This window comes from Hypanus sabinus, chromosome 2, assembly GCF_030144855.1.
Source record: "Hypanus sabinus isolate sHypSab1 chromosome 2, sHypSab1.hap1, whole genome shotgun sequence".
Lineage (NCBI taxonomy): Eukaryota > Metazoa > Chordata > Chondrichthyes > Myliobatiformes > Dasyatidae > Hypanus > Hypanus sabinus.
The window spans coordinates 111,149,412-111,726,127 of record NC_082707.1 but is presented as its reverse complement, the minus strand read 5'-3'; the positions used below and the strand labels follow the sequence as shown (position 1 = coordinate 111,726,127).

Sequence of the window (576,716 nt, the reverse complement as noted above, 5' to 3'; positions counted from 1 at the left end):
TCATCACTACACCCTCCCTGTACACCCTTCCACTCTACACCCTCCCCGTACACCCTTCTGAACTACACCCTCCCCGTACACCCTTCTACACTACACCCTCCCCGTACACCCTTCATCACTACACCCTCCCCGTACACCCTTCATCACTACACCCTCCCTGTACACCCTTCCACAATACAACCTCCCTGTACACCCTTCATCACTACACCCTCCCCGTATACCCTTCCACTCTACACCCTCCCTGTACACCCTTCTACACTACACCCTCCCTGTACACCCTTCATCACTACACCCTCCCTGTACACCATTCATCACTACACCCTCCCCGTACACCCTTCTACATTACACCCTCCCTGTACCAACTTCATCACTACACCCTCCCTGTACACCCTTCCACACAACACCCTCCCTGTACACCCTTCCACTCTACACCATCCCTGTACTCCCTTCCACTCTACACCCTCCCCGTACACCCTTCCACTCTACACCCACCCCATACACCCTTCCACTCTACACCCTCCCTGTACACCCTTCATCACTACACCCTCCCTGTACACCCTTCCACTCTACACCCTCCCCGTACACCCTTCTGAACTACACCCTCCCTGTAAACCCTTCATCACTACACCCTCCCCGTACACCCTTCTACACTACACCCTCCCCGTACACCCTTCATCACTACACCCTCCCTGTACACCCTTCCAAAATACACCCTCCCTGTACACCCTTCTACACTACACCCTTCCCGTACACCCTTCATCACCACACCCTCCCCGTAAACCCTTCATCACTACACCCTCCCCGTATACCCTTCCACTCTACACCCACCCCGTACACCCTTCCACTCTACACCTTCCCTGTACACCCTTCATCACTACACCCTCCCTGTACACCCTTCCACTCTACACCCTCCCCGTACACCCTTCTGAACTACACCCTCCCCGTACACCCTTCTACACTACACCCTCCCCGTACACCCTTCATCACTACACCCTCCCCGTACACCCTTCATCACTACACCCTCCCTGTACACCCTTCCACAATACACCCTCCCTGTACACCCTTCATCACTACACCCTCCCCGTATACCCTTCCACTCTACACCCTCCCTGTACACCCTTCTACACTACACCCTCCCTGTACACCCTTCATCACTACACCCTCCCTGTACACCATTCATCACTACACCCTCCCCGTACACCCTTCTACACTACACCCTCCCTGTACCAACTTCATCACTACACCCTCCCTGTACACCCTTCCACACAACACCCTCCCTGTACACCCTTCCACTCTACACCATCCCTGTACTCCCTTCCACTCTACACCCTTCCCGTACACCCTTCCACTCTACACCCACCCCGTACACCCTTCCACTCTACACCCTCCCTGTACACCCTTCATCACTACACCCTCCCTGTACACCCTTCCACTCTACACCCTCCCCGTACACCCTTCTGAACTACACCCTCCCTGTAAACCCTTCATCACTACACCCTCCCCGTACACCCTTCTACACTACACCCTCCCCGTACACCCTTCATCACTACACCCTCCCTGTACACCCTTCCAAAATACACCCTCCCTGTACACCCTTCTACACTACACCCTTCCCGTACACCCTTCATCACCACACCCTCCCCGTACACCCTTCATCACTACACCCTCCCTGTACACCCTTCCACTCTACACCCCCCCTGTACACCCTTCATCACTACACCCTCCCTGTACACCATTCATCACTACACCCTCCCCATACACCCTTCTACACTACACCCTCCCTGTACCAACTTCATCACTACACCCTCCCTGTACACCCTTCCACACAACACCCTCCCTGTACACCCTTCCACTCTACACCCTCCCCGTACACCCTTCATCACTACACCCTCCCCGTACACCCTTCATCACTACACCCTCCCTGTACACCCTTCCACACTACACCCTCCCTGTACACCCTTCTACACTACACCCTCCCTGTACACCCTTCCACTCTACACCCTCCCTGTACACCCTTCCACTCTACACCCTCCCCGTACACCCTTCTGAACTACACCCTCCCTGTAAACCCTTCATCACTACACCCTCCCCGTACACCCTTCTACACTACACCCTCCCCGTACACCCTTCATCACTACACCCTCCCTGTACACCCTTCCAAAATACACCCTCCCTGTACACCCTTCTACACTACACCCCCCCCTGTACACCCTTCCACTCTACACCCTCCCCATACACCCTACATCACTACACCCTCCCTGTACACCCTTCCACAATACACCCTCCCTGTACACCCTTCTACACTACACCCTCCCTGTACACCCTTCCACTCTACATCCTCCCTGTATACCCTTCTACACTACACCCTCCCTGTACACCCTTCATCACTACACCCTCCCTGTACACCCTTCTACACTACACCCTCCCTGTACCAACTTCATCACTAGACCCTCCCCGTACATCCTTCAACTCTACACCCTCCCTGTACACCCTTCTACACTACACCCTCCCCATACACCCTACATCACTACACCCTCCCTGTACACCCTTCCACTCTACACCCTCCCCGTACACCCTTCCACTCTACACCCTCCCTGTACACCCTTCATCACTACACCCTCCCTGTACACCCTTCCACTCTACACCCTCCCCGTACACCCTTCTACACTACACCCTCCCCGTACACCCTTCTACACTACACCCTCCCCGTACACCCTTCATCACTACACCCTCCCCGTACACCCTTCATCACTACACCCTCCCTGTACACCCTTCCACAATACACCCTCCCTGTACACCCTTCATCACTACAGCCTCCCCGTACACCCTTCCACTCTACACCCTCCCTGTACACCCTTCTACACTACACCCTCCCTGTACACCCTTCATCACTACACCCTCCCTGTACACCATTCATCACTACACCCTCCCCATACACCCTTCTACACTACACCCTCCCTGTACCAACTTCATCACTACACCCTCCCTGTACACCCTTCCACACAACACCCTCCCTGTACACCCTTCCACTCTACACCATCCCTGTACTCCCTTCCACTCTACACCCTCCCCGTACACCCTTCCACTCTACACCCACCCCGTACACCCTTCCACTCTACACCCTCCCTGTACACCCTTCATCACTACACCCTCCCTGTACACCCTTCCACTCTACACCCTCCCCGTACACCCTTCTGAACTACACCCTCCCTGTAAACCCTTCATCACTACACCCTCCCCGTACACCCTTCTACACTACACCCTCCCCGTACACCCTTCATCACTACACCCTCCCTGTACACCCTTCCACAATACACCCTCCCTGTACACCCTTCTACACTACACCCTTCCCGTACACCCTTCATCACCACACCCTCCCCGTACACCCTTCATCAATACACCCTCCCTGTACACCCTTCCACTCTACACCCCCCCCTGTACACCCTTCCACAATACACCCGCCCTGTACACCCTTCATCACTACACCCTCCCTGTACACCCTTCCACTCTACACCCCCCCTGTACACCCTTCCACAATACACCCTCCCTGTTCACCCTTCTACACTACACCCTCCCCATACACCCTACATCACTACACCCTCCCTGTACACCCTTCCACAATACCCCCTCCCTGTACACCCTTCTACACTACACCCCCCCCTGTACACCCTTCCACTCTACACCCTCCCCATACACCCTACATCACTACACCCTCCCTGTACACCCTTCCACAATACACCCTCCCTGTACACCCTTCTACACTACACCCTCCCTGTACACCCTTCCACTCTACATCCTCCCTGTATACCCTTCTACACTACACCCTCCCTGTACACCCTTCATCACTACACCCTCCCTGTACACCCTTCTACACTACACCCTCCCTGTACCAACTTCATCACTAGACCCTCCCCGTACATCCTTCAACTCTACACCCTCCCTGTACACCCTTCATCACTACACTCTACCTGTAAACCCTTCATCACTACACCCTCCCCGTACACCCTTCCACTCTACACCCACCCCGTACACCCTTCCACTCTACACCCTCCCTGTACACCCTTCATCACTACTCCCTCCCTGTACACCCTTCCACTCTACACCCTCCCCGTACACCCTTCTGAACTACACCCTCCCCGTACACCCTTCTACACTACACCCTCCCCGTACACCCTTCATCACTACACCCTCCCCGTACACCCTTCATCACTACACCCTCCCTGTACACCCTTCCACAATACACCCTCCCTGTACACCCTTCATCACTACACCCTCCCCGTACACCCTTCCACTCTACACCCTCCCTGTACACCCTTCTACACTACACCCTCCCTGTACACCCTTCCACAATACACCCTCCCTGTACACCCTTCCACTCTACACCCTCCCTGTACACCCTTCATCACTACACCCTCCCTGTACACCATTCATCACTACACCCTCCCCGTACACCCTTGTACACTACACCCTCCCTGTACCAACTTCATCACTACACCCTCCCAGTACACCCTTCCACACAACACCCTCCCTGTACACCCTTCCACTCTACACCATCCCTGTACTCCCTTCCACTCTACACCCTCCCCATACACCCTTCCACTCTACACTCTCCCTGTACACCCTTCCACTCTACACCCTCCCCGTACACCCACAATACACCCTCCCTGTACACCCTTTCACAATACACCCTCCCTGTACACCCTTCATCACTACACCCTCCCCGTACACCCTTCCACTCTACACCCTCCCTGTACACCCTTCTACACTACACCCTCCCTGTACACCCTTCATCACTACACCCTCCCTGTACACCATTCATCACTACACCCTCCCCGTACACCCTTCTACACTACACCCTCCCTGTACCAACTTCATCACTACACCCTCCCTATACGCCCTTCCACACAACACCCTCCCTGTACACCCTTCCACTCTACACCCTCCCTGTACTCCCTTCCACTCTACACCCTCCCCGTACACCCTTCCACTCTACACCCTCCCTGTACACCCTTCCACTCTACACCCTCCCCGTACACCCACAATACACCCTCCCTGTACACCCTTTCACAATACACCCTCCCTGTACTCCCTTCCACTCTACACCCTCCCCGTACACCCTTCCACTCTACACCCTCCCCGTACACCCTTCCACTCTACCCCCTCCCCGTACACCCACAATACACCCTCCCTGTACACCCTTTCACAATACACCCTCCCTGTACACCCTTCATCACTACACCCTCCCCGTACACCCTTCCACTCTACACCCTCCCTGTACACCCTTCTACACTACACCCTCCCTGTACACCCTTCATCACTACACCCTCCCTGTACACCATTCATCACTACACCCTCCCCGTACACCCTTCTACACTACACCCCCCCCTGTACACCCTTCCACTCTACACCCTCCCCATAAACCCTTCCACTCTACACCCTCCCTGTACACCCTTCCACTCTACACCCTCCCCGTGCACCCTTCCACTCTACACCCTCCCTGTACACCCTTCCACTCTACACCCTCCCCGTACACCCACAATACTCCCTCCCTGTACACCCTTTCACAATACACCCTCCCTGTACACCCTTCATCACTACACCCTCCCCGTACGCCCTTCCACTCTACCCCCTCCCCGTACACCCACAATACACCCTCCCTGTACACCCTTTCACAATACACCCTCCCTGTACACCCTTCATCACTACACCCTCCCCGTACACCCTTCCACTCTACACCCTCCCTGTACACCCTTCTACACTACACCCTCCCTGTACACCCTTCATCACAACACCCTCCCTGTACACCATTCATCACTACACCCTCCCCGTACACCCTTCTACACTACACCCCCCCCTGTACACCCTTCCACTCTACACCCTCCCTGTACACCCTTCCACTCTACACCCTCCCCGTACACCCACAATACACCCTCCCTGTACACCCTTTCACAATACACCCTCCCTGTACTCCCTTCCACTCTACACCCTCCCCGTACACCCTTCCACTCTACACCCTCCCCGTACACCCTTCCACTCTACCCCCTCCCCGTACACCCACAATACACCCTCCCTGTACACCCTTTCACAATACACCCTCCCTGTACACCCTTCATCACTACACCCTCCCCGTACACCCTTCCACTCTACACCCTCCCTGTACACCCTTCTACACTACACCCTCCCTGTACACCCTTCATCACTACACCCTCCCTGTACACCATTCATCACTACACCCTCCCTGTACACCCTTCCACTCTACACCCTCCCTGTACTCCCTTCCACTCTACACCCTCCCTGTACACCCTTCCACTCTACACCCTCCCTGTACACCCTTGCACTCTACACCCTCCCTGTACTCCCTTCCACTCTACACCCTCCCCGTACACCCTTCCACTCTACACCCTCCCTGTACACCCTTCCACTCTACACCCTCCCCGTACACCCACAATACACCCTGCCTGTACACCCTTTCACAATACACCCTCCCTGTACACCCTTCATCACTACACCCTCCCCGTACACCCTTCCACTCTACACCCTCCCTGTACACCCTTCTACACTACACCCTCCCTGTACACCCTTCATCACTACACCCTCCCTGTACACCATTCATCACTACACCCTCCCCGTACACCCTTCTACACTACACCCCCCCCTGTACACCCTTCCACTCTACACCCTCCCCATACACCCTTCCACTCTACACCCTCCCTGTACACCCTTCCACTCTACACCCTCCCCGTACACCCTTCCACACTACACCCTCCCTGTACACCCTTCATCACTACACCCTCCCTGTACTCCCTTCCACTCTACACCCTCCCTGTACACCCTTCTACACTACACCCCCCCCTGTACACCCTTCCACTCTACACCCTCCCCATACACCCTTCCACTCTACACCCTCCCTGTACACCCTTCCACTCTACACCCTCCCCGTACACCCTTCCACTCTACACCCTCCCTGTACACCCTTCCACTCTACACCCTCCCCGTACACCCACAATACTCCCTCCCTGTACACCCTTTCACAATACACCCTCCCTGTACTCCCTTCCACTCTACACCCTCCCCGTACACCCTTCCACTCTACACCCTCCCCGTACACCCTTCCACTCTACACCCTCCCCGTACACCCACAATACACCCTCCCTGTACACCCTTTCACAATACACCCTCCCTGTACACCCTTCATCACTACACCCTCCCTGTACACGCTTCCACTCTACACCCCCCCTGTACACCCTTCCACAATACACCCTCCCTGTACAGCCTTCATCACTACACCCTCCCAGTACACCCTTCATCACTACACCGTCTCTGTACACCCTTCATCACTACACCCTCCCTGTACACCCTTCCACAATACACCCTCCCTGTACACGCTTCTACTCTACACCCACACTGTACACCCTTCCAAAATACACCCTCCCTGTACACCCTTCCTCTCTACACCCTCCCTGTACACCCTTCCACTCTGCACCCTCCCTGTACACCCTTCCACAATAGACCCTCCTTGTACACCCGTCCACTCTACACCCTCCCTGTACACCCTTCATCACCACACCCTCCCTGTACACCCTTCCACTCTACACCCTCCCTGTACACCCTTCTACAATACACCCTCCCTGTACACCCTTCTATACAACACCCTCCCTGTACACCCTTCTACAATACACCCTCCCTGTACACCCTTCTATACAACACCCTCCCTGTACACCCTTCTACAATACACCCTCCCTGTACACCCTTCTATACAACACCCTCCCTGTACACCCTTCATCACTACACCCTCCCTGTACACCCTTCATCACTACACCCTCCCTGTACACCCTTCTACACTACACCCTCCCTGTACACCCTTCTATACTACACCCTCCCTGTACACCCTTCTATACAACACCCTCCCTGTACACCCTTCTACAATACACCCTCCCTGTACACCCTTCTATACAACACCCTCCCTATACACCCTTCTACACTACACCCTCCCTGTACACCCTTCTACACTACACCCTCCCTGTACACCCTTCCACTCTACACCCTCCCTGTACACCCTTCTACAATACACCCTCCCTGTACACCCTTCTATACAACACCCTCCCTGTACACCCTTCCACAATACACCCTCCCGGTACACCTTTCCACTCTACACCCTCCCTGTACACCCTTCTACACTACACCCTCCCCGTACACCTTTCTACACCACCTGGTCCCTGTGCATGCTTCATATGAACCCTCTTCCTGTGTATCATCTGTGTACACTCTTCCTCTTGCAGCAATCTGCACTCTGTTCTTGTACAGCTTTACTGCACATCCACTTGCTCTCAACCTACCTGGTACTTCCTCGCCTTGAAAACCCTTCGTGCACCCCCTCCCTGTACACCCACTTCTCATCCGCATCCACTTTTTCCAATCACTCGCCCACCTTTCCTCTGCAAGCACTTTCTCCTCCTGTAGCTTTTTCATGTCCTCCTCGATGCGCTGCAGGATAGCCCGGATGGCCCCGCTGGACTCGGACAGCTGCTCGTTCTGGCTGGCCAGCTGCTGTGTTTGGTGCTCACTGTCCTGCAGCTTCTCCAGAGTCCGCTGCTTCTCCTGAGATAGGCTCTGATGCAGCAGAGACAAGAGGTTACTGCAAGCTCCCAGCCACCCTTCCCAAGGGAAGTCAGTGAACCACAGGATGGACTGTGACAGGATTCCTCAGTACAGAGTCTGGCAGAGTTCACTGGATAAAGATGTGACAAGGTATTGCTTGAGTGGGGACCTGATGGGTCTAGACAGCAGATTGGCTGCAGTCCAAGTGGATGACAGAACATTACCAAAGTGTGTGGAGACCTTTACTCACAGCCCACCGTGAACTGTCCATCTCCCAAAGAGGCCATTACAGCAACAGCACCAGTCGCCTGGACTTGTACCTGAAACTCCTACAGCTTATTTCTAAGCATCGTGAAATGTCATGGGTGAAGTGGCTTCGAGGGAACCAAGTAATGTTGGAACTGTGGTCCGCACCAATCTTACCTGGCTTTCACCATAGCTCAGAGAATATTTTATCATTTTCACAATGTAGACAAACTGTGCAATTTGCATTTATTGCCCATTCTAATCAATCTCAGAACTACTGTGTTATTGGGGAGGCAGTTCTAGGGTTAAACCCTGTGATGTTGAAGGGGCAGAATTAGTCAGACTTGGAAGGGAATCTGCAGGTGGAGGTGCAGCCATGCATGGGATGCCCTTGTGGCTAGAAAATGGTGTTTGGGAGGTGCTGTCAGACAGCCTGATGGTTCACTCAGTAGCCACTGTGCACGAGTGATGGAGGAATGAATGTTGGAGGAGAAGGGCTAGGTGCCAGTCAAACGGTTCCTTTGCCCTGGATTGTCCTGGTAGAGCTGCTCAAGAGTTCCTGGAGTCATAGGACATGGACCAGAACATAAAATCATACTGCACAGGAACAGGCCCTACGGCCCACAATGTTTCTAGTTAGGATACTAATGTCAACTAACAACACACTCAGGGAAGTGGAGATAGGTTCATCACACTCCTGGTTGGTGCCTTGCAGATGGTGGAAAAGCATTCATAGCCATGGTCCCTCACATAACCAATTCTCTCTCTCCACAGATGCTGCTTGACCTGCTGGGCATTTCCAACATTCACAGTTTTTATTTCAGATTCCCAGCATCACCAAGTTGTTAGTTTTCCAGAAACAAATTGAGCTTAGAGTTTGTTCTTTCCTCTTACTCAGGCACTAAACTAGATGCTGTGCTTAACCCTCTGGAGTGGGTTTGACTGATCTGGTGGCACTGAGCCTACTGGGGTACTCTACAGACACAGAGTCAAGAGGCCAGGCTCCTTGTGTAACCAGAACCTCATTATCACTTAGCTTTCATCCGTGTCCATTCCAACACTCACCTCTAAATTATTTTGCAGTGATTCTGAAAGTTGGTGTAATTGCTTCTTTTCTTCTTCGATTGTTGTTAATGAGCTCACGGTGACCTCCAGCTCCCTGTGGACAACACCCAACTCATTACAACTCTTGCACAGCAGCCAAACAGCGCACGTTTGCACTGCCAACACTTCTCTCCGCCTCAGAAAAGCAGCCAACATAATGAAAAGGCCCACCCACCCCGTCATTCTCTTTCCCCCAGGCCACCAGCACGTACTACCTGGGTCAAAGAGCTCTACCTGATGGTTATAAGATGCTTAAATGGTTCCCTAGTATGATAAGATGGAAAGGTGGAGCTTAGGAGGACGGTGGCGCCGAACGGCAACTCCTTTGCTTACATCTTCAGAAACAGTTCTATTTCAACCTTTAATATCTCTATTTTTCCCTTTCAGGGTCCTTTTGAAGACCCTGACCTGGAGTTACATGCAGGCCTCGGTTCTTTGCGCAAACAGGACCCGTTCTTGGGGTTCCATGATTGGCCGTTATTCGACATGCCAAGGGTTCGGCCTGAGAGTCTCGATCGCGTTCGGAAGCCTAAGATCTCGGGGCTCTGGAAACAGGCGGATCAAGGATCAGTGTCACTGCAGGAGACTCGTGTGTCATCGGGGGAGGATAAAAAATCTTTCGCTGTGGGCCTTTGCAATCTTTGGATGCAGAGCTCAAAAAAAGCAACAAAATGGATTTTTAACATCGTAAACCAGCAGGTTGTTGTTAAGTCTCCCACTCGCTGCAAAAATGGGGGACGCCTCCCTCTCCCTTGCCAGGGAGAGAGAGACCCTGTGGTTTGTCGAATGTCAGATGAAATACGAAGCTTTTGGGGTAACTTTAGTCTGTGTTATTGCTTAGCCCACACTTGGGCTTGGTGACGGTACCGATGTGCCTTTTTTTGCTGGTGGGGGGAGGGGGGAATCGTAGCTTGCTACCGCTTGCTTGCATGAGGGGGAACTGGGGAAGGACTTTGGGGTTCTCATGTTTAACTGTTGTTCATTCTTTAGGGCACTTCTCTGTTTTCCTGCGTGTTTGCCAAGAAAAAGCATTTCAGGATGTGTATTGTATACATTTCTCTGACATTAAATTTGACCTTTGAACCTTTGAACAATCTACTTCTTCAAGGCCCTGCACCTCATTGTCTGCCTGCACTGCACTTTCTCTGTAACTGCAACACTTTATTCTGCATTCTGTTTTTGTTTTCCCTTGTCCTGCCTTCATGTACTGAGGTGATGAAATAATCAGTATGGGTGGCATGTTAACCAAAGCAAAATAATAAACCAACTTACCAACCAAACTTAGAACCTTACAGTAAGAACACACCACCACGATTTAGCAAATTAATAGATTGCCCAGAAAAAGTTCATCAGAACCAGTATGATGTGGGTTTTGTTTAACAATTTGGAATATACAGTATTTTTGGAGAGATTTACTAGAGAAGGATGTGTTTTAAACATGAGCTTTGAGAAATGAAATCCATTGTGTGATACTATTAAAGTTTATGGAATTGGGGACAAAACTCTTTACAATCTATATTAATGATTTGGAGAAAGGGACTAAGTGCAATGTATCGAAGTTTGCTGATGACACAAAGATGGGAGGGAGTGTAATGAATGCGGAGGATATTGAAACCCTGCAGGGGGACATAGATAGGCTGAGTGATTGGGCAGACATTTGGCAGATGAAACATAATACTGACAAGTGTGAGGTCTTGCACTTTGGCAGGAAAAATAATAGAGCAAATTATTATCTAAATGGAGAGAAACTGGAAAGTGCTTCTGTGCAAAGGGATCTGGGGGTCCCGGTGCAGGAAACACAAAAAGTTAGTATGCAAGTGCAGCAGGTGGTCAAGAAGGGCAATGGATTGCTGGCTTTTATTGCTAGGGGGATGGAATATAAGAACAGGGAGGTCTTACTGCAGTTGTACCGGATATTGGTGAGACCACACCTGGAGTATTGCGTGCAGTTCTGGACATACTGTCTCTCGAGGCAGTGCAGAGAAGGTTCACTAGGTTAATTCCGGGGATGGGTGGGTTGATGTATGATGAGAGGTTGAGTAGATTGGGGCTCTACTCATTGGAGTTCCAAAGAATAAGAGGCGATCTTATTGAAACATTTGAAACATATAAGATCGTGAAGGGGCTTGATTGGGTGGATGCGGGGAGAATGTTCCCAATGATGGGTGAAACTAGGACTAGGGGGCATAATCTTAAAATAAGGGGATGCCGTTCCAGGACTGAGATGAGGAGAAATTTCTTCACTCAGAGGGCAGTGGGGCTGTGGAATTTACTGCCCCAGAGAGTTGTGGAAGCTACTACACTCAATAAATTCAAAATGGAGATAGACATTTTCCTGGATAAAAATGGCATTAGGGGATACGGTGAGCGAGCAGGTAAGTGGACATGAGGCTAGGTTTAGATCAGCCATGTGATCTCCTGGACCAGTTTTCGATAGCCTGGATGGGTCGGAGAGGAATTTTCCAGATTTTTTCTCCTCAATTGGCAAATCGTTTTTTTTTCCCCGGGTGATCACATGGGTTTGGGCGGGATGAATAATAAAATAAAATGGGCGGCACGGTGCCCTGTTGGTTGGCACTGTTGCCTTGTGGGATTCGGTGATAACTAGAGTTAAGATTGGATCAGCCATGATCTTGTTGAATGGCGGAGCAGGCTTGAGGGGCCGATTGGGCTACTCCTGCTTCTATCTCTTATGTTCTTATATGTAAAATGTTTAAATATTTCAGCAGTGGAAAGAACAACCTGTGCACTCACTTTGGAAGGGTGTTGAGTGGTGACCTTCACAAAACTGGTCCCTCACCTCCACTATTCACACTCACTGTTACTAATATAGACAACATAATAGAGTAGCTTGTATCTCAGTTTAATGAAGAGTCTTAGTGGGTAATGTGAACAGGACCTCCAAGTCACTTTGAGAAAAGTAGGTGGAAGGAAGTGTGAGAAACAATCTTCTGAGTCCAAGGTCACCACTTCCTTGACCGTCGGCCCTGACATTTTTCAAACACACGGGAACAGATCAGCAATGGGGGATTCAACAGTGATGCTGTTCAGGTGGAGACAGGTGGTGTTAGAGATGCAGATAAACAGACAATTAATTCCAGTGCCATCTTGGAGAAAGTTCCCCAATCAGCCAACAGTTTGACTATCTGCCTGGGATGATCCGGACACTTTCTTCACCTTTCTCCATTGTCTATACCCCACCCTATGGGTCAGTGTGAGTTGGGCAGCCACTGGGTTTCCAGCTCTCTGCTTTCAAGCTAGGTGGGGAGCATTGTCCCATTTGCTACAGCTCAACCAGGATAACAGTGGTTGTTCTGGAATTCTGACCCAGAGCCTTCCAAATAACAAACCCTGAGGAAAAGGCAGTGTCATGGAGGCAAGGGATCTGCAGAAGCATGCAGGCAGTTTAGGAGAGTGGGCAAAGAAGTGGCAGATGGAATACAGTGTGAGGAGGTGTGGGCTTGTTGAGAGCTGGAGAGCTTCATCTCCAAAAAACATTACTAATAGCCTGTCCTGACTTTGACACCACAGTCAAGAATGCTCATTAACACCTCTGTTTCTTCAAGAGGCTAAAGAAATTTGGCCTGTTCCCCTCAACCCTTACCAATTTTTATTGATGGAGCAGAACATCAGCTCCATCCTGAAGAAGGCCCAGCAGCAGATGTACTTCCTGCGGCTCTTGAGGAAATATGGTCTGCCTCAGGAATTGCTGCTGCAGTTCTACACTGCAGTCATTGAGTCTGTCCTGTGCACCTCCATCACTGTGTGGTTTGGAGCGGCCACCAAGCAGGATAGAACCAGACCACAGCGCACAGTGAGGACTGCCGAGTGCATCATTGGAGCCTCCCTGCCCTCTATTGTGGACCTGTACTCTTCCAGGTTGAAGAAGAGGGCGGTGAACATCATAAAGGACTCCTCCCATCCTGCGCATGGACTGTTTGAACTGCTTCCGTCTGGTAGGCGCTTCAGATCCCTCCAGGCTAAGACTAATAGGCACTGGAGAAGTTTTTTCCCTACTGCGGTCACTTTGCTGAACAGTTAACTGCCGGTTAACTGTCGGCTAACTATTACTTGGATTGCACTACCTGTATGTATAATCTATATTTTCATTTATATTTATCATTATTATTGTTATGAGCAGAGAGACAACATCTGCCGGAAGTAAATTCCTTGTATGTGCACAGGTGCTTGGCGATTAAAGTCTGATTCTGATTCTGATATCTGAATCAATCACAGCTGCTTCCAATGGCTATAAAATGGCAGTGAAGATCAGTCACAGCAGCTTCTACTGGGCCAATCTAAAGTGTTATTGTCTTTTTAAACATACTTTTTATGATCAGAAGATGCTACTGAACATTAAGAACTTAATGTACTCTGGGTCTACCCCATCAGCAAGTTGCTTGTTGGCGGAGACTCTGAAGAGGCCGGACGGTGCAGATCGCGCTGCTGCCTCATCAGAGTGAACGTGCACTGCCTCACAGTAGCGACCATCTTAGTCGTTATCTTTGTGATTGCAATCCCCTGTTGGACATTGTTAATGTGGAATGCTGCAAGTCTGATTCACTGATTTATTGGTGAATGGGGAGAGTGGGGAGAGCTGGGTGGCCTTGGTCATGACTGGGTCTCAAACCACAGAGTCACCTGTTTGCAGCCGCCCAGGAAGGAGGCAGAGTCGGGGAGCTCCACTGAAGTGCCAGAGGCAGTGTGGCACAACGTCCATGCTGCCCCCCAGTGTCCACTCGGCAGAAGACAATCTGTATTGTGTTCAACTGCAGACTGCTGCATGATTCATTGACTCAGGGATTTGGACTTCTTTTTGTGTGTCTGCATTTTACTGAACTCCTATATGTGCCTTGTGCTGTTGGCACTGTGTTTTGTACCTTGGCCCCGAGGAAAGCCGTTTTGTTTGGCTATTTCCATGTATGGTTGAATGACAATTAAACTTGAAGTTGAACTTGCTCTGCACATGACTGCAAGAAACTGCAGAGTTGTGGACACAGCTCAGCACTTCATGTAAAGCAGCCCCCCCTCCATAGATTCCATCTATACTTCCTGCTGGCTCAATAAAGCAATAAATCAGGCAGACGGTGCAGAAGCCTGAAAGCACATACCATCAGACTCGAGCACAGCCTCGACCCACTGGTAGAAAACTATATCAGAGGGATTATCGACCTCACAATCTACCTCACTATGTTGCTGTACCGTACAGTATTGTCTACCCATACTGCATGCTCTATATGGCTGTTTTCACTTTACTCTGCATTGTTTTACTACCTGAATGCACGGTGTAGTGATTTGATCTGTCTGATGCAAGACAAGCTTTTCACTGTATTTTTGGTAAAAGAACATGAAATAGGAGCAGGAACAGGCCACCTGGCTCATCAGGTGTCCTACACCATTCAATAAGGCCATGGCTTATCTGGCCATGGACTCAATTCCCCCTTTTTCCCACAATCCTCAATTCCCCCACTATGCAAAAATCTACCTAACTGGGTCAAGGATATTTAAGGAGGTAGCTTCTACTGCCTCCCTGGGAGAGAATTCCACAGATTCACTCTTCTCTGGGGCAATCAGTTCCTTGTGATTCCTGTCCCTTATCTACTCCCTGTGTCCCCTCATTCTATTCTCATTTACCACGGAAACAACTTTCCTGCCTCCATCTTATCTACCCCTTTCGTTATTTTATGTTTCTATAAGATCTCCTCCCATTCTTCTGAACTCCAGAGACTCATTCTCTCCTCATCTCCAGAACAGCAACCTGGTGAACCTCCCCTGCACCACCTCCAAAGCCAGTGTATCTTTATTCAACTGAGGAGACCAGAACTGCACACAATACTCTAGGTGCGGCCTCACCAGTACCCTGTACAGTTGCAGCATAACCTTGCTCTTAAATTCAGTCCCTCTAGCAATGAAGGACAACAATAATAAAGCAATTTTAATTCCAATTCCAATTTGGAATACTGCGTGGAAATGTTGGCCCTGTAACTAAGGACGTGTGGCCAGGGGCATGTTCACAGAGATGATTGGGGAAAGAAAGGCCTGATGTACACCATGAGGAGAGTTTGCTGCCTGCGCCCTGGACCTGTGCTCAGTGTAGTTCTGACAGATAAGGGGTGGGACCTCATTGAAACTCACTGAATACTAAAAGTCCTAGATCAAATAAGCGTGACAGAAATTGTCCATTTGTTGGAGAGTCAAGGGTCTGAGGGTTCGGCCCCAGAATAAGGTGATGTTCATTGAAAACTGAGATTAGGAGGAATTTCTTCAATCAGAAGGTGGCAAATCTGTGGAATTTTCAGGCACGGAGGGATGAGGAAGCCAAATCATTGGGTATATTTAAGGTAGAGATCAATAGGTATTTGCAGGTAAGTATATCAGAAAAGGAAGAAGAATGGGATTGGAAAAGATCATGATTGAATGGCAGAGTCTCAATTGGCTGGATGCCTAATTCTTCTCCATTTTCTTATAGGGTAAGTGAAGATGGATATGTAAGGCTGAAGAACGAATTATGCCAGGATTCTCCAAAGCAGTTTCTGGGGTTTGGGACATACTTTCCGAACATACCCTGAGCATGTCAGGGTTTTGTCTGCAGATGGTCAGCCATACAGAGGAGGCAACTCTCTAGAATCGCTCCAGGTTGGCAAGGCCTACTTTTCAAACAGCAACACTGAATCAACATCAGAGGAATTATCTGTTCCGGAAAAATGTTCTTTGAAAACAAATCAGTTGGTAACATAAGGACGAACCAAAATGTCTCAGATGAGTTTAACGTTGGATTAGTGTAAATGGGGTGTTGGTGGGATGTGACTCTCCTGTTTAATGTTGGATTGGTGTAAATGGGGTGTTGGTGGGACGTGACTCTCCTGTTTAACGTTGGATTGGTGTAAATGGGGACGTGACTCTCCTGTTTAACGTTGGATTGGTGTAAATGGGGACCTGACTCTTCTGTTTAATGTTGGATTGGTGTAAATGGGGTGTTGGTGGGACGTGACTCTCCTGTTTAACGTTGGATTGGTGTAAATGGGGACCTGACTCTTCTGTTTAATGTTGGATTGGTGTAAATGAGGGTGTTGGTGGGATGTCACTCTCCTGTTTAAAGTTGGATTGGTGTAAATGAGGGTGTTGGTGGGACGTGACTCTCCTGTTTAAAGTTGGATTGGTGTAAATGAGGGTGTTGGTGGGACGTGACTCTCCTGTTTAACATTGGATCAGTGTAAATGGGGACGTGACTCTCCTGTTTAACGTTGGATCGGTGTAAATGAGGGTGTTGGTGGGACGTGACTCCCCTGTTTAACATTGGATTGGTGTAAATGGGGACGTGACTCTCCTGTTTAACGTTGGATTGGTGTAAATGGGGTGTTGGTGGGATGTGACTCTCCTGTTTAACATTGGATTGGTGTAAATGGGGTGTTGGTGGGACGTGACTCTCCTGTTTAACATTGGATCAGTGTAAATGGGGACGTGACTCTCCTGTTTAACGTTGGATTGGTGTAAGTGGGGTGTTGGTGGGATGTGACTCTCCTGTTTAACGTTGGATTGGTGTAAATGGGGACGTGACTCTCCTGTTTAATGTTGGATTGGTGTAAATGGGGACGTGACTCTCCTGTTTAATGTTGGATTGGTGTAAATGGGGTGTTGGTGGGACGTGACTCTCCTGTTTAACATTGGATCAGTGTAAATGGGGACGTGACTCCCCTGTTTAATGTTGGATTGGTGTAAATGGGGTGTTGGTGGGACGTGACTCTCCTGTTTAACGTTGGATTGGTGTAAATGGGGTTTTAGCGGGACGTGACCCTCCTGTTTAATGTTGGATTGGTGTAAATGAGGGTGTTGGTGGGACGTGACTCTCCTGTTTAACGTTGGATCGGTGTAAATGAGGGTGTTGGAGGGACGTGACTCTCCTGTTTAATGTTGGATCGGTGTAAATGAGGGTGTTGGTGGGACGTGACTCTCCTGTTTAAAGTTGGATTGGTGTAAATAAGGGTGTTGGTAGGACGTGACCCTCCTGTTTAATGTTGGATTGGTGTAAATGAGGGTGTTGGTGGGACGTGACTCTCCTGTTTAAAGTTGGATTGGTGTAAATAAGGGTGTTGGTGGGACGTGACTCTCCTGTTTAATGTTGGATCGGTGTAAATGAGGGTGTTGGTGGGACGTGACTCTCCTGTTTAAAGTTGGATTGGTGTAAATGAGGGTGTTGGTGGGACGTGACTCTCCTGTTTAATGTTGGATCGGTGTAAATGAGGGTGTTGGTGGGACGTCACTCTCCTGTTTAATGTTGGATTGGTGTAAATGAGGGTGTTGGTGGGACATGACTCTCCTGTTTAACGTTGGATTGGTTTAAATGGGGTGTTGGTGGGATGTGACTCTCCAGTTTAACGTTGGATTGGTGTAAATGGGGACGTGACTCTCCTGTTTAACGTTGGATCGGTGTAAATGGGGTGTTGGTGGGACGTGCCTCTCCTGCTTAACATTAGATTGGTGTAAATGGGGTGTTGGCGGGACATGACTCTCCTGTTTAACATTGGATCGGTGTAAATGGGGTGTTGGTGGGACGTGCCTCTCCTGCTTAACATTAGATTGGTGTAAATGGGGTGTTGGCGGGACATGACTCTCCTGTTTAACATTGGAACGGTGTAAATGGGGTGTTGGTGGGACGTGACTCTCCTGTTTAATGTTGGATTGGTGTAAATGGGGTGTTGGTGGGACGTGACTCTCCTGTTTAATGTTGGATTGGTGTAAATGAGGGTGTTGGTGGGACGTGACTCTCCTGTTTAACGTTGGATCGGTGTAAATGAGGGTGTTGGTGGGACGTGACTCTCCTGTTTAACTTTGGATTGGTGTAAATAAGGGTGTTGGTGGGACGTGACTCTTCTGTTTAACGTTGGATTGGTGTAAATAAGGGTGTTGGTGGGACGTGACTCTCCTGTTTAAAGTTGGATTGGTGTAAATGAGGGTGTTGGTGGGACGTGACTCTCCTGTTTAACATTGGATCAGTGTAAATGGGGACGTGACTCTCCTGTTTAACGTTGGATCGGTGTAAATGAGGGTGTTGGTGGGACGTGACTCTCCTGTTTAACATTGGATTGGTGTAAATGGGGACGTGACTCTCCTGTTTAACGTTGGATTGGTGTAAATGGGGTGTTGGTGGGATGTGACTCTCCTGTTTAACATTGGATTGGTGTAAATGGGGTGTTGGTGGGACGTGACTCTCCTGTTTAACATTGGATCAGTGTAAATGGGGACATGACTCTCCTGTTTAACGTTGGATTGGTGTAAGTGGGGTGTTGGTGGGATGTGACTCTCCTGTTTAACGTTGGATTGGTGTAAATGGGGACGTGACTCTCCTGTTTAATGTTGGATTGGTGTAAATGGGGACGTGACTCTCCTGTTTAATGTTGGATTGGTGTAAATGGGGTGTTGGTGGGACGTGACTCTCCTGTTTAACATTGGATCAGTGTAAATGGGGACGTGACTCCCCTGTTTAATGTTGGATTGGTGTAAATGGGGTGTTGGTGGGACGTGACTCTCCTGTTTAACGTTGGATTGGTGTAAATGGGGTTTTAGCGGGACGTGACCCTCCTGTTTAATGTTGGATTGGTGTAAATGAGGGTGTTGGTGGGACGTGACTCTCCTGTTTAACGTTGGATCGGTGTAAATGAGGGTGTTGGAGGGACGTGACTCTCCTGTTTAATGTTGGATCGGTGTAAATGAGGGTGTTGGTGGGACGTGACTCTCCTGTTTAAAGTTGGATTGGTGTAAATAAGGGTGTTGGTAGGACGTGACTCTCCTGTTTAACGTTGGATTGGTGTAAATGGGGTTTTAGCGGGACGTGACCCTCCTGTTTAATGTTGGATTGGTGTAAATGGGGTGTTGGTGGGACGTGACTCTCCTGTTTAACATTGGATCAGTGTAAATGGGGACGTGACTCCCCTGTTTAATGTTGGATTGGTGTAAATGGGGTGTTGGTGGGACGTGACTCTCCTGTTTAACGTTGGATTGGTGTAAATGGGGTTTTAGCGGGACGTGACCCTCCTGTTTAATGTTGGATTGGTGTAAATGAGGGTGTTGGTGGGACGTGACTCTCCTGTTTAACGTTGGATCAGTGTAAAGGAGGGTGTTGGAGGGACGTGACTCTCCTGTTTAATGTTGGATCGGTGTAAATGAGGGTGTTGGTGGGACGTGACTCTCCTGTTTAAAGTTGGATTGGTGTAAATAAGGGTGTTGGTGGGACGTGACCCTCCTGTTTAATGTTGGATTGGTGTAAATGAGGGTGTTGGTGGGACGTGACTCTCCTGTTTAACGTTGGATCGGTGTAAATGAGGGTGTTGGTGAGACGTGACTCTCCTGCTTAATGTTGGATCTGTGTAAAGGAGGGTGTTGGAGGGACGTGACTCTCCTGTTTAATGTTGGATCGGTGTAAATGAGGGTGTTGGTGGGACGTGACTCTCCTGTTTAAAGTTGGATTGGTGTAAATGAGGGTGTTGGTGGGACGTGACTCTCCTGTTTAATGTTGGATTGGTGTAAATGAGGGTGTTGGTGGGACGTCACTCTCCTGTTTAATGTTGGATTGGTGTAAATGAGGGTGTTGGTGGGACATGACTCTCCTGTTTAACGTTGGATTGGTTTAAATGGGGTGTTGGTGGGATGTGACTCTCCAGTTTAACGTTGGATTGGTGTAAATGGGGACGTGACTCTCCTGTTTAACGTTGGATCGGTGTAAATGGGGTGTTGGTGGGACGTGCATCTCCTGCTTAACATTATATTGGTGTAAATGGGGTGTTGGCGGGACATGACTCTCCTGTTTAACATTGGATCGGTGTAAATGGGGTGTTGGTGGGACGTGCCTCTCCTGCTTAACATTAGATTGGTGTAAATGGGGTGTTGGTGGGACGTGACTCTCCTGTTTAATGTTGGATTGGTGTAAATGGGGTGTTGGTGGGACGTGACTCTCCTGTTTAATGTTGGATTGGTGTAAATGAGGGTGTTGGTGGGACGTGACTCTCCTGTTTAACGTTGGATCGGTGTAAATGAGGGTGTTGGTGGGACGTGACTCTCCTGTTTAACGTTGGATCGGTGTAAATGAGGGTGTTGGTGGGACGTGACTCTCCTGCTTAATGTTGGATCGGTGTAAAGGAGGGTGTTGGAGGGACGTGACTCTCCTGTTTAATGTTGGATCGGTGTAAATGAGGGTGTTGGTGGGACGTGACTCTTCTGTTTAACGTTGGATTGGTGTAAATAAGGGTGTTGGTGGGACGTGACTCTCCTGTTTAAAGTTGGATTGGTGTAAATGAGGGTGTCGGTGGGACGTGACTCTCCTGTTTAATGTTGGATTGGTGTAAATGAGGGTGTTGGTGGGACGTCACTCTCCTGTTTAATGTTGGATTGGTGTAAATGAGGGTGTTGGTGGGACGTGACTCTCCTGTTTAATGTTGGATTGGTGTAAATGAGGGTGTTGGTGGGACGTCAATCTCCTGTTTAATGTTGGATTGGTGTAAATGAGGGTGTTGGTGGGACGTCACTCTCCTGTTTAAAGTTGGATTGGTGTAAATGAGGGTGTTGGAGGGACGTGACTCTCCTGTTTAACATTGGATTGGTGTAAATGGGGACGTGACTCTCCTGTTTAACGTTGGATTGGTGTAAATGGGGTGTTGGTGGGATGTGACTCTCCTGTTTAACATTGGATTGGTGTAAATGGGGTGTTGGTGGGACGTGACTCTCCTGTTTAACGTTGGATTGGTGTAAATGGGGACGTGACTCTCCTGTTTAACGCTGGATCGGTGTAAATGGGGACCTGACTCTTCTGTTTAACGTTGGATTGGTGTAAGTGGGGTGTTGGTGGGATGTGACTCTCCTGTTTAACGTTGGATTGGTGTAAATGGGGACGTGACTCTCCTGTTTAATGTTGGATTGGTGTAAATGGGGACGTGACTCTCCTGTTTAATGTTGGATTGGTGTAAATGGGGTGTTGGTGGGACGTGACTCTCCTGTTTAACATTGGATCAGTGTAAATGGGGACGTGACTCCCCTGTTTAATGTTGGATTGGTGTAAATGGGGTGTTGGTGGGACGTGACTCTCCTGTTTAACGTTGGATTGGTGTAAATGGGGTTTTAGCGGGACGTGACCCTCCTGTTTAATGTTGGATTGGTGTAAATGAGGGTGTTGGTGGGACGTGACTCTCCTGTTTAACGTTGGATCGGTTTAAATGGGGTGTTGGTGGGATGTGACTCTCCTGTTTAACTTTGGATTGGTTTAAATGGGGTGTTGGTGGGATGTGACTCTCCTGTTTAACTTTGGATTGGTTTAAATGGGGTGTTGGTGGGATGTGACACTCCTGTTTAACTTTGGATTGGTTTAAATGGGGTGTTGGTGGGATGTGACTCTCCTGTTTAACTTTGGATTGGTTTAAATCGCGTGTTGGTGGGATGTGACTCTCCTGTTTAACTTTGGATCGGTTTAAATGGGGTGTTGGTGGGATGTGACTCTCCTGTTTAACTTTGGATTGGTTTAAATGGCGTGTTGGTGGGATGTGACTCTCCTGTTTAACGTTGGATTGATGTAAATGGGGTGTTGGTGGGACGTGACTCTCCTGTTTAATGTTGGATCGGTATAAATGAGGGTGTTGGTGGGACGTGACTCTCCTGTTTAACATTGGATCGGTGTAAATGGGGTGTTGGTGGGACGTGCCTCTCCTGCTTAACATTAGATTGGTGTAAATGGGGTGTTGGCGGGACATGACTCTCCTGTTTAACATTGGAACGGTGTAAATGGGGTGTTGGTGGGACGTGACTCTCCTGTTTAATGTTGGATTGGTGTAAATGGGGTGTTGGTGGGACGTGACTCTCCTGTTTAATGTTGGATTGGTGTAAATGAGGGTGTTGGTGGGACGTGACTCTCCTGTTTAACGTTGGATCGGTGTAAATGAGGGTGTTGGTGGGACGTGACTCTCCTGTTTAACGTTGGATCGGTGTAAATGAGGGTGTTGGTGGGACGTGACTCTCCTGCTTAATGTTGGATCGGTGTAAAGGAGGGTGTTGGAGGGACGTGACTCTCCTGTTTAATGTTGGATCGGTGTAAATGAGGGTGTTGGTGGGACGTGACTCTTCTGTTTAACGTTGGATTGGTGTAAATAAGGGTGTTGGTGGGACGTGACTCTCCTGTTTAAAGTTGGATTGGTGTAAATGAGGGTGTCGGTGGGACGTGACTCTCCTGTTTAATGTTGGATTGGTGTAAATGAGGGTGTTGGTGGGACGTCACTCTCCTGTTTAATGTTGGATCGGTGTAAATGAGGGTGTTGGTGGGACGTGACTCTCCTGTTTAATGTTGGATTGGTGTAAATGAGGGTGTTGGTGGGACGTCAATCTCCTGTTTAATGTTGGATTGGTGTAAATGAGGGTGTTGGTGGGACGTCACTCTCCTGTTTAAAGTTGGATTGGTGTAAATGAGGGTGTTGGTGGGACGTGACTCTCCTGTTTAACATTGGATTGGTGTAAATGGGGACGTGACTCTCCTGTTTAACGTTGGATTGGTGTAAATGGGGTGTTGGTGGGATGTGACTCTCCTGTTTAACATTGGATTGGTGTAAATGGGGTGTTGGTGGGACGTGACTCTCCTGTTTAACGTTGGATTGGTGTAAATGGGGACGTGACTCTCCTGTTTAACGCTGGATCGGTGTAAATGGGGACCTGACTCTTCTGTTTAACGTTGGATTGGTGTAAGTGGGGTGTTGGTGGGATGTGACTCTCCTGTTTAACGTTGGATTGGTGTAAATGGGGACGTGACTCTCCTGTTTAATGTTGGATTGGTGTAAATGGGGACGTGACTCTCCTGTTTAATGTTGGATTGGTGTAAATGGGGTGTTGGTGGGACGTGACTCTCCTGTTTAACATTGGATCAGTGTAAATGGGGACATGACTCCCCTGTTTAATGTTGGATTGGTGTAAATGGGGTGTTGGTGGGACGTGACTCTCCTGTTTAACGTTGGATTGGTGTAAATGGGGTTTTAGCGGGACGTGACCCTCCTGTTTAATGTTGGATTGGTGTAAATGAGGGTGTTGGTGGGACGTGACTCTCCTGTTTAACGTTGGATCGGTTTAAATGGGGTGTTGGTGGGATGTGACTCTCCTGTTTAACTTTGGATTGGTTTAAATGGGGTGTTGGTGGGATGTGACTCTCCTGTTTAACTTTGGATTGGTTTAAATGGGGTGTTGGTGGGATGTGACACTCCTGTTTAACTTTGGATTGGTTTAAATGGGGTGTTGGTGGGATGTGACTCTCCTGTTTAACTTTGGATTGGTTTAAATCGCGTGTTGGTGGGATGTGACTCTCCTGTTTAACTTTGGATCGGTTTAAATGGGGTGTTGGTGGGATGTGACTCTCCTGTTTAACTTTGGATTGGTTTAAATGGCGTGTTGGTGGGATGTGACTCTCCTGTTTAACGTTGGATTGATGTAAATGGGGTGTTGGTGGGACGTGACTCTCCTGTTTAATGTTGGATCGGTATAAATGAGGGTGTTGGTGGGACGTGACTCTCCTGTTTAACATTGGATCGGTGTAAATGAGGGTGTTGGTGGGACGTGACTCTCCTGTTTAATGTTGGATCGGTGTTGGTGGGGTGTTGGTGGGACGTGACTCTCCTGTTTAACGTTGGATTGGTGTAAATAAGGGTGTTGGTGGGACGTGACCCTCCTGTTTAATGTTGGATTGGTGTAAATGAGGGTGTTGGTGGGACGTGACTCTCCTGTTTAACGTTGGATCGGTGTAAATGAGGGTGTTGGTGAGACGTGACTCTCCTGCTTAATGTTGGATCGGTGTAAAGGAGGGTGTTGGAGGGACGTGACTCTCCTGTTTAATGTTGGATTGGTGTAAATGAGGGTGTTGGTGGGACGTCACTCTCCTGTTTAATGTTGGATCTGTGTTGGTGGGATGAGACTCTCCTGTTTAATGTTGGATTGGTGTAAAGGAGGGTGTTGGTGGGACGTGACTCTCCTGTTTAATGTTGGATCGGTGTTGGTGGGGTGTTGGTGGGACGTGACTCTCCTGTTTAACGTTGGATTGGTGTAAATAAGGGTGTTGGTGGGACGTGACCCTCCTGTTTAATGTTGGATTGGTGTAAATGAGGGTGTTGGTGGGACGTGACTCTCCTGTTTAACGTTGGATCGGTGTAAATGAGGGTGTTGGTGAGACGTGACTCTCCTGCTTAATGTTGGATCGGTGTAAAGGAGGGTGTTGGAGGGACGTGACTCTCCTGTTTAATGTTGGATTGGTGTAAATGAGGGTGTTGGTGGGACGTCACTCTCCTGTTTAATGTTGGATCGGTGTTGGTGGGATGAGACTCTCCTGTTTAATGTTGGATTGGTGTAAATGAGGGTGTTGGTGGGACGTGACTCTCCTGTTTAACGTTGGATCGGTGTAAATGAGGGTGTTGGTGGGACGTGACTCTCCTGTTTAACGTTGGATCGGTGTAAATGAGGGTGTTGGTGGGACGTGACTCTCCTGTTTAATGTTGGATTGGTGTAAAGGATGGTGTTGGTGGGACGTGACTCTCCTGTTTAATGTTGGATCAGTGTAAATGAGGGTGTTGGTGGGATGTGACTCTCCTGTTTAACGTTGGATCGGTGTAAATGAGGGTGTTGGTGGGACGTGACTCTCCTGTTTAACATTGGATCGGTTTAAATGGGGTGTTGGTGTGATGTGACTCTCCTGTTTAACGTTGGATCGCTGTAAATGAGGGTGTTGGTGGGACGTGACTCTCCTGTTTAACGTTGGATCGGTGTAAATGAGGGTGTTGTTGGGACGTGACTCTCCTGTTTAACGTTGGATTGGTGTAAATGAGGGCGTTGGTGGGACGTGACTGTCCTGTTTAACGTTGGATTGGTGTAAATGAGGGTGTTGGTGGGACGTGACTCTCCTGTTTAACGTTGGATTGGTGTAAATGAGGGTGTTGGAGGGACGTGACTCTCCTGTTTAATGTTGGATTGGTGTAAATGGGGTGTTGGTGGGACGTGACTCTCCTGTTTAACGTTGGATTGGTGTAAATGAGGGTGTTGGTGGAACGTGACTCTCCTGTTTAATGTTGGATTGGTGTAAATGAGGGTGTTGGTGTGACGTGACTCTCCTGTTTAACATTGGATCGGTGTAAAGGAGGGTGATGGCGGGACGTGACTCTCCTGTTTAACGTTGGATCAGTGTAAATGGGGTGATGGTGGGACGTGACTCTCCTGTTTAACGTTGGATCGGTGTAAAGGAGGGTGATGGCGGGACGTGACTCTCCTGTTTAACGTTGGATCGGTGTAAATAAGGGTGTTGGTGGGACGTGACTCTTCTGTTTAACGTTGGATCGGTGTAAATGAGGGTGTTGGTGGGACGTGACTCTCCTGTTTAATGTTGGATCGGTGTAAATGAGGGTGTTGGTGGGACGTGACTCTCCTGTTTAAAGTTGGATTGGTGTAAATGGGGTGTTGGAGGGACGTGACTCTCCTGTTTAACGTTGGATCGGTTTAAATGGGGTGTTGGAGGGACGTGACTCTCCTGTTTAACGTTGGATCGGTGTAAATGAGGGTGTTGGTGGGACATGACTCTCCTGTTTAACGTTGGATCGGTTTAAATGGGGTGTTGGTGGGATGTGACTCTCCTGTTTAACTTTGGATTGGTTTAAATGGGGTGTTGGTGGGATGTGACTCTCCTGTTTAACTTTGGATTGGTTTAAATGGGGTGTTGGTGGGATGTGACACTCCTGTTTAACTTTGGATTGGTTTAAATGGGGTGTTGGTGGGATGTGACTCTCCTGTTTAACGTTGGATTGATGTAAATGGGGTGTTGGTGGGACGTGACTCTCCTGTTTAATGTTGGATCGGTATAAATGAGGGTGTTGGTGGGACGTGACTCTCCTGTTTAATGTTGGATCGGTGTAAATGAGGGTGTTGGTGGGATGAGACTCTCCTGTTTAACGATGGATTGGTGTAAATGGGGTGTTGGTGGGACGTGACTCTCCTGTTTAACGTTGGATTGGTGTAAATGGGGACGTGACTCTCCTGCTTAACATTAGATTGGTGTAAATGAGGGTGTTGGTGGGACGTGACTCTCCTGTTTAATGTTGGATCGGTGTTGGTGGGGTGTTGGTGGGACGTGACTCTCCTGTTTAACGTTGGATTGGTGTAAATAAGGGTGTTGGTGGGACGTGACCCTCCTGTTTAATGTTGGATCGGTGTAAATGGTGTGTTGGTAGGACGTGACTCTCCTGTTTAATGTTGGATTCGTGTAAATGAGGGTGTTGGTGGGACGTGACTCTCCTGTTTATCGTTGGATTGGTGTAAATGGGGACGTGACTCTCCTGTTTTGCTGGGCGACACAGTTGTAATGAGTGGCCCTGGGAAGATGCAGGTTGTAATGGTTTGAAGGGGTTGGCTTAAGATGTTCCCAGCCAAACACTGACTCTTCTTGCTTTACCTCTTTATCTGCTCCTGCTCCAACCTCAGATCCTGCACCATCTCCTCAATCTTGTTTTTTTCTGCCTCAAGGATGTGGTTTAGTCTCTGCAGTTCCTGCAAATGGATTAAGGATCCCATAAACACCTATTGCACACTGGAGGAAGTCATCAGCACAGTACCTGCTCTTACTCTTACAGTCAATCTGCACAAACAGAGCTCTAACAAAGAACGTGTTTCTTAAACTTTCAATAAATTTAATAGAAAAAACACAAAAAATTGACTGGCAAGGAGTATGTGTGTGTGTGTGTGTGAGAGAGAGAGTGAGAGAGAGAGAGAGTGTGAGAGAGTGTGAGTGTGTGTGAGAGAGAGAGTGAGAGTGTGAGAGTGTGTGAGATGGTATGAGAGAGTGTCAGATGGTGTGAGAGTGTGTGAGTGAGAGAGAGAGAGAGAGAGAGAGAGAGAGATAACAAATTAATTATATCAAGTTCCTCACCTCTTTCTGTTCCCGCTGCAGGCACAGTTCTTCAGTCTCTTCCATTAGTTTGTCTGTGAATCACATTCACACAGCCCCAGTTAACTAAATGCCGCTAATGGTTAGTCCAAGGCCTGTCCCTCTTCCTTGCATTACCCACTGTCAGTATCAGCAGTGTGGACTTAGGCAAAGGTAACAAGCGGGGATACAGTTGTATATTACTGGACCAGGAATACCCTTTAAATCTCACCAGGGTGCATATAGAATAGTGCCACAGAAAGCCCCGTGCTCGGTCACTGCCCCTTTAGTGACAGAAAGCTCCAGATGGTGATCTAGCACAGACTGACTTACTCTGACATCCTCTCTGGAGTGGCCCGATAAACCTCAACTAGCTGAAAGTCAAGAACCATCCAATCAGGGAGAGTTGGCAGCTTCAAATTCCTGGGTGACCCTTCCTGGAGCCAGCACATAGATGCAATCACAAGGAAGGTATGCCAGCACCTCTACTTTCTGAGTATCTTAAGGAGATTTGATATGTCAGTAAATACCCTAACTAACTTCTCCAGATGCACTGTTGAAAGTTTCGTGACTGAATGCATCAGGGCCTGCTATGACATACTGACACATAGCAACGCAAGAAGCTGCAGAGAGTAGTGGACACAGCATGGTCCATCACAGACACAGCTCTCCCCATCTACAGAGGGTGCTGACTCAAGAAAGTGGAACTCAAAATTCAAACTACATTTATTATCAAAGTATGTTTACAGTACATGAGAAATTCTGCAGATACTGGAAATCCAAAGCAACAGCAAACAGCAAGGCAGCGTCTCCAGAAATGAACAAATAGTCAAAGGTTTTGGGCTGAGACCCTTCTTCTGGATTGAGAAGGAAGGGGGACAATGCCAGAATAACAAGGAGGGGGAAGGGATTCACCTGTGAATCTGCTGGGATCATCTATCATCTCCCGATGCAGCCTCTCTACGTTGGTGAGACCCATCATAAATTGGGGGACCGCTTCATCAAGCACCTCTGGACCATCGGTCACAAGCAGAACTTCCTGGTGGCCATTCTGACATGTCAGTTCATTGCCTCCTCTTGTGCCAAGATGAGACCACCTTCAGGTTGGAGGAGCAACACCTTATACACCAACTTGATGGCATGAATATCGATTTCTCTTTCTAATAAACAAATTCCCCCCCTCATTTTTCTGTCTTGCACTCTGACCTTTTACATCTTTGCACCTGCCTATTGCTTCCCCTTGGGTCCCCTCTTCCTTCCCTTTTCTCCTATTGTCCACTCTCGCCTCCTATCAGATTCCTTCTTCTCTAATCCTTGATCCTTCCCACCCATCTGGCTTCACCTATCACCTTTCAAATCACCTCACTTTCCAGTGTCCCAGTGATACAGAGCAGGGCTCTGTGATTCTGCTCCACCAGCCATGCAGGTCTGCAGATGACAGGAGGAGCACTGTCTGAGGCTAAAGCAGAATATGGATCAACAAGAAGGTTGGGCAGAGAATTAGTAGTTGGAATTTAATCCTGACAAGTGCCAGGTGCTACATTTTGGAATGTTAGATAAGGAATATTGGGCAACTTCATATTCCCTGTAAGTGGCAGCGCAGTTGGACAGGGTGGTGGAGAATATGAATGGGAAACTGTCTTGGCAGAGAATGTAAGAGCAGGGACATCACTTAGAATTTTATAAAACAGTGGTGAGACAAAATTTGGGGTATTGTGTTCAGTTCTGGTCACACACAATGGGAAGAATGTGGTTATGCTGGAGAGAGTGCAGAGGAAATGCCCCACAGTGTTGCCTCAAACAAAGGACTTTAGTTATGGGCAGAGATTTAATAGACTGGGCTTGATTTTCCTATGTCTGAACAACATCATAAGGTGGGTGAATCCGGCAGTCAGAATCTTTGTTTTCATGATTCGCTGTCTAAAACAAGAGGGTGCGGTGTAAAGTGAGGGGTATTCTCAGAGGGGTTCTGAAGGGCAGAATGGCATCCAGTGGGTGGTTAGCGCCTGATTCTCACAGCAATTCAGACAAGCACTTGAAATGCCCAGGCACAACCAAGTGTAAGTGTAGAATGGTCAGCGGAGACATGCTGAGGCAAAGAGATGGTTTCTACGTTCTGCAACTCTCACCCAGGTACTCCTGCTTCTCCTTGGCCAGTTGCAACCCTTGGGCCTCTAGGCTTCCGATCATCGCCTCTCCAAGCTGAGCATTCTGCCATGTCCTACAGAGGGAAGAGCAAAGCACTGGTCACTGTGATGCATTGGTCCCATAACATACAAATCCCAAGTCTTCCCAGTCTCGTGTCAACCTGGTCCACTCCATGCCGTCCCAGTCCATCCCAGTCCACCCCACCCCACACCGTCCCAGTACGTCCCAGTCCACCCCACCTCACACCGTCCCAGTACGTCCCAGTCCACCCCACCCCACACCATCCCAGTCCATCCCAGTCCACCCCACCCCACACCGTCCCAGTACGTCCCAGTCCACCCCACCCCACACCATCCCAGTCCATCCCAGTCCACCCCACCCCACACCGTCCCAGTACGTCCCAGTCCACCCCACCCCACACCGTCCCAGTACGTCCCAGTCCACCCCAACCCACACCCATCCCAGTACGTCCCAGTCCACCCCACCTCACACCATCCCAGTACGTCCCAGTCCACCCCACCCCACACCGCCCCAGTACGTCCCAGTCCACCCCACCCCACACCGCCCCAGTACGTCCCAGTCCACCCCACCTCACACCGCCCCAGTACGTCCCAGTCCACCCCACCCCACACCATCCCAGTACGTCCCAGCCCACCCCACCTCACACCGCCCCAGTACGTCCGTCCACCCCACCTCACACCATCCCAGTACGTCCCAGTCCACCCCACCTCACACCATCCCAGTACGTCCCAGTCCACCCCACCTCACACCGTCCCAGTACGTCCCAGTCCACCCCACCTCACACCATCCCAGTACGTCCCAGTCCACCCCACCTCACACCGTCCCAGTACGTCCCAGTCCACCCCACCTCACACCATCCCAGTACGTCCCAGTCCACCCCACCTCACACCGTCCCAGTACGTCCCAGTCCACCCCACCCCACACCATCCCAGTACGTCCCAGTCCACCCCACTCCACACCGCCCCAGTACGTCCCAGTCCACCCCACCCCACACCGCCCCAGTACGTCCCAGTCCACCCCACCCCACACCATCCCAGTACGTCCCAGTCCACCCCACCCCACACCGTCCCAGCCTGTCCCAGTCCACCCCACCTCACACCGCCCCAGTACGTCCCAGTCCACCCCAACCCACACCATCCCAGTCCACCCCACCCCACACCATCCCAGTCCACCCCACCCCACACCATCCCAGTACGTCCCAGTCCACCCCACCTCTCACCGCTCCAGTCTGTCCCAGTCCACCCCACCCCACACCATCCCAGTCCACCCCACCCCACACCATCCCAGTCCACCCCACCCCACACCATCCCAGTACGTCCCAGTCCACCCCACCTCTCACCGCTCCAGTCTGTCCCAGTCCACCCCACCTCACACCATCCCAGTACGTCCCAGTCCACCCCACCTCACACCGCCCCAGTACGTCCCAGTCCACCCCAACCCACACCGCCCCAGTACGTCCCAGTCCACCCCACCTCACACCATCCCAGTACGTCCCAGTCCACCCCAACCCACACCGCCCCAGTACGTCCCAGTCCACCCCAACCCACACCATCCCAGTACGTCCCAGTCCACCCCACCTCACACCATCCCAGTACGTCCCAGTCCACCCCACCCCACACCGTCCCAGCCTGTCCCAGTCCACCCCACCTCACACCGCCCCAGTACGTCCCAGTCCACCCCAACCCACACCATCCCAGTACGTCCCAGTCCACCCCAACCCACACCATCCCAGTACGTCCCAGTCCACCCCACCTCACACCATCCCAGTACGTCCCAGTCCACCCCACCCCACACCGTCCCAGCCTGTCCCAGTCCACCCCACCTCACACCGCCCCAGTACGTCCCAGTCCACCCCAACCCACACCATCCCAGTCCACCCCACCCCACACCGCCCCAGTACGTCCCAGTCCACCCCACTCCACACCGCCCCAGTACGTCCCAGTCCACCCTACCCCATCCCAGTCCACCTCATACCACCTCACACCGTCCCAGTCCACCTCACCTCACGCTGTCCCAGCCCACCCCACTCAATTCCGGTCCATCCCAGTCAATCCCACAGTGTTCCAGTTCACCACATACCAGATCCTTCACCAGTTACTGTGACAGTTCCCACCTACCCTCTATCTGCCTCTTGGACATATTTATGAAATGAAAAGCTCAGTTAAAATTAATGTTGTCTATTCAAAGGCTGACAGCACGAAGTTGTACAAGCAAGATAAGTACAGAGCAGAGAGATGTGCAATACTTTGTGCCCATCTTTATGGCAGATAGAAAACCTTGTGGAATTAATGGAGGTCAGAGGAGAGCAAGGGCTCAGATGTGATACAACGGCAGGCTGGAGAGATTAGTGGGATGGGAGCGTGATAAATCCCCAAGGTCCAGTGACCTGCATCCTCAGATATTGACAGAGATGCCTGATAGCTTCCAAAATTCCCTAAATTCTGGAAGTGGAAGGCAGCAAATGCAAGCCCACTGTTTAAGAAAGGCAGGGTGGGGAACAAAGAAGCATCTATTGTAGTTGAAATGCTGGATTCAAAGAGCGACGCGCAGTGTTAGGGATACAGCTGTCAGTTCTTTGGGGGGTTGATGACGGCATTTTCTGTGCCTCTCCATCAATAATCAACAACACGGAAGGGCATTTAGAAAACATAACAGCAGGCAATCTTCAGGTTGGTTAATGAACAGAAAACAGAGTTCCAGCTGGGAGTCTGTGAATAGTCAGGCCCCAGAGAAGCTGATACTGGTTCTCCGAGTGTTCACAATCCACATCCGTCATTTGGATGATGTCGGAGTTTTCCGATGAGATAAAGCTGGGTAGCAACATGGACCAGGACAGCATAAGCGTAACTTTCTGGGGGATGTGGACAGACTAAGCAAATTGTGAAGAATATGCCAGATGAAATATAGTGCGACAGAGTATAAATTCTTCAATTCTGACAAAGGTTTTGGGCATAGCTCCTGCTCCCCCAGTCCTTTGGTGTGGAGGAGTACGTTCTCCCTCTGACTCAGTGGATGGGAGTAGAGCAGACAGTTACATGGAATTAGTGCAAACAGTAGATGGTAGCTGGGACGGACTTGGGCCTGAAAGTCCTTTCTCCATGCTGTAAGACCTCATGAAAGTAGAAAGGTGGGATATTTGATGGATAGTTGGTGATAAAATGGCATTCCAAGGGCTTGGGTGACATCGTACATGGGCTGCTGAAAGTCCAGGTGCAAGTACACGAAGAACTGGGAGGCAAATTGCAGGAGGACTTGGACTTCTTGATGCCACAAACTGGCAAGACCAGGGTTCAATCTCCTAATGAAGGGGAATTTGTATCTAACTAAAGGGGACAACAGAATACAGAGAAGATTCATCATGTAGATTGCTGGGATGGTGGTGTGTTGTAAAAACAAACAGCAAACTAGCCAGTACCTTGTGGATGAGATCTCAATAAACACACAGAGTATCGTGTCCAGTTCTAGTTACCCAGCTATAGGGAGCATGTCATTAGGTTGCAGAAAGAATTCACTAGGATGTCAGCAGGACTGGAGGGCTTGGTGGGCTAGATTGGGACTTTTTCCCCTGGAGAACAGGGAGGCTGACGGGTGACCGTATAGAAGTTTATAAAATCATAAGGTAGATGGCCCAAGGGTAGGAGAGTCTAAAGGCACAGGTTGAAGTTGCGAGGGAAAAGGTTTAAAAAGGATCCAATGGACAGCTTTTGCCAAACAGCCAGTGGTGGGTCTGTGAAATGAGCTGCCAGAAGTGGAGGCAGGTATAATTTTAACACTTAAAAGACATTTGGACTGGTACATGTATAGGAAAGGATTATATGCACCGATGCCATTAAGCAAAGGGGCAGTGGACCCCTGGTTTAGAGGGATATGAGCCAAACCCAGGCTGATGAGGCCAGTTCAGTTTGGCGCATGTTTTGATGCTGTGGAAAATCCTCTCAGGGTTTGATAGGATAGGTGCAGTGTGTTTCTCCTGGGTGGAGCATCTAGAAGCAGGAGCCACATCTATAAGTAGAGCTCAGCCACTCATGACAGGAGGTGGCAAATGCCTTCACTCAGGGAACAGTGGTGCCAAGACCTGTCCCTGCTCTGCACACTCTGTCCAAGTCACCTGCTCCAGTCCTACTGCATTAGCTTGAGCACCACATCTGGGCCAATGCAGTCTGTGTTACTGAAGGAGTGCGAGACTGTCGTTGGTCAAACTTCTTGAACCTGAGGTCACACCTTCCAACTCCCTCTGATTACTTTTACATCCCACCATCGAACACCGATGGTGCAAATCGGCTCCTGTCCATCCTACATTACTGGTGTATCAAATTTCCTGTTTTGGAGATTGTCCTCCAACTCCATCTACATTTTCACAATAGGGGACTGAATGGCTAATAATGACGTGTCAGAGTACAGGAGGTGTGCAAGACTAGTGACATGATATCATGCTGACAACCTTTCCCTCAATGTCAGCAAAAGAAATGAGCTGGCCATTGGTTTCAGGAATTGGGAGGTGCACACACTCCACATCAATAACGCTGAGGTTAAACTCCAGCAACAGCTTGTCTAGGTTCAAACCACGTAGAAACCCCCAGTCAAGAAAGATCACCGGTGCCTCAACTTCCACAGAAGGTTCAGGAAATTTAGCATGTCCCCACTGACCCTCACCAACAGAGCTTGTAATGGCAGCTGCAGAGAGTTGTGGATACAGCTCAGCTCATCACGTGCCCTCAATGGACACTGTCTACACCTCTCTGTGCGTCAGTAAAACAGCCAACCCACCCCAGACATAAAGATACTGAACAAGAAATCGCATATCACCAGACTCATGGACAGCTATAAGTGGACTCCAGTACGATAAAATGCGCTCTTGACCTCATAATCTACCCTCATTTTTGGCCATACACCATATTGTCTGCCTGCAGTGCACTTTCTGCAACAGCAACACGGTGTGAGATTACGAATACAGTTGGAGTGTTTCTCAGTACACGTGATGATAATAAACGAGTGACCAATCCTGTCTCAGATGAGACGTGGGGGCATGAAAAGGTGGTGAGAGAGCCTTGTTCTTGCGGATTGGTCATTCCTGTTTACTGCCATCCAGTGACAATGTGAGACAGCAGCCCATTCACCTGGGCCCAACAACATATTAAAGCTGCCTCCAGCTACGTCAAAGCCTTTTAAATAGCTGGATTGAAAGTCTGGTTATGGATTTACTTGTTTATGCCAATTCTGCTGGCCCATTTTACAGGTTTGTCTGATCGACCGTCCAACTCGCCAGAGATGCCTGTGTACTTACACCTTTCCAGATTCCTGCAGCATCTGCAGCCAGTGTTGTTGGTCAAACTCCGTCTCAGCAGCAAGTAAAATATTCCCCTGGAAGGAAGGACAGAGACTTGGCATTAATGCTTATTCATTTAGTGATAGTGCAGAGTAGGAGCCCCTGCTGGCCCTTCCATATACCCCAGCTCAGTAACCCTAACCTCGTCATCCCCGTCATGATGTGGACAGTTATGGTCTTTCCATGGCCATCATTGTTCTTGGCAAATATTTCTATAGACGTAGTTTGCCATTGCCTCCTTCTGGGCAGTGTCTACAAGACGGGTGACCCCAGCCATTATCAATACTCTTTGGAGGTTGTCTGCTTGGCATCAGTGGTCACATAATCAAGATGTGATATGCTCATATGACCATGCACCACCTGCTTCCATAGCTAAACTAATCACAGGACAATGTCTAATTAGCCTCTCCGGTACTAGGTGAGGAAACTGGAGAACCCATACATTCTGCGGGAAGGCTGCGCAGACTCTCCTCACAGATGTCACTGCATTCGAACTATGAACAACAATGCCCTGAGCTGTAATGGTGTCACAACAACCCGCTACACTGTCGTGGCGCACCTGAGAATCAAATACACAAAATGGCCAAGGAAGTGGTTTGCTTATCCAGTCAGGACGTTAAGAAGGACCAGGACAACAAATGTAGGCTGTCCTGTCTAAGGTTAGAGGGAGTTCCCCTCCTGAACTATATACCCCTCCATGTTGCTCATGTAGCTGCACATGGAGCGGGTGCAAGGATCACTGTGGCCACAAGTTCTCCTGCTGTGACCAGAGACATCTCCTGGACTAGATCTGACATACACGGGAACAAGAGGCTGCAGAGGCTAGTGGGCACAGCCCAGTCATCCCCCACCATTAACAGCATCTACAGGAGGTGTACCCTCAACAAGGGCCCCCCGCATACGTGTCATGTCCTCTTCTCGCTGCTGCCATCAGGTAAGAAGCCTGAAAGTCCCACACCAGCAGTTTCAGGGTCAACTACTTCCCTATAACCACTGACCTGCACCTGCACACCTCTAGCCCTACCAGAGAAACAGAATGTGACACACCTCCAGTTTCAGGGTCAACTACTTCCCTATAACCACTGACCTGCACACCTCTACCCCTACCAGAGAAACAGAATGTGACACACCTCCAGTTTCAGGGTCAACTACTTCCCTATAACCACTGACCTGCACCTGCACACCTCTACCCCTACCAGAGAAACAGAATGTGACACACCTCCAGTTTCAGGGTCAACTACTTCCCTATAACCACTGACCTGCACACCTCTACCCCTACCAGAGAAACAGAATGTGACACACCTCCAGTTTCAGGGTCAACTACTTCCCTATAACCACTGACCTGCACCTGCACACCTCTACCCCTACCAGAGAAACAGAATATGACAGATTATTTCCTGTTTTTCTTTCAGCACTAGTCTTGCCTTTGCACCGCCTTTTCTCACTTTATGCATTAATTTCTATTCCGTGTGCTATGTGCTCGATGCTGCTGCAGGCATTGTAGCTGTACCTCACCATAGTCGTGCACATGGCAACCAAGTCCAGTTAACAGCAAAGCATCCGTCTCTGCTAGAATGGTGAGTCACACAAACAGAACAAGGAATACCAGCCATTAGATACTCATTTTACATGAATTCCTTTCTTCCCTCCCCACAGCTCCCCCGCTCCCAGAGTCTATTCACCTACACAGAGTTACACAGTAGTGAAACAGGCCAGGGTGCCTACCTGAGCTAGTTCCATTTGTATATCCTTTCTTGACATCCTTCTAAAGCTTTGTCCAAATGTCTTTCAAGCTCCTCTGCCAGCTCATGTCAAATACCCACTGCTCCCCCAGCAGTGTGAAAAACTTGCCCTCCAGGCCCTCTCCCTTAACGCCTGTGCCCTTCGATCCTCCTGTCACCATTCACCGTAACAAGTCCCTCGTGATTTTACAAACGTCTATAAAACCACGCTTCAGCAGAGAGACAATAGACCAGTCTCCCCAATAACTCAAGCACTCCAGTCCTGGGAACAACCTGCTCTCCCTCCACTTGCATGACGTTCAAGAGGTTGACGAAATGGTTCTCAGATTTTCTTCCTTTCTTGGCTTTGATTCTATCTGTAGATCTAGTATTTCTGTAGGATGCGGTTGTAAGAGGGGTAAGGAGTTGCCTCCGTACCAGCTGAACTAAGGTTTTCATGCAATAGAACTTCTACTAATTAGACTCAATCCCATCTCTCTGGTTTTGTCTGTGTCTAGATAGGAATGAAGGATTGCAATGGACAAGGACTTCACTTAACGACAAAAGCCCTTACGGCCAGATCACTAATCCCGGAGATGACAGCCGATTACCCGTCTGACCGGGTTTACCCCAGCTGACAGCGATGACCCGTCTGTCCGGGTTTACCCCAGCTGACAGCCGATGACCCGTCTGACCGGGTTTACCCCAGCTGACAGCCGATGACCCGTCTGACCCGGTTTACCCCAGCTGACAGCCGATGACCCGTCTGACCCGGTTTACCCCAGGTGACAGCCGATGACCCGTCTGACCCTGTTTACCCCAGCTGACAGCCGATGACCCGTCTGACCCGGTTTACCCCAGGTGACAGCCGATGACCCGTCTGACCGGGTTTACCCCAGCTGACAGCCGATGACCCGTCTGACCCGGATTACCCCAGGTGACAGCCGATGACCCGTCTGACCAGGTTTACCCCAGCTGACAGCCGATGACCCGTCTGACCTGGTTTACCCCAGCTGACAGCCGATGACCCGTCTGACCGGGTTTACCCCAGCTGACAGCCGATGACCCTTCTGACCGGGTTTACCCCAGCTGACAGCCGATGACCCGTCTAACCGGGTTTACCCCAGCTGACAGCCGATGACCCGTCTGACCGGGTTTACCCCAGCTGACAGCCGATGACCCGTCTGACCCGGTTTACCCCAGCTGACAGCCGATGACCCATCTGACGGAGTGTTAGAAGGAGGAAGGCTAGCCTGGCGTCAGCGTTGTGTCGCTGGGCTACAGAGAGAAGGCTCTGCTGAACTGATCGATTGGAGACATCGAATCTATTGCTCACAAGTAGATCTGTTGTAATTTCCGAGTGAAGCCAGCTACCTGCTCACATTGCAATCTACACTCCGAAGCTCCCCGACAGTCGCAGCTCAAGAAGGCGCTCAGTATGAGGGTCAGGAGGTCACGTTGCAGTTGTATAAAACTTTGTAAAGGCCACGTTTGACAGTTCTGGTCACCACGTTAGAGGAGGACATGGAGACTTTGGAGAGAGGGCAGAAAAGGTTCACCAGGATGCTTCCTGGATCAGACTGGATCTGCTATCAGGAAAGGTTGGGCAATGTCGGCGCTTTCTTGAGAATAGATTTAACATGAGGGCAGAAAGTTTAGAGGAAATTTGTGAAGCAGGGAGAGCAGTGAATGGGTGACTGGGGATTGATCCCCAGGGGAGGCAGATCACTGGGATGTGATGCCCAGGGGAGGCGGGTGACTGGGTTGAGGTTCCCCAGGGGAGGTGGGTGACTGGGAATTGATCCCCAGGGGAGGCAGATCACTGGGATGTGATGCCCAGGGGAGGCGGGTGACTGGGATGAGGTTCCCCAGGGGAGGTGGGTGACTGGGAATTGATCCCCAGGGGAGGCAGATCACTGGGATGTGATCCCCAAGGGAGGTGGGTGACTGGGAATTGATCCCCAGGAGAGGTGGGTGACTGGGATGTGATGTCCAGGGGAGGTGGGTGACTGGGAATTGATCCCCAGGGGAGGTGGGTGACTGGGATGTGATGCCCGGGGGAGGTGGGTGACTGGGAATTGATCCCCAGGGGAGGTGGGTGACTGGGATGTGATGCCCGGGGGAGGTGGGTGACTGGGAATTGATCCCCAGGGGAGGTGGGTGACTGGGAATTGATCCCCAGGGGAGGCAGGTGACTGGGAGGTGATGCCCCAGGGGAGGCGGGTGACTGGGAATTGATCCCCAGGGGAGGTGGGTGACTGGGATGAGGTTCCATAGGGGAGGTGGGTGACTGGGAATTGATCCCCAGGGGAGGTGGGTGACTGGGATGAGGTTCCCCAGGGGAGGTGGGTGACTGGGAATTGATCCCCAGGGGAGGTGGGTGACTGGGATGTGATGCCCCAGGGGAGGTGGGTGACTGGGAATTGATGTCCAGGGGAGGTGGGTGACTGGGATGTGATGCCCCAGGGGAGTTGGGTGACTGGGATGTGATGCCCGAGGGGAGGTGGGTGACTGGGAATTGATCCCCAGGGGAGGTGGGTGACTGGGAATTGATCCCCAGGGGAGGTGGGTGACTGGGATGTGATGCCCCAGGGGAGGTGGGTGACTGGGAATTGATCCCTAGGGGAGGCGGGTGACTGGGATGTGATGCCCCAGGGGAGGCGGGTGACTGGGAATTGATCCCCAGGGGAGGTGGGTGACTGGGATGAGGTTCCCCAGGGGAGGCGGGTGACTGGGAATTGATCCCCAGGGGAGGTGGGTGACTGGGATGTGATGCCCAGGGGAGGTGGGTGACTGGGAATTGATCCCCAGGGGAGGTGGGTGACTGGGATGTGATGCCCCAGGGGAGGTGGGTGACTGGGATGTGATCCCCAGGGGAGGTGGGTGACTGGGATGAGGTTCCCCAGGGGAGGCGGGTGACTGGGAATTGATCCCCAGGGGAGGTGGGTGACTGGGATGTGATGCCCCAGGGGAGGCAGGTGACTGGGATGTGATGCCCCAGGGGAGGTGGGTGACTGGGAATCGATCCCCAGGGGAGGTGGGTGACTGGGAATTGATCCCCAGGGGAGGCAGGTGACTGGGATGTGATGCCCCAGGGGAGGTGGGTGACTGGGATGTGATGCCCAGGGGAGGTGGGTGACTGGGAATTGATCCCCAGGGGAGGCGGGTGACTGGGATGAGGTTCCCCAGGGGAGGTGGGTGACTGGGATGTGATGCCCCAGGGGAGGTGGGTGACTGGGATGAGGTTCCCCAGGGGAGGTGGGTGACTGGGAATTGATGTCCAGGGGAGGTGGTGGAAGCAGATACAATAGCAAAGTTTCAAAGGCACATCAACTGGCAGGATACACACCATTCATTCAGCATCACGATTGATCCACTGGTCTAAGTTTTGGGTAACTCCTTTAACCCCTTGTGTCATATTGTAAAGTTCCTGCTGCACATTGTACAGGAAAATTAGTTTTTCCCTGATTTGCAAAAGTGTTCATTTCAGTTTTGCTGATTAGGGGATGTAATAAACGCTGAAAGGAAAGGGACTTTCCAGTAACCACACTGAGCTGGCCAAGGCCAAGAGATTAACTCCTACCCCCACCGATGACCCCTTCTCCCGTCTCCTCTTCATGGACACCCTGCTCTGGATCTCTTGATTGCTAATTGCCAACAGGACATCAACCGCCTCGACTTCACTACACTCTGTTCCAATTCCAACCTCACTCCTTCCAAAAGCTCTGCTCTCCACTTGCTCTAAGTAAACTAAATAAGCATATTTAGTTGTTTGCCTGTTCTCCATCTCCCTCTGGTGCTTCCCCCTCCCCCTTACTTTCTCCCGAGGCCTCCCGTCCCATGATCCTTTCCCTTCTCCAGCTCTGTATCACTTTCGCCAATCTCCTTTCCAGCTCTCAGCTTCATCCCAATGATAGTCTTCTCCTAACATTTTGCATTCCCCCCCCCCCACTACTTTCAAATCTCTTACTATCTTCCCTTTCGGTTAGTCCTGACGAAGGGTCTCGGCCCGAAACCTTGACAGTTCCTCTCCTATAGACGCTGCCTGGCCTGCTGCGTTCCACCAGCATTTTGTGTGTGTTGCCAAGGGATTATTCACTGAGTTTCATTACTTCAATGGGCTGCATTTATTTATTGATTTCTAATACAATTTAATTTAGCAATTCACTTAAATCAATTGACTCACCGCTCCTACCCATCCCACAGCTCACCAATGCTCAATGTAATTAACAGAATTCTTTGTGTTGACTGCACTGTGCACCACGGAATGAATTGCTTTTAGATAGATTAAACAGGCCATCAAAATTCATCAGTTCTGGCAGTCTTGTTTGAGTTGTGACATTGCAGGAAATGTGGATCTTGCAGTCCCAGGGTGCTGGCTCCAGCTACTCTGAACCCACAACCTCAACACCACTCTCAAGGGTACTGAAACACTCCTGGGATCTCTGACCTTCTCCTCAACTCCCCAACCACTCATGGGGCTTCTGACCCCTTTCTCTTGGCCACTCCCAGGATCTCTGGCCTCTCCTGCACCCTACCATCAATTTCTATGATTTTTGACCCCACTCAGTCACTCCTGAAATAATTGAGTCTGACAACTAAATGGAGACCCACTTCCGCCAGGGATGCCTCCTGGGTTAGACTGGATTTGCTATCAGGAGAGTTTGAGAAAATGTTCCAGAAGCAGACTTCAGCAAATTACTGCAGCCTATTCCACAATGTGACCTGCTGTGTCTGCAACAATTCTGATTTACTGATGTTCTACAGTGAAGGCAAATCCTTTCACGCAGTTGACAGAACACAATGACACTGTAAATCAAGAAGGACAAGGATTACTGAGATTAACAGGGCATGGGACATTGATCTAAAGCTGTCTCCACAAGGCTGTTGCCTCAGCAAACTACCCAATAACCTCTGAATCATAAACTGCACTACACTACAGATTTAACAGATGTTACCGGGACTCAAAGGCGTACAGAGGTTGGACAGGCTAAGTCTTAATTCCGTGGAATATGTTCCTCACAGAGGTGCATAGAATCGCAAGGGAGGGGCAGCGAAGAGTGAATTCACACCATTGTTTTCTCAGGGTGGGGAACCAAAATCTAGAGAGCATATATTTAAGATGAGAGGTTAAAGGTTTAAAAGAGACCTGAAGGACAATTTCATCATGCAGAGAGTGGAGTGTATATGAAATGAGCTGTCAGTCAGGGAGTCACAGAAACAGTCCCTTCAGCCTGTCTAGTCCATGCCAAACCATTTGAACCGGCTACTCCCATCGACCACAACAAAGACCATAGCCCTCCAAACCCGTACCATCCATGTACTTATCCAAACTTTTAAACATTGAACATGTGCTGGCAGTTCATTCCACACTCTCATGATCCCCTGAGTGAAACAGACTGCTATGTTCCCCTTGAACTTCTCACTTTTCATCCTTAACCCATGACCTTTAGGTGTAGTCCAACCCAAGCTCAGTGATAAAAGCCTACTTGCATTTACCCCCATATCAAGAGGACCCCAATCTCGTCGTAGGGTTTGGAGGCTTGTGTGCCCCAATGACCCGGAGAGCTATGTTGGTTGGAGTCAGGGTTTTATGCTTTGGCTCTTGGTAGGGTCACCCCTGCCATACAGGTCAAAGGGTAGAGGCCTCTCCAGGTTTGGGGGTTCAGCTCAGGGCTAACAACCCTGACTGGTTTAACAAAACTGTTATGGAAACAGCAATGAAAAATCCTTCTAAATCTGTGCGCGATGGTATTAGAAGACACTAGACACTTGACACTAGAATACTACAGCACAGTACAGGCCTTACAGCCCTCGATGTTGTGCCAACCTATATAATCCTTAAAAAAAAGTACTAAACCCACACTACTCCATAACCCTCTATTTTTCTTTCATCCATGTGTCTGTCCAAGAGGCTCTTAAATACCCCTAATGTTTTAGCCTCCACCTCCATCTCTGGCAAGTCATTCCAGGCACTCACAACCCTCTGTGTAAAATAAATAAAAATAAAAACTTACCCCTGATGTCTCCCCTAAACTTCCCTCCCTTAATTTTGTACATATGCCCCCTGGTGTTTGCTATTGGTGCCCTGGGAAACAGGTACTGACTATCCACCCTATCTATGCCTCTCATAATCTTGTAGACCTCTATCAAGTCCCCCCTCATTCTTCTACACTCCAAAGGGAAAAGTCCCAGCTCTGCTAACCTTGCTTCATATGACCTGTTCTTCAAACCAGGTTACATCCTGGTAAATCTCCTCTACACCCTCTCCATAGCTTCCACATCCTTCCTATAATGAGGTGACCAGAATTGAACACAATCCTCTAAGTGCAGTCTCACCAGAGATTTGTAGAGTTGCAACATGACCTCTCTACTCTTGAACTGAATCCCCCTGTTAATGAAGCCTAGCATCCCATAGGCCTTCTTAACTACCCTATCAACCTGTGCAGCGACCTTGAGGGATATATGGATTTGAACCCCTGTTCATCCATACTCTTAAGTAACCGACCATTAACCCTGTACTCAGCTTTCTGGTTTGTCCTTCCAAAATGCGTCACCTCACACCTGTCTGGATTGAATTCCATCTGCCATTTTTCTGCCCAACTCTGCAGCCTGTCTATATCCTCTTGTAACCTTCGACAACCTACAGCTCCATCCACAATCTTCCAATCTTTGTGTCATCTGCAAACTTACTCACCCATCCTTCCACCTCTACATCCAGGTCATTTATAAAAATCACAAATAGCAGGGGTCCCAGGACAGATCCCTGCAGCACTCTACTAGTCACCGACCTCCAGGCAAAATACTTTCCTTCCACTACTACCCTCTGCTTTCTTCCTGTAAGCCAATCTTTTATCCAAACAGCCAAGATTCCACTGATCCCATGCCTCATGACTTTCTGGGTGAGTCTCTCGTGGGGGACCTTGTCAAATGCCTTGCTTAAATCCATGTAGACCACATCTACCGCCCTACACTCATCAATTTATTTTGTTACCTCTTCAAAAAACAAATTAAGCTCATTAGGCACAACCTTCCCTTCACAAAGCCATGTTGACTATCCATGAGTAGACTGTACTTCTCCAAATGCTCGTAGATCCTATCCTTAAGAATCCTTTCCAATAGTTTGTAGATCACCAACTTAAGACTCAGCAGTCTATTGTTCCCAGGATTCTCCCCATTACCTTTTTTAAACAAGGGAACTACAGTTGCCATTCTCCAATCCTCCTGCACCAACCCTGCAGCCAAAGAGGATTCAAAGATCATTGCTACTGCTCCAGTGATCTCATCTCTCACTTCCCACAGCAACCTGGGGCATATCATGTCCGGCCCTGGAGACTTATCAATCTTGATGTTTATAAGAAAATCCAACACTTCTTCTTCCTTAATCTCCACATTGTCCAGCAACCTTGATCACCTACCTACAGGAAAGCTATATTAAGGTCGAAGGAGTACAGAGAAATATTCCTGAGTCTCCACCCAGAACTAGCATGACTGACAATAGTGAAAACCAAGCTACTGACACACCAGAGATGGAGGATCTTCATGCTGCCCTAAATGCCAACAGTGTTACAGGCAGGAGAGTAGATACCCCTCATAATTTTGTATAACTTTATCAAATCTCCTCTCATTCTCCTATGTTTCAAGGAATTAAGTTCTAACCAATTCAATTTTTCCTGATAACTCAGGTCCTCCAGTCCTGGCGACATCATTGTAAATTTTCTCTGTACTCTTTCAACCTTATTTACATCTCTCCTGTGGGTAGGTGATCGAAGTTGAACACAATTCTCCAAATTAAACCTCACAAATGTCTTATAGGAAGTGGTAGAGGCGAGTAAAGTAGCAATATTTAAATAACTTTTGGTTAAGTGCACGGATATCAGAATCAGAATCAGGTTTATCATGTGACTTGAAATTTGTTAACTTAGCAGCAGCAGTTCAATGCAATATATAATATAGAAGAGGAAAAAAAATACACAAAAATAATAAGTAAATCAATTACAGTATACAGATATTGAATAGATTAAAAAACATGCAAAAAACAGAAATACTGTATATTAAAAAAAGTGAGGTAGTGTCCACAGATTCACTGTCCATTTAGGAAATGGATGGCAGAGGGGAAGAAGCTGTTCCTGAATCGCTGAGTGTGTGCCTTCAGGTTTCTGTACCTCCTACCTGATGGTAACAGTGAGAAAAGGGCATGCCCCGGGTGCTGGATGTCTTTAATAATGGATTCTGCCTTTCTGAGACATCGCTCCCTGAAGATGTCCTGGGTACTTTGTAGGCTAGTATCCAAGATGGAGTTGACTAAATTTACAACCTCTGCAGCTTCTTTTGGTCCTGTGCTGTAGCCCCCTCCCCCGACAGTGATGCAGTCACGGTACATCTATAGAAGTTCTTGAGTGTATTTGTTGACACACCAAATCTCTTCAAACTCCTAATAAAGTATAGCCACTGTCTTGCCTTCTTTATAACTATATCAATATGTTGGCACCAGGTTAGATCCTCAGATCCCCAGGAACTTGAAACCACTCACTCTCTCCACTTCTGATCCCTCTATGAGGATTGGTATGTGTTCCTTCATCTTACCCTTCCTGAAGTCCCGAATCAGCTCTTTCAACTTACTGACATTTAAAGGATATGGGTCAAACGTGGGCAACTAGGACTAGACTGGTGAGATGGCCAGCATGGACCATTTAGGGACAAAGGGCCTGTTTCTGTGCCATGTTATTCTATTCATTTTTTAATACTTGAACCAGACCGCATATGTTTTTGTTAGAACTGTGAGAGTTAGAAACCCAGGATAAAATTCAATCAGAGCACTTGACTTCTCTTGAAGAGATACATCAAATACAGATTATCACTCAGGATACTCAGCCATGATTTTAACTGTCAAGTTCCAGTTGTACAAAATCTAAAAGAATGGTAGATTTGTTCAAGTACTTACTGTTTCTAAATGATTCATTCTGAAGGGGAACACAGAGGCTATGTGGGAAGGAATGGAGTGAGCCCACGCCTATGGTGAAATGTTGGGCAGGGAGAGTTAACAGAGTGGAACCGTGAGATGGAAGGTATTTAGATTTTACGAAGTTGTTTGACAAGGTGCCAGGTGTGCATATATTAAGAGCTCACTGTATTGGAGGAAGTCTGTCAGCATGGATTGAAAATGCAGATTAACCCAGGGTACCTCTAATTGGTAGGCTGGTAAAGAAGGCACATGATATTTTTGTTTTTATTAGTTTTCAAGAGTCAGGAAGTTATGTTGCAGTTCTATCAGACTATAGTCAGGCCACGTCTGGAGTACTGTATTTAGTTCCTGTTACCCCAATCCGGGAAGGATGTGGAGGTTCTGAAGGGGGTGCAGAAGAGGTTTATCAGGAAGCTGTCTGGATTAAAGGGCATGCACTCTCATGAGAGGCTGGACAGTCTAGGGTTGTTTTCTCTGGAGTGGTAATCTGATAGAAGAGTGAGAGGCATAGACAGGGTAAATAGTCACTGTCTTCTTCCCAGATGTTTAATTCCAGAGATACCTGGCATGTGCTACTGGGGTGGTACTGGAGGTGTTTCAGGGACTCTTAGACAAGCACATAAATATGCAGGAAATGAAGGGAAATGGACCATGTGCAGGCAGAGGGATTATGCGTCATTAGCCTAATTAGTTTGGAACAAGACAGTGGGTTGAAGTGCTGTACTGTTTTGAGGGAAATCTGCGTGTGTCACAGGAAACAAGGTGAATGAATGGGAAGGAAAGGATAGGAGCTTGTAGGAGGGTTACTGGGTACCAGGAAAGAGTGGCAGGTAGGAACAGACCTCTGTATCAGCCCCAAGCAGCCTTTCCACTCTAAACCCACTGCACCCTGTTCCAGACCGCTCCAGTTTATTGTACTGATTTACTGAGATCCAGCGTGTAACAGGCCCTTCCAGCCCCTCGAGCTGTGCCACCCAGCATCCCCCAAGTTAACCCTAGCCTAATCACGGGACAATTTACAAAGACCAATTAACCCACCAACTGGTACATCTTTGGACCGTGGGAGGAAACCGGAGCTCCCGGAGGAAACCCACATGGTCACAGGGAAAACGTACAAACTCCTTACAGGCAGTGGGGGGAATTGAACCTGGGTTGCCTGTACTGTAAAGTGTTGTGCTAAGCACTACGCTACTGTGCCTTGGATTTCATTCCATTTTGACTCTAGCATCCCAAGAGAAAGACTCATGGGCCATTCCCACTAAAAGCCACAATAAATTTCCCATTGATAGATCCAGACTTACATGGAAGTCATCGTGTGAAATTTTCATCACAAAGGGCATGTTGGCCTCCTCCTTTGCCTCCACAATACATCCGCCCAGCGGAATCACTCCCTGCAAAACAAGATCACAGATCAACTATGATTACAATCCACAACTGTGGCTGGATTCACAGAACACCAGGTTCAAAATTAGTCTCAGATTCAACCAAGGTTGTCGAGTGGTGTGGAGTACATCACGTAATCTGGAAGTCATTGACCCTATCCCCATACCACCTGTAAATTATTGTCATTTGCAATGACCCATTGTTGGCAGCAAAGTTATAACCAAGGACTTAGTGGGAGACGGAAAAGCTCAAAAGAGGATGAAATTGATTTTGAGAGAGACAAAATCCCGGAAGACAATCAGGTGTGAAGTATGGAATGGAGATAGTGAAGTGTTGCAGTGATAAGGTAAAAAAAGAGGGTGGGACGGCTGGGATACAGAAGGTAGATTGAGTGGAAGAAGCAGGAAGGGAGAGGGGAGTATATATTAATAGCAAAAGGATAGTGAGGGATAAAATTGATCCCTTAGAGAATCAGCGTGGACAGCTATGTGTGGAGCCAAAAGAGATGGGGGAGATTTTGAACAATTTCTTTTCTTCGGTATTCACTAAGGAGAAGGATATTGAATTGTGTAAGGTGTGGGAAACAAGTAGGGAAGTTATGGAAACTATGATGATTAAAGAAGAGGAATTACTGGTGCGCTAAGAAATATAAAAGTGGATAAGTCTCCAGATTCTGGCAGGATATTTTCTAGGACCTTGAGGGAAGTTAGTGTAGAAATAGCAGGGGCTCTGACAGAAATATTTCAAATGTCATTAGAAACGGGGATGGTGCCGGAGGATTGGCGTAATGCTTATGTTGTTCTATTGTTTAAAAAGGGTTCTAAGAGTAAACCTGGCAATTATAGGCCTGTAAGTTTGACATCAGTGGTGGGTAAATTAATGGAAAGTATTCTTAGAGATGGTATATATAATTATCTGGATAGGCAGGGTCTGATTAGGAACAGTCAGCATGGATTTGTGCATGGTTTGGTCATGTTTGACAAATCTTATTGAATTCTTTGAAGAGGTTACAAGGAAAGTTGACAAGGGTAAAGCAGTGGATGTTGTCTATATGGACTTCAGTAAGGCCTTTGACAAGGTTCCACACAGAAGGTTAGTTCGGAAGGTTCAATCGTTAGGTATTAATATTGAAGTAGTAAAATGGATTCAACAGTGGCTGGATGGGAGATGCCAGAGAGTAGTGGGGGATAACCGTTTGTCAGGTTGGAGGCTGGTGAATAGTGGTGTGCCTCAGGGATCTGTACAGGGTCCAGTGTTGTTTGTCATATACATTAATGATCTGGATGATGGCGTGGCAAATTGGATTAGTAAGTATGCAGATGACAGTAAGGTAGGCGACGTTGTGGATGATGGAGTATGTTTGCAAAGCTTGCAGAGAGACTTAGACCAGTTAGAAGAGTGGGCTGAAAGAGGGCAGATGGAGTTTAATGCTGATAAATATGAGGTGCTACATTTTGGTAGGAATAATCCAAATAGGACATACATGGTAAATGGTAGGGCATTGAAGAATGCAGTAGAACAGCGTGATCTAGGAATAATGGTGCATAGTTCCCTGAAGGTGGAATCTCATGTGGATAGGGTGGTGAAGAAAGCTTTTGGTATGCTGGCCTTTATAAATCAGAGCATTGCGTATAGGAGTTGGAATGTAATGTTAAAATTGTACCAGGCATTGGTAAGGCCAAATTTGGAGTATTGTGTACAGTTCTGGTCACCGAATTATAGGAAAGGTGTCAACAAAATAGAGAGGATACAGAGAAGATTTACTAGAATGTTACCTGGGTTTCAGCACCTAAGTTACAGAGAAAGGTTGAACAAGTTAGGTCTTTATTCTTTGGAGCGTAGAAGGTTGAGGGGGACTTGACAGAGGTATTAAAATAATGAGGGAGATAGATAGAGTTGACGTGGATAGGCTTTTTCCATTGAGAGTAGGGGAGATTCAAACAAGAGGACATGATTTGAGAGTTAGGGGGCAAAAGTTTAAGGGTAACATGAGGGGGAATTTCTTTTCTCAGAGTGGTAGCTGTGTGGAACGAGCTTCCAGTAGAAGTGGTAGAGGCAGGTTCGATATTGACATTTAAAGTAAAATTGGATAGGTATACGGACAGGAAAGGAATGGAGGGTTATGGGCTGAGTGTAGGTAGGTGAGACTAAATGAGAGTAAGCGTTCGGCACAGACTAGAAGGGCCGAGATGGCCTGTTTCCATGCTGTAATTGTTATATGGTTATATGGTGATATGTACTGTATTTTCTTTGATAATAAATTTATTTTGAGCTTGGAACATTGCCAGAACTGCCCTCCTTCCATTGACTCAAATTACATTTCCCCTTGCCTCAGAAGAGTACCCTCAAGCACCCCTCCAACAAGAGAAGCTACACTGGACCTGGTTTGGGTAATGAGCCTGGCCAGATAACTGACTTTTCAGTGGATGAACAGTTCGGGTACAATAACCAGAACTCCCCAAGATTTAAGCTCGCTCTAAATATGGACCTTGGAGGAGAATATGAAATTGGAGCGGAGTAAATTGTAGCTGGTGTAGTGGCATCTGCTCCGGACTTCAAGGCAAGTGGTCGCAGGTTCGAATCCGGTGGCTCCTTGCACACTTTCCAGTTGTACTGGGTTGAGCACCGAGCTAGCAATTCGGCCTCATAAAAGAAAACAAAACGCTAAAGAAATGACAAGGTTGCCACTGGATGCAACAAACAAGGTGTGAAGAGGAGTATATATAAATAGGGCAAATTACAACAGCATTAGGCAGGAACTAGAGTTAATTGGGAATTGCTATTTTTGAGCAAGTTTACATCTGATATAACCATATAATAATTACCGCATGGAAACAGGCCATTTCGGACCTTCTAGTCCGTGACGAATGCTTACTCTCACCGAGTCCCACCGACCTGCACTCAGCCCATAACCCTCCATTCCTTTCCTGTCCATATACTTATCCAATTTTACTTTAAATAACAATATCGAACCTGCCTCTATCACTTCTACTGGAAGCTTGTTCCACACAGCTACCACTCTCTGAGTAAAGAAGTTCCCCCTCGTGTTACCCCTAAACTTTTTCCCCCTAACTCTCAACTCACGTCCTCTTGTTTGAATCTCCCCTACTCTCAATAGAAAAAGCCTATCCACGTCAACTCTATCTATCCCCCTCATAATTATAAATACCTCTATCAAGTCCCCCCTCAACCTACTACGCTCCAAAGAATAAAGACCTAACTTGTTCAACCTTTCTCTGTAACTTAGGTGCTGAAACCCAGGTAACATTCTAGTAAATCTCCTCTGTACTCTCTCTATTTTGTTGAAATTTGGTGACCAGAACTGTACACAATACTCCAAATTTGGCCTCACCAATGCCTTGTACGATTTTAACATCACATCCCAACTCCTATACTCAATGCTCTGATTTATAAAGGCCAGCATACCAAAAGCTTTCTTCACCACCCTATCCACATGAGATTCCACCTTCAGGGAACTATGCACCATTATTCCTAGATATGTGGAGGGTGCTCAAAGACCAAGCACACAGAGTACAAGACAGGTATTTTCTAATAAGCAAAGAAAGGATGGCAGGGTAAGAGAATCTTGGATGTCGAGGGAAGTGATAAACTTGGTCAAGAAGAAGTATGTAAAGCTTGGGAAGCTAGTATCAAACAGAACCCTTGAAGATTTTAAAGAAGCCAGAAAGAACTCAAGAAGGGAATTGGGAAAGCCAGGAGGGTCTATGAAAATAGATTTGGCAAATAGGATTAAAGAGAATCCAAAGGCATTCTATACAACATCAAGAGCAAAAGGTCAACCAGGGAACGGGTAGGACCACTCGAGGATAAAGGGGGGAATATTTGCTTGGATGCAGAGGATGTGAGTGAAGTCCTTAATGGTTACTTTACATCAGTATTTACCAAGCAGAAGGACATGCTTCAGAAATGAGGACAACAAAGAGAAAGGCAGAGGAACGTCTACAGGATTGCTTCAAGTTGGTGGGTTGGGCAGTGTTTAAAGACTCATCTGTGAATCTGGATGAATACACCATGGCTGTCATGGAGTTCATTCAGAGTCTTCCCCAAACAGAAGCCTTGGATGAACCATGAAATCTGCAATCTGCTGAGGACTAGATCAGAGGCATTCATGTCTGGCGACCATGAATGTTACAACAAGTCCAGGTTCGATTTCTGGAAAGCCATCTCACGAGCGAAGTGACAATTCCAGACTAAACTCAAATCAATGAAGGGTGCTTGACTGTCGTGGCAGGGCTTGAATGCTGTCAGCTCTTATTAAGTTAAATCAAGCGACATAGCCGACAACAGGGCTTCACTTCCAGATGAGCTCAATGCCTTCTGTGCTTGCTTTGACCAACAAAACATGGACGAACCTTCATGAGCTCCCACAGCCTCTGATGATCCAGCGATTTCAGTTTCTGAGGCCAATATGTGAGCAACTTTCTGGAGGGTAAACCCATGGAAAGCATCTGGCCCACGAGAGGTACTTGGCTAAGAACCAAAGACCTACTGTCTGGAGTGTTCACAGGGATCTTTAACCTCTTGCTTCGGTCGTCTGAGATACCCACCTGCTTCAAGCAGGCTTCTATTATACCGGTGCCTAAGGAGAAGGTAGTAACCTGTCTCACTGACTATCGTCCAGATGCAATTACATCACAGTGTTTTGAGAGGTTGGTAATGAAACTCCAGCCTGAGAAGCAATTTGGATCTGCCCCACTTTGCCAATCGGTTGAGATGCCATCTCATTGGTTCTTCACTCAACTGTGAAACACCCGGGCAATGAAGATGCAAAGGTCAGGGTTTTCTTTATCGACTGCAGCTTGACATTCAATACCAACATCCCCTCAAAAATAATCAATAAGCTTCAAGTCCTTAGCCTCAATACCTCCTTGTGCAATTGGATCCTCAATTTCCTCACTTGCAGACCCCAGTCAGCTTGAATGGCAAAAACATCTCCTCCACAATCTCCATCACCACAAGGCTTTGAGCTTAGCCCCCTGTTTACTCACTTTACATTTAATACTGCGAGGCCAAGCACAGCTCCAATGCCATTTTAAATTTGCTGATGACACCACTGTTGTAGGCCAAATCAAAGGTGGCAATGAATTAGCATATAGGAGAAAGGTTGAAAATCTGGCTGAGTGGTGTCATAACAACCACCTCTCATTCAAGGTCAGCAAGACTAAGAGGCTGATTATTGACTTCAGGAGAAGGAATCCAGAGGTCCATGAGCCAGTCCTCATTGGGGGATTAGAGATGGAGACTCAATAACTTTAAATTCCTCAGTGTTATTATTTCAGAGGACATGTCCTGGGCCCAGTACGTAAATACAATTATGAAGAAACCACAGCAGTGTCATTACTTCCTTAGGAATTTGTGAAGTTTCAGTATGACATCTAAAACTTTGACAAACTTCTATTAATGTGTTGTGTGGAAAGTATACTGTATTGACCTGCTACATCCAGATGTTGCCTGGATTAGGGGGCATCAACAAGAGGTTGAACAAACTTGAGTTGTTTTTTCTGGAGCCGTGGAGGCTGAGGGGAGATCTGATAGAGGTTTAAATGTTTACGAGAGACAGAGATGGAGTAGATGTACAGAGTATCTTTTTCCAAGATCTTATACAGGGGGCAATGCATGTAAGCTGAGGAGGGTAATTTCAAAGCAGTTGTGAAGGGCAAGTTGTATTTTTTACACAGAGAGTTGCAGGTGTGGGTAATGTCCTGCCTGCAGTGGCATTAAAGGCAGAAGCATCAGAAACTTTTTAAGAGATGTTTAGATAGGCAGATGAGTGTGAGGGAAATGGAAAGATAGGGAGATTGTGTAGGCAGAAGGGATTAGTTTAGCAATTTGATTTGATTAGCAATTGAATTGGTTTGGCACAACGTCATGGGCTGATGGGCCTGTTCCTGAGCTGTACTCTTCTATATTCCATGCTTTTTGCCATTGTTCTTATCTCTTTTAGACGTATTAAATTGCTGCTCACCCTCTGAGCTTCAAACCCTGTCTATGTAGTAATCCTTCTCCCTAAAGCTGATACCAGCTCCATTTCCTAACTCTCTATCCCCTATCATCCAACACCGACTCCTCTCCCTCTCCCACACCATGCTAGCCCTCATTGTTGCTTCCTTTTGGCACTCTCTACTTCTTGGTCAATGGTCTTGCATCCAGATGAAGTGTCTCAACTCCAAACAGTGACTGTCCGTTTCCCTCCACAGATTCCACCTGACCTACAGACTTCCTCCAGCAGTTTGATTTTTGCTCCAGGTGCCAGCATCTGCCAGTCTCTTGTGTCTCCTGATCCCTGTTACCCCGAGTCAGCCCCTGACTCTCACCCCTTACTTCCAGTCTCTTGTGTCTCCTGATCCCTGATACCCCGATTCACCCCCTGACTCTCACCCCTTACTCCCAGTCTCTTGTGTCTCCTGATCCCTGTTACCCCAAGTCAGCCCCTGACTCTCACCCCTTACTCCCAGTCTCTTGTGTCTCCTGATCGCTGTTACCCCGAGTCAGCCCCTGACTCTCACCCCTTACTCCCAGTCTCTTGTGTCTCCTGATCCCTGTTACCCCGAGTCAGCCCCTGACTCTCACCCCTTACTCCCAGTCTCTTGTGTCTCCTGATCCCTGTTACCCTGAGTCAGCCCCTGACTCTCACCCCTTACTCCCAGTCTCTTGTGTCTCCTGATCCCTGTTACCCCGAGTCAGCCCCTGACTCTCACCCAGTCTCTTGTGTCTCCTGATCCCTGTTACCCCGAGTCAGCCCCTGACTCTCACCCCTTACTCCCAGTCTCTTGTGTCTCCTGATCCCTGTTACCCCGAGTCAGCCCCTGACTCTCACCCCTTACTCCCAGTCTCTTGTGTCTCCTGATCCCTGTTACCCCGAGTCAGCCCCTGACTCTCACCCCTTACTCCCAGTCTCTTGTGTCTCCTGATCCCTGTTACCCCGAGTCAGCCCCTGACTCTCACCCCTTACTCCCAGTCTCTTGTGTCTCCTGATCCCTGTTACCCCGTGTCAGCCCCTGACTCTCACCCAGTCTCTTGTGTCTCCTGATCCCTGTTACCCCGAGTCAGCCCCTGACTCTCACCCCTTACTCCCAGTCTCTTGTGTCTCCTGATCCCTGTTACCCCGAGTCAGCCCCTGACTCTCACCCCTTACTCCCAGTCTCTTGTGTCTCCTGATCCCTGTTACCCCGAGTCAGCCCCTGACTCTCACCCCTTACTCCCAGTCTCTTGTGTCTCCTGATCCCTGTTACCCCGTGTCACCCCCTGACTTTCACCCAGTCTCTTGTGTCTCCTGATCCCTGTTACCCCGAGTCAGCCCCTGACTCTCACCCCTTACTCCCAGTCTCGTGTCTCCTGATCCCTGATACCCCGATTCACCCCCTGACTCTCACACCTTACTTCTATGCACAATTGTCTTTTCTCCTCCCTCCTCCTTCCTGCCTGAACTCTCATCTCTCTACTCCTCAGCCCCTCTCTTCTCTTCAGTGTGACTCTCATCTCCCTTCTTCTTACTGCCTGCTGCCCTCTCAAACCTGCCCCCTCCACTACTCTCAATGTTCTGAGAGCTGCCTGTTCTTTGTTACTACTCCTTGGTGTTACTCTGTAAACATAGAAACATAGAAAACCTACAGCTGAATACAGGCCCTTCGGTCCACAAAGTTGTGCTGAACATGTCCCTACCCTAGAAATTACTAGGTTTGCCCAAAGCCCTCTATGTTTCTAAGCTCCATGTACCTATCCAAGTCTCTTAAAAGACCCTATCACGTTTGCCTCCACCACTGTTGCCGGCAGCCCACACACTCACCACTCTCTGAGTAAAAAACTTACCCCTGACATTTCCTCTTGTACCTACTTCCTAGCACCTTAAACCTATGTCCTCTTGTGGCAACCATTTCAGCCCTGGAAAAAGCCTCTGACTGTCCACATGATGAATGCCTCTCATTATCTCGTACACCTCTGTCAGGTCACCTCTCATCCTCCATCGCTCCAAGGGAAAAAGGTCCAGTTCACTCAACCTATTCTCATAAGGCTTGCTCCCCAATCCAGGCAACATCCTTGTAAATCTCTGCACCCTTTCTATGGCTTCCATGTCCTTCCTGTAGTGAGATGACCAGTACTGAGCACAGTACTCCAAGTGGGGTCTGACCAGGGTCCTGTATAGCTGCAAAATTTCCTCTCGGCTCCTAAATTCAATTCCACGATTGATGAAGGCCAATACTCTGTATGCCTTCTTAACCTCAGAGTCAACCTATGCAGCTGCTTTGAGCGTCCTATGGACTCAGACCCCAAGATCCCTCTGATCCTCCAAACTGCCAAGCTTACCATAAATACAATATTCTGCCATCAAATTTGACCTACCAAAATGAACCACTTCACACTTATCTGGGTTGAACTCCATCTGCCACTTCTCAACCCAGTTTTGCATCCCAACAATGTCCCACTGTAACCTCTGACAGCCCTCCACACTATCCACAACACCCCCAACCTTTGTGTCATCAGCAAACTTACTAACCCATCCCTTTACTTCCTCATCCAGGTCAATTATAAACATCACAAAGAGTAAGGGTTCCAGAACAGATCCCTGAGGCACCCCACTGGTGACCAACCTCCATGCAGTATGTAACCCGTCTACAACCACTCTTTGCCTTCTGCGAGCAAGCCTATTCTGGATCCACAAAGCAATGTCCCCTTGGATCCCATGCCTCCTTACTTTCTCAATAAGCCTTGCATGGGGAACCTTATCAAATGCCTTGCTCTGTTACTCTGTATACTCTGTGCTTTGTTACTATTCCTTGGTGTTACTCTGTGATACTCTTGCCCTCTAGTGTTACTCTGTGATACTCTGAGCTTTGTTACTATTCCTTGGTGTTACTCTGTGATACTCTGTTCTTTGTTACTATTCCTTGGTGTTACTCTGTGATACTCTGAGCTTTGTTACTATTCCTTGGTGTTACTCTGTGATACTCTGAGCTTTGTTACTATTCCTTGGTGTTACTCTGTGATACTCTGTGCTTTGTTACTGTTCCTTGGTGTTACTCTGTGATACTCATGCTTTGTTACTATTCCTTAGTGTTACTCTGTGATACTCTGAGCTTTGTTACTATTCCTTGGTGTTACTCTGTGATACTCTACTCCTAAATTCCTCATTTCCGCTTCCAGGTTCTCCTCTTTGCTCCCAAATGCCTAGTGCTTCTTGCCACTTCCTGCCACTGGTCGCTGCTCCCTATGTGACTCCCTACTCCCCAGTGTTGTTTCCTGTTTCCACTTCACTACAAGGCTGCTGTCACAATGCTGATGAGACTCCCTGCTCCTAATGTCACCCCCTGTTTCTTGGTTCTCTTCCCTAATTCCCTAGTGTTATTCCCAACTCACCACTCCAAACTCACAAGCGCCTCAGGTTGTACCTCCTGACTACCCCCCCCCCCCCCCCGTTGTTCCTTGCAACTCTCTGGCACCTCACCCCTTCCCCCCCCCCCAGCAATCAGCTTTTCTGTGTGATCCAGAATGTTGCATCCCTGGGGGAGATGGGCTTCACAAAAGAAACAGGCCATTCAGCCCTTTGCCTCTATCACACTCCTTATCCTGTCCTAGCGATTTCCAGCATGGACAACAGCTGGAGGGCTGGTTCTATGCCATGTTACACTACAACTCCCCTGAGTTTATCCAAACTCTCCTGAAACCCTTCAACTTCTTGCTCAACCTCTACTTGTGTCAGCAAGCTCAAACCTTTCCCATTCTCCGGGTCAGGATGTAATCTGGATTTCACAGTGAGCAACACACAAGATGCTGGCGATGGTCAATAGGTAATGGAGCATCTGCAGAGGGAAATGGCCAGTTTAAGACCCTCCATCTCAGTCTAGATGACCCAAAACATCAACTGCAATTACTCCTCGAAAGAGGCTGCCTGGGCCATTAAGCTTTTCCGGTGTCCTGTGTGTTGCTCCAGATTCCAGTGTCCATGGTCTGCCATGACTCTGGATTTAGTAACAGCTTTGTTATTTTTATAGTCCCCCGATCCACATCACACAGCAGAAACCACAGCGGCCAGAGGCAGGTGAGAAGGTGGTGCCAGGCTGGAGCTGAGGGGCTTTATACTACAATCCATGAGCTGTTCCATGTTATAACAATAGGCACATTCCCACGCAACAAGCCTACATCAAATATTGCTATTATAAGATCTGCAGTGATCAGTGAGAGGAACATCATAAAGACAAGGGGACAAGCACTGAACTACATTTACAGCATGAGTCTATTTATAGAAAGTCATTTAAACAAAAAAAAGTTAATATGCTTTTGCTTTCATCTTTGCTGAATAGCACTGTGTGAGGCAGGAGACTGTAGGCTGAATCTCAGTCTGCGCTGAAGGGAGACGTCATTGGGCTGTGGGCTATTGATTAATAAATGTAGTGACTCACTCATCTGCTCTGGTCAACTCATTCACAGAGATAAAACATTCTGTCTGTTTGAAAACACACTGCAATTTTACAGATGACACTTAGAAAGCCCAGTCATTAAACCTCGATTTAGGTGGAATAATTTAGCATAGACTTTTCCCTAAAAATGTGCAGAATCACTGGCCTTGGCACCATCATGAAGCCAAACTAAAACCAAAGCCAAAACCAAATCCACAATCAAAACCAAAATCACAATCAAAACTAAAATCACAACCAAAGCCACAATCACAACCAAAATCACAACCAAGCCAAAGCCATAATCAAAACCGAAATCATGGCCAAACCAAATCTACAGTCAAAACCAAAATCAAATCCAAAACCAAAGCAACAATCAAAACCAAAATCACAGCCTAACCAAAGCCACAACCAAAACCAAAATCACAACCAAGCCAAAGCCATAATCAAAACCGAAATCATGGCCAAACCAAATCTACAGTCAAAACCAAAATCATAGCCAAAACCAAAGCAACAATGAAAACCAAAATCAAATCCAAAACCAAAGCAACAATCAAAACCAAAATCATAGCCAAAACCAAAGCAACAATCAAAACCAAAATCATAGCCAAAACCAAAGCAACAATCAAAACCAAAATCAAATCCAAAACCAAAGCAACAATCAAAACCAAAATCAAATCCAAAACCAAAGCAACAATCAAAACCAAAATCATAGCCAAAACCAAAGCAACAATCAAAACCAAAATCACAGCCAAAACCAATTGATGGAAGCTTGAAACAATGTGAAACATTTCTGGAAAAACTCAGTTGATTAAGTAACACCTGTGGAGAGTGGAAGAGCTAATGTGTCATGTCAGACATGAAATGCAGAGCAGATGGGGTGAGAAATGGGTCAACCCTGCTTTGGTCTATCTCAGTAGCCTTTTATCAGGAAGGTCATTGAGCTTAAACATAGACTCTGCTCCTTCATAGACGCTGCCTGACTCACTGTCTGTCGACATTATCCAGGACTCAATACTGCCTCAACGAGGTCAGGAAGATGTAACACTTGTCGTATCAGATGAGAAATAACATGCTGCTTTTGCTCTTGACCTGCTGAAGATTTCCTACATTTTCTGTTCTTATCGACTTTCAGCGCCTGCAGTTTCTTTTTTAATTTTCAATCTGATTTTGTACCAGACATCTTTTTTATCTTGCATGAACTCTAATTATACAGAACAGGCTGTGCTTTGTGCCACATAACGGGGACCATAGTAACAGGACTGGATGTTACCCAAGGGGAATGGCTGTTGATTTCAGTCATCGCCACATTTCCGACACAATGGAGAATGTGACGGAGCTCCTCATTCCTATCTCTCAGATAGTCACTCCTGCCTATCCTAGTGTCACCATCCTCAGGGCTCCATGGCCTTCTGATACTGACAGAACATGTACAGTGCAGTCTAGTCATGGAGTGATCTGAAGCTTCAGATTAAACAGTCCATGAGTGTGCAATGAGCCTCTGCATAGGCACTGATCCCTAAACTCCTTACCAACGTCAAAGAAAGAAACCAGCACATTAGCCTTGAAGAAGAGAAGCAACAATTACAAAAGCCTTGTTCCGATACTCTTTGTAAAGTTATTGCATTAGTGCTGTAGTTTCCTGAAGCAGATTATATTTATGTAGTACTTCGCATGACCTTCGCAACCAAAGTAAGCCGAGCGTGTACACTTCCAAAGCGGGTTTCTGGCTGTGGAGAACCCTAGGTCATCAGATATGGCCTTCTCCCCTGTGACTGTAAGGCAAGGTGGTTCTTTGAAGCCAGCCAGTTCATGGGCTGGAAGGTCCCAGCAATGGCCAGGCGAGCAGGGTTAAGAAGCTGCCAAATGGCTGCTTCTTTGAGCTCAACTGTGAAAAACAGCCTAATCCATCTCTTTAAAGTCTCTTTGATCCTGTTTCAAGGTGGTGGGGGCTCTATTGAGGTCCTGATCTGCAAGTGGCACTCAGGCTGTGTATTTTTTATGGCGGATGAGTTCCTGTTCCTGGAGCCTCTCGACCGACTGTTTACTGACATTCTCCAGGCACGGCTTGGAAGGTGGCTCCTCTGGTTTACGGCCCTGTGGATGACCGATTCCAGGCCAGTGTTGCCGACATGGGAGATGGAACAATAGGATTTCACTGTGGCAGACTGTTAGTCTGTGAAAATGGGTGAAATCTCTCTCTGCCTTGTTAATGAGAGTGAGAACCTGTGGCATGCTGTCGGGTAAACTGTAGTTTTTGATGACTGTAGATCACGGTCTCTCCTTTGGGTGCTTTGCTGTTGCTTGGTGGGTGCTGAAATGGGCCAGGAGAGGGAGGGGTTGTTGCATTGATGCTTGCTGCATCTCGCATGGGGGAGAGGGGCTTTGGGGCGCCATCATTTATTCTTTTGGGGTTCTTCTGTGCTTGGTGGATGTCTGCAAAGGCAAGTATTTCAGGTTCTATACTGTATACATTCTCTGATAATAAACAGAACCGTATGAACATGTTCAACAGACTACCCTCTCTCACTCCACCAGGAGTTAGAGCAGCCAAGGTCCTGAGGTACCGTGGAGAGCATTCTGACAGGTTGCATCACCATGTGGCATGGTGGGTGGGGGGGTGGGGGCTACTGCACAGGATAGAAAGAAGCTACAAGAAGTTGTAAAATTAGCTCCATCTTGGGCACTAGCCTCTGTAGTACCCAGGACATCTTCTAGGAGTGGTGCCTCAGAAAGACAGTGTCCATCATTAAGGACCCCCACCACCCAGAACATGCCCTCTTCTCACTGTTACCATCAGGTAGGAGGTACAGAAGCCTGAAGGCACACACTCAGCGATTCAGGAACAGCTTCTTCCCCTCTGTCATCCAATTCCTAAATGGACATTGAACCCATGGCCACTACACTTTTTTTATTATTTCTGTTTTACACTATTTTTAATTTAATTATTTAATATACATATATATGTAATGTAATTCATGTTTTTTTATATTTATCATGTATTTGCAATAAGTCAACAAATTTCACGGCATATGCTGGTGATATTAAACCTGATTCTGTCGTACACCCTTTCCAAGAGAGAGCAACTCCATATGGCAACAGAATGCCAAACCTCCAAGTGTGGAGCCCATTCCACTTCGTTTGCTGGCTCTTGCATTTAAAAACTGGGGAGGAATGGTTGACCCAGGGAATTTGTTCTTCAAGATTGGGACTGGCCACTGGATATGTGATCCTTTAAGTATATCCTTCTTGCGATGACTTGGCCTGGATTTAATCACCTGTCTGTCACTGTCTCGCTGCTGCCTATAAGGAGTCTGTACATTCTCCCCATGACCGTGTGGGTTTTCCTCCCACAATACAAACATTGGTCATTGTAATTTGTCCCATGATGGGTTAAGTTGGAGTTGCTCGGCAGTGTGGCTCGAAGGGCTGGGAGACATGCTGTACCTCCATAATAAAAATAAAACTGGCTAATGGGACAAGGCTCCAGTCTGGGCCTTCCACAGCTACTCTGTGATTGTCTGATGGGACAAGGCTGCCATGTGAGGGCAGGTAGATCACAGGTAGGAAAACATCCTCATAATATCCCACTCTGGAGGCTGAAGAATGCTCAGATGCAGTGTGTAGAGAGAGAAAACTGGGGCAACTTTCATCTCTCAAGAGGATGGAAGGATCCCACCAGTGATTTCTAGACATGAACGTCTATTGGAGAGGAAGGATTTTTTGCTGTACAAGGTTTCAGTTCAAAACAGTCCTTTACCCCTGCAGATGCTGCTCAACCTGCTGCGTTCCTCCAGCAGCAGATTGCTTGTTGATCATGTCAGAAAGTTATGGAGCAATGTCAATAGAAACAAATGAATTGAAATCTGTAACTCTGTTTGGCTGCTGTCTGAATCACAAAGGCAGAGTAGCCTCAACACCCTGACACAACCGTTTCAATGACACTCACACAACCATTGCTGTTCACAGCACCCCCTGGTCCATGCACATTTGCAGAGTTCAAGACAGACCCTTTACAGGTAAGTACATCCCTCCCTCATCCACGTACAAACGATAGCTCCCAGAAAGTGGCAACACACGTAGACAGGGAATATAGAGGCAAATGGCATGCTTGCCTTTATCAGAGGACACAGAGTGTAAAAGTTAGAAGTCACCTAGCATCTGTAAAAGGCTTTAATTAGGCCACATCTGCAGCTTTGTACGCTGTTTTGCTCAATGCATTACAGGAAAATACAAAGGTTGTGCAGAAGAGGAAGAAGCTGCCAGAGGAAGTGGGTGAGGCAGGTACAATGGTATAATTCAAGAAGCAGTTGGATAGGTACAGAGATGAGATGAGCTTAGAGGGATATGGGCCGATTGCAGGAAATTGGGAGCAGATGGTTGGGCACAATGGATGGTATGGACTTCATCGGCCAAAGGGTCTGTATCCGTGCTGTTCTGCCCTATGACTGTAAAAGAGGTTCACCAAGATTATAAAATATTAGCTATAAGAGGAGTTTAGACAACTTGAATTATTTTCTCTGGAGAGTTTGCGACCGATGGGAGATCTGATAGAAATATATCAAAAAGATAAGAGGTATAGATAATGTAGACAGTCAAACTTTTTATCCTGGTGGTGGGGGGGAAGAATATCACATACCAGAGAATGGCAGGGGTTAAGGGGGTGGTGCAATAACAATGCTTAGGAGGCATTTAGACAGAGGGAATGGAGACCATGTTCAGAAATCCATTTAACATCGGCGTCCTGGTTGGTACAGACATCATGGGCTGTTCCTGGACTGTTCTGCTCTCTGTCCCGAGTTCTGTTTTGGATTCCCTCACAGAGTCTGAATCCTCAGCCAGCCTCCGATAAACCTGCCATTCGAAGCTGATCCAAGCAGCCTCACACTTCCAGATTGCCCAGCTCACTGCACACTGCTCAATGGTGCATCTTTGCCAGGAGAGAGATTTTGGGTCAGTACTGTATTTTTAGTCACAGTTAATAACTGAAGAAATGGTACGTTTTGTAGGGCATGTCACAGGAGGCTGGCTGGTGGATGCTCCAAGGTTGTTTAAGTTAAAACTTTTGACGACTGACAGTGGAGGAACTGAGGGTCTGGTTGAGCAACAAAACTGAGCCTTAGTCATAGATGGAGGACCTTGCGTATTTGTTCACACTGAGGGATTGGTCCCATCACAAATAGAACCCTAGCATCAAGTGAAACAGTCCCCTCCTTCCCACAGAAACTGACAAGGCACTAAAAATAGCAAAAAAAATCTGTGAGGGGAGCTCAGTGGGGAAGAGGAATTGCGAATGGTTTGGGTCAAAATTCAGCATGAGGACCAAAAGACCTGCTGAGAGTCCCAATGCCAGTCAATACCTGATAACAATCAAGGAGGCCATTTAGCCCATTCTTCTGGTTCAAGCTTGCTTATTGTCATAGACAGGGTATAAATGCCAGGAAAATTAGCATTTTGCAGCAGCAATACACAAGGTATCACCCCCCCCCCCCCCATGTTACTGACCTCACAGCAAGGTCAATCTTACTTGTAGGTCTAAATCAGCTGGGGCTGTGCATTTTTAGGGATGTATAAATAGGATCAAACTGGTTGAGAGCAATGAGATAAGTAAAGGATTGTGAACAAGCATTCTTCCATCTAAACAGTTAAGGGAGAGTCAGAGTCTGCAAATTGGTTGCAAAGGCAGCTATGGCCATTTGTTAGAAAGAGGTGCACATCCCAGAGAGTAGTCGAAGTCCAGAATAGGATTGTGCACTGGAAGCTGTTTGGCTGAATCCCTGAGGGAGACTCAATGGGTAATGTGAACCTCTTTCCGAACGGAACGGCGGGACAGAAGTCTCACCGAGCTCAGCCTGAATCTTTATCAGCTTCCCAAAGGAGTCAAGAGTTGTTACCTTGTGAAACACAATAGGTATTATGATCATTTGGATCGTCATTATGCCCCAAAACACCGGCTTCCACCTGCCCCTCCAAAGGGAATTCCAGACCTGTGTTAGGAAGCTTCTCATCTTCCTTTTAGATTTTGTGACCTGATAGAGGTGTACAAGATGATGAGAGGCATTGATCGTGTGGATAGTCAGAGGCTTTTCCCAGGGCTGAAATGGCTGGCACGAGACGGCACAGTTTTAAGATGCTTGGAAATAGGTACAGAGGGGACATAAGGAGTAATTTTTTTATGCGAAGAGTGGTGAGTGTGTGGAACGGGCTGCCAGCGATGGTGATGGAAGTGGATAGAATAGAGTCTTTTAAGAGACTCCTGAACAGGTACATGGAGCTCAGAAAAACAAAGGGCCATGAGTGACCCTAGGTGATTTCTCAGGTAAGGACACGTTGGCACAGCTTTGTGGGCCAAAGGACCTGTATTGTGCTGTAGGTTTTCTATGTTTCTATGATCATAAGAGTCTCTCCGCCACAAATTCTCCACTAATTCACTTCAACTAGATCTCCAATTTAAAACATGTTTGAAAGAGTACTCCCCTTAGATTTTCCCCACTTAAGAAGAATAATCCTTCCTTCCTTGATCCTTCCACCCTCCTAAATCATAGCTGCATTCTTTGAGACCATAATATTACTAGAGTGGGGAAATAAGAAATAGATAATTTACCATAGTGTCCAGTTTGTCTCAACATTCTTTTAAATTTTGGTCACCCTGCTATAGCAAATATGCCTTTAAGCTGGAAAGACTGTAGAGAACACCTTGCTGGGACTTGAGGGACTGAGTAGGTTAGAACTTAATTCACTGGAGTGTAGGGAAATGAGGGATGACCCTATAGAATGCATACAATTGTGAGTGGCAGAAATAGTCTTTTTCCTGGGATTGTGGAATCTAGAACTAGAGGGTATTAGTTTAAGGCGAGAGAGGAAAGATATAACAGAAACCGATGGGGCAACTTTCCCACATAGAGAGTGGTCAGGTTACTGTTGGTAAACCCTAAATCATCAAGAGCCATAACATCACAACAGAACCCAGGGAGATCCAGGGTAGGATCTGCCCTCTGCTCTGGAAAGTCAACCAACATCACTGATTCATGAGAGTTGTCCTGAATAGAAAAGGGACCAATGGATGACTGAATCCAGGGAGTACTTGTAACACCTCCTCATTTAGCAGGACCAACTCTGCACCTCACTGCATTCAATCCCTGTCCTAACTCCTCCACCAGCTGCCCAAAACCAAAGGCACATCCCAGGAGCACACACGCAGGGACTGGCCTCTGCGATGGGAAGCTTAGTCATGCATCCCACTGGATCAGCACTCAGGGGAAGGTGTGAGCAAACTGAGGCAGAGAAAGGTTGAACGTTCCTTCATCTTAGGCATTGCTTGCAACTCACTGGGCTGTGCTCTTCCTCCCAGCAGAGCTTTTGGCTTCAGACTGTAAATACAGAGTCAAGGCCACTGCTGGAGTGCAGTGCAAATGCTGTACTGCCAGAATTACCATCTTACAAACACACCATCATATGCTCATGTGAAGGGTAGGGCAGATTTGCTAGGGTCCGGTGAATGTTCACCCTCCACACCCTCTCACCACAATGCTAAACAGACACATCTGTAGTGCTGTATGTCAGTGATGCTGCTGAAAATCCCTTTTGCACATGTGCTTGTGCTATTGACAATAAATGCTACTTTGACCCACAGACCTCTTGCTGAAGCACAGCTCTTTGAGATTCCCGTTATTGAGTGACTGACCTTGGGGTGAATGTTGAAATATTTGTTACTCTCAAAGTTCTTCCTTTCATTTTCAGCATAATAAAGTAAAAAGCTGTCCTTGATGAGAAAGAACCTGGAAAAAGAGGAAGAGGTTGAGAATCGGAGTTTGAAATACCTTTAAATTGTGCTGAATTAAATGAAGCTGCTTTCTAATAGGACTACGAACGAGGTCCTATTGTGCCTGAGTCAATAACATCTGAGCTGGAGTTTGATGGTTTAGGATAAACAATTTATCTTCAAAGTTTCAAAGTACATTCATTATCAAAGTATGTATACATTATACAACCTTGAGATTTGTCTGCTTACAGGCAGCCACAGAACAAGAAACTCGAAAGAGCCCAATGTTAAAAAAAGACCAACACCCGATACACAAAGGGAAAAAAAAACACAAATCATGCAAACAATAAAAGCAAGCAGCAGCATTCTGAACCACATTGAGTCCATAGACCTGGAGCCCAGAGAAGCTGGAGCAAGCCCATAGCCTTAGTCTCAGTTCATCACACAGCAGGGCAAATGGCCACCAGCTGGCAGGTGCAAAGCGAGGAGCAGTCGGGGCAGTGTCACGGCCTCAGCACTGCGGAGTAAACGTCAAGCAGAACCGGTGTGACCCTCACGTCTGGTCCCAAAACCCTGCCTTTCCAGCCTATCTGGGCCAGCATAATATGTAACACATGCTGTTAAGCCAACCCCAGCATGTGAAAATGGTCAGTGTAAAGCTGTCCAAGAGGGCTAATGGTCCTGGAGAGGATAAAGAGGAAGCTCATTGAAACAGAACTGACTCTTTCAATTGTGTGTTTTCCCCACGTCTTTTTGAGTGATTTTGTGTTGCATGTGGGGTGGGGGGGTAGTTTGATATTTTTCTTTGGATGGGCTCCATGGTTCTTGTTTGCCCGTGGGGAAGGTGAATCTCGGGGTGTATACCACATACATACTTGGTAACAAAATGTACCTTGAGTCTTAGAAAGAGTGGTCACAGTTCAGTTCAACCGGTAAGCTGTGGGCTTGGATTGACACATTTCTGTTTGGCAAGGTTATCAACAGTTAGGAAAAATTCCCTGGGTTTAACAGCCCATTCCTGTTTCCTCTAAGCCGTTCCAAAACTATTTTGTTACCTATTTAAAAGTCAGTGAAAACATAAACATTTCCTGTAATAAGCTAATCCTTGCCTCAGCTCTCTAATATTGTGTACACCTGCCGCATTAAACGGCGTTGCTAAGTGCTGACTGGCATTTTAACCAGCTCTGTGCCACACCCCACACTGCCTTGTCCTCGGTCACATTTGTTCAGAGACAAGACGCACATCCTGCTGAATATTGCACCTTTAAGTGGGGCACCGGCTGCGCAAGGAGTGAATGTACCACAGAAAGCTGGTTATAAAAGTCAAACACACGCACAAGCCAGGTCTGCACAGGTGCAGTGAAAACTTGCTAGCAGCGGTATCACAGGCACATAGCAACACTCACAAGACAACATAGATGCAATTTTTACAAGAAAGACCACAATTAGAACATAAAATATCAATTTTATTGCAAAGTGATCGAAGTGTTGCTAAACTAAGATGGCAAAACTAAACTAATACAGTTCCACAAAAGCATGGCACGAGCCATCAACGAAAAATCAGGACAGAAAAAGGTGGCACCCACGAAACAACAAAGAATCTGCCAGGGGAACTCAGCGTGTCAGGGCTTTAGGGTTGAGACCCTCCATCAATCTCTCCCTCCGGCAGATTGCCCGCTGCCCCAGATTCCGGTGTCCGCAGTCCCGTGTGTCCTCAAAAGTTAGTTTTAAGATGCTTCTTACAGGAAAAAAAGGGGGATGATAAACTCAGGGCTGGGCAGCCAAGGCGTGGCTCCCGTTGACAGGGCAAATAAACTAACGTGCAGTCAAGACCTGGCTGAGTGCGGATGGCTGAGGAAGATTTGTACAGATACACAGGAGCGTGCATCGAGACAGTGGCAGAAGGTGGTCAAAGGTGGAGATGGGATGTGTGTGTGAGCCCACCTCACTGCAGAACTGGGGTACAGAGGAGCAGGAGTAACAGAAGGCATGACCAGACCTTTGACAGAAGCTGGTTATTTCAGTGCGGAGGGGGAGGGGAATGCAGAGCCAACTCTCTGAGTCTTGGATTCAGGAGCAGAGAGGACGGAAGGCTGCAGTGAATGCCAGCAAGTGCCGACAGTGCTGGTGGTGGTGGTGGGGGGTGGGGGGGGGGAAACAGAGAAATTACTAGGGGAACTGGCAAGAGGAATCAATTTATTGCTGAGGGCCAGATCGGGTGTTAAAACCAGGTCACCATGATTATTACAAACAAATATCACTGTGTCCCCACGGTACTCTGCAAAATACCATTATGTCCCCTGGGCTGATTCCACCTGTAAGAAGGGCAGGGGCAGGGGCAGGGGCAGCAGGTGAAGGAAAGCGCCACCACCCGCAGGCTCCCCTCCGAGTCGCGCACAATTCATGCTCGCCGGATCTGAATGCAGGAATTCCCGCACCTCCACCAGGACCGGAGCGGTGCCAGTGATCTTCAAAAAGGCTGTCGCTGTAAACAGACCACAAGCCCAGTGACCTGCTCAGCCTGGGATCACGGGAAGATGATCGACCACCGGTCCGAATACGGTGGCTCACAGCGCTACCTCAAGGCGGGGGCTTGGGCTCCGGATAATCTACGTGTTAGAAAAAAGTTGGGGGAACTTCACACGAGACGCTGTGTGTGTACCCGCACCCTGTGACAGCTGTCCTCCCCCAGCCCACCGACAACCACTCGCTTCGTTACAGAAGTCTCATCGGCAGGTTCCAGTCTGAAGCCGAAGCCGAGAGCAGCACAGGAACGAGCGCCGACGGAGGTTCGGGTCTGTCACTCTCGTCAACGCAGAAACAGGGTGGGGAAGCAGGGGATCGCGCCACACATCACCTTTTGGACCATTTGGCCGACGGCCTCCCGAACGGTCGCTTCCACAGGACGCCGTGCAGCTGCACCTTGGTGCTGATGTCCAGCTTGTCTGCCTCGGAAGACTCGCTGAAGTAGGAAGGCAAGATGGGAGAGGACTTGGAAGTGAACATCACCTGGCGGAGCGGAGCGGAGAGGCTGCCGGCTCTCTGTCCGAGTCTGAGAAGGAGGCAGGGTGTGACCTACAAACAACGCAGGGCTGGCGGAGGGAGGAGCCGAGGGCAGGAGTGAGTGAGGAGGGAGGGAGCGAGGTATAGAGAGGAGGAGGGACAGAAGGAGGTAGGAATGAGGAACAGAAGGAAGGAGGAGGGATAGAGGGAGGGAGGATGAAAGAAGGGTGGAAGGGAGGGAGGGTAAGAGAGGGAGGAGGGGAGAAGAGTGGGTGGGTGATTGGGTATGAGGAGAAAGAAAAGATGAAGGATAACTGGAGGGAGAGAGAGAAGGAGAGGTGTTAGGATGAGGGAGGGCCAGTGTGTGGTAGAGGGCTGGGGTGTACTTCTGGGCTCCCCCTCCCGCTTTAGTATAGAGAGCAAGACAGCGGGGGGGGGGGCGTACAGGATGCCATCTGCACCCCAGTCTTCATATCTTTAATTGTTTGGCAGAGTCTGGACACCCGTAACAGGGCTGGCATTTAGTACATTTCCGAAATGAGAGAGTCGCTGGGCAAATCTGTCAACAACCCAGGGTTACCCGTGCCCCTTTTAAAGCCGAACTACTTTCATGGTTTGGAATAGAGGGGAGGACAGGGGGCTGGGTAAGAGAAGGGAGAGGGAAGTGCTCGTCTGAAAACAAGCTATTCAGAATTCCTCCAGTACGTTTAATGTGCGGGTTGAATAAACATGCAGACCTCGACACCGGAGGCATGAAGTAGGTGAGGGGGAGTAGAGGGAGGCAGTGTGCACCTCTCTCTATCAGAGTTAGGCGCATTGCCATGTTCAGCCTCTCCGTGTGGACATTGGACCAGAAGGTGAGGTGGTGTACCGATCAGGCCCTTGGAAGGGCAGCAGATCCCACGGCCTGCAGTCGATGCAGACAGCGTGGTGTGCGGTGTGGATTTATTGTCCAGAGAAGTTGTACTATTCCCACATCCCATCAGCACACTTGGCAGGCAAGGCTCAGCCATACTGAGGACTGGAGGCACCCGCTGGCCTGGGGCGATCCCTGTGGTCTACAACATTTTCATCAACCCCGTCCCGAGATCAGCAGCGGAGTACAACAGTACCTGAACCTCTTAGTAAACGACACTGAGAAAATAATAATAAAGCCTGTATGGATTTATAAAAGGGAAGTCAGGTCTGAAAAATCAGTAACGATTTCTTTTTGGAGGTTGTAATTGGGCGAGGACATTCCTTGCCTGGGGCATTTCGATGTTCAGATGTTCAAAGTTCAAAGTAAATATACGTCACCAAATACAACCCCGCGATTCATTTTCTTGCAGGCATACTCAATAAATCCATAATAGAATAATAACTATAATAGAATCAATGAAAAACCGCCCCAACTAGCAGGGTGCAAAAACCACTGTGAAAATACAAAAAGAAATAATAATAAATAATAAATATAAATATCAATAACCAGAGATGAAGGATCCTTGAAAATGGGCCCATAGGTTGTGGGAACAGTTCAGTGAAGTTATCCCTGCTGGTTCAGGAGCCTGATGGTTGAAGGGTAGTAACTATTCCTGAACCTGATGGTGTGGGCCCAGTATGGTTTTCTCACAGACAACTTACTACACTTGTTTTCTAACATGTGCCAATTTCTTGCTGAATAGCAGGTAGAATATGGATGTTTTTGAAATGAAGGGCTACTGGGATCTGCCCAGATAAGAGAACTAGCTACAAGCAGAAGATGACCAACTATAGGAAGTTGTTTTCTCTAGAGAGTCAGAGGTTGAGGGGAGACCTGGAAAAGTTTATAAAGTTTTGAGAGGCATAGGTAGGGTAGACAGTCAGACTTTTTCAACCAAATACTAGAGGCCAATGATTAAGATGAAAGAGGAGAAAGTTTAAAGGAGATTTATGTGGTAGGTTTTTGTTGTACAGGGAGGGGCATCACTGGGCCAGAACGTAATGTGGAAAGATGCAGCTCCTGTGTATAATTCAACACTGACCAATACTTTCACCCATCATCCTGTCAGATTCCAGTCACCACCTCCTGTCACCTCCCAGCCTCTGTTGCTATTGTCTCTCTGTCTATCACCCCTCCTCACCTGAATCCATCTAACACCTGCCAGATCTTGCACCACCCCTTCCCCTCACCTCTTACGCTGGCTTTCTCCTCGCTACCAGTCCAGATGAAGGGTCTCAGCAGGAAACAAATGGTTTCTCTCCACAGATGCTGCTCAGCCCACGGAGTTGCCCCAGCGTCCTGCGTGTTGCTCCCAATCTCAGCACTGATCACAAACCTTCCCTGTGCCCATGCCGGAACAGGAAATGTGGAAGGAATGTACTGATCGTTATGGATGCTTGGTGCCACAACCCCTACCCGTTGCATTTGGTGAAATAGCACCCAGAGCTGGTCAGATGGAGCCGCTGTGCTCTCCTCTCACCCGAGTCTCAGAAGCACATAACAAATACAGGAAGTCCCTGAGAACTGTTCAAATCAAATCAGAGCAAATTGAATTATCATTCAATCATACATGAATACAGCCAAACAAAACAGTGTTCCTCAGGGGCCAAGGTGCAAAACATACACAGAATATTCAAAATAGTGAATCAGAAAAAAAGACATAGTCATGCAAAAAAAAATGTATATATAATCCAAGACTCTGAGTGACATGTCCTGTAGATTAATGGTACAGTTCTTGGCAAATCAGCCCACCAAGCAGGAACAGAGTATGGACGCCACTCTACTCTCCTCATCTGGAGTATAGCAGCAGGCAAGCCCACGGTTTGATGTCTAGTCCTCGTTATGGCAGAGGCTACTTACCCACAAACAAGGGAAACAAGCTTGCGGCAACTTACAATATCGACGTTCAACAGGGTCCTGCAATTGCAAGGACAACTCAAACTGTTCCTTAAGTCAGAAATGAACAGAAACGGTGTGTAGGAGAGGGTTACAGAAACAACTTTGATAGAGGCAGGCAAGGAAAGAGCAATGGACAGCCAGCATCACTGACTTGTCCCGGGCCTAGAGCACAAGTGCATTTACAAAGAAACTGATGCACCATCAATAACTCACACTGAGACGTAAGGCGAGATATCGGCTTTTATTGACTGGAAGAAGGAACCAGGAGTGAGTGTCTATCGTACAATGTCCTGGAGACTGAGGCCGAGTGTCAGGCCTCAGATCTCCTTTATACAGGGCCTGTGGGAGGAGCCACAGGAGCAGTCAGCAGGGGGCGTGTCCAGACAGGCACATAGTTCACCACAGAAACCCTGGAAGTGCCTTTACTTTCTTAGACGTTTACGAAGATTTGGCATGACTTTGACAAACTTCTAGAGACACATGCTGGAAAATCCTACAAATATGCCTTTGAATGGAAAATCGTACACAGAGTAGTAGTGTTACGTACCCTGTAACTGGGTCACTTACCAGCAAAGATAGAGAGGTCCATTGAAGCCTGATGGTACTATTTTTAACAGTATTTATTGATAAAATACACAAAAATAATATCAATGCAAACATACAGATAATATACGTCATCAATACTAAATCTAAAAGCGCGGGTATAATAATAATCAATAAGAAATAGCTCTATCGTTGTCTAGGGGAGATAATGTATTGTCCAATGGAAATATAAAAGGCACTCAAGTTCATTCAAGCTGCAGCTTTTGGTTGGAGAGAGACAGATGTTTAAACTTGCCCGGTTTTCTGTTTTATGATGTCGATCCTTCGAAATGTCGTCGGTGGTGATCTCTTCCTTAGCTAAGCTGCCTTCCGTGGTAGGGCCTCAATCCCGGGGCAACGGGAAAGGACACACGTGGCCCCTCCACCGGCTGTCGCTATTAAACGCTGTCACAGAACTTCTCGCGTTTCTCCTGGTGCGTGTCAAGGGCTGTTCCCCAGACCCTCTTTTATCCTGACTCACAGGGTCTCAGATGTCACTCAGGGTGGAATGATGTCATCCCCCAACCAGCCCACGTTGCCTGAGGGCTTCCATGAAGTACAGTATTCAATACACAATTCCATCTCCAAGAGACAGTGACCTGTTCCGTGGCTTTGTATCGCTGAGGGGCCAGGACATTCCAAACGTCTCTCTCTCATTTCCTGGGTCTCCTGACCTGACTTAATAGCGATCTTGCGATTCTCAAAAAGGAGGGGGGGGGCACAGGTGTAACACCCCCTTTCTTCAACGCGTTTTTTACCATCAGAAAAAAACGAAGTAATACAGAGTCTTACAGGATTTTAGAATCTAACACAATACAAAAGTTTTTTTTCTACAGGGTAATACAGTTATACATTCAATTCAGTATCTAGATGGTTACTGATTACATTGGCACTTCCTTTAATATCTTAACATCTTGTACCTTACTAAAGTCTTGTAGCATCAGACTCCAATTTAATAACCACCTATTTGTAGGTCTTATTTTTTTTAGCAAACAAAAACTAAAGAGTTGTGATCTCAGCTTACGGGTATACTACAAAAGTTCATGCAAATACTAATCTTTGTTACTTTCAAACTTAACAGGCAGGCTTCCATGTGGGTTGTCTTTTATTATTCACATGCTTTGTCGAAATCCCTTAAAACCGGCTTCTGCCATTTAAAAATGGCGTCCCCATTAACCCTCGCCTCTTTTCCGGTTAATTCCCACATGGGGAGCTTGTGCACCCTGGCGAAATAGGCTTTCGCCCGTTCCTTCCATAGGAGTTATTTTATCAACAATGTGTTCCAAACTTAGACCATTTCCCGAATTTCCACCCAATTCTTTAATTTTATGCAAGTTGCTAGTTGTCTTTTCAGGACTCTTCAGGCTATGTGTTTTCAGTTCAAACTCTTTGTTCAAACAGCATTTCAAATTCTGCCTTTTCACACCACACTCTGGAATAACAATAGCGTGTGGGGCCCCGTCACCTTCCAACTCAACCTGTAAGTGATCCGCAGGCTTTGTGGTACCAAGCCATTGTCTCTGTAGCCTGGTTGCTGCTTCTGATATCAGTCCAGCCTTTAAATTTTCTTCATTCAATTTGGGAACTACACATTTCCCTTTTCCTTCAATAATAATATTCATCTCCCCACTTTTGATCTCCTCACTAACTTTTAACACACCTTCAAGCACAAACACCTGGGAACTCTCACTTCCCACTATTACCAAGGTTAACCCTTTCTTCACTGAACCAAGTCTACCTGACCCACAAGGACTGCATTCCTTTTCAACTGAATCAAATACCTCAGACTTTTCCTGAGCTCCATTACTAGGTTCAGTACCACGTGCATCCCCATCTTGGACACACTCAAACGGGACATTTGCCTCTTCCAGGCTTTCAATACCTGTACCCGGTCCAAATTCTAAATTCCCCTGATCCTCCTAGCTACTCTCTGGGCAACTCCCTTCCGGAGTAAACTCAACCCCGCAGGCTGAAACAACCTCATCTGCCAACCCAGCAGCCTTCTTCAAGGTAATGGCACCCTTTTCATCTAGGACTGCCCTCATTTCATTATCGGGAACACCTTTAGAATTTTCAACTTCTTCAAACAGATCTGCAAAACCAGACAGATCATCCATGTCCAACTCTGTACCTTTTAACAGCTTTTTCTGTTTCTCATCTTTATTTCGTGCCTCTAGAACTTTTCTCCTCGTTAAGGGCAGGACTACCTCCTCTCCCTTACTCTCTTTCACTTCCCTATTCTCCGTTGCCCCCCCCCCCCCCTTGGTACAGGGCCGGTAAAAACGTCTCGGCCAAATCGAAACTGGCCGGATTTAAACTGCTCTCTGTCTCGGCTGCCTCTCTCGACATGCTGCGAGTGACTGTGCATGCGGGATAGATCTGGGAATCCAGGGGCGGGGCCACAACACTCGCCGGTCGGCTGGTCATCGTCATTGCTGCCCAAACCTTACCACCGGCTAAATCGTTACCGAGAAGGACGTCCGCGTCAGTTCCCGGGAATTCTGATCGCACCCCTATTTCAACTGATCCAGACACCAGCTCACAATCCATAATGACCTCATGTAAGGGCACCATTTCCATCCCTTTACTTATTCCTTTCACAGCTACCATTCTCGTCTTGCGACCAAACTCTAGTACCTTACTGCTGATCAACGACAGCTCAGACCCCGTGTCTCTCCAGATCTGTACTGGAACTGGTGTGTCTCCCTCCCTCACAGACACGGTTCCGTTTGACATACAAGTCTCAGATCCTTCTCGTACTCTGTCTACCCAGGGCTCTCTTGTTGATTTACTGATTACCACGGCACATCCGATAGGGACTGCTGCTTTCCCTTTTCCTGTCTCTTTCCTCGGAGCAAAGCACCGAGATGCAATATGCCCCCCCTTTCCACAATTAAAACAGGTCAAGCCCGGAAATCTCTGGCCGTCTGGCCTTTCCTCCTCAATCTTACCACTAGCTCCCGGCGGGACCTCTGCCTCAGCCGGCGGACTTTCTCGATCGTTCCCACGGTCTCTCTGGGAACTTTTATTCAAGGAAAACTTTGTCTTGTGGGTTAGGGCATATTCATCTGCGAACCTAGCAAATTCTGAGATGGACTTATTCGGCTTCTCATTCAAATACATCCGTATATCCTCCGAAACACAACCTTTAAATTCCTCAATCAGAATTAACTCCCTGAGACGCCAAAAATCCTCTGCCACTATTTCTGCTGTACACCAACGGTCCAAGAACACACCCTTCTCATAGGCAAACTCAGTATACGTCTGATTCCACCCTTTCTTCAAATTTCTGAACTTTTGTCTATAGGCTTCAGGTACTAACTCATAACTCTGGAGAATGGCCGCCTTTACTTTGTCATAACTCTCCGCCTCTTCCTCCTCCATGGACAACGCCGTATATGCTCGTTGTGCCTTCCCTTTTAACACACTTTGTAACAGTGCCACCCACTGATCTCTGGGCCACTTCTGATTCCCTGCCACCTTCTCAAAAAGCAAGAAATAACTATCAACATCTGTCTCCTCGAACGGAGGTACTAACCTCAACTCCCGACTAACATTAAACCACTCCTCTTGGTCTGACCCTTGATCTCTTCACTCTTGCCTTAACTTCTCCATCTCCAAGTCATGTTTCCTCTGTTTCTCTGCCTCCCTCTCCTTCTCGGCTTTCCTTTTCTTTCTCAGCTCTTTCCTTCTCTTTTTCAGCTGCTTCCAGCTGTTTTAACTGAATTTCATGCTCCCTTTGTGTCTCAGTCCTGTCCTGCTCCCTTTTCACCTCTAATGCCTTTAGCTGGAGCGCCTGCTCCCTTTGTTTCTCAGCTCTTACTTTCTCTTTCTCGGCTCTTACTTTCTCCTTCTCGGCTGCTTCCAACTTAATTGCATGTTCCAACCTTAATTTCGCCAACTCTAACTGAGCCGTCCCACTAGCTGGTACCTTTTCAGGGATATTTTCCAATACCTCAGCTGCAAACACATTCTTCCCAATATAATACTGAGTTATGGCCCTTCGCACCTCCCGCTTTTTCATGGACAACCTCACCTCTGCGAGGTTTAGCCCTTTTGCCAGATTTGGTGGCCGCCTCTAGCGCCTCTAGAGTCGGGTTTTCTATAAATTCACCCACGTCCATCTTTGCTGGTTTCCCATCTGGCTACCCGCGTAACCAGATCCAAGTTTGGACTTACAAGCCCGATTCACTGGCCTCCCAATTTGGTGTCAAATCTCGAGATGAGAACCCCAATTGTTACGTACCCCATAACTGGGTCACTTACCAGCAAAGATAGAGAGGTCCGTTGAAGTCTGATGGTACTATTTTAACAGTATTTATTGATAAAATACACAAAAATAATATCAATGCAAACATACAGATAATATACGTCATCAATACTAAATCTAAAAGCGCGGGTATAATAATAATCAATAAGAAATAGCTCTATCGTTGTCTAGGGGAGATAATGTATTGTCCAATGGAAATATAAAAGGCACTCAAGTTCATTCAAGCTGCAGCTTTTGGTTGGAGAGAGACAGATGTTTAAACTTGCCCGGTTTTCTGTTTTATGATGTCGATCCTTCGAAATGTCGTCGGTGGTGATCTCTTCCTTAGCTAAGCTGCCTTCCGTGGTAGGGCCTCAATCCCGGGGCAACGGGAAAGGACACACGTGGCCCCTCCACCGGCTGTCGCTATTAAACGCTGTCACAGAACTTCTCGCGTTTCTCCTGGTGCGTGTCAAGGGCTGTTCCCCAGACCCTCTTTTATCCTGACTCACAGGGTCTCAGATGTCACTCAGGGTGGAATGATGTCATCCCTCAACCAGCCCACGTTGCCTGAGGGCTTCCATGAAGTACAGTATTCAATACACAATTCCATCTCCAAGAGACAGTGACCTGTCCCGTGGCTTTGTATCGCTGAGGGGCCAGGACATTCCAAACGTCTCTCTCTCATTTCCTGGGTCTCCTGACCTGACTTAATATCGATCTTGCGATTCTCAAAAAGGAGGGGGGGGGCCACAGGTATAACAGTAGATATGGCCCAGTCCATCACGGGTAAAGCCCTCCCCACCACTGAGCACATCTACATTGTCACAGGAAAGCAGCATCTATCATCAGGGTCCCCTACCACCCAGATCATGCTCTCTTCTCGTTGCTGTCATCAGAAAGAAGATACAGGATCCTCAGGACTTACACCACCAGGTTCAGGAATGGTTATGATGTCTCAACCATCAGGCTCCTGAACCAGAGGAGATAACTGAACTGTTCCTATAACCTATAGGCTCACTTTCATGTTTTGATATTTATTATTATTTCTTTTATTTTCCTTTGTATTTGCAGTTTACTGCTCTTTGCACACTGGCCATCTGTCCTGGTGGGTGTGGTCTTTCATTTACTTTATTATGGGTATTGGATTTATTGAGTATGCCCGCAAGAAAATGAATCTCAAGTTTGTATATGGTTATATATATACACATATATACACATACATACACTGTACATACATGCATATATACATTCATCTATGTCTGTTCAGTGTTCCCAGCTCGGCTCGATTCCCCCAACTGTTGTGGCTCATGGAAAGAAGATATGCAGGAGTTCCCCGTTTCCACCCAACAAAAGATCTCTGCAGCTGGCAAATCCATCTCAACCGATGCTGCTCATCATCTAACGTACAGTGGGTGTGGGGAGGTGTTTGGGTTTTGAAACTTTGCTCTTTGCTCTGATTTCTCAACTAGGACTCTGCAGGAGATGCAGAAAAACAGCAGCTTGTAGCTCAGCTCAATGTAGCTCCCACGTGTTCACACTGGTGTGCATTAAGGTACAGTACCTCGCACAGTAAGACCATGTAACCAGTAAAATAGTTTATTTTTGAGTGGAGTCACAGTAGTGTTGTAGGAAAGGTTTAGTTTTAGGATTCTCCTTTAGTTTTTAGGATTCATAGTTCACCTGATCTTCTTGGTTCTCATCTGTGGTGCCTTGGTAGATCCCATCAGTCACATTTTGCCACTAATTCCCTGCAGCTTTGCAAACTATTCTTATTAAATACTGTGAACAATTCAATTTCCATCACTCCTACAGTCTGCAAGCTCCCAACCGTAATGACTTCCCAGCAAGCATTTTTCCCTCAGCTAGTCCTTTCTACCTTTAAAACCCCTATTTGCCTGGTTCATTTCTAGGGTGAGTCTCAGTCCATCTAGCACAACTAGACCAGTCAAAGTCTCCAGCCAACTTCCTCCAGGCCAAGAGGATTGATGCATCCAGCCCAACCTCAATGTACTCAGGTTAGTAAACAGATTTCTCAGAGACACAAAAAGCTGGAGGAGTTCAGCAGCTCAGGCGGCATCTATGGAAATGAATGAACAGTTGACATTTCAGGCCAAGACCCTTCGTCAGAACTGTACATTTCTCTCTTGGACCTTTGTCTTCTTCCTAGAGGTTTGTGCTAGAAATAGTTGAGGAATCAATCTTCTACTGCTGCAGAATTCCCTCCGTGTACACGTCACAGTCTATCTTAGTACAGTGGAGAAATATAAAAACCACAGGTGCCTCAAATAGGACATGGCAGATACACTCAGCAGGCCAGGCAGCATCAGCAGAGAGACAGAGAGTGTGAGTCAATGTTTCAGATCCAAGACAATCATACAACACAGAAACCTAGTTGCCTACCTGACTTAGTCCCATTTGCCTACTTTCAGCCTATATCTCTCTAAACCTTTCTTATTCAAGACTGTGACAATCCATATCATCTATGCCCTTGATAGTATATAAGGTCACCCCTCAGAAAAATCAATTCCAGCCTACCTAGTCTCTTGTACCTTGTGCATTCCAGTCCTGGCAAATCCCTTGTGAATCTTTTCTACACTTACCCTAGCTTACTCATATCCATCTTATAGTAATGACAACCAGAACTGTATACAATATTTTCCTGTCGCACCCAATGAAGACAAGCATGCAATTCACTACCTTCACCTCATCTATCTGATTTGAACTTGTAATTGCACTCACATCTACCACCTCCTCAGCCAGCTTGTTCCACATTCTCACTTGGTATAGCATATGCCAAGTGTATACATACTTGGTGCACCAGACTCGGTAGGCCAAATGACCTAGTTCTGCTCCTAGATCCTATCTTATCAGCTTAACCCTCAGGTCTATTAACATCTTTCCCTTTCCATCTTAAACCTATTCCCTCTAGTTCAAGACCACCTCCCCCCAACCCCCAGAATGTACACTCTTCTGATTTTGAGCAGCTGCAGATTTTCTCTTTGTTGCAATTTCCCTTCTCCACCAGAGGTCACTAGGGAGCATTCAGTTTAGCCCCAGCATGATCACTGGTCTTAAGGAAATTACTGCTCACCAGGTCAAATCGGTTTAGGGTTAGATTACATGGTCTCCACAATTAGTACAAATAAAATGTGTTGGAGATTTTCAGTACCATCTGTGGGCAGGTGTGATGTTTGACTGATGAGGTCTGCAACCTGAAACATCTTCCTCCATGGATGCTATCCTACTTCTGAGCACTTACAGCAGTTTCTCTTCTTTTATTTCAGATTTACAGCATCTGGGGTATATTGTGTTTGTATCTGATGGTCTTCTATTCAAGAGACTCGAGTACTGGTGCTGGTAATGGAGAGCGCAAATGCGACACATGGATAGGCATTTGTCCATTTGAGGCTGGTCAACATGTTGAAGGCCAGCAGAGAAGATGAATAACTGGTTAGTTGCGTTCGTTAGCAGGACATGAAATATAAAAGGCACAACTATATAATTTCCTGGCAGGTCAGGTTGCTGCACTATCAGAGGTCATTCAGTGAAGGGGTGTAGGCTTTTTGGCTGAGTCCGCATTTCGACATCCATCATTCTCAGGCCGAGAGCTGTCTTCTTGAACTGCTCCAGTCCTGGAGGTGTGGGTGTTGGGGATGGAGCTCCAGTCCAGGAGGTGTGGGTGTTGGGGAGGGAGCTCCAGTCCTGGAGGTGTGGGTGTTGGGGAGGGAGCTCCAGTCCTGGAGGTGTGGGTGTTGGGGAGGGAGCTCCAGTCCTGGAGGTGTGGGTGTTGGGGAGGGAGCTCCAGTCCTGGAGGTGTGGGTGTTGGGGAGCTCCAGTCCTGGAGGTGTGGGTGTTGGGGAGGGAGCTCCAGTCCTGGAGTTGTGGGTGTTGGGGAGGGAGCTCCAGTCCTGGAGGTGTGGGTGTTGGGGAGGGAGCTCCAGTCCTGGAGGTGTGGGTGTTGGGGAGGGAGCTCCAGTCCTGGAGGTGTGGGTGTTGGGGATGGAGCTCCAGTCCTGGAGGTGTGGGTGTTGGGGAGGGAGCTCCTGTCCTGGAGGTGTGGGTGTTGGGGAGGGAGCTCCAGTCCTGGAGGTGTGGGTGTTAGGGAGGGAGCTCCAGTCCTGGAGGTGTGGGTGTTGGGGAGGGAGCTCCAGTCCTGGAGTTGTGGGTGTTGGGGAGGGAGCTCCAGTCCTGGAGTTGTGGGTGTTATGGAGGGAGCTCCAGTCCTGGAGGTGTGGGTGTTGGGGAGGGAGCTCCAGTCCAGGAGGTGTGGGTGTTGGGGAGGGAGCTCCAGTCCTGGAGGTGTGGGTGTTAAGGAGGGAGCTCCAGTCCTGGAGGTGTGGGTGTTGGGGAGGGAGCTCCAGTCCTGGAGGTGTGGGTGTTGGGGAGGGAGCTCCAGTCCTGGAGGTGTGGGTGTTGCGGATGGAGCTCCAGTCCTGGAGGTGTGGGTGTTGGGGAGGGAGCTCCAGTCCTGGAGGTGTGGGTGTTATGGAGGGAGCTCCAGTCCTGGAGGTGTGGGTGTTGGGGAGGGAGCTCCAGTCCTGGTGTGGGTGTTGGGGAGGGAGATCCAGTCCTGGAGGTGTGGGTGTTGGGGAGGGAGCTCCAGTCCTGGAGGTGTGGGTGTTGGGGAGGGAGCTCCAGTCCTGGAGGTGTGGGTGTTGGGGAGGGAGCTCCAGTCCTGGAGGTGTGGGTGATGGGGAGGGAGCTCCAGTCCTGGGGGTGTGGGTGTTGGGGAGGGAGCTCCAGTCCTGGTGGTGTGGGTGTTAGGGAGGGAGCTCCAGTCCTGGAGGTGTGGGTGTTAGGGAGGGAGCTCCAGTCCTGGAGGTGTGGGTGTTGGGGAGGGAGCTCCAGTCCTGGAGGTGTGGGTGTTGGGGAGGGAGCTCCAGTCCTGGAGGTGTGGGTGGGGAGGGAGCTCCAGTCCTGGAGGTGTGGGTGGGGAGGGAGCTCCAGTCCTGGAGGTGTGGGTGTTGGGGAGGGAGCTCCAGTCCTGGAGGTGTGGGTGTTGGGGAGGGAGCTCCAGTCCTGGAGGTGTGGGTGTTAGGGAGGGAGCTCCAGTCCTGGAGGTGTGGGTGTTAGGGAGGGAGCTCCTGTCCTGGAGGTGTGGTTGTTAAGGAGGGAGCTCCAGTCCTGGAGGTGTGGGTGTTAGGGAGAGAGCTCCAGTCCTGGAGGTGTGGGTGTTAGGGAGGGAGCTCCAGTCCTGGAGTTGTGGGTGTTGGGGAGGGAGCTCCAGTCCTGGAGGTGTGGGTGTTAGGGAGGGAGCTCCAGTCCTGGAGGTGTGGGTGTTAGGGAAGGAGCTCCAGTCCTGGAGTTGTGGGTGTTGGGGAGGGAGCTCCAGTCCTGGAGGTGTGGGTGTTAGGGAGGGAGCTCCAGTCCTGGAGGTGTGGGTGTTAGGGAGGGAGCTCCAGTCCTGGAGGTGTGGGTGTTAGGGAGAGAGCTCCAGTCCTGGAGGTGTGGGTGTTGGGGAGGGAGCTCCAGTCCTGGAGGCGTGGGTGTTGGGGATGGAGCTCCATTCCTGGAGGTGTGGGTGTTAGGGAGGGAGCTCCAGGAAGTTAAATTAGGGACGGTGAAGGGACAGCAATATTTTTCTAGGTTAGGATGTCGTGGGGTTTGTAACGCAACTCCCAGGTGTTCAAACTGGATGGAGTACAAAGGAGGTTCAACAAGATGTTGCCTGAGGTGGAATGTTTTGGTTATGAGGAAGAGACTCAATAGGTTTTCCCTTGATGCTGAGGACACTGAGGTATTGAACATTTTCAGGAGTGTAGACAGAGAGTGAGAAGCCTTCCCCCACAGTAAGGCCAGGGGCAGATCTGTGAGGGTGTGAAAATATCTTTTCACCCCAAAGATGATTGAAATTTGGAAACACTGTCTGAGAGGGGAATGGAGGTAGATGCCCACATTGAAAAGAAGTATTTTGATGTACAACTGTAATGCCATGAAACAGAAGGCAGGGACATAGAATCTCAATGACCAAGATGGAACTGGTGGGCTGAATGACTGTAACACTATCACTATACCTCCCACCCTGTAAGCTCAGTATGAATTGTGTGTAACACAATTTTGTACACTTCTCACTGAAATGGAGATATGTTAAACGCGATGCACTTTTCAAAGATTTATTTTCTGTAAGCTCAAGATTCAATTTCTAATCATCATCTAGAGGTATCAATTTCTAATCTTGGTAATTAGTAGCAACCCTACTTACTAGTATGGTTGCTACTAATTACCAGTAACCTCCCCCCCCCCCTCCCCCAACGTTTCAGCAGTTCAGGGCTGATGACAAGGCAGTTGCCAGTTAGGTCCTAACATTTACAGATGAGATACAATTTTTAAAGAATCTCATGCACTGTCAGCAGTTCACATTCAATGCATCAGTAGATGTGGCAGGTTCAATAGATTATGTTTATTTCAGAAATTCATTCAGCAAGGTCACTTTGGATTAACACTGAGTGCCTGCTTTTCTGGTAGAATTATTGATCACATTTGCATTGGTGTTGGTTGGGTCCTAATTCCCCACTGGATACTAGCAGTTTATTAACAATTTCATCTTGTTAATCAACCAAAGATATTTGTAATTATACTGTACCCTTCAACAATGAAATTCTTGTAGTTGCAGTGAATGCAGGAAACAGCTGTCAATTTATACAGTAAATCTCCTGTTAAATATTATGGGAAAGTAATGGCGAGGACATCAAGATAACACTACACATTTCTTCAGAATTAAACCTTTCATCACATTATATCATTTGCACAAGACACAAAGTGCAGGTTAAAATCACACCAACTTTCTCACCAGTGAGTAAACATATCAATGTTGGAACAGTGTCTTGATGCTGTAGGTTATCTTTGTTATGTAACACAGAAGATTGCAATTTGTGAGTCTTGTAAGACTCCCAAAACATCAACAGCCTGCAATTCAGAGCTGCATCAGATAGGCACAAGGCACTTGACAATAATCTTCACTAAACTAGGACAGCATGATCACAGGAACAGTTCAAAGGATGGGAACTTTAGGTAAGGAATTCGCAAGAGTAACTGATGCAGATCAGGATAAGACCACTTGTGTACTGATTGCAAGGAATCTAGATATACAATATTTTATGTTTACCCATTTTTTCTATCCCCCTTTTGCCTTTCCCCCTCTCAGCCACTCTGATCACCAGTAATACAGAATTTCATGGCTTCAGCAGCCATTCCAACCAAGTCCCCATGTCATAGAATTGAGAGATATAACAAGAAGCCATTTGGCCCATTGAGTCCTTGGTAACTCTCAACCACCTATTTACCCCAATTCTATGCTAATTTCAGCAAGGAATCCACACCTCCCACTTCACCCATCTCCATCACTTCCCTTCTAAATGGACTCCTCACTCCAGCCTTTTACTTTCTCTTGACCTTTTCATTTCCAGCTGCTGATATCACATCAAACACTTTAACCTCTCCACTTTCTTCATCCACTCCAACCTCAGTGCTCTGAACATGCAGCAGTTGCTCACATCACACCTGGTAGACCCTGATGTTGCCCCACTGCCCCCCTCTCTGTGCCACCCACTAGTCCCTTTCCCACCTCCACTATGCCTGACCCTTTTATCATCGACATCCTGACTCTATAACTCATCAGAAATGTCTTTGTTCTTTTTTCCTCTGAAGGACCCAACCAGCTCCCCTCCATCAATGCACTCTTCCAGCTGGCAGAATTGGTTTTTAGCCTGAAAAACTTCTCTTTAGACTCCTCTCACTTTCTACAAATCAAAGGTATAGCTAGTGGCACTCTTATGGGCCCCAGCTACACTTGCCTTACAGTTGGCAACATGGGACAGTTCTGGTTCCAAACCTACTGTGGCACCACTCCATCATGTCAATGAATGCAATGATGCTGCTTTCTGCACTCATGCAGAACTTCCTTTGCAATCAATTCCCACCATCTCTTACATAGATCTCCATTTTCTGGATCTGACTCCATCTTAGAAGGCAAATTATCCATTGATATTTACCACTAAATTCATCAACTCCCACAGGTACCTAGACTGTATCTCCTTCCAGCCCTTTTCTTGAAGGACTCCATCCTTTTCTCCCTGTTTTTGATCCAATATATATGCTGCCAAAAAAAGGCTTTCTTCTTTAGGACATGAGAAATATTCATCTCAATTAGCAAACATGACTTCTGTTAACTTTGGCTGATAGAACCACACTTACATCTTTGCTACTTCCCACACAACTGCTTTCATCACCCCCTCCCCAAAGAAAATACAGATAAGAATTCAGCTGGTCTTCACCTTTCACCCTACCAGCCAATGAATCCTTTACCATTTCCATCAACTCCAATGTGATTTCACTACCAGTCACATCTTCACCTCTTACCCCACCACCCGACCCTACCCCACCTTTCTGCAGGGACTAGAATTATGAGATGTAACACCTGTCCCTACACCTCCTTCACCACCATCTAGTGAGCTAAAACAGCATCCCTACCAGTTGAGGCAAAGATTAACATGCAGCTCCTCTTGCTCATCTATTGCAACTGTTGCCTATAATGGGGCCTCCCCTACACGAGGGAATCCCCGACTCAACACATCCCCAACCCTCCCTTATCTGGCTCAATCTACGATCCTCAGTCTCAACACTTCCTCATCCTTCCTGTTCTCCACCAATTACTCTCAGCCTCCCAATCTTCCCTTATCTGTCTCCACCTATCATTCCAAGTCTCAACACTCCCCCATCCCTCTTATCTGTCCTCACCTACCACCCCCAGTCTAAGACATCCCCATCCTTCCCTTATCCATTTCTATCTACCACCTGCCATCCAGTTTCAAAACTTCCCCATCCCTCCTTTGTCTGTCTCCCATCCATTATCTAGCATCCTCAGTCTCAACACTTCCCCACCCCTCCCTTAGCTGTCTCCACATCTACACACCATCCCCAGTTGCAACACTTCCCTATCACTTCCACCAACCATTTACCTCCACAAATCTCAACACTTCCCCATCCCTCCTTTATCTTTCTCCACCTATCACTTACCATTTCCACTTACCCTCCATGATCTGTCTTCATCTACCATCCTGTGTCAACTCCTCCCCACCCATCCCTTTCCTGTCTCCACCTACCACCCAAGTCAGCACTTCCCCATCTGTCCCTAATGCATCCCCATTTAACATCCTCAACACTCCCAATCCTTCCCTTGGTTGTCTCTATCTTCCATCCTCAGACTCTACACTTTCCTATCTCTCCCTGATCGGTCTCCACCTGTCATCCTCAGACTCAACACCTCCCCATCCCTCTGTCATCTGTCATCGTCCATCTTCAAACTTCCCAATTCCTTCCTCATTTCTCTCCACCTGTCATCCTCAGACTCAACACCTCCCCACCCCTCTGTCATCATCCATCTTCAAACTTCCCAATTCCTTCCTCGTTTCTCTCCATCTGTCATCCTCAGACTCAACACCTCCCCACTCCTGTCATCGTCCATCTTCAAACTTCCCAATTCCTTCCTCGTTTCTCTCCACCTATCACCCTCATAGTCAACACATCCCCATTCCTCTCTTACCTGTCCCCCAACCTACCATCCCTAATCTCACTTCTCCGCCCCACCCTTATCTGTATCCTTCTACAGCCTACAATCCCCAGTCTCAACACTTTCTCATCTCTCCCCTCATCAGTAACCATCCATCATTACCATCTACAATCTCAAAATTTCCCATCCTCAGATCTGTCTACATCTACCATCCTCAGTCCCAAAATGTCCTGTTCTCTCACTTATCTGTCTCCGCTCTCCCAGTCTCAACACTTGCCCATCCCTTCCTGTGTTGTCATGTCTATCCTCAGTCTCTGCACTACCCCATTACTCCCTCATCTGTCACCATCTATGACCATCAGATGCAACACTTACCCACCTCTCACTTTTCTGTCTCCATCTACCACCTTCAACCCCAAGTCTCAAAACTTCTCCATCCCTCTTTTATCTGAACCCACCTACCATCCTGTCACACTTCCCACACCTTTGTTAACTCTGTCAACCTACCACCTACCATTCCCAGTCTCAACACCTCTCTATCCCTCCATGATCTTTCTCCATCTATCAGTGTTAACAATTCCCTACCCCTCCCTTAGCTGTCTCCACCTATCACGAACCACCCTGTCTCAACAATTGCCCAATCCTCCTACTAAATACCATCCAATGTCAACAATTCCTATCCTTCCCTTCTCTATCTCCATTTACCAGTCTCACTTTGACATCCTTCCCTTATGTCTCCACCTATCACCCAGTAACCAGTCTCAACACCTCCATATCCCTCCGCCATTTTCAGTGTCAATACTTCCCCACCCCTCCCTTGTGTCCCCACCTACATTCTTCAGTCTAAACACTTCCCACTACTTCCTTAGCTGTCTCCACATACCATCCTCAGTGCCAGTATTTCTCCATCCCTCCCTTCTCTCATTCCACCTATTCTCAGTCTCAACACCTCCCTGTTCCTCACCTTCCTTATGTCTCCATCTACAATCCTGAGTCTCAACATTTCCTGACTCCTCCCTCAGCTGCCTCCACATTCAATATACCATCACCAGTGGCAACACTTTCTAATCACTCCATATTCTGCCTCCACCAACCATCTACCACACTCCGCCTCAACACTTCCCCATCCTTTCCTTTTGTCTTGACCTGTCACTTACTATTCTGTCTCAACATCCTGTCCCTCCATGATCTGTCTCCATCAACCATCCTCAGTCTCAACTCTTCCACATCTGTCCCAATTTGTCATCTACTACCCCTAGTCTCAAAATTACCCCATCCCTCCCTCATCACTACCTGTCACCCCTTGTCTCAACGCATTCCCATCCCTCACCAGTCTCCACCTACCACTGCCTCGTCTTCCCCATCCATCCCTTATCTGTCTGCATGTACAATCCTCAGTCGACACTTCCACATCCCTCCGTTACATTTCAATAGACAATAGGTGCAGAAGTAGACCATTCAGCCCTTCGACCCTGCACCACCATTCTGAGATCATGGCTGTCATCTACTATCAATACCCGGCTCCTGCCTTGTCCCCATATCCCTTGATTCCCCTATCCACAAGATACCTATCTAGCTCCTTCTTGAAAGCATCCAGAGAACTAGCCTCCACTGCCTTCCAAGGCAGTGCATTCCAGACCCCCACAACTCTCTGGGAGAAGAAGTTTCTCCTTAACTCTGTCCTAAATGACCTACCCCTTATTCTCAAACCATGCCCTCTGGTACTGGACTCTCCCAGCATCTGGAACATATTTCCTGCCTCTATCTTGTCCAATCCCTTAATAATCTTATATGTTGCAATCAGATCCCCTCTCAATCTCCTTAATTCCAGCGTGTACAAGCCCAGTCTGTCTAACCTCTCTACGTAAGACAGTCCAGACATCCCAGGAATTAACCTTGTGAATCTACGCTGCACTTCTTCTACAGACAGGATGTCCTTCCTTAACCCTGGAGACCAAAACTGTACACAATACTCCAGGTGTGGTCTCACCAGGGCCCTGTACAAATGCAAGAGGATTTCCTTGCTCTTGTACTCAATTCCCTTTGTAATAAAGGCCAACATTCCATTAGCCTTCTTCACTGCCTGCTGCACTTGCTCATTCACCTTCAGTGACTGATGAACAAGGACTCCTAGATCTCTTTGTATTTCTCCCTTACCTAACTCTACACCGTTCAGATAATAATCTGCCTTCCTGTTCTTACTCCCAAAGTAGATAACCCCACACTTACTCACATTAAAAATCATCTGCCAAGTATCTGCCCACTCACTCACCCTATCTAAGTCACCCTGAATTCTCCTAACATCCTCATCACATGTCACACTGCCACCCAGCTTATCATCAGCAAACTTGCTGATGTTATTCTCAATGCCTTCATCTAAATCGTAAACAGCTGTGGTCCCAATACCGAGCCCTGTGGCACCCCACTAGTCACCACTGCCATTCCGAGAAACACCCATTCACCGTTACCCTTTGCTTTCCATCTGCCAACCAGTTTTCTATCCATGTCAATATCTTCCCCCCCAATGCCATGAGCTCTGATTTTACCCACCAATCTCCTATGTGGGACCTTATCAAATGCCTTCTGAAAATCAAGGTACACTACATCCACTGGATCTCCCTTGTCTAACTTCCTGGTTACATCCTCGGAAAAACTCCATTAGTCGAGCATGATTTGCCCTTGGTAAATTCATGCTGGCTCAGCCCAATCCTATCACTGCTATCTAGATATGCCACTATTTCATCTTTAATAATGGACTCTAGCATCTTCCAAATCTACCAAAACTTCCCCAGCCCTCCCTTATCTTTCTCTGTCACCTACAACACCCAGTCTCAACAGTTCACCATTCTACGATCCTGTCTCTACACTTCCCCATCCCTCCCTTATCTGTCTCTACCTACAGTCCTCAGTTCCAATACTTCCCTATCCCTCCCTTGTCTCCATCCAAACCCTACCATCCTCGGCAATTCCCCTTCCCTCCCTTATACATTTTCACATATTGCCTACCATCCTCAGTCTCTCTAGTTCATCACTTCTTTTTGTCTCCATCTACCATCCTCAGTCTCGACGTGCCCTCTTCCATCCCTTACGTCTATCTCCTACCACCCCAGTCTCAACACATCCTCATCCCTTCCTTATCCATCTCCAGATTTCAGCTATCATCCAGCTCAAGTCTCACGCATCTCCATCCCTCCCTTATCCATCTTTATCTACCACCTGCCATCCAGTCTCAAAACTTCCCCATCTCTCCCTTGTCTGTCTCCTTTCCGGGGAATGCGCTAAGATGGTAGTGCGATATTAATATGCAGCAGCCTCTCCGGACTCTGGATTTGGGGATTGCCAAACGTTATGTGGATTTTCTAGTGTAGCCTGTTTTGTCGTGTGCTTTTGTGGTATCATTCTGGAGGAATGTTGTTTCATTTTTTAAAAACTACATTGCAGTTGTGGTTTCTAAATGAGAATAAACCGAAAATCAATTTACCATATACCATCCTGTCTCAACACTTACCATCCCTCACTTAATCTCCATCTTACCTGCACACCTAGTCTCTACACTTCAACATCCCTCACTTATCCTTCTCCATCTACCATCCCCAGACTTAACACTTCCATGTCCCTCTCTTATCAGTCTCCATCTACCATCCTCAGGCTCAAATATTTCCCATCCCTCAATTACCTACCATCCCCAATCTCAACACTTTCACATCTCTCCCCCATTTACCTCTATCTACCATCCTCAGTTTCAACACTTCCCCATCCCTCCGTCAGCTGTTTCTCTTTCCACATACATCCTAGTCTTAATACTTCCCAATCACTCATTCATCTGTCTCCATCTACAATCAATCTCAACACTTCCCCATCCTAACGTTATCTGTCTCAATCTACCATCCTCACAGTATCAAAACTTCCTCGTATCTGTTTCCACCTGTCACCTACCACGAAGCCTTAACATTTTCCCATCCTTCTCAGATCTGTCTCCATCTACCATCCTCAGTCTCAATACTTCCCAATTCCTCACTTATCCCTCTCCACCTATCACCATCAGACTCAACAGTTCCCATCCTTCCATTATTTTGTCCCCACCTACCCGCTACCAACTAATCTCATCGCTTTCATATCCTGCTCTTATCTGTTTCTTTCAATCAGTACTGTCCTCAACACATCCCCATCCCTCCCTTTTCTCTACCTACCAGCCTGTGCCAACAATTCCCCATCTATTCTTTATGTCTTCATCTACCATTCTCAGCCTCAACACTTCACCATCCCTCCCTTATCTGACTTCATCCTCAGTCACACTTCCCAACTCCTTCCCTCTTCCATCCTTGTCTTTCTCCAACTACCATCTAATATCTTCAGTCTCAATTCTTCCCCATCCATCCCTTATCTATCTACCATCCTGTCTCACTTCCCCTTTGCTCCCTTATGTCGCAACCAATCACATACCTTCTCCATTCTGAACACTACCCCACACACTCCCATGTCTCTATCAACAACCTACCACCCCAATCTCAACACTACCCCATCCTCCAGTCTGTCTCTACTCACCACCTTCCATCCTCACCCTCAACACTTCCCCATTCCTCCCTTTTCTGTCTTCACCCACTAGTTACTATCCTGCATCTCAATACTTCCCCATTTCTCCCTAGTCTGTCTCCACCTAACACCCACAGTGTCAACACTTTCCCATTCCTCCCTATCTATCTCCACTTGCACCCTAAGACAGACACAGGAACAGAAATATGGTCAGTCTCAACACTTCCCTATCCACTTGCTTTCAGCCTGTCTCACCAGTCCCTCTCATTTCTGTATAATGGCTGTTCTTTCCGCCACACTCAGTCTTGATGGAAAGGTCCCACCCTGCAATGTTAACTATCCTTTCCCCACCACGGTTGCTGCTCGGTTCACTGAGTTCTTCAAGTTCTTGTTCTGTATTCCTACACCTGCGGTTTCTTATATCCCTTTACAAAAATCCCATTATAAAAATAAGATTCTTAGCACGGTCTCAGCAGCTTATACCACTCACCCACACATTAGGAGCAATTTAGTGGGAAATTAACCACATGGTTTTGGAATGTGGCAGGAAAGAGCACCAGGAGGAAACCCACACAGACACAAGGTGAACACACCAACCCTATACATACAGCATCTACAATCAGGATACAGAGTCTGTAAACGGAGTCAGTGGATGTACCTGCGTAACGTCTTTGAAATTTGCACCTATAACTTCTCTTTGCTCCTTTACCAGACTCCCTAAAACACCTTTGATCAAACTTTGGTAATTTACCTTAGTCACATTTTGTTTTGGGATATCTTGTCACAGTAAATGAGCAGCATGAATATAACCTGCTATCATTGGCACAGGGAATGAAATATCAATGAGGTGTACCAGGAGAGCATACTTTCCACAATATTCACAAAATACTGGATAGACTCAGCAGGCCAGGCAGCATCTACGGGGAAAAAGCACAGTTGACATTTCAGGCCAAAACCCTTTGGCAGGAATGCTCACAATACTTTCCACAACACTATTTCGAAGCAAAGGAATTGTTCCCTGTGTCCACCAATATTCAACTGTCAACATCATAAAGACATTATCAAATCATTAATGTTGTTTAACAGGGCAAGTTAGTGAGGCATTCATCTTCTTGTACCTGCTCAGCCATTCAGTACAATTGTAGCTGTTCTTCTACCTCAGAACCACTCTCCTCTATTAGCTTATATCAATTAATTCTCTAAATATTCAGAAATCTATTGATCTCAATAAACAGAATGGTGATCAGACTGCACGATATTTCAGATTTGGTCTTAATGTTTTATAAAGTGTACTATAACCTTCCTGTACTTATGCCACAACTCAAGAAGCAAGTATCCTGTATTCTTTCGTCACCAGTTTATCTATCACCAGCTTCTGGGATCCTTGAACTTGTACGGTGGCCGTCTGTTCCTCAACATGCTGGTATCCTGTTGTTCACCGTGTAGTTTCAGCTGTAATTAAACATTTTGCCTCATGTACCTTATCTGAAAGGATAGAAGACTGAGCAAATGATATAAATTTTTTCCCACAGAACATAGCTGTTAGGACTTTAAAATCAGAACATTGAATGATCAATATTTGTACATATGACAGAATTCACCCACAATTCAGATTGACAAACCACATCACTGACACGGTCACTTGGGGTCCAAGTAGCTCCATCTCCATAAGCAAAATTAAAATGCAGAGTTGCTTTTGAATGTTCACACAATTCTGTGTGTCTGCTTTTTATCAAGGAATGTTTTGCATCAAGTTAGAATGCCTGCAATAGAGCACACTTTTTCAGTTCTGATTTTTGTTTTGAGTTCTTGTTTAGAATTACTGCTTGGTAAACAATATGTATGTGGATAAGGAAACTAGACAGAAATGGTCTGGCTAATGCAGAACTTGGCTCAAACATTCTAGCAGAGAGGCATATGTAGGAGTCTGAAGGATGATGAAAAACAAAAAGACCTATCCACTAATCATATCCAGAAGTGTAATTCCATCAAAACCATATGAAAAGGTGTTACCTTAAGGTTGTTATAGCCAGGGTGGTAATGGGGACACACTCCCACTACCTATCAAATGGGTCTAATGGAGTGCGTCTCAAATAGCCTGGCAACCCAGTCCAGCTTCTGACCTTCACGTGTTGCTTATAAGCCCAGTGGAACTGTTTCTACTGACAGAAGGGGCAAAGGCGGATTATTGGCATTTTAAAACCAATCTCCCAGGGAATGAGGGGCTCATCTAGAAGGAAAAACTCTGATCTCAAACCTCCACTGCATTATGGTTGTACCTACTGACAGGGAACGATTCACAAGTAACCCACAACTGGAGACCCTTAGGCAGTCATATGTTGAGTTTAATGTGGACTGATAACTCTTGTGATGTGACTGGTGCCAAACTGTATCAGTCTCTAGCATTCTTTTGGATTCAAGCAGCTTTGTGGAGAGGGGGAAACCTGCTACATGAGCAACAGCTTGCTCTCCATAATCGGACTGCCCAGGCTTGTGTATCATGTAGATAGCTGGAATGAAAAATCTATGGTCAACCCTGACCGTGGAGGGCTTCAAGATGAAAGGGCAACGGTCCTTGTACTTGACACTTTAACTCATTTAGTCAGGCTGATTTGAGTGTTTTAAGATAAAACAAGATAATGTAGTCAATAGCTAATAAAAGCAAAAAAAAAGCAGTAAAAATAACAAAGGTTTTGAATTTTTACAAGCAGAAGCAGCATTTACCAGAAGAGACACTGAAGATGATTGACAGTGATGGTAGTGCAATATTTTTAAACTCTCCTGGTCCTGGGATCTGTAATGCTCATCCCACAAGGATTGGGAAGTAGATTCCCTTCCCAGTATTAAAGGGGAACTGGATAAATATCTGGGGGCGGGGTGAGGCAGGAAATTTGCAGGACTACAGTGCAAAAGGAACAGGACAATTGAGTAACAAGCCTAATAGGTAGCACTGAAATCACCAAGGCATTGAAAATGTGGGCTAAATGCAGGAAAATGCAACTTCTATAGCAACGTGCACAACATGCTGGAGGAATTCAATAAGTTAGTCAACTGTTTACTCAATCCATAGATATGCCTGACTTGCCAAGTTCCACCAGAATTTTGTGCATGTTGCTCAAGATTTCCAGCACCTGCAGAATCTGCTGTGCTTGGGACTGCTACAGATAGAGTTAAAGCACCACGGTAGTGTAGTGGTTAGTGCAACACTGTTGTACCTCAGGCCATTCCAGAATTCATTGTTCCAATTCCTGTGCCATTCCTCTGTATGTCCTCTCCCTGAAATGTGTGGGTTTTCCCAGGTGCTCCAGTTTCCTCCCACCAAAGATGGTTCACTTGTTAGTCATTGTAAAACATCCCGAGATTAGGTTCAGGTTAAATGAGGTTTGTTACGGGTTACTGCAGCGGTGAGGCTCAAAAGGGCCAGAAGGGCCTATTCCTTGCTGATTTGCTATTTAAATAACTGCTCATTGGATATAGTGTGCCGAAGAGTCTGTTTCTATACTGAACGACTCCAGAATTTACCAATGAATAGTTCTTTCAAAGAGGTAGCTCAGCAAAATCTGCTCAATAGTCCCCTGAGGTTTCAAAGGAATTGTTGTTACCTTCCTGTTGTTTTTGTGGAGAAGAGGTCAAGGTAGAATGTTTTCCAGTTTAAAGAGATCTTTATAAAGAGATGGGATAAAAGAAAAGTTGTGCAGAACAAAGAATGACCACTTATTAAAAATTATTTATTTATCATGTACATCTTAAAAACAAAAAAAAATCTGCAAGATCTGTTAATGTGTACAAAGAGTTGGAAAAATAAGGCCATTGTCCATGGAATGATTTCAGTTTACCTGAAGCAACTGAACAATGAATATTCACAAGCCAGCAAAATCATAACAACGGTATTTCACTCGTAGTATTCCACTTCTATGGATCTAGGAAACATTTTGTTATCTTACACCCGTCTACCACTGTATGATATGCTTGATCATTAAAATTAAAGATTCAGACAGTTTATTTTGTTTTATTTCCTTACCCCATATACATTAACAAAGCACTTTCAACAAAAAAATTCTTCTCAAATACATTAGCCTGTCAAAATCCTATCATTTAAACACAGACATTGAACTAGCAGGCACCAAGCTTACAGGCTAACAAACCATTTAAGACTGTACACTTAAGAATAAAATCCAGTAAAAATGATTTCACATATTCATAAACCCTGCGTTAATTCCTTCATCCTGGATTATCTCTAATGCAATCCCAAATTCACTGTTAATTTGGTAAGTGCCTGCGCTTCATCCTTTGTAATCAGACACTATTTGAATTAAGTTACATTCTCCCATTAGTTGAAACAAGTTCAGAGATTTCTGTCAATACATTAAACAAAACTTACTTTTCAAAATGGCTACTTTGCCAGGATTCCTCCCAATGTATTTACAATTTCACTTCCAATCTAGTTCACTCTGAATTTCATGAGGAAAAATAAATGAAAAGGCAATGTGTCAGAATGTAGTGTTCCTGCCAGACTGCTGACAGACCCTTGTTATCCAGATTCCTGCTGGTCAATGCTGGTGACCCACCGACAGTACCAATGGGATCAAGCAGCCCAGGACGAGGGTGCAAACCTCAAGTCGACTGAGTCCCTTCCCACCTGACTCTGCTTTGTGACTGTGACTGGTGCCACCCACCTCTGGAAGCACGTGCACAGTGGCTACATAAAGGAAAGTTCCTGCTGAAAACAGCATGGCAATTCCAGTGGCATTCACATCTGAAAGTGCTTCTTTACTGCTCTGCAAAAGCAAATATTGAAGAGAAGGAAACACATTAGGATTAACTTTGCATGGAGTGCAACTCACAGTACAATGTTCAATTCTCAAAACTACTTTCACAACAAAGGTCCAAAGGGTTAAAAAATAATGCAAGCTGCTGGAGGAAATTGTGTAGTCAGGAAACAGCTGAAGAGGGAAATAGGCAGTTGACATTTCAGGTTGAGATCTTTCATCTGGATTTAGAGTAGTGGGGAGATTGTTGGTATAAATAGCAACGTATCGTCCTCCTTCCTTTAGTCTGGGTTCTACTGAGGCTGAATTTTCACTAATGTAGCTACTGCTTCATTAATGCTCCTGTATAACACTGAATTTATGCTACACCGTTAGAGGAGCAATTGTTCATAACACCATTAGACATAGGAGCAGAATAGGCCATTCAGCCCATTGAGACTGCTCTGCTATCCATCACAGCTAATTTATTATCTCTCTCAATCTCACTCTCCTGCCTTCTCCCCGTAGCCTTTGATACCATTACTAATCATGAACCTATCAAGCTCTGCTTTAAATATACTCAATGACCTGGCCTCCACAGCTGTCTGTGGCAATGAATTCCACAAATTCACCAACCACTGGCTAAAGAAATTCCTCATCTCTGTTCTAAAGGAATGTCCATCTGTTCTGAGGCTGTGCTATCTGCTCCTAGACTTCCCCAGTTAAGGAAGCACCCTCTCCACATCCACTCTGTTTAGACCGTTCAATATTTGATAGATTTCAATAAGATTCACCCACATTTTTCTAAACTCCAGCGAGTACAGGGCCTGAACCATCAAGTGCTCCTCATACATTAAACCCTATCAGTCTGCTGCACCTTCTCCAAAGCCAGCACATCTTTTCCAAGGTAAAGGGCCCAATACTCCACATGCGGTCCGACCAATGCCTTGCAATGCCTCAACATTACATCCTTGCCTTTATAATCTCGTCCTCTCAAAATGAATGCTAACATTACATTTGCTTTCCTTACCACCAATTCAACCTGCAAGTTAACCTTTAGGGAATCCTGCACGATAACTCTCAAGTCCCTTTGCACTTCTGTTCTCTGAATTTTCTTCTCATTTAGAAAACAGACTAAGCTTTTATTTCTTCTACCACAGTGCATAACTACAGACTTCCCAATGCTCTATTCCATCTGCCACTTCTTTGCCCATTCTCCTAATCTAAGATGAGTTAAATTGAAGGCCTGGTTATATAATCAGATGGGAATTAAAATTCCAGACATTTAACTCACCACTCACAAAGTTTCCCAGAATCCATGCCAAACTCATTCACTCAACCACCCATCACTAAATACACCGATTAACTGCATCACTGGAAATTTGGGAATGTTGTCTGACATGTCTATGCACATCAAATAATACATACACTTCACAAAGTAATCCAATGGCTGCAAATAGTCAGGGTTTCCCAGGACAATGTGCCTTCATTTCTATCCCTGCCAGAAAGCATGTGAGACAGTTGGCTGTGATGTTGCACAATCACAGCACATACTCACATCTACAATAGTTTGAAATATTGGCAGCCTTCCCAGCTACACAAAGCATAAATCTGTGGCCCAGCAAGAGGTGAAGGGCAGAATTAGATGAAAGGTAATGTCAAGGTCCATTTTACTTGGGGACAAAAGCTCCCAACACTAATGAAAATGTTAACACATATCAATTGAGCTTCCTCTCACTGCTCAGAATCATGGCACTCCAGTTAAACAGAGAAGTCTCACCATTTTAAACAATAACACAATCTTCTGCAGTGATCTGATATGTGAATCCCATGGTTTAACGTTCTTTCACTTGTTATACTTTTATAACAGATCAACAATAGTTTTGATTAACCACTTGATAGCCTGGCTCATTTGGAAGCATTCCAAACTCTCAGCCAGGAACCATCTGTTCATGTACTTTAACAGAAGGTCAAAGTCCTACTGCATAATCTAAATTGACAATCCCACGAGAGTACAGAGTGCAGGTCAGTCAGCCATGCCCCAATCTTGGATCACACGTCAGACCAAAAGTCTCTGTTCCTTCATCAGGAGTTTGAGGAGATTTGGTATGTCACCAAAGACTCCTGCAAATTTCTCTACGTGTACAGTGGAGACCATTCTGATTGCTTGCGTCACAGCCCGGAATGGTACCTCCAAAGCACAGGATAAAATGAGGCTGCAGAACGTTGTAGACTCTGCCAACTCTATTACAGGTACAATCTACCCACTAAGGGCATCTTCAAGAGGCAGTGCCTCAAGAAGGCAACATCTGTCATTAAGGACCTTCACCATCTGGGCCATGCCCACCTCTCATTACTATTCATTGGGAAGGAGATACAGAAGCTTAAAAACCTATACTCAGTGTTTTAGGAACAGTTTCTTTTCCTTCACTAGATTTCTAAACAGCCCATGAACTCATGAACACAGATTCCTTATTCCTTTTTGCACTAGTTATTTACTTTTTAAACTTATAATTTTATCATGCACTGTACTGCTGCCACAAAATAATAACCTTTATGATGTCAGTGATAATGAACCTGATTTGATAGTAAAGGTTTCAGTGCAGAACAAGTAAAATGTATTTCTTGTGTCTTGATCAATAATTTTACAAACGTATTAAACCTTGATCATTTAATCATTCACTATTGATGTATGCTGCTGACTTACAAAAGTCAATCATTGTGATTTTTTTTAGTGTACTGCTTAAGAAAATTATAGTGATAAAGTGCTATATAAATACCAAGTTTCTTTCAGAAAAGTATTACGTACCTTACTCAGGCCCAAGTAAGTGACCATGGAGAGCAATGGTGCTGCCAAAGCAAATACCAGTAGGTGTTTCCTAATTCGATTCCTTTCGAGCCCTGCATGCATGAGGAAAGAAACCAGACCAAAAGCAGCTGGAGCCTAAAGCAGAGAGGAAAAACACGGTCATTGCAGCACACCATTAAACAGTCTGCACACTTCACATGAATCATGAGATTTCCCATCTAACCTTGTGCCCAAAGCACACCCAGAGCGCTTCAGTGTCGGTACAACTCAGAGGACACAGGACAAATTGTGCATACAACACGTATGGTCAGAGTATTACAGAATGGAAACAGAACTTGTCCCTGATCGTCTTAATTGCCAGTGTTCAGCTCATATCCTTCCAAGATCCTCTTCTCCATACCTATACAGTCGCAATTTAAATATTGCAGTGTACCAGCCTTGACCATTTCCTCTGGCTGTTCACTATCCTTTGTGTGAAGAAGGTACCTCTCATGTTTCTGAAACCTCTCTCTTATCTTGCATCTGTATTCCCCTTTTTTTTCCTAACCACGAGGAAAAGACTCTGGCTGTTCACCTTATCCATAATCGCTCATGATTTTATAAACATTTTGAAGTCACCCCTCATTCTCCTGCACTCCAGGGAATAAAGATCCACCACGGTCAACCTCTCCCTATAACTCAGCTCTCTTGTCCAGGAACCATCTCATTAATCTCTTCTGCACCCTCTCCAGCTTAACAATGTGTTTCCTATAACAGGGTAGCTGAAGGAGGGGCAGAAGCCTCTGGTCCCACACTACAGGTTCAGGAACAGTTATTACCCTACAACCATCCAGCTCCTGAACCAGCATGGATAACTTTACTACAACTGTGAACTTATTCCACAAGGTACAGACTTACTTTCAAGGACTCTTACAACTCATGTTCTTTTTTTCTTATTTTCAATTGGACGATTTGTTTTATTTTGCATATTGGCTGTTTATCAGTTTATGTATAGCTTTATTAAAATTCCATTGCAATTTGTTTTTAACCTACAAATGCCTGCAAAAAGATAAATTTCAAGGTAATATACAGTAACATAAATGTACTTTGGTAGTAAATTTATTTTGAACTTTGAAAGCTGTGCACAATATTCCAAGTACAGCCTCACCATCAATTTATAATTGCAACATAATATCCCTACGCCTAAACTCAAATCCCTGACTGACAAAGGCTAGCATGCTGAATGGCTTCACCATCATTTTTATTTGTGTGGCCACCTTTAGCAACTGTGCACTTGAACTTGCAAGTCCCTCTATTCCATAACACCAACCTGATTTCCCCAATCTACCTGTATATCAAAATCCCCATGACTATTGTACATTGCCTTCCTTCATGCATGTTCTATCTCCCATTGTAATTTGTATCCCATGTCCTGGCTACTGTTCAGAGACCTGTATACAACTCCCCATTAAGATCTTTTACCCCTTGCAGTTTTTTAACTCTACCCACCAGGATTCTACGTCTCCCGATCCTGTGTCGCCCCATCCCACTGTCTACCTGCCTGTCCTTTCAATACAATGTGTACCCTTGTATGTTGAGCTCCCAACTATGATCATTTATCAGTGTTGTGCCACTCATTGTATTGACCTTATCCTGGTTTGACTGCCCAAAATGCATCATCTTACACTTATCCGAGCTGAAATCCATTTAGCATTCTTCAGCCACCTCCCTAACTGATCAGGATCTCTTGGCAATTCATTGTAACCTGCTTCACCATCAACAAGACCCTCTAATTTAGTATCATCAACAAACTTGCTAACTGGGCAATGTACATCCATTACATTCCAAATCATTACACAAATAATGAGTAACTGAGGTCGCAACACAGACTCAGACCTTCAGTCAGAAGACAGGCCTTCAAACATCACCCTCTACCTATCAAGCCAATCCTGAATCCTCTATCTAGCACTAGCTCCCCATGAATCCCATGAGACCCAACTAACCAAATCTGCTATATGCGACGTTAGGAGGAAATCTATATAGACCTGAATAAAGTCCATATTGTTGGATTGGACTGTTTAATTCTTAGATTAGACTGTTCAATTGTTATTTTCTTTGCAGTCTGACAATTATCTGCTTGTATTTTATATACTGTAATTACTTACATACATGTAACAAATTATGTCCCCCTGTGGCTATAGAAAGTATAGCTCTGGAAAGCTCTGGAAGTGTCTTTGTTCTGCAGTATTTGAATAAGTGCTCTCATTGATTTACTCCCATCTACGAAGTTGAATGGATAGATGTGTATAAAATAACTAACCACCATCTTAATCTTAGTCCCTTTCTCCATCTGTTTCGTAGACCTGTCACTATCCCTCTCAATTTTTCTTTGTTCTAACAACACTTAATAAAATAATCGTGAAGCAACAAGTTTTGTACCTCTTTCCAGACTTTTCAAAGAACCTTGGATTAAAACATTAAAATGTAACAATTGGCAGAGTCGGCAAGCATGGTTACAAAGATTTAGGACTTGAAGCCAATCAAAGGCAAAGTGGAATTGTTAGCATGCAATAAATGGGGTAAGAATTTCAAGTTCCAAATTGTCTGAGAGAAATCTTAGTTCTGGCTTCAACATCATCACAATGAGAATTAGGAGTGAGGAATTACTCTGTTACTATTTTGTAAATCAGATTTGTAAAAGAGAAACACAAGCCGTACAGCTACGTGCAAGCCAGGAGATTAAACGTGCAAGCTGGTAGAGTATCAAGAAAAATATATAAATGCAGCGGTGCACCAGTCAAAAGATCAAACGTGTGCAAACCAGTAGAGTGCATGAGAAAAGCTTGCAGAATTAAATATGTACAAGCGGTGGAGCAATACGTGCACCAGTGGAGTGCAGGACACTTCAGTAGCAATCTATTAATACTTCGAGACAGTGGTTCTCAATGTGGTCACACATCACTTGCCCTCCTATTTGCCTCTTAACTTGCGTACATTGTGGTGTAAATTCCAATACTAACATTAACGTTTCTTTCACTTAAGTAAATATCCTGCTTTTCCATTCTGTGGTAACCCTCCACTCATCACTTAAATAATCCACAACCTTTACATTTTAATTTACCTAGTAGATCTGTACACCACCTCCGCACAGGCTACCGGCAAATCCTGTAACACCATAACCATTTAAATCAGGTCACTGAATTGCCAGTCCACTTTATTAATGTATCCATTTTTCCTTTGATATGATTTACTAGACCCGATCACTGAACATTTCTCAAACCCTCATATGCAATGCAGTAATAAATGAAATCCAGTTTTCCAAAACTTACTTTGTGCAACATAATAGCTACAAATACAATCAACTGTACACTCGTCTGTGACGTAGAAGCTGCTGCACCCAACGCAATGCCATCCGCTGTAAGGGAAAGGAATAGATGAGGCCTATTACAATAGGGAAATACAGGAGAGAGAATTGCTGAGTTCTATCCAATTACTCCCTTCAATGGGAATAAGACAAATCATTATTGTTCTTTCAGCTTGCTCAACTAAGCTACTTATTGCAGAATACATCACTGAGTGTCAATGGGTTACTGTACATAGACTACTTAGAATTCTGATATGAGGTTAATAAGCAGAAAGGAAACAATGGGTTAAAATCATATCCTTACATAAATGACGTTATTCTTAATTAAACTAAATAAACTATCATGTTTGTCTTTTTCAGAACCCTGATTTACATTCTAAAAAGATTAAGGTCTCAGTCAGTAGAGTTTCATCCAGATAGAGAATCAATCTGCAACTAGACTCCACTGGTCCCACATAGCAACAAAACAGAAAAGGTACTGGCCTTACAAGGACAGAGAAAATTGCAACTTCTCAAGGTGCATTACACAAAAAAATTAAATGTAACAAAAGTATTTACTGGAGCACTGAGCACATTATAGTTACTTAGGTGTAACAATAAACTATAGTCTGTGGTGCTTAATTAATCCAAAACACCCAAATCTAAATTTGTTCATCTTTAACTACCAAAATTAAATTTGAATATGTTTAGTTTTGACTTAAGAGTACTTACGAGACTCCCAGTATTTCCCAGCAAAAAACTCCCACCTATTTGCAGGGCAATGGACAAAAAGGGGCGCTAACTGAAAGTTCCCCCCCCCCCACTTAGCATAGAGACAATTGCCTGATATGCTTGTTTAGTCTCTATTATCGAGTGTTATGATTTCAGTAATAAAAACAGGAATCCAAAGTCTGGTGCAGCAACATATACGTTGCCCAAGAACATAGAAAATATTCCTTTATTTACTCTCATTTCCGATGTCATTAGATTCTTCCACAAACAAACCCACTCATCTCAGGTCTTCAACATACTAACGATTCACTGCCAGCCGAGCCAGAGAATCTGCCTCCAGCAAAAAGGTTCCTTATTTCACTTATACAGGTGGGCTCCTTAACCCCTGACTGACCCCAACTCTATACTTACCTCAGCTTCCACCTTGGCCAAGCTATTCAAAATTATGTTTTAATGAGACCACTTCTATTTTTCCGTTCAAGGTAATATAGGTGTATTTATTCAATTCTCCACATGATACAGCTCCCTTATCCTTCCTAAAAGTCAAACTGGAGAGCCTCTATTAAATCAGGTCTACTCTTCTTTAGGGAAGGGGACTAAAACTGAATACTGTATTCCAAGCAAATCCTTATTTAATTACAGCAAGTTTACTGTTCTTCATTCTTTTGCAATGAAGATTAACAACTTTAGTTGCACATTGACTTTGTGACTTGACCTAATCAAAGTACTGCTTACTATGTTAAGTACAGATCTGGGAGGGATCCCTGAAAGAGTATTTTAGAAAGAATGAAAGCAGCACTGACCCAGTGCTTTTAAAGCTATCATAGAGCATGAACATTACCTGCTGCATGAACCACCAGGCCAAGCGTGGTGGTGATCTTGGTGTTTGCTGTTCTTGCAGCCTCAGGATCTTAAAAGGGAATAAAAACACAGAATCAAACATTGCCTGTGAATTTAAACATACTAGTTAATAACTTCACATTCAGTTTTAGTTAAATAACTTAAAAGTTGATAGTCCCTTTACCTCCAGACACAATTCCCACCCCCCACTTACTTCCATATCCTTCCACTCACTAGCAGCCATAACCCTGACCCTTTTCGTAAATGACCAGCAAAATGCTTCTCACCTCAAGACGCGCTGCAACCCTGCCGTACGTACCACTTGAAGAGAAACACCGTTAGTAGCTCTGATGCTGATTAGGAACTCCCAAAGTTATTACCAACCTTTATTAACCATTAAACACAAAATATTAATCTGTCTTTCAACACCCTGAATCTTTCATTTGTATAGAACAACTGCAAGATCTAACATTCTGTTAGAAGAGTATCTGTTACTGTTGTATATTATATCAGACCAATTTACTAACTAGCCTATGAAATGCATCTGTAAAAGTTTTTAGACCAATATATAACATTGAGTTTGTAAAGGAAATTATTATTAAATAAGACCATAATACATAGGAGCAGAATTAGGCCATTTGGCCCATCAAGTCTGCTCCACCATTCAATCATGGCTGATCCATTTACCCTCTCAGTCCCAATCTCCTGCCTTCTCTCCATATCCTTTCATGCCCCAACTAATCAAGAATCCATCAATCTCTGCCTTAAATGTATCCTATGACTTGGCCTTCACAGCCGCCTGTGGCAACAAATTCCACAGATTCACCACAAATTCCTCTGTCAGGCAAGATTTTCTGTTACAGAAACCATGCTGATCATGTGCCTCCAAGTACCCTGAAACCATAATTGACTCCAACATTTTCCCCAACCACTGAGGTCAGACTAATTGGCCTTGAATTTCCTTACTTCTGCCTCTCTGCCTTCTTAAAGATTGGAGTGACATTTGCAATTTTTCATTTGTCCAGAACCAAGCCAGAATCCATTGATTCTTTAAAGATCACAACTAATGCCTCCTCAATCTCTTTCAGTACCCTGGGGTGTATACCATCTGGTCTAGGTGACTCATTCACTTTTAGATAACTAACTTTACACAGGTGGTGGCCCCAGTACCTCCAGACAATTCCCCCCCCCATATCTTTTCACTCATTGCTAGCCATAACCCGCACCCTTTTTGTAATTGACCAGCAAAATATTTTTTCCTTCAAGACACGCTGCAACCCTGCTGTACCACTTGAACAAAAACACGTTAGTTACTCAGATAGCTACCTTCAGACCTTTCAGTTTCTGAAGAACCTTCTCCTCGTTAAACCCTATCCTCGTTATATGTGTCTTCAGACAATGTGGATTCAGTTATGTGCCAAACCTATTTCTACCAACTTCTCCTTATATGCGTCCAAAACTACAGTTATGCGAGGCTGCTGGGATGAGAAGCACCGCCTTCCCACCAATACAAGTCACTTGCGCACGCCTCAGCCTCACTCCTGCCAGTCTCGCAAGGGTTTTGGCAGCATGTGGATTTGCTATCTTGCGCTGTTAAACTTTCGTTGTTATTACCTGCGGTTCACTGATCTTGTGCTTGAAATATTTAACTATGTCTCCTAATCGTCCTATGTCAAGTCCTGGGCCATCAGCCAAGCGGCAGAGAACTGCTTTAACATTTGAAAAAAAGTTGGAAATTGTAAACAGGGCTGCGTCAGGTGAAGGTAACACAGCTCTGGAACGTTACCTCGGCCTGGGTGAGTCCACGATCAGAAACAAAGAAAAATGCTGAGAAAATAAAAAGTGCAGTGATTGATTCATCACAAGTGTCTTCAAAGATTGTTACCAAATTGCGTAACCCGATTATGAAAAAAATGGAGAAAATGTTGAGTTTGTACATTGAGCATGAAACAAAGAAAAATCAACACTCAGTTCCGATCATCTTCGTGTGAAAGCTTTGGAAATTTATGGTTGCCTTTGTTCAGAGGCTAGCAAGGAAGCGTCGTGATATTGTTAGCTTTAATGCAAGTAGGAGATGGTTTGCCAAGTTTGTTAATTGTCACAGGCTTCACAACTTAGCTGTGTGGGGTGAGCAAGCTAGTGCCGACCACGAAGCTGCTGAACGCTGCCCTTTGCTGTTGCAGGCTATGATAGCTGACAATAGACAGTAGGTGCAGGAGTAGGCCATTCGGTCCTTCTAGCCAGCACCGCCATTCACTGTGATCATGGCTGCATACACAATCAGTACCCTGTTCCTGCCCTCTCCCCAACTCTCTCGAATGCATCCAGAGACTTGGTCTCCACTGCCTTCTGGGGCAGAGCATTCCACATATCCACCACTCTCTGGGTGAAAAAGTTTTTCCGAACTTCTGTTCTAAATGGCCTACCCCTTATTCTTAAACTGTGGCCTCTAGTTCTGGACTCACCCATCAGTGGGAACATGCTTCCTGCCTCCAGTGTGTCCAATCCCTTAATAATCTTATATGTTTCAATCAGATCCCCTCTCATCCTTCTAAATTCCAGTGTATACAAGCCCAGTCGCTCCAATCTTTCAACATATGACAGTCCCGCCATCCCGGGAATTAACCGTGTGAACCTATGCTGCACTCCCTCAATAGCAAGAATGTTCTTCCTCAAATTTGGAGACCAAAACTGCACACAATACTCCAGGTGGGGTCTCACCAGGGCCCTGTACAGCTGCAGAAGGACCTCTTTACTCCTATACTCAATTCCTCTTGTTATAAAAGCCAGCATGCCATTAGCTTTCTTCACTGCCTGCTGTACCTGCATGCTTGCTTTCATTGACTGATGTACAAGAACACCTAGATCTCGTTGTACTTCCCCTTTTCCTAACTTGACTCCATTTAGATAGTAATCTGCCTTCCTGATCTTGCCACCAAAGTGGATAACCTCACATTTATCCACATTAAACTGCATCTGCCATACATTTGCCCACTCACCCAACCTGTCCAAGTCACCCTGCATTCTCATAACATCCTTCTGACATTTCACACTGCCACTCAGCTTTGTGTTATCAGCAAATTTGCTAATGTTACTTTTAATCCCTTCATCTAAATTATTAATGTATATTGTAAACAGCTGTGGTCCCAGCACCAAACCTTGCGGTACCCCACTGGTCACAGCCTGCCATTCCAAAAGGGACCCGTTAATCACTACACTTTGTTTCCTGTCAGCCAGCCAATTTTCAATCCATGTCAGTACTCTGCCCCCAATACCATGTGCCCTAATTTTGCCCACTAATCTCCTATGTGGGACTTTATCAAAAGCTTTCTGGAAGTCCAGGTACACTACATCCACTGGCTCTCCGTTGTCCATTTTCATAGTTACATCCTCAAAAAACTCCAGAAGATTAGTCAAGCATGATTTTCCCTTCATAAATCCATGCTGACTCAGACTGATCCTTCGACTGCTATCCAAATGTGTCGTAATTTCCTCTTTTATAATTGATTCCAGCATCTTTCCCACCACTGACGTCAGGCTAACCAGTCTATAATTCCTTGTTTTCTCTCTCCGTCCTTTCTAGAAAAGTGGGACAACATTAGCCACCCTCCAATCAGCAGGAACTGTTCTTGAATCTATAGAACATTGGAAAATGATTACCAATGCGTCCACGATTTCTAGAGCCACCTCTTTAAGTACCCTGGGATGCAGGCCATCAGGTCCCGGGGACTTATAAGCCTTCAGACTCAACAGTCTATCCAACACCGTTTCTTGCCTAATATAAATTTCCTTCAGTTCATCCTTTACCCTAGTTCCTTTGGCCACTATTACATCTGGGAGATTGTTTGTGTCTTCCCTAGTGAAGACAGATCCAAAGTACCTGTTCAACTCATCTGCCATTTCCTTGTTCCCCATAATAAATTCACCAGTTTCTGTCTTCAATGGCCCAAAAGCTGAGTTAGGCATCATACCAAAGCAGGTGTTTAATGCAGACGAGACTGGGCTTTTTTGGAAGCACATGCCGAAACAAAAAGGATGAAAGGACTGCATTAACTTTCTATGATCTATTACGTTGAATATTAGCTTAAATTGATGAAATACAAATGTTGCCCTGTGGTACTGCTTTTGTGTCAAATTGGTATGAAAATGTGAATAAGTTACAGATAAAGTTTATTTAGGAAGCCCTTCAGAACGCATCCCTATTTTCTCCATTTAAACAATTGTTCACATTATTCCTTTTCCATACTATGCGTCAACTGCGAGGAACGAATCCCCCGCATATAACGAGGGTAGGGTGTAATCCTGACACTTTCGAACATCCAGCACACTGCTAGTATCTCCACAGCGAACACCGATGCAAAATAGTTATTCAGTTCATCCACCATTTCCTTGCCCATCATTACTACCTCTCCAGCATTGTTTTCCAGTGGTGCGATATCTATTCTCACCTCTCTTTTACACTTCACGGACCTGAAGTAGTTTTTGGTATCCTCTTTCATATTATTGGCCATCTTAATTTTATATTCAATCTTTTCCTTCTTTATGACTTTTAAAAAATTGTCTTCTATTGGTTTTTAAAAGCTTCCCAATCCTCTGACTTCCCACTAATTTTGCTCTATTATATGCCCTCTCTTTGGCTTTTATGTTGGCTTTGACTTCCCTTGTCAGACACGGTTGTGTCATCCTGCCTTTAGAACATTTCTTCCTCTTTGGGATGTATATATCCTGTGCCTTCCATATTACTCCCAGGTATTCCAACCATTGGAAAATTCTACTGGCAGGGATGACGGCAGAGCATCAATCAATTCTGGCCAGCTCCTCCCTCATGCCTCTGTAATTCCCTTTACTCCACTGTAATATTGATATGTCCAACTATAGCTTCGCCTTCTCAAATTATTCTCAAAAATATCATGAAAATAGCAACAAAATTTATAGGATAAAATTTCACAGATTGATTGATTGGCCTGTAATCCTTTGAGTTTTTACAGGCTCATTTTAACCTTTGCTACACTTGCGTAAAAGAAAGAATATCCTTTTCTGGGCAAAAGGACCTAAGCAGACCAAAGTCCTATATAAATACAAGTAAAACATATTTTTAAATTCCAGACTTCTCATAACGTTTACCTCACTCTAATTACTTACCATACCAACATACTGACATTAACACATTGATGTATGTACAAGAGCACTCGAGGGGCATCTGAACACCAGTGTTACCCAATTTTTCAAGTTCTATGTCTCCATAGTTTGTAAAAGTGAAGTCTGTTCTCCCTGTATTATATTCCATCTGCCACCTACCTGTGAAAATTCCAATGCAGCCTCATCAACTATCTTTATAGTTATTGTTGCACCATCAGTAATTTTGGAAAAAAAACGTTATGCAGCTGAGATCCTGGCACAGGTCCTGGCAGTTCACCACTATTTGCAACCTGCCAAACCAAAAATGAACCACTTATACCTACTCTCATCTGTTAATTAATTTTCTGTTTATTGAAATCTTGCTTCCCCCAATCCTCCACTCAGACTACCATATCCCAAATGCCATGCTTCCAGACAAATATCCTTTCTTTCTGCTATTCTTATCCCATCCACTATTACCATCTCCAATCCATTATTACTATCTCTCAAATATGCTGAAACTAGATCCTATTTACAGCCACATCTATAGAATGGCTCCTACCAAATGCAGTTCTTTGCAGCTTAATAGGTCATCAGTTTTATTGGTAATGCTTCAGTCTTTTCTCACCTCCTTACAGCCCCCAAAATAACACAAAATAATACTGTTAATTGTATTACTTCGACTCTTCACTAAAATCGTTCCAAATTATAGCTTTTAACATCTACTGCGTTACTCCTAAAGCTTTGGTATTGACTCCCACTTCTGATGAGTTACTAAATTGTTAATGCAGTCACTGACCACCCTTATATAAAGGTTTGATCAACTGCTCCACTTTTGAATTGACATTATGCCTAGTTTGAGTAATTTTCTTTTTCTGATAAGACACAGGCAACCCTAACAAGAACAGCATGTTCTTGTTTGCTGGAGCTGGATGAACTCCAGATCATTCGGGAGGCAAAGGCAGAAATAAACAGGAGTTACAGGGAGATAATCACCCCTAAGAGTCAGGAGACAGGTCGCTGGGTGACTGTCAGGAGAGAAAAGGGGATTAGACAGAATGAACAGAGAACCCCTGTGGCCATTCCCATCAATAATAAGTATACCGTTTTGGATACTGTTGGTGGGGATGACCTACCAGGGACAAGTTGCAGTGGTTGTGTCTCTGGCACCGAGACTGGACCCTCAGCTCAGAAGGGAAGGAGGTACTGATAGGGGATTCGATAGTTAGGGGGACAGACAGGAAGAAGTTCTGTATAAGAGATCAAGAATCCCGGATGGTCTGTTGCCTCCCTGGTGCCAGGGTCCGTAATATCTCAGATCAAGTTCTCAGTATTCTCAACAGGGAGGGTGAGCAGCCGGATGTCATGGTCCATGTAGGGACCAATGACGTGGGTAGGAAGACTGAGGAGGTCCTGAAAGGTGAGTTTAGGGAGCTAGGTGCCAAGTTAAAGGACAGGACCTCCAGGATAGCAATCTCAGGATTGCTACCACAGCCACGTGCAGGTGGATTTAGAAACAGTATGATAGCGCAGATCAACACGTAGCTGAAGACATGGTGCAGGAAGGAGGGCTTCTGGTGGGATGGTTTACATCTGAATTGGAGGGGGACAAACATTCTTGCAGGTCGCTTTGCTAGAGAGGTTCCAGTGGATTTAAACTAGATACAAGGGGGGACGGGAACCAGAGTGTAGGAACAGATGTATGGGAGAAGAAAGAAAAAATAGGATAGTAAAATTGTTTGCACAGTTAGAGATAAACAGAGAGTAAGAGGTGGAGAATTTCTTAAATGCATTCATTTTAATGCTAGGAGCATTTTAAGAAAGGTGGATGAGCTTAGAGCATGGATTGATACCTGGAAATAAAAACATGGTTGCAGGAGGGGTGTGATTGGCAACTAAATATTCCTGGATTTTGTTGCTTCAGATGTGATAGAATCGGAGGGACAAGAGGGGGAGCTGTTGCATTACTCGTCAGAGAAAATATTACAGCGATTCTCTGGCAGGATAGATTAGAGGGCTCATCTAGGGAGACTCTTTGGGTGGAATTGAGGAATGGAAAAGGTGCAGTAACACTTATAGGGGTGTATTATAGACCACCTAATGGGGAGCGAGAATTGGAGAAGCGAATTTGTAAGGAGATAGCAGATATTTGTTTTAAGCACAGGGATGTGATTGTGGGAGATATTAATTTTCCACACATAGACTGGGAAGCCCATACTGTAAAAAGGCTGGATGGTTTGGAGTTTGTAAAATGTGTGCAGGATAGTTTTTTCCAGCAATACATAGAGGTACCAACTAGAGAAGGGGCAGTGTTGGATCTCCTGTTAGGAAATGAGATAGGTCAGGCGATGGAGGTATGTACTGGGAAGCACTTTGGGTCCAGTGATCACAATGCCATTAGTTTCAATATGATTATGGAGAAGGATAGGACTGGATGCAGGGTTGAGATTCTTGATTGGAGAAAGGCTAACTTTGAGGAGATGCGAAAGGATTTAGAAGGAGTGGATTGGGACAATTTGTTTTGTGGGAGGGATGTAATAGAGAAATGGAGGTCATTTACAGGTGAAATTTTGAGGGTACAGAATCTTTATGTTCCTGTTAGGTTGAAAGGAAAGGTTAAAAGTTTGAGAGAGCCATGGTTTTCAAAGGATATTGGAAACTTGGTTTGGAAAAAGAGAGATATCTACAATAAATATAGGCAGCATGGAGTAAATGAGGTGCTCGAGGAATATAAAGAATGTAAAAAGAATCTTAAGAAAGAAATTAGAAAAGCTAAAAGATATGAGGTTGCTTTGGCAAGTAAGGCAAAAATAAATCCAGAGGGTTTCTACAGTTATATTAATAGCAAAAAGGATAGTGAGGGATAAAATTGGTCCCTTAGAGAATCAGAGTGGACAGCTATGTGTGGAGCCAAAAGAGGTGGGGGAGATTTTGAACAATTTCTTTTCTTCGGTATTCACTAAGGATATTGAATTGTGTAAGGTAAGGGAAACAAGTAAGAAAGTTATGGAAACTACGATGATTAAAGAGGAGGAAGTACTGGCACTTTTAAGGAATATGAAAGTGGATAAGTCTCTGGGTCCTGACAGGATATTCCCTAGGACCTTGAGGGAAGTAAGTGTAGAAATAGCAGGGGCTCTGACAGAAATATTTCAAATGTCATTAGAAATGGGGATGGTGCTAGAGGATTGGCCTACTGCTCATGTTGTTCTATTGTTTAAAAAGGGTTCTAAGAGTAAACCTAGCAATTATAGGCCTGTCAGTTTGACGTCAGTGGTGGGTAAATTAATGCAAAGTAATCTTAGAGATGCTGTATATAATTATTTGGATTGGCAGGGTCTGATTAGGGACAGTCAACATGGACTTGTGCGTGGAAGGTCATGTTTGACAAATCTTATTGAAATCTTTTTGCAGAGGTTACAAGGAAAGTTGACGAGGGTAAAGCAGTGGATGTTGTCTATATGGACTTCAGTAAGGCCTTTGACAAGGTTCTGCATGGAAGGCTAGTTAGGAAGGTTCAATCGTGAGGTATTAATATTGAAGCAGTAAAATGGATTCAACAGTGGCTGGATGGGAGATGCCAGAGAGTACTGGTGGATAACTGTTTGTCAGGTTGGAGGCCGGTGACTTGTGGTGTACCTCAGGGATCTGTACTGGGTCCAATGTTGTTTATCATATACATTAATGATCTGGATGATGGGGTGGTGAACTGGATTAGTAAGTATGTAGATGATACTAAGAAACTTGGCATTGTGGATAATGAAGTAGGTTTTCAAAGCTTGCAGAGAGATTTAGGCCAGTTAGAAGAGTGAGCTGAAAGATGGCAGATGGAGTTTAATGCTGATAAGTGTGAGGTGCTACATTTTGGTAGGAATAATCCAAATAGGACATACATGGCAAATGGTAGGGCATTGAAGAATGCAGTAGAACAGAGTGATCTAGGAATAATGGTGCATAGTTCCCTGAAGGTGGAATCTCATGTGGATGGGGTGGTGAAGAAAGCTTTCGGTATACTGGCCTTTATAAATCAGAGCATTGAGTATAGGAGTTGGGATGTAATGTTAAAGTTGTGCAAGGCATTGGTAAGGCCGAATTTGGAGCATTGTGTGCAGTTCTGGTCACCGAATTATAGGAAAGATGTCAACAAAATAGAGAGAGTACAGAGAAGATTTACTAGAATGTTACCTGGGTTTCAGCACTTAAATTGCAGAGAAAGGTTGAACAAGATAGGTCTTTATTCTTTGGAGCATTGAGGGGGGGAGTCGATAGAGGTATTTAAAATTACGAGGGGGTTAGATAAAGTTGACGTGGTCATGAGTTGAGAGTTAGGGGACAAAAGTTTAGGGGTAACACAAGGGGAAACTTCTTTACTCAGAGAGTGGTAGCTGTGTGGAACGGGCTTCCGGTAGATGTGGTAGAGGCAGGTTCGATATTGTCATTTAAAGTAAAATTGGATAGGTATATGGACAGGAAAGGAATGGAGGATTATGGGCTGAGTACAGGTCAGTGGGACTAGGTGAGAGTAAATGTTCGGCACGGACTAGAAGGGCCGAGATTACCTCTTTCTGTGCTGTAATTGTTACATGGTTAAAATGTGGTCTGATCTTCATCCAAGTCACAATAATAGCCAAACACATTCTGCCTGAACTAATAACACAATCAATTCTACTACTTCTCATCAATATTTAAACAATTACAGTCTGGGTTCAAAAAAGTATGTGAATCTCTAGGGTAATGCCTTCTACAAAAGCTATTTGGTGTCAGGTGTTCCAATTGATGAGATGAGATTGGAGGTGTGGGTTGTAGAGGTGCCCTGTCCCATATAAAAAAAAAGACACACTAAAATCAGGTTACTGACAGAGCCTGCTCATCTCAAGAAAGATCTGTTTACGTGCACCATGCTTTGATCAAAATAACTTTCAGAGGAAGAACTTTAAAAGAATTACAGAGATGCATGAAGCTGGAAAAGGCTACAAAAGCATTTCTAAAGAGCCGAGTGTTCATTAGACCACAGCAAGAGAAACAGTCTACAAATGGAGGAAATTTAGTACACTCCCTAGGAGTGGGAGTCCTGCAAAGATCACACCAAGAGCAGAGGTACAACACTGAAAGGAGTGAAAAAGAACCCAAGGGTAACAGGAAAAGACCTGCAAAAATCTCCAGAACTTGCGAACGTTTCTGATAACACGTCTACTATAAGAGAAACACTCAACAAGAATGTGCATGGAAGGAAACCCCATTGGCGGAGATGAAGTCATGATGGCTCAAAATTGCAACTCCTTCATGTTCATCTATGAAAACAACTTAATTTCTACCTTTGATGTCTCTTCTTTTTACTTTCAGGGTGGATAGGGTTCTCTTGAAGATCCTGACCTGGAGTTACACTCAGACTTCAGTTCTTTGCATTAATGGGACATGCTCTCAGTGGCCATCTTTCAATATCTCAAGGGCATGGCTCAAACGATAGTCTTTTAAGAGACTCCTGGATGGCTACATGGAGCTTAGAGAAGGGCTATGGGGAAAGCCTAGGTAGTTCTAAGGTAGGGACATGTTAGGCACAGCTTTGTGGGCTGAAGGGCCTGTATTGCACTGTTTTCTATGTTTCTATCAGGAACAGCAGATCAGCTGTCTGAGACGGCAAACTGTCAGCTGTGCTCTCGTTGGTTATTGAGAGATTGTTGCTGATTCGCAGCCCACAGAATCTACGGGGTAATAATGACGCGACAGATTTCCAACACCATAATCAGCGCGTTGTTTTGTTTATGGCCCCCCCTTCTCCCCACTGTGAAAGGGGACACCTCCTTTTCCCTTTTTTTTAAGGGAGAGAGGCTGTGGCAGGTCAAATTGTTGGGTGAACAATTAGTTTCTGTTGTACTGCATATCATGGTGTTTACTGCATACTTGGTGGGTGGAAGGTGCTGATGCTTTTTGTGTAAGTGGGTGCGGGTGTGGGGGGGTCATTTCTTGGCTGCTGCTTGTGCGTGGGAGAGGGGAGCTGGGGGGCTTTGGGGTTCTAAGATATAACTGTCATCCATTTTTTGGGGCATTCTTCTGTTTTCATGGATGCCCGTGAAGGAAGTAAATTTCAGGATGTCAATTGTATACAATTTTGATATTAAATGGAACTGTTAAACTATTAAAACTGCTGCACTCCAAAACAAAAATCATTGCTACATGCCTCAAGTTTGCAAAAGACCAGCTGGATGTTCCACAATGATTTTGAAACAATCTTCTGCAGACAGATGAGACAGAAGTTGAACTTTCTAGCAGAAGTGCACACTGTTATGTGTGGAGGAAAAAGGGCACTGCACACCAACACCAAAACCTCATCCCAATTGTGAAGCATGGTGGAAGGAGCATTATGCTCCTTTGCTGCTAATTTTGCTAATTTGCTGCCTCAGGGCCTGGACAGCTTGCAATCATTAAGGGAACAATGAATTCAAAATTGTATCAAAACATTTTACAGGAGAATGTCAGTGCAGTGGTCCATCACCTGAAGCTTAATAGAAGTTGGATGATGCAACAAGACAATGATCTGAAACACTGGAGTAAATCAATAACGGAATGGTGTTTGTGTTTGGAAAGTCAAAATACAGACCTGAGGAGGTCTGTTCATGAAAAGTATCCTGGAAATATTGATGAATTGGAACAGCTTAGTATGGATGCTACACTTGATTAGCTTGGATTTTGAACTTTGTCCCAGTGCTTCTTAGCAAGACATTCTTTAATCTTTTGACTGATCTCAACAAACTAAACATGAAGCCTCCAAGGAGCAACATGGAACTAGAAAAATTGCATAACTATAGGCACGTTGACTATCACATTGACATTTTGCATTCCTCAGAGCAGTACTGAGGTTTTGTGGCTCTTACCATCACTGGAGTGTACATGAGAGCTTCCTATCTGATCTACTAGAAGCATAAAAACAAATCCAAGGACCAGTGAAACACCAATGTATGCATGCAAAGTAACATGCTCCTGATCGGGTTTGGTCTCTGCTGACTGTCTTGTCTTCAATGGATCTTCTGCTTTCCCCACTTCATCTCCATGGAGATGCTTATCTAAAAAAGTAAATAAATAATTAAATCAGTAACACAGCAATTCTGCAGCTGCTGGAAAAGCAGAGCAACACATACAAAATGCTGGATGAACTCAGCAAGTCAGGCAACGTCCATGGAAAAGAATAAACAGTCAACATTTCAGGCCTAGACACTTCATCAGAACTGGAACGGAAGGCGGAAAATACTAGAATCAAAGATGTAGACTTGAGATTGATTAATCCAATTTCTACAGCTAAAAGCAGAATATTAAAATTCTCCATGCATGTGGGAATCTGAAAAGTCAGTTTATAAACCTTTTCCATACCTTCTTTAATTTTCCAAGTCAATCAGCATTGCAAATTACAGAAATCCCTATGATAGTTTAGAGTACGCAACAGTACAGGTGACAAAGGTCAAAAGACTGCCATATCCTTCAGCTCTTCTGTGACTGTAGCAGGCATAGCATCAGATCCCAAGGCTGCGTAATCCAACAATCAAGGAAATGGGTTCCTACTGCTCAGCATTTTAAAAACTATCCTCACTATTGCAGCCATATTCCAATCGGGAATTCACTACTTTAGAAGAAGCAGCTTTAATACTAACCAACAATAGGATAATGGGCAGCAACTTAAAGGGAAGATATCACGGCAACACAACACAGTCACAGAAGCAATAATTGATTAATACCCATTACGCCTGGTGACCACAATACTGTAAGATGAGATTGTTCATGTGTACAAATCAGGTATACACTATATAATTATCTGGAGAAGATGCCACTTCATTGGGAGACCAATAGTTGTGCTTCCCCCAATGTTTTCTAAATAAACTGTCTATTAGTGTACAAGGTACACATTACATCACCTTTGACTCACTGATACTTGGAAAGGAAAGGAAAGAACCTGCAAGGCTAGCAAGAAGGAAGAAGCTAACAGTTATTTCTTTCTGAGCAAGTGCAGACTTGATGAGCTGAGTGATCTTCCATCCTGTCAGGCTTTGATTTTCATTAAGTATAAACAAAGGAAACTAGGGTTGTTTTCAGGAGCTGTAGAAACTAATAGAACATAGAACCATAGAAGTCGTGCAGCACGACACGGGCCCTTCAGTCCACAACGCTGTTTCGAACATTTACTTATTTTAGAAATTACCTAGGGTTACCCATAGCCCTCTAATTTTTTTAATTAGAGTTATTTAAAAGACCCTTTCATATCCGTCTCTGCCACCATCGCCGGCAGCCTATTTCATGCACTTACACTCTGCATAAAAAAAATTAACTCTGACATCTCCTCTGTACCTACTTCCACGAACCTTAAAACTGTGCCTTCTTGTGTTAGCCATTTCAGCCGTGGGAAAAAGCCTCTGACTGTCCACTTAATCAGTGCCTCTCAACAGCAATAAAGAAACTCAGTACAGAGACAACCTTTTGTCCTGATAAGAGCTTCATCAAAAGTGACTATTTGTCATTTATTATCTGGTAGCTTTGGTAAATTGCTCAGGTTTGCCATTTCATTTTAATTAAAACTACACACAATGACACTGACTTGAATTACTTTGTTTAGTGTAAATTATGCTGGGCATCATTGGAGAAATGTAGAGCAGAAGCCAAGAATTCAGGGTGGAAATAGGATGGAAAATTAAGCGACACACATCTGGAAGATCAGACTCAGCAGGGATATTCTATAAAACAGTCAACTTGATCTCTGTTTAATTACTCTGGTGCACTCACTGTGAAGATAGTCATGGAAGCTAGGGAATCCAGAACAAGAATGGTAATGAACTGAAACATATATGAAAGAGGATGTGCTGGTGGTCTTGAGGTGTACAAAGGTGGATAAATCTCCAGGACATGACCAAGTGTAAACCAAGGCAAGACACGGACAGTGAATGGCAGGGCATTTGGAAGTACCGTTGAACAGTGACAGACAGACATACTTTATTGATCCCGAGGGAAATTGGGTTTCATTACAGCTGCACCAACCAAGAATAGTGAAGAAATATAGCAATATAAAACCATAAATAATTAAATAATAATAAGTTAATCATGCCTAGTGGAAATAAGTCCAGGACCAACCTATTGACTCCGAGGGAGGAGTTGTAAAGTTTGATGGCCACAGGTAGGAATGACTTCCTATGATGCTCAGTGTTACATCTGGGTGGAATGAGTCTCTGGCTGAATGTACTCCTGTGCCTAACCAGTACATTATGGACACCCTGGGGTACAACTACAGTTCCTGAAAGTGGCAGCACAGATAGACAAGGTGAAGGTGGCATGCTTGCTCTCATCGGACAGTGCACTGAATACAGAAACTGTCATGTCATGGCACAAGAGACTGACCTGGAATATTGTGTTCCAGTTCACTGTCATCTGACTATACTTATATACAACCAAACTCAACAACACTTTGGGCCCTTCATCTACAACACTTCTGGTAACTGTCACAATAGGGGGTGAGGAAGATCACTGACTCTCTCTACTGTTTTTACTGTCCTCTGTAGTGTCTTTAGTTTAATAGGTGTGTGTAGTTTCCATGATGGCATCTGTTAGTCTCACAAGACGATGGATCTGCGCCTGGAAAGTCCTCTCCAGGACGCAGGCCTGGGCAAGGCTGTATGGAAGACTGACAGTTGCCCATGTAGCAAGTCTCCCCTCTCCACACCACTGATGTTGTCTAAGGGAAGGGCAAGGGCCGATACAGCTTGGTGCCAGTGACGTCGCAGGAGTTGCCAGAGCAAGGTTGAAGGCAACGTTGGACTGCCTTAGGGACTCCAGCTCCGGATTTGTCCTCAGGGTTTACTCCCAAAGCCTTTCCCATGAGTGAGTATGGCTGCAAGGCAGCGGAGGTTTGAAATCAGAGTTTTCCCTCTCTTAGATGGCCTGCCTTCCCAGGCTGACGAGCTCCACCTACTCTTGTTTCCATACTATAGGAATAATTTGATTAAGCTAGAAAGGCTGCAGAAAATATTCATGTGGCTGTGATTTGCTTCTGTGGAGCAAAAAAGGCTGAGAAGTGGTCTTATACAGGTTTATAAAGTCAAGAGAGACTCAAGTTGTATTGTCACAATCTTTTTCCTGGTTAGGGAAGTCTAAAAGCAGAGGGCATTGGTCCAAAAGATTTAAACAGAACCTTATAGGCAGTTTTTACCACATACCAGTTAATGAATATATGGAATGAGCTATCACAGTACATGGCAGAGGCAGGTACAATTGTAATGATATTGAACAGGTACACATATAGGAGAGGTACAGAGCAAGAGGGATTAAATGCGGGGAAATGGGACAAGCTCAGCAACACATGGATGAGTTGGGCCAAGGAGCGTCTTTCCATGGTACATAACTGATTCTAATGTAGAGGATATCACATCATGGGCACCATATAGAATACACTGGAATAAGTGCTAGTGAACTTCTGCTTCACCTAGAGGAGCTGTTTTAGTTTGAAGAACAGATGGGGAATGGGGAGAGGAGAGACAGAGGTATAAATGGACAGATGTTGCAGCCCTTGTATTTGTGTGAAAGGAAGGTTGCTGCTGATATCAGAAGTTGGTGGAAATTGTGGAGGATGATCTATCATATACAGAAGCTGATGCGGCAAAAGGCAAGAAGGGGCACCTTATCCTCATTCTAGCTGAAAATAGCTGACAGAAATACAGGAAATGTGATTAAGCCCTGTCAGCTCTGGGAGAAAGGGAAACATTGGCTAAAGAGCAGGGAAGACATCTTAGAGGTACAGAGACACAGCAGAAAGACTTGGGAGAATTGAATGAGGTTCTTACAGGAAGCAGGGTTAGTGGAGGTGCAATCCAGTGCCTTGTAAAACTATTCAGCCCCCAGCCTTTTGTTCACATAAATATTACAACCAGGGGTTTTGATCAATGTGACGGAGAATTTCGATTTGTGAATCACACAATCCTTTTCTCACACAGTAGAACTCAAACAAGGATAAGTATAAGCATGAAAAACTTAAAATAGCAGTTCAGAAGTATTCATCCATCTTTTCTCAGTTCTTAGCTGAACCACTTCTCACAGCTATTACAGCCAGTAGTAGTGGTTTATGAATAAGTCTCCATTAGCTTTGCACAACATGAAGGAGCAGCATTTGCCCATTCCTCCTTGAAAAATTGTTCAAGCTGTGCCAGATTAGTTAGGGAGTGGAAGTGGACAGCAATTGAGGTCTGGCTAGAGATGTTCAATCAGGTTAAAGTCAGGACACTGACTCAGCCACTCAAGCACATTAATTTTCTTCATTTGAAGCCACTCCATGGTTGTTCTGGCAATGTGCTTTGGGTGGTTTTCCTGCTGAAATACAATCTTTCTCCCTGGTTTAAGCTTTCTGGCAGAGGCTAGTAGATTTTTATCCAGGATCTCACATATTTAGCAGCATTCATCTTCTGATCAATCCTGACCAATTTCCAGACCCTGCTGATGAAAAGCATCCCCACAGCAAGAAGCTCCCTCTGTCGTACTTTACATTAGGGATGGTTGATGTGCACTATTGATTTAAGCTTAGTGTTGAGGCCCAAAAGTTCAACTTCAGTCTCATCCAACCACTAAACCATCTTCCACATCTTGCAAAGTTTTTACAGGCAAGGATATGCTTTTTTTTAAAAAAAAGCCAGGGCTTCTTCCTTGCCACTCTTCCATAAATATCATTTTTGTACAAGACCTTAGAGATTGTGGAGCTATGAACTTCATCTCCAGTTGCAGTCACTGACTTTTGCACATCACTTAGAGTGACTGTTGGTATCACAGTAGCCTCTTACAAGAGCCATTCTTCTCTGGCAACTAAGTTTAGAGGGGCAGCCTGACCTAGGCAGTGTCGCTGTGTATTCATATTTTTTTCCACTTTTCACTATGGATTGAACTGAGCTCCAAACCATGTTCAGTGTCTTTGAGATAGTGTTGTAATCTTCCCCATTATCATTTCCCTGAATTGTCATGAATGCTCTTTTGTATTCATTTTGGTTTGGCCTGTTGAAAATCTACCATAGTGTTGGACCTTACGGACAGAAGGAGTATTTATTCAGGAGATTTTCCAGTTTTCTACAACAAATTGGGTGAATTAGTAAGGTAATAGACAGTATTGCACCCGAGAGAAGTGAGCATAGTAATTATATAACCATATAACAATCACAGCATGGAAACAGGCCATCTCGGCCCACCTGGTCCGTGCCGAACTCTTAATCTCACCTAGTCCCACCTACCCGCACTCAGCCCATAATCCTCCACTCCTTTCCTGTCCATATACCTATCCAATTTTACCTTAAATGACACAACTGAACTGGCCTCTACTACTTCTACAGGAAGCTCATTCCACACAGCTATCACTCTCTGAGTAAAGAAATACCCCCTCGTGTTTCCCTTAAACTTCTGCCCCCTAACTCTCAAATCATGTCCTCTCGTTTGAATCTCCCCTACTCTCAATGGAAACAGCCTATTCACGTCAACTCTATCTATCCCTCTCAAAATTTTAAATACCTCGATCAAATCCCCCCTCAACCTTCTACGCTCCAATGAATAGAGACCTAACTTGTTCAACCTTTCTCTGCAACTTAAGTGCTGAAATCCAGGTAACATCCTAGTAAATCGTCTCTGCACTCTCTCTAATTTATTGATATCTTTCCTATAATTCGGTGACCAGAACTGCACACAATATTCTAAATTTGGTCTTACCAATGCCTTGTACAATTTTAACATTACATTCCAACTTCTGTACTCAATGCTTTGATTTATAAAGGCCAGCGTTCCAAAAGCCTTCTTCACCACCCTATCTACATGAGACTCCACCTTCAGGGAACTATGCACTGTTATTCCTAGATCTCTCTGTTCCTCTGCATTCCTCAATGCACTACCATTTACCCTGTATGTTCTATTTGGATTATCCCTGCCAAAATGGAGAACCTCACACTTCTCAGCATTAAACTCCATCTGCCAACGTTCAGCCCATTCTTCTAACCGGCATAAATCTCCCTGCAAGCTTTGAAAACCCACCTCATTATCCACAACACCTCCTACCTTAGTATCATCGGCATACTTACTAATCCAATTTACCACCCCATCATCCAGATCATTTACGTATATTACAAACAACATTGGGCCCAAAACAGATCCCTGAGGCACTCCGCTAGTCACCGGCCTCCATCCCGATAAACAATTATCCACCACTACTCTCTGGCATCTCCCATCTAGCCACTGTTGAATCCATTTTATTACTCCAGCATTAATACCTAACGACTGAACCTTCTTAACTAACCTTCCATGTGGAACTTTGTCAAAGGCTTTGCTGAAGTCCATATAGACTACATCCACTGCCTTACCCTCGTCAACATTCCTCGTAACTTCTTCAAAAAATTCAATAAGGTTTGTCAAACATGACCTTCCACGCACAAATCCATGCTGGCTGCTCCTAATCAGATCCTGTCTATCCAGATAATTATTAATAGTATCTCTAAGAATACTTTCCATTAATTTACCCACCACTGATGTCAAACTGACAGGTCTATAATTGCTAGGCTTACTTCTAGAACCCTTTTTAAACAATGGAACCACATGAGCAATACGCCAATCCTCCGGCACAATCCCCGTTTCTAATGACATCTTAAAGATCTCCGTCAGAGCTCCTGCTATTTCTACACAAACTTCCCTCAAGGTCCTGGGGAATATCCTGTCAGGACCCGGAGATTTATCCACTTTTAAATTTCTTAAAAGCGCCAGTATTTCCACCTCTTTAATTGTCATAGGTTCCATAACTTCCTTACTTGTTTCCCACACCTTACACAGTTCAATATCCTTCTCCTTAGTGAATACCGAAGAGAAGAAATCATTCAAAATCTCTCCCATCTCCCTCAGCTCCACACATAGCTGACCACTCTGATTCTCTAAGGGGCCAATTTTATCCCTCACAATCCTCTTGCTTTTAATATAACTGTAGAAACCTTTCGGATTTATTTTCACCTTATTTGCCAAACCAACCTCGTATCTTCTTTTAGCTTTTCTAATCTCTTTCTTAAGATTCCTTTTACATTCTTTATATTCCTCGAGCAATTCCTTTACTCCATGCTGCCTATATCTATTGTAGACATCCCTCTTTTTCCGAACCAAATTTCTAATATCCCTTGAAAACCATGGCGCTTTCAAACCTTTAACCTTTCCTTTCAACCTAACAGGGACATAAAGATTCTGTACCCTCATAATTTCACCCTTAAATGACCTCCATTTCTCTATTACATCCTTATGAAGGAGATGAATACTTCAAATACACAATTTTGGTTTTTAATATCTAATAAATTGTTGACAGCTTTTGATTTTGACATGCACGCTGTTTCTTAGATTAGCTCAAAAATCCTACAAAAATACACATTAAATTTAGAAAATGAGACAGTAAAATACGAAAACAGTTGTGGTTTAAACCTCTTAACCTTATTTTCCTGTCTTCCTTCCATGGCCTTTCATTCCCTTACTACGTCCTTAGAGAGTCAGGAATCAAAAGGTTGAGCATGGTGCAACTAATGTTCCAAGTTGTATGTATTTCAATGCAAGAAATATCATAGGAGAGGCAGATGAGCTCAGGGCATGGATCAACACATGGAGTTATGATACCACACCCCTTAGTGAGACTTGATTGCAGGAGGGGGCAGGACTGGCAGCTCAATATTCCAGGATCAAGTTGTTTTAGATGCAACAAAGTGGGAGAGATTAAAGGGGGAGGGTCAGGCAGGACAGACTGGAGAGCTCACCTAGTGAAGCTTTTTGGGTGGAACAGAGGAATAAGAGAGATATGACTATGTTAATGGGGCTACACAAGGGGGGACCACACAACAGTCCACAGGATTTGGAGGAACAAATCTGTAGAGAGAGAGAGATTGCAGACTATTGCAAGAACCACAAGGTTGTTATAGTAGGTGATTTTAAACTTTCCACATATTGACTGGGACTCCTCGTTAAAAAAACGAGACGGGATGGAGAGTTTGTCAAATGTATTCTGGAAAATTTCCTTACTCAGTCCATAAGAGTCCAAATGAGAGAGTGTACAAATCTGCTATTAGGGAATGAGACAGAGCAGGTGACAGAAGTTTGTGCATGAGGAACACTTTGCATCCCGTGATCATAATGCCATTAGTTTCAAAGTAAATATGGAAAGAAATAGATCTGGCCCGCGGGTTGAGATTCTAAACTAGAGAAAGGCCAATTTTGATTGTATCAAAAATGATCTGGCAAGTGTGGATTGGGACAGGCTGTTTTCTGGCAAAGGTATACTTGGTAAGTGGGAGGCTTTTAAAGGTGAAATGTTGAGAGTACAAAGCTTGTATGCCAGTGGTAAAAGTAAAGATAACAGTTTTAGGGAACCTTGTTTCTCCCCCCCCCACCCCCACCAAGAGAAATGGAGGCCCTGGTTAAGGGAAAAAAAACAAAGGAGATATAGGTGGGTAGGAACAAATGAGCTACTTATGAAGTATAAGATATGCAAGAGAACACCCAAAATATCAGGAGGGTTATAAAAAAGGCGCGAGGTTGCTTTCACAGACGAGGTGAAGGTGAATCCCAAGGGTTTCTACTGAAACATTAAGAGCGAAAGTGTTGCAAAGGAAAAATCAGAATGGTAATCCATACATAGAGCCAAAAGAGATGGGGGAGATCTTAAATGGATTTTTGCATCTGTATTCACTCAGGGAAAGAACACTGAGACTATAGAAGTGAGGCAAAGCAGCATTGACTTCATGAACGCTATACAGATTACAGAGAAGATGTTTGCTCTCTTGGTGTAAATTAGAGTGGATAAATCCTCAGGGACAGAAAAGGTGTTCCTTCAGACCCTGAGGCAAGTGCAGAAATTTAAAAATTATCCTTAGTGATAGGTGAGGTACCAGAGGATTGGAGGGTAGCTAATGGCGCTTCACTGTTTAAGAAAGGCTCTAAAAATAAACCAGGAAATGATAGGCTGGTAAGCCTGACATCAGTCGTGGATAAGTTATCAGAAGCTATTCTAAGGGACCAGATATGAGTATTTGGATAAAAATGGACTGATTAGGGATAGTCAGCAAGGCTTTGTGTGTGGAAGGTCACGTCTAACCAATATTTTAGTTTATTCGAGGAAGTTACTAGGAAAGTTGATGAAGACAAGGCAATGGATGTTGTCTACATGGAATTTAGCAAGGCATTTGACAAGGTCCCACATGGGAGGTTGGTCAAGAAGGGTCAGTCGCTCAGCATGCAAAATGAAATTTTAAATTGCATTAGACATGTACAAACAAGCTGGATGAACTCAGCAGGTCAAGCAGCATCCGTTGAAACGAGCAGTCAATGTTTTGGGCCGAGACCCTTCGTCAGGACTGAGAAAGGAGGGAGCAGGGGCCCTATAAAGAAAGTGGGGGGAGGGTGGAAGGTGCCAAGTGAAAAACCAATCAGAGGAAAGATCAAGGGGTGGGGGAAGGGAAGCAGGGAGGGGATAGGCAGGAGAGGTGAAGGAGCAATGCCAGGTGAAAGCACTATGGGTAGTAGAAGGCAGAATCATAAGAGGTGATAGGCAGCTAGAAGACGAGGCAGAGTGAAAGTGGGATGGGAGAAGGGAGAGGGAGGGAATTACCGGAAGCTGGAGAATTCGATGCTCATACCAAGGGCTGGAGACTACCCAGACGGTATATGAGATGTTGCTCCTCCAACTCGAGTTGACCTCATCATGGCAGTAGAGGCCATGTATGGACATATCCAAATAGGAACGTGAAGCAGAGTTGAAGTGGGTGGCAACTGGGAGATCCTGTCTGTTGTGGCAGACAGAGTGGAGGTGTTCGATGAAGACCACAGCATCTGCAGTATACTTTGTGTAAGTTGCATTAGAAATTGGCTTTGTGGGAGAAGCCAAGTGGAGGTAATTGGTTGCCTCTCTGACTGGAGGCCTGTGACTAGTGAAGTGCTGCAGGGATCGGTACTGTGTCTACTGTTGTTTGTCACCTATATAAATAATATTGATGATAATGTGGTTAACTGGATCAGCAAATTTGTGGATGACACCAAAACTCGGGTGTAATGGACAGCGAGAAAGGCTATCGAGGTTTGCAGTAGGATCTGGACTAGCTGGTAAAATGGGCTGTAAAAAGGCAGATGAAATTTAATGCAGCAAAAGACCTGCAGAAATCTCTAGAACTTGCGATAGTCTGTTCATGTGTCCACTGTGAGAAAAACACTAAATAAGAAAGGTGTTCATGGAAGGACACGACGGAGGAAAACAACTGCTCTCCAAAAAAAAAATACAGCACGTCTCAATTTTGCAAAAGACCACCTGATGACCCACCTCTTATGCTTGGAGGGAAAAGGGCACTGAACACCAACATCAAAACCTCATCCCAACTGTGAAGCATGGTGGAAGCAGCATCATGGTTCGGGGCTAATTTGCTGCCTCAGGGCCTGGACAGTTGTTAAAGGAACAATGAATTCAAAATTGTATCATAACATTTTACAGGAGAATGTAAGAGTAGTGGTCCATCACCTGAAGCTTAACAGAAGTTGGATGATGCAAAAAGACAATGATCAAAACACAAGAGTAAATCAACAACTGAAAGGGTTTAAAAAAAAAAGAAAATTTCTGTTTCAGAATGATCAAGTCAGAGTGCAGACCTTAACCCAATTGAGGTGCTGTGACAATGTCCTGAAGAGGGTTGTTCATGCAAGGAATCCCAGAAATATTAATGAAATGAAATAGTTTTGTATGCAGGAATGGTCTAAAACAGGGGTGTCAAACTCAAATACACAGTGGGCCAAAATTAAAAAATCGGTACAAGTCGAGGGCCGGACTGGTTCAGCGTTTATTGCAAAACTTATTGAAATGAATTTATTACACACATTAACCTGGAACTAACAAAGCTTAGGTTATTGCCTACAAAAACAACATTGAACATTAAATAAATAAAAAATCAGTTTATTTCTTATGGCTTTATCTGCAGCTTTTCCGGAGTAATTTCTAATGAAAACATTTTTCCACAGGCCAACTCTCTATGATTCACACTAGTCTAAGCCAGATACTTGGCATCTCATCTTGGATGCAAGTTCATCAATGTTTGGAGTCAGGCTCTGAGCTGAGGAAATCCACAGAATTGAGTGAGGGTGCTCATCAGAAAGACGACTCCTGTGAGATGTTTTGTTTATCTTCATCAAAGAGAACAGTTGTTCACACAGATATGTGCTGCCAAACATAGAGAGCATTTGAGCAGCTTGGGTACGCAGCTGGGGCATTGTGTCTGGAATGAAACGTAGAAACTGTGCAGCGCCCACCGAGTCATACTTTGCCTTGAGTGTGTCACTACATTGGAGTTCAATCAGCTCCATTTGTATGTTGGTTGGTGCGCTTTCCACGTCAGCTGCAAATGGATTACTGAGCAGTTCAAACCTGCTTTTTTGGGCTTCAAAGTCGGCAAATCGCCGTGTGAAGTCGGCACCAAGTATGCTAAGTTTTTCAGCAAACTTTGCACGTGGGAACGTGCGGTAGAAACCTGCTCTTTCATAGTTTGGCAACACGGAAAATGGCTCAAGTTCTCTTGCTGCATCTGTGTCTCCCACAGGCGCAGCTTGGTTTTAAAAGCCCTCACTGCAGCGTACATGTCTGTGATCACACGACCCCGCCCCTGAAGCTGCAGGTTGAGCGCATTGAGATGGCTCGTGATGTCACACAGAAACGCCGTTTCACAAAGCAACTTTTTATCCCGGAGCTCTGTTGCGTCTTTCCCTTTGCTTTCCATGAACTGACAGATCTCATCACGCAACTTGAAACATCTTTTCCTTGCACTTTTCCTTGGCTTAACCATCGCATCACTGTGTGATAGGGCAAATCATTATATTCTGAACCCAACTCCTCCAGAAATGACTTGAACTCACGGTGATTTAAACCTTTGGCTCTTATGAAGTTAACTGCTCGTGTTATTGTGCTCATTATATGTTCCATTTTCAAGGCTTTGCCACACAACGATTCCTGGTGTATGATGCAGTGATAAGCTGTCAGCTCACCTGCACCGTTTTCCTCCCGCATCTTCTCCCGGATCCTGCCCACCAACCCACTCTTTTGACCGCACATCGCAGGCTTCTGTTTCTTGTCCAGATGCTTGTATTTGTCGCAGTGTTTCGCTTCATAGTGTCGTCTTACGTTATATTCTTTAATTACACCCACAGCGTCTCGGCACACAAAACAAACAAGTTTGCCCTTTATATCTGCGAACATATACTCTGCCTCCCACCTGCCTTAAAAACCCGTTTTCAAAGTCCACCTTTCACTCAGCCATTTTTGGGGTGAGGGATAGCTGAAAGTTGACCACACGTGACTAGCGCCATAAGGATGCTGATGAGAGAGTCAGGCAAGCGCGAACAATGCACTGGCAGTGCATTGTGGGATTTGTAGTATTAGTGGTGCGTGCAATATACCGGCGGGCCAGCTCTAATAGAGAAAAAATTTATTCATTAATGATATTCAGGAAATAAACCAGGGAAACCGAATAAACACTAAAAACCCTGAAAACCTGGTACCTGAATAAACTCAGCATTAGCCATATCATACGCCATAGGCGCTTCGATTACTGGGGCCAGCTTTAATAGTAATTAGATATTATCTTGTGGGCCGGATTTGGCCCGTGGGCCTTGAGTTTGACATATATGGTCTAAAATATCCCCTCACTGTTGTGTGAGTCTGATCAGCAATTACAGGAAATGTTTGGTGGAGGTTATTGCTCTAAAGGAGGTTCTACCAGTTACTAAATACAAGGATTCCATACTTTTTTCAGCCTAGATTGTAAATGATTAAACAATGTGTTCAATAAAGACATGAAAATTACAATTGTTTGTGAGTTATCAGCTTAGGCAGATTGTGTTTGTCTATTATTGTGACTTCATGAAGATCAGACCATATTTTATGAGTAATTAATGCAGAAAACAAGGTAATAGCAAAATTCACAAACTTTTTCTTGTAGCTGTAAATAAGGGTGGAAGTGTAGAGAGAAAATTTATGAGTACTTTGCCGGGACTGGGTTATAAGGAAAAATTGAATAGGTTAGGACTTTGATTTGATAGACGTATATAAAATTATGAGAGTTACAGATAGGGTAAATGAAAACAGGCTTGGGCCTACAACTAGAGGTCATGGGTTAAGGGTGAAAAGTTCAAGGAGAACTTGCCGGAAACTTCATTCAGAGGGTTTTAAGAGTGTGAATCAAGCTGCCAGTGCAAGAAGTACATGTGAGATCAATTTCAACATTTCAGAGCAGTTAGGATATGCACAGAAATGGTAGGGATATGGAAGTTGTTGGGAGTAGGCAGTTTATATGGTTTGGCACTGGCTAGATAGGCTGAAAGACCTGTTTCTATGCTGTGCTCTTCTGACTCTCTATGACTGACTATAGGGAACATCCTCTCCAACCACATCCATTCTATCTAGACCTCTCAATATTTCATGGCTTCAATAAGCTATTCAGCCCATCAAGTCTTCTCTGCCATTCCACTGTGGCTGATTTGCTGTCCTTCTCAACACCATTCTCCTACCTTCTACCCGTAATCTTACCAATTGAGATAGGTTGTGGAAAATTACAGCAGTGAGTACAGATTGCCTGCTGATCGTTAACCTGAAATGGTGATAGAGATATGAAGAAAATCAAATATGCCTCAAAGTAGGAACTGGATGAAAATTGGCAAAGGCAATTAAATTTCCTATTTCCACTAGGTGTTCAGGAAGCAGTAAAATTTCAAATTGTCAAATGTTAACTGAATTATGTTTATGCCCTGGTAAAATTACCAATTATTCTCTCACCTCAATGGATTAATACATTTTATCTCTACTTGCTAAGAATCTAATACAGCTAATTCATCTACTGCGAAGTGAACCTTACTTGCCTCTGGTTGGCAGTTTTGCAGAGAGCCACCTTGCTGTTCCATTATCTGACTTGTGTACACATGCATTAGAACAAGGAAGTCAAAATGAGCTGGGGTTTGTTCTGCACTAACACTAGATAAGCTACTGACATAACAGTAGGGCTCAAAGTGTTGAAGCCAGGGGCCAGACCCACCTTGTATCAAGTCCCCTCAGCTTTACACTGGCCATGGATGATTTAAGGAGCAAACCCCACTCACTGAAGGGAGTTGGTGACCTCGAGTAAAAAGTGCACAGAAATGGGAGTAATTTTAAAATTTTGCTTACTTTAATTTTTTTTTGGTTAAATTGTAGTTCTTCGGAGTAGTTTAAATTATTTATTATTGTTTTGTCAGTTCTTTTTAGTATTACCATCTGAAATGATCAAGAACATTTTTTTAAAAAATCAGTCCCAAGTCCTTTGCAACAGAAGTGTCCAAAGTCTATCTAGCATCAGGGCTCAGGATCAGCTTTTAAAGACAAGTTACCTCTTGTGGCCTACACCACTTCACAGGAGTACTCTCAGACATGGCTAACTCACCATATCCTCAGAGATTAAATTACTAGCTGTACTCTGGACTCAGATGGACTTTATAGACCATTCAATTACCTTTACTAGAAGCCTTCCCAACACTGGGCTTGGAATCTAAGACTTACCATGCAGAGCATCCTCATAGAGTGCATGAACCCCTTCTGGAACGATGACTGCTAAAGCGGTACCACACAGAAGACCAGCACCAAGAACTGTCACCAACTTCAATCTTTCCTGGAGAGAAATAGGCAAAAAATTTCATTGGATCTTGAAACCTGCAAGGATGAAATTATAGATAGAAAGGCCATAACATCTTGTAATAGCTAGACTCAGAGCAATACAGCATGGGAACAGGGTCTTCAGTCCAACTCATCCATGCTGACCCCATTTACCTCTAAACCCCTCCAGTCCATGTAATCAACAAAAGGCTTTTTAATGTTCTTATTGTATCTACCTCAAGCACCGGCAATTTTTTCCACATTTGCACCATCTTCTGCATAAGTTGCCTCTCAGGTCCCTTTTAAATCTTTCAACTCTCACCCTCATGTTTTTAGTTCTCCTCTCTGGATAAAGACTATGTGCTTTTGTTCTATCTACACTCCTGTTGCTTCTATACCCCTCAATTTCCACTGTTCCAAGGAATAAAGTTCTAGTCTGTTCAACTACTCCCAACAACTCAGCACTTCAAGCCTGGCAACGTCCTCCTAAATTTTCTTTGCATTCTTTCCAGTTTAATGATGTCCTTCCTACAACAGGGTGATCAAAAATCAATATTCCAAGCACAGACATGAGAAAATCTACAGATGCTGGAAATCCAACAACACACGCAAAATGCTGGAGGAACTCAGCAGGCCAGGCAGCATCTATGGAAAAAGAATAAATCGATGTTTTGGGGCTGAGACCCTTCAGCAGGACTGGAGAAAAAAAAAGATGAGTAGGTTTAAAAGGTGAGGGGAGGAGAGGGAGGAACACACGGTGATAGGTGACATGGCTGTGGTAGCAGGTCTGGGTAAACATGTGGTCGAAGAGTCAGAGGACTGCAGAGATCACAGAAGGCGAACAGTGACAGGGTTTCACTGAATTCCTAAAAGGAAGATTTTAACTTCTTCAGGATAGGCATCCCTGGAAGAGACTTTTCAGTGTAGTAATCCAGATAAAATCTGCAGATGCTGTAAATCCAAGCAACACACAAAATGCTGGAGGAGCTCAGCAGCCAGGCAGCATCTGTGGAAGAAAAGAGTACAGTCAATGTTTCAGGCCAAGACTCTTCAGCAGGACTGGAGAAAAATGTTCCAAGTATGGTCTCACTAACATCTTGCACAAGATGCAACGCTTTGCACTTATGCAAATTAAAAGGATTTGCTAATCTTCAGTCCACTTAGCTGATCAAGATCTCCCTTATTTTTGATGACCCACTTATTCAATGCTATTACTAAAATATATTAAAATAAGAATTCAGGAAGTAGCTAAATATAAAGAGTTAGACTGTTAACTGAATTATGGTTGTGTCCTGGTCGAGTGATCAGTTATCCTTAATCCCATCTCACTTCTTCTCTATTTGTGCCGATGTCCAACAAGCTAGGGCTTTACTTGTGAAGACTAAGGAGTGACATTATAGAGGTACATAAAATCAGAGGGCATGATTAGGAAATCAAAAACGAAGAGGGGACACCTTTAAGGCAAAAGTGCCAGTGCTCTGAATGTGCAGTGTTTCTGTTCACAAAAATAATCACGATTAAAAATAAAGTGGAAATAATAAAGCAATCGGAAAGAGATGAAATGTCATCGGTCATTGTAAAAGCGTCAGGCTATGTTGGTTAACGATCAGAACAATTTTAAAGGATAAAGTGAGAAAGGCTCTGCCCCGATGAAAACTACAATTATTACTAAGCAACACAGTGGTTTAATTATTGGGTTTTGGGTTTTTAACCCTCCGCATCAACCCGGCACAGTGGAGAGCGCACTCCATAGTGATCTGTCACTAGATCGAGCTTGGGAACTTCCCAAGTCCGGCGCTGAAAAATACGTTCTTAAGTGTTTTATATGCATAGAAAGGTAAAATATATACTATATACCAAGACAAATGTTTGACTAACTGACGCTAATACTGGATGTACCTGTTCGGACTTACTTAGTAAGAGAACTTCCGATTTTTTTTCGATCCTGATGCATGATAACCCACACACATCCTCCTGTATACTTTAAAATCATCTCTACATTACTTATAATACCTAATACAATGTAAATGCTATATAACATGGTGGTTATACTGCATTGTTTAGGGAATAATGACAAGAAAAAAAAAGTCCGTACATGCTCGAACAACAAGTGCTGGAAGAGCACTTACGGGTTTTCGCGATTTGCGAATGGTTGAATTCGCGCATGCGGAATCCATGGATAAGGAGGGCTGACTGTACAAACTGTTTCCTTTCCAAACTATAGTTCTCATAATAGCTTCAACATTTGTCCAATAGAGTCACAGCATGCACAGCTAACTCTAACCTCTCCATTCCAGTCTATGTATCATGTTGGTAAAGCACACTGCACACACTTCAGGTACCATGCTCAGATCTATTTTCTGTGCTACAGGTTTGTCTAAATAATGATTTGCTTCCTCTTAATCCCAGTCCTCCAAGATTAAATATTAGCATTCCAACAGCTTTTTGATCCTTATACAGTGGTGCTAGAAAGTTTGTGAACCCTTTATAATTTTCTCTATTTCTGCATGAAAATGACCTAAAATGTGATCAGATCTTCACGCGTCTAAAACTAGATGAAAAGAACCCAATTAAATAAATAATACAAAAATACCATACATTTTCATTTATTTATTGAGAAAATGATCCAATATTACATGTATTTGTTGGAAAGTATGTTCATTGGTAAATTAGACTACAGATGTTTCAATCAATGGGATGACAATCAGATGTGAGTGTGGGAGGCTCTGCCCTATTTAAAGACCATAAACCTGCGTCTTCACTGTCAAAGTCTGACCTTCATCACATTGGGCTTAGAAGTATACCATGCCTCAAGCAAATGAGATTTCTGAGGAGCTCAGGAAAACAAAACGTTGATGCTCACCAGGCTGGAAAAGAATACAAAACCATTTCTAAAGAATTTGGGCTTTGCCAATCCACAGACAGGCAGATGGTGTACAAATAGAGGAAATCCATTGTTGTTACTCTCCCCAGGAGTGGTCAACCTAAAAGAATCAATCAAAGAGCAAGGCATATAATATTCCAGGAGGTTAAAGAACCCCAGAGTAACATCTAAGGAGCTATAGGCCTCTCTGGCTAATCTCAGTGTTCGTAAGGCTACCATTAGACAAACTCTGAACAATGGATTGCAAGGGAAAAGTCACTGCTCTCCAAGAAGAGCATTGCTGCCTGCCTGAAGTTTGCTAAAGACCACATGGATAAGCTAGAAGGATATATGAAGAATGTTCTGTAGATGGTTGAGTCCAAAACAGCTTTATGGCTTAAATGAGAATCATTGTGTTTGGCAAAAAGCAAACACTGCATAAGAACCCCATTCTATCTGTGAAACATGGTGGTGGCAGTGTCATTGTTTGGGCCTGTTTTGCTGCCTCCTGACCAGGATAACATGCCATCATTGATGGAACTATGAATTCTGAATTGCACCAGTAAATTCTACAGGATGTCAGGGTATCCGTCCATGAACTGAAGCCCAAGAGAAAGGGGTCATGCAGCACAACGACTCTAAACACAAGTCAGTCTACCAAAGAATGGCTAAAGCAGAAGAAATTTCATGTTTTGGAATGGCCGAATCAAAGTTCTGCTCATTCAAGGAAGCCCACCAACATCCCAGAATTGAGGCAGTTTTGTAAGGAGGAAATTTCTAAAATTCTTCCAAGCCAAGGTGCAGGACTGATCAAAATTACTGGAAATGTTTGGTTGAAGTTATTGCTGTACAAGGGGGTCACACCAGTTTCTGAAAGCAATGGTTCACATACTTTTTCCAACAAATGCATATAATATTGGATCATTTTCTCAATAAACACATTTAGTATAATGTTTTTGTGTTACTTCTGTAATAGTGTTCTCTTTATCTAGTTTTAGGGCTTGTGTGAAGATCTGATCGCATTTTAGGTCATATTTATGCAGAAATAGAGAAAATTCTACAGGGTTCACAAACTTTCTAGCACCACTGTATGCACCTACTGATGACATTTTAACCAAAAAGAGCTACAAATCTGAAATGAAAACAAGAAAATGCTGGAAATACCCCAAAAGTTAGGTGACAGTTGTGAGAAAGAATAAAGGATTAACATTCTTGGTTGACCATCTTTCATCTGTTCTGAGTCTTTGCGTCTTATCAAGAAGCTTATTAACCAACTGTTCATGAGACTTCTTCAGTATCTGGTGCAGAATGAAGATCATGCGAATGAAGATGTGCCTCTGTTCCCTCTGAATCTGTACTGACTCTGTGAGTTTGCTTTTGGCAATGTTAGGGATGATTCTGTCCAAGAGGATTCTGGTGAAGATCTTCCCAGTGGTGGTCAGCAGGGTAACAACTCTGTAGTTTGAGCAAACTGATTGCTCCCCTTTGTTCTTGTACAGACAGAGAATTACGGTGTCACATAGGTCTTTTGGGACTGAACCTTTCTCTCGACAGAGTGTGAACAGGTTTGTGAGTTCGCTCAGGAGAATGTCTCCACTCATTTTGTACACTTCTGCTGGGTTCCAATCAATGCCTGGGGCTTTATGGCATTTCAGATTGGAAAGAGCATCTTTGACCTCGTCCAGAGTTGGCAAGCCATCAAGCTTAGGCCTGACCTTGTGCTTGGGGATCACTTCAATGGATGCTTCTTGTAACTGACGATTATCCCTGAAAAGGATCTAGTGCTCTGTCCATCGCCTCTTGATGGCTCCTTCTGTCAGTAGGCTGGAGCCATTGGATAACCATAGACACGTTTGAATCGAACAAGTCAGACCATATACTAGATGCATCGATTTGTAGAAGGCTCAAGTGTGCCGGTGTCTGAATACAGCAGCATTCTGCTAGGACAGTCCACCAATTGTTTTGTATGTATCTCAGTTTGGCTTGAAAGGTGCTGCACACAGTTCTGTATTCTGCCTTGGCCTCTTGGTCGTTAGGTCGACAACACCACTTAATGGGAGGAATGTTTCTTCTGGAGCAGGTTCCTGATTTTTAATGTCATTTTCATCAAACCATCAGTCTTGATTTCTTCTTGAAGAGTACCCAACTATCTTGACAGCCACATCTTGGATGGCAGTCTTCAGGTCCTCCCATTTCTTTCGAGTCAGAGTTTGCACTTGGGGTGCTTCTGCTGTCCAGTGTCTCCCTTAGCTTAAACTGGAGTACATCTTGAAGGCCAAAGAGTTTATCCACCCGGAGTCTCCTTGATTGTGGTCCCCTTTTCCTTACTTTTGGCTTGATAGCCAATCTAATTTTCTCCCTGACCAATCTGTGATCCGTATACAGCCTGCGCATGGCATGACTCTGGTCTGTAGAACATCTGACATCCCTCTGGTACACCAGGATCAGGGGTGTCTCCAGTTTGTCTTGAAACTGGCTTTCTGTTGAAACAGTGAATTTCCAGAAACACGTGTGGAGGAACCATCTGCTGCATCTGCCCACAGAAATCCGGGTGTACAGGGCTGCTGTTGCCACAACAGTGCTACACTGCTCTGATGCCTGGGTCTCGACTGCAAGCAAATCTGGTTGCTCGAGCGCTTCCATCAGTGCTGCCTGTGTGCCATCGTGGGCATCAGCTGGCTGAATCATGTCTCCAACAACGAGGTCCTGGAGAAGGCTCAACCTCGAAGCACTGAGGCCACTTTACTGCTCAAGCAGCTCCACTGGTCAGGCCACATGTCTCACATGGACAGTGCCATGTTACCGAAAGCAGTTACTCTACAGAGAGCTCTCTCAGGGCAGGCGAGATTGTGGTGCCCCACACAAGAGGTATGAAGACCAACTTAAGCAGCAGCTGTTGCAGACAAATATCAATGTCAACGAGTGGCAGCAGGTCTTGTGACAGAGACCACTTAAGGACAATAATCCACTGAGTAGCTAAGAATGGAGGAATCCAGAAGAGCAACTGCTGAAGAGAAGCGAAGGCACAGGAAGATACTACTATCCAAGTGCCCCCATCCCAGCTGTTCCCTTGTTGCAACTGCTCCAGACTCTGCAGATCCAGAATTGGCCTCTACAGTCACTATCGATAATGCTGTCGCTCCTGAGGATTCTTCTTCCCTCCTGATCTTCATAAGCAAAAAACCAGCCATCAGTAACTAACTGATGGAAATGTACAGAGCGTCCTCTGAATCAAGTACTGCATCTCTTCAAATAATTCATACAGATTCATCAACCATGATCCACTCTTCACACATTCATCCTGGTCCTAAGCGGCTTAATATCTTTTATATCATTTCTTGATAAAAACTTAGATTTTTAGATTGATTCTTTAGATGGAAGTTGCCAAATGAAGGCAGGTTCCATGGATGTACAGTACAGAAATAAACTATTCAAATAGTCCAGGCCAGTATGTGTGATTCACTTGGAAGTTCCTCAACTTCATTAAAAAGACCCTCCAGTTAGTCTTCCTCATTTGCTTGTCCAATCTTCCCTTAAACGTACATATACTATTTTCAACAACTTGCCCCAAGCTAGCAAATTCTATATTTTCTTGATGTTTCTAGAGTATGATAAATTATTACTTATCAGAATCTATAAGAGTGAGGGGGGCAATTTCATTTAGTAATTTTAGATTTTAAGAGACAAGTTAAGGGAATTATTCTGCTGTCTGAAGGCCTTTAACTAGAAAGCAAAATTTTTTCCCACTTAACAATCTTTGTTATCTACAACGAGTAGAACCGACAATCTCTGTGACATCCTAGGCCTGTGTGATTTGTTACTATTATTGTGAAGTGTGAGTGATGTTGAGTCCATTGGCATGCCAGAGTTCCATATGACTGCTACAAACATAGATGACTGTATAGATGCTGTATCAGAGGAAAAATTGAGAGAGTGGTCACAAGTAAAACTGGAGTAAGGATAGTTTGAGATAACAAAAATAGACATTGCTAGGGCTCATGTGAGTTCCCATACCCTCAATTGGAGAACAAAAGTGGAATTAAATGAAAGGTCGTTGCACAGAAGGACAAATTCCACCAATCAAATGAGGGCAACAGTTGGGCCACCACTGAAGGAAGCAATGGAGGAATGGAAGGAAGCAGACCTTTTAGATGTGGGATGAAGGTGTAGTGGAGATGAATATGTATGGTGAAGATGAGCAGGTATGAATTAGGGAATTGGAAGCTATCAAAATGCATCATAAGAGCCACACATTAATGGAAAGAGACTGGACAGGGAGACAGGACTGAATCAAGGTATAAAAAAGGCAGGGCAAAAGCAAGTTGACCTAGTAGGTCAACCAGGCCAGTTCTGTTTGTGGTAGGAAGTAACAATAAGTGCGGGGCTGAAGCCGCAACGGGTTAGATGCTGTAGAGGGAAGATCTCCTGATTAAATAAAATCTGTTACAGTCTGGAAGACAATGGCCCACATGAACTGGTGGGATCATGGAGAGGGAGGCATGAGAATGTGCTGAGAACTGATGTTCTTTCACTTTCTGGCATGTCCTTCCCCTCCCCCACCTTCTTATTCTGGCTTCTTCCCCCATCCTTTCCAGTCCTGATGAAAGGTCTCAGCCCGAAACATTGCTCCATAGATGCTGCTTGACCAGCAGAGTTCCTCCAGCATTTTCTGCTTAGTTAAGAAAAAAAATGTTGTTGCCTTGAATCGACTGTACCTCCATTAGAAAATGACACTACTATTCATTAAATACTGCTTTAAAAAATCTACAATACAGGCAGTCCCCGGGTTACGTACGAGTTCCGTTCCTGAGTCTGTCTTTAAGTTGGATTTGTACATAAGTCGGAACAAGTACATCCGGTATTATTTAGCGTCAGTTAGTCAAAAGTTTGTCTTCGTATATAGTATATATTTACCTTTCTATGCATTAAAATACTTAAGAAACACATGTATTCCAATAATTAAACCACTGCGTTGCTTAGTAATAATTGTAGCTTTCATTGGGGCAGGGCCTTTCACATGCTCCATTATTCTCACTTTATCTGTTATCGTTTAAAATTGTTCCGATCGTTGACCGACTGTAGCCTAATGCTTTTCATATGACTGATGGCGTTTCACCTCTTTCGAAATGCTTTATTATTTCCACTTTATTTTCAATCGCTTCCCATCAATGGAACAGAAACATTGTGGCTGGCTCGAGCTCCGCCGGGTCCTAAGGACAGGCTAAATGGGACAAGTGGGGGCTGTGCTGGGTTTGGGTATTTGATCCTCCACAATATTCTGCATGGGAATTTAAACTGGAGGTGGCAGTGTTTTTTTTACGAGGTCGAGTTGTGAGCTCGACATCAACCCGGCACGGATGGTACGGGAATCACTGGATTGACATCAACCTGGCATGGGAGCGGTCTGTCACTGGATCGAACTCAAGCCCGGTGCTGATCTCACTGCGCCACCAGCCGACCAGAACGGGGGCCGGTGGGGGGGGGGGTTCAGGGTGAATCTTACTAAGAAAAATTTAAGCCAGATACAAAGTTAAACACTCAACAGTGTCAACGGCAACGACTTAAAATGGCGGACGGCATCGCAATCCGACTTAAAATGGCAGAAGGCGTCGCGTTCTGACTTAAAATGGCCAACAGTGTTCTCCTTCCTTGGTTCGTAAGTACGAGTTGTCCGTAAGTTGGACGTTCGTAACTTGGGGACTACCTGTATAACATTGATCAACATGAATCAAAACCCGAGAAAATTGCTCTTTATGCTAAACTTGAAGGAAAATCCAACTGCTTGTCCCAAGCAAGTGCACTGGCCTTTTTGGTCTTTAATACTGAGATAATCAATCTATTCTAACACCTGTAGTTTTATTAATTCATTGGCAAGTAGGATATGTCAGTCAGATGAACCAAGATGACTGCTGAGTGTGGTGCTATTAACTTAGGACAAAGCAATGGCACAGCTCTGAGTTGCTGCTCCACAGCTCCAGCTACCCAGCTTCAATTCTGTCCTCCGGTGCTATCTGTGTGAAGTTGCATGTTCCTTTTATCCGGTGGGTTTCTTCTTAGTGCTCTTGCTTCCTTTCCACATTCCAAACACATGCAGGTTGATAGGTTACTTGGATGCTATGAATTGCTTGAGTGATACACTGAAGCCATTGATGGGAATGTGGGAAGAATGTTAAAAGATATTAATAAAACTGGATGCTTTATGGTTGGCACATTATCAGTTTCCGTACTTTGCGTCTATGACTCAATCAAATGGCACTGACATCCCAAGGTTGATCTGTTTTGCCAGCAGGACAGGGCACAATAGGATTATGTTGGAAGAGTTTAGCCAAAATTGTATCATTTATTGAGTATGACTAAGTAATATGAATATTTATTTTTGAATGGCTTTCTCTAACTTATAGAAGAGAACTTCATAGTTGTCTAGCCTGAGAGTGTTTACAGAAAGAACATACCACATAGCTTTCAGGAGGAGATAATCACATTCCTACAATAACTTCATGACTCCCATTCCTTCACAAACAAACCACTAGACTGCAAGAACAATTACTATTCCCTTTGCAGAGCAATGAGAGATGGACAATAAATACAATCTCACTGTTAAATCTATATTTTACAAGGAAATGAAGACTTTACAGCACTATAATATCCAGAGTTATGAAAAACAATCCAAATCCTGGGTGATAATCAAATTATCAAACAAATTAAAATATAGTTAATAAAAACTGTCCATGCAATAAGACAAATTTTATGTCAACCACTATTGTGCCCGATCAAACACTGCTTTCTTTACTCAGAAATCCTTGATTTTAAAACAACATTAAAGCCAAAACTAAGGCTTCCTCAAACCCCTTAACTGTTACATCCCGTGCTTCAAATTGCCTCTCAAGCATCCTTTGTTTTCAATGGCCTACAGAGAAAAACTGAATATCCAGGAGATATTCAACCCACAGAGGCAGCCTGATCACCTAAACTTTTCCATTCACTTACTTGGCAGATTTCTAGCAACTGCTCTGTCCTGTATTCCAGACCTCCAGTAATGTTTCTCTCCCTCCAGAACTTCCTACACACATCCAATAGTTCAGCTGTAATTTACAAGCCTTCACAATCTCAGCTGCCACTATCAGATTTTCTTTCAGACATTCCTTTACTCTCTCCCTACTTCATATTCTCTGCAATTTTAAACATAGTTTGCACTTTCCTAGTTCTGATGAAGTCTCTCCAAGTGCCAGAGACCTGCTGTACTTTATGCTTCACTTTGTTGCCATACCATTGTAGGTCATGTCTCCATATGCATCTTTCCAATCTCTTTAAACCATCGTTTGAATGGTAGTATGTGATAAATTTACTGATAAATTTAGGTATGGACACTTTTATGAAGTTATATGGGACATATTAAATTAACATAACCTGTCAATTTTGGAGAGTGAAAACAAAAGAGTGAATCTGCAATCCTGTACAAGAACAAACTATATTTAAAGTATTTCAGCTGGAAAAATTCCCAAATGCTTATCACCCACAAAACTGATGGCACAAGATAGTTCTTCATGCCGATATTGCAGCATTGGTGCTGATTTTACATATTTAAGCTTATTATACCACTGTCGTTGGCTGAATCAAAGGTGGTGATGAATCAGCACAAGAGGGAAATCAGATTTGACCGAGTGGTGCCACAACATCCTTTCACTCAATGTCAGCAAGACCAAGAAGTTGATTATTGACCAGTTGGAGGACACTGGAGGTCCACGAGCCAAGTCCTCTTTGGGGGAAAATCGAGGTAGAGAGGGTCAGCAACTTTAAATTCCTCTTGCTCTCATTTCAGAGGATCTGTTCCGGACCCAGTGTGTCAGTGCAATTATGATGAAAGCATAGCAGGGCCTCTATTTCCTTAGAAGTTTGAGAAGATCTGACATGTCATCTAAAACTTTGACAAACTGCCATAGGTGTTATGGAGAGTATATCGACTGGCTGCATCACAGCCTGGTATGGAAACACCAATGCCCTCGATTGGAAAATCCTACAAAATGTAGTGGACATAACCCAGCCTTCCCCACCACAAAGCACATCTACAGGGAGTGCTGTTGCAGGAAGAAGCATCTGTCATCGGGAACCCCCAGCACCCAGAACATATTTTATCCTCACTGCTGCCATCAGGAAGAAGGTATAGGAGCCTTAAGTCCCACACCACCAGGTTCAGAAACAGTCATCACTCCTCAACCATCAGGCTGTTGAACCAGTGGGGATAACTTCACTTGCCCCTGAACTAAACGGTTCCCAAACCCCTGGACACACTTTCAAGAAATAATCATCTCACTTTCTTTTAATTTATTGCCCATTTATCATTATTCTCCTTTGTAGTTGCAGAGTTTGTTGTTTTTCTTCCTTCCTACGGCTATCTTGACCATCTCTTCCACACTTGTTTCCTGTAAAAATGCTATTCCCTTTCCTCAGTTCCTTCATCTGGTTATGTCCACAACATTTTGTAGGATTTTCCAATCAAGGGCATTGGTGTTTCCATACGCAACCTAGCCAGGAATATAAAGGAGGATAGCAAAAGCTTTTTTAGGTATGTGGAGAGAAAGAAGATAGTTAAGAACAATGTTGGGCCCTTGAAGAATGAATTGGGTGAAATTGTTATGGGAAACAGAGAAATGGCAGAAGAATTTAATGAGTACTTTAGATGTTTTCACTAAGGAAGACACAAGCAATCTCCCAGATGTATGGATGGGCCAAGGACATAGGGTAACAGAGGAAATGAACCAGATTGACATTAGGAAGGAAACTGTGATGAGTAGACTGATGGGACTGAAGGCTGACAAATTCCCAGGTCCAGATGGTCTGCATCCTAGGGTACTAAAGGAGGTGGCCCTGGAAATTGCGGATGCATTGGTAATCATTTTCCAATGTTCCTTAGATTCAGGATCAGTTCCTGAGGATTGGAGAATGGCTAATGTTATCCCATTTTTTAAGAAAGGAGGGAGGGAGAAAACAGAGAACTATCGATCTGTCAGCCTGACATCGGTGGTGGGAAAGATGCTAGAGTCCATTATTAAGGATGAAATAGTGGCATATCTAGGTAGCAGTGATAGGATTGGGCCGAGCCAGCATGGATTTACCAAGGGTAAATCATGCTTGACTAATCTGTTGGAGTTTTTCGAGGATGTAACCAGGAAGTTAGACGGGGGAGATCCAGTGGATGTAGTGTATCTTGATTTTCAGAAGGCATTTGATAAGGTCCCACATAGGAGATTGGTCGGTAAAATCAAAGCTCATGGCATTGGGGGGAAGATATTGACATGGATAGAAAACTGGTTGGCAGATAGAAAGCAAAGGGTAGCGGTGAATGGGTGTTTCTCGGAATGGCAGGTGGTGACTAGTGGGGTGCCACAGGGCTCGGTCTTGGGACCAAAGCTGTTTACAATTTATGTCAACGATTTAGATGAAAGCATTGAGAATAACATCAGCAAATTTGCTGATGATACTAAGCTGGATGGCAGTGTGACATGTGATGAGGATGTTAGGAGAATTCAGGGTGACTTGGATAGGCTGGGTGAGTGGGCAGATACTTGGCAGATGACGTTTAATGTGATTAAGTGTGAGGTTATCCACTTTGGGAGTAAGAACAGGAAGGCAGATTATTATCTGAACGGTGTAGAGTTAGGTAAGAGAGAAATACAAAGAGATCTAGGAGTCCTTGTTCATCAGTCACTGAAGGTGAATGAGCAAGTGCAGCAGGCAGTGAAGAAGGCTAATGGAATTTTGGCCTTTATTACAAAGGGAATTGAGTACAAGAGCAAGGAAATCCTCTTGCATTTGTACAGAGCCCTGGTGAGACCACATCTGGAGTATTGTGTACAGTTTTGGTCTCCAGGGTTAAGGAAGGACATCTCGGCTGTAGAGGAAGTGCAGCGTAGATTCACAAGGTTAATTCCTGGGATGTCTGGACTGTCTTACGCAGAGAGTTTAGAGAGACTGTGCTTGTACACGCTGGAATTAAGGAGATTGAGAGGGGATCTGATTGAAACATGTAAGATTATTAAGGGAATGGACAAGATAGAGGCAGGAAATATGTTCCAGATGCTGGGAGAGTCCGGTACCAGAGGGCATGGTTTGAGAATAAGGGGTAGGTCATTTAGGACAGAGTTAAGGAAAAACTTCTCCCAGAGAGTTGTGGGGGTCTGGAATGCACTGCCTCGGAAGGCAGTGGAGGCCAATTCTCTGGATGCTTTCAAGAAGGAGCTAGATAGGTATCTTATGGATAGGGGAATCAAGGGATATGGGGACAAGGCAGGAGCCGGGTATTGATAGTAGATGATCAGCCATGATCTCAAAATGGCGGTGCAGGCTCAAAGGGCCGAATGGTCTACTTCTGCACCTATTACATTTGTTCCCAGGATGAGGCTTTCCTTTCCAGGACATCAGAGATGTTATCCTTCTTCAAAGAATAGTGTTTGCCTTCCTCCACCACTGACACCGCCCTCACTCACATCTCCTCCATTTCCCGGACATCTGCACTCACCCCATCTTCCCGCCACCTTAATGATGATATAGTTCCCCTTGTCATTACCTAACACCCAATGTGCCTCCACAAACAACACATCATTCTCCACAATTTCTCCCATTTCCAACAGGATCCTACCATCAAACACATCTTTGCCTCCTCCCACTCTGCTTTCCACACAGTTTGCTCCCTCCACCATTCCCTTGCCCTTTCGTCCCACCAAGGACTTAACCCTGCAAGCTGTCAAAGTGCTATAACTGTCCATTCACCTCCTCCCTCACCTCCATTTTTAGCCCCAAACAGACCTTCCACGTGAGGCAACACTTCACCTGCAAATCTGCTGGGTTGTCTATTGTGTGCGATGCTCCTGATGTAGCCTTCTCTATACTGGTGAGACCATCGAGTTTGGGGACTGCTTCGTTGGGCACCTCCAGTCCATCTGCCAGAAGTGGGACTTCCCAGTGGCCAAATATTTGAATTCCAATTCCCATTCCAACATATCTGATCACAGCCTCCTCTTTTGCCATGACAAGACCACCCTCAGGGGAGAGAAGCAACTCTGTATTCCATCTGAGTCACATCCAAACATCTCTTCTTCTATTCTCCACTGTGGTCCCTTACCTCTTCTCACCCACCCATCACCTCCTCCTGGTCTCTCCTCCTTCCCTTTCTCCTTTGGTCCACTCTCCTCTCCAATTCCTTTTTCAGCCTTTTACTTTTCCCACCCACCTGGCCTCTTCTAGCTATCCTTCTTCCCTTAACCCCACCTTTTTTATTCTGGCACTTTGGTTTCCAGTCCTGTTTGTTTATCTTCATGGATACTGCCTGACTTGCTGAATTCCTCAGCATTTTGTGTGTGTTGTTTAACCTTCCTAAGACTGGGTGCAGTCAGTCTTTCATTGATTCTACGTTTCTTGGATTTATTGTGTACACCCACAAGAAAACAAATCTCAGTGTTGTGTATACCCACGTACTTTTATAATAAATTTATTCTGAACATTGAACTTTTCAGAAATAGAATCTACTTTATATGGTGATTTTGAGTACAGTGCAGCTGAGAGCACATTGAAATTACAACTTAAATTCAAGTAACAAAACTTGTAATATCAAATGGCTGTAATTGTAGCCGTTATCATTTTATATACTTTAAAGCTAATTTATTGAAAAATCTGATCATTCGCTTGATAGATTCATTGCACAACAGCATTCAAATTCAGGAATAATATACATTTGGCCACTGTGTACAAGGTTGTCGCAAGTGCCTGACAATGCACAGCTATTCAACCGTGGTACGTGGGACAAATAACTTGGTAGATTTGAGTGTCTCAGCAGAGAAAAGCCAGCATTTTAACTTCAGATTAAATAAGGAACCCTAATTAACTTTTTTTTGCAATTCAGAAGCAGTTCCTATAGTACTTTCATCCCCAAATATGGCCAGGTTTAAGCCAAAATTCGAAGCTGACAGTCCATGAAGACTGCTGCATTGTGACAAGGTGACAACACCTTCTATTTCCATCAGCAAGCATGAGTGTGAACACATTTCTTGTTACAAGTCAGCAGGGTTGCAGGTAATCTATAGATTTACAGCATAATCATCTAGACATCTCAGACAATGCCTATATTAAATTCAAGTTTAATTGTCATTCAACCGTACATGAATACAGCAAAGAGTGTTCCCCAGAGCCAAAGTACAAAACACAATACCAATAGTCCTATACCAGGGGTCGGCAACGTTTACCACTGAAAGAGCCAATATGGACCCATTTCCCACAGAAAAGAAAACACTGGGAGCCACAAAACCCGTTTGACATTTAAAATGAAATAACACTGCATACAACGTTTTTTTTTTGCCTTTATGCTATGTATAAACAAACTATAATGTGTTGCATTTATGAAATTGATGAACTCCTGCAGAGAAAACGAAATTACATTTCTGCATGCAACAAAAACATTTTGAACTCCGAAAAAAAGACGTTGGGTTGAAGGTTACTCCATAGTTAGCCTACCTTGGATCGAAGAATTAAAAGAAAGCGCACACTGGTGGGTGTCAGGCATTGGCAGTGGTGATGTATATTAATAGCGATAAAAAAACACGTTGTAGCGGTGTAGCGCTACACGCAGCGCTAAAATAAAGACACTGCAGTCAAAGGTAACTTTATTCGAACTAAACAGCCTTGATTTAAAGCCTCCCTCAACCTGTCCCCGTGGGCGCGGATGCTCCAAAAGACACGTACTCACAAACTCCCGTAGGCTATCTCTCTTAGCCGGAACGGTGGCTAATTGTGAGCCGGTTCGGATGTGCCAGGAAATGGGGTCTCCACAACGTTTTTAGATTGTACAAGATCACCATAATCTTCAAATTTCGAATTACATTTCAAAAACTAACAAACTACAGGGAGCCGCAGCACAGAGATCAAAGAGTCGCATGCGGCTCCGGAGCCGCGGGTTGCCGACCCTTGTCCTATACAGTACAAGGCACATTGAGCATATATTACGTAACAGTAAATATACAATCACACAAAAAAAATGCAACCCAGGTTCCCAAGTGTTGTATCCTGTAGAATGATGTTGTAGACATAGCAGACCGATCGCCCCGCTGCAGACAATCCAGCTCGTCTTCCACTGAGTGAACTCTGGAGGGCAGTACTGATGGGAGGGGCTTGCATTGACCCTAACTCTGTCCCACACGTCTGGCGTCTCCTGATCCGGGCAGTGCAACAGGTACAAGGCCCTGGTCTGCGCAACAACTGAGGCAGATCCTCTTATGTCAGTCTCACCAATAAACCAGTGAACCAAACACACAGTATTCTACATTACCAGTACTCAACAGGGCTTGTAATCATAAGAAAAACATCCAAGACAGTCACTTGCACCGTCTGTTGGATCACACCACCTGATGGTACTTTCTTCCTTGGGCGTCTGAGGCAGGCTGGAACACAATCCAGCAACTCACTAGTCGGGCAGACCTGCAGTACTTGATATTCGTGATAACCAGCAGTGTCTTGCAATTGTAATAAAGACGTAAAGGTTGCACAATTACACCTTTAGTTGGACCCAGAGAGGCCACTGCGTCCAAGTGCACTGCCATCTTACCAGAACACATCGGCATCTCACATTGTAACACTTAACCGAGATCCTCTCAGGCAGAATGTTCCAGGCTCTCGCTTTATAAATAACCAAAAATTCCTTCCAATTTTTTTTGAGAAATTACCTTAAATTGTGATTTTTTTAAAACTGCAAATGCTAGAAATCTGAAATAAGTAGAAAATTCTAAAAACACTCATCAAGTCAAGCAGCGAGTATAGAAAGAGAAACCTGTGTTTCAGGTCTGTGACTTATTAGAAATAACAATTTTCTTTAAACTTCAGATTTCCAATGATCGATCACAGTTTTAAAAAATTCATCTATATAGGGTACAGAATGTAGTATTTTGATGCAAAATAAGACATTGTTGTATTATAAATATTCAGGGTCCTTTGTAAAAACAGCATTGTATGATGGGAGAATACGGTACTCACACAAATACAACAGAGGTTTCACATTTTTCCAGTGCAATAGAAACTCCAGACACATCTAATTAGGCTTTGACAGATCTAAGACAATGGTAATAATCCCAAATTTTCCATCTCAGTGGTGCACAGACACCCAATAAAATTGATGCAACCAGCACACATTTGAAATGCACTCGATTGCTCTGGAAAACAGGATATAGAGTAATACATTAAATACAAATGAAAGCCAAAATAAAAAGGGGAGAGACAGCAAGACTGGTTATGGTTTGGATGTTGAAAGCAAAAATAAAACAGCATGTTAAAGAGGTGGAAGAAAATATGAAAATATGATTTTTTTTTAAGAGGAAAGGTCATGGAAAGAGAAGCAAGAAGACCTGGATACAAAGTGCACAACATCTTTAAACTACAGAGATGGCAAACTGCACATGGAGTGGGGGTGGGAAGGAAGAGTGGGACTGTGGGGACAAGGGAGCACCAAAAGAGGGAGAAGTGATGAGGCTGGAGGATGAAAACTAAAAGGGAGGCAATGGTGGAAGGGGGTGAGCAACAGAGTTGAGAAAGACAGGGTGTCAACAAAGAAATGGAATTTTGTTCCAAACATCACATTTGACTGGTTTATCTTTTAGTGTAGTGGTCATCAACACATCGATTGCGATCGACTGGTTGATCTTTGAGACTTTCCCAGTAGATCCCAAAAAACAATGAAAAATAAATACACAAATACTGTTGAGAGATTGATTCCGGGTTGCGGGGTTTTAGTTCCATTCTTTCTGCCCAGTGCGCATGCGTGTAGCTCCCCCCACCACACACTTGACTACACAGTGTACTTCAGCGGTCGCGAGGAAATGACATGAGTCAGCTGCACCTTTCCTCATTCTGTCATGCCCACTGTTGAACTTGAATACACGTGAGTCTCCTAAGTGCAGTGATACCCTTGCACGGCCAGCGGGAAGTGCCGTTGCTATTGGCCAGAAGCGCGGACAGATGGGTGCTGCCTCTAGACCTGTTTAGCACACCGAATGTTCATGGACCCGGTGCTAAAATATTCACAGTCGACCTAATTTGGGCTCAGGGTTTCGTAAATAGCAGAGCAGCTATCTCACTGCGATCGACTGAAGCAAACTTCTGTTGGCCGATAGATCCTACGGGGAGGGAGTCAGCGGGCGCCCTGTCGCACTCCTCGCTCAGTCGGTCTCTCCGGACTGCGACCGCCGTGGCCCCGGTACAGGGACCTCCAGCTCTGACCTTGTCCTCTCACCCCACCCACAACCAGCTGCACCTGGCTAAGGCGGCTGGCGGGCAGGAGGCTGGAGTTCGGGCCCAGAGGCTGTCTAATGAGGCAATGAAGCCCTCAAAACTGCTTCGGCACCTTAGTCCAAGCGCCATGCACTTAAAGACAAACCTAGTGAGTTTTCTCAGCAGAAAAACCGTGAGCAAGCGGGACAGAAACTAAGTGCCGAGAGTCGTGAAAACTAAATTGTGGAATAGACTGGACATAAGGAACCTGCTTCGAGTATCGCTGTATTCAGGTCGCATTTAACACCCTCCCCACCCCCCGTCAGCCGGTCCGCAAGAATATTGTCAATATTGGTCCACAGTGCATAAAAGGGTGGTGACCCCTGGTGTTCATATGTTACTTCTACTTCCGGGTTGCAGGGTTTTACTTCTAGTCTTTTCTGCCCCGGTGCGCATGCGTGTGACTAGTCAATTTGGGTCGATCTTGCCTTTCACTAAGGCCGAGGTAGGGGGATCTTGGGCTTAAAAAGATTGGTGACCACTATTTTAGTGCAAGCACAGTAAGCACAAGCCCAAGGTCAAACAGATATTGAACAAATAATGACACTAGTTACTCATGTAGCCTTGAGTAAAGAAATGATTCCAGGCAACTTGCAGGTAGGTGTCCTCAACACTCCACCTGTAGTTACATTCCAAGTACTAGATTGTGCTTCATCACATGCAGAGCTTTAATCCAGTGTCCGCACTCTGGTATCATCTGAAGAACTTGTATTTGCCTAGTTGAAAGCATTTAAAAGATAAATCGCAACTCTGCTACAAATCCTAAATAGTTTGTCTTTTTAACATTTTTAACATTTCAGGGAACTTCCTCTAGCTATTCTGTGGGTTGAAGTTATGAAATTGCAAGGGTAAAAGGACTCTGAAGGAAGTTATATACAGGCTGGGACATGGACCAGATTACAACGGGAAATAGAAAAGGTGCATCAGAAGGACAGCATTATGATAGCCATGGGAGATTTCAACATGTAGGTCGATTGGGAAGATCAGGTTGGAAATGGATCTCAAGAGAGTGAGTTTGTTGAATGCTAATGAGATGGCTTTTTAGAGCAGTTTGTCATTTAGCCTACCAGGGGATCAGCTATACTGGATTGGGTGTTATGTAATGAACTAGAGGTGATTAGGGAGCTTAAGGTAAAGTACCCTTAGGAGACAGCTATTACAATATGATGGAGCTGAACTTCCATAGGGACAGGGTAAGCTCTGATGCAGCAGTATTTTAGTGGAGTAAAGGAAATTACAGTAGTATGAGAGAGGAATTGGCAGTAGATGCTGACAGGGATGACAGCAGAGCAGTAATGGTGTCAGTTTCTAGTAAAAATGAGGAAGGTACAGGACAGATATATTCCCAAAAAAATTCTCAAATAGCAAAATAGTACAACTGTGGCTGACAAGGGAAGTCATAGCTAATGCAAAAGCAAGAGAGGGCATACAACAAAGCAAAAATTAGTGGGAGGATAGAGGATTGGAAAGTTTTTTTAAAAACCTACAGAAAGCAACTAGAAGAATCATTAGGAGGGAAAATATGAAATACGAAAGCAAGCTAGTAAACGATATCGAAGTGGATAGTAAAAGCTTTTTCCAAGTAAAAAATAAAAAACGAGGTACAGTAGATATAGGACTGCTAGAAAATGAGGTTGGAGAAATAATAACAGGGATCAAGGAGATGGCAGAAGAACTAAATGAGTATTTTGCAGTGTCTTCACTGTGGAAGACACCAGCAGTATGCCAGATGTTAAAGAGTGTGAGGGAAGAAAAGTGAGTGCAGTTACTATTACAAAGGAGAAGGTGCTTGCAAAGCTGAAAGACCCAAGGATATACAAGTCACCTGGGCCAGAATATCTGCACCCCAGGGTTCTGAAAGAGCGAGCAGTAGAGCTTGTGGTGGCATTAGTAATGATCTTTCACAGATCATTGGACTCTGGCATGGTGCCAGAGGTCTAGAAAATTGCAAATTTCACTCCATTCTTTAAGAAAGGAGGGAGGCAGCAGAAAGGAAATTATAGACCAATTAGCCTGACCTTAGTGGTTGGGAAGGTGCTGGAGTCAATTGTTAAGGATGAGGTTATGGAGTAATTGGTGACATAGGACAAGATAGGACAAAGTCAGAATGGTTTCCTTAAGGGAATTCTTTGAGGAGATTAAATAAAAGGGGATGTACTGGATGTTGTATATTTAGACTTTCAGAAGGTCTTTGACAAGGTGCCACACGAGGCTGCTCACCAAGTTAAGAGCTCATGGCATTACGGAAATTTACTGGCATGGTTAGAGCATTGGCTGACTGGTAGGAGGCAGTGAGTGGGAATAAAAGAATTCTTTTCTGGTTGGCTGTCCGTGACTAGTGGTGTTCCGCATGGGTCAATGTGGAGTCTACTTTTTATGCTGTATATCAATGATTTAGATGGCTTTGTTGCCAAGTTTGCAGATGATAACGAAAATTGGTGGAGGGGCAGGTAGACTGCAGAAGGACTTAGACAGATTAGGAGAATCAGCAAGAGTGTGGCAAATGAAGTACAATGTTAGAATATTCATGATCATGCACTTTGGTAGAAGAAATAAATGCTTGAACTATTTTCTAAACTGGGCAAAAATCCAAAAATCTGAAATGCAAAGGGACTTGGAGTCCTCGTGAAGAACACATTAAAGGTTAACTTGCAGGTAGGATCAGTGATGAGAAAGGTAAATGCAATGTTAGCATTCACTTCAAGAGGTCTAGAATACAAGAGCAAGGATGTGATGCTGAGGCTTTATAAGGCACTGGTGAGGCCTCATCTTAAGGTATTGTGAACAGTTTTGGGTTCCTCATCTAAGAAAAGATGTGCTAGCATTGGAGATGGTTCAGAGGAGGTTCACAGAGATGATTCCGGGAATGAAGGGTTATCATACGAGGAACGTTTGATGGCTCTGGGTCTGTACTCACTGGAATTCAGAAGGACGAGAGAGGGTCTTATTGAAACCTTTTGAATATTGAAAGGCCCAGACAGAGTAGACATAGAAAGGATGTTCCCCATGGTGGGGGAGTCTACGACAGGAGGACACAGCCTCAGGATAGAGGGGCATTCATTTAAAACAGATATGTAGGAAGTTCTTTAGCCAGAGGGATTTGTGGAATTCATTACAAGCAGCTGTGCAGGCCAGGCCATTGGGTGTATTTAAGGCAGAGCTTGATAGGTTCTTGACTAGACACAGCATCTAAGGTTACAGCAAGAAGGCCGGGGAGTGGGACTGAGAACCGGGAAAAAAAGGATCATCTATGATTGAATGATGGAGCTGCCTTGATGGGCTAAATGGCCTAATTCTGCTCCTATGTCATATGGTCTTATATTGGGACCATCCGGATAGGTTAACTGCTGTACACAGAATACGAGTAGAGACTATCTGACACAGGCATCATACCTGGGTGATACCATCACTCAGCCCATTGCTGCGTGGCTTCTGTGGCAGCAGGCAAGCCTCTGCAACCAAGACATGTCTCTCTTTGCCGATGAAGTAAGATGTTTCGTGGTTCTGTATTACTGATTGGACTATTGTGTTTATGGGCTGTGAACTTTCTCAAGGCTTATGGTTTTTGTATTCTGTGTTTTCCATTTTGATGTGCACTGTCAGGGTGATGTGGGGGTTGATGATCGGGACATCATTCTTTTTTGTGCATGTGGTAAGTGGGTTTGATACTTGTCTCTGAACAACTTCCATGTTCTTTCTTTGTTTCATTGCTATCTGGAGAAGAAGAATCTCAGAGTTGCCTATGGGCGCATACTTTGATAATAAATTAGCCTTTAAAACTTAATTCTGAAGCATATCTGAATGGGTAACTATTGACAATCCTGCTCCAGGATAAATCATGAGCATCTAAACAATGTAAAACAAGAACTTGTTGTAAAATATGAATAAATAATCTGTAACATTTTACATAAAATTAAACCAATTTAATTAACTTCTAAATTTCGTATTCAAAACAATCGCTTAAACCCATTTTTAAAATTATCATTGCACAACATTCAACTTGCAACACTGTCGAATATTAGTGGACACGTTGACCCGCTCCGTGAGAAAAGCAATTACTTTAACACCTTACAAACTTCACCCTCCGTAAAAAGACTGCGATTCAGTCGAGTTTATTGTCATATCACAAGCATATGTCACTAAAGGTTTGAAAAATCCAGAAACCTTGTTGCAACAAGTCTTTAAAATGCATGCCAACTTGCGAGCGCCTTTCGGACACGGGTTAGTCAGCATTACGTGCCCCAACTGTACCTGATGCAAACGCTGGCACAGTACTCTGACTGATAGGCTAGTTTACCGCTGACTGTGTTGAAAAACTGAAGCCAGACAGAGCAAAGGGTAACCAGGCAGGCCACTTTCTTTTGGAAAATGGATTGGAGAATGAGGAACGTCTGCTTGTGGGAGATGCCCCGGCGGGCGGCAGGTTGAGGGCGTGGAGGAAAAGAACAGAGCGTGCCCGGATAGTCTGCTTACCTCGGAAAAGTTGAAGGCCAACGGGACGGTGCCTGCCACGTAACAGCCGACCAGCATAGCCAGAGAGAGCAGGCCGATGGTGCTGAGGTCGTCCATCTTCCGAAGCCGACGCCCGAGAGCGGGGCTGAGACGCTCACAACTAAGCCGGCTCCCCCCTTCCTCGCCGGGGCCCGCTCACCCACTGGCCGCACGGCCTCAGGTAACCGACCGGGGAAACGCCATGTCCGCCAGCTTCCGGTTAACCTGTCACATCCGGGGCAAAGGGCACGCTGTCGGTGTCGCCCCGCTTAACGTTGTGTGATCCTGGGTGCCATCCCTCACACTTACAGCAAATGGTAAACTTACACCCGCCGTTTATTAGTTGGATTATCTTGGTTTTTTTAAAAAAAATTAATTGCCCCTCACAACTATGGCCGCGGGGATTGGTAGCGAGAAGAAGCGACTGCGGGAGGAGTTGGTTTGGGGTTAATGCAGGAGGAGGATAGGAGTCGGCGCTTTTCGGAGGCAATTAGAGATTGCTGTTTGTTTTGCCCGCACAGAGATGGTAGGGGAGAGTGGCAGCGTCTAGTCGGTCCGGTCTCAGGTGCTCGAGGCTTCGACATGGTGAGAGGGGAGGGTGAAGGGGGCTGGAGGCGGGTATTAAATTGCGCTGAGGCTGCCTGCCCACTTCCAGCGCAGATACTGTCGATGAGAGAGGGAGGGAGAGAGTGAGTGACGTCTGGCTTTACAAAACTTGTAATAAAGTTAACAGAAGGAACGATGAGCAGTGGGGTATTTATACTTTTTACGTTAAACCTGTGTTTTTACTGAAATGGTAGGGTTTGTAGTCGTTAAAGAGAGTTTAAGTTTACTCTTTTGCAAACGTCATAAGTAATTAGGGAAACTAGCGAAAGGTTGTGTTTTTGCATGCTCGTGCTGATTTATTCACGCAGACTTCTTGATTAGTTAAATTTTTTGTTGGTGTTAAGTTGAGTTTATTACCATATTACGAGGACGGTGAGGTACAGGTACAATGAAAACCTGCATGAAAACTTGATTTTCATGGGAAAAAAAATTTTAATCGGTTTGTTATTATCATGTGTGCCAATCTACAGTGAAAAACTTGTATTTCTATGCCATCCGTAGAGATAATTTCAAAACATCAGTGCATTAAAGTAGTTAAAGTGGAAAAGCAATTGCAGTGTTACAGTCATGGCAAGTGTGTAGCGTAGGTAGAAAATAAGGCCCATGACGAGGTAGTTTGTGATATCAGAAGTTCATCTCATCGTATGCCAAGTCCTTTTAAGAACTTTCTAGCATCAAGGTCAGAGCTCTCCATATGCCTGATGTTTTTCATTCATTACCCTGGGATTATGCAGTGTGGAATGCACATTTGTCTTTTTTTAAAATATTGTGATGTGTCAATTTGTGGGGGTTGAATCTAATGAAAGTCAACTTGTGTTTTTTGAGGTAATTCAAGCAGTATGGTTTGCAGAGATGGGATTTTATGTCCACAGTGTCTGGTCATAAAGGTTGTCATGAAATAGCAAATTGTGGAAACCCACAAAGATAGTAATTGGTCCTCAGCTATTTACAATCTAAATCAGGGCCTTGTGTAACTAATATATCCAGGTTAGTTGGCAAAATAGAGATATGTAGGAAATTAATAATTGCTACAAAGAGATGTGGTCTTAAAATCATAAATTTACATCCCAGGAGGGGGAGGGCATTTGGCCCATTATGTCAGCCTAATTCTACCTTCCAATTCTGGGCCCTAGCTTTGCAGAAATTAGACTTTTTGACCTTTTGTGGAGCATTGAGCCCCAATACACTGAAACTGCTTAATTCTTCCAACATTCCCTTCCTGCAGGTTCTATCTCTCACCCACACACTAGGCAATTAACACAGCAACTTGCACAGCTTCAAGTTGTAAGAGGATACCGTCATGGGTAAACACAACATGGACATTGCTGGTTGTCAAGATTGAACTTGGGTCAGCAGAGCAACAACTGTGTTACTGGGCTGTTCAAAGACGCATCCAAATTCAATTTAAACGTTATGATGGTCTCTTCCTCTAACTGCCAGGCAGAGAGTTCCAGACTTACACCACTATCTGAAAGAAACCACTTGAACATATTTTACCTTTAATTCTTCTGCCAATTACTTTAACTTTTTGATCCTTCTGTTATGAGTGATAGGCCATTCCCATTTATTTCTACTAAGCCCGTCATCTCTACACAAAGTGAGATTCTCTTTATTCTCTTTGTCCTGAAGAAAAAGCACCATCCTATTTAGTCATTCTGTGTATCTGCAATGTTCCAGCAGTGCGATTGTAAATCATCTCTTAAGTGCAGTCACATCTTTAATATGATGACCAGAGCAGTACACAGTATTCAAATTGTGACTTAATATGCACATTGGTTCTAGTATAATTTTTCAGTCTTGTATTCAGTGCCCTGAGTAATAAAGGAAAGTATCTCCTGACTTTTTAATTACTTTATTGACCTATCTGCTACATGTATGCACTCTCCAAGATTCCTTTGTACCTCCACAACATTCAACACTCTGCCATTTATTTTGTATTCCCTTAACTTGTTGCATATCTCCTAACTGTATTGTCCTGCAGCTCAGGGTTAAATTTCATTTTTTCCTCTTCTACCCATTTGATCAGGTCCTGTATATCTTTCTGAAGTTGAAAGCTTCTCTTCCCTTTCTGCCAACCACACAGCCAATTTTTGTAACATCTGATATTTTTATTACAGAATGTCCCATACATGCTGATCTGAATCATTAAAATTGTTTTACAAAAAGCAGGAAATGAAGTGGTCCACAGCTAATAGTCTCCATTCAGAAAAATACCCATTTGCAATTGCCTCTGCTTCCTAACTAGGATGATTTTTGGATCATATATGCCATTCTTCCTTTAATCCCATGATCCATTTACATTTTTTTTTGTCCACATTGCCATTTGAGATTTTGTCAAGAATCTTGCTAAAATCCTGGTAGACTACAGCAAATGCACTGCAGTATCAACTCTCCACATCACCTTCTGAAAGCATTCAACTTCAGCATGCACATCTTCTTTAATAAATCTTTGGTGACAGTGTCTGGCTCTTCCCCCACTTATTTTTTGAGGACTGTTGCTCAGAGTTCATTAATAACCTCATCCATGTCCACCCTTGTTTGTTCCCTCTTTCTCTTTCTAAAGTTATCTAATAATTTTGGCTTTTGTTTAGTTTTACCTGAAAGTATATTTCTGCTCTTTACTAATTTCCCTTCTGTTATCACGCTATTCTTTCAGATGAAGTGTCACACATAGAAATATGACTATTCTACTTCATTATATAATTTTTAAAAATTTAAATTGGAAGCTTAAAGAATAATAAATGTTAGTATGCAGAGGGATTTGGGGCATTGTAAAATACGCAAGAATAGCATACAGTGAAGTAAGTAATATATTGGACTTTATGACTAAGCTGGATAGTATGTGATTTGGAGAGGAACATGTAACCCTGTTAATGAGCGATATGGCCTCTGCTCTAACATGCAGGTTTGAGTTAGTATTTGGCAAAGGCATGGTGAGTTGCTGCAGTGCTTTTTAGAAGTAGTATTCTTATTCATAATTCACTTCCATCATTCTACTGGTTTAAAATAGTTATGAAGAAGGATACGACAGGATCAAGAGCTAAGGCAGTTCTGGTTCAAGATGACACAGAGCTATGATGTATGTCAAGGTCGTGACTCGAATTAGTTGTTTGTTAGGCTCATAGAAATAGTTTTGGGGACAGTGTGAGGAGTTAGGTGACAGTTTAGACTTTGGGGACAGGGATGAGGGGGAGTTGGAGGCCAGTGATGTGGGGGTCAGGTCAGCAGGTAAAGACAATGGATGGTGCCCACCCCCCAGGTCAAAGGTCTGTTTGGCTAGGAGGCATGAGTGCTAATGAACCTTCCCCTAGGGTCTGAGGGCCATGCAAGTCCAGAGGCTAGGAACAGAAATTTAAATTCCCATGATCGGTGAACTTTGGGTCGATACTGAACATTGAAGTTTGAAGCCCCTGAGCCAAGGACTCCAGAGGTAGTCTGCACTGGTGTTGGAAGCCTGTGAGTGGGTGGGAAAGGGTCTTGTTTTGTTGCTGTTGGTGTTTTTTGTATTGTTCTGCTGAATATAGTGGGCATAATGTGTGGTGACACTCACAGGCGATGCATTTTACTGAATGGTTTGATGTATATGTGATAAATAAATGGATCTGAATCTGAAGGTTCTGAACTGGGACAGGACAAATTTTGGAGTCATTACGCAGGATCTTGCAGCAGTTAACTGGGCAAGATTGTTTGCAGGAAAGATGTATCTGCCAAGTAGGAGACCTTAAAAAGTATGATGTCAATTAGGGCTCTGGTTAACAAAAAGAAAGAATCTCTTTATGATTACAGAAGTGTAGGAGTGCACTTACGAGAGTTGTTGGGAGGGTAGAAAAAGGATAAGAGCTGTCAGGCAGCGAGAAAATTTCCAGGAGGTTCTATAGCATATTAAGAGTAAAAAGATGGCTAGAGAGAGAATAGGTCTCCTTAAAGATCACCATGGCCATCTATGTGTGATACCAAAAGAAATGGGAGGGATTTTTAATGGTTATTTCTCTTCTATGGAGAAAACAATGGAGATAAGGAAATGGGGATAATGAGTGGCTCTACCTTGGACCATGTACAAATTAGCAGGGTTAATGTACTAGAGGCCTTTAAAGTGCATTAAGATTCACAGATCCCTGGAGCTTGATCGGGTGCATTCATGGACCTTGTGGGAAGTTATGGAAGAAATTGCAGAGACCCTTAAAAGGATTTTTGCTTCATCTCTGACTACAGATGAGCTTCCAGAAGGCTGCTTGTGTCTAATGTGGTAACATTTAAAGAGAATCAGAACAAGCCAAGAAGCTACAGGTCTGTGAGTATGACATTGTTAAATTGTTGGAGGGGCACTGAAGAACTGGATCGACCAGCACTTGGAGAGACGAGGTCTGATTCAGGATAGTCAGCACAGCATGGCGTTGTGAATGGGAAACTACAGTGCCTATAAAAAATATTTATCCCCCACCCCCTGGAAGTTTGCTTGTTTTACAGAATTGAATCACAGTGGATTCAGTTTGGCTTTTTTTGACACTGGTCAATAGCAAAACACTCTTTTGTATCAAGGTGAAAACATCTCTACAAAGTGATCTGAATTAATTAAAAATATAAAACGTAAAATAATTGATTACCTCAGTATCACTTCCTTTAATATGACACACCATATCATCACTGGCAGAGCCAATTGGTATTAGAAGTCACATAATTAGTTAAATGGAGATTGTTTTTGGAGACCTGTGTACAGTCAAGGTGTTTCAATTGATTGTAGTAAAATACACCTGTATCTGAAAGGTGCAACTGCTGGTGAGCCAGTATCCTGGCAAAAACTACACCGTGAAGACAAAAGAACCCTCCAAGCAACTCTGTGAAAAGGTTATTGGAAAGCATGTCAGGAGAGGGATACAAAAAATTTCCATATCATTGAATATCATCAAGAAATGGAACGAATATGGCATGGCTGTAAATCTGTCTAGAATAGGCCGTCCCCAAAGACAGTGATCATACGAGAAGGGGACAAGTGAGGGAGGCCACCAAGAGACCTATGACAACTCTGGAGGAGTTACAAGCTTCAGAGGCTGAGCTGGGAGAGACTGCGCATACAACAACTGTTGCCCGGGTGCTTCACCCGCCACAGCTTTATGGGAGAGTGGCAAAGAGTAATCTACTTTTGGGGAAAAAAGACTCATGAAATCTTGGCTAGAGTTTCCCAGAAGGCACGTGGGAGACTCTAAAGTCAATTGGAAGAGGGTTCTACGGTCCGATGAAACCAAAATTGAGCTTTTTGGCCATCAGACTAAACCGTTTGGCGTGACCCAAACAACGCACATCATCAAAAACACACCATCTCTACCGTGAAACATGGTGGTGGCTGTATCATGCTGTGAGGATGCTTCACTGCAGCAGTTCCTGGAAGGCTTGTGAAGGTAGAGGGTAAAATGAATGCAGCAAAATGCAGAGAAATCCTGGAGGAAAACTTGATGCAGTCTGCAAGAGATTGGCAACATGGGAGAAGACTTGTTTTCCAGCAAGGCAATGACCCCAAACATACAGCCAAAGCTACACAGGAATGGCTTAAAAACAACAAAGTTGATGTCCTGGAGTGGCCAAGTCAGAGTCTAAACATCAATCCAATTGAGAATTTGTGACTGGTCTTGAAAAGGGCTTTTCACTCACAATCCCCATACAATCTTGAGCAGTTTTGTAAAGAAGAATGGGGAAAAATTGCAGTGTCCAGATGTGCAAAGCTGATAGAGACCTATCTACACAAACTCTGGGCTGTAATTGCTGCCAAAGGTGCATCTACTAAATACTGACTTGAAGGGGGTGAGTAATTATGCAATCAAATACTTTGTCTTTAATAATTGTAATAGTTTTAGGCAAATTTGTAGACATTTGTTTTCATTTTTATATGAAAGAGTTTTTTCTGTTGATCAGTGTCAAAAAAGCCAAATTAAATCCACTCTTGATTCACTGTGTAAAACAATAAAACATGAAAACTTACAAGGGGGATGAATATGTTTTATACACACTATAGCAGATTTCTTGCAGCTCTTTAAGGAGGTAACCAGAGCGGTAGATGAAGGTAGGGCAATGGATGTTGTCTATATGGATATTAGCAGAGTTATTGATTCGTTCTGTAATGGCAGACTAGTCTGGAAAGTTAGATTGCATGGGATCCAAAGGGAAATAGTGGATTGGATTCCCAATTGGTTCAGTGGTAGGAAGCAGAGGAACAGAGGGTGATGGACAAGATTTGTTTCTTGAACTGGAGGCCTGTGTCAACTGGTGTGCCACAGGGATTGGTGCTGCAACCTTTGTTGTTTCTAACTTATGTAAGCGATCTGCTGTGAATGTACAAGGCATGGATAGTAAGTATGCAGGTGATACTAGACTAGTGGTGGTAGAAGGTCCAGCACATCCACAACGCTCTCCACCATCGAGGATATCTTCAAGGAGCGGTGCCTCATTCGGAACCCTCACCATCCAGGACATGCCCTCTTCTTGTTACTACAATCAGGCAGGGGATACAGGAGTCTGAAGACCTATTCGCAATGATTTAGGAATAACTTCTTTCCCTAGGCCATCAAATTTTTTAACAACTCATAAACACAACCTCTTTATTCATTTATTTGGCACTACTTATTTTTTTAATTAATAGATTTTGATGTCTTTGTATTGGTACAGCAAAATAATAAATCTAATGTCAAATGTTCATGTTATTAAATCTAATTTTGAAAAACTGCTTGGAGATCTTGATCAGCTAGGTACTTGGGCTGAGGATTTGCAAATGGCTTTCAATTTGGATAAATGTCAGGTATTACACATTAGGGGATCAAACAAGCTTGGGACATATATGTGAGTGAAAGGGCCCTAGGACAATCAGAAGTGAGAGATGTAAAAGAGACTTCAGGGGCAAAGAGTGCTGCATATTTGGAATGAGTTCCCAGAAATGGCGGTTGAGATGGGACATTTAAAAGCCAAGTAGATTGTACAAGGATAGGAGTTTTGAAGGCTCCTGGGCAAATGTGGGCAGATTGGACTAGTTCCTGGGCCAATAGAGTCAGCATGGTCAAGTTAGGCTGAAAGGACAGGTTTCCATGCAGTATGTTCCTTAATAGTATGACTTGAAGCTGCTAGAAGGTGTGACTGGTTCAGTGTGGTGAGTAGTGGACCAGTTTTGGACTGAAAAATTTGTATTTGCAGTTCACCATTTTCCAAATTGCTTTAAACCCACAAAGTACATTTTGACACGAGCTTAGTATTTTCCATGAAGGGTATTTGGCAGCTTACATGTAGCTTTGATCATGTTTTGCTATTGGATTATCTGCTTTTTAAGATGATTATTGAAACTTAAGTATTGACAGGAGTAATGGAGATGATTCCCTTGTTTCTCTTCATAATGACTTGTTTGAACGGGAGGTTAAATTTGCAAATTTTATTAATTCACTCAATGTCTTCAAGTGAGGCCATGCGGGCAAATAACACTTCTGAGATCAATTGGGGGTAGGAGTCAACTAGTGTTTGTGATTCCATGGAATCATTACTGATAGTGCACTATTGCTTTTGTTTAAAGTTTCAGCTAAGAGATGTCATCTCCAAATAACATCTCTCCCTCTCACCCTTGTGCTCCCCCCCTTCACCTTTGCCTCCTACCCCACCCCTTAAAAGGACAGAGAAAAGATTCTCTTTTAAATAATGAGAGATTGGGAGTCCTTGTTTTAACATGATGCTGAAAGAAGCAGAGTGATTAAGAAGGCTTTTTACTATGAAATGATTTGAGTAGAACAAGAGCATAGTGGTCCTGTTGAGTTTTCACTGAGACTTCATATTGGGTGTTGTGTACATATTTGGTCTACTACCATAAAAGTCAGGATGTGTTTGGCACAGGTGGGGTGCAGCATTTTTACTAGATTGGCACCAGAGTAGCAGGTTGGATGCATGAAGATCGAGCAGACTTAATTGTAGAGTTCAGATGAGCAGGACACAATCTCATTGGAACATGCAGAGTTCTTAAGGGCCTCACAGATTAGATGCAGGGAGGATGTAGTCCCTGGTCGAAGAGAGAAAACCTAAATCACAAAGTCAGGATAAGGAATGAGTTATCTAGGATAGAAATGGGTTGGAATGTCTTTACTGAGAGTTGAGTGTTTTCTTCGGAGGATGAGGCTCCATCATCAAGCTCTTGTATTCAAGACAGCAATTGATATATTATTGGCTATGGAGGTGTACCATCTGTCCCAACTTTACAAATGGGTTCTGTTTTTATAAACATCTGCAATTCAGTTTTGCCCATAAGTCAGAAAATATGTCTGCACATAAAATATGCAACTGGTAGACATGCTGCTGAGGTGGAGGCAATTAGTTCTGAATTCTTTTTAAACTAAAAATATATATCAAATGATGATGAAACTATTCTTCTAAATTTCTTTGTAACCTCAAATATTCTTGTTGACACTCCTATGAGCCCAGGTATATCTTGCATCACAAATTTTAGTTTGTTTTGCGTTTCAGGTGGGGGGAGAAAAATGAGGGAACAAGAAGAGGATTAAATGCAGAGCTTTTAATATGATTCCCTTTTGTCTTCTCAGTCTCACACGATTTTGCTAGTTCAGCCTACCAAAAGGCCTGAAGGGAGAACATACGCTGATTATGAGTCAGTAAATGAATGTATGGAAGGTGAGTTCTCCTCCTTTGTTTTGAATGCCATAGTTACAAGAATTAGCATTTCTGTTCTGTGTTATGACCTCTGAATAACCCAGTCAAATTTCTGTGATCAAGGATATATGTAATACAACATCTGATTTGCAGCAAGCTGCTCTCTACTGATCCACTCATTACTTCCATTATAATCAATTCCGACACCACCAAGATGCTACCTGCAGCCATTGGTGTGTTATTGCCACATGTACCAAGGTACAGTGAAATACCTTGTTTTACATGCTATCTATACAGAGCATTTCGTTACATCAATACATTAAGGTTAAACAGGGAAAAGCAATAACAATGAAGATTATAGTGTGACAGGTCTCTGCAGAGAGTGGTGCGGACAACCCAGCGCATCTGTAGTTGTGAACTTCCCATGACTCAGGACATTTACAAGGACAGGTGAGTAAAAAGGGCCCAAAAGATCATTACAGACCCGAACCATCCCAACCACAATCTATTCCAGTTGCTACCATCCGGGAAGCCATACCACAGCTCCGGGACAGCTTCTTCCACCAGGCCATCAGACTGGTGAACTCACACTGATTTGAGTGTACTCTATATTACATTGACTGTTCTATTTATTATAAGTTACTATGATTGCACATTTAGACGGAGACGTAATGTAAAGGTCTTTATTCCTCATGTATGTGAAGGATGTAAAAAATAAAGTCAATTCAATTCAAAATTCAGAGAAGGCATTGTACAGATAGGCAATAAGGTGAAGGTCATGATCGAGTAAATTGTGAGATTAAGAGTCCATCTTATTGTACAAAAGGTTTATTCTAAAGTCTCCTAACAATGGGTTAGGAGCTGTCCTTGAGCTTGGTGGCATGTACTTTTATGCTTTTGTGTCTTCTGTCTGATAGGAGGGGGAGAAGAGAATATCTTAGCTGAGAGGGGATCTTCAAGTCAAGTCAAGTCAACTTTTACTGTCATTTCGACCATAACTGCTGGTACAGTGCATAGTAAAAATGAGACAATGTTTTTCAGGACCTTGATGTTACATGACACAGTACAAAAAACTAAACTGAACTACGTAATAAAAAAAAGACACCGAGAAAGCTACACTAGACAACAGATCTACACAGGACTGCATAAAGTGCACAAAAACAGTGCAGGCATTACAATCAATAACAAACAGGACAATAGGGCAAGGTGTCAGTCCAGGCTCTGGGTATTGAGGAGTCTGATAGCTTGGGGGAAGAAACTGTTACATAGTCTGGCCGTGAGAGCCCGAATGCTTTGGAGCCTTTTCCCAGATGGCAGGAGGGAGAAGAGATTGTATGATTGTTTGATTATGTTGGCTGATTTGCCAAGGCAGCGAAAAGTGTAGATGGAGTACTGGAGGGGAGGGGAGGCTGGTTTCTGTCCTGTGCTGAACTGTGTCCACAACTCTCTGTACAGGTGTTCTTCCCCCCCCCCCCCCCACAAAGGTAGAGCTTTCCTATGAAACCTTTCTTACACCGAAATGGCGTAAAGTGAAGAACCATTAATTTATATGGGAAAAATATTCGTGAAAGCGAAAATCATCTTTGTCATGTGAAAACAGGTTACTAACGTAGGTCTTTTGTAAAAGCGATGCGGCTTAAAGCGAACATTCGTAAAGTGGGGGACAGCTGTAATATCCTGCAGTCTTGAACAGAACAGTTGCCATACCAAGTTGTGGTACATCTGGATAGGCTGCTTTCTATTGTGCATCTATAAAAAGTTGGTTAGGATCAATGGGACATGTTGAATTTCCTTAGCCTCCTGAGGAAGTTGCCTTTTTTTTGGCCTTGATGTCTATGTTGGTGAGTTAGTGAGGTAAGGAGTGGCATTATCAATTGTTAGAAGGCACAAATGTTAGGTGATAGGCGAAAGTGTAAAGGACGTGTGGAACAAGTTTATTTTTTGATTATGTATTATGGTAGGTGTCTGGGTGGTGGTAGAGCAATTGCAGTGGTGTTTAAGATGCATTTAGACAGGGAATAGAGGAACATAATAGATCTAATGTTGGCAGATAGGATTAGTTTAGTTTACCAGCACTTGTTATTTGAAATTTGATTCTGAATCAGATTACAAGGAAGAAATACACTTCCTGTTTCAGTGCCATCATTGTCTTCTAATGTCACAGCCAAATGATGGCCTTTGTGATAGTGCAGCACTATTTGTGTGCTTGTGTTCTCAACCAACAGCTTACAGTGGGGTTAGAATCCACATTGGATTTTCTTTTAAACTGTACACCACGTTTTTGGTAGAACTGGAGAGTTCCCCAGCCAACACTTCTTTTGGTGGCAACTTTATCTTTTTGGTGTTTTTTTAAGATTCCATCCAGATAGTTAATAGAAAGGATGAGAGCAGCTCTACATATTAAAGGAAGAGACTATCCTGAATAGATTTAAATTTTTTTTGAGGTGGTGTGGAGTGGGGATATGAGATTAGGTAAATACAGAAAATAAGTAAATGGGAGAGACTTTGAAAAAGTATGTTACATCTTTCTCCAGTGAAAAGGGCTAAGGTCGGGTTTCCAGTGACGTCATTGTCGAGAATGGCAGCTTAAGTCATTAGCTCCTCCGGAAAAACGCGTATTAAGCCCCGTTAACCCATTAAATAAAATATTTTTTGGAAAATATTTGAACTGAAAAGAGGGGCAAGAATGGGGAAAAAGAATGGAAATAAAAAAAGCAACACTGCAGAGCCTGTGACCGAGAGGAGTGCAGCGAGCGGCTCTCCTATCTGACTGCGTGCTAGCGAGGCGGACGCTAGGCCTCGTTCAGGCGAAGTGGCGAATATGTTCGAAATCCTGAAAGAAATAAGGGAGTTCCGGAAAGATATCAAGCAGCAGCTCCATGATATTAAGTCAGAGCTCACCAGCGTCAATCAAAAAGTAGTGGTGGCAGAGACTTGAATTGAGAAGGTGGAAGATCGCGTTCAAAACATGGAACGGATACTGAGTAAGACGATAAAAATATTAAATCACCAAGAAGGTAAACTGCTTGACCTGGAAGGAAGATTACAGCGGAAAAATATCAGAATCTACAATGTTCCTGAAGGAGTGGAGGGCTCGTCTATGACGGAGTTTGTCGGAAAGTTACTGCGGGATACGCTGGATCTTCCCTTGGCTATGGAGCTGGAAGTCGAAAGAGCCCATCGTGCGCTTGTCCTGAAACCGACCCAGGAAAGAAAGCCACGCTCAATAATAATTAAATTCCTTCAGTACAGCACCAAGGCGGAGATTCTATGAAGGGCCTGGGGTAAGAAGAGAGTATTTTTCGATGATAAATTAATATATTTCGACCAAGATTACCCTCCCGCGGTCCTGCAGAAACACAAAAAATACTCTGAAGTAAAGCGAGTACTAAAGCAAAAATAAGATTAGATTTCAAACTCCGTACCCTGCTAAACTTCGAGTGTTTTATGACAACGGGACGCAGTTGTACCAGACAGTGGAAGAGGCAACTACAGACATGAAGGCCAGAGGGTTGCCCGTCAGCGTGACCAAAGCGAGAGAAAGCCTGGCTGAGGAATTAACCTGCTCCGCTTGGGAAATAGTGCAAGAATTGAGAAGGCAGGAGACGAGAGAAGGCTGGGAGAAATATATCAGGAGGAGACTGGGACTTTTCCAAAGACAGTCCTTACTCCCTTCAGAAGAGCCATAAGGTTTGGCTAATTTTAAAAATGTTGAGAAGCTAAACAGAAGCAGATGTACACGGTGATATACCTATCTCGAGAAATACTTATTATAATGTGGATTTTATATTACTTGGTTGTTATTCTTTATTCGCTCACTTACTCCTTTTTCCCACCAAAATGAGAATATATATATGTGTGTGTGCGTGTGCATATATGTGTATGTGTGTATATATGCATATGTATATTTTTAAGTTTTTGTGTGTGTGTGTATATATATATATATATATATATATATAAAAAGAGGAGTACACAGGGAAATATTTTCTGTGTAATGGATTTGTTCACTGACTTTTATGAATACGGCAATATGGCCCTCAACTCACAAGTGGGAGGGGTTATCCCCCACAGATAGACATTTCCTCTAGCTCAACGCAGGGTCATCTACTAGAGACCTCAGCCTTGGAATCACACGTTCGTTGCCATTTTTGTTATTATTTGCATTTCTTGGTTCATATTTGTTCAGGGAGTAGATCGATTAAGTTTTATACTAATTTCAATAATACATTGACAGATAAATACAGATGGCTAAGGACAAGGTAAAATTCATTTCTAGAGAACTAGAGAAAAAATACAAATTGAATTTGGCACAGGATACATTAGGGGAAATCTAAAGAATTAGGAATGAAATAAATAGTTTGGCTACGCAAGAAATCAGGAAAAACTTAATGTTTCTGAAACAGAGACATTATGAAAATGGATCGAAATCTATGAAAATACTGGCATGGAAACTGAAAAAAAAAGATAGCAGAAAATACAAAGAATTTTACATAGAAATACATAGAATAGCATAGAATTAGGGACCCAAGAACGAAAATGATAAAAAATAAGCTAAGTGAAATTCAAGAAGCTTTTGAAGTGTTTTACAAAACGCTATATTCCAAAGTTCCGGGGGGAAGCATAACCCAAATTGACACCTTCTTGAATTCTCTAGAGTTACCCACTTTAAGCAAAGAACAAAATAGAACAATGACTGCTGACATAACTGAAGTTGAATTAAAAGCTGCAATTAGTAGGCTTAAATTAAGCAAGTCACCAGGATCAGATGGGTATACGGCAGAGTGGTACAAAGAATTTAAAAATGAGTTAATTCCTGTTTTACTCCCCACACTGAAGTGTGCTCTAAAAAAGGCACAAATGCCACCCAGTTGGAAGGAAGCGATAATCTCAGCTATACCGAAAGAAGGCAAGGATAAAATGGAATGCGGGTCATTTAGACCAATATCCGTTCTTAATGTAGGTTATAGATTATTTACCTCCATCATGGCCAAACGATTAGAGGAGTTTCTACCCATACTGATACGTAACGATCAGACGGGTTTTATATGACAACGCCAGACACAAGACAATATATGAAGGACACTTCACATTATGGATCATATACAAAAAAATAAAATTGAAGCAATAGTGACAAGCGTGGACGCTGAAAAAACATTTGATTTGGTTAATTGGAATTTTCTTTACAGAGTTTTACATAGATTTGGTTTCCAAGACACAATTATTAAAACTATACAGACACTATATGACAATCCTACTGCTAGGATTAAAATCAATGGATATTTATCAAATAGTCTTACCCTAGAAAGGGGCACGGGACAGGGTTGTGCATGGTCACCGCTACTCTACACGTTATATCTGGAACCGTTAGGTCAATACATCAGACAAAATGAAGGTATCAGGGGAATTACTAAAGGGACAGAGCATAAATTGGCTTGTTATGCGGATGACATTTTGATCTATCTAGGGCAACCAACATACTCTTTACCTAAGTTGATGCAATCCTTTGAACAATATGGTCAATTATTAGGATACAAGATCAACGTAGATAAAACCCAATTACTTTCATATTACTATAGCCCACCAAGAGAAATTGAAAGTCGATACCCCTGGGCATGGCACATGGAGTCTTTCAAATATTTGGGCATCATTATGCCAAAAGATTTGGCAAAATTATCAGAATGTAATTATCAGCCTTTATATAAAAAAATTAAGGAAGATGTGGCAAGATGGAACCTGATTCCTTTTTCAGTCTCAGTTCAAGGATTGAGTCTATTAAAATGAATATACTGCCCAGACTGTTATATCTCTTTCAGACCCTAACAATAGAGATTAATCAAAATCAATTCAATGAATGGAACAAGATGTTATCAAGGTATATTTGGCAGGGTAAAAGGCCTAGAGTTCATCTCAAAACTTCGCAATTAGCAAAGGAAAAGGGGGGATGGGGCCTAGGTTCTCTTAGAGATTATTATTTTGCAGCACAGTTGAGAGCTGTGATATGTTGGTGCAACCCATCATATGACGCTCAATGGGAAAACATTGAGGAGCGGGTACTTCCCATCCCCATACAAGCAAATTCTGGCTGATAACAACCTGCAAAGGTACATAAATACTATTGATAACCCATGGGTGAAATTGACTCTTAAAATATGGAAAACTAATATAAAAGAATATAATCTAGAGGGAGATATTGCAATTCTTAAATGGTGCGCATATAACTTGGATTTTACACCAAATAAATTGGATGCTAGTTTTAAGGACTGGACAGCTAAAGGAATAACAGTTCTTTGCAACATAATGAAAGAAGGAACACTGTTCAGTTTTGAAATGCTTAAAGAAAAACACTTATTAGAAAAACAACATTTTTATCGGTATTTACAGATGCGATAATATGTTAATAAGATGCTTAAAAATGTAACCAAGGCAAGTACATGCTTGATAGAGCTCTTTAGAAAAGCATATAATTCAGATAATGGTAGTAGAATCATTTCAAGCATGTATAAAGGGTTGTCAAATCTTAAAACACATTCAACTTCATACATTAAAACAAGATGGGAGAAGGAAGGAGGAATAATTATATCTGAGGAAGAATGGACAACAATATGGAGGTATCAATGGAAGTGTACCTGTTCACAGAAATGGAGGGAGTTTGAATGGAAAAACTTGATAAGATATTTTATTACACCCTCTCAGTACTCCCATTATGATAGTAACCTCCCTGTTTGCTGGAGAAATTGTGGAAATCAAAATGCAAATCATTATCATATTTTTTGGGACTGCCCTGTTATCAAAAACTATTGGAGGGGGGGATACACAATGCCTTACAAGACATCTTTAAATGTGAAATACCCTTAGAGAGTAAGACCATATATTTTGGATATATACCTCAAGAATGGTTGAAAAGAGATAAATATTTAATGAATATACTGCTGGTGGCTGGTACAAAGACTCTTACTAGGAAATGGTTATCACAGGAGAACCCAACTTTAAAGACATGGATGGAAATTACAATGGATATTTACAAAATGGAGAAGATAACAGCATATGTCAATCATAAGCTGGAACAATTTGATTCATACTGGGAAAAATGGTTTAACTACATAATGCCTCATAGGCCTGATTTTATTCTCGCAAATCAACGAATCTGTTGTAAAAAAAAAGATCACTCTCTACTTGTACATAGTTCTTTTCTTTTGCTTGTTTTCACTTTCCTCTCTTCTATAAGTGTATACCTCAGATAAATATTTTGTGGAGATTTGTGATATATATGATTATGATATATATGTACAATGTCTGAAATACATCTTATGGAAATGTTTGTTTGATGATGAACTTCAATAAAAAATAAATTACAAAAAATATATTAAAAAAAGAAAAGGGCTAAGTCAATCTAATAATGGTAAAGCAGAGAGGATCAAGGATAACTTAAAGCTTTATATAATTATGAAGGCCATAGACATAGACGGTCAGAGTCTTTTTCCCAGCACAGAAGAGTCTAGAACTTTAAGTGCATATGTAATATTTGGTCCCAGAGTGACCCCGATCTTGCTGAATGGTGGAACCAGTTGAAGAGGGCAAGTGAAGACCCAACAGACCACAGGTGCTGGAATCTGGAACAATGCAGTTTTCACTAAGGAGAAGGATATTGAATTGTGTAAGGTAAGGGAAACAAGTAGGGAAGTTATGGAAACTGATGATTAAAGAAGAGGAATTACTGGTACGTTTAAGGAATATAAAAGTGGATAAGACTCTGGGTCCCGACAGGATATTCCCTAGGACCGTGAGGGAGGTTAGTGTAGAAATAGCAGGGGCTCTGACAGAAATATTTCAAATGTCATTAGAAGTGGGGATGGTGCTGGAGGATTGGCATATTACTCATGTGGTTCCATTGTTTAAAAAGGGTTCTAAGAGTAAACCTAACAATTATAGGCTTGTCAGTTTGACGTCAGTGGTAGGTAAATTAATGGAATGTATTCTTGGAGATTGTATATATAATTATCTGGATAGACGGTATGATTAGGAACAGCCAACATGGATTTGTATGTGGAAGGTCATGTTTGACAAATCTTATTGAATTTTTTGAAGAGATTACGAGGAAAGTTGACGAGGGTAAAGCAGTGGATGTTGTCTATATGGACTTCAGTAAGGCCTTTGACAAAGTTCCGCACGGAAGATTAATTAGGAAGGTTCAATTGTTAGGTATTAATATTGAAGTAGTAAAATGGATTCAACAGTGGCTGGATGGGAGATGCCAGAGAGTAGTGGTGGATAACTGTTTGTCAGGTTGGAGGCCGGTGACTAGTGGTGTACCTCAGGGATCTGTACAGGGTCCAATGTTGTTTATCATATACATTAATGATCTGGATGATAGGGTGGTAAATTGGATTAGTAAGTATGCAGATAATACTAAGGTAGGTGGCGTTGTGGATAATGAAGTAGGTTTTCAAAGCTTGCAGAGAGACTTATAGGCCAGTTAGAAGAGTGGGCTGAGCGATGGCAGATGGAGTTTAATGCTGATAAGTGTGAGGTGCTACATTTTGGTAGGAATAATCCAAATAGGACATACATGGTAAATGGTAGGGCATTGAAGAATGCAGTAGAACAGAGTGATCTAGGAATAAAGGTGCATAGTTCCCTGAAGGCAGAAGCTCATGTGGATAGGGTGGTGAAGAAAGCTTTTAGTATGTTGGCCTTTATAAATCATAGCATTGAGTATAGGAGTTGGGATGTAATGTTAAAATTGTACAAGGCATTCGGTAAGGCTGAATTTGGAGTGTTGTGTACAGTTCTGGTCACCGAATTATAGGAAAGATGTCAACAAAATAGAGAGAGTACAGAGAAGATTTACTAGAATGTTACCTGGAAAGATTGAACAAGTTAGGTCTTTATTCTTTGGAGTGTAGAAGGTTGAAGGGGGACTTGATAGAGGTATTTAAAATTATGAGGGGGATAGATAGAGTTGACGTGGATAAGCTTTTTCCATTGAGAGTAGGGGAGATTCAAACAAGAGGACATGAGTTGAAACTTAGGGGGCAAAAGTTTAAGGGTAACATGAGGGGGAATTTCTTTACTCAGAGAATGGTAGCTGTGTGGAACGAGCTTCCAGCAGAAGTGGTAGAGGCAGGTTTGGTATTGTCATTTAAAGCAAAATTGGATAGGTATATGGACAGGAAAGGAATGGAGGGTTATGGGCTGAGTGCGGGTCAGTGGGACTAGGTGAGAGTAAGCGTTTGGCACGGACTAGAAGGGCTGAGATGTCCTGTTTCCGTTCTGTAATTGTTATATGGTAATGCATAACAAGTGTCATCGTTAGGCCTCTGTCACCGCTGAGCTGTTGCCACTCTGCTGTCCCCCATCTGTCTGACATCTCTTCTTACCTGGATCCACCTATCTCCACCTGGTTTTTGCTTCAGCATTTCCCTCCACCTTTCTTACACTTACTATCCCCCCTGCATCTTTCAATCCAGGTGAAGCATCTCTCTACAGATCCTGTTGCTGAACAGGATCCATGGCCCATATAGCTTCCGATATTTCTGTCTTACTGTAAGATCTGGTGGCTGAAAAATTGTTGGTGTCTGTAGTTCATGTACATTATTTGATGTTGCACCTCAAAAGGAATCATCGGTCCATTCTGCCTGTGACTGCTCTTTGAAAGTTAAATAATGGGCTTGGTTGGGGAATGTATGATGTAGTAGCATTTGAGGGTTGTATGAAACAAATGGTGCTTTGTCTTGATGCCATGAAAAGGCAAAAAAAATGTAGAGACTTAATAAGGTAGATGCAGCAAAGGCATTTCCATGACTGGAATATAAAAGCAAGGATATAGTGCCGATGCTTTAACAGGCACTGGTGACTCCTCACTTAGAGTATTATGAGCAGATTTGGTTGCCATATTTAAGAAAGGACGTGCTGACATTGGAGAGGTTCAGAGAACATTCCAGGGATGAAAAACTTATCATGTGAGGAGCAATTGATGCCACTGGGCCTTTCAACATTATGTGCCGTGTTGTACAATGTAGATAATCTTGTGACCATGGTTGTTTTTGGCAGGTTACTGGTGCCTTAAAACCAGTCACTTCGGGCAGATGGGCTCGTCAGCTGTGGTTGGCAGCTCATCTGGGAGAAGGAAATCTCTGATCTCAAACTTCACTGCCTTGCGCTAAACACACTCATGGGGAAGGCTTCGGGAGTAAACCATGAGAAATAATCCAGAAATGCTTGTTTTGAATTTAACGCTGACTAGCAACTTCTGCGATGCACTGATGCCACATTGTATCGGTGGTTTCTTTTGATTCATCAGCTGCATGGAGAGGGGGAGCCTGCTGCATGGGCAACAGCTTGCTCTCCGTATCGTACTGCCCTGGCTTGCGTATAAAAATAGACAACTAGACAATATCCATGGTCGATCCCAACCAACGGAGAGCCTTAGGAAAGGTATGAATGATTTCTCTTTAATTGCAGGTGTGATTTGTAATCAGGCCAAATGTTAAGAAGGTGGGGGTTGAGGAGGGGAAGGAGCGCTAGCTAGAGGGTGAGAGGTGAAGCTAGGTGAGTGGAGGGGGGAGAAAAGTGAGAAGCTGGGAGGTAATAGGTGGAAAACGTAAAGGGCTGAAGAAGGAATTTGATAGGTAAGGAGAGTGTACCATGGGACAAAGGGAAGGAGGAGGAGCACCAGGGACAGGTGATATGTAGGGTAAGAGATGAGCCAGAGTGGGAATGGAAGAAAAGGGAAGGTGGAGCGGGGTTCACCAGATGTTAGAGAAATCGACATTCATGCCATCAGGTTGGAGGCTACGCAGTCAGAATATGAGGTGTTGCTCCTTCAACCTGAGAGTGGCCTCATCATGGCAGTAGAGGAAGCCATGGACCAACATGTTGGAATGGGGATTGGAATTAAAATGGTTGGCCACTGGGAAATCCTGCTTGTTGCAGATGGAACAAAGGTGCTTGACAGAGCAGTACCCCAGTCTATGTCAGGTCTCACCAGTGCGGAGAAGGATGCAGGGTCCCCTCCCAAACAATACATCAGCCCCTAATGGCTGCATGGGGAAAAGCAGTCACCCACCTCTTTAGAGAATGTGGATTTGCTCTGAGATATGGAGATAGATGCAAGGACTGTGTCCCATTCATCCACAGCAGCTGGTTCATTGAACTTAGAACGTAGGGCATTACAGGCCCTTCGACCCACAATGTTGTGCCGACCATTAACCTACTCTAGAAACTGCCTGAAGTTACCCTACCACATAGTCCTCTACTTTTCTAAGCTCCATGTACCTATCTAAGAGTCTCTTAAAAGACCTTATTGTATCCACCTCTACAACCATTGCTGGTGGTGCATTTCATGCACCCACCACACTCCTTATGAAAAACTTACCACTAACATCCCCTCTGTACCTACTTTCAAGCACCTTAAAACTATGTCCCTCATTTTAGCTATTTCAGGCCTTGGCAAAAGCCTCTGGCTATCCACACGATCAATGCCTCTCATCATCTTATATACCTCTAACAGGTCACCTCTTATCCAAGGAGAAAAGGCCGTTGACTCAACCTATTCTCATAAGGCACTCTCTCCAATCCAGGTAACATCCTTGTAAATCTCCTCTCTACTCTCTATAGTGTCCACATCCTTTCTGCAGTGAGGTGACCAGAACTGAACTCAGTACTCCAAGTGGGGTCTGATCAAAGTCTTGTATAGATGTAACATTATCTCACGGCTCTTGAACTCAAATAGAAGTATCTGGTTTGGTTTGGGTCGCTGTGGCCAGTAGGACACTGGTTTGAGTCTGTGGCTGGAGGGGCCGCTGGTTTGAGTCACTGTTTCTGAAGGAGCCACTGGCTTGAGACTCTGGCCCGAGGGGCCGCTGGCTTGAGACTCTGGCCCGAGGGGCCGCTGGCTTGAGACTCTGGCCCGAGGGGCCGCTGGCTTGAGACTCTGGCCCGAGGGGCCGCTGGCTTGAGACTCTGGCCCGAGGGGCCGCTGGCTTGAGACTCTGGCCTGAGGGGCCGCTGGTTTGGGTCACTGTTTCCGGAGGGGCCGCTGGTTTGGGTCGCTGTTTCCGGAGGGGCCGCTGGTTTGGGTCGCTGTTTCCGGAGGGGCCGCTGGTTTGAGTCGCTGTTTCCGGAGGGGCCGCTGGTTTGAGTCTCTGTTTCCGGAGGGGCCGCTGGTTTGAGTCTCTGTTTCCGGAGGGGCCGCTGGTTTGAGTCACTGTTTCCGGAGGGGCCGCTGGTTTGAGTCACTGTTTCCGGAGGGGCAGCTGGTTTGAGTCACTGTTTCCGGAGGGGCCGCTGGTTTGAGTCACTGTTTCCGGAGGGGCCGCTGGTTTGAGTCACTGTTTCCGGAGGGGCCGCTGGTTTGAGTCGCCGTGGCCGGAGGGGCCGCTGGTTTGAGTCACCGTGGCCGGAGGGGCCGCTGGATTGAGTCGCCGTGGCCGGAGGGGCCGCTGGTTTGAGTCGCCGTGGCCGGACGGGCCGCTGGTTTGAGTCCCTGTTTCTGGAGGGAGAGCTGGTTTGAGTCACTGTGGCCGGAGGGGCCGCTGGTTTGAGTCACTGTGGCTGGAGGGGCAGCTGGTTTGAGTCACTGTTTCCGGAGGGGCAGCTGGTTTGAGTCGCCGTGGCCGGAGGGGCCGCTGGCTTGAGACTCTGGCCCGAGGGGCCGCTGGCTTGAGACTCTGGCCCGAGGGGCCGCTGGCTTGAGACTCTGGCCCGAGGGGCCGCTGGCTTGAGACTCTGGCCCGAGGGGCCGCTGGCTTGAGACTCTGGCCTGAGGGGCCGCTGGTTTGGGTCGCTGTTTCCGGAGGGGCCGCTGGTTTGGGTCGCTGTTTCCGGAGGGGCCGCTGGTTTGGGTCGCTGTTTCTGGAGGGGCCGCTGGTTTGGGTCGCTGTTTCTGGAGGGGCCGCTGGTTTGAGTCGCTGTTTCCGGAGGGGCCGCTGGTTTGAGTCTCTGTTTCCGGAGGGGCCGCTGGTTTGAGTCTCTGTTTCCGGAGGGGCCGCTGGTTTGAGTCACTGTTTTCGGAGGGGCCGCTGGTTTGAGTCACTGTTTCCGGAGGGGCCGCTGGTTTGAGTCACTGTTTCCGGAGGGGCAGCTGGTTTGAGTCACTGTTTCCGGAGGGGCCGCTGGTTTGAGTCACTGTTTCCGGAGGGGCCGCTGGTTTGAGTCACTGTTTCCGGAGGGGCCGCTGGTTTGAGTCGCCGTGGCCGGAGGGGCCGCTGGTTTGAGTCGCCGTGGCCGGAGGGGCCGCTGGATTGAGTCGCCGTGGCCGGAGGGGCCGCTGGTTTGAGTCGCCGTGGCCGGAGGGGCCGCTGGTTTGAGTCGCCGTGGCCGGAGGGGCCGCTGGTTTGAGTCGCCGTGGCCGGACGGGCCGCTGGTTTGAGTCCCTGTTTCTGGAGGGAGAGCTGGTTTGAGTCACTGTGGCCGGAGGGGCCGCTGGTTTGAGTCACTGTGGCTGGAGGGGCAGCTGGTTTGGGTCGCTGTTTCTGGAGGGGCCGCTGGTTTGAGTCGCTGTTTCCGGAGGGGCCGCTGGTTTGAGTCTCTGTTTCCGGAGGGGCCGCTGGCTTGAGACTCTGGCCCGAGGGGCCGCTGGCTTGAGACTCTGGCCCGAGGGGCCGCTGGCTTGAGACTCTGGCCGGAGGGGCCGCTGGTTTGGGTCGCCGTGGCCGGAGGGGCCGCTGGTTTGGGTCGCCGTGGCGGGAGGGGCCGCTGATTTGAGTCACTGTTTCCGGAGGGGCCGCTGGTTTGAGTCACTGTTTCCGGAGGGGCCGCTGGTTTGAGTCACTGTTTCCGGAGGGGCCGCTGGTTTGAGTCACTGTTTCCGGAGGGGCCGCTGGTTTGAGTCACTGTTTCCGGAGCGGCCGCTGGTTTGAGTCACTGTTTCCGGAGGGGCCGCTGGTTTGAGTCACTGTTTCCAGAAGGGGCCGCTGGTTTGAGTCACTGTTTCCGGAGGGGCCGCTGGTTTCAGTCACTGTTTCCGGAGGGGCCGCTGGTTTGGGTCACTGTTTCCGGAGGGGCCGCTGGTTTGAGTCTCTGTTTCCGGAGGGGCCGCTGGTTTGAGTCTCTGTTTCCGGAGGGGCCGCTGGTTTGAGTCACTGTTTCCGGAGGGGCCGCTGGTTTGAGTCACTGTTTCCAGAAGGGGCCGCTGGTTTGAGTCACTGTTTCCGGAGGGGCCGCTGGTTTGAGTCACTGTTTCCAGAAGGGGCCGCTGGTTTGAGTCACTGTTTCCGGAGGGGCCGCTGGTTTGCGTCACTGTTTCTGGAGGGGCCGCTGGTTTGCGTCACTGTTTCTGGAGGGGCCGCTGGTTTGGGTCGCCGTGGCCGGAGGGGCCGCTGGTTTGAGTCACTGTTTCCGGAGGGGCCGCTGGTTTGAGTCACTGTTTCCGGAGGGGCCGCTGGTTTGAGTCACTGTTTCCGGAGGGGCCGCTGGTTTGAGTCACTGTTTCCGGAGGGGCTGCTTTTTTGAGTCACTGTTTCCGGTGGGGCCGCTGGTTTGAGTTACTGTTTCCGGTGGGGCCGCTGGTTTGAGTCGCCGTGGCCGGAGGGGCTGCTGGTTTGAGTCAATGTTTCCGGAGGGGCCGCTGGTTTGAGTCACTGTTTCCGGAGGGGCCGCTGGTTTGAGTCACTGTTTCCGGAGGGGCCGCTGGCTTGAGACTCTGGCCCGAGGGGCCTCTGGCTTGAGACTCTGGCCCGAGGGGCCGCTGGTATGAGACTCTGGCCCGAGGGGCCGCTGGCTTGAGACTCTGGCCCGAGGGACCGCTGGCTTGAGACTCTGGCCCGAGGGGCCGCTGGCTTGAGACTCTGGCCCGAGGGGCCGCTGGCTTGAGACTCTGGCCCGAGGGGCCGCTGGCTTGAGACTCTGGCCCGAGGGGCCGCTGGCTTGAGACTCTGGCCCGAGGGGCCGCTGGCTTGAGACTCTGGCCCGAGGGGCCGCTGGCTTGAGACTCTGGCCCGAGGGGCCGCTGGCTTGAGACTCTGGCCCGAGGGGCCGCTGGCTTGAGACTCTGGCCCGAGGGGCCGCTGGCTTGAGACTCTGGCCCGAGGGGCCGCTGGCTTGAGACTCTGGCCCGAGGGGCCGCTGGCTTGAGACTCTGGCCCGAGGGGCCGCTGGCTTGAGACTATGGCCCGTGGGGCCGCTGGTTTGGGTCGCCGTGGCCGGAGGGGCCGCTGATTTGAGTCTCCGTTTCCGGAGGGGCCGCTGGTTTGAGTCACTGTTTCCGGAGGGGCCGCTGGTTTGAGTCACTGTTTCCGAAGGGGCCGCTGGTTTGAGTCACTGTTTCCGGAGGGGCCGCTGGTTTGAGTCACTGTTTCCGGAGGGGCCGCTGGTTTGAGTCACTGTTTCCAGAAGGGGCCGCTGGTTTGAGTCACTGTTTCCGGAGGGGCCGCTGGTTTGAGTCGCTGTTTCCGGAGGGGCCGCTGGTTTGAGTCGCTGTTTCCGGAGGGGCCGCTGGTTTGAGTCGCCGTGGCCGGAGGGGCTGCTGGTTTGAGTCTCTGTTTCCGGAGGGGCCGCTGGTTTGAGTCGCCGTGGCCGGAGGGGCCGCTGGTTTGAGTCGCCGTGGCCGGAGGGGCCGCTGATTTGAGTCTCTGTTTCCGGAGGGGCCGCTGGTTGGAGTCACTGTTTCCGGAGGGGCCGCTGGTTTGAGTCACTGTTTCCAGAAGGGGCCGCTGGTTTGAGTCACTGTTTCCGGAGGGGCCGCTGGTTTGAGTCACTGTTTCCGGAGGGGCCGCTGGTTTGAGTCACTGTTTCCAGAAGGGGCCGCTGGTTTGAGTCACTGTTTCCGGAGGGGCCGCTGGTTTGGGTCGCCGTGGCCGGAGGGGCCGCTGGTTTGAGTCACTGTTTCCGGAGGGGCCGCTGGTTTGAGTCACTGTTTCCGGTGGGGCCGCTGGTTTGAGTCACTGTTTCCGGAGGGGCCGCTGGTTTGAGTCACTGTTTCCGGAGGGGCCGCTGGTTTGAGTCACTGTTTCCGGAGGGGCCGCTGGTTTGAGTCACTGTTTCCGGAGGGGCCGCTGGTTTGAGTCGCTGTTTCCGGAGGGGCCGCTGGTTTGAGTCGCTGTTTCCGGAGGGGCCGCTGGTTTGAGTCGCCGTGGCCGGAGGGGCCGCTGGTTTGAGTCACTGTTTCCGGAGGGGCCGCTGGTTTGAGTCACTGTTTCCGGAGGGGCCGCTGGTTTGAGTCACTGTTTCCGGAGGGGCCGCTGGTTTGAGTCACTGTTTCCGGTGGGGCCGCTGGTTTGAGTCGCCGTTGCCGGAGGGGCAGCTGGTTTGAGTCACTGTTTCCGGAGGGGCCGCTGGTTTGAGTCACTGTTTCCGGAGGGGCTGCTTTTTTGAGTCACTGTTTCCGGTGGGGCCGCTGGTTTGAGTCACTGTTTCCGGTGGGGCCGCTGGTTTGAGTCACTGTTTCCGGAGGGGCCGCTGGCTTGAGACTCTGGCCCGAGGGGCCTCTGGCTTGAGACTCTGGCCCGAGGGGCCGCTGGTATGAGACTCTGGCCCGAGGGGCCGCTGGCTTGAGACTCTGGCCCGAGGGGCCGCTGGCTTGAGACTCTGGCCCGAGGGGCCGCTGGCTTGAGACTCTGGCCCGAGGGGCCGCTGGCTTCAGACTCTGGCCCGAGGGGCCGCTGGCTTGAGACTCTGGCCCGAGGGGCCGCTGGCTTGAGACTCTGGCCCGAGGGGCCGCTGGCTTGAGACTCTGGCCCGAGGGGCCGCTGGCTTGAGACTCTGGCCCGAGGGGCCGCTGGCTTGAGACTCTGGCCCGAGGGGCCGCTGGCTTGAGACTCTGGCCCGAGGGGCCGCTGGCTTGAGACTCTGGCCCGAGGGGCCGCTGGCTTGAGACTGGCCCGAGGGGCCGCTGGCTTGAGACTCTGGCCCGAGGGGCCGCTGGCTTGAGACTATGGCCCGTGGGGCCGCTGGTTTGGGTCGCCGTGGCCGGAGGGGCCGCTGATTTGAGTCTCCGTTTCCGGAGGGGCCGCTGGTTTGAGTCACTGTTTCCGGAGGGGCCGCTGGTTTGAGTCACTGTTTCCAGAAGGGGCCGCTGGTTTGTGTCACTGTTTCCGGAGGGGCCGCTGGTTTGAGTCACTGTTTCCGGAGGGGCCGCTGGTTTGAGTCACTGTTTCCAGAAGTGGCCGCTGGTTTGAGTCACTGTTTCCGGAGGGGCCGCTGGTTTGAGTCGCTGTTTCCGGAGGGGCCGCTGGTTTGAGTCGCTGTTTCCGGAGGGGCCGCTGGTTTGAGTCGCTGTTTCCGGAGGGGCCGCTGGTTTGAGTCGCCGTGGCCGGAGGGGCTGCTGGTTTGAGTCTCTGTTTCCTGAGGGGACGCTGGTTTGAGTCGCCGTGGCCGGAGGGGCCGCTGATTTGAGTCACTGTTTCCGGAGGGGCCGCTGGTTTGAGTCACTGTTTCCGGAGGGGCCGCTGGTTTGAGTCGCTGTTTCCGGAGGGGCCGCTGGTTTGAGTCGCTGTTTCCGGAGGGGCCGCTGGTTTCAGTCGCCGTGGCCGGAGGGGCTGCTGGTTTGAGTCTCTGTTTCCGGAGGGGCCGCTGGTTTGAGTCGCCGTGGCCGGAGGGGCCGCTGGTTTGAGTCGCCGTGGCCGGAGGGGCCGCTGATTTGAGTCTCTGTTTCCGGAGGGGCCGCTGGTTTGAGTCACTGTTTCCGGAGGGGCCGCTGGTTTGAGTCACTGTTTCCAGAAGGGGCCGCTGGTTTGAGTCACTGTTTCCGGAGTGGCCGCTGGTTTGAGTCACTGTTTCCGGAGGGGCTGCTGGTTTGAGTCACTGTTTCCAGAAGGGGCCGCTGGTTTGAGTCACTGTTTCCGGAGGGGCCGCTGGTTTGAGTCACTGTTTCCGGAGGGGCCGCTGGTTTGGGTCGCCGTGGCCGGAGGGGCCGCTGGTTTGAGTCACTGTTTCCGGAGGGGCCGCTGGTTTGAGTCACTGTTTCCGGTGGGGCCGCTGGTTTGAGTCACTGTTTCCGGAGGGGCCGCTGGTTTGAGTCACTGTTTCCGGAGGGGCCGCTGGTTTGAGTCACTGTTTCCGGAGGGGCCGCTGGTTTGAGTCACTGTTTCCGGAGGGGCCGCTGGTTTGAGTCGCTGTTTCCGGAGGGGCCGCTGGTTTGAGTCGCTGTTTCCGGAGGGGCCGCAGGTTTGAGTCGTCGTGGCCGGAGGGGCCGCTGGTTTGAGTCTCTGTTTCCGGAGGGGCCGCTGGTTTGAGTCACTGTTTCCGGAGGGGCCGCAGGTTTGAGTCACTGTTTCCGGAGGGGCCGCTGGTTTGAGTTACTGTTTCCGGAGGGGCCGCTGGTTTGAGTCACTGTTTCCGGAGGGGCCGCTGGTTTGAGTCACTGTTTCCTGAGGGGCCGCTGGTTTGAGTCACTGTTTCCGGAGGGGCCGCTGGTTTGAGTCACTGTTTCCGGAGGGGCCGCTGGTTTGAGTCACTGTTTCCAGAAGGAGCCGCTGGTTTGAGTCACTGTTTCCGGAGGGGCCGCTGGTTTGAGTCACTGTTTCTGGAGGGGCCGCTGATTTGAGTCACTGTTTCCGGAGTGGCCGCTGGTTTGAGTCACTGTTTCTGGAGGGGCCGCTGGTTTGAGTCGCCGTGGCCGGAGGGGCCGCTGGTTTGAGTCGCCGTGGTCGGAGGGGCCGCTGGTTTGAGTCACTGTTTCCGGAGGGGCCGCTGGTTTGAGTCACTGTTTCCGGAGGGGCCGCTGGTTTGAGTCACTGTTTCCGGAGGGGCCGCTGGTTTGAGTCTCTGTTTCCGGAGGGGCCGCTGGTTTGAGTCACTGTTTCCAGAGGGGCCGCTGGTTTGAGTCACTGTTTCCAGAAGGGGCCGCTGGTTTGAGTCACTGTTTCCGGAGGGGCCGCTGGTTTGAGTCACTGTTTCCGGAGGGGCTGCTGGTTTGAGTCACTGTTTCCAGAAGGGGCCGCTGGTTTGAGTCACTGTTTCCGGAGGGGCCGCTGGTTTGAGTCACTGTTTCCGGAGGGGCCGCTGGTTTGGGTCGCCGTGGCCGGAGGGGCCGCTGGTTTGAGTCACTGTTTCCGGAGAGGCCGCTGGTTTGAGTCACTGTTTCCGGTGGGGCCGCTGGTTTGAGTCACTGTTTCCGGAGGGGCCGCTGGTTTGAGTCACTGTTTCCGGAGGGGCCGCTGGTTTGAGTCACTGCTTCCGGAGGGGCCGCTGGTTTGAGTCACTGTTTCCGGAGGGGCCGCTGGTTTGAGTCGCTGTTTCCGGAGGGGCCGCTGGTTTGAGTCGCTGTTTCCGGAGGGGCCGCTGGTTTGAGTCACTGTTTCCGGTGGGGCCGCTGGTTTGAGTCACTGTTTCCGGAGGGGCCGCTGGTTTGAGTCACTGTTTCCGGAGGGGCCGCTGGTTTGAGTCACTGCTTCCGGAGGGGCCGCTGGTTTGAGTCACTGTTTCCGGAGGGGCCGCTGGTTTGAGTCGCTGTTTCCGGAGGGGCCGCTGGTTTGAGTCGCTGTTTCCGGAGGGGCCGCTGGTTTGAGTCGTCGTGGCCGGAGGGGCCGCTGGTTTGAGTCTCTGTTTCCGGAGGGGCCGCTGGTTTGAGTCACTGTTTCCGGAGGGGCCGCAGGTTTGAGTCACTGTTTCCGGAGGGGCCGCTGGTTTGAGTTACTGTTTCCGGAGGGGCCGCTGGTTTGAGTCACTGTTTCCGGAGGGGCCGCTGGTTTGAGTCACTGTTTCCTGAGGGGCCGCTGGTTTGAGTCACTGTTTCCGGAGGGGCCGCTGGTTTGAGTCACTGTTTCCGGAGGGGCCGCTGGTTTGAGTCACTGTTTCCAGAAGGAGCCGCTGGTTTGAGTCACTGTTTCCGGAGGGGCCGCTGGTTTGAGTCACTGTTTCTGGAGGGGCCGCTGATTTGAGTCACTGTTTCCGGAGTGGCCGCTGGTTTGAGTCATTGTTTCTGGAGGGGCCGCTGGTTTGAGTCGCCGTGGCCGGAGGGGCCGCTGGTTTGAGTCGCCGTGGTCGGAGGGGCCGCTGGTTTGAGTCACTGTTTCCGGAGGGGCCGCTGGTTTGAGTCACTGTTTCCGGAGGGGCCGCTGGTTTGAGTCACTGTTTCCGGAGGGGCCGCTGGTTTGAGTCACCGTTTCCGGAGGGGCCGCTGGTTTGAGTCGCCGTGGCCGCAGGGGCCGCTGGTTTGAGTCGCCGTGGCCGCAGGGGCCGCTGGTTTGAGTCGCCGTGGCCGGAGGGGCCGCTGGTTTGAGTCGCCGTGGCCGGAGGGGCTGCTGGTTTGAGTCGCCGTGGCCGGAGGGGCCGCTGGTTTGAGTCGCCGTGGCCGGAGTGGCCGCTGGTTTGAGACTCTGGCCCGAGGGGCCGCTGGCTTGAGACTCTGGCCCGAGGGGCCGCTGGCTTGAGACTCAGGCCCGAGGGGCCGCTGGCTTGAGACTCTGGCCCGAGGGGCCGCTGGTTTGAGCCTCTGGCCCGAGGGGCCGCTGGCTTGAGACTCTGGCCCGAGGGGCCGCTGGCTTGAGACTCTGGCCCGAGGGGCCGCTGGCTTGAGACTCTGGCCCGTGGGGCCGCTGGCTTGAGACTCTGGCCCGAGGGGCCGCTGGCTTGAGACTCTGGCCCGAGGGGCCGCTGGCTTGAGACTCTGGCCCGAGGGGCCGCTGGCTTGAGACTATGGCCCGTGGGGCCGCTGGTTTGGGTCGCCGTGGCCGGAGGGGCCGCTGATTTGAGTCTCCGTTTCCGGAGGGGCCGCTGGTTTGAGTCACTGTTTCCGGAGGGGCCGCTGGTTTGAGTCACTGTTTCCAGAAGGGGCCGCTGGTTTGAGTCACTGTTTCCAGAAGGGGCCGCTGGTTTGAGTCGCTGTTTCCGGAGGGGCCGCTGGTTTGAGTCGCTGTTTCCGGAGGGGCCGCTGGTTTGAGTCGCCGTGGCCGGAGGGGCCGCTGGTTTGAGTCACTGTTTCCGGAGGGGCCGCTGGTTTGAGTCACTGTTTCCGGAGGGGCCGCTGGTTTGAGTCACTGTTTCCGGAGGGGCCGCTGGTTTGAGTCACTGTTTCCGGTGGGGCCTCTGGTTTGAGTCGCCGTTGCCGGAGGGGCAGCTGGTTTGAGTCACTGTTTCCGGAGGGGCCGCTGGTTTGAGTCACTGTTTCCGGAGGGGCTACTTTTTTGAGTCACTGTTTCCGGTGGGGCCGCTGGTTTGAGTTACTGTTTCCGGTGGGGCCGCTGGTTTGAGTCACTGTTTCCGGAGGGGCCGCTGGCTTGAGACTCTGGCCCGAGGGGCCTCTGGCTTGAGACTCTGGCCCGAGGGGCCGCTGGTATGAGACTCTGGCCCGAGGGGCCGCTGGCTTGAGACTCTGGCCCGAGGGGCCGCTGGCTTGAGACTCTCGCCCGAGGGGCCGCTGGCTTGAGACTCTGGCCCGAGGGGCCGCTGGCTTGAGACTCTGGCCCGAGGGGCCGCTGGCTTGAGACTCTGGCCCGAGGGGCCGCTGGCTTGAGACTCTGGCCCGAGGGGCCGCTGGCTTGAGACTCTGGCCCGAGGGGCCGCTGGCTTGAGACTCTGGCCCGAGGGGCAGCTGGCTTGAGACTCTGGCCCGAGGGGCCGCTGGCTTGAGACTCTGGCCCGAGGGGCCGCTGGCTTGAGACTCTGGCCCGAGGGGCCGCTGGCTTGAGACTATGGCCCGTGGGGCCGCTGGTTTGGGTCGCCGTGGCCGAAGGGGCCGCTGATTTGAGTCTCCGTTTCCGGAGGGGCCGCTGGTTTGAGTCGCCGTGGCCGGAGGGGCCGCTGGTTTGAGTCGCCGTGGCCGGAGGGGCCGCTGATTTGAGTCACTGTTTCCGGAGGGGCCGCTGGTTTGAGTCACTGTTTCCGGAGGTGCCGCTGGTTTGAGTCGCTGTTTCCGGAGGGGCCGCTGGCTTGAGACTCTGGCCCGAGGGGCCGCTGGCTTGAGACTCTGGCCCGAGGGGCCGCTGGCTTGAGACTCTGGCCCGAGGGGCCGCTGGCTTGAGACTCTGGCCCGAGGGGCCGCTGGCTTGAGACTATGGCCCGTGGGGCCGCTGGTTTGGGTCGCCGTGGCCGGAGGGGCCGCTGATTTGAGTCTCCGTTTCCGGAGGGGCCGCTGGTTTGAGTCACTGTTTCCGGAGGGGCCGCTGGTTTGAGTCACTGTTTCCAGAAGGGGCCGCTGGTTTGAGTCACTGTTTCCAGAAGGGGCCGCTGGTTTGAGTCGCTGTTTCCGGAGGGGCCGCTGGTTTGAGTCGCTGTTTCCGGAGGGGCCGCTGGTTTGAGTCGCCGTGGCCGGAGGGGCCGCTGGTTTGAGTCACTGTTTCCGGAGGGGCCGCTGGTTTGAGTCACTGTTTCCGGAGGGGCCGCTGGTTTGAGTCACTGTTTCCAGAAGGGGCCGCTGGTTTGAGTCACTGTTTCCAGAAGGGGCCGCTGGTTTGAGTCGCTGTTTCCGGAGGGGCCGCTGGTTTGAGTCGCTGTTTCCGGAGGGGCCGCTGGTTTGAGTCGCCGTGGCCGGAGGGGCCGCTGGTTTGAGTCACTGTTTCCGGAGGGGCCGCTGGTTTGAGTCACTGTTTCCGGAGGGGCCGCTGGTTTGAGTCACTGTTTCCGGAGGGGCCGCTGGTTTGAGTCACTGTTTCCGGTGGGGCCGCTGGTTTGAGTCGCCGTTGCCGGAGGGGCAGCTGGTTTGAGTCACTGTTTCCGGAGGGGCCGCTGGTTTGAGTCACTGTTTCCGGAGGGGCTGCTTTTTTGAGTCACTTTTTCCGGTGGGGCCGCTGGTTTGAGTTACTGTTTCCGGTGGGGCCGCTGGTTTGAGTCACTGTTTCCGGAGGGGCCGCTGGCTTGAGACTCTGGCCCGAGGGGCCTCTGGCTTGAGACTCTGGCCCGAGGGGCCGCTGGTATGAGACTCTGGCCCGAGGGGCCGCTGGCTTGAGACTCTGGCCCGAGGGGCCGCTGGCTTGAGACTCTCGCCCGAGGGGCCGCTGGCTTGAGACTCTGGCCCGAGGGGCCGCTGGCTTGAGACTCTGGCCCGAGGGGCCGCTGGCTTGAGACTCTGGCCCGAGGGGCCGCTGGCTTGAGACTCTGGCCCGAGGGGCCGCTGGCTTGAGACTCTGGCCCGAGGGGCCGCTGGCTTGAGACTCTGGCCCGAGGGGCCGCTGGCTTGAGACTCTGGCCCGAGGGGCCGCTGGCTTGAGACTCTGGCCCGAGGGGCCGCTGGCTTGAGACTATGGCCCGTGGGGCCGCTGGTTTGGGTCGCCGTGGCCGAAGGGGCCGCTGATTTGAGTCTCCGTTTCCGGAGGGGCCGCTGGTTTGAGTCGCCGTGGCCGGAGGGGCCGCTGGTTTGAGTCGCCGTGGCCGGAGGGGCCGCTGATTTGAGTCACTGTTTCCGGAGGGGCCGCTGGTTTGAGTCACTGTTTCCGGAGGGGCCGCTGGTTTGAGTCGCTGTTTCCGGAGGGGCCGCTGGCTTGAGACTCTGGCCCGAGGGGCCGCTGGCTTGAGACTCTGGCCCGAGGGGCCGCTGGCTTGAGACTATGGCCCGTGGGGCCGCTGGTTTGGGTCGCCGTGGCCGGAGGGGCCGCTGATTTGAGTCTCCGTTTCCGGAGGGGCCGCTGGTTTGAGTCACTGTTTCCGGAGGGGCCGCTGGTTTGAGTCACTGTTTCCAGAAGGGGCCGCTGGTTTGAGTCACTGTTTCCAGAAGGGGCCGCTGGTTTGAGTCGCTGTTTCCGGAGGGGCCGCTGGTTTGAGTCGCTGTTTCCGGAGGGGCCGCTGGTTTGAGTCGCCGTGGCCGGAGGGGCCGCTGGTTTGAGTCACTGTTTCCGGAGGGGCCGCTGGTTTGAGTCACTGTTTCCGGAGGGGCCGCTGGTTTGAGTCACTGTTTCCGGAGGGGCTGCTGGTTTGAGTCGCCGTGGCCGGAGGGGCTGTTGGTTTGAGTCACTGTTTCCGGAGGGGCCGTTGGTTTGAGTCACTGTTTCCGGAGGGGCCGCTGGCTTGAGACTCTGGCCCGAGGGGCCGCTGGCTTGAGACTCTGGCCCGAGGGGCCGCTGGCTTGAGACTCTGGCCCGAGGGGCCGCTGGCTTGAGACTCTGGCCCGAGGGGCCGCTGGCTTGAGACTCTGGCCCGAGGGGCCGCTGGCTTGAGACTCTGGCCCGAGGGGCCGCTGGCTTGAGACTCTGGCCCGAGGGGCCGCTGGCTTGAGACTCTGGCCCGAGGGGCCGCTGGCTTGAGACTCTGGCCCGAGGGGCCGCTGGCTTGAGACTCTGGCCCGAGGGGCCGCTGGCTTGAGACTCTGGCCCGAGGGGCCGCTGGCTTGAGACTCTGGCCCGAGGGGCCGCTGGCTTGAGACTATGGCCCGTGGGGCCGCTGGTTTGGGTCGCCGTGGCCGGAGGGGCCGCTGATTTGAGTCTCCGTTTCCGGAGGGGCCGCTGGTTTGAGTCACTGTTTCCGGAGGGGCCGCTGGTTTGAGTCACTGTTTCCAGAAGGGGCCGCTGGTTTGAGTCGCTGTTTCCAGAAGGGGCCGCTGGTTTGAGTCGCTGTTTCCGGAGGGGCCGCTGGTTTGAGTCGCTGTTTCCGGAGGGGCCGCTGGTTTGAGTCGCCGTGGCCGGAGGGGCCGCTGGTTTGAGTCACTGTTTCCGGAGGGGCCGCTGGTTTGAGTCACTGTTTCCGGAGGGGCCGCTGGTTTGAGTCACTGTTTCCGGAGGGGCCGCTGGTTTGAGTCACGGTTTCCGGTGGGGCCGCTGGTTTGAGTCGCCGTTGCCGGAGGGGCAGCTGGTTTGAGTCACTGTTTCCGGAGGGGCCGCTGGTTTGAGTCACTGTTTCCGGAGGGGCTGCTTTTTTGAGTCACTGTTTCCGGTGGGGCCGCTGGTTTGAGTCACTGTTTCCGGTGGGGCAGCTGGTTTGAGTCACTGTTTCCGGAGGGGCCGCTGGCTTGAGACTCTGGCCCGAGGGGCCTCTGGCTTGAGACTCTGGCCCGAGGGGCCGCTGGCATGAGACTCTGGCCCGAGGGGCCGCTGGCTTGAGACTCTGGCCCGAGGGGCCGCTGGCTTGAGACTCTGGCCCGAGGGGCCGCTGGCTTGAGACTCTGGCCCGAGGGGCCGCTGGCTTGAGACTCTGGCCCGAGGGGCCGCTGGCTTGAGACTCTGGCCCGAGGGGCCGCTGGCTTGAGACTCTGGCCCGAGGGGCCGCTGGCTTGAGACTCTGGCCCGAGGGGCCGCTGGCTTGAGACTCTGGCCCGAGGGGCCGCTGGCTTGAGACTCTGGCCCGAGGGGCCGCTGGCTTGAGACTCTGGCCCGAGGGGCCGCTGGCTTGAGACTCTGGCCCGAGGGGCCGCTGGCTTGAGACTCTGGCCCGAGGGGCCGCTGGCTTGAGACTCTGGCCCGAGGGGCCGCTGGCTTGAGACTCTGGCCCGAGGGGCCGCTGGCTTGAGACTCTGGCCCGAGGGGCCGCTGGCTTGAGACTCTGGCCCGAGGGGCCGCTGGCTTGAGACTCTGGCCCGAGGGGCCGCTGGCTTGAGACTATGGCCCGTGGGGCCGCTGGTTTGGGTCGCCGTGGCCGGAGGGGCCGCTGATTTGAGTCACTGTTTCCGGAGGGGCCGCTGGTTTGAGTCACTGTTTCCGGAGGGGCCGCTGGTTTGAGTCACTGTTTCCAGAAGGGGCCGCTGGTTTGAGTCACTGTTTCCGGAGGGGCCGCTGGTTTGAGTCACTGTTTCCAGAAGGGGCCGCTGGTTTGAGTCACTGTTTCCGGAGGGGCCGCTGGTTTGAGTCACTGTTTCCGGAGGGGCCGCTGGCTTGAGACTCTGGCCCGAGGGGCCTCTGGCTTGAGACTCTGGCCCGAGGGGCCGCTGGCTTGAGACTCAGGCCCGAGGGGCCGCTGGCTTGAGACTCAGGCCCGAGGGGCCGCTGGTTTGAGACTCTGGCCCGAGGGGCCGCTGGCTTGAGCCTCTGGCCCGAGGGGCCGCTGGCTTGAGCCTCTGGCCCGAGGGGCCGCTGGCTTGAGACTCTGGCCCGAGGGGCCGCTGGCTTGAGAGTCTGGCCCGAGGGGCCGCTGGCTTGAGACTCTGGCCCGAGGGGCCGCTGGCTTGAGACTCTGGCCCGAGGGGCCGCTGGCTTGAGACTCTGGCCCGAGGGGCCGCTGGCTTGAGACTCTGGCCCGAGGGGCCGCTGGCTTGAGACTATGGCCCGTGGGGCCGCTGGTTTGGGTCGCCGTGGCCGGAGGGGCCGCTGGTTTGAGTCGCCGTGGCCGGAGGGGCCGCTGGTTTGAGTCACTGTTTCCGGAGGGGCCGCTGGTTTGAGTCACTGTTTCCGGAGGGGCCGCTGGTTTGAGTCACTGTTTCCGGAGGGGCCGCTGGTTTGAGTCACTGTTTCCGGTGGGGCCGCTGGTTTGAGTCGCCGTTGCCGGAGGGGCAGCTGGTTTGAGTCACTGTTTCCGGAGGGGCCGCTGGTTTGAGTCACTGTTTCCGGTGGGGCCGCTGGTTTGAGTCGCCGTTGCCGGAGGGGCAGCTGGTTTGAGTCACTGTTTCCGGAGGGGCCGCTGGTTTGAGTCGCTGTTTCCGGACGGGCCGCTGGTTTGAGTCGCTGTTTCCGGAGGGGCCGCTGGCTTGAGACTCTGGCCCGAGGGGCCGCTGGCTTGAGACTCTGGCCCGAGGGGCCGCTGGCTTGAGACTATGGCCCGTGGGGCCGCTGGTTTGGGTCGCCGTGGCCGGAGGGGCCGCTGATTTGAGTCTCCGTTTCCGGAGGAGCCGCTGGTTTGAGTCACTGTTTCCGGAGGGGCCGCTGGTTTGAGTCACTGTTTCCAGAAGGGGCCGCTGGTTTGAGTCACTGTTTCCGGAGGGGCCGCTGGTTTGAGTCACTGTTTCCGGAGGGGCCGCTGGTTTGAGTCACTGTTTCCAGAAGGGGCCGCTGGTTTGAGTCACTGTTTCCGGAGGAGCCGCTGGTTTGAGTCACTGTTTCCGGAGGGGCCGCTGGCTTGAGACTCTGGCCCGAGGGGCCTCTGGCTTGAGACTCTGGCCCGAGGGGCCGCTGGTATGAGACTCTGGCCCGAGGGGCCGCTGGCTTGAGACTCTGGCCCGAGGGGCCGCTGGCTTGAGACTCTGGCCCGAGGGGCCGCTGGCTTGAGACTCTGGCCCGAGGGGCCGCTGGCTTGAGACTCAGGCCCGAGGGGCCGCTGGCTTGAGACTCTGGCCCGAGGGGCCGCTGGTTTGAGCCTCTGGCCCGAGGGGCCGCTGGCTTGAGACTCTGGCCCGAGGGGCCGCTGGCTTGAGACTCTGGCCCGAGGGGCCGCTGGCTTGAGACTCTGGCCCGAGGGGCCGCTGGCATGAGACTCTGGCCCGAGGGGCCGCTGGCTTGAGACTCTGGCCCGAGGGGCCGCTGGCTTGAGACTCTGGCCCGAGGGGCCGCTGGCTTGAGACTCTGGCCCGAGGGGCCGCTGGCTTGAGACTATGGCCCGTGGGGCCGCTGGTTTGGGTCGCCGTGGCCGGAGGGGCCGCTGATTTGAGTCTCCGTTTCCGGAGGGGCCGCTGGTTTGAGTCACTGTTTCCGGAGGGGCCGCTGGTTTGAGTCACTGTTTCCAGAAGGGGCCGCTGGTTTGAGTCACTGTTTCCAGAAGGGGCCGCTGGTTTGAGTCGCTGTTTCCGGAGGGGCCGCTGGTTTGAGTCGCTGTTTCCGGAGGGGCCGCTGGTTTGAGTCGCCGTGGCCGGAGGGGCCGCTGGTTTGAGTCACTGTTTCCGGAGGGGCCGCTGGTTTGAGTCACTGTTTCCGGAGGGGCCGCTGGTTTGAGTCACTGTTTCCGGAGGGGCCGCTGGTTTGAGTCACTGTTTCCGGTGGGGCCGCTGGTTTGAGTCGCCGTTGCCGGAGGGGCAGCTGGTTTGAGTCACTGTTTCCGGAGGGGCCGCTGGTTTGAGTCACTGTTTCCGGAGGGGCTGCTTTTTTGAGTCACTGTTTCCGGTGGGGCCGCTGGTTTGAGTTACTGTTTCCGGTGGGGCCGCTGGTTTGAGTCACTGTTTCCCGAGGGGCCGCTGGCTTGAGACTCTGGCCCGAGGGGCCTCTGGCTTGAGACTCTGGCCCGAGGGGCCGCTGGTATGAGACTCTGGCCCGAGGTGCCGCTGGCTTGAGACTCTGGCCCGAGGGGCCGCTGGCTTGAGACTCTGGCCCGAGGGGCCGCTGGCTTGAGACTCTGGCCCGAGGGGCCGCTGGCTTGAGACTCTGGCCCGAGGGGCCGCTGGCTTCAGACTCTGGCCCGAGGGGCCGCTGGCTTGAGACTCTGGCCCGAGGGGCCGCTGGCTTGAGACTCTGGCCCGAGGGGCCGCTGGCTTGAGACTCTGGCCCGAGGGGCCGCTGGCTTGAGACTCTGGCCCGAGGGGCCGCTGCCTTGAGACTCTGGCCCGAGGGGCCGCTGGCTTGAGACTCTGGCCCGAGGGGCCGCTGGCTTGAGACTCTGGCCCGAGGGGCCGCTGGCTTGAGACTCTGGCCCGAGGGGCCGCTGGTTTGGGTCGCCGTGGCCGGAGGGGCCGCTGATTTGAGTCTCCGTTTCCGGAGGTGCCGCTGGTTTGAGTCACTGTTTCCGGAGGGGCTGCTGGTTTGAGTCACTGTTTCCAGAAGGGGCCGCTGGTTTGAGTCACTGTTTCCGGAGGGGCCGCTGGTTTGAGTCACTGTTTCCGGAGGGGCCGCTGGTTTGAGTCACTGTTTCCAGAAGGGGCCGCTGGTTTGAGTCACTGTTTCCGGAGGGGCCGCTGGTTTGAGTCTCTGTTTCCGGAGGGGCCGCTGGTTTGAGTCGCCGTGGCCGGAGGGGCCGCTGGTTTGAGTCGCCGTGGCCGGAGGGGCCGCTGGTTTGAGTCGCCGTGGCCGGAGGGGCTGCTGGTTTGAGTCTCTGTTTCCGGAGGGGCCGCTGGTTTGAGTCGCCGTGGCCGGAGGGGCCGCTGGTTTGAGTCGCCGTGGCCGGAGGGGCCGCTGATTTGAGTCACTGTTTCCGGAGGGGCCGCTGGTTTGAGTCACTGTTTCCGGAGGGGCCGCTGGTTTGAGTCGCTGTTTCCGGAGGGGCCGCTGGTTTGAGTCGCTGTTTCCGGAGGGGCCGCTGGTTTGAGTCGCCGTGGCCGGAGGGGCTGCTGGTTTGAGTCTCTGTTTCCGGAGGGGCCGCTGGTTTGAGTCGCCGTGGCCGGAGGGGCCGCTGGTTTGAGTCGCCGTGGCCGGAGGGGCCGCTGATTTGAGTCTCTGTTTCCGGAGGGGCCGCTGGTTTGAGTCACTGTTTCCGGAGGGGCCGCTGGTTTGAGTCACTGTTTCCAGAAGGGGCCGCTGGTTTGAGTCACTGTTTCCGGAGGGGCCGCTGGTTTGAGTCACTGTTTCCGGAGGGGCTGCTGGTTTGAGTCACTGTTTCCAGAAGGGGCCGCTGGTTTGAGTCACTGTTTCCGGAGGGGCCGCTGGTTTGAGTCACTGTTTCCGGAGGGGCCGCTGGTTTGGGTCGCCGTGGCCGGAGGGGCCGCTGGTTTGAGTCACTGTTTCCGGAGGGGCCGCTGGTTTGAGTCACTGTTTCCGGTGGGGCCGCTGGTTTGAGTCACTGTTTCCGGAGGGGCCGCTGGTTTGAGTCACTGTTTCCGGAGGGGCCGCTGGTTTGAGTCACTGTTTCCGGAGGGGCCGCTGGTTTGAGTCGCTGTTTCCGGAGGGGCCGCTGGTTTGAGTCGCTGTTTCCGGAGGGGCCGCTGGTTTGAGTCGTCGTGGCCGGAGGGGCCGCTGGTTTGAGTCTCTGTTTCCGGAGGGGCCGCTGGTTTGAGTCACTGTTTCCGGAGGGGCCGCAGGTTTGAGTCACTGTTTCCGGAGGGGCCGCTGGTTTGAGTTACTGTTTCCGGAGGGGCCGCTGGTTTGAGTCACTGTTTCCGGAGGGGCCGCTGGTTTGAGTCACTGTTTCCTGAGGGGCCGCTGGTTTGAGTCACTGTTTCCGGAGGGGCCGCTGGTTTGAGTCACTGTTTCCGGAGGGGCCGCTGGTTTGAGTCACTGTTTCCAGAAGGAGCCGCTGGTTTGAGTCACTGTTTCCGGAGGGGCCGCTGGTTTGAGTCACTGTTTCTGGAGGGGCCGCTGATTTGAGTCACTGTTTCCGGAGTGGCCGCTGGTTTGAGTCACTGTTTCTGGAGGGGCCGCTGGTTTGAGTCGCCGTGGCCGGAGGGGCCGCTGGTTTGAGTCGCCGTGGTCGGAGGGGCCGCTGGTTTGAGTCACTGTTTCCGGAGGGGCCGCTGGTTTGAGTCACTGTTTCCGGAGGGGCCGCTGGTTTGAGTCACTGTTTCCGGAGGGGCCGCTGGTTTGAGTCACTGTTTCCGGAGGGGCCGCTGGTTTGAGTCGCCGTGGCCGCAGGGGCCGCTGGTTTGAGTCGCCGTGGCCGCAGGGGCCGCTGGTTTGAGTCGCCGTGGCCGGAGGGGCCGCTGGTTTGAGTCGCCGTGGCCGGAGGGGCCGCTGGTTTGAGTCGCCGTGGCCGGAGGGGCCGCTGGTTTGAGTCGCCGTGGCCGGAGGGGCCGCTGGTTTGAGACTCTGGCCAGAGGGGCCGCTGGCTTGAGACTCTGGCCCGAGGGGCCGCTGGCTTGAGACTCAGGCCCGAGGGGCCGCTGGCTTGAGACTCTGGCCCGAGGGGCCGCTGGTTTGAGCCTCTGGCCCGAGGGGCCGCTGGCTTGAGACTCTGGCCCGAGGGGCCGCTGGCTTGAGACTCTGGCCCGAGGGGCCGCTGGCTTGAGACTCTGGCCCGAGGGGCCGCTGGCTTGAGACTCTGGCCCGAGGGGCCGCTGGCTTGAGACTCTGGCCCGAGGGGCCGCTGGCTTCAGACTCTGGCCCGAGGGGCCGCTGGCTTGAGACTCTGGCCCGAGGGGCCGCTGGTATGAGACTCTGGCCCGAGGGGCCGCTGGCTTGAGACTCTGGCCCGAGGGGCCGCTGGCTTGAGACTCTGGCCCGAGGGGCCGCTGGCTTGAGACTCTGGCCCGAGGGGCCGCTGGCTTGAGACTCTGGCCCGAGGGGCCGCTGGCTTCAGACTCTGGCCCGAGGGGCCGCTGGCTTGAGACTCTGGCCCGAGGGGCCGCTGGCTTGAGACTCTGGCCCGAGGGGCCGCTGGCTTGAGACTCTGGCCCGAGGGGCCGCTGGCTTGAGACTCTGGCCCGAGGGGCCGCTGGCTTGAGACTCTGGCCCGAGGGGCCGCTGGCTTGAGACTCTGGCCCGAGGGGCCGCTGGCTTGAGACTCTGGCCCGAGGGGCCGCTGGTATGAGACTCTGGCCCGAGGGGCCGCTGGCTTGAGACTCTGGCCCGAGGGGCCGCTGGCTTGAGACTCTGGCCCGAGGGGCCGCTGGCTTGAGACTCTGGCCCGAGGGGCCGCTGGCTTGAGACTCTGGCCCGAGGGGCCGCTGGCTTGAGACTCTGGCCCGAGGGGCCGCTGGCTTGAGACTCTGGCCCGAGGGGCCGCTGGCTTGAGACTCTGGCCCGAGGGGCCGCTGGCTTGAGACTCTGGCCCGAGGGGCCGCTGGCTTGAGACTCTGGCCCGAGGGGCCGCTGGCTTGAGACTCTGGCCCGAGGGGCCGCTGGCTTGAGACTCTGGCCCGAGGGGCCGCTGGCTTGAGACTCTGGCCCGAGGGGCCGCTGGCTTGAGACTATGGCCCGTGGGGCCGCTGGTTTGGGTCGCCGTGGCCGGAGGGGCCGCTGATTTGAGTCTCCGTTTCCGGAGGGGCCGCAGGTTTGAGTCACCGTTTCCGGAGGGGCCGCTGGTTTGAGTCACTGTTTCCGGAGGGGCCGCTGGTTTGAGTCACTGTTTCCGGAGGGGCCGCTGGTTTGAGTCACTGTTTCCGGTGGGGCCGCTGGTTTGAGTCGCCGTTGCCGGAGGGGCAGCTGGTTTGAGTCACTGTTTCCGGAGGGGCCGCTGGCTTGAGACTCTGGCCCGAGGGGCCGCCGGCTTGAGACTCTGGCCCGAGGGGCCGCCGGCTTGAGACTCTGGCCCGAGGGGCCGCTGGCTTGAGACTCTGGCCCGAGGGGCCGCTGGCTTGAGACTATGGCCCGTGGGGCCGCTGGTTTGGGTCGCCGTGGCCGGAGGGGCCGCTGATTTGAGTCTCCGTTTCCGGAGGGGCCGCTGGTTTGAGTCACCGTTTCCGGAGGGGCCGCTGGTTTGAGTCACTGTTTCCAGAAGGGGCCGCTGGTTTGAGTCACTGTTTCCGGAGGGGCCGCTGGTTTGAGTCACTGTTTCCGGAGGGGCCGCTGGTTTGAGTCACTGTTTCCAGAAGGGGCCGCTGGTTTGAGTCACTGTTTCCGGAGGGGCTGCTGGTTTGAGTCGCTGTTTCCGGAGGGGCCGCTGGTTTGAGTCGCTGTTTCCGGAGGGGCCGCTGGTTTGAGTCGCTGTTTCCGGAGGGGCCGCTGGTTTGAGTCGCCGTGGCCGGAGGGGCTGCTGGTTTGAGTCTCTGTTTCCGGAGGGGCCGCTGGTTTGAGTCGCCGTGGCCGGAGGGGCCGCTGGTTTGAGTCGCCGTGGCCGGAGGGGCCGCTGATTTGAGTCACTGTTTCCGGAGGGGCCGCTGGTTTGAGTCACTGTTTCCGGAGGGGCCGCTGGTTTGAGTCGCTGTTTCCGGAGGGGCCGCTGGTTTGAGTCGCTGTTTCCGGAGGGGCCGCTGGTTTGAGTCGCCGTGGCCGGAGGGGCTGCTGGTTTGAGTCTCTGTTTCCAGAAGGAGCCGCTGGTTTGAGTCACTGTTTCCGGAGGGGCCGCTGGTTTGAGTCACTGTTTCTGGAGGGGCCGCTGATTTGAGTCACTGTTTCCGGAGTGGCCGCTGGTTTGAGTCACTGTTTCTGGAGGGGCCGCTGGTTTGAGTCGCCGTGGCCGGAGGGGCCGCTGGTTTGAGTCGCCGTGGTCGGAGGGGCCGCTGGTTTGAGTCACTGTTTCCGGAGGGGCCGCTGGTTTGAGTCACTGTTTCCGGAGGGGCCGCTGGTTTGAGTCACTGTTTCCGGAGGGGCCGCTGGTTTGAGTCACTGTTTCCGGAGGGGCCGCTGGTTTGAGTCGCCGTGGCCGCAGGGGCCGCTGGTTTGAGTCGCTGTTTCCGGAGGGGCCGCTGGTTTGGGTCGCTGTTTCCGGAGGGGCCGCTGGTTTGGGTCGCTGTTTCCGGAGGGGCCGCTGGTTTGAGTCGCTGTTTCCGGAGGGGCCGCTGGTTTGAGTCTCTGTTTCCGGAGGGGCCGCTGGTTTGAGTCTCTGTTTCCGGAGGGGCCGCTGGTTTGAGTCACTGTTTCCGGAGGGGCCGCTGGTTTGAGTCACTGTTTCCGGAGGGGCCGCTGGTTTGAGTCACTGTTTCCGGAGGGGCAGCTGGTTTGAGTCACTGTTTCCGGAGGGGCCGCTGGTTTGAGTCACTGTTTCCGGAGGGGCCGCTGGTTTGAGTCACTGTTTCCGGAGGGGCCGCTGGTTTGAGTCACTGTTTCCGGAGGGGCCGCTGGTTTGAGTCGCCGTGGCCGGAGGGGCCGCTGGTTTGAGTCGCCGTGGCCGGAGGTGCCGCTGGTTTGAGTCGCCGTGGCCGGAGGGGCCGCTGGTTTGAGTCGCCGTGGCCGGAGTGGCCGCTGGTTTGAGTCGCCGTGGCCGGAGGGGCCGCTGGTTTGAGTCGCCGTGGCCGGAGGGGCCGCTGGTTTGAGTCGCCGTGGCCGGACGGGCCGCTGGTTTGAGTCCCTGTTTCTGGAGGGAGAGCTGGTTTGAGTCACTGTGGCCGGAGGGGCCGCTGGTTTGAGTCACTGTGGCTGGAGGGGCAGCTGGTTTGAGTCACTGTTTCCGGAGGGGCAGCTGGTTTGAGTCGCCGTGGCCGGAGGGGCCGCTGGCTTGAGACTCTGGCCCGAGGGGCCGCTGGCTTGAGACTATGGCCGGAGGGGCCGCTGGTTTGGGTCGCCGTGGCCGGAGGGGCCGCTGGTTTGGGTCGCCGTGGCCGGAGGGGCCGCTGATTTGAGTCACTGTTTCCGGAGGGGCCGCTGGTTTGAGTCACTGTTTCCGGAGGGGCCGCTGGTTTGAGTCGCTGTTTCCGGAGGGGCCGCTGGTTTGAGTCGCTGTTTCCGGAGGGGCCGCTGGTTTGAGTCTCTGTTTCCGGAGGGGCCGCTGGTTTGAGTCTCTGTTTCCGGAGGGGCCGCTGGTTTGAGTCTCTGTTGCCGGAGGGGCTGCTGGTTTGAGTCTCTGTTTCCGGAGGGGCCGCTGGTTTGAGTCGCCGTGGCCGGAGGGGCCGCTGGTTTGAGTCGCCGTGGCCGGAGGGGCCGCTGATTTGAGTCTCTGTTTCCGGAGGGGCCGCTGGTTTGAGTCACTGTTTCCGGAGGGGCCGCTGGCTTGAGACTCTGGCCCGAGGGGCCGCTGGCTTGAGACTCTGGCCCGAGGGGCCGCTGGCTTGAGACTCTGGCCCGAGGGGCCGCTGGCTTGAGACTCTGGCCCGAGGGGCCGCTGGCTTGAGACTCTGGCCGGAGGGGCCGCTGGTTTGAGTCGCTGTTTCCGGAGGGGCCGCTGGTTTGAGTCGTCGTGGCCGGAGGGGCCGCTGGTTTGAGTCTCTGTTTCCGGAGGGGCCGCTGGTTTGAGTCACTGTTTCCGGAGGGGCCGCTGGTTTGAGTCACTGTTCCCTGAGGGGCCGCTGGTTTGAGTCACTGTTTCCGGAGGGGCCGCTGGTTTGAGTCACTGTTTCCGGAGGGGCCGCTGGTTTGAGTCACTGTTTCCAGAAGGAGCCGCTGGTTTGAGTCACTGTTTCCGGAGGGGCCGCTGGTTTGAGTCACTGTTTCTGGAGGGGCCGCTGATTTGAGTCACTGTTTCCGGAGTGGCCGCTGGTTTGAGTCACTGTTTCTGGAGGGGCCGCTGGTTTGAGTCGCCGTGGCCGGAGGGGCCGCTGGTTTGAGTCGCCGTGGTCGGAGGGGCCGCTGGTTTGAGTCACTGTTTCCGGAGGGGCCGCTGGTTTGAGTCACTGTTTCCGGAGGGGCCGCTGGTTTGAGTCACTGTTTCCGGAGGGGCCGCTGGTTTGAGTCACTGTTTCCGGAGGGGCCGCTGGTTTGAGTCGCCGTGGCCGCAGGGGCCGCTGGTTTGAGTCGCTGTTTCCGGAGGGGCCGCTGGTTTGAGTCGCTGTTTCCGGAGGGGCCGCTGGTTTGAGTCGCCGTGGCCGGAGGGGCTGCTGGTTTGAGTCTCTGTTTCCGGAGGGGCCGCTGGTTTGAGTCGCCGTGGCCGGAGGGGCCGCTGGTTTGAGTCGCCGTGGCCGGAGGGGCCGCTGATTTGAGTCTCTGTTTCCGGAGGGGCCGCTGGTTTGAGTCACTGTTTCCGGAGGGGCCGCTGGCTTGAGACTCTGGCCCGAGGGGCCGCTGGCTTGAGACTCTGGCCCGAGGGGCCGCTGGCTTGAGACTCTGGCCCGAGGGGCCGCTGGCTTGAGACTCTGGCCCGAGGGGCCGCTGGCTTGAGACTCTGGCCGGAGGGGCCGCTGGTTTGAGTCGCTGTTTCCGGAGGGGCCGCTGGTTTGAGTCGTCGTGGCCGGAGGGGCCGCTGGTTTGAGTCTCTGTTTCCGGAGGGGCCGCTGGTTTGAGTCACTGTTTCCGGAGGGGCCGCTGGTTTGAGTCACTGTTCCCTGAGGGGCCGCTGGTTTGAGTCACTGTTTCCGGAGGGGCCGCTGGTTTGAGTCACTGTTTCCGGAGGGGCCGCTGGTTTGAGTCACTGTTTCCAGAAGGAGCCGCTGGTTTGAGTCACTGTTTCCGGAGGGGCCGCTGGTTTGAGTCACTGTTTCTGGAGGGGCCGCTGATTTGAGTCACTGTTTCCGGAGTGGCCGCTGGTTTGAGTCACTGTTTCTGGAGGGGCCGCTGGTTTGAGTCGCCGTGGCCGGAGGGGCCGCTGGTTTGAGTCGCCGTGGTCGGAGGGGCCGCTGGTTTGAGTCACTGTTTCCGGAGGGGCCGCTGGTTTGAGTCACTGTTTCCGGAGGGGCCGCTGGTTTGAGTCACTGTTTCCGGAGGGGCCGCTGGTTTGAGTCACTGTTTCCGGAGGGGCCGCTGGTTTGAGTCGCCGTGGCCGCAGGGGCCGCTGGTTTGAGTCGCTGTTTCCGGAGGGGCCGCTGGTTTGGGTCGCTGTTTCCGGAGGGGCCGCTGGTTTGGGTCGCTGTTTCCGGAGGGGCCGCTGGTTTGAGTCGCTGTTTCCGGAGGGGCCGCTGGTTTGAGTCTCTGTTTCCGGAGGGGCCGCTGGTTTGAGTCTCTGTTTCCGGAGGGGCCGCTGGTTTGAGTCACTGTTTCCGGAGGGGCCGCTGGTTTGAGTCACTGTTTCCGGAGGGGCCGCTGGTTTGAGTCACTGTTTCCGGAGGGGCAGCTGGTTTGAGTCACTGTTTCCGGAGGGGCCGCTGGTTTGAGTCACTGTTTCCGGAGGGGCCGCTGGTTTGAGTCACTGTTTCCGGAGGGGCCGCTGGTTTGAGTCACTGTTTCCGGAGGGGCCGCTGGTTTGAGTCGCCGTGGCCGGAGGGGCCGCTGGTTTGAGTCGCCGTGGCCGGAGGTGCCGCTGGTTTGAGTCGCCGTGGCCGGAGGGGCCGCTGGTTTGAGTCGCCGTGGCCGGAGTGGCCGCTGGTTTGAGTCGCCGTGGCCGGAGGGGCCGCTGGTTTGAGTCGCCGTGGCCGGAGGGGCCGCTGGTTTGAGTCGCCGTGGCCGGACGGGCCGCTGGTTTGAGTCCCTGTTTCTGGAGGGAGAGCTGGTTTGAGTCACTGTGGCCGGAGGGGCCGCTGGTTTGAGTCACTGTGGCTGGAGGGGCAGCTGGTTTGAGTCACTGTTTCCGGAGGGGCAGCTGGTTTGAGTCGCCGTGGCCGGAGGGGCCGCTGGCTTGAGACTCTGGCCCGAGGGGCCGCTGGCTTGAGACTATGGCCGGAGGGGCCGCTGGTTTGGGTCGCCGTGGCCGGAGGGGCCGCTGGTTTGGGTCGCCGTGGCCGGAGGGGCCGCTGATTTGAGTCACTGTTTCCGGAGGGGCCGCTGGTTTGAGTCACTGTTTCCGGAGGGGCCGCTGGTTTGAGTCGCTGTTTCCGGAGGGGCCGCTGGTTTGAGTCGCTGTTTCCGGAGGGGCCGCTGGTTTGAGTCGCCGTGGCCGGAGGGGCTGCTGGTTTGAGTCTCTGTTTCCGGAGGGGCCGCTGGTTTGAGTCGCCGTGGCCGGAGGGGCCGCTGGTTTGAGTCGCCGTGGCCGGAGGGGCCGCTGATTTGAGTCTCTGTTTCCGGAGGGGCCGCTGGTTTGAGTCACTGTTTCCGGAGGGGCCGCTGGCTTGAGACTCTGGCCCGAGGGGCCGCTGGCTTGAGACTCTGGCCCGAGGGGCCGCTGGCTTGAGACTCTGGCCCGAGGGGCCGCTGGCTTGAGACTCTGGCCCGAGGGGCCGCTGGCTTGAGACTCTGGCCCGAGGGGCCGCTGGCTTGAGACTCTGGCCCGAGGGGCCGCTGGCTTGAGACTCTGGCCCGAGGGGCCGCTGGCTTGAGACTATGGCCCGTGGGGCCGCTGGTTTGGGTCGCCGTGGCCGGAGGGGCCGCTGATTTGAGTCTCCGTTTCCGGAGGGGCCGCAGGTTTGAGTCACCGTTTCCGGAGGGGCCGCTGGTTTGAGTCACTGTTTCCGGAGGGGCCGCTGGTTTGAGTCACTGTTTCCGGAGGGGCCGCTGGTTTGAGTCACTGTTTCCGGTGGGGCCGCTGGTTTGAGTCGCCGTTGCCGGAGGGGCAGCTGGTTTGAGTCACTGTTTCCGGAGGGGCCGCTGGCTTGAGACTCTGGCCCGAGGGGCCGCCGGCTTGAGACTCTGGCCCGAGGGGCCGCCGGCTTGAGACTCTGGCCCGAGGGGCCGCTGGCTTGAGACTCTGGCCCGAGGGGCCGCTGGCTTGAGACTATGGCCCGTGGGGCCGCTGGTTTGGGTCGCCGTGGCCGGAGGGGCCGCTGATTTGAGTCTCCGTTTCCGGAGGGGCCGCTGGTTTGAGTCACCGTTTCCGGAGGGGCCGCTGGTTTGAGTCACTGTTTCCAGAAGGGGCCGCTGGTTTGAGTCACTGTTTCCGGAGGGGCCGCTGGTTTGAGTCACTGTTTCCGGAGGGGCCGCTGGTTTGAGTCACTGTTTCCAGAAGGGGCCGCTGGTTTGAGTCACTGTTTCCGGAGGGGCTGCTGGTTTGAGTCGCTGTTTCCGGAGGGGCCGCTGGTTTGAGTCGCTGTTTCCGGAGGGGCCGCTGGTTTGAGTCGCTGTTTCCGGAGGGGCCGCTGGTTTGAGTCGCCGTGGCCGGAGGGGCTGCTGGTTTGAGTCTCTGTTTCCGGAGGGGCCGCTGGTTTGAGTCGCCGTGGCCGGAGGGGCCGCTGGTTTGAGTCGCCGTGGCCGGAGGGGCCGCTGATTTGAGTCACTGTTTCCGGAGGGGCCGCTGGTTTGAGTCACTGTTTCCGGAGGGGCCGCTGGTTTGAGTCGCTGTTTCCGGAGGGGCCGCTGGTTTGAGTCGCTGTTTCCGGAGGGGCCGCTGGTTTGAGTCGCCGTGGCCGGAGGGGCTGCTGGTTTGAGTCTCTGTTTCCGGAGGGGCCGCTGGTTTGAGTCGCCGTGGCCGGAGGGGCCGCTGGTTTGAGTCGCCGTGGCCGGAGGGGCCGCTGATTTGAGTCTCTGTTTCCGGAGGGGCCGCTGGTTTGAGTCACTGTTTCCGGAGGGGCCGCTGGTTTGAGTCACTGTTTCCAGAAGGGGCCGCTGGTTTGAGTCACTGTTTCCGGAGGGGCCGCTGGTTTGAGTCACTGTTTCCGGAGGGGCTGCTGGTTTGAGTCACTGTTTCCAGAAGGGGCCGCTGGTTTGAGTCACTGTTTCCGGAGGGGCCGCTGGTTTGAGTCACTGTTTCCGGAGGGGCCGCTGGTTTGGGTCGCCGTGGCCGGAGGGGCCGCTGGTTTGAGTCACTGTTTCCGGAGGGGCCGCTGGTTTGAGTCACTGTTTCCGGAGGGGCCGCTGGTTTGAGTCACTGTTTCCGGAGGGGCCGCTGGTTTGAGTCACTGTTTCCGGAGGGGCCGCTGGTTTGAGTCACTGTTTCCGGAGGGGCCGCTGGTTTGAGTCGCTGTTTCCGGAGGGGCCGCTGGTTTGAGTCGCTGTTTCCGGAGGGGCCGCTGGTTTGAGTCGTCGTGGCCGGAGGGGCCGCTGGTTTGAGTCTCTGTTTCCGGAGGGGCCGCTGGTTTGAGTCACTGTTTCCGGAGGGGCCGCTGGTTTGAGTCACTGTTCCCTGAGGGGCCGCTGGTTTGAGTCACTGTTTCCGGAGGGGCCGCTGGTTTGAGTCACTGTTTCCGGAGGGGCCGCTGGTTTGAGTCACTGTTTCCAGAAGGAGCCGCTGGTTTGAGTCACTGTTTCCGGAGGGGCCGCTGGTTTGAGTCACTGTTTCTGGAGGGGCCGCTGATTTGAGTCACTGTTTCCGGAGTGGCCGCTGGTTTGAGTCACTGTTTCTGGAGGGGCCGCTGGTTTGAGTCGCCGTGGCCGGAGGGGCCGCTGGTTTGAGTCGCCGTGGTCGGAGGGGCCGCTGGTTTGAGTCACTGTTTCCGGAGGGGCCGCTGGTTTGAGTCACTGTTTCCGGAGGGGCCGCTGGTTTGAGTCACTGTTTCCGGAGGGGCCGCTGGTTTGAGTCACTGTTTCCGGAGGGGCCGCTGGTTTGAGTCGCCGTGGCCGCAGGGGCCGCTGGTTTGAGTCGCTGTTTCCGGAGGGGCCGCTGGTTTGGGTCGCTGTTTCCGGAGGGGCCGCTGGTTTGGGTCGCTGTTTCCGGAGGGGCCGCTGGTTTGAGTCGCTGTTTCCGGAGGGGCCGCTGGTTTGAGTCTCTGTTTCCGGAGGGGCCGCTGGTTTGAGTCTCTGTTTCCGGAGGGGCCGCTGGTTTGAGTCACTGTTTCCGGAGGGGCCGCTGGTTTGAGTCACTGTTTCCGGAGGGGCCGCTGGTTTGAGTCACTGTTTCCGGAGGGGCAGCTGGTTTGAGTCACTGTTTCCGGAGGGGCCGCTGGTTTGAGTCACTGTTTCCGGAGGGGCCGCTGGTTTGAGTCACTGTTTCCGGAGGGGCCGCTGGTTTGAGTCACTGTTTCCGGAGGGGCCGCTGGTTTGAGTCGCCGTGGCCGGAGGGGCCGCTGGTTTGAGTCGCCGTGGCCGGAGGTGCCGCTGGTTTGAGTCGCCGTGGCCGGAGGGGCCGCTGGTTTGAGTCGCCGTGGCCGGAGTGGCCGCTGGTTTGAGTCGCCGTGGCCGGAGGGGCCGCTGGTTTGAGTCGCCGTGGCCGGAGGGGCCGCTGGTTTGAGTCGCCGTGGCCGGACGGGCCGCTGGTTTGAGTCCCTGTTTCTGGAGGGAGAGCTGGTTTGAGTCACTGTGGCCGGAGGGGCCGCTGGTTTGAGTCACTGTGGCTGGAGGGGCAGCTGGTTTGAGTCACTGTTTCCGGAGGGGCAGCTGGTTTGAGTCGCCGTGGCCGGAGGGGCCGCTGGCTTGAGACTCTGGCCCGAGGGGCCGCTGGCTTGAGACTATGGCCGGAGGGGCCGCTGGTTTGGGTCGCCGTGGCCGGAGGGGCCGCTGGTTTGGGTCGCCGTGGCGGGAGGGGCCGCTGATTTGAGTCACTGTTTCCGGAGGGGCCGCTGGTTTGAGTCACTGTTTCCGGAGGGGCCGCTGGTTTGAGTCACTGTTTCTGGAGGGGCCGCTGGTTTGAGTCACTGTTTCCGGAGGGGCCGCTGGTTTGAGTCACTGTTTCCGAAGGGGCCGCTGGTTTGAGTCCCTGTTTCTGGAGGGAGAGCTGGTTTGAGTCACTGTTTCCGGTGGGGCCGCTGGTTTGAGTCACTGTTTCCGGAGGGGCCGCTGGTTTGAGTCTCTGTTTCCGGAGGGGCCGCTGGTTTGAGTCTCTGTTTCCGGAGGGGCCGCTGGTTTGAGTCTCTGTTTCCGGAGGGGCCGCTGGTTTGAGTCACTGTTTCCGGTGGGGCCGCTGGTTTGAGTCGCCGTGGCCGGAGGGGCTGCTGGTTTGAGTCACTGTTTCCGGAGGGGCCGCTGGTTTGAGTCACTGTTTCCGGAGGGGCCGCTGGCTTGAGACTCTGGCCCGAGGGGCTGCTGGTATGAGACTCTGGCCCGAGGGGCCGCTGGCTTGAGACTCTGGCCCGAGGGGCCGCTGGCTTGAGACTCTGGCCCGAGGGGCCGCTGGTATGAGACTCTGGCCCGAGGGGCCGCTGGCTTGAGACTCTGGCCCGAAGGGCCGCTGGTATGAGATTCTGGCCCGAGGGGCCGCTGGCTTGAGACTCTGGCCCAAGGGGCCGCTGGCTTGAGACTCTGGCCCGAGGGGCCGCTGGTTTGGGTCGCTGTTTCCGGAGGGGCCGCTGGCTTGAGACTCTGGCCCGAGGGGCCGCTGGCTTGAGACTCTGGCCCGAGGGGCCGCTGGCTTGAGACTCTGGCCCGAGGGGCCTCTGGCTTGAGACTCTGGCCCGAGGGGCCGCTGGCTTGAGACTCTGGCCCGAGGGGCCTCTGGCTTGAGACTCTGGCCCGAGCGGCCTCTGGCTTGAGACTCTGGCCCGAGGGGCCTCTGGCTTGAGACTCTGGCCCGAGGGGCCTCTGGCTTGAGACTCTGGCCCGAGGGGCCGCTGGCTTGAGACTCTGGCCCGAGGGGCCGCTGGCTTGAGACTCTGGCCCGAGGGGCCGCTGGCTTGAGACTCTGGCCCGAGGGGCCGCTGGCTTGAGACTCTGGCCCGAGGGGCCGCTGGCTCGAGACTCTGGCCCGAGGGGCCGCTGGCTCGAGACTAAGGCCCGAGGGGCCGCTGGTTTGAGTCACTGTTTCCGGAGGGGCCGCTGGTTTGAGTCACTGTTTCCGGAGGGGCCGCTGGTTTGAGTCACTGTTTCCGGAGGGGCCGCTGGTTTGAGTCACTGTTTCCTGAGGGGCCGCTGGTTTGAGTCACTGTTTCCGGAGGGGCCGCTGGTTTGAGTCACTGTTTCCGGAGGGGCCGCTGGTTTGAGTCACTGTTTCCGGAGGGGCCGCTGGTTTGAGTCACTGTTTCCGGAGGAGCCGCTGGTTTGAGTCACTGTTTCCAGAAGGGGCTGCTGGTTTGAGTCGCCGTGGCCGGAGGGGCTGTTGGTTTGAGTCACTGTTTCCGGAGGGGCTGTTGGTTTGAGTCACTGTTTCCGGAGGGGCCGCTGGCTTGAGACTCTGGCCCGAGGGGCCGCTGGCTTGAGACTCTGGCCCGAGGGGCCGCTGGCTTGAGACTCTGGCCCGAGGGGCCGCTGGCTTGAGACTCTGGCCCGAGGGGCCGCTGGCTTGAGACTCTGGCCCGAGGGGCCGCTGGCTTGAGACTCTGGCCCGAGGGGCCGCTGGCTTGAGACTCTGGCCCGAGGGGCCGCTGGCTTGAGACTCTGGCCCGAGGGGCCGCTGGCTTGAGACTCTGGCCCGAGGGGCCGCTGGCTTGAGACTCTGGCCCGAGGGGCCGCTGGCTTGAGACTCTGGCCCGAGGGGCCGCTGGCTTGAGACTCTGGCCCGAGGGGCCGCTGGCTTGAGACTATGGCCCGTGGGGCCGCTGGTTTGGGTCGCCGTGGCCGGAGGGGCCGCTGATTTGAGTCTCCGTTTCCGGAGGGGCCGCTGGTTTGAGTCACTGTTTCCGGAGGGGCCGCTGGTTTGAGTCACTGTTTCCGAAGGGGCCGCTGGTTTGAGTCACTGTTTCCAGAAGGGGCCGCTGGTTTGAGTCGCTGTTTCCGGAGGGGCCGCTGGTTTGAGTCGCTGTTTCCGGAGGGGCCGCTGGTTTGAGTCGCCGTGGCCGGAGGGGCCGCTGGTTTGAGTCACTGTTTCCGGAGGGGCCGCTGGTTTGAGTCACTGTTTCCGGAGGGGCCGCTGGTTTGAGTCACTGTTTCCGGAGGGGCCGCTGGTTTGAGTCACTGTTTCCGGTGGGGCCGCTGGTTTGAGTCGCCGTTGCCGGAGGGGCAGCTGGTTTGAGTCACTGTTTCCGGAGGGGCCGCTGGTTTGAGTCACTGTTTCCGGAGGGGCTGCTTTTTTGAGTCACTGTTTCCGGTGGGGCCGCTGGTTTGAGTTACTGTTTCCGGTGGGGCCGCTGGTTTGAGTCACTGTTTCCGGAGGGGCCGCTGGCTTGAGACTCTGGCCCGAGGGGCCTCTGGCTTGAGACTCTGGCCCGAGGGGCCGCTGGTATGAGACTCTGGCCCGAGGGGCCGCTGGCTTGAGACTCTGGCCCGAGGGGCCGCTGGCTTGAGACTCTGGCCCGAGGGGCCGCTGGCTTGAGACTCTGGCCCGAGGGGCCGCTGGCTTGAGACTCTGGCCCGAGGGGCCGCTGGCTTGAGACTCTGGCCCGAGGGGCCGCTGGCTTCAGACTCTGGCCCGAGGGGCCGCTGGCTTGAGACTCTGGCCCGAGGGGCCGCTGGCTTGAGACTCTGGCCCGAGGGGCCGCTGGCTTGAGACTCTGGCCCGAGGGGCCGCTGGCTTGAGACTCTGGCCCGAGGGGCCGCTGGCTTGAGACTCTGGCCCGAGGGGCCGCTGGCTTGAGACTCTGGCCCGAGGGGCCGCTGGCTTGAGACTCTGGCCCGAGGGGCCGCTGGCTTGAGACTCTGGCCCGAGGGGCCGCTGGCTTGAGACTCTGGCCCGAGGGGCCGCTGGCTTGAGACTCTGGCCCGAGGGGCCGCTGGCATGAGACTATGGCCCGTGGGGCCGCTGGTTTGGGTCGCCGTGGCCGGAGGGGCCGCTGATTTGAGTCTCCGTTTCCGGAGGGGCCGCTGGTTTGAGTCACTGTTTCCGGAGGGGCCGCTGGTTTGAGTCACTGTTTCCAGAAGGGGCCGCTGGTTTGAGTCACTGTTTCCGGAGGGGCCGCTGGTTTGAGTCACTGTTTCCAGAAGGGGCCGCTGGTTTGAGTCACTGTTTCCGGAGGGGCCGCTGGTTTGAGTCACTGTTTCCGGAGGGGCCGCTGGCTTGAGACTCTGGCCCGAGGGGCCTCTGGCTTGAGACTCTGGCCCGAGGGGCCGCTGGCTTGAGACTCTGGCCCGAGGTGCCGCTGGCTTGAGACTCAGGCCCGAGGGGCCGCTGGCTTGAGACTCTGGCCCGAGGGGCCGCTGGTTTGAGCCTCTGGCCCGAGGGGCCGCTGGCTTGAGACTCTGGCCCGAGGGGCCGCTGGCTTGAGACTCTGGCCCGAGGGGCCGCTGGCTTGAGACTCTGGCCCGAGGGGCCGCTGGCTTGAGACTCTGGCCCGAGGGGCCGCTGGCTTGAGACTCTGGCCCGAGGGGCCGCTGGCTTGAGACTCTGGCCCGAGGGGCCGCTGGCTTGAGACTATGGCCCGTGGGGCCGCTGGTTTGGGTCGCCGTGGCCGGAGGGGCCGCTGGTTTGAGTCACTGTTTCCGGAGGGGCCGCTGGTTTGAGTCACTGTTTCCAGAAGGGGCCGCTGGTTTGAGTCACTGTTTCCAGAAGGGGCCGCTGGTTTGAGTCGCTGTTTCTGGAGGGGCCGCTGGTTTGAGTCGCCGTGGCCGGAGGGGCCGCTGGTTTGAGTCACTGTTTCCGGAGGGGCCGCTGGTTTGAGTCACTGTTTCCAGAGGGGCCGCTGGTTTGAGTCACTGTTTCCGGAGGGCCGCTGGTTTGAGTCACTGTTTCCGGTGGGGCCGCTGGTTTGAGTCGCCGTTGCCGGAGGGGCAGCTGGTTTGAGTCACTGTTTCCGGAGGGGCCGCTGGTTTGAGTCGCTGTTTCCAGACGGGCCGCTGGTTTGAGTCGCTGTTTCCGGAGGGGCCGCTGGCTTGAGACTCTGGCCCGAGGGGCCGCTGGCTTGAGACTCTGGCCCGAGGGGCCGCTGGCTTGAGTCTATGGCCCGTGGGGCCGCTGGTTTGGGTCGCCGTGGCCGGAGGGGCCGCTGATTTGAGTCTCCGTTTCCGGAGGAGCCGCTGGTTTGAGTCACTGTTTCCGGAGGGGCCGCTGGTTTGAGTCACTGTTTCCAGAAGGGGCCGCTGGTTTGAGTCACTGTTTCCGGAGGGGCCGCTGGTTTGAGTCACTGTTTCCGGAGGGGCCGCTGGTTTGAGTCACTGTTTCCAGAAGGGGCCGCTGGTTTGAGTCACTGTTTCCGGAGGGGCCGCTGGTTTGAGTCACTGTTTCCGGAGGGGCCGCTGGCTTGAGACTCTGGCCCGAGGGGCCTCTGGCTTGAGACTCTGGCCCGAGGGGCCGCTGGTATGAGACTCTGGCCCGAGGGGCCGCTGGCTTGAGACTCTGGCCCGAGGGGCCGCTGGCTTGAGACTCTGGCCCGAGGGGCCGCTGGCTTGAGACTCAGGCCCGAGGGGCCGCTGGCTTGAGACTCTGGCCCGAGGGGCCGCTGGCTTGAGACTCTGGCCCGAGGGGCCGCTGGCTTGAGACTCTGGCCCGAGGGGCCGCTGGCTTGAGACTCTGGCCCGAGGGGCCGCTGGCTTGAGACTCTGGCCCGAGGGGCCGCTGGCTTGAGACTCTGGCCCGAGGGGCCGCTGGCTTGAGACTCTGGCCCGAGGGGCCGCTGGCTTGAGACTATGGCCCGTGGGGCCGCTGGTTTGGGTCGCCGTGGCCGGAGGGGCCGCTGATTTGAGTCTCCGTTTCCGGAGGGGCCGCTGGTTTGAGTCACTGTTTCCGGAGGGGCCGCTGGTTTGAGTCACTGTTTCCAGAAGGGGCCGCTGGTTTGAGTCACTGTTTCCAGAAGGGGCCGCTGGTTTGAGTCGCTGTTTCCGGAGGGGCCGCTGGTTTGAGTCGCTGTTTCCGGAGGGGCCGCTGGTTTGAGTCGCCGTGGCCGGAGGGGCCGCTGGTTTGAGTCACTGTTTCCGGAGGGGCCGCTGGTTTGAGTCACTGTTTCCGGAGGGGCCGCTGGTTTGAGTCACTGTTTCCGGAGGGGCCGCTGGTTTGAGTCACTGTTTCCGGTGGGGCCGCTGGTTTGAGTCGCCGTTGCCGGAGGGGCAGCTGGTTTGAGTCACTGTTTCCGGAGGGGCCGCTGGTTTGAGTCACTGTTTCCGGAGGGGCTGCTTTTTTGAGTCACTGTTTCCGGTGGGGCCGCTGGTTTGAGTTACTGTTTCCGGTGGGGCCGCTGGTTTGAGTCACTGTTTCCCGAGGGGCCGCTGGCTTGAGACTCTGGCCCGAGGGGCCTCTGGCTTGAGACTCTGGCCCGAGGGGCCGCTGGTATGAGACTCTGGCCCGAGGTGCCGCTGGCTTGAGACTCTGGCCCGAGGGGCCGCTGGCTTGAGACTCTGGCCCGAGGGGCCGCTGGCTTGAGACTCTGGCCCGAGGGGCCGCTGGCTTCAGACTCTGGCCCGAGGGGCCGCTGGCTTCAGACTCTGGCCCGAGGGGCCGCTGGCTTGAGACTCTGGCCCGAGGGGCCGCTGGCTTGAGACTCTGGCCCGAGGGGCCGCTGGCTTGAGACTCTGGCCCGAGGGGCCGCTGGCTTGAGACTCTGGCCCGAGGGGCCGCTGGCTTGAGACTCTGGCCCGAGGGGCCGCTGGCTTGAGACTCTGGCCCGAGGGGCCGCTGGCTTGAGACTCTGGCCCGAGGGGCCGCTGGCTTGAGACTATGGCCCGTGGGGCCGCTGGTTTGGGTCGCCGTGGCCGGAGGGGCCGCTGATTTGAGTCTCCGTTTCCGGAGGGGCCGCTGGTTTGAGTCACTGTTTCCGGAGGGGCTGCTGGTTTGAGTCACTGTTTCCAGAAGGGGCCGCTGGTTTGAGTCACTGTTTCCGGAGGGGCCGCTGGTTTGAGTCACTGTTTCCGGAGGGGCCGCTGGTTTGAGTCACTGTTTCCAGAAGGGGCCGCTGGTTTGAGTCACTGTTTCCGGAGGGGCCGCTGGTTTGAGTCTCTGTTTCCGGAGGGGCCGCTGGTTTGAGTCGCCGTGGCCGGAGGGGCCGCTGGTTTGAGTCGCCGTGGCCGGAGGGGCCGCTGGTTTGAGTCGCCGTGGCCGGAGGGGCTGCTGGTTTGAGTCTCTGTTTCCGGAGGGGCCGCTGGTTTGAGTCGCCGTGGCCGGAGGGGCCGCTGGTTTGAGTCGCCGTGGCCGGAGGGGCCGCTGATTTGAGTCACTGTTTCCGGAGGGGCCGCTGGTTTGAGTCACTGTTTCCGGAGGGGCCGCTGGTTTGAGTCGCCGTGGCCGGAGGGGCTGCTGGTTTGAGTCTCTGTTTCCGGAGGGGCCGCTGGTTTGAGTCGCCGTGGCCGGAGGGGCCGCTGGTTTGAGTCGCCGTGGCCGGAGGGGCCGCTGATTTGAGTCACTGTTTCCGGAGGGGCCGCTGGTTTGAGTCACTGTTTCCGGAGGGGCCGCTGGTTTGAGTCACTGTTTCCGGAGGGGCCGCTGGTTTGAGTCGCTGTTTCCGGAGGGGCCGCTGGTTTGAGTCGCTGTTTCCGGAGGGGCCGCTGATTTGAGTCGTCGTGGCCGGAGGGGCCGCTGGTTTGAGTCTCTGTTTCCGGAGGGGCCGCTGGTTTGAGTCACTGTTTCCGGAGGGGCCGCAGGTTTGAGTCACTGTTTCCGGAGGGGCCGCTGGTTTGAGTTACTGTTTCCGGAGGGGCCGCTGGTTTGAGTCACTGTTTCCGGAGGGGCCGCTGGTTTGAGTCACTGTTTCCTGAGGGGCCGCTGGTTTGAGTCACTGTTTCCGGAGGGGCCGCTGGTTTGAGTCACTGTTTCCAGAAGGAGCCGCTGGTTTGAGTCACTGTTTCCGGAGGGGCCGCTGGTTTGAGTCACTGTTTCTGGAGGGGCCGCTGATTTGAGTCACTGTTTCCGGAGTGGCCGCTGGTTTGAGTCACTGTTTCTGGAGGGGCCGCTGGTTTGAGTCGCCGTGGCCGGAGGGGCCGCTGGTTTGAGTCGCCGTGGTCGGAGGGGCCGCTGGTTTGAGTCACTGTTTCCGGAGGGGCCGCTGGTTTGAGTCACTGTTTCCGGAGGGGCCGCTGGTTTGAGTCACTGTTTCCGGAGGGGCCGCTGGTTTGAGTCACTGTTTCCGGAGGGGCCGCTGGTTTGAGTCGCCGTGGCCGCAGGGGCCGCTGGTTTGAGTCGCCGTGGCCGCAGGGGCCGCTGGTTTGAGTCGCCGTGGCCGGAGGGGCCGCTGGTTTGAGTCGCCGTGGCCGGAGGGGCCGCTGGTTTGAGTCGCCGTGGCCGGAGGGGCCGCTGGTTTGAGTCGCCGTGGCCGGAGGGGCCGCTGGTTTGAGACTCTGGCCAGAGGGGCCGCTGGCTTGAGACTCTGGCCCGAGGGGCCGCTGGCTTGAGACTCAGGCCCGAGGGGCCGCTGGCTTGAGACTCTGGCCCGAGGGGCCGCTGGTTTGAGCCTCTGGCCCGAGGGGCCGCTGGCTTGAGACTCTGGCCCGAGGGGCCGCTGGCTTGAGACTCTGGCCCGAGGGGCCGCTGGCTTGAGACTCTGGCCCGAGGGGCCGCTGGCTTGAGACTCTGGCCCGAGGGGCCGCTGGCTTCAGACTCTGGCCCGAGGGGCCGCTGGCTTGAGACTCTGGCCCGAGGGGCCGCTGGTATGAGACTCTGGCCCGAGGGGCCGCTGGCTTGAGACTCTGGCCCGAGGGGCCGCTGGCTTGAGACTCTGGCCCGAGGGGCCGCTGGCTTGAGACTCTGGCCCGAGGGGCCGCTGGCTTCAGACTCTGGCCCGAGGGGCCGCTGGCTTGAGACTCTGGCCCGAGGGGCCGCTGGCTTGAGACTCTGGCCCGAGGGGCTGCTGGCTTGAGACTCTGGCCCGAGGGGCCGCTGGTTTGGGTCGCCGTGGCCGGAGGGGCCGCTGATTTGAGTCTCCGTTTCCGGAGGGGCCGCAGGTTTGAGTCACCGTTTCCGGAGGGGCCGCTGGTTTGAGTCACTGTTTCCGGAGGGGCCGCTGGTTTGAGTCACTGTTTCCGGAGGGGCCGCTGGTTTGAGTCACTGTTTCCGGTGGGGCCGCTGGTTTGAGTCGCCGTTGCCGGAGGGGCAGCTGGTTTGAGTCACTGTTTCCGGAGGGGCCGCTGGCTTGAGACTCTGGCCCGAGGGGCCGCTGGCTTGAGACTCTGGCCCGAGGGGCCGCCGGCTTGAGACTCTGGCCCGAGGGGCCGCTGGCTTGAGACTCTGGCCCAAGGGGCCGCTGGCTTGAGACTATGGCCCGTGGGGCCGCTGGTTTGGGTCGCCGTGGCCGGAGGGGCCGCTGATTTGAGTCTCCGTTTCCGGAGGGGCCGCTGGTTTGAGTCACCGTTTCCGGAGGGGCCGCTGGTTTGAGTCACTGTTTCCAGAAGGGGCCGCTGGTTTGAGTCACTGTTTCCGGAGGGGCCGCTGGTTTGAGTCACTGTTTCCGGAGGGGCCGCTGGTTTGAGTCACTGTTTCCAGAAGGGGCCGCTGGTTTGAGTCACTGTTTCCGGAGGGGCTGCTGGTTTGAGTCGCTGTTTCCGGAGGGGCCGCTGGTTTGAGTCGCTGTTTCCGGAGGGGCCGCTGGTTTGAGTCGCTGTTTCCGGAGGGGCCGCTGGTTTGAGTCGCCGTGGCCGGAGGGGCTGCTGGTTTGAGTCTCTGTTTCCGGAGGGGCCGCTGGTTTGAGTCGCCGTGGCCGGAGGGGCCGCTGGTTTGAGTCACCGTGGCCGGAGGGGCCGCTGATTTGAGTCACTGTTTCCGGAGGGGCCGCTGGTTTGAGTCACTGTTTCCGGAGGGGCCGCTGGTTTGAGTCGCTGTTTCCGGAGGGGCCGCTGGTTTGAGTCGCCGTGGCCGCAGGGGCCGCTGGTTTGAGTCGCTGTTTCCGGAGGGGCCGCTGGTTTGGGTCGCTGTTTCCGGAGGGGCCGCTGGTTTGGGTCGCTGTTTCCGGAGGGGCCGCTGGTTTGAGTCGCTGTTTCCGGAGGGGCCGCTGGTTTGAGTCTCTGTTTCCGGAGGGGCCGCTGGTTTGAGTCTCTGTTTCCGGAGGGGCCGCTGGTTTGAGTCACTGTTTCCGGAGGGGCCGCTGGTTTGAGTCACTGTTTCCGGAGGGGCCGCTGGTTTGAGTCGCTGTTTCCGGAGGGGCAGCTGGTTTGAGTCGCTGTTTCCGGAGGGGCTGCTGGTTTGAGTCACTGTTTACGGAGGGGCCGCTGGTTTGAGTCACTGTTTCCGGAGGGGCCGCTGGCTTGAGACTCTGGCCTGAGGGGCTGCTGGTATGAGACTCTGGCCCGAGGGGCCGCTGGCTTGAGACTCTGGCCCGAGGGGCCGCTGGCTTGAGACTCTGGCCCGAGGGGCCGCTGGTATGAGACTCTGGCCCGAGGGGCCGCTGGCTTGAGACTCTGGCCCGAGGGGCCGCTGGTATGAGATTCTGGCCCGAGGGGCCGCTGGCTTGAGACTCTGGCCCAAGGGGCCGCTGGCTTGAGACTCTGGCCCGAGGGGCCGCTGGTTTGGGTCGCTGTTTCCGGAGGGGCCGCTGGCTTGAGACTCTGGCCCGAGGGGCCGCTGGCTTGAGACTCTGGCCCGAGGGGCCGCTGGCTTGAGACTCTGGCCCGAGGGGCCTCAGGCTTGAGACTCTGGCCCGAGGGGCCGCTGGCTTGAGACTCTGGCCCGAGGGGCCTCTGGCTTGAGACTCTGGCCCGAGCGGCCTCTGGCTTGAGACTCTGGCCCGAGGGGCCTCTGGCTTGAGACTCTGGCCCGAGGGGCCTCTGGCTTGAGACTCTGGCCCGAGGGGCCGCTGGCTTGAGACTCTGGCCCGAGGGGCCGCTGGCTTGAGACTCTGGCCCGAGGGGCCGCTGGCTTGAGACTCTGGCCCGAGGGGCCGCTGGCTTGAGACTCTGGCCCGAGGGGCCGCTGGCTCGAGACTCTGGCCCGAGGGGCCGCTGGCTCGAGACTAAGGCCCGAGGGGCCGCTGGTTTGAGTCACTGTTTCCGGAGGGGCCGCTGGTTTGAGTCACTGTTTCCAGAAGGGCCGCTGGTTTGAGTCACTGTTTCCGGAGGGGCCGCTGGTTTGAGTCACTGTTTCCTGAGGGGCCGCTGGTTTGAGTCACTGTTTCCGGAGGGGCCGCTGGTTTGAGTCACTGTTTCCGGAGGGGCCGCTGGTTTGAGTCACTGTTTCCGGAGGGGCCGCTGGTTTGAGTCACTGTTTCCGGAGGAGCCGCTGGTTTGAGTCACTGTTTCCAGAAGGGGCCGCTGGTTTGAGTCACTGTTTCCGGAGGGGCCGCTGGTTTGAGTCACTGTTTCCGGAGGGGCCGCTGGTTTGGGTCGCCGTGGCCGGAGGGGCCGCTGGTTTGAGTCGCCGTGGCCGGAAGGGCCGTTGGTTTGAGTCACTGTTTCCGGAGGGGCTGCTGGTTTGAGTCACTGTTTCCGGAGGGGCCGCTGGTTTGAGTCGCCGTGGCCGGAGGGGCCGCTGGTTTGAGTCGCCGTGGCCGGAGGGGCCGCTGGTTTGAGTCGCCGTGGCCGGAGGGGCCGTTGGTTTGAGTCACTGTTTCCGGAGGGGCTGCTGGTTTGAGTCACTGTTTCCGGAGGGGCCGCTGGTTTGAGTCACTGTTTCCTGAGGGGCTGTTGGTTTGAGTCACTGTTTCCGGAGGGGCTGTTGGTTTGAGTCACTGTTTCCGGAGTGGCCGCTGGTTTGAGTCACTGTTTCCGGAGGGGCTGCTGGTTTGAGTCACTGTTTCTGGAGGGGCCGCTGGTTTGAGTCACTGTTTCCTGAGGGGCCGCTGTTTTGAGTCACTGTTTCCTGAGGGGCCGCTGGTTTGAGTGGCCATGGGCGGAGGGGCCGCTGGTTTGAGTCACTGTTTCCGGAGGGGCTGTTGGTTTGAGTCACTGTTTCCGGAGGGGCTGCTGGTTTGAGTCGCCGTGGCCGGAGGGGCTGTTGGTTTGTCACTGTTTCCGGAGGGGCTGTTGGTTTGAGTCACTGTTTCCGGAGGGGCCGCTGGCTTGAGACTCTGGCCCGAGGGGCCGCTGGCTTGAGACTCTGGCCCGAGGGGCCGCTGGCTTGAGACTCTGGCCCGAGGGGCCGCTGGCTTGAGACTCTGGCCCGAGGGGCCGCTGGCTTGAGACTCTGGCCCGAGGGGCCGCTGGCTTGAGACTCTGGCCCGAGGGGCCGCTGGCTTGAGACTCTGGCCCGAGGGGCCGCTGGCTTGAGACTCTGGCCCGAGGGGCCGCTGGCTTGAGACTCTGGCCCGAGGGGCCGCTGGCTTGAGACTCTGGCCCGAGGGGCCGCTGGCTTGAGACTATGGCCCGTGGGGCCGCTGGTTTGGGTCGCCGTGGCCGGAGGGGCCGCTGGTTTGAGTCGCCGTGGCCGGAGGGGCTGTTGGTTTGAGTCACTGTTTCCGGAGGGGCTGCTGGTTTGAGTCACTGTTTCCGGAGGGGCCGCTGGTTTGAGTCGCCGTGGCCGGAGGGGCCGCTGGTTTGAGTCGCCGTGGCCGGAGGGGCCGTTGGTTTGAGTCACTGTTTCCGGAGGGGCTGCTGGTTTGAGTCACTGTTTCCGGAGGGGCCGCTGGTTTGAGTCACTGTTTCCTGAGGGGCTGTTGGTTTGAGTCACTGTTTCCGGAGGGGCTGTTGGTTTGAGTCACTGTTTCCGGAGTGGCCGCTGGTTTGAGTCACTGTTTCCGGAGGGGCTGCTGGTTTGAGTCACTGTTTCTGGAGGGGCCGCTGGTTTGAGTCACTGTTTCCTGAGGGGCCGCTGTTTTGAGTCACTGTTTCCTGAGGGGCCGCTGGTTTGAGTGGCCATGGCCGGAGTGGCCGCTGGTTTGAGTCACTGTTTCCGGAGGGGCTGTTGGTTTGAGTCACTGTTTCCGGAGGGGCTGCTGGTTTGAGTCGCCGTGGCCGGAGGGGCTGTTGGTTTGAGTCACTGTTTCCGGAGGGGCTGTTGGTTTGAGTTACTGTTTCCGGAGGGGCCGCTGGCTTGAGACTCTGGCCCGAGGGGCCGCTGGCTTGAGACTCTGGCCCGAGGGGCCGCTGGCTTGAGACTCTGGCCCGAGGGGCCGCTGGCTTGAGACTCTGGCCCGAGGGGCCGCTGGCTTGAGACTCTGGCCCGAGGGGCCGCTGGCTTGAGACTCTGGCCCGAGGGGCCGCTGGCTTGAGACTCTGGCCCGAGGGGCCGCTGGCTTGAGACTCTGGCCCAAGGGGCCGCTGGCTTGAGACTCTGGCCCGAGGGGCCGCTGGCTTGAGACTATGGCCCGTGGGGCCGCTGGCTTGAGACTCTGGCCCGAGGGGCCGCTGGCTTGAGACTATGGCCCGTGGGGCCGCTGGTTTGGGTCGCCGTGGCCGGAGGGGCCGCTGATTTGAGTCTCCGTTTCCGGAGGGGCCGCTGGTTTGAGTCACTGTTTCCGGAGGGGCCGCTGGTTTGAGTCACTGTTTCCAGAAGGGGCCGCTGGTTTGAGTCACTGTTTCCAGAAGGGGCCGCTGGTTTGAGTCGCTGTTTCCGGAGGGGCCGCTGGTTTGAGTCGCTGTTTCCGGAGGGGCCGCTGGTTTGAGTCGCCGTGGCCGGAGGGGCCGCTGGTTTGAGTCACTGTTTCCGGAGGGGCCGCTGGTTTGAGTCACTGTTTCCGGAGGGGCCGCTGGTTTGGGTCGCCGTGGCCGGAGGGGCCGCTGGTTTGAGTCGCCGTGGCCGGAGGGGCTGTTGGTTTGAGTCACTGTTTCCGGAGGGGCTGCTGGTTTGAGTCACTGTTTCCGGAGGGGCCGCTGGTTTGAGTCGCCGTGGCCGGAGGGGCCGCTGGTTTGAGTCGCCGTGGCCGGAGGGGCCGTTGGTTTGTGTCACTGTTTCCGGAGGGGCTGCTGGTTTGAGTCTCTGTTTCCGGAGGGGCCGCTGGTTTGAGTCACTGTTTCCGGAGGGGCTGCTGGTTTGAGTCACTGTTTCTGGAGGGGCCGCTGGTTTGAGTCACTGTTTCCTGAGGGGCCGCTGTTTTGAGTCACTGTTTCCTGAGGGGCCGCTGGTTTGAGTGGCCATGGCCGGAGGGGCCGCTGGTTTGAGTCACTGTTTCCGGAGGGGCTGTTGGTTTGAGTCACTGTTTCCGGAGGGGCTGCTGGTTTGAGTCGCCGTGGCCGGAGGGGCTGTTGGTTTGAGTCACTGTTTCCGGAGGGGCTGTTGGTTTGAGTCACTGTTTCCGGAGGGGACGCTGGCTTGAGACTCTGGCCCGAGGGGCCGCTGGCTTGAGACTCTGGCCCGAGGGGCCGCTGGCTTGAGACTCTGGCCCGAGGGGCCGCTGGCTTGAGACTCTGGCCCGAGGGGCCGCTGGCTTGAGACTCTGGCCCGAGGGGCCGCTGGCTTGAGACTCTGGCCCGAGGGGCCGCTGGCTTGAGACTCTGGCCCGAGGGGCCGCTGGCTTGAGACTCTGGCCCGAGGGGCCGCTGGCTTGAGACTCTGGCCCGAGGGGCCGCTGGTTTGAGTCACTGTTTCCGGAGGGGCCGCTGGTTTGAGTCACTGTTTCCGGAGGGGCCGCTGGTTTGAGTCACTGTTTCCAGAAGGGGCCGCTGGTTTGAGTCACTGTTTCCGGAGGGGCCGCTGGTTTGAGTCACTGTTTCCGGAGGGGCCGCTGGTTTGGGTCGCCGTGGCCGGAGGGGCCGCTGGTTTGAGTCGCCGTGGCCGGAGGGGCCGTTGGTTTGAGTCACTGTTTCCGGAGGGGCTGCTGGTTTGAGTCACTGTTTCCGGAGGGGCCGCTGGTTTGAGTCGCCGTGGCCGGAGGGGCCGCTGGTTTGAGTCGCCGTGGCCGGAGGGGCCGTTGGTTTGAGTCACTGTTTCCGGAGGGGCTGCTGGTTTGAGTCACTGTTTCCGGAGGGGCCGCTGGTTTGAGTCACTGTTTCCTGAGGGGCTGTTGGTTTGAGTCACTGTTTCCGGAGGGGCTGTTGGTTTGAGTCACTGTTTCCGGAGTGGCCGCTGGTTTGAGTCACTGTTTCCGGAGGGGCTGCTGGTTTGAGTCACTGTTTCTGGAGGGACCGCTGGTTTGAGTCACTGTTTCCTGAGGGGCCGCTGTTTTGAGTCACTGTTTCCTGAGGGTCCGCTGGTTTGAGTGGCCATGGCCGGAGGGGCCGCTGGTTTGAGTCACTGTTTCCGGAGGGGCTGTTGGTTTGAGTCACTGTTTCCGGAGGGGCTGCTGGTTTGAGTCGCCGTGGCCGGAGGGGCTGTTGGTTTGAGTCACTGTTTCCGGAGGGGCTGTTGGTTTGAGTCACTGTTTCCGGAGGGGCCGCTGGCTTGAGACTCTGGCCCGAGGGGCCGCTGGCTTGAGACTCTGGCCCGAGGGGCCGCTGGCTTGAGACTCTGGCCCGAGGGGCCGCTGGCTTGAGACTCTGGCCCGAGGGGCCGCTGGCTTGAGACTCTGGCCCGAGGGGCCGCTGGCTTGAGACTCTGGCCCGAGGGGCCGCTGGCTTGAGCCTCTGGCCCGAGGGGCCGCTGGCTTGAGACTCTGGCCCGAGGGGCCGCTGGTTTGAGTCACTGTTTCCGGAGGGGCCGCTGGTTTGAGTCACTGTTTCCGGAGGGGCCGCTGGTTTGAGTCACTGTTTCCGGAGGGGCCGCTGGTTTGAGTCACTGTTTCCAGAAGGGGCCGCTGGTTTGAGTCACTGTTTCCGGAGGGGCCGCTGGTTTGAGTCACTGTTTCCGGAGGGGACGCTGGTTTGGGTCGCCGTGGCCGGAGGGGCCGCTGTTTTGAGTCACTGTTTCCTGAGGGGCCGCTGGTTTGAGTGGCCATGGCCGGAGGGGCCGCTGGTTTGAGTCACTGTTTCCGGAGGGGCTGTTGGTTTGAGTCACTGTTTCCGGAGGGGCTGCTGGTTTGAGTCGCCGTGGCCGGAGGGGCTGTTGGTTTGTCACTGTTTCCGGAGGGGCTGTTGGTTTGAGTCACTGTTTCCGGAGGGGCCGCTGGCTTGAGACTCTGGCCCGAGGGGCCGCTGGCTTGAGACTCTGGCCCGAGGGGCCGCTGGCTTGAGACTCTGGCCCGAGGGGCCGCTGGCTTGAGACTCTGGCCCGAGGGGCCGCTGGCTTGAGACTCTGGCCCGAGGGGCCGCTGGCTTGAGACTCTGGCCCGAGGGGCCGCTGGCTTGAGACTCTGGCCCGAGGGGCCGCTGGCTTGAGACTCTGGCCCGAGGGGCCGCTGGCTTGAGACTCTGGCCCGAGGGGCCGCTGGCTTGAGACTCTGGCCCGAGGGGCCGCTGGCTTGAGACTCTGGCCCGAGGGGCCGCTGGCTTGAGACTCTGGCCCGAGGGGCCGCTGGCTTGAGACTATGGCCCGTGGGGCCGCTGGTTTGGGTCGCCGTGGCCGGAGGGGCCGCTGGTTTGAGTCGCCGTGGCCGGAGGGGCTGTTGGTTTGAGTCACTGTTTCCGGAGGGGCTGCTGGTTTGAGTCACTGTTTCCGGAGGGGCCGCTGGTTTGAGTCGCCGTGGCCGGAGGGGCCGCTGGTTTGAGTCGCCGTGGCCGGAGGGGCCGTTGGTTTGAGTCACTGTTTCCGGAGGGGCTGCTGGTTTGAGTCACTGTTTCCGGAGGGGCCGCTGGTTTGAGTCACTGTTTCCTGAGGGGCTGTTGGTTTGAGTCACTGTTTCCGGAGGGGCTGTTGGTTTGAGTCACTGTTTCCGGAGTGGCCGCTGGTTTGAGTCACTGTTTCCGGAGGGGCTGCTGGTTTGAGTCACTGTTTCTGGAGGGGCCGCTGGTTTGAGTCACTGTTTCCTGAGGGGCCGCTGTTTTGAGTCACTGTTTCCTGAGGGGCCGCTGGTTTGAGTGGCCATGGCCGGAGGGGCCGCTGGTTTGAGTCACTGTTTCCGGAGGGGCTGTTGGTTTGAGTCACTGTTTCCGGAGGGGCTGCTGGTTTGAGTCGCCGTGGCCGGAGGGGCTGTTGGTTTGAGTCACTGTTTCCGGAGGGGCTGTTGGTTTGAGTCACTGTTTCCGGAGGGGCCGCTGGCTTGAGACTCTGGCCCGAGGGGCCGCTGGCTTGAGACTCTGGCCCGAGGGGCCGCTGGCTTGAGACTCTGGCCCGAGGGGCCGCTGGCTTGAGACTCTGGCCCGAGGGGCCGCTGGCTTGAGACTCTGGCCCGAGGGGCCGCTGGCTTGAGACTCTGGCCCGAGGGGCCGCTGGCTTGAGACTCTGGCCCGAGGGGCCGCTGGCTTGAGACTCTGGCCCGAGGGGCCGCTGGCTTGAGACTCTGGCCCGAGGGGCCGCTGGCTTGAGACTATGGCCCGTGGGGCCGCTGGTTTGGGTCGCCGTGGCCGGAGGGGCCGCTGATTTGAGTCTCCGTTTCCGGAGGGGCCGCTGGTTTGAGTCACTGTTTCCGGAGGGGCCGCTGGTTTGAGTCACTGTTTCCAGAAGGGGCCGCTGGTTTGAGTCACTGTTTCCAGAAGGGGCCGCTGGTTTGAGTCGCTGTTTCCGGAGGGGCCGCTGGTTTGAGTCGCTGTTTCCGGAGGGGCCGCTGGTTTGAGTCGCCGTGGCCGGAGGGGCCGCTGGTTTGAGTCACTGTTTCCGGAGGGGCCGCTGGTTTGAGTCACTGTTTCCGGAGGGGCCGCTGGTTTGGGTCGCCGTGGCCGGAGGGGCCGCTGGTTTGAGTCGCCGTGGCCGGAGGGGCTGTTGGTTTGAGTCACTGTTTCCGGAGGGGCTGCTGGTTTGAGTCACTGTTTCCGGAGGGGCCGCTGGTTTGAGTCGCCGTGGCCGGAGGGGCCGCTGGTTTGAGTCGCCGTGGCCGGAGGGGCCGTTGGTTTGTGTCACTGTTTCCGGAGGGGCTGCTGGTTTGAGTCTCTGTTTCCGGAGGGGCCGCTGGTTTGAGTCACTGTTTCCGGAGGGGCTGTTGGTTTGAGTCACTGTTTCCGGAGGGGCTGCTGGTTTGAGTCGCCGTGGCCGGAGGGGCTGTTGGTTTGAGTCACTGTTTCCGGAGGGGCTGTTGGTTTGAGTCACTGTTTCCGGAGGGGACGCTGGCTTGAGACTCTGGCCCGAGGGGCCGCTGGCTTGAGACTCTGGCCCGAGGGGCCGCTGGCTTGAGACTCTGGCCCGAGGGGCCGCTGGCTTGAGACTCTGGCCCGAGGGGCCGCTGGCTTGAGACTCTGGCCCGAGGGGCCGCTGGCTTGAGACTCTGGCCCGAGGGGCCGCTGGCTTGAGACTCTGGCCCGAGGGGCCGCTGGCTTGAGACTCTGGCCCGAGGGGCCGCTGGCTTGAGACTCTGGCCCGAGGGGCCGCTGGCTTGAGACTCTGGCCCGAGGGGCCGCTGGTTTGAGTCACTGTTTCCGGAGGGGCCGCTGGTTTGAGTCACTGTTTCCGGAGGGGCCGCTGGTTTGAGTCACTGTTTCCAGAAGGGGCCGCTGGTTTGAGTCACTGTTTCCGGAGGGGCCGCTGGTTTGAGTCACTGTTTCCGGAGGGGCCGCTGGTTTGGGTCGCCGTGGCCGGAGGGGCCGCTGGTTTGAGTCGCCGTGGCCGGAGGGGCCGTTGGTTTGAGTCACTGTTTCCGGAGGGGCTGCTGGTTTGAGTCACTGTTTCCGGAGGGGCCGCTGGTTTGAGTCGCCGTGGCCGGAGGGGCCGCTGGTTTGAGTCGCCGTGGCCGGAGGGGCCGTTGGTTTGAGTCACTGTTTCCGGAGGGGCTGCTGGTTTGAGTCACTGTTTCCGGAGGGGCCGCTGGTTTGAGTCACTGTTTCCTGAGGGGCTGTTGGTTTGAGTCACTGTTTCCGGAGGGGCTGTTGGTTTGAGTCACTGTTTCCGGAGTGGCCGCTGGTTTGAGTCACTGTTTCCGGAGGGGCTGCTGGTTTGAGTCACTGTTTCTGGAGGGGCCGCTGGTTTGAGTCACTGTTTCCTGAGGGGCCGCTGTTTTGAGTCACTGTTTCCTGAGGGTCCGCTGGTTTGAGTGGCCATGGCCGGAGGGGCCGCTGGTTTGAGTCACTGTTTCCGGAGGGGCTGTTGGTTTGAGTCACTGTTTCCGGAGGGGCTGCTGGTTTGAGTCGCCGTGGCCGGAGGGGCTGTTGGTTTGAGTCACTGTTTCCGGAGGGGCTGTTGGTTTGAGTCACTGTTTCCGGAGGGGCCGCTGGCTTGAGACTCTGGCCCGAGGGGCCGCTGGCTTGAGACTCTGGCCCGAGGGGCCGCTGGCTTGAGACTCTGTCCCGAGGGGCCGCTGGCTTGAGACTCTGGCCCGAGGGGCCGCTGGCTTGAGACTCTGGCCCGAGGGGCCGCTGGCTTGAGACTCTGGCCCGAGGGGCCGCTGGCTTGAGACTCTGGCCCGAGGGGCCGCTGGCTTGAGACTCTGGCCCAAGGGGCCGCTGGCTTGAGACTCTGGCCCGAGGGGCCGCTGGTTTGAGTCACTGTTTCCGGAGGGGCCGCTGGTTTGAGTCACTGTTTCCGGAGGGGCCGCTGGTTTGAGTCACTGTTTCCGGAGGGGCCGCTGGTTTGAGTCACTGTTTCCAGAAGGGGCCGCTGGTTTGAGTCACTGTTTCCGGAGGGGCCGCTGGTTTGAGTCACTGTTTCCGGAGGGGCCGCTGGTTTGGGTCGCCGTGGCCGGAGGGGCCGCTGGTTTGAGTCGCCGTGGCCGGAGGGGCCGTTGGTTTGAGTCACTGTTTCCGGAGGGGCTGCTGGTTTGAGTCACTGTTTCCGGAGGGGCCGCTGGTTTGAGTCACTGTTTCCGGAGGGGCCGCTGGTTTGAGTCGCCGTGGCCGGAGGGGCCGCTGGTTTGAGTCGCCGTGGCCGGAGGGGCCGTTGGTTTGAGTCACTGTTTCCGGAGGGGCCGCTGGTTTGAGTCACTGTTTCCGGAGGGGCCGCTGGTTTGAGTCACTGTTTCCTGAGGGGCTGTTGGTTTGAGTCACTGTTTCCGGAGGGGCTGTTGGTTTGAGTCACTGTTTCCGGAGTGGCCGCTGGTTTGAGTCACTGTTTCCGGAGGGGCTGCTGGTTTGAGTCACTGTTTCCGGAGGGGCCGCTGGTTTGAGTCACTGTTTCCTGAGGGGCCGCTGTTTTGAGTCACTGTTTCCTGAGGGTCCGCTGGTTTGAGTGGCCATGGCCGGAGGGGCCGCTGGTTTGAGTCACTGTTTCCGGAGGGGCTGTTGGTTTGAGTCACTGTTTCCGGAGGGGCTGCTGGTTTGAGTCGCCGTGGCCGGAGGGGCTGTTGGTTTGAGTCACTGTTTCCGGAGGGGCTGTTGGTTTGAGTCACTGTTTCCGGAGGGGCCGCTGGTTTGAGTCACTATTTCTGGAGGGGCCGCTGGTTTGAGTCACTGTTTCCGGAGGGGCCGCTGGTTTGAGTCACTGTTTCCGGAGGGGCCGCTGGTTTGAGTCACTGTTTCCGGAGGGGCAGCTGGTTTGAGTCACTGTTTCCGGAGGGGCCGCTGGTTTGAGTCACTGTTTCCGGAGGGGCCGCTGGTTTGAGTCACTGTTTCCGGAGGGGCTGTTGGTTTGAGTCACTGTTTCCGGAGGGGCCGCTGGTTTGAGTCACTGTTTCTGGAGGGGCTGTTGGTTTGAGTCACTGTTTCCGGAGGGGCTGTTGGTTTGAGTCACTGTTTCCGGAGGGGCCGCTGGTTTGAGTCACTGTTTCCGGAGGGGCCGCTGGTTTGAGTCACTGTTTCTGGAGGGGCTGTTGGTTTGAGTCACTGTTTCCGGAGGGGCCGCTGGTTTGAGTCACTGTTTCTGGAGGGGCCGTTGGTTTGAGTCACTGTTTCCGGAGGGGCCGCTGGTTTGAGTCACTGTTTCCGGAGGGGCCGCTGGTTTGAGTCACTGTTTCCGGAGGGGCTGTTGGTTTGAGTCACTGTTTCCGGAGGGGCTGTTGGTTTGAGTCACTGTTTCCGGAGGGGCCGTTGGTTTGAGTCACTGTTTCCGGAGGGGCCGTTGGTTTGAGTCACTGTTTCCGGAGGGGCCGCTGGTTTGAGTCACTGTTTCCGGAGGGGCTGTTGGTTTGAGTCACTGTTTCCGGAGGGGCCGCTGGTTTGAGTCACTGTTTCCGGAGGGGCTGTTGGTTTGAGTCACTGTTTCCGGAGGGGCCGCTGGTTTGAGTCACTGTTTCCGGAGGGGCTGCTGGTTTGAGTCACTGTTTCCTGAGGGGCCGCTGGTTTGATTCACTGTTTCCGGAGGGGCTGCTGGTTTGAGTCACTGTTTCCAGAAGGGGCCGCTGGTTTGAGTCACTGTTTCCTGAGGGGCCGCTGGTTTGAGTCACTGTTTCCGGAGGGGCCGCTGGTTTGAGTCACTGTTTCCGGAGGGGCCGCTGGTTTGAGTCACTGTTTCTGGAGGGGCCGCTGGTTTGAGTCACTGTTTCCTGAGGGGCCGCTGGTTTGAGTCACTGTTTCCTGAGGGGCCGTTGGTTTGAGTCACTGTTTCCTGAGGGGCCACCGGTTTGAGTCACTGTTTCCTGAGGGGCCGCTGGTTTGAGTCACTGTTTCCGGAGGGGCTGCTGGTTTGAGTCGCCGTGGCCGGAGGGGCTGTTGGTTTGAGTCACTGTTTCCGGAGGGGCCGCTGGTTTGAGTCACTGTTTCCGGAGGGGCCGCTGGTTTGAGTCACTGTTTCCAGAGGGGCCGCTGGTTTGAGTCACTGTTTCCGGAGGGGCTGCTGGTTTGAGTCACTGTTTCTGGAGGGGCCGCTGGTTTGAGTCACTGTTTCCTGAGGGGCCGCTGGTTTGAGTGGCCGTGACCGGAGGGGCCGCTGGTTTGTCGCCGGAGGGAAGCCAGTTCCTATGATGCGCTGAGCTGTGTCCACAACTCTGCCGTTTCTTGCAGTCATGTGCAGAGCAGGTACCATACCAAGCTGTTAAGCTTTCAGATAGAATACTTTCTATTATGCACTGATAAAAAATGGTAAGAGTTGATGGGAACACACTGAATTTCTGTAGCGTCCTGAGGAAATAGTGGTGTTAGTCAGCTTTCTTGGCTGTGGCATCAATGTGGTTGAACCAGGACAGGCGGTTTGTGATGTTTACACCTGGGAACTTGAAGCTCTCCGTCCCAACACCATTGATGTAGACAGGAGCATGTGTACCATCTCCCTTTCTGGTCAATAACTATGGTGCCTGTAATGTGGTTTGATTTAACTGAACATGCTGACTGCAAACTGTTTTATTCTTTAAGTGTTCAGACTAACTAATGCTGAAGCCTTTGCTCTGTAGATGCTGACGGATAAGGTAGATTACAACATCTTACACTCTTAGTTGAGGCATAATACTGTGGAGTGAGCTAGTTACTTTAAAGTCAAAATTACGAAAATTAAATTGTTCTCTCTGCCTCCCACCACTTACTAGGTGTTTGTAAAATGTATGAAGAGCATTTGAAGCGAATGAATCCAAACAGCCCATCAATCACATATGATATAAGCCAGCTCTTTGATTTCATCGATGATTTGGCTGACCTCAGTTGCCTTGTGTAAGTATAATCCTCTTCAGTTTCTTGCTAGAATTGGCTATCAATAGTAGTGCTGTATTGTAATCTTTTGCTTCAGATGTGCAGCGTTGCTCTGGTCATCTGTCCTGTTGTTAGCTTGCAGAGGCACAAACTTGCTCCAGTGTGGTATGTTTAGCAGTTCCATAAACTGTTACCAGGTGGCGAGCATGTTCCGCATGTGGAAGTGGTATTGGTCAAGATACTGAACTCATTTATACTGTCTTCTGTGTATTACGGTCCTATTTTGATGTTAGATTATAGAGGCAGACACAATGTCTTGTGACAGGAAGATGGTTGTTTTGAACATTCGATACAGAGCTCCACCTTGTGCTGTGACATTGTCATAGTATTGTTGTGTGTCAACAAGTTCAAGTTTAATTTTGAGTTTCTCAAGTTTAATTGTCTTTCAATCATACAAATGAATACAGTCAAACAAAACAGAGTTTCTCCGGGGCCAGGTGCAAAGCACAGAAAAAACAGTCACATATAGCACACTGCACAGAGTGTGCATGTAGTTACAATAGCAGAAAAACATTGTCACGGAAATATATAGCTCAAATCCCTGAGTGCCATTGCCTGTTGATGATATTGTAGAGTCCTCATCACATGCTAGTGCAGTCACAGACAAATGCAATCCAGCTTCCCTTCCACCAAATGAACACTGGGGGCCAGCATTGACAGGAGGAGCCAGCCTCCAACCTAGCATGGACTCCAAGCAACACACACAAAATGCTGGTGGAACGAAGTACAGTCGACGTTTCAGGCTGACACCCTTCTTCAGGACTAACTGAGAGAAGAGATAGTAAGAGATTTGAAAGTGGGAGGTAAGAGTTGGAAAGTTGATTGACAAAAGGGATACAGAGCTGGAGAAGGGACAGGATCATGGGACGGGAGGCCTAGGGAGAAAGAAAGCGGGAGGGAGCCAGAGGGAGATGGAGAGCAGGCAAGGAGTGATTGTGAGAGGGACAGAGAGAGTTAAGAGGGAAAAAAGGGAATAAATAAATAAGAGATGGGGTAAGAAGGGGAGGAGGGGCATTAATGGAAGTTAGAGAAATCAATGTTCATGTCATCAGGTTGGAGGCAACCCAGATGGAATATAAGGTGTGGCTTCATCTTGACAATAGAGGAGGCCATGGATAGACATATCAGAATGGGAGTGGGACATGGAATTAAAATGTGTGGCCCCTGGGAGATCCTGCTTTCTCTGGCAGACGGAGTGTAGGTGTTCAGCGAAATGGTCTCCCAGGCTGTATCGTTAATGCCCCCCTCCCCTTCTTACCCCATCCCTTATTTATTCATTCATTCATTCCCTTTTTTTCTCTCTTCGTCCCTTTCACAGTCACTCCGTGCCTGCTCTCCGTCTCCCTCTGATGCTCCCCTCCCCCTTTCTTTCTCCCTAAGCCTCCCGTCCCATGATCCTCTCCCTTCTCCAGCTCTATACCCCTTTTTCCAATCAATTTTCCAGCTCTTAGCTTTATCCTTCCCCCTCCTGTCTTCTATCATTTCAGATCTCCCCCTCCCCCTCCCACTTTCAAATCTCTTACTATCTCTTCTCTCAGTTAGTCCTGAAGAAAGGTGTCAGCCTGAAACGTTGACTGTACTTCTTCCTATAGATGCTGCCTGACCTGCTGTGTTCCACCAGCATTTTGTGTGTGTTGCTTGAATTTCCAGCCTCTGCAGATTTCCTTGTGTTAGCATGGATTCTAGCTCTTTCCCGCTCTGGCCTCTCCTTTCCTTGGCAGCTACAACTGGTGACCCCCACAGCATAATGGCTTAGTCTCCACAACATGTAGCTCCCCCACTGTCAATCTCACCAGTGAACTGAACTTGCAGTATTCTGCATTATCAATGGCCAACATGGTCTTGTGATCACAATAAAAATGTCCATGACGATCATTTCCACTGTTTGTTTGACTGTGCGCTGCCTTCCTCCTCTGGTGGCTGTAGCCGCCAGCAACACAGTACACAAGTCTGGCTCCACCACCATTGAGTAACTCACCCGTAGGGCAGCTCTTGATGTCCTCAGTGTCTTGCAATCACATGGAAGGTAAGATTGCAAACACAATAGGAGCTCACAAAATGACAGGTTCACTTCCCAATGCATTAAATCCCATATGAGAAACAAGTTGCACTGCCCAATTTTTTCTTTGACTGAGGTTATTCTCTCCTAGTAGTATCACATGTAGATGGGTGACACAGCTCCAGAAACCCAGGTTGAATTCTGGCCTCTGTTGTTGACCTTCTGGATGTTCCACACCTATGTGGCTATGAGTGAGTGGGAGGGGGGAAGATGGTGACAATGCGGAAAGAATGATAAAAAAGAATTAGCATGTGATTTGTGCAAAAGGTTGGACTGAAAGGCCTTTTTTCTTGCTGTGTGACTCTGCCTTCTATGGCCGGTGTGCTCATAACCTTTGAGAAGTAGCTGACAGAAAGGACACAATTCTTCCTTAAGCTCCACCTTGTCACTTCTTCCAGTACATTATCTCAACATTTATGTGTGTGTGCGTTGCAATGACTGGCTCTAAATGTTTTTGTGATTTGTGCGTTTGCATTGCAATGACTGGCTCTAAATGTGTTTGGGATTTGAAGAGTAGTGGACAAACATCAAAGGCCTGCAAGAAGATCTCAAGGAAAGAGGACTCCAAGTGTCCTACCTGATGTAGTCAAAATTTTCAGGCAAAACATTTTCATGAGCAATGTGCTCCAGTACCTGCAATTTCTATGTCTTATGTTTATGAGCAATGTGGGTGGGGTTTCCATTTTGCCCTCCTACTGCATGAAACAACAGAGTGTGCAATATGCAGAGAATAACTGATTCGACAGCTTTATAAACAGACCAAAGCTCTGCACTCTGCAGCACTTAATCATGTATGATGCTGTCCAACTTAACAGCTTAATGGGTGCTGCAAGCTCCAAAAAAATCCTTGCCCTTAACAACGGTAAGAACTTTGGAAATAAGGCTAAAGCATGTTCAAATGATTGATTGGATGATTAACCTTAACTTCGTCATGAGATATCACCAGGCTCAAGGACAGCTTCTATGCACTGTTATAAGACTACATCTTTTTGTAGTTACTGAGTTGGTGTGTGGCCAAGTGGCTAAGGTGTTGGTCTAGTGATCTGAAGGTTGCTAGTTCGAGCCTCAGCTGAGGCAGCATGTTGTGTCCTTGAGCAAGGCACTTAACCAAACATTGCTCTGCGATAACACCAGTGCCAAGCTGTATCGGCCTAGTGCCCTTCCCTTGGACAACATCGGTGGCCTGGAGAAGTGAGACTTGCAGCATGGGCAACTGCTGATCTTCCATACAACTTTGCCCAGGCCTCAGTCAACATTGAAATTGATGGACAGCCGAAGAAGAATCTAAGACTAGATTGGTTCCCTAGTACAATATGATGGACTCTGACCTCAGTCTATCTTGCACCTTATTGTCTATAAGCACTGCACTTTCTCTTTAGATGCTGCACTTTATCTCCATTCTGTTATTGTTTTACTTTGTTCTACCTCAATGCACTGTGTAATGATTTGATCTGTATGAACAGTATGCAAGACAAGCTCTTCACTGTATCTCATTACAAGTGACATTTCACCAGTAAAGCCAGTCTTCAACCATATTGATTCACTTCTGTGTTATCTTGAAAGCTGAGGGCACCAGATATCACTAATACACCGGGACTGGTCTTCACTGGATGTAGTATTGAATACCTATTGTCCATAGTGAAACATGCCTCTAACCCAGCTTGTAGCTTCTCCAGTGCTGTTACAAAACTGCTATCTACTCAACAATGTGGAAACCTACCTCGACATACCCAGTTCTTGAAAAGCTGGGCAAATCCAATCCGGCTAGTTACCACTCAATTAAAGTACCTGTAAGTATCAGCAAAGTGATGGAAGGTGTTATCAACAGTGCCACAGGAGGCACATACTTGCAAGTAGCCCGCTCACTGACGCTCAGCGTCAGTTTAGCCAAGAGCACTCTGCTGCAGCTTCATCGTAGCCTTTGCCCATAGTGTTGAATTCCAGAGGTGAAGTGTCATTAATACAGCGTTTGTCTAATTGTGGTGTTGAGGACATTGGTAAAACTGAAGTCAGTGAGCACAGGGAAAGCTTTGCAGTGGTTGGAGATATTCCTTGTATGTTGTGGCCAAGGTTCTTGGAGCGCAATCAATGCAGGAGTTCCGCAAGATGATGTCCTAAGTCCAAGCATCTTCAGCTGATTCATCAGTAACCTTGCTTAAATCATAAGCTGACAAATGGAAACATCTGCTAATGACTGGATAGTGTTCAATCACCTCATTTTGAAATGGGCAACACACACAGAATACTGGAGCAACTCAGTAAGTCGAGCAGCAGTTGATGTTTCAGGTCAAGATTGCAAAGAACAAGGAAGCATTGAGGGGTAGGCTGATGAGTAGCAAGTAACGTTCTGTATTAAAAAATACCAGACTGTGACCATCTGCAAGAATCTATACACCTAATTTTGATATTCATGGGCTTATTTGGGTTGGTGCTATTTACAGGGTGAGGCTTGGTATCAAGTGACAAGTGATTGCTTTCTTTTTTCTTTTTAGAATATTTTTATTCAGAAGAAAAAAACAAGATTTACAGAGTGCAACACATAGATGCATCTCAACATAACTTGTTCATATATTGTAATAAAATTGATCAAAATGTTATAGCATAACACATAAAGGTATACCACTCTGTAATCAAAAATTTAAAGATAGGTCATACATCATAAAAGAAATGTTTTATATATAAAAAAAGTCTTTCCTGATTGCTTTCCTGATACCTTTGTCTCTACAAGGCATAAATCAAGAGCAGGACAAAATACTCTCCAATCACTTGGCTGAATGCAGCACCAAATTTTCTCAAGAAGCTCTACCTTCCAGGATAAAGCAGCTCACTTTATTGCTGTCCTATCCTGCACACCTAAAATAGTCACTCCTTCCACTACAGTGCACCATTGTGCTCTTGAAAATGCATAGTAGTTACTTGTGCAGGCTACTCTGACAGAACCTGTCACTTCAACATCAATAAGGACCAGGGGAGCAGATGCCTGAGGGCCCCACCACCTGCAGATTCCCTTCCAGGTTGTGCAACATTCTGACCAGGAAATATATTGCCGTCTCTTCGATGCTGCTGGGTTGAAATCCTGAAACACCCTATCCAGCAATGTAGTGGGAGCACCGTACCCAGAAGGACTGTGTGATTCAGGATTGTGGTCACTGCTCCCTGCTGAAGGTCAGTGAGCTTTGGAAAGTAAGTGTGTGCTTAGCCAGCAAAATCTAGTTAACTGCTGTATTTCAGCCTTTAATCCAGAACTGGTTTCTTTAATTGAAATGAGTACCCTTTACTGGTCACTGTTAGGGAGCAGATACAGCATGGAAATAAGCCCCTTTCAGCCCAACTTGTCCATGCCCACCAAGATTCCATTCTAAGCTAGACACATTTTACTGCATTTGTCCTATATAACTCTAAAACTTTTTCCTATTCATGTACTTTTCTAAATGTCTTTCAAATGTTGTTAATGTACTTGGCCCAACCACTTCCTCCAGCGGTTTATTCTATTTACTGGCTACTCTCTGGGTGGAAGAAGTGCCCTTTAGGTTCCTACTAAATCTTTCCTCTCACTTTAGAGCTATGTCATTGTGTTCTTGATTCCACAATTCTGGGGGGAAAAGACTGCTTCCACCCTATCTATGCCCCTTATGATTTTCTGTAACATCACCCCTCATCCTTATGCTCCAATGAGTAAAGTTCCAGCATGCTCAGCTACTCTCCATAACTCAGTTCCTGGAGTCCTAACAACATCCTCGTAAATCCCCTCTGTACTCTGTACTTCAGAGGAACAGAGACGAGATTCTGAGGGTGCGATAGAGACGTCTGGATGGTATGTTGCCTCCCTGGTATCAGGGTCAGGGATGTCTTGGATCGGGTCCATGGCATTCTCAAGGGCAGCCAGAAGTCTTGGTGCATATTGGCACCGATGACATAGGTAGACAAGGTGAGAAGTTCCTGAAGGAAAACAGGACTTCCAGGGTAGTAATCTTTGGATTGCTGCCTGTGCCATGTGCCAGTAACAGGTAAGAATAGGATGATTTGGCAGAGGAGCGTATGGCTAGGAAACTGGTGTGGGGGTAGGGGTTCAGATTTATGGATCAATGGGATCTCTTCTGGGGAAAGTATGACCTGTACAAAAAGGATGTGTTTGTTACACCTGAACCTGAATGAGTCCAATCTCCTTGCGGGCAGGTTTGCTAGAATGTTTAGGAGGGTTTAAACTAATTCAACAGGAGGATGGGAAATGTAGTGATAGTGCTGAGAATGAGGTAGATGGTTTACAAACAAAGGCAATGTGTGGTCAGGCTCCTGGCAAGGAGAGGCTGATGACAGGGCAAAATTGCAGTCAACAGGATAAGTTGCGATGTAAAAGGTGACAAAATTGAAAAGGATGAGTGCAGGACTGAAGGTGTTGTATTTGAATGCACACAGTACTGTATATGAAATAAGGTAGATGTACTTGTAGCATAGTTGCAGGTTGGTATGTATAATGTCGTAAGCATCACTGAATCATGACTGAAAAAAAATTATAGCTTAACAACCAAGAATACACATTGTATCAAGAGGACAGGCAGGTAGGCAGAGGGAATGGTGTGGCTCTGCTGATTTAAAAAAAATAAAATAAAATCATTAGAAAGAGATGGTATAGGGTCAGAAGGTATTGAATCACTGTGGCTAGAGGTAAGGAACTGCAAGGGTGAAAAGACCAAGATGGAAGTGTTGGTCAGAAAGGATGACAATCTACAAATCAGTGAATTCAGTAACAAAGTGTCATGTGACCTGTGGCCAATGACACTGAAATGCAATATTCGAATTGATAAGGAATGAATATAAAAATTGATGCTTCGTGTGTGCTGATAGCAGTAACTTTGAAGAATAACCATCGCAGATACAAGCGTAAGCAACCCTGTGTGAAACACATGGTGAGCGAATCGGGAAAACGAGGAACGCCTAGCCACCGTAAACTCCCTTGCCTGGGTAATACCTTTGCTATTCTTTGACTATTCAAGAGAGTCAGGGTTACCTAGCAAGTGTGCACACGAGGTATTTGGTGTATGAATTCACATAGTTATTAGTTTAAACAGTAAAGGTACTTATCAGTAAATACAGGTATCTCTCTGCCTACATCGTTGTAAGTAGAAAGTACTTTTTTTCAACAGATGTTATACACAGACCCCCAAAGAGTAGTAAGGATGTGGTCTCCAAATTGCAATGGGAGATTGAAAATGCGTGCTAAAAGGGCAATAGTCATGGGGGATTTCAACATGTAGGTAGATTGGGAAAATCAAGTTGGTCTGGATTCAAAGATAGAGTATTTCTGGAATGCCTACGAGATGGCTTTTTAGAACACTAGAGGATCAGCTATTCTCCAGTGGGTGCTGTGCAATGAACCAAAATTGATTAGAGAGCTTAAGATAGAAGAACTCGTAGGGAAAGGTGATCACCTTGTAAGTTGAGAAGGAGAAGCTGAAGTCATATGTATCAGTATTACAGTGGAGTAAAGGGAATTAGGTGTGAGAGAGGAGTTGACCAAAATTTATTGGAAAAGTACACTGACAGGGATAATGACAGAGCAACAATGGGAAACGAACCTGGTCAGGTGTCAGGCCTCAGAGGGTGGTGGAGATAGTGATCACAATTCCATCTCCTTTACCATAACATTGGAAAGGGATAGAAACAGACAAGTAAGGAAAGTGTTTAATTGGAGTAAGGGAAAATATAAAGCTATCAGGTAGGAACTTGGAAGAATAAATTGGGAACAGATGTTCTCAGGGAAATGTACGGCAGAAATGTGGCAAATGTTCAGGGAACATTTGCGTGATGTTATGCTTAGGTATGATCCAATGAGACAGGGAAAGAATGGTAGGATACAAGAACCATGGTGTACAAAGGCTGTTGAAAATTTAGTCAAGAAGAAAAAAAAAAGCTTAAGATAGATTCAAAAAAACTAGGTAATGATAGAGATCCAGAAGATCATAAGGCTAGCAAGAAGGAACTTGAGAATGAAATTAGGAGAGCCAGAAGGGGCCATGAGAAGGCCTTGGCAAGCAGGATTAAGGAAAACACCAAGGCATTCTACGTGAAGAGCAAGAGGATAAGATGTGAGAGAATAGGACCAATCAAGTGTGACAGTGGAAAAGTGTGTGTGGAACCGGAAGAGATAGCAGAGGTATTTAATTAATATTTTGCTTCAGTATTCACTACAGAAAAGGACTTTGGCATTTGTAGGGATGACTTACAGTGGATTGAAAAACTTGAGCATATAGACATTCAGAAATAGGACGTGCTTTTGGAAAGCATCAAGTTGGATGAGTCACTGGGACTGGGTGAGGTATACCCCAGGCTACTGTGGGAGGTGAGGGAGGAGGTTGCTGAGCCTCTGGCTTTTGCAGCCTTTGGAGCATCAAAGGGAACTGGAGAGGTTCCAGAGGATTGGAGGGTTGCAGATGTTGTCCCTTTATTCAAGAAAGGGAGTAGAGATAGCCCAGGAAATTATAGACCAATGTTCAGTGGTTGGTAAGTTGATGGAGAAGATCCTGAGAGGCAGGATTTATGAACATTTGGAGAGGCATAATATGATTAAGAATAGTCAGCATAGCTTTGTCAAAGGCAGGTCATGCCTTATGAGTCTGATTGAATTTTTTGGGGATATGATTAAACACATTGATGAAGGTAAAGCAGTAGATGTAGTGTATATGGATTTCAGCAAGGCATTTGTTAAGGTATCCCATGCAAGGTTTATTGAGGAAGTAAGGAGACATGGGATCCAAGAGGACCTTGCTTTGTGGATCCAGAATTGGCTTGCCCACAGAAGGCAAAGAGTGGTTGTAGATGGGTCATGTTCTGCATGGAGGTTGGTGACCAGTGGTGTGCCTTAGGGATCTGTTCTGGGCCCCCTCCTCTTTGTGATTTTTATAAATGACCTGGATAAGGAAGTGGAGGGATGGGTTAGGAAATTTGCTGATGACACAAAGTTTGGGGGTGTGGATAGTGTGGAGGGCTGTCAGAGGTTACAGCGGGACATTGATAGAACGCAAAACTGGGCTGAGAAGTGGCAGATGGAGTTCAACCCAGATAAGTGTGAGGTGGTTCATTTTGGTAGGTCGAATATGATGGCAGAATTTAGTATTAATGGTAAGACTCTGCTGAGTGGAGGATCAGAGGGATCATGGGGTTGGTGTCCATAGGACACTCAACGCTGCTCCACAGCTTGACTGTGTGGTTAAGAAGGCATACGATGTATTTTCCTTCATCAATCGTGGGACTGAGTTCAAGAGCTGAGAGGTAATGTTACACCTATATAGGACCCTGGGCAGACCAAATTTGGAGTACTGTGCTCAGTTCTGGTCACCTCACTGCAGGAAGGATGTGGAAACTATAGAGATTTACAAGGATGTGGCCTGGATTGGGGAGCATGCCTTATGAGAATAAGTTGAGTGAACTTGGCCTTTTCTCCTTACAGCGATGGAGGATGAGAGGTGACCTGACAGAGATGTGTAAGATGATGAGGGACATTGGTTGTGTGGATAGCCAGAGGCTTTCTCCCCAGGGAAATGGCTAACACGAGAGGGCACAGTTTTAAGGTGCTTGGAAGGAGGTACAGAGGGGTTGTCAGTGGTAAGTTTTTTATGCAGAGAGTGGTGAGTGTGTGGAATGGTCTGCCAGCGACTGTGGTGGAGATGAATACAATAGTGCCTTTTAAGAAACTGGATAGATACATGGAGCTTAGAAAAATAAAGGGCTGTGGGTAGCCCTAGGTAATTTCTAAAGTAAGTACATGTTCGACGCAGCATTGTGGGCCAAAGGGCCTGTATTCGGCCCGAAACGTCGTCACTACCTCCTCCCATAGATGCTGTCTGGCCTGCTGAGTTCTGCCAGCATTTTGTGTTTTTATTTATTTCCAGCATCTGCAGATTCACTCGTGTGGCCTGTATTGTGCTGTAGGTTGTTTATGTTTCTATGAAATTTCTAGAAGCAATTCGGAAGGCACAGGGATATATACATCCCAAAAAGAAAGAATTTTTCTGAAGGCATCTCCCCACTCTGGAGCAGAGTGATCTCTCCAGCAATTACAAAGGCAGTCTCCCCACTCCGGGGCGGAGCGATCTCCCCACTCCGGAGCAGAGCAATCTCCCCATCAATTACAAAGGCAGTCTCCCCACTCCGGGGCGGAGCGATCTCCCCACTCCGGAGCAGAGCGATCTCCCCATCAATTACAAAGGCAGTCTCCCCACTCCGGGGCGGAGCGATCTCCCCACTCCGGAGCAGAGCGATCCCCCCATCAATTACAAAGGCAGTCTCCCCACTCCGGAGCAGAGCGATCTCCCCATCAATTACAAAGGCAGTTTCCCCACTCCGGGGCGGAGCGATCTCCCCACTCCGGAGCAGAGCGATCTCTCCGGCAATTACAAAGGCAGTCTCCCCACTCTGCAGCAGAGCGGTCTCCCCACTCTGCAGCAGAGCGGTCTCCCCACTCTGCAGCAGAGCGGTCTCCCCACTCTGCAGCAGAGCGGTCTCCCCACTCTGCAGCAGAGCGGTCTCCCCACTCTGCAGCAGAGCGGTCTCCCCACTCTGCAGCAGAGCGGTCTCCCCACTCTGCAGCAGAGCGGTCTCCCCACTCTGCAGCAGAGCGGTCTCCCCACTCTGCAGCAGAGCGGTCTCCCCACTCTGCAGCAGAGCGGTCTCCCCACTCTGGAGCAGAGCGGTCTCCCCACTCTGGAGCAGAGCGGTCTCCCCACTCTGCAGCAGAGCGATCTCCCCAGTGATCAAAAGGCAGATAGCCAGGTTTCAGTCTTCCTTGTCACCTTAATCTGTGAACAATGAAAGCTTTCATTGGCGGAATGGAGTCAAGTGTTGGCTCGCAGCCTTCTCACCATGAGGTTCCCGCACACTGCTGGTGCCTCCTGGAATCCCCTCAGAGACTGAAGAGTGCTGAATCACCCAATTGACCTACAAACGGCAAATCACAACAGTTCCAGAATCACATTCAAGATGAAAAACAAATATAAAAAAACTGTAATTTATGGTATCATGATCTATACAGAAGATATTGACATGAAGGAATAGTATATGCCTTGACTGAAAGGTGTTGCAAAGTTTGAGAACAATATGAAAATAGGCGGAGAGGCAGGTAGTTTTGAGGAAATAGGCTACAGAAGGACTTGGGCAGATTAGGAGAATGGGCAAAGAAGTGGCAGATGGAACATAGTATTGAGAAGTGTATGATCATGCGTTTTGGTAGAAGAAATAAAAGGCTATTTTCTAAATGGAGAGAAAATGCAAAAAAAACTGAGCTGTAAAGGGACTTGGGAGTCCTTGTGCATGATTCCCTGAAGATTAATTTGCAAGTTGAGTCTGTGTTGAGGAGGGTAAATGCATTGTTAGCATTCACTTCGAGGGACTAGAATATAAAAGTAAGGATGTAATGTTCAGACTTTAGTGGTGAGGCTTCACTTGGAATATTGTGAGCACTTATGGGCCCCTCATCTCAGCAAGGATGTGCTGACACTTGAGGGTGTTCAGACAAAAATGATTCCAGGATTGAATGGCTTGTATTATGAAGAGTGTTTGGCTCTGGGCCTGTATTCACTGGAATTCAGAAAAATGAGGGGTGACCTAATTGAAACTTGTCAAATGGTGAAAGGTCTTGATAGAGTGGATGTGGAGAGGATGCTTCCTATAGTGGGAGAGTCTGGGACCAAAGGACACTGCCTCAGAACAGAGGGGCATCCTTTTAGAATGAAGATGAGGAGGAATTTATTTAGCCAGAGAGTGGTGATTCTGTGGAATTTGTTGCCACAGGGGGCTGTGGAGGCCAAATCTTTACAAATATTTAAGGCAAAGGTTGATAGATTCTTGATTAGTCAGGACCTGAAGGGATATGAGGAGAAGACAGGAGACTGGGACTTAGAGGAAAAATGGATCAGCCATGATAAAATGGTGGAGCAGACACAGTGAGCCAAATGGCCTAATTCTGGTTCTATGTCTTATGGTCTTATCTTCTAAATTCAGCCTCACCATTGTCTGGTATGAATGCAAGTAATACCCTGTCTGACGTAGGCCAGCATGCCAAAACTACCTTCACCATTCTGTCTACCTGTGATGCCACTTCAGGGAACTTTGTCTTTGAATCCCAAGGACCTTTTGTTCTCCACTCTGATGCTCTACTGTTGATTGTGAAAATCTGATTTCTCTTTAAAAAAAAATGCAGCCCCTCGCATTTGCCCCAATTAAACTTCATTTGCTATTTCTCCATCCCCTACCCAACTTGTTAAGATACCACCTGATAAGAATGTGAATACTTACTTGCCAGCATTAGTGGTTTCCAAAAGGGCACAGCTTAATGGACTGATAGCGATGCTTGGTCCATCCATTAATGGCACTTTCCCAAGGAGTCCTTCCAACTTCACTTTAATCTACACCTACTTTCCAGGGGACAATCATCTATATACTGTAGATGGGTAGTTGAATGGTTATTTTCTCCTGATGTAAGAAGGAGACTCAAGTTTCATGCTCAAAGATGCAGAGAGGGCTATACCAAGTTTCAGCAAATGGAGAATTTTATAGGTATTTGAAGATGAGATTCACATTCTACATTCTGCAGTAGTTGCCTAACCAGGTGTCTTGTTTAATGAAGCAAGGTCCTTGGTGGTGGATATGTAAGAGGAGGGAGAGAACCCCTTGGAAGAGAGGATAAAGTTTGAATGTGCCTGTCAGAATAAAAGGTAAAGGTAACAAGTTTAGGGAACCTTGGTTTTCAAGAGATACTGAGCCCTAGTTAAGGAAAAAATGGAGGTGCATTGCAGGTATAGGTAGGTAGAACAAATAAGGTACTTACGGAGTATAAGAAATGCAAGAGAACACTTAAGAAAGAAATCAGGAGGTCTAAAAGAAGGCATGAGTTTGCCCTAGAAGACAAGGTGAGGGAGAATCCTAAGGGCTTCCACAGATAGGTTAAGATCAAAAGGATTGCAAGGAACAAAATTAGTCCTCTGGAAGATCAGAATGGTACTCAATGTGTGGAGACAAAAGAGATGGGGGAGATCTTAAATGGATTTTTTGCATCTGTATTTTTACTCAGGAGAGGAACACAGAGTCTATAGAAGTTGGGCAAAGCAGCATTGATCTTGTGGACCCTATAGAGATTACAGAGGAGGAATTTTTTGCTGTTTTGGTGTAAATTAGGGCAGATAAATCCCCAAGGGCAGAAAAGATTTTCCTTCGGACTCTTTGCATTTGGATTTTTTGCAGTTTTATTTACTCAGAAGACGAACACGGAGTCAATAGAAGTGAGACAAAGCAGCAGCAAAGACATTGACCCTATTTGGATTACAGAGGAGGAGGTCGTAGTCATTGAGAAGTACAGCACAGTGAAACAGGCCCTTTGGCCCATCTAGTCCATGCCAAAAACATTTAAACAGCCTACTCCCTTTGACCTACACCAGGACCATAGCCCTACAATCCATGTAGCTATCCAAACTTCGTTTAACTGTTGAAATCGAACTTTCATGCACCACTTGCACTGGCAGCTCATTTCACGCTCTCCTTTGAGTGAATAAGTTTCACCTCATGTTCCCCTTAGACTTTTCCCCTTTCACCCTGAACCCAAGACCTCAGTTTGCAGTCCAATCAACCTCAATGCTTGTATTTACCCTATCTATATCCCTCATAATGTCTTCTCAATATTCTGCATTCTAAGGAATAAAGTCCTAACCTATTCAATCTTTCCTTATCAGTCAGATTGTTCTTGTAAATTTTCCTCTGTACTCTTTCAACCTTAACCTGTGGGTTTAGGTAACCAAAACTGCACACAATTCTCCAACTTAGGCCTCACCAATGTCTTGTACAACTGCAACATAACATCCCATCTAATGTACTAATTTCTTTGATTTACAAAGGCCAATGTGCCAAAAGCTTTCTTTACGACCCTATCTATCTGTGCCACTAGTTTCAAATTATGGATGTGTATATATTCCCACATCCCTTTGTTCCACTACACTCCTTAGTGCCCTACTGTTTACTGTGTAAGATCTACCCTAGTTGGTCCTACCGAAATGCAACACCTCCAACTTGTCTGTATTAAATTCATTTGCCATTTTTCCAGCTGACCTAGATCCCTCTGTAAGCCCTCCTTGCTGTGCACTACACCCTCAATCTTGGTGTCATCCTCAAATTTGCTGAACCAATTAACCACATTATCATCCAGATTGTTGATTATAGATGACAAACAACAACAGACCCAACATGGATCCTTGCAGCATTCCACTGGTCACAGACCTCCAGTCAGAGAGGCAACCCTCTACTACCACTCTCAGACTTCTCCCACAACGCCAATATCTAACCCAATTTGCTACCTCATCTTAAATGCCAAGCAACTAAACCTTGACCAACCTGCCATGAAGTACTTTGTCCAATGTCTGTTGTTAAGGATGATTTAAATATCTCTTGATAGGCCCCTGATAGGATGAATAAATCTCCAGGGCCTGACAAGGTGTTTCCTTGGACCCTGTGGGAGGCAAGTGCAGAAATTGAAGGGGCCCTAGCAGAGATATTTAAATCATCTTTAATGACTGTTGCGGTACCAGAGGATTGGAGGATAGCTATTTTTATTTTGCTGTTTAAGAAAGGCTTTAAAAATAAACCAGGAAATTATAGGCCTGTGAGCCTGACAAAAGTAGTTGGAAAGTTATTGTAGGGTATACTAAGGGATCTGGTGACTATATCAGTATTCAGATAGACGTGGACTGATTGGGGATAGTTAGCATGCCTTTGTGTGTGGTAGGTCATGTCTAATGAATCTTATAGAGTGTTTTTTTTCAAGGAAATGACCAAAACAAGTTATGAAGACAAGACGGTAGATGTTGTCTATGTGGACTTGCTAAAGGTATTTGACAAGGTCCCGCATGGGAGGTTGGTCAAGAAGGTTCATAACAATAATCTGGACGATGATGTGATTAACAAATTTGGGGATGACACCAAGGTTGGAGGTGCAGTGGACAGCAAGAAAAACTATCACAGCTTACAGTGGGATCTGACCAGCTGGAAAATGGTGGATGGAATTTAATGGAGACAACTGCGAGGTGTTGCTCTTTGATAGGACCAGTCACGGTTGGTTTAACATAGTGAATGTTAGGGGTAGAGGAGAAGGGTGGACAAAGGAATCTGGAAATTTAGCAGTGTTAGATGATCAGCCCTCTTTCCATTCTCTGCATCTTTCTACTTCATTGACATGCTGAATTGTGGAAGTTGTATGAAAGGCGGTTGCAATAAAAACTGTTCGCAGCTGTTGTCAATAATTCATTGAAAGTGGCAGGACAGATAGATAGGGTCATAAAGAAAGCTTCTGGCACATTGGCCTTCATAAAGTATTGAGTACAGGAGATGGGATGCTATATTGAAGTTATATAAGACATTGGTGAGGTCTAGTTTGGAGTATTGTGTGCAGTTTTGGCCACCTACCTGCAAGAAAGATGTAAATAAGTTTGAAAGACTACAGAGAAAATTTGCAAGGAGGTTGCCAGGACTGCAGAACCAGTTATAGGAAAGATTGAACAGGTTAGGACTTTATTCCTTGGAACGTAGAAGATTAAGGGGAGATTTGATAGAGATATATAAAATTATAAGGGGTATAAATAGGGTAAATACAAGCAAGCTTTTGCCACTGAATTTGAGTGGGACTACAACTAAAGTTTAAGAGTAAAAGGTCGAAAGTTTAGGGGAAGATGATGAAACTTCTTCACACAGAAAGTTGCGATAGTGTGTAGAGGCATGTCCTATCATGAGAGGCTGGATAACATGGGTTGTTTTCTCTGGAGCAGCGGAGGCTGTGGGAAGATCTAATGGAGATTTGCAAGATTATGAGAGGCATAGATAGAGTAGACAGGGTTGAAATGGTTAACACCAGAAGGCATGTATTGAAGGTGAGAGGGGGGTAGGTTCAAAGGGGATATGAGGGGTAAGTGTTTTTTACTCAGTGGTGGATGCCTGGTATGATGGTGGAGGCAAATATAATAGAGGCTTTTAAGAGACATTTTAGATAGGCACATGGATGTGAGGAAAACATTGTGTAGGTCAGAAGGATTAGCGTTTGGGTATTTTTGATTTGCTTTTTACCTGGTGTGGCACATTGTGTACCGAGTGGCCTGTTGCTGTACTGTACTGTTCTAAATTCTAACACAAGTGGTGCATGTGCGCTCGATTTCAAAGTTTAAGCAAAGTTTGGATAGGTACATGGATGATAGGGGTATGGAGGACTATCGTCTGGTTTCTGGTCGATAGGAGTAGGCAGTTTAAATGGTTTGGCACAAAGTAGATGAACTGAAGAACTTGTTTCTGTGCTGTACTTTTCTATGAGTCCATGATTGGGATGCAGCCCATTTCTTTAGATGATTAAGACCAGCTTTTATTTTTTTCCCTCAGAATCCATTGGGAAATCAAAGTGTATAGTTTCCCATTTTCGTTATGGAAATCTGCAGATGACTTCAGTCTAATCCTGATTGGCATTAATCCAATGAACTGACACTTCATAGTTTCTGCAGTAAGGCAACTGAATTAACAAAATAGGAGTGGAAAAGTTGGAGGCTGCTTCCAAGTTGGAATACAGTTGTGATTGAAATTTTTTTATAACTGCAAGAATGTAGTCAGTTCCCAGTCATCTGCTGATAGCAGGATCTTGAGCCTGACCACAGTGGACCAGGGAGATCCCAAAGATGCATGGTGTGACTGCTCAAACACAAGGCCTAGCGAACGCATGGCTGCTGCTCATCTCCCTCTCGTAAAATAGCTTGCATCTGCTCAACCTAATTTTGGCCTCCCCATCACCAAATGCCAGAGCTGCCAACAGTTGTTACAGCAGCCATCTTCCATACAACTTGTACAATACATCGTGTCAATGAAGTAGAAAAGGGCAGAGTATGGGAAGAGGACTGATCATCCAGCACTGCTGAATTATCATCACATCCTCATAGCCAGGTACAGTTCAACCCTAGATTTTCTGGATAGGCATTTTGATTGCTAATTTTGCCTACTTCCATTGTAATGGCTCTGGGGGAACTTTTTCTTCAGCCTGTCTACCAACTTAAGGGCAACAAAAGATGGGGAGTAGATTGCCAGTCTTTATAATGAGAATATTGATGCATTCCAAATATGAGTAACAAGTTTGGAGTAAAGGCTCCAGTGTGTATAGAGTTACTGCATTCATTGACTTCAATAGCTCGGAGGTATCTTTGTCGGAGTCTGGTTGTGAGCTCAAACCTCACTTCAGTACTAGGAGCTCCTAACCGGGAGCAAAGTTCCCAGCAATGCTTGCAAGTCAAAGTTGAATTTATTGATGTGGACAAGTACACGTGTGCATATGGTTAGTGAAAAACTTACTTGTGGCAATATCACAGGCACATATCATCAGATAAGCAGCAATTACAAGAAAAACCTAGGTTAAACAAGAGTGTTTTATCTGTGGGATGTCCTGTGAAACTGCTGCCTGTATTCACTTTATTTGTACCAAATGGACTCTATCGTGGTATTCAGAGAAGGTATTCTTTGATGTCCTGATAAATATTTCGCCATCAAAAGCACTAATATTTCAAAACATTAAACATTTTCAAAAAGCTGTTTGAGAATTTACAAGATGTGTTCAGATGTTGTTAAAGTTGCTATATAAATGTCAATGCAATAATTAGTTGCATGTGTTTCTTGAATTGGCTTGTTTCCTATAAACATTTGCTTTGCTGTTGTTTCCTTTTCCAAGCCTGCCCCTCCCATTCCTCACTGGCTGGCTGTAGTCAGTAAAAAAAAATTACATAAATCTACTTGGCTTCTGTGAGGAGAGTTTTCCTAATGTTCCTTTTTTTCTAAATCATTTTGGTGAAGTATATTTTCTAAACTTCCAGCCTATTATATGAAAGTATTTTATATCTGTCCACGATGACTAAATAGACCTTACTCACACACTTGTAGATATGATTTCCTCTGCTGATTTGAAGGACTTGGTGATTGTATAAATGTTCAGGAGATAAACTTCAAATGTAAGTTTCACATTCAAAGTAATTGGAGAAATTTGCTGTTTACAGCTTATACCTTACCAGTCCACATGAATCCCATCTTACATCAATGTAGCTGATTCTTAACTGTCCTATAGTTTAGAATGCTGTCAGACGTTAAACTACTCAAATGTCAAGTCAGCTACCACCACCAAGGAGTAAGGGGTTGAGACATGTCAGGACAATCCACGCATGAACCAGACAAATTCTGCTCCATTTAAGCCCTGGCACAAGGGAGTCCTTGTCAATATTAAGGAAGTTAAAGCCACCCATTGTTTTAACTTCTTTCTGTGATCTTCATTTACATTATAATCACACACTCATCATTGAATAATGCTCTGTTGGTTTGTAGAAGCTGGAAAGGATACAGAAAAAAATCACAAGGATGTTACTGAGACTGGAGTGCATAAGTTTTAGTGAGAGCCCAATTAGGCTTGGGTCTTTTCTCCCAAGAGCACAGGAGTCTGAGGGATGAACTCATAGAGGTACAATTTGTAAGATCATGAGCAGCATAGGTAAGGTGGGAGGTCAAAGTGTTTTTTTTCCAGAGTAGGGAAATCTAAAGCTAGAGAGCTCAGATATAAGATTGGATGTGAAACATGTAAAAGGGAGCTGAGTGGCAGGTTTTTCCACACGGGTTGCTGAGGACCATATGAATTAGGGAAGCTGCAGAGCTGGGGCAAACACAGGTAAAAGGGACTAGCTTGGTTATCTTGGTCATTGTGGGCTCAAGTGCCTGTATCCGTGCTATATAACTCTTTGAATCCGTAATTTTACAGAAAGTCACAGACTAAGGCCAAAAGTTCACCTTAGCTGTTCTTGCAATCACAGTTACAGTCGTTGACAAATCATGGCATCCTCTCAATGGGCTCAAGATTTGCAAAGAGGAAGATCGTTTTGATGGAGTTTTGGAAGCCAGGGCTCTGAAGGCACTTGTTCCTCTCAAACTTTATGCACTTAAGCAGAGGTCATCTGAAAGTAGGAGAGCCTCTCTTTAATTGAATTTTCCTTCCTCTGTTGTGGAGTGGAACTGCACACTTAAGTCCAAATGTGTCACACCAATGTTTTCTTCTATATAAACCTTACAGTATCCCTAAGGGAGAAACTCATTGAATCTACCAGTTACTGAAAGGCCTGAATAGAGTAGATGTTGTCAGACTGCTTCCATTAACCTAGTCAAATGTGAAGTGTTTCACCTTGGTAAAGAGACAGTACACTGTTAAGGGCAAGAGCTTAAAAGTGTTGATGAGCAGAGAGATTCTGGGGTCCAAGTTCACAGCTTCCTGAAAGTGGCTCCACAGGTTGATAGGGTGGTTAAGAAGACCTATGGCATGCTTGTCTTCATTAGTCAAGGCATTGAGGTCAAAAGGTTATCTTGCTGCTTTTTAAAACTCTAGTTGAGCCACTTCTAAAATGTTGCTTACAGCTCTGGTCATCTCATTGGATGTCAAGGTTTTGTAGTAGGTGCAGAAGAGGTTTAACAGGATGCTACCTGGATTAGAGGGCATGTGCTTCAACAAGAAGTTAGACAAAGTTGTGTTGTTTTTTTGGAGTGGTGGGGGCTGATAGGGGTTTATAAGATTATGAGAAGCATAAATAGAGTAGACAGAGAATATCGTTTTCCCAGGGTTGAAACGGCTAAAACTACAGGTAATGCATTTAAGGTGAGAGGGGTAAGTTAGAAGAAGATGTGAGAGGCAAGTTTTTTTGCACAGAGAGTGATGGGTGCCTGGAGTTGTGTAGAGGCAGATCCATTTGGGACTTTTAAAAGACATTTAGATAGATGCGTGAATGAGAAGAAAATGAAAGGATATGGGCATTGTGTAGGCAGTGGGGATTAGTTTAGTTAGCTATTTGATTAATTGTTTCAGTAGAACTTTGTGGGCTGAAAGGCCTGTTCCTGTGCTGTACTATTCTGTGTTCTTTAGTAGGAGAGTCTAGGATCCAAGGGCGCAGCCTCAGTAAAGCTGAGATAAAGAATTTCTACAGCCAGAAGGTGGTGAATCTAAAATTCATTGCCACAGAGGTCTATGGAGGTCAAAAAAGTAGAGATTATAAATTGGTTGATTGGCAAATGGTTAAGAGTTACTGGAAGAAGGCGGGAAGATGAGGTTTAAAAAGTCATGATTGAATTGCAAACAGACTCTGAGTCACAGTGGCCTGATTCGGCTTATGGTACTATTATACGGCACAGGAACTGACTCTTTGGCCTACCATTGTTCATTATTTCCATGACAATAGACAGATCTTTATCATTTCATGTACAACTTGAAACTTTATTGACACAAAATATTGGTGAAATCTATTTTGTTCTTGTTTTCAATTGACCCTGCACTACCCCTGACCTGCAGATATCGAGCAGATACTCAGACATACCAACCCTACAACAAGGACTGGATCAAGGAGAAAATCTATGTCCTGCTGCGGAGACAAGCCCAGCAATCAGGAAAGTAAGTGGAGCCCCACCCTGTGTCCAAATAAGCCTGTGCAGCTTATTATATGGAAGGCACATCTCAAATACATGCATAGCCAAGAACCCTCACTCGACAGGAGATTGAACAGTGCTACACTGCATCACAATATGCCTTTGGTGAATAAAAACCTTCTTTTGTACTGACTTGCAGTAGACATTAGTGGTTTTAAGCAGTTTTGAATTTTCATCAGTGACCATTGCAAGCAGCATATGTTTTTCTCCAAGATTAGTTAGTGGATACCTCAACGACCGTTTTGGACGCCTCATCATAGAACTTAATACTACTGTGTTTTCAGTCCATGATGTGTTATTTTTTTTAACAGTAAAGCACAAATCCCCGTATTTCACATTTGCACCGTGGCATATTGGAAGAAGTGCATGAAATAATGTAGGTTGAAGAGTTCTGTATGCTGTGTAGTGTAATTTATGCAACTTTTGTAATCTTTAAGCAATAAAACTTGATGTTGTATCTTCAATTTCATTTTGACTCTGTTGAATTGGTGGTGTGTGACATCCCATACTTATACCGGTTCCTATTACAATCCTGATGCAGGTTTTCAGCTGGAAACATTGCTAATTCCTTTCCTCCAACTAATGCTGCACTCCAACAGATTGTGTGTTGCTCTAGACTCCAGCACCTGTAGACTCTTGTATCTCCTATGCCTTTTGTGCCTCTTTCTCCCGCAGGTTGGTGCTTGAGTAACTTTTGGAGAACTTTTTCAGTTTGCTTCAATTGTGGATGAAATGTGGTTGAGGGAGAAGGGCCTAGAACAGATATTGTTTCACTTTCTTAAAGCTCAGAAGCCACTTCCACACTAAGCCCCAATTACCCATTTTCCCCTTTGCTCAAAGCAGCTCTTGGTTAAGCAACATTTTTTGGTTCAAAATTTTCCAACTTAGTTCTGAGTTCTTATGTGACCCAACCTTTCCCTACCACTGTAACCTCTGCTCTAAAATCTGGGCTCCTCCAGTTTTGGCCTCTTGAATTCAATTTACTGCAGCCTCCCTTTGGCTAATGTGGCCCAAGTTTTGGAATTCCTTCCTTAAACTTTAGCTTGTATTGAATTGAATTATATTAACCATCAGGAATAATATAAAGTTACTGGGTTTCTCCAAGCTGGCAGCAAATCTTCTCTTTGTGCTCTCAAAGTCTAGCTCTTTTCACTTAATCAGTGAATCTCTCACAGATTTGTATCAGTACTTAATGTTTCTTGTATCTTGGTTGTATGCCTGGGATTCAGGACAATACTCCGAGATATTCCTCAGAATGGTGAAAATTATTGTTTTTTTACAGTTGAATTAGGACTACATTTGAGTCGACTGGATACGAGGATCTCTGATGCTAGTAAGTCTGTTATCCATCGCTACTCATCACCACAAACTGACACAGACCTACCAATGTTACCCAATAGTAATCTGATATGACCGTGTCACCGAGTCATACAGGCCCTCTTTTCCCATCAGGTTCATGTTGACTATTAAGTATTCATCTATAGGATTACCATTTACCAGTCAGTAGCCTTGTATACCTTTGCAACTCAAGTACTCATGAAGATACTTGAATGTCATTAGAGTCTGCCTTCACCCTCAAGAAGAAATTCCTAACCACCCTCTGGGTGAAAGGATTCCTCCTCAGCTCCCCTCCTTCTCCAACCCAAGATCTGTACCTTCTAGTTTTAGAAGAAACTTTTTAAAAAAACTTTCCACTTTTTAAAAAAGGAGGGAGGGAGAAAACAGAGAACTATCGACCTGTCAGCCTGACATCGGTGGTGGGAAAGATGCTAGAGTCCATTATTAAGGATGAAATAGTGGCATATCTAGAGAGCAGTGATAGGATTGGGCCGAGCCAGCATGGATTTACCAAGGGTAAATCATGCTTGACTAATCTGTTGGAGTTTTTCGAGGATGTAACCAGGAAGTTAGACGGGGGAGATCCAGTGGATGTAGTGTACCTCGATTTTCAGAAGGCATTTGATAAGGTCCCACATAGAAGATTGGTGGGTAAAATCAAAGCTCAGGGCATCGGGGGGGAAAGCATTGACATGGATAGAAAACTAGTTGGCAGATAGAAAGCAAAAGGTAGCGGTGAATGGGTGTTTCTCGGAATGGCAGGTGATGACTAGTGGGGTGCCACAGGACAGACCACAGCTGTTTACCATTTACGTTAATGATTTGGATGAAGGCATTGAGAATAACATCAGCAAATTTGCTGATGATACTAAGCTGGATGGCAGTGTGACATGTGATGAGGATGTTAGGAGAATTCAGGGTGACTTGGATAGGCTGGGTGAGTGGGCAGATACTTGGCAGATGGTGTTTAATGTGAATAAGTGTGAGGTTATCCACTTTGGGAGTAAGTACAGGAAGGCAGATTATTATCTGAACGGTGTAGAGTTAGGTAAGAGAGAAATACAAAGAGATCTAGGAGTCCTTGTTCATCAGTCACTGAAGGTGAATGAGCAAGTGCAGCAGGCAGTGAAGAAGGCTAATGGAATGTTGGCCTTTATTACAAAGGGAATTGAGTACAAGAGCAAGGAATTCCTCTTGCATTTATACAGAGCCCTGGTGAGACCACACCTGGAGTATTGTGTACAGTTTTGGTCTCCAGGGTTAAGGAAGGACATCCTGGCTGCAGAGGAAGTGCAGTGTAGATTCACGAGGTTAATTCCTGAGATGTCTGGACTGTCTTACGCAGAAAGGTTAGAGAGACTGGGCTTGTACGTGCTGGAATTAAGGAGATTGAGAGGGGATCTGATTGAAACATATAAGATTATTAAGGGATTGGACAAGATAGAGGCAGGAAGTATGTTCCGGATGCTGGGAGAGTCCGGTACCAGAGGGCATGGTTTGAGAGTAAGGGGTGGGTCATTTAGGACAGAGTTAAGGAGAAACTTCTCCCAGAGAGTTGTGGGGGTCTGGAAACACTGCCTCGGAAGGTAGTGGAGGCCAATTCTCTGGATGCTTTCAAGAAGGAGCTAGATAGGTATCTTATGGATAGGGGAATCAAGGGATATGGGGACAAGGCAGGAACCGGGTATTGATAGTGATTGATCAGCCATGATCTCAAAATGGCGGTGCAGGCTCGAAGGGCCAAATGGTCTACTTCTGCACCTATTGTCTATTGTCTGATATGGTGAAATGTTATCTACTATTAATGTTGCTCATAATTTTTTATTCTGTATCATTTTGGAAACTTTTGGGGAGGGGGAATGGTCTTTCAGAGGAGAGCAACCACAGCAGTCCAGTCTGCAGTACAGCTAACTGTTGCACAGAGGGAGGGTGGAGACCTAATAGTTCGGGAGATAGACAGCAGATTCTGTGGTTGCAAAGATTGGTGTCTTTAAGTTCAGAGTACCAAGTTTGAGGATGTCTCAGAGAAGTTGAAGAACATTCTTAAGAATGAGGGTGAGTAGTCAAGGGCCACTGTATCATTGGTATCAATTGCACAGTTAGGGAGAGGAATAAGGCTCTGCAGAGTCAATATAGGGCATAAGGCAGGAGGTTAAAAAGCCTCAGTTTGTTAAAAGTTAAAAGTAAAATTTATTGTCAGAGCACATACATGCCACCACATACAACACTGAGATTCTTTTCCTGCGGACAAATCTATAAAACAGTTAACTAAACAGGTGTAGTGCCTTGGTCCACATCTTTAAATGTTATGCTGTAGGTATTTCATTTAGCAGCTCTGTAGGAGTTCTATGTTCAGCCTGTTTGGGTTATTGTTGAAGATAAGGAATGTGTGCCATCCAATTATTGGGAGGTTTTCTTTTGGTGAGTGACAATAGGCCTTTGTTCATTGGGAGATGAAGAGGGAAGACGCTGGGGAGAACCAGTCATACCGTACGATCCGGTGGGAGACCTGTCTGTTCGAGGTAGATTGTGAGAGACATTCCTAAAGTGGTGAGTGCTTTCACGTTGACTGAGGGCCCAGTGTGTGAGTGACAGAGGAGTTCAAGGTGAGCTCCAGCGTTTGATGTTTAATTAGAATGGGCCCTTTTTGTTATTCTTTAGTAACCCTTTAGTTAGATTCATAAATATAATTCCTTTAATTGTATGCAGTATATTGTCAATTTTTTTTAGCATTAATTTGTAACAGGATAGTGAATTTCACAGCATCCACACAAACGGGGTTGGGAGGGTGCCTGAGCCTCAATCTCATACATTTGGCAGGGCTGGAGATGGCCTTCCCTAGAGATCGTCTTACACAGCCAAGGAAACCAGAGTGTTTCACAGGGCTGATGGATAACAAACTACAAATGCAGATCTAAATAGATAGCTATAAATAACAAGCATGATAACAAGATAAAAAGAACCCTTAAGTGAGTGTGGTTGTCCCCTTTTGTTCAGAGCAGGATGATTGAGGGGTAGTGACTGTTCTTGAACCTGGTGGTGTGAGTCCTCAGGCCTGACGGCAGCAGCGAGAAAAGAGCATGGCCTGGGCGGTGTGGACCTCTGGCAATGTTTCATGTAGATGCATTCAGTGGTTGGGAGAGTTTTACCCATGATGTACTGGGCTGAATCCACTACCATTTGGTCTTGTTGACATTGAATGAGAGGTGGTTGTTATTACACCACTCAGCCAAATTTTCCATCTTCCTCCTGTATGCTGATTCATCATCCCCTTTGATACATCCCACAACAGTGGTGTCATCTCTGTGTTGCTCCCAGTGACAGTACCAGTCCAGCCATCAGCTGTGGCAGAGCTAGAACAGGTTATGAAACGAAGTCAGGCAGCATCACCAACCACAGTACATTTCAGTGCATTTTCTGAACTGAAGGGAATGTGTATATCACCACAGACCCTGACAGTCTCCAGTACTTCTGATTCAATAGTCATTATTGCAGATGTAAAGTCAGTCCAGAAGGGTAAACCTACAGAAAGCCTCCTGTCCGGATGGTATCCCTTATGTACTTAGATCCTGTGCAGATGAGTTGCAAGGGTATTTGTAGACATTTTTAACCTCTCTCCACTTCAGTCTCTGGGTCCTTTCTGCTTTAAGAAAGCCATTAACATCCCAATATCCAAGTGTCATGGGCAAACCTCATTTGAAACAGGGTCCAGAATTGACCCTATGAACTGTGCTGCTATTGAGAGAGAGAGGGGGTGGGGAGGCATCCAGTGCAAATGAGAGAGAGAGAGACAAGATTTAATGTCATGTTTCCTCAGCTGATTGTCTACCTTTCTCCAAGGACACTTTGCCTGCTTGTTAAGATTCCTGTAAAGAGAGCAGGGCGGAGCCGATTGATGGACAGCTGGTGTCCAGCATATGGTGATAAAAAGGAGGTCTGCTGGGACACAGAACAGACACACCAATGAACACTGAATGAGTCCTCTCCTCTCCTCCCCTCCCCTCCCCATTTGTATTTTCCAGTACTGTATTATGTACTTTACTAATAAACACTATTAGTTGTAATACCAGACTCCCATTTCTGCTGGTTCTTTAACGTGGTCATGGGTTATGTGACACAAAGGAAACAAAATAGTGTGCCTTAATGACTACTACCCTGTGGCTCTGACATCTACCATCACTGGAATTCAGAAGAATGAGAAGAGTTCTCATTAAAGCCTATCAAATGTTGTAAGGTCTTGATAGAGTAGATGTAAAGAAGATAAGGCCATAAGACATAGAAACAGAATTCAACAATTCAGCCCATTGAGTCTGCTCCACTAGTCCATCATGGCTGATCCCACTCAATCCCATACAGCTGCCTTTTCTATAACCTTTGACCAATCAGGAAATTTAACAATTTTCTCTTTAAATATACCCATCGTCTTGTCCTGCACAGCTATCTGCAGCAGAACATTCCACAGATTCACTATTCTCTGGCTAAAAAAATAACTCCTTACCTCTGTTCTCAAGGGTCGCCCCTCAATTTTGAGACTGTACCTTCCAGTACTGACAACCCCACCATAGGAATCATCTTCTCCACATCCACCTTATCTAGTCCTTTCAACATTTGGTAGGTTTCAATGAGATCCCCCCCCCCCCCCACATTATTCTAAATTCCAGTGAGTACAGCCCAAAGCTGCCAAATGCTTCTCATATGTTAACCCCTTAATTCCCAGAATAATCCTTGTGAACCTCCTCTGGACTGTCTCCAGTGATAACATATACTTTTCTGAGATAAGGTCCCCATAACAACCACCACCTATAGAAGTGGTCTTCTTTGTGGAAACCAGGTTCTGAATCCAAAAAATCAATTCGCTACAGACCCCATCCATCTTAATCTTCTGTATTAGCCTTTGTCAAACGCTTTACTAAAATCCATGTAGATAACATCCACTGCCCTACTTTCATCAATACTGCTCCATCATCTTGTCAAAAAAACCCAGTCTTGGTAAGACATAACTTGCCCTGCACAAAGCCGTGCTGGTTCTCCCTGATTAACCCATGGGTTTCCAAACATTCATATATCTTGCCCCTAAGAATTTTTTCCAGCAATTTTCCTACAACTGATGTGAGACTCACTGGTGTATAGTTCCCAGGGTTTTCCATTGTTCCCTTCTTAAATAGAGGTACAACATTAGCCAGCCACCAGTCCTTTGGAACTTCAGCTGTGCTGAGTGAGGGCATGAAGATACAGGTCAAGGCCCCAGCAATTTTATCTCTTGCCTCCCTCAATAACCTGGGGTAAATCCCATCAGGGCCTGCAGACTTGTCTGCCTTAATACTCATTAGGAGGCCCAACTCTTCCTCCTCCTTGACCTCTAAACGCCCTAATGTACTCAGCACTCAGCACTGGTCTCCTGGTTTCCATGACCTTTTCCTTAATAAATACTGAAGCAAAATACTCACTAAGTACCTCACTTACATTCTCCGCATCCAAGCGAATATTCCCCCCTTTATCGTTGAGTGGTCTCACCCTATCCCTAGTTAACCTTTTACTCGATGTATGTATAGAATGGCTTGGAATTCACCCTAATCTACTTGACGAGGATTTTCATAGCCCCTCGTGGCTTTTCTAATTCCTTTCTTTAGTTCTTTTCTGGCTAGGGAGCTCAGAAAGGAGATACCTTGAACTTAAATGAATCCTTAGTTAATTGACCATTTTAATTATGAGGAGAGATGGGAAAGGCTGGGCTTGTTTCCTTAGTGAGGCAGAGGGAGAACGAAAAGCAACCAGTCATCAAATTATTGAACATGGAAGCAGTTCCTACTGACCAAGATGCCTTCCTGAGTTATTCTCGTTTGTTTGACTCATTTCCTCTTAAACAGGGGTTCTGTTCCCAAACTTTTTTATGCCATGGACCCTTAACACTTACTCAAGGGGTCCGAGGACCCCAGGTTGAGAACCCCTGATCTGAACCTTTCTTAACCATGTTTGTAAAATGTTGCAGTTGTACCTGCCTCTAGCATCTCATCTCACACACCCACCACACTCTGTGTGGAAAAACCTACTTAAGCTAAAATTCCTTTAACTATCTTGAAATTTATTAAGGTCACTACCTACAAAATGTTGACACTCACACCACTTATCCAGTTACATTTCACAAGACCAAGTCCAGTACTGCTGCTTCTCTAAATGCCTCAACAATCCCCACCCTACTCCGTCTTTCACAATAAAGCAATCCCATTTAGATAGAAGCATAGAAAACCTACAGCACAGTACAGGCCCTTCAGCCCACAATGCTGTGCCAAATATGTCCCCACCTTAGAAATTACCTGGAGTTACCCACAGCCCTCTATTTTTCTGAGCTCTGTGTACCTATCCAGGAGTCTCTTAAAAGACCCTATTGTATCCGCTTCCACCACTGTCACCAGCAGCCTATTCCACGCACTCACCGCTCCCTGCGTAAAAAACTTACCCCGACAACTCCTCTGTACCTACGTCCAAGCACCTTAAAACTATGCCCTCTAGTGTTTGCAATTTCAGCCATGGGGAAAAAAGCCTCTGACTATCCACACGATCAACCTCTATCAGGTCACCTCTCATCCTCCATCGCTCCAAGGAGAAAAGGCCAAGTTCACTCAGCCTATTCTCGTAAGGCATGCTCGTCAATCCAGGCAACATTCTTGTAAATCTCCTCTGCACCCTTTCTATGGCTTCCACATCCTTCCTGTAGTGAGGCGACCAGAACTGAGCAGTGTTCATTTTAGAGAAATTGAAATCTTCTACTACTCTAAACCTTTTACACTTACCCTCTGCCAGCTCCTCTATCCCGATTACTGTGAGGAGGCCACTCAGCTTAGTGATAACCACCCCCCCCCCCCCTTTTGTTCCTAAGCTCACCTGGCATAGTGGTTAGTTCAATCACTTTACAGCACCAGCGATCACCAAGCAGGATTTGATTCTCAAGCGTTTGTGAGGAGTTTGTATATTCTCCTTGTGACCACGTGGGTTTTCTCCCACATTCCAAAGACGTATGAGTTGTGACTTGCCATGTTGGTGCTGTAAGCATGGCAACGCTTGTGGACTGCCCCTAGTACAATCCTCCAGCTGTGTTGGTTGATCCATGGTCATTGTAGTTTTTAATGTTTTGATGCATCTGTCAAATAAAGCTAATGTCTTTTTTTAATCTCTGGTGTCTCAAAAAAAACTCTTGCTCAACATCAGTAAAGTTTAATAACTGATCATCGACTTCAGGAAGGGGAAGGAGGATGGAACATGCACCAGTGGGTCAGCAGCTTTATATTGGATTACCTGTCCTGGGCCCAACACATAGATGCATTCATAGACTCTGTTAAGGATGTTTAGCCTATCACTGAACACTCTTAACAAACTTCTACAGATGTTCAAAGTATCCCAACTATTTGCATTATGGTCCTCTACAGCAATTCGAATGTGCAGCAACATAAAAATTTGTAGAGAATAGTCAGCTCTGGTCAATACACCCCTGCTCATCATTGGTGGTATCTACAGGAGGCTTTGCCTCAGGAAAGCAATATCTATCATCAAAGATCTCCACCATACAGGCTTCGCACAGCTACCATTAAGCAGGGGGCACTTAAGCCCGAAGTTCCACACCACTGGGTTCAAGAAAAGCTGCTTCCCTTCAACCATCCAATTCTAGAACTGAGCTGCACAACCCCAATCACTACCTCAGGATAGTAACATTGTGACCATTTTGTATTATAATGGAGTTGTTCCTTGTTCCAACTGTGTAATTTCTTGTACAGTTGTTGTGCACTTTACATATATTTTTATTTTTAATGTGGCTCTACAACTCTGTGCCTGTGATGCTGTTGCAAGTACATTTTCCATTGCACCCGTGATTATGGCAATAAACCCAACCTGATCCTTTAAAGGGCATCTTCCCTCATTAGCACGTTACTCCTTAATCAATATTGTAAAAGAGGAGGTGGTATTACATCTCCATCTCCGTCACTCTCAGTGATTCTGAATCATGGAATGTGTTGCCGGTCCTGCTCTTTCTTTCAGGCATGTCTGGCAATAACAACATCAGCAAACCAACACTCAGTTCATCTGCCTTAATGTCTGATTTGTAGTGATATTAGTTGAAGAATTTAAACACGAGGAAATCTGCAGATGCTGGAAATTCAAGCAACACACACAAAATGCTGGTGGAACACAGCAGGCCAGGCAGCATCTTAGCAAGAAGCACTATCGACATTTCGGGCCGAGACCCTTCGTCACCCTTCCTATAGATGCTGTCTGACCTGCTGCATTCCACCAGCATTTTGTGTGTGTTGCTTAGTTGAAGAATTACTGGTTTGGAGACAGCACTTAAGACACTGCAGATGCTGGAATCTGGAGAAACAAACACCCTGTTGGAAGAACTCGGAGCCAAGTAGCATTGGTGGAGCAGGTGTGAGGTCAGCACTTCAGCTTGAGACTCCACATCAGGACTGAAAGTGAGAGGGAAAACAGCCAGTATAAAGGGGAGGGGATACCAAGATAAAGGCTGGTTGGTGTTAAGTAGATGAAGGACGCCTGAAAGATGGAGGGAGGTGTGGAGATGGGGGACAGGTGCTGGTTGCTGATGGATGGAAGCAGTCAAGGAAAATTAAGAACAGGCAAGAGGAAATCTGCAGATGCTCAAACTGTGAACAACACACACAAAATGCTGGAGGAACTAGCAGGCCAGGCAGCATTTATGGAAAAGAGTAAACAATCAACATTTTGGCCAAGACTCATCAGGACTCATGAAGGGTCTGGACCCAAAACATTAACTGTTTACTCATTTCCATAGATGCTGCCTGGCCTGCTGTGTTCCTCCAGCATTTAGTGTGTGTTGCAATGAAAATTAAGGGCAGATGGAGCCAGGTGGAGGGTAATAAGCAGGGACATTAGTGGCACAGCAGTCACTCTGAACTACACTGGAAACTGTGAATCTGTCTGAGTGTGGATCTGGATCCCAGGATTCAACAGTGCCTTAGCCATGAGTAAGATGTCTTAGCCATCAAGGCTGAGAGCACAATTCACAAGCAAAATGTTATCGCTTCCTAGACAAACCTAACCTAACTAGGTTCATGTACAGAACCAAATTTACAACATTGATGTATTCAAAAAGGCCTCTCTGCAAAATGTAGATCAGAATTTACCATTTACTCTCCTGTCTTCTCCCATTCAACAGCAGCACTGTCTGAAATAAACCAACTTTTTTTTAAATCCATTTTTAAAAAGTTATCCCTTTTGTAAGAGTTGTTTGATAAAAACCTGTTTCCAATAGTAGGACAATCAATGATCAGAGGCCAAAACAACAGAGCAGATTTGGGGAAATTTTACACACAGTTGTCAGGTGGTCAAAATAGGTTCAACACTAACTTTCAAAAGAGATTTGTTTAACTATTGAAAGAAGGAATATTTAAAACATGATAGAAGAGAAAGCAGATGAATTTCAAAGAACCAACACTTCCATTGTGTATAATTCTGTATCTATCAACAAGTTTAAGTTTGAATGAACAAGCCCCAGCTGCATGCGTTCCTCAGCTGTCAGAATTTAATCTTTATAATGAGCTCCTCGCAAGAGCCAAGACTTTTGGCCACTGCCTTAGAAGCTTTAAGAGGGAATTTTCTTGGTTGTATGAACACATCTGGAGACTATCATTACCCAAATGTCTGTCCTCTGCTACAAAGGATGTTGATAACTAATTTGCAATTAAGTACTAGAGTGTATCAATCATTTAAGTTCTCTGTTTAATAAACTCAGACTTAATGGCCATTTTCTCCAATGAGATTGAAATGTACTAAGCAATAATGGCACAGTGTTGATTAAAATGGCAATATTTCATTATTGTGTTTCTTCCCTCTTTATCATTTTTGGTGGTCTGTTTAACATCTGACCACAACAGGTCAATTAGAGATGGAGAATAAATTACTGATCTGGATAAAGGAACTGATGGCTTTATGGCCAAACTTGCAGATGATTCTGAGGTAAGTGAAGGGCAGATTGTGTGACAGAGTCATGGACTCCACAGAATGGCTTCGAAAGTAGGGAAAGTGGGAAAAGAAGTGGCAAATGGAAGGAAGTAACAGGAACTGTGGAGTTACACACTTAAGTAGGAAAAATAAAGCAGTAGATTGTTTCTTAAATGGGAAGCAAATTCAGAAATCAGAGGTGCAAAGGGACTTGGGATCCCTAGTCCAGGATTCCTTAAAGGTTAAGTTGCAGGTTGAGTCGGTAGTAAAGAAAGCAAATGCAATGTTAGCATTCAATTCCAGAGGACTAAAATATGTAAACAAAGATGTACTGCTGAAGAATGAGTGACTGAGGAAGTGGTGCACGGGATAGGCTTTCGGATTTCTGGATCATTGGGATATAACCTGTGCAAGAAAGGACAGTTATACCTGAACCCAAGGGGAACCAATATCATTGCAAGCAGGTTTGCTAGAGCTGTTGGAGAGGGCTTAAACTAATTTGGCAGACTGATGGGAACTGAAGTGATAGAGCTGAGGATGGGGCAGTTGGTATACAAGTTGATGCACTGTGTAGTGAGACTGCAGGCAAGGACAGGCAGATAATTGGCAAAATTGCAGTTAATGGAATGACTGTAACATAGGGGCAAAATCAAAAAGGGTAATCATTTCTAGTTGGTTACAGGTAACGAATGGTATTCCAAAGCAGTAGTACTGGGACTGCTTCTTCTCACATATGTGTCAATGATTTGGATGATGGGATCGATGACTTTGTAACCAAGTTTGTAGACAATATGAGGATAGGTGGAGGGGCAGATAATGTTGAGGAAGCAAGTAGTCTACAGAAGGACAGACAAATTAGACGAATGGGCAAAGAAGTGGCAGGTAGAATATACCATAGGGTAGTGTAGAAGGAATAAAGGCATAGACTATTTTCTAAGTGGGGAAAAATTCAAATATCAGGTAACTTGCAGGTTGAGTTGGTGGTAAGGAAGGCAAATATAATGTTAGTGTTCATTTCAAGAGGACTGGAACATAAGAGCAAGGATGTAATGCTGAGATTTTATAAGGCATTTGGAGTTTGAGAGCAGTTTTGGGCCCCTTATAATCATATAACAATTACAGCACGGAAACAAGCCATCTTGGCCCTTCTAGTCCATGCTGAATGCTTACTGTCACCCAGCCCATAACCATCCATTCCTTTCCTGTCCATATACCTATCCATTTTTTAATGACAAAATCGAACCTGGCTCTACTACTTCCACTGGAAGCTTGTTCCACACAGCTACCACTCTCTGAGTAAAAAAGTTCCCCTGCATGTTACTGCTAAACTTTTGCCCCTTATCTAAGAAAAGGTGTGCTGGCATCGGAGAGGCTTTAGAGGAGGTTCATGAAAATGATTCCGGGAATGAAAGGGTTAACATGTGAAGAGCATTTGATTGGTCTGGGCCTGTACTCATTGGAGTTTTCAAGACTGAGTGGGGATCTCATTAAAACCTATTGAACACTGAAAGGCCTAGGACAGAGTGGATGTAGAGAGGATGTTTCCTTTAGTGGGTGAGTCTAGGACCAGAGGGCACAACCTCAGAATAGAGTGACATCCATTTAGAACAGAGATGAAAAGGAATTTCCTTATCCAGAAGATCTGTGGAATTCATTGCCATAGATGGTTGTGCAGGTCAAGTCACTGAATATATTTAAAGCAGTGGCTGTTAGGTTCTTTGTTGTGAACTGTGTCAAAGGTTACAGGGAGAAGACAGGAAAATGGGGCTAAGAGAGATAATAAATCAGCCACAATGTAACAGTGGAGTAGACTCAAGAGCCGAGTGGCCTAATCTTGCTCCATGTCATCTGGTCCCAGATTCTCCCACCACAGGAAGCATCCTCTTCACATCCACTCTATCAAGTTGATAGGTTTCAATGAGGTTACCCCTCATTCTTCTGAATTCTACCAAATACAGGCCCAGAGCCATCAAACACTCTTCATATAACAAGCCATTCAATCTTTGAATAATTTTCCATTTTCAGCACATGCTTTCTAAATAAGGGACCCAAAACTGCTCACAATACTCCAAGGGAGGCTTTATAAAGTCTCAACATTATATCCTTGCTATTATATTCTAGTCCTCTTGAAATGAATTCTAATATCCCATTTGCCTTCACTACAGATTCAACCTGCAAATTAACCTTTCGGGACTTCTGCACAACGACTTCCAAGTCCCTTAGCACCTCAGTTTTTTGCATTTTCTCTCTATTTAGAAAATAGTCAACCCTTTCATTTCTTCTACCAAAGTGCATGACCATACACTTCTTGAGACTGCATTCCATCTGCTATTTCTTTGTCCATTCTCCTAATTTGTCCTTTTGTAGCCTCTTTCCTTCCTCAAAACTACCTGCCTCTCCACCTGTCTTCTTCATATCATCTGCAAACTTTGCAACAAAGCCGTCGGTTCCAACATTCAAATCATTGACGTTGAATGTAAAAAGAATCAGTTCCAACAAAGACCCCTGTGGAACACCACTACTCACCGGCAGCCAACCAGAAAAGGCTCCCTTTAACACCGCTCTTTGCCTCTTGCCAATCTGGTTTATCCATGTTAGAATCTTTCCTGCAATACCATGGGTTCATAGCTTGTTAAGCAACCTCATGTGACTCACCTTCTCAAAAGTTCTTCCAAAAATCCAAGTACACAACATCAGTTCTTCTTTGTCTATCCTGCTTGTTATTTCTTCAAAGAATTCCAACAGATTCCAACTCTCTGATAGTGGTGTCTGAAAGGAGGTTGCTGTCCAAGTTGCATGCCATCTTGGACAATGACTCCCATCCACTCCATAATGTACTGGTTAGGCACAGGAGTACATTCAGCCAGAGACTCATTCCACTGAGATGCAACACTGAGCGGCATAGGAAGTCATTCCTACCTGTGGCCAACAAAGTTTACAGCTCCTCCCTTGGAGTGTCAGACACCTTGTGCCAATAGGCTGGTCCTGGACTTATTTCCATTTGGCATGATTAACTTATTATTATTTAAAATTTATGGTTTATATTGCTATATTTCTTGACTATTCTTGGTGTGGCTGTAATGAAACCCAGTTTCCCTCGGGATCAATAAAGTATCTCTGTCTGTCTGTCTGTCAGATTTGTCAGGCAAGATTTCCCTTGAGGAAACCATGCTGACTACAGCCTGTTTTATCATCTGCCTCCAAGTATCCTGAGAGCTCATTCTTAATAATCAACTCCAACATCTTCCCAACCACTGAGGTCAGACTAATTGACTTGTAATTTCCTTTCTTCTGCCTCTCTCCGTTCTAATCAATTCTGGTTCATTGCACAACACCCAGTCCAGAAAAGCTGATCCCCTGGTGGGCTGAACCACAAGCTGCTGTAAAAAGCCATTTTGTAGACACTCTAGAATTAACCTCTCTTGGGATCCAGCACCAACCTACTTTTTGCAATCTACCTGCATATTGAAATCCTCCGTGACTATTGTAACATCGGCCTTTTGGCATGCATTTTCTATCTCCCATTGTAATTTGTAGACCACGTCCTTACTATTGTATGGGGATCTGTATACAACTCCCACCAGTCTTTTTACCCTTGCAGTTCCTTAGCTCTATCCACAATGATTCAACACCATCTGACCCAATGTCACCTCTTTCTAATGATTTCATTCATTTTTTACCAACAGAGCAGCACCACTCCCTCTGCCTTCATAGGACATAAAACAATACAGCACAGTACAGGCCCTTTGGCCCACAATGTTGTGCCGACCCTTAAACCCTGCCTCTGATATAACCCTCCACCTTGAATTCCTCCATATACCTGTCTAGTAGTCTCTTTAATTTCACTAGTGTATCTGCCTCCACCACTGACTCAGGCAGTTTATTCCACGCACCAACCACTCTCTGATTAAAAAAATCCCCCTAATATCTCCCTTGAACTTTCCACCCATTACCTTAAAGCCATGTCCTCTTGTATTGAGCAGTGGGGAAAAGGCACTGGCTGTTCACTCTGTCTATTCCTCTTAATATCTTGTATACCTCTATCATGTTCGCTCTCATCCTCCTTCTCTCTAGAAAGTAAAGCCCTAGCTCCCTTAATCTCTGATCATAATGCATACTCTCTAAACCAGGCAGCATCCTGGTAAATCTTCTCTGTACCCTTTCCAATGCTTCCACATCCTTCCTATAGTGAGCAACCAGAACTAGACACAGTACTCCAAGCGTGGCCTAACCAGTTCTACAGAGCTGCATCAACACTCCATGACTCTTAAACTTTATCCCTCGACTTATGAAAGCTAACACTCCATAAGCTTTCTTAACTACCCTATCTACATGTGAGGCAACTTTCAGGGATCTGGTGACACGTACCCCCAGATCCCTCTGCTCCTCCTCACTACCAAGTATCCTGCCATTTACTTTGTACTCTGCCTTGGAGTTTGTCTTTCCAAAGTGTACCACATCACACTTCTCCAGGTTGAACTCCATCTGTCACTTCTCAGCCCACTTCTGCATCCTATCAATGTCTCTCTGCAATCTTCAACAATCCTCAACACTATCCACAACACCACCAACCTTTGTGTTGTCTGCAAACTTGCCAACCCACCCTTCTACCCCCACATCCAGGTCATTAATAAAAATCACTGGAAGTAGAGGTCCCAGAACCGATCCTTGTGGGGCACCACTAGTCACAACCCTCCAATCCAAATGTACTCCCTACACCACGACCCTCTGCCTTCTGCAAGCAAGCCAATTTTGAATCTACCTGGCCAAACTTCCATGGATCCCATGCCTTCTGACTTTCTGAATAAGCCTACCATGTGTTACCTTGTCAAATGCCTTACTAAAATCCATGTAGCTCACATCCACTGCACTCCCCTCATCTATATGTTTGGTCACCTCCTCAAACAACTCTATCATGCTTGTTAGACACAATCTGCCCTTCACAAAGCCATGCTGACTGTCCCTGATCAGACCATGATTCTCTAAATGCCCATAGATTCTATCTCTAAGTATTTTTTCCAACAGCTTTCCCACCACAGACGTAAGGATCACTGGTCTATAATTACCTGGACTATCCCTACTACCTTTTTTGAACAAGGGGACAGCATTTGCCTCCCTCCAATCCTCCGATACCATTCCCATGGACAACGAGGACATAAAAGATCCTAGCCAGAGGCTCAGCAATCTCTGCCCTCACCTCGTGAGCAGCAGCAGCCTGAGGAATACTCTGTCAGGCCCCAGGGACTTATCCGTCCTAATGTATTTTAACAACTCCAACACCTCTTCTCCCTTAATATCAACATGCTCCAGAACATCAACCTCACTCATATTGTCCTCACTGTCATCAAGTTCCCTCTCATTGGTGAATACCGAAGAGAAGTATTCATTGAGGACCTCACTGACTTCCACAGTCTCCAGGCACATCTTCCCACCTTGATCTCTAATCAGTCCTATCTTCACTCCTGTCAACTTTTTGTTCTTCACATAATTGAAGAATGCCTTGGGGTTTTCCTTTACCCTACTCACCAAGGCCTTCTCACGGCCTTCTTGCTCTCCTCAGCCCCTTCTTAAGCTCCTTTCTTGCTGCCCTATATTCCTCAATAGACTCATCTGATCCTTGCTTCCCAAACCTCATGTATGCTGCCTTCTTCCACCTGACTAGATTCTCCACCTCACTTGTCACCCATGGTTCCTTCACCCTACCATTCTTTATCTTCCTCACCGGGACAAATTTATCCCTCACATCCCGCAAGAGATCCCTGAACATCAACCACATGTCCATAGTACATTTCCCTGAAAAAACATCATCCCAATTCACACCCACAAGTTCTAGCCTTATAGCCTCATAATTTGCCCTTCCCCAATTAAGAATTTTCCTGTGGTCTCTGATTGTATCCTTTTCCATGATAATGCTAAAGGTCAGGGAGCAGTGATCACTGTTCCCCAGATGCTCACCCACTGTGAGATCTGTGACCTGATCCAGTTCATTACCTAATACTATGGCATTCCCCTAGGTGGCATGTCTTTCTTTCTTTTTCAGTCTTTTTATTGAATTTTTCAAAAACAGATACGTAACGGTCAGAATAGTACAAAAGGAGTGAGATTACATTGTTGGCAATTAACACATGAGTAAAAACTATAGGTAACACCAATATTATAAACCTCCCAAACCCTTGATATAAACAAGATACAAATAAAATTGAAAAGATGGAAAAAAAAACCAAATTGAAAAATCAAAAACAAAGTAAACTAAACACAACTAAACCTAAACTAAAAAAAAGCTGGGCTATTCTATTAAATCAAAAAAAATTATTACTGTCGTCAACTCCACTCCTCTACTCAAATTAATGAATAATATAAAGGAATCAGAAAAGTTCAAATTACATTCTGTGAAAGTATTGAATAAAAGGCCTCCAAGTTTCTTCAAATTTAACCGAGGGATCAAAGGTACCACTTCCAATTTTTTCTAAGTTTAAACAGGATATGGTTTGGGAAAACCATTGGAGGACTCATCTCTTTCCAATTCAATAAAATAGATCTTCTAGCCATTAAGGTAGCAAATGCAATCATCCGCCGAGCTGCAGAGGGCTGATCAATCATTGGTAAGCCAGAAATTGCAGTGATAGGGTAAGGTTGTAAATCAATGTGCAGAACTGTAGAGAATGTATCAAAAATATCTTTCCAAAATTTTTCCAAAGGAGAGGAAGACCAAAACATATGAGTCAGAGAGGCTACCTCAGAGTGACATCTGTCACAAAATTGGATGTATATGTGAGTAAAAATGAGCTAATTTATCTTTAGACGTATGAGCCCTATGTACCACTTTAAATTGAATCAACGTATGTCTAGCACAAATAAAAGAGAAATTAACTAATTGAAAATTTTTTTCCCAATTCTCTAAAGGTAAAGAAAGTTGAAGTTCCTTCTCCCATTCATTTTTAATTTTATCGAATATATCTGGCTGTATATTCATAATCATATCATAAATGATTGCTATTAAACCCTTTTGATAAGGGTTTAAGCCTAAAAAATTTTCCATGGTATCAGTTGGATATGAAATTGGAAAAGTAGGTAACATCGTATTTAAACAAATCTTTGATCTGTAAGTATCTAAAAAAAATGGGATCTGGGCAAATTATATTTATTAGACAACTGTTCAAAAGACATGAAACAGTTATCCAAAAATAAATCACGAAAACATATTATACCCTTCACTTTCCAAACCAAAGAGGTATGATCCATGACAGAGGGTTGAAAGAAAAATTTAGATATAATAGGGCTTGATAAAATAAATTTATTCAAGCCAAAAAATTTATGAAACTGAAACCATATTCAAAATGTATGTTTAATTATTGGTTTATTTGTTTATTCAATTTAGAAAAAACCAAGGGAAGCGAGGTCCCTAAGATGGAAGTCAATGAAAATCCTTGTGCAGAATTACATTCAAGATGAACCCATTGTGGACTGACGTTAATATCCACATCTTGTGTCCAAAATATTAAATATCAAATATTAATTGCCCAATAATAAAATCTTAAATTCAGCAGTGCCAGGCCACAATTCTTTGGATTTCTGCAAGTATTTTTTACTTAGCCTCAGATTTTTATTTTGCTGTATATATGATGAAATTTTAGAATCAATAGTATCAAAAAAGGATTTAGGAATAAAGATTGGTACCGCTTGGAAAAGATATAAAAATTTAGGTAACATCATCATTTTAATAGCATTGATTCAACCAATCAATGATATAGATAGTAAGGACCATTTAGTAAGCAATTGTTTAACCTGGTCTATTAAAGGTGAAAAATTGATGTTAAATAAATCCTTATGTTTTTTAGTAATCTTAACATCTAGATAAGCAAAATAATCTGTAACCAATCTAAATGGTTAACATCTATAAATTGGAACTTGCATATTTAAAGGGAAAAGTTCACTCTTATTAAGATTCAGTTTATAACCAGAAAAGTCACTAAACTGAGCAAGCAAGGATATAACAGCAGGAATGGATTTCTCAGGGTTCGAAATATATAACAAATCATCTGCATATAATAATAACTTGTGTATCACATTTCCATGGGAAATGCCAAATATAGAAGGTGAGTCACGAATAGCAATAGCTAATGGTTCCAGGGCAATATCAAATAACAATGGGCTAAGAGGACAACCTTGCCTCGTGCCCCAAAACAATTGAAGAAAAGGAGATCTTATATTTTTGGTAAGTACCGAAGCCATGGGGCATAATATATCAATATAACCCAAGATGTAAACTGCAGGCTAAAATTAAACTTCTCAAGCTTACTAAATAAGTTTGGCCATTCAACTCTATCGAATACTCTCTTGGCATCCAATGAGATAACACATTCTGGAACTCTAGCTGAGGGAGGATAAACAATATTCATTAATCTCCTAATATTAAAGGACGAATAGCGTTTTTTAATAAATCCGGTCTGATCAACCGAAATAATTCAAGGACATATATTCTCCAATCCAGTTGCCACTATTTTCAAAAAAATCTTAGAATCTACATTCAATAAAGATATAGGCCTATATGATGTGCATTCAGTGGGATCTTTATCTTTTTTTTAAGAATTAAGGAAATAGAGGCACCATAAAAAAATTGTGGTAACTTACCTATAAATAATGCATCCTTAAAGATTTTACATAGCCAGGGAGAAAGTATAGTAGAGAATCATTTTAAAAATTCTACTGTATAACCATCTGGGCCAGGTGCTTTACCTGAATTCTTCGAAGAAATTGCATCTTTTATTTCTTGTTCCTTATAGGAGCATCTAATACTAAACATTCATTAGGTGATAATTTTGGAACATTCAATTTCCTTAAGAATTCATGCATTATAGTGGGGTCATCAAGAGATTCTGATTGATATAAGGAGGTATAAAATTCTTGAAAAGATTTGTTTATCTCATCATGATCAACCATCATAGCATCTCATTTATGAAATTTAATAATTTGATGTTTAACCGAAGCAGATTTCAATTGATGAGCCAATAGTTTATCAGATTTATCACGATGTATATAAAATTGACTCCTAGACTTAATTAATTGATTTTCAATTGAGGATGTTAAAAGTAAACAATGCAGCATTTGAAGTTCAACCCTTTTTTATAAAGCTCCTGACTAGGAGCAATAGAGTATATCTTGTCAATTGTTTTAATTTTATCAACCAATGTAAAAATCTCTTCATTAATTCATTTTTGCAGTCCAGCAGAATATGAGATCATCTGTCCACAGATGTATGCTTTAAAAGTATCCCATAAACCCCGCTGGAAATTACATCCGTAGAGTTTGTTGAAAAGAAAAAATTAATCTGTTCCTTAATGAAATTCACAAAGTCCGAGTCATGTAGTAATACAGAATTGGATCGCCATTGACCAAAACTAGAAGGCGTATCCATTAGTTTAATAGAAAGCTTCAGTGGCGCATGGTCAGAGATGACAATGGAATCATAATTACAGTCAGTAACAGAGGGAATTAGACGAGAGTCAATTAAAAAAGTAGTCAATTCTAGAATAACTACGATAAACATGAGAAAAGAATGAAAACTCTTTTTCCTTTGGATGTAGAAACCTCCAATTTTTGAAATTCCAAACTCAAGCATAAAGGAAATAATAAAGGTATTGGATTTATTCGGATGTGCCTGATTAGACCTAGATCTATCCATTGAAGGATTTAAACAACAATTAAGATCTCCTCCCATTATCAACATATAGTCATTTAAATTGGGAAGGGATGTGAATAAGTGTTTAAAAATTCAGGATAATCAACATAAACATTAACCATATCCACTTTTTTATTGCAGTGTAGGCCAATGATTACCAAAAATCTACCATTCGAATCTGAAATTGTTTCGTAATGAACAAATGAAATAGACAAATCTATAAAAATAGAAACACTTTTCACATTAGCCTGGGAAATTGAATGGTAGTGTTGGTCTTTCCAAAACCTGAAAAAACGCTGATTATCCTCTTTCCTCACATGAATTTCTCATGCAAAAATAATACGGGCTATCATTCTGCATGTACTCCGTTTGTTAATCAAAATGGTTTCTTTGTTTGTTAAAAGTAAAACTGTTTCTTTGTTCTGCTAACTGGTGAGAGAGTGTTGTCTTGCAGAGCATTCTCAAAGCTTTTCACAGCCTGTTTAGGTTTAGAATTGCTGATAACGGGGATCGTATACAAGCCTCACCAGCGCCTCCGCTGGAAATTGTCTGGGGCGTCTACTAACAGGGCTTCGCCCACCGGCACTCCAGGGAATCTGGGGGTCCCCATCACGAGTGCCACCTCCCCTGGTCAGATCACCTTAGGCCTTGCCTGCATATGCCACACCGTCTCTCGTTTACACTTCGGGTCCAGCCTTTGGGGGGCACCCCCTTCTTCGAATACCGCCCAAAACACTGGATGCACCAAGAGGATCTCCAGGAAGTTCTCCCCCAACTTCTCCTTACAAGCTCCCAGGAGCCGTCACACAACGGGGGAGTTGGTCCCCAGCAGGTGGGCAGCACCACCGGTTTCCACCGGGTCTGAACACACCAACGTCCCAATGAGACCAACATCTCGACGCTCCCACATCGCCCTCCGAGAACTCCAATTTCACTGACAGGTATCCATCATACGAATAATCACCCTCATTCACGCCCCAAATCTGCAGTATGTCAAATGGGGATACGGGCAAGTGCTTTGTTGTTAAAAGTTTGTTGTAGAACGACTGGTACAATAAGGTCACCTGCGATCCCGTATCGAGAACGGCTTTTGCGTAAACTCCCTCTAGAAGTAGGTACACACTGGCACGGGGTCCTATCAGCCCATCCAGAATAAAGGCTTGGGCTGCCGGTGGTCCCCTGGCTGATTTCTGGGAGCGTTTCTCCAGAGGCTCCAGGCCCTTCCCCTACTGAGTTAGGTGTGAGGAGGGAGGGTGTTGATGAGCAGACTGAGAGGCAGCCAGCATTGGAGGGAGAGAGGGTGGAACCCCAACACAAGCCAGAGGGTTCTCAGGTGAAGAGGGAGCCCAGTGAGGGAGAGGGTGGGGGTCCGACAAGTAGGCCTGGGGTGTCCCCATGGGGTCTGAGGCAAAAGGGTCGGCAGAAGGGGTACGGAGATCTCAGAGAAGTAGGCACCCCCCCGGAGCGGTTGACATATGCAGTGCCAGGAGAACTAAGTGTGATCTCTACTGCCCTGGGCAGTTATGTCGCTGCTTTCTGCACCTGGGTTGGGTTTTGTGTTCTGCAAGAAGCATTGCCCTCTCTATCCCTTTTAAAAAACTGAAATCCAGGAATATTGAGAATCCATTCCTGTCCTGGTGCCAGCCGTCTCTGTAATGGCCACTACATCATAATTCCATGCATGTATCCAAGCTCTCAGTGCATCACTGTCCTTCAGACATAACGTGTATCCTTAGACATTAAGCTCCCAGCTATAATCTTTCAGTCATGAGTCAGTGATGCCTACAGCAATATACTTGCCAATCTGTAACTGTGCTGCAAGTTCATCTACCTTATTCTGTGTACTGCACGCATTCAAATATAACACCTTCAGTCCTATATTCACCCTTTTCGATTTTGTCCACCTTTTAAGTTGTACCTCATCCGGTTGACTACAATTTTGCCCTTTCAACAGCCTCTCCTCACCACACATTGCTCTGTTTGTAAACTAGTTGCCTCATCTTCACTATTATCCACCTTTCCTATGATATTGCTGTACTGAAATATACACAGCTCAGGACATTAGTCACTCCATGCGCAACCTTTTGATTCCTAACTTTGTCTGATGTCTTGCCAACATCTGCCTCCACAATCTCTTCACTAACTGTTCTGGCAGTCTGGTTCCCATCCCCCTGCAACTCTAGTTTAAACCCCACCATGCAACATTTACAAACCTTCCTGCTAGGATATTAGCCCCCCTCTAGTTCAGGTGCAAAACGTCCCATCCGTACAGGACCCACCTTCCCTGGAAGAGAGCCCAATGATGCCCTCCCTCCTACACCAACATATTAAACTGTATAATCTTCCTAGTTCTGTCCTCACAAGCATGTGGCATGGATAGCAATCCTGAGATCACAACCCTAGAGGTCCTGCCCTTTAACTTAGCACCTGACTTCCTAAACTCACTATGCAGAACCTCATCACCTGTCCTGCCCATGTAATTGATACCTATGTGGAGCACAACTTCTCACTGTTCACCCTCCCACTTAATTATACTGAGGATTTGATCAAGGATGTCTCGTATCCTGGCACCTGGGAGGGAACATACATTCTGGGAATCTCAGTCTCGCCCACAGAACCTCCTCCTATTCGTTTCCCTAACTAACAAATCCCTTTCACCATAGCGTGCCTCTTCTCTCCCCTACCATTCTGATTCAGTGCCTGAGACTGGACCACTGTGGCTTTCCTCTGTTAGGTCAACCACCCCCTCCCAGCAAATCCAAAGTGATAAACCTGTTGTTGAGGGAGATGGCCACAGGGGTGCTCTGTCTTTCCCCTTTCCTGACTTCTTCCAGTTTCCTGTGTCCCACACCTTGGGTATAACTACCTCTCTATGCGCCCTGTCTATCACCCCTTCAGCTTCCTGAATGATTGGAGTTCCAGCTCCAGCTCCAGCTCCTTAATGCTGATTGTTTGATGTTTCAGCTGGATGCACTTCTCACAGACGTAGGGAGACACCGGAGGGTCTCCCTGCCTTCCTGCAAGAGGAGCATTCTACTATCCTGCCTGGCATCTCTACTGTCCTAGCTGAGCAGATATAAAAAAGGGAAGGAAAAAAACAACTTAACTTAGAACTTTACTTTTTTTTCTCTGACCAAAGCTTCTCTTTGCTGAAGCCTCAAAGAGTTTAGGCCTCAAGATTCCCACTCTGACTCTGTCCACTCAGACAGCTGCTGCAATGATGTCATATATTTATACAGCATGGAAAGTGGCCGTCATCGACACCCACCAAATCTCCTACCCGAGTTCATCCCATTTGCCTGTTTCTATTTGTGCCACTTCAGGTATGTAGAAATTCATTCAATTTTAGTCAGGGTATTAAGTTATATTATGTATCATTTTCTTGAATGCCAGACAACAAAAAGTAGAGTAAATTTGACCTGAGAAAAGCTGCTTAAATCATTAAAAGTGTACTGAGAATACCCACTGAGGGAGATCTTGACAGTACATTGAGTTCCTGAATGAACCTGTCCAAACTAGTCCATACTCCAAACCTGCTTTAATATAATGTCAGGTGATTTTGGCAAGTTGACAATGTGACAAATGTCACCTTATTTCTTGGCACTGGTTAACTGAAAGCAGTTAACTTCTTGGAAACGTAACTTCCTCTCCTTCCATCTCATTATAATTTATTTGTAGGTTGAAATTTATGTTGTCGGATATTAAACTCCATTTTTTAAATTATTGCTGTAAGTCTCAAGTACAAAAAGAAAAATTAAAATCCATAGATTTTATTTATCCATTGAATGAGGTTTTAAGACTTTTCCAGAACTTTTGAGAAACGTGGATACTGGTGGATACCTGGAGGATATATCAGGTTGCATGGAATTCAAGGGAAGCTAGTGAAATGACAGGAAGCAGAGGATGATTGTTGAAGGTTGATTTTCCAACTGCAGGATTGAAAATACCAGATATCTATACTGGGACTTCTGTCATTCATTATGTATTGGCACGCAAACGGGCTGGATACGAATGTACAGGGTGAAATTAGCAAGTTTGCTAATGACACCTAAACCAGGGGTCCTGCTAATTTGAAACAGGTTACAATGAATTACAAAGAGATTTTGATCAGTCAGGTAGATGGGTTGATTTCAACTTGATAAGTGTGAAGTGATGCACTTGGACAGTCAAACTTACAGAGTAAGTGGCAGGGAACAGGCTAGTGTTGTGCAACAGAGGGACCAGGGAGTACAGTTCTTTGAAAGGGGCAACGCAAGTAGGTAGGGTAGTGAAGGAAGCATTTAGCACATTGGCTGCCCTTCAGAAGTGGCGACATCATGTTTCTGCTATGTAAGCTGTTGATGGGAACAGTTTGTGCAGTTTGGGCCACTCTGCTTTAGGAAATAAACTGTCAGGCTGGAGAGGGTGCAGGAGAAATTGTTGCATTGTCTAGAGGACTGGAGATATAGTGAGAGCTTGGCCATGGTGGAACTTTATTCCCTGTAGGGGTGACCTCGTAGAATAGTGGTTACCAACCTTTTCAAGCCCAAGATCCCCTACCTCGGCCTTAGTGAAAGGCAAGATGGCGGTCGCAGTCCGGAGAGAGCGACCGAGCGAGGAGTGCAACAGGGCACCCACTCGCCCCCCTTGTAGGATCTATTGGCTGACAAAAGTTTGTTTCAGTAGATCACAACGCGGTAGCTGCTCTGCTACTTACGAAATCCTGAGCCCAAATTAGGATGTCTGCGAATATCTTAGCACCGGGTTCCCCACGAACATTCAGTGTGGTAAACAGGTTCAGAGGCGGTACCCATCTATCCGCTCTCCAGGCCAGTAGCAACGGCACTTCCCGCCGGCCAGTTACCCGAGGCCAGCCAGTGATCTCTGGCGCGAGGGTGTCACTGCGTTTAGGCGACTGATGATCTCGCGTGGGTTCAAGTTCAACAGTCAGCGTGACAGGGAATGAGGAAAGGTGCAACTGGCTCATATCGTTTCCCCGCGGCCCGGTGGTTGGGGACCACTGAATTACACTGTGTAGTGTGGGGGGAGCTACGTGTATGCGCACTGGGCAGAAAGAATGGAACTAAAACCCCACAACCCGGAAACAATCTCTCAACAGTATTTGTGTATTTATTTTTCTTTTTGTTTCGGGATCTACTGGGAAAGTCTCAACGATCAACCAGTCGATCGCGATCGAAGGGTTGGTGACCACTATCACAGAAGTTTATATAATCATGAGGGGTATGGATAAGTTTGGTGGTCAGAGTCTTTACCCCTGGGTTGGGGAGTCCAAAACTAGAAGGCACAGATACAGGTTAAGAGGAGAAAATTTTAAGAGACCTGAAAAGTAATTTATTTATAGAAGGGCCAGAGGACATGATGAAGGTAGGTGCAATTATAAAATTGGATAGGTACGTAGAGGAGAGGAGCTTGGAGGGTTATGGGCCTGGGACTAGCAGGGAGGAACATGTGGTCAGCGTGGATCATTTAGGCCAAAGGGCCTGTTTTGCTGCTGTATTACTCTATGACTGTTTTTTCTGTACTTACTGCTGGGACATGCAACATCAACTGATCACTCAAAGATCTGTTAACTGCAGCTATGATTTATTTACAGTCTAGTCATGAACAACAAAAACTCACAAACCCGCCATGAGTTTAAATGTGAAGAAGTGATCAACAGGGCAGTGGTGTAATAACACTACCCGAATGGGTGATCAGGTAGGCTTTCTGACCCTACAACACTCTGCTTGTGAACAAAGTGTCTAACCCTCTGAGATTGCTCTGGGGTCATGAAAATATTACATTAACATCCTGCCGACTATGACAGGAACCCGGGGAGTGAAGTTGTAGAAGCATTTTGTTTGTGTTGGAGGCAGCTCCAGTCCCATCCATACTGAATCGTGTTGAGGCTCCAGACCCAGTGTTTCTTCTCTATGTAGTTCATCAGCATCCCATCTTGTTGAACCGTGCCTCAAGAGTGAAAATACATTTATACAACCTTAAAAATCCCAGTTCACATGTACGCACGTTGATACGGGCCACACAACTTCTGATGTCACGTGACCTTCAACACATCCCACTGTTGGCTGTAAAGCTTGGGCTGACAAGGTGTGGTGCCCACCTGGTTGGCATCTAACTTGGCTGCTTGGCTGTCCAAGCATGCCCCAGTTATAAGGTGCTGGATAGCTCCTCCCTTCAGCGTCCATTTCTGAAATTAACAGTAAAGAGGCAATGATTATATACAGTTACTGACAGATTTTAACCTCATTTGGTGCATCCCAATGTGATTCACAGACATTATACAGAAAACATTGTTGGATTTCATGGATAGCAATGTGCTAATAACATTGTGCTATTAGTAAAATCTATTGTTTGGGACACCCCTTTACGTACTCATGGAATCAGTAATGTCCTTTTTTCATCCCATCTGACAGAAGATGCCTTCTGTGATGGGTTTGGCAAATCTCCAATGCCAAGTCATGAAATTTGTTGGGTGTTGCAGTTTCACAAGTACTGCCTTTCAGATGACTTTAACCAGAGGAGTTGTTAGCATTGAAAGGATTCCAAAGCATCCAGCTGAAAAGGAGCAGCAACATTATCTGGTGTCTCAGCATATGCTTATCTCTAACCTTTTCCCCACAATAAATATCAAATTATCTGGTCACATCTATGTTGCTATCTGTCGAAGGCTGCTGACTGCAAGTTGATTGTGACATTCTTTGCAAAAGGAGTTAATTAGTTTTAAAAAATCTGTGGTATCTGAGGGTTATGATAGGGGCCTCAGAAAATATCAGCTTTTCGTTCTTTCTTCTGAACAACTCTCCCTTGGTATGGCAATGGAACTGCAGCCTGGGATTCGTTCTCCAGTTTCTAGAATTAATTGAGATCTCATGAACAAGAACACTTCTTCACAACTGATCCTTCTATTACATGGTTGCCTGCTTCCTAATGGAGACTCAGCTCCAGAAAAGTGTCTTTACTTTCGATTTGAAGGTCAGATAAGTAAACCACAGAAAGCAGATGGTTGTTTAATTCCACTTTATATCTCATCCTGACAACTGAGTCAGTTTGTTATGTTGGCAATGGTTTGATTGGAACGTCTCCATTAATCTGAAAGACCGTTAAAAATAATTGCCCATTTTGTCATCATGAATAATTAGTGTATAATTAAGGCAGTGCCTGAATGTGTAGTATGTGTAGAATGCTCAGTCCTACAGGAGAGCAGAGAGGCAAAAAAAGTGTGACCAGAAAGGAACGTAGGGAAGTGTTAAAAAAAGGATTCGGCTTAACACAGAACGTTATATACTCCAAAGTGTACAATTGTCTATCAATCACATAAAACAGCCACAGTTAATAAACAGGCTGAGAAAAACTCCAGGATTAAAAAGCTCACAGAAGTGCAGAATATAACGGATATACTCTTACAGCTAAAGAAGGAAGCACCAAATTGAAACTTGAAGAGAAAGTTGAGAGAGACATTGAGAGTAATACAAATGTTAAGACCTACTAGAAAGCAATTGATAAGAGTAAGTCATGCTCTTTGCAGTAGAAAGCTGGCCAACTTGTTGACTGTTTTGTTTCAATCTTCACTGCAGGGAGAGGGATAATGGTCCTGACATTTTGGCAAAGCTAAAAATGAATCAGGGTCTGGAACTCAGCAAAATTAACACAAGCAGGAAGAGAGAATTAAAGGAAAAAGGCAAATCCCCAGGGCCTCCTGGTTGCTATAGTGAATTTATAAGGGCAGAAAGTGACAAAGTTGCAGATGTTTTAGCCATTAACATTTCAAAGCTGTCTTAGTTCACCAGTTGGACATTTGGATTGCACATTTACATGTGTAAATTGGCTTTTTATAAGGAGTATGAGAGAGGGGGCCAGGAAATTGCAGCTGTTTGTTATGGAGAAGTTTCTGTGATCTGTAATTAAGGGCAAAATGATTCTGAGTTGATTAAACCAGTCAAGAAATGCATTGGTTTTAAATTTACCATCTCTGATTTCTAATCTGCCCATAGGCTCGCTCCTCCCTAACCTTTCAATCTCTTCCATCCTGCAATGACACAGAAGTGCAGTTAGTACAACTGCTGCTGAACAGTTTCAGCAAGATGGGTTCAAGTTCTGTGGTCATTCAACCATACATAAATATCCATGAATACAGCCAAACCAAACAGTGTTCCTCTGGGGCCAACGTGTGAGACACAGTGCCAACACACGCAAGGCACATATAGCACATGTAAAATAGCAAGCATGTGTATAGTAAGATATCAGTAAGATACAGACACATAAAAAGCATATATAGTCCAAGTCCCTGAATCCATGAATGCTGCCGCCATCTACAGCTGAAGACAGTATGGCTTGTTTTCTGCTAAGTGAACACTGGAGAGCAGCACTGACTCCAGCCACATCGCTCTGGCACAGCATCTCAACCTCAGGTGTGGAATGAGATTCACTTAGCCCGGTTTTCCCCCACATCCCAAGACATACTAGTCAGCAGGTTAACAGCATGGTAGAAGGTTCTTGATGGGCATGTGAAAAGATATAGGGTAGAAGGAAATGGATTGATGGGGTTGTTTGAGACTCAGCCATGCATTTGATGGGATGGGCCAAAAGGCCACCTTCTCTGTCATAACAAATATGAGAAATACTCCATGGCTGGGCAATGCTAATTCTAATCCCTCCAACATCTGAGTTAAATTAGAGACACAAGAGACTGCAGAAGCTGGGATCTGGAACTGCTGAAACTCAAAGGAATGCAGGGTCTTGACCATCCCTCTGCCTCCACAGATGCTTCTCAACCTACTGAGTTCCTCCAGTACTTTTATTTGTTCTAAATTGAATTAGTCCACATTATCAGCTGTACCAGTCAACTTCCAAAACCTGGAGCCGGCAATTCCTATCTTTAAAGCCTCTGCCTGTCTTTCCTCCTTGTTGTTGCTGACTGCCGTCGAGTCATCATCGACTCATGGCGACCCAATGGATAGTGTAGCTTTCCATGGGGTTTTTGTGGCAAGAAATGGAAGTAGATTGTCAGGCCTTTCTTCTGTGTGGATACTGCAGCTGCCCAATTTGGGATTTGAACTCAGGATCATCCACCTCGATGTCACTACACCAGTGGTCTCCTTAAGTTCACCTCTTAAAAGCAACCTTCTGGGTAAAGCTTCTAGTCAGCTGTGTCATACACAGTGCTCTGTATGCTAACATGCCCATGTTGATGCAAGACTTCATGACATGATATTGATAAAAGAAAAAAATGGGGTGGGGGGGAACGATGAAGGGTGTTGGCCCAAAACGTCTTCTGTTTGTTCACTTCCATAGATGCTGCCTGGCCTGCTGGGTTCCTCCAGCATTTTCTGTTTATTGCTTTGGATTTCCAGCATCTGTAGCTTTTCTCTTGTTTATGAATCGATGGAGTGGGAGTTGCTCTGCCCAACATACTTTTAATTACATTGATGCAGGTAAAACTAAATTCTGATTAAAAGCACGGTTAGGTGAAAACAGCAGGGAATATGAAGGATGATGATGTACTTTCATACTGAGAAGTTACCAGGACATTCCCTAGAGATATAAAAAGAGGTTGTGTAGATTAAGACCAATACGCCATCAGACCATTCAGCCCATCGAGTCTGATCCACCATTCCATCGAGGCTGATCCCCGATCCCCTCAATTCAACTTTATTCCCTGGAATGTAGGAAATTGAGGGGTGACCTGATAGAGGTATAAACATTCATGAGGGGCATAGGCAGGGTAAAAGTACATAGTCTCTTTCCCAGAAAGGGGTTGCTTAAAAATAAGAAGGCATAGGTTTAAGATAAGAGCAAATGATGTTAAAAGGACATTGGGGCAACTTCTTCATGTGGGAGGGAAGAAATACATATTGAACCAAAAACAGCTGGATCCAAAGCAAAGAAAGAGCTGCTGGAGAAACTCAGGCAACATCATGGCATCACTAAATTTTGGATCAAGTGTGTTGAGGGGAGATGGCCGCTATACAGTGGGGGGGGGGGGTGCAGGTGGGGAAGGGAAGGGTAAAGTAAGCAACAGAGGCTGGGAGGTGATCAGTGGATGCAACAAAGGGCTGCAGATGGTGGAATCTGATAAACCAGATAAGTGAGGTATGGTAGACAGATGGGAACAGTGGGCAGACAGGGGTTTTAGTGGCTAGAATGTGGGGGGAGGTGGGGGAGACAAATGACCAGTAAAGAGGGGTCTAGGGGCTGAGAAAGGAACAGTGGGGCATGCAGGTTAGCTGAAATGCCCATGCCATTGAGCGGGTAGATCCAGAAAAGTCATCAACCTAATTCTGCTTTCCTTTCTACAGATACTGCCTGACCCACTGAGTGTTTCCATATTCTCTGTTTTTATTCCAGATTTCCAGCACCTAGAACAAGGGTTCTCAACTGTTTTTAAGCCATGAACCCCCTACCATTAACTGAGGGGTCTATAGACCCCATGTTGGGATCCCCTGACCTAGAGGGTTTTGCTTTTCAGCACACCAGATTATCTAGTTTGAGAATCAAAATGCAGATGCTGGAAATCTGAAATAAATACAGTAAATACTCTGTGGAGAGGCACAGAGTTGACATTTGTTAGATAAAGGGACTTCAACCCGAAATGCTTCTCTTGTTTTGGCTTCTGCAGATTCCGCCTGACCTGTAATCAAGCTGTTTTGCTGTGTGTGGCCTGCACACTGTCCCCACTCTCAGCACTGGATTGGCTGGGGGTGAGGGCTGCAGACGGCAGGCGGATATTGCAGTCTGCCTTGTAGTAATGGTGAAAGGGCCCTCCCCTCTGCCTGTGCTCTTTGTCTCTTACCTGTCTGCCATCCCCTTGGTTGCACTGGTCCAGCACAACCTGTGAATCTATGGAGAAGTTTGTAATCGCCACACACTTGTCGATCTGCTTAATCATAGATCCAGACAAGACCCATTCCTGCCGAGAGTGAAACAGTCAAAAGCCCAGTCAGAGCTCCAGCATAACCAAAATTATATCAGCAGCTTTGTATATCTATAAAACCATCCCTTTCTCCAGGTTCCTTCATATCTTGTCTTATCAGAACGAAGCAGTTGGCTATTTGGCTCCAAGCAGACTCCTAAAGGAGAATTCCCATCATCCCCTTCTGTGTACCCCTACCACTTATTCTTTCTCACACAAAGCTTTACAACTCTTCATTGGTTCTTTTGACACTAAGGACAATTATCCTATCAACCCACACATCTGGGATGCAGGAGGAAATTGGATTAGCCCGAGTAAACTCATATAGCCACAGGGATTATGTGCAAACCTCACACAGTCAGTACACGAGATCAGGATCAAATCTGTGTTGCTGGCACTGTATTGTGTAACACCAACAATAACTGCTGTAGCGCCTTGCCAGCCCCTCCTCTCTTCCGAAGGCAATGAAAACTCTCATCAGAGATAACTTATCTTCCCTCCCTTTCCTGTTCATGATCTTGACCACTGCCACACTAGGACCACGGGCTCCGATCAGAGATAACTTATCTTCCCTCCCTTTCCTGTTCATGATCTTGACCGCTGCCACACTAGGACCACGGGCTCCGATCAGAGATAACTTATCTTCCCTCCCTTTCCTGTTCATGATCTTGACCGCTGCCACACTAGGACCACGGGCTTCGATCAGAGATAACTTATCTTCCCTCCCTTTCCTGTTCATGATCTTGACCGCTGCCACACTAGGACCACGGGCTCCGATCAGAGATAACTTATCTTCCCTCCCTTTCCTGTTCATGATCTTGACCGCTGCCACACTAGGACCACGGGCTCCGATCAGAGATAACTTATCTTCCCTCCCTTTCCTGTTCATGATCTGTACTGCTGCCACACTAGGACCACGGGCTCCGATCAGAGATAACTTATCTTCCCTCCCTTTCCTGTTCATGATCTTGACCGCTGCCACACTAGGACCACGGGCTCCGATCAGAGATAACTTATCTTTCCTCCCTTTCCTGTTCATGATCTGTACTGCTGCCACACTAGGACCACGGGCTCCGATCAGAGATAACTTATCTTCCCTCCCTTTCCTGTTCATGATCTTTACCGCTGCCACACTAGGACCACGGGCTCCGATCAGAGGTGGGCTCACCGCTGAGGGCTGCATCCTCCACCTCGTCTCCAATGAAAGTTCAGACCTGGGACAGCACTTTCTGAGGAAGACTTCTCCCTCCTCTGAGGCTTCACACCTCACATCAAGCATCTCCAGGATAGATTACCCAGACTCTCTCTGCTGTGCTTGGCATGCAGTGTGAAAGTTGAGCAGTTTCCTTTCCTGCTGTGCTGATTCAGGAAGGAGGGACAGTGCAAACTGGGGTATATAAAGGTGCTTCAGAAATGAAAGACTTTCCACAAGAGCTTTGTACCATTCCTTATAATGCTGATTTATTCAAGTCCTCAGACACAAAGAACAGCCCCATCAGTGAGATACCAAAACTTTGGCACTGCTGAAGTGAGAGGTTGTACTGTTATAAGAAAGATTCCATTAAGCTGGAAAGAGATTTATGAGGATGTTGAGGTCCTCATTTATAGGGAGAGTTGGACAGGCTAAGACTATATTCCTGTAAAGTAGGAGAGTGGAGGTGTATAAAATCATTAAGGACATAGATAGAGTGAATATGGCACAGTCTTTTTTACCCCCAGGGAAAGCACAACAAAAAACTAGAGGGCATCGGTTTAAGGTGAAAGGGGAAAGACTCAAAAGGGATCCATGGGGCTACTTTTGCACACAATATATGACCTGCCTGAGAAAGTAGTTGTGGGAGGTACAATAACAACATTTAAAAGCCATATAGGTAGGAAAGGTTTAGAAGGATCTGAGCCAACGTGTGCAAATGGGATTAGTTTAAGTGGGCAGCTCAGATGGCATGAGTGGAAGGCCTATTTCCATTCTGCATTACTCTCTGACTTATTTAACCCCAAAGCTCTGCCATCCCTATCCTAAATCACACCAGACCATGTGCTCCCTGTCCACTAAAAATTCTTGCTCTTGGGTTGGGAATCCCTCCCCGAGTTTGCCCCTTGGGATGTTTTTCGAGATGGCACATTACAGAATGATTCAACAAGGGAAGAGGCTGTTTGGCCCATTGAGTCTGTCCTGTCTCTACAACGAGTGATCCAGCTTGTCCTATCCCTCTAGCCTTTTCTCCAAGTACAACGCAGTAAGCTGCTTGGAAACTTGGAGGCTGCCACTCACCTGGCTGGAGGAAATTAAGTTTTGAGTGTCTGAGCACTGGCCAAGTTTGATGATGGGGTTGGCGGTTCTATACGGACTCTGAGGCTCTAAACATCCTCCTTTTTGTCGTATCACGACTGTTTCAAGCACCTCCTTCTCTGGAATTCTGAAGTAAAAATTAAAGAATGAACTTTAGCCTTCAAGTTGACAACCTATAAAGAAAGAATAGCTGTAAAAATAGTATTATACAACAGGGAAGTAAGCCTGGGATATCTACAGCAAACAAGGAGGATTCCAGGAAAGCTGAGGACCAATATTCCAATTATTCCTCATGCAGACTATGGGAACAGAATGTTTTAAAAACATAGAAAACATATAACGCAATACAGGCCCTTCGGTCCACATGCCAAACATGTCCCTACCCTACCTAGGCTTACCCATAGCCCTCTAATTTTCTAACCTCCATGTATCTATCCAAAAGTCTCTTAAAATACTCTATCTTATCTGCCTCCACCACTGTTGCCAGCATCCCATTCCGTGCACTCACTACTCTCTGACGTCTCCTCTGTACCTACTCCCCAGCACCTTAAACCTGTGTCCTCTTGTGGCAACCGTTTCAGCTCTGGGAAAAAGCCTCTGACTATCCACACGATCAATGCCTCTCATCGTTTATACACCTCTATCAGGTCACCTCTCATCCTCCATCACTCCAAGGAGAAAAGGCCAAGTTCACTCAACCAATTCTCATAAGGCATGCTCCCCAATCCAGGCAACATCCTTGTAAATCTCCTCTGCACCCTTTCTATGGTTTCCACATCCTTCCTGTAGTGAGGTGACCAGAATACCAAGTGGGGTCTGACCAGGGTCCTATATTGCTGCAACATTACCTCTCAGCTCCTAAATTCAATTCCATGATTGATGAAGACAATGCACCATATGCCTTCTTAACCACAGAGTCAACCTGTGCAGCTGCTTTGAGTGTCCTATGGACTTGGACTCCAAGATCCCTCTGATCCTCCACACTGCCAAGAGTCTTACCATTAATATGATATTAATGGGCCATTAGGTGAGGGTGTGGCTCTGGGGGTTTGGGCTTTGGAGGGTCTTTGGGAGAAGATCTGGACCATTAGGTGAGGGTGTGGCTCTGGGGGTTTGGGCTTTTGAGGGCTTTTGGGAGAAGATCTGGACCATTAGGTGAGGGTGTGGCTCTGGGGGTTTGGGCTTTGGAGGGTCTTTGGGAGAAGATCTGGACCATTAGGTGAGGGTGTGGCTCTGGGGGTTTGGGCTTTGGAGGGTCTGGGAGAAGATCTGGGCCATTAGGTGAGGGTGTGGCTCTGGGGGTTTGGGCTTTTGAGGGCTTTTGGGAGAAGATCTGGACCATTAGGTGAGGGTGTGGCTCTGGGGGTTTGGGCTTTGGAGGGTCTTTGGGAGAAGATCTGGACCATTAGGTGAGGGTGTGGCTCTGGGGGTTTGGGCTTTTGAGGGCTTTTGGGAGAAGATCTGGACCATTAGGTGAGGGTGTGGCTCTGGGGGTTTGGGTTTTGGAGGGTCTTTGGGAGAAGATCTGGACCATTAGGTGAGGGTGTGGCTCTGGGGGTTTGGGCTTTGGAGGGTCTTTGGGAGAAGATCTGGACCATTAGGTGAGGGTGTGGCTCTGGGGGTTTGGGCTTTTGAGGGCTTTTGGGAGAAGATCTGGGCCATTAGGTGAGGGTGTGGCTCTGGGGGTTTGGGCTTTTGAGGGCTTTTGGGAGAAGATCTGGACCATTAGGTGAGGGTGTGGCTCTGGGGGTTTGGGCTTTTGAGGGTTTTTGGGGAGAAGATCTGGACCATTAGGTGAGGGTGTGGCTCTGGGGGGTTGGGCTTTAGAGGGTTTTTGGGGTGAAGATCTGGGCCATTAGCTCAGGTGTGGATGTGATCAAGTAAAATGACTGCACGGGGACAACCAAACCCAATACCCTGCTCCCACAGTAATCACAACATTGGTTTTCTTTGGACAGAAGACAAAAGGTGTTCAATATGTTACTGTGCTACATCAATTCCTCTACTGCAGGAACCTTTTGCTTGTGAAATTTCTCTGATGCAGGGTCAGGAGAAGTGTTGGTGTCTCTGGTGTGGACACTGCTGGTAATGGGAAGGGGAGTAAGTGCCCGTGATGGGAGGAGAGGGAGGTGAAGGGAAATGGATGGTAATCCTACCGCAGTTCAGGATAGATGTTTTCAAGGTACCACTGGAAGGACTTGCACTGTAGCCTCCTACGCAGCTCCACTCGATCGGCAACACTGAAACAGAGACAGAGACCATACAGTTGCAGTCAACTTGAGAACAGCCAGGGAAAGTGAACAATATCCAGTCAGGGGCCGGACATTCTGAGTGCCAGTGGAAACAGGTTCCTCGGCCCATCTGATTCCTGCTGACCAAAGCATCCGTCTAAACTACTCCCACTTGCCTGGGTTTGGCCCATAGCTGTGTAAGTTATCTTTAATTTATGTTAATTTGTTTGTGTTACTTGTTCTCGTCCTTGTAACATACTGTGTTGCTACTGCAAAAAGCTATTTTGCATGGCATTTATACCCTATGTATGTATTCCCATGAAAATAAACATGAACTTGAACTACTTCTCTAAACTTTTCCTCTTCACGTACCTGTCCAACTGTCTTTCAGATTTCATCATTGTACCTGCCTCAAGCACTTCCTTTGGCAGCTTGTTCTATACATGCACCACTGTCTATGTCCCTTGTCTCATTCAATCTTTCCCCTCTCACCCTAAACCTATGCTACTGTTTCTTCTTTTCTGTAATTATTTTTTTATTGAAGTTCATCATCAAACAAATAGATGTATTTCAGACATTGTACATATATATCATATACTCGTATATGTCACAAATCTCCACAGAGTATTTATCTGGTTCTTAATTCCCTGATCCTGGGTAAAAGACTGTCTGCATTCACCCTCTCTACACCCCTCATAATTTTATACATAAGGTCCTCTTGAGCTTTCACACAGCTCCAGATACAGGCAAGGCAGGTGATAGGGTGTGGGCTGTGCTAGCACTGTGGCCCATAAACTCAGCATCCTTGAATTTTGAAGCCCTTAGTCACTTGCCCTTGTCCACAACCTCACCACCCAGTGACGAGGGTGTGCGGCACTTCTGAAGTTAAAGGTCCTTTAAAGGTCCCAGAAGATCGGGCACCAGGGAAGGATGTCTCATTGCTTGAGTTCCCTCTACAGGGCAGTCCTGTTGATGAACTATACAATGAAATGTCACCAGCTGCTGTATGGAAGTAGATTTTGAAAGAGACGGACAGTATAACAGGAATGGAGTTTGCAAACTCACTTTCCGTAAGGCTTGCCAACAGCTGCAGGGCGGGCTTTGTAATAGTACTGTTTGTAATCATCCATCCAGACCTCCACAGTGCGCTTGGTGTTCCTTCAGTGAAAACATTCAATAAAGAAACTTGAAGCATCAAATAAGAGTTTGGGCTGACTCAAAGCAAGTGACATTTTGGCATCCTAGACTAATTAATTCTGTTAGATAATTGTAGTAGAGTATACCCCCTGTTTACATCAGTCGTATTTGTTAGAGACCGTTCCTACCTGCAAATATTATCAAAAGCCTGTCCTGGTCCAACCGTATGGAATCTACGGCCAACATAGTACACTATCACCCCCGCTTCCTCAGAAGGCTAAGGAAATTCAACATGTCCCCGATGACCTCTACCAATTTTTACAGATGCATCACAGACAGATTCTGATCTGGATGCATCATGGCAGGCTAGGAAAACTGCTCTGCCCAAGACCTGAAGAACTGCAGAGTTGTGAATGCAGGCACAAACACCAGCCTCCCATCAGTGACCCTGTCTACACTTCCTGCTGCAACAGCAAAACGGCTAATATCGCCAGAGCAACCTCCCTCCCCAGTCACCTCCTCTTCTCCCCCCTTCTATCGAGCAATCCTTTAAAGGACGTGGACGAGAACCAGTAGTTTTGGAGACAGCTTCTATCCCACTGTTATGAGACCTCTTGTACAGTAAGAATTCCCAACCTCACAATGTCCCTCATTATGGGTAGTCTACCTGCACTACACTTCCTCTGCAGCTGCAGGACTTAATCCTGCGTTATACCATCTCAACATACTTGCATATGGAATGACATATGTGTAGAGCATGCAAAACATTTTTCACTGCATCTTGGTACAATGAAACAATTCCCGAATTATCACGTTGACCTCTACCCTCTCACTCTCTGCTTCCCACTGTGTCGGCTTCTGGTTGTGAAGTTGGTGCATTCTGTACTCAAGGAGTAAATCCCTGAGACTTGGACGCTGACCCCTCACAGTCCAGGCAGCCTGGTGTGCAGGGGACAGCACACAAGCAAGGCTTGACCTTCCTCCAAAGCCCCTGTGTCCCTGCACAGGGAGTTGTGTGACTCTTGCAGGACTACCTCCGACACCCACAACCCTGCTCCACCTTCATTGAAGTTTCCTCTGTTTAAATAATAATTTTAGACTTTCTGCAACTTAGAAAGCCAATGTTTGGTACCTCTGTCTTACATTCACGGCTGTATTCCTGATTGGTGGATAAGATGAAGGAGGTGGTTCCTGGGAGCCTCCTGATGCCTGAGAAGATTGCAGCCCTTTCCCCAGAGAGGGGTGGAACTCCATCCTTGTCACACCCCAGAGAGAGCTGGGTCTGTTTCAGCCTCTCACTATAGGGACTGTGGTACACAATGCTCTCCATCACAAGGAGAGGGAAAGAGAGGCATTTCCCTCCCAACCTCCATCAGTCCTGTTTTCCTTCCATTTTCCAGGACATCCCATGCTTCTCAGCGGTGTGGCCTGGATTTAATAGTGTGGGGAGACTTTAGGGTCTCCCTTTGCTTGTATAGTTGGTGTTTTAAGGCCTGTGATACTGCCAGAAGAACTCAGAAGGTCAGAGAGTGTTGGGAGAGGCAGAGAAATGGCCAACATGTCAGGTCAAGACCCTGCACTTGGACTCCGAGTGCCAAGGGGAAATGGTAGAACCAGGTGAAGAACAGGATGATAGACAGGTGGAACTAGGTGGCCCTCCATTTTGGTCCCAAGAAGGATTTTCGATATGTACAATCCATTCACGGCATCTCCCAATGGGTTTCCCTCCACGTCCCTACCTTCCATTCTCGCTTCATCATCCCATCACCAGTTGTTTGTTTTTCCAGATTCCAGCATCTGCAGTCTCCTGCGGCTGCATTGCTATTCTTATCCTTCCACAGAAAGTTTACCACATTCCTGGAGTGCGCACGCGCACACACACACACACACACACACACACACACACACACACACACACACTTACACACTTATTTAAACGCAGATCCAGTTGTTTCTATCAGTGATTCCCTGTTTCTCCACAGTCTGGCTCCTTTTTTGCTTTATTATGTTAAAACCATGAATTGACTTACCTTTTCAAGGTATCATGGCATTGCCTGTGTCCCAGTCTTGCCTCAATTGCTAAAATACAGTCGGCCCTCCTTATCCACGAGGGATTGGTTCCGGGACCCCTCACAGATACCAAAAAACACAGATGCTCAAGTCCCTTAACTAACCTGTCTCAGTGCAGTGGACTTTAGGACCCAGTGGAACCCTGGACCTTATTTAACCTGCCTCAGTGCAGTGGACTTTAGGACCCAGCGGAACCCTGGACCTTATTTAACGTGTCTCAGTGTGGTGGTCTTTAGGACCCTGCAGAGTTCTGAATCTGCAGTGTTTCTGTTCATGAAAATAATCACGATCACAATTGAAAATAAAGTGGAAATAATAAAGTGATCAGAAAGAGGTGAAATGTCATCGGTCATTGGAAAAGCGTTAGGCTACATTGGTCAACGATCTGAACGATTTTAAAGGATAAAGTGAGAAAGGCCCTGCCCCGATGAAAGCTACAATTATTACTAAGCAACACAGTGGTTTAATTATTGAAATATGTACATTTCTTAAGTGTTTTATATGCCTAGAAAGGTAAAATATGTACTATTTTCTAAGACAAATGTTTGACTAACTGACGCTAAATAATACCGAATGTACCTGTTCTGACTTACTTAGTAAGAGAACTTCCGATTTTTTTTATCCCAATCCACGATAACCCACACACATCCTCCCGTATACTTTAAATCATCTCTAGATTACTTATAATACCTAATACAATGTAAATAGTTGTTATACTGCATTGTTTAGGGAATAATGACAAGAAAAAAATGTCTGTAATGCTTGAACAACACTTCCAGGTTTTCTTGATTCGTGGTTGGTTGAATTCGTGCATGCAGAACTTGTGGATAAGGACTGTACTTAAACAACATGAGCGAGAATGGGTGTTGAACTTAAAAGCATAAAGCTACAGGTGCCAGAAATCTAAAATGAGATCACTGGGCATATTCTGTAGTCAGGCAGCGGGTAGCAAGAGAAACAATTTATCATTGGACTTATAGTCATCAATGGATGTACAGCCCATCACTGAAACTGACTTTTCTCTGTCCTTGGAGTGCAGCTTTGAAACTTCTAGTTTCCCTTCAGATGGCTAAGATGTCATTACAAAAGCACCTTGTACCATTGGGGGTGGACAGGTGGGGGATGTTTGGTAGGAATACCATCTCGGCCTGCTGATTTCTGCAAACACACCCTACAGGTTTGTTCATTTGCACGTAGTTGGGAGGTGGGATCACCAGTTCAACCTGAATGCCTGCTCCCTGCCTGACCCTCATTCCCCCACGTTGTAGGGGTTGCTCTAGTTTGGGGGCTGTACCCTCCAGGAGGCTGACCTGATGGAGGTGAGGGCGCTGCATGTTGTAGGGGTTGCTCTAGTTTGGGGGCTGTACCCTCCAGGAGGCTGACCTGATGTAGGTGAGGGCGCTGCATGTTGTAGGGGTTGCTCTAGTTTGGGGGCTGTACCCTCCAGGAGGCTGACCTGATGTAGGTGAGGGCGCTGCATGTTGTAGGGGTTGCTCTAGTTTGGGGGCTGTACCCTCCAGGAGGCTGACCTGATGTAGGTGAGGGCGCTGCATGTTGTAGGGGTTGCTCTAGTTTGGGGGCTGTACCCTCCAGGAGGCTGACCTGATGGAGGTGAGGGCGCTGCATGTTGTAGGGGTTGCTCTAGTTTGGGGGCTGTACCCTCCAGGAGGCTGACCTGATGTAGGTGAGGGCGCTGCATGTTGTAGGGGTTGCTCTAGTTTGGGGGCTGTACCCTCCAGGAGGCTGACCTGATGGAGGTGAGGGCGCTGCATGTTGTAGGGGTTGCTCTAGTTTGGGGGCTGTACCCTCCAGGAGGCTGACCTGATGGAGGTGAGGGCGCTGCATGTTGTAGGGGTTGCTCTAGTTTGGGGGCTGTACCCTCCAGGAGGCTGACCTGATGGAGGTGAGGGCGCTGCACGTTGTAGGGGTTGCTGTAGTTTGGGGGCTGTACCCTCCAGGAGGCTGACCTGATGTAGGTGAGTGCGCTGCATGTTGTAGGGGTTGCTCTAGTTTGGGGGCTGTACCCTCCAGGAGGCTGACCTGATGGAGGTGAGGGCGCTGCATGTTGTAGGGGTTGCTCTAGTTTGGGGGCTGTACCCTCCAGGAGGCTGACCTGATGTAGGTGAGGGCGCTGCATGTTGTAGGGGTTGCTCTAGTTTGGGGGCTGTACCCTCCAGGAGGCTGACCTGATGGAGGTGAGGGCGCTGCATGTTGTAGGGGTTGCTCTAGTTTGGGGGCTGTACCCTCCAGGAGGCTGACCTGATGTAGGTGAGTGCGTTGCACGTTGTAGGGGTTGCTCTAGTTTGGGGGCTGTACCCTCCAGGAGGCTGACCTGATGTAGGTGAGTGCGTTGCCCTCGGGGAAGTCGTACGGATGTCGTTTGCGGAAGACGTGCCCAACACGACTGCAGGGAACAATTTCCAGACTTCCTCCGCACATCCAGACACGGAAAGACAGCTCTGGAAGTGAGCACAGGAACAGCAGCATGATCACAGGTGTGCACATTCCACCTTCCACAGGTCACCATGACCTCTCCGCCTACACAGGGAAAATCACCCTCAGCCTTCGCCAAACCCCAAATTCCTCACACACTGGATGAACCCAACGAGCTACACACTGGGAAGGGCAGTTGTACAGGTTATTGGTGAGAACATATTTGGAGTGTTATGTACAAATCTGGTTGCCCTGCTTAAGGAAGGATATCATGAAGCTGAAAAGAGTGTGGGAAAGAGTCTAAGGATGTTTGCTGGGACTGGAAGGCTTGAATTATAAGGAGAGGCTGGGAGGGCTGTGACTGTTTTCCCTGGAGTGGAGGAAGTTGAAGGGTGACCCTATAGAGGGTTATTAAAATCACGAGGGTCTAGGTAAGGCGAATATGATCACCTACTTTTTCCCAGGGCAGAGAAGTCTAAAACTAGAGGACACAGGTCTGAGGTGAGAGAGAAGACTTAAATGGAGTCCTGAGGGCTGTTCCTCACAAGGGGTAGGGGGATGTGCAATGAGAGTCAGACATGGTGAAATTACAATAGCTAGAAGACATGTGGACAGGTATAAGTAAGGTTTGGAGGGTTATGGGCCAAACTCAGACAAATGGGTCTATCTTAGGGAGGCATGTTGATCAGCATGAAGAGGATGGGCCAAAATGCCTATTTCTCTGCTGCTTATCTCCACGATTGTAAGGCAGGCACCTCTTTTGCACTGGAGTAAATCAGCTGATTGCTGGCACTCTCCCCTGCAGCACTCACAAAGCCGCGCCACATTCCGCGTACATGGAGACTGCTGACTGTCTCCATGCTTGGTGCCGGCAGCACTGAGAAGCCTGTGCTGGGACACCATAGATGGCATCTCAGCAGAAAGTGGGACCAGGCAGCTCCAAGTTTCTCGGAAATTCAAGTCACGCTTCTGAGAAGGTTAAGGCAGGATTAAGAGTTTCAAAAGTCTAACCAGCTCATCCACAACAGCTGGCTACACTATCTGCATTAAAGAGTCTCCACTGTTTCTGCAGGCTGGCCTTCGAGTGGTGTACAGCCATATCTGCTGGTTCTACTCTTTCAGAGAAGGAATACAGCTTGTCACGGTCCAGCTCGCCCGCACACTGCGAACAGAGTCATACAGCACACACAGAGGTCCATGGTCCACCAGTTCAATGCCCGGTCCACTTCCCCCCATATCCTGCCAATTAAAATGTTTGTCTGAATACTTCTTAAATGTTAAGTATCTGTTTCCCTCATCTCCTGGTTCCACATTCCATTGTGATGAAGTTCTTTCTCAGATTCTCTTTAGACTACATACCCCTCAACCATTGCCCTCAAATAACTGCATCATGGGGGAAAGTGTACCAGTTTTTACCTATTCTGTACAGTTTATAATTTTGTACCCCTCTGTCAGGTCTCCCGTCAGCCTCCTCCATTTCTGGAGCCTCTACCGCGTCTCCTCTTAATTGAAGAACTCTATCCCAGGCAACATCTTGAAGACTCTCCTCGGTGTCTTCTGCAGCCCAGTTGCACCCTTCCCACTGGACAGACTGTGATCACTGGCAGTGGCCAGAGCTACATGTACTGTGTACAACTATTCCTTTCATTAATCTGACCTCCCTGAAGTCAAAGTTTAAAGTGCATTTATTATGTGTACCATATACCGTAAAACCTTCAGGTTTGTCTCCTTACAGGCAGCCACAAAGCAAAGAACCCAATAGGATCCATTACAAACAGCCAATATGCAGAATAAAAACCATACTTAGTTTTCTTTGTTTTCTACAGGCAAGTAATTGCTGTACTTTACCAGTGCCTTCTTAAACCAGCAGCTTCAAAACCAACAGATGACAACTAATTTTCCTGGAACACCGCTGGGCTGAAAAGTGGGTAAGAAATCTAGACAGGAGCTGAGGAAGAATTTCTTTACCCAGAGGGTGTTGGAATCTGGCGAGTGCTGCCTGGAGGCAGAGACTCTCCCAACGTTGAAGAAATATTTAAGCAAACTCTTGAACTGACAAGGTATAAACTCTAGTGGACTAAATCCAAGTAAATGGGGTAGGTATGGATACTTGGGTGTTTGATAGTTGGCATAGATTTGGTAGGCCAAAGGGCCCATTTCTTTGCTGAAGAGGACATTTCATTGTGATAGCTTAGGAAGGATCTACAAGAAGAGGCAAGAAATAATAGTTTAGGGAGGCAAGTCTTACTCTTAGGAACCTGGCTACTGAAGGCACGGGTGGAGTGAGTAACACCTGGGGCGAGAGATGTGCAGAGCTCGCAAACAGGATCGGCCTTCCAACCACCTGAGAACCCACCAAAAGACAATCACTGAGTCAACAGGCAATCATTGTCAGCATTCATTTCAGTAAGATTAGAATATAAAAGCAAGAATGTACTGCCAAGGCTTTATAAAACATTGGTCAAACTGCATTTGTCAGCAGGTTGGGGCTCTGTATATAAGGAAGTATGTGTTGGGCCCTGGAGAGGGTCCAGAGGAGGTTCACAGGAATGATTTACCATATGAGGACCTGCACTCGGTGGAGCTCAGAGGAATAAGCAGGGTGCTGGTGGATCTCACTGAAAGCTAGCAGATGCGAAGGCCTGATAGCTTGGGCTTGCAGATGATGGCTTGATTAGTCGCTATATATTTTTATTAATAATAATATTTCCTTTCTTTTTGCACTACTTATTTAATTTTATTTTATTTCTAATACATATTGTAATTTATAGTTTTTATTATTATGATACTGCTGTCACAAAACAACAGATTTTACAATGTGTGCCAGTGATACTAAACATGATTCTGATAAATTATTGATTAACTATTATAATCAATACATAAATTAATGAACAAAAATTAATGATGAATAATTAATATATTATTTATTCCATTAGTCTTAGGATCTTAGGGCACAGCCTCAGAATAAAGGGGCGTCCCTTTAAAAATGTGCTGCAGAGGATTTTCTCCGGCCAGAGGATGGTGAACCTGTGGAGAGGGCTGTGGAGGAAAAGTCACTGAGTACTTTAGTACTTTAGGCAGAGATTGCTAGGTTCTTAAATGGTGAAGTGGGCTAGGACAGGAGAATAGACTTGGAAAAAACCTGCCGAGAGCAGACTCGATGGGCTGAATGGCCTAATTCTGGTCCTGTATCTTATGGTATCATTGCAGAATAAGGGAGGGGAGGCCTGAACAAGAAGTGACTTTAAAACAGACATGATGCCACAGAATCCAACATATATTGGGGGTACTGTAGTAGTAAATGAATTGGGTAGCTTGTTACATTGTGGGCACAGAGATCTTAATGGGCTCTGGTCTGTGCTATTTGTCTGCAGTGGTTTACTCCTCCCTATTCACTGAATCTGAAGGCTTTTTCCCTTCCCTTACACCATTAGCAGCCTTGGACATGGACTGTAAGAGCTCAAGGCTTCCTCATCCTCCAATACAGACTTCCACCAGAATATATACTTTTCCAATCACAGTGCCATTGGTGGTTCACTGTTGATAGAGTAAAATTCTGATCATGGGCTCTGATAACATCCAACCCAGTTCATGGCACTCTTGCCATCAGAGGGTTCGAATCCCACCCCAGGACTTGAGCACATAACCCAGAGCTCAGGTGTGGGTGGCAGAGGTGAAACAAACTATTAGTCTCCTCACTGGAAGCAAAGTACTCTATGGCCTCAAATGCAGAATTGGTGAGGTCTTTTCTTCATAAAACTGCAAAAGTCACTCACCAGTTTAGGACATCTCTGTAACCTAATCTTCTAAATTAGCCTACTATCGAGTGACTAAAGTCATTCCCAGTCTAGGGACATCTCTGTAACCCAGTCTTCCGAATTAATCTTGGACCAAAGGAAACCCAAGATCAGCAGGAGAACAGCCTCACCAAAGTTTTCACCACCCCAGATGTCCATTTGCGTGTCGTATTTTCCAAGGTGGTTAAACCAGGATTTATTCATGACAAAGATCCCTCCAGCGATAACAGGGGTCCTACGGAAATAAAGCAGAGGTGTCAGCCACAGCTCGTTGGAACCTGGAGACGATGGGTTCAAAGCCCACACCAGGTGGCAGAGCATGAAAATTACACCACATTAGGAGATTTAAACTTCAAATGAGTGTAAAGAGGAGAAAGACAACTGCACTTCGTAATGGAAAATGAAGTAGATAGGATTGCACTGAGAGCAAGCATAGACCCAATAACTGAATTTGCTACAAAGATACAAGCTTGTAAGGACTGAACAAAAAAGAAAATAAACCTTAACAACTAACTTAGAACAAAAAAGAGCAACAGCAAGAAACCATGAAGACGATGATCAGATGGAAATGTATCAAACCAAGAGCAGGAATAAATCGCCACAATTGGCACGTCATGGATCAATAAAGAAAATAACAGCAACGTTCAAACTGACAAGGTGCAGGATGATGCCTAGATTAGAGGTCACGTGTTAAGAGGAGAGGTTGGATAAACTCGGGTTGTTTTTTTCTGGAGAGGTGGAGGCTGATGGGAGATCTGATAGAGGTTTATAAGACTATGAGAGGCATAGATAGAGAGATTATGAGAAGCATATAGCTGGTATATTTTTCCCAGGGTCAAAATGTTTAATACCAGGGTGCATCCATTTAAGGTGTGAAGGTGACGTACAAGGCAGGTTGGTGAGTGCCTGGAATACACACTCAGAGGTAATACTGGAGGCAAATATGATAGAGGCGTTTAAGAAGCTCTTAACACGATATGCAGAGATTGGAAGAGTGCAGACTATTGTAGGTCGAATCACTGGCTTAAATTAGTTCAGCACATCATCATGGGCTAAAGTACCTGTTCCTGTGTTGTGTTGTTCTACATTCTATCAAATTAAAGGCACAAAATACACAAAGACTATGATGTAAGGATACACATTGCAATACTAAGGAATTAATTGGGTGAGCACAACAAGCTTCACCATCGCCCAGGAGTGGACAGTATGGATAAGTATTTAATTGGGGGAGGACAAATTTTAATGCTATTGGGCAGGAACTTGGGAGCATAAACTGGGAATAGATTTACTCAGGGGAATGTGGAGGTTGTTGGGGGAACACTTGCATGAGGTTCCGGATAGGGTGAAGGAAACGAGATGTGGAACATCGAGTCAAGACGAAGAAGGAAAGTTATTTAAAGTTTAGGAAATACGGATCAGTCAGGGCTCCAGAGGAGTCCAAGAAGAGGGGGGTGGGCATAAGAAGGTTTTGGTGAGGAAAACCCCAAAGCATTCTACACATACAAAAAGAACAGGAGGATGACACAAGTGAATATGGATCCAATCAGGGATAAACGAGAAAGCAAGTGTCTATGGTCAAGGGGCTACGGAAGGTCCTGAATTTATACCGTGCTTTAGTATTTACCAGTGAGAGGGACCAGAGAAGAAAAGCTTAATATGCTGCAACAGCCCGACTTTAAGAAAGAAGATGTGCTGGACTTTTTAAAAAACATTTGGATAAGTAAGTTCTCCATGCCATACGGGATACAATCCTAGGTTACTATGGGAAGTGAGGGAAGAGTTTGCTACACCGTTGGTGATGACCTCTGTGTCCTCACTGGCCACAGGAGGACGGAGGGTTTCAAGTGTTATTTCTTTATTCAAGGTAATAGGGATAATTCTTGGAATTATAGGCCAGTGGATCTTACATCAGTGGTGGGCCAACTATTGGACAGGATTCTGAGAGAAGGGATTTATTAGTATTTTCAGAAGCATAGACTGTTAGCAGGGCTTTGTGAGGGACAGGCCATGACTCATAAACCAGACTGAAGTGACAAAACAAACTGATGAAAGCAAAGCAGTGGATGTTGATTTTAGTCTGACATTCGGACACTTGATGGGGTTCCCCGTTCAGAGATCACGAGGTATGGAATGCAGGCAAACACGGCGGTGTGGACACAGAATTGACTTCTGACTGGAGGTCAGTGCAGGGCTGAGTTCTGGGACCCCTGCTCTTAGTGATTTTTATAAATGACTTGAGGAATTGGAAGGGTGGATTAGTAAGTTTGCAGATAACATGAAGGCTGGTGGAGTTGTGAACAGTGTAGAAAGTTGTCATGTGTTACAATGTGACTGGGCAGCGATGTTATCTGTGAGGAGGATGCTAAGAGGATGCAGGGTGACTTGGATAGGTTCGGTGAGTGGGCAAATTCATGGCAGATGCAATTTAATGTGGATAAATGTGAGGTTATCCATTTTGGTTGCAAGAACAGGAACACAGATTATTATCTGAACGGTGGCCAATTAGGAAAAGGGGAGATGCAACGAGACCTGGGGGTCATTGTACAGCAGTCATTGAAAGTGGGCATGCAGGTACAGCAGGCAGTGAAAAAGGCGAATGGTATGTTGGCATTCATAGCAAGAGGATTCGAGTACAGGAGCAGGGAGGTTCTACTGCAGTTGTACAAGGCTTGGTGAGACCACACCTGGAGTATTATGTGCGGTTTTGGTCCCCTAATCTGAGGAAAGACATTCTTGCCATAGAGGGAGTACAGAGGAGGTTCACCAGATTGATTCCTGGGATGACAAGACTTACATATGAAGAAAGACTGGATCGACTAGGCTTATACTCACTGGAATTTAGAAGATTGAGGGGGGATCTTATTGAAACGTATAAAATTCTAAAGGGATTGGTCAGGCTAGATGCAGGAAGATTGTTTCCAATGTTGGGGGAGTCCAGAACGAGGGGTCACAGTTTAAGGATAAAGGGGAAGCCTTTTAGGACTGAGATGAGGAAAAACTTCACACAGAGAGTGGTGAATCTGTGGAATTCTGTCACAGGAAACAGTTGAGGCCGGTTCATTGGCTATATTTAAGAGGGAGTTAGATATGGCCCTTGTGGCTGAAGGGATCAGGGGGTATGGAGAGAAAAGCAGGTACAGGGTTCTGAGTTGGATGATCAGCCATCATACTGAATGGCGGTGCAGGCTCCAAGGGCCGAATGGCCTACTCCTGCACTTATTCTCTATGTTTCTATGAACAGCATCATGTGTCAAAGGGTTTACACTGTGCTGAACTTTTCTACGTTCTGTGTTAAAAAAAAAGTTGAAAATGTAATGAGAGCAATTAAATTTTACCAGGTTTTATGATGCTGGAACAAAAATCTACAGATGCTGGAAATCAGAAACAACCAGAAAATGCTGGAAACTTCAGCACCCACGCATCATGCACAGGAACAGACGGAGTGAACTCTTTCAGTTAAAGACCCTTCACCACAACTGGAAAAGGGAGGAGACAAATGTGTTTTAACTTTCAAAGAAGGTTCAAGCAGATTCTTCTTCCTGTGTAGAAGTGACAGATACTAGAATTGACAGCAGTAACGTTTAAAAGGAATGTTTAGGGCTGTTTTCTTTATAACAGAGTAGGGTCTCAAACACACTACCAGGGAAGTGGAAGTAACAAATACAATCGTGGTGTTCAAGAGGCTGTCAGACACATAAATATGCTAACCATGGAGGAATATGGAGGCTGTGGCTGTTTAAATGGTTCGGCATGGACTCGATGGAGTGAGGGGTCTGTTTCTGTGCTGTACTTTTCTGTGACTCTCTGATGTGCAGGGAGAGGAGATTAGTTTAATTTGGCACCAAAGGGCTTGTTCCTGTTCTACGTTCTCCTCCCGTGTGGGGTTACCATAGAAAGCATTTCATTCAATATTGCGACGACAGCAGCCACTCAGGCAGCTTGCCCACCACTCACCGGATTGATTGGGTTGGGTCTGGTCTTGCCATCCTCTGCTCAAAGGATATCTGTTCCCATTTAAAGTGCAAACTCCAGTCAAAGCCTACAGGAAGAGGGAGGGAAAAGAGCAGGATGAACGGAGGAAAGCTTGCTGCCTCAGCAAAATGCAGTTGAGGAACACCAACATTGTGGCTCACACACTCAGCACTTGCCTGTACCTCTAAGCTCATATTCTCTGCACGTATAGTCACGGGATCTGGCTACGACAGGTAGCTTAGCCGAGAAGCTGGGGATGACCTGTTTCAAACAGTGCTGAGAGGCGGGGAGCTCAGGATTTAGTCAGGAATGCCTTTCCAAGTCAGTGGGCTAGGCAGAAGCTGCAGAGGGAGGAGTGGGTTCCCTGTACCCACTGCCCTTAATCATGGCTCGGTACTCCAACACTAAGCAACTGCAAGAGGCAGAGAGATCAAGATACATACACCCATTTTAATTGCAAATCAGAAAGAAATTAATTTAGAAACTTTACTGATTAGATTTGGCTCTTTAGACTCTTGTGGCATACAGAAATATATAAAAAGTTAAGAGTGCTTTGGACAGAGTAATGAGGTGGTTCCCATGGGCCAACTGGATCTCCCAAGTCCTGAGGAAGGGTCTCGGCACAAAACGTCAACTGTTTATTCCTCTCCATTGATGCTGCCTGACCTACTGAGTTCCTCCAGCATTTTGTGTGTGGATCTCCTGACTGCCAGCCATTTTAGTTCTCCTCTTCATTCCCACACTGACATGTCTGCCTTCGCCTCCTCCACTGCCAGGGTAGGGCTAAGCACAAACTAGAGGATCAGCACGCAGGATGAATGTGCAGTGTGCCCCACATACCTCCGACTGACATGAGAACACCCTGCTGACTCAGGACAGCGCTGGGGAGCAGCCCAATGCCAAGCTTGCTACTTCACAGCTCCTCAACCTTACTTGTCAGAGAAGAGGAAGGGTGGGAGGGGAGGAAAGTGGAACTCAGTTGGGCTCAGGTTTGGTGGACAGACTTCCTCAATCAAGTGGGTGTTCCAGGATCATCCCTGAACATAAAACACTGGTATACAACCTACCCATCTCTAGGAGACCTAGGATGGGCAATCAATAGAAAATATAACCAGCAGCACATCACAATGGGATGGGCAAGTTAAAATTAACTTTTCAAAATATGTGAGGGGTTAAAGGTCATTCTGATCAGCCAAAGCCCACAATGGAGCTATATGCTTGATCATTCTTGTCTTTTTTTCTTTGAAAGGAAATAGCAATGAAGGAAACACACTCTGTACCTCCCCTAAGATCTGCAGACGCGGCCAAGTAAGCGAAGGTGTCCAGGCTTATGACGTCGATGATGGGGCTCACGACCCGAGTGTGATCCTGCGGGGTTGGGAAGAGAACAGTCAGCGTCATTAGCACGGAAAATGGAAATATTCTCAGAGCCTCCTCACTGGTTGAGCTTATCCTTGAATCCATGAAGTTTGTGCTGCTCATGTCAAAGGCAGTTTCTACATGCAGGATCCCACAAAGAACAACTGGAAAAAGGGTGAGGAAGCCTCTGCTGGTTTGTCCGCTACTGCAGGGGACCTCGCTCTCTCCAGTCACTCTGCTCTCTGAGCAGACAGTCTGTAGCATCCGCCTCACGTCAAAAAGGCCTGAGAATAGTCCAGTCCTGAGACCGAATGCAAATCTCAGGTCCGTGACCCCGGCACCCTTTTGAGGGAGTGCCATGTTGTCAGAGCAGCATCTTTCAGGATAGTGAGCTCCTTCACACAGATGAACTGGGGAGCTCTCCCCACTTCGTTAGGCAATATTTATTCCCAAACCAGAAAATCTGCTTTTGTAATATCACATTAACCATGCAGGAGGTTAACACAACTCAGCTGCTACATTTTCATCGTCACACCCAAAAGAAATTCTGAAACTGATGGAGATCATGGAATGGAAAGTCCTTCTTCCCACTAGGCTGGACTCATAAAGTGTTGAAGACACAAAAGGCTGCAGATGCTAGAATCTGAAGCAACAAACAATCTGCAAGAGGGACTCAGCAGGTTGAGCAGTATCTGTGTGAGGAAAGGAATTTTCAATGTTCTGGCTCAGGACTGATGCAGGTTTCAATCTGCTGAGAAAGGTGAGAATACTGCAGACATCCTTGTTATCTTATCCAAAGTCCTCCCCTTAGTCTGGAAGACTGCACAGGTCATACAGCCGTTTCAGATAGATGGGGGAATGATATTACATGGTTTACTAACCACTCACCACAACATTCACTGTCAGTAACTTGAAGGCAATAAACAAAAGAAAGTGAACAAAGACTTGCATGTAATTTTATGAGAGGCAGGTATTTATACGGACTCAGAGAAAACATCTGATAAAAATCAACCATAAGAGCCAGGACCAAAGTTGAAGCTCAGGAAATTGAGGGTAAATTATTGATCTGATTGTGAAATGCAGACCACAACCCACGGCTACACTATTGAAAGTGGGGTGAAGGAATAGCCACATATAAAACTGTCAGCAAATAAATACTGTCAGTGGAAACACTTGCAGGAGAAAATGGGATTGCTGAGGAGAGAATTACTGGCCTCACTTGGAGTACTGTGAGCAGTTTTAGTCCCCTTATCTAAAAAAGCATGTGTTGAAACTGGAGAGGAGGTTCACAAAAATGCTTCTGGGATTGAAAGGCTGGTCATATGAAAAGTTTTTGATGGCTCTGGGCCTGTATTTACTGGAATTCAATAAGGGATACCTATCGAATATAGAAAGGCCTCGGCAGAGTGGATGTAGAAAGGATGTTTCCTATAGTTTGGAGGTCTAAGACCACACAGCCTCTGAATAGAGGGGTGTCCATTTACTACGGAGATGAGGAGGAATTTCTTTAGCCAGAGAGTGGTGGATCTGTGGGATTTGTTGCCAAGTCTTTGTGTATATTTAAGGCAGAGGTTGATAGTTTCCTGATTGGTCAGGGCATGGAGAGATACATGGAGAAGGCAGGAGACTGGGACTGAGAGAAATTGGATCAGCCATGATGAAAAAGAAAAGCAGATTCAAAGGACCAAATGGCCTAATTCTGCTCCTATACCTTATGGTCTTATGGATTAATTGGGCAACACATCAGACAGCAGGAACAGTTAGCATCTGTCCTTAGTCTATTGAGATAGGAATGGGTTTGCAGTCAATTCTGGTTACATTGGGCCTGCCATTGTCCAAGAAAACACAGTTTTGCAACACAAACACTTTTTGATGGAGGGAACTCCAAGATCCATCCTTGTCGTCCCCCTGCCTTCTACCACACTGCCCAATACACATTGGAGTTGCTGAGCAATCTCAGGAATCGGTGCTTGTGAATTAGTCTTCAGAAGGGTGGGGAGGTCGTATGGTGGGAGGGGAAAATATGAAGGAGATCTGAGGGTGATGGGCAAGTGGAACGAGCTGCCCGAGGAAGTGGTAGGGACAGACACCAAAACAACGTTGAAAATACATTTGGACAGATACAAGGATAGGAAAGGATAAGGGCCAAACATGGACAAATGGACGTAGATCAGGAAGCCACCTTGGCCGGCATGGACAAGTTGAGTTGAACGCCTGCTTCCCTGCTGTCTGACTCTGTAACAGTTCTGGGCACCAGACCACAGGCAAAATTCCTCCATATGTGACTGTATCTTTGATTAAAGGAGGACAACTGGGGATTTCAAGGTACAAAGGAAAAATAATAGAATAGGCAGAGAGCAATTATTTCTGCTCTTAGTGAATTGGGTGCCTTCCAGGGGAGAAAAACAGAATTCTCAGAACCTTTGGAAGTAATTTCTTCACAGAAACTTGGAACTCTCTCCTCAATAACAGGGGGAAGCGATGGTGTAGGAGGAGGAGCAACAGGAACCGTTTCTACTTCTAAGTGTGTTTAGACAGTCTTGTCAGTGTGCATTAACTGCTTGGAATCCAAAATAAAAGAGTCAAACTGAATTGGCAACTCACCCTCGAGGATGTCTGTGGACAGGAGTGGAAAAAGAGTGATGTCCCATTGTGAAAGCAAATGAGCAATGGGCACTGGAAGGTCAGCATGGATATGCAGGGTTCAGCAGCCTGTTTCTGCACTGCATGACTCTCAATACAAAAGGTACCAGTCCTATGGGAACACTACCTCCTTGTTCCACTCCACGTCATAGAATCATAGAGGATAGAAACAGGCCCTTAGGATAAGATGCCTATTTGAGCTGATTCCCTTTGCCTGCATTTGTCTCTTATCCCTCCACACTTTTCATATCCATGAAACTATCTCTTGCACGTTGTAATTGTACTCACCTTCCTCGAGGAGCTCATCACCAGCTTCAAACTCCCCTTAAACCTCCATAAATCTATATCCACTAGTTTTAGATTCCCCTACCCTGGGGAAAGACTGTGACCACCTCCTCATGTTTTATAAACTTCTCTGAGATCACTCCTCAGTCTCCTATGCTCCAGGGAAAACAATTGCAGCCTTTCCAGCATGTCAAAGTCAAACCCAGTGATCTCAACAATGCTAGTAACATCCTTCCTCCTTCCAGGAACCAGACAGTGCATGTTACTCCAGGCGAGGACTCTCCAATGGCTTGTATAGTTACAACATGACATCCCAACTCTGAAACGATATCCTGAAGATCAGATATTATTCTGATTAGAAATCCTGTATTTTGCCATTCATTCATTGTTTCTGGGTCCCTGCATAACCGCACGCTGGGAGTACCTTCACTATAAGACATCACCACCCTGCCACAGTGGTGTCAAGAAAACAAGTTCTTCTTCAGTGCTGCAAAAACAAAGGAGCTGGTTGTGGATTACAGGAGGAATGGAGACAGGCTAAACCCTATTGACATCCATGGATCTGGGGTTGAGAGGGTGAACAGCTTTGTTCCTCAGTATACACATCACTGAGGATCCCACATGGTCTGTACATACTGGCTGTGTGGTGAAAAAAATACTACAGCAAGAAGTTCGGCATGGGTCCCCAAATCCTATGAACTTTCTATAGGGGCACGATTGAGAACATCCTGACTGGCTGCATCACTGCCTGGTATGGGAACTGTACTTCCTTCAATTGCAGGACTCTGCAGAGAGTGGTGCGGACAGCCCAGCAGATCTGTGGATGTGATCTTCCCACTATTCAAGACATTTACAAATGCATAAAAAGGACCTGATGGATCACTGGGGACCTGAGTCACCCCAACCACAAACTGTTCCAGCTGCTACCATCCAGGAAATGATGCCGCAGCATAAAAACCAGGACCAACGGGCTCTGGGACAGCTTCTTCCACCAGGCCATCAGACTGATTAATTCATGCTGATATAATTGTATTTCTATGTTATATTGGCTGTCCTGTTGTACATACTTTTTATTATAAATTCCTATAATAAAGTCAATTCAATTCAATATCAGTAACATAGGAGTGAGCAACACCCCCTCGGGGACCCTGATAGGGGACACGCATAGTTTATCACTATTATGAGAAAAATCTGCAGATGCTGGAAATCCAAGCAACACAAAAAATGCTGGAGGAGCTCAGCAGGCCAGGCAGCATCTATGGAAAAGAGTAAACAGTCAATGTTTCAGGCCAAAATCCTCCTTCAAGACAGGTGAAGGGTCTCGGCCCAAACTATTCACTGTTAACTCTTTTCCATATGGATAGTTTATTCCTAGGAACTATAACACTAATCTTAAAATGGGGCACATATATTCTCTCAACCCTGCTCCCTGCTAAGCCACTGAGAACCACCCACTCAGACTCACCTCCTTAACTCGATGCAAGAGGGGTTGCAGCCAGTCCTTGTTTACCTCACAGTGGCTATCCAGGAAGGTCAGGACCTCTGCAGTAGCAGCATCAGCTCCCTTCACTCGTGATCGAATCAGCCCTACAGAAGGAGGAGTGTTTTACAATGGGTCCAGGAAAACAATCTGTCAGTAACCAAGCAAACCTTCAAGGCAAGATTGGGTCATGAGACAGAATCTATCACCAGTCCAAGAGGGAAAAACCTTGATGATGTTCAATATCAACCAGCAAAGTCTGGCAGCATCTGTGGAAAGGGGAAGTTGTTCACATTACAGGGTGAAGAACTCATGACTGGGAAGTTCATCTAATTCTCTGCTACTATTCTATTTAAACATTTCGCATGTTGCATTCTTAGTTAATGTACAGGACTGTGCAAAATTCTTAGACACACACACACACACACACACACACATATATATGTAGTGCATAAGACTTTTGCACAGTACTGTATTTGTCCATGTGGAGCAGAGAGCGAACTGGGAGCAAAGGATGCTGGGAATGGTGAGGGTGAAGCACTGTGGGAGGGGTGTGGGACAGGTGGCAGAGAAGGAGTGCCAGGGGTGGAGAGTGGCATGGGTACACACACACCCAGCCCTGAGACATCAGGCAAGGTCATTTGATTCCAAACAATTGGTGTATTGATCATTGCAGAATGTCTCTCTGGTGCTTCCTACTCCCTCCCTTCTCCTTCCCTTTTCCCAACCATGATTCCCCTCTCCCTGCCCCCTTCCCACTCTCAGTCCACAACAGAGACCCATTTCAGAATTAGGCTCATCTTCACCCATGAAATCTGGTTTTTTTGTAGCAATACCATGCAATACATAAAATTACTACAGTATTATGCAGACGTCTTGGGCATTGTAGCTATATATATGTGCTGATGTGCACAGTAATGTACTGGGGACTACAAATCCATCCCCTGCTGGTAGCACTTAAAGTGCTACCAGGTGACAAGAAGACCTCGTGCACGTCTCTGAGATTCATTCTGTTCACTCCAATGGACCGAATTCTGAAAGTAGAGTTTACTGTGCTTGGGGACCACATGACACACTTAGTGCAACTGGCTGTGATTGAATGTTTCCAGCTGAGAAGGGAAACTGGGAGATTTTATTCAGAATTAGAATCCGAGTTATTCTCACAGGTGATGCAGATTTTGTTATTTTGCACCAGCATTATAGCACAAAGACAAAACACCTTTATAAATTACAAAACAAATGCTGTAAATAGTTCCAAACAAAGGAATAACAAGGTAGTGTTCATGGATTTGTAGTCCGTATGACGGAGGAGGGAAGAAGCTGTTTCAGAATCACTTCAGCCCTTTGTACCTCCTCCTTGATAGTAGAAATGGAAAAAGGCTCCTCAGGGATGGATGCCCCATTCCTGAGGTACCGCTTCATGAAAACGTCCTCGATGTGGGAAGGGTTGTGACCGTGATGGAGCTGAAACATAGGATGCTGAGGGGTGACCACACGGAAGTTTATAAACTCATGAGGGAAGTCAACAAGTGGATAGTCACAGTCTTTTTCCCAGACTAGAGGAGTCTAAATGTAGTGGACATAGATTTATGGTGAAAGGTGAAAGATTTAAGAGGGATAAATCTGAAAGGTATTTTTTCACACAGTGATGTGTATGTGGGTTGAGCTGTCAGAGGAAGTGGTGGGGATGGGTACAATTAAAATGTTTAAAACACACTTGGACAAGTACAGTTGATGAATAGGAAAGGTTTAGAGCAGAAGTCCCCAACCTGGAATGCCTGAACCCCTTGGTTAATGGTGGGAACCCTGGTTTCAAAGGATGTGGGCGAAGCACAGGCGAACGGGACCAGCTGAGAAAGGATGTGGGCGAAGCACAGGCGAACGGGACCAGCTGAGAAAGGATGTGGGCGACGCACAGGCGAACGGGACCAGCTGAGAAGGGATGTGGGCGACGCACAGGCGAACGGGACCAGCTGAGAAGGGATGTGGGTGAAGCACAGGCGAATGGGACCAGCTGAGAAGGGATGTGGGCGACACACAGGCGAACGGGACCAGCTGAGAAGGGATGTGGGCGACGCACAGGCGAACGGGACCAGCTGAGAAGGGATGTGGGTGAAGCACAGGCGAATGGGACCAGCTGAGAAGGGATGTGGGCGACACACAGGCGAACGGGACCAGCTGAGAAGGGATGTGGGCGACGCACAGGCGAACGGGACCAGCTGAGAAGGGATGTGGGTGAAGCACAGGCGAATGGGACCAGCTGAGAAGGGATGTGGGCGACACACAGGCGAACGGGACCAGCTGAGAAGGGATGTGGGCGACGCACAGGCGAACGGGACCAGCTGAGAAGGGATGTGGGTGAAGCACAGGCGAACGGGACCAGCTGAGAAGGGATGTGGGTGAAGCACAGGCGAATGGGACCAGCTGAGAAGGGATGTGGGCGACACACAGGCGAACGGGACCAGCTGAGAAGGGATGTGGGCGACGCACAGGCGAACGGGACCAGCTGAGAAGGGATGTGGGTGAAGCACAGGCGAACGGGACCAGCTGAGAAGGGATGTGGGTGAAGCACAGGCGAATGGGACCAGCTGAGAAGGGATGTGGGCGACACACAGGCGAACGGGACCAGCTGAGAAGGGATGTGGGCGACGCACAGGCGAACGGGACCAGCTGAGAAGGGATGTGGGTGAAGCACAGGCGAATGGGACCAGCTGAGAAGGGATGTGGGCGACACACAGGCGAACGGGACCAGCTGAGAAGGGATGTGGGCGACGCACAGGCGAACGGGACCAGCTGAGAAGGGATGTGGGTGAAGCACAGGCGAACGGGACCAGCTGAGAAGGGATGTGGGCGACACACAGGCGAACGGGACCAGCTGAGAAGGGATGTGGGCGACGCACAGGCGAACGGGACCAGCTGAGAAGGGATGTGGGCGACGCACAGGCGAACGGGACCAGCTGAGAAGGGATGTGGGCGACGCACAGGCGAACGGGACCAGCTGAGAAGGGATGTGGGTGAAGCACAGGCGAACGGGACCAGCTGAGAAAGGATGTGGGCGAAGCACAGGCGAACGGGACCAGCTGAGAAAGGATGTGGGTGAAGCACAGGCGAACGGGAGTAGCTGAGAAAGGCACAGAGCTTAGCATGGACAAGATGGCTGGAGTGACTGCCTCCCTACTGTATGAATTATTAAAACATCACTAACACAGGAAAGTGGGAGAGTATCTTAGATTCAAGGAGAATTGAAGTGTTCAAGTTACAAAGGAAAGTCAATAAAATGGCAGGAGAAACTATTTCTGCTCTTAGGGAATCTAAGACTCAGACAAAATCTAAATGCGAGGGCCAGACCTTCTCTTTCTAGGGGAGAATAACAAAACAGCAGAAGCTCCCACAGGGGTTAGAGTTACTGGGTTCTGTGGGTGCTGCCCCAGACTGTGCTGGTCACTGTATGCTTTGATATTCATGGGACAAGTAAAACTAATGCTTAATATTTAATGCAACATATACAAAATGCTGGAGGAACTCAGCATCTGTGGAAATAAACAAAAGTCAACGTTTTGGCTCGTGACTCTTCATCAGGACTGGAAAGGAAGTGAGATGACACCAGAATAGAAAGGTGGGGAGGGGAAGGAGGCGATGGGTGAAGCCAGGTGGGCGGGAAAGGTAAAGGGCTGGAGAAGAATCTGATAGGAGAGGACAGAGGATCACGGGAGAAAGGGAAGGAGGAGGAGGGGGCCGAGGAGGAGAATGACAGGCAGGTGAGAGGACAGAGGATCACGGGAGAAAGGGAAGGAGGAGGGGGCCGAGGAGGAGAATGATAGGCAGGTGAGAGGACAGTGGATCACGGGAGAAAGGGAAGGAGGAGGGGGCCGAGGAGGAGAATGATAGGCAGGTGAGAGGACAGTGGATCACGGGAGAAAGGGAAGGAGGAGGGGGCCGAGGAGGAGAATGACAGGCAGGTGAGAGGACAGAGGATCACGGGAGAAAGGGAAGGAGGAGGGGGCCGAGGAGGAGAATGATAGGCAGGTGAGAGGACAGTGGATCACGGGAGAAAGGGAAGGAGGAGGGGGCCGAGGAGGAGAATGACAGGCAGGTGAGAGGACAGTGGATCATGGAAGGAGGAGGGGGCCGAGGAGGAGAATGACAGGCAGGTGAGAGGACAGTGGATCACGGGAGAAAGGGAAGGAGGAGGGGGCCGAGGAGGAGAATGACAGGCAGGTGAGAGGACAGTGGATCACGGGAGAAAGGGAAGGAGGAGGGGGCCGAGGAGGAGAATGACAGGCAGGTGAGAGGACAGTGGATCACGGGAGAAAGGGAAGGAGGAGGGGGCCGAGGAGGAGAATGATAGGCAGGTGAGAGGACAGTGGATCATGGAAGGAGGAGGGGGCCGAGGAGGAGAATGACAGGCAGGTGAGAGGACAGTGGATCACAGGAGAAAGGGAAGGAGGAGGGGGCCGAGGAGGAGAATGATAGGCAGGTGAGAGGACAGTGGATCATGGAAGGAGGAGGGGGCCGAGGAGGAGAATGACAGGCAGGTGAGAGGACAGAGGATCACGGGAGAAAGGGAAGGAGGAGGGGGCCGAGGAGGAGAATGATAGGCAGGTGAGAGGACAGTGGATCATGGAAGGAGGAGGGGGCCGAGGAGGAGAATGATAGGCAGGTGAGAGGACAGTGGATCATGGAAGGAGGAGGGGGCCGAGGAGGAGAATGATAGGCAGGTGAGAGGACACAAGAAGCCAGAGTGGAGACTAGAAGGGGGAGGGGGAGGGAAAACATTTTTCATCAGAAGGAGTAATTGATATTTATGCCAACAATTGGAAATCTTTCTTTTGAAACTGTTTCTGCAGAAACTTAGGAAGAGATGTTAGAATGTAACTTGTGTGGCTCCCCTTTAAATTTCTCCACTTTTTGTACCTTTTCTGACTATTGATCAGCCCTCTAATTATTGATACTTCTTCCATCTGCCCAACCAACAGAGCTGTCTGTCCCAACAAGCATTCCATTCAGACCATAGTTTCAGACTGGGCCATCTTCCCATCCTTCTCCTTTAGCCGTCAGTCAACTTGGCTCCAGGTCGTATTCCAAATTTCCTTATGCACAGAAGAAAGTCACTTGCCCATTGAGTCTGTACCATTTAACAAGCAAACTAACTGCTCCATTAATTTCCTCTGTAATCTATTCTCCCCACATTGCCATGAATTGGTCCCAGACCTACCATTCCCCTTCTCAGTTACAGCAGCCCAGCATTTGGGGACGTGGGAGTAACCGGGATCATGCAGTCGAGGATCTATCTGTTGTCAGGCTGCAGAAATCAGCATGCATCCCATCAGCATGTGACTCTGTCATTGGAAAAATAAACCTTTGGCTCACCTTCACGCTTAGTGTTCCTCAAACATCGGATCTTGGGAATCTTCATTAAGAGCTCACAGTCCTCAGCTGAAAGAGAGATGACAATGGATTGCTATTGGAAAGGATCCTTGATGCCTCAAGAACATGCACATTGGATCCACACTGACTCTCCCTCACCGCGGCCTGCACACACATATGAGAGGTGAAACATTCACATTATTGCTATCTGATCACCCGGCAGCCAGCTCTCAGCATTGTTATCCTTTTATCAGCTCACTCCATTGTCTTCTGTTCATAGTGAGTGATTAAAATTGGACTTACGAACACCCCAGACATAACAGTGAGTGCTACCAACTACTGCGAGGCTACAGGCACCTCCGGCCAGATGGGAACTCACTTCACAGCTCTGGTGCAAGGTTAAGATGTCAGAAGACATTCTATCAAAGTTCCAAGTCGATTTTATTATCAAAGTACACGTCACCATATAGCACCCTGAGATTCACTTTCCTGTGGGCATACTCAGCAAATCTATAGAATAGTAACTATAACAGGATCAGTGAAAGATCAACCAGAGTGCAGAAAACAACAAACTGTGGAAATGCAAATATAAATAGCAATAAATAATAAGAACATGAGACAATGAGATAGAGAGTCCTTAAAGTGAGATCATTGGCTGTGAGAACATTTTAATGATGGGCAAGTAAGTGTAGTTATCCCCTTTATTCAAGAGCCCAATGGCTGAAGTGTAGCACCTGTTCTTGAACCTGGTGGTGTGAGCCCTGAGGCTCTTGTACATACCTGATGGCAGCAGTGAGAAGAGAGTGTGGCCTGGGTGGTGGCATCTCTGATGATGGATGTTACTTTCCTATGACAACATTTTATGTAGATGTGCTCAATGGTTGGGAGGGCTTTACCCCAATGTACTAGGCCAAATCAATTACCTTCTGTAGGATTTTCCTTTCAAAGACACTGGTGTTCCCATACCAGGCTGTACTGCAGCCAATCTCCAGTACGCATCTATGAAAGTTTGTCAAAGTTTTAAATGTCATGCCGAATCTCTGCAAACTCATCAGGAAGTGCTGCCGTGCTTTCTTCACAATTGCACTTAAATGCTGGGTCCAGGACGGATCTTTGGAAATCGTGCCACCCAGGAATTAAAAGTCACTAATCCTCTCCAACTCTGATCCTCTCAGGGACCTCTGGTTTCCCTTCCTGAAGTCTACACCAGCTCCTTCGTCTTGCTGACATGGAGCATCAATGAGAACAGCCAGGCCTTTATTGCACACAGAGCTCATGACTCAGTACGGATAACGGCTTTCCTACTGCGACAATATCATTGAGAAAGCGGAATGGTTGAGCCAAACACCCTGGTTTGAGTGAAAGTTACCCTTGGCTGGCCTGTGCTTTTGGCTAAATATATGCTGAGCAGCTGCACTTCTTATTTACAAACTGTTCAGCACCCCCCCCCCCCCCCGTCCCCCCACCCCCCACTTCTGTTTCTGCAGCCAGAGGGAGTCAGTGTTTCATGTATGTGTGGAATGTGAGAGGTTACAGTCTGCTCTGTGCCTGTGATCTTTGTTATCCAGTGTGAAGGGAGGGTGGTCCTGGGTTTACATCCATGCCCATGTGTCCCTTGAGAAACAGCTAGTGGTATCTAGTGTATTTAATTGTAATTATATTGCTTGATTAAGTATTCTTTGTTGTTTACATAATCATTCTGGGTTATATGTAGAAGTATGTGAATAGCAAATGCCATCACACCACCACATCATAAGTGAGCTCCTGACTAAATTAAAACAAAGTTGACACGTTTATCCCAGGCTCCCGTGTTTTACTTTCAATTAATTTCTGGAGTTATAAAACATAACAGTATCCATAGTACAATAGGGGATTTTCAGAACAAATGCGTACCGCAGGAGCTCGAATGTGTTCAATAGAGATGACTGTGTTCTAACTATTGATTGTAAATAGTGCGTCATGGATTGCTGCAGTATTGTAACTTTGCAATCACTAAATAAACCTCCTTTTGGAAAAGTTATGAGGAAAGAGCTGAATGCTTGCCCCCGTTCTGGGGTTACGTCCGTGCCCTTATGCCCTCAGCATTGAGAGCCTTCTGCCACCATTGGGGCTGCAGGGGCTCGAGTGGATTCTGGACAGAAATGACCAGTTTCATTTGAAGCTATTGACTGCTAGTAGTGTGAATTGTGTAATATTGTTGTTGATGCACCGTCAATAACTCTTGGAGACGTGAGGCGAGATATCAGCTTTTATTGGCCCACACTACATCCTGGAGACTGAGGCCGGGGCGGTGTCCCCAATCGCCTTTATACCGGGGTCCGTGGGAGGAGCCACAGGAGCAGTCAGCCGGGGGGGGGGGGGGGGGGCGTGTCCAGAATGGTATATGTAGTTCACCACAGTTGTATTGTGATGAAGTGATACTGTCATCACTAAATAAACCTCCTCTGTAAAAGGAACAAAGAACTGTTTACGTTGTAAGCAAGTCTCAGAACCAAACCTTGTCGACCGCTGGAGACTACACACCTGTGGTGAGGCTGCATACACTGCGGTTGTTTCCTTTGTAACAAAGGCGGCTATTGGCAAACTTGGTTGAGGTGTATAAAATGATGAAAGACGCAGAGGGATTTGGGAAATAAAGCTAAATTCAACATTAATATCCAATATTACGTTAAGTAACATGACCTCGGACCCTACTCCCAAAGTTCACTGTAGCCCATTTCTTGGACCTAATGCATTGTGGACCCCTTCCACATTTAATAACCTACTTGATGAAAATGGACGACCAAGTTTAGCCCCATCTGCAATATCAGGATATCCCAACATATTTCGCAGCCAATGAGCAACAGGCACCTCTGAGGCAATCTTAGTGAGATTAGTTTGTGGGCAAATATTCAGCAGGGCACCAGTGTGTGGGCTTCATTATGTCATCGTGTCACACATCCTTCAGACCACCAAGTTAGGCCCATTTGCACACGTCTGGCCCATATCTCTTTCAACCTCTCGTTCACATACTTATCCAAGTGTCTGTGAAAGGTTGCTGATCTACCACATCCAGCAGCTCCTTTCCTGCACCACCCTCCGTGTGAAGACGTTTCAGATCTTCTCTCTCTCACTTTAAATTTATGCCCCCTAGTTTATAGTTCCCTTCCACAGGAACAAAAATCTATCTAATGTGTGTTTACACTATCTGTACCCTTCATTATCTTATATACCGTCATAAAGTGCAATAATAATAATAAGTATTTCATTGATCCCGAGTGGAAAATTCTTTCACTACAGCAACATTTAACAACACACTTAGCAATGAGCACCTAACCAATAATAAAATATAGAACACTAATATACACAATAATAATAATGTATGAAATAATAAAACAGAGACTATTGTACTATGATGTGTGTTGTGTTGCACAGAGATGAACTGTTGTGTATGCTTATTGCATTTGGTAGGGAAGATTTTCTATAAAGTTGCCTGTGACAGTGGAGCTGAAAGAGCCTATTCGAAAGGGTGCTCTGCTGCTTATTCAGTAGGTCATGGAGAGGATATGCCAGATTGTCCATAACGGATAACAGTTTGTTTAGTGACTTCTCTCTACCACTAACTCAAAAGAGTCTGGGTTGTAGCCAAGGATGGATCCAGCCTTTTTGAGGAGTTTATTTAACGCAACACCAGCAAAAAGCTGCAAAGAAGGCTGCACTTGCTACAACAGAAAGATCTCCAACATCCTGCTGCACACACTGAAATATCTCAGCTTCTTTAGAAAACAGAGACTCATCCCCTTCTTGCAAACAGCCTTGGCGTTGGTTTTCCAGTCAAGTCTGTTCTCAAGGTGAGCACCCAAGTATTTGCACTCCTCCACGACTGCAACCTCTTCTCCCAGAATGTATACAGGACTTGTCACAGTCCTTTTCCTCCTAAAATCAATCACCAGCTGCCTGGTTTTGGCCACATTCGGAAACAGAAGATTCCTCCCTCACCACTCCACAAACCTGTCCACCAGTCTTCCGTACTCCCACTCCTGCCCATCTCTGATACACCCAAACACCACAAAGTCACCGGAGAACTTCAATCCCAGCCTGCTCAATCCCTCCCACAAGTCCTGGCCACATTCTCGTAAATCCTCTCTGCCTTCTTTCCAGTTCAATACCATTGTAGGGTAATATAATTGGGAGAAATGTACATAATTCACAACCACCAACATTGACTTGGGGGTTCACTTTAAGAGGCTGGGCTGACATGACAACATTTTTAGGCAAAGAGTTTTGGCATACTTCTGTGTGTAGGGTTTGGAGTTCAATAAAATGTCTTACCAGTTTCATTATGTCTCATTTCATGTTATTTGTGAAAACTTACATCGGTGACCACAGTGCTCCAGGAAGATTCCTCAATTATTGAACATGTCGGCCTACACAGTCACTTTGAAATTGCCGGAGGTTTGGGAGCAAATTGCCGTCACTTGGTTTGTACAAGCTGAGGCCTGGTCTGCTCTGTGAGAAATTTACTACATGGTAGCATCTCTCAGCAGTTCCACAGCTGTGAGAGTAGTGAGTCTACTTGGACATCCGCCTGAACACGATAAACACCGATCACTGAACACTCACCTTTTACAGACTTCTGGACTATCAGAGTCCGAGTGTGCTAAACAGTTACTCTCCCTACCCAGTCTCGGTGATGCTAGGCCTTCAGAGCAAATGGACCACATGCTGCCTCTGCTGGGAAATCACCATCCTTGTTTTATTTTAAAGAACTCTTCATGCAGCAAATGCCTGATCAAGTTCACATAGCCCTCACTAGTGCACCCGTGATGGACTATAGGGGGCTTGCTAAGATGGCTGATAGTCTGCATCCCACCAGGCTGTGATGCGTCATTCCTCTTCCTTTCTCTACCTCAATAAGCCCAGTCTACATAGGACACTCAAATCTGTGAAACAGACAATGCTTTTTTTTAAAAACCATGCACGAACAGTGCTACCGCATTGGGCCATCAGAAGTCTGTGAACACTGGGGATTCCAGCTGCTAGGATTGTCTACTGTTCATTACGGACACCCTTTCAGGGCAACTCTTTCTGTGTGACACGGGTGCTTAAGTGAGTGTGCTGCCAGCATCGCCTATTGATGAGAAGGCAAAGAGTGAGGAAACCTCACTGGAGGCTGCCAACAGCTGCAGATTCCAGACTTACGGGACAAATGGGTGATGCTCTGCTTCAGTGGGTAACATTAATGGGGCTTCATCCTGGCTAAACTGACTAGACCTCTGCTCGCAGATTTCCTGTGTGCCCAAGGACTGTTGCTCGATCTTAAGAACTGCTGGCTTGTGGATGTCAAGGACTTTGGGTCGTCACCCTGCTCCCCTAGTAAGTTCCCCACAATGACTCAAGTGTCAAGCACGTGCACCAGTGCATGTGAGTTTACTCGAGAGCTCCCAGTCCTCAGCAAGCCCACTTTCTCCATTACAGTCGCAAAACATGGGGTCAAGCACCACAACTGGTCCACCAGTCCTTGCCTACGTGCGTGGACTGGGCCCAGAAAAGCTGGAAGCCACAAAGGCTGAGTTTGCCAGCATGGGAAGACCTGGGATTGTATGCCAGTTGAATAGCCCCTGGGCTTTACCCCTCCGCATGGTCCCCAAGTCTGATGGTGGTTGTTGCCTATGTGGTGATCACCGATGCTTTAACAAGTCCACCACCCCCGATTGTCACCCAATCCCAAACATTCAAGACTTTACTCCATGTTTAACCAGAAAGTTAATTTTTCCCAAAGTCAGTCTAGTTAGGGACTACCCTCAGGTGCCTGTTGGCTCGGAGTATATTCACAAAACAACTGTGATAACCCCGTTTGGCCTTGTTCAGTTTCTGTGCATGCCACTTGGACTGAAAAATTCAGCGCAGACTTTCCAATGGCTGATGGACTCTCTATTAAAAGAGTTAGTTACTCTTTTTGTTTACCCACATGACATACTTGCCCCAGTGCATCCAAATCCAAACACGTATCTCTTCTCCGTACTTTTCCAGTCCTTAAGCCAACACGGATTGATTATTAACCCTGCTGAATTCCAGTTTGGGTTGTCAACCATTGATTTTCTCGGCCATCGCATCTCTACAGAAGGTGTGAAACACCTCCTTTCAAAGTAGACGTTATTATAAATTTCCCACTGCCCGGCACTACTGAAAAATGACAGGAGTTTTTATGCACAGTCAATATCTTTCACGACTTCACTCTGCAAGATGCTGAACTTATGCTCCCCCTGAAGAGTGTGCTTAAAGGTAATACCCCCATCACATGCTTGACTGGTCAGCGGACATGACCAGGGCTTTTGATGACACCAAACAATCTCTTTCCAATGCAATCCGATGGCCGCTCCCACTCTCCAACACACCCACAGCCATTGCTATTGATGCCTCAGACTGCGCCGTGGGTGCTGTGCATCAACAGTTGTTTGGAGGCGTGAGGCAGCAGCTCGCCTTCTTCAGCCGGAGGCTCCATCCCCCCAAAATGAAGTACAGCACGATGACTGTGAGCTTCTCGGTCTGTAGCTGCCTGTCCGCCATTTTCATTGTCTTCTGGATGGTCACCTTTTCAGAGCAGTCATTGACCACATGCCCCTCATGCACACGATGGCCAAAACATCAGACTGTCAGTCTGCACAGCAGCAATGCCTCCTGGCCTACATACCAGAGTTCACAACTGATATACAACATATCATGGGGAAAACTAATGCCTTGGCTGACTGCCTCTCATGGCCAGCCATTGAGGCTGTACACATAGGGGAGGACTCTGCTGGTATGGCAGCAAATCAAGCTACTGACCCAGAGGTCCAGGCTTACCAAACAGCAGTCAGAGGCCTGCAGTTGGCTGACATCAAGTCCGGGGAAGCTGGGGTTTCTCTCCTGAGTGATGTCCAAACTGATGGGGCAGGAGTGCTTTGAATCGGTGGACTGGATTATCTTGGAATCTGGATGAGTATGCCACAGTTGTCACCGAATTCATTAAAACCTGTGCGGATGAGTGTGTACCTAAGAAAACTTGCTGTACATTCCCAAACCAAAAGATATAGATGAACCAGGAACTAGCTTGCCAAGGGCTAGATCTGTGGCATTTAAGTCTGGTGATCTAGGTCTGTAAAGAAAACCAGGTATGATTTGTGGAGGGAGAAAACCAGGTATGATTTGTGGAGGGCTATTTCAGGAGCAAAGAGACAGTTTTGAATGAGGTTGGAGGCAACATTGGATGTACGACAACTCTGGCAGGGTTTGCAAGACATTACTTCCCACAATGCGAAACCCAATAGTGTGGATGCTTCACTACCAAATGAACTCAACACCTTCTGAGAAAGGGAGAATAAAATTACAACTGCGAGGATCACCGGTGACCCTGTGATCTCTGTCTCAGTGGCTGATGTCTTTCAGAAGGGTGAACCCTCACAAAGCGGCAGACCCTAACTGATACCTGGTAAGGCTCTGAAACCTGTGCCAACCAACTGGCGGGAGTATTCAAGGACATTTCAACCTCTCACTGCTATGGGCAGATGTACCCACTTGTCCCAAATGGGTAACAGTTATACCAGTTCCCAAGATGACTATCACCCGGTAGCATTCACATCTACCGTGATGAAACATTTTGAAAGGTTGGTCATGGCTAGACTGAACTCCTGCCTCAGCAAGGACCTGGACCCAGTGTAATTTGCTTCTTGTCACAATAGGTCACACGGCCTTAGACCACATGGACAACACAAACACCAGCGTCAGCATGCTGTTCATTGACTACAGCTCAGCCTTTAACATCATCATTCCAAGGGTCCTGATTGATAAGCTACAGAACCTTGGCCTCTGGACTTCCCTCTGCAATTGGATCCTTCGCTTCCTGACTGGAAGACCACGATCTGTATGGATTGGTGATAACATCTCCTCCTCACTGACGATCAACACTGGTGCACCTCAGGGGTGTGTGCTTAGCCCACTGCTCCACTCCCTCTACACTCATGGCTGTGTGGTAGGCATAGCTCAAATGCCATCTATAAATTTGTTGATGATATGACCATTGTTGGTAGAATTTCAGATGGTGACAAGAGGGTGCACAGGAGTGAGTTATGCCAACTAGTTGAGCTGTGTCACAGTAATAACCTTGCACTGCGCGTCAGTAAGTCCAAAGAGCTGACTGTGGACTTCAGGAAGGGTAAGATGAGGAAACACCCGCCAATCCTCATAGAGGGATCAGAAGTGGAGAGTGAGCAACTTCAAGTTACTGCGTGTCAAGATCTCTGAGGATCTAACCTGGACCCAATATATTGATGCAGCAATAAAGAAGACAAGACAGTGGCTATATTTCATTAGGAGTTTGAAGAGATTTGATTTGTCACCTAAGTCACTCAACAACTTCCACAAATGTACCATGGAGAGCATTCTGACAAGCCGCATCACCGTCTGGTATCGGGTGGGGGAGTGTTGGGAGGGGGCTTCTGCACAGGATCGAAGGAAGTTGCAGAAAGACATCTTCAAGGAGCGGTGCCTCAGAAAGGTGGCTTTCATTATTAAAAACCCCCACCACCCAGGACATGCCCTCCTCTCACTGTTACCATCAGGGAAGAGGTACAGAAGCCTGAAGGTTTCAGAAGCGATTCAGGAACAGCTTCTTCCCCTCTGCCACTCCGTTCCCAAATGGACAGTGAACCTGTGAACACTACTTCACTTTATTTTAAATTTCTGATTTTGCACTACTTATCAAAGTTTAACATACATATCTATACCTTGCACAATTCAGTTGTTTTCCCATAATTATCATGTACAGCATTTTATTGCTGCCACAAGGTGAACAAATTTCACAACACAGGCCGTGACGTTGACCCGATTTGAACTCTCAGGCTACAGTCTCCATTTAACGCCAGTTCTCAGCCTCATCTCCTTGCAGTTCGGCTTCAGGTCCTGGCTACAGCCAGCAGGCTTGAATACCGGACAATAACAGATTTACCCTCTGCCACGTGCTCCCCAATGACAACACAACTGCTACTCACGGTCACGGCTGTAGTCATCCACCAGAATGATTTCCTGGATGAGCCACGGAGGACTGCGGTTCAGGACGCTGAGGGAAGCAGGAAGGAGTGGAAATCGTTACCAAGAAAATGTCAAACATGCAAACCATATCCCCTGTCAACTCCGGCCCACCATCATCCCCTAAACACAGGGCCATCAACTTAACTGAGAGCCTCAGAACCAGATATGACCCAGGAAGCACACATCAAGCATTCAAACCACCTTGGCCAGACACACTTTTTGTTTCAGTCCCTTTGGAAAAGCTACAGCGGCTTGGAAACCCTTATAATCAGAAGTCTACCCGCACGCTAACAGACCTCTGAAGCAAACATCACGTTCTAATCCCACACTACACTACAGTCTCCGTACGTCACACCCTCACTACAGTCTCCGTACGTCACACCTCACTACAGTCTCCGTACGTCACACCGCACTACAGTCTCGGTACGTCACACCTCACTACAGTCTCCGTACGTCACACCTCACTACAGTCTCCGTACGTCACACCTCACTACAGTCTCCGAACGTCACACCGCACTACAGTCTCCGTACGTCACACCACACTACAGTCTCCATATGTCACACCCTCACTACAGTCTCCATACGTCACACCTCACTACAGTCTCCGTACGTCACACCTCACTACAGTCTCCATACGTCACACCTCACTACAGTCTCCATACGTCACACCTCACTACAGTCTCCGTACGTCACACCCTCACTACAGTCTCCGTACGTCACACCCTCACTACAGTCTCGGTACGTCACACCTCACTACAGTCTCCGTACGTCACACCCTCACAACAGTCCCAGTACGTCACACCTCACTACAGTCTCCGTAAGTCACACCCGCACTACAGTCTCCGTACGTCACACCCTCACTACAGTCTCCGTACGTCACACCCGCACTACAGTCTCCGTACGTCACACCCTCACTACAGTCTCCGTACGTCACACCCGCACTACAGTCTCCGTACGTCACACCTCACTACAGTCTCCGTACGTCACACCTCACTACAGTCTCCGTACGTCACACCGCACTACAGTCTCCGTAAGTCACACCCTCAAAACAGTCCCAGTACGTCACACCGCACTACATTCTCCGTACGTCACACCCTCACTACAGTCTCCGTACGTCACACCTCACTACAGTCTCCGTACGTCACACCGCACTACAGTCTCGGTACGTCACACCTCACTACAGTCTCCGTACGTCACACCTCACTACAGTCTCCGTACGTCACACCTCACTACAGTCTCCGAACGTCACACCGCACTACAGTCTCCGTACGTCACACCACACTACAGTCTCCATATGTCACACCCTCACTACAGTCTCCATACGTCACACCTCACTACAGTCTCCGTACGTCACACCTCACTACAGTCTCCGTACGTCACACCTCACTACAGTCTCCATACGTCACACCTCACTACAGTCTCCGTACGTCACACCCTCACTACAGTCTCCGTACGTCACACCCTCACTACAGTCTCGGTACGTCACACCTCACTACAGTCTCCGTACGTCACACCCTCACAACAGTCCCAGTACGTCACACCTCACTACAGTCTCCGTAAGTCACACCCGCACTACAGTCTCCGTACGTCACACCCTCACTACAGTCTCCGTACGTCACACCCGCACTACAGTCTCCGTACGTCACACCCTCACTACAGTCTCCGTACGTCACACCCGCACTACAGTCTCCGTACGTCACACCTCACTACAGTCTCCGTACGTCACACCTCACTACAGTCTCCGTACGTCACACCGCACTACAGTCTCCGTAAGTCACACCCTCAAAACAGTCCCAGTACGTCACACCGCACTACATTCTCCGTACGTCACACCCTCACTACAGTCTCCGTACGTCACACCTCACTACAGTCTCCGTACGTCACACCCTCACTACAGTCTCCGTACGTCACACCGTACTACAGTCTCCGTACGTCACACCCTCACTACAGTCTCCGTACGTCACACCTCACTACAGTCTCCGTACGTCACACCGCACTACAGTCTCCGTACGTCACACCCTCACTACAGTCTCCGTACGTCACACCTCACTACAGTCTCCGTACGTCACACCGTACTACAGTCTCCGTACGTCACACCCTCACTACAGTCTCCGTACGTCACACCGCACTACAGTCTCCGTACGTCACACCCTCACTACAGTCTCCGTACGTCACACCGCACTACAGTCTCCGTACGTCACACCCTCACTACAGTCTCCGTACGTCACACCCGCACTACAGTCTCCGTACGTCACACCCTCACTACAGTCGCCGTACGTCACACCGCACTACAGTCGCCGTACGTCACACCGCACTACAGTCTCCGTACGTCACACACTCACTACAGTCTCCGTACCTCACACCACACTACAGTCTCCGTACGTCACACCTAACTACAGTCTCCGTACGCCACACCGCACTAGAGACTCCGTACATCACACCCTCACTACAGTCTCCGTACGTCACACCCTCACTACAGTCTCCGTACGTCACACCGCACTACAGTCTCCGTACGTCACACCGCACTACAGTCTCCGTACGTCACACCCTCACTACAGTCTCCGTACGTCACACCCTCACTACAGTCTCCGTACGTCACACCGCACTACAGTCTCCGTACGTCACACCCTCACTACAGTCGCCGTACGTCACACCCTCACTACAGTCTCCGTACGTCACACCGCACTACAGTCTCCGTACGTCACACACTCACTACAGTCTCCGTACGTCACACCGCACTACAGTCTCCATACGTCACACCGCACTACAGTCTCCATACGTCACACCCTCACTACAGTCTCCGTACGTCACACCTAACTACAGTCACCGTACGTCACACCCTCACTACAGTCTCCGTACGTCACACCCTCACTACAGTCTCCGTACGTCACACCGCACTACAGTCTCCGTACGTCACACCGCACTACAGTCTCCGTACGTCACACCCTCACTACAGTCTCCGTACGTCACACCCTCACTACAGTCTCCGTACGTCACACCGCACTACAGTCTCCGTACGTCACACCCGCACTACAGTCTCCGTACGTCACACCCTCACTACAGTCTCCGTACGTCACACCTCACTACAGTCTCCGTACGCCACACCCTCACTACAGTCTCCGTACGTCACACCGCACTACAGTCTCCGTACGTCACACCCTCAAAACAGTCCCAGTACGTCACACCGCACTACATTCTCCGTACGTCACACCCTCACTACAGTCTCCGTACGTCACACCTCACTACAGTCTCCGTACGTCACACCCTCACTACAGTCTCCGTACGTCACACCTCACTACAGTCTCCGTAAGTCACACCGCACTACAGTCTCCGTACGTCACACCCTCACTACAGTCTCCGTACGTCACACACTCACTACAGTCTCCGTACGTCACACCGCACTACAGTCTCCGTACGTCACACCCTCACTACAGTCTCCGTACGTCACACCGCACTACAGTCTCCGTACGTCACACCCTCAGTACAGTCTCCGTACGTCACACCCTCACTACAGTCTCCGTACGTCACACCGCACTACAGTCTCCGTACGTCACACCCTCACTACAGTCTCCGTACGTCACACCTCACTACAGTCTCCGTACGTCACACCGCACTACAGTCACCGTACGTCACACCCGCACTACAGTCTCCGTACGTCACACCCGCACTACAGTCTCCGTACGTCACACCCTCACTACAGTCTCCGTACGTCACACCGCACTACAGTCTCCGTACGTCACACCCTCACTACAGTCTCCGTACGTCACACCTCACTACAGTCTCCGTACGTCACACCTCACTACAGTCTCCGTACGTCACACCCGCACTACAGTCTCCGTACGTCACACCCTCACTACAGTCTCCGTACGTCACACCCGCACTACAGTCTCCGTACGTCACACCCTCACTACAGTCTCCGTACGTCACACCGCACTACAGTCTCCGTACGTCACACCCTCACTACAGTCTCCGTACGTCACACCTCACTACAGTCTCCGTACGTCACACCTCACTACAGTCTCCGTACGTCACACCCTCACTACAGTCTCCGTACGTCACACCCGCACTTCAGTCTCCGTACGTCACACCCTCACTACAGTCTCCGTACGTCACACCCTCACTACAGTCTCCGTACGTCACACCCGCACTACAGTCTCCGTACGTCACACCTCACCACAGTCTCCGTACGTCACACCCTCACCACAGTCTCCGTACGTCACACCCGCACTACAGTCTCCGTACGTCACACCCTCACTACAGTCTCCGTACGTCACACCCGCACTACAGTCTCCGTACGTCACACCTCACTACAGTCTCCGTACGTCACAGCTCACTACAGTCTCCGTACGTCACACCCGCACTACAGTCTCCGTACGTCACACCCTCACTACAGTCTCCGTACGTCACACCGCACTACAGTCTCCGTACGTCACACTGCACTACAGTCTCCGTACGTCACACCCTCACTACAGTCTCCGTACGTCACACCGCACTACAGTCTCCGTACGTCACACCCGCACTACAGTCTCCGTACGTCACACCTCACTACAGTCTCCGTACGTCACACCTCACTACAGTCTCCGTACGTCACACCTCACTACAGTCTCCGTACGTCACACCCGCACTACAGTCTCCGTACGTCACACCTCACTACAGTCTCCGTAAGTCACACCTCACTACAGTCTCCGTACGTCACACCTCACTACAGTCTCCGTACGTCACACCGCACTACAGTCTCCGTACGTCACACCGCACTACAGTCTCCGTACGTCACACCCGCACTACAGTCTCCGTACGTCACACCCTCACTACAGTCTCCGTACGTCACAACCTCACTACAGTCTCCGTACGTCACACCCTCACTACAGTCTCCGTACGTCACACCGCACTACAGTCTCCGTACGTCACACCCTCACTACAGTCTCCGTACGTCACACCCTCACTACAGTCTCCGTACGTCACACCGCACTGCAGTCTCCGTACGTCACACCCTCACTACAGTCTCCGTACGTCACACCTCACTACAGTCTCCGTACGTCACACCTCACTACAGTCTCCGTACGTCACACCCTCACTACAGTCTCCGTACGTCACACCTCACTACAGTCTCCGTACGTCACACCGCACTACAGTCACCGTACGTCACACCCGCACTACAGTCTCCGTACGTCACACCCCCACTACAGTCTCCGTACGTCACACCGCACTACAGTCTCCGTACGTCACACCCTCACTACAGTCTCCGTACGTCACACCTCACTACAGTCTCCGTACGTCACACCTCACTACAGTCTCCGTACGTCACACCCGCACTACAGTCTCGGTACGTCACACCCTCACTACAGTCTCCGTACGTCACACCCGCACTACAGTCTCCGTACGTCACACCCGCACTACAGTCTCCGTACGTCACACCCGCACTACAGTCTCCGTACGTCACACCCGCACTACAGTCTCCGTACGTCACACCCTCACTACAGTCTCCGTACGTCACACCTCACTACAGTCTCCGTACGTCACACCTCACTACAGTCTCCGTACGTCACACCCTCACTACAGTCTCCGTACGTCACACCCGCACTACAGTCTCCGTACGTCACACCCGCACTACAGTCTCCGTACGTCACACCCGCACTACAGTCTCCGTACGTCACACCTCACTACAGTCTCCGTACGTCACACCTCACTACAGTCTCCGTACGTCACACCGCACTACAGTCTCCGTACGTCACACCCTCACTACAGTCTCCGTACGTCACACCTCACTACAGTCTCCGTACGTCACACCTAACTACAGTCTCCGTACGTCACACCGCACTACAGTCTCCGTACGTCACACCCGCACTACAGTCTCCGTACGTCACACCCTCACTACAGTCTCCGTACGTCACACCGCACTACAGTCTCCGTACGTCACACCCTCACTACAGTCTCCGTACGTCACACCCGCACTACAGTCTCCGTACGTCACACCCTCACTACAGTCTCCGTACGTCACACCGCACTACAGTCTCCGTACGTCACACCCTCACTACAGTCTCCGTACGTCACACCGCACTACAGTCTCCGTACGTCACACCCTCACTACAGTCTCCGTACGTCACACCCTCACTACAGTCTCCGTACGTCACACCGCACTACAGTCTCCGTACGTCACTCCCTCACTACAGTCTCCGTACGTCACACCTCACTACAGTCTCCGTACGTCACACCGCACTACAGTCACCGTACGTCACACCCGCACTACAGTCTCCGTACGTCACACCCGCACTACAGTCTCCGTACGTCACACCCTCACTACAGTCTCCGTACGTCACACCGCACTACAGTCTCCGTATGCCACACCCTCACTACAGTCTCCGTACGTCACACCTCACTACAGTCTCCGTATGTCACACCTCACTACAGTCTCTGTACGTCACAACGCACTGCAGTCTCCGTACGTCACACCCTCACTGCAGTCTCCGTACGTCACACCGCACTACAGTCTCCGTACGTCACACCCGCACTACAGTCTCCGTACGTCACACCCGCACTACAGTCTCCGTACGTCACACCCTCTCTACAGTCTCCGTACGTCACACCGCACTACAGTCTCCGTACGTCACACCCTCACTACAGTCTCCGTACGTCACACCTCACTACAGTCTCCGTACGTCACACCTCACTACAGTCTCCGTACGTCACACCCTCACTACAGTCTCGGTACGTCACACCCGCACTACAGTCTCCGTACGTCACACCCTCACTACAGTCTCCGTACGTCACACCCGCACTACAGTCTCCGTACGTCACACCTCACTACAGTCTCCGTACGTCACACCTCACTACAGTCTCCGTACGTCACACCCGCAGTACAATCTCCGTACGTCACACCCTCACTACAGTCTCCGTACGTCACACCTCACTACAGTCTCCGTACGTCACACCTCACTGCAGTCTCCGTACGTCACACCCTCACTACAGTCTCCGTACATCACACCCGCACTACAGTCTCCGTACGTCACACCCTCACTACAGTCTCCGTACGTCACACCCGCACTACAGTCTCCGTACGTCACACCTCACTACAGTCTCCGTACGTCACACCGCACTACAGTCTCCGTACGTCACACCCTCACTACAGTCTCCGTACGTCACACCGCACTACAGTCTCCGTACGTCACACCCTCACTACAGTCTCCGTACGTCACACCTCACTACAGTCTCCGTACGTCACACCGCACTACAGTCTCCGTACGTCACACCGCACTACAGTCTCCGTACGTCACACCCTCACTACAGTCTCCGTACGTCACACCGCACTACAGTCTCCGTACGTCACACCCTCACTACAGTCTCCGTACGTCACACCTCACTACAGTCTCCGTACGTCACACCTCACTACAGTCTCCGTACGTCACACCCTCACTACAGTCTCCGTACGTCACACCCGCACTACAGTCTCCGTACGTCACACCCTCACTACAGTCTCCGTACGTCACACCCGCACTACAGTCTCCGTACGTCACACCTCACTACAGTCTCCGTACGTCACACCCGCACTACAGTCTCCGTACGTCACACCCTCACTACAGTCGCCGTACGTCACACCCTCACTACAGTCTCCGTACGTCACACCGCACTACAGTCTCCGTACGTCACACCTCACTACAGTCTCCGTACGTCACACCGCACTACAGTCTCCGTACGTCACACCCGCACTACTGTCTCCGTACGTCACACCCTCACTACAGTCGCCGTACGTCACACCGCACTACAGTCGCCGTACGTCACACCGCACTACAGTCTCCGTACGTCACACACTCACTACAGTCTCCGTACGTCACACCACACTACAGTCTCCGTACGTCACACCTAACTACAGTCTCCGTACGCCACACCGCACTAGAGTCTCCGTACATCACACCCTCACCACAGTCTCCGTACGTCACACCCTCACTACAGTCTCCGTACGTCACACCGCACTACAGTCTCCGTACATCTCACCCTCACTACAGTCTCCGTACGTCACACCCTCACTACAGTCTCCGTACTTCACACCGCACTACAGTCTCCGTACGTCACACCCTCACTACAGTCGCCGTACGTCACACCCTCACTACAGTCTCCGTACGTCACACCGCACTACAGTCTCCGTACGTCACACACTCACTACAGTCTCCGTACGTCACACCGCACTACAGTCTCCATACGTCACACCGCACTACAGTCTCCATACGTCACACCCTCACTACAGTCTCCGTACGTCACACCTAACTACGGTCACCGTACGTCACACCCTCACTACAGTCTCCGTACGTCACACCCTCACTACAGTCTCCGTACGTCACACCGCACTACAGTCTCCGTACGTCACACCGCACTACAGTCTCCGTACGTCACACCCTCACTACAGTCTCCGTACGTCACACCCTCACTACAGTCTCCGTACGTCACACCGCACTACAGTCTCCGTACGTCACACTGCACTACAGTCTCCGTACGTCACACCCTCACTACAGTCTCCGTACGTCACACCTCACTACAGTCTCCGTACGTCACACCCTCACTAGTCTCCGTACGTCACACCCTCACTACAGTCTCCGTACGTCACACCTCACTACAGTCTCCGTACGTCACACCCTCACTACAGTCTCCGTACGTCACACCGCACTACAGTCTCCGTACGTCACACCGCACTACAGTCTCCGTACGTCACACCGCACTACAGTCTCCGTACGTCACACCCTCACTACAGTCGCCGTACGTCACACCCTCACTACAGTCTCCGTACGTCACACCGCACTACAGTCTCCGTACGTCACACACTCACTACAGTCTCCGTAAGTCACACCCACACTACAGTCTCCGTACTTCACACCTAACTACAGTCTCCGTTTGCCACACCGCACTAGAGTCTCCGTTTGTCACACCGCACTAGAGTCACCGTACGTCACACCCTCACTACAGTCTCCGTACGTCACACCCTCACTACAGTCTCCGTACGTCACACCGCACTACAGTCTCCGTACGTCACACCCTCACTACAGTCTCCGTACGCCACACCGCACTACAGTCTCCGTACGTCACACCGCACTACAGTCTCCATACGTCACACCCTCATTACAGTCTCCGTACGTCACACCCTCACTACAGACTCCGTACGTCACACCGCACTACAGTCTCCGTACGTCACACCCGCACTACTGTCTCCGTACGTCACACCCTCACTACAGTCGCCGTACATCACACCGCACTACAGTCTCCGTACGTCACACACTCACTACAGTCTCCGTACGTCACACCACACTACAGTCTCCGTACTTCACACCTAACTACAGTCTCCGTACGTCACACCCTCACTACAGTCTCCGTACGTCACACCGCACTACAGTCTCCGTACATCACACCCTCACTACAGTCTCCGTACGCCACACCGCACTACAGTCTCTGTACGTCACACCGCACTACAGTCTCCGTACGTCACACCCTCACTACAGTCTCCGTACGTCACACCCTCACTACAGTCTCCGTACGTCACACCGCACTACAGTCTCCGTACGTCACACCCTCACAACAGTCCCAGTACGTCACACCGCACTACAGTCTCCGTACGTCACACCGCACTACAGTCTCCGTACGTCACACCCTCACTACAGTCTCCGTACGTCACACCTCACTACAGTCTCCGTACGTCACACCGCACTACAGTCTCCGTACGTCACACCCTCACTACAGTCTCCGTACGTCACACCCTCACTACAGTCTCCGTACGTCACACCGCACTACAGTCTCCGTACGTCACACCTCACTACAGTCTCCGTACGTCACACCGCACTACAGTCTCCATACGTCAGACCCACACTACAGTCTCCGTACGTCACACCCTCACTACAGTCGCCGTACGTCACACCGCACTACAGTCTCCGTACGTCACACCTCACTACAGTCTCCGTACGTCACACCGCACTACAGTCTCCGTACGTCACACCGCACTACAGTCTCCGTACGTCACACCCGCACTACAGTCTCCGTACGTCACACCCTCACTACAGTCGCCGTACGTCACACCGCACTACAGTCTCCGTACGTCACACACTCACTACAGTCTCCGTACGTCACACCACACTACAGTCTCTGTACATCACACCTAACTACAGTCTCCGTACGCCACACCGCACTAGAGTCTCCGTACGTCACACCGCACTACAGTCTCCGTACGTCACACCCTCACTACAGTCTCCGTACGTCACACCGCACTATGTGGGTATCTCAGGATTATACACAATGTGAATGGTGTGTGGTGACTATGTGGGTATCCCAGGATTATACACAGTGTGAATGGTGTGTGGTGACTATGTGGGTATCCCAGGATTATACACAGTGTGAATGGTGTGTGGTGACTATGTGGGTATCCCAGGATTATACACAATGTGAATGGTGTGTGGTGACTATGTGGGTATCCCAGGATTATACACAGTGTGAATGGGGTGTGGTGACTATGTGGGTATCCCAGGATTATACACAGTGTGAATGGGGTGTGGTGACTATGTGGGTATCCCAGGATTATACACAGTGTGAATGGTGTGTGGTGACTATGTGGGTATCCCAGGATTATACACAATGTGAATGGTGTGTGGTTACTATGTGGGTATCCCAGGGTTATACACAATGTGAATGGTGTGTGGTGACTATGTGGGTATCCCAGGATTATACACAGTGTGAATGGTGTGTGGTGACTATGTGGGTATCCCAGGATTATACACAATGTGAATGGTGTGTGGTGACTATGTGGGTATCCCAGGGTAATACACAATGTGAATGGTGTGTGGTGACTATGTGGGTATCCCAGGATTATACACAATGTGAATGGTGTGTGGTGACTATGTGGGTATCCCAGGGTTATACACAGTGTGAATTGTGTGTGGTGACCATGTGGGTATCCCAGGGTTATACACAGTGTGAATTGTGTGTGGTGACCATGTGGGTATCCCAGGATTATACACAATGTGAATGGTATGTGGTGACTACATTGTTGGATCAGGATTATAAACAGTGGGAATCATGATGTGATAATTGGGTGCCTCTTCTGGGGTTCGTGTGACCTGTACAAAAGGGATGGGTTGCACTTGAACCCGAGGCAGACCTGTCTCCTTGCAGATAGGTTTGCAAAAGCTGTTGGGAGTGGTTTAAATTATTATGGCGGAAGGATGGGAACCAGCATCATAGAGCTGAGGATGAGCCAGCAGGTTTACAAGTAGGTATGGGTGTAACATGAATATAACGAAGGACTTGCCAATGATTGGGTACAAATGCTGACAGTGCGACGTGTTAAATTGTACCACAGAAGCAAAATTCAAAAGGGCGAAGAATGCAGTACCGAAGGTGCTGTATTTGAACGTATGTCGCATTCAGAATAAGGTGGATGAACTGGTGGCACAATTAGAGATTGGTCAATATGATTGTGTTGCCTTTATAGCATTTGTTTACTTTATAATATTCGCTTTAGTAATTTGTTTGTTAACATTTTTTAGTTAAAGTTAGGATTGTTAAAAGTAAATTCGTTGTGTGTGATATATCGCGGCATGCGATGATGTCACACCCGGTTTTGCCGTGTCTTGTGGGAAAATACCGTTTTGGAGAAACGGGAAGGAGGGGGCTCAGATGTGCAGGATCAGCGCAAGAAAAGTTTTCTTTCTGCACACGAGAAACATCAGTGAAGCAACGCCGTAAGTTCATGAGATAATCGATGTGTTGAATTAAAAATGTTAACTCTGATTCTGTTAAAAGTAATGACGGTTGATAAGGGTTATGTTTTCGTTAGTTAAAGAGTTGCGGATAGTTTGTGTTGAAGTGTATTTAAAGCAGTCAATGGCGTAGGTAGATTCTGACTGTATGTTGCACATTAATGTAATGTAGTTGTTGTAGTTTTACTTTTGCAAGTATTTATGATGTAAATGTGATATCAAGAAGGAAACAAATACTGTATACATTTTGTATTGTTTTATCAACAGTTTTCACCATATGTTAATGTGGAAGAGTGAACAGTAAACAGTTAATCTTACTGCGATCCTGTTTTCATTGACTACGGTTTACCTCGGTGTTTAGTTCAGAGTTCTCTTACACCCGAGTGAGAACACTGCAGTGAAAAGGCGGCATTATTAGGTGTTTCAAGTGCTGCAACGACAACTCGATCCAGCATCAAGTCGTTGCCATCCAGCGACAGGGGCAGTAGGGCATCAACAAGTAAGGCTGCCCATGCAAGAGCTAAGGCAGAAGCCGCCAAGGTGCGAGCGTTGTACGCTGAACAAGAAGCAAAATTGAAAATGGAAGTGGCTGCCAGAGAAGCCAAAAACCAGTTGGAAAAGGTAAGGATAGTGTCAGAGTTAGAAGTGCTGACGCTACACCGAGAAGCAGAAGCTGCCAGGATGGAAGCAGAGATAATAGAAAATGCTGAAGAAATGCATGTTCTGGTTGACGTAAAATCTACTTCAGAAATGATCAGATTGGAACGCACAAGCGACTACGTCCGATCTCAAATGGACCTGAAGATTTGTTCTTCCTCTCCATACTTATATGCTAATGTCCCACCTCATGAGGAGCCTCAGAGAGGCCCAATTGCATCACATCCATCCGAGGAAGACAACTTACCCTTGCAACTCCGCGATGAATTCAAGAATGAAAGGGCTGATGTCAAATACTTCTCGACACCAAACTTACCAGATTTGGCGAGAAGAGAGGCAAAGGCTGAATTCAGAACAGCAAATCCCATAACAAATGTACACCCTCAGTCATATACCCGCCGACATACTCCCCCAGCCAGCATGCCACTTGCAGTTGAACCCATGGCACAGTATTTAGCACGACGAGATCTCATCACTTCAGGACTATACCAGTTCGACGATAAACTAGAAAATTACCGTGCATGGTACTCCTCATTCACCAACACTATCCACGGAGTCCAGCTCAGAGCAACCCAAGAGTTGGATCTTATGGCGAAATGGACCTTATGGGAAAAGAATCATGCGAACAGGTGAGACGCATACGTTCAGTGTACATCAACAACCCCGAGCTAGCCTTAAGCAAAGCAGGGAGAGACTTTGGGAGGGCTACGCGGCCCCCGAAATTATTGAAGCAGCACTATACCGACGTCTGGAAAATTGTCCTAAGGTGTCAGCCAAGGACCACAGGAAGTTAAGAGAGCTCGGAGATTTACTCATGAAGATTCAAGGCGCCAAAGAAGATGGCTACTCAACTGGTCTAGTATACTCCATCCGGGATTAGACAAATCGTGGACAAACTTCCATTTGGGCTGCAGGAGAGGTGGGCGTCCGTTGGCGAAGAGTACAAGGAAGACAACAATGGTCGATTTCCTCCCTTCGAGTATTTCACTAGGTTTGTGTGCAAGGAGGCGAAGAAGTGAAATGACCTTAGCCTCATGGGTCCAGGAAGCAGTACAATTTACACCAAGCCAGATAAATCCATTTTGAATAACTTCAACATTAATAAACCTGCCTCAGTGCTTAAGTCTGAAGTCTTTACAACTAACCACGACCCTAGCAAGAATTGCCCATTGCTTAACAAACCCCACCCCCTCAGAAAATGCAGAACATTTAGGGAAAAACCCCTTGAAGAGAGGATGGCCCTTCTCAAGGAGAAAAGAATATGTTTTAAATGTTGTTCCTCAACCTCTCACCTCGCCAGAGAGTGTACGATCACCGTGAAGTGCCTGGAATGTAATAGCACTAATCACGATGGGGCCATGCATCCCGGCCTGTCACCGCAAACCGACAATGCTCCTTCACCCCCACAACAGGACGGCAGGGAGGGAGAGGCTCACTCCAGGACAACTGTTGTCAGCTCGAGCTGTACAGAAGTTTGCGGTCAAGCTCGGTCAAGCCGTTCTTGTTCAAAGATCTGCCTCACTAAGGTGTACCCTAAGGGAGCCAAAGACAAGGCCATCAAAGCCTATGCAGTTCTGGATGATCAGAGCAGTCGCTCACTAGTCAGTCCAGAGTTCTGTGACTTGTTCAACATTGGGAGTGAGCAGTTCCCATACTACCTTAGAACTTGCTCAGGCAACGTGGAAACATATGGCAGGAAGGCAGAAGGCTTCTAGCTCGAGTCCCTGGATGGTAAAGTTGTTATCTGTCTCCCTCCACTCTTAGAGTGCAATGAAATTTTGAAGAACGGCACTGAGATCCCGACGCCAAGTGCAGTGCTACACCAGCCACATCTCCACCACATCGCCAAACACATCCCAGAACTGGATCCAAAAGCAGAAATACTCCTGCTATTAGGAAGAGATGTTCTCCGGGTGCACAAGGATAGGCAGCAGGTCAATGGACCACACGACGCCTCCTTTGCGCAACGCCTGGATCTAGGCTGGGTGGTGATAGGAGAGGTGTGCCCTGGCAATGTACACAAACCGACAGTTAGCACACTCAAGACCAATGTGCTAGAGACTGGCCACCATTCAATTTTTCAACCCTGCACAAGTTTCATGTGTATCAAGGAAGCACGACAAGGCTTTAACAAATGTAAAGTCACCAACGAGACGCTGGGTCAGTCCGTCTTCGCTCAAACTGAGCATGATAATAAACTTGCTCCATCAGCTCAAGACGCCATTTTCTTAAAAATAATGGACACCAAGATCTTCAGAGACGAAGCAAATAATGGGGTCGCCCCACTACCTTTCAGAGAACCACGCCAGTGCTTGCCAAACAACAAAGAGCAGGCAGTCAAGCGGTTCACGTCCTTGCAAAAAACCCTGAAAAGGAAACCTGAGATGCAGCAATGCACCCGATTGACCCAGGAGGTACTGTGCACCCTAATGGCAGAGGACACAGCCATTATAAATGCACGACCACTCCTACCCGTGTCTTCTGACCCGGAAAACCCCTTCATACTCTCACCATCAATGCTCCTTACGCAGAAGGCAGGAGCTCCCCCTCCACCAGGGGAATTCTCTGATAAGGATTTGTACACAAAGCAGTGGAGACAGGTCCAGGCTCTGGCAAATCGGTTCTGGTCTCGTTGGAGACAGGAATATCTACCTTTGTTGCAACACAGACAAAAGTGGACAGAACCCTGCAGGAATCTTCAAGTTGGAGATTTAGTCCTGCTCAGGGACAAGCAAATCGCCCGCAACAGCTGGCCAATGGCCAGAATCACTGCCACATTCCCTAGTAGGGATGGACATGTCAGGAAGGTTGAGTTGAAAACTACCGACCAAGGTGATGTGAAAATTTACCGAAGGCCAGTTGCAGAAGTCTTTCTACTTCTACCTAAGGACTGATTTAGAGACTGAAGTTTTGTATTATGTTCATTGTGACCTTACGAAGGTCAGGCGGGGAGTGTGTTGCCTTTAAGGCATTTGTTTAGTTTATAATATTTTCGCTTTAGTAATTCGTTTGTTAACATTTTTTAGTTAAAGTTAAGATTGTTTAAAGTAAATTCGTTGTCCGTGATATATCGCGACATGTGATGACGTCACACCCGGTTTCGCCTGTTTTCATTGACTATGGCTTACCTCTGTGTTTAGTTCAGAGTTCTCTTACACCTGAGTGAGAACACTACAGTGATGTTGTGGGCATCACTGAGTCGTGGCTGAAATAAGGCCATTGTTGGGATTTACTTTGTATTGAAAGGACAGGCAGGAGTGCATGAGCGGTGGTGTGGCTCTGTTGGTAAGAGGTGGAATTACATCTTTAGAAAGAAGCGACATTGGGTCAGAGAATGTTGAGTTAAGAAACTGCAAGGGTTAAAAAAACATTATGGGAATCGTATATAGACCATAAGACCATAAGACATAGGAGCAGAAGTCGGCCATTCGGCCCATCGAGTCTGCTCCGCCATTTCATATGAGTTGATCCAATCTCCCATTTAGTCCTACTCCCCCGCCTTCTCACCATAACATTTGATACCCTGACGACTCAGATACCTATCAATCTCTGCCTTTATTACACCCAGTGACTTGGCCTCCTCTGCCGCCTGTGGCAACAGATTCCATAGATTCACCACCCTCTGGCTAAACAGATTTTTTCACATCTCTGTTCTGAATCGGCGTCCTGCAATCCTCAAGTCATGTCCTCTCGTACTCGACTCCCCCACCATGGGAAACAACTTTGCCACATCCATTCTGTCCATGCCTTTCAACATTCGAAAAGTTTCTATGAGGCCCCCCCTCATTCTTCTAAACTCCAAGGAGTACAGTCCAAGAGCTGTCAAACATTCCTCATATGTTAACCCTCTCATTCCCAGAATCATTCTAGTGAATCTTCTCTGAACCCTCTCCAACGTCAGCACATCCTTTCTCAAAACTGCACACAGTACTCCAAGTGAGGACTTATAGAGCCTCAACATCACATCCCACTCCTATGCTCTATTCCTCTAGAAATGAATGCCAACATTTCATTTGCTTTCTTCATCACCGACTCAACCTTAAGGCTGTCCTGCATGAGGACTCCCAAGTCCCGTTGTATCTCTGAACTTTGAATTCTCTCCCCATTTAATAATAGTCTGCCCGTTTATTTCTTCTACCAAAGTGCATGACTGCACACTTTCTGATATTGTAATTCATTTGCCACCTCTTTACCCATTCCCCCAATTTATCCAAGTTTCTCTGCAGACACTCTGTTTCCTCAGCACTACCTTTACCTATCTTTGTATCATCAGCAACCTTAGCCACAAAGCCATCGATTCCATAATCCAAATCATTGATATACAACTTAAAAAGAAGCGGCCCCAACATGGACCCCTGTGGTACACCACTGGTAACCGGCAGCCATCCAGAATGGGATCCCTTTATTCCCACTCTCTGCTTCCTCTCAATCAACCAACGCTCTATCCACGTATGTAACTTTCCCATAATTCCATGGGCTCTTATCTTGTTTAGCAGCCTCATGAGCGGCGCCTTGTCAAAGGCCTTCTGAAAATCCAAATACACAACATCCACTGCATCTCCCTTGTCTAGCCTACTTGTAATTTCCTCAAAAAATTGCACTAGGTTTGTCAGGCAGGATTTTCCTTTAAGGAAGCCATGCTGAGTTCTGCCTATCTTGTCATATGCCTCCAGGTACTCCGTAACCTCATCCTTGACAATTGACTCCAACAACTTCCCAACCACCAACATCAAGCTAACAGGTCTATAATTTCCTTTTTGCTTCCTTGCCCCCTTCTTACCAGAAGGGCAGTGTTATGATAATATAGGCCTCCAAGATGTGGGGTTGAGATTCCACAGGGAGCTGGAAAGGGCATATGTAATAAGGGTAATGACACAATTGTAATGGGGCACTTCAATTTGCAAGGGGATTGGGAAGGGCAGGTTGGTGTTGGATTGAAACAGAGAGAATTTGTTGAATGCCTATGAGATGGATTTTTAGAGCAGCTCGAGCTTGAGCCGACTCAGTGGGGGGGAGGCTAACTTAGATTGGGTGTTGTGTAATAACCCAGATCTTATTAGGGAGTTTAATGTAAAGGAACCCTTAGGAGCCAGTGATCATAATATGATGGAATTCATACCGCAATCTGACAGGGAGAAGCATAAGTCACATGTATCAGTATTATGCTGGTGAGGTAGTAATGGAGGACAAAGGAATAGCAGATGAACTTAATAGGTACTTTGGCACACTGCTAGTGTCTTCCACAGTGAAGACAGGTGCAGAGATCCATGAGTGTCAATGCCTTGCACTTTTTCCTTTGTAATAGCAAACTCAAAGGTCTTCAGGTGGATAAGTCACCTGGAGCAGATGGACTACATCCCAGAGTCCTAAGAGAGCTTACTGAAGAGATAACAGATGCATTGGTCATGATCTTTCAAGAATGACTCGCTTCTGGCATGCTCTGGGAGGAGTGGAAAATTGTAAATGTCACTCCAAGAAGGCAAAAGAATGGAAATTAATGGTCAATTAGCCTAAACTCAGTGGTTGAGGAAGTATTGGAGTTCATTATTAAGGATGAGGTTTCGGGGTGCATGTGTGTGTGTGCGCCCTTAATTCCTGGTGGAGTCGTCAGGGCACCATCATGACAAGCTTTTTGCACCGATCTTTTTGGTGATTGCTCATCGTAAGGTGTACCTTGGGCATGAAACTTGGCGGAGCCTATCCCTCTCCAGGTTTTTTTTACAAGGTCGAGTCGCTAGCTCAACACTCACGGATGGAGAGCGTGCAAGAAAGCCAGCCAGATTCGAACTCGGGACCTCTCGCCCCAAAGTCCAGCGCTGATGCCACTATGCCACCAGTTTTGGGATACTTGGAGACTAATGATAAAATAAGTCAAAGTCAGCATGGTTTCTGAAAGCGAAATCTTGCCTGACAAATCTGTTCGAGTTCTTCAGGGAATTAACAAGCAGGGTGGACAAAGGAGAGGTAGCGGATGTCATTTACTTGAATTTTTAGAAGGCAGTTCAGAAGGTGCCACACAAGAGGCTGCTTAACATGATAAAATCCTATGGAATTACAGGAAAGATACTGGCAATGAATAGAGTAATGGCTGCCAGGCAGGAGGCAGCGATTGGGAATAAAGGAGGCCTTTTCTGGTTGGCTGCCAGTGATTAGTGGTGTTCCTCAAGGGTCAGCATTGGGACCTCTACTTTTCACATTGTTCGTCAGTCATTTGGATGATGGAACTGAGGGCTTTGTAGCAAAGTTTGCGGATGGTACGAAGATAGGTGGAGGGGTAGGTAGTGCTGAAGAAGCAATGTGATTGCAGCAGGACTTACGCAAATTGGAAAAATGGGCAAAAAAGTGGCAGATGGAATACAAAGTTGGGAAATGTATGATACTGCATTTTGGTAAAAGAAAAAACAGTGCGGACTATTACCTAAATGGGGAGTAAGTTCAAACATCAGAGATCCAGAGGGACTTGACTCCTATAAAGTTAATTCACAGGTTGAGTCTGTGGTAAAGAAGGCAAATGCAATGTTGGCATTTATTTCACGGGGAATAGAACACAAAAACAAGAATATAATGCTGAGGCTTTAAAAGACACTAGTCAGGCCACACTTGGAGTATCTTCAATAGTTTGGGCCCATAGCTCAGAAAGGGTGTGTTGTCATTGGAGAGAGTCCTGAGGAGGTTCATGATGAGGATTCTGGGAATGAAGGGGAAATATGAGGAGTGTTTGGCAGCTTTGGGCCTGTACTCACTGGAATTTAGAAGAATGTGGGGGGATCTCATTGAAGCCTACCGAATATTGAAAGGACTAGGTAGGGTGGATGTGGAGAGGATATTCCCCCTGGTGGGGAGTATCCAGAACTATAGGGCACAGCCTCAAAATTGAGGGGTGACCTTTTTGACAGAGATAAAGAGGAATTTTTTTAGCCAGAGTGTAATGAATCTGTGAAATGCTCTGCCACAGACTGTGGTGGAGGCCAAGTCAGTGGGTATATTTGAGGTGGAAATTGATAGTTTCCTGATTGGTCAGGGCATGGGGGGAAGGCAGGTGTATGGGATTGAGTGGGATCCTGGACCAGCCATGATGGAATGACAGAGCAGACTCGATGGGCTGAATGGCCTAATTCTGCTCCTATATCATATGGAGTCATAGTGTGGTGACTACGTCGTTGGCTCCAGTGTGAGTTGTGGAGTATTGTAGGATTGCAACAATGTGATTCTTTAAAACAACTGCAGTACACTAGTGAGCAGGACGAATGTGGCACTGGTCAGCTGCAGTCTGACATGATGAGGGGCCAGGACACTGAGAGGCACCGTCATTCTTCAATCTGTGAGTGCACATATACGAGGTCGTATTTGACATCTTTGGAGGTCAGAGGGCACACTGAATGCTGGTCCTTTAAACAGACTGTTAATGTGAAATATCTGCTCTCTATCGCATCAGCACTGAGGTGCTAGAATTAACTAATTAGCTGCCATTTTCTATCTTCATCAGTTGTGTCCCCGTCTGAGATATCCAAAGGCATTTTTAAATACAATTTCTCTCCTGCATTCTTTTGGGGGCTGCTGGCTGCCCTCAGAGTAGATGAGAGCTGTTTTTATAAATCAATATGCTGGAAAGTCTCTCGGATGAATTTTGCATTCCACCAGCTGTGATATTTGGAGGAACAACATCAATTGAATGCAATGGCACCTGGGAAGAAAGAAATCCCACTGAAATGCACGGAGGCAAATTGCCCAGTGGGAGCTTGTGCACCCACAGACAGGGTGTGATTGCTGAGTCCCTGGCCAGATTGTTTCCTTGCTGTCAACTGAAGATGAACAGAGGAATTTCTAGCACACAGTCCAGAATTTGCTCTTCATATCAGCTCTGACACAAATCATGATGTCTCATCACCCCGCACTTCCACCAGGGCCCAAATCTGTCATCCCACAAATGCTACGGGATTTATAAACAGATTGCAAACAGCTGTTCAACATTATCTTGCTCTTCCTCAACACCAGTATCTGTGAGCAGTTAATGGCCAGATGTGATGATGTGTTTGTGACATTCATACCCCCAGCTGAAAGGACGGACGGAGAACTGTGGATTGAGCCAGAGTCGTGGGCTTGACGTAGTTGGAGGGATGGGCAATTTCAGGCACTGGCATGCATCATAAAATCCTAGGCCTTCCTTGAAAGACAATCTACTGGAGTAACTCAGTAGGCTAAGCAGCAGCTGTGGGGGATAGGAATTGTTTGTTTTGGGTCTTAATGCAGTGCTTTGAACCAAAGTGCAACAACTCCTTTCTGACCCACAAATGCTGCTTGACTGGCAGAGTCCGGCACCCGCAGTCTCCTGTGTCTACCCCTAGCCTCATAGAGAAGTGAATAAACAGAAGAATGTGTGAGAGAAACAGAAATTAAAAACACTTTTGGATATCTCAAACTGGGTCTCAATAAATGAAGATCATTTCGAGCTGCAGTCACCACTGAAAATCTGTATATGGACAGCGGCCACTAACTGCAACATCTTGAAGCTGTTGAGACAGTCACCGAGTATTTTGTTTCTTTGCATTTCTGAATTAGTGATATCTCCTGGAAGATACAAGTTGGTCAAGACACCAAACGGCTCTGAGACTCTGCTGCCTCACAAGTCGAGCTGGCCTGGTGCGATCCTGACCGTGCACTGTCTGTATGGAGCTTGGACACTCTCCTGGTGCCATTGTGTGTTTCCTCTCACCTCTGGCCAGGTGGGTTAACCGTCCGCGCCGTGTTGCCACAATGTGGGGTGAGTGGTGGAATCTGAGGAGAGTTACGAGCAGGTGGGGAGAATAAAACATGGGATAAGTGTAGGACTCATGTGAATGGTTGGCACGGACTCATTGATAAGGACCTCCTCCTGTGCTATGGAACCCCTCCCCTATGGCACCTCACCCTCACCAATGCAGGTTCTGGGCACTCACCTCTCAATTAGGCTATTTTAGGAGAGACCATGGCACAGACTGAGAACACAGTAAGAGCAGGCTGTGTCTTGTGTGGGGCTGCCCTCCCAAAATACATCTGACCCTCCCCCTTCAGCCCCAATGATCGAACACATTTGCTCCATGTGCCATGGCCGCCTGGTCCCCAGCCATTTTTGTTTCTCTCTCTATTCTGACATAGATCCATCTCCTCCTCTGTTAGGGTGAGGTTGGACAGAAACTGGAGAAACAACACCTCATGCTCTACTTGGGTATACTACAAAGTGACAGCATAAACTTTGAATTCTCCAGCCTCCCACTACTACTGCCTCTCAGTTCCTGTTCACTCTGCTCCTGATCCAAGTTCAAAGTAAATTTTTTACCAGAGTACAGATATGTCACCACACACAACCCTGCGGGCATTCACAAGAACATAGTTGATTCAATGAAAGACTGCCTCCTACAGGACAGACAACCCATGTGCAAAAGATTACACTGCAAATGCAAAAGGAAAGAAAAACATGAACAAACTAAATATAAAGAAACAATAAATATCAAGAATATGAGATGAAGAATCTTTGAAAGTGAGTCCATTAGTTGTGGCAACAGTTCAATGATAGGGCAAGTGAAGTTATCACCTCCTACTTATGAGCCTGGTGATTGAAGGGTTTTAACTGTGGTGTGAGTCCTGATGGCAGCGAGACGAGACTACGACCTGGGTGGAGGACGGGGCTCCCTGATGATCGATGCTACTTTCCTCCGACAACGCTCTATGTAGATAGATGTAGAAATGAACTCTCTATGTGCCATGTGCAGGCGGGTTTAGAAATAGTTCGATAGCGCAGATCAACACGTGGCTGAAGACATGGTGCAGGAGGGAGGGTTTCAGATTTATAGATAATTGGGCAGTTTTACAGGGAAGGTGGAACCTGTTCCGGCAGGACGGTTTACATCTGAACTGGAGGGGACAAATATTCTTGCAGGTAGGTTTGCTAGAGAGGCTCCAGTGGATTTAAACTAGATGCAAGGGGGGAGGGGAACCAGTGTAGGAACAGATGTATGGGAGAAGGAGGAAAAAGAAGATAATAAAGTAGTTTGCCCGTTAGTGATAAACAGAGAATAAGAGGTGGAGAATTTCTTAAACACATCTATTTTAATGCTAGAATCATTGTAAGAAAGGTGGATGAGCTTAGAGCATGGATTGATACCTGGAAATATGATGTTGTAACTATTAGTGAGACATGGTTGCAGGAGGGGTCTGATTGGTAACTAAATATTCCTGGATTTTGTTGCTTCAGGTGTGATAGAATCGGAGGGGCAAGAGGGGGAGGTGTTGCATTGCTTGTCAGAGAAAATATTACAAATCTGGCAGGATAGATTACAGGGCTCGTCTAGGGAGATAATTTGGGTGGAATTGAAGAATGGGAAAGATGTAGTAACACTAATAGGGTGTATTATAGACCACCTAATAGGGAGCAAGAATTGGAGCAGCAAATTTGTAAGGAGATAGCAGATATTTGTAGTAAGCACAGGGTTGGGATTGTGGAAGATTTTAATTTTCCACACATAGACTGGGAAGCCCATACTGTAAAAGGGCTGGATGGTTTGGAGTTTGTAAAATGTGTACAGAATAGCTTTTTGCAGCAATACATAGAGGTACCAACTAGAGAAGGGGCAGTGTTGGATCTCCTGTTAGGGAATGAAATAGGTCAGGTGACAGAGGTATGAGTTGGGGAGCACTTCGGGTCCAGTGATCACAATGCCATTAGTTTCAATATAATTATGGAGAAGGATAGGACTGGACCCAGGGTTGAGATTTTTGATTGGAGAAAGGCTAACTTTGAGGAGATGTGAAAGGATTTAGAAGGAGTGGATTCGGACAATTTGTTTTATGGGAAGGATGGAAACTTGGTTCGGAAAAAGAGAGATATCTACAATAAATACAGTCGGCCCTCCTTATCCGCAGAGGATTGGTTCCAGGACCCCTCGCGGATACCAAGATTCGCGGATGCTCAAGTCCCTTATGTAACCTGTCTCCATTGAAGTGGATCTTAGGACCCAACGGAACCCCAGACCTTATTTAACCTGTCTCAGTGCACGGGACATTAGGATCTGGCACCAGAGCTCTGAGTGCACAGTGTTTCTGTTCACAAAAATAATCACGATTGAAAATAAAGTGGAAATAATAAAGCAATCAGAAAGAGGTGAAACGCCATCGATCATTGGAAAAGCGTTAGGCTACAGTCGATCAATGATCGGAACAATTTTAATGGATAAAATGAGAAAGGCTCTGCCCCGATGAAAGCTACAATTATCACTAAGCAACACAGTGGTTTAATTACTGGGTTTTGGGTTTTTGATCCTCCACATCAACCCAGCACAGTGGAGAGCGCACTCGATAGCGATCTGTCACTGGATCGAACTCGGGAAGAAGTTCCCAAGCTCGGCTCTAAAACATGCGTTCTTAAGTGTTTTATACACATAGAAAGGTAAAATATATACTATATACTAAGACAAACATTTGACTAACTGATGCTGAATAATACCCAATGTACCTGTTCTGACTTACTTAGTAAGAGAACTTCCGATTTTTTTTGATCCCGATCCACAATAACCCACGCACATCCTCCCGTATACTTTAAATCATCTCTGGATTACTTATAATACCTAATACAATGTAAATGCTATGTAAAATAGTTGTTATACTGTATTGTTTAGGGAACAATGACAAGAAAAAAAGTCTGTACATGCTTGAACAACAAGTGCTGGAAGAGCACTTCTGGGTTTTCGCCATTCGCGGTTGGTTGAATTCACGTATGCGGAATCCGTAGATAAGCAGGGCCGACTGTATAGGCAGCATGGAGTAAATGAGGTGCTTCAGGAATATAAAGAATGTAAAACCAATCTTAAGAAAGAAATTAGAAAAGCTAAAAGAGAATACGAGGTTGCTTTGGCAAGTAAGGTGAAAATAAATCCAAAGGGTTTCTACAGTTATATTAATAGCAAAAGGATAGTGAGGGATAAAATTGATCCCTTAGAGAATCAGAGTGGACAGCTATGTGTGGAGCCAAAAGAGATGGGGGAGATTTTGAACAATTTCTTTTCTTCGGTATTCACTAAGGAGAAGGATATTGAATTGTGTAAGGGAAGGGAAACAAGTAGGGAAGTTATGGAAACTATGACAATTAAAGAGGAGGAAGTACTGGCGCTTTTAAGGAATATAAAAGTGGATAAGTCTCTGGATCCTGACAGGATATTCCCTAGGACCTTGAGGGAAGTTAGTGTAGAAATAGCTGGAGTTCTGACAGAAATATTTCAAATGTCATTAGAAATGGGGATGGTGCCGGAGGATTGGCATATTGCTCATGTTGTTCCATCGTTTTAAAAGGGTTCTAAGATTAAACCTATCAATTATAGGCCTGTAAGTTTGACGTCAGTGGTGGGTAAATTAATGCAAAGTAATCTTAGAGATGGTATATATAATTATCTGGATAGGCAGGGTCTGATTAGGAACAGTCAACATTGATTTGTGCGTGGAAGGTCATGTTTGACAAATCTTATGGAATTTTTTGAAGAGGTTACTAGGAAAGTTGACGAGGGTTAAGCAGTGGATGTTGTCTGTATGGACTTCAGTAAGGCCTTTGACAGGGTTCCGCACAGAAGGTTCAATGGTTCAAGGTATTAATATTGAAGTAGTAAAATGGATTCAACAGTGGCTGGATGGGAGATGCCAGAGAGTAGTGGTGGATAACTGTTTGTCAGGTTGGAGGCCGGTGACTAGTGGTGTGCCTCAGGAATCTGTACGGGGTCCAATGTTGTTTGTCATATACATTAATGATCTGGATGATGGGGTGGTAAATTGGATTAGTATGTATGCAGATGATACTAAGATAGGTGGCGTTGTGGATAATGAAGTAGGTTTTCAAAGCTTGCAGATTTAGTCCAGTTAGAAGAGTGGGCTGAAAGATGGCAGATGGAGTTTAATGCTGATAAGTGTGAGGTGCTACATTTTGGTAGGAATAATCCAAATAGGACATACATGGTAAGTGGTAGGGCATTGAAGAATGCAGTAGAACAGAGTGATCTAGAAATAATGGTGCATAGTTCCCTGAAGGTGAAATCTCATGTGGATAGGGTGGTGAAGAATGCTTTTGGTATGCTGGCCTTTATAAATCAGAGCATTGAGTATAGGAGTTCGGATGTAATGTTAAAATTGTACAAGGCATTTGTAAGGCCAAATTTGGAGTATTGTGTACAGTTCTGGTCACCGAATTATAGGAAAATGTGTCAACAAAATAGAGGGAGTACAGAGAAGATTTACTAGAATGTTACCTGGGTTTCAGCACCTAAGTTACAGAGAAAGGTTGAACAAGTTAGGTCTTTATTCTTTGGAGCGTAGTAGGTTGAGGGGGGACTTAATAGAGGTATTTAAAATTATGAGGGTGATAGATAGAGTTGATGTGAATAGGACTTTTCCATTGAGAGTAGGGGAGATTCAAACAAGAGGACATGCATTGAGAGCTAGGGGGCAAAAATTTAGAGGTAACACGAGGGGGAACTTCTTTACTCAGAGAATGGTAGCTGTGTGGAACAAGCTTCCAAGTAGAAGTGGTAGAGGCAGGTTTGGTTTTGTCATTTAAAGTAAAATTGGATAGGTATATGGAGAGGAAAGGAATGGAGGGTTATGGGTTGAGTGCGGGCCAGTGGGACTAGGTGAGTGTAAGCATCGGCACAGACTAGAAGGGCCGAGATGGCCTGTTTCCGTGTTGTAATTGTTATATGGTTATATAGATGTGCTCAATGGTATGGAGGGCTTTACCCGTGATGGACTGAGTCATATCCATGACTTCCTGTAGGATTTTCTGTTTAAGGTGCTTCCATAGCAGGCTGTGATGTAACCAGTCAGAATACTCTCCATGACAAATCTATAGAAGTTGGTCAAAGTTTTAGATGTCTTGCCAAGTCTTCACAAACTCCTAAGATGTCAAGGTGCTGCAGTGCTTTCTTCATAACCCCGGACAGAGTGATAACACTGTGGAATTTAAAGTTGTTGACGCTCTCCATCTCTGATCTGCCAGTGAGGACTGGCTCATGGACCTCTGATTTCCTTCTCCAGATGTCAATAAACAGCTCCTTCGTCTTGCTGAGATTGACTAAGGGGCTGGTGTTATGGCACCACTCAGCCAATTTTCAAACTCCCTTAGATATGCTGCTTCGTCACCACTGCTGGTTTCCCCAATGACCGTGACATTTTCAGCAAATTTAACTCTGGCATTGGAGTTGAGCTTAGGCTCACCGTCATAAGTGTAATGGGAGTAGAGCAGAGAGCTAAGCTCAGAGCCTTGGGGTGCACCTGCGCTGATGGAGTTTGTGGAGATCTACCTGTCCTTGTCACCATGTCTCTCGCCCCTCCTCCAGCCAGTCCATCTGTCCATCAGCCACACACTTCTCCGACTGCATCTGCTCCAAACTGTGCTCCTGTGACCCCCTTATTCCGTCCTCCACCTTCTTCTCCCATCAGATTCCACCATCTGCAACCCTTTGACACCTCTATCTATTACTCCTCAGCTTCTGATGCATTCCCACATTCCTATTCCTCATCTGCCCAGCAGCAATCCTCACCAAGATCCACCTGTCACCAGTCTGCTCTGTCGATCCTGCTCCTCGCCATCTCCCCTCTATCATTCAGTCTCAATGAAGGGTCTCAACCCGAAACACTGACTGCCCATTTACCTCCAGAGATGCTGCCTGAGCTGTTAATGTTCCCCCCGGACTCAGTGCGTTAGGCATCAGAATCTGCCACGTCATGCATCATCCACAGAAGAGACCAGGACCCCATATCCCATCATCCAAGACACAAACAGAAATCATGCTGCTCCACAGCACCCGCCCTTGTGGAGAAAGCTTCTTACCCAAAATCCAACAGATAAACCAGCAACACACATCATGCTGGTGCGACTCAGCAGGTGAGACTGAGACACTTCATCAGGACAGAAAGAGAGAGGGAATCTGGACAGAACGCAGGCAAAGGGGAGAGTGAGAGATGTCAGGACAAAGGGTCATAAAAGAAAAAGGTAAGTGTGGAAACCACATCACGCATGCTCACCGACCTGCTGAGTGCAACCAGCACCTTGAGCGCATTGCGTTGCGATTCAAGCCTCTGCAGAATCTCAATAAAAAACTGCTCAGTCAGGCTGTCAGGGATTAGGAACTCAGTGAAAGTCCGATACCAGAGGATTTGCTGCGCGTGCAACTCACCAGGGTTGGGGGTGGTGGGGGGGGGTGCCAGCCTCCATCACATGGTCAGAGGGGTCAAATCAGATAAGATGTCAGCTTTCTTGAGTCTCCCATTTCTCAGCACCTCCCCAATCAATGGACTTAATCTAGACATTTACATGGCTGTTACCAGACATGGAGAACTGCCAAGGTGGCAAAGCACTGACCTTCTCACGGTGCGCAGTAATGTGGAGCGGGCCTCATTGTGGAAGGTAATGACGACACTGGTTGGCGGCAGATCCTTGGCGTACGTGAGTGCAGAGCACCTGAAAAAGTCAGAGAGACATGAGACAACATACCATCACCCTGGTTCCTACACAGTGTATAAACACACCATCACCCTGGTTCCTACACAGTGTATAAACACCCCATCACCCTGGTTCCTACACACAGTGTATAAACACACCATCACCCTGGTTCCTACACAGTGTATAAACACCCCATCACCCTGGTTCCTACACAGTGTATAAACACCCCATCACCCTGGTTCCTACACACAGTGTATAAACACCCCATCACCCTGGTTCCTACACACAGTGTATAAACACCCCATCACCCTGGGTCCTACACACAGTGTATAAACACCCCATCACCCTGGTTCCTACACAGTGTATAAACACCCCATCACCCTGGTTCCTACGCCGTGTACAAACACCCCATCACCCTGGTTCCTAAACAGTGTCCAAACACCCCATCACCCTGGTTCCTACACAGTGTATAAACACCCCATCACCCTGGTTCCTAAACAGTGTCCAAACACCCCATCACCCTGGTTCCTACACAGTGTATAAACACACCATCACCCTGGTTCCTACACAGTGTATAAACACCCCATCACCCTGGTTCCTAAACAGTGTCCAAACACCCCATCACCCTGGTTCCTACACAGTGTATAAACACCCAATCACCCTGGTTCCTACACACAGTGTATAAACACCCCATCACCCTGGTTCCTACACACAGTGTAGAAACACACCATCACCCTGGTTCCTACACAGTGTATAAACACCCCATCACCCTGGTTCCTACACACAGTGTAGAAACACCCCATCACCCTGGTTCCTACACAGTGTATAAACACCCCATCACCCTGGTTCCTACACAATGTATAAACATCCCATCACCCTGGTTCCTACACACAGTGTATAAACACCCCATCAACCTGGTTCCTACACACAGTGTATAAACACCCCATCACCCTGGTTCCTACACACAGTGTACAAACACCCCATCACCCTGGTTCCTACACAGTGTATAAACACCCCATCACCCTGGTTCCTACACACAGTGTATAAACACCCCATCACCCTGGTTCCTACACACAGTGTATCAACACCCCATCACCCTGGTTCCTACACAATGTATAAACATCCCATCACCCTGGTTCCTACACACAGTGTATAAACACCCCATCACCCTGGTTCCTACACAATGTATAAACATCCCATCACCCTGGTTCCTACACACAGTGTATAAACACCCCATCAACCTGGTTCCTACACACAGTGTATAAACACCCCATCACCCTGGTTCCTACACACAGTGTAGAAACACCCCATCACCCTGGTTCCTACACAGTGTATAAACACCCCATCACCCTGGTTCCTACACAATGTATAAACATCCCATCACCCTGGTTCCTACACACAGTGTATAAACACCCCATCACCCTGGTTCCTACACACAGTGTATAAACACCCCATCACCATGGTTCCTACACACAGTGTACAAACACCCCATCACCCTGATTCCTACACAGTGTATAAACACCCCATCACCCTGGTTCCTACACACAGTGTATAAACACCCCATCACCCTGGTTCCTACACACAGAGTACAAACACCCCATCACCCTGGTTCCTACACACAGTGTATAAACACCCAATCACCCTGGTTCCTACACACAGAGTACAAACACCCCATCACCCTGGTTCCTACAGACAGTGTATAAACACCCCATCACCCTGGTTCCTACACAGTGTATAAACACCCCATCACCCAGGCTCCTACACACAGTGTATAAACACCCCATCACCCTGGTTCCTACACACAGTGTATAAACACCCCATCACCCAGGTTCCTACACAGTGTATAAACACTCCATCACCCTGGTTCCTACACACAGTGTATAAACACCCCATCACCCTGGTTCCTACACAGTGTATAAACACCCCATCACCCTGGTTCCTACACAATGTATAAACACCCCATCACCCTGGTTCCTACACACAGTGTATAAACACACCATCACCCTGGTTCCTACACAGTGTATAAACACCCCATCACCCTGGTTCCTACACAGTGTATAAACACCTCATCACCCTGGTTGCTACACACAGTGTATAAACACCCCATCACCCTGGTTCCTACACACAGTGTATAAACACCCCATCACCCTGGTTCCTACACAGTGTATAAACACCCCATCACACTGGTTCCTGCACACAGTGTATAAACACCCCATCACGATGGTTCCTACACAGTGTATAAACACCCCATCACCCTGGTTCCTACACACAGTGTATAAACACCCCATCACCCTGGTTCCTACACACAGTGTATAAACACCCCATCACCCTGGATCCAACACACTGTACAAACACCCCATCACCCTGGTTCCTACACACAGTGTATAAACACCCCATCACACTGGTTCCTGCACACAGTGTATAAACACCCCATTACCCTGGTTCGTACACACAGTGTATAAACACCCCATTACCCTGGTTCCTACACACAGTGTATAAACACCCCATCACCCTGGTTCGTACACACAGTGTATAAACACCCCATCACGCTGGTTCCTACACAGTGTATAAACACCACTTCACCCTGGTTCCTACACACAGTGTATAAACACCCCATCACCCTGGTTCCTACACACAGTGCATAAATACCCCATCACCCTGGTTGCAACACACTGTATAAACACCCCATCACCCTGGTTCCTACACACAGTGTATAAACACCCTATCACCCTGGTTCCAACAAACTGTACAAACACCCCATCACCCTGGTTCCTACACACAGTGTATAAACACCCCATCACCCTGGTTCCTACACACACTGTACAAACACCCCATCACCCTGGTTCCTACACAGTGTATAAACACCCCATCACCCTGGTTCCTACACACAGTGTATAAACACCCCATCACCCTGGTTCCTACACAGTGTATAAACACCACATCACCCTGGTTCCTACACACAGTGTATAAACACCCCATCACCTTGGTTCCTACACACAGTGTATAAACACCCCATCACCCTGGTTCCTACACAATGTATAAACACCCCATCACCCTGGTTCCTACACACAGTGTATAAACACCCCATCACCCTGGTTCCTACACAATGTATAAACATCCCATCACCCTGGTTCCTACACACAGTGTATAAACACCCCATCACCCTGGTTCCTACACAGTGTATAAACACCCCATCACCCTGGTTCCTAAACAGTGTACAAACACCCCATCACCCTGGTTCCTATACACAGTGTATAAACACCCCATCACCCTGGTTCCTACACAGTGTATAAACACCCCATCACCCTGGTTCCTACACACAGTGTATAAACACCCCTATAACCCTGGTTCCTACACACAGTGTATAAACACACCATCACCCTGGTTCCTACACAGTGTATAAACACCCCATCACCCTGGTTCCTACACACAGTGTATAAACGTCCCATTACCCTGGTTCCTACACAGTGTATAAACACCCCATCACCCTGGTTCCTACACACAGTGTATAAACACCCCATCACCCTGGTTCCTACACACAGAGTACAAACACCCCATCACCCTGGTTCCTACACACAGTGTATAAACACCCCATCACCCTGGTTCCTACACAGTGTATAAACACCCCATCACCCAGGTTCCTACACACAGTGTATAAACACCCCATAACCCTGGTTCCTACACACAGTGTATAAACACCCCATCACCCTGGTTCCTACACACAGTGTATAAACACCCCATCACCCTGGTTCCAACACAGTGTATAAACACCCCATCACCCTGGTTCCTACACACAGTGTATAAACACCCCATCACCCTGGTTCCAACACAGTGTATAAACACTCCATCACCCTGGTTCCTACACACAGTGTATAAACACCCCATCACCCTGGTTCCTACACACAGTGTATAAACACCCCATCACCCTGGTTCCAACACAGTGTATAAACACTCCATCACCCTGGTTCCTACACACAGTGTATAAACACCCCATCACCCTGGTTCCTACACACAGTGTATAAACACACCATCACCCTGGTTCCTACTCACAGTGTATAAACACACCATCACCCTGGTTCCTACACAGTGTATAAACACCCCATCACCCTGGTTCCTACACAGTGTATAAACACCCCATCACCCTGGTTCCTACACACAGTGTATAAACACCCCATCACCCTGGTTCCTACAAAGTGTATAAACACCCCATCACCCTGGTTCCTACACACAGTGTATAAACACCCCATCACCCTGGTTCCTACACACAGTGTATAAACACCCCATCACCCTGGTTCCTACACAGTGTATAAACACCCCATCACACTGGTTCCTGCACACAGTGTATAAACACCCCATCACCCTGGTTCCTACACACAGTGTATAAACACCCCATCACCCTGGTTCCTACACACAGTGTATAAACACCCCATCACCCTGGTTCCTACACAGTGTATAAACACCCCATCACCCTGGTTCCTACACACAGTGTATAAACACCCCATCACGATGGTTCCTACACAGTGTATAAACACCCCATCAGCCTGGTTCCTACACACAGTGTATAAACACCCCATCACCCTGGTTCCTACACAGTGTATAAACACCCCATCACGATGGTTCCTACACAGTGTATAAACACCCCATCACCCTGGTTCCTACACACAGTGTATAAACACCCCATCACCCTGGTTCCTACACACAGTCTATTAACACCCCATCACCCTGGATCCAACACACTGTACAAACACCCCATCACCCTGGTTCCTACACACAGTGTATAAACACCCCATCACACTGGTTCCTGCACACAGTGTATAAACACCCCATCACCCTGGTTCGTACACACAGTGTATAAACACCCCATTACCCTGGTTCCTACACACAGTGTATAAACACCCCATCACCCTGGTTCGTACACACAGTGTATAAACACCCCATCACGCTGGTTCCTACACAGTGTATAAACACCACATCACCCTGGTTCCTACACACAGTGTATAAACACCCCATCACCCTGGTTCCTACACACAGTGCATAAATACCCCATCACCCTGGTTGCAACACACTGTATAAACACCCCATCACCCTGGTTCCTACACACAGTGTATAAACACCCTATCACCCTGGTTCCAACAAACTGTACAAACACCCCATCACCCTGGTTCCTACACACAGTGTATAAAGACCCCATCACCCTGGTTCCTACACAGTGTATAAACACCCCATCACCCTGGTTCCTACACACAGTGTATAAACACCCCATCAACCTGGTTCCTACACAGTGTATAAACACCCCATCACCCTGGTTCCTACACAGTGTATAAACACCACATCACCCTGGTTCCTACACACACTGTACAAACACCCCATCACCCTGGTTCCTACACACAGTGTATAAACACCCCATCACCCTGGTTCCTACACAATGTATAAACATCCCATCACCCTGGTTCCTACACACAGTGTATAAACACCCCATCACCCTGGTTCCTACACAGTGTATAAACATCCCATCACCCTGGTTCCTACACAGTGTATAAACACCCCATCACCCTGGTTCCTACACACAGTGTATAAACACCCCATCTCCCTGGTTCCTACACACAGTGTATAAACACCCCATCACCCTGGTTCCTACACAGTGTATAAACACCCCATCACCCTGGTTCCTACACAGTGTATAAACACCCCATCACCCTGGTTCCTACACACAGTGTATAAACACCCCATCACCCTGGTTCCTACACACAGTGTATAAACACCCCATCACCCTGGTTCCTACACACAGTGTATAAACACCCCATCACCCTGGTTCCTACACAGTGTATAAACACCCCATCACCCTGGTTCCTACACAGTGTATAAACACCCCATCACCCTGGTTCCTACACACAGTGTATAAACACCCCATCACCCTGGTTCCTACACACAGTGTATAAACACCCCATCACCCTGGTTCCTACACATAGTGTATAAACACCCCATCACCCTGGTTCCTACACAGTGTATAAACACCCCATCACCCTGGTTCCTAAACAGTATACAAACACCCCATCACCCTGGTTCCTACACACAGTGTATAAACACCCCATCACCCTGGTTCCTACACAGTGTATAAACACCCCATCACCCTGGTTCCTACACACAGTGTATAAACACGCCATCACCCTGGTTCCTACACACAGTGTATAAACACACCATCACCCTGGTTCCTACACAGTGTATAAACACCCCATCACCCTGGTTCCGACACAGTGTATAAACACCCCATCACCCTGGTTCCTACACAGTGTATAAACACCCCATCACCCTGGTTCCTACACACAGTGTACAAACACCCCATCACCCTGGTTCCTACACAGTGTATAAACACCCCATCACCCTGGTTCCTACACACAGTGTATAAACACCCCATCACCCTGGTTCCTACACACAGTGTATAAACACCCCATCACCCTGGTTCCTACACAGTGTACAAACACCCCATCACCCTGGTTCCTACACAGTGTATAAACACCCCATCACCCTGGTTCCTACACAGTGTATAAAGACCCCAACACCCTGGTTCCCGCACAGTGTATAAACACCCCATCACCCTGATTCCTACACTGTGTATAAACACCCCATCACCCTGGTTCCTACACACAGTGTATAAACACCCCATCACACTGGTTCCTACACACAGTGTATAAACACCCCATCACCCTGGTTCCTACACAGTGTATAAACACCCCATCACCCTGGTTCCTACACACAGTGTATAAACACCCCATTACCCTGGTTCCTACACACACTGTATAAACACCCCATCACCCTGGTTCCTACACACAGAGTATAAACATCCCATTACCGTGGCTCCTACACCGTGTACAAACACCCCATCACCCTGGTTCCTACACACAGTGTATAAACACCCCGTCACCCTGGTTGCTACACCGTGTACAAACACCCCATCACCCTGGTTCCTACACAGTGTATAAACACCCCATCACCCTGGTTCCTACACACAGTGTATAAACACCCCATCACCCTGATTCCTACACCGGGTACAAACACCCCATCACCCTGGTTCCTACACCGTGTATAAACACCCCATCACCCTGGTTCCTACACCGTGTACAAACACCCCATCACCCTGGTTCCTACACCGTGTATAAACACCCCATCACCCTGGTTCCTACACAGTGTATACACACCCCATCACCCTGGTTCCTACACAGTGTATAAACACCCCATCACCCTGGTACCTACATAGTGTATAAACACCCTATCACCCTGGTTCCTACACACAGTGTATAAACACCCCATCACCCTGGTTCCTACACAGTGTATAAACACCCCATCACCCTGGTTCCTACACACAGTGTATAAACACCCCATCACCCTGGTACCTACACAGTGTATAAACACCCTATCACCCTGGTTCCTACACACAGTGTATAACACACCATCACCCTGGTTCCTACACAGTGTATAAACACCCCATCACCCTGGTTCCTACACACAGTGTATAAACACCCCATCACCCTGGTTCCTACACAGTGTATAAACACCCCATCACCCTGGTTCCTACACACTGTGTATAAACACCCCATCACCCTGGTTCCTACACACAGTGTATAAACACCCCATCACCCTGGTTCCTACACACAGTGTACAAACACCACATCACCCTGGTACCTACACAGTGTATAAACACCCTATCACCCTGGTTCCTACACGCAGTGTATAAACACCCCATCACCCTGGTTCCTACACACAGTGTACAAACACCACATCACCCTGGTACCTACACAGTGTATAAACACCCTATCACCCTGGTTCCTACACACAGTGTATAAACACCCCATCACCCTGGTTCCTACACACAGTGTACAAACACCACATCACCCTGGTACCTACACAGTGTATAAACACCCTATCACCCTGGTTCCTACACACACTGTATAAACACCCCATCACCCTGGTTCATACACACAGTGTATAAACACCCCATCACCCTGGTTCCTACACACAGTGTATAAACACCCCATCACCCTGGTACCTACACAGTGTATAAACACCCTATCACCCTGGTTCCTACACACAGTGTATAACACACCATCACCCTGGTTCCTACACAGTGTATAAACACCCCATCACCCTGGTTCCTACACACAGTGTATAAACACCCCATCACCCTGGTTCCTACACACAGTGTACAAACACCCCATCACCCTGGTTCCTACACACAGTGTATAAACACCCTATGACCCTGGTTCCTACACACAGTGTATAAACACCCCATCACCCTTGTTCCTACACCGTGTACAAACACCCCATCACCCTGGTTGCTACACAGTGTATAAACACCCCATCACCCTGGTTCCTACACAGTGTACAAACACCCCATCACCCTGGTTCCGACACAGTGTACAAACACCCCATCACCCTGGTTCCTACACAGTGTATAAACACCCCATCACCCTGGTTCCTACACAGTGTATAAACACCCCATCACCCTTGTTCCTACACCGTGTACAAACACCCCATCACCCTGGTTCCTACACAGTGTATAAACACCCCATCACGCTGGTTCCTCCACAGTGTACAAACACCCCATCACCCTGGTTCCTACACACAGTGTATAAACACCCTATCACCCTGGTTCCTACACACAGTGTATAAACACCCCATCACCCTGGTTCCTACACCGTGTACAAACACCCCATCACCCTGGTTCCTACACAGTGTATAAACACCCCATCACCCTGGTTCCTACGCACAGTATATAAACACCCCATCACCCTGGTTCCTACACCGTGTACAAACACCCCATCACCCTGGTTCCTACACAGTGTATAAACACCCCATCACCCTGGTTCCTACACACAGTGTATAAACACCCTATCACCCTGGTTCCTACACACAGTGTATAAACACCCCATCACCCTGGTTACTACACCGTGTACAAGCACCCCATCACCCTGGTTCCTACACCGTGTACAAACACCCCATCACCCTGGTTCCTACACAGTGTATAAACACCCCATCACCCTGGTTCCTACACACAGTGTATAAACACCCCATCACCCTGGTTCCTACACACACTGTACAAACACCCCATCACCCTGGTTCCTACACAGTGTATAAACACCCAATCACCCTGGTTCCTACACAATGTATAAACATCCCATCACCCTGGTTCCTACACACAGTGTATAAACACACCATCACCCTGGTTCCTACACAGTGTATAAACACCCCATCACCCTGGTTCCTACACACAGTGCATAAACACCCCATCACCCTGGTCCCTACACAGTGTATAAACACCCCATCACCCTGGTTCATACGCACAGTGTATAAACACACCATCACCCTGGTTCCTACACAGTGTATAAACACCCCATCACCCTGGTTCCGACACAGTGCATAAACACCCCATCACCCTGGTTCCTACACACAGTGTATAAACACCCCATCACCCTGGTTCCTACACACAGTGTATAAACACCCCATCACCCTGGTTCCTACACAATGTATAAACATCCCATCACCCTGGTTCCTACACACAGTGTATAAACACCCCATCACCCTGGTTCCTACACACAGTGTATAAACACCCCATCGCCCTGGTTCCTACACAGTGTATAAACACCCGATCACCCTGGTTCCTACACACAGTGTATAAACACCCTATCACCCTGGTTCCTACACACAGTGTATAAACACCCCATCACCCTGGTTCCTACACAGTGTATAAACACCCCATCACCCTGGTTCCTACACAGTGTATAAACGCCCCATCACCTTGGTTCCTACACACAATGTATAAACACCCTATCACCCTGGTTCCTACACAGTGTATAAACACCCCATCACCCTGGTTCCTACACAGTGTATAAACACCCCATCACCCTGGTTCCTACACAGTGTATAAACACCCCATCACCCTGGTTCCTACGCACAGTGTATAAACACACCATCACCCTGGTTCCTACACAGTGTATAAACACCCCATCACCCTGGTTCCTACACACAGTGTATAAACACCCTATCACCCTGGTTCCTACACACAGTGTATAAACACCCCATCACCCTGGTTCCTACACAGTGTATAAACACCCCATCACCCTGGTTCCTACACACAGTGTATAAACACCCCATCACCCTGGTACCTACACAGTGTACAAACACCCCATCACCCTGGTTCCAACACAGTGTATAAACACCCCATCACCCTGGTTCCTACACAGTGTATAAACGCCCCATCACCCTGGTTCCTACACACAATGTATAAACACCCTATCACCCTGGTTCCTACACACAGTGCATAAACACCCCATCCCCCTGGTTCCTACACAGTGTATAAACACCCCATCACCCTGGTTCCTACGCACAGTGTATAAACATTCCATCACCCTGGTTCCTACACACAGTGTATAAACACACCATCACCCTGGTTCCTACACAGTGTATAAACACCCCATCACCCTGGTTCCGACACAGTGCATAAACACCCCATCACCCTGGTTCCTACACACAGTGTATAAACACCCCATCACCCTGGTTCCTACACACAGTGTATAAACACCCCATCACCCTGGTTCCTACACAATGTATAAACATCCCATCACGCTGGTTCCTACACACAGTGTATAAACACCCCATCACCCTGGTTTCTACACACAGTGTATAAACACCCCATCACCCTGGTTCCTACACAGTGTATAAACACCCCATCACCCTAGTTCCTACACATAGTCTATAAACACCCCATCACCCTGGTTCCCACAGTGTATAAACAACTCATCACCCTGGTACCTACACACTGTATAAACACCCCATCACCCTGGTTCCTACACAGTGTATAAACACCCCATCACCCTGGTTCCTACACACTGTATAAACACCCCATCACCCTGGTCCCTACACACAGTGTATAAACACCCCATCACCCTGGTTCCTACACCGTGTACAAACACCCCATCACCCTGGTTCCTACACACAGTGTATAAACACCCCATCACCCTGGTTCCTACACCGTGTACAAACACCCCATCACCCTGTTCCTACACACAGTGTATAAAGACCCCATCACCCTGGTTCCTACACACAGTGTATAAAGACCCCATCACCCTGGTTCCTACACACAGTGTATAAACACCCCATCACCCTGGTTCCTACACCGTGTACAAACACCCCATCACCCTGGTTCCTACACAGTGTATAAACACACCATCACCCTGGTTCCTACACAGTGTATAAACACCCCATCACCCTGGTTCCTACACAGTGTATAAACACCCTATCACCCTGGTTCCTACACAGTGTATAAACACCCCATCACCCTGGTTCCTACACTGTGTACAAGCACCCCATCACCCTGGTTCCTACACCGTGTACAAACACGCCATCACCCTGGTTCCTACACAGTGTGTAAACACCCCATCACCCTGGTTCCTACACACAGTGTATAAACACCCCATCACCCTGGTTCCTACACACACTGTACAAACACCCCATCACCCTGGTTCCTACACAGTGTATAAACACCCCATCACCCTGGTTCCTACACAATGTATAAACATCCCATCACCCTGGTTCCTACACACAGTGTATAAACACCCCATCACCCTGGTTCCTACACAGTGTATAAACACCCCATTACCCTGGTTCCTACACACAGTGTATAAACATCCCATCACCCTGGTTCCAACACACAATGTATAAACACCTCATCACCCTGGTTCCTACACAATGTATAAACACCCCATCACCCTGGTTCCTACACAATGTATAAACATCCCATCACCCTGGTTCCTACACACAGTGTATAAACACCCCATCACCCTGGTTCCTACACAATGTATAAACACCCCATCACCCTGGTTCCTACACAATGTATAAACATCCCATCACCCTGGTTCCTACACACAGTGTATAAACACCCCATCACCCTGGTTCCTACACACAGTGTATAAACACCCCATCACCCTGGTTCCTACACAGTGTATAAACACCTCATCACCCTGGTACCTACACACTGTATAAACACCCCATCACCCTGGTTCCTACACACAGTGTATAAACACCCCATCACCCTGGTTCCTACACACTCTATAAACACCCCATCACCCTGGTTCCCACAGTGTATAAACACCTCATCACCCTGGTACCTACACACTGTATAAACACCCCATCACCCTGGTTCCTACACACAGTGTATAAACACCCCATCACCCTGGTTCCTACACACTGTATAAACACCCCATCACCCTGGTTCCTACACATAGTGTATAAACACCCCATCACCCTGGTTCCTACACACACTGTACAAACACCCCATCACCCTGGTTCCTACACACAGTGTATAAACACCCCATCACCCTGGTTCCTACACACTGTATAAACAACCCATCACCCTGGTTCCTACACATAGTGTATAAACACCCCATCACCCTGGTTCCTACACACAGTGTATAAACACCCCATCACCCTGGTTCCTACACACACTGTACAAACACCCCATCACCCTGGTTCCTACACAGTGTATAAACACCCCATCACCCTGGTTACTACACACAGTATATAAACACCCCATCACCCTGGTTCCTACACAGTGTATAAACACCCCATCACCCTGGTTCCTACACCATGTACAAACACCCCATCACCCTGGTTCCTACACAGTGTATAAACACCCCATCACCCTGGTTCCTACACAGTGTATAAACGCCCCATCACCCTGGTTCCTACACACAATGTATAAACACCCTATCACCCTGGTTCCTACACAGTGTATAAACACCCCATCACCCTGGTTCCTACACAGTGTATAAACACCCCATCACCCTGGTTCCTACACAGTGTATAAACACCCCATCACCCTGGTTCCTACGCACAGTGTATAAACACACCATCACCCTGGTTCCTACACAGTGTATAAACACCCCATCACCCTGGTTTCTACACACAGTGTATAAACACCCCATCACCCTGGTTCCTACGCACAGTGTATAAACACACCATCACCCTGGTTCCTACACAGTGTATAAACACCCCATCACCCTGGTTCCTACGCACAGTGTATAAACACACCATCACCCTGGTTCCTACACAGTGTATAAACACCCCATCACCCTGGTTCCGACACAGTGCATAAACACCCCATCACCCTGGTTCCTACACACAGTGTATAAACACCCCATCACCCTGGTTCCTACACACAGTGTATAAACACCCCATCACCCTGGTTCCTACACAATGTATAAACATCCCATCACCCTGGTTCCTACACACAGTGTATAAACACCCCATCACCCTGGTTCCTACACACAGTGTATAAACACCCCATCACCCTGGTTCCTACACAGTGTATAAACACCCCATCACCCTGGTTCCTACACAGTGTATAAACACCCCATCACCCTGGTTCCTACACAATGTATAAACATCCCATCACCCTGGTTCCTACACACAGTGTATAAACACCCCATCACCCTGGTTCCTACACACAGTGTATAAATACCCCATCGCCCTGGTTCCTACACAGTGTATAAACACCCGATCACCCTGGTTCCTACACAGTGTATAAACACCCCATCACCCTGGTTCCTACACACAGTGTATAAACACCCTATCACCCTGGTTCCTACACACAGTGTATAAACACCCCATCACCCTGGTTCCTACACACAGTGTATAAACACCCCATCACCCTGGTTCCTACACCGTGTACAAACACCCCATCACCCTGGTTCCTACACAGTGTATAAACACACCATCACCCTGGTTCCTACACAGTGTATAAACACCCCATCACCCTGGTTCCTACACAGTGTATAAACACCCTATCACCCTGGTTCCTACACAGTGTATAAACACCCCATCACCCTGGTTCCTACACTGTGTACAAGCACCCCATCACCCTGGTTCCTACACCGTGTACAAACACGCCATCACCCTGGTTCCTACACAGTGTGTAAACACCCCATCACCCTGGTTCCTACACACAGTGTATAAACACCCCATCACCCTGGTTCCTACACACACTGTACAAACACCCCATCACCCTGGTTCCTACACAGTGTATAAACACCCCATCACCCTGGTTCCTACACAATGTATAAACATCCCATCACCCTGGTTCCTACACACAGTGTATAAACACCCCATCACCCTGGTTCCTACACACTGTATAAACACCCCATTACCCTGGTTCCTACACACAGTGTATAAACATCCCATCACCCTGGTTCCAACACACAATGTATAAACACCTCATCACCCTGGTTCCTACACAATGTATAAACACCCCATCACCCTGGTTCCTACACAATGTATAAACATCCCATCACCCTGGTTCCTACACACAGTGTATAAACACCCCATCACCCTGGTTCCTACACAATGTATAAACACCCCATCACCCTGGTTCCTACACAATGTATAAACATCCCATCACCCTGGTTCCTACACACAGTGTATAAACACCCCATCACCCTGGTTCCTACACACAGTGTATAAACACCCCATCACCCTGGTTCCTACACAGTGTATAAACACCTCATCACCCTGGTACCTACACACTGTATAAACACCCCATCACCCTGGTTCCTACACACAGTGTATAAACACCCCATCACCCTGGTTCCTACACACTCTATAAACACCCCATCACCCTGGTTCCCACAGTGTATAAACACCTCATCACCCTGGTACCTACACACTGTATAAACACCCCATCACCCTGGTTCCTACACACAGTGTATAAACACCCCATCACCCTGGTTCCTACACACTGTATAAACACCCCATCACCCTGGTTCCTACACATAGTGTATAAACACCCCATCACCCTGGTTCCTACACACACTGTACAAACACCCCATCACCCTGGTTCCTACACACAGTGTATAAACACCCCATCACCCTGGTTCCTACACACTGTATAAACAACCCATCACCCTGGTTCCTACACATAGTGTATAAACACCCCATCACCCTGGTTCCTACACACAGTGTATAAACACCCCATCACCCTGGTTCCTACACACACTGTACAAACACCCCATCACCCTGGTTCCTACACAGTGTATAAACACCCCATCACCCTGGTTACTACACACAGTATATAAACACCCCATCACCCTGGTTCCTACACAGTGTATAAACACCCCATCACCCTGGTTCCTACACCATGTACAAACACCCCATCACCCTGGTTCCTACACAGTGTATAAACACCCCATCACCCTGGTTCCTACACAGTGTATAAACGCCCCATCACCCTGGTTCCTACACACAATGTATAAACACCCTATCACCCTGGTTCCTACACAGTGTATAAACACCCCATCACCCTGGTTCCTACACAGTGTATAAACACCCCATCACCCTGGTTCCTACACAGTGTATAAACACCCCATCACCCTGGTTCCTACGCACAGTGTATAAACACACCATCACCCTGGTTCCTACACAGTGTATAAACACCCCATCACCCTGGTTTCTACACACAGTGTATAAACACCCCATCACCCTGGTTCCTACGCACAGTGTATAAACACACCATCACCCTGGTTCCTACACAGTGTATAAACACCCCATCACCCTGGTTCCTACGCACAGTGTATAAACACACCATCACCCTGGTTCCTACACAGTGTATAAACACCCCATCACCCTGGTTCCGACACAGTGCATAAACACCCCATCACCCTGGTTCCTACACACAGTGTATAAACACCCCATCACCCTGGTTCCTACACACAGTGTATAAACACCCCATCACCCTGGTTCCTACACAATGTATAAACATCCCATCACCCTGGTTCCTACACACAGTGTATAAACACCCCATCACCCTGGTTCCTACACACAGTGTATAAACACCCCATCACCCTGGTTCCTACACAGTGTATAAACACCCCATCACCCTGGTTCCTACACAGTGTATAAACACCCCATCACCCTGGTTCCTACACAATGTATAAACATCCCATCACCCTGGTTCCTACACACAGTGTATAAACACCCCATCACCCTGGTTCCTACACACAGTGTATAAATACCCCATCGCCCTGGTTCCTACACAGTGTATAAACACCCGATCACCCTGGTTCCTACACAGTGTATAAACACCCCATCACCCTGGTTCCTACACACAGTGTATAAACACCCTATCACCCTGGTTCCTACACACAGTGTATAAACACCCCATCACCCTGGTTCCTACACAGTGTATAAACACCCCATCACCCTGGTTCCTACACACAGTGTATAAACACCCCATCACCCTGGTACCTACACAGTGTATAAACACCCTATCACCCTTGTTCCTACACACAGTGTATAAACACACCATCACCCTGGTTCCTACACAGTGTATAAACACCCCATCACCCTGGTTACTACACACAGTGTATAAACACCCCATCACCCTGGTTCCTACACAGTGTATAAACACCCCATCACCCTGGTTCCTACACCATGTACAAACACCCCATCACCCTGGTTCCTACACAGTGTATAAACACCCCATCACCCTGGTTCCTACACAGTGTATAAACGCCCCATCACCCTGGTTCCTACACACAATGTATAAACACCCTATCACCCTGGTTCCTACACAGTGTATAAACACCCCATCACCCTGGTTCCTACACAGTGTATAAACACCCCATCACCCTGGTTCCTACACAGTGTATAAACACCCCATCACCCTGGCTCCTACGCACAGTGTATAAACACACCATCACCCTGGTTCCTACACAGTGTATAAACACCCCATCACCCTGGTTCCTACACACAGTGTATAAACACCCCATCACCCTGGTTCCTACGCACAGTGTATAAACACACCATCACCCTGGTTCCTACACAGTGTATAAACACCCCATCACCCTGGTTCCTACGCACAGTGTATAAACACACCATCACCCTGGTTCCTACACAGTGTATAAACACCCCATCACCCTGGTTCCGACACAGTGCATAAACACCCCATCACCCTGGTTCCTACACACAGTGTATAAACACCCCATCACCCTGGTTCCTACACACAGTGTATAAACACCCCATCACCCTGGTTCCAACACAATGTATAAACATCCCATCACCCTGGTTCCTACACACAGTGTATAAACACCCCATCACCCTGGTTCCTACACACAGTGTATAAACACCCCATCACCCTGGTTCCTACACAGTGTATAAACACCCCATCACCCTGGTTCCTACACAGTGTATAAACACCCCATCACCCTGGTTCCTACACACAGTGTATAAACACCCTATCACCCTGGTTCCTACACACAGTGTATAAACACCCCATCACCCTGGTTCCTACACAGTGTATAAACACCCCATCACCCTGGTTCCTACACACAGTGTATAAACACCCCATCACCCTGGTACCTACACAGTGTACAAACACCCCATCACCCTGGTTCCAACACAGTGTATAAACACCCCATCACCCTGGTTCCTACACAGTGTATAAACGCCCCATCACCCTGGTTCCTACACACAATGTATAAACACCCTATCACCCTGGTTCCTACACACAGTGCATAAACACCCCATCCCCCTGGTTCCTACACAGTGTATAAACACCCCATCACCCTGGTTCCTACGCACAGTGTATAAACACACCATCACCCTGGTTCCTACACAGTGTATAAACACCCCATCACCCTGGTTCCGACACAGTGCATAAACACCCCATCACCCTGGTTCCTACACACAGTGTATAAACACCCCATCACCCTGGTTCCTACACAGTGTATAAACACCCCATCACCCTAGTTCCTACACATAGTCTATAAACACCCCATCACCCTGGTTCCTACACACTGTATAAACACCCCATCACCCTGGTCCCTACACACAGTGTATAAACACCCCATCACCCTGGTTCCTACACCGTGTACAAACACCCCATCACCCTGGTTCCTACACACAGTGTATAAACACCCCATCACCCTGGTTCCTACACCGTGTACAAACACCCCATCACCCTGTTCCTACACACAGTGTATAAAGACCCCATCAACCTGGTTCCTACACACAGTGTATAAACACCCCATCACCCTGGTTCCTACACACAGTGTATAAACACCCCATCACCCTGGTTCCTACACCGTGTACAAACACCCCATCACCCTGTTCCTACACACAGTGTATAAAGACCCCATCACCCTGGTTCCTACACACAGTGTATAAACACCCCATCACCCTGGTTCCTACACCGTGTACAAACACCCCATCACCCTGGTTCCTACACAGTGTATAAACACCCCATCACCCGGGTTCCTACACAGTGTATAAACACCCCATCACCCTGGTTCCTACACAGTGTATAAACACACCATCACCCTGGTTCCTACACAGTGTATAAACACCCCATCACCCTGGTTCCTACACAGTGTATAAACACCCTATCACCCTGGTTCCTACACAGTGTATAAACACCCCATCACCCTGGTTCCTACACTGTGTACAAGCACCCCATCACCCTGGTTCCTACACCGTGTACAAACACGCCATCACCCTGGTTCCTACACAGTGTAGAAACACCCCATCACCCTGGTTCCTACACACAGTGTATAAACACCCCATCACACTGGTTCCTACACACACTGTACAAACACCCCATCACCCTGGTTCCTACACAGTGTATAAACACCCCATCACCCTGGTTCCTACACAATGTATAAACATCCCATCACCCTGGTTCCTACACACAGTGTATAAACACCCCATCACCCTGGTTCCTACACAGTGTATAAACACCCCATTACCCTGGTTCCTACACACAGTGTATAAACATCCCATCACCCTGGTTCCAACACACAAAGTATAAACACCTCATCACCCTGGTTCCTACACAATGTATAAACACCCCATCACCCTGGTTCCTACACAATGTATAAACATCCCATCACCCTGGTTCCTACACACAGTGTATAAACACCCCATCACCCAGGTTCCTACACAATGTATAAACACCCCATCACCCTGGTTCCTACACAATGTATAAACATCCCATCACCCTGGTTCCTACACACAGTGTATAAACACCCCATCACCCTGGTTCCTACACACAGTGTATAAACACCCCATCACCCTGGTTCCTACACAGTGTATAAACACCTCATCACCCTGGTACCTACACACTGTATAAACACCCCATCACCCTGGTTCCTACACACAGTGTATAAACACCCCATCACCCTGGTTCCTACACACTCTATAAACACCCCATCACCCTGGTTCCCACAGTGTATAAACACCTCATCACCCTGGTACCTACACACTGTATAAACACCCCATCACCCTGGTTCCTACACACAGTGTATAAACACCCCATCACCCTGGTTCCTACACACTGTATAAACACCCCATCACCCTGGTTCCTACACATAGTGTATAAACACCCCATCACCCTGGTTCCTACACACACTGTACAAACACCCCATCACCCTGGTTCCTACACACAGTGTATAAACACCCCATCACCCTGGTTCCTACACACTGTATAAACAACCCATCACCCTGGTTCCTACACATAGTGTATAAACACCCCATCACCCTGGTTCCTACACACAGTGTATAAACACCCCATCACCCTGGTTCCTACACACACTGTACAAACACCCCATCACCCTGGTTCCTACACAGTGTATAAACACCCCATCACCCTGGTTACTACACACAGTGTATAAACACCCCATCACCCTGGTTCCTACACAGTGTATAAACACCCCATCACCCTGGTTCCTACACCATGTACAAACACCCCATCACCCTGGTTCCTACACAGTGTATAAACACCCCATCACCCTGGTTCCTACACAGTGTATAAACGCCCCATCACCCTGGTTCCTACACACAATGTATAAACACCCTATCACCCTGGTTCCTACACAGTGTATAAACACCCCATCACCCTGGTTCCTACACAGTGTATAAACACCCCATCACCCTGGTTCCTACACAGTGTATAAACACCCCATCACCCTGGTTCCTACGCACAGTGTATAAACACACCATCACCCTGGTTCCTACACAGTGTATAAACACCCCATCACCCTGGTTCCTACACACAGTGTATAAACACCCCATCACCCTGGTTCCTACGCACAGTGTATAAACACACCATCACCCTGGTTCCTACACAGTGTATAAACACCCCATCACCCTGGTTCCTACGCACAGTGTATAAACACACCATCACCCTGGTTCCTACACAGTGTATAAACACCCCATCACCCTGGTTCCGACACAGTGCATAAACACCCCATCACCCTGGTTCCTACACACAGTGTATAAACACCCCATCACCCTGGTTCCTACACACAGTGTATAAACACCCCATCACCCTGGTTCCTACACAATGTATAAACATCCCATCACCCTGGTTCCTACACACAGTGTATAAACACCCCATCACCCTGGTTCCTACACATAGTGTATAAACACCCCATCACCCTGGTTCCTACACAGTGTATAAACACCCCATCACCCTGGTTCCTACACAGTGTATAAACACCCCATCACCCTGGTTCCTACACACAGTGTATAAACACCCCATCACCCTGGTTCCTACACACAGTGTATAAACACCCCATCACCCTGGTACCTACACAGTGTACAAACACCCCATCACCCTGGTTCCTACACAGTGTATAAACACCCCATCACCCTGGTTCCTACACAGTGTATAAACGCCCCATCACCCTGGTTCCTACACACAATGTATAAACACCCTATCACCCTGGTTCCTACACACAGTGCATAAACACCCCATCCCCCTGGTTCCTACACAGTGTATAAACACCCCATCACCCTGGTTCCTACACACAGTGTATAAACACCCATCACCCTGGTTCCTACACACAGTGTATAAACACACCATCACCCTGGTTCCTACACAGTGTATAAACACCCCATCACCCTGGTTCCGACACAGTGCATAAACACCCCATCACCCTGGTTCCTACACACAGTGTATAAACACCCCATCACCCTGGTTCCTACACACAGTGTATAAACACCCCATCACCCTGGTTCCTACACAATGTATAAACATCCCATCACGCTGGTTCCTACACACAGTGTATAAACACCCCATCACCCTGGTTTCTACACACAGTGTATAAACACCCCATCACCCTGGTTCCTACACAGTATATAAACACCCCATCACCCTAGTTCCTACACATAGTCTATAAACACCCCATCACCCTGGTTCCCACAGTGTATAAACAACTCATCACCCTGGTACCTACACACTGTATAAACACCCCATCACCCTGGTTCCTACACAGTCTATAAACACCCCATCACCCTGGTTCCTACACACTGTATAAACACCCCATCACCCTGGTCCCTACACACAGTGTATAAACACCCCATCACCCTGGTTCCTACACCGTGTACAAACACCCCATCACCCTGGTTCCTACACACAGTGTATAAACACCCCATCACCCTGGTTCCTACACCGTGTACAAACACCCCATCACCCTGTTCCTACACACAGTGTATAAAGACCCCATCACCCTGGTTCCTACACACAGTGTATAAACACCCCATCACCCTGGTTCCTACACACAGTGTATAAACACCCCATCACCCTGGTTCCTACACCGTGTACAAACACCCCATCACCCTGTTCCTACACACAGTGTATAAAGACCCCATCACCCTGGTTCCTACACACAGTGTATAAACACCCCATCACCATGGTTCCTACACCGTGTACAAACACCCGATCACCCTGGTTCCTACACAGTGTATAAACACCCCATCACCCGGGTTCCTACACAGTGTATAAACACCCCATCACCCTGGTTCCTACACAGTGTATAAACACACCATCACCCTGGTTCCTACACAGTGTATAAACACCCCATCACCCTGGTTCCTACACAGTCTATAAACACCCCATCACCCTGGTTCCTACACACTGTATAAACACCCCATCACCCTGGTCCCTACACACAGTGTATAAACACCCCATCACCCTGGTTCCTACACTGTGTACAAGCACCCCATCACCCTGGTTCCTACACCGTGTACAAACATGCCATCACCCTGGTTCCTACACAGTGTATAAACACCCCATCACCCTGGTTCCTACACACAGTGTATAAACACCCCATCACCCTGGTTCCTACACACACTGTACAAACACCCCATCACCCTGGTTCCTACACAGTGTATAAACACCCCATCACCCTGGTTCCTACACAATGTATAAACATCCCATCACCCTGGTTCCTACACACAGTGTATAAACACCCCATCACCCTGGTTCCTACACAGTGTATAAACACCCCATTACCCTGGTTCCTACACACAGTGTATAAACATCCCATCACCCTGGTTCCAACACACAATGTATAAACACCTCATCACCCTGGTTCCTACACAATGTATAAACACCCCATCACCCTGGTTCCTACACAATGTATAAACATCCCCTCACCCTGGTTCCTACACACAGTGTATAAACACCCCATCACCCTGGTTCCTACACAATGTATAAACACCCCATCACCCTGGTTCCTACACAATGTATAAACATCCCATCACCCTGGTTCCTACACACAGTGTATAAACACCAGATCACCCTGGTTCCTACACACAGTGTATAAACACCCCATCACCCTGGTTCCTACACAGTGTATAAACACCTCATCACCCTGGTACCTACACACTGTATAAACACCCCATCACCCTGGTTCCTACCCACAGTGTATAAACACCCCATCACCCTGGTTCCTACACACTCTATAAACACCCCATCACCCTGGTTCCCACAGTGTATAAACACCTCATCACCCTGGTACCTACACACTGTATAAACACCCCATCACCCTGGTTCCTACACACAGTGTATAAACACCCCATCACCCTGGTTCCTACACACTGTATAAACACCCCATCACCCTGGTTCCTACACATAGTGTATAAACACCCCATCACCCTGGTTCCTACACACACTGTACAAACACCCCATCACCCTGGTTCCTACACACAGTGTATAAACACCCCATCACCCTGGTTCCTACACACTGTATAAACAACCCATCACCCTGGTTCCTACACATAGTGTATAAACACCCCATCACCCTGGTTCCTACACACAGTGTATAAACACCCCATCACCCTGGTTCCTACACACACTGTACAAACACCCCATCACCCTGGTTCCTACACACAGTGTATAAACACCCCATCACCCTGGTTCCTACACACAGTGTATAAAGACCCCATCACCCTGGTTCCTACACAGTGTATAAACACCCCATCACCCTGGTTCCTACACACAGTGTATAAATACCCCATCACCCTGGTTCCTAAACAGTGTCCAAACACCCCATCACCCTGGTTCCTACACACAGTGTATAAACACCCCATCACCCTGGTACCTACACAGTGTATAAACACCCTATCACCCTTGTTCCTACACACAGTGTATAAACACACCATCACCCTGGTTCCTACACAGTGTATAAACACCCCATCACCCTGGTTACTACACACAGTGTATAAACACCCCATCACCCTGGTTCCTACACAGTGTATAAACACCCCATCACCCTGGTTCCTACACCGTGTACAAACACCCCATCACCCTGGTTCCTACACAGTGTATAAACACCCCATCACCCTGGTTCCTACACACAATGTATAAACACCCTATCACCCTGGTTCCTACACACAGTGCATAAACACCCCATCCCCCTGGTTCCTACACAGTGTATAAACACCCCATCACCCTGGTTCCTACACACAGTGTATAAACACACCATCACCCTGGTTCCTACACAGTGTATAAACACCCCATCACCCTGGTTCCTACACAGTGTATAAACACCTCATCACCCTGATTCCTACACAGTGTATAAACACACCATCACCCTGGTTCCGACACAGTGCATAAACACCCCATCACCCTGGTTCCTACACACAGTGTATAAACACCCCATTACCCTGGTTCCTACACACAGTGTATAAACACCCCATCACCCTGGTTCCTACACAATGTATAAACATCCCAACACCCTGGTTCCTACACACAGTGTATAAACACCCCATCACCCTGGTTTCTACACACAGTGTATAAACACCCCATTACCCTGGTTCCAACACACAGTGTATAAACACCCCATCACCCTGGTTCCTACACAGTGTATAAACACCCCATCACCCTGGTTCCTACACAGTGTATAAACACCCCATCACCCTGGTTCCTACACAGTGTATAAACATCCCATCACCCTGGTTCCTACACACAGTGTATAAACACCCCATCACCCTGGTTCCTACACACAGTGTATAAACACCCCATCACCCTGGTTCCTACACAGTGTATAAACACCCCATTACCCGAGTTCCTACACATAGTCTATAAACACCCCATCACCCTGGTTCCCACAGTGTATAAACACCTCATCACCCTGGTACCTACACACTGTATAAACACCCCATCACCCTGGTTCCTACACACAGTGTATAAACACCCCATCACCCTGGTTCCTACACAGTGTATAAACACCCCATCACCCTGGTTCCTACACACAGTGTATAAACACCCCATCACCCTGGTTCCTAAACAGTGTCCAAACACCCCATCACCCTGGTTCCTACACACAGTGTATAAACATCCCATCACCCTGGTTCCTACACAGTGTATCAACACCCCATCACCCTGGTTCCTACACACAGTGTATAAACACCCCATCACCCTGGTTCCTACACAGTGAATAAACACCCCATCACCCTGGTTCCTACACACAGTGTATAAACACCCCATCACCCTGGTTCCTACACACAGTGTATAAACACACCATCACCCTGGTTCCTACACAGTGTATAAACACCCCATCACCCTGGTTCCGACACAGTGTATAAACACCCCATCACCCTGGTTCCTACACACAGTGCATAAACACACCATCACCCTGGTTCCTACACAGTGTATAAACACCCCATTACCCTGGTTCCTACACACAGTGTACAAACACACCATCACCCTGGTTCCTACACAGTGTATAAACACCCCATCACCCTGGTTCCTACACACAGTGTATAAACACCCTATCACCCTGGTTCCTACACACAGTGTATAAACACCCCATCACCCTGGTTCCTACACAGTGTATAAACACCCCATCACCCTGGTTCCTACACACAGTGTATAAACACCCCATCACCCTGGTACCTACACAGTGTATAAACACACCATCACCCTGGTTCCTACACACAGTGTATAAACACACCATCACCCTGGTTCCTACACAGTGTATAAACACCCCATCACCCTGGTTACTACACACGGTGTATAAACACCCCATCACCCTGGTTCCTACACAGTGTATAAACACCCCATCACCCTGGTTCCTACACCGTGTACAAACACCCCATCACCCTGGTTCCTACACAGTGTATAAACACCCCATCACCCTGGTTCCTACACAGTGTATAAACGCCCCATCACCCTGGTTCCTACACACAGTGTATAAACACCCCATCACCCTGGTTCCTGCACCGTGTACAAACACCCCATCACTCTGGTTCCTACACCGTGTACAAACACCCCATCACCCTGGTTCCTACACAGTGTATAAACATCCCATCACCCTGGTTCCTACACACAGTGTATAAACACCCCATCACCCTGGTTCCTACACAGTGTATAAACACCCCATTACCCTGGTTCCTACACACAGTGTATAAACATCCCATCACCCTGGTTCCAACACACAATGTATAAACACCTCATCACCCTGGTTCCTACACAATGTATAAACACCCCATCACCCTGGTTCCTACACAATGTATAAACATCCCATCACCCTGGTTCCTACACAATGTATAAACATCCCATCACCCTGGTTCCTACACACAGTGTATAAACACCCCATCACCCTGGTTCCTACACACAGTGTATAAACACCCCATCACCCTGGTTCCTACACACAGTGTATAAACACCCCATCACCCTGGTTCCTACACACAGTGTATAAACACCCCATCACCCTGGTTCCTACACAGTGTATCAACACCCCATCACCCTGGTTCCTACACACTGTATAAACACCCCATCACCCTGGTTCATACACTGTGTATAAACACCCCATCACCCTGGTTCCTACACAGTGTATAAACACCCCATCACCCTGGTTCCGACACAGTGTATAAACACCCCATCACCCTGGTTCCTACACACAGTGTATAAACACCCCATCACCCTGGTTCCTACACAGTGTATAAACACCCCATCACACTGGTTCCTACACAGTGTATAAACACCCCATCACCCTGGTTCCTACACACAGTGTATAAACACCCCATCACCCTGGTTCCTACACAGTGTATAAACACCCCATCACCCTAGTTCCTACACACAGTGTATAAACACCCCATCACCCTGGTTCCTACACACAGTGTATAAACACCCCATCACCCTGGTTCCTACACACAGTGTATAAACACCCCATCACCCTGGTTCCTACACACAGTGTATAACCACCCCATCACCCTGGTTCCTACACAGTGTATAAACACCCCATCACCCTGGTTCCTACACACACTGTATAAACACCCCATCACCCTGGTTCCTACACAGTGTATAAACACCCCATCACCCTGGTTCCTACACACACTGTATAAACACACCATCACCCTGGTTCCTACACAGTGCATAAACACCCCATCACCCTGGTTCCTACACAATGTATAAACATCCCATCACCCTGGTTCCTACACACAGTGTATAAACACCCCATCACCCTGGTTCCTACACACAGTGTATAAACACCCCATCACCCTGGTTCCTACACAGTGTATAAACACCCCATCACCCGAGTTCCTACACATAGTCTATAAACACCCCATCACCCTGGTTCCCACAGTGTATAAACACCTCATCACCCTGGTACCTACACACTGTATAAACACCCCATCACCCTGGTTCCTACACACAGTGTATAAACATCCCATCACCCTGGTTCCTACACAGTGTATAAACACCCCATCACCCTGGTTCCTACACACAGTGTATAAACACCCCATCACCCTGGTTCCTAAACAGTGTCCAAACACCCCATCACCCTGGTTCCTACACACAGTGTATAAACATCCCATCACCCTGGTTCCTACACAGTGTATCAACACCCCATCACCCTGGTTCCTACACACAGTGTATAAACACCCCATCACCCTGGTTCCTACACAGTGAATAAACACCCCATCACCCTGGTTCCTACACACAGTGTATAAAAACCCCATCACCCTGGTTCCTACACACAGTGTATAAACACACCATCACCCTGGTTCCTACACAGTCTATAAACACCCCATCACCCTGGTTCCGACACAGTGTATAAACACCCCATCACCCTGGTTCCTACACACAGTGCATAAACACACCATCACCCTGGTTCCTACACAGTGTATAAACACCCCATTACCCTGGTTCCTACACACAGTGTACAAACACCCCATCACCCTGGTTCCTACACAGTGTATAAACACCCCATCACCCTGGTTCCTACACACAGTGTATAAACACCCTATCACCCTGGTTCCTACACACAGTGTATAAACACCCCATCACCCTGGTTCCTACACAGTGTATAAACACCCCATCACCCTGGTTCCTACACACAGTGTATAAACACCCCATCACCCTGGTACCTGCACAGTGTATAAACACCCCATCACCCTGGTTCCTACACACAGTGTATAAACACACCATCACCCTGGTTCCTACACAGTGTATAAACACCCCATCACCCTGGTTACTACACACGGTGTATAAACACCCCATCACCCTGGTTCCTACACAGTGTATAAACACCCCATCACCCTGGTTCCTACACCGTGTACAAACACCCCATCACCCTGGTTCCTACACAGTGTATAAACACCCCATCACCCTGGTTCCTACACAGTGTATAAACGCCCCATCACCCTGGTTCCTACACACAGTGTATAAACACCCTATCACCCTGGTTCCTACACACAGTCTATAAACACCCCATCACCCTGGTTCCTACACCGTGTACAAACACCCCATCACTCTGGTTCCTACACCGTGTACAAACACCCCATCACCCTGGTTCCTACACAGTGTATAAACACCCCATCACTCTGGTTCCTACACACAGTGTATAAACACCCCATCACCCTGGTTCCTACACACACTGTACAAACACCCCATCACCCTGGTTCCTACACAATGTATAAACATCCCATCACCCTGGTTCCTACACACAGTGTATAAACACCCCATCACCCTGGTTCCTACACACAGTGTATAAACACCCCATCACCCTGGTTCCTACACAGTGTATAAACACCCCATCACCCTGGTTCCTACACACAGTGTATAAACACCCCATCACCCTGGTTCCTACACATAGTGTATAAACACCTCATCACCCTGGTTCCCACAGTGTATAAACACCCCATCACCCTGGTTCCTACACACAGTGTATAAACACACCATCACCCTGGTTCCTACACAGTGTATAAACACCCCATCACCCTGGTTCCTACACACAGTGTACAAACACCCCATCACCCTGGTTCCTGCATACAGTGTATAAACACCCCATCACCCTGGTTCCTACACAGTGTATAAACACCCCATCACCCTGGTTCCTACACACAGTGTATAAACACCCCATCACCCTGGTTCCTACACACAGTGTATAAACACACCATCACCCTGGTTCCAACACAGTGTATAAACACCCCATCACCCTGGTTCCTACACACAGTGTATAAACACCCCATCACCCTGGTACCTACACAGTGTATAAACACCCTATCACCCTGGTTCCTACGCACAGTGTATAACACACCATCACCCTGGTTCCTACACAGTGTATAAACACCCCATCACCCTGGTTCCTACACACAGTGTATAAACACCCCATCACCCTGGTTCCTAAACAGTGTCCAAACACCCCATCACCCTGGTTCCTACACACAGTGTATAAACATCCCATCACCCTGGTTCCTACACAGTGTATCAACACCCCATCACCCTGGTTCCTACACACAGTGTATAAACACCCCATCACCCTGGTTCCTACACAGTGAATAAACACCCCATCACCCTGGTTCCTACACACAGTGTATAAACACCCCATCACCCTGGTTCCTACACACAGTGTATAAACACACCATCACCCTGGTTCCTACACAGTGTATAAACACCCCATCACCCTGGTTCCGACACAGTGTATAAACACCCCATCACCCTGGTTCCTACACACAGTGCATAAACACACCATCACCCTGGTTCCTACACAGTGTATAAACACCCCATTACCCTGGTTCCTACACACAGTGTACAAACACCCCATCACCCTGGTTCCTACACAGTGTATAAACACCCCATCACCCTGGTTCCTACACACAGTGTATAAACACCCTATCACCCTGGTTCCTACACACAGTGTATAAACACCCCATCACCCTGGTTCCTACACAGTGTATAAACACCCCATCACCCTGGTTCCTACACACAGTGTATAAACACCCCATCACCCTGGTTACTACACACGGTATATAAACACCCCATCACCCTGGTTCCTACACAGTGTATAAACACCCCATCACCCTGGTTCCTACACCGTGTACAAACACCCCATCACCCTGGTTCCTACACAGTGTATAAACACCCCATCACCCTGGTTCCTACACAGTGTATAAACGCCCCATCACCCTGGTTCCTACACACAGTGTATAAACACCCTATCACCCTGGTTCCTACACACAGTGTATAAACACCCCATCACCCTGGTTCCTACACCGTGTACAAACACCCCATCACTCTGGTTCCTACACCGTGTACAAACACCCCATCACCCTGGTTCCTACACAGTGTATAAACACCCCATCACTCTGGTTCCTACACACAGTATATAAACACCCCATCACCCTGGTTCCTACACACACTGTACAAACACCTCATCACCCTGGTTCCTACACAATGTATAAACATCCCATCACCCTGGTTCCTACACACAGTGTATAAACACCCCATCACCCTGGTTCCTACACACAGTGTATAAACACCCCATCACCCTGGTTCCTACACAGTGTATAAACACCCCATCACCCTGGTTCCTACACACAGTGTATAAACACCCCATCACCCTGGTTCCTACACATAGTGTATAAACACCTCATCACCCTGGTTCCCACAGTGTATAAACACCCCATCACCCTGGTTCCTACACACAGTGTATAAACACACCATCACCCTGGTTCCTACACAGTGTATAAACACCCCATCACCCTGGTTCCTACACACAGTGTACAAACACCCCATCACCCTGGTTCCTGCATACAGTGTATAAACACCCCATCACCCTGGTTCCTACACAGTGTATAAACACCCCATCACCCTGGTTCCTACACACAGTGTATAAACACCCCATCACCCTGGTTCCTACACACAGTGTATAAACACACCATCACCCTGGTACCAACACAGTGTATAAACACCCCATCACCCTGGTTCCTACACACAGTGTATAAACACCCCATCACCCTGGTACCTACACAGTGTATAAACACCCTATCACCCTGGTTCCTACGCACAGTGTATAACACACCATCACCCTGGTTCCTACACAGTGTATAAACACCCCATCACCCTGGTTCCTACACACAGTGTATAAACACCCCATCACCCTGGTTCCTAAACAGTGTCCAAACACCCCATCACCCTGGTTCCTACACACAGTGTATAAACATCCCATCACCCTGGTTCCTACACAGTGTATCAACACCCCATCACCCTGGTTCCTACACACAGTGTATAAACACCCCATCACCCTGGTTCCTACACACAGTGTATAAACACACCATCACCCTGGTTCCTACACAGTGTATAAACACCCCATCACCCTGGTTCCGACACAGTGTATAAACACCCCATCACCCTGGTTCTTACACACAGTGTATAAACACACCATCACCCTGGTTCCTACACAGTGTATAAACACCCCATTACCCTGGTTCCTACACACAGTGTACAAACACCCCATCACCCTGGTTCCTGCATACAGTGTATAAACATCCCATCACCCTGGTTCCTACACAGTGTATAAACACCCCATCACCCTGGTTCCTACACACAGTGTATAAACACCCCATCACCCTGGTTCCTACACCGTGTACAAACACCCCATCACCCTGGTTCCTACACATAGTGTATAAACACCCCATCACCCTGGTTCCTACACACAGTGTATAAACACCCCATCACCCTGGTTCCTACACACAGTGTATAAACACCCCATCACCCTGGTTCCTACACACAGTGTATAAACACACCATCACCCTGGTTCCTACACAGTGTATAAACACCCCATCACACTGGTTCCTACACAGTGTATAAACACCCCATCACCCTGGTTCCTACACACAGTGTATAAACACCCCATCACCCTGGTTCCTACACACAGTGTATAAACACCCCATCACCCTGGTTCCTACACACAGTGTATAAACACCCCATCACCCTGGTTCCTACACAGTGTATAAACACCTCATCACCCTGGTTCCTACACCGTGTACAAACACCCCATCACCCTGGTTCCTACACCGTGTACAAACACCTCATCACCCTGGTTCCTACACCGTGTACAAACACCCCATCACCCTGGTTCCTACACACAGTGTATAAACACCCCATCACCCTGGTTCCTACACAATGTATAAACATCCCATCACCCTGGTTCCTACACACACTGTACAAACACCCCATCACCCTGGTTCCTACACACAGTGTATAAACACCCCATCACCCTGGTTCCTACACACAGTGTATAAACACCCCATCACCCTGGTTCCTACACAATGTATAAACATCCCATCACCCTGGTTCCTACACACACTGTACAAACACCCCATCACCCTGGTTCCTACACACAGTGTATAAACACCCCATCACACTGGTTCCTACACCGTGTACAAACACCACATCACCCTGGTTCCTACACAGTGTATAAACACCCCATCACCCAGGTTCCTACACACAGTGTATAAACACCCCATCACCCTGGTTCCTACACACACTGTACAAACACCCCATCACCCTGGTTCCTACACTGTGTATAAACACCCCATCACCCTGGTTCCTACACAGTGTATAAACACCCCATCACCCTGGTTCCTACGCACAGTGTATAAACACCCCATCACCCTGGTTCCTACACACAGTGTATAAACACCCCATCACCCTGGTTCCTACACTCAGTGTACAAACACCCCATCACCCTGGTTCCTACACTGTGTACAAACACCCCATCACCCTGGTTCCTACACACAGTGTATAAACACCCCATCACCCTGGTTCCCACAGTGTATAAACACCCCATCACCCTGGTTCCTGCACCGTGTATAAACACCCCATCACCCTGGTTCCTACACACAGTGTATAAACACCCCATCACCCTGGTTCCTACACACAGTGTATAAACACCCCATCACACTGGTTCCTACACACAGTGTATAAACACCCCATCACACTGGTTCCTACACACAGTGTATAAACACCCCATCACCCTGGTTCCTACACACAGTGTATAAACACCCCATCACCCTGGTTCCTACACACAGTGTATAAACACCCCATCACCCTGGTTCCTACACAGTGTATAAACACCCCATCACCCGAGTTCCTACACATAGTCTATAAACACACCATCACCCTGGTTCCCACAGTGTATAAACACCTCATCACCCTGGTACCTACACACTGTATAAACACCCCATCACCCTGGTTCCTACACACAGTGTATAAACACCCCATCACCCTGGTTCCTACACAGTGTATAAACACCCCATCACCCTGGTTCCTACACACAGTTTATAAACACCCCATCACCCTGGTTCCTACACCGTGTCCAAACACCCCATCACCCTGGTTCCTACACACAGTGTATAAACATCCCATCACCCTGGTTCCTACACAGTGTATAAACACCCCATCACCCTGGTTCCTACACGCTGGATAAACACCCCATCATCCTGGTTCCTACACACAGTGTATAAACACCCCATCACCCTGGTTCCTACACACAGTGTATAAACATCCCATCACCCTGGTTCCTACACACAGTGTATAAACACCCCATCACCCTGGTTCCTACACACAGTGTATAAACACCCCATCACCCTGGTTCCTACACACAGTGTATAAACACCCCATCACCCTGGTTCCTACACACAGTGTATAAACACCCCATCACCCTGGTTCCTACACAGTGTATCAACACCCCATCACCCTGGTTCCTACACACTGTATAAACACCCCATCACCCTGGTTCCTACACAGTGTATAAACACCCCATCACCCTGGTTCCGACACAGTGTATAAACACCCCATCACCCTGGTTGCTACACACAGTGTATAAACACCCCATCACCCTTGTTCCTACACAGTGTATAAACACCCCATCACACTGGTTCCTACACAGTGTATAAACACCCCATCACCCTGGTTCCTACACAGTGTATAAACACCCCATCACCCTGGTTCCTACACACACTGTATAAACACCCCATCACCCTGGTTCCCACACAGTGTATAAACACCCCATCACCCTGGTTCCTACACACACTGTATAAACACACCATCACCCTGGTTCCTACACAGTGCATAAACACCCCATCACCCTGGTTCCTACACAATGTATAAACATCCCATCACCCTGGTTCCTACACACACTGTACAAACACCCCATCACCCTGGTTCCTACACACAGTGTATAAACACCCCATCACCCTGGTTCCTACACAGTGTATAAACACCCCATCACCCGAGTTCCTACACATAGTCTATAAACACCCCATCACCCTGGTTCCCACAGTGTATAAACACCTCATCACCCTGGTACCTACACACTGTATAAACACCCCATCACCCTGGTTCCTACACACAGTGTATAAACACCCCATCACCCTGGTTCCTACACAGTGTATAAACACCCCATCACCCTGGTTCCTACACACAGTGTATAAACACCCCATCACCCTGGTTCCTAAACAGTGTCCAAACACCCCATCACCCTGGTTCCTACACACAGTGTATAAACATCCCATCACCCTGGTTCCTACACAGTGTATCAACACCCCATCACCCTGGTTCCTACACACAGTGTATAAACGTCCCATTACCCTGGTTCCTACACACAGTGTACAAACACCCCATCACCCTGGTTCCTGCATACAGTGTATAAACACCCCATCACCCTGGTTCCTACACAGTGTATAAACACCCCATCACCCTGGTTCCTACACACAGTGTATAAACACCCCATCACCCTGGTTCCTACACACAGTGTATAAACACACCATCACCCTGGTACCAACACAGTGTATAAACACCCCATCACCCTGGTTCCTACACACAGTGTATAAACACCCCATCACCCTGGTACCTACACAGTGTATAAACACCCTATCACCCTGGTTCCTACGCACAGTGTATAACACACCATCACCCTGGTTCCTACACAGTGTATAAACACCCCATCACCCTGGTTCCTACACACAGTGTATAAACACCCCATCACCCTGGTTCCTAAACAGTGTCCAAACACCCCATCACCCTGGTTCCTACACACAGTGTATAAACATCCCATCACCCTGGTTCCTACACAGTGTATCAACACCCCATCACCCTGGTTCCTACACACAGTGTATAAACACCCCATCACCCTGGTTCCTACACACAGTGTATAAACACACCATCACCCTGGTTCCTACACAGTGTATAAACACCCCATCACCCTGGTTCCGACACAGTGTATAAACACCCCATCACCCTGGTTCTTACACACAGTGTATAAACACACCATCACCCTGGTTCCTACACAGTGTATAAACACCCCATTACCCTGGTTCCTACACACAGTGTACAAACACCCCATCACCCTGGTTCCTGCATACAGTGTATAAACATCCCATCACCCTGGTTCCTACACAGTGTATAAACACCCCATCACCCTGGTTCCTACACACAGTGTATAAACACCCCATCACCCTGGTTCCTACACCGTGTACAAACACCCCATCACCCTGGTTCCTACACATAGTGTATAAACACCCCATCACCCTGGTTCCTACACACAGTGTATAAACACCCCATCACCCTGGTTCCTACACACAGTGTATAAACACCCCATCACCCTGGTTCCTACACACAGTGTATAAACACACCATCACCCTGGTTCCTACACAGTGTATAAACACCCCATCACACTGGTTCCTACACAGTGTATAAACACCCCATCACCCTGGTTCCTACACACAGTGTATAAACACCCCATCACCCTGGTTCCTACACACAGTGTATAAACACCCCATCACCCTGGTTCCTACACACAGTGTATAAACACCCCATCACCCTGGTTCCTACACAGTGTATAAACACCTCATCACCCTGGTTCCTACACCGTGTACAAACACCCCATCACCCTGGTTCCTACACCGTGTACAAACACCTCATCACCCTGGTTCCTACACCGTGTACAAACACCCCATCACCCTGGTTCCTACACACAGTGTATAAACACCCCATCACCCTGGTTCCTACACAATGTATAAACATCCCATCACCCTGGTTCCTACACACACTGTACAAACACCCCATCACCCTGGTTCCTACACACAGTGTATAAACACCCCATCACCCTGGTTCCTACACACAGTGTATAAACACCCCATCACCCTGGTTCCTACACAATGTATAAACATCCCATCACCCTGGTTCCTACACACACTGTACAAACACCCCATCACCCTGGTTCCTACACACAGTGTATAAACACCCCATCACACTGGTTCCTACACCGTGTACAAACACCACATCACCCTGGTTCCTACACAGTGTATAAACACCCCATCACCCAGGTTCCTACACACAGTGTATAAACACCCCATCACCCTGGTTCCTACACACACTGTACAAACACCCCATCACCCTGGTTCCTACACTGTGTATAAACACCCCATCACCCTGGTTCCTACACAGTGTATAAACACCCCATCACCCTGGTTCCTACGCACAGTGTATAAACACCCCATCACCCTGGTTCCTACACACAGTGTATAAACACCCCATCACCCTGGTTCCTACACTCAGTGTACAAACACCCCATCACCCTGGTTCCTACACTGTGTACAAACACCCCATCACCCTGGTTCCTACACACAGTGTATAAACACCCCATCACCCTGGTTCCCACAGTGTATAAACACCCCATCACCCTGGTTCCTGCACCGTGTATAAACACCCCATCACCCTGGTTCCTACACACAGTGTATAAACACCCCATCACCCTGGTTCCTACACACAGTGTATAAACACCCCATCACACTGGTTCCTACACACAGTGTATAAACACCCCATCACACTGGTTCCTACACACAGTGTATAAACACCCCATCACCCTGGTTCCTACACACAGTGTATAAACACCCCATCACCCTGGTTCCTACACACAGTGTATAAACACCCCATCACCCTGGTTCCTACACAGTGTATAAACACCCCATCACCCGAGTTCCTACACATAGTCTATAAACACACCATCACCCTGGTTCCCACAGTGTATAAACACCTCATCACCCTGGTACCTACACACTGTATAAACACCCCATCACCCTGGTTCCTACACACAGTGTATAAACACCCCATCACCCTGGTTCCTACACAGTGTATAAACACCCCATCACCCTGGTTCCTACACACAGTTTATAAACACCCCATCACCCTGGTTCCTACACCGTGTCCAAACACCCCATCACCCTGGTTCCTACACACAGTGTATAAACATCCCATCACCCTGGTTCCTACACAGTGTATAAACACCCCATCACCCTGGTTCCTACACGCTGGATAAACACCCCATCATCCTGGTTCCTACACACAGTGTATAAACACCCCATCACCCTGGTTCCTACACACAGTGTATAAACATCCCATCACCCTGGTTCCTACACACAGTGTATAAACACCCCATCACCCTGGTTCCTACACACAGTGTATAAACACCCCATCACCCTGGTTCCTACACACAGTGTATAAACACCCCATCACCCTGGTTCCTACACACAGTGTATAAACACCCCATCACCCTGGTTCCTACACAGTGTATCAACACCCCATCACCCTGGTTCCTACACACTGTATAAACACCCCATCACCCTGGTTCCTACACAGTGTATAAACACCCCATCACCCTGGTTCCGACACAGTGTATAAACACCCCATCACCCTGGTTGCTACACACAGTGTATAAACACCCCATCACCCTTGTTCCTACACAGTGTATAAACACCCCATCACACTGGTTCCTACACAGTGTATAAACACCCCATCACCCTGGTTCCTACACAGTGTATAAACACCCCATCACCCTGGTTCCTACACACACTGTATAAACACCCCATCACCCTGGTTCCCACACAGTGTATAAACACCCCATCACCCTGGTTCCTACACACACTGTATAAACACACCATCACCCTGGTTCCTACACAGTGCATAAACACCCCATCACCCTGGTTCCTACACAATGTATAAACATCCCATCACCCTGGTTCCTACACACACTGTACAAACACCCCATCACCCTGGTTCCTACACACAGTGTATAAACACCCCATCACCCTGGTTCCTACACAGTGTATAAACACCCCATCACCCGAGTTCCTACACATAGTCTATAAACACCCCATCACCCTGGTTCCCACAGTGTATAAACACCTCATCACCCTGGTACCTACACACTGTATAAACACCCCATCACCCTGGTTCCTACACACAGTGTATAAACACCCCATCACCCTGGTTCCTACACAGTGTATAAACACCCCATCACCCTGGTTCCTACACACAGTGTATAAACACCCCATCACCCTGGTTCCTAAACAGTGTCCAAACACCCCATCACCCTGGTTCCTACACACAGTGTATAAACATCCCATCACCCTGGTTCCTACACAGTGTATCAACACCCCATCACCCTGGTTCCTACACACAGTGTATAAACGTCCCATTACCCTGGTTCCTACACAGTGTATAAACACCCCATCACCCTGGTTCCTACACAGTGTATAAACACCCCATCACCCTGGTTCCTACACACAGTGTATAAACACCCCATCACCCTGGTTCCTACACACAGTGTATAAACACACCATCACCCTGGTTCCTACACAGTGTATAAACACCCCATCACCCTGGTTCCGACACAGTGTATAAACACCCCATCACCCTGGTTCCTACACACAGTGCATAAACACACCATCACCCTGGTTCCTACACAGTGTATAAACACCCCATTACCCTGGTTCCTACACACAGTGTACAAACACCCCATCACCCTGGTTCCTACACAGTGTATAAACACCCCATCTCCCTGGTTCCTACACACAGTGTATAAACACCCTATCACCCTGGTTCCTACACACAGTGTATAAACACCCCATCACCCTGGTTCCTACACAGTGTATAAACACCCCATCACCCTGGTTCCTACACACAGTGTATAAACATCCCATCACCCTGGTACCTACACAGTGTATAAACACCCCATCACCCTGGTTCCTACACACAGTGTATAAACACACCATCACCCTGGTTCCTACACAGTGTATAAACACCCCATCACCCTGGTTACTACACACGGTGTATAAACACCCCATCACCCTGGTTCCTACACAGTGTATAAACACCCCATCACCCTGGTTCCTACACCGTGTACAAACACCCCATCACCCTGGTTCCTACACAGTGTATAAACACCCCATCACCCTGGTTCCTACACAGTGTATAAACGCCCCATCACCCTGGTTCCTACACACAGTGTATAAACACCCTATCACCCTGGTTCCTACACACAGTGTATAAACACCCCATCACCCTGGTTCCTACACCGTGTACAAACACCCCATCACTCTGGTTCCTACACCGTGTACAAACACCCCATCACCCTGGTTCCTACACAGTGTATAAACACCCCATCACTCTGGTTCCTACACACAGTGTATAAACACCCCATCACCCTGGTTCCTACACACACTGTACAAACACCCCATCACCCTGGTTCCTACACAATGTATAAACATCCCATCACCCTGGTTCCTACACACAGTGTATAAACACCCCATCACCCTGGTTCCTACACACAGTGTATAAACACCCCATCACCCTGGTTCCTACACAGTGTATAAACACCTCATCACCCTGGTTCCTACACACAGTGTATAAACACCCCATCACCCTGGTTCCTACACATAGTGTATAAACACCTCATCACCCTGGTTCCCACAGTGTATAAACACCCCATCACCCTGGTTCCTACACACAGTGTATAAACACACCATCACCATGGTTCCTACACAGTGTATAAACACCCCATCACCCTGGTTCCTACACACAGTGTACAAACACCCCATCACCCTGGTTCCTGCATACAGTGTATAAACACCCCATCACCCTGGTTCCTACACAGTGTATAAACACCCCATCACCCTGGTTCCTACACACAGTGTATAAACACCCCATCACCCTGGTTCCTACACACAGTGTATAAACACACCATCACCCTGGTTCCAACGCAGTGTATAAACACCCCATCACCCTGGTTCCTACACACAGTGTATAAACACCCCATCACCCTGGTACCTACACAGTGTATACACACCCTATCACCCTGGTTCCTACGCACAGTGTATAACACACCATCACCCTGGTTCCTACACAGTGTATAAACACCCCATCACCCTGGTTCCTACACACAGTGTATAAACACCCCATCACCCTGGTTCCTAAACAGTGTCCAAACACCCCATCACCCTGGTTCCTACACACAGTGTATAAACATCCCATCACCCTGGTTCCTACACAGTGTATAAACACACCATCTCCCTGGTTCCTACACAGTGTATAAACACCCCATCACCCTGGTTCCGACACAGTGTATAAACACCCCATCACCCTGGTTCCTACACACAGTGTATAAACATCCCATCACCCTGGTTCCTACACAGTGTATCAACACCCCATCACCCTGGCTCCTACACACAGTGTATAAACACCCCATCACCCTGGTTCCTACACACAGTGTATAAACACACCATCACCCTGGTTCCTACACAGTGTATAAACACCCCATCACCCTGGTTCCGACACAGTGTATAAACACCCCATCACCCTGGTTCTTACACACAGTGTATAAACACACCATCACCCTGGTTCCTACACAGTGTATAAACACCCCATTACCCTGGTTCCTACACACAGTGTACAAACACCCCATCACCCTGGTTCCTACACACAGTGTATAAACACCCCATCACCCTGGTTCCTACACCGTGTACAAACACCCCATCACCCTGGTTCCTACACAGTGTATAAACTCCCCATCACCCTGGTTCCTACACACAGTGTATAAACACCCCATCACCCTGGTTCCTACACACAGTGTATAAACACCCTATCACCCTGGTTCCTACACACAGTGTATAAACACCCCATCACCCTGGTTCCTACACAGTGTATAAACACCCCATCACCCTGGTTCCTACACACAGTGTATAAACACCCCATCACCCTGGTACCTACACAGTGTATAAACACCCTATCACCCTGGTTCCTACACACAGTGTATAAACACACCATCACCCTGGTTCCTACACAGTGTATAAACAGCCCATCACCCTGGTTACTACACACAGTGTATAAACACCCCATCACCCTGGTTCCTACACAGTGTATAAACACCCCATCACCCTGGTTCCTACACCGTGTACAAACACCCCATCACCCTGGTTCCTACACCGTGTACAAAAACCCCATCACTCTGGTTCCTACACCGTGTACAAACACCCCATCACCCTGGTTCCTACACAGTGTATAAACACCCCATTACTCTGGTTCCTACACACAGTGTATAAACACCCCATCACCCTGGTTCCTACACACACTGTACAAACACCACATCACCCTGGTTCCTACACAGTGTATAAACACCCTATCACCCTGCTTCCTACACACAGTGTATAAACACACCATCACCCTGGTTCCTACACAGTGTATAAACACCCCATCACCCTGGTTACTACACACAGTGTATAAACACCCCATCACCCTGGTTCCTACACAGTGTATAAACACCCCATCACCCTGGTTCCTACACCGTGTACAAACACCCCATCACCCTGGTTCCTACACAGTGTATAAACACCCCATCACCCTGGTTCCTACACAGTGTATAAACGCCACATCACCCTGGTTCCTACACACAGTGTATAAACACACCATCACCCTGGTTCCTACACAGTGTATAAACACCCCATCACCCTGGTTCCTACACACAGTGTACAAACACCCCATCACCCTGGTTCCTGCATACAGTGTATAAACACCCCATCACCCTGGTTCCTACACAGTGTATAAACACCCCATCACAATGGTTCCTACACACAGTGTATAAACACCCCATCACCCTGGTTCCTACACAAAGTGTATGAACACCCCATCACCCTGGTTCCAACACAGTGTATAAACACCCCATCACCCTGGTTCCTACACAGTGTATAAACACCCCATCACCCTGGTTCCGACACAGTGTATAAACACCCCATCACCCTGGTTCCTACACACAGTGTATAAACACCCCATCACCCTTGTTCCTACACAGTGTATAAACACCCCATCACACTGGTTCCTACACAGTGTATAAACACCCCATCACCCTGGTTCCTACACAGTGTATAAACACCCCATCACCCTGGTTCCTACACACACTGTATAAACACCCCATCACCCTGGTTCCCACACAGTGTATAAACACCCCATCACCCTGGTTCCTACACACACTGTATAAACACACCATCACCCTGGTTCCTACACAGTGCATAAACACCCCATCACCCTGGTTCCTACACAATGTATAAACATCCCATCACCCTGGTTCCTACACACAGTGTATAAAAACCCCATCACCCTGGTTCCTACACACAGTGTATAAACACCCCATCACCCTGGTTCCTACACAGTGTATAAACACCCCATCACCCGAGTTCCTACACATAGTCTATAAACACCCCATCACCCTGGTTCCCACAGTGTATAAACACCTCATCACCCTGGTACCTACACACTGTATAAACACCCCATCACCCTGGTTCCTACACACAGTGTATAAACACCCCATCACCCTGGTTCCTACACAGTGTATAAACACCCCATCACCCTGGTTCCTACACACAGTGTATAAACACCCCATCACCCTGGTTCCTAAACAGTGTCCAAACACCCCATCACCCTGGTTCCTACACACAGTGTATAAACATCCCATCACCCTGGTTCCTACACAGTGTATCAACACCCCATCACCCTGGTTCCTACACACAGTGTATAAACGTCCCATTACCCTGGTTCCTACACAGTGTATAAACACCCCATCACCCTGGTTCCTACACAGTGTATAAACACCCCATCACCCTGGTTCCTACACACAGTGTATAAACACCCCATCACCCTGGTTCCTACACACAGTGTATAAACACACTATCACCCTGGTTCCTACACAGTGTATAAACACCCCATCACCCTGGTTCCGACACAGTGTATAAACACCCCATCACCCTGGTTCCTACACACAGTGCATAAACACACCATCACCCTGGTTCCTACACAGTGTATAAACACCCCATTACACTGGTTCCTACACACAGTGTACAAACACCCCATCACCCTGGTTCCTACACAGTGTATAAACACCCCATCACCCTGGTTCCTACACACAGTGTATAAACACCCTATCACCCTGGTTCCTACACACAGTGTATAAACACCCCATCACCCTGGTTCCTACACAGTGTATAAACACCCCATCACCCTGGTTCCTACACACAGTGTATAAACACCCCATCACCCTGGTACCTACACAGTGTATAAACACCCCATCACCCTGGTTCCTACACACAGTGTATAAACACACCATCACCCTGGTTCCTACACAGTGTATAAACACCCCATCACCCTGGTTACTACACACGGTGTATAAACACCCCATCACCCTGGTTCCTACACAGTGTATAAACACCCCATCACCCTGGTTCCTACACCGTGTACAAACACCCCATCACCCTGGTTCCTACACAGTGTATAAACACCCCATCACCCTGGTTCCTACACAGTGTATAAACGCCCCATCACCCTGGTTCCTACACACAGTGTATAAACACCCTATCACCCTGGTTCCTACACACAGTGTATAAACACCCCATCACCCTGGTTCCTACACCGTGTACAAACACCCCATCACTCTGGTTCCTACACCGTGTACAAACACCCCATCACCCTGGTTCCTACACAGTGTATAAACACCCCATCACTCTGGTTCCTACACACAGTGTATAAACACCCCATCACCCTGGTTCCTACACACACTGTACAAACACCCCATCACCCTGGTTCCTACACAATGTATAAACATCCCATCACCCTGGTTCCTACACACAGTGTATAAACACCCCATCACCCTGGTTCCTACACACAGTGTATAAACACCCCATCACCCTGGTTCCTACACAGTGTATAAACACCTCATCACCCTGGTTCCTACACACAGTGTATAAACACCCCATCACCCTGGTTCCTACACATAGTGTATAAACACCTCATCACCCTGGTTCCCACAGTGTATAAACACCCCATCACCCTGGTTCCTACACACAGTGTATAAACACACCATCACCATGGTTCCTACACAGTGTATAAACACCCCATCACCCTGGTTCCTACACACAGTGTACAAACACCCCATCACCCTGGTTCCTGCATACAGTGTATAAACACCCCATCACCCTGGTTCCTACACAGTGTATAAACACCCCATCACCCTGGTTCCTACACACAGTGTATAAACACCCCATCACCCTGGTTCCTACACACAGTGTATAAACACACCATCACCCTGGTTCCAACGCAGTGTATAAACACCCCATCACCCTGGTTCCTACACACAGTGTATAAACACCCCATCACCCTGGTACCTACACAGTGTATAAACACCCTATCACCCTGGTTCCTACGCACAGTGTATAACACACCATCACCCTGGTTCCTACACAGTGTATAAACACCCCATCACCCTGGTTCCTACACACAGTGTATAAACACCCCATCACCCTGGTTCCTAAACAGTGTCCAAACACCCCATCACCCTGGTTCCTACACACAGTGTATAAACATCCCATCACCCTGGTTCCTACACAGTGTATCAACACCCCATCACCCTGGCTCCTACACACAGTGTATAAACACCCCATCACCCTGGTTCCTACACACAGTGTATAAACACACCATCACCCTGGTTCCTACACAGTGTATAAACACCCCATCACCCTCGTTCCGACACAGTGTATAAACACCCCATCACCCTGGTTCTTACACACAGTGTATAAACACACCATCACCCTGGTTCCTACACAGTGTATAAACACCCCATTACCCTGGTTCCTACACACAGTGTACAAACACCCCATCACCCTGGTTCCTACACACAGTGTATAAACACCCCATCACCCTGGTTCCTACACCGTGTACAAACACCCCATCACCCTGGTTCCTACACAGTGTATAAACACCCCATCACCCTGGTTCCTACACACAGTGTATAAACACCCCATCACCCTGGTTCCTACACACAGTGTATAAACACCCTATCACCCTGGTTCCTACACACAGTGTATAAACACCCCATCACCCTGGTTCCTACACAGTGTATAAACACCCCATCACCCTGGTTCCTACGCACAGTGTATAAACACCCCATCACCCTGGTACCTACACAGTGTATAAACACCCTATCACCCTGGTTCCTACACACAGTGTATAAACACACCATCACCCTGGTTCCTACACAGTGTATAAACAGCCCATCACCCTGGTTACTACACACAGTGTATAAACACCCCATCACCCTGGTTCCTACACACTGTACAAACACCACATCACCCTGGTTCCTACACAGTGTATAAACACCCTATCACCCTGCTTCCTACACACAGTGTATAAACACACCATCACCCTGGTTCCTACACAGTGTATAAACACCCCATCACCCTGGTTACTACACACAGTGTATAAACACCCCATCACCCTGGTACCTACACAGTGTATAAACACCCCATCACCCTGGTTCCTACACCGTGTACAAACACCCCATCACCCTGGTTCCTACACAGTGTATAAACACCCCATCACCCTGGTTCCTACACAGTGTATAAACGCCACATCACCCTGGTTCCTACACACAGTGTATAAACACACCATCACCCTGGTTCCTACACAGTGTATAAACACCCCATCACCCTGGTTCCTACACACAGTGTACAAACACCCCATCACCCTGGTTCCTGCATACAGTGTATAAACACCCCATCACCCTGGTTCCTACACAGTGTATAAACACCCCATCACAATGGTTCCTACACACAGTGTATAAACACCCCATCACCCTGGTTCCTACACACAGTGTATAAACACCCCATCACCCTGGTTCCAACACAGTGTATAAACACCCCATCACCCTGGTTCCTACACACAGTGTATAAACACCCCATCACCCTGGTACCTACACAGTGTATAAACACCCCATCACCCTGGTTCCTACACACAGTGTATAAACACCCCATCACCCTGGTTCCTAAACAGTGTCCAAACTCCCCATCACCCTGGTTCCTACACACAGTGTATAAACACCTCATCACCCTGGTTCCTACGCACAGTGTATAAACACCCCATCACCCTGGTTCCTACACAGTGTATAAACACACCATCACCCTGGTTCCTACGCACAGTGTATAAACACCCTATCACCCTGGTTCCTACGCACAGTGTATAAACACCCCATCACCCTGGTTCCTACGCACAGTGTATAAACACCCCATCACCCTGGTTCCTACGCACAGTGTATAAACACCCCATCACCCTGGTTCGAACACAGTGTATAAACACCCCATCACCCTGGTTCCTACACACAGTGTATAAACACCCCATCACCCTGGTTCCTACACACAGTGTATAAACACCCCATCACCCTGGTTCCTAAACAGTGTCCAAACACCCCATCACCCTGGTTCCTACACACAGTGTATAAACACCCTATCACCCTGGTTCCTACGCACAGTGTATAACACACCATCACCCTGGTTCCTACACAGTGTATAAACACCCCATCACCCTGGTTCCTACACACAGTGTATAAACACCCCATCACCCTGGTTCCTAAACAGTGTCCAAACACCCCATCACCCTGGTTCCTACACACAGTGTATAAACACCCCATCACCCTGGTTCCTACACAGTGTATCAACACCCCATCACCCTGGTTCCTACACACAGTGTATAAACACCCCATCACCCTGGTTCCTACACAGTGTATAAACACCCCATCACCCTGGTTCCTACACACAGTGTATAAACACACCATCACCCTGGTTCCTACACAGTGTATAAACACCCCATTACCCTGGTTCCTACACACAGTGTACAAACACCCCATCACCCTGGTTCCTGCATACAGTGTATAAACATCCCATCACCCTGGTTCCTACACAGTGTATAAACACCCCATCACCCTGGTTCCTACACACAGTGTATAAACACCCCATCACCCTGGTTCCTACACCGTGTACAAACACCCCATCACCCTGGTTCCTACACAGTGTATAAACACCGCATCACCCTGGTTCCTACACACAGTGTATAAACACCCCATCACCCTGGTTCCTACACACAGTGTATAAACACCCTATCACCCTGGTTCCTACACACAGTGTATAAACACCCCATCACCCTGGTTCCTACACACAGTGTATAAACACCCCATCACCCTGGTTCCTACACAGTGTATAAACACCCCATCACCCTGGTTCCTACACAGTGTATAAACACCCCATCACCCTGGTTCCTACACACAGTGTATAAACACCACATCACCCTGGTTCCTACACACAGTGTATAAACACCCCATCACCCTGGTTCCTACACAGTGTATAAACACCCCATCACCCTGGTTCCTACACACAGTGTATAAACACCCCATCACCCTGGTACCTACACAGTGCATAAACACCCTATCACCCTGGTTCCTACACACAGTGTATAAACACACCATCACCCTGGTTCCTACACAGTGTATAAACACCCCATCACCCTGGTTACTACACACAGTGTATAAACACCCCATCACCCTGGTTCCTACACAGTGTATAAACACCCCATCACCCTGGTTCCTACACCGTGTACAAACACCCCATCACCCTAGTTCCTACACAGTGTATAAGCACCCCATCACCCTGGTTCCTACACAGTGTATAAACGCCCCATCACCCTGGTTCCTACACACAGTGTATAAACACCCTATCACCCTGGTTCCTACACACAGTGTATAAACACCCCATCACCCTGGTTCCTACACCGTGTACAAACACCCCATCACTCTGGTTCCTACACCGTGTACAAACACCCCATCACCCTGGTTCCTACACAGTGTATAAACACCTCATCACTCTGGTTCCTACACACAGTGTATAAACACCCCATCACCCTGGTTCCTGCATACAGTGTATAAACACCCCATCACCCTGGTTCCTACACAGTGTATAAACACCCCATCACAATGGTTCCTACACACAGTGTATAAACACCCCATCACCCTGGTTCCTACACACAGTGTATAAACACCCCATCACCCTGGTTCCAACACAGTGTATAAACACCCCATCACCCTGGTTCCTACACACAGTGTATAAACACCCCATCACCCTGGTACCTACACAGTGTATAAACACCCCATCACCCTGGTTCCTACACACAGTGTATAAACACCCCATCACCCTGGTTCCTAAACAGTGTCCAAACTCCCCATCACCCTGGTTCCTAAACACAGTGTATAAACACCCCATCACCCTGGTTCCTACACAGTGTATAAACACCCCATCACCCTGGTTCCTACGCACAGTGTATAAACACCCCATCACCCTGGTTCCTACACAGTGTATAAACACACCATCACCCTGGTTCCTACGCACAGTGTATAAACACCCTATCACCCTGGTTCCTACGCACAGTGTATAAACACCCCATCACCCTGGTTCCTACGCACAGAGTATAAACACCCCATCACCCTGGTTCCTACACACAGTGTATAAACACCCCATCACCCTGGTTCCTACACACAGTGTATAAACACCCCATCACCCTGGTTCGAACACAGTGTATAAACACCCCATCACCCTGGTTCCTACACACAGTGTATAAACACCCCATCACCCTGGTTCCTAAACAGTGTCCAAACACCCCATCACCCTGGTTCCTACACACAGTGTATAAACACCCTATCACCCTGGTTCCTACGCACAGTGTATAACACACCATCACCCTGGTTCCTACACAGTGTATAAACACCCCATCACCCTGGTTCCTACACACAGTGTATAAACACCCCATCACCCTGGTTCCTAAACAGTGTCCAAACACCCCATCACCCTGGGTCCTACACACAGTGTATAAACACCCCATCACCCTGGTTCCTACACAGTGTATCAACACCCCATCACCCTGGTTCCTACACACAGTGTATAAGCACCCCATCACCCTGGTTCCTACACAGTGTATAAACACCCCATCACCCTGGTTCCTACACACAGTGTATAAACACACCATCACCCTGGTTCCTACACAGTGTATAAACACCCCATTACCCTGGTTCCTACACACAGTGTACAAACACCCCATCACCCTGGTTCCTGCATACAGTGTATAAACATCCCATCACCCTGGTTCCTACACAGTGTATAAACACCCCATCACCCTGGTTCCTACACACAGTGTATAAACACCCCATCACCCTGGTTCCTACACCGTGTACAAACACCCCATCACCCTGGTTCCTACACAGTATATAAACACCCCATCACCCTGGTTCCTACACACAGTGTATAAACACCCCATCACCCTGGTTCCTACACACAGTGTATAAACACCCTATCACCCTGGTTCCTACACACAGTGTATAAACACCCCATCACCCTGGTTCCTACACACAGTGTATAAACACCCCATCACCCTGGTTCCTACACAGTGTATAAACACCCCATCACCCTGGTTCCTACACAGTGTATAAACACCCCATCACCCTGGTTCCTACACACAGTGTATAAACACCACATCACCCTGGTTCCTACACACAGTGTATAAACACCCCATCACCCTGGTTCCTACACAGTGTATAAACACCCCATCACCCTGGTTCCTACACACAGTGTATAAACACCCCATCACCCTGGTACCTACACAGTGTATAAACACCCTATCACCCTGGTTCCTACACACAGTGTATAAACACACCATCACCCTGGTTCCTACACAGTGTATAAACACCCCATCACCCTGGTTCCTACACACAGTGCATAAACACACCATCACCCTGGTTCCAACACAGTGTATAAACACCCCATTACCCTGGTTCCTACACACAGTGTACAAACATCCCATCACCCTGGTTCCTACACACAGTGTATAAACACCCCATCACCCTGGTTCCTACACACAGTGTATAAACACCCCATCACCCTGGTTCCTACACAGTGTATAAACAACCCATCACCCGAGTTCCTACACATAGTCTATAAACACCCCATCACCCTGGTTCCCACAGTGTATAAAAACCTCATCACCCTGGTACCTACACACTGTATAAACACCCCATCACCCTGGTTCCTACACACAGTGTATAAACACCCCATCACCCTGGTTCCTACACAGTGTATAAACACCCCATCACCCTGGTTCCTACACACAGTGTATAAACACCCCATCACCCTGGTTCCTAAACAGTGTCTAAACACCCCATCACCCTGGTTCCTACACACAGTGTATAAACATCCCATCACCCTGGTTCCTACACAGTGTATCAGCACCCCATCACCCTGGTTCCTACACACACTGTACAAACACCCCATCACCCTGGTTCCTACACACAGTGTATAAACACACCATCACCCTGGTTCCTACACACAGTGTACAAACACCCCATCACCCTGGTTCCTGCATACAGTGTATAAACATCCCATCACCCTGGTTCCTACACAGTGTATAAACACCCCATCACCCTGGTTCCTACACACAGTGTATAAACACCCCATCACCCTGGTTCCTACACCGTGTACAAACACCCCATCACCCTGGTTCCTACACAGTGTATAAACACCCCATCACCCTGGTTCCTACACACAGTGTATAAACACCCCATCACCCTGGTTCCTACACACAGTGTATAAACACCCTATCACCCTGGTTCCTACACACAGTGTATAAACACCCCATCACCCTGGTTCCTACACACAGTGTATAAACACCCCATCACCCTGGTTCCTACACAGTGTATAAACACCCCATCACCCTGGTTCCTACACAGTGTATAAACACCCCATCACCCTGGTTCCTACACACAGTGTATAAACACCACATCACCCTGGTTCCTACACACAGTGTATAAACACCCCATCACCCTGGTTCCTACACCATGTACAAACACCCCATCACTCTGGTTCCTACACCGTGTACAAACACCCCATCACCCTGGTTCCTACACAGTGTATAAACACCTCATCACTCTGGTTCCTACACACAGTGTATAAACACCCCATCACCCTGGTTCCTGCATACAGTGTATAAACACCCCATCACCCTGGTTCCTACACAGTGTATAAACACCCCATCACAATGGTTCCTACACACAGTGTATAAACACCCCATCACCCTGGTTCCTACACACAGTGTATAAACACCCCATCACCCTGGTTCCAACACAGTGTATAAACACCCCATCACCCTGGTTCCTACACACAGTGTATAAACACCCCATCACCCTGGTACCTACACAGTGTATAAACACCCCATCACCCTGGTTCCTACACACAGTGTATAAACACCCCATCACCCTGGTTCCTAAACAGTGTCCAAACTCCCCATCACCCTGGTTCCTACACACAGTGTATAAACACCCCATCACCCTGGTTCCTACACAGTGTATAAACACCCCATCACCCTGGTTCCTACGCACAGTGTATAAACACCCCATCACCCTGGTTCCTACACAGTGTATAAACACACCATCACCCTGGTTCCTACGCACAGTGTATAAACACCCTATCACCCTGGTTCCTACGCACAGTGGATAAACACCCCATCACCCTGGTTCCTACGCACAGAGTATAAACACCCCATCACCCTGGTTCCTACACACAGTGTATAAACACCCCATCACCCTGGTTCCTACACACAGTGTATAAACACCCCATCACCCTGGTTCGAACACAGTGTATAAACACCCCATCACCCTGGTTCCTACACACAGTGTATAAACACCCCATCACCCTGGTTCCTAAACAGTGTCCAAACACCCCATCACCCTGGTTCCTACACACAGTGTATAAACACCCTATCACCCTGGTTCCTACGCACAGTGTATAACACACCATCACCCTGGTTCCTACACAGTGTATAAACACCCCATCACCCTGGTTCCTACACACAGTGTATAAACACCCCATCACCCTGGTTCCTAAACAGTGTCCAAACACCCCATCACCCTGGGTCCTACACACAGTGTATAAACACCCCATCACCCTGGTTCCTACACAGTGTATCAACACCCCATCACCCTGGTTCCTACACACAGTGTATAAACACCCCATCACCCTGGTTCCTACACAGTGTATAAACACCCCATCACCCTGGTTCCTACACACAGTGTATAAACACACCATCACCCTGGTTCCTACACAGTGTATAAACACCCCATTACCCTGGTTCCTACACACAGTGTACAAACACCCCATCACCCTGGTTCCTGCATACAGTGTATAAACATCCCATCACCCTGGTTCCTACACAGTGTATAAACACCCCATCACCCTGGTTCCTACACACAGTGTATAAACACCCCATCACCCTGGTTCCTACACCGTGTACAAACACCCCATCACCCTGGTTCCTACACAGTGTATAAACACCCCATCACCCTGGTTCCTACACACAGTGTATAAACACCCCATCACCCTGGTTCCTACACACAGTGTATAAACACCCTATCACCCTGGTTCCTACACACAGTGTATAAACACCCCATCACCCTGGTTCCTACACACAGTGTATAAACACCCCATCACCCTGGTTCCTACACAGTGTATAAACACCCCATCACCCTGGTTCCTACACAGTGTATAAACACCCCATCACCCTGGTTCCTACACACAGTGTATAAACACCACATCACCCTGGTTCCTACACACAGTGTATAAACACCCCATCACCCTGGTTCCTACACAGTGTATAAACACCCCATCACCCTGGTTCCTACACACAGTGTATAAACACCCCATCACCCTGGTACCTACACAGTGTATAAACACCCTATCACCCTGGTTCCTACACACAGTGTATAAACACAACATCACCCTGGTTCCTACACAGTGTATAAACACCCCATCACCCTGGTTCCTACACACAGTGCATAAACACACCATCACCCTGGTTCCAACACAGTGTATAAACACCCCATTACCCTGGTTCCTACACACAGTGTACAAACATCCCATCACCCTGGTTCCTACACACAGTGTATAAACACCCCATCACCCTGGTTCCTACACACAGTGTATAAACACCCCATCACCCTGGTTCCTACACAGTGTATAAACAACCCATCACCCGAGTTCCTACACATAGTCTATAAACACCCCATCACCCTGGTTCCCACAGTGTATAAAAACCTCATCACCCTGGTACCTACACACTGTATAAACACCCCATCACCCTGGTTCCTACACACAGTGTATAAACACCCCATCACCCTGGTTCCTACACAGTGTATAAACACCCCATCACCCTGGTTCCTACACACAGTGTATAAACACCCCATCACCCTGGTTCCTAAACAGTGTCTAAACACCCCATCACCCTGGTTCCTACACACAGTGTATAAACATCCCATCACCCTGGTTCCTACACAGTGTATCAGCACCCCATCACCCTGGTTCCTACACACAGTGTATAAACACCCCATCACCCTGGTTCCTACACACAGTGTATAAACACCCCATCACCCTTGTTCCTACACACAGTGTATAAACACACCATCACCCTGGTTCCTACACAGTGTATAAACACCCCATCACCCTGGTTCCGACACAGTGTATAAACACCCCATCACCCTGGTTCCTACACACAGTGCATAAACACACCATCACCCTGGTTCCTACACAGTGTATAAACACCCCATTACCCTGGTTCCTACACACAGTGTATAAACACCCCATCACCCTGGTTCCTACACACAGTGTATAAACACCCCATCACCCTGGTTCCTACACATGGTGTATAAACACACCATCACCCTGGTTCCAACACAGTGTATAAACACCCCATCACCCTGGTTCCTACACACAGTGTATAAACACCCCATCACCCTGGTTCCTACACACAGTGTATAAACACACCATCACCCTGGTTCCTACACAGTGTATAAACACCCCATCACCCTGGTTCCTACACACAGTGTACAAACACCCCATCACCCTGGTTCCTACACAGTGTATAAACACCCCATCACCCTGGTTCCTACACAGTGTATAAACACCCCATCACCCTGGTTCCTACACACAGTGTATAAACACCCCATCACCCTGGTTCCTACACACAGTGTATAAACACACCATCACCCTGGTTCCTACACAGTGTATAAACACCCCATCACCCTGGTTCCGACACAGTGTATAAACACCCCATCACCCTGGTTCCTACACACAGTGCATAAACACACCATCACCCTGGTTCCTACACAGTGTATAAACACCCCATTACCCTGGTTCCTACACACAGTGTACAAACACCCCATCACCCTGGTTCCTACACAGTGTATAAACACCCCATCACCCTGGTTCCTACACACAGTGTATAAACACCCTATCACCCTGGTTCCTACACACAGTGTATAAACACCCCATCACCCTGGTTCCTACACAGTGTATAAACACCCCATCACCCTGGTTCCTACACAGTGTATAAACACCCCATCACCCTGGTACCTCCACAGTGTATAAACACCCCATCACCCTGGTTCCTACACACAGTGTATAAACACACCATCACCCTGGTTCCTACACAGTGTATAAACACCCCATCACCCTGGTTACTACACACGGTGTATAAACACCCCATCACCCTGGTTACTACACAGTGTATAAACACCCCATCACCCTGGTTCCTACACCGTGTACAAACACCCCATCACCCTGGTTCCTACACAGTGTATAAACACCCCATCACCCTGGTTCCTACACAGTGTATAAACGCCCCATCACCCTGGTTCCTACACACAGTGTATAAACACCCTATCACCCTGGTTCCTACACACAGTGTATAAACACCCCATCACCCTGGTTCCTACACACAGTGTATAAACACCCCATCACCCTGGTTCCTACACACAGTGTATAAACACCCCATCACCCTGGTACCTACACAGTGTATAAACACCCTATCACCCTGGTTCCTACGCACAGTGTATAACACACCATCACCCTGGTTCCTACACAGTGTATAAACACCCCATCACCCTGGTTCCTACACACAGTGTATAAACACCCCATCACCCTGGTTCCTAAACAGTGTCCAAACACCCCATCACCCTGGTTCCTACACACAGTGTATAAACATCCCATCACCCTGGTTCCTACACAGTGTATCAACACCCCATCACCCTGGTTCCTACACACAGTGTATAAACACCCCATCACCCTGGTTCCTACACACAGTGTATAAACACACCATCACCCTGGTTCCTACACAGTGTATAAACACCCCATCACCCTGGTTCCGACACAGTGTATAAACACCCCATCACCCTGGTTCTTACACACAGTGTATAAACACACCATCACCCTGGTTCCTACACAGTGTATAAACACCCCATTACCCTGGTTCCTACACACAGTGTACAAACACCCCATCACCCTGGTTCCTGCATACAGTGTATAAACATCCCATCACCCTGGTTCCTACACAGTGTATAAACACCCCATCACCCTGGTTCCTACACACAGTGTATAAACACACCATCACCCTGGTTCCTACACAGTGTATAAACACCCCATCACCCTGGTTCCGACACAGTGTATAAACACCCCATCACCCTGGTTCCTACACACAGTGCATAAACACACCATCACCCTGGTTCCTACACAGTGTATAAACACCCCATTACCCTGGTTCCTACACACAGTGTACAAACACCCCATCACCCTGGTTCCTACACAGTGTATAAACACCCCATCACCCTGGTTCCTACACACAGTGTATAAACACCCTATCACCCTGGTTCCTACACACAGTGTATAAACACCCCATCACCCTGGTTCCTACACAGTGTATAAACACCCCATCACCCTGGTTCCTACACAGTGTATAAACACCCCATCACCCTGGTACCTACACAGTGTATAAACACCCCATCACCCTGGTTCCTACACACAGTGTATAAACACACCATCACCCTGGTTCCTACACAGTGTATAAACACCCCATCACCCTGGTTACTACACACGGTGTATAAACACCCCATCACCCTGGTTCCTACACAGTGTATAAACACCCCATCACCCTGGTTCCTACACCGTGTACAAACACCCCATCACCCTGGTTCCTACACAGTGTATAAACACCCCATCACCCTGGTTCCTACACAGTGTATAAACGCCCCATCACCCTGGTTCCTACACACAGTGTATAAACACCCTATCACCCTGGTTCCTACACACAGTGTATAAACACCCCATCACCCTGGTTCCTACACAGTGTATAAACACCCCATCACCCTGGTTCCTACACACAGTGTACAAACACCCCATCACCCTGGTTCCTACACAGTGTATAAACACCCCATCACTCTGGTTCCTACACACAGTGTATAAACACCCCATCACCCTGGTTCCTACACACACTGTACAAACACCCCATCACCCTGGTTCCCACACAATGTATAAACATCCCATCACCCTGGTTCCTACACACAGTGTATAAACACCCCATCACCCTGGTTCCAACACAGTGTATAAACACCCCATCACCCTGGTTCCTACACACAGTGTATAAACACCCCATCACCCTGGTACCTACACAGTGTATAAACACCCTATCACCCTGGTTCCTACGCACAGTGTATAACACACCATCACCCTGGTTCCTACACAGTGTATAAACACCCCATCACCCTGGTTCCTACACACAGTGTATAAACACCCCATCACCCTGGTTCCTAAACAGTGTCCAAACACCCCATCACCCTGGTTCCTACACACAGTGTATAAACATCCCATCACCCTGGTTCCTACACAGTGTATCAACACCCCATCACCCTGGTTCCTACACACAGTGTATAAACACCCCATCACCCTGGTTCCTACACACAGTGTATAAACACACCATCACCCTGGTTCCTACACAGTGTATAAACACCCCATCACCCTGGTTCCGACACAGTGTATAAACACCCCATCACCCTGGTTCTTACACACAGTGTATAAACACAGCATCACCCTGGTTCCTACACAGTGTATAAACACCCCATTACCCTGGTTCCTACACACAGTGTACAAACACCCCATCACCCTGGTTCCTGCATACAGTGTATAAACATCCCATCACCCTGGTTCCTACACAGTGTATAAACACCCCATCACCCTGGTTCCTACACACAGTCTATAAACACCCCATCACCCTGGTTCCTACACCGTGTACAAACACCCCATCACCCTGGTTCCTACACATAGTGTATAAACACCCCATCACCCTGGTTCCTACACACAGTGTATAAACACCCCATCACCCTGGTTCCTACACACAGTGTATAAACACCCCATCACCGTGGTTCCTACACACAGTGTATAAACACACCATCACCCTGGTTCCTACACAGTGTATAAACACCCCATCACACTGGTTCCTACACAGTGTATAAACACCCCATCACCCTGGTTACTACACACAGTGTATAAACACCCCATCACCCTGGTTCCTACACACAGTGTATAATCACCCCATCACCCTGGTTCCTACACACAGTGTATAAACACCCCATCACCCTGGTTCCTACACAGTGTATAAACACCTCATCACCCTGGTTCCTACACCGTGTACAAACACCCCATCACCCTGGTTCCTACACCGTGTACAAACACCTCATCACCCTGGTTCCTACACCGTGTACAAACACCCCATCACCCTGGTTCCTACACACAGTGTATAAACACCCCATCACCCTGGTTCCTACACAATGTATAAACATCCCATCACCCTGGTTCCTACACACACTGTACAAACACCCCATCACCCTGGTTCCTACACACAGTGTATAAACACCCCATCACCCTGGTTCCTACACACAGTGTATAAACACCCCATCACCCTGGTTCCTACACAATGTATAAACATCCCATCACCCTGGTTCCTACACACACTGTACAAACACCCCATCACCCTGGTTCCTACACACAGTGTATAAACACCCCATCACCCTGGTTCCTACACAATGTATAAAGACCCCAACACCCTGGTTCCTGCACAGTGTATAAACACCCCATCACACTGGTTCCTACACCGTGTACAAACACCACATCACCCTGGTTCCTACACAGTGTATAAACACCCCATCACCCTGGTTCCTACACACAGTGTATAAACACCCCATCACCCTGGTTCCTACACACAGTGTATAAACACCCCATCACCCTGGTTCCTACACTGTGTATAAACACCCCATCACCCTGGTTCCTACACAGTGTATAAACACCCCATCACCCTGGTTCCTACGCACAGTGTATAAACACCCCATCACCCTGGTTCCTACACACAGTGTATAAACACCCCATCACCCTGGTTCCCACAGTGTATAAACACCCCATCACCCTGGTTCCTGCACCGTGTATAAACACCCCATCACCCTGGTTCCTACACAGTGTATAAACACCCCATCACCCTGGTTCCTACACACAGTGTATAAACACCCCATCACCCTGGTTCCTACACACAGTGTATAAACACCCCATCACACTGGTTCCTACACACAGTGTATAAACACCCCATCACCCTGGTTCCTACACACAGTGTATAAACACCCCATCACCCTGGTTCCTACACACAGTGTATAAACACCCCATCACCCTGGTTCCTACACAGTGTATAAACACCCCATCACCCGAGTTCCTACACATAGTCTATAAACACACCATCACCCTGGTTCCCACAGTGTATAAACACCTCATCACCCTGGTACCTACACACTGTATAAACACCCCATCACCCTGGTTCCTACACACAGTGTATAAACACCCCATCACCCTGGTTCCTACACAGTGTATAAACACCCCATCACCCTGGTTCCTACACACAGTTTATAAACACCCCATCACCCCGGTTCCTACACAGTGTATAAACACCCCATCACCCTGGTTCCTACACAGTGTATAAACACCCCACCACCCTGGTTCCTACACACAGTGTATAAACATCCTATCACCCTGGTTCCTACACGCTGGATAAACACCCCATCATCCTGGTTCCTACACCGTGTCCAAACACCCCATCACCCTGGTTCCTACACGCTGGATAAACACCCCATCACCCTGGTTCCTACACGCTGGATAAACACCCCATCACCCTGGTTCCTACACGCTGGATAAACACCCCATCACCCTGGTTCCTACACGCTGGATAAACATCCCATCACCCTGGTTCCTACACAGTGTATAAACACCCCATTACCCTGGTTCCTACACACAGTGTACAAACACCCCATCACCCTGGTTCCTACACAGTGTATAAACACCCCATCACCCTGGTTCCTACACACAGTGTATAAACACCCTATCACCCTGGTTCCTACACACAGTGTATAAACACCCCATCACCCTGGTTCCTACACAGTGTATAAACACCCCATCACCCTGGTTCCTACACACAGTGTATAAACACCCCATCACCCTGGTACCTACACAGTGTATAAACACCCCATCACCCTGGTTCCTACACACAGTGTATAAACACACCATCACCCTGGTTCCTACACAGTGTATAAACACCCCATCACCCTGGTTACTACACACGGTGTATAAACACCCCATCACCCTGGTTCCTACACAGTGTATAAACACCCCATCACCCTGGTTCCTACACCGTGTACAAACACCCCATCACCCTGGTTCCTACACAGTGTATAAACACCCCATCACCCTGGTTCCTACACAGTGTATAAACGCCCCATCACCCTGGTTCCTACACACAGTGTATAAACACCCTATCACCCTGGTTCCTACACACAGTGTATAAACACCCCATCACCCTGGTTCCTACACAGTGTATAAACACCCCATCACCCTGGTTCCTACACACAGTGTACAAACACCCCATCACCCTGGTTCCTACACAGTGTATAAACACCCCATCACTCTGGTTCCTACACACAGTGTATAAACACCCCATCACCCTGGTTCCTACACACACTGTACAAACACCCCATCACCCTGGTTCCTACACAATGTATAAACATCCCATCACCCTGGTTCCTACACACAGTGTATAAACACCCCATCACACTGGTTCCTACACACAGTGTATAAACACCCCATCACCCTGGTTCCTACACAGTGTATAAACACCCCATCACCCTGGTTCCTACACACAGTGTATAAACACCCCATCACCCTGGTTCCTACACATAGTGTATAAACACCTCATCACCCTGGTTCCCACAGTGTATAAACACCCCATCACACTGGTTCCTACACACAGTGTATAAACACACCATCACCCTGGTTCCTACACAGTGTATAAACACCCCATCACCCTGGTTCCTACACACAGTGTACAAACACCCCATCACCCTGGTTCCTGCATACAGTGTATAAACACCCCATCACCCTGGTTCCTACACAGTGTATAAACACCCCATCACCCTGGTTCCTACACACAGTGTATAAACACCCCATCACCCTGGTTCCTACACACAGTGTATAAACACACCATCACCCTGGTTCCAACACAGTGTATAAACACCCCATCACCCTGGTTCCTACACACAGTGTATAAACACCCCATCACCCTGGTACCTACACAGTGTATAAACACCCTATCACCCTGGTTCCTACGCACAGTGTATAACACACCATCACCCTGGTTCCTACACAGTGTATAAACACCCCATCACCCTGGTTCCTACACACAGTGTATAAACACCCCATCACCCTGGTTCCTAAACAGTGTCCAAACACCCCATCACCCTGGTTCCTACACACAGTGTATAAACATCCCATCACCCTGGTTCCTACACAGTGTATCAACACCCCATCACCCTGGTTCCTACACACAGTGTATAAACACCCCATCACCCTGGTTCCTACACACAGTGTATAAACACACCATCACCCTGGTTCCTACACAGTGTATAAACACCCCATCACCCTGGTTCCGACACAGTGTATAAACACCCCATCACCCTGGTTCTTACACACAGTGTATAAACACACCATCACCCTGGTTCCTACACAGTGTATAAACACCCCATTACCCTGGTTCCTACACACAGTGTACAAACACCCCATCACCCTGGTTCCTGCATACAGTGTATAAACATCCCATCACCCTGGTTCCTACACAGTGTATAAACACCCCATCACCCTGGTTCCTACACACAGTGTATAAACACCCCATCACCCTGGTTCCTACACCGTGTACAAACACCCCATCACCCTGGTTCCTACACATAGTGTATAAACACCCCATCACCCTGGTTCCTACACACAGTGTATAAACACCCCATCACCCTGGTTCCTACACACAGTGTATAAACACCCCATCACCGTGGTTCCTACACACAGTGTATAAACACACCATCACCCTGGTTCCTACACAGTGTATAAACACCCCATCACACTGGTTCCTACACAGTGTATAAACACCCCATCACCCTGGTTCCTACACACAGTGTATAAACACCCCATCACCCTGGTTCCTACACACAGTGTATAAACACCCCATCACCCTGGTTCCTACACACAGTGTATAAACACCCCATCACCCTGGTTCCTACACAGTGTATAAACACCTCATCACCCTGGTTCCTACACCGTGTACAAACAGCCCATCACCCTGGTTCCTACACCGTGTACAAACACCTCATCACCCTGGTTCCTACACCGTGTACAAACACCCCATCACCCTGGTTCCTACACACAGTGTATAAACACCCCATCACCCTGGTTCCTACACAATGTATAAACATCCCATCACCCTGGTTCCTACACACACTGTACAAACACCCCATCACCCTGGTTCCTACACACAGTGTATAAACACCCCATCACCCTGGTTCCTACACAATGTATAAACATCCCATCACCCTGGTTCCTACACACACTGTACAAACACCCCATCACCCTGGTTCCTACACACAGTGTATAAACACCCCATCACCCTGGTTCCTACACAATGTATAAAGACCCCAACACCCTGGTTCCTGCACAGTGTATAAACACCCCATCACACTGGTTCCTACACCGTGTACAAACACCACATCACCCTGGTTCCTACACAGTGTATAAACACCCCATCACCCTGGTTCCTACACACAGTGTATAAACACCCCATCACCCTGGTTCCTACACACACTGTACAAACACCCCATCACCCTGGTTCCTACACTGTGTATAAACACCCCATCACCCTGGTTCCTACACAGTGTATAAACACCCCATCACCCTGGTTCCTACGCACAGTGTATAAACACCCCATCACCCTGGTTCCTACACACAGTGTATAAACACCCCATCACCCTGGTTCCCACAGTGTATAAACACCCCATCACCCTGGTTCCTGCACCGTGTATAAACACCCCATCACCCTGGTTCCTACACAGTGTATAAACACCCCATCACCCTGGTTCCTACACACAGTGTATAAACACCCCATCACCCTGGTTCCTACACACAGTGTATAAACACCCCATCACACTGGTTCCTACACACAGTGTATAAACACCCCATCACCCTGGTTCCTACACACAGTGTATAAACACCCCATCACCCTGGTTCCTACACACAGTGTATAAACACCCCATCACCCTGGTTCCTACACAGTGTATAAACACCCCATCACCCGAGTTCCTACACATAGTCTATAAACACACCATCACCCTGGTTCCCACAGTGTATAAACACCTCATCACCCTGGTACCTACACACTGTATAAACACCCCATCACCCTGGTTCCTACACACAGTGTATAAACACCCCATCACCCTGGTTCCTACACAGTGTATAAACACCCCATCACCCTGGTTCCTACACACAGTTTATAAACACCCCATCACCCTGGTTCCTACACAGTGTATAAACACCCCATCACCCTGGTTCCTACACAGTGTATAAACACCCCACCACCCTGGTTCCTACACACAGTGTATAAACATCCCATCACCCTGGTTCCTACACGCTGGATAAACACCCCATCATCCTGGTTCCTACACCGTGTCCAAACACCCCATCACCCTGGTTCCTACACGCTGGATAAACACCCCATCACCCTGGTTCCTACACGCTGGATAAACACCCCATCACCCTGGTTCCTACACGCTGGATAAACATCCCATCACCCTGGTTCCCACACGCTGGATAAACACCCCATCACCCTGGTTCCTACACCGTGTCCAAACACCCCATCACCCTGGTTCCTACACACAGTGTATAAACATCCCATCACCCTGGTTCCGACACAGTGTATAAACACCCCATCACCCTGGTTCCTACACGCTGGATAAACACCCCATCATCCTGGTTCCTACACACAGTGTATAAACACCCCATCACCCTGGTTCCTACACACAGTGTATAAACATCCCATCACCCTGGTTCCTACACACAGTGTATAAACACCCCATCACCCTGGTTCCTACACACAGTGTATAAACACCCCATCACCCTGGTTCCTACACACAGTGTATAAACACCCCATCACCCTGGTTCCTACACACAGTGTATAAACACCCCATCACCCTGGTTCCTACACAGTGTATAAACACCCCATCACCCTGGTTCCTACACAGTGTATAAACACCCCATCACCCTGGTTCCTACACACAGTGTATAAACACCCCATCACCCTGGTTCCTACACAATGTATAAACATCCCATCACCCTGGTTCCTACACACACTGTACAAACACCCCATCACCCTGGTTCCTACACACAGTGTATAAACACCCCATCACCCTGGTTCCTACACAATGTATAAACATCCCATCACCCTGGTTCCTACACACACTGTACAAACACCCCATCACCCTGGTTCCTACACACAGTGTATAAACACCCCATCACCCTGGTTCCTACACAATGTATAAAGACCCCAACACCCTGGTTCCTGCACAGTGTATAAACACCCCATCACACTGGTTCCTACACCGTGTACAAACACCACATCACCCTGGTTCCTACACAGTGTATAAACACCCCATCACCCTGGTTCCTACACACAGTGTATAAACACCCCATCACCCTGGTTCCTACACACACTGTACAAAGACCCCATCACCCTGGTTCCTACACTGTGTATAAACACCCCATCACCCTGGTTCCTACACAGTGTATAAACACCCCATCACCCTGGTTCCTACGCACAGTGTATAAACACCCCATCACCCTGGTTCCTACACACAGTGTATAAACACCCCATCACCCTGGTTCCCACAGTGTATAAACACCCCATCACCCTGGTTCCTGCACCGTGTATAAACACCCCATCACCCTGGTTCCTACACAGTGTATAAACACCCCATCACCCTGGTTCCTACACACAGTGTATAAACACCCCATCACCCTGGTTCCTACACACAGTGTATAAACACCCCATCACACTGGTTCCTACACACAGTGTATAAACACCCCATCACCCTGGTTCCTACACACAGTGTATAAACACCCCATCACCCTGGTTCCTACACACAGTGTATAAACACCCCATCACCCTGGTTCCTACACAGTGTATAAACACCCCATCACCCGAGTTCCTACACATAGTCTATAAACACACCATCACCCTGGTTCCCACAGTGTATAAACACCTCATCACCCTGGTACCTACACACTGTATAAACACCCCATCACCCTGGTTCCTACACACAGTGTATAAACACCCCATCACCCTGGTTCCTACACAGTGTATAAACACCCCATCACCCTGGTTCCTACACACAGTTTATAAACACCCCATCACCCTGGTTCCTACACAGTGTATAAACACCCCATCACCCTGGTTCCTACACAGTGTATAAACACCCCACCACCCTGGTTCCTACACACAGTGTATAAACATCCCATCACCCTGGTTCCTACACGCTGGATAAACACCCCATCATCCTGGTTCCTACACCGTGTCCAAACACCCCATCACCCTGGTTCCTACACGCTGGATAAACACCCCATCACCCTGGTTCCTACACGCTGGATAAACACCCCATCACCCTGGTTCCTACACGCTGGATAAACACCCCATCACCCTGGTTCCTACACGCTGGATAAACATCCCATCACCCTGGTTCCCACACGCTGGATAAACACCCCATCACCCTGGTTCCTACACAGTGTCCAAACACCCCATCACCCTGGTTCCTACACACAGTGTATAAACATCCCATCACCCTGGTTCCGACACAGTGTATAAACACCCCATCACCCTGGTTCCTACACGCTGGATAAACACCCCATCATCCTGGTTCCTACACACAGTGTATAAACACCCCATCACCCTGGTTCCTACACACAGTGTATAAACATCCCATCACCCTGGTTCCTACACACAGTGTATAAACACCCCATCACCCTGGTTCCTACACACAGTGTATAAACACCCCATCACCCTGGTTCCTACACACAGTGTATAAACACCCCATCACCCTGGTTCCTACACACAGTGTATAAACACCCCATCACCCTGGTTCCTACACAGTGTATCAACACCCCATCACCCTGGTTCCTACACACAGTGTATAAACACACCATCACCCTGGTTCCTACACAGTGTATAAACACCCCATCACCCTGGTTCATACACTGTGTATAAACACCCCATCACCCTGGTTCCTACACAGTGTATAAACACCCCATCACCCTGGTTCCGACACAGTGTATAAACACCCCATCACCCTGGTTCCTACACACAGTGTATAAACACCCCATCACCCTGGTTCCTACACAGTGTATAAACACCCCATCACACTGGTTCCTACACACAGTGTATAAACACCCCATCACCTTGGTTCCCACAGTGTATAAACACCTCATCACCCTGGTACCTACACACTGTATAAACACCCCATCACCCTGGTTCCTACACACAGTGTATAAACACCCCATCACCCTGGTTCCTACACAGTGTACAAACACCCCATCACCCTGGTTCCTACACAGTGTATAAACACCCCATCACCCTGGTTCCTACACACAGTGTATAAACACCCCATCACCCTGGTTCCTACACAGTGTATAAACACCCCATCACCCGAGTTCCTACACATAGTCTATAAACACACCATCACCCTGGTTCCCACAGTGTATAAACACCTCATCACCCTGGTACCTACACACTGTATAAACACCCCATCACCCTGGTTCCTACACACAGTGTATAAACACCCCATCACCCTGGTTCCTACACAGTGTATAAACACCCCATCACCCTGGTTCCTACACACAGTTTATAAACACCCCATCACCCTGGTTCCTACACAGTGTATAAACACCCCATCACCCTGGTTCCTACACAGTGTATAAACACCCCACCACCCTGGTTCCTACACACAGTGTATAAACATCCCATCACCCTGGTTCCTACACGCTGGATAAACACCCCATCATCCTGGTTCCTACACCGTGTCCAAACACCCCATCACCCTGGTTCCTACACGCTGGATAAACACCCCATCACCCTGGTTCCTACACGCTGGATAAACACCCCATCACCCTGGTTCCTACACGCTGGATAAACACCCCATCACCCTGGTTCCTACACGCTGGATAAACATCCCATCACCCTGGTTCCCACACGCTGGATAAACACCCCATCACCCTAGTTCCTACACCGTGTCCAAACACCCCATCACCCTGGTTCCTACACACAGTGTATAAACATCCCATCACCCTGGTTCCGACACAGTGTATAAACACCCCATCACCCTGGTTCCTACACGCTGGATAAACACCCCATCATCCTGGTTCCTACACACAGTGTATAAACACCCCATCACCCTGGTTCCTACACACAGTGTATAAACATCCCATCACCCTGGTTCCTACACACAGTGTATAAACACCCCATCACCCTGGTTCCTACACACAGTGTATAAACACCCCATCACCCTGGTTCCTACACACAGTGTATAAACACCCCATCACCCTGGTTCCTACACACAGTGTATAAACACCCCATCACCCTGGTTCCTACACAGTGTATCAACACCCCATCACCCTGGTTCCTACACACAGTGTATAAACACACCATCACCCTGGTTCCTACACAGTGTATAAACACCCCATCACCCTGGTTCATACACTGTGTATAAACACCCCATCACCCTGGTTCCTACACAGTGTATAAACACCCCATCACCCTGGTTCCGACACAGTGTATAAACACCCCATCACCCTGGTTCCTACACACAGTGTATAAACACCCCATCACCCTGGTTCCTACACAGTGTATAAACACCCCATCACACTGGTTCCTACACACAGTGTATAAACACCCCATCACCTTGGTTCCCACAGTGTATAAACACCTCATCACCCTGGTACCTACACACTGTATAAACACCCCATCACCCTGGTTCCTACACACAGTGTATAAACACCCCATCACCCTGGTTCCTACACAGTGTATAAACACCCCATCACCCTGGTTCCTACACACAGTGTATAAACACCCCATCACCCTGGTTCCTACACACACTGTACAAACACCCCATCACCCTGGTTCCTACACTGTGTATAAACACCCCATCACCCTGGTTCCTACACAGTGTATAAACACCCCATCACCCTGGTTCCTACGCACAGTGTATAAACACCCCATCACCCTGGTTCCTACACACAGTGTATAAACACCCCATCACCCTGGTTCCCACAGTGTATAAACACCCCATCACCCTGGTTCCTGCACCGTGTATAAACACCCCATCACCCTGGTTCCTACACAGTGTATAAACACCCCATCACCCTGGTTCCTACACACAGTGTATAAACACCCCATCACCCTGGTTCCTACACACAGTGTATAAACACCCCATCACACTGGTTCCTACACACAGTGTATAAACACCCCATCACCCTGGTTCCTACACACAGTGTATAAACACCCCATCACCCTGGTTCCTACACACAGTGTATAAACACCCCATCACCCTGGTTCCTACACAGTGTATAAACACCCCATCACCCGAGTTCCTACACATAGTCTATAAACACACCATCACCCTGGTTCCCACAGTGTATAAACACCTCATCACCCTGGTACCTACACACTGTATAAACACCCCATCACCCTGGTTCCTACACACAGTGTATAAACACCCCATCACCCTGGTTCCTACACAGTGTATAAACACCCCATCACCCTGGTTCCTACACACAGTTTATAAACACCCCATCACCCTGGTTCCTACACAGTGTATAAACACCCCATCACCCTGGTTCCTACACAGTGTATAAACACCCCACCACCCTGGTTCCTACACACAGTGTATAAACATCCCATCACCCTGGTTCCTACACGCTGGATAAACACCCCATCATCCTGGTTCCTACACCGTGTCCAAACACCCCATCACCCTGGTTCCTACATGCTGGATAAACACCCCATCACCCTGGTTCCTACACGCTGGATAAACACCCCATCACCCTGGTTCCTACACGCTGGATAAACACCCCATCACCCTGGTTCCTACACGCTGGATAAACATCCCATCACCCTGGTTCCCACACGCTGGATAAACACCCCATCACCCTGGTTCCTACACCGTGTCCAAACACCCCATCACCCTGGTTCCTACACACAGTGTATAAACATCCCATCACCCTGGTTCCGACACAGTGTATAAACACCCCATCACCCTGGTTCCTACACGCTGGATAAACACCCCATCATCCTGGTTCCTACACACAGTGTATAAACACCCCATCACCCTGGTTCCTACACACAGTGTATAAACATCCCATCACCCTGGTTCCTACACACAGTGTATAAACACCCCATCACCCTGGTTCCTACACACAGTGTATAAACACCCCATCACCCTGGTTCCTACACACAGTGTATAAACACCCCATCACCCTGGTTCCTACACACAGTGTATAAACACCCCATCACCCTGGTTCCTACACAGTGTATCAACACCCCATCACCCTGGTTCCTACACACAGTGTATAAACACACCATCACCCTGGTTCCTACACAGTGTATAAACACCCCATCACCCTGGTTCATACACTGTGTATAAACACCCCATCACCCTGGTTCCTACACAGTGTATAAACACCCCATCACCCTGGTTCCGACACAGTGTATAAACACCCCATCACCCTGGTTCCTACACACAGTGTATAAACACCCCATCACCCTGGTTCCTACACAGTGTATAAACACCCCATCACACTGGTTCCTACACACAGTGTATAAACACCCCATCACCTTGGTTCCCACAGTGTATAAACACCTCATCACCCTGGTACCTACACACTGTATAAACACCCCATCACCCTGGTTCCTACACACAGTGTATAAACACCCCATCACCCTGGTTCCTACACAGTGTATAAACACCCCATCACCCTGGTTCCTACACACAGTGTATAAACACCCCATCACCCTGGTTCCTAAACAGTGTCCAAACACCCCATCACCCTGGTTCCTACACACAGTGTATAAACATCCCATCACCCTGGTTCCTACACAGTGTATCAACACCCCATCACCCTGGTTCCTACACACAGTGTATAAACGTCCCATTACCCTGGTTCCTACACAGTGTATAAACACCCCATCACCCTGGTTCCTACACACAGTGTATAAACACACCATCACCCTGGTTCCGACACAGTGTATAAACACCCCATCACCCTGGTTCCGACACAGTGTATAAACACCCCATCACCCTGGTTCCTACACACAGTGCATAAACACACCATCACCCTGGTTCCTACACAGTGTATAAACACCCCATTACCCTGGTTCCTACACACAGTGTACAAACACCCCATCACTCTGGATCCTACACAGTGTATAAACACCCCATCACCCTGGTTCCTACACACAGTGTATAAACACCCTATCACCCTGGTTCCTACACACAGTGTATAAACACCCCATCACCCTGGTTCCTACACAGTGTATAAACACCCCATCACCCTGGTTCCTACACACAGTGTATAAACACCCCATCACCCTGGTACCTACACAGTGTATAAACACCCCATCACCCTGGTTCCTACACACAGTGTATAAACACACCATCACCCTGGTTCCTACACAGTGTATAAACACCCCATCACCCTGGTTACTACACACGGTGTATAAACACCCCATCACCCTGGTTCCTACACAGTGTATAAACACCCCATCACCCTGGTTCCTACACCGTGTACAAACACCCCATCACCCTGGTTCCTACACAGTGTATAAACACCCCATCACCCTGGTTCCTACACAGTGTATAAACGCCCCATCACCCTGGTTCCTACACACAGTGTATAAACACCCTATCACCCTGGTTCCTACACACAGTGTATAAACACCCCATCACCCTGGTTCCTACACCGTGTACAAACACCCCATCACTCTGGTTCCTACACCGTGTACAAACACCCCATCACCCTGGTTCCTACACAGTGTATAAACACCCCATTACTCTGGTTCCTACACGCAGTGTATAAACACCCCATCACCCTGGTTCCTACACACACTGTACAAACACCCCATCACCCTGGTTCCTACACAATGTATAAACATCCCATCACCCTGGTTCCTACACACAGTGTATAAACACCCCATCACCCTGGTTCCTACACACAGTGTATAAACACCCCATCACCCTGGTTCCTACACAGTGTATAAACACCCCATCACCCTGGTTCCTACACACAGTGTATAAACACCCCATCACCCTGGTTCCTACACATAGTGTATAAACACCTCATCACCCTGGTTCCCACAGTGTATAAACACCCCATCACCCTGGTTCCTACACACAGTGTATAAACACACCATCACCCTGGTTCCTACACAGTGTATAAACACCCCATCACCCTGGTTCCTACACACAGTGTACAAACACCCCATCACCCTGGTTCCTGCATACAGTGTATAAACACCCCATCACCCTGGTTCCTACACAGTGTATAAACACCCCATCACCCTGGTTCCTACACACAGTGTATAAACACCCCATCACCCTGGTTCCTACACACAGTGTATAAACACACCATCACCCTGGTTCCAACACAGTGTATAAACACCCCATCACCCTGGTTCCTACACACAGTGTATAAACACCCCATCACCCTGGTACCTACACAGTGTATAAACACCCTATCACCCTGGTTCCTACGCACAGTGTATAAACACCCCATCACCCTGGTTCCTACACACAGTGTATAAACACACCATCACCCTGGTTCCTACACAGTGTATAAACACCCAATCACCCTGGTTCCTACACATAGTGTATAAACACCCCATCACCCTGGTTCCTAAACAGTGTCCAAACACACCATCACCCTGGTTCCTACACAGTGTATAAACACCCCATCACCCTGGTTCCTACACACAGTGTATAAACACCCCATCACCCTGGTTCCTAAACAGTGTCCAAACACCCCATCACCCTGGTTCCTACACACAGTGTATAAACATCCCATCACCCTGGTTCCTACACAGTGTATCAACACCCCATCACCCTGGTTCCTACACACAGTGTATAAACACCCCATCACCCTGGTTCCTACACACAGTGTATAAACACACCATCACCCTGGTTCCGACACAGTGTATAAACACCCCATCACCCTGGTTCTTACACACAGTGTATAAACACACCATCACCCTGGTTCCTACACAGTGTATAAACACCCCATTACCCTGGTTCCTACACACAGTGTACAAACACCCCATCACCCTGGTTCCTGCACAGTGTATAAACACCCCATCACCCTGGTGCCTACACACAGTGTATAAACACCCCATCACCCTGGTTCCTACACCGTGTACAAACACCCCATCACCCTGGTTCCTACACAGTGTATAAACACCCCATCACCCTGGTTCCTACACACAGTGTATAAACACCCCATCACCCTGGTTCCTACACACAGTGTATAAACACCCTATCACCCTGGTTCCTACACACAGTGTATAAACACCCCATCACCCTGGTTCCTACACAGTGTATAAACACCCCATCACCCTGGTTCCTACACACAGTGTATAAACACCCCATCACCCTGGTACCTACACAGTGTATAAACACCCTATCACCCTGGTTCCTACACACAGTGTATAAACACACCATCACCCTGGTTCCTACACAGTGTATAAACAGCCCATCACCCTGGTTACTACACACAGTGTATAAACACCCCATCACCCTGGTTCCTACACAGTGTATAAACACCCCATCACCCTGGTTCCTACACCGTGTACAAAACACCCCATCACCCTGGTTCCTACACCGTGTACAAACACCCCATCACTCTGGTTCCTACACCGTGTACAAACACCCCATCACCCTGGTTCCTACACAGTGTATAAACACCCCATTACTCTGGTTCCTACACACAGTGTATAAACACCCCATCACCCTGGTTCCTACACACACTGTACAAACACCACATCACCCTGGTTCCTACACAGTGTATAAACACCTCATCACCCTGGTACCTACACACTGTATAAACACCCCATCACCCTGGTTCCTACACACAGTGTATAAACACCCCATCACCCTGGTTCCTACACACAGTGTATAAACACCCCATCACCCTGGTTCCTACACACAGTGTATAAACACCCCATCACCCTGGTACCTACACAGTGTATAAACTCCCCATCACCCTGGTTCCTACACACAGTGTATAAACACACCATCACCCTGGTTCCTACACAGTGTATAAACACCCCATCACCCTGGTTCCGACACAGTGTATAAACACCCCATCACCCTGGTTCCTACACACAGTGCATAAACACACCATCACCCTGGTTCCTACACAGTGTATAAACACCCCCATTACCCTGGTTCCTACACACAGTGTACAAACACCCCATCACTCTGGTTCCTACACAGTGTATAAACACCCCCATCACCCTGTTTCCTACACACAGTGTATAAACACCCCATCACCCTGGTTCCTACACAGTGTATCAACACCCCATCACCCTGGTTCCTACACACAGTGTATAAACACTCCATCACCCTGGTTCCTACACAGTGTATAAACACCCCATCACCCTGGTTCCTACGCACAGTGTATAAACACCCCATCACCCTGGTTCCTACACACAGTGTATAAACACACCATCACCCTGGTTCCTACACAGTGTATAAACACCCCATTACCCTGGTTCCTACACACAGTGTACAAACACCCCATCACTCTGGTTCCTACACAGTGTATAAACACCCCCATCACCCTGGTTCCTACACACAGTGTATAAACACCCTATCACCCTGGTTCCTACACACAGTGTATAAACACCACATCACCCTGGTTCCTACACAGTGTATAAACACCCCATCACCCTGGTTCCTACACACAGTGTATAAACACCCCATCACCCTGGTACCTACACAGTGTATAAACACCCCATCACCCTGGTTCCTACACACAGTGTATAAACACACCATCACCCTGGTTCCTACACAGTGTATAAACACCCCATCACCCTGGTTACTACACACGGTGTATAAACACCCCATCACCCTGGTTCCTACACAGTGTATAAACACCCCATCACCCTGGTTCCTACACCGTGTACAAACACCCCATCACCCTGGTTCCTACACAGTGTATAAACACCCCATCACCCTGGTTCCTACACAGTGTATAAACGCCCCATCACCCTGGTTCCTACACACAGTGTATAAACACCCTATCACCCTGGTTCCTACACACAGTGTATAAACACCCCATCACCCTGGTTCCTACACCGTGTACAAACACCCCATCACTCTGGTTCCTACACCGTGTACAAACACCCCATCACCCTGGTTCCTACACAGTGTATAAACACCCCATCACTCTGGTTCCTACACGCAGTGTATAAACACCCCATCACCCTGGTTCCTGCACCGTGTATAAACACCCCATCACCCTGGTTCCTACACAGTGTATAAACACCCCATCACCCTGGTTCCTACACACAGTGTATAAACACCCCATCACCCTGGTTCCTACACACAGTGTATAAACACCCCATCACACTGGTTCCTACACACAGTGTATAAACACCCCATCACCCTGGTTCCTACACACAGTGTATAAACACCCCATCACCCTGGTTCCTACACACAGTGTATAAACACCCCATCACCTTGGTTCCTACACAGTGTATAAACACCCCATCACCCGAGTTCCTACACATAGTCTATAAACACACCATCACCCTGGTTCCCACAGTGTATAAACACCTCATCACCCTGGTACCTACACACTGTATAAACACCCCATCACCCTGGTTCCTACACACAGTGTATAAACACCCCATCACCCTGGTTCCTACACAGTGTATAAACACCCCATCACCCTGGTTCCTACACACAGTTTATAAACACCCCATCACCCTGGTTCCTACACAGTGTATAAACACCCCATCACCCTGGTTCCTACACAGTGTATAAACACCCCACCACCCTGGTTCCTACACACAGTGTATAAACATCCCATCACCCTGGTTCCAACACGCTGGATAAACACCCCATCATCCTGGTTCCTACACCGTGTCCAAACACCCCATCACCCTGGTTCCTACACGCTGGATAAACACCCCATCACCCTGGTTCCTACACGCTGGATAAACACCCCATCACCCTGGTTCCTACACGCTGGATAAACACCCCATCACCCTGGTTCCTACACGCTGGATAAACATCCCATCACCCTGGTTCCTACACGCTGGATAAACACCCCATCACCCTGGTTCCTACACCGTGTCCAAACACCCCATCACCCTGGTTCCTACACACAGTGTATAAATATCCCATCACCCTGGTTCCGACACAGTGTATAAACACCCCATCACCCTGGTTCCTACACGCTGGATAAACACCCCATCATCCTGGTTCCTACACACAGTGTATAAACACCCCATCACCCTGGTTCCTACACACAGTGTATAAACATCCCATCACCCTGGTTCCTACACACAGTGTATAAACACCCCATCACCCTGGTTCCTACACACAGTGTATAAACACCCCATCACCCTGGTTCCTACACACAGTGTATAAACACCCCATCACCCTGGTTCCTACACACAGTGTATAAACACCCCATCACCCTGGTTCCTACACAGTGTATCAACACCCCATCACCCTGGTTCCTACACACAGTGTATAAACACACCATCACCCTGGTTCCTACACAGTGTATAAACACCCCATCACCCTGGTTCATACACTGTGTATAAACACCCCATCACCCTGGTTCCTACACAGTGTATAAACACCCCATCACCCTGGTTCCGACACAGTGTATAAACACCCCATCACCCTGGTTCCTACACACAGTGTATAAACACCCCATCACCCTGGTTCCTACACAGTGTATAAACACCCCATCACACTGGTTCCTACACACAGTGTATAAACACCCCATCACCTTGGTTCCCACAGTGTATAAACACCTCATCACCCTGGTACCTACACACTATATAAACACCCCATCACCCTGGTTCCTACACACAGTGTATAAACACCCCATCACCCTGGTTCCTACACAGTGTATAAACACCCCATCACCCTGGTTCCTACACACAGTGTATAAACACCCCATCACCCTGGTTCCTAAACAGTGTCCAAACACCCCATCACCCTGGTTCCTACACACAGTGTATAAACATCCCATCACCCTGGTTCCTACACAGTGTATCAACACCCCATCACCCTGGTTCCTACACACAGTGTATAAACGTCCCATCACCCTGGATCCTACACAGTGTATAAACACCCCATCACCCTGGTTCCTACACACAGTGTATAAACACCCTATCACCCTGGTTCCTACACACAGTGTATAAACACCCCATCACCCTGGTTCCTACACAGTGTATAAACACCCCATCACCCTGGTTCCTACACACAGTGTATAAACACCCCATCACCCTGGTACCTACACAGTGTATAAACACCCCATCACCCTGGTTCCTACACAGTGTATAAACACCCCATCACCCTGGTTCCTACACACAGTGTATAAATACCCCATCACCCTGGTACCTACACAGTGTATAAACACCCCATCACCCTGGTTCCTACACACAGTGTATAAACACACCATCACCCTGGTTCCTACACAGTGTATAAACACCCCATCACCCTGGTTACTACACACGGTGTATAAACACCCCATCACCCTGGTTCCTACACAGTGTATAAACACCCCATCACCCTGGTTCCTACACCGTGTACAAACACCCCATCACCCTGGTTCCTACACAGTGTATAAACACCCCATCACCCTGGTTCCTACACAGTGTATAAACGCCCCATCACCCTGGTTCCTACACACAGTGTATAAACACCCTATCACCCTGGTTCCTACACACAGTGTATAAACACCCCATCACCCTGGTTCCTACACCGTGTACAAACACCCCATCACTCTGGTTCCTACACCGTGTACAAACACCCCATCACCCTGGTTCCTACACAGTGTATAAACACCCCATCACTCTGGTTCCTACACGCAGTGTATAAACACCCCATCACCCTGGTTCCTACACACACTGTACAAACACCCCATCACCCTGGTTCCTACACAATGTATAAACATCCCATCACCCTGGTTCCTACACACAGTGTATAAACACCCCATCACCCTGGTTCCTACACACAGTGTATAAACACCCCATCACCCTGGTTCCTACACAGTGTATAAACACCCCATCACCCTGGTTCCTACACACAGTGTATAAACACCCCATCACCCTGGTTCCTACACATAGTGTATAAACACCTCATCACCCTGGTTCCCACAGTGTATAAACACCCCATCACCCTGGTTCCTACACACAGTGTATAAACACACCATCACCCTGGTTCCTACACAGTGTATAAACACCCCATCACCCTGGTTCCTACACACAGTGTACAAACACCCCATCACCCTGGTTCCTGCATACAGTGTATAAACACCCCATCACCCTGGTTCCTACACAGTGTATAAACACCCCATCACCCTGGTTCCTACACACAGTGTATAAACACCCCATCACCCTGGTTCCTACACACAGTGTATAAACACACCATCACCCTGGTTCCAACACAGTGTATAAACACCCCATCACCCTGGTTCCTACACACAGTGTATAAACACCCCATCACCCTGGTACCTACACAGTGTATAAACACCCTATCACCCTGGTTCCTACGCACAGTGTATAAACACCCCATCACCCTGGTTCCTACACACAGTGTATAAACACACCATCACCCTGGTTCCTACACAGTGTATAAACACCCAATCACCCTGGTTCCTACACATAGTGTATTAACACCCCATCACCCTGGTTCCTAAACAGTGTCCAAACACACCATCACCCTGGTTCCTACACAGTGTATAAACACCCCATCACCCTGGTTCCTACACACAGTGTATAAACACCCCATCACCCTGGTTCCTAAACAGTGTCCAAACACCCCATCACCCTGGTTCCTACACACAGTGTATAAACATCCCATCACCCTGGTTCCTACACAGTGTATCAACACCCCATCACCCTGGTTCCTACACACAGTGTATAAACACCCCATCACCCTGGTTCCTACACACAGTGTATAAACACACCATCACCCTGGTTCCGACACAGTGTATAAACACCCCATCACCCTGGTTCTTACACACAGTGTATAAACACACCATCACCCTGGTTCCTACACAGTGTATAAACACCCCATCACCCTGGTTCCTGCACAGTGTATAAACACCCCATCACCCTGGTTCCTACACACAGTGTATAAACACCCCATCACCCTGGTTCCTACACCGTGTACAAACACCCCATCACCCTGGTTCCTACACAGTGTATAAACACCCCATCACCCTGGTTCCTACACACAGTGTATAAACACCCCATCACCCTGGTTCCTACACACAGTGTATAAACACCCTATCACCCTGGTTCCTACACACAGTGTATAAACACCCCATCACCCTGGTTCCTACACAGTGTATAAACACCCCATCACCCTGGTTCCTACACACAGTGTATAAACACCCCATCACCCTGGTACCTACACAGTGTATAAACACCCTATCACCCTGGTTCCTACACACAGTGTATAAACACACCATCACCCTGGTTCCTACACAGTGTATAAACAGCCCATCACCCTGGTTACTACACACAGTGTATAAACACCCCATCACCCTGGTTCCTACACAGTGTATAAACACCCCATCACCCTGGTTCCTACACCGTGTACAAACACCCCATCACCCTGGTTCCTACACCGTGTACAAACACCCCATCACTCTGGTTCCTACACCGTGTACAAACACCCCATCACCCTGGATCCTACACAGTGTATAAACACCCCATTACTCTGGTTCCTACACACAGTGTATAAACACCCCATCACCCTGGTTCCTACACACACTGTACAAACACCACATCACCCTGGTTCCTACACAGTGTATAAACACCTCATCACCCTGGTACCTACACACTGTATAAACACCCCATCACCCTGGTTCCTACACACAGTGTATAAACACCCCATCACCCTGGTTCCTACACAGTGTATAAACACCCCATCACCCTGGTTCCTACACACAGTGTATAAACACCCCATCACCCTGGTTCCTAAACAGTGTCCAAACACCCCATCACCCTGGTTCCTACACACAGTGTATAAACATCCCATCACCCTGGTTCCTACACAGTGTATCAACACCCCATCACCCTGGTTCCTACACACAGTGTATAAACGTCCCATTACCCTGGTTCCTACACAGTGTATAAACACCCCATCACCCTGGTTCCTACACACAGTGTATAAACACACCATCAACCTGGTTCCTACACAGTGTATAAACACCCCATCACCCTGGTTCCGACACAGTGTATAAACACCCCATCACCCTGGTTCCTACACACAGTGCATAAACACACCATCACCCTGGTTCCTACACAGTGTATAAACACCCCATTACCCTGGTTCCTACACACAGTGTACAAACACCCCATCACTCTGGTTCCTACACAGTGTATAAACACCCCATCACCCTGTTTCCTACACACAGTGTATAAACACCCCATCACCCTGGTTCCTACACAGTGTATCAACACCCCATCACCCTGGTTCCTACACACAGTGTATAAACACACCATCACCCTGGTTCCTACACAGTGTATAAACACCCCATCACCCTGGTTCCTACGCACAGTGTATAAACACCCCATCACCCTGGTTCCTACACACAGTGTATAAACACACCATCACCCTGGTTCCTACACAGTGTATAAACACCCCATTACCCTGGTTCCTACACACAGTGTACAAACACCCCATCACTCTGGTTCCTACACAGTGTATAAACACCCCATCACCCTGGTTCCTACACACAGTGTATAAACACCCTATCACCCTGGTTCCTACACACAGTGTATAAACACCCCATCACCCTGGTTCCTACACAGTGTATAAACACCCCATCACCCTGGTTCCTACACACAGTGTATAAACACCCCATCACCCTGGTACCTACACAGTGTATAAACACCCCATCACCCTGGTTCCTACACACAGTGTATAAACACACCATCACCCTGGTTCCTACACAGTGTATAAACACCCCATCACCCTGGTTACTACACACGGTGTATAAACACCCCATCACCCTGGTTCCTACACAGTGTATAAACACCCCATCACCCTGGTTCCTACACCGTGTACAAACACCGCATCACCCTGGTTCCTACACAGTGTATAAACACCCCATCACCCTGGTTCCTACACAGTGTATAAACGCCCCATCACTCTGGTTCCTACACACAGTGTATAAACACCCTATCACCCTGGTTCCTACACACAGTGTATAAACACCCCATCACCCTGGTTCCTACACCGTGTACAAACACCCCATCACTCTGGTTCCTACACCGTGTACAAACACCCCATCACCCTGGTTTCTACACAGTGTATAAACACCCCATCACTCTGGTTCCTACACGCAGTGTATAAACACCCCATCACCCTGGTTCCTACACACACTGTACAAACACCCCATCACCCTGGTTCCTACACAATGTATAAACATCCCATCACCCTGGTTCCTACACACAGTGTATAAACACCCCATCACCCTGGTTCCTACACAGTGTATAAACACCCCATCACCCTGGTTCCTACACAGTGTATAAACACCCCATCACCCTGGTTCCCACACACAGTGTATAAACACCCCATCACCCTGGTTCCTACACATAGTGTATAAACACCTCATCACCCTGGTTCCCACAGTGTATAAACACCCCATCACCCTGGTTCCTACACACAGTGTATCAACACCCCATCACCCTGGTTCCTACACACAGTGTATAAACACACCATCACCCTGGTTCCTACACAGTGTATAAACACCCCATCACCCTGGTTCATACACTGTATATAAACACCCCATCACCCTGGTTCCTACACAGTGTATAAACACCCCATCACCCTGGTTCCGACACAGTGTATAAACACCCCATCACCCTGGTTCCTACACACAGTGTATAAACACCCCATCACCCTGGTTCCTACACAGTGTATAAACACCCCATCACACTGGTTCCTACACACAGTGTATAAACACCCCATCACCTTGGTTCCCACAGTGTATAAACACCTCATCACCCTGGTACCTACACACTGTATAAACACCCCATCACCCTGGTTCCTACACACAGTGTATAAACACCCCATCACCCTGGTTCCTACACAGTGTATAAACACCCCATCACCCTGGTTCCTACACACAGTGTATAAACACCCCATCACCCTGGTTCCTAAACAGTGTCCAAACACCCCATCACCCTGGTTCCTACACACAGTGTATAAACATCCCATCACCCTGGTTCCTACACAGTGTATCAACACCCCATCACCCTGGTTCCTACACACAGTGTATAAACGTCCCATTACCCTGGTTCCTACACAGTGTATAAACACCCCATCACCCTGGTTCCTACACACAGTGTATAAACACACCATCACCCTGGTTCCGACACAGTGTATAAACACCCCATCACCCTGGTTCCGACACAGTGTATAAACACCCCATCACCCTGGTTCCTACACACAGTGCATAAACACACCATCACCCTGGTTCCTACACAGTGTATAAACACCCCATTACCCTGGTTCCTACACACAGTGTACAAACACCCCATCACTCTGGATCCTACACAGTGTATAAACACCCCATCACCCTGGTTCCTACACACAGTGTATAAACACCCTATCACCCTGGTTCCTACACACAGTGTATAAACACCCCATCACCCTGGTTCCTACACAGTGTATAAACACCCCATCACCCTGGTTCCTACACACAGTGTATAAACACCCCATCACCCTGGTACCTACACAGTGTATAAACACCCCATCACCCTGGTTCCTACACACAGTGTATAAACACACCATCACCCTGGTTCCTACACAGTGTATAAACACCCCATCACCCTGGTTACTACACACGGTGTATAAACACCCCATCACCCTGGTTCCTACACAGTGTATAAACACCCCATCACCCTGGTTCCTACACCGTGTACAAACACCCCATCACCCTGGTTCCTACACAGTGTATAAACACCCCATCACCCTGGTTCCTACACAGTGTATAAACGCCCCATCACCCTGGTTCCTACACACAGTGTATAAACACCCTATCACCCTGGTTCCTACACACAGTGTATAAACACCCCATCACCCTGGTTCCTACACCGTGTACAAACACCCCATCACTCTGGTTCCTACACCGTGTACAAACACCCCATCACCCTGGTTCCTACACAGTGTATAAACACCCCATCACTCTGGTTCCTACACGCAGTGTATAAACACCCCATCACCCTGGTTCCTACACACACTGTACAAACACCCCATCACCCTGGTTCCTACACAATGTATAAACATCCCATCACCCTGGTTCCTACACACAGTGTATAAACACCCCATCACCCTGGTTCCTACACACAGTGTATAAACACCCCATCACCCTGGTTCCTACACAGTGTATAAACACCCCATCACCCTGGTTCCTACACACAGTGTATAAACACCCCATCACCCTGGTTCCTACACATAGTGTATAAACACCTCATCACCCTGGTTCCCACAGTGTATAAACACCCCATCACCCTGGTTCCTACACACAGTGTATAAACACACCATCACCCTGGTTCCTACACAGTGTATAAACACCCCATCACCCTGGTTCCTACACACAGTGTACAAACACCCCATCACCCTGGTTCCTGCATACAGTGTATAAACACCCCATCACCCTGGTTCCTACACAGTGTATAAACACCCCATCACCCTGGTTCCTACACACAGTGTATAAACACCCCATCACCCTGGTTCCTACACACAGTGTATAAACACACCATCACCCTGGTTCCAACACAGTGTATAAACACCCCATCACCCTGGTTCCTACACACAGTGTATAAACACCCCATCACCCTGGTACCTACACAGTGTATAAACACCCTATCACCCTGGTTCCTACGCACAGTGTATAAACACCCCATCACCCTGGTTCCTACACACAGTGTATAAACACACCATCACCCTGGTTCCTACACAGTGTATAAACACCCAATCACCCTGGTTCCTACACATAGTGTATAAACACCCCATCACCCTGGTTCCTAAACAGTGTCCAAACACACCATCACCCTGGTTCCTACACAGTGTATAAACACCCCATAACCCTGGTTCCTACACACAGTGTATAAACACCCCATCACCCTGGTTCCTAAACAGTGTCCAAACACCCCATCACCCTGGTTCCTACACACAGTGTATAAACATCCCATCACCCTGGTTCCTACACAGTGTATCAACACCCCATCACCCTGGTTCCTACACACAGTGTATAAACACCCCATCACCCTGGTTCCTACACACAGTGTATAAACACACCATCACCCTGGTTCCGACACAGTGTATAAACACCCCATCACCCTGGTTCTTACACACAGTGTATAAACACACCATCACCCTGGTTCCTACACAGTGTATAAACACCCCATTACCCTGGTTCCTACACACAGTGTACAAACACCCCATCACCCTGGTTCCTGCACAGTGTATAAACACCCCATCACCCTGGTTCCTACACACAGTGTATAAACACCCCATCACCCTGGTTCCTACACCGTGTACAAACACCCCATCACCCTGGTTCCTACACAGTGTATAAACACCCCATCACCCTGGTTCCTACAGACAGTGTATAAACACCCCATCACCCTGGTTCCTACACACAGTGTATAAACACCCTATCACCCTGGTTCCTACACACAGTGTATAAACACCCCATCACCCTGGTTCCTACACAGTGTATAAACACCCCATCACCCTGGTTCCTACACACAGTGTATAAACACCCCATCACCCTGGTACCTACACAGTGTATAAACACCCTATCACCCTGGTTCCTACACACAGTGTATAAACACACCATCACCCTGGTTCCTACACAGTGTATAAACAGCCCATCACCCTGGTTACTACACACAGTGTATAAACACCCCATCACCCTGGTTCCTACACAGTGTATAAACACCCCATCACCCTGGTTCCTACACCGTGTACAAACACCCCATCACCCTGGTTCCTACACCGTGTACAAACACCCCATCACTCTGGTTCCTACACCGTGTACAAACACCCCATCACCCTGGTTCCTACACAGTGTATAAACACCCCATTACTCTGGTTCCTACACACAGTGTATAAACACCCCATCACCCTGGTTCCTACACACACTGTACAAACACCACATCACCCTGGTTCCTACACAGTGTATAAACACCTCATCACCCTGGTACCTACACACTGTATAAACACCCCATCACCCTGGTTCCTACACACAGTGTATAAACACCCCATCACCCTGGTTCCTACACAGTGTATAAACACCCCATCACCCTGGTTCCTACACACAGTGTATAAACACCCCATCACCCTGGTTCCTAAACAGTGTCCAAACACCCCATCACCCTGGTTCCTACACACAGTGTATAAACATCCCATCACCCTGGTTCCTACACAGTGTATCAACACCCCATCACCCTGGTTCCTACACACAGTGTATAAACGTCCCATTACCCTGGTTCCTACACAGTGTATAAACACCCCATCACCCTGGTTCCTACACACAGTGTATAAACACACCATCACCCTGGTTCCTACACAGTGTATAAACACCCCATCACCCTGGTTCCGACACAGTGTATAAACACCCCATCACCCTGGTTCCTACACACAGTGCATAAACACACCATCACCCTGGTTCCTACACAGTGTATAAACACCCCATTACCCTGGTTCCTACACACAGTGTACAAACACCCCATCACTCTGGTTCCTACACAGTGTATAAACACCCCATCACCCTGTTTCCTACACACAGTGTATAAACACCCCATCACCCTGGTTCCTACACAGTGTATCAACACCCCATCACCCTGGTTCCTACACACAGTGTATAAACACACCATCACCCTGGTTCCTACACAGTGTATAAACACCCCATCACCCTGGTTCCTACGCACAGTGTATAAACACCCCATCACCCTGGTTCCTACAGACAGTGTATAAACACACCATCACCCTGGTTCCTACACAGTGTATAAACACCCCATTACCCTGGTTCCTACACACAGTGTACAAACACCCCATCACTCTGGTTCCTACACAGTGTATAAACACCCCATCACCCTGGTTCCTACACACAGTGTATAAACACCCTATCACCCTGGTTCCTACACACAGTGTATAAACACCCCATCACCCTGGTTCCTACACAGTGTATAAACACCCCATCACCCTGGTTCCTACACACAGTGTATAAACACCCCATCACCCTGGTACCTACACAGTGTATAAACACCCCATCACCCTGGTTCCTACACACAGTGTATAAACACACCATCACCCTGGTTCCTACACAGTGTATAAACACCCCATCACCCTGGTTACTACACACGGTGTATAAACACCCCATCACCCTGGTTCCTACACAGTGTATAAACACCCCATCACCCTGGTTCCTACACCGTGTACAAACACCCCATCACCCTGGTTCCTACACAGTGTATAAACACCCCATCACCCTGGTTCCTACACAGTGTATAAACGCCCCATCACCCTGGTTCCTACACACAGTGTATAAACACCCTATCACCCTGGTTCCTACACACAGTGTATAAACACCCCATCACCCTGGTTCCTACACCGTGTACAAACACCCCATCACTCTGGTTCCTACACCGTGTACAAACACCCCATCACCCTGGTTCCTACACAGTGTATAAACACCCCATCACTCTGGTTCCTAAACAGTGTCCAAACACACCATCACCCTGGTTCCTACACACAGTGTATAAACACCCTATCACCCTGGTTCCTACACACAGTGTATAAACACCCCATCACCCTGGTTCCTACACCGTGTACAAACACCCCATCACTCTGGTTCCTACACCGTGTACAAACACCCCATCACCCTGGTTCCTACACAGTGTATAAACACCCCATCACCCTTGTTCCTAAACAGTGTCCAAACACACCATCACCCTGGTTCCTACACAGTGTATAAACACCCCATCACCCTGGTTCCTACACACAGTGTATAAACACCCCATCACCCTGGTTCCTAAACAGTGTCCAAACACCCCATCACCCTGGTTCCTACACACAGTGTATAAACATCCCATCACCCTGGTTCCTACACAGTGTATCAACACCCCATCACCCTGGTTCCTACACACAGTGTATAAACACCCCATCACCCTGGTTCCTACACACAGTGTATAAACAAACCATCACCCTGGTTCCGACACAGTGTATAAACACCCCATCACCCTGGTTCTTACACACAGTGTATAAACACACCATCACCCTGGTTCCTACACAGTGTATAAACACCCCATTACCCTGGTTCCTACACACAGTGTACAAACACCCCATCACCCTGGTTCCTGCACAGTGTATAAACACCCCATCACCCTGGTTCCTACACACAGTGTATAAACACCCCATCACCCTGGTTCCTACACCGTGTACAAACACCCCATCACCCTGGTTCCTACACAGTGTATAAACACCCCATCACCCTGGTTCCTACACACAGTGTATAAACACCCCATCACCCTGGTTCCTACACACAGTGTATAAACACCCTATCACCCTGGTTCCTACACACAGTGTATAAACACCCCATCACCCTGGTTGCTACACAGTGTATAAACACCCCATCACCCTGGTTCCTACACACAGTGTATAAACACCCCATCACCCTGGTACCTACACAGTGTATAAACACCCTATCACCCTGGTTCCTACACACAGTGTATAAACACACCATCACCCTGGTTCCTACACAGTGTATAAACAGCCCATCACCCTGGTTACTACACACAGTGTATAAACACCCCATCACCCTGGTTCCTACACAGTGTATAAACACCCCATCACCCTGGTTCCTACACCGTGTACAAACACCCCATCACCCTGGTTCCTACACCGTGTACAAACACCCCATCACTCTGGTTCCTACACCGTGTACAAACACCCCATCACCCTGGTTCCTACACAGTGTATAAACACCCCATTACTCTGGTTCCTACACACAGTGTATAAACACCCCATCACCCTGGTTCCTACACACACTGTACAAACACCACATCACCCTGGTTCCTACACAGTGTATAAACACCTCATCACCCTGGTACCTACACACTGTATAAACACCCCATCACCCTGGTTCCTACACACAGTGTATAAACACCCCATCACCCTGGTTCCTACACAGTGTATAAACACCCCATCACCCTGGTTCCTACACACAGTGTATAAACACCCCATCACCCTGGTTCCTAAACAGTGTCCAAACACCCCATCACCCTGGTTCCTACACACAGTGTATAAACACCCCATCACCCTGGTTCCTACACCGTGTACAAACACCCCATCACCCTGGTTCCTACACAGTGTATAAACACCCCATCACCCTGGTTCCTACACACAGTGTATAAACACCCCATCACCCTGGTTCCTACACACAGTGTATAAACACCCTATCACCCTGGTTCCTACACACAGTGTATAAACACCCCATCACCCTGGTTGCTACACAGTGTATAAACACCCCATCACCCTGGTTCCTACACACAGTGTATAAACACCCCATCACCCTGGTACCTACACAGTGTATAAACACCCTATCACCCTGGTTCCTACACACAGTGTATAAACACACCATCACCCTGGTTCCTACACAGTGTATAAACAGCCCATCACCCTGGTTACTACACACAGTGTATAAACACCCCATCACCCTGGTTCCTACACAGTGTATAAACACCCCATCACCCTGGTTCCTACACCGTGTACAAACACCCCATCACCCTGGTTCCTACACCGTGTACAAACACCCCATCACTCTGGTTCCTACACCGTGTACAAACACCCCATCACCCTGGTTCCTACACAGTGTATAAACACCCCATTACTCTGGTTCCTACACACAGTGTATAAACACCCCATCACCCTGGTTCCTACACACACTGTACAAACACCACATCACCCTGGTTCCTACACAGTGTATAAACACCTCATCACCCTGGTACCTACACACTGTATAAACACCCCATCACCCTGGTTCCTACACACAGTGTATAAACACCCCATCACCCTGGTTCCTACACAGTGTATAAACACCCCATCACCCTGGTTCCTACACACAGTGTATAAACACCCCATCACCCTGGTTCCTAAACAGTGTCCAAACACCCCATCACCCTGGTTCCTACACACAGTGTATAAACATCCCATCACCCTGGTTCCTACACAGTGTATCAACACCCCATCACCCTGGTTCCTACACACAGTGTATAAACGTCCCATTACCCTGGTTCCTACACAGTGTATAAACACCCCATCACCCTGGTTCCTACACACAGTGTATAAACACACCATCACCCTGGTTCCTACACAGTGTATAAACACCCCATCACCCTGGTTCCGACACAGTGTATAAACACCCCATCACCCTGGTTCCTACACACAGTGCATAAACACACCATCACCCTGGTTCCTACACAGTGTATAAACACCCCATTACCCTGGTTCCTACACACAGTGTACAAACACCCCATCACTCTGGTTCCTACACAGTGTATAAACACCCCATCACCCTGTTTCCTACACACAGTGTATAAACACCCCATCACCCTGGTTCCTACACAGTGTATCAACACCCCATCACCCTGGTTCCTACACACAGTGTATAAACACACCATCACCCTGGTTCCTACACAGTGTATAAACACCCCATCACCCTGGTTCCTACGCACAGTGTATAAACACCCCATCACCCTGGTTCCTACACACAGTGTATAAACACCCCATCACCCTGGTTCCTAAACAGTGTCCAAACACCCCATCACCCTGGTTCCTACACACAGTGTATAAACATCCCATCACCCTGGTTCCTACACAGTGTATCAACACCCCATCACCCTGGTTCCTACACACAGTGTATAAACACCCCATCACCCTGGTTCCTACACACAGTGTATAAACACACCATCACCCTGGTTCCGACACAGTGTATAAACACCCCATCACCCTGGTTCTTACACACAGTGTATAAACACACCATCACCCTGGTTCCTACACAGTGTATAAACACCCCATTACCCTGGTTCCTACACACAGTGTACAAACACCCCATCACCCTGGTTCCTGCACAGTGTATAAACACCCCATCACCCTGGTTCCTACACACAGTGTATAAACACCCCATCACCCTGGTTCCTACACCGTGTACAAACACCCCATCACCCTGGTTCCTACACAGTGTATAAACACCCCATCACCCTGGTTCCTACACACAGTGTATAAACACCCCATCACCCTGGTTCCTACACACAGTGTATAAACACCCTATCACCCTGGTTCCTACACACAGTGTATAAACACCCCATCACCCTGGTTGCTACACAGTGTATAAACACCCCATCACCCTGGTTCCTACACACAGTGTATAAACACCCCATCACCCTGGTACCTACACAGTGTATAAACACCCTATCACCCTGGTTCCTACACACAGTGTATAAACACACCATCACCCTGGTTCCTACACAGTGTATAAACAGCCCATCACCCTGGTTACTACACACAGTGTATAAACACCCCATCACCCTGGTTCCTACACAGTGTATAAACACCCCATCACCCTGGTTCCTACACCGTGTACAAACACCCCATCACCCTGGTTCCTACACCGTGTACAAACACCCCATCACTCTGGTTCCTACACCGTGTACAAACACCCCATCACCCTGGTTCCTACACAGTGTATAAACACCCCATTACTCTGGTTCCTACACACAGTGTATAAACACCCCATCACCCTGGTTCCTACACACACTGTACAAACACCACATCACCCTGGTTCCTACACAGTGTATAAACACCTCATCACCCTGGTACCTACACACTGTATAAACACCCCATCACCCTGGTTCCTACACACAGTGTATAAACACCCCATCACCCTGGTTCCTACACAGTGTATAAACACCCCATCACCCTGGTTCCTACACACAGTGTATAAACACCCCATCACCCTGGTTCCTAAACAGTGTCCAAACACCCCATCACCCTGGTTCCTACACACAGTGTATAAACATCCCATCACCCTGGTTCCTACACAGTGTATCAACACCCCATCACCCTGGTTCCTACACACAGTGTATAAACGTCCCATTACCCTGGTTCCTACACAGTGTATAAACACCCCATCACCCTGGTTCCTACACACAGTGTATAAACACACCATCACCCTGGTTCCTACACAGTGTATAAACACCCCATCACCCTGGTTCCGACACAGTGTATAAACACCCCATCACCCTGGTTCCTACACACAGTGCATAAACACACCATCACCCTGGTTCCTACACAGTGTATAAACACCCCATCACCCTGGTTCCTACACACAGTGCATAAACACCCCATTACCCTGGTTCCTACACACAGTGTACAAACACCCCATCACTCTGGTTCCTACACAGTGTATAAACACCCCATCACCCTGTTTCCTACACACAGTGTATAAACACCCCATCACCCTGGTTCCTACACAGTGTATCAACACCCCATCACCCTGGTTCCTACACACAGTGTATAAACACACCATCACCCTGGTTCCTACACAGTGTATAAACACCCCATCACCCTGGTTCCTACGCACAGTGTATAAACACCCCATCACCCTGGTTCCTACACACAGTGTATAAACACACCATCACCCTGGTTCCTACACAGTGTATAAACACCCCATTACCCTGGTTCCTACACACAGTGTACAAACACCCCATCACTCTGGTTCCTACACAGTGTATAAACACCCCATCACCCTGGTTCCTACACACAGTGTATAAACACCCTATCACCCTGGTTCCTACACACAGTGTATAAACACCCCATCACCCTGGTTCCTACACAGTGTATAAACACCCCATCACCCTGGTTCCTACACACAGTGTATAAACACCCCATCACCCTGGTACCTACACAGTGTATAAACACCCCATCACCCTGGTTCCTACACACAGTGTATAAACACACCATCACCCTGGTTCCTACACAGTGTATAAAAACCCCATCACCCTGGTTACTACACACGGTGTATAAACACCCCATCACCCTGGTTCCTACACAGTGTATAAACACCCCATCACCCTGGTTCCTACACCGTGTACAAACACCCCATCACCCTGGTTCCTACACAGTGTATAAACACCCCATCACCCTGGTTCCTACACAGTGTATAAACGCCCCATCACCCTGGTTCCTACACACAGTGTATAAACACCCTATCACCCTGGTTCCTACACACAGTGTATAAACACCCCATCACCCTGGTTCCTACACCGTGTACAAACACCCCATCACTCTGGTTCCTACACCGTGTACAAACACCCCATCACCCTGGTTCCTACACAGTGTATAAACACCCCATCACTCTGGTTCCTACACGCAGTGTATAAACACCCCATCACCCTGGTTCCTACACACACTGTACAAACACCCCATCACCCTGGTTCCTACACAATGTATAAACATCCCATCACCCTGGTTCCTACACACAGTGTATAAACACCCCATCACCCTGGTTCCTACACACAGTGTATAAACACCCCATCACCCTGGTTCCTACACAGTGTATAAACACCCCATCACCCTGGTTCCCACACACAGTGTATAAACACCCCATCACCCTGGTTCCTACACATAGTGTATAAACACCTCATCACCCTGGTTCCCACAGTGTATAAACACCCCATCACCCTGGTTCCTACACACAGTGTATAAACACACCATCACCCTGGTTCCTACACAGTGTATAAACACCCCATCACCCTGGTTCCTACACACAGTGTACAAACACCCCATCACCCTGGTTCCTGCATACAGTGTATAAACACCCCATCACCCTGGTTCCTACACAGTGTATAAACACCCCATCACCCTGGTTCCTACACACAGTGTATAAACACCCCATCACCCTGGTTCCTACACACAGTGTATAAACACACCATCACCCTGGTTCCAACACAGTGTATAAACACCCCATCACCCTGGTTCCTACACACAGTGTATAAACACCCCATCACCCTGGTACCTACACAGTGTATAAACACCCTATCACCCTGGTTCCTACGCACAGTGTATAAACACCCCATCACCCTGGTTCCTACACACAGTGTATAAACACCCCATCACCCTGGTTCCTACACAGTGTATAAACACCCAATCACCCTGGTTCCTACACATAGTGTATAAACACCCCATCACCCTGGTTCCTAAACAGTGTCCAAACACACCATCACCCTGGTTCCTACACAGTGTATAAACACCCCATCACCCTGGTTCCTACACACAGTGTATAAACACCCCATCACCCTGGTTCCTAAACAGTGTCCAAACACCCCATCACCCTGGTTCCTACACACAGTGTATAAACATCCCATCACCCTGGTTCCTACACAGTGTATCAACACCCCATCACCCTGGTTCCTACACACAGTGTATAAACACCCCATCACCCTGGTTCCTACACACAGTGTATAAACACACCATCACCCTGGTTCCTACACAGTGTATAAACACCCCATCACCCTGGTTCCGACACAGTGTATAAACACCCCATCACCCTGGTTCTTACACACAGTGTATAAACACACCATCACCCTGGTTCCTACACAGTGTATAAACACCCCATTACCCTGGTTCCTACACACAGTGTACAAACACCCCATCACCCTGGTTCCTGCACAGTGTATAAACACCCCATCACCCTGGTTCCTACACACAGTGTATAAACACCCCATCACCCTGGTTCCTACACCGTGTACAAACACCCCATCACCCTGGTTCCTACACAGTGTATAAACACCCCATCACCCTGGTTCCTACACAGTGTATAAACAGCCCATCACCCTGGTTACTACACACAGTGTATAAACACCCCATCACCCTGGTTCCTACACAGTGTATAAACACCCCATCACCCTGGTTCCTACACCGTGTACAAACACCCCATCACCCTGGTTCCTACACCGTGTACAAACACCCCATCACTCTGGTTCCTACACCGTGTACAAACACCCCATCACCCTGGTTCCTACACAGTGTATAAACACCCCATTACTCTGGTTCCTACACACAGTGTATAAACACCCCATCACCCTGGTTCCTACACACACTGTACAAACACCACATCACCCTGGTTCCTACACAGTGTATAAACACCCTATCACACTGCTTCCTACACACAGTGTATAAACACACCATCACCCTGGTTCCTACACAGTGTATAAACACCCCATCACCCTGGTTACTACACACAGTGTATAAACACCCCATCACCCTGGTTCCTACACAGTGTATAAACACCCCATCACCCTGGTTCCTACACCGTGTATAAACACCACTTCACCCTGGTTCCTACACAGTGTATAAACACCCCATCACCCTGGTTCCTACACAGTGTACAAACACCCCATCACCCTGGTTCCTGCATACAGTGTATAAACACCCCATCACCCTGGTTCCTACACAGTGTATAAACACCCCATCACAATGGTTCCTACACACAGTGTATAAACACCCCATCACCCTGGTTCCAACACAGTGTATAAACACCCCATCACCCTGGTTCCTACACACAGTGTATAAACACCCCATCACCCTGGTACCTACACAGTGTATAAACACCCCATCACCCTGGTTCCTACACACAGTGTATAAACACCCCATCACCCTGGTTCCTAAACAGTGTCCAAACACCCCATCACCCTGGTTCCTACACACAGTGTATAAACACCCCATCACCCTGGTTCCTACACAGTGTATAAACACCCCATCACCCTGGTTCCTACACAGTGTATAAACACCCCATCACCCTGGTTCCTACGCACAGTGTATAAACACCCCATCACCCTGGTTCCTACACAGTGTATAAACACCCCATCACCCTGGTTCCTACGCACAGTGTATAAACACCCTATCACCCTGGTTCCTACGCACAGTGTATAAACACCCCATCACCCTGGTTCCTACGCACAGTGTATAAACACCCCATCACCCTGGTTCCTACACACAGTGTATAAACACGCCATCACCCTGGTTCCTACACACAGTGTATAAACACCCCATCACCCTGGTTCGAACACAGTGTATAAACACCCCATCACCCTGGTTCCTACACACAGTGTATAAACGTCCCATTACCCTGGTTCCTACACAGTGTATAAACACCCCATCACCCTGGTTCCTACACACAGTGTATAAACACACCATCACCCTGGTTCCTACACAGTGTATAAACACCCCATCACCCTGGTTCCAACACAGTGTATAAACACCCCATCACCCTGGTTCCTACACACAGTGCATAAACACACCATCACCCTGGTTCCTACACAGTGTATAAACACCCCATTACCCTGGTTCCTACACACAGTGTACAAACACCCCATCACTCTGGTTCCTACACAGTGTATAAACACCCCATCACCCTGGTTCCTACACACAGTGTATAAACACCCTATCACCCTGGTTCCTACACACAGTGTATAAACACCCCATCATCCTGGTTCCTACACAGTGTATAAACACCCCATCACCCTGGTTCCTACACACAGTGTATAAACACCCCATCACCCTGGTACCTACACAGTGTATAAACACCCCATCACGCTGGTTCCTACACACAGTGTATAAACACACCATCACCCTGGTTCCTACACAGTGTATAAACACCCCATCACCCTGGTTACTACACACGGTGTATAAACACCCCATCACCCTGGTTCCTACACAGTGTATAAACACCCCATCACCCTGGTTCCTACACCGTGTACAAACACCCCATCACCCTGGTTCCTACACAGTGTATAAACACCCCATCACCCTGGTTCCTACACAGTGTATAAACGCCCCATCACCCTGGTTCCTACACACAGTGTATAAACACCCTATCACCCTGGTTCCTACACACAGTGTATAAACACCCCATCACCCTGGTTCCTACACCGTGTACAAACACCCCATCACTCTGGTTCCTACACCGTGTACAAACACCCCATCACCCTGGTTCCTACACAGTGTATAAACACCCCATCACTCTGGTTCCTACACGCAGTGTATAAACACCCCATCACCCTGGTTCCTACACACACTGTACAAACACCCCATCACCCTGGTTCCTACACAATGTATAAACATCCCATCACCCTGGTTCCTACACACAGTGTATAAACACCCCATCACCCTGGTTCCTACACACAGTGTATAAACACCCCATCACCCTGGTTCCTACACAGTGTATAAACACCCCATCACCCTGGTTCCCACACACAGTGTATAAACACCCCATCACCCTGGTTCCTACACATAGTGTATAAACACCTCATCACCCTGGTTCCCACAGTGTATAAACACCCCATCACCCTGGTTCCTACACACAGTGTATAAACACACCATCACCCTGGTTCCTACACAGTGTATAAACACCCCATCACCCTGGTTCCTACACACAGTGTACAAACACTCCATCACCCTGGTTCCTGCATACAGTGTATAAACACCCCATCACCCTGGTTTCTACACAGTGTATAAACACCCCATCACCCTGGTTCCTACACACAGTGTATAAACACCCCATCACCCTGGTTCCTACACACAGTGTATAAACACACCATCACCCTGGTTCCAACACAGTGTATAAACACCCCATCACCCTGGTTCCTACACACAGTGTATAAACACGCCATCACCCTGGTACCTACACAGTGTATAAACACCCTATCACCCTGGTTCCTACGCACAGTGTATAAACACCCCATCACCCTGGTTCCTACACACAGTGTATAAACACACCATCACCCTGGTTCCTACACAGTGTATAAACACCCAATCACCCTGGCTCCTACACATAGTGTATAAACACCCCATCACCCTGGTTCCTAAACAGTGTCCAAACACACCATCACCCTGGTTCCTACACAGTGTATAAACACCCCATCACCCTGGTTCCTACACACAGTGTATAAACACCCCATCACCCTGGTTCCTAAACAGTGTCCAAACACCCCATCACCCTGGTTCCTACACACAGTGTATAAACATCCCATCACCCTGGTTCCTACACAGTGTATCAACACCCCATCACCCTGGTTCCTACACACAGTGTATAAACACCCCATCACCCTGGTTCCTACACACAGTGTATAAACACACCATCACCCTGGTTCCTACACAGTGTATAAACACCCCATCACCCTGGTTCCGACACAGTGTATAAACACCCCATCACCCTGGTTCTTACACACAGTGTATAAACACACCATCACCCTGGTTCCTACACAGTGTATAAACACCCCATTACCCTGGTTCCTACACACAGTGTACAAACACCCCATCACCCTGGTTCCTGCACAGTGTATAAACACCCCATCACCCTGGTTCCTACACACAGTGTATAAACACCCCATCACCCTGGTTCCTACAACGTGTACAAACACCCCATCACCCTGGTTCCTACACAGTGTATAAACACCCCATCACCCTGGTTCCTACACACAGTGTATAAACACCCCATCACCCTGGTTCCTACACACAGTGTATAAACACCCTATCACCCTGGTTCCTACACACAGTGTATAAACACCCCATCACCCTGGTTCCTACACAGTGTATAAACACCCCATCACCCTGGTTCCTACACACAGTGTATAAACACCCCATCACCCTGGTACCTACACAGTGTATAAACACCCTATCACCCTGGTTCCCACACACAGTGTATAAACACACCATCACCCTGGTTCCTACACAGTGTATAAACAGCCCATCACCCTGGTTACTACACACAGTGTATAAACACCCCATCACCCTGGTTCCTACACAGTGTATAAACACCCCATCACCCTGGTTCCTACACCGTGTACAAACACCCCATCACCCTGGTTCCTACACCGTGTACAAACACCCCATCACTCTGGTTCCTACACCGTGTACAAACACCCCATCACCCTGGTTCCTACACAGTGTATAAACACCCCATTACTCTGGTTCCTACACACAGTGTATAAACACCCCATCACCCTGGTTCCTACACACACTGTACAAACACCACATCACCCTGGTTCCTACACAGTGTATAAACACCCTATCACCCTGCTTCCTACACCCAGTGTATAAACACACCATCACCCTGGTTCCTACACAGTGTATAAACACCCCATCACCCTGGTTACTACACACAGTGTATAAACACCCCATCACCCTGGTTCCTACACAGTGTATAAACACCCCATCACCCTGGTTCCTACACCGTGTACAAACACCCCATCACCCTGGTTCCTACACAGTGTATAAACACCCCATCACCCTGGTTCCTACACAGTGTATAAACGCCACATCACCCTGGTTCCTACACACAGTGTATAAACACACCATCACCCTGGTTCCTACACAGTGTATAAACACCCCATCACCCTGGTTCCTACACACAGTGTACAAACACCCCATCACCCTGGTTCCTGCATACAGTGTATAAACACCCCATCACCCTGGTTCCTACACAGTGTATAAACACCCCATCACAATGGTTCCTACACACAGTGTATAAACACCCCATCACCCTGGTTCCAACACAGTGTATAAACACCCCATCACTCTGGTTCCTACACACAGTGTATAAACACCCCATCACCCTGGTACCTACACAGTGTATAAACACCCCATCACCCTGGTTCCTACACACAGTGTATAAACACCCCATCACCCTGGTTCCTAAACAGTGTCCAAACACCCCATCACCCTGGTTCCTACACACAGTGTATAAACACCCCATCACCCTGGTTCCTACACAGTGTATAAACACCCCATCACCCTGGTTCCTACGCACAGTGTATAAACACCCCATCACCCTGGTTCCTACACACAGTGTATAAACACCCCATCACCCTGGTTCCTACACACAGTGTATAAACACCCCATCACCCTGGTTCCTAAACAGTGTCCAAACACCCCATCACCCTGGTTCCTACACACAGTGTATAAACACCCCATCACCCTGGTTCCTACACACAGTGTATAAACACCCCATCACCCTGGTTCCTAAACAGTGTCCAAACACCCCATCACCCTGGTTCCTACACACAGTGTATAAACATCCCATCACCCTGGTTCCTACACAGTGTATAAACACCCCATCACCCTGGTTCCTACACCGTGTACAAACACCCCATCACCCTGGTTCCTACACCGTGTACAAACACCCCATCACTCTGGTTCCTACACCGTGTACAAACACCCCATCACCCTGGTTCCTACACAGTGTATAAACACCCCATTACTCTGGTTCCTACACACAGTGTATAAACACCCCATCACCCTGGTTCCTACACACACTGTACAAACACCACATCACCCTGGTTCCTACACAGTGTATAAACACCTCATCACCCTGGTACCTACACACTGTATAAACACCCCATCACCCTGGTTCCTACACACAGTGTATAAACACCCCATCACCCTGGTTCCTACACAGTGTATAAACACCCCATCACCCTGGTTCCTACACACAGTGTATAAACACCCCATCACCCTGGTTCCTAAACAGTGTCCAAACACCCCATCACCCTGGTTCATACACACAGTGTATAAACATCCCATCACCCTGGTTCCTACACAGTGTATCAACACCCCATCACCCTGGTTCCTACACACAGTGTATAAACGTCCCATTACCCTGGTTCCTACACAGTGTATAAACACCCCATCACCCTGGTTCCTACACACAGTGTATAAACACACCATCACCCTGGTTCCTACACAGTGTATAAACACCCCATCACCCTGGTTCCGACACAGTGTATAAACACCCCATCACCCTGGTTCCTACACACAGTGCATAAACACACCATCACCCTGGTTCCTACACAGTGTATAAACACCCCATTACCCTGGTTCCTACACACAGTGTACAAACACCCCATCACTCTGGTTCCTACACAGTGTATAAACACCCCATCACCCTGTTTCCTACACACAGTGTATAAACACCCCATCACCCTGGTTCCTACACAGTGTATCAACACCCCATCACCCTGGTTCCTACACACAGTGTATAAACACACCATCACCCTGGTTCCTACACAGTGTATAAACACCCCATCACCCTGGTTCCTACGCACAGTGTATAAACACCCCATCACCCTGGTTCCTACACACAGTGTATAAACACACCATCACCCTGGTTCCTACACAGTGTATAAACACCCCATTACCCTGGTTCCTACACACAGTGTACAAACACCCCATCACTCTGGTTCCTACACAGTGTATAAACACCCCATCACCCTGGTTCCTACACACAGTGTATAAACACCCTATCACCCTGGTTCCTACACACAGTGTATAAACACCCCATCACCCTGGTTCCTACACAGTGTATAAACACCCCATCACCCTGGTTCCTACACACAGTGTATAAACACCCCATCACCCTGGTACCTACACAGTGTATAAACACCCCATCACCCTGGTTCCTACACACAGTGTATAAACACACCATCACCCTGGTTCCTACACAGTGTATAAAAACCCCATCACCCTGGTTACTACACACGGTGTATAAACACCCCATCACCCTGGTTCCTACACAGTGTATAAACACCCCATCACCCTGGTTCCTACACCGTGTACAAACACCCCATCACCCTGGTTCCTACACAGTGTATAAACACCCCATCACCCTGGTTCCTACACAGTGTATAAACGCCCCATCACCCTGGTTCCTACACACAGTGTATAAACACCCTATCACCCTGGTTCCTACACACAGTGTATAAACACCCCATCACCCTGGTTCCTACACCGTGTACAAACACCCCATCACTCTGGTTCCTACACCGTGTACAAACACCCCATCACCCTGGTTCCTACACAGTGTATAAACACCCCATCACTCTGGTTCCTACACGCAGTGTATAAACACCCCATCACCCTGGTTCCTACACACACTGTACAAACACCCCATCACCCTGGTTCCTACACAATGTATAAACATCCCATCACCCTGGTTCCTACACACAGTGTATAAACACCCCATCACCCTGGTTCCTACACACAGTGTATAAACACCCCATCACCCTGGTTCCTACACAGTGTATAAACACCCCATCACCCTGGTTCCCACACACAGTGTATAAACACCCCATCACCCTGGTTCCTACACATAGTGTATAAACACCTCATCACCCTGGTTCCCACAGTGTATAAACACCCCATCACCCTGGTTCCTACACACAGTGTATAAACACACCATCACCCTGGTTCCTACACAGTGTATAAACACCCCATCACCCTGGTTCCTACACACAGTGTACAAACACCCCATCACCCTGGTTCCTGCATACAGTGTATAAACACCCCATCACCCTGGTTCCTACACAGTGTATAAACACCCCATCACCCTGGTTCCTACACACAGTGTATAAACACCCCATCACCCTGGTTCCTACACACAGTGTATAAACACACCATCACCCTGGTTCCAACACAGTGTATAAACACCCCATCACCCTGGTTCCTACACACAGTGTATAAACACCCCATCACCCTGGTACCTACACAGCGTATAAACACCCTATCACCCTGGTTCCTACGCACAGTGTATAAACACCCCATCACCCTGGTTCCTACACACAGTGTATAAACACACCATCACCCTGGTTCCTACACAGTGTATAAACACCCAATCACCCTGGTTCCTACACATAGTGTATAAACACCCCATCACCCTGGTTCCTAAACAGTGTCCAAACACACCATCACCCTGGTTCCTACACAGTGTATAAACACCCCATCACCCTGGTTCCTACACACAGTGTATAAACACCCCATCACCCTGGTTCCTAAACAGTGTCCAAACACCCCATCACCCTGGTTCCTACACACAGTGTATAAACATCCCATCACCCTGGTTCCTACACAGTGTATCAACACCCCATCACCCTGGTTCCTACACACAGTGTATAAACACCCCATCACCCTGGTTCCTACACACAGTGTATAAACACACCATCACCCTGGTTCCTACACAGTGTATAAACACCCCATCACCCTGGTTCCGACACAGTGTATAAACACCCCATCACCCTGGTTCTTACACACAGTGTATAAACACACCATCACCCTGGTTCCTACACAGTGTATAAACACCCCATTACCCTGGTTCCTACACACAGTGTACAAACACCCCATCACCCTGGTTCCTGCACAGTGTATAAACACCCCATCACCCTGGTTCCTACACACAGTGTATAAACACCCCATCACCCTGGTTCCTACACCGTGTACAAACACCCCATCACCCTGGTTCCTACACAGTGTATAAACACCCCATCACCCTGGTTCCTACACAGTGTATAAACAGCCCATCACCCTGGTTACTACACACAGTGTATAAACACCCCATCACCCTGGTTCCTACACAGTGTATAAACACCCCATCACCCTGGTTCCTACACCGTGTACAAACACCCCATCACCCTGGTTCCTACACCGTGTACAAACACCCCATCACTCTGGTTCCTACACCGTGTACAAACACCCCATCACCCTGGTTCCTACACAGTGTATAAACACCCCATTACTCTGGTTCCTACACACAGTGTATAAACACCCCATCACCCTGGTTCCTACACACACTGTACAAACACCACATCACCCTGGTTCCTACACAGTGTATAAACACCCTATCACACTGCTTCCTACACACAGTGTATAAACACACCATCACCCTGGTTCCTACACAGTGTATAAACACCCCATCACCCTGGTTACTACACACAGTGTATAAACACCCCATCACCCTGGTTCCTACACAGTGTATAAACACCCCATCACCCTGGTTCCTACACCGTGTACAAACACCCCATCACCCTGGTTCCTACACAGTGTATAAACACCCCATCACCCTGGTTCCTACACAGTGTATAAACGCCACATCACCCTGGTTCCTACACACAGTGTATAAACACACCATCACCCTGGTTCCTACACAGTGTATAAACACCCCATCACCCTGGTTCCTACACACAGTGTACAAACACCCCATCACCCTGGTTCCTGCATACAGTGTATAAACACCCCATCACCCTGGTTCCTACACAGTGTATAAACACCCCATCACAATGGTTCCTACACACAGTGTATAAACACCCCATCACCCTGGTTCCAACACAGTGTATAAACACCCCATCACCCTGGTTCCTACACACAGTGTATAAACACCCCATCACCCTGGTACCTACACAGTGTATAAACACCCCATCACCCTGGTTCCTACACACAGTGTATAAACACCCCATCACCCTGGTTCCTAAACAGTGTCCAAACACCCCATCACCCTGGTTCCTACACACAGTGTATAAACACCCCATCACCCTGGTTCCTACACAGTGTATAAACACCCCATCACCCTGGTTCCTACACAGTGTATAAACACCCCATCACCCTGGTTCCTACGCACAGTGTATAAACACCCCATCACCCTGGTTCCTACACAGTGTATAAACACCCCATCACCCTGGTTCCTACGCACAGTGTATAAACACCCTATCACCCTGGTTCCTACGCACAGTGTATAAACACCCCATCACCCTGGTTCCTACGCACAGTGTATAAACACCCCATCACCCTGGTTCCTACACACAGTGTATAAACACCCCATCACCCTGGTTCCTACACACAGTGTATAAACACCCCATCACCCTGGTTCGAACACAGTGTATAAACACCCCATCACCCTGGTTCCTACACACAGTGTATAAACGTCCCATTACCCTGGTTCCTACACAGTGTATAAACACCCCATCACCCTGGTTCCTACACACAGTGTATAAACACACCATCACCCTGGTTCCTACACAGTGTATAAACACCCCATCACCCTGGTTCCGACACAGTGTATAAACACCCCATCACCCTGGTTCCTACACACAGTGCATAAACACACCATCACCCTGGTTCCTACACAGTGTATAAACACCCCATTACCCTGGTTCCTACACACAGTGTACAAACACCCCATCACTCTGGTTCCTACACAGTGTATAAACACCCCATCACCCTGGTTCCTACACACAGTGTATAAACACCCTATCACCCTGGTTCCTACACACAGTGTATAAACACCCCATCATCCTGGTTCCTACACAGTGTATAAACACCCCATCACCCTGGTTCCTACACACAGTGTATAAACACCCCATCACCCTGGTACCTACACAGTGTATAAACACCCCATCACGCTGGTTCCTACACACAGTGTATAAACACACCATCACCCTGGTTCCTACACAGTGTATAAACACCCCATCACCCTGGTTACTACACACGGTGTATAAACACCCCATCACCCTGGTTCCTACACAGTGTATAAACACCCCATCACCCTGGTTCCTACACCGTGTACAAACACCCCATCACCCTGGTTCCTACACAGTGTATAAACACCCCATCACCCTGGTTCCTACACAGTGTATAAACGCCCCATCACCCTGGTTCCTACACACAGTGTATAAACACCCTATCACCCTGGTTCCTACACACAGTGTATAAACACCCCATCACCCTGGTTCCTACACCGTGTACAAACACCCCATCACTCTGGTTCCTACACCGTGTACAAACACCCCATCACCCTGGTTCCTACACAGTGTATAAACACCCCATCACTCTGGTTCCTACACGCAGTGTATAAACACCCCATCACCCTGGTTCCTACACACACTGTACAAACACCCCATCACCCTGGTTCCTACACAATGTATAAACATCCCATCACCCTGGTTCCTACACACAGTGTATAAACACCCCATCACCCTGGTTCCTACACACAGTGTATAAACACCCCATCACCCTGGTTCCTACACAGTGTATAAACACCCCATCACCCTGGTTCCCACACACAGTGTATAAACACCCCATCACCCTGGTTCCTACACATAGTGTATAAACACCTCATCACCCTGGTTCCCACAGTGTATAAACACCCCATCACCCTGGTTCCTACACACAGTGTATAAACACACCATCACCCTGGTTCCTACACAGTGTATAAACACCCCATCACCCTGGTTCCTACACACAGTGTACAAACACTCCATCACCCTGGTTCCTGCATACAGTGTATAAACACCCCATCACCCTGGTTTCTACACAGTGTATAAACACCCCATCACCCTGGTTCCTACACACAGTGTATAAACACCCCATCACCCTGGTTCCTACACACAGTGTATAAACACACCATCACCCTGGTACCTACACAGTGTATAAACACCCTATCACCCTGGTTCCTACGCACAGTGTATAAACACCCCATCACCCTGGTTCCTACACACAGTGTATAAACACACCATCACCCTGGTTCCTACACAGTGTATAAACACCCAATCACCCTGGTTCCTACACATAGTGTATAAACACCCCATCACCCTGGTTCCTAAACAGTGTCCAAACACACCATCACCCTGGTTCCTACACAGTGTATAAACACCCCATCACCCTGGTTCCTACACACAGTGTATAAACACCCCATCACCCTGGTTCCTAAACAGTGTCCAAACACCCCATCACCCTGGTTCCTACACACAGTGTATAAACATCCCATCACCCTGGTTCCTACACAGTGTATCAACACCCCATCACCCTGGTTCCTACACACAGTGTATAAACACCCCATCACCCTGGTTCCTACACACAGTGTATAAACACACCATCACCCTGGTTCCTACACAGTGTATAAACACCCCATCACCCTGGTTCCGACACAGTGTATAAACACCCCATCACCCTGGTTCTTACACACAGTGTATAAACACACCATCACCCTGGTTCCTACACAGTGTATAAACACCCCATTACCCTGGTTCCTACACACAGTGTACAAACACCCCATCACCCTGGTTCCTGCACAGTGTATAAACACCCCATCACCCTGGTTCCTACACACAGTGTATAAACACCCCATCACCCTGGTTCCTACAACGTGTACAAACACCCCATCACCCTGGTTCCTACACAGTGTATAAACACCCCATCACCCTGGTTCCTACACACAGTGTATAAACACCCCATCACCCTGGTTCCTACACACAGTGTATAAACACCCTATCACCCTGGTTCCTACACACAGTGTATAAACACCCCATCACCCTGGTTCCTACACAGTGTATAAACACCCCATCACCCTGGTTCCTACACACAGTGTATAAACACCCCATCACCCTGGTACCTACACAGTGTATAAACACCCTATCACCCTGGTTCCCACACACAGTGTATAAACACACCATCACCCTGGTTCCTACACAGTGTATAAACAGCCCATCACCCTGGTTACTACACACAGTGTATAAACACCCCATCACCCTGGTTCCTACACAGTGTATAAACACCCCATCACCCTGGTTCCTACACCGTGTACAAACACCCCATCACCCTGGTTCCTACACCGTGTACAAACACCCCATCACTCTGGTTCCTACACCGTGTACAAACACCCCATCACCCTGGTTCCTACACAGTGTATAAACACCCCATTACTCTGGTTCCTACACACAGTGTATAAACACCCCATCACCCTGGTTCCTACACACACTGTACAAACACCACATCACCCTGGTTCCTACACAGTGTATAAACACCCTATCACCCTGCTTCCTACACCCAGTGTATAAACACACCATCACCCTGGTTCCTACACAGTGTATAAACACCCCATCACCCTGGTTACTACACACAGTGTATAAACACCCCATCACCCTGGTTCCTACACAGTGTATAAACACCCCATCACCCTGGTTCCTACACCGTGTACAAACACCCCATCACCCTGGTTCCTACACAGTGTATAAACACCCCATCACCCTGGTTCCTACACAGTGTATAAACGCCACATCACCCTGGTTCCTACACACAGTGTATAAACACACCATCACCCTGGTTCCTACACAGTGTATAAACACCCCATCACCCTGGTTCCTACACACAGTGTACAAACACCCCATCACCCAGGTTCCTGCATACAGTGTAAAAACACCCCATCACCCTGGTTCCTACACAGTGTATAAACACCCCATCACAATGGTTCCTACACACAGTGTATAAACACCCCATCACCCTGGTTCCAACACAGTGTATAAACACCCCATCACTCTGGTTCCTACACACAGTGTATAAACACCCCATCACCCTGGTACCTACACGGTGTATAAACACCCCATCACCCTGGTTCCTACACACAGTGTATAAACACCCCATCACCCTGGTTCCTAAACAGTGTCCAAACACCCCATCACCCTGGTTCCTACACACAGTGTATAAACACCCCATCACCCTGGTTCCTACACAGTGTATAAACACCCCATCACCCTGGTTCCTACGCACAGTGTATAAACACCCCATCACCCTGGTTCCTACACAGTGTATAAACACCCCATCACCCTGGTTCCTACGCACAGTGTATAAACACCCTATCACCCTGGTTCCTACGCACAGTGTATAAACACCCCATCACACTGGTTCCTACGCACAGTGTATAAACACCCCATCACCCTGGTTCCTACACACAGTGTATAAACACCCCATCACCCTGGTTCCTACACACAGTGTATAAACACCCCATCACCCTGGTTCGAGCACAGTGTATAAACACCCCATCACCCTGGTTCCTACACACAGTGTATAAACACCCCATCACCCTGGTTCCTAAACAGTGTCCAAACACCCCATCACCCTGGTTCCTACACACAGTGTATAAACACCCTATCACCCTGGTTCCTACGCACAGTGTATAACACACCATCACCCTGGTTCCTACACAGTGTATAAACACCCCATCACCCTGGTTCCTACACACAGTGTATAAACACCCCATCACCCTGGTTCCTAAACAGTGTCCAAACACCCCATCACCCTGGTTCCTACACACAGTGTATAAACACCCCATCACCCTGGTTCCTACACAGTGTATCAACACCCCATCACCCTGGTTCCTACACACAGTGTATAAACACCCCATCACCCTGGTTCCTACACAGTGTATAAACACCCCATCACCCTGGTTCCTACACACAGTGTATAAACACACCATCACCCTGGTTCCTACACAGTGTATAAACACCCCATTACCCTGGTTCCTACACACAGTGTACAAACACCCCATCACCCTGGTTCCTGCATACAGTGTATAAACATCCCATCACCCTGGTTCCTACACAGTGTATAAACACCCCATCACCCTGGTTCCTACACACAGTGTATAAACACCCCATCACCCTGGTTCCTACACCGTGTACAAACACCCCATCACCCTGGTTCCTACACAGTATATAAACACCCCATCACCCTGGTTCCTACACACAGTGTATAAACACCCCATCACCCTGGTTCCTACACACAGTGTATAAACACCCTATCACCCTGGTTCCTACACACAGTGTATAAACACCCCATCACCCTGGTTCCTACACACAGTGTATAAACACCCCATCACCCTGGTTCCTACACAGTGTATAAACACCCCATCACCCTGGTTCCTACACAGTGTATAAACACCCCATCACCCTGGTTCCTACACACAGTGTATAAACACCACATCACCCTGGTTCCTACACACAGTGTATAAACACCCCATCACCCTGGTTCCTACACAGTGTATAAACACCCCATCACCCTGGTTCCCACACACAGTGTATAAACACCCCATCACCCTGGTACCTACACAGTGTATAAACACCCTATCACCCTGGTTCCTACACACAGTGTATAAACACACCATCACCCTGGTTCCTACACAGTGTATAAACACCCCATCACCCTGGTTCCTACACACAGTGTATAAACACCCCATCACCCTGGTTCCTACACAGTGTATAAACACCCCATCACCCTGGTTCCTACACACAGTGTATAAACACACCATCACCCTGGTACCTACACAGTGTATAAACACCCTATCACCCTGGTTCCTACACACAGTGTATAAACACACCATCACCCTGGTTCCTACACAGTGTATAAACACCCCATCACCCTGGTTCCTACACACAGTGTATAAACACCCCATCACCCTGGTTCCTACACACAGTGTATAAACACCCTATCACCCTGGTTCCTACACACAGTGTATAAACACCCCATCACCCTGGTTCCTACACAGTGTATAAACACCCCATCACCCTGGTTCCTACACACAGTGTATAAACACCCCATCACCCTGGTACCTACACAGTGTATAAACACCCTATCACCCTGGTTCCTACAAACAGTGTATAAACACACCATCACTGTGGTTCCTACACAGTGTATAAACACCCCATCACCCTGGTTACTACACACAGTGTATAAACACCCCATCACCCTGGTTCCTACACAGTGTATAAATACTCCATCACCCTGGTTCCTACACCGTGTACAAACACCCCATCACCCTGGTTCCTACACAGTGTATAAACACCCCATCACCCTGGTTCCTACACACAGTGTATAAACACCCTATCACCCTGGTTCCTACACACAGTGTATAAACACCCCATCACCCTGGTTCCTACACCGTGTACAAACACCCCATTACTCTGGTTCCTACACCGTGTACAAACACCCCATCACCCTGGTTCCTACACAGTGTATAAACACCCCATCACTCTGGTTCCTACACACAGTGTATAAACACCCCATCACCCTGGTTCCTACACACACTGTACAAACACCACATCACCCTGGTTCCTACACAGTGTATAAACACCCTATCACCCTGGTTCCTACACACAGTGTATAAACACACCATCACCCTGGTTCCTACACAGTGTATAAACACCCCATCACCCTGGTTACTACACACAGTGTATAAACACCCCATCACCCTGGTTCCTACACAGTGTATAAACACCCCATCACCCTGGTTCCTACACCGTGTACAAACACCCCATCACCCTGGTTCCTACACAGTGTATAAACACCCCATCACCCTGGTTCCTACACAGTGTATAAACGCCACATCACCCTGGTTCCTACACACAGTGTATAAACACCCTATCACCCTGGTTCCTACACACAGTGTATAAACACCCCATCACCCTGGTTCCTACACCGTGTACAAACACCCCATCACTCTGGTTCCTACACCGTGTACAAACACCCCATCACCCTGGTTCCTACACAGTGTATAAACACCCCATCACTCTGGTTCCTACACACAGTGTATAAACATCCCATCACCCTGGTTCCTACACACACTGTACAAACACCCCATCACCCTGGTTCCTACACAATGTATAAACATCCCATTACCCTGGTTCCTACACACAGTGTATAAACACCCCATCACCCTGGTTCCAACACACAGTGTATAAACACCCCATCACCCTGGTTCCTACACAGTGTATAAACACCGCATCACCCTGGTTCCTACACACAGTGTATAAACACACCATCACCCTGGTTCCTACACATAGTGTATAAACACCTCATCACCCTGGTTCCCACAGTGTATAAACACCCCATCACCCTGGTTCCTACAAACAGTGTATAAACACACCATCACCCTGGTTCCTACACAGTGTATAAACACCCCATCACCCTGGTTCCTACACACAGTGTATAAACACCCCATCACCCTGGTTCCTACACACTGTATAAACACCCCATCACCCTGGTTCCTACACACACTGTATAAAGACCCGATCACCCTGGTTCCTACACAGTGTATAAACACCCCATCACCCTGGTTCCTACACACACTGTATAAACACCCCATCACCCTGGTTCCTACACACAGTGTATAAACACCCCATCACCCTGGTTCCTACACACACTGTATAAACACCCCATCACCCTGGTTCCTACACACAGTGTACAAACACCCCATCACCCTGGTTCCTACACACAGTGTATAAACACCCCATCACCCTGGTTCCTAAACAGTGTCCAAACACCCCATCACCCTGGTTCCTACACACAGTGTATAAACATCCCATCACCCTGGTTCCTACACAGTGTATAAACACCCCATCACCCTGGTTCCTACACACAGTGTATAAACACACCATCACCCTGGTTCCTACACAGTGTATAAACACCCCATCACCCTGGTTCCTACACACAGTGTATAAACACCCCATCACCCTGGTTCCTACACAGTGTATAAACACCCCATCACCCTGGTTCCTACACAGTGTATAAAGGCCCCATCACCCTGGTTCCTACACACAGTGTATAAACACCCTATCACCCTGGTTCCTAAACACAGTGTATAAACACCCCATCTCCCTGGTTCCTACACACTGTATAAACACCCCATCACCCTGGTTCCTACACACACTGTATAAACACACCATCACCCTGGTTCCTACACAGTGTATAAACACCCCATCACCCTGGTTCCTACACACAGTGTATAAACACCCCATCACCCTGGTTCCTACACAGTGTATAAACACCCCATCACCCTGGTTCCTACATACAGTGTATAAACACCCCTATAACCCTGGTTCCTACACACAGTGTATAAACACCCCATCACCCTGGTTCCTACACAGTGTATAAACACCCCATCACTCTGGTTCCTACACACAGTGTATAAACACCCCATCACCCTGGTTCCTACACAGTGTACAAACACCCCATCACCCTGGTTCCTACACAGTGTATAAACGCCCCATCACCCTGGTTCCTACACACAGTGTATAAACACCCCATCACCCTGGTTCCTACACAGTGTATAAACACCCCATCACCCTGGTTCCTACACACTGTATAAACACCCGATCACCCTGGTTCCTACACAGTGTATAAACACCCCATCACCCAGGTTCCTACACACAGTGTATAAACACCCCATCACCCTGGTTCCTACACACAGTGTATAAACACCCCATCACCCTGGTTCCTACACAGTGTATAAACACACCATCACCCTGGTTCCTACACACACTGTACAAACACCCCATCACCCTGGTTCCTACGCACAGTGTACAAACACCCCATCACCCTGGTTCCTACACAGTGTATAAACACCCCATCACCCTGGTTCCTACACAGTGTATAAACACCCCATCACCCTGGTTCCTACACACACTGTACAAACACCCCATCACCCTGGTTCCTACGCACAGTGTACAAACACCCCATCACCCTGGTTCCTACACACAGTGTATAAACACCCCATCACCCTGGATCCTACACAGTGTATAAACACCCCATCACCCTGGTTCCTACACCGTGTACAAACACCCCATCACCCTGGTTCCTACACAGTGTATAAACACCCCATCACCCTGGTTCCTACTCAGTGTATAAACGCCCCATCACCCTGGTTCCTACACACAGTGTATAAACACCCCATCACCCTGGTTCCTACACAGTGTATAAACACCCCATCACCCTGGTTCCTACACAGTGTATAAACATCCCATCACCCTGGTTCCTACACACACTGTACAAACACCCCATCACCCTGGTTCCTACGCACAGTGTACAAACACCCCATCACCCTGGTTCCTACACACAGTGTATAAACACCCCATCACCCTGGTTCCTATACACAGTGTATAAACACCCCATCACCCTGGTTCCTACACAGTGTATAAACACCCCATCACCCTGGTTCCTACACACAGTGTATAAACACCCCTATAACCCTGGTTCCTACACACAGTGTATAAACACCCCATCACCCTGGTTCCTACACACAGTGTATAAACACCCCATCACCCTGGTTCCTACACAATGTATAAACATCCCATCACCCTGGTTCCTACACACAGTGTATAAACACCCCATCACCCTGGTTCCTACACACAGTGTATAAACACCCCATCACCCAGGTTCCTACACAGTGTATAAACACCCCATCACCCTGGTTCCGACACAGTGCATAAACACCCCATCACCCTGGTTCCTACACACAGTGTATAAACACCCCATCACCCTGGTTCCTACACACAGTGTATAAACACCCCATCACCCTGGTTCCTACACAGTGTATAAACACCCCATCACCCTGGTTCCTACACAGTGTATAAACACCCCATCACCCGAGTTCCTACACATAGTCTATAAACACCCCATCACCCTGGTTCCCACAGTGTATAAACACCTCATCACCCTGGTTCCTACACACAGTGTATAAACACCCCATCACCCTGGTACCTACACACTGGATAAACACACCATCACCCTGGGTCCTACACAGTGTATAAACACCCCATCACACTGGTTCCTACACAGTGTATAAACACCCCATCACCCTGGTTCCTACACACACTGTACAAACACCCCATCACCCTGGTTCCTACACAGTGTATAAACACCCCATCACCCTGGTTCCTACACACAGTGTATAAACACCCCATCACCCTGGTTCCTACACACAGTGTATAAACACCCCATCACCCTGGTTCCTACACACAGTGTATAAACACCCCATCACCCTGGTTCCTACACAATGTATAAACATCCCATCACCCTGGTTCCTACACACAGTGTATAAACACCCCATCACCCTGGTTCCTACACACAGTGTATAAACACCCCATCACCCTGGTTCCTACACAGTGTATAAACAACCCATCACCCGAGTTCCTACACATAGTCTATAAACACCCCATCACCCTGGTTCCTACACACAGTGTATAAACACCCCATCACCCTGGTTCCTACACACAGTGTATAAACACCCCATCACCCTGGTTCCTACACACAGTGTATAAACACCCCATCACCCTGGTTCCTACACAGTGTATAAACACCCCATCACCCTGGTTCCTACACAGTGTATAAACACCCCATCACCCTGGTTCCTACACAGTGTATAAACACCCCATCACCCTGGTTCCTACTCAGTGTATAAACACCCCATCACCCTGGTTCCTACACAGTGTATAAACACCCCATCACCCTGGTTCCTAAACAGTGTCCAAACACCCCATCACCCTGGTTCCTACACACAGTGTATAAAGACCCCAACACCCTGGTTCCTGCACAGTGTATAAACACCCCATCACCCTGGTTCCTACACACAGTGTATAAACACCCCATCACTCTGGTTCCTACACACTGTGTACAAACATCCCATCACCCTGGTTCCTACACAGTGTATCAACACCCCATCACCCTGGTTCCTACACAGTGTATAAACACCCCATCAACCTGGTTCCTACACACAGTGTATAAACACCCCATCACCCTGGTTCCTACACACAGTGTATAAACACACCATCACCCTGGTTCCTACACAGTGTATAAACACCCCATCACCCTGGTTCCGACACAGTGTATAAACACCCCATCACACTGGTTCCTACTCACAGTGTATAAACACACCATCACCCTGGTTCCTACACAGTGTATAAACACCCCATTACCCTGGTTCCTACACACAGTGTACAAACACCCCATCACCCTGGTTCCTGCATACAGTGTATAAACATCCCATCACCCTGGTTCCTACACAGTGTATAAACACCCCATCACCCTGGTTCCTACACACAGTGTATAAAGACCCCATCACCCTGGTTCCTACACCGTGTACAAACACCCCATCACCCTGGTTCCTACACAGTGTATAAACACCCCATCACCCTGGTTCCTACACACAGTGTATAAACACCCCATCACCCTGGTTCCTACACACAGTGTATTAACACACCATCACCCTGGTTGCTACACAGTGTATAAACACCCCATCACCCTGGTTCCGACACAGTGTATAAACACCCCATCACCCTGGTTCCTGCACACAGTGTATAAACACACCATCACCCTGGTTCCTACACAGTGTATAAACACCCCATTACCCTGGTTCCTACACCGTGTATAAACACCCCATCACCCTGGTTCCTACACACAGTGTATAAACACACCATCACCCTGGTTCCTACACAGTGTATAAACACCCCATTACCCTGGTTCCTACACACAGTGTACAAACACCCCATCACCCTGGTTCCTGCATACAGTGTATAAACATCCCATCACCCTGGTTCCTACACAGTGTATAAACAACCCATCACCATGGTTCCTACACACAGTGTATAAACACCCCATCACCCTGGTTCCTACACCGTGTACAAACACCCCATCACCCTGGTTCCTACACAGTGTATAAACACCCCATCACCCTGGTTCCTACACAGTGTATAAACACCCCATCACCCTGGTTCCTACACACAGTGTATAAACACCCTATCACCCTGGTTCCTACACACAGTGTATAAACACCCTATCACCCTGGTTCCTACACACAGTGTATAAACACCCCATCACCCTGGTTCCTACACACAGTGTATAAACACCCTATCACCCTGGTTCCTACACACAGTGTATAAACACCCCATCACCCTGGTTCCTACACAGTGTATAAACACCCCATCACCCTGGTTCCTACACACAGTGTATAAACACCCCATCACCCTGGTACCTACACAGTGTATAAACACCCTATCACCCTGGTTCCTACACACAGTGTATAAACACACCATCACCCTGGTTCCTACACAGTGTATAAACACCCTATCACCCTGGTTCCTACACACAGTGTATAAACACCCCATCACCCTGGTTCCTACACAGTGTACAAACACCCCATCACCCTGGTTCCTACACAGTGTATAAACACCCCATCACCCTGGTTCCTACACCGTGTACAAACACCCCATCACCCTGGTTCCTACACAGTGTATAAACACCCCATCACCCTGGTTCCTACACAGTGTATAAACGCCCCATCACCCTGGTTCCTACACACAGTGTATAAACACCCTATCACCCTGGTTCCTACACACAGTGTATAAACACCCCATCACCCTGGTTCCTACACCGTGTACAAACACCCCATCACTCTGGTTCCTACACCGTGTACAAACACCCCATCACCCTGGTTCCTACAGAGTGTATAAACACCTCATCACTCTGGTTCCTACACACAGTGTATAAACACCCCATCACCCTGGTTCCTACACAGTGTATAAACACCCCATCACCCTGGTTCCTACACAGTGTATAAACACCCCATCACCCTGATTCCTACACAGTGTATAAACACCCCATCACCCTGGTTCCTACACACAGTGTATAAACACCCCATCACCCTGGTACCTACACAGTGCATAAACACCCTATCACCCTGGTTCCTACACACAGTGTATAAACACAACATCACCCTGGTTCCTACACAGTGTATAAACACCCCATCACCCTGGTTACTACACACAGTGTATAAACACCCCATCACCCTGGTTCCTACACAGTGTATAAACACCCCATCACCCTGGTTCCTACACCGTGTACAAACACCCCATCACCCTAGTTCCTACACAGTGTATAAACACCCCATCACCCTGGTTCCTACACAGTGTATAAACGCCCCATCACCCTGGTTCCTACACACAGTGTATAAACACCCTATCACCCTGGTTCCTACACACAGTGTATAAACACCCCATCACCCTGGTTCCTACACCGTGTACAAACACCCCATCACTCTGGTTCCTACACCGTGTACAAACACCCCATCACCCTGGTTCCTACACAGTGTATAAACACCTCATCACTCTGGTTCCTACACACAGTGTATAAACACCCCATCACGCTGGTTCCTACACAGTGTATAAACACCCCATCACCCTGGTTCCTACACAGTGTATAAACACCCCATCACCCTGGTTCCTACACAGTGTATAAACACCCCATCACCCTGATTCCTACACAGTGTATAAACACCCCATCACCCTGGTTCCTACACACACTGTACAAACACCCCATCACCCTGGTTCCTACACACAGTGTATAAACACCCCATCACCCTGGTTCCTACACATAGTGTATAAACACCTCATCACCCTGGTTCCCACAGTGTATAAACACCCCATCACCCTGGTTCCTACACCGTGTACAAACACCCCATCACCCTGGTTCCTACACAGTGTATAAACACCCCATCACCCTGGTTCCTACACAGTGTATAAACACCCCATCACCCTGGTTCCTACACACAGTGTATAAAAACCCTATCACCCTGGTTCCTACACACAGTGTATAAACACCCCATCACCCTGGTTCCTACACAGTGTATAAACACCCCATCACCCTGGTTCCTACACACAGTGTATAAACACCCCATCACCCTGGTACCTACACAGTGCATAAACACCCTATCACCCTGGTTCCTACACACAGTGTATAAACACACCATCACCCTGGTTCCTACACAGTGTATAAACACCCCATCACCCTGGTTACTACACACAGTGTATAAACACCCCATCACCCTGGTTCCTACACAGTGTATAAACACCCCATCACCCTGGTTCCTACACCGTGTACAAACACCCCATCACCCTAGTTCCTACACAGTGTATAAACACCCCATCACCCTGGTTCCTACACAGTGTATAAACGCCCCATCACTCTGGTTCCTACACACAGTGTATAAACACCCTATTACCCTGGTTCCTACACACAGTGTATAAACACCCCATCACCCTGGTTCCTACACCGTGTATAAACACCCCATCACCCTGGTTCCTACAGACAGTGTATAAACACCCCATCACCCTGGTACCTACACACTGTACAAACACCCCATCACTCTGGTTCCTACACCGTGTACAAACACCCCATCACCCTGGTTCCTACACACAGTGTATAAACACCCCATCACCCTGGTTCCTACACAGTGTATAAACACCCCATCACCCTGGTTCCTACACAGTGTATAAACACCCCATCACCCTGGTTCCTACACAGTGTATAAACACCCCATCACCCTGATTCCTACACAGTGTATAAACACCCCATCACCCTGGTTCCGACACAGTGTATAAACACCCCATCACCCTGGTTCCTACACCGTGTACAAACACCCCATCACCCTGGTTCCTACACACAGTGTATAAACACCCCATCACCCTGGTTCCTACACCGTGTACAAACACCCCATCACTCTGGTTCCTACACCGTGTACAAACACCCCATCACCCTGGTTCCTACACAGTGTATAAACACCTCATCACTCTGGTTCCTACACACAGTGTATAAACACCCCATCACGCTGGTTCCTACACAGTGTATAAACACCCCATCACCCTGGTTCCTACACAGTGTATAAACACCCCATCACCCTGGTTCCTACACAGTGTATAAACACCCCATCACCCTGATTCCTACACAGTGTATAAACACCCCATCACCCTGGTTCCTACACACACTGTACAAACACCCCATCACCCTGGTTCCTACACACAGTGTATAAACACCCCATCACCCTGGTTCCTACACATAGTGTATAAACACCTCATCACCCTGGTTCCCACAGTGTATAAACACCCCATCACCCTGGTTCCTACACCGTGTACAAACACCCCATCACCCTGGTTCCTACACAGTGTATAAACACCCCATCACCCTGGTTCCTACACAGTGTATAAACACCCCATCACCCTGGTTCCTACACACAGTGTATAAAAACCCTATCACCCTGGTTCCTACACACAGTGTATAAACACCCCATCACCCTGGTTCCTACACAGTGTATAAACACCCCATCACCCTGGTTCCTACACACAGTGTATAAACACCCCATCACCCTGGTACCTACACAGTGCATAAACACCCTATCACCCTGGTTCCTACACACAGTGTATAAACACACCATCACCCTGGTTCCTACACAGTGTATAAACACCCCATCACCCTGGTTACTACACACAGTGTATAAACACCCCATCACCCTGGTTCCTACACAGTGTATAAACACCCCATCACCCTGGTTCCTACACCGTGTACAAACACCCCATCACCCTAGTTCCTACACAGTGTATAAACACCCCATCACCCTGGTTCCTACACAGTGTATAAACGCCCCATCACTCTGGTTCCTACACACAGTGTATAAACACCCTATTACCCTGGTTCCTACACACAGTGTATAAACACCCCATCACCCTGGTTCCTACACCGTGTATAAACACCCCATCACCCTGGTTCCTACAGACAGTGTATAAACACCCCATCACCCTGGTACCTACACACTGTACAAACACCCCATCACTCTGGTTCCTACACCGTGTACAAACACCCCATCACCCTGGTTCCTACACACAGTGTATAAACACCCCATCACCCTGGTTCCTACACAGTGTATAAACACCCCATCACCCTGGTTCCTACACAGTGTATAAACACCCCATCACCCTGGTTCCTACACAGTGTATAAACACCCCATCACCCTGATTCCTACACAGTGTATAAACACCCCATCACCCTGGTTCCTACACACACTGTACAAACACCCCATCACCCTGGTTCCTACACACAGTGTATAAACACCCCATCACCCTGGTTCCTACACATAGTGTATAAACACCTCATCACCCTGGTTCCCACAGTGTATAAACACCCCATCACCCTGGTACCTACACACTGTATAAACACCCCATCATCCTGGTTCCTACACACAGAGTATAAACACCCCATCTCCCTGGTTCCTACACACACTATATAAACACCCCATCACTCTGGTTCCTACACACAGTGTATAAAGACCCCATCACCCTGGTTGCTAAACAGTGTACAAACACCCCATCACCCTGGTTCCTATACACAGTGTATAAACACCACATCACCCTGGTTCCTACACACAGTGTATAAACACCCCATCACCCTGGCACCAACACACAGTGTATAAACACCCCATCACCCTGGTTCCTACACACAGTGTATAAACACCCCTATAACCCTGGTTCCTACACACAGTGTATAAACACACCATCACCCTGGTTCCTACACAGTGTACAAACACCCCATCACCCTGGGTCCTACACCGTGTACAAACACCACATCACCCTGGTTCCTACACAGTGTATAAACACCCCATCACCCTGGTTCCTACACACACTGTACAAACACCCCATCACCCTGGTTCCTACACACAGTGTATAAACACCCCATCACCCTGGTTCCTGCATACAGTGTATAAACATCCCATCACCCTGGTTCCTACACAGTGTATAAACACCCCATCACCCTGGTTCCTACACACAGTGTATAAACACCCCATCACCCTGGTTCCTACACCGTGTACAAACACCCCATCACCCTGGTTCCTACACAGTGTATAAACACCCCATCACCCTGGTTCCTACACAGTGTATAAACACCCCATCACCCTGGTTCCTACACACAGTGTATAAACACCCCATCACCCTGGTTCCTACACAGTGTATAAACACCCCATCACCCTGGTTCCTACACACAGTGTATAAAAACCCTATCACCCTGGTTCCTACACACAGTGTATAAACACCCCATCACCCTGGTTCCTACACAGTGTATAAACACCCCATCACCCTGGTTCCTACACACAGTGTATAAACACCCCATCACCCTGGTACCTACACAGTGCATAAACACCCTATCACCCTGGTTCCTACACACAGTGTATAAACACACCATCACCCAGGTTCCTACACAGTGTATAAACACCCCATCACCCTGGTTACTACACACAGTGTACAAACACCCCATCACCCTGGTTCCTGCATACAGTGTATAAACATCCCATCACCCTGGTTCCTACACAGTGTATAAACAACCCATCACCATGGTTCCTACACACAGTGTATAAACACCCCATCACCCTGGTTCCTACACCGTGTACAAACACCCCATCACCCTGGTTCCTACACAGTGTATAAACACCCCATCACCCTGGTTCCTACACAGTGTATAAACACCCCATCACCCTGGTTCCTACACACAGTGTATAAACACCCTATCACCCTGGTTCCTACACACAGTGTATAAACACCCTATCACCCTGGTTCCTACACACAGTGTATAAACACCCCATCACCCTGGTTCCTACACACAGTGTATAAACACCCTATCACCCTGGTTCCTACACACAGTGTATAAACACCCCATCACCCTGGTTCCTACACAGTGTATAAACACCCCATCACCCTGGTTCCTACACACAGTGTATAAACACCCCATCACCCTGGTACCTACACAGTGTATAAACACCCTATCACCCTGGTTCCTACACACAGTGTATAAACACACCATCACCCTGGTTCCTACACAGTGTATAAACACCCTATCACCCTGGTTCCTACACACAGTGTATAAACACCCCATCACCCTGGTTCCTACACAGTGTACAAACACCCCATCACCCTGGTTCCTACACAGTGTATAAACACCCCATCACCCTGGTTCCTACACCGTGTACAAACACCCCATCACCCTGGTTCCTACACAGTGTATAAACACCCCATCACCCTGGTTCCTACACAGTGTATAAACGCCCCATCACCCTGGTTCCTACACACAGTGTATAAACACCCTATCACCCTGGTTCCTACACACAGTGTATAAACACCCCATCACCCTGGTTCCTACACCGTGTACAAACACCCCATCACTCTGGTTCCTACACCGTGTACAAACACCCCATCACCCTGGTTCCTACAGAGTGTATAAACACCTCATCACTCTGGTTCCTACACACAGTGTATAAACACCCCATCACCCTGGTTCCTACACAGTGTATAAACACCCCATCACCCTGGTTCCTACACAGTGTATAAACACCCCATCACCCTGATTCCTACACAGTGTATAAACACCCCATCACCCTGGTTCCTACACACAGTGTATAAACACCCCATCACCCTGGTACCTACACAGTGCATAAACACCCTATCACCCTGGTTCCTACACACAGTGTATAAACACAACATCACCCTGGTTCCTACACAGTGTATAAACACCCCATCACCCTGGTTACTACACACAGTGTATAAACACCCCATCACCCTGGTTCCTACACAGTGTATAAACACCCCATCACCCTGGTTCCTACACCGTGTACAAACACCCCATCACCCTAGTTCCTACACAGTGTATAAACACCCCATCACCCTGGTTCCTACACAGTGTATAAACGCCCCATCACCCTGGTTCCTACACACAGTGTATAAACACCCTATCACCCTGGTTCCTACACACAGTGTATAAACACCCCATCACCCTGGTTCCTACACCGTGTACAAACACCCCATCACTCTGGTTCCTACACCGTGTACAAACACCCCATCACCCTGGTTCCTACACAGTGTATAAACACCTCATCACTCTGGTTCCTACACACAGTGTATAAACACCCCATCACGCTGGTTCCTACACAGTGTATAAACACCCCATCACCCTGGTTCCTACACAGTGTATAAACACCCCATCACCCTGGTTCCTACACAGTGTATAAACACCCCATCACCCTGATTCCTACACAGTGTATAAACACCCCATCACCCTGGTTCCTACACACACTGTACAAACACCCCATCACCCTGGTTCCTACACACAGTGTATAAACACCCCATCACCCTGGTTCCTACACATAGTGTATAAACACCTCATCACCCTGGTTCCCACAGTGTATAAACACCCCATCACCCTGGTTCCTACACCGTGTACAAACACCCCATCTCCCTGGTTCCTACACAGTGTATAAACACCCCATCACCCTGGTTCCTACACAGTGTATAAACACCCCATCACCCTGGTTCCTACACACAGTGTATAAAAACCCTATCACCCTGGTTCCTACACACAGTGTATAAACACCCCATCACCCTGGTTCCTACACAGTGTATAAACACCCCATCACCCTGGTTCCTACACACAGTGTATAAACACCCCATCACCCTGGTACCTACACAGTGCATAAACACCCTATCACCCTGGTTCCTACACACAGTGTATAAACACACCATCACCCTGGTTCCTACACAGTGTATAAACACCCCATCACCCTGGTTACTACACACAGTGTATAAACACCCCATCACCCTGGTTCCTACACAGTGTATAAACACCCCATCACCCTGGTTCCTACACCGTGTACAAACACCCCATCACCCTAGTTCCTACACAGTGTATAAACACCCCATCACCCTGGTTCCTACACAGTGTATAAACGCCCCATCACTCTGGTTCCTACACACAGTGTATAAACACCCTATTACCCTGGTTCCTACACACAGTGTATAAACACCCCATCACCCTGGTTCCTACACCGTGTATAAACACCCCATCACCCTGGTTCCTACAGACAGTGTATAAACACCCCATCACCCTGGTACCTACACACTGTACAAACACCCCATCACTCTGGTTCCTACACCGTGTACAAACACCCCATCACCCTGGTTCCTACACACAGTGTATAAACACCCCATCACCCTGGTTCCTACACAGTGTATAAACACCCCATCACCCTGGTTCCTACACAGTGTATAAACACCCCATCACCCTGGTTCCTACACAGTGTATAAACACCCCATCACCCTGATTCCTACACAGTGTATAAACACCCCATCACCCTGGTTCCTACACACACTGTACAAACACCCCATCACCCTGGTTCCTACACACAGTGTATAAACACCCCATCACCCTGGTTCCTACACATAGTGTATAAACACCTCATCACCCTGGTTCCCACAGTGTATAAACACCCCATCACCCTGGTACCTACACACTGTATAAACACCCCATCATCCTGGTTCCTACACACAGAGTATAAACACCCCATCTCCCTGGTTCCTACACACACTATATAAACACCCCATCACTCTGGTTCCTACACACAGTGTATAAAGACCCCATCACCCTGGTTCCTAAACAGTGTACAAACACCCCATCACCCTGGTTCCTATACACAGTGTATAAACACCACATCACCCTGGTTCCTACACACAGTGTATAAACACCCCATCACCCTGGCACCAACACACAGTGTATAAACACCCCTATAACCCTGGTTCCTACACACAGTGTATAAACACACCATCACCCTGGTTCCTACACAGTGTACAAACACCCCATCACCCTGGGTCCTACACCGTGTACAAACACCACATCACCCTGGTTCCTACACAGTGTATAAACACCCCATCACCCTGGTTCCTACACACACTGTACAAACACCCCATCACCCTGGTTCCTACACACAGTGTATAAACACCCCATCACCCTGGTTCCTGCATACAGTGTATAAACATCCCATCACCCTGGTTCCTACACAGTGTATAAACACCCCATCACCCTGGTTCCTACACACAGTGTATAAACACCCCATCACCCTGGTTCCTACACCGTGTACAAACACCCCATCACCCTGGTTCCTACACAGTGTATAAACACCCCATCACCCTGGTTCCTACACAGTGTATAAACACCCCATCACCCTGGTTCCTACACACAGTGTATAAACACCCCATCACCCTGGTTCCTACACAGTGTATAAACACCCCATCACCCTGGTTCCTACACACAGTGTATAAAAACCCTATCACCCTGGTTCCTACACACAGTGTATAAACACCCCATCACCCTGGTTCCTACACAGTGTATAAACACCCCATCACCCTGGTTCCTACACACAGTGTATAAACACCCCATCACCCTGGTACCTACACAGTGCATAAACACCCTATCACCCTGGTTCCTACACACAGTGTATAAACACACCATCACCCAGGTTCCTACACAGTGTATAAACACCCCATCACCCTGGTTACTACACACAGTGTATAAACACCCCATCACCCTGGTTCCTACACAGTGTATAAACACCCCATCACCCTGGTTCCTACACCGTGTACAAACACCCCATCACCCTAGTTCCTACACAGTGTATAAACACCCCATCACCCTGGTTCCTACACAGTGTATAAACGCCCCATCACCCTGGTTCCTACACACAGTGTATAAACACCCTATCACCCTGGTTCCTACACACAGTGTATAAACACCCCATCACCCTGGTTCCTACACCGTGTACAAACACCCCATCACTCTGGTTCCTACACCGTGTACAAACACCCCATCACCCTGGTTCCTACACAGTGTATAAACACCTCATCACTCTGGTTCCTACACACAGTGTATAAACACCCCATCACCCTGGTTCCTACACACACTGTACAAACACCCCATCACCCTGGTTCCTACACACAGTGTATAAACACCCCATCACCCTGGTTCCTACACATAGTGTATAAACACCCCATCACCCTGGTTCCTACACACAGTGTATAAACACCCCATCACCCTGGTTCCTACACATAGTGTATAAACACCTCATCACCCTGGTTCCTACACACAGTGTATAAACACCCCATCACCCTGGTTCCTACACAGTGTATAAACACCCCATCACCCTGGTTCCTACACAGTGTATAAACACCTCATCACCCTGGTTCCTACACACAGTGTATAAACACCCCATCACCCTGGTTCCTACACAGTGTATAAACACCCCATCACCCTGGTTCCTACACACAGTGTATAAACACCCCATTACCCTGGTTCCTACACACAGTGTATAAACACCCCATCACCCTGGTTCCTACACAGTGTACAAACACCCCATCACCCTGGTTCCTACACACAGTGTATAAACACCCCATCACCCTGGTTCCTACACAGTGTATAAACACACCATCACCCTGGTTCCGACACAGTGTATAAACACCTCATCACCCTGGTTCCCACAGTGTATAAACACCCCATCACCCTGGTACCTACACACTGTATAAACACCCCATCATCCTGGTTCCTACACACAGTGTATAAACACCCCATCTCCCTGGTTCCTACACACTGTATAAACACCCCATCACCCTGGTTCCTACACACAGTGTACAAACACCCCATCACCCTGGTTCCTATACAGTGTATAAACACCCCATCACCCTGGTTCCTACACAGTGTATAAACACCCCATCACCCTGGTTCCTACACACAGTGTATAAACACCCCATCACCCTGGTTCCTACACAGTGTATAAACACCACATCACCCTGGTTCCTACACAGTGTATAAACACCCCATCACCCTGGTTCCTACACACAGTGTATAAACACCCCATCACCCTGGTTCCTACACAGTGTATAAACACCCCATCACCCTGGTTCCTACACACTGTACAAACACCCCATCACCCTGGTTCCTACACAGTGTATAAACACCCCATCACCCCGGTTCCTACACAGTGTATAAACACCCCATCACCCCGGTTCCTACACACACTGTACAAACACCCCATCACCCTGGTTCCTACACAGTGTATAAACACCCCATCACCCTGGTTCCTACACACAGTGTATAAACACCCCATCACCTTGGTTCCTACACACAGTGTATAAACACCCCATCACCCTGGTTCCTACACACAGTGTATAAACACCCCATCACCCTGGTTCCTACACAGTGTATAAACACCCCATCACCCTGGTTCCTACACACTGTGTACAAACACCCCATCACCCTGGTTCCTACACACTGTACAAACACCCCATCACCCTGGTTCCTACACACACTGTACAAACACCCCATCACCCTGGTTCCTACACACTGTACAAACACCCCATCACCCTGGTTCCTACACAGTGTATAAACACCCCATCACCCTGGTTCCTACACACAGTGTATAAACACCCCATCACCCTGGTTCCTACACAGTGTATAAACACCCCATCACCCTGGTTCCTACACACTGTATAAACACCCCATCACCCTGGTTCCTACACAGTGTATAAACACCCCATCACCCTGGTTCCTACACACACTGTACAAACACCCCATCACCCTGGTTCCTACACACAGTGTATAAACACCCCATCACCCTGGTTCCTACACAGTGTATAAACACCCCATCACCCTGGTTCCTACACATAGTGTATAAACACCTCATCACCCTGGTTCCCACAGTTTATAAACACCCCATCACCCTGGTTCCTACACACACTGTATAAACACCCCATCACCCTGGTTCCTACACAATGTATAAAGACCCCATCACCCTGGTTCCTACACAGTGTATAAACACCCCATCACACTGGTTCCTACACAGTGTATAAACACCCCATCACCCTGGTTCCTACACACAGTGTATAAACACCCCATCACCCTGGTTCCTACACACAGTGTATAAACACCTCATCACCCTGGTTCCTACACACAGTGTATAAACACCCCATCACCCTGGTTCCTACACAATGTATAAACTTCCCATCACCCTGGATCCTACACACAGTGTATAAACACCCCATCACCCTGGTTCCTACACAGTGTATAAACACCCCATCACCCTGGTTCCTACACACAGTGTATAAACACCCCATCACCCTGGTTCCTACACAGTGTATAAACACCCCATCACCCGAGTTCCTACACATTGTCTATAAACACCCCATCACCCTGGTTCCCACAGTGTATAAACACCTCATCACCCTGGTACCTACACACTGTATAAACACCCCATCACCCTGGTTCCTACACACAGTGTATAAACACCCCATCACCCTGGTTCCTACACACTGTATAAACACCCCATCACCCTGTTTCCTACACACAGTGTATAAAGACCACATCACCCTGGTTCCTACACAGTGTATAAACACCCCATCACCCTGGTTCCTACACACAGTGTATAAACACCCCATCACCCTGGTTCCTAAACAGTGTCCAAACACCCCATCACCCTGGTTCCTACACACAGTGTATAAACACCCCATCACCCTGGTTCCTACACACAGTGTATAAACACACCATCACCCTGGTTCCTACACAGTGTATAAACACCCCATCACCCTGGTTCCGACACACAGTGTATAAACACCCCATCACACTGGTTCCTACTCACAGTGTATAAACACACCATCACCCTGGTTCCTACACAGTGTATAAACACCCCATCACCCTGGTTCCTACACAGTGTATAAACACCCCATCACCCTGGTTCCTACACACAGTGTATAAACACCCCATCACACTGGTTCCTACTCACAGTGTATAAACACACCATCACCCTGGTTCCTACACAGTGTATAAACACCCCATTACCCTGGTTCCTACACACAGTGTACAAACACCCCATCACCCTGGTTCCTGTATACAGTGTATAAACATCCCATCACCCTGGTTCCTACACAGTGTATAAACACCCCATCACCCTGGTTCCTACACACAGTGTATAAACACCCCATCACCCTGGTTCCTACACCGTGTACAAACACCCCATCACCCTGGTTCCTACACCGTGTACAAACACCCCATCACCCTGGTTCCTACACAGTGTATAAACACCCCATCACCCTGGTTCCTACACAGTGTATAAACACCCAATCACCCTGGTTCCTACACACAGTGTATAAACACCCCATCACCCTGGTTCCTACACAGTGTATAAACACCCCATCACCCTGGTTCCTACACACAGTGTATAAACACCCCATCACCCTGGTTCCTACACACAGTGTATTAACACACCATCACCCTGGTTCCTACACAGTGTATAAACACCCCATCACCCTGGTTCCGACACAGTGTATAAACACCCCATCACCCTGGTTCCTACACACAGTGTATAAACACACCATCACCCTGGTTCCTACACAGTGTATAAACACCCCATTACCCTGGTTCCTACACACAGTGTACAAACACCCCATCACCCTGGTTCCTGCATACAGTGTATAAACATCCCATCACCCTGGTTCCTACACAGTGTATAAACACCCCATCACCCTGGTTCCTACACACAGTGTATAAACACCCCATCACCCTGGTTCCTACACCGTGTACAAACACCCCATCACCCTGGTTCCTACACAGTGTATAAACACCCCATCACCCTGGTTCCTACACAGTGTATAAACACCCCATCACCCTGGTTCCTACACACAGTGTATAAACACCCCATCACCCTGGTTCCTGCATACAGTGTATAAACACCCCATCACCCTGGTTCCTACACACTGTATAAACACCCCATCACCCTGGTTCCTACACACAGTGTATAAACACCCAATCACCCTGGTTCCTACACACAGTGTATAAACACCCCATCACCCTGGTTCCTACACAGTGTATAAACACCCCATCACCCTGGTTCCTACACACAGTGTATAAACACCCCATCACCCTGGTTCCTACACAGTGTATAAACACCCCATCACCCTGGTTCCTACACACAGTGTATAAACACCCCATCACCCTGGTTCCTACACAGTGTATAAACACCCCATCACCCTGGTTCCTACACACTGTGTACAAACACCCCATCACCCTGGTTCCTACACACTGTACAAACACCCCATCACCCTGGTTCCTACACACACTGTACAAACACCCCATCACCCTGGTTCCTACACACTGTACAAACACCCCATCACCCTGGTTCCTACACAGTGTATAAACACCCCATCACCCTGGTTCCTACACAGTGTATAAACACCCCATCACCCTGGTTCCTACACACAGTGTATAAACACCCCATCACCCTGGTTCCTACACAGTGTATAAACACCCCATCACCCTGGTTCCTACACACTGTATAAACACCCCATCACCCTGGTTCCTACACAGTGTATAAACACCCCATCACCCTGGTTCCTACACACACTGTACAAACACCCCATCACCCTGGTTCCTACACACAGTGTATAAACACCCCATCACCCTGGTTCCTACACAGTGTATAAACACCCCATCACCCTGGTTCCTACACATAGTGTATAAAAACCTCATCACCCTGGTTCCCACAGTTTATAAACACCCCATCACCCTGGTTCCTACACACACTGTATAAACACCCCATCACCCTGGTTCCTACACAATGTATAAAGACCCCATCACCCTGGTTCCTACACAGTGTATAAACACCCCATCACACTGGTTCCTACACAGTGTATAAACACCCCATCACCCTGGTTCCTACACACAGTGTATAAACACCCCATCACCCTGGTTCCTACACACAGTGTATAAACACCTCATCACCCTGGTTCCTACACACAGTGTATAAACACCCCATCACCCTGGTTCCTACACAATGTATAAACTTCCCATCACCCTGGATCCTACACACAGTGTATAAACACCCCATCACCCTGGTTCCTACACAGTGTATAAACACCCCATCACCCTGGTTCCTACACACAGTGTATAAACACCCCATCACCCTGGTTCCTACACAGTGTATAAACACCCCATCACCCGAGTTCCTACACATTGTCTATAAACACCCCATCACCCTGGTTCCCACAGTGTATAAACACCTCATCACCCTGGTACCTACACACTGTATAAACACCCCATCACCCTGGTTCCTACACACAGTGTATAAACACCCCATCACCCTGGTTCCTACACACTGTATAAACACCCCATCACCCTGTTTCCTACACACAGTGTATAAAGACCACATCACCCTGGTTCCTACACAGTGTATAAACACCCCATCACCCTGGTTCCTACACACAGTGTATAAACACCCCATCACCCTGGTTCCTAAACAGTGTCCAAACACCCCATCACCCTGGTTCCTACACACAGTGTATAAACACCCCATCACCCTGGTTCCTACACACAGTGTATAAACACACCATCACCCTGGTTCCTACACAGTGTATAAACACCCCATCACCCTGGTTCCGACACACAGTGTATAAACACCCCATCACACTGGTTCCTACTCACAGTGTATAAACACACCATCACCCTGGTTCCTACACAGTGTATAAACACCCCATCACCCTGGTTCCTACACAGTGTATAAACACCCCATCACCCTGGTTCCTACACACAGTGTATAAACACCCCATCACACTGGTTCCTACTCACAGTGTATAAACACACCATCACCCTGGTTCCTACACAGTGTATAAACACCCCATTACCCTGGTTCCTACACACAGTGTACAAACACCCCATCACCCTGGTTCCTGTATACAGTGTATAAACATCCCATCACCCTGGTTCCTACACAGTGTATAAACACCCCATCACCCTGGTTCCTACACACAGTGTATAAACACCCCATCACCCTGGTTCCTACACCGTGTACAAACACCCCATCACCCTGGTTCCTACACCGTGTACAAACACCCCATCACCCTGGTTCCTACACAGTGTATAAACACCCCATCACCCTGGTTCCTACACAGTGTATAAACACCCAATCACCCTGGTTCCTACACACAGTGTATAAACACCCCATCACCCTGGTTCCTACACAGTGTATAAACACCCCATCACCCTGGTTCCTACACACAGTGTATAAACACCCCATCACCCTGGTTCCTACACACAGTGTATTAACACACCATCACCCTGGTTCCTACACAGTGTATAAACACCCCATCACCCTGGTTCCGACACAGTGTATAAACACCCCATCACCCTGGTTCCTACACACAGTGTATAAACACACCATCACCCTGGTTCCTACACAGTGTATAAACACCCCATTACCCTGGTTCCTACACACAGTGTACAAACACCCCATCACCCTGGTTCCTGCATACAGTGTATAAACATCCCATCACCCTGGTTCCTACACAGTGTATAAACACCCCATCACCCTGGTTCCTACACACAGTGTATAAACACCCCATCACCCTGGTTCCTACACCGTGTACAAACACCCCATCACCCTGGTTCCTACACAGTGTATAAACACCCCATCACCCTGGTTCCTACACAGTGTATAAACACCCCATCACCCTGGTTCCTACACACAGTGTATAAACACCCCATCACCCTGGTTCCTGCATACAGTGTATAAACACCCCATCACCCTGGTTCCTACACACTGTATAAACACCCCATCACCCTGGTTCCTACACACAGTGTATAAACACCCAATCACCCTGGTTCCTACACACAGTGTATAAACACCCCATCACCCTGGTTCCTACACAGTGTATAAACACCCCATCACCCTGGTTCCTACACACAGTGTATAAACACCCCATCACCCTGGTTCCTACACACAGTGTATTAACACACCATCACCCTGGTTCCTACACAGTGTATAAACACCCCATCACCCTGGTTCCGACACAGTGTATAAACACCCCATCACCCTGGTTCCTACACACAGTGTATAAACACACCATCACCCTGGTTCCTACACAGTGTATAAACACCCCATTACCCTGGTTCCTACACACAGTGTACAAACACCCCATCACCCTGGTTCCTGCATACAGTGTATAAACATCCCATCACCCTGGTTCCTACACAGTGTATAAACACCCCATCACCCTGGTTCCTACACACAGTGTATAAACACCCCATCACCCTGGTTCCTACACCGTGTACAAACACCCCATCACCCTGGTTCCTACACAGTGTATAAACACCCCATCACCCTGGTTCCTACACAGTGTATAAACACCCCATCACCCTGGTTCCTACACACAGTGTATAAACACCCCATCACCCTGGTTCCTGCATACAGTGTATAAACACCCCATCACCCTGGTTCCTACACACTGTATAAACACCCCATCACCCTGGTTCCTACACACAGTGTATAAACACCCCATCACCCTGGTTCCTACACACAGTGTATAAAGACCCCATCACCCTGGTTCCTACACAGTGTATAAACATCCCATCACACTGGTTCCTACACCGTGTACAAACACCCCATCACCCTGGTTCCTACACAGTGTATAAACACCCCATCACCCTGGTTCCTACACACAGTTTATAAACACCCCATCACCCTGGTTCCTACACACAGTGTATAAACACCCTATCACCCTGGTTCCTACACACAGTGTATAAACACCCCATCACCCTGGTTCCTACACAGTGTATCAACACCCCATCACCCTGGTTCCTACACACAGTGTATAAACACCCCATCACCCTGGTTCCTACACACAGTTTATAAACACCCCATCACCCTGGTTCCTACACACAGTGTATAAACACCCTATCACCCTGGTTCCTACACACAGTGTATAAACACCCCATCACCCTGGTTCCTACACAATGTATAAAAACCCCATCACCCTGGTTCCTACACACAGTGTATAAACACCCCATCACCCTGGTTCCCTACACACAGTTTATAAACACCCGATCACCCTGGTTCCTACACACAGTGTATAAACACCCTATCACCCTGGTTCCTACACACAGTGTATAAACACCCTATCACCCTGGTTCCTACACACAGTGTATAAACACCCCATCACCCTGGTTCCTACACACAGTGTATAAACACCCCATCACCCTGGTACCTACACAGTGTATAAACACACCATCACCCTGGTTCCTACACAGTGTATAAACACCCCATCACCCTGGTTACTACACACAGTGTATAAACACCCCATCACCCTGGTTCCTACACAGTGTATAAACACCCCATCACCCTGGTTCCTACACACAGTGTATAAACACACCATCACCCTGGTTCCTACACAGTGTATAAACACCCCATCACCCTGGTTCCTACACACTGTATAAACACCCCATCACTCTGGTTCCTACACACTGTGTATAAACACCCCATCACCCTGGTTCCTACACACAGTGTATAAACACCCCATCACCCTGGTTCCTACACAGTGTATAAACACCCCATCACCCTGGTTCCTACACCGTGTACAAACACCCCATCACCCTGGTTCCTACACTGTGTATAAACACCCCATCACCCTGGTTCCTACACCGTGTACAAACACCCCATCACCCTGGTTCCTACACACAGTGTATAAACACCCCATCACCCTGGTTCCTACACAGTGTATAAACACCCCATCACCCTGGTTCCTACACACAGTGTATAAACACCCTATCACCCTGGTTCCTACACACAGTGTATAAACACCCCATCACCCTGGTTCCTACACAGTGTATAAACACCCTATCACCCTGGTTCCTACACACAGTGTATAAACACCCTATCACCCTGGTTCCTACATAGTGTATAAACACCCCATCACCCTGGTTCCTACACACAGTGTATAAACACCCCATCACCCTGGTACCTACACAGTGTATAAACACCCTATCACCCTGGTTCCTACACACAGTGTATTATCACACCATCACCCTGGTTCCTACACAGTGTATAAACACCCCATCACCCTGGTTACTACACACAGTGTATAAACACCCCATCACCCTGGTTCCTACACAGTGTATAAACACCCCATCACCCTGGTTCCTACACAGTGTATAAACACCCCATCACCCTGGTTCCTACACCGTGTACAAACACCCCATCACCCTGGTTCCTACACAGTGTATAAACACCCCATCACCCTGGTTCCTACACAGTGTATAAACACCCCATCACCCTGGTTCCTACACACAGTGTATAAACACCCTATCACCCTGGTTCCTACACACAGTGTATAAACACCCCATCACCCTGGTTCCTACACAGTGTATAAACACCCCATCACCCTGGTTCCTACACACAGTGTATAAACACCCCATCACCCTGGTACCTACACAGTGTATAAACACCCTATCACCCTGGTTCCTACACACAGTGTATAAACACACCATCACCCTGGTTCCTACACAGTGTATAAACACCCCATCACCCTGGTTACTACACACAGTGTATAAACACCCCATCACCCTGGTTCCTACACAGTGTATAAACACCCCATCACCCTGGTTCCTACACAGTGTATAAACACCCCATCACCCTGGTTCCTACACCGTGTACAAACACCCCATCACCCTAGTTCCTACACAGTGTATAAACACCCTATCACCCTGGTTCCTACACACAGTGTATAAACACCCCATCACCCTGGTTCCTACACCGTGTACAAACACCCGATCACTCTGGTTCCTACACCGTGTACAAACACCCCATCACCCTGGTTCCTACACAGTGTATAAACACCTCATCACTCTGGTTCTTACACACAGTGTATAAACACCCCATCACCCTGGTTCCTACGCATAGTGTATAAACACCCCATCACCCTGGTTCCTACACACAGTGTATAAACACCCCATCACCCTGGTTCCTACACAGTGTATAAACACCCCATCACCCTGATTCCTACACAGTGTATAAACACCCCATCACCCTGGTTCCTACGCACAGTGTATGAACACCCCATCAACCTGGTTCCTACACAGTGTATAAACACCCCATCACCCTGGTTCCTACACAGTGTATAAACACACCATCACCCTGATTCCTACACAGTGTATAAATACCCCATCACCCTGGTTCCTACACACACTGTACAAACACCCCATCACCCTGGTTCCTACACACAGTGTATAAACACCCATCACCCTGGTTCCTACACACAGTGTATAAACACCCCATCACCCTGGTTCCTACACCGTGTACAAACACCCCATCACTCTGGTTCTTACACCGTGTACAAACACCCCATCACCCTGGTTCCTACACAGTGTATAAACACCTCATCACTCTGGTTCCTACACACAGTGTATAAACACCCCATCACCCTGGTTCCTACACAGTGAATAAACACCCCATCACCCTGGATCCTACACAGTGTATAAACTCCCCATCACCCTGGTTCCTACACAGTGTATTAACACCCCATCACCCTGGTTCCTACACACAGTGTATAAACACCCCATCACCCTGGTTCCTACACAGTGTATAAACACCCCATCACCCTGATTCCTACACAGTGTATAAACACCCCATCACCCTGGTTCCTACACACACTGTACAAACACCCCATCACGCTGGTTCCTACACACAGTGTATAAACACCCCATCACCCTGGTTCCTACACACAGTGTATAAACACCCCATCACCCTGGTTCCTACACACAATGTATAAACACCCCATCACCCTGGTTCCTACACACAGTGTATAAACACCCCATCTCCCTGGTTCCTACACACTGTATAAACACCCCATCACCCTGGTTCCTACACACAGTGTATAAAGACCCCATCACCCTGGTTCCTAAACAGTGTACAAACACCCCATCACCCTGGTTCCTATACACAGTGTATAAACACCACATCACCCTGGTTCCTACACAGTGTATAAACACCCCATCACCCTGGTTCCTACACACAGTGTATAAACACCCCTATAACCCTGGTTCCTACACACAGTGTATAAACACACCATCACCCTGGTTCCTACACAGTGTACAAACACCCCATCACCCTGGGTCCTACACCGTGTACAAACACCACATCACCCTGGTTCCTACACAGTGTATAAACACCCCATCACCCTGGTTCCTACACACAGTGTATAAACACCCCATCACCCTGGTTCCTACACACAGTGTATAAACACCCCATCACCCTGATTCCTACACAGTGTATAAACACCCCATCACCCTGGTTCCTACACAGTGTATAAACACCCCATCACTCTGGTTCCTACACACAGTGTATAAACACCCCATCACCCTGATTCCTACACAGTGTATAAACACCCCATCACCCTGGTTCCTACACACACTGTACAAACACCCCATCACCCTGGTTCCTACACACAGTGTATAAACACCCCATCACCCTGGTTCCTACACATAGTGTATAAACACCTCATCACCCTGGTTCCCACAGTGTATAAACACCCCATCACCCTGGTTCCTACAGACAGTGTATAAACACCCCATCACCCTGGTTCCTACACACACTGTATAAACACCCCATCACCCTGGTTCCTACACAATGTATAAAGACCCCATCACCCTGGTTCATACACAGTGTATAAACACCCCATCACACTGGTTCCTACACAGTGTATAAACACCCCATCACCCTGGTTCCTACACACAGTGTATAAACACCCCATCACCCTGGTTCCTACACACAGTATATAAACACCTCATCACCCTGGTTCCTACACACAGTGTATAAACACCCCATCACCCTGGTTCCTACACAATGTATAAACTTCCCATCACCCTGGTTCCTACACACAGTGTATAAACACCCCATCACCCTGGTTCCTACACAGTGTATAAACACCCCATCACCCTGGTTCCTACACACAGTGTATAAACACCCCATCACCCTGGTTCCTACACAGTGTATAAACACCCCATCACCCGAGTTCCTACACATTGTCTATAAACACCCCATCACCCTGGTTCCCACAGTGTATAAACACCTCATCACCCTGGTACCTACACACTGTATAAACACCCCATCACCCTGGTTCCTACACACAGTGTATAAACACCCCATCACCCTGGTTCCTACACACTGTATAAACACCCCATCACCCTGTTTCCTACACACAGTGTATAAAGACCACATCACCCTGGTTCCTACACAGTGTATAAACACCCCATCACCCTGGTTCCTACACACAGTGTATAAACACCCCATCACCCTGGTTCCTAAACAGTGTCCAAACACCGCATCACCCTGGTTCCTACACACAGTGTATAAACACCCCATCACCCTGGTTCCTACACACAGTGTATAAACACACCATCACCCTGGTTCCTACACAGTGTATAAACACCCCATCACCCTGGTTCCGACACAGTGTATAAACACCCCATCACACTGGTTCCTTCTCACAGTGTATAAACACACCATCACCCTGGTTCCTACACAGTGTATAAACACCCCATTACCCTGGTTCCTACACACAGTGTACAAACACCCCATCACCCTGGTTCCTGCATACAGTGTATAAACATCCCATCACCCTGGTTCCTACACAGTGTATAAACACCCCATCACCCTGGTTCCTACACACAGTGTATAAAGACCCCATCACCCTGGTTCCTACACCGTGTACAAACACCCCATCACCCTGGTTCCTACACAGTGTATAAACACCCCATCACCCTGGTTCCTACACACAGTGTATAAACACCCCATCACCCTGGTTCCTACACACAGTGTATTAACACACCATCACCCTGGTTCCTACACAGTGTATAAACACCCCATCACCCTGGTTCCGACACAGTGTATAAACACCCCATCACCCTGGTTCCTACACACAGTGTATAAACACCCCATCACCCTGGTTCCTACACAGTGTATAAACACCCCATCACCCTGGTTCCTACACACAGTGTATAAACACCCCATCACCCTGGTTCCTGCATACAGTGTATAAACACCCCATCACCCTGGTTCCTACACACTGTATAAACACCCCATCACCCTGGTTCCTACACACACTGTACAAACACCCCATCACCCTGGTTCCTACACACAGTGTATAAAGACCCCATCACCCTGGTTCCTACACCGTGTACAAACACCCCATCACCCTGGTTCCTACACAGTGTATAAACACCCCATCACCCTGGTTCCTACACACAGTTTATAAACACCCCATCACCCTGGTTCCTACACACAGTGTATAAACACCCTATCACCCTGGTTCCTACACACAGTGTATAAACACCCCATCACCCTGGTACCTACACAGTGTATAAACACCCTATCACCCTGGTTCCTACACACAGTGTATAAACACCCCATCACCCTGGTTCCTACACACAGTGTATAAACACCCCATCACCCTGGTTCCTACACAGTGTATAAACACCCCATCACCCTGGTTCCTACACACAGTGTATAAACACCCCATCACCCTGGTTCCTACACACTGCATAAACACCCCATCACCCTGGTTCCTACACACAGTGTATAAACACCCCATCACCCTGGTTCCTACACACTGTGTATAAACACCCCATCACCATGGTTCCTACACAGTGTACAAACACCCCATCACCCTGGTTCCTACACACAGTGTATAAACACCCCATCACCCTGGTTCCTACACACAGTGTATAAACTCCCCATCACCCTGGTTCCTACACACAGTGTATAAACACCCCATCAACCTGGTTCCTACACACAGTGTATAAACACCCCATCACCCTGGTTCCTACACACACTGTACAAACACCACATCACCCTGGTTCCTACACAGTGTACAAACACCCCATCACCCTGGGTCCTACACCGTGTACAAACACCCCATCACCCTGGTTCCTACACAGTGTATTAACACCCCATCACCCTGGTTCCTACACACAATGTATAAACACACCATCACCCTGGTTCCTACACACACTGTACAAACACCCCATCACCCTGGTTCCTACACATAGTGTATAAACACCCCATCTCCCTGGTTCCTACACACAGTGTATAAACACCCCATCACCCTGGTTCCTACACAGTGTATAAACACCCCATCACCCTGGTTCCTACACACAGTGTATAAACACCCCATCACCCTGGTTCCTACACACTGTACAAACACCCCATCACCCTGGTTCCTACACACAGTGTATAAACACCCCATCACCCTGGTTCCTACACAGTGTATAAACACCCCATCACCCTGGTTCCTACACAGTGTATAAACACCCCATCACCCTGGTTCCTACGCACTGTGTATAAACACCCCATCACCCTGGTTCCTACACACAGTGTATAAACACCCCATCACCCTGGTTCCTACACACAGTGTATAAACACCCCATCACCCTGGTTCCTACACACAGTGTATAAACACCCCATCACCTTGGTTCGTAAACACAGTGTATAAACACCCCATCACCCTGATTCCTACACACAGTGTATAAACACCCCATCACCCTGGTTCCTACGCACTGTGTATAAACACCCCATCACCCTGGTTCCTACACAGTGTATAAACACCCCATCACCCTGGTTCCTACACACAGTGTATAAACACCCCATCACCTTGGTTCGTAAACACAGTGTATAAACACCCCATCACCCTGATTCCTACACACAGTGTATAAACACCCCATCACCCTGGTTCCTACACAGTGTATAAACACCCCATCACCCTGGTTCCTACACACAGTGCATAAACACCCCATCACCTGGTTCCTACAGATAGTGTATAAACACCCCATCACCTTGGTTCGTAAACACAGTGTATAAACACCCCATCACCCTGATTCCTACACACAGTGTATATACACCCCATCACCCTGGTTCCTACACAGTGTATAAACACCCCATCACCCTGGTTCCTACACACAGTGCATAAACACCCCATCACCCTGGTTCCTACACAGTGTATAAACACCCCATCACCCTGGTACCTACACACTGTATAAACACCCCATCACCCTTGTTCCTACACACAGTGTATAAACACCCCATCACCCTGGTTCCTACACAGTGTATAAACACCCCATCACCCTGGTTCCTACACACAGTGTATAAACACCCCATCACCCTGGTTCCTACACAGTGTATAAACATCCCATCACCCTGGTTCCTACACACAGTGTATAAACACCCCATCACCCTGGTTCCTACACAGTGTACAAACACCCCATCACCCTGGTTCCTACACACAGTGTATAAACACCCCATCACCCTGGTTCCTACACACAGTGTATAAACACCCGATCACCCTGGTTCCTACGCACAGTGTATAAACACCCCATCACCCTGGTTCCTACACACAGTGTATAAACACACCATCACCCTGGTTCCTACACACAGTGTATAAACACCCCATCACCCTGGTTCCTACACACAGTGTATAAACACCCCATCACCCTGGTTCCTACACAGTGTACAAACACCCCATCACCCTGGTTCCTACACACAGTGTATAAACACCCCATCACCCTGGTTCCTACACACAGTGTATAAACACCCCATCACCCTGGTTCCGACACAGTGTATAAACACCCAATCTCCCTGGTTCCTACACACAGTGTATAAACACACCATCACCCTGGTTCCTACAGACAGTGTACAAACACCCCATCACCCTGGTTCCTGCATACAGTGTATAAACACCCCATCACCCTGGTTCCTACACAGTGTATAAACACCCCATCACCCTGGTTCCTACACACAGTGTATAAACACCCCATCACCCTTGTTCCTACACACAGTGTATAAACACCCCATCACCCTGGTTCCTACACACACTGTACAAACACCACATCACCCTGGTTCCTACACAGTGTACAAACACCCCATCACCCTGGTTCCTACACAGTGTATTAACACCCCATCACCCTGGTTCCTACACACAGTGTATAAACACACCATCACCCTGGTTCCTACACACACTGTACAAACACCCCATCACCCTGGTTCCTACACAGGGTATAAACACTCCATCACCCTGGTTCCTACACACAGTGTATAAACACCCCATCACCCTGGTTCCTACACACAGTGTATAAACACCCCATCACCCTGGTTCCTACACCGTGTACAAACACCCCATCACCCTGGTTCCTACACAGTGTATAAACACCCCATCACCCTGGTTCCTACACAGTGTATAAACACCCCATCACCCTGGTTCCTACACACAGTGTATAAACACCCCATCACCCTGGTTCCTACACAGTGTATAAACACCCAATCACCCTGGTTCCTACACACAGTGTATAAACACCCCATCACCCTTGTTCCTACACACAGTGTATAAACACCCCATCACCCTGGTTCCTACACAGTGTATAAACGCCCCATCACCCTGGTTCCTACACCGTGTACAAACACCCCATCACCCTGGTTCCTACACAGTGTATAAACACCCCATCACCCTGGTTCCTACACAGTGTATAAACACCCCATCACCCTGGTTCCTACACACAGTGTATAAACACCCCATCACCCTGGTTCCTACACAGTGTATAAACAACCAATCACCCTGGTTCCTACACACAGTGTATAAACACCCCATCACCCTTGTTCCTACACACAGTGTATAAACACCCCATCACCCTGGTTCCTACACAGTGTATAAACGCCCCATCACCCTGGTTCCTACACCGTGTACAAACACCCCATCACCCTGGTTCCTACACACTGTGTATAAACACCCCATCACCCTGGTTCCTACACACTGTGTATAAACACCCCATCACCCTGGTTCCTACACTGTGTATAAACACCCCATCACCCTGGTTCCTACACTGTGTACAAACACCCCATCACCCTGGTTCCTAGACACAGTGTATATACACCCCATCACCCTGGTTCCTACACACAGTGTATAAACTCCCCATCACCCTGGTTCCTACACACAGTGTATAAACACCCCATCACCCTGGTTCCTACACACACTGTACAAACACCACATCACCCTGGTTCCTACACAGTGTACAAACACCCCATCACCCTGGGTCCTACACCGTGTACAAACACCCCATCACCCTGGTTCCTACACAGTGTATTAACACCCCATCACCCTGGTTCCTACACACACTGTACAAACACCCCATCACCCTGGTTCCTACACATAGTGTATAAACACCCCATCTCCCTGGTTCCTACACACAGTGTATAAACACCCCATCACCCTGGTTCCTACACAGTGTATAAACACCCCATCACCCTGGTTCCTACACACTGTGTATAAACACCCCATCACCCTGCTTCCTACACAGTGTACAAACACCCCATCACCCTGGTTCCTACACACAGTGTACAAACACCCCATCACCCTGGTTCCTACACAGTGTATAAACACCCCATCACCCTGGTTCCTACACACTGTGTATAAACACCCCATCACCCTGGTTCCTACACAGTGTATAAACACCCCATCACCCTGGTTCCTACACAGTGTATAAACACCCCATCGCCCTGGTTCCAACACACAGTGTATAAACACCCCATCACCCTGGTTCCTACACACAGTGTATAAACACCCCATCACCCTGGCACCAACACACAGTGTATAAACACCCCATCACCCTGGTTCCTACACACAGTGTATAAACACCCCATCACCCTGGCACCAACACACATTGTATAAACACCCCATCACCCTGGTTCCTACACAGTGTATAAACACCCCATCACCCTGGCACCAACACACATTGTATAAACACCCCATCACCCTGGTTCCTACACAGTGTATAAACACCCCATCACCCTGGTTCCTACACACTGTACAAACACCTCATCACCCTGGTTCCTACACACAGTGTATAAACACCCCATCACCCTGGTTCCTACACAGTGTATAAACACCCCATCACCCTGGTCCCTACACACAGTGTATAAACACCCCATCACCCTGGTTCCTACACAGTGTACAAACACCCCATCACCCTGGTTCCTACACACAGTGTATAAACACCCCATCACCCTGGTTCCTACACAGTGTATAAACACCCCATCACCCTGGTTCCTACGCACAGTGTATAAACACCCCATCACCCTGGTTCCTACACACAGTGTATAAACACACCATCACCCTGGTTCCTACACAGTGTATAAACACCCCATCACCCTGGCACCAACACACATTGTATAAACACCCCATCACCCTGGTTCCTACACAGTGTATAAACACCCCATCACCCTGGTTCCTACACACTGTACAAACACCCCATCACCCTGGTTCCTACACACAGTGTATAAACACCCCATCACCCTGGTTCCTACACAGTGTATAAACACCCCATCACCCTGGTCCCTACACACAGTGTATAAACACCCCATCACCCTGGTTCCTACACAGTGTACAAACACCCCATCACCCTGGTTCCTACACACAGTGTATAAACACCCCATCACCCTGGTTCCTACACAGTGTATAAACACCCCATCACCCTGGTTCCTACGCACAGTGTATAAACACCCCATCACCCTGGTTCCTACACACAGTGTATAAACACACCATCACCCTGGTTCCTACACAGTGTATAAACACCCCATCACCCTGGTTCCGACACAGTGTATAAACACCCCATCACCCTGGTTCCTACACACAGTGTATAAACACACCATCACCCTGGTTCCTACACACAGTGTATAAACACCCCATCACCCTGGTTCCTACACACAGTGTATAAACACCCCATCACCCTGGTTCCTACACACTGTACAAACACCCCATCACCCTGGTTCCTACACACAGTGTATAAACACCCCATCACCCTGGTTCCTACACAGTGTATAAACACCCCATCACCCTGGTTCCTACACAGTGTATAAACACCCCATCACCCTGGTTCCTACACAGTGTATAAACACCCCATCACCCTGGTTCCTACACACAGTGTATAAACACCCTATCACCCTGGTTCCTACGCACAGTGTATAAACACCCCATCACCCTGGTTCCTACACACAGTGTATAAACACCCCATCACCCTGGTTCCTGCACCGTGTATAAACACCCCATCACCCTGGTTCCTACACCGTGTATAAACACCCCATCACCCTGGTTCCTACACAGTGTATAAACACCCCATCACCCTGGTTCCTACACACAGTGTATAAACACCCCATCACCCTGGTTCCTACACAGTGTATAAACACCCAATCACCCTGGTTCCTACACACAGTGTATAAACACCCCATCACCCTTGTTCCTACACACAGTGTATAAACACCCCATTACCCTGGTTCCTACACAGTGTATAAACGCCCCATCACCCTGGTTCCTACACCGTGTACAAACACCCCATCACCCTGGTTCCTACACACTGTGTATAAACACCCCATCACCCTGGTTCCTACACACTGTGTATAAACACCCCATCACCCTGGTTCCTACACTGTGTATAAACACCCCATCACCCTGGTTCCTACACAGTGTACAAACACCCCATCACCCTGGTTCCTAGACACAGTGTATAAACACCCCATCACCCTGGTTCCTACACACAGTGTATAAACTCCCCATCACCCTGGTTCCTACACACAGTGTATAAACACCCCATCACCCTGGTTCCTACACACACTGTACAAACACCACATCACCCTGGTTCCTACACAGTGTACAAACACCCCATCACCCTGGGTCCTACACCGTGTACAAACACCCCATCACCCTGGTTCCTACACAGTGTATTAACACCCCATCACCCTGGTTCCTACACACAGTGTATAAACACACCATCACCCTGGTTCCTACACACACTGTACAAACACCCCATCACCCTGGTTCCTACACATAGTGTATAAACACCCCATCTCCCTGGTTCCTACACACAGTGTATAAACACCCCATCACCCTGGTTCCTACACAGTGTATAAACACCCCATCACCCTGGTTCCTACACACTGTGTATAAACACCCCATCACCCTGGTTCCTACACAGTGTACAAACACCCCATCACCCTGGTTCCTACACACAGTGTACAAACACCCCATCACCCTGGTTCCTACACAGTGTATAAACACCCCATCACCCTGGTTCCTACACACTGTGTATAAACACCCCATCACCCTGGTTCCTACACAGTGTATAAACACCCCATCACCCTGGTTCCTACACAGTGTATAAACACCCCATCGCCCTGGTTCCAACACACAGTGTATAAACACCCCATCACCCTGGTTCCTACACACAGTGTATAAACACCCCATCACCCTGGCACCAACACACAGTGTATAAACACCCCATCACCCTGGTTCCTACACACAGTGTATAAACACCCCATCACCCTGGCACCAACACACATTGTATAAACACCCCATCACCCTGGTTCCTACACAGTGTATAAACACCCCATCACCCTGGCACCAACACACATTGTATAAACACCCCATCACCCTGGTTCCTACACAGTGTATAAACACCCCATCACCCTGGTTCCTACACACTGTACAAGCACCCCATCACCCTGGTTCCTACACACAGTGTATAAACACCCCATCACCCTGGTTCCTACACAGTGTATAAACACCCCATCACCCTGGTTCCTACACACAGTGTATAAACACCCCATCACCCTGGTTCCTATACAGTGTACAAACACCCCATCACCCTGGTTCCTACACACAGTGTATAAACACCCCATCACCCTGGTTCCTACACAGTGTATAAACACCCCATCACCCTGGTTCCTACGCACAGTGTATAAACACCCCATCACCCTGGTTCCTACACACAGTGTATAAACACACCATCACCCTGGTTCCTACACACAGTGTATAAACACCCCATCACCCTGGTTCCTACACACAGTGTATAAACACCCCATCACCCTGGTTCCTACACACTGTACAAACACCCCATCACCCTGGTTCCTACACACAGTGTATAAACACCCCATCACCCTGGTTCCTACACACAGTGTATAAACACCCCATCACCCTGGTTCCTACACACAGTGTATAAACACCCCATCACCCTGGTTCCTGCACCGTGTATAAACACCCCATCACCCTGGTTCCTACACCGTGTATAAACACCCAATCACCCTGGTTCCTGCACAGTCTCATTGGTTATGACAATGCCAATGAACAGATGAAAATTAGATGGGTGTGTTTACTTGAACCACCTCACACACTTTCAACAGTATGGGTATATGGCCTGGCATCAGCCTGCTCGAGGAGACACACTGGGGCTGTTGGAGTGCATCAGAGACTGGTCGTTCTGTGCTCCTGCAGAGCCTTGTTGTGTCTATTTGTGAATCTTGCAGCCCAAATCCCATTGTGAAGAACATGCCCTGTATATCCAAGAGCAATGTTCTGTCAAAAGCCTCCTCCTGCTTCAGGTTGACTGGCCAGTGTTCACCCTCTTTCCTACTTCGAGGTGACTGTATACCTGTTGAGATTGCTCAGAGATCTTCCTATTGGACATGAAACAGATCTTGCCCAGCTGAATTCCCACAACTCTGAATCAGAAGTGATCTTGGAGGATTCCAGTACAAGTAATGAGGCTAGTTGGTTCCCTACTTCTTGAAGCTGTCCCTGAGCATCTACCCCATTCAATTGTAGGTGTGAATTATTTTCTGGAGTTGGGCTGCCTGCTTCTGACTCTCTCTTTCTTTCTGGACATTGTTAAGGATAGTTGTCTTGATTGCATTCTATCATTACATGGAAGAATCAAAGTTCTCAACCCAAGCTCTTGGTGCTTTCATGTTCAACTTTTATGTCCCTCTAGTAATTCTCTGGTCCTTCTGTCAGTAACAGCAGGGTGTTGCAGTAATTTGATGGACTTAAGAGTGAACGTTTTGGACAGAAAATATATTCTGAACTGGACTGACCTCTCGGGTTTGGACCGCAGAGTTAGTGAGCAGCTTGTATGTCTTGCAGTCGGGACTCTGAATGTAGTATTGACTTTGCTGATGTTGTGGAACACTGCACGGCTTCTGGTACCACACACATTCTGAAGATGAGCTTTATTTAGCACATGTGCATTGAAACATAGTGAAATGCATCATTTGCTTCAACAACAACACAGTCTGAGGATGTGCTGGGATTGCCTGCAAGTGTCACCACACTTCTGGTGCCAACACAGCATGTCCACAACTTACTAGCAATAGACAATAAGTGCAGGCGTAGGCCATTTGGCCTTCTAGTCAGCTCCGCCATTCAATGTGATCATGGCTGATCATCCATAATCAGTACCCCGTTCCTGCCTTCTCCCCATATCCCTTGACTCCACTATCTTTAAGAGCTCTATCTAACTCTTTCTTGAAAGCATCCAGAGAATTGACCTTCACTGCCTTCTGAGGCAGAGCATTCCATTGATCCACAACTCTCTGGGTGAAAAAGTTTTTCCTGAACTCCGTTCTAAATGGCCTACCCCTTATTCTTAAACTGTAGCCTCTGGTTCTGGACTCCCCCAACATCGGGAACATGTTTCCTGGCTCTAATGTGTCTAATCCCTTAATAATCTTATATGTTTCAATCAAATCCCCTCTCATCCTTCTAAATTCCATTGTGTACAAGCCCAGTTGCTCCAATCTTTCAACATATGACAGTCCCACCATCAAGGGAATTAACCTCGTGAACCTACGCTGCACTCTCTCAATAGCAAGAATGTCCGTCCTCAAACTTGGAGACCAAAACTGAACACAATACTCCAGGCAAACACAAGGAAATCTGCAGATGCTGGAAATTCAAACAACACACACAAAATGCTGGTGGAACACAGCAGGCTAGGCAGCGTCTATAGGGAGAAGCGCTGTCGACGTTTCGGGCCGAGACCCTTCGTTAGGAAAGATAGTAAGAGATTTGAAAGTAGTGGGGGGAGGGGGAAATGCGAAATGATAGGAGAAGACCAGAAGGGGTGGGGTGAAGCTAAGAGCTGGAATGGTGATTGGCGAAAGTGATACAGAGCTGGAGAAGGGAAAGGATCATGGGACGGGAGGCCTCAGGAGAAAGAAAGGAGGGGGGGAGCACCAGAGGGAGATGGAGAACAGGCAAACAACTAAATATGTCAGGGATGGGGCAAGAAGGGGAGGAGGGGCATTAATGGAAGTTAGAGAAGTCAATGTTCATGCCATCAGGTTGGAGGCTACCCAGCCGGTATATAAGGTGTTGTTCCTCCAACCTGAGTGTGGCTTCATTTTGAAAGTAGAGGAGGCCATGGATAGACATATCAGAATGGGAATGGGACGTGGAATTAAAATGTGTGGCCACTGGGAGATCCTGCTTTCTCTGGCGGACCGAGCATAGGTGTTCAGCGAAACGGTCTCCCAGTCTGCGTCGGGTCTCACCAATATATAAAAGGCCACACCGGGAGCACCGGACGCAGTATATCACACCAGCCAACTCACTGGTGAAGAGTCGCCTCACCTGGAAGGACTGTCTGGGGCCCTGAATGGTGGTGAGGGAGGAAGTGTAAGGGCAGGTGTAGCACTTGTTCCACTTGCAAGGATAAGTGCCAGGAGGGAGATCGGTGGGAAGGGATGGGGGGGACGAGTGGACAAGGGAGTCGCGTAGGGAGCGATCCCTGTGGAAAGCAGTGGGGGGGGGGGGAAGATGTGCTTGGTGGTGGGATCCCGTTGGAGGTGGCGGAAGTTACGAAGAATTATACGTTGGACCTGGAAGCTGGTGGGGTGGTAGGTGAGGACAAGGGGAACCCTATCCTGAGTGGGGTGGTGGGCGGATGGGGTGAGGGCAGATTTGCGGGAAATGGGAGAGATGCGTTTGAGAGCAGAGTTGATGGTGGAAGAAGGGAACCCCCTTTGTTTAAAAAAGGAAGACATCTCCTTCATCCTGGAATGAAAAGCCTCATCCTGAGAGCAGATGCAGTGGAGACGGAGGAATTGTGAGAAGGGGATAGCATTTTTACAAGAGACAGGGTGGGAAGAGGGATAGTCCAGGTAGCTGTGAGAGTCTGTAGGCTTATAGTAGATATCAGTAGATAAACCGTCTCCAGAGATGGAGACAGAAAGATCAAGAAAGTGGAGGGAGGTGTCGGAAATGGACCAGGTAAATTTGAGGGCAGGGTGAAAGTTGGAGGCAAAGTTAATGAAGTCAACGAGCTCAGCATGCGTGCAGGAGGCAGCGCCAATGCAGTCGTCGATGTAGCGAAGGAAAAGAGGGGTCGAATACCCGTATAGACTTGGAACACGGACTGTTCCACAAAGCCAACAGAAAGGCAGGCATAACTGGAACCAATGCGGGTGCCCATGGCTACACCTTTGGTTTGGAGGAAGTGGGAGGAGCCAAAGGAGAAATTATTGAGAGGAAGAACTAATTCCACTAGACATAGGAGAGTAGTGATAGAGGGGAATAATACTCCAGGTGTGGTCTCACCAGGGCCCTGTACAACTGCAGAAGGACTTCTTTTCTCCTATACTCAACTCCCCTTGTTATGAAGGCCAAAATGCCATTAGCTTTCTTCACTGCCTGCTGTACCTGCATGCTTACTTTCAGTGACTGATGTACAAGAACACCTAGATCTCATTGTACTTCCCTTTTTCCTAACTTGGCAACATTCAGATAGTAATCTGCCTTCCTATTCTTGCCACCAAAGTGGATAACCTCACATTTATCCACATTAAACTGCATCTACCCACTCACACAACCTATCCAAGTCACCCTGCATTCTCCTAACATCCTCCTCATATTTCACACTGCCACCCAACTTTGTGTCATCTGCAAATTTGCTAATGTTACTTTTAATCCCTTTATCTAAATCATTAATGTATATTATACATAGCTGCGGTCCCAGCACTGAGCCTTGCGGTACCCCACTAGTCACTGCCTGCCATTCTGAAAAGGACCCGTTAATCCCTGCTCTTTGCTTCCTGTCTGCCAACTAATTTTCTATCCATGTCAGTACCCTACCCCCAAAACCATGTGCTCTAATTTTGCCCACTAATCTCCTATGTGGGACTTTATCAAAGGCTTTCTGGAAGTCCAGGTACACTGGCTCTCCCTTGTCCATTTTTATAGTTACATCCTCAAAAAATTCCAGAAAATTAGTCAAGCATGATTTCCCCTTTGTAAATCCATGCTGACTCGGACCGATCCTGTTACTGCTACCCAAATGTGCCGCTATTTCTTCTTTTATAATTGACTCCAGCATCTTCCCCACCACTGATGTCAGGTTAACTGGTCTATAACTGGTCCAGCCCTACCGCGCACAAACACAGAATGTGAGGAAAACTGAGCTCCTGGAGGGAACCCGCATGGTCACAAGGAGAATATACAAATGTGCAGACAGCAGCGAGAATTAAAACTAGTTGCTGGTGTTGTCAGAGTCAGTGTGGGATTAGCGCAAGTGGGTGGCCAGCATGGACACAGTGGCCCAAAGAGGTCCATTCTGTACCTCTCCATCACTCTGGTTGGGGAGGAGTTAAAGAATAAGGACTACAGAATCGTGAGCTGATATAGGCTCTATCTCATCAAGCACAGTGCTACAGACGGACTTCCCACAGCCCTGGGCTCCACCAGAAACACAGCTTTCTGCATTACCCCCTCCACTCCTTTCTTACCCCCCACCACCCTCTCTCTTTCTCATCCATGGCAGCTTCTGACTGTGCCTTCGTAGCCACTAACCAGGGAAACTAAACGCATGCTAAGTGACCTGGCAGCCTGGATTTATTTATCCATTGTCAACAGCATTTTTGTTGCCAGGATGCTTAAGGAGACAAGTGCAAATATAACTCACTGCCTTTGCTGTCTCCCCCAGAGCTGGAATGTCCGGCTGTCAGTAACATAGCAATATTCCTCTGACCTCTGCAATATAAGATAACAGGAAATGAAGAAGCCACATTTACACTGCCTGGTAGTTGTGCTGATCCTGATTTAAAAGCGCTTTGATGGGGAAATGCCTCACCACGTTTCACAGGATAAAAAGATTACACAAATATCAGTAAGAACATGATAGTAATCTGCTTTGGAGAGTAAGGGTTCTGTATCGGAACGCACGTAGCATCAGAAACAAAACAGGCAAAATGAGAGCACAAATCTAAAAAAAATCTCAGCCAACAGCCACTGCAGAAACTCCTCTGCAGAGCCACAAAGGTTGGGAGCCAATTATTGATGGGTACATGACAATTAGGAAAGGGAGAAGGGTTAAATAATAGTGGTCTCAGAACAGCAGGCAGGATTGGTTTTAGAGTGGCCACAGAGTAGTGGAGGAGAGGTTTTGTTCTGAATGGAGATCTGCAACCAGCGACATTCAACAGAAATCAGTGTTATGATGCCTGTTTACGCCCATGACAAAGTCAAGCTCCTTTCCGTCACCTCTATCTCCAAGCTCACTACTTGGCAAGTATTCTACCCCCTTGTCCTATCTCCAACCCTCCTTCCCTTCTTGGACACTCTGCTGTGGTCCTCTGCCTGCTCTGGATCTTTGCATTTCGAATTGTCTCCAAGACATCAATCAGTTCCACTTCAGCATTTCTCTCTCCTCCTCAAACATTACCCCCTCTGAATATAAAGGGAAAGAACTAAAGGCTGTTGATGAGCAAAACGTTGGCAAATGGAGTATAAAATGGGAATAGAAGAAGAACAATAGAACGGGTTTCGGATTTAAATATAGAGGAAGTACAGAAATCTGCAGCACAGAGGTACTGAGAGGCCCTTGGGCAGGAAGCACAGAAAGCTGGTGCGCAAGTGCAGCAAGTCAGTGGAATAATGTCCCCAACCTCAGCAGAGTCAGACTATTAAAGAGACAAAGTCTTACTGCAACGGGATCCACATCCAGAGTACTGTAAATAAATTTGCACCCCACCCCCACCTAAATAAAGATATTATTTTGCTGACCTATGAAAAAAGGTTATTTAGAATGACCTGCTGAAACCTGTGTGATTTTGAGTTTAACACTCAGTGTTTATAATTCTAATGCTAGACTGGCTGTGTTCTTCTCATGGCCGAGTCTGGAACATGGTCTCAGAATAAGGTGACACTAACTGCTTCGTGCATGAGAAACGGTTTATGTGTGTAGGCCTGTACTTGCTGGAATTCAGGATCTCATTGAAAACTAACAGAGCTGAAAGGCCTGGATTGAGTGGATGTGAAGAGGATTTTTCCATTTGCAGGAGAGTGTCAGACCCAAGGGATGGTCTCAAAATAAAGGGATGCCACATTAAAATTGTGATGAGGAGGAATTTCTTAAGCATATTATGATTCTACAGAATTTGTTGTCACAGAAAGCTATGGAAGCCAAGTCATTAGATATATAGACAGAGATAGATACATTCTAGACTGATAAGAGAGTTACAGGTTTTGGGAGAAGACAGGAGAATGAGATTTTAAAAAAATCAGCCATGATTGAACAATGGAGCAAACTCAATGGGTGAGATAGCCTAATTCTGCTTGTGTATCGTATGGGCTGAGCAGAGGACATTCTTTTCCCAATTGGACGGGTGTAAGTCCTTGCCAAAGTGAAATGAGAACGTACAGACCCAGGGAATACTGAAGACGAGTTAAACAGATTTCTAATCAGTAAAAGATTAAAGTGCATAGGGAAAGGACAGAAAAGAGTGAATGAGTAATGTTGGAGAAAGAGATTAGCTTTATTTGTCACATGTACATCAAAACGTACATTTCATTTGACTCAAATCAGATCAGTGAGGATTGTGTTGACTAGCCTGCAGGAGCCGCCATGCTACCTGTGCCAACAAGGCATGCGCACAACACTCACCCTAACCATATGTCTTTGGAATGTGGGAGGAAACCGGAGATCATAGTGTTACGCTAACTGCTACACTACATTGCCACAGTCTGATCTTACTGGATGGGTAAGCAGGTTTGAAGGGCTGACCAGTCTTCACAGTTCCTTCTTATAACCTAACAGTTTTAAGAAATGAAGGCCAATCTGAAAGGTATGCAGATTATAAGGGAGGACTTCAATCTACATGATACTGTACATTAGAAAATTGGAAAGGCAAATGCAGTCCAGATGAGGGGTCTCAACCCAAAACATTGATTTTCCATTTCCCTCTATAGATGCTGCTTCACCTGCTAAGTTCCTCCAACATCTTGTGTGTTGCTCCAAAAGGGAAGTTTAGAGTTTCTGCAGAAAGATGATGAGCTGGAGCTTTTGGAAAACATCAAGTTGGATAAGTCACCAGGACTGGACGAGATGTTCCCCAGGCTACTGTGGAAAGCAAAGGAGGAGATTGCTGAGCCTCTGGCAATGATCTTTGCATCATCAATGAGGATGGGAGAGGTTCTGGAGGACTGGAGGGTTGCAAATGCTGTTCCCTTATTCGAGAAAGGCAGTAGAGATAGCCCAGGAAATTATAGACCAGCGAGTCTTACTTCAGTGGTTGGTAAGTTGATGGAGAAGATCCTGAGAGGCAGGATTTATGAACATTTGAAGAGGCATAATATGATTAGGAATAGTCAGCATGGCTTTATCAAAAGCAGTCATGCTTTACGATCCTGATTGAATTTTTTGGGGATGTGAGTAAACGCATTGATGAAGGTAGAGCAGAAGATGTAGTGTATATGGATTTCAGCAAGGTTTATTGAGAAAGTGAGGAGGCACAGGACCCAAGGGAACCTTGCTTTGTGGATCCAGAACTGGCTTGCCCACAGAAGGCAAAGAGTGGTTGTAGACGGATCATATTCTGCATGGTGATTGGGGACCAGTGGAGTGCCTCAGGGATGTGTTCTGGGACCCCTTCTCTTCATGTTTTTTATAAATGACCTGCATGAGGAAGTGCAGGGACGGGTTAGTAAATTTGCTGATGACACAAAGGTTGGGGGTGTTGTCAATAGCGTGGAGGGCTGTCAGAGGTTACAGCGGGACATCGATAGGAAGTGGCAGATAAAGTTCAACCCAGATAAGTGTGAGGTGGTTCATTTTGGTAGGTCAAATATGATGGCAGAGTATAGAATTAATAGTAAGACTCTTGGCAGCGTGGAGGATCAGAGGGATCTTGGGGTCCGAGTCCATAGGACACTTAAAGCTGCAGTGCAGGTTGACTCTGTGGTTAAGAAGGCATACGATCTATTTTCCTTCATCAACCAAGGGAATGAGTTCAAGAGCCGAGAGGTAATGTTGCAGCTATATTGGACCCTATTCAGACCCCACTTGGAGTACTGTGCTCAGTTCTGGTCACCTCACTACAGGAAGGATGTGGAAACTATAGAAAGGGTGCAGAGGAGATGTTGCCTGGATTGGGGACCATGCCTTATGAGAATAGACTGAGTGAACTTGGCCTTTTCTCCTTGGAATGATGGATGAGAGGTGAGCTGATAGAGGTGTACAAGATGATGAGAGGCATTGATTGTGTGGATAGTCAGAGGCTTTTTCCCAGGGCTGAATTGGCTAGCACGAGGGGACACAGTTTTAAGGTGCTCAGAAGTAGGTACAGGGGAGATGTCAGGAGTGAGTTTTTTTTCCCTCAGAGTGTGGTGAGTGTGTGGAATGGTGGAGCAACGGTGGTGGAGGTGGACACAATAAGGTCTTTTAAGAAACTCCTGGTCAGGTACATGGAGCTTAGAAAAATAGAGGGCTACAGTAACCCTAGGTAATTTCTAAGGTAGGGACATGTTCAGCACAACATTGTGGGCTGAGGAGCCTGTATTGTGCTCTAGGTTTTCTATGTTTGTCTTATCTCTTTAGCAACCTCGCTCAGAACTCTGGGATGTAGTTCATCTGGTCCAGGTGACTTATCCACCTGAAGACTTTTGAGTTTGCCTAGCATTTTTTCCTTTTCAATAGCAATGGCACTCACTCCTGCTCCCTGACACTCATGGACCTCTGGCACACTGGTAGTGTCTTCCACAGTGAACACTGATGCAAAATACCCATTAAGTTCATCTGCCATTTCTCTGACCTCCCATTACTACCTCACCAACATCATTGTCCAATGGTCCAATATCAACTCTCACCTCCCTTTTACTCTTTATATAACTGAAAAACTTTTATTATTGTTTTTTTTTATATTTTTATTATATTATTGGTTAGTTTGCCTTCATATTTCATCTTTTACCTTCTTTTTGCTTTTTCGTTGCCTTTTGTTGGATTTTAAAAGCTTCCCAATCATCCAACTTCCCACTACTTTTCTACCTCACTTTTGCTACCTTATATACCCTCCCTTTCCTTGGTTCTTATGCAGTCCTTAATTTCCTTTGTCAGCCACAGTTGCCTATACCTGCCATTTAAGAATTATTTCTTCTGTGGGACATATATATTACACAAAACTTCAGCCATCTCTGCTCTGCCATCATCCCCGCCAGTATCCTCCTCCAATCCACGTGGGCAAGCTCCTCTCTCATGCCTCTGTAATTCCCTTTATTCCATTGTGATAGTGATACATGTGACTTGTGCTTCTCCCTCGCAGATTGCAGTATGAATTCCATCAGATTATGATCACTGCCTCCTAAGGGTTCCTTTACGTTAAGCTCCCTAATAACATCTGGGTTATTAAATGACACCCAATCTAAGAGAGCATTTCCCCTAGTAGGCTTATGCACAAGCTGCTCTAAAAAGCTAACTTGTAGGCATTCAACAAATTCTCTCTATTGCAATCCAACACCAACCTGATTTTCCCTATCCCCTTGCATATTGAAGTCCACCATTACAATTGTGACATTACTCTTATTACATGCTTTTTCAGCTCTCTTTGCAATCTCAACACTAGATCCAAGTTCATAGCTGGTAAGGTGGTTAAGGAGGCTTATGGAATGTTTGCTTTTATTAGTCGAGGCGTTGAGTTCAAAAGTCAAGAGGTTATGTGGCAACTTTTTAAGACTCTGGTTAGGCCACATCTGGAGTGTTGCGTCCAGTTCTGGTTGCCCCGCCATAGGAAGGATGGGTGTGGAAGAGGTGCCTGGATTAGAGGCCATGTGCAATCAGGAGAAGCTGCAGACTGAGAGGAAATATGATAGAGGTTTACAAGCTTTTGAGAGGCATAGAGAGTAGACAGATGTTTGGATAGGTAGATGCATGGATGTAAGGAAGATGGATGGATCTAGACAGTGTGTAGGTAGGAAGGAGTAGTGTTTGGTTGTTTTTGATTTGCTTTTCAGATGGTTTGACACTTCATTGTGGGTCAAATGGTCAGTTCCCATGCTGTTGTGTTCTATGTTAAGGGCCTTTGATGTCAAGGAAAAGAGCAATGGAAATGTCTAACTCCTCTCAATTAATTCCCTTCTAGTTTGCTTCTGAACTCTCCCAAGATCCAGTTCCACAAACTTTGACTCTTTCTCGGCTCTTTGATTTTCCCTAAATAGTGGCCATGGGTTGGTTTGACCTCAGGAGCCATCGCATGTGGTTCTGTCCACCTGTGCTCTCACTTTTCAGTGATCACCTGTAACTCTCTCTCCTTCCCTGCAACAGCTAAAGCCCATCCACTTCCTCAGACTAACAGCATTCTCAGCACTCTTGGGTGTCAGGGTGGAGATACATCTCTACCGAGGGAGGTGTAAGGCACTCCTTCCCTCTGCTAGCCCGTAGGTCACCCTCGAGCAAGACGTAGCACTTGCTTAGCACCCCCCCCCCCCCACCAATGATCAGGGTCAGATGAAGGCATGTGGGTAGGTGGTGGATGGTCGTATGAGCAACTGGTGCCTATCACAAGACCTGGTTATGTGACCATTGACAACAGGCAGAGAGTTTCTGAAGAGTATTGATAATGGCTGGGGTTACCCATCTTGTAAAGGCACTGCCCAGTAGAAGCCAATGGCAAATCACTTCTGTAGAAATATTTGACTACGCTTGTTCTTGGCATGGAAAGACCATGATTGCCCACATCTTACAGCGTGGCACATAACCAGCGAATGAACTCTAACTCTGTCTGGAATGAGTTAATTAGCCTGGTATGAGCCAATCGGCCTGGGACAACCCAGATGACATTGGCTGGGCTGCTGATGTATGGCTTAGCCACAGCCAACAGCAATTAAAGTAAACAGGGTATTGCTTACAGTAGGGGACAGACAGGATCCTGACAGCAGAATGGGGTACCAGTACTGACAGACTGACTTGTATTGGCAACACATTTGGCAAATGCCTTCAAGCAAGCTCAGTAAACAGAGTACAGAGAAGGTGCACTCAAAAATATTTTCTCTTGTAACTCAGGAAAACAAGCATTAATTAAAATTCTCTCAAGTATGTGCTATGGATAAATATGTCTTTCATGGAAATCAGTAAATTAACTAAATTCAGCAGGTAAACCAAATGCCGCTGCTGTTCCACGTTAGCCAGACGTCCACACTTAAAGGTGAAAGCAGCAGATTATAACAATGAACAGCTGTGTAACATAAGCAGACTTCAGGGTGTACCTATTAACTCTTTATATACAGCGGTGAGGATGGGAAACGCAATTAACTGAATCATTGCTGGACCAGTGTACCAGAAATATGGAGATAGTGGGTGAGGACACAAGTAAGTTTGGGTGCAGATTGCAAACCATCTCCCAACATTTGCCCACAACATGACAGAGGAAGCAGAGGGCATGGGGCTTAAAAATTACCGCATTTAAGTCATCTCACAATTCCACAGGGCACAGTATCCTTCACGGACACAAGTACAGCTCCAGCAACACTCAAGAAGCTCAAACAATGCAATCAGCACTTCATGCACCACCTGTCCACCACCATGGCTGCTGTGTGCATTATCCAGCATTTCTTTGACATCATCTGTGACCTCCTTTATCCAGGACAAAAGCAAGGAGCATAGATGAGCCTCACTATCTGCAAGAACCCTGCCCCTGCCTGATGTGTCAGCCCTTCCATCATCACTGGGACTAAATCCTGGAACTCCCTCCTTAACTTTACTGGGGAGGCAACTTCACCAGAAGGCCTGAAGCTCTTCCAGAAAGTGGCTCACTTCCCCACTCCCTCAAGTTAATACATTTCTGGTGACATCCATGTTCTGTGATTGGAAGAATCCGGAGCTGGCACTTGGGAGAGAATGGAGCACAGGAGAAGCATCTTCAGTTTTCCATACCTGTAGTTTCTGGTGTCTCGGATCTCCCTGTCACTGGCCAGCTTGTCAGTCTCCCGCTGGTTGAACGCATGGTGCCCATAGGGATCTTCTCCGCGCTGCAGGAGCTTGCTGGAAAGATAGGCCTTCTCATCAAAGGTCTGCTCTTTACTTTTATCTAATAGCGGTGTTTTAGTTATCTGGAAGAAGAAAGGAAGAAATATCATCTCAACAATTTTGGGGTGGTGATCCTTGACCTCACCTCAGCCAAAAGGGCTAGAGTTTCACTGAGGAGCCCCCGCCCATCAACAGCTTTGAGTAACCAGAATACAAACAAGACCAAAAGAAATCAGGTTTATTATCACCGGCATGTGACGTGAAATTGGTTAACTTAGCAGCAGCAGTTCAATGCAATACATAATTTAGCAGAGAGAGAAGAAATAATAATAAATAAAATAAAACATCATAAATAAACAACTAAATCAATTACATATATTGAATAGCTTTTTTTAAAAAACGTGCAAAAAAAGAATACAGAATACTGTATATTTAAAGAAGTGAGGTTCAATGTCCATTTAGGAATCGGATGGCAGAGGGGCTGTTCCTGAACTGCCGAGTGTGTACCTTCAGGCTTCTGCATCTCCTACCTGATGGTAACAGCGAGAGAAGCTCCTCTCCAGGAGCTCACACCAATGTGGAGCAAGTAAAGCCTAACAGGCCGTTCCGAGCAGTCCGTCTCCTCAGCAATATATTTACTAACCCCATACTTATTATTACTTGTATTTTTTCTCAGCTCAAGCTGGTAACACTGAGGTACGGGTACAGGTACGGGTGTGGGTACAGGTGTGGTTCCTGTACCACACAGGAACAGGCCATCCAGCCCACAATGTTGTGCCGAACCAGCTAAGCACCCAAACACTAATCCCTCCTACCTACACCATGTCCATGTCCCTTCATCTTCCTTACATCCAAGTGCCTGTCCAAACACCTTAAAAGCTTCTAATGTTATTTGTCTTTACCACCACACCAGGCAGGGCATTCCAGGCATCCATTATTCTCTGAGTAAAAATCTTACACCTCACATCCCCTCTGAGCCTAAACCCTCTCACCAGAAATGCGTGCCCTCTGGTATTAGGCACTTCAACCCAGGGGAGTAGATGCTCCCCGTCTACTCTCTATGCCTCTAAATCTGGTAAACCTCTGTCAGATCTGCCCTCAGCCCCCAGTGCGCTATAATCAGGCTATGGATTTCCAAATGCTCATACAGGTATAGCCTGTCCAAGAATTCTGTCCAGCAATTTCCCTACAACAGAAATGAGACACACCGGTATATGGTACCCAGAATTTGCCCTTGTTCCCTTCCTAGAGGTACAATATTAGCCACTCGTCAGTCCCCCAGGAGCTCAATTGTGGCTGGAAAGGACATGAAGATACTAGTCAAGGGACCAGCAATCTTGTCTCTTGTCTCCTTCAATAACCTGGGGTAAATCCCACCAGGCCCTGAGGACAACCAAATTATTGGTCAATAAGAGGCCCAACACTTCCTCCTCCTGGACTTTTAGATATCCTAATGTATTTATACACTCGGCACTGATCTACAGGTCCTCCATATGCTTTTCTTTAGTAAATACTGAAGCAAATTACTCATTAAGTACCTCACTCACATTCTCTGCTTCCAAGCAAATGACCACTCTCTCCCTGGTCATCTCCTTACTCTTGATGTATGTATAGAATGTCTTGGGATTCACCTTAATCCTACTTGCCAAGAATTTTTCATGGCCCCTCATGTCTTTCCCAATTCCCTTCTTTAGTTCTTTTAGGGCTTCTTTACAATCCTCATGGACTTTGTTTGATCCTGACTTCCAGAACTTTACATAGTGTCCCTTTTCCTTCTTGATTAAATTCATCACCTCTCTGGACATCCAAGGCTCTCTTGTATTTCCATCCCTGTCCTTCATTCTAACAGGAACATACCTTTCCTGTACTCTGTGCAATTGATCTTTAAGCACCCTCCTCACGTCTGAAGTGGACTTGCCAGAGAATAAGTGTTCCCAATTAACACTTCCTAGTTGCTACCTAATGCTCTTGTAATTTGCCCTACTCCAATCTCAAACTCTTCCACAAGGACCATACCCACCCTTATCTACAGTTATCCTGAATGATAAGGAGTTGTGGTCACTGATCCCTAACTGCTCACCCACTGAAAGGTCAGTCACCTGTTCATGTTCCAAAGTCTTTCAATTTCCTCTTTTAATTCATTGTACTTCTGGTTTTCCCATGTGTTCAATCTGAATGTTGTGTGTGCTTGGAATGGCTATATCTATTAATATACTATTACTTTCTTTCCTTTTGTATTTCCACAGTTGGCACACTGGTTGTTTATCTGCCCTGTTGGGTGGGGTCTTTCATTGATTCCATTGTGTTTCTTGGATTTGCTGTGAATGCCTGCAAGAAAATGATCCTCAGTTTTATAGGGTGATATATATGTACTTTGATAATAAATTTATTTTTGAACATTGGACACCTATGACTCCCACCTCAGAGCAACAGTCTATGTAGAACAGAAAGAACATCTCCTCTTCACTGACAATCAACACTGGTGCATCTCAAAGACGCATACTTAACCCAATGCTCTACTCTCTCTGCACTAGCTTGGCACAGCTCAATGCATCTATAAATTCACCAACGACTATTGTTAGCAGAATTTCAGATAGTGATGAGGAGGCGTATAGGAGTGAGACCGTTCAGCTGGTCGAGTGGTGTTGCAACAACAACCTTGCATTCAACATCAGTAAGACCAAGGAATTGATTGTGGATTTCAGGAGGGAATAACAGAGGAAAAGGTGATCAGTTTCAAGTTCCTGCTTGTCAATATCTCTGAAGATCTATCCTGGGCCTAACATTACAAAGAAGGCACGAAAGTGGCTATATTTCATCAGGAGGCTGACGAGATGTCACCAAAGATGCTCACAGATTTCCACAGGTGTACAATGGACAGCATTCTAACTGGCTGCATCTTTGCCTGGTACGGAGGGGTTACTGCACAGGATCAGAAAAAGCTGCAGCAAGTTGTAAACGCAGCCAGCTCCACCACGGGCACTGGACTCCTCACCCTCAAGGACACCTTCAAAAGGTGATGCCCCAAGAAGGCAGCATCCATCATTAAGGACCCCCATCACCAACGAATCAGGAACAGTTCCTTCTCTTCCGCCATCAGTTTTCTGATTGGACAATAAATCCATGAACACTATCTCATTATTTTCCCCCTCTCTTTTGCACTAATTTAATGTTTTAATATACTCACTGTAACTTATAATTTTTTTTATCATGGATTACAATGTACTGCTGCCGCAAAACAACAAATTTCACGAAATATGCCAGTGCTATTAAACCCAATTGTGATTCAGTTCATCTGAAAGATGAAGGAGAATTCTGACGGGAGGATGAGGTAACTGTGGCTGACAAGGCAAGTCAAAGTCAGCATAAAAGCAAAAGAGATGGACATAATTTAGTGGGAAGCTAGAGGACTGGGAGCTTTTAGCAATCAGAGGACAAATTAAAAAAAAGCAATAGAAAGCTAAAATGAAATATGAAGGCAAGCTAACCAATAATATAAAAAAGGATTCCTGAAAACAAATTTATATAGAAAGTAAAAGAGGGGTAAGAGTGGATATTGGGCCACTGAAAAATGACACTGGAGAGAAGGAGTCAAGAAATGGCAGACACACTGAATAAGTATTTTATGTCATTCTTTACCATGAAAGACAGAAATCAGAGATGCAAATAGACTTGGGAGTCCTAGTGCAGAATGCCTAAAGGTTAACTTGCATGTTGAATTGATAGTAAGGAAGGCAAATGCAATGTTAGCATTCTTTTCAGGACTAGAATATAGAAGCAAGGATGTAATGCTTAAGGTTTATAAGACATTGGTTAGACCACATTTGCAATACTGTGAGCCCTGTATTAGGCCCTGTATTTGAGAAAGGATGTGCAGGCATTGGAGGTGGTCCAGATGATGGTTATAAGAACGATCCTGGGAATGAATGGGTTAATGCATTTGATGTTCTTTGGAACTCTAGTCACTGGAGTTTAGAAGAATGAGGGAGATTTCACTGAGACCTTATGAGTATTGAAAGGCCTAGATAGAGAGGATGTTTCCCCTCAGTGGGAGAGTCTAGAATCAGAGGGCAAAACCTCAGAATAGAAAGATGTCCTTTTAGAACAGAGATGAGGAGGAATTTTTTTTTCACTAGGAGATGTTGAATCTGTAGACTTTGTTGCCACAGAAGGCTTGGAGGCCAAGTCACTGGGAATATTTAAAGGAGAGGTTGACTGGGTCTTGATTAGCAAAGGTGTCAAAGGTTAAGGTGCCATGGTACCATAGCGGTTCGCACAACACTATTTTAGCTCAGGGCATCAGAATTCGATTCATGTGTCCTCTGAAAGTAAATTTGTATGCTCCCGCCCGTGCGTGCATGGGTTTCTTCTGGGTCTGCTGGTTTCCTCCCTCAGACCAAAGACATACAGTACCAATAAGAATATTCACCACCACCCACCTCCCCCCCACCCCCAGGAAGTTCTCATGTTTTACAACATTTAATCACAGTGGATTTAATTTGGCTTTTTTGACACTGATCAACAGAAAAACGAACTTTTGAGTCAAAGTGAAAATAGATCTCTACAAAGCGATCTAAATTAATTACAAATACAAAGCACAAAATAATTGATTGCATTAGTATTCACCCCTTCAAGTCAGTATTTAGTAGATGCACCTTTGGCAGCAATTATAGCCTTGAGTCAGTGTGGATTGGTCTCTATCAGCTTTGCACATCTGGACTGCAGTTTTCCCCATTCTTCTTTACAAAACTGCTCAAGCTTTGTCAGATTGCATGGGGATCATGAGTGAATAGCCCTTTTCAAGTCCAGCCACAAATTCTCAATTGGATTGAGGTCTGGACTCTGACTTGGCCACTCCAGAACATTAACTTCGTTGTTTTTAAGCCATTCCTGTGTAGCTTTGGCTTTATGTTTGGGGTCATTGCCTTGCTGGAAAACATATCTTTTCCCAAGTCACAGTTCTCTTGCAGACTTCATCAGGTTTTCCTCCAGGATTTCCCTGTATTTGGCTTCATTCATTTTACCCTCTACCTTCACAAACCTTCCAGGGCCTGCTGCAGTGAAGCATCCCCACAGCGTGATCCAGCCACCACCATGTTTCACAGTAGGGGGTAGCGTGTTTTCGATAAAGTGCAGTGTTTGGCTTACACCAAACACAGTGCTTAGTCTGATGGCCAAAAAAGTTCAATTTTGGTTTCATCAGACCATAGAACCTTCTTCCAGCTGACCTCAGTCTCCCACATGCCTTCTGGCTGAGATTTCATGTGTTTTTTTCCAACAGTGGCTTTCTCTTTGCCACTGTCCCATAAAGCTGCTACGGGTGAAGCACCCGGGCAACAGTTGTTGTTTGTGCAGTCTCTCCCATCTCAGGCACTGAAGCTTGTAACTCCTCCAGAGTTGTCATAGGTTTCTTGGTGACCTCCCTCACTAGTCCCCTTGCACGGTCACTCAGTTTTTGAGGACGGCCTGCTCAAGGCAGATTTACAGCTTTGCCATATTCTTTCCATTTCTTGATGATTAATTTAACTGTACTCCAAGGGATATTTAGCAACTTGGAAATTTTCTTGTATCCATCTCCTGACTTGTGCTTTTCACAAACCTTTTTGCAGAGTTGCTTGGAGTGTTGTTTTGTCTTCATGGTGTAGTTTTTGCCAGGATACTGACTCACCAGCAGTTGGATCTTCCAGATACAGGTGTATTTTTACTACAGTCAATTGAAACACCTTGACTGTACACAGGTGATCTCCATTTAACTAATTATGTGACGTCTAAAACCAATCAACTGCACCAGTGAAGATTTGGTGTGTTATATTAAAGGGGATGAATACTTAAGTCATCAATTATTTTGTTTTTTATATTTGTAATAAATTTAGATCACTTTGTAGAGATCTGTTTTCACCTTGACACAAAAGAGTCTTTTTCTATTGATCAGTGTCAAAAAAGCCAAATTAAATCCACTATGATTCAATGTTGTAAAACAATAAAACATGAAAACTTCCGTGGGGGGGGGGGGTGAATATTTTTATAGGCACTGTTCTTCGCAGATTATTCAGTCATCGTACATTGCCCTGTGATTTGGCGAGGGTTAGGTCTTTAGGTTGCTCGGTACGTGGTTTGCAGGGACGGAAGGGCCTGTTCCACGTTGTATCAGTAAATAAACAGAGGGAGGAGACAGGAGAATGGAGTTGAGAGGGGTCATAAACTTGCCATGATCGAGTGACAAAGCAGACTCAGTGGGCTGAATGGCCTAATTCTGTTCCTGTGGCTCCTGCTCTTATATCATGACCACTGCTCCCTAAGGGTTCCTTGACCAAATCTGATACATTATGCAACACCTCCATTCCAAGATTGCCTTTTTCTTAGGTGCCTCGACCACAAGCTATTAGAAAGAGCCATCTCGTAGGCACCTTATAAATTCACTTTCTTGGGATTATACACCAACCTAATTTTCCCATTCACCATGCACACTAAAATCCACTGTGTCTGTTTTGACATGCCTTTTCTATCTCCCTTTGTAATTTGTACGCCACAAATCTTCTTATACTTGCAGTTTCTTAAATCTGTCCACAAGAATTCTACGTCTTCTGATCTTAGGTCACTTCTTCCTTGGGATTTGATTTCAATGACACCCTGCTGCCCTTATCAAGCTCACACCTGAGATCTTCTATCAGCCGTGACTCAGTGATGCCTACAACATCATACCCACCAATTCTTAGTTGAATTCTTAACCCTTTGCAAAATATTTGTCTTATTCCTTTTCCTGGAGACTATAGTAATATCTCCTGCACTCACCTTCCCTTTTATTTTATCCATGTTATTCCAAGCTGTTGAACCTATCTGCCTACTATTGACACTAGTTTAAAGCCCTATCCACAACCATAGTTATGTGATTCACCAGGACACTGTTCTCAGCATGGTTAATGTGGAGCCCATACTATCAGAACAATAACTGGTGTCAATGTCTCATGAATTCAGACCACTTGTCCCTTGTTAATCTGTGAGGCATGCATTTAACTCTCTGATCTTATCAACCCTGTACCAATTTGCATGTGGCTCAGGTAACAATCCAGAGATTTTAGAGTCATAGAAAAGTACAGCACAGAAACAGATTCTTCGGCCCATCCAGTCCGTGCTGAGCCATTTAAACTGCCGACTCCCAGTAACCTGCACCAGGACCATAGCTCTCCACACCCATGCCATCATGTACCAGTCCAAACTTAGCTTAAACTTTGAAACCAAGCCCACATGCACCACTTGTGCTGGCAGCTCGCTCCTCACTCTCACCACCCTCGGAGTGAAGAAGTTTCCCCTCATGTTCCCCTTAAACTTTTCACATTTCACTTATGACTTCTAGTTGAACTCCCTCCCACCCTCAGTGAAAAAAGCCTATTTATACCCCTGATAATTTTGTATACCTCTATCAAATCCCCCCTCAATCTCCTACGTTCCAAGGAATTAAGTCCTAACCTATTCAATCTTTCCTGATAACTCAGGTCCTCCAGACCCAGAAATATTCTTGTAAATTTTCTCTGTACTCTTTCAACCTTGTTTACATCTTTCCTGTAGGTAGGTGACCAAAACTACACACACTACTCCGAATTAGACCTCATCAACATCCTATACAACTTCAACATAACATTCCATTTCCTGTACTCAACACTTTGATTTATGAAGGCCAAAAGCTTTCTTTATGACCCTATCTATTTGTGACACCACTTTCAATCAATTATGGACCTGTATGCCCAGATCCCTTTGTTCTACCATACTCCTCAGTGCCCCACCATTCACTGTGTAAGACCTACCCTGCTTTGTCCTACCAAAGTGCAACACCTCACACTTGTCTGCATTAAATTCCATCTGCCATCTTTCAACCCAATTTACTAGCTGAACAAGATCCCACTGCAAGCCATGATAGCTTTCCTTACTGTCCACTACACTCCTAGTCTAGGTATCATCTAGATAGATTTGCAAGTTTGTCATCTGCAAACTTGCAGATCCAGTTAACCACATTATCATCCAGATCATTGATTACAGATGACAAACAACAATGGAACCAGCATCGATCCCTGCAGCATCCCACGAGTCACAGAGGAAGCCCTCAACTGCCACTCTCTGGCCTCTCCCACATTGCCAATGTCTAATCCAATTTACCACCTCATCCTTTTTGGTTCTCTACCCACTAATTTTAATCCTCCTGCAACAAAGACCACTGTAACTCCTGACTTTCCAATTGCCGGCTGCATCTGCATGGTAAATTTCAGTGATTTAAATACAATGGGATCCTGGTAACGCCTGTTTTCTACCACAGTGCATGATCTAATTCCACATTCGATTTGTCAGCCCAAAGACTCACCACCTGTAGCTCTCTGAAACTCTTCTGTATCCTACTTACCTCTCACACTGAACCCAGTCAATGTTTCACTCGCTGCCCTCATCCAGATCCTTGGCAGTCTGTGAGCAGTTCTCAATTCACCATTTAATGATGTGTGGCCTGATGGAGCACACCTTCCAGTGAAAAATCCTCTGGTGTTTGCAGTAGGATAACAAGGAGAGAGACGACCCTGCAGCTTTTCCATGCCCCAGAGTGCCAATCAATCATACACCAAGGTGTGGCTTCATCCAATCACACACCGAGGGGTGGCTTCATCCAATCACACACCGAGGGGTGGCTTCATCCAATCACACACTGGAATGCACAACCCTGTGGCTCCGAGTATGAGCTCTGCCCAGGGTGCGTTGGGGCATTCTTGTCTCTCCGAATTATTCTTTAAAAATAACTACATTGATGCTCTCTCTGTTTCAAATTACCTCTACTAGCCAATCCATTCTTGCTCAACGCTAACATGTCAGAGGGTAGAAATTCCACCCTAATCAATACATACTCCTGAAGCACTCAGGTCATTACATCGCGGGCACATTTCACACCACCCACCATCAGTAGTATCTACATGAGGTGCTGTCTCAAGGAGACAACATCCATCATTAAAGATCTGAACAAAAGAACCATGCCATGTTCTCTTAGCCACCATCAGACAGTAGGTACAGAAGCCTTAAGTTCCACAGCACCAGGTTCAAGAACAATCATTTGATTCTTAAACCAACAGACACTATCTAATCACCACAGCTTAGTAACCTTATGACCACTTCGCAGTAGAATGGGCTTCATTGTGTCCTTTCTTGTAAAAATTGTGTATAAGTTATACTGATGTTTTCCCTGAAAATGCTGCTTATCTGATGCCATGAGCCTGTGACACTGCTGCAAATCAGTTTTTCATTGCACCTGTACATCATTGTATTTATATACAATAAAATTAAACTATTGAATTTTATTTGTCTTTTGAAGAGTGCAAGCTAAAATCTGCAAAGACATGTGCTTAATTAAAATCAAAACTGGCACCCTTGAGTTGCAACAGGCAATTTGCTGGAAGCAATCAAGGAAAAGTATTGAAATTGGAACATGTGTTCGTGGAAAACAAATCAGGTTTTACTCCTCATCCTGAGGGGTGTTACACTGCACGACAGAGTGTCTTAACATCCATCTCAAACTGCTTAAAAATTACTGAGCAAATATTTTCCTTCTGTAATAATCTTGGCATGAAAGCCACCTCTGGTTTCACTAAATGACTCACTGAGCTACTACTTCCATCTGATGTGGAACTGCTATGGTTGGAAAATGTATATTGATCGACTCTACCTTAAAGTACTTTCTCTCTCTCCTTCTCACATTGTTTTTGCAGAACTCCCACCATTTGTTCCTTTGTTTATTCTTGCTCTTTTGTCATCTCTCTGGTTTATGTGTGCTCTGTTCTCATGAAAAATCTCAATGTGCACTCTGCTTCCTTTCTCCTACTCATAGTCTGTTCTCTCTCTAACGTCCACTCTTGCCTTGTTCTCGGTGTTCTGTTCTCATCCCCTCCTCTCATCACCTCATCCTCCTCCTTTTGTTTCCAATCTCACTTTCTTGCTCTCACTCCAAAGTGAAGGCCCTTGCATTGCCATTCTTTCTCTGACTTGCACCCTCTCTCCATTCCACTTCCTCTTGCTTCTGTTCTGTCAGCCACCCTGTCCCCACTGTGTTAACTCACTCCAATACTCCTCTCCAGAGCTAAGAGCAAGGTTAAAGTGAGTCATCACTGTTAAAAAATGGGGACTACATATTTTTCTATCAGGCAGTCCTGTGTGTTCTGAGATGATTAATGGGGTCAATCTGGGAATTGCAGACTCAGGGAAGGAGGTATTAATAGGGTGGGGAAGTTGATATAGTTACTGCTGCTGAATGTACATTCTCTCATACTCCATCTCACTCTCTATGCCTTTCTAACCTGCTCTCCATATCTTCTTCGCTCCCTTGTCTCTGACACTTGTTTGCTGTCACTAACCTACCCTTCCACCAACTCCATCTGTATTTCCCTTTCATTATTCTCGAACCCTGCTCTCAAACGTGCTCTCTTTCAAGTTTTCCTGGACCCACACCACTCTAATCTCCAGTTTCAGAACCATCTACCTTACCTTGTTCTACTGATTGGCCACACTGGAAACACATCTCCTTAAGCACCAGAAACACACAATTCATAATGGGTGTACTGTAATGGACTCAAAGAAGAAACAGAGGTATTCAGTCCTAATCAGGCTTCCCAGCAGTGTTTATTTCATTAACCACCATTGTTTCACATTCCTCTACAGGCATCAATCTTTTCCTCCACATATACCTCCCCAGATTTGTGGCTCTTACTTCAATGGAACCATAAGCAATTCTGTCAACTGGACAACCCTAGTCTCCACTTTATCATGGACCTTCATAGAGATCTAGAAGGACACAACACAGGAACAGGCCCTTTGTCCAACTGCTCCATGCCAGCCAACATATCCATCTAAACCAGGGGCTTGACAGACACCTCCATTAATGGTTAGGGTCTGTGGTATGAAAAAGGTTGGGAACCCTTTCCAATCAACGTTCCTGCCCAAGTTTTCTGATGTCACTAAACTCAGTAGAAAAACAAATTGAGCAGAAGATGCACAGAGTCATAGGTAGGTTAAGTGAGTGGGCAAGGGTCTGGCAGATGAAGTACAACGTTGGTAAATGCAAGGTCATCCACTTTGAAAGAAAAATAGATCAGATTATGATTTAAATGGTGAAAGCATGCTGTTGTGCAAAGGGAATTAGGAGTGTTTATGCATAAATTGCAAAACTTTGCTTTATAAATGCACCAGGTGATCAAGAAGGCAAATGAAATGTTGGCTTTCGTTGCTAGAGGGATTGAATTTAAGAGCAGGGAGGCTATGCTGCAACTGTACAGGGTACTGGTGAGGCCACACCTGGGGTTCTGTGTGCAGCTCTAATCGCCTCACTTGAGACACCATGCTAATCAGCCACTGCTCCCTAGCATACTCCTGGCTAACGTTCTGTCCCTGGACAATAAGCATGTGAACTGAGAGCCAGAATCTCTTACCAGTGAGAAACAAAGGAATGTAACATTTCGTGCTTCGTGGAGACCTGGCTGATGGATGAGGTACTGGATCACATCATCGAGCCCTCTGGGTTCTCCCTGTTCCGGGTGGACAGGTCAACGAACCTCTCTGGGAAAAGCAAAGGAGGTGGGGTATACTTCATGGTCAATAATGCCTGGTGCGAACCCTGGAATTTCCTTTTTTGGGGATATTCTATAGGCCCCCTAGTAGCAGCAGAGATACCGAGGAGCAGATGGGGAAGCAGATTTTGGAAAGGTGCAAAAATAACAGGGTTGTTATCATGAGTGACTTTAACTTCCCTAACATTGATTGGCACCTGATTAGTTCCAATGGTGTAGACGGGGCAGAGTTTGCTCAGAGTGTCCAGGACGGATTCCTGTCACAGTATATTGACAGGCCGACTAGGGGGAATGCCATACTAGATCTAGTATTAGGTAATGAACCAGGTCAGGTCACAGATCTCTCAGTAGGTGAGCAGCTGGGGGACAGTGATCACTGCTCCCTGGCCTTTAGCATTATCATGGAAAAGGATAGAATCAGAGGACAGGAAAACTTTTAATTGGGTAAGGGCAAATTATGAGGCTAAAAGACTAGAACTTGCGGGTGTGAATTGGGATGATGTTTTTGCAGGGAAATGTACCATGAACATGTGGTCAATGTTTAAGGATCTCTTGCAGGATGTTAGGGATAAATTTGTCCCAGTGAAGAAGATAGAGAATGGTAGGGTGAAGGAACCATGGGTGACAAGTGAGGTGGAGAATCTAGTCAGGTGGAAGAAGGCAGCATACATGAGGTTTAGGAAACAAGGATCAGATGGGTCTATTGAGGAATATAGAGTAGCAAGAAAGGAGCTTAAGAAGGGGCTGAGAAGAGCAAGAAGGGGGCATGAGAAGGCCTTAGTGAGTAGGGTAAAGGAAAACCCCAAGGCATTCTTCAATTATGTAAAGAACTAAAGGATGAGAGGAGTAAAGGTAGGACCGATTAGAGATAAAGGTGGGAAGATGTGCCTGGAGGCTGAGGAAGTGAGCGAGGTCCTTAATGAATACTTCTCTTCGGTATTCACCAATGAGAGGGAACTTGATGACAGTGAGGACAATATGAGTGAGGTTGATGTTCTGGAGCATGTTGATATTAAGGGAGAAGAGGTGTTGGAGTTGTTAAAATACATTAGGACAGATAAGTCCCCGGGGCCTGACAGAATAATCCCCAGGTTGCTCCATGAAACGAGGGAAGAGATTGCTGAGCCTCTGGCTAGGATCTTCATGTCCTCGTTGTCCATGGGAATGGTACCGGAGGATTAGAGTGAGGCGAATGTTGTCCCCTTGTTCAGAAAAGGTAGTTGGGGTAGTCTGGGTAATTATAGACCAGTGAGCCTTACGTCTGCGGTGGGAAAGCTGTTGGAAAAGATTCTTAGAGATAGGATCTATGGGCATTTAGAGAATCATGGTCTGATCAGGGACAGTCAGCATGGCTTTGTGAGGGGCAGATCATGTCTAACAAGCCTGATAGAGTTCTTTGAGGTGGTGACCAAGCATATAGATGAGGGTAGTGCAGTGGATGTGATCTACATGGATTTTAGTAATGCGTTCGATAAGGTTCCACACGGTAGGCTTATTCAGAAAGTCAGAAGGCATGGGATCCAGGGAAGTTTGGCCAGGTGGATTCAGAATTGGCTTGCCTACAGAAGGCAGAGGGTCATGGTGGAGGGAGTACATTCAGATTGGAGGGTTGTGATTAGTGGTGTCCCACAAGGATCTGTTCTGGGACCTCTACTTTTCGTAATTTTAATTAACGACCTGAATGTGGGGGTAGAAGGGTGGGTTGGCAAGTTTGCAGATGACACAAAGGTTGGTGGTGTTGTAGATAGTTTAGAGGATTGTCGAAGGTTGCAGAGGGACATTGATAGGATGCAGAAGTGGGCTGAGCAGTGGCAGATGGAGTTCAACCCAGAGAAGTGTGAGGTGGTACACTTTGGAAAGACAAACCAAGGCAGAGTACAAAGTAAATGGCAGGATACTTGGTAGTGTGGAGGAACAGAGGGATCTGGGGGTACATGTCCACAGATCCTTGTAGTTGCCTCACAGGTAGATAGAGTAGTTAATAAAGATTATGGAGTGTTAGCTTTCATAAATAGAGGGATAGAGTTTAAGGGAAGCGATGTAATGATGCAGCTCTATAAAACTCTGGTTAGGCCACACTTGGAGTACTGTGTCCAGTTCTGGTCACCTCAGTATAGGAAGGATGTGGAAGCATTGGAAAGGGTACAGAGAAGATTTACCAGGATGCTGCCTGGTTTAGAGAACATGGATTATGATCAGAGATTAAGGGGGCTAGGGCTTTACTCTTTGGAGAGAAGGAGGATAACAGGAGACATGATAGAGGTATACAAGATATTAAGAGGAATAGACAGAGGAGACAGCCAGCACCTCTTCCCCAGGGCACCACTGCTCAATACAAGAGGACATGGCTTTAAGGTAAAGGGAGGGAAGTTCAAGGGGAATATTAGAGGAAGGTTTTTTACTCAGAGAGTGGTTGGTGTGTGGAATGTACTGCCTGAGTCAGTGGTGGAGGCAGATACACTAGTGAAATTTAAGAGACTACTGGACAGGTATATGGAGGAATTTAAGGTGGGGGGGTTATATGGGAGGTAGGGTTTGAGGGTTGGCAAAACATTGTGGGCCGAAGGGCCTGTAATATGCTGTACTATTCTATGTTCCCGGATCTGGAGTACCTTCTGCTGCTGTGTAGACCCTTTTGGCTGCCTAGGGAGTTATTTCACAGCTGTGTATATTCTGCCGCAGGCTGGTACTGACCTGGCTCTGAAGGAACAGTACAAGACCATCAGCACCCCGGAGACTGCACACCCAGAGGCTGCCTTCATCGTCGCTGGTGGCTTTAGTAGAGCGTTGCTGACTAAAGTCTCTGAAGTTTTGCCAACACATCCAGGTGAGCACAAGGAAGACAGCATACTCGACCACTGCTACTTTCCCTTTTGCAAAGCTTACAAAGCACTCCTTCGCCCGCCAGCTGGAAAATCGGATCATTCCTCCATCTTGCTGCCACCAAGGTACAGGCAGAAGCTGAAACAAGAGGCAGCCATTGTTGAAACCGTCCACTGTTGGTCTGGCCAATCAGTCTTCATGCTACAGGACTGTTTTAATGATGTCATCTGTAATGTCTTCCATGATGAGGATGTTTCTGAGTTCACAGATAGGGTCATGCGTTTCATCTGGAAGCGCACCAATGACGTTGTCCCCCAGAAATCGATCAGGGTCTTTCCAAACCAGAAACCCTGGATCAACGTGCGAGCAACATGAGCTCAAGAAATGCAGCTATGATCTGCGCAGAGCCATCAAGGCAGTGAAACGACAATATAGGGACAAGATCCACACACGACTCTTCACCAACAACACATGCAGTTTATGGCAAGGTCTGTACTTCAAAGCTAAACGCAGTGGAGTTTCCAACATCGCTGCCTCCCTCCCAGATGAGCTAACTTTTTTACGCTCGATTCGATGTTGCCAACACTGAGCCCCTGAGGAGAGCCGCTGATGCGACCGGCAGCTTGGTCATCTCTGAGGCTGAAGTACACAGATGTTTCCAACAAGTGGACAGTCGCAAGGCTGCAGGACCTGTCGGCATCCCAGGGCGGGGACTCAGGATGTATGCGGCAGAACTGGCATATACTGTCCAGGTGTAAAACAGCTCTAATTCAAGGACAGTGTAGGTGGTGCCATGGTAAGATGCTGCTGGCTCCTGTTGACACACTAGAACAAGGGACATGCAAGAAGAGGACAACTGGCACAGATTTGAGGAAGGCCATCACCTTCATCAAAGAGGGAACCAGGCCTTTCGTAATCAAACAACCAAAGCTAAATCTGCTGCTAACGGCCAGATCCTGGGAGATGAGGGTTGATGTGGGAAGGAGGCTGCAGTTCCCAGAGGTGGTGCACACAACCCTCTGCCCGGACATTGTAATGTGGTCAACTGAAGACTGGAAAATAATTCTGGTTGAGCAGACGGTGCCGTGGGAGGAGGGATGGGAAGAGGCCCATGAGAGAAAGGCCTTGAAGTACCAGCCCTTAGTGCAGGAGTGCAAAGACAAGGGATAGCAGACGTGGTTGTTCCCTGTGGAGATCAGGTGCAGAGGTTTCCCAGCCAAATCAGCAGGGCGGCTGTTGTCAGCTCTGGGCCTGGACAAAAGGAGCAAACTGCTTGTAGGATGGGGGAAGAGGCAGAACGAGCCCCTTGTTGATTTTGGAGTAGGCGAGAGGAAGGAAGCTGGAAGCCAGGAGCAGATGGGCAGTGATTTGGCCACCACTGCCGGCCCACCAACTGGAGATTGTCGTGGTTAAGGGTCGAAACACTCTGTGAAGGTTGGGAACACCCGATGACATCTGCTCCTGGCTGAAGGCTACGGTTACCTCATATGGTATCTGAGAATGCACCCTAACAAGTGTATGTAACAAGGCAGACATTTTTAATCTCTCCCTTTCCCAGTTTAGAGTGCCCTCCTGCTTCAAAACATCCACCATTGTTCTTGTACCTAAAAAGACCAAGTAATAATAAATAGTGATGAGGCGGCCTACAGAGAAGTCATCACCCCAACACAGTGGTGTCAAGAAAACAACATCTCCCTCAGTGTCGCAAAAACAAAGGAGCTGGTCGTGGTCTACAGGAGAAATGGAGGCCCCACTGACATCAATGGATCTGGGGTTGAGAGGGTGAACAGCTTTAAGTTCCTCAGCATAAACATCACCGAGGACCTCACGTGGTCTGTACACAACAGTTGTGTACAACAGTGCCTCTCTCACCTCAGATGGTTGAGGAAGTTTGGTACGGGCTCCCAGATCCTGAGAACTTTCTACAGGGGCACAATTGAGAGCATCCTGACTGGCTGCATCTCTGCCTGGTATGGGAACTGTACTTCCCTTAATCACAGGAATCTGCAGAGAGTGGTGTGGACAGCCCAACGCATCTGTAGAGGTGATCTTCCCACTATTCAGGATCACTGGCGATCTGAGTCATCCCAATCACAAACTGTTCCAGCTGCTACAATTCAGAAAAATGAGATGGGATATTACAGAAACTTAAAATATTAAAAGGGTAGATAAAATAGAGGCAGGAAAGGTGTTTCCACGGGTAAATGAGACTAGAATAGGGGACACAGCCTCGATATTAAGGTGAATAGATTTAGGGAGGAGAAACTGCTCAGAGAAATCTGTGGAATTCTCTGCCCAGGGAAGTAGTGGAGTCTATTTCATTAAATATACTGAAGACACAGTTAGATAGATTTTTGCACAACGGGTGAATTCAGGGTTATGGGGAAAAAGGCGGGTAGTTCACAGCCAGATCAGCTATGTCCTTATTGAATGGCAAAGGAGGCTTGACAGTTTAGATGGTCTACTCCCATGTCTACTTCTGATGTCAAAAATACCTTTTGAATTTTGTTAACGTACTGTACCTGCCTTAACCATTTCCTCTGGCAACTTATACTAATTGCTGACCACCTTGTGGGTGAAAAGTTGCCATCAATTTCCCAATTTCCTGCAATATCTCACCTCTCTTACCTTAAAGCTACACCCTCTAGTTTCTGATTTGCCAAGCCTTGGAAAATTTTGTGTGCATTCACCCTATCTATCCTCCCATCAACTTTATTCACCTCCTTAAGATCACTCTTCATTTTCCTGCACTCCAATGGGAAAGGTCCACTCTGCTAAATCTCTCTCCATAACAGTCCTTTAAGTTCTGGCAACCTCCTCTGTATTCCTCCCATCTTTATGGAACCTTTCAGATAGCAGAGTGACCAAAACTGAACGGCCCATCAGAGACAGGAGCAGGCCGCAGTGATGAGGTTTCTTGCAGGTCTGTGACACTTGTTTAAGAGTGCAGCAAGGACAAGCAGGGCAGCCATTGTTGGGATTGGACCGGTGGTGAGAGTACGAGAGTCAGGTTTTGGCTCAAAAGAGGCATTGGCTCCGAGTAAGTTTCTGTTAGGGTTCCCTCTTTTTCTTCTTTTCTCTTATTACACATAGTGCAGTAAACGGCTGAGGTGTGTTCTTCATGTCGGATGTTGGGCTCTTGGGAGACACAGAGTCTCCCAGGGAACTACATCTGCATGAAGTGCACCCATTGCAGCTCCTTGAAGACCGTGTTAGGGATCTGGAGCAGCAGCTGGATGACGTTCGGTTTGTACGGGAGAGTGAGGGGATCATCGATCAGAGTCACAGGGAAGTAGTCAACCCAAAGTTGCAGGAGGCGAGTAGCTGGGTGACTGTCAGGAGAAACAGAAAAGTGAAAAGGCAATTAGCACAGAGCCATTCCCCTCGATAACAAGTATACCATTTTGAATACTGTTGTGGGGGATGACCTCCCAGGGGAATGCCACGGAGACCGGGTTACTGGCTCTGAGCATAGTTCCATACTGCAGAAGGGAAAGAGGGAGAAGATGGGAACGGTAGTGATGGGGGCTCAATCGTCAGGGGAACAGACAGCAGACTCTGTGGATGTGAATGGGACCCCTGGATGGTATGTTGGGAACGGTAGTGATGGGGGCTCAATCGTCAGGGGAACAGACAGGAGGCTCTGTGGATGTGAATGGGACCCCTGAATGGTATGTTGGGAACGGTAGTGATGGGGGCTCAATCGTCAGGGGAACAGACAGCAGACTCTGTGGATGTGAATGGGACCCCTGGATGGTATGTTGGGAACGGTAGTGATGGGGGCTCAATCGTCAGGGGAACAGACAGGAGACTCTGTGGATGTGAATGGGACCCCTGAATGGTATGTTGGGAACGGTAGTGATGGGGGCTCAATCGTCGGGAGAAACAGACAGGAGACTCTGTGGATGTGAATGGGACCCCTGGATGGTATGCTGGGAACGGTAGTGATGGGGGCTCAATCGTCGGAGGAACAGACAGGAGACTCTGTGGATGTGAATGGGACCCCTGGATGGTATGCTGCCTCCCAGGTGCCAGGGTCAGGCCACATCCAAAGCATTTTGGAGGGGGAGGGCTCACAGCCAGATGTTTTTGGTACATCGTGGTACCAATGACCTAGAAAGGAGAAGAAATGAGGTCCTGAAAAGAGAATTTAGAGATCTAGGTAGAAAGCTGAGAAGCAGGACCTCCTGGGTAGTAATTTCTGGATTGCTACCTGTGCCACATGTCAGTGAGGGTAGAAACAGAATGACTTGGTAGATTCATGTGTGGCTGAGAAGCTGGGACTGGACTTCAGCTGCTTGGATTATTGGGATCTCTTAAAAGTGACGGGTTGCACCTGAAGCCGAGTGGGTCCAGTATTCTCGCAGGCAGGTTTGTTAGAGCTGTTGGGGAGGGATTAAACTAATTTGGCCTGCGGTGGGAACCAGAGTGAAGGGACTCAGGACAGGATAGATGATAAAAAAGACAAGATAGCATGCAGTCAGACTGTTGGGAAAGGCAGGCAGATGATAGGGCACAATTGTAGCCAGCAGAGCGAGTATCAGTGCATCAGGGATTCAAAATAAAAAGGGCAGCAAATGCAGTACTCCAAGTGTTATATCTCAATGCACGGAGTATAAGAAATTAGGTGGATGATCTTGTTGCACTTCTACAGATTGTTAGGTATGATGTTGTGGCCATCACCAAACTAGGGCTGAAGGATGGTTGTAGTTCAGAGCAGGATTCCGGAATGGAAGACCCTCAGAAAGGGTGGTGTGGCTCTGCTGGTAAAGAATGGCGCCTGGCTGTACTTCTACTCCCTGAGTATAGGCAGAGACTGAAGCAGCAGCACCAGTAGTGAGGATCAAGGGAAGCACAGGACGCCTACAGGACTGCTCTGAATCAGTGGACTGGACTGTATTCAGGGATTCATCTTCGAACCCGGATGAGTATGCTGCAGTTGTTACCAACTTCATTAAAACCTGTGTGGATGAGTGTGTGCCTACAAAGATTTACTGTACATTCCCAAACCAAAAACTGTGGATGAACCAGGAGGTACGTCATCTGCTGAAGGCTCGATCTATGGCATTCAAGTCTGGCAACCCAGGCCTGTACCAGAAAACCAGGTATGATTTGCAGAGAACAAATCAAGGGTGAAGAGACAATTTCGAATGAGGTTGGAGGTGGCATTGGATGCATGGCAACTCTGGCAGGGTTTGCAAGACATTACTTCCTACAAAGCGAAACCCAGTAGCATGAATGGCGCAATGCACACAAAATGCTGGTGGAACGCAGCAGGCCAGGCAGCATCTATAGGAGGAAGAATGGTCGATGTTTCGGGCCGAGACCCTTCGTCAGGATGCTTCACTACCAGATGAACTCAACATCTTCTATACCCACTTTGAAAGGGAGAACACAACGACAGCTGTGAAGATCCCTGCTGCACCTGACGACCCTGTGATCTCCGTCTCAGAGGCCAATGTTAAGCTGTCTTTAAAGAGAGTGAACCCTCGAAAGGCAGATGGTCCCGATAGAGTACCTGGTAAGGCTCTGAAACCTGTGCCAACCAACTAGCGGGAATATTCAAGGACATTTTCAACCCCTCACTGCTAAGGGCAGAAGTTCCCACCTGCTTCAAAAAGGCAACAATTATACCAGTGCCTAAGAAGAAAAATGTGAGTTGCCTTAATGACTGTCGCCTGGTAGCAATCACATCAACAGTGATGAAATGCTTTGAGAGTTTGGTCATTACTAGACTGAACTCCTGCCTCACCAAGGACCTGGAAAGGACCCATTGCAATTTGCCTATTGCCACAATAGGTCAACAGCAGACACAATCTCAATGGCTCTTCATATGGCTTTAGACCACTTAGACAACACAAGCACCTATGTCAGGATGCTGTTCATTGACTACAGCTCATTTAATACCATTGTTCCCACAATCCTGATTGAGAATTTGCAGTACCTGGGCCTCTGTACCTCCTTCTGCAATTGGATCCTCGACTTCCTAACCACAAGACCACAATCTGTGTGGATTGGTGATAACATCTCCTCCTCGCTGACGATCAACACTGGTGCACCTCATGGGTGTGTGCTTAGCCCACCGCTCTAATCTCTCTACACCCATGACTGGGTGGTTAGGCATAGCTCAAATGCAGTCTATAAATCTGCTGATGATACAACCATTGTTGGTAGAATCTCAGGTGGTGACGAGAGGACATACAGGAGTGAGATATGCTAACTAGTGGAATGGTGCCACATCAAAAAACTGGCACTCAGCATTAGTAAGACAAAAGGGATGATAGTGGACTTCAGGAAGGGCAAGATGAAGGAACACACACCAATCCTCATAGAGGGATCAGAAGTGGAGGGAGTGAGCAGCTTCAAGTTCCTGCGTGTCAAGACTGCTGAGGATCTAACCTGGTCCCAATATATCGATGTAGTTATAAAGGCTATACATAACTAGGAACTTGAAGAGATTTGGTATGTCAACAAATACACTCAAAAACTTCTACAGATGTATGGAGGAGCTACTGCACAGGACTGAAAGGAGCTGCAGAGGGTCATAAATTTAGTCAGCTCCATCTTGGGTATTAGCCTGCAAAGTACCCAGGACATCTTCAAAGAGCGGTGTCTCAGAAAGGCAGAGTCCATTATTAAGGACCTCCAGCACCCAGGGCATGCCCTTTTCTCACTGTTACCATCAGGCAGAAGGCACACACTGAGCGATTCAGGAACAGCTTCTTCTCCTCTGCTATCCGATTCCTAAATGAACATTGAACCCTTGGACCCTACCTCACTATTTTAAATATACAGTATTTTTGCTTTTTGCACTTTTTAAAATCTATTCAATAAACATACACTGTAATTGATTTACTTATTTATTATTATTTTTTTATTTTATTTATTATTATTTTCTTCTATATTATGTATTGCATTGAACTACTACTGCTAAATTAACAAATTTCATGTCACATGCCGGTGATAATAATCCTGATTCTGAAATCAGTAGAAAGATGTGAATCCGATATCTGGAGTTTGTTAAGTGTATTCAGGAAGGTTTCTTGACACAATAAGTAGATAGGCCTACAAGAGGAGAGGCTGTACTTGCAACACACACAAAATGCTGGTGGGACACAGCAGGCCAGGCAGCATCTATAGGGAGAAGTACAGTCAACATTTCGAACCAAGAACTTTTGTCAGGACTAAGTGAAAGAAAAGATTTGAAAGTGGGAGAGGGAGGGGGAAATCTGAAATAATAGGAGAAGACAGGAAGGGGAGGAGCTGGAAAGGTGATTGGCAAAAGGGATACACAGCTGGAGAAGGGAGAGGATCATGGGATGGGAGGCCAAGGGATGAAAGAAAGAGGGAGATGGAAGGCAGGCAAGGAGTGATTGTGAGAGGGGCAGAGAGAGAAAAAAAGGGGGCAAAATAATAGATAGATAGATAGATAGATAGATAGATAGATAGATAGATAGATAGATAGATAGATAGATAGATAAGGGATGGGGTAAGAAGGGGAGGAGGGGCATTAACGGAAGTAAGAGAAATCAATGTTCATGCCATCAGGTTGGAGGCTACCCAGCCGGTATATAAGGTGTTGTTCCTCCAACCTGAGTGTGGCTTCATCTTGACAGTAGAGGAGGCCATGGATAGACATATCAGAATGGGAATGGGACGTGGAATTAAAATGTGTGGCCACAGGGAGATCCTGCTTTCTCTGGCGGACAGAGTGTAGGTGTTCCACGAAATGGTCTCCCAGTCTGTGTCGGGTCTCACCAATATATAAAAGGCCACACCGGGAGCACCGGACGCAGTATACCACACCAGCCAACTCACAGATGAAGAGTCGCCTCACCTGGAAGGACTGTCTGGGGCCCTGAATGGTGGTGAGGGAGGAAGTGTAAGGGCAGGTGTAGCACTTGTTCCACTTACAAGGATAAGTGCCAGGAGGGAGATCAGTGGGAAGGGATGGGGGGAATGAATGGACAAGGATCAAAGGCTGTACTTCATTTGGTATTCGGAAATGAACCTGGTCAGGTGTCAGATCTCTCAGTGGGAGAGCATTTTGGAGATAGTGATCACAATTCCACCTCTTTTACCACAGCACTGGAGAGGGGTAGGAACAGAAAAGCATTTAATTGGAGTAAGGGGAATTATGGGGCTATCAGGCAAGAAATTGGAAGCTTAAATTGAGAACAGATGTTCTCAGGGAAAAGTACAGAAGAAATGTGGTAAATGTTCAGAGGATATATGTGTGGAGTTCTGCCTAGGTACGTTCCAATGAGACAGGGAAGTTATGGTAGGGTACAGGAACTGTGATGTACAAAGGCTGTAATAAATCTAGTCAAGAAGAAAAGAAAAGCTTACAAAAGGTTCAGAGAGCTAGGTAATGTTAGAGATCTATAAGATTATAAGGCTACTAGGAAGGAGCTTAAGAAGGAAATTAGGAGAGCCAGAAGGGGCTATGAGAAGGCCTTGGTGGACAGGATTAAGGAAAACCCCCAAGGCATTCTACAAGTATGTAAACAGCAAGAGGATAGGATGTGAAAGAATAGGACCTATCAAATGTGACTGTGGGAAAGAATGTATGGAACCAAAGGAAATAGCAGAGGTATTTAATGAATACTTTACTTCAGTATTCACCATGGAAAAAGATCTTGGTGATTGTAGTGATGACTTGCAGCAGACTGAAAAGCTTGAGCATGTAGATATTAAGAAAGAGGACGTGCTGGAGCCTTTGGAAAGCTTAAAGTTGGATAAGTCGCCGGGACCAGATGAGATACACCCCAGGCTACTGTGGGAGGTGAGGGAAGGGATTGCTGAGCCTCTGGCGATGATTTTTGCATCATCAGTGGGGATGGGAGAGGTTCCAGAGGTTGGTAAGTTGATGGAAAAGATCCTGAGAGGCAGGATTTATGAACATTTGGAGAGGCATAATATGATTAAGAATAATCAGCATGGCTTTGTCAAAGGCAGGTCGTGCCTTTCGAGCCTGATTGAATTTTTTGAGGATGTGACTAAACACATTGATGAAGGTAGAGCAGTAGATGTAGTGTATATGGAATTCAGCAAGGCATTTGATAAGGTACCCCATGCAAGGTTTATTGAGAAAGTAAGGAGGCATGGGATCCAAGGGGACATTGCTTTGTGGATCCAGAACTGGCTTGCCCACAGAAGGCAAAGAGTGGTTGTAGATGGGTCATATTCTGCATGGAGGCCAGTGACCAGTGGTGTGCCTCAGGGATCTGTTCTGGAACCCCTACTCTTTGTGATTTTTATAAATGACCTGGATAGGAAGTGGAGGGATGGGTTAGTAAATTTGCTGATGGCATAAAGGTTGGTGGTATTGTGAATACTGTGGAGGACTGTCAGAGGTTACAGCGGGACATTGATAGAACGCAAAACTGGGCTGAGAAGTGGCAGATGGAGTTCAACCAAGATAAGTGTGAAGTAATTAATTTTGGTAGGTCAAATATTATGGCAGAATATAGTATTAATGGTAAGACTCCTGGCAATATGGAGGATCAGAGGGATCTTGGGGTCCAAGTCCATAGGACGCTCAAAGCAGCTGCACAGGTTGACTCTGTGGTTAAGAAGGCATATGGTATATTGGCCTTCATCAATCGTGGGATTGAGTTCAAGAGCCGAGAGGTAATGTTGCAGCTATATAGGACCCTGGTCAGACCCCACCTGGAGTACTGTGCTCAGTTCTGGTCACCTCACTACAGGAAGGATGGGGAAACTATAGAAAGGGTGCAGAAGAGACTTACAAGGATAGTGCCTGGATTGGGGAGCATGCCTTATGAAAGCAGGTTGAGTGAACACGGCCTTTTCTCCTTGAAGTGACGGTTTGATGAGAGGTGACCTGATAGAGGTGTATAAGATGATGAGAGGCATTAATCATGTGGATAGTCATTTTCCCAGGGCTGAAGTGGTTGCCACAAGAGGACACAGGTTTAAGGTGCTGGGGAGTAGGTACAGAGGAGATGTCAGGGGTAAGTTTTTTTGTTTGTTTTTTTTACGCAGAGAGTGGTGAGTGCATGGAATAGGCTGACGGCAACGGTGATGGAGGCGGATATGATAAGGTCTTTTAAGACTTTTGGATTGGTACATGAAGCTTAGAAAAATAGAAGGCTATAGGTAAGCCTAGTAATTACATGTTCAGCACAACTTTGTGGGCCGAAGGGACTGTATTGTGCTGTAGGGTTTCTATGTTTCCTTGTGGGTTAAGTTAATAAACTGCAAGTGTAAAAGCACCCTGCTGGCAGTTGTATACAGGCCTCCCAACAATAGCTGGGATGTGGACCACAGATTACAACAGGAAATAGAAACGGTGAGTCAAAAGGGCGATGTTATGACAGTCACGGGAGATTTTAACATGCAGCCCAATTGAGAAAAATCAGATTGGTAATAGATTCCAAGAGTGAGCCTGTTGAATCAGAACCAGATTTATTTGTACGTGTGACGTGAAATTTGTTAACTTAGCAGCAGCAGTTCAATGCAAACATAATATAGAAGATGATGAAAAAATAACAAAATAATAATAATAAATAAATAAATCAATTGCAGTATTCATATATTGAATAGATTAAAAATCATGCAAAAACAAATAATATATATAAAAAATGAGGTAGTGTTCACGGGTTCAATGTCCATTTAGGAATTGGATAGCAGAGGGGAAGAAGCTGTTCTTGAATTGTTGAGTGTGTGCCTCCTACCTGATGGTAACAGAGAGGAAAGGGCAGGCCCTGGGTGCTGGAGGTCCTTAGTAATGGACGCTGCCTTTCTGAGACACTGCTCCTTGAAGATGTCCTGGGTACTTTGTAGGCTAGTACCCAAGACGGAGCTGTCTAGATTTACAACCCTCTGCAGCTTGTTTCGGTCCTGAGCAGTAGCCCCCAGGATGTAGCTATCTTGAACACCTTACCTGATGGCTTTTCAGAACAGTTTGCCATTGAGCCTACCAGGGGATCAGCTATGCTGGATCAGGTGTTATGTAATGAACCGGAGGTGATTTGGAAGCTTAAGGTAAAAGAACCCTTAGGAGGTGGTGATCACAATATGATTGAATTCAACTTGAAATTTGATAGGGAGAAAGTAAAGTCTGATGTGGCAGTATTTCAGTGGAGTAAAGGAAATTACAGTGGCATGAGAGAGGAGTTGGCCAAAGTAAATGGGAAGGAAATGCCGGCAGGGATGTCAGCAGAACAGCAACGGTGCAAGTTACTGAGGAAAATGAGGAATGTGCAGGACAGGTGTATTCCAAAAACAAAGAAATACTCAAATGGCAAAATAGTACAACTGTGGCTGACAAGGGGAGTCAAAGCTACTGTAAAAACAAAAGAGAAGGCATACAACAAAGCGAAAATTAGTGGGAAGGCGGAGGATTGGGTAACTTATAAGACCCTACAGAGAGCAACTAAAAGAACCATCAGGAGGGAAAAGATGAAATATGAAAGCAAGCTGGCAAACAACATCAGAGTGCATAGTCAAAGCTTTTTATTTTTTTACATACTTGAAGAGAGATGAGAGTGGATATACAACCGCTAGAAAATGAGGCCGGAGAAAGAATAATGGGGAACAACTAAAGGAGAATTTTGCATCAGTCTTCACTGTGGAGGACACTAGCAGTGTGCCAGATGCTGAAGGGTGTGAGGGAAGAGATGTGAGTGCACAAAAAGCTGAAAGACCCAAGGGTACATGAGTTGTCCAGTCCAGACGAATTTCACCCTAGGGTTCCGAAGGAAGTAGTGTTAGAGATTGTGGTGGCATTAGAAATAATCTATCAAAAATCTTCAGACTCTGACATGATGCCAGGGGATTGGAAAATTGCAAATGTCACACCACTCTTTAAGAAAGGAGGAAGGCAGCAGAAAGGAAATTACAGACCACTTATCCTGACCTCAGTGGTTGGGAAAATGTTGGAGTCAATTGTTAAGGAGGAGGTTATGGAGTACTTGGTGACACAGGACAAGATAGGACAAAGTCAGCATGGTTTCCTAAAGGGAAAATCTTGCCCGACAAACCTGTTGGAATTCCTTGGGGAGATTATGAGTAGGATGGATAAAGGGGATGCAGTGGATGTTGTATATTTGGACTGTCAGAAGGCACTTGACAAGGTGCCATACAAGGCTGTTTACCAAGCTAAGAGCCCATGGCATTATAGGAGTTACTGGCATGATTAGAGCATTGGGTGATTGGTAGGAGGCAGTGAGTGGGAATAAAAGAATCCTTTTCTGGTTGGCTGTCAGTGACTAGTGGTGTTCTGCAGGGATCAGTGTTGGGACCACTTCTTTTAATGCTGTACATCAATTAGATAGATAGATAGATAGATAGATAGATAGATAGATAGATAGATAGATAGATAGATAGATAGATAGATAGATAGATAGATAGATAGATAGATAGATAGATAGATAGATAGATAGATAGATAGATAGATAGATAGATAGATAGATAGATAGATAGATAGATAGATAGATAGATAGATAGATAGATAGATAGATAGATAGATAGATAGATAGATAGATAGATAGATAGATAGATAGATAGATAGATAGATAGATAGATACCTTATTCATCCCCAAGGGAAAATTCAACATTTTTCCAGTGTCCCATACACTTATTGTAGCAAAACTAATTACATACAGTATTTAACAGTATAAGTATGATATGCATCTAAAATCACCCCCCCAAAAAGCTTTAATAAATAGCTTTTAAAAAGTTCTTAAATAGTTACTAAAGTGCATTGAGTGGTAACTTAAGCTCAGTCCTAACCCCGGCACTTTAACATGTCTTGCTCCTGGTGGTTGAATTGTAGAGCCGAATGGCGTTGGGGAGTAATGATCTCTTCATCCTGTCTGAGGAGCATTGCATTGACAGCAACCTGCCGCTGAAGCTGCTTCTCTGTCTCTGGATGGTGCTGTGCAGAGGATGTTCGGGGTTTTCCATGATTGACCGTAGCCTACTCAGATGGCATTTAGATGGAATAGATGGCTTTGTGAAAATTTGCAGATGATACAAAGATTGGTGGAGGGGCAGGTAGTGTTGACGAAACAAGTAGGTTGCAGAAGGACTTAGATTAGGAGAATGGGCAGGAGAGTGGCAAATGAAATACAATGTTGAAAATGCAATGGCAAACACTTTGGTAGTAGAAATAAATCTAAAAAATCTGACATGCAAAGGGACGTGGGAGCCCTTGTGCGGAGAACCCTAAAGATTAACTTGCAGGTAGAGTCGGTGGTGAGGAAGGCAAATGCAATGTTAGCATTTATTTCAAGAGGCCTAGAATAAAAGAACAGGGATGTGATGCTGAGGCTTTATAAGGCACAGGTGAAGCCTCACCTTGAGTATTGTATATTCTTGGGCTCCTCATCTAAGAAAATATATGCTGACATTGGAGAAGTGTCAGGAACGGGGGCAGGATTGGACACAAATGCAAGATGCAGACATTGAAGTACTAGGGGTAGGACAGGATGGGGATGCCATGGCATGCAAGGGGTAGGCAGGTGGGGCTGGATCCCAGAGTTCGGACGAGGCGGGAGGATTCCTCATGGCGGGCCGCATGGATCCTGGGCAGGGCTGCCTCCCAGGCGGAAACACCAAGGCCTGGGCAAGGCGCAGACACCTGGACAGGTGCGGGGCACAACCCTTAGGGAGCAATAGGTGAAAAGGGCAGAACCCCCGCTGGGCAGCAGCAGTCTGGCCAGACCCGCTCGATGGAGGCAACGGGTAGGAAGGGGCAGAATCCCCGCCGGGCAGCGGCAGTTCGGCCGGACCCGCTCGACGGAGGCAACGGGTAGGAAGGGGCAGAATCCCCGCCGGGCAGTGGCAGTTCAGCCGGACCCGCTCGACGGAGGCAACGGGTAGGAAGGGGCAGAATCCCCGCCGGGCAGTGGCAGTTCGGCCGGACCCGCTCGATGGAGGCAACGGGTAGGAAGGGGCAGAATCCCCGCCGGGCAGTGGCAGTTCGGCCGGACCCGCTCGATGGAGGCAACGGGTAGGAAGGGGCAGAACTCCGCCGGGCAGTGGCAGTTCGGCCGGACCCGCTCGATGGAGGCAAGGGATCAGAAGGAAGCTGGGTCCAGGGTGAGCGGCAGGACTACCGTGATACACCGGTAAATTGGTAAAGGCAACCGACAACGCAGGCAAGGTGAATAAGGTGGAACAGTGGGACCAGCACACAGGAGAGAAGCAGGGGAACGAGACCAACCAGATCGAGCATATACAGAGCAGGCCAGCAAACAGAGCAGAGCAGGATATGGAGCAGGGTGGCATCCAGGGTAGAACCGGATCCGGAGCGGGCAAAACAGGTACGGACAGGATTCGGAGCTGGCAGTCCAGGTACAGACCAGGTTAAACCAGCTTCAGAGCAAGATGACCCCACAACTAGGCTCAGTCCCCGAGCTCCTTATAAACACCTGCCCCCTAATAGGCAACAGGTGTACTCCTTAAGTCGAGATGATCCAATGGCTCCGTGTGACAGGAGGGCTGGCTGCAAGGCCCGGAGTCTGCGGACCAGAGCAAGACCTGGAAGGCGGGCTCCGGACCGGACCCCAACAGAGGAGGTTCACAAGGATGATTTTGGGAATGAAAGGGTTATTACACGAGGAACATTTGATAGCTCTGGGTATGTACTCACTAGAATTTAGAAGGATGAGGAGGAATTTCATTGAAGCCCTTCAAATGTTGAAAGGCCTAGACAGAGTAGATTTGGAAAGGATGTTTCCCATGGTTGGGGAGTATAGGACAACAGGGCACAGCCTCAGGATTGAGGAGCATTCACTTAAAACAGAGATGCAGAGAAATTTCTTTAGCCAGAGGGTGATGAGTTTGTGGAATTTATTATTACAGGCAGCTGTGGAGGCCAGGTTGTTGGGTGTATTTAAGGCAAAGCTTGAAAGGTTCTTGATTGGACACGGCATCAAAGGTTACAGGGAGAAGGCTGGGGAGTGGGGCTGAGGATGGGGTAAAAGGGTCAGCCATGATTGAATGGCGGAGCAGACTGTATGGGCCAAATGGCCTAATTCTGCTCCAATATCTTATGCTCTAATATTCCTGATGCAGTCTCAGCAACATCTTGTGCAACTGTAACATAACATTCAAACTTCTGAACTCAGTGTCTGAAGTGATGAAGGCCAATGTTCCCCATTCTCTCCACCCACACTTTATGACTTAAAACACAGTTGCATTCCCTTTAAAAGGTATTTAGTGTATAGTATTTTGTATTTACCGTGGAGAAGGACGTGGAAATCAGTGAGTTCAGGTCAGAAAACAGTGATATCCTGAAACGTATTAACATTATGACAGAGAAGCTTTCGACGGTCTTTAAGTGCATGAAGATAGATTGATGTGTATCCCAGCACGTGTGGGAAGCAAGAGAGGAGATTTCTGGAACACAGGGCTGCTGGCTAGTACTGTTTCCCTGGACTGAAGAAGGTAGGGCAGTGACTTTATAGAGAGGCACAGTTAAGGTGAATGGACACAGTCTTTTCCCCAGGCTGAGGCAGTCAGTAACTAGAGGGCACAGATCTAAGACAAGAGGGGAAAAGTGTAAAGATAACCTGAGGGGCAATGTTTTTCCCAGAGGGTGATAGGTTTGTGGAATTCATTGGAGATGGTAGAAGCAAGTACAAATGCATTGAAAGGAAACGTTGAGGGATATAAGCCAAATGCAGGTAAGTGAAATTAGTATAAAGAAATACCTTGGGCAACATGAATGAGTTGGACCTGTTTTCCTGCTTAACATACTACTCTATGAATCTGTAAGCGAATAACATCTGAAAATATCACAAATGAAATATGTTTTTTCTTATAAAGGGTCATGAGTGGCAAATGATTACAGAGCCAGGGTAGGTACATGGTTAATATCAGCTGATCTAACTGAGTGGCATCACCTATTCTTATATTGGAGATGAGGAATGTTTACTGAATAGAAAGCTAATCCAAAAAAGGAATACATTAGGATCCTATAAATCAAGGCAAATGCAAGCTTCGGGTTTTTAATCAACTGATTCCCTGGAACAAGTTACACAAGCATTTCACAGAATAGAAAATTTTAGAAACAGCATGAACTGTCAGAGCTGAGCTTACAAAAGCCGAAAATGCTTTTGAAATTCGCATTGCATTAGCTCTGAGTTCTACTCTCAGGTGTAGTTGTCAGTTGGAACTGTACTACTTAAGACAACAAACTTCCCCTCAACAAAACAAACGATCTGGTCAGTGACTACAGGAAGGTGGGATAGAGCTCACTCCCCCCGCTTATATCAACTGGGCTCAAATCAAGAGGGCTGAGAACTTCATACATCTAGGAGTGGACATCACCAATGGCCTGATGAAATGTTGACTGTACTCTTTTCCATAGATGCTGCCTGGCCTGCTGAGTTCCTCCAGCATTTTGTGTGTGTTGCTTGGATTTCCAGCGTCTGCAGATTTTCTCTTGTTTGTTATCACCAATGGCCTGTTCTGGCCCAACCACGCAGACGCCATGCCAAGAAAGCCCTTTAGACCTCTAGCTCCAAAGGAGGCTAAAGAAATTTTTAAAATTCCTTTTAAAGAAATATTACATGTCCACTTTGACCCTCACCGATTTTTATAAATGCACCATACAGAGCATCCTATTTGGATGCAACATGGCAAATGCTCGGCCCAAGAGCAGAAGAAACTATAGTTGTAGGCACAGGTCAGTACATGTTATAGAAACCAGGCTCTTGGCAATAAACTCTGTCCACACTTCACCTGGACATTCTCTTTGCAGCCCCTTCCCATCGGGAAGAAGATACACAAGACTGCAAGCACATAACACCAGGATCAAGGACAACATCACTCCCACAGTTTTAAGACTATTGAACTCTCAGCTCGTATGCTAAGGTGGACTTTTGGCCTCACCACCTACTCACGATAGCCTTGCAGATAGACTACTGGCACTGTATTTTCTCAGTAACTGTATCACTACTTTCTGCACTCTGTTAATGTTTTTCCCTTGAACTACCTCAATGTAATGAAATGATCTGAATGGATGGCATGCAAAGCAAAGTTTTTCACAGTACCTCAGCACATGACAATAACGAGCCAACTTACCACTAAGAGTGGATCTGCCAGCCTTTAGTGTTGTAACACACAGGAAGCACCAATCAGAGGTGCAGCTGCAAGTGTACTGGACCAATGGTTGTGATGTGTGATCAAGTATTAAAGTGAGAAGCAGTGGGTTGTGGAACTGGAATGCTGATGGAAAAAGAGAGAAGAGAAAGCGTATTGGATGGTGGAATCTTATTGGGGGGAATTTGGAAGGGTGATCTGACAAATGTGGAGGCTGGTACAAAACTAAAGAGTTATTTAATGAGGGAAATTAAGGTGGAGCGGGTCAGCAACTTTCAATTCCTTGATGTCCTCCTCATCAAAAGGAGCACTACCACAAGACAGTAGCATCCATCATCAAGGACCCCCAAGCTCTCTGCCATCAGGAAGGAGGTTCACGAGCCCTGTGTCCGACACTGCCAGATTCAGGAACAGCTATTACCCTTCCACCATTAGGCTCCCGAACCAATGTGGATAACTTCACTCACCTCAACGCTGAACTGACTGCACAACATATAGACTCACTCTGAAGGTTCCACAACTCAAGTTCTCAGTATTCTATTACATACCTACATCGACCTCCACTGGACCCTTTCAATGCTGGCACATCTTTTCAAGTTCTAGTTCAATTGTTATTCAGTCATGCACAAACACCCATGAATACAGCAAAAAAGAGTTCCTCTGGAGCCAAAACACACTACCAACAGCCATACCAGCGCAAGGCAATGTAGCAGATATTAGACAGCAGTAAACATACAGTCACACAAAAAAATTTATACAGTCCGAGTCCGAGTAAATTGTGCGTGGGTGTTATCAGCAAAAGACAAGCAGTTCTCCGCAGTCCACTGATTGACCACTGGACAGCAGCACCAACAGGAGAGACTAGCATGGACGCTGCACTACACCACCTCTGCGGAGTGCCACCTCTCCTGGACAGCTGCAACAAGCAAACCTGCGGCTTCCACGATATCCCAAACCCGGGATGACTGATGCTGCAAGTCATTCCTGTCATAGGTGGACGGCAGGAGGATTACGGTGGGAATGGGGGCATGTGAGAGGGACAAATTACAGGGAAGTATCTGAACAAATGGGGTTGCTCTGCGAGCTACCATGAACATGACAGATGAAACAGTCTCCATGTATATCAGAAATATGAGAGCCAAAGTGTGGGGAGAAAAGATATGGTTAACAGCTCTGCCAACTTTGGTAGAGGAGAAGGAATTTCTGAAGGAAAATAAAGCCTGTAGACAAGAAATTAACTACCAGTGTGACAGTGTTGTCACAGACACAGGAAATGAGGTATCAGTGTCACAGAGACATCACAGACACAGGAAATGAACTACCAGTGTCACAGTGACATCACAGACACAGGAAATGAAATACCAGTGTCACAGTGACATCACAGACACAGGAGATTATGTACCAGTGTCACAGTGACATCACAAACACAGGAAATGAAGTACCAGTGTCACAGTGACATCACAAACACAGGAAATGGGGTATCAGTGTGACAGTGACATCACAGACACAGGAAATGACGTACCAGTGTGACCGTGACATCACAGACACAGGAAATGATGTACCAGTGTGATCATTGTTTCAGTAGAATATACACAGAAGCTCAATGTCAGGCTGCGCTTATCAAACCACGAGAAGCACATTAGATCAGAAAACAGAACAGTACAGAAACAAAATAGAATCTGATTCAGAATCAAGTTTGTTATCACTGACATTCGTCATGAAATTTGTTGTTATCGCTGCTGCCTGTGATGTTGTGCCAACTAATTAAACTAACGTCACCTAATCTCTTCTGCCTGTACATGGTCCGTGTCCCCCAATTTCCACGCATTCATGAGTCTATCCAAGAGCCTCTTAAAAAACCCTTTTGGATTTTCCTCCACTACCGATTCTGGCAGAGCTTTCCAGGGATCCACCTCTGTTTAGACAAATTGTCCTGTACTTCTCCTTTGAGTTTTCTGCTTCTCACTTTAAATGCATACCCTCTATCTTACATATCTTCATCTTGGGAAAAGATACCGCTATCTACTCTATTCTTGCTCGTCATAAGCACTTCCATCAGATCTCCCTTCTGCATCCACCATTTCACAGAAGATAACCCAGACTGTCCACCCTCTTCAATTAGAAACAAGTGCAGATTGCTGTCACAGTTAGAGAACCACAATACCACTGGTGAAATCGGAGGTCTCTGTATGCTGGAATGTTAGTTAATATCATAAGCTCAAAGCAACCCTACCCAAGGAGTGCTGCCAGTACTACACAGAGCATGGATTATATTCTACTGAGTGAAACCATGATCCTCTTATCCCAGAAAACCGTCTCCATCTGTCTTCAATCAAATAATTCTTTGCTTTATTCCAAACTGATGGATGAACCTCAATTTCAGCAATGTTCAAATGTATAAAAAAATCTGTAGAGTACCTCACTCCTCTTTAACACCATCATTCAGCAAACATTCATTTTGTTTCCAAAAATACATGAAAGAGAATAAGCCCTGTCATTATCTGAATTACTGAAGCCTCACACAATATCATATTTCAGTTGGGATGCTTTCAGACCCATCCCTCCCTTCGCAATATTGTAATAGTTCTGGCTAAGCATTCTGTATTGTTTGAAAGGAAAAAATACAAGCTCACTCTGTACTTAGAACTACTTTTCATCTCTGGCACCACTCTTCCCTTTCTTGATCTGTCTCCATCTCTGGGGACGGACCATCTACCAACCTTTTACACACCTACTGACTCTCAGTTATCTTGGCTATACCTCTTCCCACACAGTCTTCCCTTCTCCCAATTCTTCCACCTCCACCACATCTGTTCTCAGGGTGTGGTTTTCCATTCTAGAATATTCAACGGGAGCAGTGCAGAGAGGAGCAAGTAGAAGTACAGAGGGGACAAGCGAAGCGGCCATTGTTGGGAGTCACCATTGTTGGGAGTGGGCCAGTGGTGACAGTGACTTTGGCTCAAAGGAGGCTTCAGCTTGGAAGAGGCATTGGCTCTGAGTAAGCTGTCTGGGTGTGTTTATGTTAAGTTTCCCTTTTTTCTTACTGTGACAGGGGTACTTAGTGTAGCTTAAATGGTCGTTGTGTGTTCTTCATGCTGGTTGTCAGAGAACTGAGAGACCCAGAGTCTCCTGGGGAACTACATCTGCGTGAAGTGCATCCAGCTGCAGCTCCTTGAAGACCGTGTTGGGGATCTGAGGCAGCAGTTGGGAGAGTGAGGATATAATTGATCAGAGTTACAAGGAAGTAGTCAACCCGAAGTTACAGGAAGCAAGTAGTTGGATGACAGTCAGAAGGAATGGAACAATGGCTAGGCTTTGAGCAATAGCTTAGTGCACCCCGTGGCCACTCCCCACAATAATAAATATACTGTTGTGGGGGATGACCTCCCAGGGGAGTGCCAAGGAGACCCGGTTACTGACTCTGATCATGGGTCCATGGTGCAGAAAGGAAAGAGGGAGAAGATGGGAACGGTAGTGGTAGGGGACTCAATCGTCAGAGGAACAGACAGGAGATTCTGAAGATGTGAACAGGACACCCCAATGGTATGTTGCCTCCCAGATGCCAGGATCAAGGATGTTTCAGATCATGTCCAAGCATTTTAGAGGAGGAGGAGAGAAGCTAGATGTTTTGGTACACATTGGGACCAATGACATAGGAAGGAAAAGCAATAAGGTCCTGAAGAAAGAACTTAGAAAGCAGGGCAGAAAGTTGAGAAGCAGGACCTCCAGGGCAGCAATTTCTGGATTGCTTGTGTCACACGCCAGTGAGGGTAGAAACAAGATCATTTGGCAAATTAATGGCTTGGCTGAGAAGCTGGTGCAGAGGGCAGGGCTTCAGGTTACTGGATCTTTGGGATCTCCTCTGGGGAGGTATGGCCTGTACAAAAGTGTTGGGTTACACCTGAACCTGAGGGGGACCAATATTCTCGTGGGCAGGTTGGTTAGAGCTGTTGGGGAGGGTTTGAACTAATTTGGCAGGGCGGTGGGAACAGGAGTGAAGGGGCTCAGGAGAGGATGGATGATAAAAAAGCAAAGATGATTTGCAGTCAGTCTGTCAGGAAGGGCAGGCAGCTGATGGGACAAAATTGCATCCAGCAGGGTGAGTATAAGATGCAGAATCAAAAAGTGTCATAAATGCAGTACTCAAAGTGTTATATCTCAATGCACGGAGTACATGAAAGATGGTGGATGATCTTGTTACACTTTCACAAATTGTCAGATATAATGTTGTGGCCATCACTGAATCGTGGCTGAAGGATGGTTGCAGTTGAGAGCTCAATGTCCAAGGTTGCATGTTGTATCAGAGGGATAGGAAGGTAGGCAGAGGGGGTGGCGTGGCTCTGCTGGTAAAGAATGGCATCAAATCAGCAGAAAGATGTTGAATCCTTGTGGGTTGAGTTAAGGAACTGCAAAGGTAAAAGGAGCCTGATGTTAGTTATATACAGGTCTCCCAACAGTGGCTGGGATGTGGACCAGAGATCACAACGGGAAATAGAAAAGCCGTGTCAAAAGGGCGATGTCATGATAGTCGTGGGAGATTTCAACATGCAGGATTGGGAAAATCAGGTTGGTAATGAATCTCATGGACGAAATGACCCTGATGTCATGAAGAGAGCAAACACAAAAAGAGAAATAATGTATGAGATCATGAGAAGGCAACGTAACTTCATTGGACATGTGATTAGGAAAGAGGAGTTAGAATGCACGGTAATTATGGGGAAGATTGAAGGGAAGAAATCAAGTGGAAGGCAAAGACAAATGATGATGGAAACAGCAGCCAGAGAACTGGAAATGAGTACCAATGAGTTGATCCACTTGACCCGAAACAGAAATGTGTGGGCCATGGCAGTCAAAGCTCAAACTGGGCATGGCACCTGATGATGATGATCATAAATGAATCTCAAGAGAGTGCCTATGAGATGGCTTTTTAGGGCAGCTCATCACTGAGCCTTATAGGGGATCAGCTATACTGGATGCAATGAACCAGAGGTGATTAGGTAAAGGAACACCTAGGAGGCAGCGATCACAATATGATCGAGTTCAACTTGAAATCTGATCGGGAGAAAGTAAAGTCTGATATAGCAGTATTTCAGTGCAGTAAAGGAAATTATAGTGGTATGAGAGAGGAGCTGGCCAAACTGTAAGGAGATGCAGGCAGGGATGACAGCAGAGCAGCAAAAGTGTTAATTTCTGGGAAAAATGAGGAAGGTGCAGTGTAGATATATTTCAAAACCAAAGAAATACTCCAAATGGCACGATAATACAACCATGGCTGACAAGGGAAGTCAAGGTTAATGTAAAAGCAAAAGGGAGGGCATTCAACAAAGCAAAAATTAGCAGGAAAATAGAGGATTGGGAAGCTTTTAAAAACCTACAGAAGGCAACTAAAGAATTATTGGGAAGGAAAGAATGAAATATGAAACCAGCTAGCAAACAATAGCAAGGTGGACAGAAAAAGCTTTCTCAAGTGTAAAAAAAAAACAAAAGAGAAATGAGAGTGGATATAGGACTGCTAGAACATGAGGCTGGAGAAATATAAACAGAGACAAGGAGATAGCAGATGAACTAAATGAGTACGTTGCATCAGTCTTCATTATGGAAGACACTAGCTATGTGCCAGACATTGAAGGATGTGAGCGAAGAGAAGTGAGTGCCATTACTATTACAAGAGAGAAGGTGCTCAAAAATCTGAAAGATCTAAAGGAACATAAGTCACCCAGACCAGATGAACTGCACCCTAGGGTTCTGAAGAAGGTAGCGGTAGAGATTGTGGTGGCATTAGTGATGATCTTTCAATAATCATTGGACTCTGGCATGGTTCCAGAGAACTAGAAAATTGCAAATGTCACTCCATTCCTTAAGAAAGGAGGAAGACAGTAAAAAGGAAATTATAGACCAGTTAGCCTGACTTCAGTGGTTGGGAAGATGTTGGAGTAATTATTAAGTCAAGTCAACTTTTATTGTCATTTCGACATAACAGCTGGTACAGTGCATAGTAAAAATGAGCCAACGTTTTTCAGGACCATGGTGTTACATGACACAGTGCAAAAACTAGACTGAACTACGTAATACAAAAAAAAACAGAGAAAGCTACACTAGACTACAGACCTACACTGGACTGCATAAAGTGCACAAAAACAGTGCAGGCATTACAATAAATAATAAACAGGACAGTAAGGCAGGGTGTCAGTCCAGGCTTCGGGTATTGAGGAGTCTGGTAGCTTAGGGGAAGAAACTGTTACATAGTCTGGTCGTGAGAGCCCAAATACTTTGGAGCCTTTTCCTAGACAACAGGAGGGAGAAGAGATTGTATGAGGGGTGCTTGGGGTCCTTCATAATGCTGTTTCCTTTGCGGATGCAGCGTGTAGTGTAAATGTCCGTGATGGCAGGAAGAGAGACCCCGATGATCTTCTCAGCTGACCTCACTATCCACTGAAGGGTCTTGAGATCTGAGATGGTGCAATTTCTGAACCAGGCAGTGATGCAGTTGCTCAGGATGCTCTCAATGCAACCCCTGTAGAATGTGATGAGAATGCGGGGGGTGGGACTTTCCTCAGCCTTCGCAGAAAGTAAAGACGCTGCTGGGCTTTCTTTGCTATGGAGCTGGTGTTGAGGGACCAGGTGAGATTCTCCACCAGGTGAACACCAAGAAATTTGGTGCTCTTTACGATCTCTACCGAGGAGCTGTCGATGTTCAGCAGAGAGTGGTCACTCCGTGCCCTCCTGAAGTCAACCTCCATCTCTTTTGTTTTGTTCACATCAAGAGACAGGTTGTTGGCTCTGCACCAGTCCGTTAGCCGCTGCACCTTGCCTCTGTAAGTTGACTCGTCATTCTTGCTGACGAGACCAACCACGAGACCCATCGACAAACTTGATGATATGGTTCAAGCTGTGTGTTGCAGCACAGTCGTGGGTCAGCAGAGTGAACAACAGTGGGCTGAGCACACAGACCTTGGGGGGCCCCCGTGCTCAGTGTGATGGTGTTGGAGATGCTGCTCCCGATCTGGACTGACTGAGGTCTCCCAGTCAGGAAGTCTAGGATCCAGTTGCAGGGGGAGGTGTTCAGGCCCAGTAGGCTCAGCTTTCCAATCAGTTTCTGAGGGATGATTGTGTTGAATGCTGAACTGAAGTCTATGAACAGTATTCGAACATATGTGTCTTGAGCATGAGGTTATGGAGTACCTACTGACACAGAACATGATAGGGCAAAGTCAGCATGGTTTCCTTAAGGGAAAATCTTGCCTGACAAACCTGTTGAAATTCTTTGAGGAGATTACAAGTAGGATGGATAAAGGAGATGCAGTAGATGTTGTATATTTGGACTTTCAGAAGGCCTTTGACAAGGTGCCACACATCAGACTGCTTACGAGCCCATGCCATTACAGGAAGTTACTAGAATGATTGGGGCATTGGCTGTTTGGTAGGAGGCAGCGACTGGGAGTAAAAGGATCCTTTTCTGGTTGGCATGGAGACCAGTGGTGTGCTGCATGAGTCGGTGTTGGAACTGCTTCTTTTTATGCTGTGTATCAATGACTTAGATGATGGAATAGTTGGCTTAGTTGCCAAGTTTGCAGATACAAAAGTTGCTGGAGAGGCAGATAGTGTTGAGGAAACAGGGAGGCTGCAGATGGACTTAAACAGATTAGGAGTATGGGTAAGAAAGTGGCAAATAAAATACAATGTTGGGAAATGCATGGTCATGCACTTTGGTAGTAGAAATAAATGTGCAGACTATTTTCTAAATGGGGAGAAAATCCAAAAAATCTGAGATGCAAAGGGACTTTGGTGTCCTTGTGCAGAAGAACCAAAAGCAGCCTTTCTCAACCTTTTTGCCCTGGAGGATTCCTTGAAATAACTTCCAGGTCTCAGGGCACCCCTGCATAAAAATTATTATATCTAGATCTCACTGTTTGTTAGTGTGATCAGCAAGTTGTAGATATAATAATCCAAAAATAATTGTCAATGCTCGAGTAGAAAATGATTACTTAGCCAACCTTTCTTGAAAAAAAAGATCTTTAAGATTAGTTTAGATTAGTTTTAGATTAGTTAATCTTGAAATTACTCTTTCTTTCTCTTTCATAAGTTTTAAAAGCTAAGGCAAACATAATAAATTTCTCAATTCCGGGTTGAACTTGAGATGGGTTGAATCATGATTAATAATGAAATTAGGACTAGTAGGTTAATTCGACACATAACAGAAGGTACCATTAAATCTCTTAAGGAGCAGTTAATTAAACAAGATTGGAATACAGTCTATGTAGATGATGTATATCAAGCCTATGAAGCATTTGTTTCTGTAATAACTAATTTGGATGATAACCATTGCCCACTAGTTAAAAGAGTATATTGATAAGCCTTAGTTAATAAAAGGGAATACAAAACACTCATAAAAAGAAAAATGTATTTTTTTTAAGCTGGAAACCACAAATAAATTATGTCAAAGCGAAGATGTCAAAATCTATTGCAATACTGTACAAAGCGCAAGATCTCTTAAATCAGGAATCTTTGTATACATTATACTGTTCACTTACAGTCCCATACATGACTTACTATGTAGAGGTATGGGGAAATACATACAAAACAAATACAAACTCGATTTTTCTACTCCAAAAGAAAGTTATACGAAATGTAAATAAGACAAATTATGAGCCAAACAATCTACTATTTATTCAACTAAACACTTTAAAATTTCATAGCTTTTAAAATAATATAAATTATGCATAAAGTAAAAAAATGAACAAAGTATCCAAAGGTTGTTAAAAATGAGAGAAAGTCAACATGAAAAAGGATAAGAACAAATGTAAAAGATCATTGTATTTCAGTCAGAGGGGTGAACCTATGGAACAGTTGTAGTAATTTAAAAACATACACTACACCTAACAAGTTTAAAAAAATTATTTTAAAATTATTTAATGAATAAATATAAAATCCTTGATATAAACTGAATGGAGTAATGTAAATAAATGTTATTTGGATTTGGATTTTCTGTTAAAAGATTATGAAATTTTTTGTTTTTGATATGATGATTGACGCCAAATATGTTGTTGAATACGTAAGAGGGGTAGGCGTAATAAGCTGTAGCTTCAGTCTACAACCTTTGGGTCTGTTTTAAAGTTTATCTATGTTTTTTGTTGTAACTTTGTCCTATGAAAACATCGTTGTAAATTATGCTTTTTGTTATGTTTGTAGTGACTGGAATAAATTAATTTCATTTCATTTCAGATACACGGATTTCAGCTCCAACTGAAATGAGACGATTTCTATCCTTGCTCTTGATACTTATTAAACAAGAAAAAAAACTTGCTCACACATGTAAGAAATTGAAAACTGCACTAAAATATTCATTGCTTTCTTATGAATGGCAAGATACTCTTCTTTCACAGAAATCCAGAACTGTCCAGGAGCAGCTCAGTAAATCCCATCCCACGTGCATGATCAGAGTGCAGCTCACGAAGTTCCTCCTCTTCTCTCAGAGTCAAATCCTCAGGCTAACCAAAGATTCAGAGAAAGGATCCCTCACCCAGTCCCAGTCATACATTTGTTTTGAAAGGGAGGAAAAGAATTGTTCAATTTTGTTCTGCAGCTCTTCCAGGTGGTTTTCAATAAGACTCGAGACTTTCTGATACTCTTCCTCACTCTCAAGCCTAAGTGGAAACATTTGAAGATTTCCTTTTGTGGAATAATTTTTCCTAAGATTCAGTTTCCTTTTAAATCCATGAACCTTATCACTTGAAGTTAAAACATTTTCTCCAGGGCCTTGCAGAGACTTGTTCAACTGGTTCATATGATGAAAAATGTTTGTTAAACAGGCTAGTTTCTGCAGCCATTCTTCATTTTCAAAGTAGTTAGCAAAACCTGGCCTACAATTTTCTTGAAAGTACGCTTGCAATTCACCTGTCAGCTCAAACACTGTTGTGAACTCATCCTCTGTATGTAGCAGGAGATTGGTGTGCTCTTTGTCCAGGTTTTTACACAGATTTTTAAACATTCTCAAGAGAACTGGTCTCAGAGCTACTAAATAACTTGCTTCCTGAACCATGTTACTGACTATGACTTTATTTTCGTAAGCTTTAATCTGTTTGTTCTGAGATTCCAACAGTTGTTTCAAATTATCAGCAATTTTACATGTCATATGGCTGTGATTTGTAGTTAAGTGTCTTTTCAAATCTGCTGGAGCCATTTCTACATTTGTAGCTTGTTTGCCACTGACGAGGCATAATGGACCAGGACAGCTTGGATCTCCAGTCCATGTAAAACCCAGTGATAAGTAGCTTCCATTGTAAAGATATGGTACCGACTGATTACTTTGGTCTCGCTCACTGCTTTTGTCTCCGGGACCCAAAGACAACTTCTGGGGGCAACAGGAGGCATCGGACCTCTGCTGCGATCCTGAGTCTCCCAATCGCAAAGGGCGGTCACTCATTGGTGCGCATGTGTGTGTGCGTGTACCCAACTGGTGGCTCTCTGCCTCAGGACCTACAGATACACCTGTATACCGACCACCCTCCGAGATTGCATGCACTTTCTCCACCTGGGACACTGCCTACAGGAGGACACACGGCTTCTGGTGGATGGCACCAGACGTGCCGCTTTGCCTTGCTTTCACTGAGTACTGTGAAGGGCTTGGGGTCTAATCTCAAGCAGACAGGTGCTCTAACTGCAAGGGGAATGGTCCCCATCTTACCATGGTGGGTGTTGAGGGGGTTCAGGGAAGTGGAGGGTTCCAGCTGCACCACCACCACCCGATGGGTGAAAATTGCCTGTCGGACTCAGGATACTACTCGGCAGAGGGTCCTGAACAGAGTGAGGCATCATGTGGGGTTTCATACTGTGCTCATCCATGATGCCCCAGAGCGTTGCTTGTACGGGCTGCTCTTGGACACTTCTCAATTTCGAGGGTTCTGCCAGGCCCTCTTCTGAGGATAGGCTAGTGCCAGCTGTCCTCGGACAGGGAACATTCGTCACAATGGGAAAAGTGAGGGAATTCCGGGGGAGTGGGCCCATCAGCGAAATGACTATCTTATGGACAGTGACGATCATAATTTAATTTTAATTTCTTCACTGTCTTGTAAAAACTGAATGTTTGCACTTTGTGTATCTGTTATGTGAATAAACTTCTATTGTTTTGTAAAAAACACGGACTTTTTTTGTGTCAGTTCTTGCACTAGTGCAGTGAAATGACTCACAAGCCTGAAATTCTTCACCGTTGACATAATCAGAATTATCTGTTTGTGGCATCTGAGGGGCAGTTGGGGGAGGTAATTCGGGAGGAAGAGGCTGTCTTCACAGTCCAAGTTGGGCAACTCCACTGAAGACTCGTAAAATGCATTTCACACTCCTCAACAACATTCCCCCGCTCCTCCGCGAAATACAGCAATCAACACCAGCCTACCCTCCTCCCCTCCGTGTAATACAGTGATCACCATCAACCTACCCTCCTCCCCTCCGTGTAATACAGTGATCACCATCAGCCTCCCCTCCTCCCCTCCGTGTAATACAGTGATCACCATCAGCCTACCGTCCTCCCCTCCGTGTAATACAGTGATCACCATCAGCCTACCCTCCTCCCCTCCGTGTAATACAGTGATCACCATCAGCCTCCCCTCCTCCCCTCCGTGTAATACAGTGATCACCATCAGCCTAACCTCCTCCCCTCCGTGTAATACAGCGATCACCATCAGCCTACCGTCCTCCCCTCCGTGTAATACAGTGATCACCATCAGCCTCCCCTCCTCCCCTCCGTGTAATACAGTGATCACCATCAGCCTACCGTCCTCCCCTCCGTGTAATACAGTGATCACCATCAGCCTCCCCTCCTCCCCTCCGTGTAATACAGTGATCACCATCAGCCTACCGTCCTCCCCTCCGTGTAATACAGTGATCACCATCAGCCTACCCTCCTCCCCTCCGTGTAATACAGAGATCAGCATCAGCCTCCCGTCCTCCCCTCCGTGTAATACAGCAATCAACACCAGCCTAACCTCCTCCCCTCCGTGTAATACAGCGATCACCATCAGCCTACCCTCCTCCCCTCCGTGTAACACAGTGATCACCATCAGCCTACCCTCCTCCCCTCCGTGTAATACAGCGATCAGCATCAGCCTACCGTCCTCCCCTCCGTGTAATACAGTGATCACCATCAGCCTCCCCTCCTCCCCTCCGTGTAATACAGCGATCACCATCAGCCTACCGTCCTCCCCTCCGTGTAATACAGTGATCACCATCAGCCTCCCCTCCTCCCCTCCGTGTAATACAGTGATCACCATCAGCCTACCGTCCTCCCCTCCGTGTAATACAGCGATCAACACCAGCCTAACCTCCTCCCCTCCGTGTAATACAGTGATCACCATCAGCCTCCCGTCCTCCCCTCCGTGTAATACAGCAATCAACACCAGCCTACCCTCCTCCCCTCCGTGTAATACAGCGATCACCATCAGCCTACCTTCCTCCCCTCCGTGTAACACAGTGATCACCATCAGCCTACCCTCCTCCCCTCCGTGTAACACAGTGATCACCATCAGCCTACCCTCCTCCCCTCCGTGTAATACAGTGATCACCATCAGCCTACCCTCCTCCCCTCCGTGTAATACAGCGATCACCATCAGCCTACCCTCCTCCCCTCCGTGTAATACAGCGATCAGCATCAGCCTACCGTCCTCCCCTCCTTGTAATACAGCGATCACCATCAGCCTACCCTCCTCCCCTCCGTGTAATACAGCGATCACCATCAGCCTACCCTCCTCCCCTCTGTGTAATACAGTGATCACCATCAGCCTACCCTCCTCCCCTCCGTGTAATACAGTGATCACCATCAGCCTACCCTCCTCCCCTCCGTGTAATACAGTGATCACCATCAGCCTACCGTCCTCCCCTCCGTGTAATACAGTGATCACCATCAGCGTACCCTCCTCCCCTCCGTGTAATACAGCGATCACCATCAGCCTACCGTCCTCCCCTCCGTGTAATACAGTGATCACCATCAGCCTACCCTCCTCCCCTCCGTGTAATACAGTGATCACCATCAGCCTCCCCTCCTCCCCTCCGTGTAATACAGTGATCACCATCAGCCTACCCTCCTCCCCTCCGTGTAATACAGCGATCACCATCAGCCTACCGTCCTCCCCTCCGTGTAATACAGTGATCACCATCAGCCTACCCTCCTCCCCTCCGTGTAATACAGTGATCACCATCAGCCTACCCTCCTCCCCTCCGTGTAATACAGTGATCACCATCAGCCTACCGACCTCCCCTCCGTGTAATACAGTGATCACCATCAGCGTACCCTCCTCCCCTCCGTGTAATACAGCGATCACCATCAGCCTACTGTCCTCCCCTCCGTGTAATACAGTGATCACCATCAGCCTACCCTCCTCCCCTCCGTGTAATACAGTGATCACCATCAGCCTCCCCTCCTCCCCTCCGTGTAATACAGTGATCACCATCAGCCTACCCTCCTCCCCTCCGTGTAATACAGCGATCACCATCAGCCTACCGTCCTCCCCTCCGTGTAATACAGTGATCACCATCAGCCTACCCTCCTCCCCTCCGTGTAATACAGTGATCACCATCAGCCTACCGTCCTCCCCTCCGTGTAATACAGTGATCGCCATCAGCCTACCGTCCTCCCCTCCGTGTAATACAGCGATCACCATCAGCCTACCCTCCTCCCCTCCGTGTAATACAGTGATCACCATCAGCCTACCCTCCTCCCCTCCGTGTAATACAGCGATCACCATCAGCCTACCCTCCTCCCCTCCGTGTAATACAGTGATCACCATCAGCCTCCCGTCCTCCCCTCCGTGTAATACAGCGATCACCATCAGCCTACCCTCCTCCCCTCCGTGTAATACAGCGATCAGCATCAGCCTTCCCTCCTCCCCTCCGTGTAATATAGTGATCACCATCAGCCTACCCTCCTCCCCTCCGTGTAATACAGCGATCACCATCAGCCTCCCCTCCTCCCCTCCGTGTAATACAGTGATCACCATCAGCCTCCCCTCCTCCCCTCCGTGTAATACAGTAATCACCATCAGCCTACCCTCCTCCCCTCCGTGTAATACAGCGATCACCATCAGCCTACCCTCCTCCCCTCCGTGTAATACAGTGATCACCATCAGCCTCCCCTCCTCCCCTCCGTGTAATACAGCGATCAGCATCAGCCTCCCCTCCTCCCCTCCGTGTAATACAGCGATCACCATCAGCCTACCCTCCTCCCCTCCGTGTAATACAGCGATCACCATCAGCCTACCCTCCTCCCCTCCGTGTAATACAGCGATCAGCATCAGCCTACCGTCCTCCCCTCCGTGTAATACAGCAATCACCATCAGCCTACCTTCCTCCCCTCCGTGTAATACAGTGATCACCATCAGCCTACCGTCCTCCCCTCCGTGTAATACAGCGATCACCATCAGCCTACCCTCCTCCCCTCCGTGTAATACAGTGATCACCATCAGCCTCCCCTCCTCCCCTCCGTGTAATACAGCGATCACCATCAGCCTACTGTCCTCCCCTCCGTGTAATACAGCGATCACTAATTGTCCACCTACTGTCCTCAATGTGCTCTCCTATCTCCCATTTAAAATCCGGGAATGGACGCGGTCCTACTGCGCACAGCCATACTGGGCTGCGAGATCTCTAACAAGATTGCTAATACGGCTGCTTGGTCACTGGCTGCCACTGCCAGCGTTGCGTAAAGTTCAAGACGATGTTTTTTTAAATTAATTATGACCTGTCACAGCCTTTCACGGAACCCCGGTTGGGAAACACTGCCCTATAGGTTAACTTGCAGGTTGAGTCGGTGGTGAGGGAGTAAATGCCATGTTAGCATTCATTTCAAGAGGTCTAGAATACAAGAGCAGGGATGTGATGCTGAGGCCACTGGTGAGGCCTCACCTTGAGTATTGTGAACAGTTTTGCAGTCTTTTTCTGAGAATAGACATGCTGACATCGGAGACGGTTCAGAGGAGGATCACAAGGATGATTCCAGGAATGAAAGGGAGGAACATTTGATGGCTCTGTGTCTGTACTCGTTGGAATTTAGAAGTGTGAGGGGGATCTCACTGAAACTTTTCAAATGCTGAGAGGCCTAGACAGAGTAGATATGGAAAGGATGTTTCCCATGGCGGGGGAGTCCAGCACAAGAGTCCTCAGCCTCAGGATAGAGGGGCATGCACTTAAGACAGAGATGCTGAGAAATTTCTTTAACCATAGGGTAGTGAATTTGTGGAATTTATTACCACAGGCAACAGTGGAGGCCAGGTCGTTGGGTGTGTTTAAGGCAGAGCTTGTCAGGTTCTTGATTGGCCATGGCATCAAAGGTTACAGGGAGAAGAGGGGGAAAAGAATCAGCCATTATTGAATGGATCAATGGGATAAATGACCTAATTTTGCTCCTATGTCATATGGTCTTCTCAGGCAGGTGGTACAGATTCCAGGTTCAGGAACAGCTACTTGCAGTTTTTCACCTGCACAAATATCACCTCAGCAACAGAAAACCATCTCGCACTGCTGTGGACTTGTCTCTGTGTATTTTTTGCATTGATGTCTTGCAGCCTTTTTTACTTCAGTGTCTTGTATAATTTATGACCAATTTATGCATAATGTACTGTTGTGATATAGAAACATAGAAATCTACAGCCCTTTGGCCCACAATCTGTTCCATCACTCTGTATGAAAAACTTACCCCTGACATCCCCCTGTACCTACTTCCAAGCACCTTAAAACCGTGCCCCCTGGTGTTAGCCATTTCAGCCCTGGCTATCCACACGATCAATTACAAGTCAAGGCAGAAGGTGATCTGAAGACTGTAAGTTTCAACCTTTTGGTCTTTCTAGGGTCTGATACTTTGCTTTAAGGGGGTGCTTGCATTACATGGGGTTGTTCTGGTAATGAGGTAGGAGCAGGAATTTCATCTGGGATTCAAGCATGGACTCCGTGGAACACTGGGCACTAGAGAGGGATATCAGCACGTACGAGAGGAGGAGGAGAGACGGAATAAGAGAATGAAAGGACAGAGCAGTCGAAGGTTGATGATGGGTCCAGGAGTCAGGGGCATTGCTGACTAGTTAGCTTATAAGAGGGATTGGTTAAGGAAGCTGGGGTGAATGGACAGGGTGTGTGTACAGAGGGTAAGTGGGGACAGAACTGGGTCTGGGAAAGGAGGTAAGGGATCAGAGGGAAGGTAGAAGTTGAAAGACAGGATAGAGGGGCAATTGCAAGGAAGCTAGAAGGGGAGATAGAGGGGCAAGAGGTGATAGGACAGGAAATGAGAAGGGGTGAGGGGTGACAGGAGGATTGATGGGTAAAGGAAGAGCTGAAGGGATGTGGGTGATGGGAAGAGAAGAACGGTCATGGTGCGGGTGGGAGTGTTGTGGAACTGGAGAAAAATTTCAGAATGACATAAGGTTTACTGACCCAAGTGCTACTGAACAAAGCTCCAACACTAGACTATCTGATTTTGGCTGCTAGAAAAAAAAGAACATTTAAGTTGCAGTGGAATTAACCCAGAGCCTACAGTTGCATCCCTCAACATGAACACGAGATCGGACGAGCACTCCCAACACCCTGGTCTCCCAGTTACACCACAGCTGGCTCTGACCTGAACTCCATTCACTCTTAAGTGTCTCCCAGTCCACAGACCCAACAAGGCCCAACGTGCTTTTTCAAGAACAGAAATCCAATGAACACTCGTGGTTTTCCAGAGTTGCCACCTGGAGGGCAAGGCTGATTTTTCATAACCTCCAGGAATGGAAATGGATCAGGCTGTGCCTGGAGAAAACTACAAAACAGCTTCAGGTCTACCATGTCACTCTGTACCTGCTCCTCTACATTCCCATTTGTTTTTCCAGCTGCCTGTTATTAGGTTAAATCCATTTAAATTTAATCTGGGGGCCCGTGAAAAACACAATCCTGAGATTGGGGAGGACAACGGGTTTGGAGAGTAGATAAAACAGCGTCATTTCCTCAGTCATATTTCATTACAGTCTTAGAGCTCATCCATCCCAGCTCTCAGAGAATTTCCATCCCATTCCTCTGCTTATTTCCAGTGAACATATTCCCAGCAACTCCTTGCTAGCACCTACACCACAGAGAATTTACAGCAATTATAAGAACATAGACTACAAGTCAAAGAGGCAGAATTAGACCATTTGGCCCATCAAGTCTGCTCTACCATTCAATTATGCTGATTTATTATCTCCCTCAACCCCATTCTACTGCTTGTCTCCGTAACCCTCTCTTCGATCATTCTTTCATTATGTGCTGTGTTGTATGACTGAGGCAATCATGGACTTTCCATGACCATGATTGTTTTTGGCAAATCTTTCTACAGGAGTGGTTTGCCATTGCCTTCTTCTGGGCAGTGACTTTCTTAGATAAGGGACCCAAAACTGCTCACAATACTCCAAGTGTGGTCTGACCAATGCCTTATAAACCTCAGCATTACACCCTGGTTTTACATTCTTGTCCTCTTGAAATGAATGCTAACATTGCATTTACCTTCTCTACCACTGACTCAACGTGCAAGTTCACCTTTAGGAAATCCTGTACAACGTCTCCCAACTCCCTTTGCTCCTCTGATTTCTGAATTTTCTCCCCATTTAGAACACTATCCACGCCTTTATTCCTTCTACCAAAGTGCATGACCATACACTTCCCGGCACTACATTCCATCTGCCCTGCTTTGTCCATTCTCCTAATCTACCCAGGTCCTTCTGCAGAGTCCCTGCTTCCTCAGCATTCTTGGCCCCTCCACCCATCTTCATTTTGTCTGCAAACCTGGCTACAAAGCCATCAATCCCATCAACCTATCAATCTTACGTCTTTGGGATGCGGGAGGGATCCAGAGCATTCGGAGGAAACACACTATCTGCTGCCCTATAACAAATGTACCAGTCTCATTTATGTAACTATTAAAAGTATATCAACATTATAAAAGGCTTGGATAGGAGAGTAAGTAAGAACTTGGCCTTTTCTCCATGGAGTGACGGAGGATGAGAGGTGACCTGATAGAGGTGTATAAGATGATGAGAGGCATTGATTGTGTGGATAGTCAGAGGCTTTTTTCCAGGGCTGAATTGGCTAACATGAGGGGGCACAGTTTTAAGGTGCTTGGAAGTAGGTACAGAGGGGATGTCAGGGTTCAGTTTTTCAGACAGAGGGTGGTGAGTGTGTGGAATGTGGTGGTGAGGGTGGTGAGTGGTGGAAGCGGATACGATAGGGTCTCGTAAGAGCCTCAGATAGGTACACGGAGCTTAGAAAAATAGAGGGCTATGTGGTAGGGAGTCGAGGCAGTCTCTAGAGTAGGCTACAAGGGGAGCACAATATTGAGGGCCGAAGGGCCTGTAATGTGCTGTAAATTTCTACCCTGTGTTTTATTATAGAAAGAATCTTTCTCCAATGGTAGGGGCATTAGAAACAAGATGGCAAAGGTTTATGGTGAGGAGCTTTAAAGAGCATTGGAGATCAGGGTTTGTTGAGGACTTCCAAGTTCTTCTGTGTAAACGTCACTATTAGCCTTCCCTGGTCAAACCAGGCAGACTCACTGGCCAAGAAAGATCTTCAGCACCTTTACTTCCCGGTGACCCTCACCAAATCTTATAGATGCAGTACAGAAAGCATCATATCCTATCTGGATGCAACAGGAGGAGGAGCTAGTGCTGGAGAAGCCTGAGCCCCTGAGCTTGCCCAACACATCTGAGGTTGTTGCTCCCTATAAGGATGAGAGTGGAGGCTGTAGGGAAGATGAGAAACCAAACTGTGACACCATGGGTCATTCGAGGGCTGGGGGAAGGTGTGAAAAGGTGAGAAATGTAGTTGTAATTGAGGATAACATATTCAAGGGAATGGACATAGTTCTCTATCGCAAAGATTGAGCGTCCCAAAGGCTGTGTTGTCTGCCTGGTACCCAGGTTCAGGGCATCTCATCTGACCGGCAGAGGAATTTGGAGTGGGAGGGGAAAGACCCAGTTGTCATGGTCCTTGTGGGTACCAATGTCACAAGAAGAGCAGGGAAAGAGGTCCTGCTGACAATTTTTGGGCAGCTAGTCACTAAATTAAAACATAGAACCAAAAAGAAAATTAACTCTGGATTGTTATTTGAGTTACGTGCAAACTGGCACAGAGCTAATAAAATCAGAGAGATGGTGTGAGAGAAGTGGGTATGAATTTGTGGGACATATTGGCACCAGTATTGGAGAAGGATGAGACAGCTCTCACCTGAAACATGCTGGAATCAGGGTCCTGGTGAATTTCATAACTAGGGATGTGGATAAGGCTTTCAACTACATAGTAGGGAGTAGGTTCAACAGCTTGGAGTACTGTGGATAAAATAAAAAGGAGTGTGAATGAAAGGTTATTGAAATCACTAGAATAAAGAATAAAACAAAAAGTTTAGAAAGGGTTAAGAATTTAACTTCAGGAAATATGGAGACAAAATTGAAAATGGAAGTGAAAACAGGACTGACAGTATATGATTTTGCAGCATAGTTAAAACTGGCAGGTATGACATTGTGGGTATTACAGAGCTATGGCTGAAAGGCAACCAGGCTCAAGTACAGCTTCTATCCCTATCAGGCTCTCACACTCCAAAAAATGAACTTGACCTGCCAGCCAACTTCCTCATGTCCTTTGCACTTCAGTTGCCTAGCTACACTGCACTCTCCCTGGAACTGTAACACTTCATTCCGCATTCTATTTCTATCAAATGCTGATATTTTTAGTAAATGGAAAATGCTGGAAACATTTCCAGCATGTTCTGTTTTACTTCAGAACTTTTGGGAAAACAGCTTTTTTCACTTTTGGGAAAATATACTTTCACTCTTCTCACCAATCGCGCCCAGGTCTGCATTTCATAGAGCACAGAATGCTATAGTACATTGCAGACCCTTCAACCCACCACGTTGTGCTCATCTTGTAACCTACTCTGAATTCAATCTAACCCTTCCTCCATGTTTCTATCATCCATATGCCCAAGCATTTCTAAAATACCCCAGATGTATCTGAATTTACCACCACCACTGAATTTACAAGCACTCTTCACACCCACCACTCTCTGCATTAAGAACTTACTTCTGACATTGCCTCATACTTCCCTCAAATCACCTTAAAATTAAGCCCTCTTGTATTAACTATTTTCATCCTGGGGAAAAGTCTTTGGCTGTCCACTCTATCTCCACCTCTCATCATCTTGTACATCTCTGTCAAGTCACCACTCATCGCCGTTCACTCCAAAGAGAAAATCCCTAGCCCACTCAACCTAATTTCATAAGCCATGCCCTCTAGACCAAAAGACTACAAGATATAGGAGCAGAATTAGGCCATTTGGCCCATCAAGCCTGCACCACCATTTCATCATGGCTGATCCAATTTTCCCTTCAGCCCCAAATTCCTGCCTTCTCTCCATATCCCTCCATGCCCTGACAAATCAAGAATCTATCAACTTCTACCTTAAATATCCATGAAGGCTTCCACAGATTCACCAGTCTCTGGCTAAAGAAATTCCTCATCTCTGTTCTAAAAGGCTGCCTCTCTACTCTGAGGCCGAGTCCTCTGGTCTCAGATTCTCCCATCATTGGAAACATGACTCACCACAGTCGAGGCAGCATTCTGGTTAATCTCCTCTGCACCTTCTCTTAAGCTTCGACAGTAATGAGGCAACCAGAACTGACAACAATATTCCAAGTGTGGTCTAACTAGGGTCCTATAGATTTGCAACATTACCTCACAACTCTTGAACTCAGTTCCCCAAATAATGAAGTCCAACACACCATATGCCTTCTTAACAACCCTATCAACTTCCGCTGCAACTTTAAGGAATGTATGGACGTGAATCCAAAGATCCCTCTATTCTTCCACACTGCCAAGAATCCAGCCATTAACCCTGTATTCTGCCTTCAAACTTGACCTTCCAAAAGGAATGACTTCACACACTTCCATATTGAACTTCATCAGCTACTTCTCAGTCCAGCTCTTCGCCCTGTCAATGTCCTGTTGCAACCTATAACAACCTCCACACTATCCACTGCTCCACCAGCCTATGTACCATCTGCAAACTTACTTGCATCTTGAAGATTATTTTGCTTTTTGACAGAGGCACAGGAGACTGTAGTTGCTGGAATCTGGAGCAACACACTAGATGCTAGAGGAATTCAATGGTTCAGGCAGCATCTGTGGAGGAAAGTGGACAGTCGGCGCTTCAGCTGGACTGGTCTTGAAAGATGTCGACCACCCATTTTCTTTCACCTCACGTGCAACGCAATGGCAATTGCAACCACTGACAATGGCAAACGCAAATGGCAACCATTGTCAGAGAAATATCTGAACACAGAAAACAGAACAGTGCAGCACAGGATCGGCTCCTTTGGCCCATGTTGTTTGTGCTGAACGTGATACAAATTAATCTAATTCTTTCTTCCTGTTGCATACTAGTTATATGTTATATACTTCGATTTCCAGAAGGAATTTGATAAAGTGTCACATGAAAGACTTATCTATATAGAAAGAATGCATGGAGTTGGAGTAATGCATTGGCATGGATAGAGGACTAGTTAACCAACAGAAGCCAGAAAGTTGGGATAAATGGAGTATCTCTGGTTGGCAATAGGTGATGAGCAGAATACTTGATGCATGACTGTTCACGCTCTATGTTAACGATTTGGAAGAAGGGACTGAGTGTAGTGTATCTAAGTTTGTTGATGACACTACATTTAGTGTAAAAGAAAATTGTGCAGATGATGCAGAGCGCCTGCAGATGATGCAGAGAGCCTGCAGATGATGCAGAGAGCCTGCAGATACTGTAGGGTTAAGTGTGTTGGCAAGTGCCTGGAAGATGGAGTAGAAAGCTGGTAAACGCAAAGACATCTCATTTGGAAGAAAAAATAGAAGGTAAATTTTAATTCAATTGGTGAAAGATTGCGACATGCTATCGTGCCAAGGGGTCTGGGAGTGCTTGCTTATGAATTGCAGGTGCAAAAGGAATTTTGGCCTTCTCAGCTAAAGGGATTGAATTTACAAGCAGGGAAGTTATACTGTAACTGAACTGTACGGGCCACATCTAGAGTACTGCGAGCAGTTTTTGTCTCATGACCTGAGGAGGGATATACTGGCTTTAGAGGCAGTCCATGGGGGTTCACCAGGCTGATTCCAGAGATGAGGGGGTTAAACAATGAGGAAAGACTGAGTTGCCCGGAGCTCTACTTGCTGAATGAAAGGGGAACTTATAGAAACATATAAAATTATGAAAGCAATTGCTAAGGTAAAGGCAGGAATGTTGTCTCCATTGGTTGGAAAGGCTAAAACTCGGGACATAGCCTTGAAACTCCGGGGATAATAGATTTAGGGAAGAGATGAAGATGACATGCTTTCCCCAGGGAGGAGTGAATCTGTGGAATTCTCTCCCCAGGGAGGCAGTACATGGTACCTCATTAGATATAATTTCCCATAGTGGGGGAATTGAGGGTTACGGGGAAGTGGAGCTGAGTCCACAGCCAGATCATTTATGATCACATCGAATGGTGCAGCTTCCCTGATTGGCATAATGGCCTACTTGTGTCCCTATGAAGGTAAGCATGCCTTTACCACTCTATCTGCTTGACTTGCCACTTTCAGGGAGCAATGGACTTGGATCCTGGTGAATGAGGGGCCGGCGCGCTTCCGGAATGAGGGTTACAACCAGTCAGACAGTAATGGGACTAGCACCCAGCAGATGCAGCAATCCAGCAAGAGTTTCCCATCAGGAGCAGCTGCCTGTACAAGCAGTTGGAGTGGTGAGAACATCCAAAGGAGCCACCTTATAGACAAAGCAACAACTTGGCTCCATACTTCATCCTTAATGTCCCAAAGGAGGGTATCCCAAACCATAAGTTGCCATAGCAGCCAGCTGGTCAGGCTTTATAGGAGGGGTTGATCCCTACCAATGTATCATAGTAACCCAGACAAGGAGGATTTTTTAAGCCAGAGAGTGATCAATCTGTGGTTTTTGTTGTCACGGGCAGTGGTAGAGGACAGGTCAGTGGGTGTATTTAAAGAAGAGAATGATAGGACCTTGATTCGTCAGGACACCAAAGGTTACAGGGGAATGGAGAAGAATAGGAGGAGTAATAAATCAGACATGTAGGAATAGTGGAGCAGACACGATGGGCTGAATGGCTTAATTCGGCCCATTTATCTTATGGGCCTACATTGAGGTGGACAAATGCAGAATATGGTGTTACAGTTAGAGAAAAGGTGCAGTGCATGCAGGCACAGAGAGAAACTGGGAGGCTAAGAGGTCACAAGGATTTCATTTGAGATCCTGATAACAGAGGGCTGGACGATGTCTTTGAACTTGGTGGTTTACTCTCTCTAGCCACTGTGTTGCCTGAGGTGAGAGGAGAAGAGAGCATTGCCAGGATTGGAGGAATCTTTGATTACCTTAAATAAAAAACACAAAATGCTGGCAGAACTCAGCAGGCCAGACAGCATTTTCTGTTTTTTATTATTTCCAGCATCTGCAGATTCACTCGTGTTGCCTTTGATTCTGTTAGTTGCTTTTGTGAGGCAACAATTGATTAAAGTCTATAATGAGGGCAGACTGCAGGAAATACCAGAGGACACATCCTGAGGGTAAGGGAATCTTCCTCACTCACCCAGAGAGTTGACTGGAATGCACCAATCAACAGCATGGTGGAAGCAGAGTCGCCAGCAGCATTCGAATTGTCCACATTTAGAGGTTTATGAAACAAGTACTGTACTGAAGGATGAGATTGACTAGTCAGCATTGACGTGGTGGGCGAAATGGCCAGTTTCTATGCTGTGAGCCTGTTCCCAATGTAAAACCAACACTAACTGAATTGTGCAGTAATGATAATGAAAACTGGACCCTACGCTATAGAAAGGAAGCATGATAGCTGATCACAGATGTGAGGACAGACTAAACCAGGCAGAGCGAGGATATTCACACAGGCAAAGGGAGTATGGTCTGGGAAGGATGAACAAGAAGAGCATTTCCTTTCACAAAGTAAGCAACATTCAGGAGAAACGGCCATCTGCTGATTAATGGAAGGATCAGGGTGGGGAAGGGGTGGCCGAGGAACAAACTCAGTATCAGGAGTCTGAAACTCAGTATCAGGAAACGTGGTGGTGGCAGAAGCCCTCCTCATATTTGAGCAGCCCCTGGAGAGCCTGGCCTGAGAACTGTGAAGTGGGACAAGCACAAATCTTTGGCCAATGTGGCACAGTGGCCCAAATACCCTCCTCCTCTGCATTAAGTTGCTACGATTCCAAAGGACAAACTTTGACAGGGCCATTGTCACAAATCTTGCAACAATACTTTTGGAATTCTAAGTGTAATGTTACTTTGACGTAACCATTATAATTTGGACAGACTCCAAAGTGCTGGTATCATGTAGCGTACTCAGATTAATTCATGGTCAGCAGAACTGTACTAGATTTAATCTCCTGTTCAAAAGACTTGCTCTATGTGCCAGGTAATACACCAGGAGGCAATGGATGGAATAAAGATAAAAAAGCTTTGTACTTGAAACTGCCTTTCACAACCTCAAGATATCGCAAGAGGCAATAATGGAGCTCTCTGTGGTATACGTACATAACAACAGATATGCTGATACAAATTTGATTCAGCAGTATCCCACAGCCACCAACCTGCATTAAAGATCTGATAACCTGCTTCATGATGTTCTTTAAATAGAGCCAAGGAATTACACAGAACAGAAACAGGCCCTTCAATCCAACTCATCCAAGTTACCTACTGCATTGCTCTTATTCGCCTATATTTGATCCTTATCCTTTAAACCAGGGCTCCCCAACCTGGCGTCCACAAGGTATTGGTCCACAGCATAAAAAAGGCTGGCAGTCGCTGCTTGCAACCTTTCCTATTCATGAACCTAACGGCCTTTTAAATATTGTAATTTACTCAATCCTCTCACTTTCCCTGGTAGCTCATTTCAAGAAACCAAAATCCTCTCATTCTCTTTAAATCTTTCCCCTCTCTACTTAAATCTATTTCCTTTACCATGAGCAGAAGATTAACCTCCCACCTTATTGATGCCCCTTGTGATTTTATGTACCTACATAAAGTCTCCCTCAGCCTCCTGTTCTCCAGAGGAATAGGTTTCAGCCAATCCAAGCTCACCATATAACTCAAGCCCTCCATTCCAGTAACATCTTCATGAATGCCTTCTGGACCCCTAACAACATACTTCCCACAGCTAGGTAACCTGAACTGCACACAAATATAGTATCACTAATATCTTGTAGAATCGTAACTTGTACTTAATGTCTGACCAAGTATCTTCCTCATCATCCCCACACCTACCCCATTTACCTGAGTCACTTACATCCATAGGCCTCTCTGTTCTACAACCTTCACCAGAACCTTGCCATTTGCTGTGCAACTCCTGCCCCGGTTTAACTTAGCAAAATTTCACACTTGAGTTCAACTGCATCTGCCATTCCTTGGCCCATTTCCCCAGTTGATCTAGATCCTGCTGTATAACTTGCTTCACTGTCCATAGATTGGAAATGCTGATGCAAATTTGCATTTAGCAATGTCCCATAACTACTAACTCAAGTTAAAGAATTACTCGGCCTCCTGATGTTGGTTAAAGACTATGAGCAAACATAATCCAACAGACCACATCCCATGACGTAAAAAGACAAAACATTTACATCAAGACAAAGGAGGAGGTAGATGAAATGACAATAGATTATTTATTTGGTTGGATTTAAAGAGCTGCACAGTGAAGAGCTGCACTTTGACATTCAAGGACCCTGAAAACAGTGGACTACTTCCCACATCATAGGAGCCTCCTCTTAGTGAGGACAGTTGAATATGCTTCCAACTGTGGTCAGGTGAGGCAAGAGGTGTTTAAAGATCAAGTCCTCAGCATGGCGTCAGGCTCATGATCCATGAAGGAGCAGTGATCTCTGTCCTGTGTGCTTGTGAGACCAGGACTACCAGATTCTCAAGACAGGCAGAGATTACTAGGCAGAAGGAAGGACAGATTCAAGCATTTGCCCACTGCCTGCCTGAGAACATATGCAACATCTCCACTAACCCCTGGGAACCTGCAGCACACAACTGCTCAAAGTGGACAGGGCAGTGGGTATGCTGTTGGGTCGTCTATCAGGAGTGCACAAAACCAATGAGGAAAGAGCATCACCTGGCAAACCCACTCCATCACACACCAAGCCATTGCTGGAAGCGTCAGCAGTTCCCGCAGCCTCACCAGCCAACCTGAATAACTGGAGCCGAATTAGGTCATCTACTATCCCGAGGAACTACCAAAGCTTTTAAGGAGCACCCTAAAAGGATGCGAAGCTTAGCAAACGTGGTGCAGAGTGTGAGCTGGGGCTCATTCAATGCAAATAGCGGGAAGAACAACACAGAACTTGAATGCAAAGATCTCAAAGGACTGCAGGTCCAAGGAGGTCACAGAAGTAGGAAGTTCAAAAATCACAAGGGATTTGATAGAAGGAAGCTGAATGTTTAAATCCAGGCACTGCTGAACCAGGAGGTGAAGTGGGTTAGTGATAGCTGGACTAATGGCTACGCGGAACCTGATGTAAGTTATGCCAGCTTTTCCACAGGATGCCTACAGAGGCTGGAGGTTAGAGCTGACCAACATGTCAGCGAAATAGCTAAGCTCTTTTATGACACAAATACAGGCAATTGCTGCTTGCAGAAAGGGGATACCAACACTTCAGCTACACTCTATTTTGCACTAAGGGGGTAGGAAGGTGAACAAACAATTTGCTGTAGGACTGGGACAGTGTTTCAGCAAGACATCAGCAATTCCTTTCCCCCCACAGAAGCTGCTCAATCTATCGAGTTCCTGCAACAGATTGTTGTTCCAGTATCAGCAGTCTCTTGCTTCTTAATTGGGGATGAGGTTAGGTCTATGAAAAAAATTTCATTGCAGTGAGCAGAAAGTAATCCAATTCAAAACATTATTCACAACAGTATTTGAAAACAATACAAGATTCTTTCAGCCAAGAAATGCAATAGGCATCGACTTGGCCTGGTTATAAATTTGTATATAACAAGATATCTCCTTATTTACTCTCAACCGAAGGACTGTTACGACATGCCATAAAATTCCATGCCACCCCTGGCACCCATTTCTTCAGACATTTGTTAGGCATTAGCCTAGTCACTGCTTCACTGTTCCAAGCGTCACTGAGCAAACCAAATGATCACACCGAGCACCAGAAAGAGCCAATGACCCAGTTGTCATCGGGCTGCACCGTTAGGCTTTCTGCTGCTTATCATTTGCCTTCCTGTTTTTTTTTTTACATTGACTACATATGAAAAGATTCAATTGGTAGGAGACACTTTGTGACGTTGTAGGATGAAAATAGGCAGTGTGCAAATCGAAATGCTTTCCCTTTCTGCCAGCAGCTGCCTTGCTGTGATTGGAGAATGTGGAACACATCACCCAGCACGTGGAACGCGTCACCAGCACATGGAACGCGTCACCAGCACGTGGAACGCGTCACCAGCATGTACAACCATGTTTCACTGAGATCTTGAGCTCTCAGAAGTCAGCCTCCTGAGTCAGAAGAACAAATGAAAAGCAGCATGAAAGTCTTTAGGATTGGAAGAGCAGATTGAATTTGTGACTGCAATGATAAGATAACCCAGTGACTGAGATTGGAAAGGGCCCCAAAGATGAAAGGAACTTCTATTTGTTATGGACTCGGCAACAATAAATATATGAGTGAGGCAGGGGTTTTCATAACAAACAACACATTTATTAAACACTGAAAACAAACCCCCCAAAAGTAAACAAATCACCAACGTAACTGGAAATCAGCTGCTATGCGGCAGCTTAAACAGTTCTTAAAGCAAGGAAGCTTAAACAGTTCTTAAAACGATGTTGCAAAAACAGTTCTTCAAAGTAGTATTGCAAAAGTTCAAAATGCTTACAGTCCATGTAAGGGAGAGACTTTTTAAGACGATTTAAATTCTCTTTCACGTCGTGTTGTTGCGATCCCCAGTCGAACTACTTTTCCCACGGAGAATTTACGAAGATGAAATGTAACGGCTTAAAGGCACTGACCTTTCCTTTACAACACTGTACTCAATCCTTTCTGCTATTTCACAGGGATTAACACGAGCACAGTCAACGAATTCCTTCCGAATGAGAATCAAACAAGGTCGAACCTGTTTCACAGTCAAAATCAACTTCCCTCGATCTTTTAACTCCCGAACTCCGATCTTCGCTCTCCACTGAATCTCAACTAGTAGTATTGTAAAGAAACTGCTGGCATTTAAACTTTTAAACTTTAGGCATTAGATAAAACTTCATCTTTCAACTAAACTGCGTCATAACATTAAATCACGCAGTGGCATGAAGTCAACATGGCAAATCCAGCCACGAACTGCCCCTCCTCACAGGGAGGGTCCTCCTTTTATACTCTGTAAAAAAAAACCTGTCACATGACCTCTACTGGCGGGAAAATGACGTCACTCTGCCATCACAAGACCATTACCTCAAGTCCAGTATAGCTTCAACCCCTGTCACGTGACAAGTACGTAACGTAACCAATAATAAGATGTAAGAATCCATTAAAAACATTCTTACCAGCTATCATATGAAAATTAGATTCCTCTATTCAAAAGCAATGAGAGAAATTTACAAGAAAGGATGTAAAACAGATTTTCCCCATGGATCATTTAAAATAAACATGATGTTACAATAGTACCGCGACTAAACTCAAATGATTCAATGGGTCAATGCAAGTTGGCCAGGATGAGGTACAGATCAACCATAAACCAACTCCATTGGGGAATAATATCCATCTAAGAAACAGGCTCTTTGGCAACAGGCTCGAGAACCTGCCCAAAATCTTCCTCAAGTCCAAAGGCACAGCACAAAAAATAAGTTTTTCTTCCTTCCACATCTATGAAGGAAAATAAACAGCTGTTTCGGACTCAGACTTTTCATCAAAACATCAACTATTTGCTTCCCTCCACAGATGCTGCCTGACCTGCTGAGCTCCTCCAGCACCTTGTGTGTGTTGCTCAAGATGGTCAGCATCTGCAAAATCTCTTCTGTCTTTTTCCTTCCAAGTAAGTTTCCAATCACTACAAAGCTCCCATCAATGAGAATAATTTGGTGACTTGGGTCAAAGTGCCTTTCTCATTGCAAACTATGATATCTCAGCAGCTGCACCAATTCTATTTTCAGAAGACATTGTTGAGGTTTCAAGATATTAGGAAAACTGACATTCATACTGTCCCTCTGGAACTTACAAAGCACTTAACAATAATAAGGAAGCACTTGTTCTGAAGTCTTGTCACTGGGGTGAATATTGGTCAGGACATCTCTTTTGGAATCTGTTTAGCTTGTTTTGGGATTCTGGATTATTATCTTGCCGAAAAAGTGGTGGAGGCACAGCACTCACACAGTGCCAGGCTGGGAGTGTTGGTCTTTTTCCCTTCTCAAAGACCCAAGAGCAGGATTTGAACCCATGATCAGCTGTCTGCCTTGGAGGAGGCTGCTGCCATTTGATCCTGGAACCCATGGTTAGAGTGATTGAATTATGTGATGATAGGAAATGATTGAAAGCTACCAGATTAAAAAGATTCAACCAACTGATGAAGCAGGCAGCTAGCTTCTCATTCCTTAGCTGATCAGTACACAATGATGTCACATTATGGCCACAGAGGACGGGCAGAGGCATTGAGTAATTCCAAGGAAGAAAACAATACTGGGGCACTAGATTAACTGTAACAGCGGGAGAAAGAGCCTCAGGTCAAATCTTCATACATCAGAGTGCAGTTTAAAGTAATAACAGCAACTGTAAGGAATAGAAGGTTTCATTCACACAATTCCAGCATCGTGCAAACCCACAGGCCACTTCTCCTCCGCTATATTTTCGTGCCTCTCCCCTCTGGTCTTCCCCACCAGTTTCAAACATCCCCTGACTAAATCTTTCCTGCCTCTCCTTCTCCTTTAGCTAACCATTTGGCCACTGAGCTTAATCATCTTCAATATACTCTGATTATAATATCTCTTCTCACTACTGCTATCAGGAAGAATTTGCAGGAGCCTCAGGACTCACAGAACAAAGTTCAGGAACAGTTTTTACCCCTCAACCATCAGACTCCTGAACCAGAGGGGATAACTTCACTTGCCCCATCACTGAAATATTTCCACACCTGTACACATTTTCAAGGACTCTTCATCTCATGTTCTTAATATTTATTATTTATTTGTTTATTTATTTATTTTTGTGCTTGCACAATTATTGTCTTTTCCACACTGGCTGCACACACAAACTGGTGTGGTCTTTCATCAATTCTATTATTATTCTATTATGGATTTATTGAATATGCCCACAAGAAAATGAATCACGGGGTAATACATGATGACATATCTGTACTTTGATAATAAATTTATGTTGAACTTTGAAGGTCTTTAGGATAAAGACTATGCAAGATATAAACAGAAATTTGATAGGAAGCAAACAAGAAAATTATATACGAGTATCAGCCACGGTTTGGTGATTCATTGAAACTCTGCTAGCATGGATCACTTGTGCATGTTTACCGGCTCATTTTAGCAGGGCACTTCAGAGTTACAATCAAAAGCATTTTGCCCACAAAATCACTATGTGCACATCTGGGGTGGGGCGGGGGAAACAAAGAATAGACCACGGGCCGAGTGGTCTCACAACTCACATTCAACACGTCAGCTAGACCAAGGAATGCAGTGATGTGGGTCAATTGTGTACTTCAGTAAGGGGAAGTCGGGGACCATGTGCCAGTCCTCATGAGGGGTCTGCAGTAGAATGAGTGTGCAGCTTCAAATTCCTGGGCATGAACATTACAGAGGATTTAAGTGCCAGGTCAAATTGGAAAGATCAGGTATGGGCCATATTGAGGAGATGGGTCCTGGGCCTGAGAGCATATTCAAGCAGCAGGGTCTGGGCCTGAAGTGGTACTACCCAGGTCCGAGGGCAAGGAACAGCCCAATGTTCAGCCAATTTAAGCGCCAGACAAGATTGAGCAGGTCAGAGTGTTAGGGTAGGAGTGAGAAATAGGCTGGTTTCCATCTTGCTGCTCCACAAGATTTACTTGTCTCTGATGGTGAGGATGTGGATGTGGTGAGAGGACCTACAAGTACTTGGGGGCGCAGCTGGATGACAGACTTGAGCGGAGCATCAACACAGAGGCTGTGTACGAGAACAGTCAGAGCTGCCTCCACTTCCTGAGGAGACTGAGGTCCTTTGGAGTATGCAAACCTGTTCTTCACATGTTCTACCAGTCTGTTGTTGCCAGTGCAATCTTCTATGCGGTGGTGTGCTGGAGCAATGGCACCAACACAACTGATGCCAACAGGCTCAATGGACTGATTAGAAAGGCTGGCGCTGTTATAGGAGTCAAACTGGACACACTGGAGGCTGTGGCAGAACAAAGGACCCTACGGAAAATCCTGGCAATTCTGGATAACGTTTCTCACCCTCTACATGCCACCTTGGCTGTTCAGAGGAGCACTTTTAGTAATAGACTAAGATAACAGTGCTTCTCCAAAGAACACTATACGAGGCCATGAGACTCTATAATGAGTCATCCTATAGCCGGGGATGCGATGACCCCCTCCTGTTAGATTGTTATTAGCCTCTGCTCACCACACCCTGCTATCGCGGACGTCCTGTACAATAACACCTAGGACATGTTGATTTCTCATTGCTACCATTTGGGAGGAGGAACCCATATCAATGAATCCACATCAAAGCACCTTCTTTCCTTCTACCATCAGATTTCTGAATGGTCCACACCTTTATTAATGTTACCTTGTTACTCCTTTCTTTCGTAATTAGTAGTAATTTTATGTCTTTGCACCTGCTTTGTTAATCCAACCTCAAATCAAGAATGGAAACAGAGATAGAGTGTAGATCTGAAAGATTGCATTGCAATACAAGAAAACAATGATGAGAAACTTTTAATAAATAATTAAATCTGAATATATGCAAGTTTAAACTTGTAGTTTAAATTTCATAAACAATCATCACTAATCACTTAGCAACACACAAAGCACTGGAAGAACTCAGCTGTATTTATGGAGAGAAATGGACAGTCAATATCTTGGATCAAGGACTAAATGCATTCCAGAATAAAGATCTCAACCCAAAACATCAACTGTTTATCTCTTTCCAGAAATGCTCCTGGCTCACTGAGTTTCTCCAGCACTTCTTGCATTGCTCCAAATTCCAGTATCTGCAGTATCTTGAGTCAATCACTCTTTCAGTCAGGGAACTACAATACTATTTGTCTAAACATATACATTAGATTTGTTTTATATCTACTAGATTCACAAAGAAAAACAAAATGTTTTGCTAATCAGGTAGTATCTGTGGAGAGAGTAAACCAGGGACACATTCTACCTCAATTCCCATTCCTCACAACTCTGATGATGGAACCAAGAAATAAAAATATTAACTCTGTTTCACTCTCTCCATGAATGCCGCCTGACCTACTGAGCATCTCCAGCGCTCTCCAGCATCTGCAGTAGTTTCCTGCTAAATTATAGCCTTCATGCACTTCAATACAGAGCCAGACAGAATCTCCTCTGCACCCTTTCTATGGTTTCCACGTCCTTCCTATAGTGAGGCAACCAGAAATGAGCAAAGTACTCCAAGTGGGGTCTGACCAAGATCCTATATAGCTGTAACATTACCTCTTGGCTCTTAAACTCAATCCCACAACTGATGAAGGTCAATGCACCGTATATTTTCTTAACCCCAGAGTCAACCTGCACAGCAGCTTTGTGTGTCCTACGGACTCGGACCCAAGATCCCTCTGATCCTCCACACTGACAAGTGTCTTACACCATATTCTGCCATCATATTTGACCTACCAAAATGAGCCACTTCACACTTATCTGGGTTGAACTCCATCTGCCACTTCTCAGCCCTCTGAAAGCCCTCCAAACTATTCACAATACCCCTAACCTTTGTGTCATCAGCAAATTTACTAACCCATCCCTCCACTTCCTATCCAGGTCATTTATAAAAATCACAAAGAGTCGGGGTTCCAGAACAGATCCCTGAGGCACACCACTGGTCACTGGCCTCCATGCAGAATATGACCCATCGACAACCACTCTTTGCCTTCTGTGGACAAGACAGTTCTGGATCCACAAAGCAATGTCCCCTTGGATCCCATGCCTCCTTACTTTCTCAATAAATCTTGCATGGGGTACCTTATCAAATGCCTTGCTGAATTCCATATACACTACATCGACTGCTCTTCCTTCATCAATGTGTTTAGTCACATCCTCAAAAAATTCAATCACGCTCATAAGGCACGACCTGCCTTTGACAAAGCCATGCTGATTATTCTTAATCATATTATGCCTCTCCAAATGTTCATAAATCCTGCCTCTCAGGATCTTTTCCATCAACTTACCAACCACTGAAGTAAGACTCACTGGTCTATAATTTCCTGGGTTATCTCTACTCCTTTTCTTGAATAAGGGAACAACATCTGCAACTCTCCAATCCTCTGGAACCTCTCCCATTCCCATTGATGATGCAAAGATCATTGCCAGAGGCTCAGCAATCTCCTCCCTCACCTTCCACAATAGCCTGGGGTACATTTCGACCAGTCTGAGATTTGTCCAATTTTAAGCTTTCCAAAGTCTCCAGCACATCCTCTTTCTTAATATCTACATGCTCAAGCTTTTCAGTCTGCTGCAAGTCATCACTACAATCGCCAAAGTCCTTTTCCATAGTGAATATTGAAGCAAAGCATTCATTAAGTACCTCTGCTATTTCCTCCGGTTCCATACACACTTTTCCACTGTCACACTTGATTGGTCCTATTCTCTCACGTCTTATCCTCTTACACTTCACATACTTGTAGAATGCCTTGGGGATTTTCTGCTTGCTAAGGGCTTCTCATGGCCCCTTCTGGCTCTCCTAATTTCATGCTTAAACACCTTCCTGCTAGCCTTATAATTTTCTAGATCTTTATCATTACCTAGTTTTTTAAACCTTTCGTAAGCTTTTTTTTTCTTCTTGACTAGATTTTCAACAGCCTTTGTGCACCAAGGTTCCTGTACCCAACCATCCTTTCCCTGTCTCATTGGAACGTACACATGCAGTACGCCACACAAATATCCCCTGAACATTTGCCACATTTTCTGCTGTACATTTCCCTGAGAACATCTGTTCCCAATTTATGCTTCCAAGTTCCAGCCTGATAGCCTCATATTTCCCCTTACTCCAATTAAACGTTTTCCTAACTTGTCTTTTCCTATCCCTCTCCAATGCTATGGTAAAGGAGATAGAATTGCGATCACTATCTCCAAAATGCTCTCCCACTGAGAGACCTGACACCTGACTAGGTTCATTTCCCAACACCAGATCAAGTACAGCCTCTCCTCTTGTAGGCTTATCTACATATTGTGTCAAGAAACCTTCCTGAACACACCTAACAAACTCCACCCCATCTAAACCCCTTGCTCTAGGGAGATGCCAATCAATACTTGAGAAATTAAAATCTCCCATCATGACAACCCTGTTATTCATGCTCCATTCCAGAATCTGTCTCCCTATCTGCTCCTCGATGTCCCTGTTACTATTGGGTGGTCTATTAAAAAACACCCAGTAGAGTTATTGACCCCTCCCTATTTCTAACTTCCACCCACAGAGACTCAGTAGACAATCTCTCCATGACCCTCTTTTTCTGCAGCTGTGACACCATCTCTGCTACCTCCCTCCCTGTCCTTTCTGAAACATCTAAAGCCTGGCACTCTAAGTAGCCATTCCTGCCCCTGAGCCATCCAAGTCTCTGTAATGGCCACAACATCACAGTTCCAAGTACTGATCTACGCTCTGAGCTCATCCGCTTTGTTCATGACGCTTCTCGCATTAAAATAGACACATCTCAAACCATTGGTCTGAGAGTATCCCATCTCTATCAGCTGCCTATCCTACCCCTCACGCTGTCTCCAAGCTTTCTCTATTTGTGAGCCAACCGCCCCTTCCTCCATCTCTTTGGTTCTGTTTCCACCCCCCAGCAATTCTAGTTTAAGCTCTCCCCAATAGCCTTAGCAAACCTCCCCGCCAGGATGTTGGTCCCCCTGGGATTCAAGTGCAACCCGTCTTTTTTGTACCGTTCACACCTGCCCCAGAAGAGGTCCCAATGATACAGAAATCTGAATCTCTGCCCCCTACTCCAATCCCTCAGCCGTGCATTTATCCTCCACCTCACTCTAATCCTATACTCACATGGCACAGGCAGTAATCCTGAGATTACTACCTTTGCGGTCCTGCTTCTCAACTTCCTTCCTAACTCCCTGTAGTCTTTTTTCAGGACCTTCTCCCTATTCTGCCCATGTCATTAGTACCAATATGTACCACGATCTCTGGCTGTTTACCTTCCCACTCCAGGATATCATGGACAAGATCAGAAGCATCCCAGTCCCTGGCACCTGGGAGGCAAACTACCATCCACGTTTCTTTCCTGCATCTACAGAATCGCCTGTCTGACCCCCTAACTATCGAGTCCCCTATCACTGCTGCCATTCTCTTCCTTTCCCTACCCTTCTGAGCCACAGGACCAGACTCTGTGCCAGAGGTGCAGCCACGGTCGCTTCCCCCAGGTAGGCTGTTCCCCCCCCCCCCCCTCCAACAGTACTCAAACAGGAATACTTATTGTTAAGGGAGACAGCCACAGGGGTACTCTCTAGTATCTGCCTCTTGCCCTTCCCTCTCCTGACTTTTACCCACTTCTCTGTCTCCCGAGGCCCTGGTGTGACTACTTGACTGTAGCCCCTCTATTACCTCCTCACTTTCCCTGACCACACGAAGGTCATCGAGCTGCACCTCCAGTTGCCTAACCCGGTCCCTAAGGAGCTGCAGCTCAAATCACCTGGTGCAGATGTGGCCGTCTGGGGAGCTGGGGGTCTCCCGGATTTCCCACATCTGACACCCAGTACAGACACACAGACATACTTCCTGTTTCTATTCCTCACAGGTAACTTACCTCACCTCAACCCATTATCACCAAAGCCCTACCACTCTGCCTCAGATCACTCCGTCGATGACCGCTCTGCTAGGAAGCGGCTCCCTTTTATGCCTGAACCCTCCCTGCTATTTAACTCATGACTGATGCTCCAGTTATAGCCGCTGATAGGCCACGTACAATTGTCCATTGATTAGACTAGGATTAAATCAGGGGCTGTTCAAGCGTCAGAAGAACCGATCCTGTGTGTATCTAAAAAAGTAAATGTTCAATAAACAAATCAATTAAATCCACTACAAGAGTTGCCGTGTTTTTGTCGCCAACATAGCATGCCCACATTTCACTAATCCGAACTGTATGCCTTTGGAATGTGGGAGGAGCACCAGGAGGAGACCTGCAGTCACAGGGAGAACATACAAACTCCTTACAGACAGCATCGGGAACTAAGTCCCAACCAGTGATCATTAGCACTGTAAAGCAATAGACTATTGCTACACTGCTGTGCCACGCAAGGTGAGGGGCAAGAGTTAAAATGGAGCTGAAAGGCAACTTCTTCACACAGGGAGTGTGTATATGGAGTGAAGGAAGCAGCAGAGCTGGGTACGATAACAACAGACTGCAGACGCTAACATCTGGATCAACAAACAACTTGCTGGAGAACTCAGCAGGTCAAGCAGCATCTATGGGGTTGAAAGGAATTGTCAGTGTTTTAGTCGAAACCTCGCATCAGGGCATTTAAAAGACTTTTGGACGGGTACATAGATAGCAACTGTTTAGAGGATATAGGCCAAATACTGGCAAATGGGATAGGCAACTTGGCCAGGACTGAGCAATTGCCATCCTGTGTAACTCTAAGCAAATAGGGAAAGGTATGCTAATTATCTTTTCACCCTCTTTGCAAAAGCAGGGTGTTGTGCAATTTAGCCTTACTTGTGTGAGAAATTCCCCTTTCTGACACAAGGTTGATATTAGGCATGAGCACCACAGGTACTGTATAAATCACTGCATTAAATGCCCGTGCATAAGATGAAGTGAAACTATTCTCAACCGCTGTTCCCAAAACTTTCCTAGCACCTCATGCAGAGCATGTCCTCAACCCCCCACCCCCCCAACATCACCCGATTCAACAGATTCACAACCTTCTGGCTGAAAAAATTCCTCCTCATCTCAGTTTTAAATGGACACCCCTTTATTCTGGGACTATACCTCAGATTGTAGACTCTCCTACATTCTCTCTATGTGCACTTTATCCAGACTTTTCGGTATCCTCATGAAGGGTCTCAACACAAAACGCCAACTGTTTATTCCTCTCCATAGATGCTGCCTAACCTGCTGAGTTCCTCCAGCATTTTGTGTGTGTTGCCCTTTCAATATCCAATAGGTTTCAATGCGATGTCCGTCCCCCGTCCCCCCCCACACACACACACACACACACCCTTTTGAACTGCATCAGATACAAGTGTGGAGACATCAAACGTCCTGCTGTTAAGCCTTTCATTCCAGGGATCTTTCTTGTGAACCCCTGGACCCACTCCAAGGCCAGCACATCCTTCCGTAGTTACAGAGGCCAAGATTGCTCATGAAATTCCATATGTGGTCTTAAAATCTTCAATAGTTCATATTGCTTTCCTTTCCTAGTCATCTCCAAGACTTTATGGATCCCTTGGACAATAAGATGTTCTCTAGACTCTACCTCATCCTGGCCATGCACCTTCTGGCTGCCTGGACTGCAATTTCACTCTAATGAGATCACTCTCCCCAGCTACTATCTCATGTACCGTGGTTACCAATTCCATGTGATCTGATTACATATTATAGGTAGCGTGATCTGATTAGGTGAAATGCAAATCAAAGCTTCCCACTGTACCTGTGCCATTAAGAACCAATTTGCTATCTTGGTTGGTGTGACCCATTTCCATGTGGCCTCTATAGCCCCAAGTCAGGGATTCACAGACCCCTGGTTGTGGGTGGCAGTCCACAGCATAAAGGTTGGGAGCCGCTGTTCTTGGACATTCCTTGAATATATCACTTTGTGGAAACTTAATTGGACTTTCTGGATTCCTGCTATTTCCCAGCTTTCGTCTGATCCCTATACAGACAGGCAGGCCTTAATTTCACCCTTTCACCACCATGGCCTCTTCCTAGTTTGAGGCACCTAAGGAGTCAGGGATATAGGCCCATGTGCAGCATTAACCAGCATCATTGGTGGGTCAAATTGGTAAATCAGTTCATTATTGTCCCAATTACCCAGTTATAGTGTAAAAAGACAGTTGCGCACGCCATCCAGACAGGTCCTCAGATCGGTACGTTGAGGCAGCGTGGATGTTTCTCTCACCCTTGCCTATCATCGGAGTCAGCGAGCTGGCTCCTCTACCCCGAAAATTGCTCCCTTCGCTCAGAGCCCCGCCTCTACCCACTTTTAGTAACCTGGCTTAATATCAAATCGATTTCTCAGCCGTCCGAACATGATGGTAATTTTCTGGTTGGTAACACATCTGTGAATAGACACACTTCAATTCAGCTCTTGTCACCTCATCAGTTTCGAAAATGCACAGAGGAGACGCAAAAGCTCAGAGACTGTACTCTCCAGAGCGCTCTCGACGGTGAATGTCTGGCCGTTTGCACACAGCACAAGGCCAACCTCCAAACCCGTACTGACCACAAACCCCAGTACAGACCACAAACCCCAGTACAGACCACAAAGCCCAGTACAGACCACAAAGCCCAGTACAGACCACAAAGCCCAGTACAGACCACAAAGCCCAGTACAGACCACAAAGCCCAGTACAGACCACAAAGCCAAGGCCAACCTCCAAACCCGTACTGACCACAAACCCCAGTACAGACCACAAACCCCAGTACAGACCACAAACCCCAGTACAGACCACAAACCCCAGTACAGACCACAAATCCCAGTACAGACCACAAACCCCAGTACAGACCACAAAGCCCAGTACAGACCACAAAGCCCAGTACAGACCACAAAGCCCAGTACAGACCACAAAGCCCAGTACAGACCACAAACCCCAGTACAGACCACAAAACCCAGTACAGACCACTAAACCCCAGTACAGACCACTAAACCCCAGTACAGACCACAAAGCCAAGGCCAACCTCCAAACCCGTACTGACCACAAACCCCAGTACAGACCACAAAGCCCAGTACAGATCACAAAGCCCAGTACAGATCACAAAGCCCAGTACAGATCACAAAGCCCAGTACAGATCACAAAGCCCAGTACAGACCACAAAGCCCAGTACAGACCACAAAGCCCAGTACAGACCACAAAGCCCAGTACAGACCACAAAGCCCAGTACAGACCACAAAGCCCAGTACAGACCACAAAGCCCAGTACAGACCACAAAGCCCAGTACAGACCACAAAACCCAGAACAGACCACAAAACCCAGTACAGACCACAAAACCCAGAACAGATCACAAAGCCCAGTACAGATCACAAAACCCAGTACAGATCACAAAGCCCAGTACAGACCACAAAGCCCAGTACAGACCACAAAACCCAGAACAGATCACAAAGCCCAGTACAGATCACAAAACCCAGAACAGATCACAAAGCCCAGTACAGACCACAAAACCCAGTACAGACCACAAAACCCAGTACAGACCACAAAGCCCAGTACAGATCACAAAGCCCAGTACAGACCACAAAGCCCAGTACAGATCACAAAGCCCAGTACAGATCACAAAGCCCAGTACAGACCACAAAGCCCAGTACAGACCACAAAGCCCAGTACAGACCACAAAGCCCAGTACAGACCACAAAGCCCAGTACAGACCACAAAGCCCAGTACAGACCACAAAACCCAGAACAGACCACAAAACCCAGTACAGACCACAAAACCCAGTACAGACCACAAAACCCAGAACAGATCACAAAGCCCAGTACAGATCACAAAACCCAGTACAGATCACAAAGCCCAGTACAGACCACAAAGCCCAGTACAGACCACAAAACCCAGAACAGATCACAAAGCCCAGTACAGATCACAAAACCCAGAACAGATCACAAAGCCCAGTACAGACCACAAAACCCAGTACAGATAACAAAGCCCAGTACAGACCACAAAGCCCAGTACAGACCACAAAGCCCAGTACAGACCACAAAGCCCAGTACAGATCACAAAGCCCAGTACAGATCACAAAGCCCAGTACAGATCACAAAGCCCAGTACAGATCACAAAGCCCAGTACAGATCACAAAGCCCAGTACAGATCACAAAGCCCAGTACAGATCACAAAGCCCAGTACAGATCACAAAGCCCAGTACAGACCACAAAACCCAGTACAGACCACAAAACCCAGTACAGATCACAAAGCTCAGTACAGACCACAAAACCCAGTACAGACCACAAAACCCAGTACAGACCACAAAACCCAGTACAGATCACAAAGCCCAGTACAGATCACAAAGCCCAGTACAGATCACAAAGCCCAGTACAGATCACAAAGCCCAGTACAGATCACAAAGCCCAGTACAGATCACAAAGCCCAGTACAGATCACAAAGCCCAGTACAGACCACAAAACCCAGTACAGACCACAAAACCCAGTACAGATCACAAAGCTCAGTACTGACCACAAAACCCAGTACAGACCACAAAACCCAGTACAGACCACAAAACCCAGTACAGACCACAAAGCCCAGTACAGATCACAAAGCCCAGTACAGACCACAAAGCCCAGTACAGACCACAAAGCCCAGTACAGACCACAAAGCCCAGTACAGACCACAAAGCCCAGTACAGATCACAAAGCCCAGTACAGATCACAAAGCCCAGTACAGATCACAAAGCCCAGTACAGATCACAAAGCCCAGTACAGATCACAAAGCCCAGTACAGATCACAAAGCCCAGTACAGATCACAAAGCCCAGTACAGACCACAAAACCCAGTACAGATCACAAAACCCAGTACAGATCACAAAGCTCAGTACAGACCACAAAACCCAGTACAGACCACAAAACCCAGTACAGACCACAAAACCCAGTACAGACCACAAAACCCAGTACAGATCACAAAGCCCAGTACAGATCACAAAGCCCAGTACAGATCACAAAACCCAGTACAGATCACAAAGCCCAGTACAGATCACAAAGCCCAGTACAGACCACAAAACCCAGTACAGATCACAAAGCCCAGTACAGATCACAAAGCCCAGTACAGACCACAAAACCCAGTACAGATCACAAAACCCAGTACAGATCACAAAGCCCAGTACAGACCACAAAGCCCAGTACAGACCACAAAACCCAGTACAGACCACAAAACCCAGTACAGACCACAAAACCCAGTACAGACCACAAAGCCCAGTACAGACCACAAAGCCCAGTACAGACCACAAAGCCCAGTACAGACCACAAAGCCCAGTACAGACCACAAAGCCCAGTACAGACCACAAAACCCAGTACAGACCACAAAACCCAGTACAGACCACAAAACCCAGTACAGACCACAAAACCCAGTACAGATCACAAAACCCAGTACAGACCACAAAGCCCAGTACAGACCACAAAGCCCAGTACAGACCACAAAGCCCAGTACAGACCACAAAGCCCAGTACAGATCACAAAGCCCAGTACAGACCACAAAGCCCAGTACAGATCACAAAGCCCAGTACAGACCACAAAGCCCAGTACAGACCACAAAACCCAGTACAGACCACAAAACCCAGTACAGATCACAAAACCCAGTACAGATCACAAAACCCAGTACAGATCACAAAGCCCAGTACAGATCACAAAGCCCAGTACAGATCACAAAACCCAGTACAGACCACTAAACCCAGTACAGACCACAAAACCCAGTACAGACCACAAAACCCAGTACAGATCACAAAGCCCAGTACAGATCACAAAACCCAGTACAGATCACAAAACCCAGTACAGACCACTAAACCCAGTACAGACCACAAAACCCAGTACAGACCACAAAACCCAGTACAGATCACAAAACCCAGTACAGACCACAAAGCCCAGTACAGATCACTAAACCCAGTACAGACCACAAAGCCCAGTACAGACCACAAAACCCAGTACAGATCACAAAGCCCAGTACAGACCACAAAGCCCAGTACAGACCACAAAACCCAGTACAGACCACAAAACCCAGTACAGACCACAAAACCCAGTACAGATCACAAAACCCGTACTGACCACAAAACCCAGTACTGACCACAAAACCCGTACTGACCACAAAGCCCAGTACTGACCACAAAACCCAGTACAGACCACAAAACCCAGTACAGACCACAAAGCCCAGTACAGACCACAAAACCCAGTACAGACCACAAAGCCCAGTACAGACCACAAAACCCAGTACAGACCACAAAACCCAGTACAGACCACAAAGCCCAGTACAGACCACAAAGCCCAGTACAGACCACAAAGCCCAGTACAGACCACAAAACCCAGTACAGACCACAAAACCCAGTACAGACCACAAAACCCAGTACAGACCACAAAACCCAGTACAGATCACAAAACCCAGTACAGACCACAAAACCCAGTACAGACCACAAAGCCCAGTACAGATCACAAAACCCAGTACAGACCACAAAACCCAGTACTGACCACAAAACCCAGTACAGATCACAAAACCCAGTACAGATCACAAAACCCAGTACAGATCACAAAACCCAGTACAGACCACAAAGCCCAGTACAGACCACTAAACCCCAGTACAGATCACAAAGCCCAGTACAGACCACTAAACCCCAGTACAGATCACAAAACCCAGTACAGACCACAAAACCCAGTACAGACCACAAAACCCAGTACTGACCACAAAACCCAGTACAGACCACAAAACCCAGTACAGACCACAAAGCCCAGTACAGACCACTAAACCCCAGTACAGATCACAAAGCCCAGTACAGACCACAAAACCCAGTACAGACCACAAAACCCAGTACAGACCACAAAGCCCAGTACAGACCACAAAGCCCAGTACAGACCACAAAACCCAGTACAGACCACAAAACCCAGTACAGACCACAAAACCCAGTACAGACCACAAAGCCCAGTACAGACCACAAAACCCAGTACAGACCACAAAGCCCAGTACAGACCACTAAACCCCAGTACAGACCACAAAGCCCAGTACAGACCACAAACCCCAGTACAGACCACAAAACCCAGAACAGATCACAAAACCCAGAACAGACCACAAAACCCGTACTGTGCGCACCGGCTACACATGCTGCGTGGGAACCGCTTTCAACAACACACCGCCGTTAAATTCAAATAGTAAAATATGCCGCCGCGGTAACTCAGCAAGTCTGACAGCGTCCACAGCAGGTCATGAACAGTCGACGCTTCGGGCCGAGACCCTTCATCAGGGTTGCTGAGTTCCTCCACATTTTGTTGATCAAGATTTCCAGAATTTGCAGAATCCGTGTCCTGAATTGCGACGGGACGTGTGCAAGTGCAGCGGCAACTGTTTGTATTATGCACAGATACCCGATTTGCAACATAATACATGTGTCGCCTCTGTGCTTCGTAATTACCGCCAGGTTGGCGGGTCTCCCTCTCACACCCCTCGCCCTCCCATCCCCGTCTCGGCCCGCCCGATCCAACACTCATGCTGATACACTGAAGCAGAATCGCCACAGGCGCATTACGCCGCCGGAGACAACAAAGAAAGATGAGAACGAAAAATCAGCAAAGCTTAGAAATAAGAGCATTAAACAAGATGAATGAGACAAAAAACAAAAGATATGGTAGTCAGTGCAGAGAGGGATGAGAGAGAATGGATGGGGGTAGAGAGAGAGGATGGGTGGGGGGTTAGAGAGAGGATGGGTGGGGGGTTGGAGAGAGAGGATGGGTGCGGGGTTGGGGAGAGAGGATGGGTGCGGGGTTGGGGAGAGAGGATGGGTGCGGGGTTGGGGAGAGAGGATGGGTGCGGGGTTGGGGAGAGAGGATGGGTGGGGAGTTGGGGAGAGAGGATGGGTGGGGAGTTGGGGAGAGAGGATGGGTGGGGAGTTGGGGAGAGAGGATGGGTGGGGGTAGAGAGAGAATGGGTGGGGGTAGAGAGAATGGGTGGGGGTAGAGAGAATGGGTGGGGGTAGAGAGAGGATGGGTGAGGGTGGAGAGAGAGGATGGGTGGGGGTGGAGAGAGAGGATGGGTGGGGGTGGAGAGAGAGGATGGGTGGGGGTGGTGAGAGTGGATGGGTGGGGGGTTAGAGAGAGGATGGGTGGGGGTGATGGTGGGGGTGGAGAGAGTTGAGGATGGGTGGGGGGGTTAGAGAGAGGATGGGTGGGGGGTTAGAGAGAGGATGGGTGGGGAGTTAGAGAGGATGGGTGGAGGTTAGAGAGAGGATGGGTGGAGGTTAGAGAGAGGATGGGTGGGGGGTTAGAGAGAGGATGGGTGGGGGGTTAGAGAGAGGATGGGTGGGGAGTTAGACAGAGGATGGGTGGGGAGTTAGACAGAGGATGGGTGGGGAGTTAGACAGAGGATGGGTGGGGGGTTAGAGAGAGGATGGGTGGGGGGTTAGAGAGAGGATGGGTGGGGGGTTAGAGAGAGGATAGGTGGGGAGTTAGAGAGGTAATGGACCGGGGGTATAGAGGCAATGGATGGAGGGGAGGGATAACAGTCAGGAGAGAATGAGTGGGCCTCATTGTGAGAACAGAATAGAAGGGGACAGGGACGGAGATATGGGAAAGGGACAGAGAGGAGAGAGGGGGTGTTTGTGGGGAGAGAGCGGGGACGGTGGAGAGAGAGAAGGTTGTTGGTAGGGAGAGAAACGGACGGTGGGGAGAGTAGGGGGCGCTGGAGAGATAGGGGTGTTGGTGGGGAGAGGAATGATGGGGAGATAGGGGGAACGGAGGGAGAGCGGTGGAGGAAAAAAGGAACCACTGGGATGGTTGATGCTCCCTCCCCTGCAGCACCCCCACTGCCGATACACTCACCGCCTGCCTGCCGCCGGCGACCTGCCCGGAGTGCAGGGGCTGCCGCTGGTACAGGGGCTCCCCGGGGCCGTGCACTGCTGGACGGGGCTTGCCCCCTTGCCACAGATAGTAGAACAAACCGAGGATCCAGGCAACTGTGAGCAGGGCGGCGGCGTTCACCCGCACCCTTCGCATCGTGGGCTGGGCGCTCCTGCCCCTCGCACCCTGGTCGGCACAGCACCGCCGCAGACACAGCCGTGCTGGCGTCCGCCGGGTCCTAACGCGCGCTTTTGCAGCACTTAAATGCATTCTCACAATCCTGCTGCATGACACCGCAGCTGAGGTCACGTCTCTATAAAGTGCCATTATTCTTTAACCATCCTAATGTCCTGCACCATTCGTAGCGGAATCCCTCTCCCTTCATTCCTAATGAATCCCTGTTCCTCGATTCCGAATCCAGTCGCAGTGTACTTTCAACCCATTCCTAATCCCTCTCAAACGAGAGAAATCTGGAGATGCTGGAAATCCCAGCCACACACACAAAATGCTGAAGGAACTCAGCAGGCCAGGCAGCATCTATGGAAAAGAGGGCCGTCGACGTTTCTGGCCGAGGTGCTGAGTTCCTCCAGCATTTTGTGTGCGTTGCCTAACCCATCCCAATGTCTTTTCTCCATTCCCAGTGAATCCCAGTGAATCCCCATCGCTCCATCCAGCCGCTTCGTTCCCAATGAATTCCTGCCTCTGCACTACATTCCCAAACCATCCACATAAATGATCACTCCATTTTCAGTAGATTCCCGTCCTCTGCTGCACTCTCAGCCCTTCCCGATGTCTTCCTCTTTCACCCCGTGCCTACTGATTACAGTGCGCTTCCTCGAGTGCACGCCTCATGTTGACTTGAGGATGAATGTGCATCACTGCCAGGATGATGATGGAAAAGCGCCCTCGGCACATAAAGGGAATGTTTGACTGCAAGATGTTCCATGTCGAGTGATCAGGTCTGAGACAGAGCCGCCACCACTGTGCACCATGATGAGTAAATCATAAAGCACTCTCCCTCTCAGAACAGTTGGTGGAGAGATTGTGAAGGCAGCTGCTGGTAAGATGTTGCAGCAGCTCCAGGTCCTTTCTTAGACAGGAGTTGATTCAGGCCACGTTGCAACATCAGCTGTTGGTAAGACCACAGACACGTTTAGGAATCAAAAGGTTGAGCATAGAGCCACAAAAATCGAAATGGGTGAATCCAGGACTGAAGGTGCTGTATCGGAATGTGCGCAGTACATGGAATTAGGAAGGTGCTCTTGCAGCAGATTGGCAGGTATGATGTCGTTGGCATCACTGAATCATCGCTGAAAGATTATAGCTGTGAGCTTAATGTTCAAAGATCCACATTGTATCAAAAGGACAGGTAGGGAGGCAGAGGGGGTAGCGTTGTTCTGTTGGTAAGAAAGTGAAATCAAATCATTAGAAGGAGGTGATATAGGATCAGAAGGTGTTGAATCATTGTGGATAGAGCTAAGGAACAGCAAGAGTAAAAAGACCCTGATGGGAGTTGTATACGGACCCCCAAACAGTCGTATGGATGTGGTCTACAAATTACAATGGGAGATGGAAAATGCATACCAAAGGTGATGTTACAATAGTCATGGGGGCTTCAATATGCAGGTAGATTGGGAAAATCTGGATGGTGCTGGATTCAGGAGGAGAAATTTCTAGAGTGCCTATCAGATGGCTTTTTTAGGGCAACTCGTGGTTGAGCCCACTATTATCAGCTATTGGATGTTGTGCAATGAACCAGAATTGTTTGGAGAGCTTAAGGTAAAAGAACCCTTTGTCAGAAACTGATCATAATATAATCAAATTTACTCTGAACTTTGAAAGGAGAAGCTAAAGTCAGATGTATCAGTATTACAGTGGAGTAAAGGGAATTACAGAGGCATGAGGGAGGAGTTGGCCAGAATTGATTGGAAAAGAACACTGGCAGGGATGATGGCAGAGCAGCAATGGCTGGGATTTCTGGAAGTAACTTGTAAGGCACAGGATACATACATCTCAAAGAGGAAAAAGTATTCTAAAGGAAAGATGACCAGACTGTGGCTAACAAGAAAGGTCAAGGCCAATATAAAAGC

The 576,716-nt window shown here is 47.7% G+C and overlaps 4 protein-coding genes across 31 annotated transcripts in view; 1 reads left to right on the top strand and 3 right to left on the bottom strand.

Annotated features, from left to right (window-relative positions):
• Positions 1-68,752, bottom strand: part of plekhd1 (pleckstrin homology domain containing, family D (with coiled-coil domains) member 1) — a 260,555-nt gene extending 191,803 nt beyond the window's left edge. For 3 of the 4 annotated variants that reach the window (XM_059952083.1, XM_059952066.1, XM_059952076.1), the window contains exons 1-9: positions 68,461-68,749; positions 65,526-65,619; positions 47,348-47,437; positions 35,319-35,395; positions 29,995-30,086; positions 27,869-27,921; positions 27,395-27,489; positions 9,910-10,003; positions 8,429-8,610 (exon numbers count right to left, since the gene is read on the bottom strand). In XM_059952083.1, the coding sequence (XP_059808066.1) occupies positions 8,429-8,610; positions 9,910-10,003; positions 27,395-27,489; positions 27,869-27,921; positions 29,995-30,086; positions 35,319-35,395; positions 47,348-47,437; positions 65,526-65,619; positions 68,461-68,609 (926 nt within the window). In that variant the 5' untranslated portion in view covers positions 68,610-68,749. Of the gene's footprint in view, positions 1-8,428; positions 8,611-9,909; positions 10,004-27,394; positions 27,490-27,868; positions 27,922-29,994; positions 30,087-35,318; positions 35,396-47,347; positions 47,438-65,525; positions 65,620-68,460 lie in introns of all 4 variants that reach the window. The other variant, XM_059952091.1, reaches the window with a different exon arrangement.
• A 25,293-nt stretch (positions 68,753-94,045) lies between these two features.
• slc39a9 (solute carrier family 39 member 9) lies at positions 94,046-152,348 on the bottom strand. 3 transcript variants are annotated; one of them, XM_059952113.1, is made up of 7 exons: positions 152,217-152,348; positions 129,482-129,590; positions 114,780-114,968; positions 102,791-102,859; positions 101,204-101,289; positions 97,896-98,030; positions 94,046-95,116 (listed from the first exon to the last, which is right to left on the bottom strand). In XM_059952113.1, exons 1-7 carry the CDS (start codon positions 152,310-152,312, stop codon positions 94,889-94,891), a joined length of 912 nt encoding a protein of 303 aa, XP_059808096.1. In that variant the 5' UTR covers positions 152,313-152,348; the 3' UTR covers positions 94,046-94,888. The 3 variants fall into 3 exon arrangements, 1 of the variants encoding a protein (XP_059808096.1); XR_009508221.1 differs by lacking the exons at positions 94,046-95,116; positions 97,896-98,030; positions 114,780-114,968; positions 129,482-129,590; positions 152,217-152,348 and adding an exon at positions 104,116-114,743 and having other exon boundaries at positions 101,227-101,289; XR_009508222.1 differs by lacking the exons at positions 94,046-95,116; positions 97,896-98,030; positions 101,204-101,289; ... (2 more) ...; positions 129,482-129,590; positions 152,217-152,348 and adding exons at positions 103,094-103,110; positions 104,116-114,743.
• On the top strand, positions 152,285-263,464 carry LOC132382214 (enhancer of rudimentary homolog). 23 transcript variants are annotated; one of them, XM_059952354.1, is made up of 7 exons: positions 152,479-152,551; positions 157,053-157,127; positions 161,402-161,489; positions 223,264-223,384; positions 243,856-243,954; positions 261,998-262,070; positions 262,678-263,076. In XM_059952354.1, the coding sequence occupies exons 3-7, from the start codon at positions 161,483-161,485 to the stop codon at positions 262,765-262,767; spliced, it is 390 nt and encodes a 129-aa protein (XP_059808337.1). In that variant the 5' UTR covers positions 152,479-152,551; positions 157,053-157,127; positions 161,402-161,482; the 3' UTR covers positions 262,768-263,076. The 23 variants fall into 23 exon arrangements, 20 of the variants coding, with proteins under 20 accessions (XP_059808208.1, XP_059808238.1, XP_059808248.1 ...); XM_059952345.1 differs by having other exon boundaries at positions 157,053-157,131; XR_009508251.1 differs by lacking the exons at positions 152,479-152,551; positions 157,053-157,127; positions 261,998-262,070 and adding exons at positions 152,591-152,819; positions 245,272-245,322; positions 255,233-255,314 and having other exon boundaries at positions 262,678-262,815.
• A 4,836-nt stretch (positions 263,465-268,300) lies between these two features.
• On the bottom strand, positions 268,301-574,825 carry galnt16 (UDP-N-acetyl-alpha-D-galactosamine:polypeptide N-acetylgalactosaminyltransferase 16). Its single transcript, XM_059952055.1, has 15 exons — positions 574,609-574,825; positions 498,124-498,299; positions 341,762-341,860; positions 313,960-314,027; positions 304,955-305,020; positions 299,570-299,691; positions 295,098-295,185; positions 293,800-293,884; positions 289,977-290,080; positions 285,948-286,074; positions 281,474-281,566; positions 280,334-280,417; positions 278,160-278,304; positions 275,768-275,884; positions 268,301-271,165 (listed from the first exon to the last, which is right to left on the bottom strand). Exons 1-15 carry the CDS (start codon positions 574,780-574,782, stop codon positions 271,013-271,015), a joined length of 1,701 nt encoding a protein of 566 aa, XP_059808038.1. The 5' UTR covers positions 574,783-574,825; the 3' UTR covers positions 268,301-271,012.
• Between the last annotated feature and the right edge of the window lie 1,891 nt (positions 574,826-576,716).

What these genes read in the sequence shown, in the direction of transcription:
- galnt16 (XM_059952055.1), bottom strand. Translation starts at nt 574,782, where the DNA reads ATGCGAAGGGTGCGGGTGAACGCCGCCGCCCTGCTCACAGTTGCCTGG. An exon ending in GAGGAACACTAAGCGTGAAG is followed by an intron (nt 299,692 to 304,954) that starts GTGAGCCAAAGG and finishes CTCCTTCTGTAG; the next exon opens with GGCTGATTCGATCACGAGTG. An exon ending in ACCAAGGGGATGGCAGACAG is followed by an intron (nt 271,166 to 275,767) that starts GTAAGAGACAAA and finishes TGTTAATTTCAG; the next exon opens with AAATGGACGCTGAAGGGAGG.
- slc39a9 (XM_059952113.1), bottom strand. Translation starts at nt 152,312, where the DNA reads ATGGACGACCTCAGCACCATCGGCCTGCTCTCTCTGGCTATGCTGGTC. An exon ending in TCATGTACACTCCAGTGATG is followed by an intron (nt 102,860 to 114,779) that starts GTAAGAGCCACA and finishes TTCCCTTTTAAG; the next exon opens with ATCCTGAGGCTGCAAGAACA. An exon ending in CTTACTTGGGCCTGAGTAAG is followed by an intron (nt 95,117 to 97,895) that starts GTACGTAATACT and finishes TTGCTTTTGCAG; the next exon opens with AGCAGTAAAGAAGCACTTTC.
- LOC132382214 (XM_059952216.1), top strand. Translation starts at nt 152,685, where the DNA reads ATGCAGGAGGAGGATAGGAGTCGGCGCTTTTCGGAGGCAATTAGAGAT. An exon ending in CAAGCCCAGCAATCAGGAAA is followed by an intron (nt 243,955 to 261,997) that starts GTAAGTGGAGCC and finishes ATTTTTCCAAAG; the next exon opens with GAGAGGAAGACCAAAACATA. An exon ending in TCACAAAATTGGATGTATAT is followed by an intron (nt 262,071 to 262,677) that starts GTGAGTAAAAAT and finishes TATTCAATTTAG; the next exon opens with AAAAAACCAAGGGAAGCGAG.